The sequence below is a fragment of the Eptesicus fuscus genome, chromosome 12, assembly GCF_027574615.1.
Source record: "Eptesicus fuscus isolate TK198812 chromosome 12, DD_ASM_mEF_20220401, whole genome shotgun sequence".
NCBI lineage: Eukaryota > Metazoa > Chordata > Mammalia > Chiroptera > Vespertilionidae > Eptesicus > Eptesicus fuscus.
The window spans coordinates 43,448,409-43,993,163 of record NC_072484.1 but is presented as its reverse complement, the minus strand read 5'-3'; the positions used below and the strand labels follow the sequence as shown (position 1 = coordinate 43,993,163).

General features: G+C 41.8%; 4 protein-coding genes, 2 long non-coding RNA genes and 3 pseudogenes across 9 annotated transcripts; 2 read left to right on the top strand and 7 right to left on the bottom strand.

Annotated features, from left to right (window-relative positions):
* Positions 1-53,919: 53,919 nt before the first annotated feature.
* LOC114230042 (uncharacterized) lies at positions 53,920-66,477 on the bottom strand. Its single transcript, XR_008557727.1, has 3 exons — positions 66,213-66,477; positions 54,742-54,836; positions 53,920-53,971 (listed from the first exon to the last, which is right to left on the bottom strand). It is a non-coding gene; the product is annotated as an uncharacterized LOC114230042 (long non-coding RNA).
* Positions 66,478-73,907: 7,430 nt separating this feature from the next.
* On the bottom strand, positions 73,908-121,155 carry ZCCHC2 (zinc finger CCHC-type containing 2). The gene is made up of 14 exons (XM_054723641.1): positions 119,889-121,155; positions 108,460-108,571; positions 106,014-106,090; positions 103,102-103,173; positions 98,850-98,962; positions 96,751-96,845; positions 93,964-94,047; positions 91,825-91,882; positions 89,136-89,271; positions 87,866-87,930; positions 87,390-87,484; positions 82,577-82,705; positions 76,862-78,349; positions 73,908-75,958 (listed from the first exon to the last, which is right to left on the bottom strand). Exons 1-14 carry the CDS (start codon positions 120,819-120,821, stop codon positions 75,891-75,893), a joined length of 3,525 nt encoding a protein of 1,174 aa, XP_054579616.1. The 5' UTR covers positions 120,822-121,155; the 3' UTR covers positions 73,908-75,890.
* A 15,381-nt stretch (positions 121,156-136,536) lies between these two features.
* On the bottom strand, positions 136,537-137,614 carry LOC114228888 (60S ribosomal protein L21-like; annotated as a pseudogene).
* Positions 137,615-146,836: 9,222 nt separating this feature from the next.
* Positions 146,837-172,288, bottom strand: LOC114228790 (uncharacterized). Of its 2 annotated transcripts, none has more exons than XR_008557776.1 (3): positions 172,124-172,288; positions 171,570-171,673; positions 146,837-146,922 (listed from the first exon to the last, which is right to left on the bottom strand). It is a non-coding gene; the product is annotated as an uncharacterized LOC114228790 (long non-coding RNA). The 2 variants fall into 2 exon arrangements; XR_003614906.2 differs by lacking the exon at positions 146,837-146,922 and adding an exon at positions 150,454-150,785.
* Positions 172,289-175,699: 3,411 nt separating this feature from the next.
* On the top strand, positions 175,700-196,249 carry LOC103305049 (60S ribosomal protein L30-like; annotated as a pseudogene).
* Positions 196,250-201,893: 5,644 nt separating this feature from the next.
* On the bottom strand, positions 201,894-249,262 carry TNFRSF11A (TNF receptor superfamily member 11a). Its single transcript, XM_054724291.1, has 10 exons — positions 249,185-249,262; positions 228,228-228,309; positions 226,902-227,027; positions 223,079-223,222; positions 219,246-219,339; positions 217,816-217,910; positions 216,377-216,490; positions 214,991-215,043; positions 212,752-213,517; positions 201,894-202,198 (listed from the first exon to the last, which is right to left on the bottom strand). Exons 1-10 carry the CDS (start codon positions 249,260-249,262, stop codon positions 201,894-201,896), a joined length of 1,857 nt encoding a protein of 618 aa, XP_054580266.1.
* Positions 237,377-237,562, bottom strand: LOC129151045 (U4 spliceosomal RNA; annotated as a pseudogene).
* A 14,403-nt stretch (positions 249,263-263,665) lies between the features above and the next one.
* Positions 263,666-368,090, bottom strand: RELCH (RAB11 binding and LisH domain, coiled-coil and HEAT repeat containing). Of its 3 annotated transcripts, none has more exons than XM_008149583.3 (29): positions 367,413-368,090; positions 353,846-353,935; positions 344,853-344,924; positions 344,687-344,742; positions 344,474-344,587; positions 338,855-339,058; positions 338,662-338,753; positions 337,575-337,868; positions 335,578-335,653; positions 334,500-334,595; positions 323,720-323,832; positions 316,451-316,541; positions 306,619-306,690; positions 302,142-302,282; positions 301,560-301,724; positions 299,550-299,697; positions 296,961-297,117; positions 296,208-296,331; positions 294,385-294,433; positions 291,159-291,238; positions 286,787-286,893; positions 285,789-285,888; positions 280,485-280,567; positions 279,639-279,702; positions 277,889-278,027; positions 275,778-275,894; positions 270,265-270,353; positions 266,092-266,162; positions 263,666-265,094 (listed from the first exon to the last, which is right to left on the bottom strand). In XM_008149583.3, exons 1-29 carry the CDS (start codon positions 367,936-367,938, stop codon positions 264,974-264,976), a joined length of 3,651 nt encoding a protein of 1,216 aa, XP_008147805.2. In that variant the 5' UTR covers positions 367,939-368,090; the 3' UTR covers positions 263,666-264,973. The 3 variants fall into 3 exon arrangements, with proteins under 3 accessions (XP_008147805.2, XP_008147804.2, XP_054579689.1); XM_008149582.3 differs by lacking the exon at positions 280,485-280,567 and adding an exon at positions 279,904-279,986; XM_054723714.1 differs by lacking the exons at positions 263,666-265,094; positions 266,092-266,162; positions 270,265-270,353; ... (1 more) ...; positions 277,889-278,027; positions 279,639-279,702 and adding an exon at positions 279,934-279,986.
* A 361-nt stretch (positions 368,091-368,451) lies between these two features.
* On the top strand, positions 368,452-450,556 carry PIGN (phosphatidylinositol glycan anchor biosynthesis class N). Its single transcript, XM_028157610.2, has 30 exons — positions 368,452-368,568; positions 370,699-370,845; positions 376,521-376,773; positions 377,539-377,660; positions 378,127-378,225; positions 380,024-380,130; positions 382,459-382,583; positions 383,937-384,067; positions 385,751-385,867; positions 388,437-388,477; positions 390,974-391,033; positions 392,413-392,505; positions 393,191-393,246; positions 404,293-404,371; positions 408,966-409,148; positions 410,140-410,279; positions 413,787-413,886; positions 413,989-414,081; positions 415,650-415,741; positions 416,763-416,871; positions 418,957-419,065; positions 421,118-421,220; positions 425,975-426,077; positions 427,739-427,825; positions 430,674-430,729; positions 431,020-431,095; positions 433,642-433,715; positions 435,764-435,806; positions 438,385-438,437; positions 450,247-450,556. Exons 3-30 carry the CDS (start codon positions 376,553-376,555, stop codon positions 450,368-450,370), a joined length of 2,796 nt encoding a protein of 931 aa, XP_028013411.2. The 5' UTR covers positions 368,452-368,568; positions 370,699-370,845; positions 376,521-376,552; the 3' UTR covers positions 450,371-450,556.
* The last annotated feature ends 94,199 nt before the right edge of the window (positions 450,557-544,755 follow it).

Below are 544,755 nucleotides of genomic sequence, written 5' to 3'. Positions count from 1 at the left end.
AGATATCCCCCTTCTTGTAAGAATACCAGCCACTGGAACAGGGTCCTCTAATGCAGAATGATCTCATCTTCACTTGATTGGATCTACAAAGACCCTATTTCCAAATAAGCTCACATTCTGAGGTTCCAGGTAGATGAGAATTTTCAGAGGACACTCCAATACACTAGGTGCTTTGGACTGCTTCTCAGGGGTGAGAATCTGAAATTTACCAGACTTCTACGTTTCAGCCATTAGTAAAATTCTCTCCTTGCCTCCCCACCACCCCCAAATTGGTGACCAAACTAGGTTTATTAACTTTTTACTAGTTTGTTTAAATATTTATTCTCTGTTATATGTCAGTCACTATGCTAGGAACTGCATATATAATAGTGAAATAAAACAGTTGTAAGCATTGTCCTCAAAAATATTTTTAAACTATAAATATCATAAAAAAAATACTATTAGAGAAAGTGCTTTTTAACACATGAAAATGTAGAAAAGATAAGTCTTAGCATCAAAGGTAGTCCCTTAGCTTTATGAAAAACTCCTTGCTCGTGTCCTTTCTTTTTTTCCCCTCACATGTTACCACAGACTAAGAAAAACACCATCCCAAACTAGTACCAGATCTCAGACAGACATTTTGGAATCACAGGACTAGAGTTTGCAAAGAGTTGCTGTCTCCAATGCTCTTCCATTCAATGGTTATGGTAAATACAGAGCTGCGACTTTCAAGAATTTAACAATTTACAACCATCTGTTGCCATATGGATTGAAATATTACAAAAAAGTGACCACTGCACCAGTGCCATAGCATATGGATCATCTTATACATGTGTGATAAAAATGAGGTGTCAGGAAAATCAAGCAGAAGGGCTCATATTAACGTCAGATGTAATGGTGGTGACAGTGACAAAATAACATTCTTAGTCTTCTGCACGTGCAATAGTTTAAAAGGTGGCTCTGCCCCGGTTGGCATGGCTCAGTGGTTGAGCATTGACCTGTGATTCAGGAGGTCAAGGTTTGACTCCTAGTCAGGGCACATACCCAGGTTGCGGGCTCGATCCCCAGTAGGAGGCATGCAGGAGGCAGCCAATCAATGATTCTCTCTTATCACTGATGTTTCTATCTCTCTCTCCCTCTCCCTTCCTCTCTGAAATAAATAAAAATATATTTTAAAAAAATGTTTAAAGGTGGCTCTGTGTAATATTTTGGGGGAGTTTAATAATATGCAAAGTTGGACGTCAGAAGTTCTCCTTCTAGTCTTGGTATTACACTAGCTAAGTATGACCTTGGGAAGATATTTGACCTCAAGGAGGCTTCGGTTACTAATTTATGAAATGAAGGGATCGAACTAGGTAGTGTCTCTAAAATCTCTTCCAGCTCAAAACATTTTTTTTTTCTGATTCTGGCTAAAAACAAATTGTCTAATTTGAGATATTGGCAAATGTTTTTGTCAGTCACAAAAGAAAGACTTTCGCATTTATATGCTATTAATTTGAAATTTAAAAAAAGCTTTTAAGACTGCTTCTTGCCATTTAAAAGAATTTTGAATGCATTTAAAGTAACAGCAGGTTTATTCTGACATTTAAGAAAACTGCTGGGTTTCCAGTCCTTTGAAATATGAATTTGTCATGAATAGGAACCAATCCATGACAGCGAGACCCACAGCTTCAGGTTCTAAAGCTCCAGTCTTTATCCGTTTTCCCTTTTATGGTCACGGATGGGTAGAAATCTCATTAGCACAGCACAAGGTCACAGAGACTAGAATACCAGCCCCAGTGAGCCCATGTGCACCAGGAGACATGGACAGGTACGCTGACAGGCAGCCACAGTTCACATACCAAAACCTGCAATCAACCCAGATATCCATCAACAGCAGAATGGACACATAAGGGGTAGCATAGTCCTAGGTTGAAATATCAACATGGCAACAAAAAGGAATAAATGATTACAATGCTAGACAAGCATGTTTAGTAAAAGAAGCCAGACACATGATTCCATTTATATCAAGTTCGGGAACAAGCCAAACTAATCTGTATTTTTTCGGGATGCAATTTAGGTGGCAAAACTGAAATGAAAAGAAAAGAAAGCAAATTACACAAACCAACTTGGTAGAAGAGAGTGAGTTGTGACTGGGAAAGGGGATATGGGGGCCTCTGGGGCACTGACAGCGGTCTGTGTTTTGACTGAGGTGGTTACCTGGGTCTCTGTTGTTTTTTTGTTTTTTGTTTTTAAATATATTTTATTGATTTTAGAGAGGAAGAGAGGGATAGAAACATCAATGATGAGAGAGAATCATTGACTGGCTGCCTCTTGCATGCCCCCTCCTGGGGATCAAGCCCACAACCCAGGCGTGTGCCCTTGGCTGGAATTGAACCTGGGACCTTTCAGTCCGCAGACTGACACTCTATCCATTGAGCTAAACCAGCTAGGGCCTGGGTCTCTGTTTTAAAAATAATGTACATTTGTATTTTATACACTTTCCTGTTTGTGTTATGCACCATAACAAAGGGGATTTTTTTTTAAAGATCAACTGTATGATTTTGTACAATCTGAACACACTATGTTTTGTCAATAAACTTACGTTGTTTCCCACCACTTGTTTAATTCACTTAGGATTCTATTTATCAATTAAAACAACTGCTAAATTGTGAATCTAATGTAGTTTTAAGAGACAACTTTAAACATTACCTTCATGCTAAGAGTTCATTGTAGAAAGTTTTGACAATATTGAAAACTCTAAAGATGCAAGAATGAACAAAAAAATCTAATAACTCAGAGTTATTATCATATTTCCTCCCAGATATTTTCTATGCATTTTAATGTTGTAGAGAGCACGATGTACTTACAATTTTTCTATTCTGCCTTTCTCTCTCAAAACTATGCTAGAAACACTTTCCCCTGTTATTAAAAAAACTTACCATAAACATAATTTTAAATCTCTAGATGAAAATGCATCATTTGAGAGAACCATAATTTATTTAAACTCTCCATAAGGTGTGAATTAATGACTAGGTAGGATACTATGCTGGCCCTCAGTGTTTTGATGCTATTTTTTTGTACTATTCTATTTGTGGTAATAAGAATATGGTTATAGCCAATATTGCTACAGTCATCTTTCCTTATCTCCCCATCCTGCAACCACAATTTAGCAACACTTAAATCAGGCAGTGTCTGAAGTCCTTTTTAGATCAGCTTCTGAGGAAGTGAAAATGAGAAAACATTACCAAGTGCCTCTAACATGCTAGGTTAAGGTGGCCAGATTTAGCAAATAAAAATACAGGCACCTAGTAATTGAACTATTCAAACATGTTTATATGAAAAAAAAAAAAATCACGTGTGGTTTCTCTGAGATTTGAATTTAACCAGGCAGCCCCATCCCGGAGCACTGCCACACTTGTCATATATATTTTCCAACTTAATCCCTTTGACCCTTTGAGAGTTAAATTCCCATTGTAAAGAAGAGCTCAGAAAGGTTCAGCATCTTTTCTAAAGTCACACAGCTTGAAAGGGGCAAAGCAAGGGTAGAAACCCAAGCTGACACCAAAAGTAGGGCTCCAAATTTCGTAGCCTACCCTCTTGTGCTTGAGTTATAGGGACCCAATTCTCCCTCAGTGAGAGGGGGTGTTTTTGGTCTTCATTTGCTGCCATTATTTCTTTTTAAAAATTTGCTCATCGCTCCTAAGTATTGTTAGGTTAAAAACAAACACTAATTTAAACAACATGATTACTACACCCTGGTGACAGGACATGATTTGAAAACAAGGCCCAAGAAAAGAGGCCTTTTGTTCACCCAGGGCAGCAAGAGTGAGCTCTGACACTCCCTCCCCCACCCCTTCTCCCAACACACATTCTGATCACAGTCAAATGAGATCATTTACCTTAATCGCTCCTAGAAACCCCAAGAGTATCTGAGTATCTGTTTTCTGATGTGCTTTTTCATATTTCTGATTAAATAAATAACATAAAGGGCGAGCCTTCCAGAACTGGCTCCTCTGGAGTCTGGGAGAACGCAGGACCACAGTGTAAGTTATCTTCATCTTCCCCTCCTGAGGCATATCCCAGCTCACAGCGTGGCACCAGCCAGGGTCTCTCTTGCTTCTCCTCATTGATCCCTTTAGCCTACTGCTTCCTTTCCCCACACGCAGATTCTTTGCAGACAAGCCATTTGGCACAGAGATTGACTACCTCTCTTAAGCAGAAGGTGAAACTTCCCTAGGCCCTGAAATGAGGAGGTGTCAGAGGGGGTAGTGTCGGAGGGGAGTGGGTGTCGGAGGGGAGTGGGTGATGGAGGGGAGTGGGTGTCAGAGGGGAGTGGGTGTCAGAGGGGTGTAGGTGATAGAGGGGTGTAGGTGATAGAGGGGAGTGGGTGTCAGAGGGGAGTGGGTGTCAGAGGGGAGTGGGTGTCAGAGGGGAGTGGGTGTCAGAGGGGTGTAGGTGAGAGGGGAGAGGGTGTCAGAGGGGAGTGGGTGTCAGAAGGGAGTGGGTGTCAGAGGGGTGTGGGAGGTGGAGGGGTGTAGGTTTTGAAGGGGTATGGGAGGGTGGGTATAGGAGGGGTGCAAGTGTCAGAGGTGAGTGGGTATTGAAGGCAAGTGGGTGTTGGAGGCAAGTGCATGCAGAATATGGAGCTAAAACAGGAAAAGATGACCAAGTCCCAAGCCCTGGCTATGCTCCTGAGATGCCCATGGATGTGGCTCCATGAACGGCCCAGGTGAGGTACATAGTAGAGCTTTGAAGACTCCACAGTGCCACCCACGAGGCCCCCAGTCCTCACTCCAGGAAAACATATCTGGCCAATGGCATCTAGCTCTGAACCAAGAGGGTGAGAAGTTCTCTCTTCCGCAAAGAGGGAAGCAGGTGTCAGACTCACACCAGCATGTGGCAGCAACTAGCAGCCACACTTCCCCTTCGGAAGCCCTGAGAACCCCATCCGCCCCCAGAGCAACTCAGAGCCCTGGCATCCTGGCCAAGCGGGCACACTTGCCAAGTTCAACCAACTTGTAGACAAACAAGGTAGTTGGCCAGGAAGCAGATGGCAACTCCAACGTGAGCTTATTAATTGTCTTGGAGAGGAAGGTGACCAAGACAACCACAAGGATTCCCACAGCTAAACTTGAGACAGGCTTCCTCCTCACTGGAGGCCCTGAACTCCTTTTACTTAAAGCATTTTCTCTAGAAAACTCGTTACTGCCTATTCTCTACCTGCCCAGGCCTCCACTCAAGGGTACAAAGTTTCAATTATAGAAGATAAATAAACCCCAGATACCAGGGTCTCCACTTGGGTTGCCGGGGGGGGGGGGGGGGCGTGGCCGGCCTGCAAACCACCACAGGCCCCTCACCCAGGCCACCCCACGCCCCAAGGGAACCCCCCACCCTGATCTGGGACACCCTTCAGGGCAAACCAGCTGGCCCCCACCCATCCACCAGGCCTCTATTCTATCTAATAAAAGAGTAATATGCAAATTGACCATCACTCCAACACACAAGATAGCTGCCTCCATGTGGTCAAAGATCCTGCTCCCATGTGGACACAAGATGGCCACCACAAGATGGCCACCAGGAGAGGGCAGTTGGGAGGCACCCGGCCTGCAAAGGAGGGCAGTTGGGGGTGACCAGGCTGGCAGAGGAGGGAAGTTGGGGGTGACCGGGCCTGCAGGGGAGAGCAGTTGGAGGGACCTGGCCTGCAGGGGAGGGCAGTTAGGGGTGACCAGGCCTTCAGGGGAGGGCAGTTAGGGGTGACCAGGCCTTCAGGGGAGGGCAGTTAGGGGTGGCAGGGGAGCAGTTAGGCATCAATCAGGCTGGCAGGGGAGTGGTTAGGGTGTGATCAGGCTGGCAGGCAGAAGCGGTTAGGGGCAATCAGGAAGGCAGGCAGGTGAGCAGTTGGGAGCCAGCAGTCCTGGATTGTGAGAGGGATGTCCAACTGCCCGTTTAGGCCCAATCCCACCGGGGTCTCAGATTGGAGGAGAGGACCCCCTCCCCCCGTGCATGAATTTTGTGCACTGGGCCTCTAGTCCTCTATAATAAAAGGCTAATATGCAAATCAACCGAATAATGGAACCACCTGTCACTATGACATGCACTGACCACCAGGGAGTAGACGCTCAATGCAGGAACTGCCCCCTGGTGGTCAGTGCACTCCCACAGGGGGAACGCCGCTCAGCAGAAGCCAGGCTCATGGCTGGAGAGCGCAGTGTAGTGGCGGGATACTCTCCCACCTCTGCGGTAGCGCAGGACCCCTTGGGGGACATCTGACAGCCAGCTTAGGGAGCAGGCAGTCGGACATCCCCCAAGAGGTCCTGGACTGTGAGAAGGTGCAGGCCGAGCTGAGGGACCACCCCCCCCCCCCAGTACACAAATGTTGTGCACCAGGCCTCTAGTAATAATAATAATTTGAGATGGATCTTAGATCTAAATGTGAAAGATAAAATTATGAAACTTCTGAAAATGACCTGGAGACAGATCGGTCTTAAGACACAAAAGCTCTAACATAAAAAAAGAATGGTAAATGAAACTTCTTTCACAATGAGAACTCTGCTCATCCAAAGACATCATTAAGAGAGTGAAAATGCAAGCCACAGACCACAAAGAGACAAAGGGTCTATATTTAAAATCAGTAAGAAAAATGCAATTCATTAAAAAATAACAGGCAAAACCATCAAACACTTACGAAGGCACTTCACAAAAGAAGATATCAAAAATCCAGCTAGCATGTGAAAAGGTGCTCACCATCATCACTCATCAGAAAAATGCAAATTAAAACTATATTAGATACCACTACATATCTTAAAAAGACTCAAATTAAGAGTGACAACACCAAGTGATGTCAAGATTATAGAGTAACTAGAACTCTCCCACATTCCACTATGGAAAACTGTTTGACAATATCTATTATTCTAAACATATGCCATATTCCACTCCCAGGCATGGTCGCCAAGAGAAATAAATGAATATGTCTGCCAAAAGATAAGTACAAAAATACATTATGCATCTCATCTTCATTCATAAATAGCCCAAAATGGGAAACAACCCAAATATCCATCAATGGGAGAGAGGATAATTAGTGGCATATGATTATACAATGAAATACTATACAACAATAAAAAAGGACACCGTATTGAAACATGCAGTACCATGGGTGTAAATATTAAAGACATTTTGATCAGAAGACACAAATGGACACAGAGTATATGACTCTGTATATATGAATGAAGTTTAAGATAGCACAAACTAATATAAAATGATACAAGCCAGTCACAAAAAGACAAATACCGTATGATTTCACTTATATAAGGTACCTAGAATAATCAAATTTATAAAGACAAAGTAGAATTGTGGTTGCTGAGGACTGGAGGGAAGGGGAAATAGGAAGTTGTTTAATGAGTAGATAGTTTTGAGTTTTGCAAGATGAAAAGAGTTCTAGAAATTGGTTCACAAAAATGTGAATATATTTAAATTTAAAAAATGGTGAAGACAGTAAATTTTATGTTATGTATACTTTAGCACATTTAGTAGAAAAGAATAGACAAAACAAATCTGATGAAAGTCAGAATAGAAGTTAGCCTTGGCCTTGGCAATAAGTAGAGGGAGCTTCTGGGCTTCTGGTTAATATTCTATTTTTTTAATCTGGATTGTAGGTTATAGGTGTGAAAGTTTATAGATATGTGTGATATGAGTTCTTTATGCATAATCCTTTAATAAGAGGTTTTGTCTTGTCTTTGTTTGATTAAGATAAGGGAACATTGAATTTATTTAATACTAGAAGCCCAATGCACGAAGATTCATGCAAGAATGGGCCTTCCTTCCCCTGGCTGCTGGCACCGCCTTTGCTCTGGCTGGAGCCGCCTTTCTGCCTTCCCACGCTGCCCAGAGGCCCTGAGTGGCTGGGGTGGTGCGGAATGCTGTGTTGTTGCCATGGTGATGACGCAAGTGTTCCGCCCTGCCCCCTGCCACTCGGTGCCTGCATATGCAAATTAACCCACCATCTTTGTTGAGTTAATTTGCATACTCACTCCTGATTTGCTGGTGGGTGTTGCAAAGGTATGGTCAATTAGCATGTTACTCTTTTATTAGGTAGATATTCATTACATAAAACTCTGGGCTTGTGAGATAGAAGAGAGGTAGAGTGTTAGGTAGGTTAGGCAGGCTCAGGGCAAGGCAAAGCTGGGATGAATATATAAAGACAATACCAAAATAGGCAGCAAAATCTGGAAGAGGTGATAGAATGGCGTATACCTTGCAACTTTGTCCATGAGCCTTAATTCTACATTTTTCCTGTGAAATAAGTGTTCTGTGCAAAAGCATATGGACGAGGACCTATCTCCCCTTGTTTGAGCTCCATGTGAACCTACAGATCTGAACTTAAAATGAGTTGTATCGCCGAAACCGGTTTGGCTCAGTGGATGGAGCGACGGCCTGCAGACTGAAGGGTCCCGGGTTCGATTCCGGTCAAGGGCATGTACCTTGGTTGTGGGCACATACCCAGTGGGGGGTGTGTAGGAGGCAGCTGATCGATGTTTCTCTCTCACCGATGTTTCTAATTCTCTATCCTTCTCCCTTCCTCTCTGTAAAAAATCAATAAAATATATTTTAAAAAAATGAGTTGTATTGATTGACTTTAGGCAATACAATATCACAATCCAATTTTGATGCAGATTCAAAAATGTTTGATTGAGCATCTACTATGTGTCAGGCGCTTGGCTAAGAACAAAGAATACATCATCCATAGATCCATCCCTCTTGGGTCTAATAGCTTTGGAAGGGAAAATGCCCACCTACCAACCAGCATTACTCCTATAAACTAGATGCACTCAACTTTGCACCAGGAACCAACTTCTCAAACTGGACTTCAGCTCTGTCCTTTAGAATCACCTAATCTGGGAACACAGAGAAGGATGGAGGCAGCAAAGGCAGGAGGAAAGGAGAAAAGAAGGGAGGAAAGAGCTGACTATTCTATTGGTTTGGAATATTACATGTAATTTTTTTTAATTAAAAATAGGAAAAACTCAAAATCTAACAATAGAAGAGTTCTTTTGCCTCCATAATATTAAGAAGAATGAATGAGCATTTCCTAATTATACCTCTTCCATATTCTGAAGGCTGATGCTTACTAGGATTATTTCTACTTTGCAAATGGTGTTTAAAAATGCAAAAACCTAACTGTGAAATGAATGCATGTTAGACTTAAATTGGACAAAAGGCTCTCAAGGATAACAGTGTGGGAAAGCTTATATTTGTATTTTCCCAAATGTAAGTACATAAATACAATTACAGTCAAAGTTGATTGATAAGATTTATAATTAATGGTGATACCAAAACACAGGGAGATAAAAACAACCTTTAGGCAATATATTTAACATTTTTAAATGCTGGGTACTCATAATCCAAACTTAATAGACTCCAGGAATACACAGAATTTCTAGACTAAATATTAATTAATTTATAGCATGTTATAGTATCTGCAGTCTACATCAGTTCTATTTTAAATTAGTTATATTTGTAAAATAAACATAAATTTTATATAGGACTGAGCACAAACAAGCTTGATTTATTAATAATATTAGGGGAGAAAAACAGACACTTTCAAATTAAAAGTATTAAGCCCACTATAAAAAAAAAAAGAAGAAAAAGAAAACTAACAAAACTTGAGCTGTTGTTCTTTTATATACATAAGACAGCTTACATTACAGATATGTCTAAAGGTCTGTTAAATTATAGATTTTTTTCCAGTTTAAAGGTTATTTTCTAATCCATCAAACTTTTTTCAAGTTGGACTATAAACAGAGAATAGGATGTATTGCAAAAATAAGACCTTATATCTTTATAGCACATTCCTATTGACAAAGCATCCTCATGTCCGTACATCACCTCCCTGATTCTCCCAACAAGTCTGGGAGGTAGATAAATGACAAACATCAGGATGCCGGAAGTTCTGATTAGGTGCTCCCACCCACAGAATGTGAGGACAAAGTCTCCAAAAATAAACAATGATTGAAAGTAGACATTTGTAGAAATAGCCCATATTGAGATCTAAATATATTGCTATGGAGACCTGAAAACTACTCAAGTTCAATCAAAGTGATAACAGTTGTACTACAGCCTTTCCAACTGTGTAGTAATCTGTCTGAAAGAAAAAAGTTTTAGGAGAAGGACTGTAATGATCTGAAGGGGCCAAAGAGCAAGAATTGACCCACATTGTCTAGGAAAAAGATGTTCTCAAGAATGAATGAATGAGTGAATACCAGAACAAAAAAATAGTTAGGGAAGATAAAATACTCTCTCATGTATGCAAAGTTCTGCAAACTGTTATCACTTTCTCAAGAATCTACTGGAGAATATGCTCCAAAGAAATAAAAGAATTGCCAAGAAATGGGAATTTAGGGAAGCCGGGAAACAAATCCCAATTCGAGAGAGGGGAGGAGAATCCCCAGGTTGATGATGAAGGAAGACTCTAAGATGTGGAACAGGCCTGGAGGTAGCTGCCTGGGATGGGCAGGTCAGAAGGCTCCACGGGATAAAACTGACAAAATGCTTGGTGGTCCCAACACAATGGGGAGATATATGCTCTTCCAGTGAAGAGGTTGGGGCTTGATTAATGATAATTAAATAGACAACCAAGTGAATGAAAAAAACAAGGCCATTATTAACATCAGCGAAAACAAAGCTTTAGAAGAAAGGAAAGTAGTTTAAAAAATACTACATCATTCAGTATGGAGTTGCATAGTCAAAAGAATTGCAAAGTGATCTAGCCACAAATTGTGATTTAACCATTTGGGGAGGATGTGTGGAAAGAGAGTGCAACAGTGTGGTGTTGGTGAGAGATAATGCCTAAAATGGAGACATGCAGACAGGTTATTTTTGTGATAAGGAGGAAATACCGAAATAAATAGCTAAAAGGATGGAAAGTATTTGCCTTTTGGGAGAAGAAAATGGGGGAGCAGGGAACTGCCAGTTTGACTCATTATGTATAACACTGATGAAAAACAAAAATTTAATTTCAAAAATCAGAAGGACCATACTTTTTATTGGAAGGAGGGAGGGCGGGACATATAAGCCAAGTGTGTTTTTGCAGTGGAAGCAAGATATTCAGATGAACAGAAATAAGAGATCACAGCTCAGGATGCAAGACAAGTTTTGGAACAGAGATTTTGTAATTATTTAGATTGGAAGGGAATTAGCTCTATAGGAAAAATGGTGTTGAGAAATAAGAGAAGAGGGCTTGAAGACAAACATTTTGTAACTGCCATTTAGAGTGTCAGGGGACAAAGGGAGTCCATTCAGGGAGATGTCAAGAAAACCAAGGAAAATAGGAGTTTCAATAAGAAGGGGGCTGGGGCGGGGGGGGGGAGGGAGGGGTGACCAAGGTCAAGTGCACAGGGGGTTGAAGAAGCCCAGACCATTAGAATAAACAATGAAATTTTTCTAAAAAGTGTATTCTCATCTAAGGATTAAGTTCACATCCTTTAATGAGCCTTAAGTTTCAAAAAAGGTTTTGTTTGGGGGATGGTCTTGTGTTTTTCCAGGACACCAAACAATGACTATGACCCTGTTTTCAGTAAATACACAGTTGTCTTTCATGGTGTGGTCACACAAACCCTGCTTTAATAAGAAAGTGAATCTTAGGGCATATTGTCAGTACCATGCCCATAAAAGTTCTGTCCCTGTTTTGTTTTTTGTTGTGTTTTCTTTTTTTTTTTCCCTCCCACACAAGGGATGGCATTGTCTGTGTCAGAGATGAGCATTTGAACTAAAGTTCATGGCTTGGCTGGGATCTTTTGGCTGCGTTTCCCCAGTGATCAGCTGCCTGTCACAGGCCGCAGCGTCACTGACACCAAACAAGATGGGAACACAAGAAAACAAACAAAACGAGGCTGCTTTTCCTCCCTGGCGTGTCGAAGGCTGTGTTCAAAATACCAAATGTTGTTAAATCTCATCTTAAGATAAAAGCCAACTTGGTGAAAGATTTCACTATTTTATTCTGCCGAGTCGAATTCAGGACTTGACTGTGGGAGGGAGAGAATAATTGTCAGCAAACGTTACCTAATCTCGCCATAAAGGATTTTCTCTTTCGCGTATAGATTGCACTACACACGTCCACACCGCCAACAGATGCAAGACCAACAGAAAGTCTGGTTTTGTGTTTTTTTTCAGAAGCCACTGTGATACTGGATTGCTTCTTTTCCTGTTTGCTTGTGACGGTTATGACTGCCTTCCTGATGCTCCCATCTTAGACTATCAGAGGGACAAATGGTTAAAACAATGTTATTGATTTAGAATTCAAAAAGCTCACACAAAGCCATTAACATCCCCAAACAGCCTGGTTAGCAAATATTTTTTTATGCCTGTATATTTAGCAGTTTCCCCATGAAGTGTCAACCAATTGAATAGTCTTGGGGCAGAGCAGTAGTTCCCAGGTGCACAGGGTCAGAGTTTCTGGAGTCAGCATCAGAAGGCCCCACAAGACCACCATTACAGGCCTACCTTCCCAAACAAACCATGGGAACTTACTTCTGCAAAGCACTAACTAGCTGAAACATCATTCCAAAATGCATATTTTGAACACCAATGAAGGAGTGATGAAATGGACAGATATTAAGTAGAAATATGCAAATATTTATGATGCTTAATAGACAGTCTTGGAGATCACGTGAGGATTCATGTGTGAGCAATGTATTCATTCATAACATCAGTTTATACTTTTCACTCATTAAAATGTTTTTCAAACAAAAAAAAAAATACAATGATGAGATCAGTTTTAAATGAGACGTGACCATCTGAAAGTTCATTGACTTAGCTCAATCACAGGGCTGCTTTGGGAATAAAAGGCATGAGAGACTTTTCTAGAATCCAGCCATGTTCTTTTCCACTGTCAGTGGAGGGTCTTCAGGGTTGACTGGGGTATGGAGAAAATGTTGGACAAGAGATTAATTTCCAACCCAAGTAGCCAGCCTTTCTCTGCAGGTTCTGCAGGTATATCCTTGCTCAGCAGGTATCCTGGTTCATTTCAGCACGTACCATATTCTCCTTATTAAAGGTTACTTGCTGGAGTCTGAAATGAGCCCTGAAATGCAGTCTCTTCTGCAATGGAAAATGTCAGATCCTTTATTCAGTGACTATTGAAATAGAAAGGAACTTTTCAGTTGAAAAAGTCAGCCACACCAAACCCAGAGAGAGGCATTTTTATTTTATTTTATTTTATTTTATTTTATTTTTTATTTTATTTTACTGTAAATAATGTCTTAAGGCTGGGAGAGCAAGGTAAGCAAGAATGATGTTTTCAGAGGAACTTTTGATTTTCCCATAAACCCATAGGGATGAAAGCTGCTTAACCAGGAATTACGAGGGTCCACCTCAGATGTCCTTATCTACTGTCCTCCACTTTTTCACGTGCTCTGATATGAAGTAGAAACTGGAGTTGCAAACTAAAAGTTGCAAACTAAAAGTTGCAGCGTCTTTGCCTTTGAGAGGGCTGCCTATAAGATATGTGTGACCGCTCATCATTAAGCAAATTAAAAAGTCCTAGTAAATGTAGCGGGGGCATGCAGCCATGCAGCATGCTTGGAAAACAGATTTGCTGGGGACCAGCGGGAGGCCTTGTCATTAATGAACACTCTTTCCTTTCTTTCCTTTGGCTACAATGAATGTGAATAACAATATCATTTTTAAAGTCCTGGATTAAAGAAACACATTTGTGAGGAAATAATAATCCCCTTCCCCTATCCCACTCCCAAATCAATTTAAAAAAATCCAACAGCTTTGTACAAAGGCCCAAATGCCTTTAATTGTCTACTTGGCCCACTGACCAGATGTGACAAGGGGTTGGAGGTGGAGAGACAGTTACCAAATATGACGCTTCTGAGTTTTCTCAAGCCATGGAGGGCTGAGCGATTTGGAGCATCACTTTGGCAGAAGATCCCAGCCTGTACAAGAGCCTACAGCAACCAGGACCAAGCCCACTGGAAAGAAATGGGAAATAAATGACTGACAGGTTTTGTGTCTCTCAAGTATTCCAAGAACGGTTAGTTAGGTCTCCCTGGTTTCCTTTATAAACCAATAGCTTCATTAGAGGAATCTCTTCCAGGGTGCCACCTTATTAGACTTAGAAAAAAACTTACCTTACTCTCAATTTGCATAACATCACTAGTGTGGGATAAAGAGACATCAATAAATAGTAACATAAGCATCCTACACAACAGTCAATATTGTTAAAAGGAAAAGCAAATACTGTAGTGGAATACAGGGTGGGGCAAAAGTAGGGTTACAGTTGTTTGTATGGAAAAGAATACAATCCTACCTAATAATAGACAAATATGCAAATTGACCATACCTTCGCTATGCCCGCGATTGGCCAGGAGGCACGGGGGGCGGGACTTGGGGTGGCTGGGGTGGCCGATTGGGCCAGCAGGATGCTGAGCTTGCGTCGCCAGCGGCGGCTCGAGCTCAGTGTCTGCGCCATGGCTGTGCTGCGGCACAGAAGGGGCCTCTGGGGCAGCGAGCCCACATCCCGCCATGGACCATCAAAAGCGGGGGAGCTGGGTGCCTGTCTTCTCTGGCACCAGGCCTTTCAGAAGCCTCCGCCGCGCCGGAGGCTTCTGAAAGGCCTGGTGCACCAGCAGACAGGCATCCAGCTCCGCTGCGATCGAAAGCGAAAGCATGGGAGCTGGGTGCCTGTCCTCTCCGGCACCAGGATGGCAGGTTAGACCTAGGGGACCATACACATGCATGATTTAATCATGCACTGGGCCTCTAGTTAGTAAATAAGAATAGACTGTGTTTTACGCACTCACACCTGTAAACCTACTTTTGCTCCGCCCTGTAAATTATGTTCTCTTTTAACTATGACTTAGCAAGTACTCCAAAACCAGTGCAAATATATAAGCAGGGTCTCCCCACCCACTTCCAATTACATTTATTATCATAATGATAAGTCAGTATTTAAACTATTTTAGTTCTTAGAATACTTTTACTTACTAATTCTATCATGGAAACCCAAACCGGAACTCTCACTTGTTTTGCCTTTTGCTGTCTATTTACATAGGTAACAATAGGAAGGAAAACTATTCCCCCTGGTGCTGGACGTGTATTCATTCCATTTGCCCCTTGAAATTTGCTGTCCACCCTTCTCCACCCTGCTCTGTGCCCCAAGCAGCTGACCAATGACACCATATCAATTGGTCCCTTCCCTGCTGCCTTATGTCTGGGTTCACTAATGGAAGCAGAGGGGGGCCAGAGGACAGACAGAAAGATTGGGGCCCCCATTCTCCAGCTCCCTTGCTCCCTCTCAGGCCATTGTAGGTTGGCTATGCCTACCACAGTCCTTGGCTCTGTTCAGGCTGCCCTCTTTTTGGTTCAGGTAACTGCTCCTTCCTCTTGGCTCAGAGGTCTTAGGGGTATGTAATAGCTATTTACTACAGTGTCACAAATTACCACAATCTTAGTGGCTTGAACACACTATTATCACACTAGAGCCCGATGCATAAAATATGTGCAAGAGTATGCCTTCCTTCCCCCGGCTGCCAGCACCAGCTTCCCTCTGGCCACCGGCAGGCATCTAGGACCCGGCTTCCCTCGCAGCCCTGGCTTCATCCAGAAGGTCTTCTGGAAGGACGTCCAGTCTAATTAGCATATTAGCTTTTATTATTATAGATATTATGTTAGTCCGTTCAGGCTGCCCAAACAAAGTACCATGGACTGGGGGGCTTATAAACAACAGAAATTTATTTCTCACAGTTCTGGAGGCTGGAAGTCTGAGGCCAAGGTGCCAGCATGGGGGCGTTCTGATGAGGATTATCTTCTAGGTTCAGACAGCTGCCCTCTTATTGTGTCCTCACATGGCAGAAAGAGAGCAAAAGAGCTACCGGGGGTCTCTTTTATAAGGGCACTAATCTCATTCGTGAAGGTTCAACTCGAATGATCTAATCACCTCCCAAGGGCCCCATCACCTAATACCATGACTTTGGGGATTAGGTTTGAACACACAAATTTTGCAGGAGACACATTTAGTTGATAATACAGAGTTCCTGTGAGTCAGAAGTCTGTGCATGGCCTAGTCCAGTGGTCGGCAAACTCATTAGTCAACAGAGCCAAATATCAGCAGTACAACGATTGAAATTTCTTTTGAGAGCCAAATTTTTAAACTTAAACTTCTTCTAATGCCACTTCTTCAAAATAGACTCGCCCAGGCCGTGGTATTTTGTGGAAGAGCTACACTCAAGGGGCCAAAGAGCTACATGTGGCTCGCGAGCTGCAGTTTGCTGACCACGGACGCATCCTCTGCTCATGGTCTCTTAAAGCTACAGTTTAGGTGTGGACTGGACTGTGTTCCTTTCTGGTGCTTCTAAGCCCACGTGGTATTGACAGAATTCAGTTCCTGTGGTTGTAGGACTGAGGTCCAGGGTTTCTTGCTGTCTGTCAGCTGAGGGCTGCTCTCAGCTCTGAGAGGTTGCCCCCACTTCCCTGCTTGTGGCCCTTATACAACATGGCAGCTCACTTCTTCTTCAAGGTCAGCAGCAGAATCTCATCTGCAGTCTGCTACAACAGACTCTCACACAATGTTAACAATCGCAGAGCGGCCTCCATTACCTCTGCCACATTCCATTGGCTAGAAGCAAACACATGGTCCATGCACATTCACCAGCAAGAGGTTCTTCAAGGTTGTGACTCATTGAAGGTCATTTTAGAATCCTGCCTGCCACTTGGTAGTAAGTCAGACCGCTCTTTTAGCCTGAAGTTGTTTTCCCGAAATCCCGCCTACGCCTTTGTAAATGGGCCCTCAATTAAATTCTCCTCAAATTACCCCACTGGAGTGTTCCATCTGTTCCTGCCAGGACCCTTCTGATAAAATCCCGCTGCAAGTGGCCTACTTTGGTAATGTGCTCTTCTGTGAGCCAGGGCCAGCTGGTGGCTGGGCTTGAGGGAGCTGACACTGAGTTAAACTGTTTAGCGTTGCAAAGCAAAGGGCTGCGGCCATGGTCTCCACTTGGCTGCAGGTGTGGAGAGTCAATGGAGAGAGAGTAAGGCTCTGTAACGGGAAGCCAAGCAGAGAAACTAGGAAACAGATGACTAGTGGGGAATTTGAGGAGTGAAATGCTGAGTAGCATGCAATGTAAACCCTCTCCCACTCCATAAACTTTACGTGGCTCACTCCCGCCTCAGGTTGGCCTGTTCTCTCCAAGGATCAGAAGGATGAGCAGAGTCCAGAGCTGTAGTCTGGGTGTGCGTGGGCACCTAAATTCCTGTGCCATTGGAAGCCACACTGCCTCCCATCAGCACTTTGAAAACTCATCTTTTCATGGTCTTTTCTATCTTAAAACATTTTTTGAACTTTGCGTTCAATTATTTCACTTTACAACAGAAATTTTTGAAAATTTTCTTGTTAAAAAGTTCCTATGTTCTTAGACCCCTGATTACCATGCATAGAGAGGCCCTGGTGAAAGTGTGAAAACTTGCCCTATTACTTAGCACTCCATATTTGAGATTACTTCATTAACCATCACACACAATGATCCTATGATCTATCTTCAGAGGAGCCAAGGCCAGAGAAATAAAACCACTAAAATATAAGCAGCCCAAACAAGGTGATGGTTTACATCTTGCAAAGCGACATTTATGTGAGTATTTGAGAGAAGGGGAAGCATCACCTCGAGTTCCACTGAACTGCTTCCCAAAGACAAAGTCATATGAGTCATCAAGGCCATTCTCAAAGACAGCATGTACAGTGGTCCTCCTAACATGTCCCCAGAGCAGCAGCACCAAGGTCACCTGGGATACATGTGATAACAGCTAAGTCTTGGGCCCACAGACCTACTGAATCAGAGACTCGGACCCAGCAGTCTGTGATGATGCTGATACTTGCTACCATCTGAAAACCTCTGTCTGGAAGCAGAGGGTTAAGGACTTTGTCAAAGGGAAGTACCCTCTATAAACAGAGAGAGACAGAGGGAGAGAGGGGAAGGAGGAAGGAAAAGGAATGAAGACTAGAGAGAGAGGGAGAATTGCTCTCATTCCTCTGGTGTTGTGGTATATGTTCAAAACCAGTTTTCCAGGGTGTGGACTGTGGGAAGCACGAAGCCCTGCTGTGTCATATTTGCCAATTGCCATGGTATAAATACTGCTACCACAGTCTATTTCAAGGTACCAATGTGAGGGTCGTGAAATGTGGCAATAGGGACCTTGTAAGCTGGCACAGGCAGCCTCTACCACTTGGTCACATGAAGGAGAGGATCTGTGCTATGGCCCTTGGTAAGTCCAGTCAATCTCCCTGGGGTTGTTTATTAGGTTGAAAATTCCCTTCAATCAGGGTTTCTCAACCTTAGCATAGTTTTGGGTAATTCTTTGCCCTGTGCATTGTAGGATGAGCAGCATCCCTAGCTTCTGCTCACCAGATGCCAGTAGCACCCACACCCTCACCCAGGTGTGACAATCAAAAATGTCTCCAGACATCGTCAAATGTCCCTTGTGTGGCAATATCACTCCCAGTTAAGAATTGCTGCCCTAAATAGACTTTTCAATTCTTTGGAGACCTTTTTCTTACATCCCTCCTTTGGGCCATGTGAGGTTCAGCCCCACAATTCCAACTCAGACAGTTTTTTTCCTTTGCTAACTCGACTTTGACATGCAGATGACTTTCTGGCTAGTGTGCCAGACTTGGGTTTGTTATTCATTCCTATTATTATTATTATTATCATTATTCTGCTCAATGACCCAGATTCTTGTTTTGAGATTGGTTCCTTAAGGTGATGCTATCTGTGTATCCTAGTATTTTAGTCCCAGCACCATAAACTCATGTCTCTTTCGCTCTGTTGCTGTTTCCTTGTTCTTCTTTCTTAGTTACCCCTGGAAGATAAGACATTACTCTTCCTTTTCCTTTCACCTGACTAGGGAGTAAAATGATTTATCTGTCTCTAATCTCCCTCTCTTTTTCTGCCCTCTACTTTAAAATCTAACAAGGACTTTATTCCCAATAATGTAAAACCCCTTCCCATATTTTTAGACATGTGATAGTACTTACCAAGTACATCTGCCCTGTGGAAATGGTCTTAAATGAACAAAATCCGGAAGGTTATCCCAATCGCTAACGTTTTAAAATCGTTACTAACCAATCAGTTAAACAGCACCAGTGAGGAAAGCAAGTAAGCTTAATGTCCTCCTGGCAACAGAGACATCAGTACCTGGAAGTGTTAGGCTCCTTGCTCCTGGCTACCTGGAACACCAGGCAGAAGGGGTGAGCCTGGGGCAGGTGCTGCCTGTAAGTTACTAGGCAACAGCATGTCTCCACGTCAGACCTTCTCCATTTCTGTCCTTTGTGCTTATTTTAGTATCGGAGTTTACAGTTTTAGTTCAGCAGGCCCCAATGCTGGAAGGCTCATCGACCAAGGGTGGTTTAAGATAAGATATAGGAAACTAATTTTAAAGGCACTTTTAAAAATGACCGTTTGTATTTTTTTTTCTTTTTAATTATTGCACTTTAGAAACTGGAGGTTAGGACAGATGACCTCTGATAATCCCTCCCAATTTAGAATTCCATAAAGTTCAAATGCTATTCTTAAAAAATACTTTAAATACCATGACTTAAATAAATCCGATTAACCAGCAGTGTAATGTTTTCTTTTTGAAACATTTCTCATGATTGTTTCCAGTAATTGCCTCTAATTTTTATAATTTCTCTTTTGCCAATCTTCTCTTACAGAAAGGGGAGAAATCTGTACATCATTTATTCATTCCACTAACTTGAGGATCATCAATGTGGCAGGAATGGAGCCAGGTGATGGGCATTGAAGAAGCTTCCCACCCAGTAAAAGAGAAAGACATGGAGACAGGTCACTACAGAGTGGTGTGAGGGTGCAATCCCAGGAAAGGGCCCCCCTTGTACCAGGAGCTCAGAGTAGGGACATTGAACCTGGGGCCAAGGAAGACTTTCAGGAATGTGTGAGTAGCAGTTAAGGAGTGGAGGGGGTGGAAGGCTCAGAGGTGAGAAAAGGCATGGCGAATGCAGTGGGATGGCTGAAATCCAAGTCAGAGGCAGGATGTGCCACCAGATGAAGTGTGTAGGGACCTGGTCAGTGAAGAAGCTGTAGGAGGTAGGCAGCCACCAAAGAACTGAAAGCAGAAGGTTGTGATTACATTTGCTTTTAAGGATGATCTTTTTGGCAGCTGAGGGAAAGACTTGTGGGATGGTAGGACTGAGAAAGAAAGACTGGTGAAGATGCTGGCACAATAGTCCAAGAGGGATTGATGCCTGGATTGGGACATTGGTAATGAGGTTGAAGGAAACTGGGCCAACCTGAGGAATACTGAGTGATTATCTCGGTTAATGATGAAAGAAGAGGTTTATGCCCTGACTGGTTTGGCTCAGTGGATAGAGTGTCGGCCTGCGGACTGAAGGGTCCCAGGTTCTATTCCAGTCAAGGGCATGTACCTTGGTTGCAGGCACATCCCCAGTAGGGGGTATGCAGGAGGCAGCTGATTGATGTTTCTCTCTCATCGATGTTTCTAACTCTATCCCTCTCCCTTCCTCTCTGTAAAAAAATCAAGAAGATATATTTTTAAAAAAAGAAGATATATTAAAGAGAAAGAAAGAAAGAAAGAAGAAAGAAAGAAAGAAAGAGAAAGAAAGAAAGAAAGAAAAAGAAAGAAAGAAAGAAAAAAGAAAGAAAGAAAGAAAGAAAGGTTTATGTCACTCAGGATTCTAACCCAGTGACAGGTTACCTGTTACTGTGATCAAGGATGTAGGACAAAGAGATGGCTTGGGTTTTGTTTTGGTACCTATAGATGTTTATCTCTCTACCCATCTAGTAGGAAATAGGATATCTGAGTCCTCTTCTTGAGAAGAAAAACGGGAGTGCTAGAGAAATTGATTTGAGAGTTGTCAGTGCACAGATAATGTTGACACAATGAGTGTGGATGAGATCACCCAGAGAGAGTGTAATAGGGACTGTGGGTGGAAGATTAAGGCTTCAGGGACACAAGTTTAAAGAATGAGTGGAGGAAGTCAAGCCTACAAAAGAGGAAGAAAAAGAATAATCATAGATATCAAGAATCACAAACCAGGAAGTGTCATGGAAGGCAAGGGGGCAAGCATTTCAGGAAGGAGGGACATGTTAACAATGAACGATGCCTCAGAGAGATGCCAGAAGAGGACTGAAACACTCACTGCTCAGAGCAACTGGAAAGTCACATGTGGTCTTTAAGGAGCAGAGTTTTAATAGAAGCCAGAATTCAGGGGATTGTGGGTCAAAAGGAAGTTGAAGAGGGAAAATGAAGACAAGTCTTTAGAGAAGAGAGAAATCAGACAGCTGCTTTTCCTTTTAGATGGGTGAGACTAGAATCATCTGTCATATAAGGGAAGATACCAGAGGGGAATACTGAGGAAATTCGAGAAATGAAAGAGACAGAGCAAAATGTGGCGAGAGAGTGAGTGGCATCATAGAAATGGCAAAAGCATGTAAAGATATGTACACTACTCATAGATCCCTGGGAAAGGGAAGGAGGACCAGGCAAGGGGAAGACAAGCCCAACAGCCTGGAAGGAAGAGGCTGAGGAAGAAAATTCTTGGGAGAAGGGAGAGAAATAAAAACTTTAAAGGGCGACTTTGTATACAGAGGCATCTGGAATGCAACACACATGCCCAGGTCCAGATGCACACTCAGAAAAGACCTGAATGGAACCTACACTTGTACCTCTGGCTGATCTTTGGGCCCCCTGCTAGCAGGCAGTGAAGGCTAAGGCAGAGTTGAAGTACCCCAGACAATCTGCAAAGACAAAGGAGAGTATTTATTTAGTTATTTGGTCTCAGGTGCTTAGTTATCGAACACTTCACCAATAATAGCAGGATACACATTCCTCACAAGTGAACATGGAACATTCTCAAAATAGACCACCAAAAAATACCTCAGTGAATTTTAAAAGATTGAAATTCACGTCTGAAACCTATATGATCCTATTGACCAATGTCCCCCAATACATTTAATAAAAAATAAAAGTAAATAAATAAGTAAAAAAGTTTGAAATCATACACAGTAGCTGTTCAAACCACTACAGGATGTTGTTAGAATCAACAGAAAACTGAGAAATTCACAAATACATGGAAACTAAACAAGCAAGGGGTCAAAGAAGAAATCACAAGGGAAATTAGAAAATACTTTAAAGTGAATGAAAACAAAAACATAACATACCGATACTTACAGGATGCAAAGAAAGCAGTTCTCAGGGGAAACTTACAGCTGTAAATGCCTACATTAAAAAAAAAAAAAAAAAAAGATCTTAAAGCAGTAACCTAATTTTACACCTTAAGAAACTAAAAAATAGGAACAAATCAAAACCAAAGCCAGCAGAAGGAAAGAAATAAGATTAGAGCAGAGAAAATTAAAATAGACAAATAGAAAACCCATACAGAGAATCAATGAAACCAAAAGTTAGTTCTTGAAAAAGATCAACAAAACTCACAAAACTTTGGCTAGACTGCCAAAAAAGAAAAAAGATGCAAATAACTAAAATCGGAAATGAAACTGGGCACATCACTATCAACCAACAAGTGTTGAGGATGTGGAGAAAACAAAACGCTTGTACACAGCTGGTGGGGATGTAAAAACAATTCAGCCACTGTAGAAAACATTTTGGTGTTTCTTCAATAAATTAAACAGAATTATTATATGGCACAGCAATTCTACCCCTATGTATATATCCCAAAGAATTTAAAACAAACAAACAAACAAACAAAAAACAAACAAACAAACACTGTCTAAGAATGTTCATTAACAGCACTGTTCAAAGTAGCCAAAGGTGAAAACAACACAAATGCCCATCAATGAATAAATGGATAAAAAATTGTGATAAATACTTACAATGAAACTAGAGGCCCAGTGCAGCCCGGCCTGCATCCTCTCACAATCTGGGACTCCTTGGGGGATGTCCGACTGCCAGTTTAGGCCTGATCTCACATTGGGCCTAAACTGGCAGTTGGACATCCCTCTCACAATCTGGGACCGCTGGCTCCTAACCACTCATCTGCCTGCCTGCCTGCCTGCCTTCCTGATCACCCCTAACCCCTCACCTGCCTGCCTGCCTGATTGCCCCTAACCACCTCTGCCTTGGCCCCTGCCACCACGGCTTCATCCAGAAAGACATCCAGAATGACGTCTAGAAGGTCGTTCAGCTGTCTGGTCTAATTAGCATATTACGCTTTTATTATTATAGATATTACTCAGCCATAAAAAAGAATAAAGTACTAATACATGCTATAATATAGATGAATCTCAAAAACATTATGCCAAATGAAATAAGCCAGACACAAAAGGTCATTTATAGAATGGTTTCAGTTATATGAAATATCCAGAAAAGGTACATCCATAAAGTCAGAAAGCAGATCAGTGATTGCCAGGGGCGAGGGGAGCTAGAAACAGAGATTGACTTCTTAATGGGTATGGGGCTTTATTTTGGGGTGTTGAAAATATTTTAGAAATAGATAGAGGGGATAATTGCATAGCACTGTGAATGTACTAAATGCCATTAATTATTCACTTAAAAGTGGTTAACTTTGTGTTATTTGAATTTCAGGTAAATTAAAAATAATCTTGCAGGAGCTAAAAGAATAGAGGGTCAGAACATAGGTGGAAAAGTTGACCTTGAACTGAAAAAAGGAGACAGAATGGATTTTAGGGTACACAGTTAAAGAAAAAAATTTATAATGGCTTTAATTTTCTCACTGAAGTAATAAAAAGATAATTTGTCTCCCTTTGGTATTTGTGAGGATGGATGGATGGATGGATGGATGGATGGATGGATGGCTTGGACCACAACAATGACTCACCACTGAGCATGTTTGACTGTTTCCTGAGCAAGGAGCAGATGATTCAAACTGCAATTGTTTTTTGTGTTTGTTTTAACTTAAACAAAATAAATCTCAAGTGGAAATGCTTATTCTAAGGTCTTAGAAGGTACTACAGTCTCCCAGCAGTGCAGCTGCAGGGCCCAGAGGGCTTTGTTGATCCTCAGGACCTGGCCTAGCTTCTGGTCAAGTCATCACCAAGCTTCTAGAATTTAAAATGGCCACTCTCTTTACCAGATCCCCTCTGATAATAAAGAGGGATACTTGTGGCCAGGAGTTAGGTTGGGTCGTAAGACCTGTTTAATTTCTCTCAGGAAAAAATACAAAGTAAAATGAAACAATCTCTGAGCGCTTGCAACAGGAAAAACCAACCCTCCGCATAGAAATGTTTACTCTGATACAATTGCAGAAGCTCCTAGGACTCAAATTATCATCATCACCATCTCTACCATCATCGCCATCATCACTATCATCATCATCACCATTATCATTATCACCATCACCACCATTATCATCGCATTTGGTCACCTCACATACTTTTTAGAATGAGCAAAGGCAAAGGAGATAGATGAATAACTGAATGAATGGTTATTATGGTTGTAACTATTATAATTAATTAATCAAAGCATGATAATGTCCAGCTCTTTTCCTGGGTCAAGCGGCAAGTGCTTTATCCTCAAAGATGCCTAATTGAGGAGCCTACAAATCTCAGAAGGCTTTATTAATGATGACTGATTGTGTTAGCTCAGAATTTGAGATTCTTTTCATGTCACCCTGGAATGAAATGAGCCTCTAACTATACAAGATCTGTAGGTTAACAGTAAAACTAGGAGCCCAAGATTAGAGGGAAAGAAGCAGCATTCTTTCCAGAAATTGGCCTTATTTGGACATAATGTTCCTTCTACAAAGGGCTCTCAGGGCTGACCTTGGGCCTATCATTTGACCCTCTCCACCCTTGATTCTTTAAACATGGAAACTCAGATTCCTAAGACCCTAATGGGAAGTGTGTGTTGTTCCAGGAAAGCTCTTTGATTAAATGGCAAAATTTATTCCCTTGTACTTAAGTGGCATGGGTTTGTAGAGAGCTGCATGTATAAAACACGCCCCACTTTACAAATACTCAGCTTATAACGGGCCTTGGCATTAGCCCCTGGAAGATACCTCTCCCCCTCCATTCCTCTTCCCTCCAGTGGAAGGCCTGCCACTGCCCCCAGGTCTTCCTCTTCCTGCCTGGGCTGCTCTCCTCCCCAGGCCCTGCAGTGCTGCGGTTACTGTGGTAACAGTAAGTACATTTCTGGTATTTGTGGGTTCGCCTACGCACCTACTCACCATGACTCACGTTATTTCTATGGGAAAATACTTTCTGAGGTTTAAACCAACAATTTACAACTTGCACTGGAATATTTATATTGCCTTTATAATGCCTCTTCTTGGAGTTTTGTGTAAATGAATGGCCGTAATCATCAAAATGAACCAGTGAAAGTCAATTCCCTTAGTATCTGAAGTCAGTTTTCTCATCTGTAAAATGGGACTGCAAGGACCAAATGGGGGGGATCATGTGAAATTGCTTTAGAAGCTGTGGGGTAATATATAAACTCAAATATTTTTATCTATAGTGCATTTGTATAAGCAAGGACTCTAGAGTAGGACTTCTGTGGTTCACATCCTAGATTTGAACCATACTATTTCACAGGAAGTCCTCACTTAACATCGTCAATAGGTTTTTCGACTTTAAGTGAAATGGCATGGTATAATGACACTAATTCACCATCGGCTAATTGATGGAAATAAGAGTCAAGTTTCTACGGCATCTCATCGATTTTATAATGAGACAAAGTTGAGCCAAACAATTCAAGAACCTGCTATATCTGAAGTATTGACCATTCGTTCTATTTGAACTATGCTAGCTATGTGTACCAGTTACATAACTGCTCTGAGCCTTACTCTCTCATTGAGGATAACAATAGGAACTATAGGAAATGATGGTTGTGAGGATTAGAGTGTTAAAGGTGCTTGGCACATATTAAGTGTTATATAAGTGCCTGCTATCATCCTCATTGCCTTCAACTTCAGCAGCAGCTGCATCTGTGAGAGGCAATGTGTACTAATGGAAAGACAATGGTCTGGGAGTCTAATAGGGCTGAGTACAGTCAATGATTCTTATTACTGTAACTATATATAGCTGCTTTATTGGTCATTCAAGAGGAAAGTTGGTAATTGTTTTAGGTATTTGTTTATTTAGGCTTAGGCACCTCTAGATAAACTGTGAAGTAGATTAGTGTTTATCCTCATAACTTCCTATTTTTTTTTTTTCTTTTAGTCCACATGGCTGTGGGTGTGGACTAAAAGCCTGAGGCTTTTTAGCATGGATTCTGAGAAGCACTCACCTGGGTTTGTTTTCTCACCGGCAGCTGTCAACTTCTGGTCAACTCTGCAGATTGGATGCGTGCCTTTATTTCTATCCCTCTCCAAACCCACTAAGACAGCCATAAAGAAATAAAATAGAAGGAAGCAAATGGAAGAGGAAATGCAAAAATAGTCCAACAAAATTTTGGGAGATGCAAAGTGTTTGGATAAAATGTAATTTTGTTTCAGTTTTCTCCATTCTGCTATATGACTATCCCTGGAGAAGCCAACAAAATGTAAATTGAATCCACCATGAATCCCAAAAAAGGCTGAGGATCTGGAAGCACCAGACGTCTCTGAATGAGGGGTCAGGATGAGGCTGAAAACAAGAGGAGTCACCCATAAGTCTGTGTAAGAAGGAGCTACACCCCCAGCTCTTCTTCCTAGCCCCACACAGCCAAGGGCTATTGCTCCTCTACCATCCAGCAGATGACTGATTCACTATCTGAAGAGGCTGAGCCTGAGATATTCTGATCCAGGGGACATGAAGCATAGCAGCGAGCAAGAATACAAAGCCTTATTGAAAAGAGTAAGTCTCCCAGAAGTTGTATATGACAGGCTACCCGCTCTCGCCCCCCCTGGAGACAGTGAACCAGCACACTGCTTTCTCTGCAGAGTCTCTGCATTGCAGATCCAGGGAACCATCATTCCATAGACTGCAAGGTGAATGGTGCTCCCTGGAGCTGTGCAATGAGGTGGCCCTGCAGGAATTGGTTAGCTTCTGCCCACCCTCTTCCCATTTCTGGCCTTGCAGCTCTGTTTCTAGCAGGAAGAAAAATCATTCATGCCAACTGTGACTCCAATTTACATCTCATTGGACAGAACTGTGTCACATGACTGGAGCTAGGACAAAGGTGGCTGGGACAGTCTAGTTAGGCATGTTGCTATTCTGTACAGAGACCTTCTGTCAATAAGAATGAAGGAGAGATGTGTTAGGTAGGCAATTAGCAATCTCAACTGCAGAAATAAACATTTTCTCTAGAACTAAAAGACATGGCTTCCCACCTTTAAAGGGTCACCGAGCTCCTAGAATAAAAGAAACCCCACAATAAGCCATAAAATTATGAAATTTAAGACACCAGAGATTGTCTTTTTAATCCTAAAAGCTGTCAGAGAGAACAAGCAGATAACACGTAGGATATCAATAAGAAGCATTGGTCTCAATAGCAGCACTGGAAGTAGACCCTTTAAATGGCTTGGTCAAATGTTTGTTGACATTGACCATCTACCATGGGAGCTGTACTTGTGTCCTTGACCACAAAAACCAGAAGGTACAAACCTACTGAAGAAGTATCAGCATATCTTTCAAGTTAGTATTTATTTTAAGAAGTTATTTTAGGCAGCTATTCCCAAAGGCAACAATTTGCTATGTGTAGCTGTCATTTACATATCACTCTGGGAAACAGGACTTTTTGTTGATATCAAATTATTATTCTCCTAAGTTCATTTTGCTGCTTTCTATTTCAAATTTTCTTGCAGATATGAGAAATGAGGCAATCACTGTTAGTGTTGGCTCCATCATCAGCAGCAGAACTTTGCACATGGTTAGTGAGGGTGGTTTGCTATGGTGTCATCAAGTATTTCAAAAAGAAAAGCAGTTTCACCCAATGATAATGGCTCTTATTTGTTGTAGGAGTTTTAGACAGTTCATGGAATTAAGGTAAAGTTTTGGAGCTTTCTTCCTCTATTAAAGGTGAAATGTCTGACTTTATAGCTAATTCTATTATAAATTCAGTTCAAAAGGTCACCATTAAAATTAAAAGGCTTTTGTCCGAGAGATGCAAATCAAACCGACAATGAGATACCATCTCAGACCTGTCAGAATGGCTATCATCAACAAATCAACAAATGGCAAGTGCTGGCGAGGATGTGGTGAAAAAGGAACCCCCGTGCACTGCTGGTGGGAAATGCAGACTGGTGCAGCCACTGTGGAAAACAGTATGGCATTTCCTCAAAAAGATAAAAATGGAACACCCATTTGACCCAGTAATCCCACTTCTAGGACTATATCCCAAGAAACCAGAAACACCAATCAGAAAGGATATGTGCACCCCTATGTTCATAGCAGCACAATTTACCATAGCTAAGATTTGGAAACAGCCTAAGTGCCCATCAGCAGATGAGTGGATTAAAAAACTGTGGTACATCTACACAATGGAATACTATGCCACTATAAAAAAGAAGGAACTTTTACCATTTGCAACAGCATGGATAGAACTGAAGAGCATTATGCTAAGCGAAATAAGCCAGTCGGAGAAAGATAAATATCACACGATCTCACTCATATATGGGATATAATGTTCAACATAAACTGATGAACAAAAATAGATCCAGAGACAAATGGCAGGGGAGGGAGGGGGTTAGAGAGCAACCAAAGGACTTGTATGCATGCATATTAGCATAACCAATGGACATAGACACTGGGGCAGTGGGGGCTCGCCCAGGGTGGGAATGGCTGGGGGGGGGGGAAGGGGGAGAAGGAGACATATGTAAAACTTTAGACAATAAAAATAATAATAATAATAAAAGCATTTTATTTTGCAGGGAAAATGTAAATACACTTTTTGAAGGAATACTGCATCATGGAACAAATAATACACTTGCTCTCAATATTGTTAAGAAGCCAAATGGTCTTGGCAATGATTTCTTAGATATGACACCAAAAGCAGAGGCAACAAAAGCAAAAAATAGACAAGTTGGGCTATATCAAACTAAAAAGCTTTTTAGTTTGTAGCAAAGGAAACAACCCACAGAATGAAAAGGCAACCTACAGATTGGGAGAAAATATTTGCAAACCATAAGTCTGATAAGGGGTTAATATCTAAAATATAAGGAACTCTTATAACCCAATAACAAAAAAAATATTTTTATGGGCAAAGTGTTAGTCTGTTCTCTATGAGTCTGTTCCAACTTTATTTATTCTGTTCTTTAGATTCCACATATAAGTGAAATTATATAGAATTTGTCTTTACCTGCCTTATTTCACTTATGTAATACTATCTAAGTCCATCCATACTGGGTGAAAAAAAATGAAGAGATTAAGAAGTGCAAATTGAGCCTGGTCCGTGTGGCTCAATGGTTGAGCATTGCCCTATGAACCAGGAGGTCACGGTTTAATTCCAGGTCAGGGCACATGTCAGGGTTGCGGGCTTGATCCCCAGTGTGGGGCATACAGGAGGCAGCAAAACAATGATTCTTTCTCATCATTGATGTTTCTATCTCTCTCTCCCTCTCTGAAATCAATAAAAAAATATTTTTTAAAAAAGAGGTACAAATTGATAATTATAAAATAGTCAGGGGGATGTAAAGTCCAGCATTGGGAATATAGTCAATAATGTTGTAATAACTATGTATGGTGCCAGGTGGGTGGGTACTTGAAATAGCGACAGAACACTTTGTAAAGCATGTGATTGTCTAACCACTATGCTGTACACCTGAAACTAATACAAAATCACACTGAATGCAAATTGTAATTTAAATAAACATGAAGATTTAAAATAATCCATTTTTTAAAAATGGGCAAAGCACTTGAATAGACATTTCCTAAAAGATAGCATTCAAATGGCCAACAGGTACAAGAAAAGATGCTCAACATCACTAATCAGGGAAAGGCATCTCCTCTCTGGACCTCCACAAGTCCTTCCTGACCTGCCTCCCTACTTCCCACTCTTGCCCCTTTTGCAAACCATTCTCCTTGCAGAAACTAGGATATCACTTAAAAACAGAAAGCCAGACTTATGGGTCCCTCTGTGCTTAAAAATTCTCTAATGAGAGAATAAATTTCACTTTCTACTCTAGCCTGCTAAGGCCTACATGATTGAGCTCCTGTTTGCCTCTCTATTCCATCTTCTGCCTCTCTCCCTCTCACTCACTATACTCATCCAGGCTAACTTTTGGGCAATTCCTAGAACATATTAAGATCTTTGTTACCATAGGGACTTTGCACTAAAGTGTTTCATTTGTCTGGGTATCATTCCCTCAGATCCACATGTAGCTGGCTCCCAGCTCCTCAGAGAGGCTTTTTCTAACCAGCCTATCCAATGCCACTCTCTGACACTTTACTCCATTTTATTATTTTTTTAATATCACCACTGAAAAGCATCGCTTCTTTTTTAAAAATATTTTTATTGATTTTTAGAAAGAAAGAGGAAAGAAAAGGGAGAGAGAGGGAAAGAGGGAGAGAGAGAGAGAGACTGATGTGAGAGAGAAACATCCAGCACACCTCCTAGTGGGGAATTGATTCTACATTCAAACCGGCAACCTTTCAGTGCACAGGATGATGCCCAACCAACTGAGCCACACAAGCCAGAGAAGCATTGCTTCTTTAAATATGTTTACTTTTTTTTTGGGGGGAGGGGGGTGTCTGTATTTTTCACTAGAATGTAAGTGCCACAAGAATAAGATTGCCAGATTTAGCAAATAAAAATACAAGGTACCCAGTTACATTCAAATTTCAAAGAGTTTTTAGTATAAGTATGTCCCATGTAATATTTGAGATATACTTAATACTAAAAAAAATGTTTTCATTGCTGATCTGATATTCAAATTTAACTGGGCATCCTGTATTTTATGTGCAACCATATCGAAGAGCTGAAACCTTGACTGTTTCATCATCTCAGCACCTACAGTGATGTCTGATATGTGGCAAGCACCCAATTAAATATTGATGAAATAATATAGTGATTGAATGAATGAAAGAAGATAAAGGTCTCAATTTCTATAATGCTCAACCTGAAAACTAGTTTTAGTTATTGTGACAGTTAATTTTATATGTGATCATGAATGGGCTGAGGGAACCCGGATATCTGGTAAACCATTATTTGTGGGTGTACCTGCAAGGGTGTTCCTGGATGAGATTAGCATTTGGTTTAGTAAACTGAGTAAAGAAGAAGGCCTTCCCCACTATGGGGGGGCACCACCCAATCCACTGAGGGCCAGAACAGAACAAAAAGGTGGAGGAAAGGTGAATTTGTCCTCTGTCTGCTGGAGCTGAGATATCCATCTTCTCCTTCCCTTGGACATGCGTGCTCCTGGTTCTTCAGGTTTTGGACTCAGACATGGATTTACACCATCAGCCCCCTGACTCTCAGGCCTTCGGACTCTGAATTATACTGCCAGCTTTCTTGGTTCTCCAGCTTGCAGAAGGCAGATGGTGGGATTCTCAGCCTCCATAACTGCTGAGCCAATTCCTATAATAAATCTCCTCTTATGTATATCTATATATAGCCTTTTGGTTCTGTTTCTCTGGAAAACTCTGACTAATACAGTTATCTAGACTGTAATACAGTGCTTCTCCAACTTTAGCCTATATCAGAATCCCCTGGGTCTGTTACAACACAGATTGCTGAGCCCAGGCTGCCGAGAACCTGATTCGGTGGATCTGCCATGGGGCCTGAGAGTGTGCATTTATGTCACATTCCCAGAGGAGGCTGCTGATCCAGGGCCACACTTTGAGAACCACTGGTCTAGCTCCCAGTTGAGGTCTCTGCCTGCTTATCCAATAGCCAACCTTCATTTGAATTCAAATTTAAAGAAACAGGAAAGAACATTGGAGTATGTGGAAACAAAAAGTGGACTGGTTCTCACTCTGTAAAGCAGGATTCCCTTCTGCACCATGCCTGGCCTTTAGCTTTATTCAGCTGAATCAATGTTTTTTTTAAAAAGAACAACCCCTAGCCCTAGCTGGTTTGGCTCAGTGGAAAGAGTGTCAACCTGAGGACTGAAGTGTCCTGGGTTTGATTCCGGTCAAGGGCACATGCCCCAGTTGTGGGCTCAATCCCCAGTAGGAGGCATGCAGGAGGCAGCCGATCAATGATTCTCTCTCATCATTGATGTTTCTATCTCTCTCATTCCCTCTCCCTTCCTCTGTGAAATCAATAAAAAAAATTATTAAGAAAAAAAAAAAAAAGAACAACCCCTAGGCTAGGAAATATTGTGGCACACAAGGATGCATTTTAGGACAGGTACACACCTTGAGAGGAAACTCATAGGACAGAGTCTCAGCACAGAAAGCAGAAGAGTCACATGACAGACAGTGTCTTAAAAGATGGCCAAACAGAAAGAAGTCCCATGAGGCACCATTTATATTTTCCAAATTAATTAAATTTATTTAATCAGTTGTTTCAGAGCTAGTTTTCTCTCCGGGATTGGTTGCCCGTGACGACAAACGCGGAGGACAAAGGCATGGCTCTACCAGGTGGCAACATGAATGGTGTCTCAATACAATTTATGGATCTTTGGGGACTCCTGGGAACCTTCATTTCCATAAAATGATCCCTCCCTCCTATTCCTGAACAACATTAGCTGTTTACCTTGGAGATATTTTCTCCCATCTTCTCATTTTCTCTTGGTCTCATGTGGCCATAATAATACCTTGTAATAAATTTTTGTGTGCTTTCACTTCTTTAATTTTATTTTATGAGTCGAGAGACTGAATTGAGAGGCTACCTATGTGTCAGTGATGAAAATAATCATGCCTGCTTCCTAAGGGATTTTAGCCACAATGCCAGCTGCCCCCTCCCCTCCATTTCCCCAGTTTCCCAGGTTTTTAACCTTGAAGCCATTCCCCACCACACCCCTCCCATTTTACCAATTCTTCCCTTTTTCCTTCCCTTTCACTCCCACCCCCACTGCCCTGGATCAGGTCCTTGCAGCTCTTCCCTGGGATTCCTACTTTCACTCTTTGCCAGTTCATCCTGTGTGTGTGTGTTCTTGTTCATTAATTCACTCAATGTCAACTATCGAGTACTCTTGACACGTCAGATTGTGTTAAACACAATAGACAAACAGGGAACGAGATGATGCCTCTCCCTTCTTTTCAAAGCAGTTTTCTGGTCATCTCATCCCTGAGAACCACCCTAATAGGTACATGAATTCCCCTGGTGTTTGGGTCTTACCTGAGTTTTCTCCTCCTGGGAAGCTCTCTGCCTCTTGCTTGGTTGAAGTCCTTTCCCAACTTCAAGGTTCCCCAAATCGTCTCCTTCAGACTCTCTCCTTTCCTCTTCCCCACTGCATATCATTGTCCCCTTTAACATAAAACACATCATAGTAATTCATACTGATATTCATACTGATATACCATGGCTTCACATGGTATTTGTCATCTGGTAGTTCCCCAAGAAATAGTTCCTCTAAGATTCGTTTGTGGTTGTAGGGGAGGCAAAACTTTATCTCCATACTAGAGGTCTGGTGCATGAAATTCGTGCACAGGGGAGGGGGGCGGTCTTCTCAGCCCAGCCTGCACCCTCTCCAATTCGGGACCCCGTGGGGGATGTCCGACTGACAGTTTAGGCCTGATCCCGGGGATTGGGCCTAAACCGACAGTCCGACATCCCTCTCACAATCCTGGACCACTGGCTCCTAATCGCTCACCTGCCTGCCTGCCTGGTCGCTCCAACTCCCCTCCCCCACCCCCCCGCCAGCCTGGTCACCCCTAACTGCCCCTCCGCTGCTGGCCAGGTCACCCCCAACTGCCCCTTCCCTGCTGGCCTGGTCACCCCTTACTGCCCCTCCTGCTGGCCTGGTTGCCCCCAACTGCCCACCCCTGCCGGCCTGGTTGCCCCACGCAGCCTGCTTGTTCAGTTGTTTGGTCATTCCTCACTAACTCCCCTGCCAGCCTGGTCATAGGCAGCCATCTTGTGAGGGTGTGATGGTCAATTTGCATATTACATCTTTATTATATAAGATGTCTTAGTTTTTTAGATGGGACTCTTCATAAATGCGTGCAGCTCACACCACACAGGAGAAACCTCTAGGAAAAGGAACTCAAAATGGTGGCCTAGCATTCCAGCTTATATAGCATCATCAATAAAGAATGATACATTTATAGGTATATGACAGGACCAAGGGGTTAGAGCTAGGGGTAGTAAATTGTGGAGCAGAAACTAAGAAGATAGGGTTAGTTTAACAAGGTTTGTTTGTATAGATTCTCAGCCCAATTCCCCGTCTTTGGTGATAAGAATGTCTACCTTCTTCTTGGGACAGAGTTGGCACCTTTCACGTGGGAGTTTTATCTCTGGGTTTCAGGAAGAAAAAGAGGGTCAAAGCACCCTTCCTATGGCTGCTGTTTCTCAAGTGCCTTAAACTTAACCTAACCAACTTGCCAAAGCAGCATATTTGGGAGTGGCATGTTCTGAGCTCCTTCATAGTTAGAGAATTCAAAAGAGTATGATGACCCTGGCCAAGTGGCTCACTTGGTTGGATTGCCATCCCATACACCAAAGGGTTTTGGATTCAATTCCCGGGCAGGGCAAATACCCAGGTTGTGGGTTCAATCCCTAGCCAGGACGCATAAAGGAGGCAACCAATCAATGCTTCTTTCTCACATCGATGTTTTTTTTTTATCTCTCTCTTCATACCTCTCTCTCTAAAAATTAATAAAAAACATATCCTCGGGTGAGGATTTAAAAAAAAAAAAGGTATGATGGATGATGGTATTGTAAACCACTCCAGGGTAGCATAAAAGTCATTAGTGTACAGTATGAGTCTCGAAAGAAAAAAGCATGGTGGGCGCATCTTCATTAAAAATGGAATGCTGATAACACCCCCCTCCAATAAACAATTACATGTGTCCTCTACCCTCACTTGGGAGAACTCAGTATAACAAATGGCTCATAAACAGCATGATAGTCAATCATGTCACAAAATTGACTTAAGCCAGGAAATTCTGCAACTGACAATCTGTTGTCTTCTTATTTTGACTCTCCTTGGAGTAGTTCCAATGTTGCATTTTATCTTTTCATTTTTGCTTATTATAAAACCTCTATTAAAATAACATAAAAGGGGATTTTGAAAGAAAAGAAAAACCCTACTTCAATTTCAGCATCTGAATATATGTGTCTTGATGTTCTATATTCTCTTCCAAGCTCTGTTTCTCAGATGTTAGTATGTTTTTTAAAAATACAATCTTAACCACAGGGCATGGACAATTTGTATTCTATTGTTTTTAATGAATATTATATTATCAACATTCTCCTGTTGTGTTACATAATTATAACATTCACTTGCAGCATAAAATTCTACTGGATAATTTATACAGATGTTCTACAAATATTGAATAATTTATATGTCCCCCTTTTCACACCTATTCTTTTATAGAAATTCCACTGCAAAAAAAAAATCTTTAAGCAAAAATATTTCAAAATTAACAAAATATTTCTTGAGATTAATTTCCAGGAGTGAGTGGAATTATTGTGTGAAAAGAAATGAATGTTTTCATGGTTCTTGATACCACTGCTGAAGAGCTGTGTTAAGGGACGTTACGACTTTAAGTGGTAAATTTGTACAACACATTGTCAGGATGCCCCCTAACAACACAGGAAATGGTCCATTAAGCCAGAATTCTCTGATAGGACTTTCTGAGGGACACACCCCATATATGAACTGAGGAGTGTTACAATTATATCCACTTAGGATCTGCCAAACTACAGGTATGATTTATGCAAACCTATGACAAAGTGTTATCTGTTCCTAGGCAACTTCCAAAATACTGTATGGTTATTTTTTTCCTGGAAGATTGATGTTGCTGGATATATCTGTCTATATCTTCATTGTAACTGACCTGGGTCCAAAACACTGGAAAGGGAGGCACATGGGCCCTAGCCAGTTTAGTGGACAGAGTATCAGCCTGTGGACCAAAGGGTCCCGGGTTCGATTCTGGTCAAGGGCTCCTCCCCAATCGATGTTTCTCTCTGTCTTTCCCTCTCTATCCCACTCTCCCTAAAAATCAATGGAAAAATATCCTTGGGTGAGGATTAACACACACACACACACACACACACACACACACACACACACATACACAGAGAGAGAGAGAGAGAGAGAGAGAGAGAGAGAGAGAGAGAGAGAGAGAGAAAGGGAGGCACATGAACGTAAGGAGGGGGTGGATGTTGAGAGTGACAGAAACTCAAAGCCACTCAATTTTGTAAGATTGGCAAGAATTGGCAAGTATGTAGCAAAGCACTAATCTTTGCACTGTGATTGCTTCATTTCTTAAATATTTTCCTTTAAATCAGATTTGGCTCCAAAAGCATAAAAGCATAATGGCATTTGACTGACAGAACAATCTAATGTTTTTGAATCTCCCTAGTGGGGGAGAAGAAAAACATTGTGCCTCTCCCTATCTATACATTTTCACCCCACCCAGGCCACCCCACCCCAACAACCAGGTCTCTTGGGAAAGCAGCTTCTGCTCTGTGCCGAGTTCTTTGTGATAAACATTCAGTGCTTTATCCCTCTTGCTACTTCGTGGATATATGTGAAAGTGAAATCAATGATATATGTGAACACTTTTTTAAAAATTGGAAATAAAGCACTAGGGTTCAAGTATCAATATTTATTAGTATTAATTATCATTAACATTTCCAAAGCAGCAAAACAAAGGGAGGTAATATTGCTAAAAATAATTTACTGGAAAAATTGCTGATATAGAGGTCAATTTAAGAATACAGTTAAACATGATTTGGGATGGCTGGTCAAATATGGATCCAATTGGTATTAAAAGTGTTACATTTTAGATCAGTCTGAGTACACAGGCATTTTGGGCTTCCTGAGAAAATTCAAAATTTTAGTAAAGAATGATGAATATCGTTTTCTGGAAACCTTCTTTACTCATCTATAATAATGAAAGTGTAATATGCAAATCGACCGAACGACCGTCCGGATGTCCTTCTGGACAACCTTCTGGACGACCTTCCGGATGAAGCTGGGGCTGCAGCTGCGAGGGAGGGATCAAGGCAGCCACCACAGCTGCGAAGGCCTACTCTTGCACGAATTTCGTGCATCGGGCCTCTAGTTTCAGATAAATATGTATGACATTTCAGCGGGTGCATGCTAACACATGGTGAAGACAGATACTCAGTCAATTACTGAGAGCCCTCTAGTAGGTAATACTCTGATATTCATCCAATAAACAGCCCTTGAACCCTTGCAATGCTCAGCTTGCTATGGTTGGCACTTCGGAGGATTAAATAAGAATACAACTATCATTTCTATTTTTAAATATAACTTTTTCTCTAAAGGAAGGATTTGATGTTTAGATGATGTAGTGTATAAATTGCTTGTTGCTATATTGAGGGCTGAGGGAAACCTGATCTTGTCTAGAACTTGGAGTTGAATCAGCTGATGAATTAATGGTCATTATTGTTTTAAATCCCCATTTTCCAATTCTGAGATGCTAAAATAGGGGTGCAGGGAACATTATAAACTGTCATTTGATTATTTTTATGTGACTTTTGGAGCTTCTTTGAAGAACACACTCTCTCACTTGTTTGTTATCCCCTAAAATATGGAGTTGCTTGGTTTCTTTGCTTTCAGACACTGACCTCTTTCAAAATGATAGACGTCAACTAGTTGAGATGAAAGTTATTGGCTATAATTGGCATTTGGTGTGACTCAGTTTCAGATTTGGTCATAAGAGGCACTTTGTTTGGCAAAGAGCTTAAGACCCCAAATATGGGAGAGGGACTCCAGTCACAGGTTGGGGACCTCCAAATAAAACTCTGGCTCATAGCACCATTTGGTCTAGTGTCAGCACTGTAGAATCACTAACAACAAATCTTAAATAAACAGGTAAATCTGAAGTCTTTATGTAAAAATGTAAAACAACATGACATTCTACAAGATGACTACATAAAAGGGAAGAAGAGGACTGAATTTCCAGGAGAAACATCTGGATGGTTAAGATGGAACTTTAACCATCCAGAATCAATCAGGCCTGGGAGAGACACAGGCAGCAGAAGAGGGAGCCCCCTGAGAAGAGTACTTAAGTGCTCTCCTAGCTGCCCAGGGCACTGGTGATTAGGTGAGACTATTTAGTGGCAACCCAAGCCCTACATCACTTGAGTGTGTGGATTTTACCAGTCTGCCCTTCTTGTGCATGCAAGAGAAAGTATAGATTTGCCCCTCCACTTTTCGTTCTCCAAATTTGCGTTTCTATAGAATAGTTGGGAGTGAATATGCGGATTCTTAATCACCTCCCTCTCAGATGTGGTGACTCAGGTAGAATGTTCCTAGCCAGGTAAGCCGTGGTGGTTCTGCCCACCTCTGGTCAGGAGCAGTGCCCAGCTTTCTTCCTGGGAGGATCTGATCCAAAACCCTTAACTTGCAAAGCCTTCTGTTACAGCAACCTAAGGGATGATTATTAGGACTTACATCTTGTAAAACAGCCAAAACTCCCTAAAATTCTTTCTTGAGAAGGCCCCTATTATGTGAGGAAGTGCCAACTCCACCCTCGGGCCTGCTTCCTGCTTGGCAGTTTAGAAAGAAAGCAGCACAGTGAACTTTCCTTGCCCATTAGTCACCTCTGAAAGGTAGTCAAAGGGAATGCCTTTCCTCCTATTATTCTATTGTTCCATTTTATGGAGGCCAGCCTCTGAGTATAGCTGCTAATGTCAAAGAAGCCAAGAACCTAATGTAAACAAGAACTTCCAAATAGTACTTGCTCAAATGACCTTATTCCCATGGCTAGCACTGCCCAGATCCTAAAGGACAGTGAGCCATCACGTCTGAGGCCTCATGCTGAATTTAATTCTCTCTCAGAACCTCTATCTGCAGGACATCCAAGTAGACCATGGGACAGTAGCTTTAAACATCATCTATCTACCTATATAAAAGCCTAAGCAACCGTTACAACCGGATGACCAGATGACCAGATGACCGGCCGGTAGCTATGATGTGCACTGACCACCAGAGGGCAGACACTCAACACAGGAGCTGCCCCCTGGTGGTCATTATGCTCCCACAGCCAACCTCCCACGGTCCCTGCACCCAGCTGGCTGGCCCCCATGGCCCCGATCAGCCCTGATCACTGGCCAGGCCAAGGGACCCCATCTGTGCACAAATTTGTGCACCAGGCCTCTAGTATAATTGCAATCATACCATGTGTATTCTTCTGTGTCTGGCTTCTCTGATCAAGCTCACATTCATAAAAGCTTGTCATGTTGTTGTATGAAGCTATAATTGATCATTTTAATTTTTGTATAGCCTTGCATTATAGGAATATACTGCCGTTTATTTATCCATTCTGCTCATGGTGCACATTTGGTCTTTCTCCAGTTTGGAGCATGTATTACTTTTCTATTGCTATAGGAACAAATTACCACTAATTGAATGGCTTAAAATAACACAGAATTATTATCTTGTAGTTCTGGAGGTTAGAAGTCTAAAATGTGTCCAGAAGGTTGGGTTACTTTTGGAGCCTTTAGGTGAGAATCAATTTCCTTGTCTTATTTTATAGCTTCTAGTGGCCAGATATATTCTTTTGCTCCAGTAACATAGCATCTTTTCTCCTCTCTGCCCTCTGCTTCCATCCTTTTTTCTTCTCTCTGAGTTCATTCTTCTGTGTCCTTCTTAAAAGGATGCTTGTGATCACATTGGGCCCACCTGGGTAATCCAGAAAAATTTCACCATCCTTAACTTTATCACATCTGCAAAGTCCCTTTACCATGGAAGGTTGTTATTCACAGATTCCAGGGACGTGTTTGTGGAAGTCTTGGGGAGGGGAAAGTGAGGACAGGGCATGATTTAGCCTACCACAGCGCATTATGTATAAACCTGCCATGGACATTCATCTATTGTCTTTTGGTGAACACATTCTTCTTTTTTTTTTGGGGGGGGGGGAAGGTATATCAGGTATGAATATATTCAGCTTTAGATTCTGCAAAGTGGCTTTCTGAAGTGGTAATAAGTTACATTCCTATCAGCAGCTTATGAGAGTTCTAGTTGACCCACATTTTCTCCAACTTTTAGTATTGACATTTACCATTGTGAGTATAGAGGCATCTCATGGTTTTAATTTGCACATGTTTGATGACTGCTGATGTTGAGCAGTTTTTCATATATTTATTGGCCATTTGGATAGCCTTTCTTGTAGTCTGTTTTGTTGTTGTTGTTGTTGTTTTGTTGTTGTTGTTGTTGTTTAATCTTTTGCCCACTCTTCTATTGGGTTGTCTTTTTCTTATTGATTTGTAGGAGCTCTTTATATTCTGGATCCAAGACCTCTGTCACTTATATGTGTGGTAAATAATTTCTCCCCCTCTGTGGTTTACTCTTTTAATGGTATCTTTTGACACATGAAAATTCCTAATTTTAATGTAGTCTAATATCTATACAGAAATCTCAAGAAATATTTAAAAATACTTTGAAATGAATGCAAATTAAAATGCAACATCAAAATTTATGAAGTAAAGCTAACACAATGCTTAGAGAGAAATTTGCAGTACTAGCTTTTGGCATTGTTGATTTTATTGATTGCAGGTTTATTTTCTATCTTACTAACTTCTAGCTTTTTCTTTATTTCTTTGTTTTTACTTTTAGATTTGATTTTCTGATTGTTTTTTAAATTCTTTAGATGGATTCTTAGATCACTGGTTTTTCAGCTTTAACATTTTTTCTAATATATGCATATTAAAGCTATAAATATCTTTCTAAGCTTGGCTTTAGCTACACCTTCCAAGTTTTAAAACATAGAAATTTAATCATAGCTCAAAATATTTTCTAATTCCCATTGTAATTTCTTCAATGACCCATGAGTATTCTAAAAATATTGCTTAATTACCAAACATATGAGGATTTTCTTCTTAATTTTAAATTTATGTTTAGCTTCAATTCACTGTGGTCAGAGAAAATACCTTAAAGTACGGCAAGTTTTCAATAAGTTGGTAGCTCTCCAATGACTTAAAAACATTTTAATATTTAGTCCAGCTTTTCTAGTTTTCAGAAACACGTTTGATACAAAAAAATCCTATTTAGCCCTGGCTGGTTTTGCTCAGTGGTTAGAGTGTAGGCCCGCAGACTGAAGGGTCTTGGGTTCAATCCTGGTCAAGGGCACAGACCTCAGTTGCAGACTCAATCCCTGGCTCTAGTCGGGGCAAGAAGGGGAGGCAACCAATCGATGTGTTGCCTCTCTCACATTGATGTTTTTCTCTCTCTCTATCTCTCCTCCTCCCTTCCACTCTCTCTGAAAATCAATGGAAAAAGATATCCTCAGGTAAGGATTAACAACAACGTAAAAATCCTATTTAGCTATTGCCAGAAACATGACAACTACCAGTGGTAATTTCATTAATTGTGATGCCACTATGACCTCCAGATCACCAGTATCCCAGCAAAAAATAAATAAATAAAAATAAAAAATCCATCACTGAATTCAAGGTCAGGGAGTTAAGCAACTTGATCTCAGAGTTCCGTCTCATTTTCTCATGTTCTTGCTATTTCTAACATGCCTTTGATTACATTTATTGCTGCTTTCAAGGTTCCGCTGACAGACTCCGCATTTTCTATCTAATCTTATTCCTCCCATAGCTTAACTTGGTGCCCCCACCACACTTTTCAATACTCGTCTCCCTCCTGTTTGCAAATACCAAGTGAATGATAAATTGTGTTCCTTTGTTATGTTACCTTCAGCCTCTCTTCACTTAAAAAAAAAAAAGTCTGCCCTTCATTTATTTTTATCTAATGTATAAGAAAATACATACATAAATATTACAATAAAAAAAGCGGGGGGGGGGGTAATCTTCATGTCACTGAAATTGCTCGGAACACCAGCAGTGGTGTCACATTTTTTTAAACTCTGAGTTGGTGTGAGAGGCAGGGGCTTCACCTCCCTGGGTAGGGAGTGGGAGTGGGGGGATGGAAGAGTCACAGTGACTTGCCAGGGATGTTATCAAAAGCACTTCTATGTCTAATGGGTCTACACCAGATGACCTACACAATCCTGTACATTTTGAGATTCTCATTTCAGCTTCAAAATCTCAACAATGGCACATAATTCTAGAAACATTTGCTTTACTTTGGTATAATTTAAAAATTAAATAGATACTCTATAGTCCTCCCCAAAGCTGACAATTGCAGGCTTCCCTCTATGATGGGCAGCACACTGAGACCAGAGACATACATAATTGTAATATTCCCATCAATGGATTCAACAGTATGACTTATATTCGAGAGGATCCTGGGGAGAAGGCAGTAAGTGCTGGGTTCCCCCACAGACCAAAACCAACCAACCAAATAAACAATAAAACGCTCTTTGGGTGACAGTGGTGTTAGTGAAATGTGTTTAGTGTGATGGGTTTATTTCGTTATGAGACTTACTTAATACCAACCATTCCAGGCAAACCAAATCCATTCGAATTGTCAAACCCATCAAGAGAAGACATCCCAGGAAGACATTCCTGTGTGATCCATTCTAAGACTCAGTCCCTCTCCTGTGCCTCAGGCTCTGACCTCTCCTTTCCTTAGTGGAGGTAAACAATAGCTGGTCCCCAAGTCTGTAAAATAACCCCCAAGGTGCTGGACACCCCTGTTATTAACCTGCTCCTCAGCCTTCTCCCTTCAACAGTCTTTGTCCCTTTAACCTTTCTTCACTGGCCCTGAGTGAAAACTGAGTTCTAACCCTCATCTCAGACTCTTCTCTGAATTTGTCTCTCTCCTGAGAAGACAGAAGTGAAATCAGCACTGAATGTAAGCGTAGGGCTGAACAAGGGACCGTGTGACCCCAGAATTACGCATGTGGTGAAAAATAGGGCTGCTTCCCTGTATCTTCAGAAGTGTCTTATTACAATGGATGAGATGCCTGACAAGGCGACAAGGCGCAGCCAACACAGTGATGTCACCTCAGGGGAGGAAAATGAACATCCGCGGCTTGAGACCAACTCCCCAGGGAGATGGGCCAACAGAACGGAAGGGCCCTTGCCAGTAAAACCAGGTGTAAATAAATGGAGCTAAACATGAATGAGTCCTTTTGTTCAATGGGATTCTAAGCCCTGGGAAAGCTGAAAAGCATCATGTATGAATCATATATCATAGAAGTGTCATATATGAAGACACATGACAAATACTTGCAGGGGTGTCTTACTGGTATGCATCACAAACAGGAAGTAGACACACTAGTGGATAACAAGAGGTGATTTTCTCAGCCTCCTTTCCTTGTGGGAATTTGAAGACTCACGGTCAGAGCAGAGAGGTGGTGAATCATTCTGTTAGGGATCCCAAAAGATAAGATTCTTCTTTCCTGCCTGACTTGAGCCAATGCAGGAACAAAGCGATAAAGAAGGAGGCTACCTGACCTTTCTGAAGCTGATATTGAAGATGCAGCTTGCATCTGTGAGCAAATAAACTTTCCAAGACTGAACTCCTTTCACGGTGGCCTGGGCCATGGGAGCCTCCCACCTGGCCCTGCCCTTCGGTAGCTCCTCAACTCATGCCCTCTGGTAGCTCCCAAAGAGGAAATCCTGGAGGGACTGAGTGGATCATATCGGTTTGTTCTCTCTAAATTTCCTATCTGCCAAATCTCTCCATCTCTGAGCAGAGGAGACAGGCCAGATGTTACAGAAATAGAGCCCCTTCCTCCAGAAAGAACCATCAGACATGGGGATAAGTATACCCCCAAATCCAACTCTGATGCCTCAGCTTCTCTATGGACCTCACTCTCGGATCCCTCACCATTCCACATCCAAATGCTCTTGACAAAACTCCTCTTTCACAGGTATGATAAAGTGTGAGTGTGCTTATGTGTTCTCTCATGTGCGTGCATGTGTGAATTTGCATGTGTGAGCGAGTGTATGAACCTGTGTGTGGTTTGCCTGTGGTGCAAGTGTGTGCACATATGTATATGTGTACATTGTGATTGTGCATGTGTGTGTGAATGTGCAACCATGAATAAATGTTGTGCAAATGTAGGTGTGCAGTGTGAGCTTATGAATATATGTGTGCATGTGTGAGTATGCATGTGTGTGCCTGAACATGAATGTGCATAGGTGTGGTTATGCAAGTGTGCTGCGTGTATATATCAAACTCTGGAATGTGGTATTTGTGGTACATAGTTGGACAGATTCATTTCAACAAACATTCCTTGAGTACCTACAATGACCAATGACTGCCACAACCATGAAGAGGAGTATTAATTTCACTAGACCCAAAAAGATTACAAGCTGGTAGGAAAGATAAACATATAAGTAACCATGCACAGCATAAGATCAAAGATGCCACATGCCATGGTGGCATGAAGAAGAGAAGTATTGTTCTGATCTATGGGATGGCAGGAATATTTGAGATCAAATTGAGAGAAGATGGAGGTACAAGGGGCCACTCCAGGGAAAAGCATGGCATGAGCTCAGGCCAGAGATGGAAATATAGAGTTATTTGTTATGCTAGTGCAGAAATTAATATGAGGGTTACTGCATTATATCAGGTGAAGGGTAACATCTGGCCTTTCTTTACCGTATTTCATAGGGTATGTGGTGATGAATGATGGGAGATGGCCAATTTGTGGAAAAATTTGACTGCTGTATTAGGAAACATGAACTTCCTGTCTTAAGGCAAAGGTACACCCTTATGTTAGAGTGGTGAAAGGGAATGGCAAAAGTGGGTTGGAAATTTCAGGATGAAGAGGTTTTTGCATGGGTCTAGGTGAGAGATAATGAGGGCCCAAGCTAGGTGACAGAACAGAAGGGTCAAAGAGGTGACACTTTTACAGAAACACTCAGCAGAATTCTAACAGGATGAAGAAGAGGTTTTTAGATCTGGAGACTATCTGTATAATGATGTCACCCACATGAGGAAAAAGAGGATAATGGGGTAAAGAAGATATTAATTTTGAACTACTGTGTCTGCCCTGATAATCTACCAGAGCTACACTTTGTAACCCCCAAGTCTGCACAGATGGTGGATTTTGGGAATTGTGTCCTCTTGCTGGCTAGGCATCAAAGAATGGACGTTTCTTCCTGTCATCATGCCTCATCTTCCAGAGAAGCTGTTCACTTCCAGGGGAAGGCAATCCCTCTCCCATATGGAACCTTTTGTCTCTAAAGACTTTATTTCTGCAGCTCTAACTCAAGAAAAGTCTCGATTTGAGTCCCCAGTGGGAGCTCTGAAAAGCTTCCTACAGCAAGGAGATATTGCCCTGGTCAGTTCTGCTCAAAGTCTGGCAAGCCATACCTGTACACTGAGGTGGGCTTATCCAGTGGTGTATGACCTGACAGAGTGAGGAAGGGACCTAAACCACATCGGCTGTGAGCAGGCATGTTCATGGGTCCAAGGAAAAGTCAAGTTCCTGGAGTGGACAGGCTACATGGTGACTCCAGTCGACACATGCTACTCCTCTGCAGCGATTAGGATGCAGAGTGGAAGCCCAAGACCACACGAGCTCCACATCACCCTGGGAGGACAGGGAAAAGGTCTTGGGCTGCAGAGTTCAGCAGAACCGGGGGCTAAAGATAGCATGAAGTTGGAAAGGTCAACACAACAGCAACTGAGGTGGATTCCAAGAATAAAAATGGCTAGCCAGAAATATGTCAGGACCAGGCTGCTGAAAGCCAAGTGGGTGGACTCCAAGGTGGGGGCCTGAGGACTGAAAAGGATTGAAAACTCAAAAGATCCCATGATGCAAAGACATCCAGGCTAGGGGTGCCCCTGGTTCTAAGCAGCGTGGTGTAACCTGAGAAAGCTTAGTAAGGCACTGGGCTTCACTGGCCTGGAGAAGAGATGGTAGCTGTGAATGAAGTCATTAACTCCTGGAAGGCAGAGAATGAAGATGTGATGTCTTGATCAGGAGGTGATCAACAGACTTTAGTTGATAGATTGTTTAGAGAAGGCTTTCAAAAAGATAGCCTCTTAATTGCTACCTTAAACTGGAATGGTTTTTATTTCCATTTTCTCTCTTTCTGGTGGTTTTTTTTTTTTCCCTTCTTTTCTGGCAGCTGGTGTTGCCTCAGCAAACTAAAGCCGTTGCTATTTCAGCATCATTGCTAAGAAGGGCATCGGAGTATCTTAATGTCAGTCTGAGCTCACTCATCCAGATTAATTCCTGAGATGTTCAGCAAAATTTCTCATAAAGCCACCTTTCGGTCAGAGCAAAATAGATAACTCACTTTATCTGTGAGCCTTTCATCTTGTTACAAACCAAAATTCTCATCCATCCCAATTTTCATGGGGATTCAAGACGTTGCTGGGAGAAGAAATGTGGAAAAATATACAAAGTCGGCCCTTTGCTCCTCAGCGTCTCGTGGAGGCATCGCCATCCCTGCAGTTTCCGACTCTGTGCCTCGGGAATTACACACACACAGTGATGACTGTGTCCTCCAAGCTTCCCACTGGTTTTAAAGAAGTGGCTGATTTCCACTTTTATTTGCAGTAACATGAAAAGTGATCTCCAAAGGCCAAGAGCCTAATAAGATATCCAGAATATTGAAGTTTGAAAGGACGTGTGGAGTCACCCAACGCCCTCCTGTGTCAGATGGGCAAAATGAGGCTCAGAGAAGTGACTCTTGCCTACGGTCCAACTGAGTGGAATGCTGGCACTTGGAACTGAGCTTCCCATATTCTTCTATTTCAGCCTCCTTGTGGACCGAAGTACTTAAACGCTGGATTCAGATATTACAAAATGAACACCAAAAAAGGATTAAAGATCTAATAAAAAGCAATCAAAACAAAAATGCAAAAATAAGGGGGAAAGTCTTTTTAAAAATGCATATGGCATTTTCTCCTTTGACCAGGTAATCATTCTGCTAAACACATCTATGCATCCATAAGACAAAGTACTCCCAAGCTGTTGAAACATGTTTCTCTAAAGTTTCGTTATATTCTTTTTTTCCCTTCTTTCTATGCAGAAATGACAAGCAGTTATATATATATTTTTCCTGAGCAACTAATAACAATCCCTAGCACCCAGCATTATGAAAATTCAGGCATATAGGTTTTGTCCTTCATCTCTCTCAGTTCTTATCCCCCAGAAAAAGGAAAATTATAGACATTGTGCCGACGGTGGAAATGTTAGCTTTTTTCCCCCGCTGGTTTTTGTTGCTAGGGCATAAGACCACGTGTGCCATAAAACTCTCTCCCATCTGGCTGGCTTTGAAACATCTCTGAGACCCAGTTCTTACAGTTGAGCAATTAATTTTCCCCAGTACTTGGGAGCTGTTGAAATAAAGGAGATTTCAGAGAGAGCAGGTCATGACCTTATGCCTTTGTGAGCTGTGCTGAGAACTGACCTCCTGCGTTACTGGGAGAGAAAAGCCTATTAAAATCTCTTGGGTGAATACTTCAACAAGCTGATTTCATTTGGAAACTAATCATTTGGTGCATTTTTGAAGGCATGATGAATGCTGTCAGCTCAAATATTAATGTTGTTATAACCCTGGATACCATGCTTTTGCCTCAGATTCAGGGCTTCACCACAACTTTTCAACAATTCCATTAGGCCACACCTAAAACATCTGAGTCTGGTAAAATACAGGGGGAGAAGTCAACATTGTTCCATATTGCTGAAAAAGTATCAAAAGCTGTAAAGTATCTATGAATTAACTTAACCAAAAAAAATCCTATGAAGTTGTGGGCAAAAATTTAAACTCTAATAAAGGATGTAAGCGCCCACCTATATAAACAGAGATATATTTTCCATATTTATGAATAGGCCAACCTCGCACAGAATAGATGTTAATTTTCCCTAAATTAATCTCCGAATCAATGCAATTTTAATCAAAACCTTGAGACAATTTTCCAGGGGACTGTGCTGAACATGTAGGCAGACGGAATCCATTGTGATGGTTAATTTTATGTGTCAATGTGGCTGGGCCATGGCGCCCAGATATTTGGGCATTATTCCGGATGTTTCATGAAGACGTTTTTAGGTGAGATTAACATTTAAACCAGTGGGCTTTAAGTGCAGCAGATTGCCCTCCATAATATGGGTGGGCCTCATCCCATCAGTAAAAGGCCTGAATATAGAACAAGGACTGACCTCCCGGAGCATAAGAACTATTCATCCTGACAGCCTTCAATGTGAACCACAGCATTGGCCCTTCAGCCTGACAGCCCACCCTGCAGATTTTGGGTTTGCCAGCCAATTCCTTAAAATAAAGCCCTCTCTCCACATATACACATGCTATTGGTTCTGTTTCTCTGGAAAACCCTAATACACCAAGGAACTCCCCTAAGGGGCTGATAAAAAAAAAAAAATCAGCCAAAGGGTTTATGCCATCAGCGTCTGGCTTCAGGGTTGGCAGTTGGGATCAGTGATAAGTAACAATGATTTCAGAGCAGCATCCTGGCAAGAGATGCTCAGATTTCATGTAGGCGGCGCTCAATTTCCAATGAACAGAACTGTTTATACGAAGCGGAAAACATCCCTAAAACAACAAGAACCCACCATGAACCCCAAAGCCCTACTTTGAACCACAACAATTCACCAGATGGCGCAACTTGATTTCCCAGAACGTGAGGCAATTCCATGAAGGGAAATAAGCTGACTTTTAAAATTGGAAATTACTCAGATTGCATAGGGTTTTTTTTTTCTTTTTTAGTTTTGTTTTGCTTTCTTAATAAGGGCCCGTTGCCATGATGTGTGAGAATCCTAAGTGGGTAAGGTTGGAGGCCAGGTTAAACATTCGTGAAACCCTGGGGAAATCTCAGGACAGTGAGTGGGAAGAGAAGCTGGGTCACTCAGCCTGGTAGAATAATAGGATCACGAGGAACTGTTACCCCTGTTTTAAATTCCTAATATTGTCTCAAAGTTGTTTGACTAAATAAATAACCTTTTCTAAATTTAAGCATCCTTCTCGAAAGCAAACAAAACAAACATGCTCATCTTTCCTTCCTGTCCATCACGCTTTGGGGAAGCTTGACTGCCTCCTAGGAGGCTACAATCAAGCACGCTTTCTCAGTTGTCATAAGGTTTAACGCCAGGCGAAAGAGGACATGAAAAATAATCAGAGCCATAAAACACGGGTGGGTGGAAACAGAATCCTAGAGTTGGAAGGAGCCTTGGAAACGTGTTTCATCCATCTCCTCAGCTCTTGGCCACACCTAAACTCGGAAAGCCCTTAGGAACGCGCCGTGCTGAAGACCTCCAAGCACAATACCTCATCTGTCTTAGAAACTCATTCTAGTGTCTAAGAATACTCCCCGTCAGGAAATTCGGCGTGGTAAGTTCAAGCTCCACTCACACCCATTTCCTCAGGCTCTGAGCGTGGGTGGAGATGGACAGACAGCAGCAGAACACACACCCTAGCTCACCCAGTGAACACATGTGAAGGTTGTCACCAAATACCATTACTTCCCCCCCCCCCCCCCCACCCCCGGCACCAGGTTCCCCTTCCTGCTCTGGGTTAAATGACCCAATCTCTTGGATTGGTTTCATTCTCTGAACGAGGCCTACTGTGCCGAATGATGGACAAATAGTCCAGTAGAGGGTTGGTCACTCCTGGCTCTAAGGGAACCACCTGCCCCAGTGTGCCAGGGACTCCCCAGAACGTGGCACTTTCGGTGTGAAACCAGGGAAGTCCCAGGCAAACCAGGATTGGTTGGCCACACTGGCTCTTTAAGAGGAGAAATGTCTCCCCCCACATTTCCAGGGAACTGCACCATGGATTCGTATCTGTCCCTCGGCTGTGCAGAGCCCAGCCTCTCTCTCAAAGTCATTGCCCAAAGTGTGCCCCTGTGGTAGGAAGGGATCTGGGCAGCCATCCAAACTCTGGTGCTAAGAGGGAGCTTCTCAATTAATGACATGTCACTGTCTGGGGATGGGAAGATCAATCTGGGCTGCCTCGCTTGTTCTGTTCCCAGCACGATCTCCACCTGGAGGGGACATGGCAGAGTCTGCCCCACAGCGCACAGCACCTGTGTGTCCTCCACCCAGTCACCTGGCTGACGGGCACACATCGGGATGCAGCACCTGTGGCTAGAAAAAAAATCAGGAACAAAAACAGGAACAGACAGGAAGTGTGTGAGGGGGAGGGGAACGAAGCAAGGAGAAAGCCAAAAAGGGGGAGGGAGGATAGCTTAAATGTGTAGGAGAGAAAACTTAACGTTTTCTCCCTCTGCCCTTATGGGTTCATTGGCTGAGCCTGTAAATTAGACAAAAAAATATTAAATAAATACAATCAGGAGTTTTATTTTTTTAATTTTTTTTTTATTGATTTCAGAGAGGAAGGGAGAGGGAGAGATAGAAACATCAATGATGAGAGAGAATCATTGATCAGCTGCCTCCTGCATGCCCCATACTAGGGATCGAGCCCACAACCCAGGCATGTGCCCCGACCAGGAATCGAACCGTGACCTCCTGGTTCATAGTTGACACTCAACCATTGAGTGTCAGGCTCATATAGCATCTTAACAAAAGTAAAAGAAATGTTTATAGCAGTGACAAGACAAAGGAAAAGGTCTTTGAGTTTCCAGGGTGTAAGTAGATGAATGAATTAAAGAAGATAGGGGCTAGTTAGCAAAGTCTGTTATGTAGGTTCCTGTGATGGGTCTGGATGAGGGTCTAGCATTATCTCCAGCAATTATCTTCTGTCCTTTCTGGTAGAGAGGGCAGGGAGGACACCTCTACAAACTTATGTCCTGCTCTTAGGTGAATGGGGGCGAGGGGTTCTTGTATCTGCCTCTTCTCAGTTGCCATTAGCTCAAAATAATTCTTATGCCAAGGTGGCATGTGTTGGGGGCAAGGGCATAATTCTGCTGCACGTCAAGGGCTAAAGCAAAAGCAATAGAGAGAATAAGGTTAGAAACATACTCAAGGAGAGGGAGAAATTCGCCAAGGAACAGGAAAAAACAGAAGGAAGACCGTGAGAAGCAGGAGGAGAAGCCTGTGTTGGTATAAGTTCATGCCCTTGCAGCATGAGGCAGGTTCACTGAGTGAGAGCCCTGCCCACCCCTCTTGCTACTTCCTCATACCTTTTAGAAGAATGGTTCTCAAACTATTGGATTTCATGGATCAGGAAAAAAAAAAAGAAGAAGAAGAAAAAAGGAGGACAAACTTAAATTTAAACCTGCAAAAAACATGAAACTAAAAGGACCCTCTATTAAGCTCATTATTTCCAAAAGCAAAGGACAGTGTGCACTCGAGATGGAAGAAAATCATTGGAAGCCGATGCCAACATACATGCATGTGTCATTGGCCTTATTTCCCCCATTCTGCCAAGGCATGCTAAAAACCTGGTCACAGATCTGTGCCAGATGTCCCCATGGTGTTGGGAGGTCTTCATTTAGGGCCTTCATATTCCAAATAAGGAAACGGAGGCCTGGAAATGTAAAGAAACTTGACAGTGGTCAAGTGGGAGAGGGAGGTTTCAATCTAAGTCACCAGGTTCCAGGACCAGCTGTGCTGCACTTTGTAGTCTGCTCCTGGACAGAACGGGTCTTCCTACTTTCGGGACAATTTGGACAGGTTTTTATAAGCGCTACATCTGCCTCCAACTCAAAGAGAGGGAAAAGTACCAGGGTCTCCCTAGGACTGTTTCCTGAAGCAACAATACTTAAGACATTTACATGCAGTGATGTCTGTGTCTCCTCTGGCCTGACCCCCAGCCTGGGTCACCTCTGCGTCCCTCATCCCTGCCCTGGCTCCATGTCAGCACCTCACGTTGCATCCAGGGCGGGGCCTGTGCTCTCCAGCTGCTATTCCTATCTGTGTTTGTTCAGGCTTCCTTCCTGCCCTCCTTTTCACGTTCAGATCCCTTTTCAGCACTCGGCCTTGATCTAACTCCAACTGTATCTCAGCATCAGAGCCACAGAAAGATGTGGGCTGGTAGAAGTTTCTTCCTTAATTTCCATGCCAGACACTTGGTGCCCATGGATGAATGAAGGCTCAGACAAAAGCCGATGCCCCTGAAATCATCCACAGGGGAGTAAGTGCTGGCTTGGTCCATACAAAACTGGGCTGTGCTCCTATTAACCAGGTCTTATTAGTGTATGAATATTTTACCTGTTTACCACTTCTGATTTATTAGTAACCTAATGACGAGGGACGCTTTCATTATGGCTCTTCTGCGAGCGTGGGGGAAAGAGTACATATCCGTTTACTGTGATGTTGTGTAAATTGGAACGTCAGCATCAGGGTTTAAAACCATTCCCAGCGATGGCTCAGACAGATGAGAAGTCCTTCTGGTTTGAGCAATCTCTCAAAAAGAATCTTCCACAATCAACTCCTTTAGCTGATACTAATGTTTCATTGTCCTTATTGCAAAGACGTTTTTCTGCCTTTTCCAAATCCTTTCTGCTGTAGTTTAGACACGTTTCTTATGGGTGCCCTTGGCAGAGGTGAAAATACCACCTTCCGTATTGCTTGCTGATATAAACTTCTTATCTGAAAGAGAAAATTCTGTCATCTTTTCTCTTTGCCCAGCCTTTAGAAGCTAACCTTTCTATCCTCTTTCGCATGGTCATAGAATTGGAAAGGGACATCAAATATACCTGGCTTACTAATCCTCGGAGCTAGCATTTCGAAATCACTTGTGAGTTAATGCTGGAGTCCCACCCCAGCTGCAACAAATCAGAACCTTTGTGAGTGGGACTCTGGAATTTATTTTTAATAACCCCAGGTGGTTCTGATACCAACATTGTTCAGTCAAGCAGATGGGAACCTTGGCTGGTTGAGTTCATTCTTAGATTTCCTCATGGCGTCCAGATGGAACACCTCCAGTGAGAGTCAACCGCTTCCCATGAAAACCCGTCCCATGGCCAGAGCCCTCCAACCAGAAGGAAGATTTTCCTTTTCATGAAGCCAAAATTTGCCTCCTTGAAGTTTCTAGGAATGATGCTAGGTGTGGCCTCTGGGGCCACAGTATTTCTGATACTTTTCATTAATTTTTCCAACCCCAGTAATATACAAATCACATTTCCAGGCCTACATCAAAGAGGAGAATAAAGGTGCGTTTCTGCAGTAATTGGTTGCATGCACAGGGAAACGACATATCTGACTGTCCCAGAGCTTTGGGTTTAGTCATCGGCACATCAGCAAAATAGGAGTTGTCTAAAGATCTCGCTCAAGCCTGGCTGGCGTGGCTCAGTGGTTGTGCGTCGACTTAGGAACCAGGAGGCACGTGCCCAGGTTGGGGGCTCGATCCCCAGTAGGGGGTGTGCAGGAGGAGGCAGCCGATCAGTGATTCTCTCTCATCATTGATGTTTCTATCTCTCTCTCCCTTCCTCTCTCTGAAATCAATAAAAAACATTTGAGGGGGGAAAAAACGGATATCACTCATGGTTCTCAGACTTCAGTGTGAATTGGAACCACCTACAGGTCTGTCAAAGCCGATTGCCAGGCCCCACCCTGAAAGTATCTGCTGCAGCAGATCTGGGTTGGGGCCCAAGACTCTGGTTCTCTAATTAGGACCTGGGTGATGCTGCTGCCAGTCCACAGACCACACTTTTGGAACCACTGGGCTAAGTAAGCAGGGGTGGGGCAGCATTTAACACCCCGTGGAAAGAGAACCCATTGCACCAGAACCAGAGGGGGAAGCTAGCTCTAAGCTTATTTCAATGTTATCAATTAGCATAGCGTCCTCAGGATTCATCCTTGTTGTGGCATGTGTCAGAATCTCCTTCATGTCAAGGCTGAATAATATTCCACTCTATGCACAGACCACATTTTGTTTATCCATTCACCCACTGATGCCATTTGGGTGGTCTCCTACCTTTCTTTTTTAAAAAAAATATATTTTATTGATTTTTTACAGAGAGGAAAGGAGAGGGACAGAGAGCTAGAAACATCGATGATAGAGAAACATCGACCAGCTGCCTCTTGCACACCCCCTACCGGAGATGTGCCCGCAACCAATGTACATGCCCTTGACCGGAATCGAACCTGGGACCTTTCAGTCCGCAGACCGACGCTCTATCCACTGAGCCAAACCGGATTCAGCAGTCTCCTACCTTTCAATAATACTGTGAACAATGCCACTGAGAACACAAGTGTGCACATACCTGCTTGAGGCTTCTTCCCAGTTTTCTCAGCTGTGTCCAGAGATGCTCTTCTGCCCACAGGCACAGTCCCATCTTGTTCCGGAGTCGAATATGGTAAAGGCAAAACATGGATTAATAATCTGGCAGGGTTGAGAATGAAGTCACTAGCTCAGGGGTGGGTTCTGGGACTCCTTATAAATGCTAAATTTTGCAACCGATCCTAACTCTTCCTACGGAATACCCCCTTCATAGAACGTTTTCTTCCGGGAGAGTGGGGCCATACCTTACTGCTGTGTTCCGGGTGCCCAGGACACTGTCTTCTCCATCCCAGGGAGGAGCTCAGTGGAGATGCTGAATTGAGTGAGCCATACTCTCAGCCAGGGTCCCCAATAGAGATTTCTGAGCAATAGATTCTGACGTTGAGACCCTAATCCCTAATGTGATGTTTCTAGGAGGCGAGGCCTTTAGGTGGTGCTTGGGTCATGAGGGTGGGACCCCCATGACTGGGATTAGTGTCCTCATAAGAGGAGACCCAGAGAGTTCCCTTGCCCCTTCCCTCTACCATGTGAGTTCAGAGCAAAATGCCAGCTGTCTGCAACCCAGAAGAAGGCTCTCACCAGAACCTGACTGTGCTGGCACTCTGACCTGATCCTTCCAGCCTGCAGACAGTGAGAAATAACTGTTGTTTATGAGCCACCCAGTCTGTGGTATTTTCTTCTAACAGCCTGAACGGACTAAGACAGAGCTCAACTCCAGCCACCAGCCCATCCATGCACCAAGCACCCATTGCCACGTTGTTTCCCCCTTTTTCTTCCTGGGATTTCTCTCCCCCACATCAGGGCCTCCACTTCACTCTGACCCACCTTTGGAGAGCTCTCTGCTGGTCTTCTTTCTTTTCCTCTCCTCGTCTTTTTGCTCTCTCTCCTTCCCTCTTCCCCGGTTCTGGGAACTCGTAGTTCTAACAAAACAGAGCACGGTGCTTGCAGCCTAATGGTATCCAGCCCAGGGAATTGGGCAAAACACAAAAACAGACACAAACGCTCCAAATCCCACTCTAGACACCTACAGCTGCACTCAGGGGTGGCTGCCGCACAGAGCAGCTGCTGCTCATCTGCTGTCGTCCCCCCTCTTCCAAATGAAGGCTTCCAGTATCAAAGACACAGCCAGCTGTCAAAATGAGGGTCCTATTTTCATATATAGGACAATGAGTGCTGGAAACTGATGATGCAAACACGTAAACCAACGAAGGAGAGGCAGGGGAGGCTGCTGGGCTGCCTCCCTCCAACCTCATCCTTCTTACAGAAGCACAGATTGAAGTCACCTCCTCGTCCTTAGAACGAAACTGACAAGCACATCCCCTCAGACATAAAGGCGTGCATCAAAGGACACTAGGAAAAGGGATAAGAGTTTGATCTCCAGAGGAGAAAGGCAGGGAGGATGCAAAGTGCTGGGGACAAAGGGACAGCCTAGCCTGGGAATTAATTATTCATCCCCCGGCCCCAGCATAATGTTGTGTAATGAGCACAGAAGAAAGCAAGTCATTTCTAATGAAGATAACAAGGAAGGCAAGACAGGCGACCAGGGAGACTGGAGGCATAAGTGGGGTGACCTTCTTATTCATTTATTGATGTCATTCATCTTCCAGTCCTGGAGAAACACCCCACGTGGACACATCTCCCTGCTCACATCAAACTGAAGACAAGAATATGGTTAGAAGTTAGGAAATGAAGGTTCTTATTCTTGCCCTGTTACACTGAACAAATCACTTAAATGTTTCTGCCTAGTTTCCCCTAAAACCAGACTCCAGGGTTGTCTGTAGGATCAATGAGATCACGCTTGGGAAAACAGTGTGTGTTCCTCCAAGGGTCCTAAGTAGGGGTGACTGGTACCTTGTAGGGAAATGCCAACTCATTGGCAGCTTGCCGAAGCGACTGAGATTATTTTTAAATCTCATACAACATAATGATAGTGTGTAGCGTGCATCCGCAGTGCCTGCCCCCACCCACAACTTCTGTGACAAAGCTGTCCAGCCCATAATCATGCAACAAGGTCAAAATCAGCTGTGAGACTCTTGTGTTCCTGCTTCCCCCAGGAGAATGAGGCCAGCCCAAGTTATTGCTAAGCAACAAAGGTCTTGGGATGTTGGTCTCGGGACTGTAGCTATTGAGAGCTGGTCACTCCAAAGGGTGTGGTGATCCAAACGCATGGAGATCCAAAATCATTCATCGATAATTTGAAACACGGAGATCCAAAATCATTCATTGATAATTTGAAACACCATAGAATGGGACTTGATGAGCAGCCCCCAGAGGTCCTGTAGGAGCTGTAACATAAACATCCCTAGCCAGCCTGGCTGGTGTGGCTCAGTGGTTGAGTGTCGACCAATGAACCAGGAGGTCACAGTTTGACTCCCAGTCAGGGCACATGCTAGGGTTGTGGGCTCCATCCCCTGTGGGGGCATGTACAGGAGGCAGCCAGTCAATGATTCTCTCTCATCACTGATGTTTCTCTTCTCTCTCTCTCTCTCTCTCCCTCTCCCTTCCTCTCTGAAATCAATAAAAATATATTTTTAAAAATCCCCAGCAAAACAGAAGGGGGGAGTATCACTCAAAGGTTGCTGGGAATTTGGGTCCCTCTGTTCATCCTGAGACCTTAGAACAGAGCTGGAAAGCCAGGTAGCGCTCCCGTGATGTAGGCGCCAGCTGAAATGTGGCATGACCCTCCCAGCAGAAGTTCCGGAAGTCAGATTCGGCAACCAGAACTCAGTGTAGCGCAAAGAAGTGAGGGCACATGGGGACCCCCAAATTCTCCCACCACCCACATGGTGTTGGGTCTCCACTGTGAGATAACAAATTTCTGTTATTTTAAGCCACCCGGTCTGTGCAATGTTGCTACAGCAGCCTGAGCAAACTAATACAAGGGCCAGTGCGCATCTCTCTCTTGGGGACTGGAGCTAAGAGATGAAGAGAATGAGGCAGTCTGCAAGATGTGATGTGCAGAGGTCTGGAGCGGGCAGTGGGCTCTCGCTAAGCAAGCAGGACCTGTGAGCAGCAGGGAAGCTGGGCGGAGGAGAGAGGAGCACCCAGTGGAGGGTGTCCAGGGAGAAGGGTCCTGCCAACCAGCATGCAGAGGCCCCACAACCCTGAGAGTGTCCCTCATCAATTCTCACTCAGCATGGGTGACCCTAAAATAAACCCTCTTTTTGTCTTTTCAGTAACTCAAGACTCTTACTATGGAAAGAGCCCAACTAGAGCAGACAACATGGTCCCGGTTCATCTAGGAAGTGGTCCTGTTCTATGCAGGTGTGTTCATCTGAACACAAAGGATCCCGCTTTCTCGGCTATCCAGCCCAAGCAAACTTTGTTTTAAAGAATATTTGTTTTTATTGATTTCAGAGAGAGGAAGGGAGAGGAAGAGAGAACTAGAAACATCAATGATGAGAGAGAATCATTGATCTGTTGCCTCCTGTACACCCCCTCTCCCCTTCGGATAGAGCCCGAAACCCAGGCATGTGCCCTGACTGGGAATCAAACCATGACCTCCTGGTTCATAGGTCAATGCTCAACCACTGAGCCACACCAATAATGACGAAGAGCACTTCTTTACTTGGCTGGTCCTCACGCTTGTATCATTCAGGACTGCCTTTACTGTGGTTTGGATAGTTCCCATATTTCTAAAGTGAACAGCAGGGAGAGGGAGGAAGCAAATGGATTGTTTCCTTTCCAGGGAAGGAAGTGAGCTTAAAACAAGGTGTGGGTCTCTCCGGCATCAAATGGAGAAAGGACAGAGAAAGCCAGGTACTCCTGGGGGACTAGGGGCGCTGTTGGCCAGTGAATTCAAGGCTCTGCAAATTCCCCTGGGTGTCCTAGAACACAGGGTTCCCTTTGGCTACACCCAGTTGCCTTGTAGGGGTCACTCACTTCGGAGCCTGGGGCCACTGGATGGCTGCCCTTTCTGCTTTCTGCACAGGCATAAGAAACTGTGTCAAGCGAGAGATGGTGGTTAACTTGGAGATTCAAAAAGAGTGTAAAGCATCCATTGGAGGGACTCTCCCCAGGGACTAGGGAGTGCAGAGGTCCTAGCTGCACCCCAGCCAGGACTAGCTTTTTGGATTTTGTTTTGTGTTCACCAAAAGGGAGCCCCTGGAGGCTTCCCAGACAGCGCTGAGCAGCTGATTGATGACTCACTTGCAAAGGGCTCCTAAGCAGGCCAGGCGACCTACTTAGCGCCTCGTGGGTGAGTAGGAGGTACGTTTAGGAGCCCTGAGTGGGGACTGAGCTGCACATGGCAATGCCTCAGCAGAGGCTCGCTGCTTGGAGGCCAGCTCCTCACGTTTCCATTCGAATGCCTCCTCCTTTGTCCTGGTGTCCAGGTGTGTCCTGGTGTCCAGGTGTGTCCTGGTGTTCAGGTGTGTCCTGGTGTTCAGGTGTGTCCTGGTGTCCAGGCCACAGCCGAGGGAGACTGCTGACAAGGCAGTGAGGTGGGGAAATGGTGATTTGGTCACTTGACTCTTAATAACTGGATGCTGTTACGAGGGTCGCATCAGGGCCATTTACCATTTCCTATTTCAGGCCCAACTTCCATCTCCCCTCAGCTCAACCTCCAAGAGTGTTGGAGGCCTTCAGGCAGAGGTTATCCTGAGGGCTTTGGATAGGATTCAGAGTCCCTGACCCCTGGAAATGGCAGGTGAGGCCTTGTGGATATGTGCATTTTTCTGGAAAAAAATCCATAGATTTTGTTCACCATTTTGAAGAGATGGGTGAGCCCAGAAAGGCTAAAAACACTGATAAAGGGTTTTTAGATAGAACAGAAAAGGTGATGGGAGACCCAGAGTTTTCTGGAACCAAAGGTGGATAGCAATTCCTGTGTTTCCCTCTGAGCAGCTTGGATCATGGAGAGGAGCTGGGCCTTGGCATCAGGAGTCATCTTGAGGCTCTGAGTGAGTTTCTTATTATCTGATGAGGAACAAATGCATTCAAACCCGCCCCCCTCCCCCCCGCAAGCATTCTGGACCCATTTCCTGCCCCACCCAGATCCCCAGGTGTCTACATTTGCAGCCTCTTCTGTGACTGTTCTCTTCACTTTCATGCCCCAACCTACACCTGGCTGGCTCCTGAGGGCACTGCTGCTCCTGGGGCTCTCAGGGGCTGCTATACCCTTGCCTCTGGGCCAGCAGGAGCCAGCTTTCCTCCTGGCTTCTCCTTGCAATTCCAGAATTTCCCCCTCCCCACTCCCTAAGTCAGCCACAGTTGCACCCTTCCCCTCCCCACATGCCCTGTGTTAGTCAGCGTTCTCCAGAGAAACAGAACCAATCGGACAGATGTAGACTCATAGATTTATTATGAGAGATTGGCTCATGCAATTATGGAGTCTGAGGAGTCCCATGGACCTGCCACCTGGAGGCCCAGGAAAGTGGGCGGTGTTGTTCCGGTTCAACCCCGAAGACCTGAGAACCAGGAAAGACAAAGGTGGCAAAAACTCCAACCTTGGTCCCATCAGTTCTCTGCCTGCTCCATGCCAATGCACACCGGCTGTGCTTGGCTGAAGAAAGACACACAATGCATGACCACGCACATCAAGCGGTCCTTCCTGCTGCCCAGCGATCACACCTTTCCCTGGTCCCTACACCTGCCCATTTGCCCAGATCACGACGGCATTCATTTCCTCTCTCCCCAACCCTCCAAAATGCCTCCTTAGCCTCATCTCAGCTGCAGAGCCAGCTCTAGTTCACTTCCCTCATCTTGGCCCTCTCGGCCCCCTGCATCTTCAGCCACAGCTCTGAGAGAGCACGGACCTGTGCACTGGACCCGTGTCTGCTCCCCTTCCCAGTGAGACTCTTCTGTCCACAGTGATGTTCACTCGCCTCCCTCCTCTCCTGTCGCTGGAAAGCTCTCAATTGGACTTTTGCTCCACGACTCCATGGAAACTGCTCTTGCCAAAGTCAGAATGACCTCCCTCAGGTGTCAGTCCTCAGTTCTTGTCTTACTGACTTACCAGCACCATTGAGTTCATGGAACAACCCCCCCTCTCCAGACATGTTCTGTGTCTGTCTTCCTAGACATCCCAGTCCTCTGGGATGTTGACCTGCCTCCCAAGCCCTTCCTTCTTGTCTCCTGGCAGGTGCATCTCTGGCCTCCAGAGTGACCCAGGGCGCAGCCTTTGGACTTACTCTCTTCTCTGTCTACATGTGAGAGCCTCCTGACAAATGCCAGCTACATGGTGATGCCTCCCCAGTGACTCTCCCCAGCCTGGTGACTCCCTGAGTGCCAGGTTCCTATATCCCACTAGATTTCTGGCAGGCATCGCAAACCTCCCATCCCAGAGTTTTCTCTATTTCACTCAACCTCCATACTTTCTGAGATAATTACTGCCACAGAAATCATGAAGTCATCCTAAAACATCTTTGACTGTGGCAGACTTAAGCCAACCCTTTGGGTTCCATGAGTGAGAAGAAAGTTCCAAGAAATGGATAGTGCCAAGGAACATTCCAGGTGTGGTCAGGGAAAATAGTGAAAAAGAAGGTCAGAGCCTGGAGCCATGGAGGAAAATGGACAGGGGTCTCCTTCAGAGGCCAGGGCAGGGAACCCTCGCAAAGCCAGCCTCACAGGGAGGAGCTGTCACTTCCACAACCAGGCTCCTGCACCTGCCCTTATCTCAATGGGAATGTTGCTATTTCCACTTCACCGCTGTATGTTGGGTGTTGGGTGTTGGGTGGGGGGGCAGACAACTTAGTCATCAGAACACAGGATCGCTACCCACTCCTGAGGGAGATGAGTGCGTGATCTGGATGCCACTTTGGGTTGTCTCCCGAGGGAAGGGGATCAATGTGTCTGTGCGTGGGAAGAAGAATAAGATGGTTTGGTGACCAATGGGGTGTACTGTGACAGACACAGCGCAATTTCCCTTCTTCTGGGCACACAGGAAGAGGATGTTTCCCAGTCTCCTCTGTAGAGGGTGGGGCTGTGTTACAAGTTTAGCTTGATGTAAGATCGGCAAAGACTGGTCCATAAAAAGTCACCCTTGTGTAATCCTCCCTTTTATCTCTGCCCATGGGGACTTTGGAGGCCACACATTGAGGATGTCAGTGTCACAGGCGGGATGCAACCTAGTTTCCCCGAGTGACTACATGACACAGAGCCATATTGCCCTTCCTAACTCCTGCCTTTTCTCCACCTCCACCTCAGACCACATTGGCAATTCTCCAATTTTATTAGGTCACTGAGCTTCCAGGGCTGTGTGTTAGTTGGCCTATCCTGACATATACAGTAGGTGCTCCATAATTACGGTGATTGAATCTGCTAATTAATTTCAGAGCCCAAGCTTTTAACCATTACTCCTCTCTTGGTTGAATTTCTGTGTGCTCTGTCCCCTTTTCCTTATAAAATAAAATTCTTTTGTGATTTTAAAAGTAATATGCACTCAGAAATCAACAGCAGCAACAACAAAACCCAACAAGCTGATTAAAAATTGGGTACAGGACTTGAATAGACATTTCTCCAAAGATGTACAAATGGCCAACAGACATAAAAGAAAGCCCTCAACATCATTAGTCATTAGGGAAATACAAATCAAAGCTACATTGCAATGCCACTTCATATCCATTAGGATGGTCCTATCCAAAAACCAGCTGGTAGCAGCTGTTGCCAAGGATGTGGAGACATCAGAGCCCTTGTGCACTGCTGATGGGAATGCAAAATGGTGCAGCCGCTAGGGAAGACAGCATGGTAGTGTTTCAAAAAATTAAAAAATAGTTGGGCCGGCCTGGCTCAGTGGTTGAGTGTCGACCTATGAACCAAGAGGTCATGGTTCAATTCCGGGTCAGGGCACGTGCCCAGGTTGCAGGCTCAAACCTCAGTGTTGGGCATGCAGGAGACAGCCCATCAATGATTCTCTCTCATCATTGATGTTTCTATCTCTCTCTCCCTCTTTCTTCCTCTCTGAAATCAATACAAATATTTTTAATAAAAATATAAAAATATGATCCTTTGTTTGTAGATACCACAGTTTCACCTGTTGATGAAAATTTGGGTTGTTTCCACTTTCTGGCTATGAACAAATAAATAAAGCTTCAATGAACATTCTTGCACAAATCTTTGTATCAATACAAATTTTTCATTTCTCTTGGGTAAATTTCTAAAAGTAAAATGTTTAGATCGTGGTAGGCGTATGTTTAACTTGTTAAGAAACTGGCACACTTTTCCAGAATTGTTGCACAGTTTTCCATGCCTGCCTGTTCCTCCCACCCCTGTCAACACCTGGTGTGGTCAGTCTTTCATCGTAGCCACTCCAACGGGTGTGCATGCACCTCATACAGTTTTAATTTGCATTTCTCTGATGTCATATGAGGTTGAGCAACTTTTCATGGGCTTATTTGACATTAATATTTCTTCTCTGGTGAAGTGTTCAGATCTTTGGGCCATTTTTTATGATGTTGTTTTCTTATTTTGAGTTTTTTAAAGTATATTTTTATTTATTTCAGAGCGGGAGGGAGGGGGAGGGAGAGAGAGGGGTAGAAACATCAGTGATGAGAGAGAAAAATCGATTGGCTGTCTCCAGCACACCCCACCCTGCGGATAGAGCTCATAACCTGGGCATGTGTCCTGATCAGGAATCAAACCGTGACCTCCTGGTTCATAGGTGGACGTCAACCACTGAGCCACGCTGGCCAGGCTTATGTTGCGTTTTGGGGGTTCTTTATATATTCCAGATACAAGCCCCTTATCAAATACACAATGTGCAAATGTTTCCTCCAAGTTGATTGCTTGGTCTTTTATTTTATAACCATGTTTTTCAAAGAGCAGAGTTTTAACTCTGATGAAGTCTGATTTATTAATCTGTTCTCTTGTGAATCATGTTTTCAGCGTTGTAGCTAAGAAACCTTTGCCTAAGCCAGTCACAAAGACTTTTTTTCTCTGCGTTTGCTTCAATTTTTCTCTCTCAGGTTATTATCTGGTTTTTAAGGGCTGGGGACCCCAGGGGATGGGAGAACTCCAGGCTCTGAGGTCCCAACTTCAAATCCTGACTTGGCAAGTTTCTAGCTGTGACCATAAGTTGCTAAACCTTTCCTTGGCTATTTCATAGGCTTGTTTGAGCATTAGATACATGGAAGTGCTTAGGATAATGCCTGGTACATTAGGACTCCTTAAAAGCTCCTTGTTATGACTATTTTGAGTGACACAAACAAGCAGCAGAGAAGCAAGACTTCCTATACTTTCTGAAACCCCTCTTCCCATCTTCAGAGCAGCTCTCGCGTGTTTCAAACTCTCGCTTCAGTACGTTGGGTGGTTGTGTGGGCACAGGGCGGCATCTCTGCAACCCGTTATCATCAGTCCCATTTCACAGATCAGAATTAAGGCATTTAAGTATCTGTCCAAAGTTACATGGCTGCTGGGCAACAGTCAAGATCTAAATCCAAATGTTCAGGCTGCCAGTTTGTCCAAATCGACGTGCATCTGGGTGTCCTCGGTGTTGGTGGAATGCCCCTTCTCCGGCCCCAGGCATTCTGTGCAGCGGGGCCTGGAGCTTGCATTTCCCGGGCCCCCCGAGGGTCCTGCGACGGCGGCGGGAGGAGTGCTGAGACCCCCCTGGGCTCCTCCACGGTCACTGGACTTGCAGGGCCTTTTCCAACTGTTTCCACCAAGAATTACGACCACCTTTACCCGAGTAAACACACCTCCCCTTTCTTAGGTGTAGTCTGATGTAAGAGGAAACTGGGATTCAGAACCAGCTTGGCGCAATGGTTCCTTCTCTTTGGGGGTCATAGGCGCTCCATGTGTTTCAATATAGCCAGAAATGTGCACATTTTCATGCTAACTCCAGAGAAGATATGTAGTTATTCTGAAGCCTTAGCATCGATTCATCAGGAGAGGGCGGGGTGGGAGGGCCAGTCTGGGACCCGCAGGAAAAGCCCCGCCGTGGAGCTGAACTTGCCCTCCCCGGCCAGGTGATGCTTTTCCATCCTGTGGGAAGCAGACAGGATTAATCGTCTGGCTATTGTCTTTTGTTCCCTCACGCCCCGCCAAGGGCTGTGTGCGTTCCAGGAGGCACATCTGCCCCACAAGCCACAGGCAACACCTGCAACCCTGCTTGAGGCCTGAATTAGAAACCGCTGGCTTCTTTACTCCGCGTGTCTATAAATACCCGGGGGAGGGACTCAGTCCCTGCGTCCTAGTAAGACGGAAGAAGTTATGAGTTATGGCACTGTGAGCCCACAGTTTCTGACCTCTGGGCAAGCAATAGGAGGGGCCAGCAGTGGCCCAACCCCCTGAGAGTGCCTGTTGTTCCCACAGGGAGGGACTTGGACATCCCCAGGGTCCACCCCCACAGCCAGGCCGACGGCACTAGCTCTGGGTTGAGGATGTGGCAACCGCTAGGGAATTCCCTTTTGGCCCATTCTGAAAGCACAAGGAAGAACCACTGGAGCATGCTGGGAGTTGCATGAGAATAAAGACAAAAGGAAAAGGATAAAGACAGAGCTGAAACCATCTGACTGGTTTCAGTTCCATAGTGTGCCCACATTTCCATTTCGTTATATTATAAAGGACAAAGCATTAAAAGGATGGAAAGACAAGGAGAAAATATTTGCAAAGCACATATTTGGCAGAGGAATGGTATCCAAAATATACCAAGAACTGTTAAAACTCGACAATAAAAAAAAAAATTTTTTTTTTAAATCAGCAAAAGATATGAACAGACACCTCACCAAAAAGCTGCTCCACATCATGTCATTAGGAAATTGCAAATTCACATACGAATGAGATACCACCACACACTCACTAGAAAGACTAAAATCCCAAACGGCGACGACACCAAATGCTCGTGAGGATGGGGAGCAGCAGGGACTCTCTCGGGCACTGCTGCTGAGAATGCAGAAGGGTACAGCCACTGAGGAAGACAGTTCGGCAGTTTCTGCAAAACTAATCATACTAGCACTTTTACCCCATGATCCAGCAATTGTGCTTTTTGGTATCCACCCAAACGAGTTGAAAAGTTATATCCACGCATAAACCTGGATGCAGATACTTAGAGCAACTTTATTCATAACTGCCAGAACCTGGAAACAGCCCAGGCGTCTTTTAGTAGCTGATGAATAATTAAACAGTGGGGCATCCAGACAATGGAATATTCAGAAAAGAAGAAAGAAAAAAGAAATGAGCTATCAGGCCATGAAAAGACATGGAGGAACCTTAAGTGCATATTAATATGTGAAAGAAGCCAGTCTGAAAAGGCGACATACTGTCTGGTTCCAACTTGTATGACATTCTGGAAAAGGCAAAACTACGGAGTAAATGGTCAGTGGTCGCCAGGGGTTGGGAGGGAGGAGGAATGACTAGGCAGAGCACAGAGGGTATTCAGGGCAATGAAACTACCCTGTACGATACCGTAATGATGGACACATGCCATCATACATCTGTCAAAACCCACAGAATGTACCACACCGACAGTGAATGTTAACGTAAACTATGGACTTTAGCAATAAAGTACCAATATGAGCTCATCGATTATGAAAAGAAAGATATAAAGTTCATATAAAGGGTGATTATGTAAAATAAAAATAGCTAACACAAACAAAAGAACAAAGGACCGCTTCATACAAAGGAGGGAGGCGTTCCTCCTCGTTTAACAGGCTCTGAAATAGGAAGGCCGGCTTTGAATAAGAAGACATGTTTAAAGGAAAGAGAACAATGTGTTAGCTCCCTGAATGCGGGGCACCACCTGTGAGTGTATTAACCCTCACACAGCCGACCAGGCGGACACTCCTGTCCCCTTTACTTACAGGTGAGGGGCTGCTCTCAGAGGCCCCAGCTCAAGCGGCCACTGTGGGGATCAAATATGCCGATAACCACTATAGCATCCTGTTTTTAAAAAATTAGTAACTAGGCTGAGGTTAAAAGGTTATCCAAGGGCCTCGTACAGAGTTGAGCCATAGCCAGTTTGGCTCAGTGGATAGAGCATCAGCCCGCGGACTAAAGGAACCTTGGGTTGGATTCTAAAGGGCACGTACCTTGGTTGCAGGCACATGCAGGAGGCAACCAACCGATGTGTCTCTCTCACATCATGTTTCTTTCTCTCTCTCTCTGTCTCTCCCCCTCCCTTCCACTCTCTCTAAAAATCAATGGAAAAATGTCCTCGGGTGAGGGTTAACAAAACAAAACAAAAACCACAGAGCCAAACGATAACAACACTTCTTTGCTGGCAAACAGGTCCTTCTGAAATACTTGTCCGGGTGTTTTAAACGCTGCCCTCGAAGTGGAATCGGTGCTTGTGTGTGTAGCAAACCGCCCTCCCTCTGCTCGCCTCAACAACGTACTGCAGGGCAAAGTCAGCCACTCACCTTGTCACCTGTGTCCCTATAAATCCTAGTGGTGCTGTCCTGGGGGGCAGTTTCCATCAGCGGCTGCTCCTGCACCAAGTTCAGTGCTGTCCCGCCGTCGCTGCGTGAAGACAGCTCTTCTGGTGGCCGGGCTGCTCTGCTGTCCTCAGCTCCTTTGACTGCTGGGAGTGACTAGTGACTTGTGGGCAAGGTTTGGGTCTCCTGGGACTTAACCTGGAACCGTGCCCTGGAAGCCGGGGGCAGAACCGAGAGCCAGGAAAGTGAAGGCTGGGAGGGAGGGGGAGGCTGCAGCACCCCGGGCCCTGGCCAGAGCCGCTGTGGCCTGACTTCCCACAGTGGACACGGCAGGCAGGCCTGTGTAAGTGACATAACAGAGCGGTTGGGTCAGTGACGGGAGAGGAGGGAAGGACGCCCCCCAGAGGCCACTTGATGAGCCAGGGCGGGGAAACAGCACAAATCTTTGCGGGGGCCTCAGACCTCCACCCTGGAACCTAGGGTCCTGCTTCCTTAGAGGGATCCTTCCCCGGTGCTGTGCGATTGGCCACACCTCGGGATGCTGGGGCTCCGCCCAGGGCCTGGCATCCAGAAAGGAGAGGCATCGGTCACTCTCCTCTTCCCGTCCCTTTATACCCTCCCGGCGGCACCACTTCCATTTCCACGTCCTTCTGTCTGATCCCAGGCCCCGTCCCGGCTCTCCACGGCCCCCTCGTCAGGGCCATCTTAGCGTCACCAGTGACCGGATTGTCGTCCACGATTCCTTGTCTCTGCTGCACATAGCAATCGTGACCACTTTATTCTTGAAGCTATTTGGGGGTCTTCAGGGCATATTGTTTATCTTCTCCAGTATCTCAGAATTATCATGCTCAGCTCCTTAGAGGGCTCTGCTTTGCCCTTCCCACCAACAAAATTTGGGAACTTCCCTTCTGTAGTCTGCGTTGGTGGCGGGAGAGCCCTTCAGGCGGATCTGCTGCAGGTGGGGAGGCCACGCCTGGGAGACGAACACTAGACTGACTGACATCACTCGAGCTCCACAAGTTCAGCACAAGCAAAGGACCCCCAGCTTCTCTCTTTCAAACCTATTCCTCCCTCCCTCCCGGGTTAATAAGGAAGGGTTTGCACTGCCCTGTCCTCACCCCCGGCCATCCCCTCCCAACCTGGCCTTGCTCCCTACTCTGCACGTTCCCTAGCGGTGCTTTTTCTGAAATGCTTCTTTGATGATGCTGTTTCCTTCTCCCTCTCTCGCCTGTTCCCTAAGAACTATCACTTCTTCTTTGAGAACCCTCCCCCGTTCTCCGCAGGCAAAGCTCACCTCCGTCCCCACCACTGGTCACCACACTGTGACAGCTAGAGGTGCCCCACGCTACCCCCACCAGGTGCCATTTCACTGAGCTAAGGAGACACAGCACCAAGGAGAGTGCAAATTCCTGCACTCACAGCTTTAGGTCCTGAGGGACTCTGGTGGGGGCATCTCTGATTGGATCAGGGTGATGATATACATCAAGGGCTGGCCAGCTTTTCTCACAGCGAGACAGACAGACAGGGCATGTTTCAGGCTTGAGGGCTATAACCTCTGTTGTATCTGCTCAACTTCACTGCTGCAGGAAGTACCAGCCAGAACTATACAGACACTTGCAGGAGTGGCTGGGGCCCAATGAGCTTCATCGGTAGACGCTGAAATGTGAACTTCACCTAGTTTTCCCATGTCGTGAAAAATCAGTCCTTTGTTTCTTTTTCAGCCATTTGAAAATGTAAAAACCATTCTTAGCTGTGGTCATGGTTTGCTGACCTTATGTGGCCCCTCTGTGGGCTACACCTCACCCCGTCCTTCAGCACAAGACGGTGCAGGAGCTTCATGCTTTGACTGAAAGGTCCACCAATGACAACTTGACCAACACAAGTAGAGAAGAACCTAGAAACTTTAGGATAGGGGCTAAGGAGGGAGTTTGCTGGGAACGCTGCGTATGCTGCCATCTAGTGACGTTTAGACCAACCTGAGGCCTTCCCTCCTGGCTTGTCCCAGGGCCTGGAACATTCTCACCTCGCTTCAGCATCTGTGCTCCTGACCACACCCGGTAAGGACTGCAAATCAATTAAACCTAAAATAAGTGTAAAGGTCAAGCATTAGAAAACCTTGATAAATCATTTAAAGTGGAAAGCTTCTATCCATCACATTTTAAGATCATTGAGTTCAATTTCTACCACCTTTTCCTGACCCAACACTCAGCTTTCGGACAAGAAAGAGAAAGGTCGAGGAGGGCCAGTTGCTCTCGATGGCAGGGTAAGGCGGAGCCTGCCTGGGAGTGCTGCTTGCCTGATCCCTGAGCAGGGCCTGTGCCATCATACTCACATGCCCGGAAGATCCCGTGACATGAGCACTAACACGGACACAAAGCAGGAGCGGAGCCCCCCAGTGGTTAAGAGCAGTGGGTTCAGATCCCAGCCCTGTCCCTTAATTGCTCTGAGTCCTTGGACACTTACTTCCCCCACGGTAACATGGGGCAGCGTGTGGACGTCCTCGGGCTGCTGTGAGGCTGAAAGGAGCTAATAGTGTCTGGCCTCTCCAGGGCATGAAGGTGTTTGCTACCATTAAGAATTTATTGTGCGCTGCTATGCGTTCGACACCGAGTGTGTATTTTGCCAAATTTAAGCCACCGCTAACCTACCAAATGAATGGTGTCCCCGTTCTGTAGGAAGTCTGAGAAAGGTCGTGTGTACAGTGGGTAGGTGCTGAGAACAGAGCCCTGATCGATGCCACCTCCTGCACAAATTCATTTGCTGACAGCGTCCAATACACAATGGAGTTACCATGTTGCAAACATGACCCAACCCTGATACTCAAGCAAGAATTCGCACCAAGTACCTACTGGCAACCTGGCGGCTCTCTTGGCATTCATTTTAGTGTGGGTATGACTATCACTGTTCCTGCCTGAAGGCAAAGGCCATCATTCTTGGCTTTTGGAGTCTATGCATAGTGGTGGCTGGTAGAGGGACAATCTTTAGGCAGATGTCAGAGCTTTAAACATATCAGCAGTTACGTGTCTGTTCTGCTTGCCCCACTACTTTATTTCTTACTTTCTGAAGTCTTAAAACTAATGAAATATTCACTTAAGACTCAATTTATCAGGACACCCGGGGGTAATAAAAACCTGTGCACAGCAAAACTCGGTGTCCCAGCAGGGGGTGTGCATGCGTGTATGTCTATAACCTTGCATGTAGGTGAGAGTGGCTGCTCCTTGAATTTATCTGAGACAGGCGCATGCTTCAAGTCTGGTTCTAAGAGCCCGAGGGTCCCATCTCTGGAAAGGTTCCTTCCTCCCACGTGGCCAAACCCTTCAACAGAGACACAGAAAAGGGACGTTCTGACCGAGGACCTAGCCCAGTCCTGTCTCAGGAATCCAAGGGCTGCATGGTTGTTAAGATCATGAGTCGTTCCTGTTGCTTTGTATGGTTTTAAAAAGTCATTGTCTTCCATTCTGTTAAGAAGTGCTTGGGGGCAGGAAGCAGAGGGGAAGGTAAGCATCAGCTTGAGGTTGGGGCCTGGCCTTCATCACTGGCATGTCTGTGGCACTTTTCCCCTCTGCACCCTGAGTTCCTACTCTGTACAATAGGGCAAAGGAAGACCCAGTGCCCTTCACAGTTGTGCTAACCAATGACCACAGAGAAAAAGTGCAAAGTACCACTGATGCATTTAAGATGTTTATAACAAACTTAGATCGCAATGGCCCAAAGAGGAGATTGCTCAGATTGCCTTTATGGCCATCTGCCTGCACTCTTGAAAGTTCTGGGCACAGGATTACAATCTCAAATGTTTTCTGTCCTATGCTCAATTTTCTCTAAATTAGGTCAGTGGGAAATAGCATCTGCTTGAGTGCACTGTCCGTGTCCCCCACGAGGTGGCGCTGCTTCCCAATTAGCAATTTCTTTTGGCGAGAGGCTGGCTGAGACCTTTCACAGCGAATGAAGCGGAAGTTGGAGCTGTTAAGAGAAAAAAAGAAACACAATGAAGAACAGCCCGGGCGGGGCACCTCGCCCCACCCCTGCCCCCAGATTTCAGTAGCAAAACAGAATCTCCAGATTAAGAGTGCTGGTGACTGAGGCCTGCAGTTGCTGCATAAGAGTTGTGGCTGCAGGAAGGGTCTTTGATGCCCACTGTAATGTGCCTCTTCCTAGAGCAGGAGAGAGGAAGGAAGCCTAAAGCCGCTGTACTTCCAAGATGGACAGACGTTTGCACAGAGTTGGGGCACTGTGTCCAGAGGGCTCAGGTTTTTCTCAAGAGGGATGATGTGAGGTCGACCTTAAGAATCCAATGTGCTGGGAAAGGACGGTCATGTGAGGGTCGAGGGTGCTGCCTGGGCTCAGACCTGCTTATTCTCCTCGGAATCCAGGGCCCTTCGTTCTCTAACAGCTGACCCCCAACTCCCACCCCAGAGAAGGAAGGTCCGGAGTGCAGCGCCGGGGTTGGAAGTCAGAGCACCCCCTCTCTGGCTTCCTCCCTCACCTCAGCTCCTGTCTCTAAAAATAAATGGGTCCTTTTGGAGGTGGACAGCGTGGAGGAAGTCAGCATTTTTTTTTCTTGAGATAAAAGGATGGGAGGGTTATGGGGTTGAACTATCAAAATCTCAGCTTGCCTCCATCTGGTTTCACCGCCTGAACCTTGGGATGGTTTTGTGATCAGTATGGAGAATGGAAAAGAGGTGTCTTCCAAGCGCAAATGGATGATGCTCATGAGTGCTAGATGCTACCTGTTAAAAAAATAAAAAATTATTTTACTCAGCGCTTTAATGTTTTTGGAACTGTCTCCAAAAAGATTAATATTTAGCACTTACATAAAAAATTAATAAACGTGGGTTTGCCTTGTAATGAACTTATTCTATTTTAGTACTGAAAAATCAGGACTGCGGGACTGAGCCCATGTACATATAGCCCATCGCTGCCATTAATTGGGAAGCTCTCCAACTAGACTTAATTTCTAAGGACCAGGGATATGTCCTTTTTTTCAGTGGGAAGAGCTGAAATAATTAACCTTAATATAACGAAGAACCGATTGCTAGGTTCCTCTCCACCCAGAGAACCACTGCCTTCACGCTCAGGCCTAATCCTCTTCCACATGTGCCCTGTCTCTTGAACCAGAATCACAATCCTCAAAATGGGCAGGTTTAGGGGTGAAGAATCATCAAAATTTAATTCAACTAACATCTGAGGGCCTTCCTGGTGCTTTTCCTTTATTTTTAAAACAATAGATTTTTATTGCTTTCAGAGGGGGAGAGGGAGAGAAACATCAATGATTAGAATCACAGATCAGCTGCCTTCTGCACACCCCCTACTGAGGAGCAAGCCCGCAACCGGGGCATGTGCCCTGACCGGGCATCGAACCGTGACCTGGTTCATGGGTGGACACTTAACCACTGAGCCACACCGGCTGGCCTGTTGCTTTTTCACTCATTAAGTTGGACCTTTCCCATTTATTACTTCATTCTATCTTCATAGCCATAATGTAAATTAAACAATCGCATTTTATATCTATGAAAAAATGAAGTTCAGAGGCTCAAGTTTTTTTCTACTTGTCTCTTCCATCTCCCCTTTCTTCCCAGCTGCCTCACCCTAACCAGCCTCTGAACTTCCAGGCTTTCTTTAAGCTCAGCCATCCACCAGTTTCCTTAAAAACTATCATCAGCATATTTTTCCTCTATTTAAAACTTGGTAACTCCCAATTTTTCATTCAGTCAACTGCAAAATCTCCAGGCCAAGTTTGTTCTGTTGAACCATAAATCTCCTCTTTCAAAATGTTCCCTTGAGCCCAGCCAGTGAGGCTCAGTTGGCTGAGCATCGTCCCATCACCAGGAGGGCGATTCCAGGTCCATGCCTGGGTTTCCAGCTCCATCCCCAGTACAGGGCGTGCAGGAGGCAGCTCAACAATGTTTCTCTCATCAATGTCTCTCTCTCTCTCTTCTTCTCCTCTCTGAAATCAGTAAAAAAATATATATTATTTTTAAAATATATTTTATTGATTTTTTTACAGAGAGGAAGGAGAGGGATAGAGAGTTAGAAACATCGATGAGAGAGACACATCAATCAGCTGCCTCTTGCACACCCCCCACACTGGGGATGTGCCCACAACCAAGGTACATGCCCTTGACCGGAATCGAACCTGGGACCCTTGAGTCCGCAGGTCGATGCTCTATCCACTCAGCCAAACCGGTTTCGGCATGAAATCAGTAAAAAAATATTTTTAAAAACTATTCCCTTGACTACAATGGCCGTCTCCTCCTCCCAACTCCCAATGACACAACTCCGCCACTTCTAGTCTGTGCCCTTCTTTACATTCTCCCCAGAGTACAACACGCCCCCCACCCCATCCCCCGAAACCTGCCCGTACTGTTAGGCTCTGCACACTCACCTGCTCCTTGGAGCCCGACACAAATGCATGCAGGTCAGACTGTGTCCTCCCTTGCCAACCTTCCAGGCACTATCACTGTATCATCTTGGGAGAGTGTCCAGTGATGGACCGAGGGACCTGTCCACTACTGGTGTGAGTGCAAACCTTTTGGAAAGCGGTATGGCGCATCTTGCGATATACTATATATTTATACCATGCAACAGAATATTGTCAAGTTAGTAAAAATGGCTGAACTGCAGGAATGCAATGTCAGGACTGTAAAATCAGACAAGCTGAGGCAGTCACAGAACACCAGGGCACCCTATAAAACCCAACATATTTAAGGGAGGAGGATGTAACATGTGGGAAGTGTAAAATTTATAGTAGTGGTTATCTTCTGCAGTGGGGAAAGGAGGAGGAAGGGATGGGACACAGGTAACACTGTAGGACAGCCGTCGCCAACCGGTGGTCCGCGGACCACTGTTGGTCCGAGAGGTCCGAAAAGTTGGCGACCGCTGGTTTAAGAAAACCTTTGGAGCAGTGGTTGCCAACTGGTGGTCCGTAAGGTCCGAAAGGTTGGTGACCGCTGCTGTAGGAGACCTGCGTGCTAACTTAAGAGGTAGTTCCTAACGTCATAGGTTACTCCTAGGTACACACTTACTGGCTACAGGGCAAAGTTGGTGCACTGTAAGCCATCAAACCCCTGCCCACTGGGGACAGAGGGGACTTACGTGAGATGGCTCCAGACAAGCATATCCTGAGGAACAACCTGAGGAGCCTGGGCCGAGTGACATTAGTCATTGCAAGGGGACATGAATGATCTACAGATGCTTGGAGAGTGCCTCCCCATAATACCTTACAAATTACTGAGTGTATAAAAACAGACTTGAGACTGGATTAAAGAAGACATGACCAATGAAATAGATATTCAGTGCTGTACCATGAGAGCTGCCAGGAAAACAAAATCAAATTAGTAAATTTGAGAAATCAAATTAAGTCCTCTACACTCTCAGTGAGAAGGCCTGAGCCAGAGGCACAGCTCCAGGGTGACAAGGACCTGTCCTGGCCACCACATAGCACGCAGTGCATGCTCAGCACAGAAGCGCAGTCCCTTCCTTTAGTGGCCACACAGGCAAACTACAGAACCAGGCTGCTTGGGGGATGCTGAAGAAAGTCCGGGTGGTAAATAACTTTGGGATTCACTGCCCTCATTGCAGGGAAATAGTGGGTTGATTCTTTAAAAAGAAAAAAATTATGATGTATGACGTTCTCCTATCTTTCACTTTTACAAAATTTGTAATAAAGCACAATTCTTAAGCTGCTTTTCATTTTTTATTGCTGTTAATTCAAGGAAAAAAGGTTGCATAAAATCCAATCTGTTCTAGAAATATAAGTGGCCTTTCCAGTACATAACATTTCAAATATCAAAGTATATGGTAAACATACAAATAAGGAGAAGGCAACACACCTCCTATGTACAGTACAGTATTTTAAATCATAAAATAAGCTCCATAAAGTACACCTGGCAAGTGATTCACAACGCGGTCCATACGTGGCTTATCAAAACTCTCACTTGAACAACTCAACTGTAGCTTAACAATTAATTTAATAATGTGGTCCAAAAATACCCGGATCAAATAAAATATAATTAATCAAAATAATTTCCTTTACTCAAACTTTTTCTTCTTTTTAAATTAAAGCTTTCATCTACCCCTTCACACCCGTCCCTCCCCCTTTAACCCCACCCCTGAAAGAAAATTTCAAAATGTACATTGGTGCTATAAATAGGAACGCTATCTAGGAAGCATTGGATGAAGCTCCTTTTTCTTCAAGTTTTTCCTCTTGTCTAGCAATCTGTTAGGCTTCTGAACCAAGACCAGGTTCCTTGCTGTGCACCAACGTTGCCTCGCACAACAAAAACCTTTTGTGTCTGCTCTGTCCTGAGGGACAGGAACAGACCCAAACCCCTTACCCCATGACCATACAGCGGCAGGTGCACATTGCATTGAATGCAGCAGTCCACAAACACACCCAATCTCCCAGATAACCTCAGTGCACTTTAGGAAATCAAAAATTACCTGGAAGCAGTTTAGTACAGAGATTGGCTTTTAAAAAAACCTTTTTTTTTTTTTTTTTTTTTACAACAGCAGCATTAAACTTAGTGACATGACACTGACATGATTAATACCATCTTAACACACTCGGAATTCAGTCTTTCACATTATAATCAAGCACAGTGGTAAACTCGTATAAAAGTGACTTTGCTACGAGAGACAGATTAGGAACAAATACCTGACTTTTGCAGAAATGCAGAGCTTGTTCAGACTGCAATAAACCACACACATTTCAACACAACATAACACTGTAACAGTTGGTGTAGGAAAAGAAGAGATCTTCACTCAGGTAGTGTCTCAAGAGGACACAATGGTAGACTACAAGTAAAATAGGCTGTTGACTGCCATTGCCAACACAAACACAGAGAACAGCATTCACACCAGTTTGTTCACTTTATGTCTCTCTGAGCAACAGGCTACAAAAGTATGATGAAGTAAAAAGTTGTTTGTTTGTAAGAAAAAGCTCTTTGTCCACTTCATACATCATATTTTTTCAGTTTCATATGGTTTCATTTCTTCCACTTAATTTTTATTTGGAAAACAAGCGCTGCATATATGTATTTATGTGGTGCTGTTTATTACAAGTATATTCCCTATTTGGGGAATTTGATTTCTCCCTTATGATGAAGGTGAAACAATTTACCCTCAATTCATGTGTAGAGCAGTTTACAGAAGTGTGGGCCAATGCACCGGCCGCCCCATGCAGCGTGCCACTGGAACGCAGGGGTGGTGGGGAGAAAGATGTACTTTAGGATGAAAGTGAGAAAAGCTGGGGAAGAAGCAAAGTATCTTTTTTTCAAAACCATATGACTGTCACTAGTGTAAAAAAAAAAAAAAAGGTCAGATACACAGTTTTAGAAATTCAGTAAACATTACACACAGCAAGGATTCAGTGTAAAGAAAAAAACCACGCATCCATTTTCCTTTTGATAGTTTGTTTGGATGTTTAACATGAATCATACAGATAAGCCTGTTGTTGAACCAGGAGACCAGAGGCTCAAAAGCAATGCATTCTTTTTTTGTTTTGGACATCAGTACAGGAGAAATGAAAAACCCCAACTGCGTAGACATCTCGGAAATGTATAGACAAAAGAACACGAACAAAATACCTTTCCTTTCCTCCCCTCCGCACCCCACCATGACTCCCCACACTTCAGTGTGTTAGGTAGTAGGCAAGCTTTACTCGGTTCAGTCTGCAGAGTCCAACGTGTCATTAGAAGGGGGGAGGGGAGGTGCGTATCTCAGTCTGTAAGTGCCTAAAACGGGAAAGAGAACTGCTAAGTCACTGCTCACAACGCAACACATCACAACCACTACAAGCTATCAAACGGGCATGCTCGGCAGAAGGCATCTTCTGCACTACCACGATTCCAAAATGGTAAATAAAATGACTTTCTAAAAGTAATAAAAGTTCGTGCTCTAAGTTCTACCTAAAGCTATCAAACTTCAGCTTCCTTTAAAAATGCCAAGTATATACTCCCAATTCAAGACTCTATTACTGGGTGATGTCTGGCAAAATGACAAAAGCCAAATGCAAGTGATAGGTTTGAGGTGTATATGGAATTTGCATCTTACTCGTACTTATTTAAGAACATTTTCTTAGTTTTTTGGTGGTAATAATATTCAATTTAGTTCAAATTCCCTTATTCCCAAACCAGTGCTTAAAATATTTTGTTCCTTAAAATGCAATAGCATTTTATTTAAAACACCTACTGGGCAGGAAAAGAGCATGGGCAATACACTGAGCACGGGCCGGCTAGCTATGCAGCTATACTAAAATAACAACTAAAAATCTTACATGGCAGATGACTCTATTTTGTCCTAGTTTTTTAATATTTAAAAATTTGCTTACTTTATGAAAGAGGATTGTAGCTTTAAAAAAAGTGCTGCAAACCAGAGATTTGACATTCCATAGGCAAATTCCCGTTATATTCTTTAAAAAGTGCCTTTCTGGTTTCTTCCTTGTTTGGGAACTGAACTGCTCTGAAATTCCTGGTGCTGTATGACCTGGGTCTACACTAGGCTCTGCTGTCTGCACTTTACGACTCGTCACATCCGTAAACACACACACAATGACTTTCAACAGGATCCCCGTGACCAGTAAGGTGGGGAGACACGGGCACACTAAAAGCAAGTCCTCTGGGAGCTCTCATGATTACCTTGTTGACTGGCCTCCATGGACGACTGCTTACACTCCTGTGCAAAGTGTCCGCTTACACCACAGTTGTAACATGAAACACTCCCATTCTTCTTGGGCCCTGAACCACTCGTGTTGGCAACTACACTGGGTGCTGCATATACGGGATAGTATCTCCCAAATCCTGCCACCTGCTGCAGGCCATAGCTGGCTTGGTTCCCCATGACGGGGTCATGCACCAGTCCGTTTGCATATGGTGTCGGAGGCAGAAAGAAAGGAAGTTGGTTTCCATTGCTCTGATGTGCTTGGTTGAGGTAGCTGCCATTGCAGAGGGATGGCAGAGGGAAGAATGGGAGTCGGTACACAGGTCCTGGCATTGGGTTAGTAGGGTAATAGTAACTATTTATCTGAAGGTTTCCATTGGTCCCACAGCTGCACCTTCGCCCACAAGAACCACAAGGACCTGAGCCCACGGGCTGTGGCGGCAACACCGTCCCATTAGCGTTCGTGTTTCCCACAGCACTGATGTAAGAGGTGCTGTCGCTCTGTGCAGTACTGTGTGTCAGAGCAGGGCTCGGGCTGGGGGCGGGGCCTGGGGTGTGGGTAGGAACCGCAGGAGGGACTGCAGACGGGGCCTGACTCAGGCCGGCTCCCGCGGACTGGGTGGAGGTGGAGGCCGTGCTGAGCACACTGGAATGCTGGCTGGGTAGCACACTGGCAGCGAGGGGAGAGCCCGGGAGGGAGTAGGGAGCTGGTGGCTGTGCAGCGGAGAGACCAGCTGCTGAGAGAACTACCTTCACGTTGGCAGGCTGAGGGACTGTCCCTGTGTTTCCCTCAATTTGAGGCACCATTTGATTGAGTCCTACCACTTGGGATGCAGATTTGGTGATGGGGTCCGTGGCAGCACCAAGAGATCCTGGGAAACTGCCCGGGTTATGGACAGGAATGAAGGCCGTGTGTGGTGATCCGATGCTCAGGCTCCCAGCTGGCTGCTGAGGCACATTCAGCGGGCAGCTCTCGGAAGATCCCTGCGGCAGCTTCAGCCTCTGAATCGTTAGGTGCAAAGCAGGAGTGCTGCCATGAGGAAGGAACGCTGAGGGAAGAGGCAGAGGGGAAGCCAGCAGTTCCAGGTGCTTTTCTGATTCGCCAGCAGCAGCTGCCGGTCCTAATAGCCCAACAGGGGTCGCACTGGTGGACTCCCTAATTGCAGAAATAGCAACAGGACTCGGAACAAGCATGCCTATTGTTTTGCCGTCAGCAGATTTGGGGGGAGGAACGACAACTTCAGACTTCTGGGCAACGTGGTGCATGACACAGTGTAAAGTTGGCATAAAAGAAATATGCTGATACTTGGGCGAGTTTAAGGGATCGTCTAGAAGGCTTCCGTGGTCGTTTCCTAAGGAAGCCATTTCCACAGGTGGCTGGACAGGAGCAGCCTGGTTGACAGAGCTGTAAGTTGTAAACCTGGTTGCCAATGGATTCCCAGAATCGTCAGAATTGCTGTCTGTGTCTGAGGGAAACAAATAGAAATACATGTTAACACAATGTTAACGCCCATCTCTCTTGCTGGAAACAAATTTTCAGTCCACCTAAAATGAACTTTGAAGTTTGGAACTGGAGGAAACGTGTCCCCTAAGCTTCCTAACAGCCAAACTCACCCTCTTTTAATTTTTGGCTTTCTCCAGACTTTATTTTAAAAATATAGAGATTAAAAAAAAAATAGAGATTCTGGAAAATGTGGAGACAACAGAAAGATCAGTGGCTGCCAGGGGTGGAAGGTGGGGGAGAGATGACTAGGAGGAACACGGATTTTTAGGCAGTGAAACACTCTGTGATATTGTAATGACAGACCATGTCATTAATCATTTATCCAAAGCCATTGAAAGTATGCCATCAAGAGTGAACTCTCAGCCCTGGCCGGTGTGGCTCAGTGGATAGAGCATCAGCCCGAACACTGGAGAGTCATGGGCTCAATCCCCTGTCCTGGTGGGCGAGTGTGTGGGAGGCAAACAATCAATGTGTTCCTCTCACATCAATGTTTCTCCCCTCCCTTCCTCTCTCTCTTAAAAAAACAAAACAAAACAAAACAAAAAACAAAAACGGAAAAAATATCCTCTGTTGAGGATTAACAACAACAACAACAAAAAGTGAACTCGCAGGTAAACTATGGACTTTGGGTGATAACGTTGTTCAATGTAGGTTCATTCTTGGTAAAAATAAACAAACTATTCTAGTGAGTTATGTTGAAAATGGGGGAGGTTATTCATGTGTGGGAGGAACGGGGTAGATGGGAAATCTCTGTACTTTCCTCTCAATTTTATTGTAAATCTAAAACTGCTCTACAAAAATAATGTCTTTAATAATAAGAAAAAATCAACGGATAAAGTAACAAAAGGTTAATTGGAGGCTGAATGACGCACAGTGTAAAATACAGAGATTTATTTAATATCACCTTATTACTGAGAAAAGGATTAGATATTTTTAACTTTAATCAATTTTAGGCAATTCACCTGATTTATATTCTGTACCGCCAAACCCATAGTCTTCCTATCTGTCTCACATAAATAATACCACTTAAAGGGGCCGAATTAAGACTGCATTTAACTCAAATATCTAGAGATCGGGAATATAAGTTTTTTTCAGAATGCAATACATATTCTTACTTTTATATATTTCAGTGGGGTAAAGAAAATTTAAAGCTTTTATTAGAGTCATAAAACAAATGTGCTAGAACACAGGAAGCAGGGCAGGCACGAGAGCACTGCCTCTTCCTGGGAGCAAACGACATAGGGCAGAGGCAAAATTAAACTGCACTGGTTTTTATTACTGTATCATACTTATGCTTGCATACAGAAATAACTTCAATCCAGACTTCTCCTGGATTTCCTGACTTTTGGTATAAAGAGGGCAAAACATAAAATCTAATTCACAATGTTTAAATATCATAAAGCCAGATACTGCAATAATATGTACAGAGACCATGCAATTAACACCTCTCTGCTAATATACTTAAATGTTTATATTTATTAAGACCAAAACTAGTTATATTGAGCTAAGATGTTAAAGATGTTTTTAAACAATACACTAAAAACAAATCATTCAAGTCTTCCTGGAAAATGGTTAAACAGAACCTACTCAGTGACAGAACATCACGGTGTTGTTAATTCAACTATTATAATTTACATCAGAGGGAAGAGATTCAATTTATGAGTAAATGGTTCTAGCATAAACTCCCCTTAATAACTGAAGTGTTTATTGCTAAACTTTACAAAACAAAATGTGTCCAAAAATTAGTAACTTATTTAGGGCATTATATCTATATCTGTACCTCATTATGAGTACAGAGTTAAACATTTAAGTCCAAAAAAAAAAAAAAAAAAAAGGCTGTAACATTTTTCAGATGGTCAATTAAATTTCTATATAAACTGTTTGTTGTTTTTTTTCAAATTATAAGAGAAAGTTTATTTAGGAAATTACAGAGGTAGTAGAAGTGAGCCAGCTGGGCTGTGTAGGCTCAGGAAACAAGTTACAGAAGCAAAAGGAGGATGGTGCTTGGATGCTTGGAGCTTAGGAGAGGGCAAGGCAAAGGTGATGTGCCTGGGGAAGAAGTGGAGGACTGAAAGGCCTGGGCATGCTCCCAAGAGAAGAGCCCATCTAAATCTTAGGCCACAGCAAATGGACCCGTGATTTTAAGTGGTCCTAAAATGATTTCCTGGGCATTGTAAGGGCTAGCTATAGAGAGATAGGTCTCATCCTTTTTTGTGTGTTGACTTTAAAAAGTACAAAGTCTCAAAACAATACCCCATTAGAAACAATAAGAACAACAAAGCCACATGCTTTTCAAAGAAACCTTTTCATGCCCTTAAAATCAAAGCTTTTTAAAAAATAAATCATAGTGGATATTCACCCCCTTCGGGTTTAGAGAGTCCCATAAGTTTTCATTTAGAGAAGGCTCATTTAGTCACTGATAACTGAGCCTATCCAAAAAAGGGCAAGTTCCTCTATACAAGCCACCAACTCACCCTAAAAATGACAAAAAAGGGATGATGTAAAGTAACACAAGGATACAGATGTACTCGCAGATCAGAAATGCAGTATTGCTGTAGACTGTTGGAATTGGGGGTAGAGTCACTGCATGCGACACTTGGTATGACTTGAATTGCAAAATAAAGAGTAGCTAAATGTGTGCGAGACAGCAGCACAATTGCCACAGTTTCTTAGACAAGACCTGACACTGTAACACAGAAGCTCGGGCCTCAGCTGTGGCCTGCCCAGGAGAAGCCACATGTGGTTTAAATGCTGTGTTCCAAGGATCTCCAGAGATCTCGAAGTGACCAGGAGAAATAATTTACTACTGCCCACCAGCACAGGAAACCTGATAACCAAGATGTCACCAATCAGATATCATCACCATGTGTAAAAAATGACATCCTCATTCAAATTATACATTTTTGAGATCTCACTTCTAGAGCAGAGTAGGGACTTCTGATACTCCACTCCTTAAAAGCAACAAGAATGCTGGAAAAAACTGTCAAAATCAAATTTTTCAGAACTCTGGATATTAACGACTTGCAGCAGTCTGAGGAGTATTTATTCAAGAAAAACAGCTGAATCTCAAGAACTGTGGCATTTTACCTGGCCTAATTCCATCTCACTTTCTCCAGCTCTGAAGTAGCTTTGTAACTATCAGTCTTACAACTACAGTAGTTATGAAAACCAGCAGCCTAGCAGCCACAAGCAGCATGGGTTTGGACCTCTCTAAAAGCCAGGCCCAAAGGAATGTCACTATCTGACTGTTTCAGTTCACTCTATGTTAACATCCCTTTACTTACAGGGCATTGGTCACAATCAATCAGCAGCAACTATTTAACAACTTGGCTGCCTGAGGCAGCATTACCAGTTAGGGCTAACAAAAGGAAAAACTTAAGAAGAAACACTGGAGAATGAGATGTCCATAGGGAGCTTTGAAAAGCTTCTGATATATTCTTAGGAATCTAGAAGGTCACACTCATTGTCTAGGGCTGTATGCTTGCCCAGGAAATACCTAAGAAGGCTTTCACTTTTGGCTGTATTTGAGCCTCTGTTTAAGGAGGAATTAAAGATATAATACTTTCAAAAAACAAATACCAAAATGGCAGAGTGTAAATCATAACTTATCAATAATGACAGTAAATTTAAATAGATTAAGCACTTCAAATGACAAAGGTAGGCAGAATGGCTAAAAAATCATAACCCAATTATATGCTGTCTATTAGAGACACACTTTAGATTCAAAGACACAAATAGGTTTAAAGTAAAAGGATGGAAAAAGAGGTACCCTACAAACAATACCCAAAAGAGCTAAAGTGGCTATCTTACTATCAGATAAAAATGAAGAAAAAATTGTTATAGGGACAAAGGATATAATGATAAAAGCATCAATTCATCAGGAAGATATTAAAATTATAAATATATGTGCATCCAATAACATATAAGTTCTTAATCTTTCTACACTAACTGTACATTTTGTTATGACCATCTTCTTTCTTTTTTAATTTCATATGTAGTGAAATGTTAAAAAAAAAAAATCAACATTGCCAGGACCTGCTAAGTCAATGGTCCATACACTCTTTATACCAATTAAATTAAAAATCAATAACGATATTTATGAGAACATAAAATTACTTATGTATGACTGATTTTAAGAGACAACACGTATTACCCTCCACTACCCCCATGTTCACTCCAAAGAGCAAACCTCTGTCTTTTTCTTCTTCACTTTCAAAACTCTCTCTTCCATCATGTCGTGGGCTAGAGGGAGAACTGTAACTCTCTGAAGATGTTTCTCCACATGTGTCATGTCCAGATCCAATGTCCAAATTCGCATCTAAAAATAATAATTCTATTTTTAAAAATCATGTTAAGTAGTTAAATTAAATTCTGAATTGAACCAGTAGAAATAAGTTACATCTGTAATTTTTTGTTTTTGTTTCAGTTTTCCTACAATTACCTAAAAAGCTGGTATCTGACCTAGGTAAAAATTCACTATTAAATCACAATTTTAATTGAAAATAATTTATAAATACATTCTTAAAACAACAAAGGCAGAGGAAAATGTCAATATTATTGACTTTTAAAAAAATCAGAGTTAAGGTTCTTTGTAGGGTCTTGTCCAATAACAACAGCATACTGGGCCATTTTCGAAGTCTAGATATTTTAACTTCTCAGAACTTGTTGGACATTCATTCTTTAAAAGACCTCAAGAGTAGAACTGACTGCCAAAAATGCCCATTCACTTAAAATTACTATGCCTGAATATTCAAAAGGAGTAAAATCCTATCTAGTGGACTGAGTAGCTCTTTTGAGTTCTGCCTAGAAGCCAAGGTGACACAGAAGCAGTGTTGGGGGTGAAGTGCAAAACCTGTCATGATCAATTAGCTACATCTCTTTTGAGTACAGAGGCGAGATTATTGGTATACCTAGTATTGGACATCCCACTCTATCCCTAATTTAGGGTATTGTCCTATTCATTTCTGTAAATCCATAGTTTCTACCTTCCAACAGCATTCAACTTGCTTAGTGAATAGTTTAGTGCATAAATCCCCATAAGAGGGATTTCAGAGGGACCTTTTAGAACTATAGATGAGTGAATTATTTCCATGGCAACTTGGTAAAACAAATGAAAGGTAATAACTATTAGTCACTTGGACAAAATGTGTTAGAGAAAAGATATGGTTTGTGATGACCAAGTTAGTTGACTAAGCTGTGCCTTTTGAAGGGAGTAAATTTGCAGCAATTGTTAAAAGATGACCTAGCCTAGCCCAGCTACAATAGTGAATAAATACAGAATAACAAATAAAGTCATTAAATATTGCTAATTCCTTTTGAATAATAAAATGCCAAACTACCATGGGAAAACGGAACAAAATCTCATGAGGCTGTAAGTGGCTGAGGAGTTATTGGGCAAGTAATGATTTTACAGAAAAGTAACCTTGGAGTATACTTATCCTATAAAATAAAAGGCTAATATGCAAATCGACCTAACAGCAGAATGACCAGTCACTATGACGCACACTGACCACCAGGGGGCAGATGCTCAACACAGGAGCTGCCCCTGTTGGTCAGTATGCTCCCACCAGCGGAGCGCCACTCAGCCAGAAGCCGGGCTCACAGCTGTCGGGCGCAGCAGATGCAGGTGTACATCCCTCAAGGGGTCCCAGACTGCGAGAGGGCACAGGCCGGGCTGAAGGCCCCTCCCCCCGCTCAGTGCACAAATGTTGTGCACCAGGCCTCTAGTGTACAATAGGTTTTGAATTACCAGTCACGGTGTGACCAAGGGATGCACATCAACACCAATGGCCACCCAGAGACAAACTTATGTGCCATCATAATGGCCAAAACCTGGCATTAAATTGGACTAACAAAATTGAAACCTCTAAAACTGTGGCACATATGGAAATTCTGCATATAAATATTTCAACCAGCATATAACACAATTAACAATTTAAGGATTTAGAGAATCAAAAAGTCAACATGATAGTCTCAAACCAAAAATGACAGGCTAAAAAAGAAACCAGTGGGTCAGGTGAGCTGAGATTTGCTCACTAAAACTCAGACAGTGAAACTACAGAATGTGTGTGCGTGTGTGCTTTTAAAGCAGCTATTTCTCAAAATGACACAATTTTAAAAATTATTTTTAGATTATATAGCTAGTAAACATTCAAATCACCAAATTATCACATATTAATTTGTAGTTTTCAAATAACTAAATACATAAATCTAAATCTACACTAAACATAATTTTCTCTTTTTTATCATCTCAAAGGTACTTAGGAATTGTGTAGTCTTTGGAATTTTTATGAGAAATTATATGTGATATCCTAGAATCAGAAGGTGTGAAGGTGAGGATATGCCAAAGGATATTCCACAAATTGCCCTTATAAATAGAGATATAAATTTCTTTATTTGTTATGATGTCTCACATGGTAAAATATCATGCAAGAAGACAAAAAGCAAAAACTTACATTAGCCACTATTCTAACAATAAAAATCCTGGTTATTAGTATATATGAACAAACAGAAATTACACTTAACTGTTTACGTACATCAGACCACAATTAAAGAAAGTCGGAGACATTTAAATCATTAAAGCCTTTTAAAAGAAATTGAGAAGTCAACCATCTCATTCTCCCCAAGCTTTTTGGTGCCACAATCAGCAACAGAAGAGCGGGGTGGAAAAAACACGGGTGATACACTGGAACAGAGTTCTTAATAGTGTAGACAAGGTAAATCATACATCTCTTCAGCATGAAGTTTTAAAGCAAAAACACTGTAAAGAATACTGATGATGACCAGCACTGAGAGCTTTTGGAGAGGCAGCAACATGGAGGGGGACTGAGAGGGGTTATTTTGTTCCTTTTTGTACCTTTAGAATTTTAAACTACATGAATGTATTATTACTCAAAATAGAAGTTAAAATTTTAAATTAAAAACAAATAATACTTATCTTAAACTAGAGTGAATTATTTAAAGATCTGAACAACATACAAATCAGAAGTACCCAATATTTTCAGTTTCAATCTAGTATCCACATTTTATGATATGCATGATTGTTCCATAAAAAAAGAAATCAAAATATATCGTGAGTTTAATGAATGCTTTAGGTAATTCCTTGATACCTTAATATTTTAAGGAGAAATAACAGAGTTTTTCATAAGTTGGAGACAGCAAACATCTGAGCTACACATTTGACATCAATGAGACAAGTTGTACAAAGTATATTTTATTTATAATTATGCTTTATAACTGTAAGTATATATGAATCAGTGACATGTATATACAAGATAAAACAGACAGAATAAGGTTTATCTTAAACATCCTGAAGTTGTACTTTTATAATATTTGAAAACAGAGAAAGAAATTAGAACTTGAGATATTATTAAAAAGTTCTTAATAAACTTTATAGCATATGTGTTTTTTTAACTTAGACTAGTGAAAAGGAACTAAATTATTGAACACCTATGTACTCGGTGCTAGCTAAATTCTTTCACAATAAATTTTTTACAATCTGGTGAAGTAGGCATTATTCCTGTTTTACAAATGAGAAAACTAAGGCTTCAGAGAGGCCACACATTTAAGAAACCAGTGGACTACAAGATTCAAACGCATATCTGTCCGAGATTAAAATCCACACATTTCTCCTCTGAAAATATGAAGCTAAAAAGGAGAGAAGTGTCACAAACTTCTTTGGTGAGCACCAGTTCCCAAATTATGTGAGAGACAAGAGAGAGTGATCTTGTGAGGGTGGTATATATAAGGTGGGGCAAAAGTAGGTTTACAGTTGTGAGTAAAACACAGTTTTTGTTGTATTATTTACTTATTATTTTTCCATACAAACAACTGTAAACCTCCTTTTGCCCACCCCTGTATTTGACAAGAGTTTCAACTGAAGAATGACCTGATTTATTGTATATGCTTTAAAAGACAATATGGTGGCAGTGTAGGAAAAAAACGTGAAGGAGGCAAGGACAGACAGGGAGACCTGGCAAAAGCTATTTCCAATCATCCATTGGCAGAGAGACCTTTTGTCTTATTTCAGCTTTTTCCTCCTCCTTTTAGCTGCCATCACAACAGGAAACATCAAAATGTTAAAACATACTCCTAAACAACATGGGTTGTTTTTTTTTCCATGCTATTTTCCCCCCAAAGACAGCTAATTCATTCAATGAGTTGGTCCGATGATTTTATAGTCAAAATTAACCACATTTCCTTTATTCAATCTCTCTAAACAAATATCTAGTTAAAAAACACTCCATTAAAAATATTCTGGTTATTTATGTTGCATCACACCTTAATGTAGTAACATTTGAATAACACCTCAATTTTAAATCCTTATTTGTGCGATCAGTCCAGTATTAGGTACACAAATGAACAAAACATTCTCCTAGTAGTCTGTGGGCTTGTATTCTTTTTTATCTTTACTATTAATAGTAAAGGTCAACTGACACAGAAAAGTTATCAATGAACCATATCTCAATCAAATGAACACATAACCTTTCACCTAAAAATAAAGGGATCTTAAAATAACAGTGGGTAAACGAAAACCACACAAATCTAGTATAACAAGAGTATGAGGGTCTGAATTCCTCTAAAGTACCATAAAACTCTATAGGACAGTCATTAAACATGAAAAAGTGGTCAGATTCTAAAAATGACTTTCTATAAGAATGGGTCCCAGTTGCCAGGAGGGTGGGAAAGGCCTGCCAGGTCTCCTGGACCTCTCCTCTGGAGCAGGGACCAGCTTGAGACGGTAACAGGCGAGGAGGCTGCTGGCAGCAGAGGAGAGAAGAGCTGGGTCAGCAGAACTGTAGTAAACTCCATGGCCGAGTCATATTTCCTACATTAATGCCATTAATTAATACTTCAGAACTGTTTAATTCAGACACTGCTATTCACATCAACACAGGATAAAAGCATGTCAGGATTTAACATAACAGCTCAATTCCTACTACAGAAGATATACTAAAGACATTTCGGCGATGGGTATTTGAAATAAGTACAAACATTCTTACCTTTCACAGAACCACCCTGGGCATGCTGAGGTGTGGAGGGTCTAATACCATTTATTCTACTATTCAATCTGTTGTCAGTTTTCTTAATTTTCTCTCTAAACCAAAAGTATACAAGTTACCAACATTTTTATAAGGTTCTGCAGAGAACACATTAAGTACAGTAGTATTACTAAAATTCCCCTCATTTTTATAATTAAAACTGTTTTTAGTAAGGTATACTCTAAAAGCAAGATTTGATGTACAGTTCTGAGACTTTTGTCCCTCCAAACTGAATATAATATTTGACAAGAGCTTTATTTTTATCACTTGCATATGTTTATTCTGCACTAAAAAATAAAGCCCAGAGGTAAAAATATAAAGAAAACAAATGGAAAAATACTACTTATACTACATAAATTAAATGTGCCCATAATCAAATGCTATTTGTTGCCCTTTCTTACCAATTTCTATTACTGGAGACATTAAATTGAACCTACTTTTCTACTTGTGGCTTTCCTTTCTTCTTATTTATTGAAGATAAGCTTCGTTTTTCACTTGAATGCTAGTGGAGAGAATAGAAAGAAATCAGACTAAAGTTAACGCCTCAGTTTGGAAGGTATCCTCTTATTCTGCTATCAAGATTAAAATGATACATTCCCAGTTGTATATTCTAATAGATTTTTATTTTTCAACTTATTTTTGAAGTTACCTACCAGAACCACTAAGATTTTTATAATCCCTGACAAATACTTAACCTTTTGCACTCGGATGTCAAGTGTGACTTGACACGGTTGGCATTAGAATAAAGGAATCGAGAAAAAAGCAAGCGAGTGCAAAGGGTTAATATTGTTAATCATGAGAAGAAAAATATCTACTTAATATTTTGCTTTTAAAATGGACTTGAATTTTCTTCTGACTACATAAAACACAATCAAGTGACTTGCTATAGGTTTACTTAGTATTTTCTTAAAGTTCAGGCTGGTAAAACTGCGATACACGACTTTGTCAACTCTAACAAGAAAAGGTGTGCAGGTGCTGAAGGGGAGGCAGAACAAGTTTAAACGATATACTCTGAAAACAGGCCATTAAGTAAGTATGATTAAGATAACATACACTTTCTCATAAAGCTTTAATGCTTTAGTTCATAAACATTCCAGTAAAGGTTAACATTTGGATCTGAGTATTGTCCAGAAATGAAACTCTGGTTAACAAATCTATTCTTTAGAGAGAAAGTGGTTCTCTCCATGACGCACCAGCAAGCACTCTCCCTGCACCTGGGGTGCCATATTACCCGAACACATTTGAGAGCACTGTGCTTTCTGATCCCACCATACCCTAAGGGAGTGAGGATGTCCTCAGTACACTCAGGAGGGCCAGCAACTGGCCCAACTACTCATGAGGGAAGGTCAGCTTCAAAATGCACATCCCCAGTAGCAATATAGTGACAGAAATGTGAATTAATTCTTTCAAAAGCAAAAAAATGGCATAACAATTTAATGTATCCCTACTTAAAATTAATGTTTTAGGCATCATATTAAAATGTACTAATTTTTTGAGCAATAAAAGTAATCTAAATAAACTTTTTCAGGTCTCAGAAGAGCTTAGATCATATAAACCAATTAAATTTGAAGTCTAACACAAACATTCCTTCAGTCATTCTTACCAGATGTACTCTCTGACATAATAATGCTTACAGAACTCGATTCTTACTGAGTAGCAATGCTTTAACCATATGGCATGAAGACAATACAAAGCCCCCATAAATACCTGGTCAGCTAAGGCTGCACAGTGCTCCGGGTGCTGAATGGGGGTGCAGCTTTGGCTCCTCCAGTCCACAATGCCATTCTCTTCAGAATACTGCACAGACAGCCCATCCAATGGAGAACAACTTGTACCAACGGTGCTATCAAAAAGAAAGTTTATACAAGTATGAGTATCTGTTCTCAATAATCTAACCTACTGTATCATACAATGAGGAAGCTATAATAACCCTTTCTTTACTATATACAGAATACACTACAGGAAACAAGTATACTATGAGAATAAACCAGTATACAGCTATCTTACCTATTTAATAATAAACCCCCGTCTCTAAGGAGATTAATAACAGTTGTATATTGTCTTTAGACTCTGTGCAATGGCCATCCTGCACCACTTATAGTTGGGGTGTAACCCCAATCTTGAGAGAATCACTAAGTACTACATACATCTAAGGCATGAGAAGGGACAGGATGTGACTGAAAAGGAACAGACAACAGAAACAGACACAAATAGAATCCAGAATGAAGTTACTGTGGGTGGATTTTTAAACAATAGTGCTTAACAGGATCAATGATTACAAGAATACTGTGAAATATAAAAAAAGAACCAGCCCGGCCAGCATGGCTTGGTGGCTGAGCATTGACCTATGGGGCCAGGAGGTCAGTGTTCGATTCCAGGTCGGGGCATGCAGGAGGCAGCCAATCCATGGTCCTCTCTCATCATTGATGTTTCCATCTCTCTCTCCCTCTCCTTTACTCTCTGAAATCAATAAAAATGTATTAAAAAGAAAGAACCAAATTTAAATTCTAGAACTGTAAAATGAAATAAGTTTAAGAAATGAATGGATAGATAGATGAAAAAAAATCAGTTTAAAGGAAATATAGTCAGAAGAAAATAGACAGGAGCACTGAGAGAGAAAAAATATGGAAAATGCAAAAAAAGTTTAAGAGATGTGGGACATGATGAAAAGTCTAACATAGGTACTCCAAGTCTTAGAAGAGCGAGGAAGAGAATAGGGCAGAAGTAATATCTGAAGAGATAATGGCTCGGACTTCTCTAAAACCAAAAAGTATCAAGCTTCAGACTCAAGAAGCAGAATTCATTCAAAAAAAGCTACAAACATATTGTAGGAAAACTACTGAAAACCAGACAATGATAAAAATCTACAAAGAGCTTGAAAATGCACACTAACTTCCAAAGAGCAACTATAAGATTAAACAATGGATGCCAGCTGTCTTAAATTTGAGTTTCCCCTAAAAACAGAATCTGAAATGTCATAGTTAATCTGGGGGGTGATCCCAGGAAACAGGATCAAGGAATGGGTGAATGAAGTAGGAGAGGAAGAAAAACCAATGTGAGGGGTCCATTACTGAGGGTGCCACTCTAAGCAACAGCAACTTAAACCAGCTGCGACCTCTCAGAGTTATCTACCCAAAGGACAGGAAGCTGGAGCTCCCCCATCAGTTGAGAACTGATCCTGCCCCCCAGGCAAATTAACTTGTACCTCTTGAGGGCAAGCAAGGCCCAAAGAATCTGCAAAAGCCCTGAGGCAGAAGGTGGAAACTCTTGTGGTACGCTTGTGGTGGGACAATAGTAATGTGAGGGGAGTCAGAAATAATATAAATGACTGATTTTATGTAATTTGCAGAAGAAATCAGAGCTGGGCTGAGGAGATATAATGTAAGGGACCAAAGGCATTAGATTGGAAGACAGTAAAACTAAAGGTATACCTCGGAGATATTGTTGGTTCCAGACCACAGCCATAAAGCAAATATCACAATAAAACAGGTCACACAAATTTTTTGGTTCCCCAGTGCATATAAAAGTTATGTTTACACTATACTGTAGTCTATTAAGTGTGCAATAAATAGCATTATGTATAAAAACACAATGTACATCCTTAATTAAAAAATACTTTATTGTTAAAAAATGCTAACCACCACCTGAGCCTTCAGCAAGCTAAAATCTTTATGCTGGTGGAGGGTCTTACCTTCAATTTGTACATGACACAATTTCTGTGAAGTGCAATAAAATGAGGTATGCCTGTAGAGTTTCAAATGCTAACAGAAAATAATTGCCAACCTAGAATTTTATACCCAGGAAAAATGTACATCAAAAATAAAGGCAAAATAAATATTTTTATAGATAAAAACAAAGTGAGTTCATCACTGGCAGATATGATTATAGGAAATAACTCAAGGTTTCTTCAGTTAGATGGAAAATGAACATTGATGGGTAACCAGACACACAGGAAGGAATGAAGAACAATGGAATGGTCAATGCTAAATTAATAAAAAAAGGTTTCATGAGGTTTAAAATATAGACAGAATTAAAATACATGACTGCTATAGTTTGTAAGTTGGGAGAAGATAAGTGAAGTAACTGGAGATCTTCACATGGTATGTGGTACAAGTATAACGAATATCACATCTTTATAAGTTAAAGATGTACAATATAATCTCCAGGATAACCAACCACTAGAATAATCAAAAGACAATGTATAATGATCAAGGCTAATAAAGTAAAAAGAATTTAAAAAAAAAAGGAGGAAAAGAGAAAACAAGAGAAAATATACAACAAATAAGCAAATAATAACATGGTAGAATTATAGCCAACTACTTATCAGTAATTAAAGTAAATGAGATACTGATTTAAAATGCACAGACATCTCTCCTTTTAGGAATTAGATACTTACTTCATTGTGGGACTCTTCCCGGTGTGTTTCTTATGGATTATGGTGTGCTGTAATACATCTAGAGTGGAGGAAAGAAAATTTGTTATACTAAAGGCTTCTGCAAAACTCCAACAGGATCATGCAACTAATTTATGTGACTATTAATATTGCTGACAGACCTTGCAGAGTGCTTTTCAGAGAAAATTCCTTAAAGAATAAATTTTTCAAAAGATACAATAAGTGACTGAATTTCCTTAACTACCCTCCAAAACTATGAACATTTACTAGGAGCATGCCACTGCAAAACTATAACATTCAATTTTAAGCTCCTTTTTTTAAACAAAAAAGTGAAGTGCCTCAAGTATTAAAAATATACATCTATTAATATAACACACACCCATGTACCCACCTCCCAGATGTCTCTATGTCTCTTTTTATTAAGAAACAAAATATCACAGAAGCAACTGAAGGCCCTCTTCCATTCAACTCCCTCTCTCTACCGAGGTGAACTAGTGAAAATATTTCAGTGACGGTTTTTATTTCAACTACCCATATATGTATTCACAAACACCTTCAGTGGTGTTACATGTTTGAATATACTATAATTATGTTAAATGCCATCTAGCATGAATATGAATATGTCACAATTTACTTATAACTTTATTAACATTTAAAGCATTTGTGTTAATATCCATTTGCTAGTACACATAATGGTACCTTGAGAACCTTAATCCCTGTCCCCTGACACATGGACAATTTTCACAGAAATAAAATGGCCGGGCAGTAGCATAAAATTAATTACCTCTAAGTTCACTACACAATGTCAAATTTCTGTCCAAAATAGTTGTGACAATTTATATTCCCATCAGCAGATGAGAATTCCCATTACTTCATATCCTTGATGTCAGATAAAAAATGTTTGCCAATCCAAAGAATGTGAAAGGATATCTCATTGTTTTTATTTTTAAAACTAGAGGCCCGGTGCATGAATTCATGCACGGGTGGGGTCCCTCGGCCTAGCTGGCAATTGGGGCTGTCTCGCCCAGTCCCAATCGGGGCCTATGGAGGCCAGCCAGCCAGGGAGGGACTGTATGAGTTCTCCGGGACATGTCTGGCCCTCTCACCCAGACCCCAGCAGCAAGCTAACCTACCAGTTGGAGCATCTGCCCCTTGGTGGTCAGTGCACATCATAGCGACTGGTCAAGCAGTCTACCGATTTTATTTATTTTTATTGAATTTACTGGGGTAACATTGGTTAATAAAATTATATAGTTTTCAGGTGTACAATTTTATAATATATCATCTGTATATTGTATTATTTTTTTAATATATTTGTATTGATTAGAGGAAGGGAGAGGGAGAAAAAGACAGAAACATCAATGATGAGAGAGGATCATTGATTGGCTGCCTCCTGCATGCCCCCCTACTGGGGATTGAGCTGGCAACTCAGGCATGTGCCTTGACTGAAAATTGAACTGTGACCTCCTAGTTCATAGGTCAGTGCTCAACCACTAAACCACACCGGGCAGGCAGGTCATGCTTCATCTTGTCAAGAAAGCCTTCTTATCCCAGATATTAATGTTTAAATGTTTAAGTTTTATATTTTACATATTACATTAAGTTTATATGTTATATTTAATTTGTCATTCACATCTAATTATATATATACTAGAGACGTGGTGCACGAAATTCATGCACTCGGGGGCGGGTGGGGGGGGGTCTCGCAGTGTCAAGCCCCCGCCGGTGCCCGCGGGACCCCAGGCCTCGGTGCATAGAGCCGCAGGACCCAAGGCCTCAGCATGCAGAGCCGTGGGACCCGCCTCCGCGACACGCACATAGCATCAAGTCCCCGCCCACCCATGTGCCTGCTGTGCACATAGCCTTCTGGTGATGGGTTGTTATGGCGTGAGGGCATCATGGCATGAGGGTGTCACGACCACACAGGCTTTTATTATATAGGATAGGATTTTTTATTGGAAAGCTAGCCAACATCATTTACTGGATAGTGTATTCTTTCCCCACTTATTTGTAATTCTACCTGTCACATTCCAAGTTTCCCTATGTCTGTTTCTCAGCTCCTTAACCTGTTTTAATGGTCTGTTTGCCTATCCCTGTTCTAAAACCAGGCAGAAGGACTTATTCCAGTAAATCGACATTTACCTTCTTCCTGACTTGAAGCTTCTGAGCTGTCTTCTTTTAAGTGTTCTAATATCTTGGAAGTCTTCAGAGAAGGTTGTAAATTATCTGTAGGAAGTAATTAATACCATTAACTTTTTAGGAAAATTATGACAAAGAAAACAAATATAATGATTATTTTTCGCCCAGGGAAGGCTAGAGTGGAGTTAGTAACAGAGAACATTTCTACCACATAGGACCTTTAAGAAATAAAATGACACAGCACTGGGCAGGAGTGGGGACCCTGATTTGTGGAGACAGGTCTCCTCATAAAAACCACAGGACTGAAGCAGATGCTTGACATCTGTCAGTCCCCCATCCCACCCCCACCCCGAATGCTCAAGTGCTTCTCAAACATTTGTAGTGTTATGAAACTTTTTTCAATGTCTAATTTGTTGTGGGTCATTACTTTTATAAAATACAGTAATAATGTTGTGGCAATATCAAAAGAGTAGGTGTCTACTCTCAGTTTCATTCTTTTATCACAGACCAGTGACAACCATTTGTGGACCAGCACTGACCCACAGAAAACACTGTTAGAGCAATGGATTAGTTCTCCTTTTAAATACAGAAAATCCAGCAGGATTCCAGAGTTCAACATTTGAAGTCATTTAGGAATTTAATATTTGTTTTCTCAGTTGTCAGGATGTGGAATTGCTCTCTCTCCCACAGGGGAAAAAAAAGATAGAGCTGTTATTTTTCAAAAGAGCGAGGGTAAATGAACTTTGAGAGTAACATGTTCTTTGGTGAAACAGCTTCGACATCCTGACCAGATTGTCCATAATCTCAAAATGTGTACTTTAAGACATTATTTTCACAACTTGACATCTTAAAACAAGATCTAGCAGCTTCTTTAGCATTCATTTAAATGCTCATGTCCTTTAAATACTGCTAAGCTCTCAAGATGAGTTTTCTTTCATTTATGTATATACTACTCACTTGGGTAAGTTTTCCTGGGCAGCCTATTAAAACCTGAATTAAAAGTTTAATTTTGTGCACCAATGCCTTTTTAGAACTAATTAGGCATGATTTATAGGTAAGTAGTCAATAAGAAGTACTTAAACTTGGTGTAAGGAGAAAGCACTGATTGTTAAATCTAAACACTCTAGAATGACCAGGATTCTCTTTTTAAAAAGCTATTGTCACCCTAGCTTGTTTGGCTCAGTGGATAAGAGCATCAGCATGTGGACTGAAGGGTCCCAGGGTCAAGGACACATGCTGGATTTCCGGCTGGATCCCCAGTAGGGGGCGTGCAGGAGGCAGTCGATAAATGATTCTCTCATCATTGATGTTTCTGTCTCTCTCTCTCTCTCTCTCTCTCTGTCTCTCTCTCTCTCTCACTCTCTCTCTCTCTCTATCCCTTCCTCTCTGATATCAATAAAAGAAAAATATATATATATATATATTTTTTTATTTTTTTTTTAAAAGCTATTGTCACTATTCAGATGTAAATTTAACCATGGAGTTGTTCATCTTCTCTTAGTCTAGTAGTAAAGAAGAGTCATTAATTCTAATTGCTACTTATCTGTTTAAAATATTTAAGGCATACATATACACACACAGATGATTCAAAACTTTAAAAGTTAACCCATATGTTATAATATCCAATCATATTATTCTTTTACCTCTTTCCCACCTAAAATTGAGAAAACATGTATTTTCTTTCCCCTTTAAATATAGGAAAATATGACATTTTTGAAAACAGAAGATTAAGAAAACACAACTCAGCTACTTGCTATAGTGGATGAGCTTAAAATTAGCAGAAATTCTTCTAAAGCACACAAAAATGTTACTGGCAAAATATTATTTTTAAAAGGTAGCTGAGATAGATGTGTATAAAACTAAACACAAAGCAGACTGTGATAAATGCTGAAACATAAGGGCAAAATCAAACTACAGGAACATAAGAAAAAAACTAGAAACTTCATGAGGTAGTATTTCAGTTGGGTCTTAAAATAGGTGTGACTTTAACAGGCTATGACAAAAGAAGCATATTAAGTTTGAGTGCAGAATGAGCCAGAACACTTGGACAGGAAATGGCAGGTGTATTGAGTGACTGCCCAGCCTTCCAACTTTCAAGGTTTTGAATAGGGAATTAACAATTTGATCTCTGAGATAATCCTGAGATAGGTTAAAGTACAGTGAGAAATTAGAATATAAGAGAAGAGCTAGGAGGCGGGAGGGGGGGGGCGAGGGGCGGTGGGAAAAAAAAAAAAAAAAGAGAAGAGCTAGGCTTTGTATAGTCCCTTCATGAAAGAAAGAAAAAAAAAAAAAGCCTCACTGACAACAATGAGCTTGGTAAGGAGAGGGTGAAAAAGAAGGTGTCCTTTGTCTGGTGTGGCTTGGCCTTTAAATGACTGCATAGGAAGAGGAAAAATGAAAAGAGTAGGCTGAGGTTTGCAGCCTGGGAGGCTGGGAGTTCATCATGGGAGTAGGGGACCAAGGGGGAAATGTGGAGTATAAGAGTATGTTATACAGCAAGCAACCAGCACTGTGGCAAGGTCTGTAAGGAACCTGGTGATCCTGTATGTCCATGAATTCAAGAGACTTGTCCCTGGCCTTGGAATCAGTTTGTTTTGTGACCGTAGCTTTTACACATTATTTTCTTTAAAACTGCAGCATAAAATTCACTTATATCTACCAATGTTTCTTAATTGTAAGCTACTATTCCTTGACTTTAACTGAAATGACCACCCCATACAAGACGGCATGGTGAAGCAGGAAACCCAAGCAGGAAAACATCAGATTTCTGCAGAGGAGCAGGATGCTTACTGAGGCTGTGTCGAGGGTCTGAGGATCTGGATTGAAAAAAGCTGTGGACTTTCTGACTCTGGAGAAAAGCTTGTGATGAGGTTGAAAATAGCTGCCTGCATATAAAAAGAAAGAAGATTTGTTAATTTCATCTAATATAAAGAAACAAAAGTCACAGTTTAGACTGTAAAGCAAACATAAGTGTCAGTTTAATTCAGGTATAAAAAAATAAATTGTTTTCCTAAGAAAATGAATATTATTTTCTAATGTATTTCCCACAGGAGGAACTGAATAAAAGTTAACAAAACTTATTTGCAAGAATCTAATAAATAGGCTTATTTTTAATTTTGTATAATCTAATGGTAAGGTTTCAATTCTGGCAAAAGGTGTATACTACTTCAGCCTTTTGCCCAAGTGGGCCAGCCTTTCTGCTCAGAAAAAGTACAGTTCTCATAGGTGTGACTTTTCACCATTTGGTGTACCATGAAAAAAACCCTTCCTACACTCTGAACACAGGAGGTGGGAAGTCTGGGACGCTAAGAGTCAGGGAGACTATGGAGCATAGTGGTCAGGTCAGTTCCAAGCATTACTACTACCTCCCAAGGCATGACTAAGCAATGATTCACTCCAATGTGTATCACACCATGACTCTAGGCTGTTATCTTTGAAAACCAGAATTCCTCATATTTTATTAGTACAATTAAAATATTCCAACTGGAGGTCTTCCCTACAAAAGGAACCCTACAAAAAGGGGCAAAGTTACAGCACAGTCTAACGGAATGTTTACTTACTGATCTGAACACCAGCTCAACTACTGAAAAGCTGAATTACCCTAAACAAGCCTTTCAGCTTCAATTTCCTCATAGGCAATACTACCAATTCTTCAAGGTTATGACACTCAAAAATATATGTAAATTAAACTGTCACCCTGCTGCTTAATGTACAAATCCCCTTCCATTGTTTTTGAACACTTTAAATGTTCCCTTAAAATTTTAATTCTTAACTCTTTCCCAAGGTTTTTGACCTATCATTCAGTTTATAAAGTCATTAAGTTCCACACCAATCTATGACCCTTATGGGCCAAAGTTGCCTTATACATAAAGCAAACTTGCTTCTTGGCACTCAAAATGTGGAAGCAAATACTCAACAGGAAGACAAATAAAGGAAATAAACGGAAGAAAAATTGAGATATGAAGTAAGGAGCTAATCTAAATTTCCAGGTCTGAACACATTGCCTAAAATTGGGGATTAAAATTCAGAGTCAGTGGATTCTCCATTTACATTTACAAACCAGTTGGTCAAAACCATAAGCAGGCACACCTTTGATTCAAGGCTTGAGTTCCAAGAGACAGCCCAAATCCCACCTGCACACACTAATTGCAAATCCACTATGGGAACCACACCTGAGGTACGGACAGGCCCAGGCCTGAAATCAGTGTACAGACTGAATGCAGGGTGGGCTGTACCAACCTGTCTCTACTTCACTTATAAAACCATTTCCTATTTCTCATTTGCACTGTCCCCTATCCATTGTAACTTCTGTATTTCTTAAACGACAAATGATACTAATCTAAAATTCACAAACTGAGAATGAAGTGTCTAACACAGGGGTCCTCAAACTTTTTCAACAGGGGGCCAGTTCACTGTCCCTCAGACCGTTGGAGGGCCGGACTATAGTTTAAAAAAAAACTATGAACAAATTCCTATGCACACTGCACATATCTTATTTTGAAGTAAAAAAACAAAACGGCAAAAACACCCGCATGTGGCCCGCGGGCCGTAGTTTGAGGACGCCTGGTCTAAGATCTTAATGGTGTTGAGATCACAAGCTAGCCATACAAATAAATTAAAAAATGATTCCCCCTCTGGGGAACAAAGAGGTTTCACTGAATATTTGCATATTTTAGAAACAATCATTTCTGATTTCAGAGAGGTGAAGAGAACAAATGATAAAAGAATTAGTTTGGTGTCTTACTGTGAGTCAAGACCTAAACAACATAAGGATAAGATGACCATGTTAAAAAGTGCTCCAGAGAAAGACTCTGTGATCTGCCCCCAAGTCCTCCGGACAGCGGTGACGCCGTCTGTGACACTGAGTGCAGTGTCCAGCGAACTATTACCTTAAGATGGGCTCCAGATCAGGATGTCGCCGTTCGTCCCGCTTCAGTGACCCCTGATTCAGGGCTCTCAGGATGGTCTTGTCAAAAGTCTCTGAAGACAGTTCCTTGGGAAGCTGGAAAATAAAAAGAGCATGGTCAGGGTTAAGTTTCTCACCTGCTTGGTAAACCCAGGCACAGAGGCAAATAAATGCCACCTGCTCAAGAACCACCCCAAAGCAGTTCCTTTTCTAAATCTTCACACGGGGGTGGGGGGCCCATACTGAAGCAGCATAGGTTCTTCCACTAGGAGACCCACCATCTGCCCTCCAAACACACCTAGGGGCTTCCCAGGGAGCATGGTCACCCAGCAGCATTCAACAAGCTTCTGGAACACACGTGCAAATACCTCACACCACAGTGAAGTCTCACCCACACCGAACTTCTTCAGTTAAAGGGAATATTTTGCATAGTGAAGCTAGTATTATTTTTATCCTCAAATAGTATTCTGAAAAGTGTTATCTCTGCCTTTAGTTACCACTTTTGTGCCTCCTTTTACCCTGAATCGCAGACAATGTCAGATTACCTATGCTAGACACCAAATAAAGAACTGGGTATGAAAAATGGGGTAAAAACTCTTAATCTAACTAACATTAAAAAAAAAACAAAACCCCACTAATTAGAGGTTTAGTAATCTTTTCCTCAACGTGATGGAGGTACCCTCAGAGCACTGGAAATCACACACAAAATCATCACTTGGCCAAGAAAATTTTTAAGTTAAAAACAAAATTTTAAGACAATATATTTAGTAACTACTTTACTTTGAAAAGTTCTTAATAAAGTAATTCTATACAAAACTAACTTTCCAAGTCTTTCAAGAATTCAAGGTTTCAAATTTGACTTTTGATAACTAGTCTTTCCTAGGTACTCTTGAATTATTGGCACTTTCCCTAAAATTAAGGATAGAACCATTAACACTCTCCAAGGAGCCCCAGGAATAGAACAATCTATACAAATGGTCAGTTTACATATTGATTTTAATTGTAGAACCAGAACCCAAAGTAAGTATTCTCCTGACAAATCAGAATTCTGAGTCAACAATTCAGAAATGGAAAATTCAAAGGTAGCAAAAAGTATTATTCATTTTAGGCACAGTGAGACTGTGGAAGCAAGATGCTATGTAAGAATGAAGTTCTTTCTCGTTCATTTAATTAACCTGTTAAGGTTGAAGGCTCTGTTGGCATCCCACACACACCACTAACAGGAAGAAATAAGTTCTGAATCTACATATTTTCCAAAGAAATTACTATTCATTTCAATATTTAATTTTTATATTATTGTCTTAATAGATTTAGGACACTAGTCATATATTACCCCCATTTTAAATATGATTTCTCCTGGATGTGCATACGCAGCCAAAGAAATTAGCTTCATGGAGAAGTCTTTTTCCATGTGATCTGAAAGAACCAATGGCTGAATGCTCTTCTAGTACATCCATTTTCAACTACTCATATGATTGGGCAGTGTGGATGTGCAGTCAACAGTATTTATAAACTGATCTATTTTCAAGTGTTTTTTATCTTTAATTTTCAGAGACTATTTTCAGTCCTAGAAGAAGGCATATTTTCTAAAAATATAGCTTTCAATCATGTCTCTTCTATACTAGTCACTATTTTGGATTTTCTTACCTCTTGGTCTTGGTTCCTGCACACCTAGCCTCCCACCTCCGGCGTCCTGGATGGGCCTCAGCACAGCATACGCTCAGAGTGCCGGGAGGTTTACACCTCGTTTAAAGCTGTTCTTTAAAAACACTGAGGCCTAGTGGATAACCACCTATAAGACCTCATCACAATTTTTTGTGACTCCTTGTTCAGTCATTCAGTCAGCAAATATTCAAACTCCACCCCTGTCCTAGGTACTGTTTCGGCAGTGTGGGCACAACAGTGGTAGCAGAAACCACTTGGTCCAGAGAAATACTAGACAGGGTGTCAGGTGCTAAGGAGAGGCAGGTAAAGGTGGCTGGGAGGACACAATTTATGGGAAAAAGAATGTGAAAGCACTGGCCTCAAACCCACTCTTCCACATTACAGCAAACTAGACGTTTGGTTAAACAGCAACTATACAAGTTAGAATTACAGGCTGTCAAAAGAACAGCTTTTGCTCTTAACTTTTGTAGACTTTAAAAGGAATGTAAAAAATAAAAATGATATATAGAAAATTTAAAAGTGTATTTTAAATACACAATTAATTTCTACACATTCACAATATATTGCCGATTATTTCATATAACTTGATAAGGCATTTGCCCTATTTTAGAAAAATAGTATATTCAAATGTTACCTAAGCAGGGGGATCGTTAATTACCATGATTCTGAAGAATGAATTACTTATTTGGAGCTGTATTTTTTCAAGTAACTAAGGTTTTAGAAAAGTTGTGTGATGAAATGAAATGTGTCAAGACAAATAGCAGCTGAAGCGTAGGGCCACCCAGTAGGAGAGAGACTCTGCTCAGGTGCCAGGCCCCAGGCTGGGGTCCATCAGGTACTCTCTCAGCACTGGGGACAGGGAAGTAGCAGTCCCACTCTAACTCCATAAGTAGCCAGCCTTGACAGCTGGCAGTGCTGGGCTACAGGGTATTTCAGTCTTAGCTGTTTATCCCCTGCAACTCACCCTCAGCTCTAGAATTCGGTCATGGAAAGGGCAACAGAAAAAAGGAAATGAAGCACATTGCTCTCTAACCCAAATGAGGCCTGTTTTGGATAAATTTATTCTATGGAGAGAAAAGTCACAAATAAGTAGAAAAGAATTTAAAAGTGCATGTGTGGGCGGGGTGGGGTTGCCCTTCCTTATTCTTCAATAAGCTGCTAGCCAGGAGCTACCTTCTCCTCCGGGGTGCTGAGGAGAAAGTAGCTCACTGACCACAGCGCTCACACACCTCTCCTTCCACCACTCTCTCTTCCTCCCCATGCTGTCTGAGGCTCACATGTCACAGGCATGCGACCTGTGACAACTAGAAATTAATAACGCCCATCTTTACATGCAGTTAGGTCACCAGCTTGAAGTGGAGTTCTCAGCCCTTACCCTAGAGTTAGTTTAAAATAAGCCATAGGAAAATGGAAATATTCAAGTTGTTCCCAGGAGTTCTCACCAAGCGGGACTGACACTGCCAACACAGGGAACTATGTGCTCCTCAGAACCAGTGCCTCCCGTGCTGCCCAAAGCTGTGCAAGCTGGAGGCAAACAGCCTCCTAGCATTACAAGTAAACAGAGACCCATGTGATCTGAAAGAACAGATTTATGGTGACAAGTACTGTCCTGAAAATTTCATATGCTACTGGATCAATAACTATGTCACACGTTTACCTAAAAGTTAGTAATTCAATTGGCAATGTTTTCTGCTTCTGGACTTTCTGTTTTATCTTTGCACTAGGGCCTGATGCACGAAATTCATGCAAGAGTAGGCCTTCCTTCCCCCAGCTGCTGGCATCGGCTTCCCTCTGGCACCCGGGACCCCGGCTTCCCTTGCAGCCTCAGCTTCGTCCAGAAGGTCATCCAAAAGGACATCTGGTCTAATTAGCATATTACTCTTTTATTATTATAGATTAACTATAAATTTTAAAACATTTGCTTATTGAAAAACAGTAATTTATTTGGTTATCCATTTAAATGTCTTCCCTTATTTTAATATTTATCTCTACCCACACACTTTTCAATAAAATAAAATTAGTATAAAATAAATAGATGAGAGTTTGAACAAAATGATCTAAGATCTCTTTCACCTCTGCAAGTCTATAAGATGTTCCCATTATACCTTATTCTCAGTGCTTTGGAGAATCTATCATTGTGGGAGTGGAGGAGGACTTGGAACTCAAAGGAACAAATGGAGATATATTTAAGGAGTCCACAGAGGGAGCTGAAGAGCTGTTAGGTCTGAGATCCACTACCAAATGCAAACAAGCCTCATCTTATTTTGCAGACACACTCTTTCATAGGATGTACTCCAGCCACCAACATTACACATCTGGGCAAGAAAGTAGGAATAAGATTCCATTTAAAAAAAAAATGTTGAAAACCCTTCATTTCCTTATATTCGTAATATAAAGTAAGAAAACTTATGTTTAGAATAACATGACTTTTTCTACAGCTAATGTTCATAGAGAGTTCTCCAACCTGTATATATGTATTTTAAATTTCCAAGAATTAATTTTGATGTAAAGGTTTTTGGATTCCGTATATTATGTAAAAATAATTTTAACAACAAAATCTATACTTTTACCTTCAGTAGAAAATCCTGTAGTTCTTGGTGGGTTTTTGTTACTGTTGTGACTGAAAGATCAGACCAATTTACCTGATTAAAAAAACAACACAAACATATTATATGGTTATTTCTTAGGCAGGGAAACGGCTGGAAAAAAAGCCATGCGTAAAGCAGAGCCTTACTTACATTTTATTAAGATTAACAATTAGAAATATAAAGTTAATCTGGCATTGTCATCATTTCTTCAAAATTATTAAAATTAACTGCACATTGACATGTTCTACTCAAAAAAATTTTAGTAACTCATTTCAAATCACATGTTGTTGTGGTTTCTTTTTTTTAAAAAAAGCTGTCTTTAAAAATATGTGACCATATTTTGGTAACTTTTCACAAAGTGGACCATCTTACATTCCTTTAGTGAAGTTGCAGAACTCTAACACAATGCTTTGAGAGTACAGCTCTATGCCCCAAGAAAGAGAAAAATTTTACCTCCTGGAATTATGAAATATACATTCTTATGAGAAATAACCAGTGCTCACTAGCCCTTCTTTGATAATACCATATTGTATTTTTATGGTGATTTATGACGAGATTTCAACTTTATCTCAATTCTGTAAAATCCTATTAAGGTGGATGGGACAAGTATGACCCATTTAAAGATGGAGAAACTAAAACTCCAAAAGGCTGACTTACTTAGATTCGACCCTAAGTAACCAAAGAGTCAGAAGTGAAATCTATTATGCTGCCGTACCTCTTGAATACTTTTAATTCAGTGGATCTAATAGTGGCCCACTAATAATTTCTACTTTACAATTATTTGAGTTAAGTAAATACTTGAAAGATGCTAATATCTAAGGCTTATCAACTAATCCTATATAATAGCCTACTATGCTGTGTCCGTCCATTCAACCAATCAAAGTTGCTAATATGCTAATGATATGGTAAGGCCACTCAACCGCTCACTATGACGTGCACTGACCACCAGGGGGCAGACAGTTGACCAGTCACTATGATGTGCACTGACCACCAGAGGGCAGATGCTCTGACCGGTAGGTTAGCTTGCTGCTGGTGTCCGGCCGATCAGGACTGGACATGCCCTGCAGCCCTCCTGCGGCCCCTCCCTGGCTGGCCAACCTCCCGCATCCCTCCCCAGCCCTGATCGTGCACCGGTGGTGTCCCTTGGCCTGGCCTGCACCCTCTCACAATCCAGGACTCCTCAGGAGATGTCGGAGAGCCGGTGTCAGACCAATCCCGCAGCCCAGGCCAAGGGACCCCACTGGTGCACAAACTTGTGCACCAGGCCTCTAGTTGTATCATAATTAATCGGACACTTAAAAATAAAGTATGTCCTCACTTAATGTCAACAATAGGTTCTGCGACTTAAATTTTACCATAGGCTGATATAAACAAGAGTTAAGTTCCCAGAGCATCTTATTAACAAAATAATGTGGTTATTCAAAGACCTACTACACATACAAAGTTTTATCTAGCAACCCCCAAAGCAAATATCCTTATTAACTGACAGATCTTTTAGCTGATTTTTAGTTATTCAAATGTCTGTTGAGCAACTACTGTGTCAGACACTGTTTCAGTGAAAGGGATACAGGAATGGACAAGACAGCCGAAGTCGCTGCTGGTTGAGGTCCGAGTCTAGTGTAGGAGACAGATGAAACAAATGGCTATATAATGATTCCCATCAGTGGTCATTGCTCCAAAGAAAATTAGTATGGTGTGGTGCAGGAGCAGGGAGAAGCCCATCAGATGGTGCCAAGAAAGACCTCAGAGAAGGGGGCAACTGAGCCAGTCTGTGTGTTGAAGGGACATCAGCTGTGCCACGGTCTGAGGGTACATCATTCCAGAGCAAGGGGACACAGACCTTAAAGAAGGAGCATTCTTAGAGCTCCAGCAAGAGAGGAAAGCTGGTAAAATGGATCGAAGACAGCAAAGACTGGCTTATGCCAAATATTACAAAACTGTCAAGTGAAAAGTGGAGATAAGGAGTTGAAATTTTCAAATTGAGGATATTTCTCCCACAAAGCAGAATCCAGGACTCCGAAATTCTTTGAACAAATGTACTAAGCGAGTTAGATATGGTGGGATGGCAGCAGATGAAGATTCCTGCTCTCCATGAGATAATAACCAAATAGAAAGAAAAAACACAAACCCAGATGTAAGAACCTGTGATGGCAATGTACCTTGGATGAATGAAAAAACATTCTGTTGGAGGATCAGAAGTGGCTTCATGAGAAAGGTACAGCTAACGTTTAGCAAGCAATACCTTTGGGGAGGAACTGAAGTAGGAAGCACAGAAACGTGGCATCTTTCCATTTGGTTCAAGGCATGTACCGCCTTAGGAAAAAGGGCTAGACAGAGAAGCCCAAGCAGGGAGGAATAAGGAAGGTGTGGATAAGGAACCCACGTGACAGTGAACAGGCAAAGGAGACCTGGGGCCTAACAGAGTTGGGCTCTAAGGTTAATTAGAGCTGTTTGAAGGACAGAATGACAGAAGAGCAATTGGAAATAAGAAGGCAGAGCCACAAAGGCCAGAGAATAAAATCATCCTGGAGAAAGAAAAATATCAAGAAAAACAATGCCAGGAAAAGACAAGGCCTGTGATTCTGATTTTAAAAATACTGGTGAAAATGCTTACTTTTACTTTTAAAAGATATATCTTATACCTTTAATCTAAACTCTGATAATTATTGTCAGAGTAATTTTCATGTGGTGGTACAATTTCTAAAAACTTGGCAAACCATGCAGAACACACTGAAAGCAGTACATCCCCTTAATTTAGATAAAGGTATACATTTGTTTAACTTTTCTAAGTTAGCAAACCTGCCAGAAGTTTTTCCAAAGATCAATGTTCATTCTTTCCAGAAGATTATTTAACATAAAATATGAGGCATTTTTTGTGGGTGAGAGTAGCTTACTTCAAAGGTGTACTCCCAATATTTGTCAGCCCTTTTTCTCTGGACTCCTTTCAAGATTATCTTCTCAATGTGTACAGCTGAAAGAAAGAAAACATGCTGACTTGTTCTACAGAGACTAGACACACATTTCAATTACCAAATGTGATAAATGCTATACAATTAAGCTATTTATCTTCATCTTAATTACTGCTCTTAAATCATGATTAAGCAAAAAACAAAACAAAACAAAAAAATACCCAGAAGCATAGCAATGTGCCATCCATCCATGGAGTAATTTTTTCCTATATCCATTCAGCATGCTGAATGTCTAAGTAGATTTAAGCACTCTGCTAAGCACCAAAGATAAAAAATAAAAGGTGCCTGCAGTGAAGATTATTTTTAAGATGATAATCATCAAAACTGTTATTCAGATTACTACTAAAACAGCACTTCAGATTCATCCAAAAGAAAACGTACTTAAACAATAATGAGGCTGATAGTAATGAAGATGATAAAGGTCTTAGCGAAGAAATTAGGAAAGTGACTCAACAGACTAGCGTGCTCACTGTTGGATCCAGGGGACAGGAGATGGAGAAGAGGAGGGAAAGATTCGCTTTGCCTTAGAGGAAGAAGTTAAATCAGATGAAGCAGAATATACAAAGAAACTAAAGTATACAGGAAGAATTAAGGTTGTTATAGATCACGGAAGGTGGGCAATGAGAAAGCAGAAAACATACACAGAAATTTGCTGGTAAGCAGACATTCATAATAAACTAAGGAGATCTCATTGCCAGAATTTTGTGACAAGTTTCCAAATATATAGTGTTTGGTGGCCTGCTTCTGGGCCAATTTCCCCTTAGTGGGTGAAAAATGTTGAGGATGGAGACAAAAGAAAATCTCAAAAGCCAGGTGAGAAGCCTGTAACTCCTCAGAACTCCCTCAGCATCATACAGGCCAAAGTGGAAAGGGAGGGTCTGCTGCTTTCAAAAGCTTTTCTATTAAATTATGTAAAGAATGATGCTACTAAATAAAAGCCATCTGAACTAATCTGTGTTCAGATATATAAAGCAGCTCTACTTCTGCAAACTGGTGGGCTATGGATAGGGGACAACTAGGGCATTATGGAACAAGGCTATGTCTTCAGCCTTGATCTCAAGTTAAACCTGCCGTGATCTATCAGAATCAGGACGAGAGAACAAAAGAGTATGTGGTGAGGAATGGCTGATAATGTGAGATCCTCCTCCAAGCTTTATACATTAAAACTAAAAAGCATGGATTACAAACATTTGCTTAAAAATTAACTACTCAGCCCTGGCAGGTGTGGCTCAGGTCCACACACCTAAAGGTCTCGGGTTCGATTCCCGGTCAAGAGCACACACCTGGGTTGCAAGTTGGATCCCCAGCCCTAGTTGGGGAGTGTGTGGGAGGCAACCCATTGATGTGTCTCTCTCACATAGATATTTTTTTCTCTCTCTCTTTCCCCCCCTTTCTCTCCCTTCCCCTCTTTTTGAAAATCAATGGAAAAAATATCCTCAGGTGAGGATTAATAAATATTAAGAATACAAGAAATTATCTCTAGTACCATCTTAACTATTAGCATTTTGATGTAGTCTTTTCAATTTTTTTTTTTAAAGGACCTTCATTGTAAAACCAAACTCCCTTTAGGTGACTCCCATGATCAGTGTGCTTGGTGAAAGAGTTTATGATTCAAGTAGTTCGATATTCTTGATTAGAAATGTAAACTTTTTTTAAACATTAAACATTTCTACCTATTTTTCCTCTGTAAGGAAAAATGTATTACACCAAAAGGATTATTATTTGGATTAAAAAGAGATAAAATAATGTCAATTCAAAGCTGTGATAACTAGCATGATGCTTCTCGCCCATCCTTCACTCTTCCAAGGCTGCCAGGTAGCTGTCTACATTTTCCATTTCACTGTTTCCCTCAACACAGGTAATGGACTCCCCAAATGTTAAGAGCATGTCTAAACTCATTTCTTTTCACATAGCAAAGTCTTTTCATTCCCCCATCTCCAGCCCTCTTGAAAACTGCATTATTGCAGGAAGAATGGACTTGTAAGAAATTTCTTCTCTCTCTTACAGTGATCTTCTATAAAATTAATTTTTTCAGTAGACACTGAGCACATCCTACAGATATAGCCCTATAATAAAAACTTTGGGAATATGTTAAGGTCTTTGCCCTCCAAAGACATGCAACCAGAATGAAGACAACTGACTACAAGGCAGGGCCAAGTAAGCACATGCCAGGGTGGGCCGAGTGCTGTGGAGCTATAGCCCAGATGCAGATTCAAACAAGTAGGAGGACTGGCTTTTGAACTAAACCAAGGACCAGCAGGCTTTCTCTACTCCAAAAAGGAGACAGAAGAGTTAGAGTGAACCAATGTAAATAGCACTCTGCTATCTTTCCACTTATAGATGCTTTAAGTTAGCAAAAAATACAGCATACCTTCTCGCTGGGTTCTATGAGGTGCCACAGTAAGTCCGTCATGAGGTATTGGGGCGTGTTCTATTAAACTGGCCTCATTAGTTTGCACGTAATCACCATGAGCAGAGTCATTCTAGATCAGAAAAGGGGCACATGTTAATTGACTAAGAAGAGTACATTCTATAAAATAAAACAGATTTAAGTCTTGTACTTTTAGTAGCAACCCTTTTAATAGCAATTTTTAGAGATCAAATAGGTGATTACAAAGTAAAGGCAGAAAGGTGCAAAGTGTCATAGAAGTAAGGAAAAAATTATCAATATTTATCTTAATTCAACAGCAATATTCTATCAATTACTCACTGTCCCACTTTTCTTGCATATTACTATTCAGAATTGCCAATGATGTCAATTCTATACCAAAGTGAACCAGAATCGAAGCAACACAAATAAAAGATGGTAATCCCCCACTTATACTAATCCCCCACTATGTAGGACATTGGTATTTTTTACATTAATTATTGTGCAATTTTTATTCATTACTTGGGTTTATGGCAGTCTAACAAGATGCTTTGTTGGGAAAATGTTTTACAAAAGGTATCATTAAGAAAAACAAATCTTTCTAAACAAGAATGTTTATTACTAATGTTAAATCACCTCACGGTAACTAGGTGCTCTAAATCTAATTGAATTTGCTCAGCCAATCATCAGTGAACTGGAGTGAGTTTTACTCCTAGGAGAACTGCTGCTTGAAGGAATACAGAGCATGCTGGTGTACACACAGCTCTCCAGCATTATCATGTGTGGACTGTTACTATAACACACTGGTTAAGCCAAATTAAGAAAATGGTTATCAAAATTCATACCACATCCCCCCCCTCTTCATGTTCAGAATCTTAAAACACTACTCAAATCAAAATGACCTCAGTTTCAAGAACCAACTACAATTTTACAAATTTGCAATAAATAATATACATTCATGTTTTAAAACTGTATAAAGAAATGAAGCAAACAGAACAGCTGAAACTTCCTAAAAATCCTATTGTAAAATATTTGGTTCTGCTGTCTCATTATGCATCCTGGCCTGCCAGTTGACAGCTCTCTCTCTGGGAATAAAGTATCACATTCGATACTCTGGGGAGCTAAGCTTCAGCCTTATACAGTAGTTGTCTTCCTCTAGAAGCCCAAGGAAATAAAGATTGTCTATAAAGAACCACTTAATGAGAAGAACACAGACCTCTTAAGTCAACATCCAATCTCTAAAACATTTAGCACGATGGCATTCATCACTTTCCATCATTATGATGTTTAAAAGTTAGATACAGGAATTCTTCTAATGATAACACAATCAATGTATATCCAACCCAAACCATATAATCATTTACTACAAAGTAATAAAACCACATTGGCCTAACACTACTGAAAGTACTTTAAAAATCAATACAAATAAAGCACTGTAATCCTCTCAAATACCTGTGTTAGCTGGAAGAAGTTTAGTTGGCAAGGTCAACCATTTCCTATAGACTATTTTTCTACCATGCTTATATGTGGTTCATAAATTAAAAATTACACACACCTTCCAATGTAAATAAAAACATACAAAACCCAATAGTTTTCAATAGGAAAATGAAAAATATCAAAACCACAAGGTACACTTCACGCCCATCGGGATGGCTATTATCCAAAAACCAGAAAATAAGTATAGGCAGGAATTTGGAAAAATTGGAACCTTGTCCATTGCTGGTAAGGAATGTAAAATAGTGTGGCCGTTATGGAAGACAGTCCAGCAGTTCCTCAAAAAAAAAAAAAAAAATTAAACATCGAATTACCATATGACCCAGCAATTCCACTTCTAGATGTATACCCAGAAGAACTGAGACTAGAACATATAACTGGTACTCCAATGTTCATAGCAGCATTATTCACAATAGCCAAAAGGCGGGAATAACTCAAACATCCAACGAGGGATGAACAGATAAAATGTGTGTGTGTGTGGGGGGGGGGGGGGGGGAGGAGGGGTATACAAATGAAATATTAGCCTTAAAAAGGAATAAAATTCTGACAGATGCTACAACAGGGATTAACCTTGAGGACATTATGCTAAGTGAAACAAAGAGAATAAATATTGTATGATTCCACTTATATAAGGCACCTAGTTCATAGAGAAAGTAGAATAGGGCTAGAGAAAGGGAAATGGGGAGTAAATACAGGTTCTGTTGGGATGAAAGAAAAGTTCTGGAGATGAACAGTGGTGATGGTTGCACAACAATATGAATGTGAATGTACTTAATGCCACTAAATTATACAATCAAAAAGGGTCAAATGGAAAACTTTGTTATATATATTTTACCACAATGTTGCCTCCACAAATATTATATTGAAGTAACCATGAGAAAGTGGTTTGCTTCATAATCAAAATCACATTTTTAAAGTCTTAAGTTACTTTAAGAACACAATTTAGCAACCAAGAAAAAGCCTCCTGGTTTAATAAACTCTGAGAGCTCCTGGCTAACTCAAATCCACATGTCAAGTAACACAAGTGAGCTACACATCTTGTTCATTCCAGAAATTACTAAGATTTAATTTTTACACATTAAGATCCATCACAATTACACACGTGCGATTTCTTAAATGTGGGAAAGTTTATGGAATAGTCAAATGGCTGGACTGCCTAAAAAGACTCTTTGAAAACATACCCTGAGAACAAAGGTCAGGCCTCATTCTACTCTAACAAAGGTCTAACTATAGATGGAACACACAGAGAGTGGGGAGGGAGAAAGCACCTCCAGTCCCCAGATGTGTTGTGTCTCCAGACATTCTGGCGCAGAGACAAACAGACCTCACCTTTAGTTACCTGTCCAAATTCCTGGCCCATAGAGCTTCGAGAAATAATAAAATGGTTGTTGGTGTAAGCCACTAAATTGGGGGTAACTGGTTATACAGTTATAGCTTTCAAATTCTCTTATTTAAAGGGCTACAACCAAAGCATGTTATTATTTAATAAGCAAGATTCCTAGAATGTCTTGTGTTGAATGTTAGAAAATGACTCATTATCAGAAACATTACTGAAATGTCAAATTTTATCCATTTTTGGTGGAAGAAGAGGGAATTCTCTAGGGAGAATTTAAGAATTACTTACTGCCTGTCTCTTTAATTGAGAGGATGTGGTAGAGAAGGCAGATGTTTTTCTCATCTCTACTCAATGAAATAGCACAACCCAATCCAACCCAAAGTAATGCCTTGAATCACCTATAGCTTCTGATGAAAGGCAAGTTCTGGTGTGAGGAGAAACATGACTGGTAAATATATTAAAGTTATGCTCAAACAACTAAACTAACACAAAGGTTGAGGGAAGGGGGACCAATGAATCAACAGCTCAGAAAGAGCATGATATGGATTCTATGATTGTGGATGCTCTTGCTACGTAGCTTATTGTTTAGTTGAACCAGAAATGCGGGGATAAGGTGATTCAACAAGGCCAATATGGCAGAATTCTCTTAAAAGCCTGGCTAAATGAATGTGGGGTGAAGGGCCAGATGATTTATTGAATCTGTGTATACTCTTCTCTATCACAGCCCACTCCAATAGCAGCTATGCAAGCTGTTCTTAACGTGACATTTGTGAACAGTGGTTATCTGTGTATATGTGTGTGGGGTGGACTGGAACCAGATGGGTGGAACAATATGGGGGAGGGAAACTCATCACTATAACTTTCTATGTATTTTGGGAACTCCAAATTTATTACAAATAAAAATATTAACATTGTCAATGTCATTGCCTTTTCTAAAGAACTGAACTTGTAGGATGCACAATTAGAAAAGATCCGGCAAAAGAATGTTGATAAAGAAGCCTAGCGGGAAGAGGGGAGTAGAGTATAAAAGAGAAGTAAGGGTGGCAGCTTTTACCTACGAGCTGGCCTTGCTGTTTCTATTTCAACCTGAACAGTACCACCTGTAGTTGACAGGTAGAATGGTGAAAAATATACATCACTGGACCACAAAACTACAAAGGTCTAAAACGCAGAGGGAGAGTAGTAATGGTTTCCTACCTAGACCAAAGCTGGGGTCCCCCCTCTTTAGCACCAGCACCTGTGTTTCTTTACCAACCTCCTGTTCTACCATTATGCAAGAAAGGTGATGGCATGAGATGAGCCAGCCTTGAATGGAAGGTAAGATGTATGAAGAAATGGTGGAAGAAAGAGATTTTGAGTTCAAAGACTTATCAGTGGCCAAGCTCCAGCCATCACTGCAAGAAAATATGATAATATTGCTTTAGTAAGATGTGTCTGGCAGCAGTATGCAATAGATAACAGATGGGAACCAGTTAAGATAACTATAAAAGTCTAGGCATAAAGTCCCAAAAGGGAATGGTGTCAGCAAGGATGAGGAAAGAGTGGATTCAGGACATGAGGGGAGCCAGGATTTAGGTTATCAAGCAAATCAGAGTGTCTAGAAGTATAATGGTAGTATTGAGAAAACTGGATGACTTTGGAAGGTTTTTTTTTAAATCAATGATGCATTCTTTTCATACACATTAAGTTTAAAGTGACAGTGGCCATTTCAGGCAGACATACCACAGGCAAGCAGAAACACATATAAATTTGTACTGACTCCCACTGCAACCTGTTGGAAACTTATTCCTTTCATCTGACCTTCAAGGCCCTCTGAACCCAACCTCTATTATTCTCTTCAAACTTCTATATTTCTGTTCTTCCACAGCAACCAAATTGTGCTGTAGTCATTCGTTGACAATTGATATATAGATTGATACATGTGTGAGTATATATCTTGTTTAACAAGCATTTTCATATACATGATAATCTTCACAGCAGTCATCCTATATCTAATAAAGAGGGAATATGCTAATTGACCCTCACGCCATCACAAAGGTGGCGGCGCCCACAGCCAATAAGGAGGGAATATGCTAATTGACTGCCATGCCCTCAAAGACGGCGGTGCCCACAGCCAATAAGGAGGGACTATGCTAATGACTGTCACACCCTCAAAGATGGCGGCGCCCACAGCCAATAAGGAGGGAATATGCTAATTGACTGTCACACCCACAAGATGGCAGCGCCCAGTCCCCTCAGCCCAGCTGGAGCGGCAGGCACAGCACAGCCGGGCCTGCCCCCAGGAGGGTCCAGCCGCTCCACACTCCTGCCTCCAGAGTGCCCCAGTCTCCTCAGTCCCCCAGCCGCCTAGGGCCGGCCTGAGGTACAGGCAAGTCTCAGATGTCAGCTGCCCAGCCGCCCAGGGCCGGCCCAAGGCACAGGCAAGCAGCCGATGGTGGCTGCCCAGCCACCAGGGCCGCCCGAAGCTCAGGTAACCAGGGCCAGCCGAGGCTTGTGCTGCCGGCAGTGGCAGCAGCAGAGGTGTGATGGGGCATTGCCTTCCCCTGATCCCCGGGTCACCTTCCGCTCCTGAGGGCTCCCAGACTGAGAGAGGGGGCAAGCTCAGCTGAGGGACCTCCCCCCTCCAGTGCATGAATTTTCATGCACCGGGCCTCTAGTATATACATGATATCCCTATTTTATACTGAAACTTGGGAAGACTAAACTTGCCAAAGTGACCTTTTTAAAATCTAATCTGACCTCAAATAAATTATTTCTTGAATGAACATAAAACCCTTCTAATGCTCTAAGACATTTAGAAAGGAATTAAAGATCAAATGTTCCCTGGAGCATAGGAAGAACAGAAGGAAATGGACTACTGTGTGCCCAGCAGCTCTGCCACCTGTAACATAAACACCCGATTAGGCACTTCCCTTTTAAAGTGACTGTTTACATAGACTGGATGAAAGAGGCTTTTGTGACAAGGCATTCTCTATGAGTAAAAGGAGTGCTATCACACACAGTCCTCCGTAATGAAAAATAGTCTGTAAAAGTGAAGCTCATATGCTTTGAAGGGAGTGCAGGCCTTTTGCTTCTCTTTGAAAAAATATACTGGCTCAATATTTCTCTAGAAAGGACAAAAATATTAAATAAGCTTAAATATCAGCCATCTATGTAGCATTTATAAAACAAGATACAAAAATGTTCCTTAATTATCGATGGGTTACAGTCTGTGCTATAAACTAACAAAAATTATGTAACTTAACAAAACTGCAAAATAGCTTTATAGAATCATTTTCTAGCTAAATGTGAAAACTGAATACAAATCTAAGTAGATTAGTTGCACAGTAGTTAATGATAATTCAAATTAAAACCATGTATTTTCTCCATTCCCATTCATAAATCTAGTATGGGGAGAATATGTATTTTAATGAATTGTGACTCAGAGAAATGCTGGGAGGTTTTGTTTTTTCTTTTCCTTTGGGCTTCTTTTATCTGTAGCATACCAGATCTTTGCAGTGTATTAACAAAAATAACTGTCCCAAATAAATGTCTCTCAAATACTACCTTTTCAATTACCCACCCTTCCTGAACACCAATCAATTTAGAGTTATGGTAACAGAGAACAATATAGAAAATACTACACCGTATGGACTTTTATTGAGTGGAAAAAAACAACCATTCCTGAAAACAATTGATATAACAATCTGGATGACTACATCTTAGTGGAAAAGAAAAATGCATTGAGCATAATTCTCAACAGAGAACTTGTACTCCAGATAGTATCTGAATTATTTTGCACCTTATCTCATTAATTCAATCATGCCAACCTCAAAAGGCAGTTATTATCCCCATTTTACAGCTAAGACAACGTCACAGGGATCTAAGTGCCCTGGTTAATATCAAAGAGCTAGTGGCAGAATTTAAGCCTCTGAATCTAGTGATCTACTAAACATGGCTATCACTCAAGGCCTTTGATAGCCTCTACAACATACTTCCTGTCCCTGCCCCCCACAAAATATAACAAAGGTAGTTTTAAAAATATCTATATATTTCAGAAAAAGAACTAGCTTCCTGTCCATCTCCACAACCCTCTTCTCCTACTGAGGTATAAATGTGAATTCCCCTAGTTCTCCTTACCTGAGAAAACCATTGCACAGAAAACACAATACCCAATAGCTCCCATTTGTTACTAAAATAATCACTACTTAGCTCTGTTATTCTAAAAGCCTTTTCCAAAAGGCAGTTATAAGTTAAGTGCTTTTATTCTTTGCTGCAGCAAAATCAACCTAAAATTTCTCATAAAAGACATGGCTACCTAGCTCTGATCCCACTCTCAATCTGTGAGATGCTGTACCCACTCTTCTACAACCTTATAAACAAGGCTTAACTTTGACCTATGATTTCGTTAGCAATCTTCTTTATTGAAGATCCTGAGCCAGGCATTATTCTATAGGTACTTGTTCATTTAATCCCAACAATCCTAATGTAAGCACTATTATCCCTTTTGTAGGAGGAAAGCCTTCTCAATGCCCCAGTGAGACTCTTCACTGTAAAATCTCCCAGCAGTGGCCAACAAATTAACAGTATTTATTACCTGTGAGCTTTAGAATTATTCTTTTTAAAAATCATTTTTAGGAAGCATCTTTTCAGTGCCTAATACAGTAAAACTGAAAACCTAACCACTAACCTCTCCCCTCTCATTTTAAGTCAGTGACCTGTCTCACCTGGTCCTGGTTGCCACATATACACTCAAGTTATCTTAGAGTAGGGCATTTATGATAAAAGTCTTTTAAATTTTTCTTTTTTGGGCCCCAACATTACCAATACATAATCTGTATTATTAAAATGAGTTGATATACTTGCTCTGTCAAATACAAATAGCTAATTAACTTAATCTATGCTATGTGTAGTTTTCTTTTTTAGTAACGCCATTGATTTCTTTAAGTGAAGGACCCATGGCCACTTAATTTTTGTGAGTTCAAATATGTTGTGCTAATTCAAATAACACTAAGACACAGGATGATCTATCAGTTTCTACCTTTAATTCAAACATTAGTATTACTTGCCAAGCAACTAAGTTTTGAGGATACTGAAAACACAATCTCCAGAGAAACATGGCCATACCAATGATATTAACCACTAACCACTATCCTTTTTTCAACTTTGTGTTGCTAAATAGGAGTTAAGTCTCCACAATTGTAATAGTCATTTTTGTGAACAATTAAGAGTGTCTTTAGGCATTCAGAGAGAGAAAACTTGGTTGTCTTTTCTCTTTTCAATGAAAAAACAAAACGATTACCTTTTAAAATATTTATGCAGGTTTTATTATTTGTTTTTTTACTACTATTAAAATGATCATTTATAGTTTGGGACCCATTTTTAAAACCAAGTCTTTTCAGTTATGCTATGTACGCAATCAGTAACTAGATCACCCAAATTTCCTAGTATACAGTTAATGAATACTTTCACTACTACCCACTGACCTTTTATGCAAGTGACTGGCAGTCCACTACAGTTTTGAAGAACGTGAGCTTTATACACAAGTCTCCAAAAAGCAATGCCAACACTTAATTACAATCCAATATAACATTTACTCTAAAATCACCCAAATCACACAAGAAAACTCTAGAAATGTTACTGTTAGACATATACTTGTGTAATATTCCTCCATTTTTCTAAAATGACCTGGTAAGTATATTCTAGTGGTTAAGTTTGTGGACTTATCACCTCAGCCATTAACATCCTAACCATGGTATGTCATTAAACAGTTGCTGAGCCTGGTCAACTTGAAAGCATATAATTAATAGAGCATTCGAAATAAAACACCTGTTCTACCTGTAAACATGTTTAAAAAGATTTTTTTTTTTTTTTTAAAGAGAGACTACTGCATACTAGGCACTGAATACAAGTCTAGAAAGAGCCAGGAACGGTATTCTGGGCTAGTCCACTCTTACTCTAATACAAAAAACCCCACACAAAACCTTAAAGATGAGTCCTACTGTATCCATTTATATGGAGGATACCGAGACAGTAAGAAATAGAAGGATTCCTAAGCAATTACAAAGTTAGAAACGTGTGCCTAAAAGGTTGCTTCCGGGGCAATAAAAGGCTGCCTCTGGAATTTCCCGAGTTCCCAGACACCATCCGCGTGGTTCTCCCAGGGCTCGGCACTCCGGCCCGGCCCGGCCCGGCCCGGCCCGGCCCAGCAGAGAACACCCCGGAGCCAGCCGCACCCTCAGCCTGCCCCCAAGGAGGCGGGGCCGGCACGACAGTCACGTGGGCGGCGCGCGGCAGCCATCTTGCTGGGCAGGGGCGGGGGAGCCCCGCGGGACAGGCCCCCATCGCCCGGGGCGGGTCCGCGGCCGCGCCTGACCGCGGGGATCTACGCCGAGCCGCTACGCTGACGCACGAAGGACACGCGAGGCTAGGGAGCCTCTCTACACACCCCAAGGTGAGCACTCCTCCCGGGAGCCTCGGCAGAAGGTCGCGGAGTAGCTGGGTTGGACTACAGGAAAAGGGGGTTGAAAGCAATCCACCCCCATCGGCAGCTTTGGAGTGACAGCTTGCAAGCAACAAAAGCGGAAATGTCAAGGCCAGAGCGTGCCACAGCTGGGGGACTCGGGAGTCCACGCTAGCAGCAGAAAATGCGAGGTCCTAACAATTTAATGAGACGCAAATGACTGTACACAACTACTGGAGAGAAAAGTAGCACACACTACTAGTGTCTAGAAAGCCTTCAGCGTCACCTGTAGTGCGTGTATCCCCTAGGATTTGTTCCCCCACTTCAGCTCATGGCCACAGCACTGGGCACTGCCTGACAAGGAACCAAGTGCTGAAATTAATGGCAGCATGCCCAGCCTCACTTTCTCCAATCCTCCCGGCACTCACTGCAGTCAAGATAAAAATCTCATTATTCTGGTGTGCACGCATCTCTTCTTGTCCAGCCGCCTTCCAACACTTGCAATGACAAGCAAAATTTAAAGGAAAAAAGACTCCCAGCAGTTAAATTTCAAATAGGTTACTCTAGTTGTAATGATATGAATGGAATATTATAAACGGTTTCCATCCTAGCATTTTTATTAAACTTACTTACAATCTAAAGTTATCTTTACAATATAAGCTATACCAAGAAATTTTTTAAAAATAAAAGTATTACTCCTGAGTGCAGGCTTTCTTTTCTAAATTTAATGACAGTGCATATGGAACTTTTCTGAATTATTTTAGTGAGTAGGCTTCAGAATTGAGTTTTTACCACCAGTATACACAGCTGCATGCTACTAGTAAATATTTGAAGATAAAATTTCAAACAAAAAAATTAGACATTATTACATCTGAGTTTGATATATCCTAAAATTGAGTAAGTTACCTCACAGTAGCCTCCTTTTAAAAAGAAGGGGCTCAGCTTAGATTAGCACTAAATATCTTCAGCCCCCCAATTCAGATATATAAATTAAATTAACTTTCAAGAAAGGGGCGGGGGAAGGCAAAAGCAAAACCCCCTTCCAGTATACCAGCCTGGAAACCGCCTAGGATGAAAAGTAAGGCGTCCAATTTAATACCTTTTTAAATAATTGTGAACCACAAAAACAAACTCTTATTGTACATAGTTTTTACTCTAACTGAAACCTCCTCTCCTCCCCTCCACTAAATTGTCATGCTCAAGAACTTTATATGGGGTCTATATTATTATTAAATTACTTTCATAGCTCTATAAAAATTTCATCTTCCTTAATGTTTGCCACAAGTGACTCATCCGGACACTCGTCTACTACACTTTGGTGTTTAATAACTTTTTAGAAAACAACACTTATGCCTACAGTAAAGGCCCAACAAATATTCCCAAACCCAAATCTGGAGACACGACTCAAGCCCTTTGGAAAGCAGGTTATGCCAGAGATAAAAGTATAACCAGCTCACCTTAGGAGAGCTCCTTCCCAACCCAGACAAGGAGCGCTACTCCTTAACTAACGCTACTCCTTAACTAGTTTGAGTCAATTTGCAGATCTCCACTTCCGATTTCTTCTGGAAATCAAGTTACTTGAACAGGAGCCATAAGCCCCTTACGACCCCCTTGTAAGCCAGGCACACACTGAGCAAAAAGAGCCCCTGTGTGGCAAGGCACGCCGGGAGCGCATCTAAGGACGCTGGGCCAAGGGGTACGGCAGAGCTTTAAAACGTGCAAGCAGAGCGCCCGACGAGAAAGGAAAGGCACTGCCCACGGCCAGGCTGCGGCTCACACACCGGCTCCTATAGCGCTTCGTTTTTCCTGGCACCTAGGGCCCGAGAGATGCTCAAAGCCAAAAATGTCCAAAGACCCTTCATCCGAGAGGGGACTCGGGCTGAGTGCACCACGTTTTCCGTGGCGATTCCGTTACGGAAGAGACTTCTAGAGTATTCTGCTATGGCGGGTGCCTGTGAATGCGGGGGGGAAGGGGGTTGGCGCCGTGAGTGGAGCTGAGGCGGCCCAGCAAAACGAAGATTAGTGCTACAGGGCTGGGAGGGGAATCCGAGACACCTGCGCCCGCCGGGGTCAGGCTCGGCCTAGTGGTGCCCCAAACCCAAGCCGGGGACCTGCCTGGCGTGACTGCCCCGCGGTGTCTGGGAGGCTCGCGCGCCCTACCTGGGCCCTGGGGCCAACAAAGTTGCACGGCTCCACCTCCACCTCCGCGTCCTCGGGGCCCCGGCGGAGCGCGCTGCGGAGCCTCTCCAGGTGCTCCCTCAGGGTGACCCGCTGGTGGAAGGAGAAGGCCGGGTGCAGCGAAGCCATGGTGAAGAGCAGCAGCAGTTCCTCCTGGGCCCTGAAGCCCAGCCCATCGCCGGCCCGGGACTCGGCGCCGCTGCCTTCCGGGCCGGAGCCGTCCTTCTCGGCGTCCTCCTCGCCAACCCCGTCCGATCCGTGCTCGCCGGGCTCGTCCTCCGCGTCGCCCCGCGAGCCTTCGCCCCGGGCCGCGCGTAGGCTCTTGAGCACCGAGTCCACCTGGGGCAGGAGGCGGTGCAGACGGCCGGCGGCCTCGCGGTTCTCCGAGCCCAGCAGCGCCAGGTAGACGATGAGCCGCGAGCGCACGGCGGGCTCTCGGAAGTCGGCCAAGGGCCCCGGATCCGAGAGGCCGTTGGCCTTGGCCTCCGAGTCGCGCAGGTAGTGGTAGTCTTTGCGCGCCAGGTCCTCCAGGCACGAGCCCAGGAAGCGCAGCTCCAGCGGATTGCACAGGTCCAGCAGCCCGCACATGAACTCCAGGCGCTGCGCCGAGCCCAGCACCAGCCCAAACCACTCGTACACCCGCTCCTGCTCGCGCAGTGCCGCCGCGGGGCCGCCGCCGCCGCCGCCCGGCATGCCCGCCCCCGCCGCCGCTCCTCCAGCAACAGGCGGCCCGAGACACCGGGGCGGCGGCGGCGGGTGGCCCCGCAGCGGGCCCGCGGGAGGCGGGGGGCGGCAGTCGCGGCGGCGGCGCGGCGGCGCCTTAGCTCCCGGCCGCGCATCCGCCTCGGGCTCCTCCGCCTCGGGCGGCGGCTCCGCGGGGTGCGTCGGCTTCAGCGGCAGCTTCATCCTCAGCATCCTCGGCTAAGGCGGCGCGGACATGCGAGCGGGGGCGGGCGGAGGGGCGGGGGCCCAGGCGCGGCGTAGCGGTCAGGAGCGGGGCTCCCCCATGCCGCCGGGGGAGGGTCAGGGGCGGGTCTCCGCCGGCGAAGGGGGCGGCGGCCGGCCGGCGAGGTCGCTGGCGTCGTCTTCCCGGGCCAGAGGCGGGGCGTGCCGGCGGCGGCTCCTCCTCCCGAGCTCCGCGCCGGCTCAGGGGGCCCTAGTGCGGGTGGGAGCGAGCGAGCGTGTCTTCCTTCCACCTCCCTCGGTCCCGTCGTCCTCACTGTGCTGGGTGCGGTGACGCCGGAGCGGTTCCCTCACGAGCCAGTGCGGACCCAGCAGCTGGGAGAAGAGGCGGGGCGGCCGGTCCGGGCGGAGACGCTAGCGGGCTTCGCACAGGCACCTTCAGCCAATCAGTGGTCCGAGCCGACGGTTGCGTGTGTCTCCCCGCCCCCAGGGCCCGCCTCTCTCCACGAAGCCACGCCCAACTGCTGCCCGGCCGCCTCCCTCCGGGCCGTTTCCGCGTGGTCTTAATGTCTAGTTGGTGGCAGCCGGTGGGGGGACGCGGGTGTGGTGGCGGTGGGGCGCCTGGGTGAGGCGAAGGGCGGCGAAGGGCGTGCGAGGCGCACGTGAGAGGAGGGAAGTGGGGGAGTTCGTCTTTTCTTCAGGCCCTAACCCCACTTTTCACTCCGGATTCCCCTGCCCTGCCTGCTCGCTGGGGCCGCCGCCCCTCCTCCGCCAGCGCCGCGTGTGCCCTCGCGGTGGCGTAGAGCGCGTCGTGGAAACCGGGTGCGTCTGAAGTGCGCTCGCTGCCCCAGCTGGAGCTCGTTGTGCCCGCCGCCGCCGGGCCGGCCTCCTGGAAGTCAGCAGTGGGACGCTTCCCACCACAACTTCCCAGGGACCGGTTGTTCTGACTCTTGTGTTGAGGATCGCGGGCCTGGGACTGGAGGCAGGGGTGTGGGCGTGTCCGGGGCCGGCAGGGGGGGGGGGACCCCTCGATCCCGAGCGAGCGCCCACGCCTACTGCGGGCTGCACCGACGGAGGTGGGGCGCGGCCCAGGGGGCGCCGAGGTGACCCGACCGACCCGAAGGCGAGCCGCGGCTTCTGCGCGGAGAGGGACGCACTGGTGTGGCCGTCCTGGGCCTAACGGTTGCCTCTGGTCTGTAACGCTCTTTGGGAATTATTCCCACGACAGTTCGTAGCAAAAGGCCCCTCTTAGACCCTCCATCTTTGGGGAATCATTTTATTTGCCAAGTAATATTTCTTTTAAATTTTGTATTTATTAATGAAAGGGGATCAGCGAGTAAGGCTATTACAGGAGGGGTCAAACAGGGTAGGTTGTTTGTTTGTTTTTTAAGATTTTTTAAAAAATTGGTTTTTAGAGAGGAAGAGAGACGAAACATCGCTGAACATCCATTGGCTGCCTCCTGCAAGCCCCCCACGGGGGGAATGGAGCCCGCAACCCAGGCACGTGCCCTGACCTAACCGGCAACAGTTTGGTGCAGGGAGGACCCAATCAACTGAGCCACGTTGGGTGGGGCCCGAGTAATGATTCTGTGGGTAACACTGACATTTTGAATACTCTGCCGGTGTGAGTTCCCTGTGACTCACTCTAGGAAGGTAAGAACCTTGACTGGCTTTTAAAGTTTAAAGAACTCCAAAATATATCGCTGGCACCGCCTTCTTTAAAAAGCTATATATTTTTTAAGACCCAGTTGGATCTGTTGAAGATTAATTTTAAGTGGTGGGTTTTCTAAAAATCCTTAATGTTTTTAAATTAAGAAGTCCTACTATGGCTACATAGTAGGAGTATGTAAAAAAGTAAGAATGACATTGATACTCTTTTCTAAAATGTGGGACATCTATTGTGGGAGAGCCTGTGTTGAGTCCTTCTTATCGCACAACTTCATGCCCTGAGAAGCTAATTTATAATTCAGTAAAAGGCTGAACTGAAGCCTACATCAGTTTCATTGGTAAATGGGGAGATAAAGAATTATTTTCCAAACATTTGAGATTGGCAAAATACTATGTGAAAGGCATTCTTTCATGTAATTTGCCATTCCCTTGCATTCTTTGGGTGTAATGTAGAAATCCTTACAATCAGGACAAAATTTTGTAAAGACTTTTAAAATATATATTTTTTATTGGTTTCAGAGAGGGAGGGAGAGGTAGAGAGAGATAGAAACATCAATGATGAGAGAATCATTGATCGGCTGCCTCCAATTTTGCATATCCCACACTGGGGAATCTGTCCATAGCCTGGGAATGTGCAATTGAACATGACCTCCTGGTTCATTGGTCTATGCTCAACCACTGAGCCACGCCAGGATTTTTAACAATTCTTGCCCTTTTTTGCTATCAACATAAACTGCCTGTAATTTTCTACCCTATCTCATCTCCTGTTCCCACATTTATAAAGTGTAGGGTAAAGTACTTTGGGCAACCAATAATATTATTCTTGCTAGATATTCACAGGTCCACAGTCAGTCGCCTGTCTAGATCCAGATATTTTGTGTAGTAAGCTAACATTTTACCTCTGCGGTGATTTTTATATGTGATTCAGGCAAAAAGTCTTTATATTTATTTCCCTTGGTAACAAGAAGCCATTGGTATGAATGAACTCTCGACACTTGATCAATAAGTTTTATGTTAGAATTCAGATTTGTAATAAAAAATGATGACTTCTGTACTTCTGTCTTTGGCCAATGTTAGAAAATGCAGTGATCAAAGTTCCTACACATATCACATATACATGATTTTATGATTCTGGTTATCACCCATCAGCTGGACAATTTGCTCTTTATCCTCCAGTGGATTGTTTTCAGAACCCTCTCTCCATACTTCAGTTCACTAGACTGGGCCTCAATGCTTTTCCCACCCTAACATAAGAGAGAGAGAGAGCACCTTCAATTAAGAGTGATGTATACTGCAGTCCTTTTCAGGGAAATCCCAGAGTGAGATATAGTTGTGTTTAGTTGGGGAAAACTACCTGGAAGATTCTAATAAGATGCCCCTAAGAAGATATTCCCCCCACCGAGCCCACTTATATAATATCTGTCTAATCATTCATATGGGCCAGATAGTGTTACTGTGGAAATGGTGGGTATATGTTTGTATCCAAGTCTTGCATGAGATGGATATATCCCATAAAAGGCATCTTTAAGGACACAAAGTACTACTGTTTCTTGTCCCTAGATGATATTTAATGCATATTCAATATACTTTATTTTATCTGCCTCTTTAACAGTGAGGATGCTATTATTGACATTACTGTCCAAATAGTTATATGCAGCCAGAAGACTACATATAACTCTTTTCACATTATACCTTAGGTTAAAGACAAGAGCCAGTGATTGAGAATTGAGGATACCTTCCCTTTTGCAATTGGGTAACTGTAAGAAATTTCACTGAAACCACAATTAATTGGATGGTTCAGAACAGACGAATAATGATATCAACTACAGAAAAACGATACAGCCACTTCTACCTCTCGAAGCAGCCAATCTGATCCATACCAAGAATTTCTCTTGGAATGTTGACGTATTTGCTCCTTTTCCCATTATACCTCCCTGTCTGTTTCCTCCATTAGAATACAAATATCTTCACATCAGTGATCATGTCTTACTCAATTTTATATTTTGATATCTGGAACACAGTAGATGCTTGTTGAATAAACAAATGATTGAATAATGCTCCAGGAACCAAAAGTAACTGCCAACAGCCCCTGGGGTCACATGAATCCTTGTTTATATCTAGCATAGAAGAGAAAACTTTATCTCTGTCCCAACCCAGACTAGTCCTGAGATTCATGCTAACAGAATTGGCTTAGGTTACATGCCCATTCCTGGTAATTTCATTGGAACCAGAGAAGAGGAGTCAAGATTCTTCAAAATCATGTGGGTCCCTAGCCAAGAATCAAGAGCTGTTGTAGCCCTAACCGGTTTGGCTCAGTGGACAGAGCGTCGGCCTGGGGACTCAAGGGTCTCAGGTTCAATTCCGGTCAAGGGCATGTACCTTGGTTGCAGGCACATCCCCAGTGGAGGGTGTGCAGGAGGCAGCTGATCGATGTTTCTCTCTCGTAGATGTTTCTAACTCTCTATCCCTCTCCCTTCCTCTCTGTAAAAAATCAATAAAATATATATTAAAAAAAAAAAAAGAGCTGTTGTAAAGGAGGAAGGAAAACATGATGATGGGAAAGCAATCAACATATGTCCGATGTCATTGTACTTAGCATCTGTACTTTTGATCACTTAAATTGTCATGGGTTTAAGGTACCTCAAAAATAAATTGTTTAGTGGGGTTACATGTTTTTGCTTAGTCAGATCATACATTTAAGAGAAATTAAATATTAAATTGTTTTATTTATTTTTTAGAGAATTTTTATGAGTTTATTTGAGCCAAAACTGACAATTGCCAGGAAGCAAGATCTCAAATGCTCCCTTAAGTTGTTTTTAAAGATTACAATTAAAAATCTGGCCTAAAGGTGTTACCTACAATACAGGTAAATTATTCATTGCTATACATCTTTAGGAAAAAAATAATTGCATATTTTATAAAAGTTTTTGTAAGGTTACAAAAATACCCTACAAGACAAATTTGAGGTAGATACCATTAGCATTGATTCTGTGACCGTATTCTCATTGGGAATCCATGCCCAATTGTGGTGTATACCACCTTTTCTGGAACACTAGCATTGGGTTCAATTCAGTCTCTCTAGCGTTGTACCTTCCCTTTGTCAGAAGGATTCTTAGGAACTTAGATTGACCAGGCTGCCCAAGTTCTCACACTTGTACATTAAACTTTTGGAGAAACCCTGAAATCCATCCAATCTTTGAAGCCTGTCCAGAAGAAAAAGTTGATTCTAAAATGAGATGGTTTGGAAAATCCTCAAGCTACTGGCTTGTGTTAGAAATTGAGGAACTAACTGGATGGCATTAGGCATTTGCCTGGTTCTATGCAATGTCCGCAAATAGACCTTTTGCCCAACTGTTGTCTCCCCCCAAAAGTCAACATGGTCTTCTAGGGACCCGTGGGGAGGTGGGATTGAAGTCCTGGAAGGTTGGCTTGCTAAATAGAAAAGTAGTCACAGCAACGTTCTCTGGAATGGAATTTGCTGGATTAATATACTTCTTTAAGTACATAGTAATCAGATTATTGGTGAGCTGTTGATTGTCAACCCAGCTTAAACCCATTATATCTTACCCCGTTGCCTTCATAAAAGAAACCTAATTTTTTCAAGTGTCCAGCCTTCTCTCAAAGACCCTCTGTGGCTTGGGGGATACCTTCACTAACTCTGTGGATAGATCTTGATTAGTAACCCAATCAGGAGAGCCCATATTTCTTACCAATTGCTTCAGAAATCCGGAAAGATTGGGATATGCTCAAAGGACACACAAGTCAATAAACTCCACATGAAGGGGCTCCCACTGGCCTAATCTGGCAGAATTTGAGTACCAAAAAGAATAAGATGGTACCAGTGAATTTAAAAAAAGAATCCAAATCCATAGGAATTCTCGAAAAAAGTGGGGGGTGGAGGAGAATGCAGGGAAAGTTAGCTGTTCTTTACAGAAAAAATGCCAACTAAAAATTTAGAAGCAAGGCATAATTTTGTAACCACCAAATGTAATAATTGAGTGAGACATTTTCACCACTAGGTGCAAAGTTGTTGGGAAGGGAAATATTCACATGTTTTAAAAATTACATCTTAATTAAAAGGAGGGAAAGGTACTTTTACATGGATAAATCTGACGGGTACCACCTTAATCGGGTGGTCACAAATAACATTACCAGTAACAGGACAATCTAATATTCCTCCTCATATCATGGATGTCATTGAAGTATGTGCACTATTTTTTCCCAGATGTTTACACTGAATCTAATTATGAGGAAATAAGACAAATCTGGATTGTGGGACATTCTATGAAACAATCTTCAAAAATATCAATGTCATGGAAAGCAAACACAGGCAGGGGATTGTCAAGACCAGTGGTTGGCAAACTCATTAGTCAACAGAGCCAAATATCAACAGTACAACAATTGAAATGTCTTTTGAGAGCCAAATTTTTTAAACTTAACTTCTTCTAACGCCACTTCTTCAAAATAGACTCGCCCAGGCCGTGGTATTTTGTGGAAGAGCCACACTCAAGGGGCCAAAGAGCCGCATGTGGCTTGCGAGCTGCAGTTTGCCGACCACGGGTCTAGATTAAAGAAAACTAAAGAGACGTGTCAACCAAATGTAATTCCTAATCTATGATTGGATCCTGATTAAACATAAAAAAAAAATCTCTAAAAGACATTTGGGGGATAATTAGGTATATTTGAATATGGACTTCTTATTAGACATGGTTACTGTATATCAGTGCCAACTTTCTTGGATGAGAAAATGACATTGTGGTTATAAGGAAAAATTCCCTTGTTTTCCACTGGTACATGCTGAAGCTCCGAAGATTGCAATGTCATGATATTTATAACATTTTAATTTAAAAATTAAATTGAATTATTTAATTCAAAATAAAGTGGGAAGCCCTGGCCAGTGTGGCTCAGTTGATTGTCATCCCATGCACTGAGAGGTCACTGGTTCATTTCCCAGTCAGGGCACAAGCCCGGGTTGTAGGCTCCATCCCTGTGGGGAGTGTACAGGAGACAGTCAATGTTTCTCTCCCTCTCTCTCTTCTCCCTCTCCAAAAATCAATAAAAATATTTTAAAAAAAATAAAGTAGGAAAATGGAGATCACAAATGTACATCCATAGTGTGAATGAAACAAAATATTAAATGTATGAATGCAGTTTAACACATTTAAAGTTGTTTTTGTAAATGGGTCAAAACATTAATCAAGGTCCCCTTAAAAGTATAGATGAAAGGAGCATTGAAACTTCATGAAGAACTGATTTTCTGAATTTGTTACCACAATATTTTGGCCTTTCAAAAAAATTAGAGTGAAGCTGGTTAGAATCAATGTAATGGCTTGCAGTGTCAGAAGGTGTCCCAGGAGTCAGTTTGTCAGTGTGTTCTGAAGGAACCCTGGCACACAGCCAAATGCAAGCAAGGTCATCCTCAGAAAGAAACCTTCCTAAGGAATGGAACAAGATAATCACTCTGGAACCCAACTACACGGAATCACGGGAAAGTACTTGGAGGATGGTGAACCTTATAATTAAATTATCATACTTAATTTTTTAAATCTCCCTTCTTTCAAAAATTATTTAAGGAGATTGCTTGGAATCTAACATAGGGAAAATGAACAGTCCATGCATTCAAGGCTGGTGCAGACTTTTCAACGTATATAGCTGTCACATCTGGTGGACATGCATTTCCACCTGGAAGGACATACGCTGTCCTGGGGAAGACTTGGTTCTTTGAGCTCTTCCCTTTCCCGCATGAAAAATCTCTGAGACTGTGCAGTTTTCACACTGTGATTCTAATTCAGAATCCAATGATTTTTTGATGAGCAATTCAGCTTCCCGTGACTTAATGCTGGGAGACCAGATACCCTGGAGAATGGAGATATATAATCCACTCCCAAGAAAGGGATATCCCATGTTATAAATAAATACACTGACATTCTGGTTTGCCAGTCCCTTGTAAGTTTAGTTGGAAGGGTCACTTGTTCTGAATCTTATCATTTCTGGGAAAACAAATATCACTTTCTTGGATCCTGACCTATATATAGTGACTTGAGCAGCCTGCTGTCTTGTTCTTTGATGTCATTTTAATTTATACACCGTGTAAATAGAAATCATTTAGATCTAAGCAATACCATTTCAAGAATACTAATCTTTCTTGGGGCGGGGGGAGAGAAAACCTGTTTGGAAGAATTACAAAAAATAAACTATAAAATGTTGTGTTATTTATCGACTTTATGGGGCTGGTTACAAATCTTTAAAGAGAGAAGTACATACTAAAAATTCTTACTTAAACCCCATAAACAACTGATAATATATAAGATTTAATTAATTTTTAAAAATTGACTTTTAAATTATGTTAAATAAATGAATTTTTTAAATTCATTTAAAACTAATTAAAACCCACCCAATTTGTTTATACTGTAGAAAAATATTTGTTTTATTTTTCACATTTTCAACCAATTATGATGGGACTATGTGGATATAAGTTAAATAAATATAACCTAAATTAAACAATGCTCTTGCGATGTTTATCTCAGAGCATATCTATACATTAGAACACTGGTTTTATAGTCTGACTATACTTGAAATATTCAAAGATATTTATTTTGCCATTAAACCTCAGGTCAAAGTTTATTTTGCTTGCATGTAATTTTTGTATTTAAAATGTTCCATCAAACCGGACCAGTGTAGTTCAGTAGTTGAGCATTGACCTATGAATCAGGAGGTCACAGTTAGATTCCCTGTCAGGGCACATGCCCAGGTTTTGAGCTCAATCCCCAGTAGGGGGCGAGCAGAAGGCAGCCAATAAATGATTCTTTACTATTGATGTTCCTATCTCTTTCTCCCTCTCCCTTCATCTCTCTTAAATCAATGAAATCAATATTTTTAAAATAAAATGTTCCATTTATAACCTCAATGTTTTTTTTAATCATAAATCTCAATTGGTGACCCAGGCAATCAGCCATACAGAAGAAATGATGACATGGTGCTAAATTAAGACTCACATACACGTTATCAGTTCTCAAAATCCTTCCCCCAGCACCCTTTCAACTTCCACATCTAGCCCTCTGGATGCAAAGCCTCACAAGCATTAAATGTCCGATGGCGAGGAGGGAAACCCAAGTGTGGGCTTATCCAACTTCTGATCCCCATTTGGGACAGTTCTGGCAATGGCTGCACCACAACGCACCTCTCTAGCACATTCTGTCCATGAAGTTGAGCAGAGACCTTAAGAGTTGGATTGTGCAAGGATTGAATGGCTCAAAAGTAGCTCTGCTCTAATAATGCAAAGACATTTATTTCCATCTCTACTAAATCCTTACTGGCCTACTCTGATGACTTGGAGAAGTCAGACTGAGCAAAGAAATAGCAGCCAGGAGAAAAGGATAATTTCTCCATGGCAAAGCCTAAGTCTCTCTGAACAGAGCCACAGTACACTGTAAGACCATTCATTTACTGAGTACCAGACTGTGTCCTGTTGTACTAACCACTTATTATACAGTTTCTAATCTTCTTCACATTCTTTAGATATATGGCATTTTATAAATGAGGAGACTGAGACTGAGAAGTTAAACTGTTTTCCCAAGGTCTTGATCAATAAAGTGATTAAATTATGATTCAAACCCTAGTTGGCTGCCCCACACTATGTTTTCAACCATTATACCATCTAGATCATGTGAAATGCTTTCAATTCAAGGACCCAAGAGTTTAAAATAAAATTTACCATTTCTGACTCTAAAAACCACACATGTTCACTATTAAATTTTTTATTAATAAAGAAAAAATTTCAAATAAACCATAATTCTACTACCTACAAGTAAATGCTATACAATTCATTCCCAATATTTTCCTGAGATTGCATGTGTGTGAGTGTGCACACACGTGTGTGTGTGTGTGTGTGTGTGTGTGTGTGTAGGTGTGCAGAGTACATATACACTGTAGTTTGAAGGTCCTTCTACCTCAGTCATTCCAGTAATACTGATTTTTATGGGGATACAGTATACATTCTTAACTTTTCACAGTTTACTTTAATTGATGTTATTTCCACTTCAGGCAAAATGTAGAAACCTTATCACTAGCAATTCATTTACCAGTGCTTAGTTTCATGTACAGGTTCATTTACCTTGTAATTAAAGGAGTTCATTGACCATTTATAGGGTAGGTAAACATGCCTCCACCTCCTGTCCTTTACACCATGTTATCATGTATTTACTACATACATCTACAAACAACTTTTAGGGTTTAGATTCAATAACTATTAAGCCTCTTTTCATTCAAGAAACAAATGCCTTTAATAGAGAAAAATATTACAACAAAAACTCTTTACATGTGTTCTGTATCTGTCAGTAGTACTGAAGCATCCATCTTATATAAAAACTGCTGTTTGAAATTTTAACCTGCTATTTGGCTTCTGTAAATGCTTGCTTGCTTAAATAATAAGGAAAATAAGACTACTCCCACTTCAGAGAGACCATTAAACCTTCCCCGGATGAAATTATCAGTACTGGCACCAGGCCAAGCCTTTGGTTGAGGTCTCAAGGCCCCAGCATATAGGGGCTCTTTAAGAACTTGCAAAGGGGGCCGGAAACACCCCATATTTGGGAGACAAAGAAGGTAAAAAACATATAAATAGGGAAAATTCCTCCATGTTGGGGCCCAGAATTTGAGAGACATTTTCCTCTGGACCTGCGTGTAATAAATGTAACTCCATCTCTCTAAGTATTGCTTGGTTCTTTTCCGGTTTTCTGTAACAGTACATGTCTTGTGGTTTAATATTCTTGAAAGAGGATATTATATTTTAGGGACTAGTGCCTAGAATAATAACTCTAATTTTTTAAATATATATTTTTATTGATTTCAGAGAGGAAGGGGGAGAGAGAGAGAGAGAGAGAGAGAGAGAGAGAGAGAGAGAGAGAGAGAGAGAGAGAAACATCAATGATGAGAAAGAATCATTGATTGGCTGCCTCCTGCACGCCCCCTACTGGGAGTCGAGCCCACAATATGGCATGTTCCCTTAACTGGAATTGAACCCATGACCCTTCGGTCTGCAGGCTGACGCTCTATCCACTGAGCCAAACCAGCTAGGGCAATAACTCTAATTCTTAAGCTGTATAAAAAGTGCAGAGGATTATTTGGGGCAAATATACTTTGTGCAGAGTGAGTGATCAGTATGTACTTGCATCACCTTCGCCCCTTGCAGAACTGAACTTACAGGCCTTTTACACCAGGAGAGAATTAGCATCCATCAGAATTATTATTTTTTACTATGTGATCACTAATCATTAATATCTCTTAGACATTTCAGAAAATGGCACATTTTCCATTCCTGACAGTTATAGCTTATAGCAATATCATTGGGTTGAGGAAGCAAGGTTAGGGTTTGGTTTTTGATGGACAAAGAGTTTATTTGCTTTACAAAGCTAACTTTTAGAATACATTTTTTCTCTTGCCCTGAAGCTACCTCTTGGAGAGGTGTACTGTTAAGTTTAGGCTGTGTGTATGTTCACATGCCTGATTATACCACATTTATCTTTTTTGGAAAGTTAATTTTTAGCAATCAGGTAACATGTTTATCTAACTTGCCAAGAATAGGAACATTGGGCTTCTGTTTTGCTCCTTGTTTGGAATGTTTCTTATCTCCTCCTCATTCTTCTAAATCTTAACCATTCTTAAATCTCCTTTCTCCCATGGCTCTCCCACCCGGAAATGGTATTTTTTCTCCTTCATTCATTCATTTAGCAAATATATACTTAGTGCTCACTTTTTGTAAGACACTGATTAGGTAACAAGTTATGTAACGGTTGTCTGTATCAAATAATTTTCCACTAACAGATATCTTTCTGCATTTTATTCCCTCAGCTAAATTGTGACTTGCCTGGGGCTACATCCTTCACATTATTTCTTGCATTCCTTATAAAATTTAACAGGTGACTTCTGTTAGTAAGAGTTCAAGAAAAAGTTTAATTAATCTGATGATTATATTTGTAGACTTTCTTTAAATACACTTATGTATGCAAAACACAAATAGTTATCATTAATCACTGCACACAGAATACCCTAATACAGGTATGGGACTAAATTTTGAAGCTGTTCAAAACTCAGTCACCTCCTTATATCTACATAATCATTCCTACCTGGCATTTCCCTCCCCTTATTTTCTCTGACTCTGTTAGAATGCAGTGTGTGTGTGTGTGTGTGTGTGTGTGTGTGTGTGTGTGTGTAAACATCCTATATAATAAAAGCCTAATATGCAAATCAACCAAACGTCAGAATGACCGGTGGAACGACCAGTCGCTATGACGCGCACTGACCACCAGGGGCAGACGCTCAACGCAGGAGCTGCCCCCAGCCCGCAGGCCCCAGGCCAGCCAAGGCAGGTGCCAGTGGGGGCCCCCCAATCGACCCACTGGTCACCCTGCAGAGGGAGACGACTGGCGGCGGCAGCAGGGGCCGGGGCCGGTGAGCGGGTGGCGCCAGGCCGGCTAAGGTGGATGCCAACGGGGGGCCCCCAGATCGCCCTGCCGGTTGCCCCACAGATGGGCCCTGATCTCCAGCCAGGCCTAGGGACCCTACCCATGCATGAATTTCCTGCACCAGGCCTCTGGTATACATATAAAGCATTAAGTAATCCCAGTCTCTGTCAGATTCCCATGTGGTATACTTGAGCATAGGACCCAGTAGAAAGAGCACCATCCTGGGAATTAGAATAGAAAGCTTCTAATCCCTCACTAATGTCCATTTCCTCCTTCACAAAATGTAGAATATGAAAGGTATTAGGCTGAGCTATGTCTCCTCTAGCTCTAAAATTATACGAGCCAATGTAGACTAACTTCTTTGAATGCAAATCAGAAAATGGGACATCAGAATTTAGTGTACAAATAGAGTCTGCAGCAGTTGCAAATGTTAGCTTGCCATCTCCTCATTTTCTTTTTTTTTTTTTTTTTTTTTTTTTTTTTTTTTTAAATATATTTTATTGATTTTTTACAGAGAGGAAGAGAGAGGGATAGAGAGTTAGAAACATCGATGAGAGAGAAACATCGATCAGCTGCCTCTTGCACACCCCCTACTGGGGATGTGCCCGCAACCAAGGTACATGCCCTTGACCGGAATCGAACCTGGGACCCTTGAGTCCGCAGGCCAACGCTCTACCCACTGAGCCAAACCGGTTTCGGCCATCTCCTCATTTTCTAATATTTACGATGAACTGTCTTTGTCAATCCTGTTTTCCCAGTCTGGAAAGCCCTTCTCACCTCATCTGTATTTACCTAAGTCTTACTGTGTAACTGCCTTGCCTTTCCCAACCATGCAGTCCCCTGGGTCTCATCTCCCTGAGCTGCCTTGGCACTTAACCACCCCGTTCAGCAACCCTGTTTTGTCTCAGTTATTTCCGTGTGTAATTCTTGTCTATCCTATTTGGCACAGACCACATTTTATACTCCTCTTTATGCCTCTGTGTCAAATAAGCTGATTAAATCTTGATTTTTTCCCCCCATCAAAATATGGTCACTTTAGTGAACTGCTAAATATCAGAGGCATAGGTAAAATAAAGGACATTTTTGTTTAAATTAGATGGGTGTCAAGCTGCTTTTAATGGAATATTTGCTTCAGACAACTTTAGGCAGCTGATTTTAACAGGAACATTTACATTAAATAGGCTACTTTAGAGTATGACCATTTTGTAGAGCAACTCATAAGTATGTATTAAGAATCCTAAATTTTTTTATACCTGTTCATCTACCTATTTTTGAGAATATATCCTAAGGAAATAATCTTAAATCAGAAAAAGAAAAAAAAAAGCTTTATATGCAAATATGTTCACAATAGGATAATTTGTATTATCATTGTCCAAAAATAAGTGAATGGGCAAATACATTATATACATATGAAAGAATTTATATAACCATTAAAAATGTAGTTGGCAAATTTTGTGTCAACATAGAGAAATGTTATAATATAATGTTAAATGAAAAAAATCAGGGTATAAAATTTCACATATAGCATGGTCAAAACAATATGCAAAAATATGATTAGAAAAAAAAATTGAGAATATATTCAAATGTTCCTCTTTTTCCCCCATCGACCCCCTCCTGCCCACTCCCGGAGGAGTTATTTTTAATGGCAGAATTGCAATTTGAATTTTTTTTCTTTCTCTTTCTACATTTTTTCCCCTGTTTTCCTAATTGTCAAAATAGAGTCCGTATTAGCAATGTCATTTCAAATTTGAGGCCATCAAGGATTTAAGTTTCAAGTAGAATATTTTTAGAGTTTAAATATCTTAGTGATTTAGTGTCTGAAGCATGTGTAATTGCCTAAATAGAAGTTCAATCTTTTTTCTCTCTTTCCCTCTTTAAGTGTTGTCAAGTCCAAAGAATGATCTAACCACTTGGTTGGTCACTGTTTTGAGCCCTTTCCTCAAACTTTCCAGTTCCTGGTGTCCCGTGGAATCCTTGGGCTGTTTGGATTTCAACAGAGTTGAGAATAAGCAGCGAATGAAGAGACTCCCAGGCTCCTTTCCTCCACCTTATGGCCAGAATACCAGCTAGTTCAGAACGTCTCCATCAGTCCTGTCTCCAGCAAAGGCAGAAACACTGGATATGGTGCACTCATGTTAGGCTGGTTAGGGTGTCAGAGATTTTTGGTGGCCTTTTCACATCAAGGAATGTAGAGACAGGGTAAGTGAAGCCATGGATACATAGATGGTGAGGCAGCTACTGGGGCTAGTAATAAAGTAGGTGCATTTTGCTTAATGCTGGACTAAATGTGCATGGCACTGAGCTTTAAATCTGCTTAGACTTCCTACTTAGCAATATCTGCCTTAGAATACCTGGTGTATTTTAATCAGGTTATATGGGCACAAAGGAACAAGTATTGCAAACAGGATCAGATAATACCACTAAAAAGGGAAAGAGAATATCCTGAGAAACAGAACTGAAACTTAAGTGATAGAAAATGAAACGAAACTGAAACTTAGCCAGCAAAGCTATTAAAAAAAAAAAAGTCCTGATTTTAACCGAGTCCTTGCAGGTAACTATTTATGAGCCAGGATTGCCAAAAGTAAAATAAGTAAATGTCTTAAATTTTCCTAAGTTACAGTTGTACTCAAAATAAAAAATGTAACCAGCTGAGTGACCTCGCTGAAGTCATTTAACCTCACTGAGTCTCAGTTCACTCATCTGTGAAAATAGGGGTGACTATACACATCAGCCTGTATTAAATACAGAATCTCAGTGCTCAAAGGGAAAGCTCATCGGGCCAACCCCCTCCACTGGTACAAGGCCTTATTTTTGTCCTGCTTCTTCCCAGTCTCCTCGCATTCAGGGCTACATCTCTTCTGTCCATAGAGTGAGCTCTCATGGCAGCCAGAATTTCTGCAAGTCCCACTGTGAGGGAGGGGACGAGAGGAGAAAGGCTGGGAAGACATTAAACTGATCTGGCTTCAGAAGATGGCTCTGCGGGGATAGCTGAGCGGTCCAAGGCATCCCAGACAGGGCACAAGTATTCATCATTGTCACAGAGGGAACCTGTGGTGATAGAAAGTGACAGCGAAGCAGAGACAGGGGTGAGCACCATCAGGTGTATGACCTGTGGAGACAGGATACCATTCTCAGAAGAGTGCTGTGCTTGTTTAAACATTGCTATCTTAAAATTCTTTTAAAAAAATTGTTTAAAGTATTGCATATGTCTCCTTTTTCCCCCTATTGACACCCCCCCGCCACTCCCACCCCTGAGGGCAGGCCCCCACTGCCCCAGTGTCTGTGTCCATTGGTTATGCTAATATGCATGCATACAAGTTATTTGGTTGATCTCTACCCCCCTACCCACCGCCCCTTGTCTCTGGATCTATTTTTGTTCACCAGTTTATGTTGATCATTACATCCCACATATGAGTGAGATCATGTGATATTTATCTTTCTCTGACTGGCTTATTTCCTTTAGCATAATGCTCTCCAGTTCCATCCATGCTGTTCCAAATGGTAAAAGTTCCTTCTTTTTTATAGCAGCATAGTATTCCATTGTGTAGATGTACCACAGTGGTTTTTGTTGTTGTTGTTGTTGTTTCTATCAGCTCAGAAATCTTTTTTATTTTTTCCCACTTATCATGCCATGAATTCATAGGGAATGGGCTCCAGCAGCTCAGGCTCCTTTCCATTGGTTCTCACACAGAGTGCTTCTCTGGGTGGAGCAGGCTGACGCTTCAGGTGAACCCAGGTACCTTTCTCTTTGGCTTCCTTCTTTTTCTGATCATTTTCCTTCACACGTTTCAGGAAGCCATCAGGAAGCTATCTCGGCTCTTAGAGTTCTTAATACACTCAATACGTACATTAATTCTCTTGGCAAGAATCTTGCCCTTAACTTGCTTGTTCACAATAATGCCCACTGCATGCTGGGTGACACTGTAGACTCTTCCAGTTTTGCCATGGCAACAGTTGTGGGGCCTTCCTTTTTGAACAGTGCCCATTTCCTTGATGTCCACAATATCACCTTTCTGGTAGATTCGCATGTCTGTGGCCAAAGGAACAACTCCGTTTTCTAAAAGGCCTAGAGAGCATATAGGGGGTTCCTCTCATCTTTCCCTTTGTTAGTCATTTTGGCAAATTACTGGAATATGGAGGTTCCGGCTGAAAGCCTATACCACAGTTTTTTAATCCACTCATCTGCTGATGGGCACTTAGCTTGAAATTCTTAATAATCTTTTAACAGAGGACCCCAAATTTCACTTTGCACCAAGCTCTACGAGTTATGTAGCCAGTCCTGGATTGACACCCGAGACTTGTTTAGCATCCAGCTGTGGGAAAATGAGGAGGGACACACAGGGAGATCAGGCATGGCCCTCCATGTGTGACTACTCCCAAGCCCCAATGCATGGTAGGACAGCGCTGCACTGTGCTTCCTGCCCCTGCGAATTTGTGGGGACTGGAGCTCAGTCTACAGAGCCCGCTCCACAGAGGTGTCTGGGAGAGGGGCGAGGGCCTGGCTGTTCTCATTTTTCCTTTTATTTTGTTGAGTTGAAGTTCATGTAACATAATAGTAACCATTTTAAAGGATAGAGGTCAACGGCATTTAGTACACTCACAAGGTTGTGCAACCATCACCTCTATCTGGTTCCAAAACAGTTTCATCCACTCAAAAGGCAACCCTGTACCCATGATGCGGTCACTCCCTATTCCCTCCTCCCTCAACCTCTGGCAACCACTAATTTGCTTTCTGTCTCTATGGATTTACCTAGTCTGGATATTTCATATAAATGGAAGCATACAATAAGTGACCTATTTGTCTGGCTTCTTTTTCTTAGCATAATATATTTGAGGTTCATCCACATTGTAGAATGTAGCATTTAGCATTGTGGCATTAGGGCTGAATTATATCCCATTTTATGTATACCACATTTTGTTTATCCCTGCATCCACTGATGGATGTGTAGGTTTATTTCCACTTTTTGGCTATTGTGAATGGTGCTGTAATGAACATTCATGTACATGTATTTGTTTGAGTCCTGTTTTCATAGGATGCTGGATCATATAGTTAATTCTGTGTTTAACTTTTTGAGGAACCACCAAACTGTTCCTCACAGTGGCTGTACCATTTTACATTCCCACCAGCAATGTATAAGGGTTCCAATTTCTCCACAACTTAATCAACACTTGCTAATTTCCATTTTTCCTAATTGTAGCCATCCTCATGGGTGTGAAGTATACTCATTGTGGTTTTGATTTGCATTTCCTTAATGACTAATGATCTTGAGCATCTTTTCATGTGCTGGTTGGTCATTTATATATCTTCTTTGGAAAAATGTCTATTCAAGTCTTTTGCCCATTTTAAAATTCTGTGGTTTGTCTTTCTGTTGTTGAGTTCTTTATATGTTCTGGATACAAGACCCTTATCTGATAAATGTTTTGTAAATATACTTCTTCTGTTATGTAGATTGTCTTTTCACTTTCTTGATAGTCCTTAGATGCATAAAAGATTTTAATTTTTATGAAATCTCATTTGTTTTTCTTTGGTTGCTTATACTTTTACATCATTTCTACTAATCCATTGCCAAATCTGCAGTCAATAATATTTACCCCTATATTTTCTTCTAAGAGTTTTAGAGCTTCTAGATTTAGGTCTTTGATCCATTTTGAGTTAATTCTTGTATATGTTGTAAAATAGAGGTCCAAGTTCATTCTTTTGCTTGTAGATACCCAGTTGTCCCAATTCCATTTGTTGAAAAGCTATTCCCCATTTTACTGTTTTGGCACCCTTATCAATTAACCATAAATCTATGGGTTCAGATCTAGGCTCTCAATTAGAATTGATTTACGTGTCTTATTATTTTTAATTGGTGTGGATGGAATATATGTCAGAATGGACTGCAACATACCTTGCACAGTCATGACAACATATCAATACACTAGTGACCCGGTGCATGAAATTCATGCACATTAAAAGGTGATGAATTAGAGGAAATAATTCAATATTACTATTTGCCCTTTCTCTATAATAGAAGTGTCAGAGATGAAAGAAAATTAGTAAAATGTATATGAACCTTCCTCCTGTCAGAGTCTGGGGCACACCACGGGACCCAGAATCAAGTCCCCGCCCACCCACATGCACCTCAAAATCGCATGAGATCCAGACCCGGCCGCCCCCCCGCCCCATTGGGCTAGATCCAGACCCGGCCGGTCCCACCCTTGTTAAGCGCTGCTGGGCAGGGGACATAGCCTCAGATCCCCTGGCCTGGTGCCAGGACGGGGGTAGTGGCCTGAGGTCCCCCAGCCCAGACCAGGGTGGGGGGCATGCCTTGAGGTCCTCCATCAAGCCCCGCCAGGTGGGGGACACGGCCTGAGATCCCCTATCAAGCCCCGCTGAGTGGGGGGCATGGCCTGAGGTCCCCCATCAAGCCCCGCCAGGCAGGGGGCTGCAGCCTCAGGTTCCCCAGCCCAGCACCGGGAGGGGGGTGCAGCCTCAGGTCCCCCATCAAGCCCCGCTGGGCGGGGGGCGCAGCCTGAGTTCCCCCAACCCAGCACTGGGGGTGCACCTTGAGGTCCCCTGTCAAGCCCCGCTGGGTGGGGGCACTGCCTGAGGTCCCCTGTCAAGCCCAGCCAGGCAGGAGTCACAGCCTCAGGTCCCCTGTCAAGCCCAGCCGGGTGGGGGGTGCAGTCTGAGGTCCCCCAGCCTGGTGCCAGGGTGGGGGGCATGGCCTGAAGTTCCCTGTCAAGCCCCACCTGGTGGGGGGCGCGGCCTGAGGTCCCCTGGCCTGGCACTGTGGTGGGGGGTGCGGCTGAGGTCCCCCAGCCTGACGCCAGGGCGGGGTTGCAGCCTGAGGTCCCCTGTCAAGCCCGGCTGGGTGGGGGGCATGACCTGAGGTCCCCTGTCAAGCCCCACGGGGGTGGGGGAGGGCGTAGCCTCAGGTCCCTGCTGACTGCTCGTTAAGGCTCCTTATGGGAACTTGGCCTCAGCTGTGGGTGCAGCCATCTTTGTGATGGAGTGATGGTCAATTAGCATATTCTCTCTTTATTAGATAGGATTATGGCCAAAGATCAGATACACAGCACTTGTTATATTTGATAAAAGAGTAGAACTGTTAACATTAAGCATAAGTATTAGAACCACATGTGCTGAGACAATAATCTAGGGACCTTTCCAAAAACTTGAAATAAATATATATATATTTGTATATTTATGGTTCTTATCTTAGTGGATTAACTGCTCTACAAGTACAAGTGAACATAGAAGGCAGGTCCCTGGAGGAAAATGCCAACAGTTCAGAATGTGGCACACCCTATGTAAAACCAGGAAGGAATTATGATGCATTTGCCTGAAGCTATTTTAAATCATCCCCCTATCTTCAGTTTGGTAACATAACAATTTACTTTTCTCTCTCTGACAAAGTGGTCAAGCTTTCTAGGAATAAATTTAGTTCAAGTAAATTCAATCAAATGGCCTATGTAAATATATTTTATTATTTACTATTTAAATTTTAACTAAATTATTAATTTACTATGAATTATCATGTATGCTTATATTACTTAATTACAATCTATTGTTATATGTTACTATATATGTTTATTGTTCATTGTAATTATTAGTAATTCTTAATTCATTAAAATGCTTAAAAATAATGTTTTACCTCAACAATTTACTGAGTGTTTATTTTGTGTCCCATGCTAGATAAGGACATTTGCTCATTCATTCAACAAACATTGTCTGAGCACACACACGCCCAGGCACGAGGTTGGACAGGAACAGCCTCTGCCTTTCTGCAGCTGCTGGGTCCTTGGTCAATCCTGTGAAGCGCGAGGTAGCAGAGATTGCAAAATGTTTACAGGCTCCACCTGCCTTGGCTCAACTGGCTCTGTCCTAGTTCCAGCTAGTCAAGCCCACAGCCTTTCAGCTTAGCCCAGACATATAGAAGTTGTTCATGTGGAATTTTACTAGGAGGCTAAGGGAAACCCCAAAAGACAAGAACAGAAAAGAAACACCAAAGCAGAGAAATAGACGTACTTACTGGACATGGGTGAGCCATTTATCTAGACGGAACAAGAGTTCTTCATTTCAGTCTTACCAAGAGAATCTTTCCCCAGACCCCAGTGTTCCATACCATCCCCAATACTGCTGGCACTTTCCTTCCTTTGGCTGCCAGCCTCTCAGAAGGCTCTGCAAGGGAAGGATCAGACCTGGAAGCTAATAGGCTGTCCTAGTTAGAAGTCAGAATATTCAGACTCTCTTTAGGGGTAACTAATTTAGGAATAACACCTCCTAGAGCCCTAGGCCAACCCCTGACCTGCAGGGGTGTGGGCAATGGCACAAAGGGAGGCCTGAATGCCATATGTGTATAAATCGAATTATAAATCAAGCTAGCAGACTGTTAAATGACATTTATATTCTTCTTCTTTGACAAATATAACTGCATAATGACATGGAAAATAGGTTCCAATTTAGAATTCCCTACTCCTGCCTGTGGCCTGCCCATTACTCTTCTTGCTTTACTTCAGGAAAAACCTATCACATATGTGTGGACACTCCAGCCAACCTGTCCAAGTTCTGTATCATTTTTACAGCTGCATTGGAATCAGCAATTATCTTAATAAAAAGTCAAATTAAAAAAAATAAGAGAGAGGAATGAAGAGAGAGAGTCTGTGTGCGTGTCTGGGTGTGTGCAGTTTGGCCCATAGACCCACACTCAAGTTGCCCTGTGCTGGCTACCTGCTTCAGAGGATGCCCTGTGGCCACCTTCAGCCTGGCCCCTCCTCACAGGACACAGAGCCCACAGACTGAGGGGTCTTGTCTAGAACTTGCTCAGGGCTCCTCCGTCCAAACCAGGGCCTTGGAATGCTCTGCTGAAACAGACTCCAGCCCACCTCCAGGGCCTGTCTGGGCCTTTCCCTTCACCATCCTCCTGAGTCAGTCTCACTGCACCGCCGCTCTGTGCACCTCTAGGCCCAGGGGTGGGCCAAGCCATGGCTGTCTGCAGAGAGTATGAATAGAACTCGATTTGGAAAATGAAGACTTAGACTATTGGCAACTCCCCATGGCCATGACCAGGTGGGAGAGGGGAACAGACATATTTGTTTCTCTCCCTTTTAGCCATACAACTCTGGAAAGGAGAGTGAGAGGAAGGCAGAGCCAGCCCTTAATATTAGTACACTCCCTGAACTCCAGTGAGTGGGCCCTGGTTCATAAAACACGTGGGAAACAAAGATCAACTGTTTCTGCTCCAATCAAGCGCAAACTATTGTGACATCCAACAAAATGTCAGGCACCAATCCAATAATCCTATATAATAAAGATGTAATATGCAAATGGTCATTACACCATGAAGCGTAACGACCCACCACGTAATGACCAGATCACAGATCAGCAGGATGCTGGGGCAGCGAGCTACAAGTGGGCAGTGGAGAGCTACAGGAGGGGGCAGGACAGCAAGCTATGGGGTGGGAGGGACAGGGGGGAGGGGGGCAGGGGGAGCTACACGAGGGCGGGGCATTGGGTGGAAAGCTACTGGAGGGCGGCAGCAAGCTACTGGCGAGCTACTGGCGCACGGATTCGTGCTCAGGGCTACTAGTTAAAACATAGAACCAGGCATGTCTCATTTCACACTTCAAATCGTGAGCTGATTGTACTTCTCTGCAAAGAAGGGCCATCAGTTTTGGCATTTAACACCCAACAGTTCAAAGTACTGTAACCTTTCCTAGGTCCTTCTGGCTCTGCCAGGACATCTGACCAGGAGGCCCACAGACGAGAGGCTGTTTCTTGTGTCAAGTCCTTCAGATACGAGGATTTCCTGATGCATGTAACAACCCCGTTCTCTGAGGATGAAGTGAACCTAAGACCTGGATGTTATGGCTCAGGAGGAGATAGAACATAGGGATGAGCTGATCTCAGAGTACAGTTCAGAAGAAATTTCTGGATGTTTGATATTAGTAACAAAATCATCTGTCAACCACCAACTGCTGCATGTTTTAGAGTTGGGAGCATTTCTTTCTCTGTTCCAGCCTAATTTATATGTCATAGTGGACTTCTAGAATCAAATCTTAGGTATTTCAGCACTGCCTACTGTCCCCCCCAAAAGGATTTTTAAGCAGCTTATCTCCCGCTAAAGTTAATTCTTCAAAATGCATTTGGTTTTGTATTAGCCAGCCCAAATTTCTCTTGGGAAATTGTCAGAGAAAATAAATCATTGAGGAGGGAGAGGCATAGTTAAGCTTGAGGACACTTGGGTCCGAGTGTAGTGGAGACGTCTTTTTGCTTATGGCCATGCTGAAGGGAAGGGTGTAACGCTTCAAAAAATAATTTCTAGAGGATTGTTCTGGAGAACAGGGTCTGACACACAGAAGGGGCTCCACAAATATTTGCTGAAGAGAAAGGGACTGGAGCCTGAGAAAGGGACTGGGTGGCTGCTGCCCTCTCTCACAAATATTATTGTTTCCTACATGAGCTGTGTTGGAAATCACCGGATCTAGCCCCATCATACTCCTCTCAGTCTGGAGAGAATCGCGAGCTCCTCCAGGGCAAGGAAGAGGCCTGCCTGCTTTGTTTGTTTTTGTTCTGTTTTTTAAATTATTGATTTGAGAGGGGGGAGGAAGAGAGACAGAGAGAGAAACATAAATTTGTTGTTCCACTTACTTATGCATTCATTGGTTGATTTTTGTATGTATCCAGACCAGGGAATTGAACCTACAACCTTAGCCTATCAGGACAATGCTCTAACCAACTGAGCTACCTGGCCAGGGCCTGGGCTCATTGGTATTTATGTCCTAAGAACAAGGCACCATGCCTGGCATCTGGTAGGCACTAAACAAATGTTGAAAAGAATCTGCAAGCATGTTTTTCCCAGCTTCCTCCAAGTCATCTATTAGAATGTTGAGCGGTGAAAGATCAAGGACAGAACTATTGATCCTCCAGGTGCCAGGCTGACAATAATTTATTAATCCATAGTGGACGGATGTTCTGTCTAAAAAGGAGGAGACTTTGCGGGGACATGACAGTTTTGTTCAAATACTAGAAAGGTTGTCTAGGGCTAAACTGGAAACCAATTTCCCCCCAAAACAGTATTGGTGAGGGTGTGGTGAAAGGGCATTCTCATTACTGCTGGAATAAGGGTAAAGCTACAATCTTTATAGGGCAAACTTGGTAATGTGTATGAAGAGTCCTAAATATGTGCAGTTGACCCAGGAATTTCACTTCTAGATTTTGGTCACTGAAATTTAATCAGCTTCACAGAGATACATGTACAAGAATGTTCAACACAATATTGGCTATAACAGTGAAATATATAGAGCAATGTAAACTTTCGGCTATAAAGGCTTAAAGAAATCATGATATAGTCATTAAATGCAATATTATACAGCTATTACAATGGTGATATAGAGTTATATTTATTTGAATAAAAATATGTTTGTATTACATGGTTAAGTAGAAAAAAGCAGGATATAAATGGTACCACTTTAATTTAATAGAAATATAGATGTATGTAGATGGAGAAAGAGACACAGAGAGAGATACAGAGAGACAGAGAAATTCTTAAAGAATATATATCAAAATACTAATAGTGGTTAGCAAGAATACAACTAATTTAACATTTTTATCTTTATGTGTTATATCTAAACTTTTAACTGTGGATATGTGATTCTATAGTCACAGTAATAATAATAATAATAGCAATAATGAAAAATTAGGACTGAGGAAAATGTGCTCCTGCTGTTTATTAAGTTGGCATGCTTTCTCCTACCCAGAGTGCTCAGCTAGAGATGAAATGGTTGCTGGGCTGGATGTTGTGGGAGGTAAGCCGGAATGAAAGAGGCCAAAGCCACTTCCAACGGAAGATCCTCTGATTCCATTAAGAAAGAGGGTGACTAGAGAATGTGTATCAGTTCTTGGCACACTTTGTCAGCCAAATATACTTTTTGAGAAATGATATTTTAGCCCCACTGGGGTTGAGCACCAGCCTATAAAACAGGAGGTTACGGTTTGATTCCCCATCAGGGCACATGTGTGAATTTTGGGTTCAATCCCCAGTAGGGGGTATGCAGGAGGCAACCAATCGATGTTTCTTTCTCATCATTGATGTTTCTCTCTCTCCCTTCCTCTCTGAAATCAATGAAAATATATATTTTTAAATGATATTTTAAAGTCTTTGGAAAGCTATTTTGTTTTTGATGATGATGATGCCTCTTAAAACCCAAAGTTCTAGTCTTTTTGTTGTTGTTGTTAATCCTCACCCGAGGACATTTTTCCATTGATTTTTAGAGAGAGTGAAAGGGAGGGGGAGAGACAGAGAGACAGAAACATCGATGTGAGAGAGACATATCAGGTGCCAGGGATCAAGCCTACAACAGAGGTACATGCCCTTGACCAGAATTGAACCCAAGATCCTTCAGTCTGAGGGCCAATGCTCTATCCATTGAGTTAAACTGGCCAGGAACAAAGTTATAGTCTTAATATTTGCCTCTTCTATAACTTCTTAATGAGCAACAACATAATAATTGGAATATTCTCATTTTGCTCTCTGCTTTGGCACATAATAGCTTTATATCTGGCCCTGAAAACAGAAATGTTTGCTTCTCATCCCACTGCCTACAACGTACGCTCCATGAGGCTAGGGATTTGATTTGGTTGGTTCCAGAGCCCAAAGGAGTGTCTGGCACACAGAAGTCACTCAGTAAGTTCTTTTTTAATAAAAAATGAATGTTGGCAGAATAAAACATGCAACTTGGAAGAAAGCTGTTTGGCAAACACATGCTTTTGCTGTATTCATTTTAATTACTTTTAAAACATGGGTTTGTGACCAGAGTTCCAAAACAAAAACTCAGTCTTTTCAAAAATGTAATAAAAAATTTCAAATTACTAACATTCGTTAAGAGTCAGGCATGGCCTTCACACAGCCATATATTAAAAAATGAAGACTACTGATGATGCTCTGGATAAGCACTGTTCCGTAGAGCTTTCTGTGATAAGGGAAATATTCTCTGGCTGCATTCTCCAGTATAGCAACCACTAGCCATCTGAGGTACTCAAAATGGGACTGGTTGAGAACAAGGAGCTGAATTAAATTTTGTTTAATTCTAATTAATTTAAATTTAAACAGCCACGTATGGTTGGTGGATACTATAATGGATAGTGCACCTCATGATCAAACTTCTTATCTTAGTAACAAGGTAAATACCGTGTGTTTACAAAGATACTGTAAATAAGCATGAAACCATTACTGCAGTCTAAATGGAATTTTGTACTGAGAGGAGATGGAACTAAACTCAGAAAGCCAGTATGCATGACAGTAGAGTATCTTTCATGGGCTTAAAAAATGTCTTTACCACACAGCCTTGCTAATCTCCGGTAGTCCTGCTACACTCTGGACATTCCACACATTTATTTGTATACAAAATAAGGTTCATAGAAGTTACAAAATCCAAAGCAATGATCTGTGCAGTGCATACTGTCAGCATTAGACCAAAAAGAGTGATTTGCATGAAAAGTATTATATTTGTCCTTGAATGCCCTTTTTATTAGTTGATTATTTTACAATTAGAGGCCTGATGCACAAAATTCGTGCAAGAGTAGGCCTTCCCCCTGCTGCCAGCACCAACTTCCCTCTGGCACCCGGGACCGGGCTTCCCTCACAGCCCCGGCTTTGTCTGGAAAGTCGCCTGGAAGGGCGTCGGTCTAATTAGCATATTACGCTTTTATTATTATAGATACTTGGGCAAGTCACATACCCCCTGACCCTGCTTTGGTAATATTGGTTATAAATAAAGGGTTTTGCTTGTTTGATTTTGCTTAACGGATCCCATGATGTTACCTGGAAAGCAGAGAACAGCACTGATGAACTAACTGAATGCAGAACCGAGGCAACCCATTCAGGAGAGCCACATTTATGCAGTGTTCTCCTTTAAATCAACTGTGCACTTACTATAATTCTTCATCGTATTGATGTATCACTGTCCCATGGCTGTTCTTCGTGATATAGATGTTACTACAGGTCAAAGAACAGAAAGCAATTTAGGAGAAAAGCAAAAATGGAGGAGAACAGAAAATATACATTGAGTCTCTGTTGTTTTAAAACTGCAAACACATCTGAACAGGCCCATGCATCAAGGTACGTGGTTATGGGGGCCCATATCAGCGGCAGCTCTGCCCTGTGGCAGCCTTTTGCTCTCTCTCTCTCTCTCTCTCTCTCTCTCTCTCTCTCTCTCTCTCTCCTTTCTGTTAATTCTCACCTGAGGATATCCATTGGTTTTCAGAGACAGTGGAAGGGAAAGGGGAAGTGGGGGAGAGAGAGGGAGAGAAACATCTATGTAAGAGAAACACATTCATTGATTGCTTCCTGCACAAACCTTGACCAGGGTGGGGATGAAACCTGCAACCAGGTACATGCCCTTGACCTGAAATCAAACCCAACCATTCCGTGCTAGGGCCAATGCTCTAACCACTGAGCAATGCTGGCCAGAGCAGCCTTTGCTCTCTTTATACTCTCAAAAATTATTGGAACTCCAATGGGTTTTGGTTTATGTGAGTTATAGCACTATAGTTATTTATTCTATTATAAATATTTTGAAAGGTTTTTGAATCATTTAAAAGCAACAATAAATATATTATTTGTTAACATAAATTACATGTTTTTATGAATAATAGCTATATTTTCCCAAACCAAAAATACTTAGTGAGAAATGTGGCATTGTTTTACATTTTTGCACATCTCTTTAATATTAGGCACTTAATATCTCTTTAATATTAAACAGCTGGATTCTCCCATCTACGTCTGCATTCACTCTGTTGTAATATGTTGTTTCAGTTTAAGCATGTGAAAAAATGTCTGACCTTGTACAGATACATATGAGTTTGGAAAAGAGAAAAATTTTCATAGCCTTTTTATATAATTGTGGATATTCTTCTTTGAAACCTCACCAAAAGTAGCCAAGCAGCAGTTCCTTATGTTGAGTTGCAATGTGGAATCTGAAACTGCATCAGTGAAATTTGCCTACTCAGTTGCATTAACCTATTGCTCTAGCTGGCACTTTGGGCGGATCTTGCATCTGTGCCCACGCATGATCTTAGAACATCATGCCTTGACTATTTGGAAAATATCGGTTTACTGAGTAGTGGAGATCTTCCAAATGTTGACCCATTTCATTACACAATATCAAAAGAACACTCATTCATATCAGCACCAATCTCATCAGAAAAGCCTTTAAGTCTTGGGAAGCTGCCAAGCTGATTTTTTTAAATCGAATTTTTGCTTAAAATAAGGTGACCAGATTTTAACATTGGTAAAGCAGGACACCATTGACTGGGGGGGGGGTGTTTCTTTTTTTAAAAAATATATTTTATTGATTTTTTACAGAGAGGAAGAAAGAGGGATAGAGAGTTAGAAACATCGATCAGCTGCCTCTTGCACACCCCCTACTGGGGATGTGCCCGCAACCAAGGTACATGCCCTTGACCTGAATCGAACCTGGGACCCTTGAGTCCGCAGGCCGACGCTCTATCCACTGAGCCAAACCGGTTTCGGCCCGGGGGGGGGGGGGGGGAGGGGGTTCTTGATTATATTGTAATAGCTTTTGTTTTTTTTTTTAATAAAAGGAAATTCACTTCTTAGATCATCGTTGAATTTGCATCCTCTTTTCTTACTCATTATGTTAAAAATCTAAAAAAATAATTTAAAATTATATTATAAATTATTATATACATATTGCTTAAAAACACAGTAAGTAGGTACATAATTATATGAACATATTTTATTGTTAGTTTATAAATTAAATTAATTTGATTGTTATAAAGTAACTATATTTTAAAAATTATTTTAATCCTATATTTCTTTCTAAATAATAACAATACTAACTTGTATTATTTTTCCTCTGAATTTGCCATAACGTAAGTCGTGTCACTTTCAAGGCCGGTGCTAGACTTTTTGCCACCACTATAAAATATAAATAATACGAGTACTGTCTGCTAAATTCAAGAAAATTTATGTATTTATGAAATAAATAAATAAATAATTTACCTAAATTATCTGAATAGCTGATTGGTAATGACATCACTTGTTTAACTAGCTTACTAGCACGCAGTACGATGTGTAGCGTCTGAGAGACAGTTACAAAATGTTTTCGTCGTTGCCAATCCCAAAAAATGCCATTGTTCATTAAGTCCAAACAATGGTGGTCGAATTCTAACAACTGATCAACAATGCGAACTTTGATAAGCAGTTCTCAATAATCAGTTCTCAACAATTATTTGTTATTATTAAAGTTTAACATTATAAAATTAACAAAAATAATATAAAACTCATATCCTGGCTAAATAGCCACATGGCCGCCAAAAACCGTATATTCCCTTCCCCTTCTCCCACAGGATGCGGGACAAATTGTTAAAAATCGGGACTGTCCTGCCAAAAGCGGGACGTCTGGTCACCTTAGCTTAAAAGCCCGAAAGAAACAAATATCCTCCGTTGGTTTTCCTTGGTGTGACAAGCTCGCTTCGTTCATTTTCAAGAACATGGCTGACGAGCTGTCAGGTCTGAACAACCAGAGTTGCCAGTTGTTCTTTCAAGTAAAAAGAGTTCCATGAGAAAAGCAGTTAGTTTAGTTCACAACTCAAACAACTGTGCGAGCGCTTTTCCTGGAGATGACCATGGTGGCAGCAGAGGTGTGGCTCAGTGGGTTGGGCATCGTCCCATGCACTGAAAGGTAGTGGGTTCCTCCTAGTCAGGGCTCATGCCTGGGTTGTGGGTTTGATCCCCAGTAGGGGGCGTGCAGGAGGCAGCTAATGGATGTTTCTCTCTCACATTGATGTTTCTCTCTTTCTCTCCCTCTCCTTCCTCTCTTTCTAAAAACACATACAACAACAACAACATGTGTTTACTTTTAATTCTAAGAAGCTTATTTTAGCCTCTTCATGGGTTTAGGGTCCTGACAGGAAGGAACAATATACTAAATAGATCTCACTTGTTTTTTAGTTTTAGTTCTTAAAAATGCTTCACCTCAACAGTGATGCCATTGGTCAATTGTTGAATTATGTGGGTGTGTGTTATGATTTCTAGATCCCAAATAAAAATCCAAGTGATGCGGTAAAAGGTTATATTTGTCTGTGAGACCCACAAAAGGTAGAGTGTTTTAATAAAAGAAGATGAAAAACGTAAGTCTTGAGAACATAGACTTCAAAGATATATGAAATATTAAAATAAAAATAAACTCACCCTCAGATACTAGAAAGTCAGACATGATAGAAGGAAAAAATAAGATTTTATAGTTTATGAATCATTCCTCCTCCACACTACTCAACACTTTTCTCATAAAGCTCTTGTTTCATTGTGGTGTGGGTATTTATTTACATGACTTGTTCTACATTAAATTTTCATTACTCAGGGATAAATACCAGGTTTTGTTTATCTCAGTATCTGCAGTACCCAGCACGGGGCTTAGAAAACAGTGGATGCTCAATAAAGGTTTATTAATGGCAAGAAGACAAGAAAATTTTTCTGAGAGAAAAATAGAGAAAGCCTGTTGAGAGAGAAAATTGGAGTCTAGTACATGAAATAAAATGGTGGAATTCAGGATTTTTATATCTTCTGAAGCAGGTGGTTATAATTTAAACTTCATGAAATGCAGGAAAGAAGAGATGCAAGCAAATACTCTGAAGTCCTAGTTTCTTATTTTCCAGGCCCAAGCCTGCAGTGTAATTGTATAAATAGTTCTGAGACTTTCTCCTACTTTTCTTCCTTCCTGGAGATAATCCGCAATGTGTCTGTCTGGACACATCTCATGGTTATCCAGATGGCATTCCAAGAATCGCTTTTCTCGAAGTCTGAGATCTCGTAAGACACATTGGAATGATCTTGAGCTGGAGGAGGGGAGCAGAATTAAGTATAGACGATGTGGAATGGAGGGAAGGGAAAGTCTGAAAGAATGCCAGGGAGGAATGGTTACTTTAAAAGGCAGAAGGGACACCAAGGGTGAGATGAGGAAAACCTTATGCATATTAATCTGTCATGATCCTGATGACTCAGTGTTGGCCTGAGCTGTTTCAACATTATCCACATATCTTAGCAGAAGTGCAAACGCTATATTAGGGATGACAAATATTTCACAGTCAGGCCTGTTTACTGCAAGACTTTCCTAACCGAAGTCAAATAGATCTGAAAGCAAATTATAATGGTGTTCAACAAAGCTGATGAGCCTTCCCTTCAGGGATGACCAGATGCTATTTTAGGAGACTCCAACCTTCACTTCAGACTCATGGTTTGATGCTGGAAGTGTACTCAGAGCTTTGGGACTTTAATTTAAGGCTCTACTCCCTGTTAAAACATACCCTTCATATACACCACTTTTTCATTCACACTCTCCCAGAGGTCAGTGAATGAACTTCAATTTTGGTCCTCAGTTTAAGTTTTTTAAGTGTATAATTCAACATTTTTAGTACTTTCACAGACTTGTGAAACCATGACTCTTTTTATGGATGAATACATTCCCACGTATAGATATACCACATTTTGTTTATCCACTCACTGATTGGCAGGCATTCAAGTTGTTTCTGCCTATTGTGAACACTGCTATGAACATTCACATACAAACATTCATTTGAATAATTTTTTTTCAATTCTTTTGAGTATCTACCTAGGAGTGGAATCAAATGGCAATTCTATGTTTACCTTTTTGAGGATCTGCAATGGCTGTACATTTCAGCAATGTGTGAGGATGTCAATTTCTCCAAATACTCACCAACACTTGTTATTTTTGTTGTGTGTTTTTTTTATATTTTGTTTGTTTGTAATCCCCACCCAAGGATATTTTTCCATTGGTCTTTAGAGAGAGGATGGATGGGAGGAGGAGGGAGAGAGCGAGAGTGAGAGCAAGAGAGAGAGAGAGAGAAAGAGAGGGAGGGAGGGAGGGAGACATCGATGTGAGAAAGATACATGGACCAGTTGCCTCCCACACGTGCCTCTACTGGGGCCAGGGATCAAACCTGCAACTGAGGCACATGCCCTTGACCTGGGATCAAAGCCACAACACTTTGGTCTGTGGGCCAGTGCTCTAACTACTGAGCAACCTGCCAGGGCTGGTTTTTAGTTTTGTTTTGATTTTTTTATTATAGTCATCTTGGTTGGTATGAAGTGGCATCTCATTGTGGCTTTGATTTACATTTTTATATTGATTAATGATGTTGAGCATCCTTTCATATGCCTCTTGGCCAGTTATGGATCTTCTTTGGAGAAATGTCTATGCAAGTAAGAGGGATAAATGAATTATTGAATACTCACGCAAAGGAAAATTGTGATAACAATGAAAATGACATACTGCCACTCACAGCAACATTGACATATCTCACAAGCATACTATTGAGCAAAAGAAGCATTCTAGATGGAGAAAACAGCTTGAACCAAAGCATAGGGGATGTGTACAGGGAAAAGCAAACGACTTAGTTTGAACAGAAGAAAAAGTAAAGGGAGTTTTGGGACATCGAGCGGCTGTAAATCCAGACGTGGACTTTATTTCACCTCCTTGAGGGAGCCAGCGAGAGTGCTTTAGCAGAGCCACGGCAACGTGAGGATACCCAAAAGCTTACTCGGCAGCCCTGCACAGAAAGCACACAGGGAGATCTCCCAGTGGCTGGGGGTGTGGACGCTGAGGTCAGGATCCATTGAAATAATGCTGAGTCCAAGAGCCCCCTGTCTGAAACTCTTAAAGTGGCTCCCTACTGCCCACACGATCAATTCCAAAATGCTCCCGGTGATGCAAAAGCCCTGCCTGCTCCCCTCACTGGCCCCTGCGGTATCTCCGTGCTCTGACCATATGGGCCTTCCTCCAGCTCAACCGTCAGGGCTGCCCCTCACTGGGGCCTTCATGTCTGCGGCTCTCTCTCCCTGGCACTGTCCTCCCCGCACATGGCCCAGGCAATCCCTGCTCCTCATTCAGATTGCAGCCTCATTGACCCTCATCGAAGCTGCCCCTGAATCTCCAATCAGGTTACATCCTCCAGTTACAGGCTCCCGGAGCAGCCTTCCGTTCTCCTGGGCACCCTTGTCGTTATGTACATATTTGTGATGGTTTTCTTACTGCCTGCAACCCAAAGGGCGGGGATGCCAGGGGCTCACCCACCAGGTTCAAATGCATAGCAGTCGGCTTTCCATAAATACTTGTTGACCGATGTACCTGGTGAAGTATGATGAGATCCTTTCAGGAGGATGATGACAATGAGAATGACAAGGAGGAGAGGGGGAAATACCAATGTGGAAGCCCATGCTTGCCCCTCTCCAGATTGAAGGCTTGAGAACAGGGGGACAGCAAACTGTGGGCAGGGCCAAATCAGGCCTGCTGCCTGTTTCCGGGGATGCAGTTTCACAGGAGCAGAGCCAAGGTCACTCGTTTAGGTGCTGTGCATGGCTGCTCTCTCACTGTGCCAGAGGTGGGGAGTTGCAATAGCAAAGGCGTGCAGAGGCTTAAAACATTTACTGTCTGGCCCTGTGCCAAAAAGGTTTGCCAAGCCCCACTGCTCTAGAAGGAGACTGCATAGAGGGTCACCATAATAATCACAGTGGTTCTCTTATTGTGTCAGGATTACAGATGAGCTTTATCGTCTTCTTAATTTTCTGTATTATTCATATTTTTTTGCACAGAACATATTTTTATAATCAGTAAAACAATAAACATTATTCAAAACTAGATGGAGTGTCCCACTAATTCCTTTTAGTTTCATTATTATTGATTTCAGAGAGGAAGGGAGAGGGAGAGAGAGATAGAAACATCAATGATGAGAATCATTGATCGGCTGCCTCCTGCATGCCCCTAAATGGGTATTGAGCCCACAACCCAGGCATGTGCCCTTGACCGGAATCAAACCTGGAACCCTTCAGTTCACAGGCCGATGCTCTATTCACTGAGCAAAACTGGCCAGGGCCCTTTTAGTTTTTAATTTTTAAGTGCTCTATGCCTTTTTAAGGAAAAACCTCATTAATCAGAGCAATCTTCTTTGCTGGCGTTGGAGAACACAGTAAAATGGGCCCAAGTGCTATAGGGAAAATCCCTGTTCCCTCATTTCCTGCACCAGTGGGACTAGGCTTTTCTGCTATTTTATGAGTCTGGCTTTTGATTCTGAGTTCAGAGAATCAAGCTGAGTATTTCTATACATTAATTAATTAGCACAGGGAGTATAAGTTATGCTGCAGTGATAAACAAGCCTCAACTCTCTGTGCTTACAACAGTGGTCTATATTTTGCACATGCTGTATGTACACTGTAAAAAATGGAATGAAGTATTAAACAAGATTTTGTTCTCTTCCATTTAATTCCACAAATATTTGTTGAGTGCCTGTTATTACAAGGCCCACAGCTGGCCCAGGATATAGTTGAAAATATTTTCTGATGAGTCACAAATAAATGAAAACTGGGAAGTCCATTTACATAACATGCTGTACAACAGCAGGAAAAAAAATCAATGAAGGCAAAAGATCATTTTCTAGTCTAGTCATTTGCATGCCACGTCTGTGTTGTTTCAGATGTAAGTCCCCTTTTCTCCTCTGTGCATAAAGGTCGCCCGTGGGTGTGTTTCTGTGCCAGCGATGTAGCTTGAGCAGACTCAGTGCCAGGCGCTGGCATCACCAGCCTTGGTTTTGTAACACGTTCGTGCTCCCATGACCTCAAAAGCTGTTGTGAAATTTTTAGGCAAACACATTTCAATTTACCTAAAACAATAAAAAAAAATAATGAAAATGCTCGTTAGGCAAATAGTCCCAATCCTAGGGCTTTTCCTAAGGAAATACTCCGTCAAAGGAATAAAACGATACATGAAGATCTTTGTTACAGCTCTTTGTAACAGCAAATAATGGTAGGTAAATTGTAGCACATTTATGAGACTTTTTAAAAAGTTCATGATATTGGTGAATATCTTGAATCAGTAAACATTAATAAGTATGACAGTTTTATAGATGCTTATGATTTAAGATTGAAATGGGGAATTTGGTTATGATTTATGGTTATGATTTAAATTAAAAATGGGGGAAGTAGGACAAATTTCCATCTATGTTGTGCAATTATGTGTTAAATATGAATACATTAAAAAAAAAGACTAGTAGGAAATAAGGCAAATGAAATGGTTGGTTGGTTAGGGGATTAGAGTTTTGCATTATTTTTAAAGATTTAGTATTTCTGGTTTGGCTTTTTAGTTTTGTTTTAACACTTCAAACAATAAAACATTTTAAAAAAACACACAATAAAATTTATTCCTGGGAGGGACTCTGTGTCAAATTAGCATTTTTTTTTTTTTTTGAAACATCGATCACCTGCCTCCTGCACACTCCCTACTGGGTATGTGCTCACAACCAAGGTACATGCCCTTTCCTGGAATCGAACCTGGGACCCTTCAGTCCCCAGGCCGATGCTCTAGCCACTGAGCCAAACCAGTTAGAGCAAATTAGCATTTTTAAAAGTTGGAAATAAATGTTGTGTTGAGATGCCAATTAGCTATACTGGAAGCACCTTATCAATTGCTCCTTCGCCTGATATGCCCTTATTCCTCATTACTCAAAAGCTAAAGCATTTAGCTAAAATTTGGAAATGGAGCTCTTTGGACAAAGAGCACCCCTTGTTTTCTGATCTGTTGCTACCGCTTTCCAAAACTCAGGAAGTGAATCGATTTGAATGCTGAGGCATGCTTCTATACAAAATACAGGCCTAGGTAATGTAAGACATTTTTCAGAACTGACCATATCAAAGTCTTCCATTGTGCTTTGGACTGAGCTCACGGTACATACCCAACCAACTGCAGACGGAATGCAGAGAAGAAATGATATTGCACACCTGGCACCTGTGGAAGGATGGAGCGTGTCCTCCAGAGCAGCAGGCATCCCAAGGTGGGAGGCAGGAAGGACAACGGCTGAGGCACAGGAGCCTGTGGAGGACACAGCTCATCATAAGCCATCTCCACCGAGACGTGAGTGGCCCCAGAGTTGATGGAGGCGAAGCACGCTGCTCTGGGGCCTTCTCCCCAATTTCCATAGCCTTGTCAACACAAGGTGGCAGGAGGTGGCTCATGAAAACCACCGGAGAGCCTCTGGTTTTGTGTAACCACATCAGTTTATTACATTCCTTATTGGAAGCTCCCTCGGTCGGGATGCTGAAGGGCCTGATTCTTGGAACCACTGTTTATCCTTGAATCAAAAACTCTTTGGAAACATTCCTGTGCTTTGCCATTTGAATCCATAACACACTAACAAGTCCAGAGACTTTTTTTTTTTTTAGTAGCTTTAACAGCTCCCCTCGGTGGTGGCAGTTTGTTAGTTTTTGGCATTTTAGATCTGCCTGGAACAGATCCAATTTCCTCACTGGTGAGCTTGGCGACTCGCACATCACAGCAGCAGGAGCCTTCTAAATAATACCGATGGCGCCAGTCTCGGCAGCCAGTGGCTTCATGGCACCCTGTCACCTTGGCTGTACTCCTGCAGACAGTGTGGTCGCTGCTGACATCGGCATCTGTTTGGCCGCCTCTCTGGGCTGAGCCTGAGCAATGAAGGGACCCGTGTGGGTTTGCCAGGGCCAGGGATGCACCGTAAAGAGACAATTAGCATATTCGCAGGGTAGGAATGCTTGATGTACTTGCACTGAGCGCCTGCTGTGTGGTTGCTGGGGCCAAGCTGGTGTGGGAAGACGCTGGGTCAGGTGCCTGCCCATCTGGGTGGTCCAGCTGGCTCCACTGACCCAGTCTCCATATGGATGTTTTTTATCCTACTTGGTTGCAAATTTAGCTGGAATATGTCCATCCCTTGGGGCACTGTGAAGTTTCAGTTCCCATTGCAAAACCTTTTGAGGTCCTCAGCAGAGATGAGAGTAACTGTTGAGTATGAGTAGTGAATGAGACCTGGGCCTTCTCTTGTGAGTAGCTAGCTGGTCATTTATTCTCTTTCCATGCGGCAAAGGAATCCGAGTGCTGGCATCTGCAGAATGACAACCTCACCTGCATCCTCAGGGTTCAGTTTGCTTCTTAGGAGCTTCTTTAAGGAAGAAGCTTAAAAAAGAAAACAGATGCAAAGATTTCAAAAAACTGGGGGGAAGCGAACCTTCCGCTGCCAAGTTTCAGGAAGGAGAGAACACTCTTTCTGAGTGGCTTTCAACCCTCTGCTGTAATAAATGATGAATTTTCCGAGTACATTACATTAAAGGGATTAAAAATGGTACTGCCCTCCTTTTATATCCAATTTTATGAGTCACATCTACGATGGTGTGTCATCAATAATAACAGTGGACCAGACAGCTAAATGAACTGCCCTAGCAGAAGGCTCCTGTGTGTCGGGAGTTTCTGTTAATCCTTCTGTCCACTGGGGGGTGGGTTCCCTTCTAAAAAGGGGCTCCCAGAGCTCTGATGGACTCAGAGGCCAGGATCTGTGGGGCTGCAGGCAGGGGGAGCCCATCTGCACCCCTCTAGGATATGATGGGCCAGCCTCTCACCAGGCCAGATTTCTTGTAGGCTCCCCGAATTGGTTTCCTTGGGGATGGTGTAAAAAATTACCATGAACTAGGTGGCTGAGAACACAGAAATGGATCCAATCATGGCTCTGAAGGCCAGAAGTCTGTAATTAAGAAGGCAGCAGGATCATGCTCCCCTTAAGATGTGAGGGAGGATTCTGCTCCAGCTCTCTCTTCTAGCTTCTGGTCCTTCCTGCTTGTGGTGGCATAATTCCAGTCTTCCCATGGGTTTGCTCTTTGTACACATCTGTCTCCCAATACCCCCTTTTCATAGGGACACTAATCAGATTAGGGCCCCACCCTATTCCCAGTAGGACCCCATCTTAACTAATTATATCCTTAATGAGCCTATTTCCAAATAAGGTCATACTCTGATATTCTAGGAGTTAGGACTTCAATGTCTGAATTTTCAGGAGACAAAATTCAACCCATAACACTCATCCAGGTGGGCCTTTCCTTGACACCTGTCTTGGAACTTCAGGGTCTCCAGGTTTTTCAATTCAAATCATGAGATTGAAGAGGAGAAAAGCCAGCTTGTATGGAAGCCAGCATAGGCGAGGAATCCCAAATAGGTGAGGAAACCCCATAGATGAGGAACTCCGCAGAGGTGAGGAACTCCAAATGTGCTTTGGATCCTCCCTGCTTTTATTCTTCCTTCCTCAGATTACAAGGGCCTAACTTCACCCTTTATCCAAAGAAATGATCTGGAATTAATTGACGCTAAAGGGATGAAGCAGAGGATTATGGAGTCTTCATGTCAGATCTCACAGTTCATCTAGTCTAACTCCCTTCCACTCAGGATCTTGATACTTCAGATACCACAGCCTTAAGCTCAATGAATGGATGTCCATAGTGGAATTCTGGGGCCCTGGTGATCAAGGGGGACAGTGTTTGTGAGGGGAGGGTTGATTATGAGAATTCTGAAGTCACACCCAAGAGGCCAATTTTTCCTCCCCTGGATTTTCATACCTTGGATTCAAATAGCATCTTCCTTGAAGCCCAAGATTCTGAAGAAGGAGATTGAGTAGATGGTGAACACACACTCCCACCTTGAGTGGATCAGAATCCCAGAATCTCCTGGAAGTCTGACATGGTGAACTTCCACCCCCGCCCTCAGTTACCACCACACACACTGATTCTGATACACTGTGCCCTGGAGGTGAGTGTCTGAGCCCTCAGATGTCTTGGAGGCAGACATACATTGAGATCTTGCTTCAGAGCTCAGAATGCTTGGTACATTTAACTCCTCCTCCACCTCCATCAGGAAGGGATATTTAAAGTAATTATTGATATCATTGGATTAATATATACCATATTTGTTACTATTTTCTTTTTTCTCCATTTTTTTATTAAGGTATTACATGTGCATATTTGTTACTTTTTCTATTTGTTGTCCTTGATCTTTGTTCTTATTTTTGTTTTCCACTCTTTTTCTTCCTTTTGTGGTTTTAATTAAACATTTTATATGATTCCATTTTCTCTTTCTTAGCATATCAGCTATACTTCTTTTTTAAAATTTTTAATGGTTGCCCTAGAATTTGCAATATAATTTACAACTAATCCACATTCACTTTCAAATAACACTGTACCATTTCATGGGTAGTGTGAGTACCTTATCCTGTATAATAAAAGGGTAATATGCAAATTATCCCCTCGACTGGGAGTTTGACTAGAGTTTGACCAGGGGGCGGGGCCGGCCCACCAACTGCCCAGGGCCCCTACCCTCCGCCAGCTGGCCCACCCGATCGGCCCAATTGGGGTGGGCCGGCCAGACCCCACCCATGCACGAATTCATGCACTGGGCCTCTAGTAATAACATAATAATCCTAATCTCTTCCCATCCCTTGAGTCATTGATGTTATTCCCTAATATATATGTAAATACATACATAAATTTACATAATTGAATGCATTGTTATTATTTTGAACAAAATGTTAGATCAATTAAAAGTTAAAAAAATAAAAAATTATTTTATCTTCACTTATTCCTTCTTTATTGTTCTTCCTTTATTTATGTTGATATTACAGGTGCATATTTGTAATAACATATTTGATACAAGTTTCTATCCTAGATAATTTCCCTTCTCTCTAAAGAACTTCCTTCAATATTTCTTACATGGTAGGTCTCCTGGAAACAAAGTTCCTCAATTTTTGTTTGTCTAAGAAAGTCTATTTCTCCTTCTCTTTAGAAGGATAATTTTTCAGATTACAGAATTCTATGTTGGTGGTTTTTTCTCACCACTTAAAATATTTCACTTCACTTTCTTCTCACTTGCATGGCTTTGAGGAGTAGACGGAAAAAAATTCCTATTTCTGTTCTTCTATAGGTAAGGTGTTTTTTTCCTCTGCTTTCTGTTGGATTTTTTCTTAATTTTTGACTATCTATAATTTGAAATGATATGTCTAGATGTAGGTATGTTTGTTTTTTTCCTTCATTATTTTGCATTTATGTTGCTTGGTGTTTTCTGAGCTTACTGGGTCTGTGATTTGGTGTCTGACTATTTTGGGGGAATTCTCAGTTATTAATTGTTTCAAATATTTATTTTATTCCTTTCTTGCTTTCTTCTCTCTGAAAATCCCATTACGCATATGTCATACCTTTTGTAGTTGTCCCATAGTCCTTGAATATTCTGTTCTCTGTGTGTTTTTTTTCAGTCTTCGTTTTCTTTACCTTTAAGTTTCAGAAGATTCTACTGATATACCCCGTAGCTCAGAGATACCCCCCCCAGCCCCAGCCATGTCTAGTCTACTGATAAGACCACCAAAGGCATTGTTCATGTCTGTTACAGGGTTTTATATCTCTTGCATATTTTTTTGTTTTGTTCCTAAGGATTTCCATCTCTCTGCTTACCTTGCCCATCTGTTCTTGCATGCTGTTTCCTTTAACCACTAGAGTCCTTAATTTATTTATCATAGTTGTTTAAAATTCCTTGTCTGATGTTCCTGCCATGTCTGGGTCTATATTTGTTCTGTCTCTTCAAATTATGTTTTTTGCCCTTTTTGTATGCCTTGTAATTTTTTTCTTGATAGTCAGACATGATGTGCTGGGTTAAAATAACTGGTGTAAACATGCCTTTAAAAGATTCAGGTGTCACTTAACACCAGGGATATGTTCTGAGAAATGCATCATTAGGCGATTTCATCATTGTGCAAACATCATTAACAAAAGTTTAACAACTTGTACACCTCCTGATTACATGGGAGAGACCCAGGAAAACTGAGTAACTCGACGAAATGGCTGAAGCCACCACCTTAAATACCATCTGCAGCTGAAAACAAATGAAGATGGGGGTAGGGGGAGTGTGTTATGGGAGGTAACCAGGAAAAGCATGGTAAACAAGGATAAGGTTGTTATGCAGATTGAATTCTCTGCCTTCTGCATCAATAAAAATTTCTAGAAATAAGGGCATCCCCCTTTCCTAGTACAGGGAGGTAGACACTGTCTTTTACAAAGGTTAATTTCTGCTTGGTATTCAGGGCTTCTCCCATGTCTGCTGTTTCTTAAAATTCACCAGCCTAAAATAAGCCTTATGCCAAAGAGACATATTTTGGGATGACACAATATGTTCCCCTATAGCTGCTAGGCTACAAACCTGTACAACATGTTACAGCACTGAACACTGAAGACAATTGTTACACTATGGTAAATATTTGTATAATGCATTGCACTATGTTAAGACAGCTACTAGGCGATGGGAATTTTTCAGCTCCATCATAATCTTATGGGACCATTGTATATTTGGTCTGTCATTGACTGACTGTTATTCCGCGCATGGCTGTAATGTGGTGAGGTGGGTGGGGGGAGGGGAAGGGAAGCATTCTATAATCCTGCCAGAGGTCTTGGTCTTTTAGTGAGCCTATCTGTGCCACTGGACTGTAAACTTCACAAGTGTTTCTCCGTTTCAATCCCCCTCCTTAGGCGGGGCAGGGTGGCTAGAGTAGGCTGGAGTTGAGTACTTACCTTCTCCCAGGTTAGGTCAGGCTCTGTAAACACTCTGAAGTTAGGCCTTGTTAAAAAGAACAAGAGTATCTAGCTTATTCCAAAATGGTTCCTTTCCCCCTCCCACTGCCAGAAGTATGGGGGGAGCTTCCCCCTGTATTTACTAGTACAAAGGTAACCTGGTTGAGCTCCTAGAGGTAATCTCACGGGGTCCCCCTGGAGTTTTTAACTCTCAGACTTGTCCACACTGAGCCACCAGCAATAGGTCAATTACTATTCGGGTTTTCCTATCTGGGCAAGGAAGAGATATTGCTTCTGCTGACGGCCAGGGACAAGGAGACCCAGAGGAGAAGAGTGAAAGAACATTCCCTAACCCACGTAGTACACCTGTTTCTCAATCCAAATGTGCTTTTCTTTTAATAACTTTTATCCTAATTTTTAAAAGTAATACATAGTCATATGCAACTTTGGAAAAATCAGAAAAATATATTTTAAAAATTCTGTAATCCCTTTCTTTACCCAGAGATCACTACTGCTAATGTTCCTTTAGATTTTGTTTCTGATGTTCTCCTATGTATCATATTTTCTCCATGTCACTTAAAACCCTTATGCATATCATACTCAATGGCAGCAGCATCATACATTGTTTAGATTTTCTATACTTTTATTAACCCCTTGTTTGAGAACTTTAGGTTTGTTTTGTAATTTGGGGGCAAACATGTTTGATAACATTTGATTTATTTCCTTTGGTTGGTGTCCTAAATGTAGAGTTGCTGGGTTAAAGGGCATAGGCATTTGAAAGGATCTTGATAAATACTACTAATTTATTTCCAGAAAGTTTATGCCTATGTCCCTTCCACATCTTAGTGTTGATTTACCTTTGTATTACAGCTGCCCAACCTATGGGTAGACAATTCGTTGTGGAGTAAGAGGCCAACGATCAGTATCCTGCTATACAGGGGATATGAAACTCATGTTCCCATCATTTTTGTTATGATACAAAGGTGTCACTAAGCCCACAATAACAGCCTCCTCTTTTATTCAAATGCTCTAATTATTTGGTTAGTAAACACAAGACCAAGAAAATCTCAGAGAGAAGAAAGCATTGCCAGCCAGTTACCCACTTTTTTCCCTAAATAAACCCAATCCACAACAGGAAGGAAATGGGAAAGGAGGAGAGGAAATGAGCCAAACTGGTTGCTAACTGCTCACATTTCCTCCCAACAAATCATGTAATATGAACTGCCAAGGCAGAAATTTAATATCAACAGAGTCATCATTTTATGAACCAGGAAACTGGGTGATGTTAGTGGAAATGTTGGCCAGCTCAGTGCCTAGGTTGATTCTCAAGGCCACTTCTAGAAAAGTCATTGTTTGCAGGGCCCACAGATGCCACTGAGTGACCTGGGAAAACCTCTCTGGTTGACACCTCATTCCTAATCCCTTTGTTTCATTAAGATTTTACTATAATATTTTACTGTAATACATTTTAGATTTGTGAAGAGGTGTACTCACAAACCAGCTTATTAAATAAAACATTATAAATAGAATTTTGCTTATTCATTATTACATTCTCTCCTTCCACTTTCACACCCCATACTCAGAAATAATAATCCTACCTAATAATAGACAAATATGCAAATTGACCATACCTCTGACACACCCACAAGCCACACCCACAAGCCACGCCCACTATCCAATCAGAGCGAGCATGCAAATTAACCCAAACCAAGATGGCTACAGCCACAGAGAGCAAGGTTTCCTAGGTAACAGAGGAAGCCAAGCTTTCTGCCTGCCCTTGCCAGGCCTAAGCCTCCACTCAAGCTACAAGGTTTCAATTATAGAAGGTAAACAAATTCAAACAAATGGCAGCAGAATGGAGCTTGAGAGAGCAGGCCAGGGTTGCCGCAGGCAACATGGGAAGCAAAGCTTTCCGCACACCCTGGCTGGGCCCACCCGCTTAAGGCAACAAAGTTTCAATTATAACCCCAACAGAAATGGCTGCCGGCTCGGAGGGAGCCCCTGCCTTGGCTCTGCTCCAGGCTACAAAGTTTCAATTGTAGAAGGTAAATAAATTCCAGATACCAGTGCCTCCGCTTGGGTTGCCAGGGGGCGTGGCCGGCCTGCAAACCACCACAGGCCCCTCGCTCAGGCTGCCCCATGCCCCAAGGGAACCCCCACCTGATCCGGGACACCCTTCAGGGCAAACCAGCTGGCCCCCACCCCTGTACCAGGCCTCTATCCTATCTAATAAAAGAGTACTGTGCAGATTTATCATCACTGCAACACACAATATAGCTGCCACCATGTGGTCAAAGATCCTGCCCCCATGTGGACACAAGATGGCCACCACAAGATGGCCAGCAGGAGAGGGCAATTGGGAGGCACCCGGCCTGCAAGGGAGGGCAGTTGAGAAGGACCAGGCCTGCAAGGGAGGGCAGTTGGAGGTGATCAACCCTGCAGGAGAGGGCAGTTAGGGGTGACCAGGCCGGCAGAGGAGGGAAGTTGGGGGCAAACAGGCTGGCAACAGAGTGGTTAGGGGGTGATTAGGCTGGCAGGCAGAAGCGGTTAGGGGCAATCAGGAAGGCAGGTAGGCAAGCAATTGGGAGCCAGCAGTCCTGGATTGTGAGGGATGTCTGACTGCCCTTGAGGGGTCCCATATTGGCGAGGGTACAGGCTGGGCTGAGGGACAACCCCCCTCTGTGCACGAATTTTGTGCACCAGGCCTCTAGTTATTCATAATTTAGTGTTCATCATTCCCAAGTATTTCTTTATACTTTGCTACATATTTCTGCATTCCTAAGCAAAACATAGCATTGCTTTTCATACATATACTAGAGGCCCGATGCACAAAATCGTGCAAAGGGCTCGGCCCTCGCAGCTGTGGTGGCTTGCCTTGGACCTGGCTTCGTCTGGACAGACATCTGGAAGGACGTCTGGAAGGTCGTTCGGCTGTCCAGTCTAATTAGCATATTACGCTTTTGTTATTATAGATCTATACTTTAAAACTTTTATAAGGATACTGCATGATTCTTTCCGAAACTTGCTTTTTTGTTTCCCAACATGCCCATGAAACTTATTCATGCTGAACAAGTAGCTCAAGTTTTTGCTGCTATTTAATACTCCTTTGTCTGTATACCATTTATTTACCCAAATTTTTAATGATAACTATTTAGGCAGTTTCTTATTTTTCATTATTGAAAACAATGATGCTACATAGATTCTTGTACATAACCTTTGGGTTTCTGTACAGCCATGGTCAAAAGGTCTGCACAGCACTAACTTTTCTAGGTATCGCCCATTTGCTCTCCAAGAGAGCTGTGTCTTTGCGCTCCCATTGCCCCACAGCCCCATCAACTCAACAGCGCCAGACTTAGAGTTCTATTCATCTGCTGGGTTTTAGCTTGCAAGCCCCTAATTACTAGTGAGTTCTAGTGTTTTGCTTTTTTTTTTTAAAAATATATTTTTATTGATTTCTTACAGAGAGGAAAGGAGAGGGACAGAGAGGTAGAAACATCGATGAGAGAGAAACATCGACCAGCTGCCTCTTGCACACCCCCTACGGGGGATGTGCCCGCAACCTAGGTACATGCCCTTGACCGGAATCGAACCTGGGACCTTTCAGTCCGCAGGCCGACGCTCTATCCACTGAGCCAAACCGGTTTCGGGGAGTTCTAGTGGTTTTGCATGTGTTTATTGGCCTTTGTGGCTGCTTCTGTGAACTCGTTCATGTTCACTTTGTTTGCCCCACTTTTGAATGAACAAATCTGGCAGAATGAGCATCAAAGCTGTCACCAAGGGGCAGCAGTGGGAGAAAATTGTCTGGATGGTGATAATTGGCTATTGTTTAACTATCAGCAGATGGAACCACAATGCTCCCCACTCCTCCTCGCAGGTGCGGGCCCAGGGAAATCTCCCAAATCATTGAATTTTAGGAATGACTCTTCAGAACCATGTCCGTCTCGCTCCACCAATGAATCAGTTCAGGGCTCTTTACTACAAGCATCAGAAACTAGCTCTAGCTAATTTAAACCAAAATGGAATTTATTGAAAGGGCGCCAACAATATTGAGAGGGTTGCAGAACCAGGACTTCTGAAACAGGAAGGATGCCCCCAAAGCATTTCACAGAACTGACCTGATGAAGACGCCATCCTCAACCAGACACTGGACATCGTCATTGACTTTGGCATTGGGGACCACATGGGTGACTTTGACAAAAGTGGGTTCCCTTTTAATGGGAACAAAAGGCTGATCTGAGTGAGTTCCGGAGAGAATGGGAGAAAAAGAAGTGGAAGCTGCTCTGATGAAAGAAGTCCCTATATAAGGGGAAGCAGAGAAATGAGACTGTGGCTCTGGCAGGGGTGGTGTGGGGGGAAATGGGTCAGGAAGGTTTCTTAAGATGGGAAATATGACAGCATGTTTGTATGCTCATGGGAAGGATCCAGAGCCAGAAAGAGAACGGTTAGTCATAGGAGCAGTTTTAGAGTGTGTGTGTGGCCGGGGAGGGGGGGGGTGGGGGGCAGGAGGGGGGAAGGATGGGAGGACAGGCCACTAGAGTAATGGAGTGAAGCTGAAGCTGATGGGAACAGTCTCAGGGAGGCTGGTAGATTGGGGAGGTGGGGCACAGAAGTTCTTTTCTGATTCCTTCCATTTTCTGGGTGAAATAAGATCAATTGCCAATAATAAAAAGGGGGGATAGGATGCTAAAGGAGTGAGAACAAGAGAGAAACAGATATAACTTAAATCAAAATCCAAAGGTCCCCCCCGTCCCCCGCCTCAATATTCCTGATTATTTGTATCCTACGATAAAAATCAAATGGAAAAAATATTTAAAAGGTTCACTGTGAACAACAGTGGGAGAGTTTATTGTACACTGTCTTATCTTTGGAATGAATTACTACAAGACCACTGCAAGAACAGTCTCTCTGTCAGAGAACACCACAATCTATTTACCTTTCTCCAGAAACAAAAGTGGCCAAGTAGTTAACATCTGCTTTCCAAGACCCGAAGTCCAAATTGTAATATTTACTCTGACTAACCTTCAGAGAATGAGAAAGGGATCTTTTAGGGCCAAGGGAACATTTTAACCAATGGCAACACACACCGTGACAAGCACTGCTTTTGAGAGAAAAAGAGACAAAGCCAGAAGCAGCCGGTTTTGCTTTTCTAGAACTGGAAACGGTCTGCTTATAATGCGAGAATCAGAATAACCTTCTGTGGATGTGTAAACAGCAAAGATGATTCTGCCTGATGCAGAACCCCTGATGCCAGGCACAGTGGGTGTTTCAAAACGAGTGTTTTGAAACTTACCGCCTACACTTGCCACCTCCCTGCACCGGCTGGATTTCAACACTGATCTAGTGGTGCAATGTTGATATTCCCCTGGCAGCAACGCCTTCCCAGAGGCCATGGGATGGGGCAGGCCTCCGGGTAGCAGCTTCCCTGCATAATGATTTGATAGTGTGCAACTTATACATAAATTTGATTTGAATATTTATTTTCAGCACAAAATTCTGCCACGCGATAAATTTTCCTCTTTGGCCCTTTCCCCAGCATCATGCTGCTTCTGCAAGCACCAAGGAGAGTGTGGCTTTGACTATCAATGATCTGTTCAATTTCATTTAAAATGATTATTGACCCTCCCCACCCACGCCTTCCAGGGTGATCTAATTTCTTTGGAGATCTGTGCCGTAGACGCAGGTTAATTTGTTGATTGAGTTAGAGCGCTGTCAGAACATCAGAAGGCCTTGGTTTGGCTCTAACCCGTATCTCCCGGTGAAATGCTGGCTGTAATGAAGTTACATGGGTTGAAAAAATAAGAGCTGGTGAATTACAGCCAGAATGTGACCCTGATGACAGTCGGTCATTGAAGGGGGGCGCACATTGGTCTCAGCACTGCAGAGCCCATGGAGCAGGCCTGGGAGTGGGGGGACTGGTGACTTCTAAACAGAGGCCGCTTCTTCTGGGAGCTTTGACGCAACAAGTAACGGGCTGAGAGGCGCTCTCCAGTCCCCAGGACTGGAGTCTTCATGTGACTCTCCGTGACTCAGCTGTCTTGACCTCCTTGGGCATGCTCCAGGCAGTGCATGTTTTGCCGGCCCGGGCTCCCAATCCAAATGCAGACGGCTTATCAAGCAAGCAGATGGACAGAGCAGCTGCCCCTGTCCCCGGAAACGGAGTTTCCCCGCCCCAGCGGGGAAGGATTTCCTGCGAGGACACCGCGTGTAAAGTGCTTGTGGCTGCAAGGCATTGAGGATGTGAGTGATCACAGCAAAGCTCACCCGAGCTGCTGGGACGTGATATAAATAACTCCGCACTGGCAGCAGGTGGGAAGACAGCCAAGAAGCAATGGATATGAGAACAAACAAGCAGGCCTCGGGGAGGCCGGCCCAGCCAGGCCAACCACAGTGGCAACAGGCTTGGCGGTGGTGGTGGGCGACTGCCTGGCTTCAATGCTTGTGAGTGACATTAGAAAAGACTATATCACATGCAAGCAGAGCATCAGCTTAAAGGGGCACAATTAGCTAGCATGTGAATTTGCCTGATTTGATGTTTAAATATTAAGCAGCCAGTCAGGAGTTGTATATTGCATACTTCCTATTTATAAAGCACTATGCTCGAGGAATAACAAAGAACCAGAGACAGTTACAGCACCCGCTCCCCACCTCCCACAAACAGAGCTTACAACTACAGGGAGATGCGTGGGAGCTGAAGGAAAAACTGGATTTATTCTAGCAGTATTGTATACTATCCCCAACTAACCCTGTATGAAATAGACCTTTTAATTGCATTGTTGAGGTCATCTACACTAATAAAAGAGAAAGATGCAAATTGACTGTACCTTTGCGATGACCACCAGCCAATCAGGAGTATGCAAATTAACCCAACAAAGATGGCAGGTTAATTTGCATACACAGGTGCTGAGCGGCAGCAGGCGGGAGGGGGGAGGCGGGACACCTGGGTCGATGACGCAGGTGTTCTACACCACCCCAGCCACTCCGGGCCTCTGGGCAGCGTGGGAAGGCGGAAAGGCGACTCCGAGCCAGAGCGAAGGCAGTGCTGGCAGCCAGGGGCAGGAAGGCCCATTCTTGCACGAATCTTCGTGCATTGGGCGAATTGACCGTACCTCTAGTGTTAAATAAGGAGAAAAAAATAGTGAGATGATCCCAGAGTGGGAAAATTGGGGAACAAGCAAATATGGAAAGCAGCATGGCCTTTGAGTTTGACCACCAAGGTCAGCACTGTAATGATTAGTCTAAGCCACCGACCATAGCCCAGTGGATGGGGAGCAGAAGTGGGGACTCTTGCATTAGGACCCCAGCCCTCAGTAAAAGCAAACTCAAGTCCTCTCTAAATAAAAGCATTCCCTACCTTATGCTCTCAGGATTCCCAGAAGTTAAGATCAACCAATACATTCTGAATCAAAGGCATGAAAGAAAACAAACAAACAAACATGCAAATAGGCCACCATGAGTGAGAATCAGTAGAAACTATGAATCACTGAATTCAACCCCCATCCTCCAGGTAGTAAAATGATCAGACTCAAAAATATATAAGATAAAATATTTTAGAATTATAAAAGTAAAAAAAAAACCCACATACTTTTATGAGTGGGTAAAATAGCGAATTAGGTATAGTTGAAAAGGATATTTTATTTAGTCCTTGAACAAATATTCATTGAATATTTACCACAAGTCAACTACAGTTCTAAGCTGGCAGAATACAGCAGTGAACAAAACAGACAAAAGTCCCTGCCAGCACATAGGTTACAAAGCAGATATAAGAAGTAATAAAATGCATAGCATAATATTTTGAAAACCATAAATCAGGAAGAGGTATGAGTAGAGCTGTATTTTAAATATGAAAAACAGAAAAGGTCTCATTGGGAAGTTAGCATTTGGGCACAGATCTGAAGGAGATGGAGAAGCAACCCATGAAATATTGGGAGGAAAGCATTTTGGGCAAAGGGAACAATAAGTACAGTAGCCACAAGGAGGGAATAGAATTGATAAATTTGATTGCCTAGCAAAGCCATGTGGGTGGAAAGGTGGGAGTCTAAAGGTAATGGGGGCATGTCCTGGAGTCTTGCAGGATAATAAGGGATTATGCCAGGCAGCAATCACACTCTAAAGGCCCATCTGAAGTTAGTGGCTATAAATTTAAAATTTAATCCTACCTAATAATAGAGCAATATGCAAATTAACCACACCTTCACTACACCTAAGCCACGCCCACCAGCCAAGCCACGCCCACCAGCCAATCAGGAGCAAATATGCAAATAAACCCAACCAAGATGGCTACAGCCACCGAGAGCGGGAGGGAGGCTTGGGTTTCCGCAGTAACAAAAGAAGCCAAGCTTTCCACGCCTCCTGTTGCCAGCCTAAGCCTCCACTCAAGGCTACAAAGTTTCAATTATAGAAGGTGAATTAACTCCAACAGAAATCGCTGCTGGCTGCAGAGCAGCAGGCTTGGCTTTGCTCCAGGCTACAAAGTTTCAACTGTAGAAGGTAAATAAATTCCAGATACCAGGGCCTCCTCTTGGGTCGCCAGGGGGCGTGGCCAGCCTGCAAACCACCACAGGCCCCTCGCTCAGGCTGCCCCACACCCCAAGGGAACTCCCATCCTGATCAGGGACACCCTTCAGGGCAAACCAGCTGGCCCCCACCTGTGCACCAGGCCTCTATCCTATCTAATAAAAGAGTAATATGCAGATTGACCATCACTGCAACACACAATATAGCTGCCCCCATGTGGACACAAGATGGCCACCACAAGATGGCCAGCAGGAGAGGGCAGTTGGGAGGCACCAGGCCTGCAAGGGAGGGCAGTTGGAGGCGATCAACCCTGCAGAGGAGGGCAGTTAGGGGTGACCAGGCCAGCAGAGGAGGGAAGTTGGGGGCAAACAGGCTGGCTGGGGAGCAGTTAGGCATCAATCAGGCTGGCAGCAGAGTGGTTAGGGGGTGATCAGGATGGCAGGCAGAAGCGGTTAGGGGCAATCAGGAAGGTAGGCAGGTGATCAGTTGGGAGCCAGCAGTCCTGGATTGTGAGAGTGATGTCCAACTGCCCATTTAGGCCCGATCCAGGATTGGGCCTAAATGGGCAGTCGGACATCCCTCGAGGGGTCCCAGATTGGAGAGGGTGCAGGCTGGGCTGAGGGACACGCCCCCCCTGTGTGCACGAATACCGGGCCTCTAGTTTATTATAAAATGTGCCTTCCCAGCTCCTTCCATCCCGGCTTGTCTGGCCTTTCTTCTCTTGTGCCTGGAGTCCTCTCCTCCCTCAGTCCTTCATCTTTGATATTTTCCCTGCCCCTTCTGTCAGATTTATTTCCACCTCATCCCTGTTTCTATCTCACTCTGCACTTATAGAACTAACATTGTATCCTGGTTTCTGTTTTATGCCTTCATCCAGGAGCTCCTTAAGGACAGCGATGAGCCATAATCATTGAACATAATGCTCCATCCATTGAACTAAGCTCTGTAAATCCCACCAGATTATTGCAGGAAAAAGCTAAATGGTGACTGTTTGCAATAAGATTCTTTTGGCACTGTGACCAGATTTGGTTTGCCTTTAATTCAAGCACACTGCTGAATGTGCAATCAATATTTTAGTAATTAGTACTAATAGTTCTTGGTATAAATCAAAATTGTTATTACTGCCTTAAGCTTTGGCTTCGGTAGCACATCCTTTCTCGGAGACCATGCTACTTTTCTGTGTCAGCTGCCTCAGTGGGCTCCCAGCACCATTCTCCTATAAAGCTGCACATTGGAGTGAGATAGTTAAGGAGGGCAGACACCGCCTTCAGTTTGAGTACATCTTCAGCATCTCTCTCACCAATGGGAGAATCGGGCCTCCATGCCTAAATGCAGGATTCTAGCCAGAAGGCTGTGATGTTTTATCCAGGCCACCATGACCTCTTACACAAAACTCTCAGAGGGATTATCAGGACCGAAGGTCACTCAATTTGAAGAAAGCCCTTGAACGCTAACTGCATGGCAGAGGTGTCCCATCTAGATGTAAGGGGACCAGCCTTTTGCACCCCTGTCATTGTACCCTAGTGGCCAGCCAGTCACAGGGAAGGCAGATGCCGTGTCCCAGGCCAGCCCTCCAGGGAATCAGCTCTAAGCAGTTGGGGAACAGGAGTACTGGGCAGGTAAAGAGCACCTGGATGGGCCCCCACAGCCACCAATGAGTGCTCCCAGGAGATTCAAGCTAGAACAAGATGGCTTACCTGACAAAGATGAAGCAAACACAAAATCTAGGTCTTTCTTCTTTTCCCATGAGGAACTAGGCTCAGTAGCAAACCAAGACAGAGGGTTCTTCAGGAAGTAGTGCCTGATGGTGAAGAAATTCGTATGTAGCCCAAAATTTCCATGCAAGTTCTACCAAATGGCCCAGCCTTATCTGAACTTGTCCACAGCATGGCAATACATATATTTTTCCACATTCACCAAGGGGTCCCACCTCTGAGTTCTTTGGCATCTCTGTGCCAGTCTCACAGCCTCCCTCTGTGTTAGGAGAGAGTCCTACTATTCAGCCCAAGTCCCCATAATCACTGTCATTTCTACCCCTGGCAATTCCAACTCCCTAAACGGTCCAAGTGAACAAGAAAATCTAGATGTAGTCATGGCCAAGAGAGACTCCAGAGGAGGACACCTGGCCTCAGAGGCCAGCATCCCAGAGGTGACCCTTTCTTCATTTTTTAATTACAGTGAACTGTCATGTGATTCAACACAGAAGGCTTTGATTTGACTTTTTATAATCAGAAGGGAATATCCTGCTCACCTCTCAATTTTATCTCAACACTGCATCTGCTATTACTGTCCCTTGTTTTCAGCCCAGCACAGACGTTATAAAAGATGGCTTACTAACTACTCTTTTAAAGGCAAATTGGACTTAAAGACAAGTCCAAAGCTCCGCTGTCTACCTCCCTTCCTATTCTAAACAATATTCATGTGCTCTTGGTTCCTTGTGAACTGGACCAGTGGACACCCCACTGGACTAGAATCCTCATGAAGGTCACAATGAGAAACCTGTATATTCCACTCCATTATTGCCTGTGGTTCCAAACAAATTAAAAACCGAAAACAAAGATTCTAATAAGAGGTGAAAACAAAAACCTAATTTACCAAAAGAACTAGTCATTTACCCCCTGGAGGGATGAATAGCTCAGGCCTTGCTCTGAATCAGGGCACTGAATTAAAAGCACACGTGTTCAATGTATATTTAAGCCTTACCTCAGACAGATGACTAATGGGTGTTATGTTGTGTTTTGTATTTTGTTAAACCCACAGAGATAATTATTTATTCAATAAAATGTAAACAGTTATCATAGCATAATTGGACACTGAGGGTAGCATTTTTCTCTCCCCGCCCCTTCCCAGCTGCACTTCACACAGCCAAGTAGCAGACAACATGATTATTGGTTTGCTTCTACAGCTTGGTGACAATTTATGGAGAGGGGATCCGCGGGCCTCTTCTTTAACAGATCTCCTGCAGGTGCCCCTTGTAAATTCTATCCTGACCTAAACTGTCACCCCCTTATTTCTAACTGATTCATTTTCTCCAGAAAAGGGGGCTGTTTGCCAAGCTTATTTGGGAAGGGGAGACCAGCCAGCTATAAGTCCTCCTCTTTTTCATTTATGAGCTTTTCAGGGCTGGGAAAAGTTTGGAACCATCCAAGAGATCCACTGAGCATCTGCCCAGCGGTCTGAGGATAACCTGGATGCTCAGTGCATTTCAAGACCCAGAAATATTGGGAATAGATGGGATCTGGTTAACCACAGAGGACAACCTGCCCATCCTGCAGGTGAGCTACTGAGAGACCAAGAGAGGGGTATTTCCACACCTGAGAGTGAGTTAGTAGCTAAAGCTAGTTAGTAGAAGAGCTATGTCTAAATCCAGACCAGGGGTCACTGCCCCCTAGGGCTCTTGACCCCTGTCCCCACCCTGCATTGTGGCAGTTTCCCAGGCAGCTCCGTGGGTCTCTCCTGACTTTCAGAAGGACCCACTCTTCTGTAGTGACTGAATTTCTGCACAGCATCCTGGGATATGTGATTCCAAATAACCTCTATTTGGAATATATCTCATAAATCACTCCAGTTTATCAAAATATTGTTCAGGAAGCATGAAAATATTCTCAAGATGTGTTTGGTGCACATCTTGAGAATACAGTAGTCCTCTCTTATCTACAGAGATACATTCCAAGACCCCCAGTGGATGCCTGAAACCGTGGATAGCACCAAAACCTACCTATAGATTCACTATTCCCCCTACACATACATACCTATGATAAAGTTTAAGTTATAAATTACGCACAGCAAGATATTAACAACAATAACCAATAATGAAATTGAACTAAAACAATGTACTGTAATAAGTTATGTAAATGTGATCTCTTTCTCAAAATAACTTATTGTTCTGTACCCACCTTTCTTCTTCTTGTGACGATGTGAGATGATAAAATGACAAGCCTCGTCCCGAATCTGTGTAACCACCCCTCACTTGCAGTAAATGGCTTGGTGTCACTCGTTTTAGGGCAGGGGTCCTCAAACTTTTTAAACAGGGGGCCAGTTCACTGTCCCTCAGACCGTTGGAGGACCGGACTATAGTTTTAAAAAAACAATGAACAAATTCCTATGCACACTGCACATATCTTATTTTGAAGTAAAAAAGAAAATGCCAAAAACACCCGCATGTGGCCCGCGGGCCGTAGTTTGAGGATGCCTGTTAGGGGATAGATCCCTTGCTGAAGTCTTCGTACAGTCTCAGTGCTTCCTGGTGCCACCACTGCCATAAATCAGATGTGTTTCCTTCAGTCTTCCACCCTAAACATTTAATGCATTTTCCATCTTAACTAACTAAGCACTTACCATGCACTGTGGCCATAATTTTTGCAGGTTGAGGTACAACAGCAAAACTAGCAGAAATTTCTTGTAGCTTCTTCACAATTTCAGGAATAGAAGATTTGTTCTTACCGGTAGATCCTAGCAAACTCAGCATACAATTCTTTTATTTCCTTGTTAAGTCTAGAGCTTTCACCTTTCTACATAAAGGAAGCACCTTATGGCTTCTCGGCGAAGTATCTGAACTGCCAGAATCACTACTCTTGGGCTTTGCGGGCCACTGTTAAGTAAATAAGGGTGACTTGAACCCAAGCACTGAGATCCCACAACAGTCCATCTGATCGCTGAGAGGGTTACTAAGTGGAGACCAGGACAAACGGAGGAACCACATCCGGGTGGGACAGAGCAGACCACGTGAGATTTCATTCCCCTATTCAGAAGGGCCTGCCATTTAAAACTTACAAATTGCTGATTTTTGGAATTTTCCATTTAATATTTTCAGACTGCGGCTGACCCTGGGTCACTGAAACCGTGGAAAGTGAACCCGCGGATAAAGCCCTTCTGAGAACCCGTTAGCAGGTAGCAGGAGTTCAGCCATATTCGGGCTTCTGTGTAGCCCCTCGGTTTCCTGGACGGGCAGTGGAGCTGTGATGGAGGGAGATGTGAGCAGTCCCAAGGTTTCAACCCCCCTGGGCCGTGGCTCTTTGGGAGGCATGGCAGAATCTGCTGCCGTTCTTGGAAGCCTGTGGCCAGAGGCCTCAGTGCCTTCTGTTCTCACACACACACACACACACACACACACACACACACACACACACACACACACACGGGCCTTCCTCGGCTGCATCTATTGCTCCAGCCATCCAAGGGCTGCCATGAGCTGCAGAAATTCCTTGGCTCTGCAGCGCCTCTGACTCATCCTTAGGGAGATACCAGGAGCAAAGAGGCGGGTGCGCAGGACATAAGGGGCTTTGTCCCCGGGAGGAAGGTGGGGGAAATGCCGGACAGTGGGAAAATGCAATATTTTTCTTTAATAAAACAAGACGCTGTGGCCGGATGTTCTGTCCGTAATCCTCCCCGTTTGCTTCTGCTGCTCCCTCCATTCCTGATGTTTTCAGAGTAGGGCTTGTTCTGGTTAGAAACGACCAGGACTCTGAAAATGGCCCCTCTCCCATCCACCAAAGGGGGATTAAACGATGCGCTGGAGATTTAAATCATCATTAATGAGGACACTTCTTTACTGGATATGCTATTTTTCTTTTGTAAAAAGGACAAAGGACTATTGGCTGGCTGGCTATTTAAGTTTATGAAAACATACAGCGTAGGTTCCTAATGCTTTTCTATTATTTTCAGTAACAATTATAATTTAAAGAAAAGGTAAAGCTTGAGGCTTTTTCTCCCTGAAGATGAAATATGGGTTTGCATCCAGGAGCTCTCAAAAATTGGTAAGAAATAGTGTATCTCGCTCCCCCACCTTCTAGGGTTCAGAGGGCTGTCTCACACCTGAGGCAGGAAGATGGTGGCTGCGAAGAAGACAAAAAAGATGCTGGAACCTATCCACTCTAGGCTTCGGTTTGTATGAAAAGTGGAAAACACGTGCTGAGGTACAAGCAGACTGAAGATGATCGGGCAAAGCGAACCTGGTCATCACCTGGCCATCCTCGCCAACACCTGTCCGGCTTGAGGAACTCTGAAACCGAGTACTAGGCCAGTGGTCGGCAAACTCATTAGTCAACAGAGCCAAATATCAACAGTACAACGATTGAAATTTCTTTTGAGAGCCAAATTTTTTTTAACTTAAACTTCTTCTAACGTCACTTCTTCAAAATAGACTTGCCCAGGCCGTGGTATTTTGTGGAAGAGCCACACCCAAGGGGCCAAAGAGCCGCATGTTGGCTCGCGAGCCGCAGTTTGCCGACCACGGTACTAGGCCAATACGATTGAGCTGGGCACCGGGTCTGGAAAATCCTACAGAGTATGCTCACTGGCTGCCATTGACCCAGGTGACTCTGATATCATCAGGAGCATGCCGGAACAGACTGGTGAGAAGAAAGTCATGCAATATTTTTCTTTAATAAAACTGGCCAGAGCTTGTTTTAAAAACTGATTTTAAAAAGAAAGAAATATTACCTGGAACATTATCAAATAAGAGAAAGGGTAGTACCTTGGTGTTGTCTTCTGTGCTACTCATTGTTAAGGCAGTTTTCTCAGGCAAAATACCCCGATCAACTGTATCCTCACAACCAAGGACCATGCAAGTGAAATAAAGCACCTGCAGGTTACACCTGTTAAAGATCTGTTAGGCCAGGATGTCAAGGAAGAGCCTATTCCTCCACCCCTCACGCCCCCATGGTCCTTCTTGCTGTAACCGTTGCTTACAAAAAGGGTGCCAGGTTTTTACGTTTTCGTGACCCTCTTTCTGAAATTGAGGCCCAGTTTTGTCACCTGCAGGAGTAAATATGAGGACACAGATACCTACTGTCTTGGTTTGGATTTGCTCTCCCCCAAGAGCGGAGCCTGAGTAAAGAGCAAGGGGCAGATACTCTCATTAGAAAGTGTATTTATTTCCTAGGATTGCTGCAACGATTACCACAAACTGGGTGACTTAAAAGAACGGAAATGCATTTTCTCACAGTTTTAGAGGCCAGAAGTCCAAAATCAGGATTGTAGGGGAAAACCCTTCCTTGACTCTCCCTGGCTTCTGGCAGTTGCCCAAATTCTGGGCGTCCCCTGGCTTACAACTACATCCCTCTGATCTCTGCTTCCAGCGTCACTCGCCTTCTTCTGTGTGTGTTTCTGTGTGTCCTCCTCGGTCTCTTAGAAGGACGCTCGGCTCTCATTGGATTCAGGGCACAGCTGGACCCAGTATGATCTCATCTCAATCCTTATCCATTTTGAGGTTTGGGTGGACATAAAATTTGGGGGGAATATCATTCAACCCAGCACAGGCCTTGAGGCTCCTTTTATGTCCCCACTTCTGGAGTTTCCTATGTTGACAGTGGGACTAACCTGAAAGGACAGGGAGAGTGGATGTCATGCCAGGGAATGAAGACCATAGCTGGTGCTCAAGGTACCTCCTTTACACTAACTCCTATGGCTGAAATTTCCCCATGAGCAATGCCTAAGCAATTTGGCTCCATCTTCAAGTTCTCTGAGACTCTCCAAGGGTTCATTTCTTCAGCTGTGATTCTCAAGGGGGCAGGACCCTTAGAATCACCTGGGTATGGGCATCTTTACAAAGACCACTAGCTCCGGGAATTCTGCAGGGTGGGGGTGGCTAGGGAAGTGCCTGATTATTTTTTCATATTCTAAAGACATCTTGATACTCAATGTTCAAATCTTGTGATCGTTGTTGGATCATAAATGATTAGAGGCAAGTAGGGGTAGTTGAGTAAGAAATTGGGGTGGGAGGGTTTTAGTCCCAGTTCTGCCTCTAAGGGCAGCTGCAGGCACCACCATGAGTGATGTAATTTAACTCTCAGCACCTCAGTCTTCCCATCTCGAAAATGGAAATGATCCCACCCTTACCTTCTGTCACAGGTTTGTGTGAGGCATATTTGGAGCAGAAGTGTGGGCCAGGACAGAGTAGGGGCTGTCTTTTAGAAAGAATTCCTGCACATTCTGAGGGCAGTGCCATGACAAATAAGAATGTTGGCATGAGGAGGGCACTGTTCAGGAAATCCGGCTCCGATTCAAATGAGACATCTGAAGTCTCCAGGGCCCAACCATTCTGAAGATGCCAAACAAACACGACAGTCTGAATAGTCAGCGGTGCCCATGGGTACAAGGCAGGGCCTGAGAGACTCCGTGCCAGGAGCTGACTTTTCACTGCATAGACTTCGTTTGCAGGAGCCCAGGCTGGCAGCTAAGGCCATTTGACCTCACAGCCAGGCCCTGAGGATGTTAGAAGGGGTCTTAGGAATTACGCAGGAAGCAGGAGAGAAAGTCATTTTTGCCCAGATCGCAAAGCTAAATAGTGGCTGAAAGGGGATAAGAACCTACTTTCTAGTGGCAGAGAGGAGAGCGTGTAGAGGAAGGAAAGGCCAGAAGGAAGCCTGCATTGCTGCCCTTGAGAGCTGGCCTTGAGACTATAGGGATGGAGCTGGACTCTGATATCCGTGTACCTTTCCAGGTAAAGAGGTTGTAGCTTGAGTGGGAGAAAATCGCCTTGGGATGTCAGTTTTTCAATTTTTTTAAGTCCTGTATTATGATGATGAGGTCATGGTAGAAGAAGGGGATGTTCCTGAGATCTAACCCCCAGCCTTGAGGCCAATGAGTTGTCTAGTTAAAGGTTGTGGGTTAAAAGTAGGTAGTAATGCAGTCTGACTTGTGCAGGAATAAGGGAAGGGGGGCATTGTCTGTAGAGAATTTTAAAACCCTAGTAAAACCATCCAGGAGTTGGCCTGCCTTTGATTTTCACCATGCATTGGCAATTCTAAAGAAGTTTGTGATACAATATTGCTCCCTGAATAATCTTGTTGGTCCAAGTTCGGACCAACTGTGGTTACCGTTGAGTTTAATCTTATATACTTAAGCCTAACCTAGCACATTCTTCTTGCTTATCCATTAATAAAGATTCTATTCCATGCAGAGGTTATTTGGCTCTCAGCCCACAAGGACTCAGCTACGCACTTTTGTTTCCAGATAATGCATGAGAGGAAAAAGTGGGAGCAAGCGGAGACAGAGGCACAAACTTCAGTAACCTTAAATCTGTTGCTCAATGGAACCATATGAAAGTATTTGCAAACTGTCAGAATCCACCTTGAACAAGGTACTGATCTTTTCCTTGAAGATCAGTGCAAAGAAATTGTGGAGAGGGCTGTTAACTTCCTAAAAATAACAGTGAGGAAATGGACAGTTACATAGAAAAGAGAATCAGATTCAAAGAGGAAATGCTGACCTAAGGTGCTGGTCTCAGGTTGCCAGGTGAGATTAAAAGGGCTGTGCTGGAAGCCTGAGTCACTTCCACCCGGAGTTGCACAAGAAACGATGGTTCGAGTAAGGCCCTGTTTGTTGTCATTCAGCCAATTCTCTAATTTTGAGATCCAAATACAGTAGGAATTTGTGATAAGTTTCCTGGTGATGTGTGTGTGTGTGTGTGTGTGTGTGTGTGTGTGAGTGAGTGTGTGAGAGAGAGAGAGAGAGAGAGAGAGAGAGAGAGAGAGAGAGAATTTCAACTGTGGGGACATTTGAAAGCTGCTAGAATTGATCGTGAAGAAACAAAGACGTGGACTGTGTCACTGTTTCTGGAATTTGCTGACCAGGAGTTGATCTGGGCCTCTTGCCCAACGTAACTGTATGCTTAAGAGTCCCCTAACTACTCATATGTCTCATGTTGCAGGTGAAAGAAAACTTCAGACACTAAAGTGGATGAAAAATATTTCTCAACCAACTCAGATGAATTGGCAAATCTGGCTACGCTGCCAACTGCATGTGAATATTCAAGGAAGATCAATTTTGGTGAAATCAACAAATTTGCAGAAGTCTCAACAAAACTGTCATGTTGTTACCATCATGTAGACAAAAGGTTTTCCCCTTTTCTTAAAAAAAAAAAAGACACTTGAAAGTACTTATTTTTCCTGTTTTTGGCAATGAACTGCTTATTTACTTATTTATTCATTTATTTATTTAACTGCCATGATTATATAGTTGAAGTGTAATAAAAAAAAAGTCATTGCTTGTATTTCTTGCCCTGCTGTCATTTCTCTAATTTCATGATTATGACTAAAACTAACTTGGTTGTATGGTAGGGGGGTTGTTGAAAATAATCCACTCCAGGCGTGAAATACTTGAGCCACCTTGAGCCGGCATAGCATTCTAGGAGCTTCTGCCCTCACTTGTATGGGGAGAATAATAATGATGCATAATTTTACAATAACAACAGCACCACAGCACCAATACTGATACATTTCTGTGGCTCCTTTATCACACAGCAGACACTTGCTCTCTGCTTCTCTTCTTGGCTGATCAAAGGGAGAATTTGCTGAATCCTCTTGAATGCACCTTGATTCTGGAGAAATGTCAGCTTCCACTCTTATGTTTTCTTATTTCAATCCATGACCAGCAGAGGCAGGACTGTGAATTGTGGGTGATTCATCTTTGGGCCTCCAGCCTTCCTTCCGCTCTCCTCTCCTTCAGGAATTTAACTCCACTGCCTCCCACGCTCTGTTCCCCAGGCTCCTTCTCAAATCCTCACCCACTGCAAGTCTGCATGATACACTGGAGGAAGCAAGAATCTTGGGGGTAAAGTTGACTTAGTTTTGATAATCCTGGCTCTGCCACCTATTAGATGTATGACCTTGGGCAATTTATTCTCTGAACATTGATGTTTTTTAATCTGTAAAATGGGAACATTAGCAGATTATGAAAATTGCATGAGTAAACACATGTAGAGGACTTAGTATCGTGTCTGTCCTATGGGCACCAAGACTCTGGACTCGAGGGATAGATGTTGGAATGACAGAATTTTAGGCATTAGCTAACAGTGAAGTTGGGAGGAATTTTAGGAGTGATCAGTTGTCTCTTTTGAAAGATCTACTCTGTACTGTCTTAAAGAACTTAACCATCAGTACATGGCTTTGGCCCTCCCAAGAGGGACCCATATTAAGGTCTGATCAGTTTTATCTCAGTGCCCACTCTCAAACTGTTGCATTGAGAAGGACTGTGGGGCTTTGTCCCTGCTGCATGAGAAGGAAAGCTGAGACCGATTAGTAATCCTGCATAAATATACATTTGGCTTGTTTGAATTCAGATCCTGCTTCCCTTGAGCCAGGTCATCATTTGAGAGGTGGGGCCAGGCCAAATCTTAAAGAGCCGCTTGGCAATCCTAACAGTTGGCAAAGAGGGAGGAAATTGGTAAACAATGTTTTAAAAACATGTTAAATGCCAAGCATCCTGTATTTCATTTCTAATGTTTATTCATGGATATTTGCTGCTATTTTTCAGGAATTCCAGCAGAAAGTACTCAACTATTCCAAATCTCCACCTGCGACTGAGAAGGTGTTTCTGAAATATATTTATGCTTCCAACAGGGTGAAGGGAGAGGTGTCCTTTGGGGCAATTTCAGGGACATCAGAAGACCCCTGCCTTCCAAAACACTCTCACCACCTTCTTGGTGGCAAGTAAATGAGGGTAAATCCTGTCTAAAGGTAGAACAGCTTACAAATGTCTGTTCACTTAGAGCTACCGATAATCAATTTTTTTCCTGAGATCAAGTCTTGCTAGAGGAGGAAAGGGAAGAAATTGGGAGCCTGCAACTTTGATGAGAGAGGGAAGAAAGCTAATAAAAGGAGAAATTGAAGGCACCCAATAGCAACTTCACCTATTTCCCAGTGCCCGTGAGATGGCTCAGAATGTGCAGCCCGCCACTGAGGCTTCAGTGCCCAGGTTATTTGAGGGACATCAGTACACTTGGCTTTGTCTTTTTGGGTCCTTCCTCAGAGCCATTCAGCTGGCAAGTTGGAGGGCAGCGGGGAGCCTCATGCTCCCTCCCCGCCATGCATACACCAAGAGCCAACATTAGACCTGGGGAAGGCGGAGACGGCGGGGTTTGTGCCAGCTGTCCCTATGGCAAAAACCTGCACCCAGGTGTTCAACAGCTTCGCTTTGGGGATTCGTGTGGAATAACTGTGTCACTCTCTAGTGTTTATAAGCCCCTTCCCTCCGAAGTTCTCAGAAGAGCAGCAGGAAGAGAAGGAGTTATTTGTGGAGGACCTGCTAGGTGCCAAGCCCCTTGCTAGGAAGTTTCGTGTTTCCCTTCCAAGCCTCATCACAGCACCACAAGGAAAAACTATTTTTTCCAACTCACGGTTGAGGAAACTGAGGATCAGGAGGGTGTCATGAAGCCAGTGTTGAGTAGGACCTTTGTCACTTAGAAAAGGCAAACTCTTCTATCGCCAACACAAAGGGGAAGCCTCTTTCAAGGTGCATAGTGTGGTGCCTGCAGAGCCCTTCTTAGACTCATTGGTCTTCAGTCCTTTTTGTTTTTGTCCTGAGGTCCATCTATCCTCCCAAGTTCAAATACGGACAGCGATCCTGATGGGAGAAGTGGGCTCAGGTCCTTTCTTCTGTCCAACTGGGAAGGCACTTAATCCTGTCAAACCATCTCATCCTTCTCAGCTGGTCACGCTCTGAGTGTTGTAGTGTAGAGGGTGCTAATGGGCACAAAGTGGTCATGTTTTTTGTGGTCATTTGCTCAGGTTAGCCAGCACCAGATGGCATCCACTGACGAGATACTGACAGCGTCTTCTCTGCCCACCCCAGCCACCTCCACGCTGGGCGCCGGGCTGTCTTAATACGGGTGCCTCCTGTATCCAGCCTGATAGTCCTGAGCGCCTCCTTTCATTTGTCTCCATCTGACTCTATGGTTTGGTTGTGTGTTGATCCTGAGCCCTTCAAGGGAAGGAGGGGGGAACTTGATCATGAACGAGGCTGTTAATGAGGCAAGCAGTCGGAGGTTCTGTCTAATCTGAAAATTAAGTCAAACGTTAAGGATAAGTAAGGCCAGAGCAATTTAGGTCTGCCTTGTTGAGATCCTCATTCATTCCCAGATTGCTCCCTTTAACTGCCAGAGCTCAGAGGGAAGAGCCAGGCCCCTGGGCCCAACCTTCAGTGGGGCTCCACCTAGCGGATCTGTCTTCACATGCAAGCATTATGCTGCCAACGGAGTCCCTTTGCGTAAGGGGCCTGGCATTTGCTTCTTATTTTAGGCGCCGTGTCAACAAGATGGTCCGGCATTTCCTAAATCCAAATAAGCTGAGTTAAGATGTCATGGATTTAAACAGGGCGTACGTTAATTGAGCGGGGCTGTCTCCAAGCCTCATAGCTGGAATTCCATTTACCCTTGAGTGGAGAGAGCAAAGTGGATGTTACACTCACTGGGCGGAGTCCTGGCAGCTGGGAGAGAAGCAGGGAAGGAGAGGGAAGAACAAGGCAAACGTCCTGGAAATTTCCGTCAGAGTTCAGGCATGGGCAGATGAAACGAATGTCAACCTCCAGAAAACAGAGGCAGACAGATGACCTGTAACCCCAGGAAGCTGGCTCTCAGCCACGGAGAGAGGAAAATCCCCGTTTCTTTTCTACCCAGACGGGCCAGGGTGGTATAAAATCCAAAAGGTTTCAGTCCTTCCCACATCACCTGCTGCTCAGTGTGGCCTGAACACAAATTATTTCAATCCTTTCATCCTTTTTGTTTAGAGATAGCATGCCATAATTTTATAAGATTAGAGTTTCAGGGAACTAAAAAATGCTCAGATAAACACCCACCACCCAGCAAGTTCTTCTTTTTTAAAAAAAAAATATTTTTATTGATTTCAGAGAGGAAAGGAGAGAGGGAGGGAGAGGAGAGAGAGAGAGACAGAGAGAGAGAGAGACAGAGAGAGAGAGAGAGAGAGAGAGAAACATCAATGATGAGAGAGAATCATTGATTGGCTGCCCCCTGCACGCCCCACACTGGGGATCAAGCTGTAACTCAGGCATGTGCCCTGACTGGGAATTGAACCACAACCTCCTGGTTCATGGGTAGATGCTCAACCACTGAGCCATGCTGGCTGGGCTGGAAGTTCTTTGGTAGGAATAGTGAATTTAATAAACTACTACAGACTGGTGGCTTTAAACAATAGAAATGTATTCTCTCCCAGTTCTGGAGGCTAGCGGTCCAAGATCACGGTGTCAGCAGGGCCAGGGCCTTGCTCCCACTGAAACCTGTAGGGGACAGTCCTTCCTGTCTCTTCCAGCTTCTGGTGTTGCCGGCCATGCCTGGCATTCCTTAGCTGTGGACACATCCCTCCAGTGTCTCCCTCCAGCACTCCATGGTGCTCTCCCTGTGTCTCTATATCGTCTGCCCTCCGTGCGTGCCTGTGTCTTCACGTGGCACTCCACTCTGTGTGCCTCTTCTGCTCTTCTCTCGTCCTAGTCAGAGAGGACGAGAGCCCACCCGCCTCCAGGATGACTTCATCTTACTGACATCTTGATTGCACCTGCAAAGATCCTATTTCCAGATAAGGTCACCTTCACAGGTACTAGGGGTGAGGAGTTCAACATATCTTTTGGGAGACACATTCAAGCCACAAGGAATAAGAAGGGACTCAGGCAGAAAAGCACAAGACCAACTAGTTTCAAGGTGCAGGAGAGGATTCAGAAGCAGGGAGTCTCCAAGGCCGCTGGTTTTCCTGAGCCCCCAAATTCTCATCCATCCACATCCCTGTTATATGAACCTATGGGGGCAACATCACACAAGACCATGATACCATCCACTGACCATTGCTTTGATAGGATTTGAAATGTATTTTAAAGACATGTTATTTCCTTAGAAAGGCAATAAGGGCTCTTTAATTATTTGGGACATCTTTAATTTATATTTGTCACTAACTTACTGCCCTTTATTTTCAGCTGGCATAGAAGAAATAAATATGACCCATTTAACACTATCTGTGCATTTCCATTGAAATGGAGAGTCAACCTGAAATACGTAGAAACTTTCCTCTCAGTCACATTATCTAGGATTCCTTCTTATTTATTCAGTGTGTAATTTAATAGGTCCTATTGCACTAAAGCATATCACACTCTCATCTACACTAATAAAAGAGAAACATGCAAATTAACCATCACTCCGCTACACCCACAGCCAATCAGGAGCGAGTATGCAAATTAGCCCAATCAAGATGGCAGCAGCCACGGAGCTGGAGTGAGCAGGAGGCTTGGATTGCCCCCGGCAATGGAGGAAGCCAAGCTTCCTGCCCACCCTGGCTGGCCCTGGCCTCTGCTCAAGGCTACAAAGTTTTAATTGTAGAAGATAAATAAATCCCAGATACCTGCTTCCAGCCGGCCCTGGTCTCTGCTCAAGGAGGCGCTGAAAGAAAAGAAAGAAAAGAAAAAAGGAGGGGCTGGGAGCCTGGATCGCCAGGGGGTGTGGCCAGCCTGAAAACAGCCCTCAGCTCCTCACCCAAGCTGGCCACACTCCCATGGGGTGAGGGTCCCTGCTGGGGGATTGGCCAGCCTGCAAACAGCCATCAGCCCCTCACCCAGGCTGGCCAGGCACCTCACCCTGAAGGGGGTGTGGCCAGCCAGAAAACAGCCCTCAGTCCCTCACCCCATCAGTGGGGGTCAGTTGGAGGTGAACAGGACAGTGGGAGGGGGGCAGTTTGGAGTGAGCAGGCCAGCAGGGGGCAGTTGGGGGCGAGCAGGCCAGTGGGGCGGGGAGGTGGGAGCAAGCAGGCCAGTAGGGGGGGCAGTTGAGGGTGAGCAAACTGGTGAGCAGGCTGGTGGTGGGGGGCAGTTGGGGGTGAGTAGGCTGGCAGGCAGAGTGGTTAGGGGCAATCAGGCAGGCAGGCAGGTGAGCAGTTAGGAGCCAGCAGTTCCGGATTGCTAGAGGGATGTCCGACTGATGGTTTAGGCCTGATCCCTGTAAACCGGCAGTAGGACATCCTTCGAGGGGTCCCAGATTGGAGAAGGTGCAGACCGGTCTGAGGGACACCCCCCCATGCACGAATTTCGTGCACCAGGCCTCTATTTTCTTACTTTTTTTTTTTTTTCAGAATCTCTGTTGCCTTCTCACTGGTAACATATGCATGTAGGCAACTCAGGTACTGCCCTTATAGGAACTACTTTATCCCTCCTTTCAAACAGATGTAATAATACCTGTCACTGACTGTCTTTTATGTAGCAGACTCTGTGCTAATTGGTTCATATGCATTATTTTCTTTCTTTTAAAAAAATATATTTTATTGATTTCAGAGAGGAAGGAAGAGGGAAAAAGAGACAGAATCATCAATGATGAGAGAGAATCATTGATCAGTTGCCTCCTGCATGCCCCCTACTGGGGATTGGGCCTGCAACCTGGGCATGTGCCCTTGACTGGAATCAAACCCGGGACTCTTTAGTCTGCAGACCAACACTCTCTTCACTGAGCAAAACCAGCTAGGGCCATTATTTTCTTAATTATTAAATAAGCACGCTGTAATTACTATTATTTCCATTTAAAGTTGAAGGAGCTGAGACATGGATACTCAATATCTTGTCCCAAATCACATAGCTCTTTATTGGTGGAACTGGAATTTAGATTCAAGTTTATGATTCTAAAGCTCATACTGGACTATCTTTATAACACTTTCCATAGTAATCTTGGCAGATTTTCCTTGACCAATCTAGTTCTTTTTCGTCTTCCCAACCTTTGATTCACAAGAAAAGGATCTGGTTTTGGTGCACAGACCAATACCTAATGGTCCAAATCCATTTCAATGTTCCCAAATGTTGCTTTTGGCCACTAGGTGGAGACATGCCTATTTTATCTCCTCAAAAGATCTTGAACTCTTACCAAATGCAGTCTTCACTCTTCAAACCCCCAAAATCCAAATGGTTATAGAAAGAGAACCAGATTACTAGCAAGTCAAAACACACAGAATTGAGCCTATGGACTACCCTGTTCATCACAGTACTCTTCTAGGCTTTATTAAAAGTGAAACAAATAACAATAACAAAAAACTCCCATAGATTCTAGAATCGGTTGTAGCAACAATGCATGTATATACATTGCATTGTTTAGAGACAGCATGCCATAATTTTATAAGATTAGACACTATAGGCTTAGCAACTACATAAATGTACTTTTGAACCATAAAGAATTACATCTAATGAACAACATAAACTGATGAACAAAAACAGATCCAGAAACAGAGAAGCATCGATCAGACCGTCAAACCTCAGAGGGAAGGCAGGGGAGGGTGGAGGTAAGGGGGAAAGATCAACCAAATGACTTGTATGCATGCATATAAGCATAACCAATGAACACAGACACCAGGGGGGTGAGGGCATGAGTAGGGGGTATAGGGGGGCAATGGGAGGATAAGGACACATATATAATATCTTAATCAATAAAGAAAAAAAATTACATCAATAAAAATTATGTGTCTAATGAAGATGAAGATATGATGAACAACTTTAAAATGGCCTTGGTAGCTTTTATAAAATTGCACCTAGTCTTCAAGAACTATATACCTGGAGTAGGTGGTAGATGGAGTGTAGTTTCTCTGTGAGTGTGTGATTGACCTTATTGGACAATGTGGCAGGCCATGTGCAAAGCATGGTGAATATAACATAGACAGATGAGCCCTAGCTGGTTTGGCTTAGTGGATAGAGCATCGGCCTGTGGACTGAAGGGTCCCAGGTTCGATTCCGGCCAAGGGCACATGCCTGGGTTGCGGGCTTGGTCCCCAGTAGGGGGCGTGCAGGAGGCAGCCAATCAATGATTCTTTCTCATCATTGATGTTTCTATCTCTCTCTCCCTCTCCTTTCCTCTCTAAAATCAGTAAAATATATTTTTAAAAAATTAAAAAATAACATAGACAGATGAGATCTACCCTGGGGGCTATCTGTGTGTGTGTGTGTGTGTGTATGAGTGTGCACATATGGGTGTCTATATATGTGTGAGTACATGTGTGCACATGTGTATAGAGCTGATCCTCATAATTCGTGGATTTCATTTTTGCAAATTTGCAGACTCACTAACATTTACTTGTAACCCAAAACCAATACTTGTGGTACTTCTGTAGTCATTTGCTGAGATGCATAGTCAAAAATTTGAATCCCTTGATGTGATGTTCCCAGCTGTGGGTGAAGAAGGCAGTGCTCTGCCTTCTAGCTTCAGCTCTCCTACTGTAAGCAAGTGTCCTTTTCATCATCTATTTAGTGTCACAATTTTTGCAGATTTGTGTTTTGTGTTGTATCATTGTTTAAAATGATATTGTTCAGCATAGTGCTGAAGTGCTGTCTAGAGTTCCTAAGCTCAAGGAGGCTGCAATATGCCTCCCAGGAATACAGTGTTAGATCAGCTCCCTTCAGGCATGAGTTACAGCGCTGCTGTTGTGAGTTCAATGTAATCAATTAATAATATACCTTACATAAGGTGTCATGCAGCAAGGTTATGTCTTGCTGATGAAAGAATATGTGACCAAATGCTTGAAGGATACAGGGATGACCCTGTATTTTCCCAAGGAGCAAACATTTCAGAATTTAATCAGTGTTCATGGTGACTGTATACACCAAACTGTTGTGAAAAACAAAAGTGACTACACACACACACACACACACACAGAGAGAGAGAGAGAGAGAGAGAGAGAGAGAGAGAGAGAGAGAGAGAGAGAGAGAGAGAGAGTTACGTGGGGTATTAATAGAATTCCATGTAAAGCTGATAAAGAGTGGCATCTACAAAATCAGTACAGTTGCTCGGTGAGCTCTCATACGAGCGGTGTGTTCACTGGGAGGAGGAACATAGGGATTAATGGAACTACACTCGGTGAAAACAAGTTGTTGGAATTGGAGAGGACTTCTGATTTGTAGACCAAATGGCCTGATTGCTTCTTTCATCTAAGGCAGGGAGTTATGGAGAAGAAAGAGAGGGAAGACAGGAAAATTCAAGGGCCCCTAGAATTGAAATGGGGATGGAGGAGTTGGGGAGAGCTGACTTGCTGATCCCATGAGGTTACAGAGAAAGAGCAGGTCTTGACTAATCATGTCCCACTAGGCTCCAGGGATGACTAGTTGGATGTGAAAGTTTTCCTCTTATTCTTTCATACTCTCTTCTGTGATCCTGCCCTTCCCAGCATTACTAGTAAATTGCTGTTAGTGGCTTTAGAAGTTTTTCTAACCTTGTTTAGAGTGGAAGGGGAGGAAGAAAGCTGTACAGCTGGGTTCCTTCCTGCAGTGCCCAAGTGGGAGAAAGAAGGTTGTGGAAAAGCAGATGGTAGCAGCCAGCCAATCCCTGGGACCCGCTGAAAAGGGAACCAGGGCATCCCCACCATGCACACATTATCCTAAGATGGTGCCCACACACACATGCTCCTTGAGTGACTTCTCTATGGCCAACCACCCAAGAGGAGCCTGGACCTTTAAGAAGGGTGTCAGGAAGTTCTATAAAACAGCAGCAGTCAGGGCTGTGAGAACTGCTGTGGCCACCCAGAAGGCCTTGCTGATCTATGGGAACCAAGGAACAAGGAAGACACCTCACGGGCCTGAGGGAGAGTGCAGTGTAAATACCAGCCGGAAGGACTCCAGAATGACGCAGAAAGGCTCAGAAATACTCAGAACTGCTCAATCATGCTTTTGTTTCTGTATCACTGAAAACGATCAGAAGTGTAAAATAAAAATAAGCTTAGAGATGTGAAACCCAGAGGGGGAGGAGCCTACGGCTTTAACACCCCAGTGCGTGAGATGGGAGAGCAGACATGCTCCGGGCTGGGGTCTGAAGAACCAGGGCAATGAGAGAGAAATGACAGATCTGGTGTCCTTAAGGAGAAGGGGAGAGGTAGGATCTGGGACGTATAGACAAGTAAGTGTTAATTCCTGGCTAAAGGTTAGAGTCTGCCTAAGCAGTCATTTTTCAACCCTAGGCATAAGCCTTAAGATCAAAAGTGGTGCCAAACTAACCACATTTTCCCATTTTAGAGGACCTCTACTTGATTAGCAAATCAGAGGGAGTCCAGACAGCTCATGGATGTGGATGATATTTCTGGGAGTCTTTCCTTTAAGATGGAACTCTTTAAAAGTTTTGCTCAGACACCTCGAATTTGCTAAAAGATCACAGCTGAAGATTCCTGATGGGGGTTTGACATTACACCAGGTGCTCGCCTGGCTCACTGAGTTATTACCCTTCATCTTATGCAGGAAGGTGCCAGCATGCTTTATGAATTTAAATTAGTATTCAGAAATATGAGCAGTGTGGCGATGAAGAGATTTGGGCAGAAGTGATTGTGGAGCCCTAACAATTACAGCTGAGAAAATATACTGAGATGGCCTGAACATCAATTCTGAAATAACCTTCCAACTTGACATTTTTAGAATTTCATATTATCCAGCATTGAAAAGGGAAGACAGATGGCTCTAATGGTCAAGTGTATCTCTCAGTATATTGACAGGCCAACATCACGGGGGGGGGAAAGGTGGTGTGTACTGGACACAGGAGAGAGAAGCCAGGTGTCGGTGCTGGTTGACCTCGGCAGTAAAGGCAAATTCTGGGCCAAAGTTTCCTTGTCCATGTCCTAATCCCTGGAACATATAAATATAGCACCTCCCACGGCAGAGGAGGCTTTGCAGATGTGATTAAGGATCTGGAGATGGGGAGATCATCCTGACTGTCCAGTTGGTCTCAAGGTCATCACGAAGGTCCTTACAAGGAAAAGAGGGAAAGCAGGACGGTCAGAGAAGGAGATGGGGCAACGGAAGCTGAGGTGGGGATGATGCGGTTGCTGGTTTTGAAGATGAAGGAGGGCCGAGAGTCACGGGATGGGGCAGCCTCTGGAAGCTGGAAAAGGCAGAGACATTCTCCCTGGGGAACTGCCAACACCTTGATGTTAGCCCAGAGAGACCTGTTTCAGATGTCTCACTTCCTGAACTGTGAGAGAATCCATTTGTGCTTTAAGCGGCTAAGTTTGTGGTCATTTGTTACATCAGCAATGGGAAACGGATACACTTTTCTTTAACCTGACGACTGCCTGAAGTTTTTATGAGAAAATAGAGGATATTTTCATATCCCTTAGAAATAGAAAAGATTACTCTGGGAAGGCAAAACAAAGCCTGATTAACGAAAACTATAGAGGACGTAGGTTTCTCCCAACTAAATGGAATCCTTGTCCTATTTTTGCAGCCTGGGAGTATGAAGGGGTAGCCCTGCCCTGTCCACGTACCAGCCAGAGCAGCACCCCACGTGGACGGATGGATCACCCCTCCTTTCACCCATTATGTCAAGCTTGAGCAATTCGTAAAATTAGTTCGCAGTAATTATATCATGTCTCTACTCATCCCCTTAACATGGTGCAAACATTTATGCAGATGGAGAATATTGTCAATAATCAAGTATTTATATAACATCTGCTAACCAACATTAGTTGGTTAGAGTGTTGTTCCAATACGCCAAGGTTGCGGGTTCGATCCCTGGTCGGGGGGCATACAAGGAATAACCAACAAATGCATAAATAAGTGAAACAACAAATTGATGATCCATCTCTCTCTTCCCCATTCCTCTCTCTAAAATCAATAAATAAAAATGTAAAAAAAAAAAAAAGAATTTCCCAGGTCAACTACTAGTTCACATTTGCATAGGTTACACATAAATCGAGGATCAGTTAGGATGAGGACAGAACACTCTGAGGATGGTTATGGAGAGGGATCTCTTATTCCTGGAAAGGCTTCTACGTTATTCTGAGTGGTACAAGACACAACAGGAAGACATGACCTCAAAATAAGGCGACATTTATAGGTACAAAGGGTTAGGACTTCAACATGTTTTTGGGGAAATAACCCACAACACCTCCCACAGGCCACATGTCTGGGGAAAAACCTTCCTTCAATAGCGATTGAGGAACAGAGGGCCTCAATGAGAGACTTGGAGCTCCAGCTAAGATTTGGCCCTGAAGTCCTTGAAATTCTGGGGGAAAAAGTGATTCCCCAAATTCCAAAGCTTCAGTGGTCCTCCACTGTGCTGACTTCCAGCTAGAGGCTATAAATCACCTTCAGGAGCAGCTGATTCTTTTGCTTTAGGGAAAATATACTGATTGTCCTTTTGTTTATGCAAAGTAAAGCAAATGTCCTGTTCTGAAATAAGGTGGCTCAAGATAAAGGGACTTCTATAATAATAAACAAATCTGTCTTTATTAATCTGCAGAGTGTTCCCGGGGGAAGCAGTTGGGCCTGGATTCTGGGTAGGACAAGAATGGTGTCAAGTGCATTCCCTTGCTTCGGTGGGGATGGGAGAAGTGGGTGGGGCTTGGGTTACAGGTGGTGCAATTTGGATCCAGGCTGAAGGCAGAGGAGAAGGTACCCTGAAGCTGGAGCTAGCTGCGTGGACTTGCAATCGATGATTATAAAAATTCTCAGGAATTTTGCAAGCTGGTTGCTAAACACGGCCACCATTAAAAATTAAATAACTTAAAAATGCAATGCATTATATTACACACAAAGTTAATAAATACTAAAACCCATCACTTCGTAATTATATTGCTACCATTATTATTTACATTTTTGGATCAAATGTGTCGGGTGGTGGAAATATTATAGAGGGTGTGCTACTGTGCCTCTCTGCCCAATTCCCATTTGATGACATTGCGGTTGGCAGCTTGAAATAAGCACGGTGGGAGTATTTACACCATGGGAAGTGCCAACACTCAGAATCAGCCTCCTCAGTTATTCAACATCTACCAGCATGCCTGGGTGGGACGGGGGGTGGGGTGACATGGGGGAGATAGCAGTCTCTTTTGTCCTGGAAAAGGGGAATTAAGGAGCAGGCTAGTGTCTATGCATGGGCAAATCAAATGGGAGAGCCCAGCAGGTGACAAAGTGGCAAGAGGGGACGTGTAGATGGACTGCAGTCCAGCCCAGAGAGCTGACACCTCTAAGAATTTATAAACCATGTAAGCTCTGTGCTAGCAACTGAATACTGTGGACTCAACTCCATCCGAAGCCCCCACAAGAAAAATGCATATGTAAACGGGGCTTGAGGGTTCTATAAAGAGTCTCAGAAGGGAACCTGAGGAAGGACTGGGTTTCTGATCATTCCACAGGCAGGGGCGCCAACTCATGTCTTCAGAGAGACTGACTGCCTCTTTGTTCCAGAAAGTCAACAACAGTCTTCCCTATGGTCTTTCTTAAGACCCCCAGACTCTCCAAGGTGGTGCTGTTTTTTGTGTGTCTTTTTTAAATATATTTTATTGATTTTTTACAGAGAGGAAGAGAGAGGGATAGAGAGTTAGAAACATCGATGAGAGAGAAACATCGATCAGCTGCCTCTTGCACACACCCTACTGGGGATGTGCCCGCAACCAAGGTACATGCCCTTGACCGGAATCGACCGCAGGCCGACGCTCTATCCACTGAGCCAAACCGGTTTCGGCTAAGGTGGTGCTGTTTGTAGCATTTCCTAAAGTTGTTTGTCCACGAAATAGCTCAGGGTCAGGGGTCAAGGCTCCATAATAACAAACTTTGGAAAGCTCTAAACTAGACACATGGGCCGCATGGAAAGTGACGTGGCCAGCCAGGCATTTTCCAGCCCCGATCACAGTGATCCTTAAAGAGGAAATGCTCATCATTTTCCCACACGTATTGTACTCACATGGAGCTTTCCCTAGAGCCCTTCATCCAAAATACTCAATGAGAAGAAATCTTTTTGCAATGATCTAATAAGGGAGAATAAACACCGGGATACTGTCATCTCCATTGTGTGTACAGAAAGCATCAATGAGGGCCAACATTGTTATGTTTAGCAAATAAACATACAGGGTGTCCGTATTATGGTTGGGGGTCACCACAACATGTGGAACTGTATTAAAGGGTCACGGCATTAGAAAGGTTGAGAACCACTGCATAGAGCAGGGGTCCTCAAACTACGGCCCGCGGGCCACATGCGGCCCGCCGAGGACATTTATCCGGCCCGCCGGGTGTTTTTGCCGCCGCTGCCTGTCCTGCTTAGCAGCCGACTTAGCAGTGTGCATAGGAATTTGTTCATAGTTGTTTTTTTAAACTATAGTCCGGCCCTCCAACGGTCTGAGGGACAGTGAACTGGCCCCCTGTTTAAAAAGTTTGAGGACCCCTGGCATAGAGGATAAGGAATGGTTCATGCTCTGGGTCAGACTGCCTGCAAATAAATTCTAACTGCTTCATGCAAAAAAAATAGGATGTCCGGTTAAATTTGCATTGCAGGTAAACAAGAAATAGCTTTTAGTATCTGCATGCCCCATACAATATTTGAGACGTACAAATACTACATATATATTTGTTGTTTGTAGTTTAAAGTCAGGACCTGACTGACAATTGGCCCAAAGACCTCAAGAGACACCCCTAGAAGCCATTCTAGCAAAACTAAACCAGTACCCATGTCTACCTAGCAATTCAAACAGTCAACGATTCTTTCAGGGACTATTAGCTCAAACCTTCACAGAAGCCTCTATGTTTTATTGCAAAGGGCTGATTTTACAAACACTGCTCACTTGGCTTGTGAACAACCGGCTGCTGGGAAACAGGCTAGGGAGGGAGGAAGACTCCTGCCCAGGTGTCTCTCTTCTGCGTCTTTCCCTGTTACCTTAGCTGCCATGTCTTCATTTTATTCTCAATTTCCCAGGCTAATGAAGACCTATGATTCCATGCTCCAAAAATGGCGAATACTTCAAGCTGTATTTGTCTTGATACTGGTTTATACAGGTATTTTGCTGACAGAGTTCTCTATTTATGCTCCATTTGGACCAATGCTGATCATTTACCATTAGTTTGTAGCATTCTTGAATTGACTGGGGGAAAATCAGTTTGTTTGGGCCATGAAGGGAATTAGAGGCAATTGGAGCAACTCAGTATTCTAAACTGGCTGCACATAATTCTGGAAGTGGATAATCTGTGTGTATCTATAGATGGCTAACTTTTTTTTTTTTTTTAAAGAAAGCCATTTCCTGCAAGAGAAATGAGAACAGTTGGCATTGTTCTAATTACAGTTTCAGTTTTTCCCAGAATGCAGGAATCTTCATGTTCTTTTCAAAACAGCATGAAGGAAGTTGAAAGCTTCCTTTTAAAGAAAATACAACCTCATTTCAATGTTTAAAAATAACCCCTGTGCATAGGACCAATTGCTGCCCTACTTACAGCTTGGGTTTTAAGGATGTTGGCTGTAAACGTTTTCATTAAGTAATAGGAGGGGGAAAAACCGTAATTTAAGAGTGCAATTACCCAGAAGAAAATTTTATCTCACTAGTGACTTCTTTGGCTAGATCTAAAGCCTACAGAAGCCTTGCTTTTGGAAAACAAAACAAACTCTGCAACCTTAGCAACTACTTGTAACTGTTTTTAGAGTCAGTTTGTGGACAATGCCAAGTGCTGGTGAGGAGGGGGTGCTGGTTCCCTCACATGTTGCCATCATAATCATGCACTGACCATGCAGTCCAGCAGCCCCACTTGTAGGTATTTACCCAAGGAAATAGAAAGACATCCTATATAATAAGAGAGGAATATGCTAATTATCCATTACGCCATTAGGTGTAACGACCGACTGCGTAACGACTGGATCACAGATCTGCAAGAGGGTGGGGCAGCGAACCAAATATGAGCTAAAGATGGCCAAATCTATAATAATAAAAGCATAATATGCTAATTAGACCAGACAGCCGAACGACCTTCCGGACGAAGCCATGGCAGCGGGGGTCGAGGCAGAGGAAGTTAGGGGCAATCAGGCAGGCAGGCAGAGTGGTTAGGGGCGATCAGGCAGGCAAGCGAGTGGTTAGGGGCGATCAGGTAGGCAGGCTAGTGGTTAGGAGTGATCAGATAGGCAGAGGGGTTGGGGCAGTCAGGCAAGTGGTTAGGGGCGATCAGGTAGGCAGGCAGAGGCAGTTGGGGGTGATCAGGCAGGGAGGCAGAGTGGTTAGGGTTGATCAGGCAGGCAGGCGAGCAGTTAGGGGCTATCAGGCAGGCAGAAGAGTGGTTAGGGACAATCAGGCAGGCAGGCGAGTAGTTAGGGGCAATGAGGCAGGAAGGCAGAATGGTTAGGAGCCAGCAGTCCAGGATTGTGAGAGGGATGTCTAACTGCCGGTTTAGGCCTGATCCCGCAGGGATCCCTGTGGGATCAAGCCTAAACTGGCAGTCGGACATCCCCCAATGGGTCCCGGATTGCAAGAGGGTACAGTCCGGGCTGAGGGACCCCTGCCCCCCAGTGCATGAATTTCGTGCACCAGGCCTCTAGTAAACATTTAAAAAGATACCCAGGGCTTTGCAGATGCTGCTTCCCCAGAGCCACCCAGAAGCCACCCATGCCCAGCCATGTTGAACCCCACCGTGCTCTTCAACATTGCCATCAATGGTGAGCCCTTGAGCCATGTCTCCTTCTAGCTGTTTGCAGACAAAGTTTGAAACACGGCAGAAAACTTTCATGTCTGAGCACTGGGGGAAAAGGATTTGGTTAAAAGGTTCCTGCTTTCGCAGAATTATTGTGGGATTTATGTGCCAGGGTGGTGACTTCAGCAAGGCCATCCATGGGGAGAAATTTGAGGATGAGAACTTCATCCTGAAGCACAAACGGCTCCCAGTTTCTCATCTGCACCACTAAGACTGAGTGGTTGGCTGGCAAGCATGTGGTCTTCGGGCAGGTGAAACAAGGCATGGATATTGTGACAGCCATAGAGCACTGGGGTCCAGGAATGGCAAGACCAGCAAGAAGATCACCTTTGCTGACTGTGGACAACTCTAATAAATTTGACCTGTGTTTTATCTTAACTACCAAACCATTTCTCTGTAGCTCAGGAGAGCACCCCATCTGTTGGAATGTTCTATAATCTTTGTGTTCTTGCCTCAGTTCATTGGGTTCCGTATTTTCCTTACCCCGTCTCCAAGTCTAGCTGGATTGAAGAGTTAAGTTTATGATTATGAAATAAAAACTAAACAACAAGAAAGGATGCTCAGTCATGCACTGAAACGAAAGTGAGATACTATACATCTGTTAGAATGGCTAAAATTAAACAATTTACAATACCAAGTGCTGACAAGGAAGTGGAATGACTGGAATTTTTATTCACTGCTGACAGGAATGCAAAATGGTACAGTCACTTTGGAAAGCAATTTTGAAGTGTCTCTTAGAATTAAATATTTACCATATGACCCCACAACCTCACTCTTAAGAGAAATGAAAACACATGCCACACCAGTTTTTATAGCAGCTTTATTTGTAATTACCCAAACTGGAAAGAACTCCAATGTTGGTGAACATATAAACTGTGGTACATCCTTACAATGGAATACTGTGCAGCACTAAAAAGGAACTAACCATTGATGTACCCAACAACTTGGATGGATCTCAAGGGTATTACGCTGGAATAAGCCAAACTCAAATGGCTACCAACTGAATGATTCCATTCACATGACATTCTGGAAAAGCCACAACTATAGGGGCAGAGAATAAGTAGTTGTTGCCAGGGGTTGGGGATAGTAGAGAAGGGATTGACTACAAAACAAAACAGGGGAACTTTTGTGGTGATGGTGGTTACACAGCGACTTATTTTTATTAAAACTTATAATAAAACTGTACACCTAACAAGGGTGAATCTTACTGGATATAAATCATACAGTTAATAAACCTGATGAAAGAAATTATGTTTATTTTTCCACTGATATAGTATTTAGAAAAAAACTCTTTTAAGAGTGTTAAATATGTATTTTCTATTCATGGTTTCTTTGTCATTGAAATAAAAGGGCCATAAAAGCCAATAAATATGAATTTGCTTTTCCATTTTAGGGTCAGACGTTTTCCTGCCTCTGCCTAAATTAAGGCAACTCATAAGAGCTTGTTTCCTGGGCTACACCTGCCCATGAGAAATCAAGAGCCTGGGTCACAGGGCTTTTACTGGCTCTAACCCCCTCCCCAAAGGGCCTGGGCCTACAATGCCACTTTTTCTAAGCTGGTGGCCAATATATATTATCCTTCCGAACGGAGAGGAGGGGAGGGGAGGGGAGGGGAGGAGAGGGGGAGGGAAGGGGAGGGGAGGGGAGGAGAGGGGAGGAGAGGAGAGGGGAGAGAGAGGAGAGAGGGGAGAGAGGGGAGAGAGGGGAGAGAGGGGAGAGAGGGGAGAGAGGGGAGAGAGGGGAGAGAGGGGAGAGAGGGGAGAGAAGGAGAGAGGGGAGAGAAGGAGACATCAAGGATACTGATGTGGAAAAGTCGGTCCAGGATTTTGTGCTTCTGTGCTCCCCTGCACCTGTGGACTTGGCTTCAGTGATATCACCTGACACGCTTGTGCCTGCTGCTTGTTCTTGCTGCTGGTCCCACCACAGCCCAATTTCAGCCCCTCCCCCCCCCCCACACACACACACACTCTTTAATAGTTGCAAGGTAGTCTGTTCAAACACAGCCTTGGGAAGGGAGGGAGTTGTCAGGAATTCCACAGACAGCCCTTTCCAAGCAGCCCTGTTTGGTGCCCTAGAGCAGAGCAACGTCCACGGTCTTTCCTAGTTCTCTGGGACGTCCCTAGACTCCCAAGGCCTCTCTAGCTATCTGGTCTCCTTTCTCAGGGATGCTCAGGGCCCAAATATCAAAAGCACTCTCAATAAAAATAAAGACTCACCAATCGAATGCTAGGGCTTTAAATGCTTTATGCCCCCTCCACAGCTCCCCAAAGAAGATGGCCACGGATAGTCATGTGCCCTCAGAGACTGTCAAGGAGCAAATATTCCAAAATGTTGCCTCTTCCACCAAAGACAGAACTTTTGCTGAAGCCCCTTTTGCTCAGCACCTAACAATATGGTTTGTCTGTTGCATCAGCATAAAGGGTAAAAGGACATCCTTTATTTATGTAACAGGTTTCTCCACCCAAAATATCTCATTGATTTCCTCAATTTTGCAAATACAGTTGCTTTTATGCAGCAGTACTGTAGACCCAGTTCCCCAACCATGTACTTGGCTTTGGAAGGAATTTCAATACTTAACATGAATGTGGTATCTCTCGGTTGTAGGAATGCACCGTACCCTGCACCGCCAAGGAAGGAACCACTTACTAAGGCTCCTCTCCTGCTCCCAGGTGCACACTCTTCCCTGTACCAATTTATTCTGAGCAATGCACCTGCGGTAGACAGATGGCAAAAAGGGCCCCATTCTTCCCCTCCTGTATGCATCCCTCTCCCAATGTCACTGGGCAACTCTTCCCATCAAGAGGTGGGGCTATTTCCCACCCCTTGAATCGGGGCTGCCCTTGTGTCTTACTTTGGTCACCAGAATGTGGCAGAGTGAGGCCGAGGCCTCAAAAGCCCTGACACGCTTTTGCTTGCTCTCTTGGAACCCTGCCACCACCATCAGCACAAGGCCAGGCTAGCCGGCTGGGAAGAGGAGGGTCCATGTGCAGAGGGCTCAGCTTGGCCCAGCCCACACCCAGGCAGCCTGCAGACTGCACATGGGAGCCAGCCCAGCTGGGCTGAGCCAGGCCTGAAGAACCACCCATGCTGAGCCAAGGCAGACTTGTGAACTCAGTAAACGGTAGTGTTTTAAGCCACTAAGTTTTGGGTGGTTTCATAGCAAGAGCCCTCTCTGCCCCACCATAGGAAGGTTCCAGGACAGCACATTCAAATTGCTCTCTGTGCGTATAGGTAGAGAGAAAATTTGATTTTTTTTTTCCTTTTTCTGGTATTTGTGTTAAATATGGGTAGGAACTATTAGACTCCATTTCCCTTTCAACTCCATGTTTTACAAACATTTCTTATGAGATCAACAGCAGAGAGGTCATCAAAGCAAGCAGGTCATGTTCTGTCCCAACTCAGTTGTCACAGGCCCCACCAATAAGACACAACACAACCAACATCGAACACCAGAGCATACCAAGAGGTCAGGAATAAGACAGATCGTTGTTTAACAAAGAGCCCAATTTAAGCAAACCACGGAAGAACTCTCCTATGGTCAAATATTGCATTTAATAATCTCTTTATCACATTCCTCCAAACAAGTTTTCATTATTGTCTTCATTTCATTCTTTTTACATTGGTCACATACATCTCTATAATACACAGATGCAGACTTACAATTGCTATACATTTCCTATCATGAATTGTCTTTGGGTCAATACAGAATTAGTAGGGGTCAGTGTGGAAAAGAATGTGAATACTACCTTTCTCTGAAAGTAGATTCTTAATTGTTTAGCACCTTTTTTTTTCTTTCTTTCTTTTTGGAAGGAGCTCATCCTTTTGTTATCTCTGGGTAGGGAAAGTGTCAAAAATTGTCATTAGTGCCTTTTCCTAGGAAGAAAAATGAAAGCACAGAAAGGTAAAGTAGTATCAGTGGGACGATGACAGTCACAGCGGAAACTTGGGTTTTTAGCTCAGCATTCTACTTGGTGAACTATACTTTGTTTAATATATTCCATCTCAAAAGGTATAATGGTTTCTCCCATTTTTATAACATCTCTTTGGATGAATGTTAACTAAAAGGGCAGAACAGACAGTAAATTCCCACCAACTGATCAGCCTGGCAGTTTCTTCTTGCAATTTTTTCCATCCGCTAAGGAATCCCATAAATTATACAGCCCCCCTCTGCTTCTCCATTAAAAATCATAATTGACTGCTACCATTGTGGCATTTCCAAGAGAACTACAATCAGTAGGGAGAAACCCATGACCAGTGGCCATTCCCTTTAGCTAGGTCATTAGAGTGTGGACAGTGACCACGGTTAGCCCTCTGAAAACCTACCAGACCTGCAAAATTAATTTTAGGTATTTTAACTTTTCTCTAGTATTTGAGGAGAACAAATACTCATCGACCACAGCAGATGGAACAACCCAGGTAACTCCCTTCAGCCTGACTCACACTGTATGTTTCCTAACAAGAGGACTGATGCTAAGAGGATACTACCTGTATGATACAGTTTCTTCAGTCCACCATAGGAGCATTTGGTTCTTAATTTAAATGCACCGGAAAATAGCAGGGGTGTTTTCCACTTCTGCGTGGCTAAATTCTGCTTAGGAAGAAAATAAGGCCTGTTGCCGAAACGCATTTTTGCCACTCTGGTCCAGAGAAAGAAAATGCATATTAACTTTTCAACTTTATGCTTTCTTTCTTGAACTTCCCTAGCACCTTCTTTTCACTCTGTGCAGGCTATCCCCGAGCCCCATTCACTTCCGCATCGTTTCCCCGAGAGACATCAGGAATAAGAATGTAAAGCTGCAGCAGCCGGCATTTTTAGGCGTTTATTTACAGCAGTACCTGGCTGCCTCTGTTGGAAGGGGTAAATAAATTCCCCCCAGGAATGATCATTGGGGAAGGAGGATGCACACTACAACTCAGTTCTGCCTAACCATGGACAAAACATGAAAACATTCAGAGGGAGAAAAGGGGTTTCCCCTTTCCCCTCTTTTAGAAAAATGGGAATTCAGAAATGTTTTCAAAAACGAAAAGTCCCTCCACTTGTTCCCTGAGCCTCCCTCCAGGCTTCACATTTCTAACCTTTTCCCAAAAGTGCTTAGTACAGACCCCAACACTCCCCCCACCCGACCCCCACCCCTCGCACCAGGCATTACCGAAACACAGGTACCTGCTTGTGAGAAGGGGCACAACAGAGAATACACAAAGACCATCACCCTTGGGAGAATTCAAGAAAAATCCTTAAATAGTAAAAAAAAAAAAAAAAGTGGGGGTGGAGGTGGGGACTATCAAGAAAAATGTTATGAGATTAAGTGGAATGCAAATACAGGAGAGGAAAAGCACAGACCCAAATACAACAGGACCGCCATAAAAACATGTCATAAAGAGACGGACTACTGACGAAATAACATAACGGGTATTGGGAGGGAGGAAAACCATAAAAGGAAGTCAAAAGTGGAGCAACCGAATTAGAGCAACGTGTACCTGAGTCATCAGCTGGTATGTGACTGCACGCCAGTGAGTGGTGAAAACACATTTGCGTTTTTTAAAAGCCCCGGATTCAACGAATAGCACGGTGGGGTGGGTGGAGAATGGCAGGTAACTGGGCGCAGATGTACCGCATGGAGCCACGTGCAGGCAGATCCCGGGCCGGGCCCCGCCCTGCGCCCCCGCCCCGCCCCGCCCAGGTGCAGGTGCTCGTGGCCCACGCGGCCCGCACCCCCAGGTAGGTACGAGGTCCCTGTGGTGCTGATGGCCAGCGGGTGGGCTGCGGAGGGTGGGCTGGTGGCCGGGAAGTCGCGGCTGATCCGGCGGCATCCCCGATCCGAGGAGCGCCGAGAGCTACAGCGGGTCCCGGGCGCTCAGCGCTGCGCCCCGGGCGCGCGGGCCTCGGCCTCTCCCTGCTCCTGCACCGGCCGCGAAGCCTTGTCCGGCTCCGGGGCGCTGCACGTGTCCGGGAAGCGCGGCCCGAGGCCCGCGAACGAGTCGCAGCACGGCGGGCTCTCCTCCTGCACCGGGTGACCCACCGGCTCCCCAGCGCCACCGCCTGGCCCCGCCGGGCCCTCCTGGGAGTTCTGACTGACGTAGACCACGATGATGTCGCCCTTGAAATTCATCACCTGCCCGCTGGAAATAAACGTGGAGTTACTGTTTCCAGTCACATTTCCTACAGGGGAGAGGAAGAGAGAACACGCAGAGGGTGAGTCATCCAGTCGCGGTGAGAACTGGGTCTTGTGAGAGGGAAGTTTCCCAATGAATGGAGGGGCGAGGGTGGCCTCTCCTCACCGACAGGTCCCCTACACGCAACGGGCACACCCAGGAGTTCCTTCATCCGGCCTCTCACCAGGCCTGACAGGCCCAGGAAGAAGGGAGAGAGGCAGAAGACAAGGGAACAAGAGAGAAGAGACGGGTGAAGACAAGGGGAGAGAAGCCGGGCAGCGGGCCCCACTCGCATTTTGTCATTTGCCACATGGAACTCTGGGAGTACTAGCAGGAGTACACCGGGACTGCAGAATCATAGACAAGATTCGGAAGCCACAAAAGGGTTCCTGTGCCCACTTGTGATCCCTGTGCAGCAAACAGCCGATGGATCAGCTATGGTCCCGTGTATCAGGAAGGGCAGTGAAGGCTGGAGGGAAGGTTGTCACCTGGGAGGCAACTGGAGCCCACCTCCGCCCGGCCTGCTCTCTGACCCCGCTCACTCTGAGGCCTGTTACCCGGGATGCCTTTACACCTCCCACCTTCCCTGGAGGTCCCTAATGGCTCAGCCCTAGAGGGCCATGGGGCCCCTCGGGTTCATATTTAGCAGAGGTTAATCAATTTTCTTGACTTTTTTTTTTTAATCCCCCCTGTGGGGGGGGGGGGAGGATTCAGAAGACTAAAATGGGGGGAAAATGAATCCTATAAATCACTCTTTCCTTCTGAATGTTGAGGAGTGTTCTGTCCCTAGGGGGTTCTGTTATCACTTCTCCGTGGGTGAGCAGATTTAGCCAGTTTTTAATTAATGGGCCTTTTGAAAAACAAATAGGAGGTTCAACAAATGCTAGGAAACCTGCTGCCTCTTCTTCATCTTCTATTTTAAAGACTGATGCTCTGAACTGAAAGTAAATGCCACAAACCAAGCAGACACAGAACTGGCCCCAACACTCAGCATCACAAGCAGGACCGATGTCTGCCCAGGGGAGGTGAGCTGCCTCACCTTCTTTCTTCTCTATTGTGACAAAGCCTAATAATAATTCACAGAAATAAAATTGGTTCTGTCACCACTCCATGTGAAGAGATCCTCTCCAAAGGGGGAAGGCATGTTTTGGGTGGCCTAATGCAGTGATCGGCAAAACGCGGCTCTCGAGCCACATGCGGCTCTTTGGCCCCTTGAGTGTTCTAACGCCACTTCTTCAAAATAGACACGCCCAGGCCGAAAACCGACTTCTGCGCATGGGCCTCGAAGTTTCAGTCGCACTGTACGTGCGTGCCTGCACGTGGTATTTTGTGGAAGAGCCACACTCAAGGGGCCAAAGAGCCGCATGTGGCTCGCGAGCCGCGGTTTTCCGACCACTGGTCTAATGAATACCAACGGCACACAGGCTATTCCTGTGGGGAGCCTTCCCTTCACCCACAGGGTACCTGCAGAGAAGCCAGGACTGAGGCACAGTGGCCCCTGAAAATGCAGGGATTTCAAATGTGAGCAACAAACCGAAAGTCACATGGGAAGATTTGTGACTCATGCTATTTCTCCCTTAGTGTATGGGGTATATTCCAAGATGGGTAGTGGGGGTGGGGTGGTACTTGCTTAATGACCCCCCAGGCAATATGGGGGAGGTCAGTTAGTATTTCCATTCACCAGCTAGCTAGACTGACCCACATTCTCCGTTCCCTCTGAAACATACTGACAGGTGCTCCTAACATACAGTGAACTCTAAGCTGGGGGCTTGCCTTCTAGCATGCCTATGTCTTTCTGCTCCCACCAAGTTACCAAGTTAGTTCTCAAGTATGTCCTTTTTTTAATTGTCCTGAAGCATTTAACAGTTTTCACAGAAATAATTTTCATACTTATCCACCTCATTTTTGACCAGTTAATGTAGCAGGTAATTCTCTAATTACAACGGGATCCGCGCACACTCTCGGGACTGCAGTGCAGGAAGCAGCCTCTCACCAGGCGGGAGCAGAAGGGCCCGGGCATTCCAGAGTGACCCCTTACTTGTGAGTAATCAGTGTGCTGTGGGCTTCAGTCAGCTTACTTTCCAGAGGGAAAGGAGAGTGTGGGCCAACCTATGGGATCAATGGAGCTATGGAGAGCACCCGTTACAGTAACCATAGTGACAGAACCACCACCCATCCAGGACTCACTGAGTGCTCCCTTCATACCAGGCTGGCTGCATTGCAGACACCAGCTCCCAGGTACTCGGCCTGTGAGCACTCAGGTTTGCTGTCTTTTTCCCTCTTGTGTTTGACATTCTTTTCATGGCTTGTCATAATGCAGACTCATGTGCAAATTATCTAATAACATCATTGTCATCCTGGCGTCTCAGTCTCTGCAGAGGAGAAGGTGCATAGCTGGTGATTAAAGGCTGGTGGTTTTTCAGTGGCTGGCTGAGTGCAGGAGGGTGAGGAAGGGGGAGGGGACAGAAGAGAGTGCAGGGGTCTGAAAGCTCTCTGGTCTTGTCCTGGCTCTGCCCCCACTCGCCTTGGAATGTGGGACCAACCACCGAACAACTGCCCAGACCTCAGCTGCTCATTTAGGAAATGAGCGTCAGTCTGCAAGCCCTGCTGGCCTGGCAGGCGCAGCCGCCCGAGAAGGCATCCAATAACTATTCAATGAATGAGCAAATGAATGGGTGAACACCCAGCGGGACAGCATGAGGGTCAAATGAGACAACGGATTTGATAATACTTAGAAAACAGCAAAGAATTGGTCGCAGGTGCAAAGATGACATTACTAGTCTCAGAAGGTCGTATTAGTGCTCTTGAACTCTCAAGGAAACAGATTTGGGGAATGCACAGAGCAGTAATGCTCTTTCCATCTCCGTCTTGTTGGGGGAATCTCAATCTACCTTGAAGGTTGAAAGGGCACTTTTTCCTAGAAATCTAACCAACATTTTGTTTTCATTGCGGGAATAATCCATCATTTTGACTGCCCCTGGTTTGAACACTCATCTATGTAATTCTACACGAAACCCCATAGTCTCGTTTCTTGTCATGCAAGTCAGCTGTGAGATGAATGTAGGACTACAACAGATCACAGTTTAGAATGAGTTGGTAATATCTTAATCCTGTAATATCCGTCAGTCTTGAATTGCCCTTGCTTAAAAGTAGTAATTCCTGCCCTAACCGGTTTGGCTTAGTGGATAGAGCGTTGGCCTGCGGACTGAAGGGTCCCAGGTTCCAGTCAAGGGCATGTACCTTGGTTGCGGGCACATACCCAGTAGGGGGTGTGCAAGGAAGCAGCTGATTGATGTTTCTCTCTCATCGATGTTTCTAACTCTCTATCTCTCTTCCTTCCTCTCTGTAAAACATCAATAAAAATATATATATTTTAAAAAGTATTAATTCCCTAAAATGTGCTCTTTATCTTTCAGAACAGAAATGTTTTGCAGGGTTATGAAAACTGACCCGAGAGGGCAAGACCTTGGATAGCTGGGTGCTGCAGAGCCTCTGGGTCAGCATGGTTGCCATGGTTTCTGCCATTGATACCTGGCCCCAAAGGGGGTAACTCTTTCCACTGAGCACCAAGAAAGCCCAGGATGTTCTGCTGACAGAGGGGACTCTTCCCTCTAACACAGCTATAAGGGGGGTATATGAAAAGGGGATGGTGTGGATGAGGCTCATTAAGATGCCTTAAAGAGGCCTGAGGCATTTAGCCCATAGCGCCTCTGGGAATCCAAGCAGAGTAAGGGCCCCGGGTCCCTCTTCCTTGCTCTTCTCAGCTGGCTTTCTGGCAGCTTTCCCCTACCAGGAATTTATTTTAATTTTTTTCACTTGCAGAAAAAGATGGGGTTGGAGGCATGTGAAACAAAGAGCTTTCCTCACAAAAGAATGGGTGAGAGCAAAGACTAACTTCCTGAGACAACTGGCAGAGGAGAGGGGACTCCCAGGTCATGGTAGCCATCACCTCCTGCACAGACCCGGTGTCCTTCCCACGCAACCTTCTGGGCCTGGCCTGGGCACTGCCCCTCGCTCAGCAGAGCAGCCAGGTCTGTGTTTGCCCTTACTCTGGGGCACATTGAAGATTCTCCAACACACAGTAAACAAATGAAGTCATATCCCTGGTAGTGATTTAAGGGGAGAGGAGCCGTGGCTTTAGGTCCAGGCTCTGCAGGGAGATAAGTAGGATGTCAAAACAGTCTTACGTCGACTGACCAAATTGTATCTGAAGGCTACCGAAGAGTATGATGTGGGAGCCAGAGGACATGAGGGCATTGAGTAAACTGGACATGTTGAAGGGTTTCTAACATTCAAAATGGGTTACTTGGCTTAACATGAATATTTAATGTGACTTAACCAGAAGAATTTTCAGGTAACTGGAGAAAGGTAAAAATAGCATTTAGTTCAACAGAAACAATGAACAAATAAAGTGGCCCTTCACGATCAGAAAGTGGGGTCCTTGCTTTTATAGGGGCTCGATGGACTCTCTATTTCTCAGGCAGAGAGAAGCAGCTTCATTTTTAGAACTGAATCCCTAACAGAATTTACATTTATAAGCAAGGGGATGCATTCTTCTCTTCTCAAAAGCTTATTATGTCGTTTAAAATGCATAATGTATGAATATTAAATCACAAGAACTATAGCAAATAGACCATCCAACTGTCAGTCAGATATTCTTCGGAGGAAGAGAACTAAAAATATACACGAATATGCTCCAGCTATCCAGCTACACTGGGTGCCTTCCGAATTTCTTAAAAACTGGTTTTATATTTAATCCATATGCTTCTCATGTGATTTTCCTTTTGATGGAAATGCAAGCTCTGCTTTAGGCATTTGGAAGAAACTGGTGTCTGATGAAAAGGGAAGGGAAGCAATATTTAATAGTTCCATTCTGAATCATGCTTGAAAATTACTTACAGTGGCTTATGAATGAAACCCTTCCAAAATGAGCTGCATTAGAACAGAGAGAAGGCAAGCAGGACTGAATTAAAAATATATAGTGAATTAATTTTTCATATATTTTAAAATAGTGCATTGACTTTTAGCATCAATGAATGCTCATTATTATTACCAAATAACAAAATTATAAAATATTTTGAACTTACACAATCAATGAGCCCTTAGCTAAAAGTGAAACACAAGTTAGTGGGCGGCATTCCAGCAGGAGAGAGAAGAAAGAAATAGAGGACTGTCCGTTGCAGGAACACCTCTCCCTGTCTCTACATGGTCCTTTTCCAGAGCACACAGTTCCAGTCCCAGCTCAAATGCTGCTTCCTAAACCAGGGATGGCAGGCATGCTGCTGTGTGGCTACTGTTCCCTTCTGTGCCCTGGGCAGCCCTTCACATGGGGGGAAGGGAAGAAAATTGGGGTAGGAAAATCTTTCATCTGCCCTTTGAGAATGGAAATGGCTGGTCAAGAATAGTCACTTCAAGAGAGGGTGGGGCCCAAGGAGGGGAGACTGCAGACGGGGAGCTAGGGAGCCAGGCATCCGCCCCCATCCTCCAGTGCCCTTGGCTGCTAGACATCAGCCTTGGCGACCTCTGCCACTTGTGTCTGTGTGTCCTCTACCCAGGACATCTAGGTCTGCCCAGGGCAGTCAGTCCTTCCACCCCCTACTCCCCCCATCCCCACCCCGGCTCCCCAGAACAGACTGAGGAAGTGGAAAGCTGAGAGTGAGTTGGGGAACAAACGGGGAGCTCTGGTTTATGTTTCTCCAGTTATTCATGACTGGATGAATGAATGAATGTGCTTATAAACACTTAACATACGGTGACCAAGCCACCTTGGGAGATTGGAAAGATCCGGTGTGGCGAAGGTCATGGTAATTCCTATCATTGCTTGTGGCTACCAAGAGATGGGTTGCTGGTAAAGGTGTGAGTGCACCAGGCTCAGTCAGAAAGACTCCAGGACCAATTGTGAAGGGCTGCCCAGGGGACAGAAGGGGACAGTAGCCACACAGCAGCATGCCTGCCACCCCTGGTTTAGGAAGTCGCATTTGAGCTGGGACTAGAACTGCGTGCTCTGGAAAGGGGGACAATGTAGAGGCAGTGAGAGGTGTCCCTGTAAAAGGGGCTGACATTGGCCAAAACTTAGGTGGGTGAAAGGGAACAACAGACCAGAGGCTAGAGGGAGGTGGGCCGTGGAGGGCTTTGTCTTCTCAAATTATGGATTCCTTTTGTGTTATCCATTCCCTGACCTCAATCCCTACTTGGTTCCCAAGCTTTTTGCAGGTCTCCATGGCTCAGTGGACCCTCAATAAAGATTTGGTAGAAAAAGAAATACGCAGCTGGGGTTCAGTAGGAACCATTGTGGGCCTGTAAATAAACAACTCTCTCCAGCTCAGGAGTGGCTGGACTAACTAAGTGGTTTCAGGAGCCAAAAGCAAGCCACTGGCCAGCTCTGGACACATTAATTATAAGCAGTTGCTACAAAGAACAAGTGCTGGTGAGGATGTGAAGAAAAGGGAGTCCTTGTGCACTGCTGGTGTGAATGCAGACTGGTGGAGCCACTGTGGAAAGCAGTATGGAGTTCCCTCAAAAAACTAAAAATGGAACTGCCTTATAACCCAGCAATTCCACTTCTGGGAATATATATGAAGAAACCTGAAGCACTAATTCAAAAGGATATGGGCACCCTATGTTCATTGCCGTATTATTTACAATAGTCAAGGTGTGGAAGCAGCCCAAGGGTCCATACAAAAAGCTGAGGTACAGTTACACAATGGAATACTATGCAGCTATAAACAAACAAAAAAGGAAATCTTACCTTTTGAGACAGCATGGATGGACCTGGAGAGTATTATGCTAAGTGAAATAAGCTAGTCAGAGAAAGACAAGTAACATATGGTTTCGCTCATATATGGAATCTAAGAAACAAAATAACAAAATAGAAACAGGCACATAGATAGAGAACAGACTGACAGTTGTCAGAGGGAAGGAGGGATTGTGGGGCTGGGTGAAAAAGGTGAAGGAATTTAGGGAAAAAACACACACCAAAAAAGCCACAACAATTAATAAATTATAATAATAAAAATTATAAGCAGTTGTTTTTTCTTTGACATGAAATACTTTTCTAGATATAGAGAGAATTATCCAAACTCCAGGCAAAAGGGCTTGTAACCAAGGTAACCAACATCATGTCAAAAGTATAATAATGTAAAATGTAAATTTAAGGCATGATTATATAAGACACTAGAGGCCCAGTGCAAGAAATTTATACATTGGGGGGTCCCTCAGCCCAGCCTGTACCCTCTCGTAATCCGGGACCCCTCGGGGGATGTCCGACTGCCGTTTTAGGCCCGATCCGCAGTCGGACATCCCTTTCGCAATCTGGGACTGCTGGCTCCTAACCACTTGCCTGCCTGCCTGCCTGCCTGATCACCCCAACCACTCTGCCTGCCTCCCTCATTGTCCCTAACCACTTGCCTGCCTGATCACCCCTAACAGCTCACCTGCCTGCCTGATCACCCCTAACCACCTCTGCCTGCCTGCCTGATCGCCCCTGCCTGCCTGATCACCCCTATCCACTCGCCTGCCTGCCTGATCACCCCTAGCCCCTCTGCCTGCCTGCCTGATTGCCCCTAACCACTCTGCCTGCCTGCCTCATTGCCCCTAACTGCTCACCTGCCTGTCTGATCACCCCTAACTGCCTCTGCCTCGGCCCCCACCACTGTGGCTTCAAGGTTGTTTGGCTGCCCAATCTAATTAGCATATTACGTTTTTATTATTATAGATAACCCAAACTATGTTTTCCCCCTTCATTGATCTTGGCTAATAATTCTCACTGGTCTTTAATAAGAGTTATAACATTGCTAAAATAGCCTTGACATTGAGTATTACTTTTTTAAAAATATATTTTTTTATTGATTTCAGAGAGAAAAGGAGAGGGAGAGAGAGATAGAAACATCAATGATGAGAGAGAATAATTGATTGGCGGCCTCCTGCATGCCCCCTACTGGGGATCAAGCCCACAGCCTGGGCATGTGCCCTTAACCAGAATCGAACCCAAGACCCTTCAGTCTGCAGGCTAACGATCTATCCACTGAGCCAAATCAGCTAGGGCATGAGTATTACTTTTAAAAAATAGAGCAGTAGAGCTCTTTGAAGAACCATCATTCCCCTCAAAAGGATGCTGGGTGCAAAAGAGATATTCTTTCCTACTGAGGAAGTGACTAGTCGTTGTCATTTCTCTAGAAACCACTTCAACTGGCTGTATGTTTTTAAAACACCCACACATAAAAATCCAACATCCAATAAAAACACCACTTTAAGTCCTGAGAGCACAGTGGCTTTTAGAAGCTCAAATAGGATTAGCCACCGCCTCTTATCTTTCACCCAAGCTCATCCTCTTTCACACATTTTATAGAACACAAATCATGACAATTAAACAAAGGCAATAATGAGAACGTGCTATTTTGACCAGAAACCAGAAGGCCTGTTCATGTAGAAGTAATTATGGAAGGAACAGCCTCAAAAATCAATCTGGCTGCTGCTGCTCCTCAGGCAAAAATGAACTTGGCCCGCTTGCTGGCATCCGCAGGCAGCATCTCTACGGATGTGTTGCACGACTAAGCACCAGACAGGACAGAAAAAGCAACATAAGCTCTTTGGAAATTAACACAACTTAGTTGATGACACACTTTTTCTTTCCCTTTCCTCCATGCCTATATGTTTAAAGCTGGAGAAATAAAAGATAACGAAAACGAAATGAGGGCACCGTTTTAACTCTTTATGTCAAGGAAGAACACAGATCTGGCTTTGGGTTTCATGACACTGAGGAAAAAAAAAAATCTCCTTAAACATGGCCAGCACTGTTCTTCCAGGACCTGTCGATGATTTTGACACAGTGGCCAACATCACCTTCCTGGTGTCACCAATTGAAAAACCGGTCTGCCCCTGGCAGTGTTACTAAGCCATGGCCTCTGCTATGCTGAGCTTCTGCCTCCCCAGTCTCCTCAGCCCCCCACACTAGTGTTCAATGGGAAGAAAAGTCACTACTAAAAAGAAACAGAATAGCCCTAGCCTGTTTGGCTCAGTGGACTGAAGGGTCCTAGGTTCAACTCTGGTCAAGGACACATTCGATTGCATGCTCAATCCCCAGCCCCAGTCGGGGCGTGTAGAGGAGACAACCAATTAATGTGTCTCTCTCACATTGTGGTTTCCCTCTCTCTGTCTCTCCCCCTTCCTTCCACTCTCTCTAAACATCAATGGAAAAATATCCTCAGGTGAGGATTAACAAAAAACAACCACCACAAAAACAGAACAATAGAACTGAGCTTTTAGTAATGGAAAGTCCTGAAAATCTTTAAAAACTGTGGAGGTGTTCTGAAGGAGAAACACATCAGTTCTTTGAAAAATAGCCCTCCTCTGGGTCTGACTGAGAATTGATATTATAGAGTTTACACATCAGTGAATTTATGTAGTTGTAGCAAAACCACAAAACTTAGAAAGCAGATTCAAGTACACTCTTCTCCCAAATAAGCCAGGGGCATCATCAGCGTGGTCTCTGTGTCTAGGGCAGGGATTGAACTATCCAGGGTTATGAAATAATTCAAAGACCGGCTGCTAGCACCACTTGTAGTAAATAAAGGGGTCGGAAAGAAAAAGAAAAAACAGCCCAGGGTCAAGGTAGTCCATGGATGGGCTTTTTTGGGGGGCTTTAGGGGGACAGGGTCAGAGGATTCTGTGCAGCCCCTTAAATAGTATATATCCATATATTCATTTTTCTGGAGAGTGTCTATAGCTTCCAGAAGATTCTCAAAGAGATCCCTGACACTCCCTACTCTCACCCCCACACACATGTTGAGTGAGAGGGAGCCCTCACCACGCAGCATGATTCCTTGTAACTACATAATAAGACAGAGGGTGTTTTCCCCTCCAGGAAAAAAAACCAAAAATATTTTCATATAATTGGTGGGTTTATTCACGCTCAAACAGTGGTGCAGTAAATGTACATAATAAATCTCTATAATGATTTTTAATTGTAAAATTATTCTCCAGGTGCCATCAATATATTATATGTGGTGGTTACAGAATTCCTCACAGAAAGCATTAAAGAACACTTTACTGCTTCGTTAACCTGGTATAGAACCAACAAGCTACTCTCAATAAATATTAATTAATGAAGGATTAACTACACAATTTTGTTTGTTCTCCTGAAATTTATAAGAGCTTCTGTGGGAGGTGATTTGAGACCTAGGTTGCTTTAAAACAACAACAAAACTAGAAATCTGAGGGAATGCCTAGCTGTCAGCCAGGCCTGAGGTCAATGTTGACTTCGGGGGTCAAGGCTGGACTTTGAGGTCTAATGCCATCATGAGAGGCCCGAGCACAAAAGGGACATATAGAAATGCAGAGACAGCATAAAGTCACAGGACAGTGGCACAGTTCACAAACCCAACCCCAGGCCTGAAACACAACCCATCCTGTGAAGACTAATAGTCTTCACAAAGAAAATGGAAGAGCTGACTTTTCCCCATGTCGGCTTTGCTTCTCCCTGAATGATCGGTGACACTCACCCCCAATCCCATGAACAGGCCTTTTTGCTCAGAAGGGAGAGACCAAGAGAGCCTTACTTACCAGACGCAGGCGGCTGCTCACTGGAGGGGCTCCCAGCCCCAGGGCCTCCCCTGCTGGAGCCGGGAGGCCTCGCATCAGCCTCATCCCAGGGCTGGCCTCCGCCCTCCGCCTCTTCAGCTGCTTCTTCAGGCGGAAGGCCCATGCCGTAGGCGCACTGGGGCAAGGGTCCACTTTTTGGGGAATCCAGAAAGGGCTCCCGGTCCTCCCCAGAAGGGTTCCCGCAGCCTGCGCAGCCATCTGCCGAGGTGGAGGCCGCCCAGTGGGGACAGTTGCCGCCCTCCACTTCTTTTTGCAAGTACTTTTCGGAGGACATGGGAACCCAATCGGTCCTGCACGGGGGCTCGGCCAAAGTGCAGCTTTCAGAATCGGGCAGGCTCTCTGTTCCGGTGAAGGCCTGGCTTAAACTGTCATCCTCCCCCACCTCCAGGGGCTCCGGGAAAGGGGGTGTGGATCTGCTTCCCGGCCCCACAGTGAGGCACAGTAAGGAGTCTGGGGTCTGGGGCGGCCGGTCCACGTACTCGTCTTCCGTGGGAATCTGCTTGAAGGAGTCGCCCTCCACCTCGCTGACCAAGGTGAGCATCCTGGTGTCTTCTGCCTGGGCGCAGCCTGCACACGCGCCCCCGCAGACCCCCGCTCCGACCCGACAGCACAGGTCTTCTGAAAACATCTTCTCTTCCAGGGTCAGCAGCAAGACCCCGTCGCAAAGTTCCCGCTGGCTCGAGGCTTCCAGAGGAGTGCGGCTAAAACTGCTCCCTGAGGGTTCCTGCTGAGGGACATTGGGGAGGCAGAAGGATTGATACTCAGCTATCCGAACTGGGTTCTGCTAAACACTGCCGAAATGGGGTTTATTTCCACCGTAACAAGAACAGGTGGAACACTCACTATGTAGCAATTCGTGTTATTTAAAATGACAGAGTGGGGAAGAGCCCTAACATAGAATGCAACCAGCCACGAGTGAAATCTTACGGCATTTCACATGAATAGCATGTTCATGTTGAAACAAGGGCAGGAGTCAACCCAAATAACTCCACAACACGGAATTTTGACTATAGACTCTCAATCTAAATTAAAAAACAAAACAAAACAAAACACAAAACCCTCTAAGGAAATACTGAGCTCAGTCGCTCTGTTTTTTGTTGTGGTAGGGTTTAGTAATTGGAAGTACTTTCTATGTATTCTGGAGTTGAGAATAATAGGAGGCAGGTTTCCTGCTGTTGGAGAACACATGATTCAACGGAACAAGGAAAGATCAGAAAGTGCTGCTGGGACTGGAGAAATCAGTATGAGCTCGTCGTGGTTTAAAATTTATACATTTTTATACCTAAGAAAATAGATCTAAAGGGCATAGTGAGATAACTAGTGAAATTTCAATATCAAATGTGGGTTTGATAATAGTACTGTACCACTATTGAATTTCTTGATTTTGATAAATGAACTCTGGTATATAAAAGAATGTCCTTATTAAGAAATTCACAATGATGTATTTAAGGATACTGGAGCACAATTCACTCTAAAATGATTCAAGAAAAAAACATATACATACACAGATACACACATAGAGAGCACAGCCTGGCCAGAATGGCTCAGTGGTTGAGTGTTGACCTATGAATCAGGAGGTCACAGTTTAATTCCCCATCAGGGCATATGCCCCAGTTGCAGGCTCAGTCCCCAATGTGGAGTGTGCAGGAGGCAGCCGATCAATAATTCTCTCTCATCATTTATGTTTCTATCTCTCTCTCCTTCTCCCTTCCTCTCTGAAATCAATAAAAAATATTTTTTAAAAAGAGAGCACAAATAATATAGCAATATGTTTAAACAACTGGTAGACCTGAGAATAGGGTATGTGGAAGTTCTTTGTACTATTCTCACTGCTTCTCTGTAATTTTGAAATGATATCAAAATTAATAGTTATCAAAATAACTAACTACAAAGAAAAAGAAAATGGAAGCTCTTTTCTTCTGGAATCTGTAATAGGCAATTATGATTGGCACTAAAGAGAATATAATTAATATCTGTACACAGAGGTGACAGAAATGGAATGCAATACAAAGAAAGCAGCATTTAGGAAGAGTACTGACCTGGGCTTTGGGTTATTCTGTGGGGATCAGCCCTGGGATTCGGGGTCCCAACCCCTCAAGAATGTTCCTCTTAACACAATGGGGCTCAATATTTGACTAAGAACTATCTCAGCCTAATTGTTAAAAGTACTACAAGGAGGACTTAAGACTTTTAAATTTACCTTATTTCCACTTAGGCGGCCGCATGTCTCGTTGACCCAGCGCCACAAATTAGCTAGAAAAACAAAGCAAAGGTAAGATCTTCATATTGCTTCCTATTTCTAATTCAATATCACTGACTACTATGTCAGTTCCGTATTATCATTATGCATAACCCTCTGTAAGTTTTTCAGAGAGACTTCTTGAGAGTGAAAACATTCAAAAGAAAATCAACCTTTTAAACACTATAAAGACATCTTACCCATCCTACTCCATCAAAAACAAAACTTTCTGATCCATGCAAAGCCAAATATGATATACTAATGTTCCATTGAATACCTTCGGGCACATTTGAGGGTATCAGAGCTGCTGCTAGGACGACAGACACTCTCAGACCCTTAGCAATTAATCTTTGACTATAGGGCCTAGGCTGGGCATTGTAGGGGAAAGGAGACAACCTGGGTCTAGGAGACTGACTTTCCAGTGAACCAGCTCAAATATACATACACTAAAAGTCAGGTGCATGTTGGAAGGCTGCGGCAGACCCCACTGAGTTCCAGCAGGCCCGAAATCTTTTCCCACTATACTCTGTTGCTTCTCAGAGAGAAGAATATGTTCTGTGGTATATACAAATTATATCCCCGTCAACTTTTTAAAATAGACATGATAAAATTTAAAAAGTCAAATCCATGAATTAAAAAAAATACTATGAAATTATATCATGCAAAGATAAAATTTTATTCCACCTCCACTGAATTCTAATGTTGAATTCATGGGTTGTAAATTCTCCATAAGAAGATAATCAAGTCATAATCATAGCTAATGGCACCTATGATGTGGCCTTGTCAAGTTTATTTAACTTCTCTGTTTCCTTATCATGAAACCAGGGAAATAACAGTGCCTACTTCATAGTGCTGTTGGGGAGATTTAGTTAGTACATGTAAAATGCATACAGCAGTGTATGCATTTACTGAATAAATATTCAATATATGTCAGTTAGTGCTATCATCATCATCATCATTATTCCATTATTATAAAATTACATAAAAATAAAGGTACTCCAAATAAAAGGAAAATTGCAACTCTTTCTTTGTAGACAATTACAAATGGCGCCAAAATATTTGTGCACAGAGATAATAATCATAACTACTATGACAATCTTTCTCCTAGAGTATTTGTGTTTACTTATACATAAATAAGCACAATGGATTTTATTTGTTTTGCCAGAGAACAATGAATTAGGCATAAAGGGTATTTGATCTTAGTTTAAGCACAACCACCTCAAGGCACTTACTTTAAGCAGATCGCTGGATGGAGTCAATAGGCAACATACACATCTTCCAAAGCATATACCTTGAAATGTTTCTATTTTTAAGATTCATTTTCAAAATCCCCCATAGACACCATACCTGTTAGTGCTTTCCCTTTTTTCCTGTAGTAAACACCAGAGATGACAGCAGCGACTAATGCCACAGATACGAAGAGAAGCAGGATGATCAAACTGGGCAAGAAAATCTGGGGCTCTGTATCAGAAAAAGATTGAAAAATGGTATTAAAGGTGATTTCATTTTCGTCTCTAAGCTCAAAAACAAAACCCTTTACATCAAGGCCCAGAATCAAGGCTGCTGGTATGGAATAAGAGAAGTATGAAGGCCCCGGCCCTGACTGCAGGTTTGTCATGGAGCACTCTTGTTCCAAAGGGTGGAGTCGCCAACGTGGCCCGGTCCCACGGTCCGACATCACTCCAGTGAGGCCAGTCCACGACACATCATCTGTACAAATGTTTCTACTTCAGAACAACTCAGATCCTGTTTACCAGGCCATCCAGCTCCATCTTTGCTCACCCATGGACACTTCAGTCTCTCCAGGGGACCAGCCTCCTAGGCAAAAGGAAGCCCCTTATCGTACCTCTTTCCAAATAACCACACGGCCCCAGGGTTGTCGTTTTTATTCCTTCGGCTATTTTTAGTATTATCTTCAAAAAATGGTCTTTTAAAAATGCTGCTCTGACTGGGTAGCTCCATATCCAGAACCTTAACGCTGGCATCTTCAGTCACCATCTTCTATCTCCTCAAATGTCAAATCTAAACCCCCGATTTTCTTAATCAAAGTTCATTAACCCTGTTCTTCTGTGGCCCAGGTCCTCTTGCCTCATTAGAAAGGCCTTCTTTACACGTATGCCATCCCATGTGCTGTGATATCTGGACCCACCTCCAACTGTCTCACTCACCTGCAAAACCAGCAGCCACCATTAACTGTCACTTTCTATCACTCTTTGACACTATACTCAGGATTAATTTGATCTACAAATGATAGCTATAATCTAACAAGTTGCTAACTCTGGTTGGTGACCAAAACTGTGACCACCACCAGCCTACTATATTTGGGCATTTTAATTTATGGTTGCAGCTCAGTTTTCTTTTCTTTTCTTGTTTTTATACATATAAATACATTATTAGTTCTCCATTCCAGAGTAAAATATTATCGCATAAACAACATATCTAGAATCAAAATACTGACAAAAATGAAATACTAACCTAACCGTGGATGGGATGAGATGGAAAGGGAGAGATGAGCCCTCCGGATATGGCAGGTAATCTGGGGGAAATCTATAAGAGCTGACTAGATCGGGGCACATCTGTTTTTAAGCATAGCATTTGGGGGAGGGGGATAGAAGAGGGTATAGGGGGATAAATGGTGGCAGAAGGATACTTGACTTGGGATAGTGAACACACAATAATACATTGTACAGCTGATGTGTTTTGGAATTGTGCACCTGAAACCTGTGTAATTTTGTTAACCAGTGTCACCCCAATAAATTCAATAAAAAGTAAAAAAATAAACATACCATTTGGTAGTTCTGTAGACGGCAGAGAATAACTACAGACCACGTCTGATTTATCGGTCCCATGATGTGCTTCCATCTGTCCAAGACTGGTACAGCTGTGGGAGCAAAGGGAGTTAAATGCTTCCATTTTATATTCTTGTTTTTCAAGAAAATATACAAAAGGCTCTAATCCACTAGACTGCTAGCTCCTTCAGGAGAGGAACCCAGGTCTTTCTGGACATTTGGATCCCCAGTGCCTGTCCACATATCATCCAGGAAGACAAATGAATGAACAAAAGTAAATGCTGCCAGTGTTTTCTAAGAACTACCCTGAGAGTATGGCCCAAAAGACAGTAGATTGGTGTCTGTAGTATAGAAGATTCTAAATGCTTCAATTGCCAGGGGATAAACTTTAAAAAAATGTCCTTATTGGTTTTAGAGAGAGAGGGAGGGAGAGGAAGAGAGAGAGAGAAAGGTCAATGAGAGAGAGACATCAATTGGCTGCCTCCTGCACACTCCCTTCTGAGGATTGAGCCTAAAAACTGGGCATATGCCTGACTGGGAATCAAACCAGTAACCTCTTGGTCCATGGACTGATGCTCAACCACTGAGCCACACTGGCTGGGCACTAAGTGATAAACTTTTGATGAATGCTCTTTAGAAGTTCAAAACACAGAAAACCTTCTCAACATAAAAACTTGGATAAGTGGATTAGAAAATAAATATTTAATGAGAATTCATATATTGGGAACTGAAAGAATGATTATGTAATGAAAGGACCCAGGTTCCGCTATAGATATACTAACGTAAGTGTGAAATAGTATATATGAGGTGATTCATTCAAAACAATTAATTACTGCACAAGACTGAAAACAACCTAAATGACTATCACTAGGGAACTTATTAACTCAGTTATGGCACATCTCTACAATGAAATATTATGTATCTATAAAAAGCCATGAAGATCTAAGTGGACTAACATAGAATGAGCTTCCTCAAGATATAATATGTGAAAAAAACCCATGGTGTTTACAGTATGTGACCATGTATGTAAACAGGAGGCTTCTTTATGCACATACACACATCTCTGGACAATAAAGCAGTAGTGTTGGGAGAAGTGTGTGTGTGTATGGGGGGGTCATGAGTGAATGATAACAAGTGTCATCAATCATTTTCAACTACATAAGGTTAGAAAAGGAGGCTGAAACTCTAAGTCGAAGATTGAGCCAAACTGAATCTACAAAGTAAGGCATGTCTGTCACACCAGGTTGAAGGCTGGTTGGACGGGTTTGTTTTGCCCACACTGAACTGACAGGCTTTTCCCATTTTGAATGTGGCTTCGAGGGGAAGCCTCACCAAACTCAAACAGTCTGTGTCCAACCCAGATGAGACCGTGGAGGTTGAGTTGCTTAAAATCAACACACTGCCTGGGCTCCTTCGTTGTCACTTACTTGGTCCAGGGTTTGCATTTTTCTGTGGAAGAAAAGGCGTCGGAGAAATAGCCTACAAGGCAGGGCTCGCACACCGTGTCTTTGTTGAGCTGCACTGTCAAAAAAACAAAAGGACAAACAGAAAAAACAAAGCCAAACAAGGACACTTAGATATCGGCCAGGATGGTGGTCCCTGTGCCTCTCACCTCCCCACCGCTCCCAGCCCTCGCTGCCTGTGGCTCATTGCTTCAGCCCCCAGAGGCTTTAGAGGGCCCTCCATCCCAGCAGTAGGTTCAGGGTTATTACATTCAGGATAACCCTGTGTCAGGCCACTAATGCCAGTATCTGAGTTAGGTCCTGACCCTTTGCTGTTGAGAACCACTGTCCTGGTCACTAATACTCTGTTAGCCAGGGAGCCTGCTGTCTACTTGCTTTAACCAAGCACCTGCCTGATCTCCCCTTTCAGCCTTTTTGACTTATATTAACCTTGATCCACAGAGAATGGCAGTCCTCTTACTGCTTGTAAGGACAACTTCTTTACCTGACCTCTCTGACCAGCTTAATCTCACCAGTTCAAGCTTGGGGATGACAACAGTTTTCTTAAAAAAACAAACAAACCAAAACAAACAAAAAAACTCCTACAGTTCTCTTTCTATGAAACCAAGGGCGGGTAGCAAACTTTTTCTATAAAAGACCTTATGGTAAATATCTTTTGCAGGCCTTCTGGTCTCTGCTGCAAATACTTGTAGCATGAAAGCAGTCATAGGCAATATGTTAAAAAAAAAAAAAAAAAGGATGTGGGATGTGGCTGTGTTCCAGTAAGACTATTTACACAAACACAAGTGGTGGGATGGATTTTGGACCCCTGCCTTAAGCCACAGCACTGAAAGCAGGAATTGATCCTGCTTAGTAAGCTTTCTTCAGCACTCTCATATTCCACGCAAACTATATTATTAAAATAGGAAATGTCTCAGATGTCCTATGCCTATAAGCTGCTGACATGTGTAGACCTTTGGGAATTCCAATAAAGAACATTGACTACCGTGTGGTATCATGATCACGCAATTGACTTGCACCAAAACCACAAATTACTCTTGAAATTAGTAGCACTTCTGTGATTACTTTCATGAATAAAACACTAAAATAAGAAATTACATGTTCTTTTTCCAGGGTCAAGTGGGAAGTATCTTCTTGATTTCTGCAACTGCCTCAGTAAGTAGGATACCTACCCCACTTAACCTATTTGATTTGCCTTAAAATTATATTAACAAAAGCCCAGTTAACATCTAGTCAACTCACATAAATTCAAACAGCTTTTAAAAAGATAAACATACTCTAGAAGAGCAACCCTTAAAAAACAAAGAGACTTCTTAAGGGGATATAAGGCAGCAGAGCTTAAAGTTCATTGATTTCCCTACACTGGGCTTCCACATCTGTTCCTTGTAACTGACCTGCCCGGGGGCATCCTGCAGGTTCCCTGTCCCTGTAAGAAGGCACACTCTTACCCAGTCCAAGTCCTAGGACGGTGCCAAACCTCTGAGTTGCCAAACGGAGCAACAAGTGGAAATAATGGTGAAGGCAGAGCCCCTGCATTCAGAGTCTCTCAGTACTGTCTCTCCCTATCTAAGGACAAAAGTGTGACAATAGAAACAGGGTAACTGGGACCAGGTGGACTTGTTCTCAATTCAAATATCATGGACGCTTGAACAATGTGGAATTTAGTAGCAAACTTTTTTTTGCAGTCAAAAATCTACATATAACTTTTGACTCCCCCAAAACTTAACTACTAACAGCCTACTGTTGACTAGAAGCTTTACTGATAACATTAACAATTTACATGTATTTTGTAGGTTATATGTATTATATACTGTATTCTTTTAATAAGCTAGAGAAAATAAAATGTTCTGAAGAAAATAAAAATCATAAACACTGTACTGTATTTATCAATACTGTAAGTTTTTAAAATCTGCATATAAGCAGACCTGTGCAGTTCAAACCTGTGTTGTTCAAGGGTCAGCTGTACAGTGCAAGGTAGGGCAGGAGGGAAATTTTCATTCACCCATGTCATCCCCTCTGTCCTCCATTTATTGCCAAAGAATGACCCACTCCCACAGGAGCAAGGCGGAGAGAACATCGGTCAGGAATAAAGAGGAAAAGGGGACAGCACCTTTTTTCACGCAGGTGACAAACTTGCAGAAAGGCTCCGGGCCTTGTCTGAGAATCAGAATTCAGAAGGGAGCCGGCTGTCACAGGGAGATTCATTTCAAAAACTGAAAAATCAAGTCAACTTGGGGATGATCACTTTGTAAGTTATATAAATGTCTGGTCACTGTTGTACACCTGAAACTAATGTAATGTTGTATGTCGACTGTAATTGAAAAATAAAAAACTTATTTTTAAAAGAGCAAGTCAGACTTTTTTAAGAGAAAGCTTGTCTGGTTCACTTGATATATTTGATACTCGGGATTGACTGTACCGGTTAGATTCTCTGACGGACATTTTCCTCATTATAAACTGAAATGAATAATATTTTAATTCTCTTAACCCTGTCCAAGTATTCTGGGTTTAAAAAAAAAATGCCTCCAAGGGAAAGATTAACGGGTATAAGTACTAGTAAGTTGTTACGTCTTAAAGAAACTGCTTTGGTATACTTCCTAGAAGTCAGGATGTAGTGACGATAAGAAACACTTTTCTGAGTCACAAAGATTATTTCTACTTATTTACTTTCAACAAAACTGAAGGACAGAGTTGAGTTCTTAACTGAGCAATCGTGAAACACAACTTTGATGTCACATCACTGTGTGATCCGGGACGCGTCACTCAGAAAGTGCTGATAGGGTTGAGGACACGCCTGTCACGGGAGTCCTTCCTTAGCTGTTTAGCTATTTATGTGAACAAGTTTCTCAGCACTTAGTGGAAACAGGATTGACCTTGAATTCTGTTGCATTTTAGCAATAAATTTTATTCAACCCAGAAAATATGAACTAATTGGGAAAAAAATAAAAACTCCAATCATTCTGAAGTTTGTAAAGACTTTACTTTTCAAGTAATATAGCAAAATATAATATATCCATTCTTGACCTATTGTGTAATAACTGCAGTAACAATTTGGTCCAGAAGAAGTGTTTTTAACCCCTAGCACCCCGAGTCACAAGAAGTTTTTTAAAATTAAGATTTCAAATAGGTGCATAATTTTGGATATGAAAGAGTATGAAAGGTGATTAGCAAAAACCCTCCAAGCACAAAAATACATTAGGATAAAATTCTGCAGGGAAGGTGAAATGAATACAAATCAAAGGAGGGGAAGAAACTATATCTTTCCCACAGGTGAGGCGATGAGTGCATTTTAAAATAGATTACGGTGTTGATACTCCATTGAAAATTTTAGAATATGTTACTATTGCTATCTTTCCCTGGAAACGAAATCCTTAGCAACTCTTTAAATTCGTAATAAAAATTTTGAGCTGTCAAGTTAAAAATATGCTAGGGAGTGCATGATTTTTTCAAAATTCTGCTAAGCGGATGCACAAATTTGTGTGTGTGTGTGTGTTGTGTTGTGTGTGTGTATTTTAAACAGTTGGAGGACCCCTGCATTATCGGGTTCTGCCCTAAGCGGGGAGCATAAAGTTCCACAGACGGAGGAGCCTGGAGACCAGCACGTGGGCCAGGCGCTCACAGGTCCTTGTTAGAACCAAACCTGGGGCTCCGTTCTCAGGGGACCCTCAAGCTCCTCCCGCGCCACCTGGCTCCCCGGAGCGTGAACGACGCAGGGAAGCCGTCTCAGAACCGGCTTTGGCCTCCAAGTGATTGCAAGGCTTGGTGAGAGCGGATGACGCGGGAAGCAACCCCCGTACCCGGGTGCCGTGCGCCTAAGCCGGGCGCGCACTCGGCGTTGCGGCGGCAGCAGTCACAGTCCTCGCTCCAGTGGTAGCCGGCCGTGCAGGCGCAGCGCCGCGGGGCTGTCCGGTTGCCAGGCTCCACCGCCACCAGGGCCTTGCCTGCAGGCGAGAGAGAAAGGGCGGTGAGGCAGTTCGAGGATGCATGGGTGGGGGTGCACCCCATGCCAGCCCCCCACCCCTCCCAATTCCCCCAATGCAGTGCCCGGCCTCCTCCCAGACATTGACGCATTCAGGTCACTGGCTTTCAGGAGCACCAGAGTCCCTCAGCTTCCTGTGCTGGCACTGAAACATCCCAGGGGGCGTTTCACTCTCAATAATTAAGAGTCGAGGGGCTTTTTAAAAGTCAATTTTCATGTTAGTAGGAAGATTAAGGGCTGGAAGTTTATGATCACTGATTACTAATGCGAAATGGACTTCATAATCTCTCGATTTTTAGTAAATTCAAATGTGATAAATAGCCTTAACACCAATGCCAGATAGGACCTAAAAGAATGGGGTTCCTGGAGATCAGGGGTTCCTCCTGAGATCCTGCAGGGCCACAATTATTCAGAGTCCGAAGACTGGGGTCACTGTGTGATTAGCTAAGTGGATGAGTAGAGAGGTGGGATGTGAAGACATACTTGGAAATTCGTCTCTCCCACAATAATACGTTTGTCTTTTCTCACATCTCACAGCAGAGTGCCCTCCTGTTACCCCAATCTCCTGGGCCTGTCCAGTCTTTGTGAGAGAGAGGTGATCCTCATTAGCCACTGATTCAGGTCTGCAGTTTCACCTTCTGGCTAAAATGTCATCGTAGCCCCCAAATCAGTACTCCTGGCACTTTTGCAGAGTGGGGGGGAATTTCAGCCCCTGGGGACCTGCCAGGTGAGGGTGAATAAGGTAACACGTTCTGCCTTAATGTTTCAGCTCTCATACTGGAAACATGTGTTCTTTTAGGGGTCTTTTTAGAGTCCTATTTTTTGGCATTTTTGTGTTTTTCGTTGGTGATTTCACTGTTTAAAATGGCCTCCAAGTGCTTAGGTGCTGACTAGTGCTTCTAAGCCCGAGGAGGCTGCGATGTGTCTTACAGATGAAACACTTGTTAGAAAAACTTGGTTCAGGCATGAGTTACAGCGCTCTTGGTTGTGAGTCTAATGTTAATGAGTCAAAGTATTTATTACATAAAGTGTCCTTAAACAGAAACACACATAAAACAAGGTTATATGTTGATCAGTTGACAAAAATGCTGTGACCAGAGGCTCACAGGAACCTGTATTTCTCCTGGGAACGGCAGTTCAGTATTTGCTAGTTCAGTGTTTGTGGTGCTTGTATAGAACATAAATGCGCCAAATGGTGAGAATCAACTGCACAAAAACACGACACAGCACAATAACATTACTTAAAGCAGCCCTTCCACCCTGTAGGACACACCTCACCGGATTGTCCAAACAGCCCTTGTACTGTATAGTCCTGAACACTTCTCGGAGTTTGTTATGGACTGATGTTTGTGTCCCCTCAAAATTCCTATATTGAACTCTTAGCCCTCAATGTGATGGCATTAGGAGGTGGGGCCTTCGGAAGGTGATTAAGTCATGAGGGTGGAGCCCTCAAGAATGGGATTGGTGCCCTCAATAAGCAAGACAGCAGAGAGCTTGCTTCCTCTCTCTGCTCTCAGCCATGTGAGGGCCCAACAAGAACGCTGCTGTCTTGAAACCAGGAAGAGGACCCTCACCAAGAACCCAGCCATACTGGCACCCTGATCTCAGACTTCCAGCGTCCAGAACTGGAAGATGTAAATTTTAGTTGTTTAAGCCACTCAGTCTGTGGATTTCTGCTATAACAGCCTGAACGAACTACAACAGAATTCCATGGGGAAAAGAAACAAACAGGAAACAGGGAAACCTGGTCCCTCCTTAACTGTCTAAGTGGCAGCCAGCAAGGGGGGGAGGGAAGGGGCACATTTCTTATCCCCATTCCTGGGCCCAAGCATGGTGAACCTGGGGAAATCTCCATTCCCTTCCAGGCCCACTCTCTGAGGCCCAGGCCAGCTCAGCGGCACCAAGGCCAGTGTGTACAAACATGTGCATGATGCCTGGAACACACACGGACACTGTCGCGTCCTTGAAAAATTCTAATTCCAGTATCCCACTCAAATGCAAGTGAATGTAAGCCTGGCATATCCTTGAATATCTTAACAAACCAGGCTTTGCACTTTAATCAGTTTTGGCAGTAGACAGATGATTCTTTATTTCCAAGAGACAGCAGTGAGTCAAGGTCATTACTAAGTCGTGGGAAAGAAAAGAGACTTGATCAGATGCTTCTGCTCAGTGGAGTTTCCATGTTACCTTCTCCAAACAAAACCTGCCAGCTGTCTCTAACACATTAGGAAAATTACGGTTTTAAAAAATATTTATTTCCTAGTTCTTTCCACTGGGAAAGAGAAAAACCTACACATAAGAATCAATCCAGAACCAATGAGCCTCCATAGCACCCAGGTCAAGGTCTCTAAATAAGATGTTCTGCAGAAAGTGATCAGGAATTCCTGGAGAAATGACTGGTTCCAAGGACAGGGCAGGAAGTGTCCCAACGTGAGCCAGGAAGCAAGGGAGCTCTTCATGGTACCTGGGGTTGTAGCAAAGGTGGGGCCACCGGGAGGTGGGATGAGCTGAGCACCAGGAAAACGAACAACTGAGACACCTCAGATATGTCTAAACCCATGAGTTCATAATATTCATGCAAATCCTTTGGAGAAAGCTGGATGATCAAGTCACTGTTTTGAAGAGTGGTAAACAAAGTTGCAGCATTCATTCCGCCTTTCCTATACATAGTGTACTTCGGGGTAATGAATCATTGATGGGGGGAATTTCCCTTTACAAAGCATCCCAGCTAAGAAATGAAGGAATGATAGAACTGGATCACTGCCTAATGAAAATGGACCTAGGCCGTGATTGTCAATAGCTGCTAATATCACATACAGAGAGAAAAGCAGCTGTTACATGGTTCCTGACATAACTACATCTTACCAACTACAAAGGAGTTTTGCCCAAAACAAAACAAAACAAATCAGAATCTGAGCAGCCTTCTAGATCTCACAACCACTTTACAAGAAATGTAGGAGACGGAAGAATAGGCTAAACAGCACCAAGGGGGTGCAACCAGCAGCAGCCAGGCTGTGGGAACCACAGGACGGACAACAGGGTTTCTCCCAGATAAACTGAATTGGGAAAGGGAAAAAGAGGAAGGAAAGGAACCTGTAGGTTGAGACTTAAGAGGCATATTTTGATCCCGATTCCTGAAAATAAACTATAATTTTAAAAAATATGAGGCAAAAAAAAAAAAAAATCACCACAGCAGACTGATAAAGAGATCAAACTGTCAAGTTAATAGGACATTTATCATTTAGGAAGAAGACTCGAGAGTCCGAAGACCTGACTTGGAGTCCTGCTTCGCACTGGATAACCTTGAAGTCATTTAACCTCTATTAGTCTCAATTTTCTTCATCTTCAAAATGGGATCATTGTGGTTACCTCACAGGGGTTTTTGTGAGGATTAAATAACACAACACACATGGAAACACTGGGGAAATATTTTGTCAACTCTAAGATGTGTTCCACGATTAAACTGCAACACAAACATAGTCCAGAACAGAAGTTCTCAGAGAAGAATTTTAACACGGCGCTGCTGGGAGCTGAAGCCCATCCTGCTGTGGTCAGACTCCTTCCTCTGTCCCCCAAAGACGCAGCACCGCTGAATCTGAAAATATCATGATCCCCACTTCCTGCTGACATGACTGGCTCACCTGTATCGCAGACTTTATGCAGCAAGCATTTGTCTTCTTCATTCCAGGTGTCCAGGTATTCATCCCTGCCGCAGGGCAGACAGACACTTTCCGAGGTAGTAGTGCATTTGGCAGACATGTACGTTCCTTAAATTAGAAGGGAGAAATACACTCATCAGAAAGATCCCAAAAAGAAAACAGCAAAAATGCACCAATTTACTGGACCATTGACATGACCACGGTCCCAGGAAGTCCCCCAGAGACAGTGTGATACAGGAGACAGAGCCACATCTCCCAGTGACGCTCCTCGGGCTCCCAGCTGGCTGAAATAGCCTCTCTGGGCTGCTGGGCCTGTGGGCACAGGGGTCTTTTAGTTCTTCCATGGGAAAGATCATCCTTTCCACCCCGAACCTCTGCTGAGTAAGGTAAAGAACAAGGGTTTTCAAACTGGGGGCTGTAGAACTGGAGGGGTTCCCTGGGGGCTAATAAGCATGAGGGGTTTCATTTCATCCCTCCCCTCCTGTCTTCAGAATGTCCCCTACTGTCAATCTGGACACACATACCACACACACACATACACACAACACACACACACACACACACACACACATGCTGGATCTTGGTTCTGCACATCCAAGAAATATTTGTAGCTGAGATATCTACGCAAGCATGTCAAACTCGTGGCTGGCAGGCCACATGCCCTGGCTGCGAGTTTGACATGCTTGAGGGTCTTGTTAACTACCTTTTCCTCAGAGAGGTGTCTCCTCCCCAGAGCAATGAGTGAATGGGACCCCGTGGACTTGGGAGTTCATTGGGGCTATAGAGATGTGTGGCCACATTCTGGCAGAACAAGTTTGGGGCAGTCGTTGTCACCAGCCCACCTTCTGCTCCTCGGCAGGTATATATGTGGGGAGAAGGTGTAACAGGGTGTAGGCAATTTCAGCAGCAACAATTCCAGTACGGGTCCCCCACCCCCAATTTTTTAATGTGATAGTACTTTTCAATAAGAGGTGAATTTCTTATTTTGAGAGTTTGAATCACAAAGTGCTAAAACATGCTTTTAGATGCCTTCTTTTTTCCTCAAGAAATAGTGTTTTGGAAAATAGCATTCCAGCATGAATGAAGTACCAGCTTATGAAATTGCTTTTCATTTTTAAGTGATTTTATCTTCTGAAAGAAAGGATTTTGTCTTCAGAGTGACAGACATTACCACCTGCCATTACCATAAAAAGTCCATCCAATTTCTTTTTTCATCTGGCAGATAGAAATCATTCCTTAGATTTAAAAAAAAAAAAAAAGTCCCTTTTACTCCTGAGGGGCGATGAAAGGTGGCTCAGAAGTACAGACCTGGCTCACATTTGTTACAGCACCGTCCAAAACGCTCATAGTGCCTCTCGCTGGCACACGGAGGGGTGATCTGAAAAGTCACCTGAAAGAAAATGACACCAGGCAGAGGTTATGCACAAGTTCTTCCTGAATAAAGCAAACAAACAAACAAAAAAAATGAATCATCAAACTACGTTTTGGAAAAGCATAAGAAAACACCATAAGCCGTCCCGAGACTGCTCAATGTAATATTATTAACCCTTCCCAAAAGTCACTTTCCTATTCTAGCCCGTTTCCCCAAAAAATATATACAACAGACGGATCCTGGCATGAAAATCCACTTAAGCATGTAAAAGTATTTTGGTTATGCTCATGGCAATATGAGAAATGAAAGGAAAACTGACAAACTGGATGCAGAAGTCTGACAACTGCTGTAGACAAGCCACATAGGAAACTGGCCCCATGTCTGTGGGTCACATGATGGATGACATGCTCAGTCAGCTTTGATCATAAACTGTAGGAGGACACAAGGAGGTCCCTTAGCAGGTACAGGTGGGCAGAAGCAGACTTAGAGTTGTTCGCATGGGAAATAGCAAAACAATTAATTAATAATACAAGATAAACTGTTTCATGTGCTCACAGTATAAACCAACTCTTGCCCACCCTTGTATATTACACAAGGGGATCTCAAATTTGGTCTTATAAGCTACCTCTGATTTCTAAAAGATGTTTAACCCTGCGTACCTTTTAAAATGTTAAACATGCAGAGAATATTAAAAAGTGGGACACCAAGCTGTGACAGGAGCTCTGTGGGCTGGGAGCGAGGAGGCCTGACCGCCTGCTGGCTGAGGGACCCCGACGAACTGCTTTTTGGGTCTCTGCTTCCTTTCTGTTTGATTCTAGTACAAAGGCTAATTTCCAAATCTGCCCTGTAAGTAAAACAAACCAAAAAGCCAAGTCCCGTACATTCACTCAGAGATTCTTATCAATGTGCCGCAGAAAACCTCTTTTCAGCTTCCTTGGTGTCAGAAAAAAAGCACGCGCTGACAGGCAATCATGTAGAAATTAACAGTGAAACTGAACAGCTGGAGAGACACCAAAGGATGCCATACCAGGGTCAAGTTCCCCTCCGGGGCCCAGGGGTCCAAAGTCACACACTTGCCCTCCAGGAGCTGACTCCCTGGGTGTGCTCTGATGGAAGCCCATGGCCCCTACGTCCCTGAAGCCTGGGGCTGGTTTCCTAAGGCACGTGACAAGTGAGCTCAGCCTTGCAGGATAAATAATAGTCGGCCAGATGGGGGAAAGGGAACTGGCAGGTGGCAGTAGGGACAGAGGGAAGGAAGACTTAAGAGATTATGAATAGTCAAACAGAGGCACTGAGGTCTGAAACGGCATATGGGGTGGGGTGGGAGTGGGGTGGGGTGGGGCGGAGAATGCCAGCAGAGTTGGGGGGAGATGAGCACCATGACACAGGGAACTTCCTCTGCACGTGGATGGCAGGTGTAGAAATCACATAGTTTAGAAGCCACACATCCTCAAAATACCTCCGTTATGGAAGGAACTTCCATAGAGAGAGCACCAGCAAACCCCAGGCCGGCTGAGTGAGCGGGTGGGGGACCTCTCTGACCTCACGCTGGCCCTGCAAAGGGCTTACAGGAGGGACGGGCCCAGGATGGTTACTTTGAGGTCGATGAGGAAGTCAAACGTGTTCCTGGAGCCTTGGATGAGCCACGTGTGCCGAAAAGCTTGTATCCAGACTTGCTGCCTTAGGCCTGGCTAACACGCCTGTGGACACTGGGTAACATGAACTGGATGCTCCCCAGGCATCACCACATGACAGGGGCTCAAGGACCGCACCATGAGCCCAGTGGGAAGGAGGGAGAATAACGAACCAGAAATCACAGCATCACTCCTTTCTGGTTTATTTTTCTCTTTGCTTTTATAGGAACCTGTTTCTCTGTGGGCTGCTGTGCCCCTTCTGTGTCTAGCACAGTCACGCACGCGCATGGGAGGGCGAGGAGCAGGGGTGCGGCGGGAGAGGGGAAGGAGGTCGGCGCACATTTGTCGGGTAGGATGCATGTGAACCCTGCTGCAATGCTGATGACAGAGGCAAACGAGATAACGATGTGGTTGGGCTGTGTTTCAGATGAGAAAGGTTATCAATGGCGTCTGACCCACAAGAGAGCTGCAACAGTCTCTGTAAGATAAGCGCACACGCTGTGTAACATACGCAGAAAGGTTCTTTTTAGGGGAATTTGGTACAGGGCTACCCCGAAGCAGCTGCGCAGGAACACAGGTGCTAGCCGTGTCCTGGGCTCCAGATCCTGGTTCCTGCTGAGCACGCGGACAATCTCGTTACATGCCTAGGAGTGTGGCTGTGATTCACTCAAACCCCCCCACCGTCTAACCCAGGCTTTCACCTCCCGGCAAAAATGGGGAAGTCACTGATTCCAGAGGTGACCAGAGGTCCTAGTTCCTAACCAGACTGTCACAGACTACTCGTTAGGATTCATTTCTGTCTCCTAAGCTTACTGAGGCTTTCCCTAGACACGTCTTCTTTTTCTAAATTGGAGATACAATTCATACACCATGAAATTCAGTCTTTAAAAGGGTACAGCTTGCCCTCGCCAGTTTGGCTCAGTGGACAGAACATCAACCCACGGACTGAAGGGTCTCCGGTTCGATTCCCGTCAAGGGCACATGCTCTATTCCCCACTCTGACTGAGGCCTGTGCAGGAGATAACCAATCGACGTGTCCCTCTCACATCGATGTGTGTGTCTCTGTGACTTCCTCCCTTCCACTCTCTCTAAAAATCAATGCAAAAAAATATCCTTGGGTGAGAATTAATAACAACAAAAAAGGGGGCACAGCTCAGCAGTGGTCGTGCAATGGCTGCTGCTATTGAATTCCAGAGCATTTTCCTTACCCCCAAAACTGACAGGTCTGCTGGACAGACCTATAGGATTACAGGTCTTCTAAGGAGCAGCAGCGATTTTGCTCCTGGGAAAATCGGCTGTGGGAGGCAGAAAATCACGGTGTTAACCTAACCTAAGGTACAGCTGAAACAGAGCCTGACTTTGTTCTCCAGGGACGTTCTATACTTTGCAGTACACCTTCAGCTTTCAAAATGGCAATAAATATGCCACTTAGAAAACAGCAGTCATACATGGATCTATTTAAGGGCGTATGGCTTGGGGACAGAGAGAATGTGGGAAATTCTCTGAAGGTGCCTGCACATCCAGGAGGCTGTGCCCTCGTGGTCCTCTCTCCTACTGGGTCCTGACTGTCTGCTTCCAGTGCTCTGTCCCCCCACAGCAGAGCCCCGCTCTGGAGGAACCCTCTGTTAGAGGAGGAGCAGCTCCCCAGGCCTCGCCCAGCATGCAAAGCCCACCCGCTACTGGGCTCACCCAGATCCTGTGCAGAACCTCCTGGGACAGGCTCCCCACTTTGCTGTCTACACCACAGTCCTTGTGTTTGTGACTACCAGGAAATCCAGGTCAGACTCCCTGGCCTGTCTTGCTTTTGCTGGTCCCCTGGGGACTTGTCTCTCGATACTGTAGCCCAGACTGGCTCTGTTGCCTGACTCCCAGATTCCAAGTCCCTTAGTCCCACCTGCTTGGCTCAGCTTCCTGTTATCCTGTGCTGGATCTCATTCATGCCAGTCTCCCCGGCAGGCCTGCCGCCTGTATCCCCGAAAAGGCATTTTTGTTTGTGAATGAATGAACGTTCTTCAGCCCCTCCCAGGCTGGCCCCTCGTTTTCCCTAAGGAATTGTAGTTCAATATCTACCATCTCACCAGCAGCTGGGGAGAGCCCCCAGGCTGCCCACGTCCCTCCTGGGCCTCGGGCCCTTCCCTTCCAATGGCTCAGAATTTGGACCCGGCTCCATCCTCCAAGACCAAGCTCCCAATGGTTGTGAGGTGGTGGCCCTCGTAATTGACAGCAATTCCAGCAAGGCGGTCATTGATAAAAGCATGCTCCTGCTTGAGTGGTACGGAAGTAACCTCCGGGGGAGCAGCGGGGTTCAGCACACGCCTGCAGTCCCCGGGAAACGGCGTGATCCTGTCGGCCACCTACCCTCCCGTGCCGCAGCAGTAGGCATTTGGTAACTGAGCTGAGATGTCCAGCTTTTAGTTATCTAGGTTTGTTGCTAGTTCGCCTTTAAGCGTGAATTGTTTCCTTCTAAAACAACAGAGCTTTTGAACCATCGTTGTTTTCATTAAGCAAACAAAGCAGAACCACTTTAAAATTGTTTATTCGCTGAAGAAAGGATACAGTCACATAATACACAATGTAAAAGCTACCACAGCTCCGGGGCAGTCTCCCTCCCCGGCAGCCCTCCCCACAGGTAACCAGTGTCACCATTTCTGGGGCATCTTCCCGCAGGTAGAAAGAAGACGTGATCTGGGACCCATTGGGGGAACTATTGTGGATAGCAGCTGCCTTGGAGGCCGGCTGGGGTCAGGTCTGTTTGCAGTGCTTGTGTCTGGAAATATCATGTGATTTATGATACTTAGAAGTCTTCTAAAAAAAAAAAAAAAAAAAAAAAAGCCATGGGTTGACAGGGTCCGAATACAGTTCTGAATCAATAAACTACAAAAATGTTTGGGGGCACACAGGCTGGTGTTTATTTTAACCAAGAGCTGACAAACTCTTCTGGGACAAGCATGTCCACAGTCTGTGCAAGACTTTGGGAAGCAGGAGGAAGCTCACAGATCATCAATCAAAATTCTGTTCATAGCCCGGCTGGTGTGGCTCAGTGGTTGAGCGTCGACCTAGGAACCAGAAGGTCAAGGTTTGATTCCCGATCAGGGCACATGCCTGGGTTGCGGGCTCGATCCCCAGTAGGGGGCGTGCAGGAGGCAGCTGATCAATGATTCTCTCTCATCACTGATGTTTCTATCAATCTCTCCCTCTCCCTTCCTCTCTGAAATCAATAAAAATATATTTTTAAAAAATCTCTTCATAAAGAGACATGGATTTATTTCCTGATGCGGAGCTGAGGGCTTTTCTCATTTTGAAAAGTCCTGTGCAGAAGAAACCTAGCACAGAGCTACAGAGAATCGGGGACTGTTTTTAGGATCCTGCAGGGCAGGTGGACTGAAATATTTCTTTTTCCTGCTGTTCGTCCATCCGATTGCGGTGAAAGTCATCATGGAGATCAAGTTGCTTTCCTGCTCTACTGAAAACCTCGCTGACGTGTAACAAAGCAGAAAGAAGCGTGGCCCCTTCGGGCAAATTGAGGGGAAATGAAGCCAAGCCGGGAGAGCAAATGCGGGATTTTCCATAGATTGGATTTTGTAAAATATCATCCGTGACTGTAGTTGAGAATTGGGCTATAATGTAAGTAAAGATGGTATCGAATTTCTGAATGCTACAGTAGAACTGAAAGATGTGGTTTTCGTTAAGCGAGAAACTATTAAATTTGAAATAACACCTTAATAATCCTGCTGCCCTTGAAACAAAATGTCCTAATGAAAGTCACCATTGAAACTGCTCCTGCCCTAAAGAGAATATGAGTAAATTTCTAGTGACTGTGTCCCCAGAGCCCCAAGGTAGCTTCGTTCCTTGGCTGGTCTCACACCAGACCCCTTTCTCTCTGAAGCTGTTCGTTCTCAGCAAATAAAACTGAAATAGGTAACGTTACAGTAACTACAAAGAAAGCTGTCACTTCTTATCTGTTGCTTGAATGTCTCTATTCTGAGCTGGCTGAGCAGGCAGGCCAGAGAGAGATCTGAGTCTCTCCCTCACAAACATTTAAGTTATGAGTCAAAACGCTGACCCTTTAGCTTGAGATGTTGAGGGGGGCCTTTTCGGGTTTGCCCCTTTCTTAGCGCCTTTTCCCCGGGGGCTTCCAGATGTCCTTCTCTATCTGCTCTAGCTTTCTGGGTGTTTTTTTTAATTTCTTTATTGATTAAGGTGTCACATATTTGTCTTCATCCCCCCATTCCCATCCCACACCCCTCCCCACGGATGCCCCAACCCCCTGTTGAACTAGTTTTTGATCATGGCACAGCCACGTGTCTGCTCATGGAAGAGAAGCATCCCACCATCGTGCTTCTCGGTTGAAAGTTCGCACCTGGAAGCGGAAACCATCGAGGAGTCATTGATTGTTCAGAAATCAGACAAGACAGGTTTCTACAGAAAAGTGAAATGCTAACTACAATAAAGGCTGGCGTGCCAGAATGTGGGAATTGCGTGGAGCAGAGGTAGGGGCCGGGAGAATAGGGATTGAGGGGCGGAGGGTGGTACCCGGAGTGCTGATGAAGAGAGAGGAAGGAGGCTGGCCAGGTGGCCCCACCGGTGAGGGCAGGTGGGCTGTGGGGCAGGAAGATTTTTCTACCAAGGACAACTCTCAGAACTGAGCTTCCACTGTGGCCCCGACAGACATTTCTTTTCTTTTTCTTTCTTTTGTAGGTTGTTTTTTGACATTTTCCTTAATAAACTGTCTACATCAGGGGTCCTCAAACTTTTTGAACAGGGGGCCAGTTCACTGTCCCTCAGACCGTTGGAGGGCTGGACTATAGTTTAAAAAAAACTATGAACAAATTCCTATGCACACTGTACATATCTTATTTTGAAGTAAAAAATCAAAACGGCAAAAACACCCGCATGTGACCCATGGGCCGTAGTTTGAGGACGCCTGGTCTACATTTTTACAATGGGAGGGTAAGAAAAAAAAAAAAAAAGCCAATTCTAAGCCTTAGTCTGCTCACCTGTAAAATGGGGCTAATAATTGTGCCCACCCCGCTGCACTAAGGGTCAGACCTACGGTAATTCACGTAAATGACGCAGCGTTGGCAAGCGGCAGCACTCAACGAAAACGGGCTGGCTTCCTCCCTTTGAAGACCTTGCTAGGAGGCTGCGGGGAGAATGAAGTAATCCATTCATCACTCAGCAGAGGCGCACACCTGGCCTGCAGTCAGGAGAGGGGGTGCTCATGTGCACACCTGAGCAGAGCAGGACGCATCAGGACTCAGATCGCTCCCCGAGGGCGTAAACGAAAAGGAGTGTCACTGGGAAGAAGAAAGAGCGAGGAAGACCGGAAGGGGACCAACACAGGAATCCTGCCGACACGTTCCTGACACCCCAGCCCCCTGACTCTTCACCTGTGCGACCAACGAAAGCTGTCAGCGGGGGGTCTGGAAGAATAGGTTTTTCATCAATGAGGCTTATTTCTGGGAAGGCCTGATTGATTTCACATAAAGAAATGCTTTCTCATGGGACTGCAGTCCTGACAAGCGGTCCAAGTCATTTCAGTGACTTTCCGTCTGGGGGCTCAGTCAGTGACATAAGCCACCCTTGGTTTGGGGCAGAGACAGTTAGTTACTCAGGGTGTCTGCTGATAAAGCGGCCTAGATCCTATCTGCCAGGGATTCTGCTAACTAGGACATCACTGAGTTATGACTGAATGCCCTTCTAGACATTTTCACTTTAAATAAACGTAAGAGAGAGAATGTTAAGCTTACAGGTTTACAGAGAAAGCAGCAGACTCAATTTTCTTTTGGACAAACCCAAGCTTCACGCTTCATGCTTCACAATATTACACAGGCATTTATAGAGATGGCATCTTTATAAAGACATAAAGAGAACAAGGGGTGGCTTTGGGGATCTCCCGGGCACCCCACTGGATCACCTGGTTCACTCCACCTGGGGATGCAGTGAACTATGGAACACGTTAAAAACTCCAAAGCCCCACTTCTACCAGCCAGGTCCTTGGTTTAAGTCATAACGGAAATGGATACAGAGAATCAGAGAGTTTAAACAGAAAACTCTCTTGAGTGTTTAAAATATACCCGTATTTTCCGGCATATAAGACGACTGGGCGTATAAGATTTTCCTGGGTTAAAAAGTCGTCTTATACGCCAGAAAATACGGTAGTCCAATATATCTAATCCATTACATCTAATCCCATCAATATAGTCCAATATACCGTATTTTCCGGCGTATAAAACGACTTTTTAACCCAGGAAAATCTTATATGCCCAGTCGTCTTACACGCCGGAAAGTAGGGTAAGTCATTTCACAGAAATGTATTTCACACACAGCTCTTGAAAAAAACAAACAAACCAGCTGCCCATAGAGAGGTCCAAGTATTCTGTGAGTGGTACACTGTTAAAAAACGTGGCCAGTTTAAGAAGATTGTGAAGACAATTATGACTGTCACATACCAGTATTACAATTGACCTGCTACTAAAGGATGTGGGGCATTCTGCGATGCATTTTATGAATGTGTTTCGACTGAAAAAGAGTATTCAAAACGCCAGCTCGAAAGTCTTCATCTCAGTGGGTCAAGTCCTACTGGACTCATTGAAAATCACAAATATGGACCAACTCCTTCCTCCATATAGAGACTGTGAGTTGATAAAATAATAGAGGAAGCCCAGTCATTCCTTCGCCTGCATCATTCGCCTTTCCCTTGTAAACGCTTTGTCACATAATGATGAACAGATGTTAAGATTTTTGTCTGGTCCAGGGTTGAACAGTAGAAAGCATCCATCTCTTTAGAGCTCTGCTACTTCACCTTGGGAGACATCGTTCCTGGGCTCTCACATATAGATGTGCAAGGGACTGCCGAGTGCAGGGCTAACAGAATGAGCCCGCCCCAGTCCTCTCAAAGCACTTCGCACAGGAGGACACAGACAGAGGAGAGCAGAGGTAGAGGTCAGATTAGTTCAACAAAGTGCCACTCTGGATCCTGGGCTCTATTTGCAGGAGGGAAAGAAAGCTCATCTCAGGGAGGTGGGGGTGGGCTGTCTCGCATCATGAAAAATCAGATTTCGCTCTTTCTATGTATGCCCCTTGAGTGCCTTTGTAGAAAAACTTTGGGGTACCGTATTTTCCGGTGTATAAGATGACTGGGCGTATAGAAGATTTTCCTGGGTTAAAAAGTCGTCTTATACGCCGGGAAATACGGTACTTTAAAAACTTTTTTATTGTGATAATATATATAAATAAAAATTTGCCATTTTAACCATTTTTTAGTGTATAATCCAGTGGCATTAATTACATTCACAATGTTGTGTAACCATCACCAACCTCTTTATCCAGAATATTTTCATCACTCCAAACAGAACCGTTTACCCATGGAACTCCTCTTTCCCCCTTCTATCTCGCCCCTGGTAACCTCGATTCTACTTTCTGTCTCTATGAATTTGACTACTCTAGGGACCCCTTAGAGTCATACAATATTTGTCCTTTTATGACTGGCTTATTTCACTTGGCATAATGTCTTCGAAGTTCATCTGTATTGTAGCATATGTCAGAACTCCATTCTTTTCTTTTTTTTTTCCAATTAGCAATAATCACTCCTCGGATAAACCTCATTGGCTATGATACTGCCACTGCGCAAAGGTGCAAACTCCATTCATTTTTGTTGGCAGAATAATATTCTAGTTTGTGTTCCACATTATATTTACCCATTCATCGACTGCTGGACACTTGGATTGTTTCTGCCATTTGGATACTGTGACTAGTGCTACAATAAATATTGGCACACAAGTATCTGTTTGAGGCTCTGTTTTCAATTCTTTGGAGACTATACCTGAGTCATAATTCTATGGTTAGCTTTTTGAGGAACCACCGAATTGTTTTCTGTAGTGGCTACACCTGTTTAATACAATCCCACCTGCAATACAAGGGAGTTCCAGTTTCTCCATGTCCTCACCAACATGTTATTTTCTTGGTTTGTGGTAACAGCCATCCCAGTGGGTGTGATGTGGTCTCTCTCTGTGGGTTCAATTGCATTTCCCTAATGATTTAATGATGTTGAACATCCTTTTACATGTCTATTGGCCATGTTATATATTCTTTGGAGAAGTGTCTACTCAAGTCCTTTGCAATTTTTTATGGGGTAATTTATTTTGCCTGGATCTGTTCTCATGACTCAGTTTAGTTGTTAATGGGACAGGGATGGAATCGGAGGGCTGTAGGACTCTTAGATTCATGTTTACCACTTTGAAAGACATCCTTGATTTTCCTATGGGAGAAAAATGCTCTCACTCTACACAGCGGTTCTCTAGAAAGTAATCTAGGAGGTTCAGCATTTAGGTAAGACATGTTCAATGAATTTACAGCCTAAAAGTGAGACAAGTTCAACCTATAGTCATTGCTTCCTCAACTATTAATGGAACACATACTATGTGCCAGAGACGATGTTAGGTTCTGAGGATACAGGAGATGGACACTAGACAGAGGGAGTCCTTCTCACAGGAGAAGAGTGACAAGGAACAAACACATAATGAAATCTGGGTGTGATAACTTTTGTGAAAAAAATAAAAGAGGGAAAACAATGGGATGAGGACGGGAGCCTCTGAAAAGCTGACATTCAGTGGAGACCTGAGTAAAGTGGGGGAACATGAAATTCACAGCCAGGTCAGGAGGAGGGGTATTCCCGATGGATGTCAAAGCACTTGCAACGGGCCTGGGAGGGAGTGTGGGCGACATGGTCAGACTACTGCAGTGAGGGGAGGGTGGTCCATAGAGCCACACCACTGATGACAGAATTTATCCACATCATGAGTTAATATTCACCTGCAGCACCAGGCTTCCGTGATATTGACTTTGGGTTCAGATCGGAGGACACTGCTGTCACTCCGCCAAGGTTTGAATAACAAGCACTTCATGCTGTTTTCATTACCAGGCAGGAACTACATTTCCCATAAGAGTATTTTTTCATTTTATTTTTAATTGTGATAAAACACACATACTATAAAACTGACTATCTTAACCATTTTGCCACAGGTATTTTTCAAATAGATATTTTGCACAGAAAAAAAAAATCTGACTTAGATCAGAGTAAAACACACACACACACACAAATAAACAAAAACAACCCTTAAAAATGTAGAGTAACGGTGGCCTATTAGATGTCTTGGCATAGTCACCATTTGATTTAGCAAACAGTAAACAACGGACTCTCCTGAAAGTTGCTTATTTTCCGGATACAACAGCGCCGTTGCCCTCACCACCTTGACTCCAGATTTGCTCCTTAAAGGAGAAAAGGTGGCTGCCCTCATTCAGACAGGCGCATCTCAAAGCTCCATTGATCTTCACCCAACCCTTTCTCTCTCTCCTCACAATGCATTTATTATCTCCGCCTCGGAAACAGAACATATGCCCCAAAGGAAAATGAAGAAATAACCTTGCATTTCAACACTGTAATTGCAAGTTTCTTTGTCTTCCAGAGAGATAAAGAGTTTAAAAAGTTTGCAGCTGTGAGCAGCTACCTGAAATGAAAGTGCAAGGTAGGTTTGTTTCCTAAACACGGCAATTAGGGTGGCTTTGACTTGTCCCTGTATTACACCCAACATCTCCAAAGGCACCAGTGAATGCTCCTTTATTCTCCCGGTGGCTAAGGTCCGCCTCCCCGCCTTCTTAAATTAAAAACAAAACAAAAAAACTTGCATTCATTCCAGATGAGAGCTACTTTCTCTTCTTTCCTGTAGTGAACATCAATGACCCCTGTGCTCCCAGCACCCTGATCTGCTGGAGGCCAAGGACCCTTCTAGGCTCTGCCTTCATTCTGGGGGTGCACCAAGCTAACAAGGTCATGAGCCCCCAGAGGGGCCAGGGAAGGGACTAGACTGCCCCTGGCCCTCAGAGTCAAGTCCAGTGCTTCTCATATGTGCATGGGATCACCTGGAAATCTTATTAAAATACACATTCTGATTCAGTAGTTCTGGAGAGGGAGAGGGAGAGAGAAACATCTATGTGAGAGCGAAACCTCAAACGGCTGCTTCCTGCGTTCCCCCTACTGGGGATTGAGCCCGAAACCCAGGGCATGTGCCCTGACCGGGAATAGCACCAGCAACCTTTTGGTGCAGAGGACGATGCCCAACCAACGGAGCCACACCGGCCAGGGCAGAGGGTCTGTACTTCTAACCACGCTGCCATGTGATGCTGATGGTCTCTGAGCAGCACGGTCAGAGATTCCAGTAAAGACGAAGGGCCAGAACTTCCTCATGTTTTCACACACCGTACAGAGAGAACCAGCTCTCCCCACGCTGGACACCACCGATCCTGAGCGGGAGTGAAGGACAGAGTTGGCCCTTAGGAAACATCTACTGCGGTCCTGCCAGGCACTAGGCTAGAGACCCTGACTTTCCTGGCCTTGCAGCACCCTCACAGGTGCTCAGTGGGTTAGTGATTAGAAAACTGAACAGTGCTAAGCATGTAGCAAAGGCTCAGACTCCTGTTCGATCAGTGAGTAATTTTTCCTGAAGGACAAGTTTGAGCTCATAACTTCCCTGTACAGAAGACCATCATAGTTTCCTACTAGATCTGAATCAGATTCACGCTCCCAAGCACGGACTTGGAGAGACTCCACCGATGTGCGTGCAAAACTAGAGCTACCCACAGGGGAGGGGGCTGCAAAATCAAGATGAAGTATCTCTTCCTGGGCTCAAATTCTGTTTTCTAAACCGGAGCGGAATATGGGTCTGCCTAACTAACACACAACACAATTGCTCTGCCTCTCATGCCTGTCACTCACCCTGGGAATGGGGCGCCTCTCCCACTGGATGAGGCCCCTGCATGAGGCCACCCTAGACCCGCTTCCAGGCACGGAGGAGCCGGCACCCATCACTCTTCAATCCCTCACCCGTGGGGACTGCTCTGCACAGTGGTTATGGACAGCCAGTTGGTTGTGCATGATGGTGCCTTAGCCATTTATAATTTACCCATAAATAGGCCCTCAGTGGCCTGGTTACAGGGATCATGTTTTTATGGTTCCATTGTTACATTTTGAAACCTTGCGACCATTAGATGTTGATGCATTAAAGTTTAGGACCAAGATTCCAGTTGTGTTCCTGCTGAGTTTAATCGTCCCTGTATGTCATGGGGTCAGAGGTCTGTTCCAAGATTTCTTGCTGCTGTGCACTAGTAACACATTATTACCCTCCGCCCAAACCCCGCTGGCAGCTTCCTATCTCGATCCAACAGAGAGCTGGACGCCTGGCATTGACCCCAAGGCTATCGATGCTTCGACCCTCTATCTCATTCCAACTTTCCTCCTGCTGCGGACTGAGAAAAATGTCGGGAATAGAAATGACTTAGAGTTGTGCCATGGTAGACACTCATAATCGGAGCTCAGGTCACCTGGGCCAGGAGAGGAGTTCCCAGACTCACTGTGATTATAATAAGACAGACAGAACCTTTAAAAATATAATCGAACTATATTTACCTGCTCATTGGGTTCATCCCTGGGGCTCAGAAGCCTCATCTCTCCTCCTACCCCCCCATGCCCTGACCCCACCATCCAGTACAGAGCCTGGCAGGTGGCCAGAGGGAGGATAACACAGGCCCACCCCCATGGGGAGTGGGGCAGAGGACGGCTGCAGTGCAGATGCATAGTACAGACGGGTGAGTGTGGCCTCTGAGATGCCTTCACTTCAGGAAGTGGCAGAGATGACTCGATGTGTCACATTCCTTTTCCTCCTGAGTCAGGGATCAACTCACTGGCACACAGGCCCTGTCCTGAGAGCCCTCGGGGAGCCGCTGCAAACTCCATGAGCCTTAAAGCCACAGCATTTGTCTCTCTGATGCATCAAGCCCTCAATGAGTGTGCGCACTCAGACAGACCACCAGTGCAGACCCAGGAGCTTGCTTCTGCCCCACCACCCCTGGAGGGCTTTCTTCTGCTCCCCACACGGGCAGTTCACTGTATAAGAAGATTCCTTGAGGGGTTAAGGCCAGGCCACTGCAGCAGACACCTAGGAGAAATTCCAGCTCTGCTGCTTATGAGCTGTGCAAACCTGGGCAGGTTACTTAGCCTCTCGGGGCCTGTTTTCCCATCTTTCTGGCAAGGTGGGCTGAGGATTAGAGACCATCACTGAAAGCCCCCGGCATATGACTAGTGTACAGGAGGGATTCAACAAATTGCAGGAACTTTTTTTTTTTTTTTAATATATTTTATTCATTTTAGAGAAGGAAGAGAGAGAGAGAGGTAGAAACATTGACGATGAGAGAGAATCATGGACCGGCTGCCTCCTGCACGCCCCCTACTGGGGACCGAGCCCACAACCCAGGCATGTGCCCTTGGCTGGAATCGAACCCGGGACCCTTCAGTCCGCAGGCCGACGCTCTATCCACTGAACCACACCAGCCAGGGCAAATTGCAGGAACTTTTAATATATGTCAACCATCTATTAGTAACTTACAGCAGAGCACAGAACCTTTTGATGGAATCCCACAGCCGACAGCAGTGGTTCTCAAACTCAGACATATGTCAGAATTCCCTGGCTGTTAGACCAGACTGCTGGGCCTCAGCCCCAGAGTGTCTGATTCAGTGGGCTTCAGGGGCAGGGTGCAGGGACCACACTCTCCCCAGGACCGAGTCCCAGCTCCTGAGGTCTGTTTGTAGAGCCATTCATGACTCAGACCCAGCGCTTCCCCAATTGGCCTAATCCTTCCCCGGTCCCTCTCGCAGGCCCTGGGCTCCAGACGTCACGACGGGACACGGTTCTGTCCTGTGTGCTCTGCATGTCCTATCTCAGCCCCTTCCCCTGTCCGTCCAGGACCAGAGCACGCACGACCTGCCCAGTTCTCCACATCCATCCTGTCCTCTGTGTTCCCCGGGCATCTCGCTTGTTCCTCTTGGCAGTGGGTTAGGCCCACGGACCTGCAAGGAATAAAGACTGTGATGTCTGATCTTCCCTCCTGGATGGCAGCGTCCCGGGTCAGAGGCTGTGTGGCAAAAGGCTGAGGTTTTCCACCAGGTCTTATGGCCTTTTGTTTGTTTTTGGTTTTTACTAGTAAATGCAAATAAGTATCCATTAGACTTGAAAGGAAGGAAAGCTGACAGAGAGGTTAAGGAACTAGAATGAATAACCCTGGGCAAGGGGAAGTTGTGGGCGAACACTCTTCAATAATAGAACCATTAAAATAAAGATGACATTGACCAACTGATCTTTACCCCTGTGACAGAACAAATTTGAGGAAATGGGATCAAGTTGTGACACGTTAGGTTTAGGTCTGGTCTGGGGAAGTTCCTGTCATTGAGAATTATTAAGTGATCAGCCAGGGTTAGCAAGGGCAGATGAGAATAATCTCGGCTAAACTTTAATAATGGAACTGATGATCTCAATCACCATGCAAGTTTCAGAGGTCTTATACCTTGCTCTTTTTTATACCCTGCTTTTATACCTTGGGTACAAAGTTGAGAGGAGGGAGGTGCCCTTCCCAGGTTTGTTTGTTTTTTAAAACTGGATATGAGTAAGGATACACTTTTAAGTTACAAGTTGCTAACAATATTGCAAAAGTAACAAGTGGTGTTTTTTGTTGTTGTTGTGTGTGTGTGTGTGTGTGTGTGTGTGTGTGTGTGTTTTAATGGATACCGTAGGGAAGTGGTTCTTTTCCCATTTGGGGGAGGTAATGAGAACCCAAACGAGCCAAAACTGTGGTGCTAATAGGATTTATGCAATACCACACATCCTCTCTTCCCATTTGCCGGGTTTAACCATCATATTTGCAAAAAGTTAAGATTTTTCTTCCTCATTTTTAATGGAAAGTCTTCAAATTTCTGCTAGCTGGAGGAAGTGGCTCTTGTCCTCTCAACACTGAACAGGAAATGTAATAAGTTATTATTATTCTGATGAACTGAAAGGGTAGCTCTTGCAGTCAGTTCTTCCTGCCGCTTGAACCCTGGCAGCTGCGACTGTGTTTGTGCCAGACGGGCCTCTGGTCACCTGCTGGGCTAGGACTTTTTTGGATGGGGCGGGGGGGGGGGGGGCGGGCATTAGAGAGGAAGGAAAGCACCCATCTTGGGCGCTACCAACCCACCAGGAAAAATGTGTTCTCTGCAAGGGAAGCTTTCTGCCAGCCTATGGGCTCAAGGTAAACACTGCCTCTGCTGGGGGCGGGTGACCTATCTGAGGCCAGTGAGGGAGGACCACAGGTCAGGTCACACCTGCTCTGACGCTGGACTATCTGGGGATCACTGCCTGCTTATCTCTCTTTAGTCCTGCGTTTTAGAGCCCTGCCTACATCCTGAACTTTTGAATCAAGACACCTTTAGGTCAGGAAATGGCTCTAAATTCCAGGGCACACCAATTTCCTGCAGATCCCAATACCTTGGCTTTTAGCTTATTTGCCTCTATAATTCTATAGGAACTTGTCTGTCCCCCAATAAAATAATCCAAAGCAGCTGGGGTTCAATAGCCTAAACTTCGTCCTTCATTATTACTAGTTTGGGGGGGGGGGGGGAAATCCCTCTTTACTTGAACCTGAACAACAGTCTGACTGGGACTAAGACAAAAATGTCCCCAATAAACTGTGAAAAAGACAATCCAAACAGTCTGCTATTTCTTCTGCCATCAACCACATCTTTTTTTTTTTTTTTTTTAACTGATAGGTCCGACCAGCCCACATCCTTTGGCCCTGTAGGGTCAGCGTGAGCACAGCCCCGCTGGCTCTGAAGCACTCCTGCTCTCGCTTCTCCTTTCACCACTGCGATGACCTGATTCAAGCAGTGGCCTCCTTACGGCCTCCTGGACCCACCCCGACACTTTCCCATAACACAGACATGTGATCGCGTCCCTCCCCAGCCTACATACAACACATCCAGATAAAATCGCAACTGCATTGCTTGCACAGAGGCCCTTGGAGTACAGGATGCTGTCCTTGTGAGAGATCGCTGAACACCCCTCCCCCACGCCGGTCCCCACCCAACAAGGCCACCCTGGACACACAGGACCACACGGTAAGCAAGAAGGGGGTATTTTTCTGGACACTCTCAGGCTGGCTGAAGCACGTCTTGTCCTGGGCGCCCACCACACTTGGCAACTGCTTCCCAGTCACACAAGCACCCTCCCCAGCAGTCCAAGAATCCAGACCCTGCCTCCCCCGCCCCCTTCCCCCCACCGGCCTGGTGCAGGCTTCACCCTGCGATGGGGCTGGACGACCAAGGAGACAGGGGAGCCTGCTGGGCGGGGAGCGCTGGCAGGAAGCAGACGGGCAGCCTCTCAGAATGGGGACAGAGATGTGGGACGTGGGTAATCTCGCTCACCGCCCACTCAGCATTCAACCTCAAAAGCTCACTAAGAACTTCAGACGGGCCGAGTCTTCTGTTTCGTGGAAGCCCCCTGTCTCAGGCTCAGTGCTTTGGGGCAGAAGGGAAGAGTTGAGCTTTAACGGTCTTCCTAGCAGTGGACCCCACAGGAAGCCCACACATGGCAACCACAGGGAACACAGACAAGGCAAACGACTTCCTATAGACCCGGTGGAGAACCTAAAGGTGTGTGGAGGGAGAGCCCCCTGTGGGCAGAGTCCCACCCATGCCAGCTCTGGAGGCATGGAAGTGGGTCCACCGTGTGCTGCAGGGCGGGGGGTGGGGGGGTGGGGTGGGGGGGGGGGGGGGGGGCGTGCTTCCCTTGCAGGCGGGGGTCAGGAAATGGCAGGGAGACAGGCCAGAGGGTAGATGCCCTAGGGCGAGGATAACCTGTAGAGCTGATGAGCATCAGGGTGGCTACAGACCCATCTGGCAAAAAGAACAGCCCCGACAGCATTCCTGGTCCACTGGAAACACCATGTGGGAAAAACACCAATATTCTTTCCCATGCGTTTCAAAGACAGGAAAACACAGAGCGGGGCGGGCGGGGGGAGCCGAACACGGACAGGGCAGCACCTCCTCAAAACAACACTGTGCAGAGGAGGCCCAGGCTTGGAACTCCCCTTGTCATGGTCTCGTAAAACACGGATTGAGTGACCTTTAAAGATTCACCTTTATTGTTTCAGTTTTCCTGGTGTGAGAATTCCTGGCTGATAACTGAAAAAAGCAAGCTCGTATTTCCTTATCAACGCAGAGAATGCGTTCATGTTACAGATTTGCCATGGGGGCGCGGGGGGAGAGCTGGTGGGAAGGATATGAGGGAGAGGCATTTGAAATATTTGTTACTGACAAAATGAACTAGAAGGCCACTGATTTATGTGTCTGTGGTCCTTCAAACGGAGTAGTAACACGCACCCAGCTTTCCCTCCAGGGTGGGATGGGAGGCTGGGAGACAGCCGCGGAGAGGCAGGGCATCCACCAATCCTGGAGCCCAGGCAGAGCTCCGCCCTCGGGGATTTCCTCTGCGGGGTCTCCCTTCCAGGGCCCTGCAGCCAATCTGTTTCTGATAAGTCTCCTTACCACCTCAATAAGGGCTATGTAGGCGTTATCTCAAAAGCTGTAAATGTTAATGCCCTGTCTGTTGGTCAGGGTTCCTGAATTAAGTGCTTTGTGCTATCTGCAAAGTCATAAAAATATGTGAAGGTGTGTTTTATTTTTTGGCAAGATTCCTTTACGTCTAAACCACTCGCGCCATCTTCTCGACTAGAAAGCTTTCTTCCTCAACTGCCTCTTGGAATTACTCCTTCTCTTGATCTCCTGCCCATCCTCCAAAGCCCACCTCAAGACACCCCTCCTCCCAAAGCCCTCCTGCTTCCTGCAGCCACACTCCCACCAGCTCCCGCCGCTCTCCCACTGTCTCTGATCACAGCTGCTCGGTTACTGTTAGCTTCACCCCCGCCCTCCCTACCCCCTCCCTACCCCAGCCTCTCCCCTCTCCGATGGACTGTGACCTGTGAAGTCACAGCTATGTCTCCATCTTGTTTCACACCAGCACCGTGTTTTACGTCCCATAAATGTTGGTTGGCCTGGGTATGGATGACTCTCCCCCTAGGTCTTGGATAACTGAGGATAAACAGTTACCTTAATGAAAACAGCCTGCGTCTACATTTTCTTACTTGGAATAAACAGAACTATCGACATAAGAACTTACAATGTTTTTTATCTGTAAGTATATACTCTTCTTATGTCTGAAAACAAATTCCCTCCCAAAGACAGGCAGACAGAGGTATAACCACAGAAATGTCTTAAAAGGCAAAACTTACAGCCTTCCAGGTAAGTTTGTTTCTATTTAATTAATATAAATGAAACCAAGTCCAATACTTGCAGATAAAGCACTTTCTAGAAGCTGTTTTTGCCAACTATTTTACAAAACCACTACCCTACCCCCAACAATGCAAAGCAGTTTGCCAAACCTTGCCAGTGTGTGATAACTAACATCAATGGATAGCCAAAGCAATTCCTTTTTTTAAACTAATAGGTTAGCCAAAGAAGCAGTAATTGGACACAGGGGGTGCTTTTACTCACAGTATCTTCGGGGGATAATATTGCATTTCCACTTTCGCAGCTAGTGGGGAGACTGAGCATAAATGATATCATTTGATTAGAATGCCAATATCACCTTATTGTTTTCTGTGTAGGTATGATTTTAAAATGCACATAATTCAAGTGGCCGAAAGGAAAAGGGAGGGGAAGTGGCACTTGTTGAAAGGTCTCTCTGAAAAACAATTTTGTTTTGATAGCACTTGCTGTTTTATGCATATGTGGGTAGTTTTTGTAATAAAACGTGAGATGCTTTTTCAAAACTGCAGCTGGCGGGTTTTTCTCCAGTGGCTAGCAGTTCATGGGACCCCCGGTCCTTTAGTTCAAATAAGGTGGCACCCTGCCCCACCGGTTGAACACTTAATTAAGCAACACCTGAAGTGCTCAAAGTGAACAATCCCATTCGGTTTCTCGGCGTTCTCTTCCCTCCAGGGTCCTCAGGCACCCGTACCAGGATTCTGGACATAGAAGGCATCTCCATGAGCAGTTTCTGCCCCAGCCTCTAGCATATGCCTGTTATTTTTCTCAAGGCCCGACTCCCCAGTGGGCTTTCCCCCTCTTCTCACCCAAACACAGTTAGTTCTGCAAATGCCTCTCTGAGTCTGCAGGGGCTTCTGAGCCATCCTGCACATGGGAGTCACCACAGCCTCAACCAGTTCTACCAGAGAAGGGAAATCTGAAACTGCTGAAGCCAAGGAAACCACCGCCACTTACCCTTCCTTCTGAGGAACTCCCAAGCGGACAAGGTTTCCGAGGCATTTGCGGTGCTGGGCTTGGCTCACAAGAACTCCCCTCGCGAGGACAGAAAATCAGTAACTGGCTTCATTCATTCATTCATTCATTCATTCATTTATCAGTAACTGTACTGAGTGATGGATAGAGACAATTCCTCCCAAAGGACTGGGCAGCGACAGGGATCTGGGAAGATGCTCATTTGGGGGCACCTCTAGCACTCTTTACGCTGAAGCCATAGCCAAGGGATGGGGGGTTGGGGGGGGGAGAATTTGGCATCAGTGACACTAACCACTACCCCGCGGTGCCTGCCGCCCCAGCTCCATCCGGCTGAGCTCCAGGACAGCAGGGCTGTTTCTGGCTCCCCCACTGCCTTGAAACCCCGCGTGTACCTTGGTTTCTCCCATTGCAAACAGTATTGTGTCCTAACACCATCCAAGGGGCTCTGAGAACAAATGATTCTGCGGTTATTCAGGGCCAGAACCTGAACTGGTGGACCTTAAGCTGCGTGTGGGGGAAGTCGGAGGGGGGCATGAAAAAGTGGGGGGCGGGGGTTTCAGCTTTTCTGCAGAAACTGCCCAATTCGGTTTTGCCGCCCGCTCCAGGCATCCCCGCGAGGGGAGCGCAGCCCTAGCCTTCCGACGGCCCAGGAAACAGGCTGGGAGACCGTGCGACGCCCAGGGAGAGGGACCGACCCAGAGCTCCCGGGGACTCCAGATTCCCGAATGGGGCGTTGTCTGCGCCCCGGACCTCTCCCGGGCGTATGCTGCTGGCAGGGGAAGGGGCTGCGTCTACCCAGCAGCGACTGTGCGTGGGGAGCTCGCGCTCCAGAAACGCTGGGGAATAAATGACATCAAAGCCTGCCATCAAGCGGGCTTTTGGAGCGCCCGTGTCCGGCGCCGGGGTCCCGCACCTCCCCATACTCCATCTACTCGCCCTTTCCCTCCCGCCACGGTCCAAGCCGCGTAACCACCTCCCCAACTTTCTGCCTTCTCCGCCCCCAAAGCCTCCGCTCCTGTTTCTCCGTCCAGCCGTCGAGTCCTCTCGCAGCCCCCGCGCCCCGGGCCTCCCCAGCTCCCGCAGGGCGCCGCCGCCTTACCTGCAGGGAGCCGAGCAGCGCGCAGAGCGCCAGCAGCGCGGACAGCGGGCGGCGCCGCCGCCGGGCGCGCGGGACCATGGCGCGGAGGGGCGGGCTGGGCGCCGCGCTCAGCGGCCTCTGCGGCGGGTTCCGCGCGGCCGGCGGCTCAGGGCCTCGGCGTCGGCCCGCCCCGCCCCCCGCCGCGCCCCGCCCCGCCCGGGCACCTGTCCCCGCCCGCGCGACGTCCCCCTCCAGCCGGGCGGGGCCGCGGCGGCCAGGTGGTGCCCGAGGCTGGGCGCGGACGGGGACCGGCGCGGCGTCTGCGCCCGCGGGCAGACTGGTTGCCTGCGACCTGACCCGGGTGTCTGTCCAGTTCGCAGGCGTCCCGGGGAGGGGAGGCAAGGCGGCCTGGCCCCCGCCCGCGCCCGTGCCCGCGCGCCCAGCCCATCCAGGCGGGGCCTCCCGAGGGTGGACGGCCCACCAGCGGGAATTAAGGGGAAGGGGATCTTCGCGGATTACAGGGAGAGGATCGCCACGGTAACCGTCCAACGCGCTTCCTAAAACCCTCCTTCACAGTTTGCTGCCCACTTAGTCTCCTCCAGGGTCCTTCTCCAGGCTGCCAGCCACCACTGTCTCCGCCCCTCGCCCCGGTCAAGGCACGGGTCCTGGCTCGGCCTCTATCCTGATGAAGAACCGGCCAGCGGTCCGGGGCACGGCACCTGCTGTTCGGGTCGCTGTGATTCCTTCCTCAGGACTGAGTCTCCCCTCACACGCTAGGTCGGTGCTGGACGCACATGTATAGCCACTCCTTTGTACAGATGACTTTTTGAGTGAAAATACTTGACCCATGTCGATAGAATACATTGTTTTGAATTCCTCGAGGACGTGCCTCACTCTTTTGACCCAGCACACCCTGTATCTTAGTATGGATGCCCTGTGCATGTGAGAAAACTGTGCATTCCACTGTTGGGTGAAGTGGTTTATAAACGTCATTTAAGTTAAATTGGTGGAAATACCCATATTGATTTTCTGTCTTCTTCTCCTGAGAAAACTGGAAATTTCCAGCAATAATTGTGGATTGGTCTGTTTTCCCTTTCAGTTCTGTTTTTTCCCTCGTTTTGAAGCTCTGATTAGAGGCATAAACATTCAGGATTGTGTCTTCTTGATAAACTGACCCTTTTTATCGTGATGGTGAAATGGGGTTCTGAAGTCTACTCTGACCTCAGTTGTATGTACAGGCACTTCACTTTCCTTATGAATAGCACATACAGGGCACATCTCATTCTATCATTTTATGCTATCTGTGTCTGTTTTAAAGTGACAGCATATAATTGGGTCATGCTTTTTCATTTTACCCAGTTTGACAATTTCTATCTTTTGACTGGAGTGTTTAGACGGTTCATATGTCATGTGATTATAGATATGGTGAAGTTTAAGTCTATCTTGCTATTTGTTTCTATTTGTTCCATCTTTGTTCCTTTTTTTAATCTTTTGGATCATTTGAGAATATTTTAGGATTCCATTTTCTCTCCACTGTTATCTTATACTAGAGGCCCAGGGCACGGATTCCTGCACCAGTGGGGTCCCTTGGCCTGGCCTGCGCCCTCTCCCAATCTGAAACACCTTGGGTGGTGTCGGACTGCCGGTTTCCGCCTGATCCCAGCAGGCCAGGCCAAGGAACCCGGAAGTCTAGTATACATATAAGATCTTTGGTTAATTTCTTCCTGCCCTTCCTCTCCCCCCTTCCCTCTGAGATTCATCAGTCTGTTCCATGTTTCTATGCCTGTGCATTGAGCATCTGCCCCCTGGTGGTCAGTGGGTATCATAGCTACTGGTCAAACGGTTGAATGGTTCAACGGTTGCTTAGACTTTTATATATATAGACTAGATGCCTGGTGCATGAAATTCATGCACGGGGGTGGGGGAGGGGGTATCCCTCAGCCGGGCCTGCACCATCTCCAATCTGGGACCCCTCGGGGGATGTCCAACTGCTGGTTTAGGCCCGATCCTGCACTGCTGGCACAGGGATCTGGCCTAAACCAGCAGTCGGACATCCCTCTCACAATCTGGGACTGCTGGCTTCTAACCACTCACCTGCCTGCCTGATTGCCCCTAACCACTTCTGCCTGCCAGCCTGATCGCCCCCTAACTGCTCCTCTGCTGGCCTGATTGGCACCTAACTGCTCCCCTGCCGGCCTGATCGCCCCCTAACTGCCCTTCCCTACCAGCCTGATCGCCCCCAACTGCCCTCCCCTGCCAGACTAATCGTCCACAACTGCCATCCCCTGCCATGACCCGCCTCTTCTGCCAGGACCCACCTCCTCCACACGAGGCAGCAGAGATGCTGGGACCGGCCTCCTCACCGCCAGGCCTCACTGCACAGAGCAGCCCGGGCCCCGCCTCCACTGTGCATGTGGCCATCTTGTGGTGGCCATCTTTGTGGCAGCCAACTTGTTATGACATCACGCACGAGGGTGCAAGGACCACCTAGGCTTGTATTAGTATAGATACCTCCTTGTTTTACTTTTTTAGCTCTGGGATTATAATATGCACCTATAAATTATCACAGTCTACCTTCAGATAAAATTCTGCCACTTCAAGTGTCCTGTAAGAACCAGGAGTACCCTCTCTCTCCTGCCGCTGTGCCACTGTAGTCAGACGACTTGCTGTGCTTGGTGACTCCTTACTGTGCAGCCTGATTCGTGCACCGCCCGTTTGCTTTGCTGCCTTTTGGAAAGCATTCTGGTGGTGTTGACTAAACAATTTTAAAGTGCAAATATCCTCTGACAAAGCAATTCCATACCTTGGAATCTTACATATCAATGCATGAAGAGAGAGGTTTAAGGATATTTGCCTTAGCATTTTTGGAAAACCACTAAGAGAAAACTGGGAAAATTTGTTAATATAGAAATGGTAGAAAAAATTGTGGCCCATCATAATATAGAATATAATGCAGCTATTTAAAAACATAAAGTAGTTTGGGAAAGATGTCCACAGTTCAGGGGTAGGCAAAAGTAGATTAAATTACCAGCCATCATTACCTAAAAGATAAATCATAAGTAAGGATATGAAATAACAACACAAATAATACAATAATTAATACATAATAAAACAAAAGTAAAATGTGTTTTGCCCACCCCTGTATATTAAGTAAAAGAAGCAAGTAGGTGAACGTGAGCGTGGTATCACCATTGATATCTCCCTGTGGAAATTCGAGACCAGCAAGTATTATGTGACCATCATTGATACTCCAGGACTCAGAGACTTCATTCATTAAAAACATGATTACAGCCGAAACCGGTTTGGCTCAGTGGATAGAGCATCGGCCTGCGGACTGAAAGGTCCCAGGTTCGATTCCGGTCAAGGGCATGTACATTGGTTGCGGGCACATCCCCGGTAGGGGGTGTGCAGGAGGCAGCTGGTCGATGTTTCTCTCTCATCGATGTTTCTAGCTCTCTATCCCTCTCCCTTCCTCTCTGTAAAAAATCAATAAAATATATTTAAAAAAACCCAAAAACATGATTACAGGCACATCTCAGGCTGACGGTGCTGTCCTGATTGTTGCTGCTGGTGTTGGTGAATTTGAAGCAGACATCTCCAGGAATGGACAGACCCGTGAGCATGCCCTTCTGGCTTACACACTGGGTGTGAAACAGCTGATTGTTGATGTTAACAAAATGGATTCTACTGAGCCACCCAACAGCTAGACAATGTGGGCGTCAACGTCAAGAATGTGTCTGTCAAAGATGTTCGCGTGGCAATGTGGCTGGTGACAGCAAAACTGACCCACCAATGGAAGTAGCTGGCTTCACAGCTCAGGTGATTATCCTGAACCACCCAGGCCAAATCAGTGCTGGATATGCACCTGTGCTGGATTGTCACACAGCTCACATTGCTTGCAAATTTGCTGAGCTGAAGGAGATTGATCGTCGTTCAGGGAAATAGCTGGAAGATGTCCCTAAGTTTTTGACATCTGGCAATGCTGCCATTGTTGGTATGACTCCTGGCAAGCCCAAGTGTGCTGAGAGCTTCTCTGACTACCCTCCTCTGGGCCGTTCCGCTGCTCGTGACACGAGACAGACAGTTGCTGTGGGTGTCATCAAAGCTGTGAATGAGAAGGCAGCGGGAGCAGGCAAACTCACCAAGTCTGCCCAGAAAGCTCAGAAGGCTAAATGAATATTGTTCCCAACTCCTGTCACCCCGTCTTACTCAGTGGTGGAAGAAAGGACTCAGAACTATTTGTCTCAATTGGCCATTTAAGTTTAATAGTAAGACTGGTTAATGATTACAATGCATCAGAAAACATTCAGAAGGAAAAGAGAATGTTTTGTGGACCATTTGGTTTTTTTGTGTGCGTGGCAGTTTTTAAGTTATTAGTTTTTAAAGTCAGTACTTCTTAATGGAAACAACTTGACCAAAAATCTGTCACAGAATTTTGAGACCCGTTAAAATAACAAAGTTTAATGAGGAAAAAAAATAAGCAAGTAATAGAATGATCACCCCATGCTTTTTAACAACAATCATTAAGTAGAAATATATGGAAAGACAATAAATAGCAAACACTAGTATACTTACACTTACTTACAAGTTCATTTAATCCTTACAATGGCCTTGTAAGGAATACTATTATCATTCCCATTTTACAGATGAGATAACTGAGACACATAGGTCAGTAACTTGCCGAGGGTCATTGGCCATTAAGTAGCAGACTTGGGATTCAGACCCTAGCTGCCTGGCTCTGCAGTGTTAGTCCTGCCTCACTAAGCACCACATTTTAAAATATATATATTATTGATTTCAGAGAGAAAGGATGAGGGAGAGAGAGATAGAAACATTAGTGATGAGAATCATTGACTGGCTGCTTCCTGCACGTCCCACACTGGGGATTGAGCCCACAACTCGGGCATATTCCCTGACCTGGAACTGAACAATGACCTCGTGATTCACAGGTCCATGCTCAACCACTGAGCTATGCTGGCTATGCAGCACCAAATTTTTAATATCAGGTGAGTTGCAGAAGGAGAAACTACTAATTTTATTTTGAATGTTACTAAATTATTTACATTGAGGAAAAAGTACTTCTGCATTTGAACTGACAGCTGTGTAAACTTGGTAAATAGATGTTAAAACTCTAAATGAAGTGAGTGAAGGAATGGTTATTAGTACAGATGAAAGAAAGAATAGTCATCTGGCCTATTGTTATCTTGAATGGGGAGACAGGCTTTCCGGGAAAAGCAGTGGAGTAAAAGCTGGATGAGATGATGCTTTTGCCAAAAGGAACTATACTTTCACTGTGGCACTTCATGAGAAACAAACACCACAGCTCATTCCTGGCATATTTCCAGCATCACCCCTTCTTTGTTAAAAAAAGATTAGGGGATTTAAGACTTCTGCTTGGAAAGCCCCAGAGGTGAGTGTGCTGGTTTTAGAAGCACTTTGAAAAATAAAATGCCCATGTTAACATATTAAATCTAGTTTTTAAAAAAGCTTAATTAAAAAAATTAAATTACTTATTAAATACTATTTCTGCATTTACAGAACTATCACTTAAATATTTTATAAATATTAATGGAGAATACCATATTACCAACGTAAACTATTAAAATGGGTTTGAGGATGCCCTCTTTTTTATATAAATATTATTATGAGAAACATGGAAAGATGCACACACTGTAGCTAAAGGGGTTGTCCATCATTTACAGAAACTAGTTAAATGTTACTTATAATTTAAAAACCACCCACATTTGTAAGCACATGTATAATTAAATTTGGTTATATATACTAATTGTAAAATGCGTTTTAAACAACAGTATTTATTAAAGTTAAATGTTTCCAATTTCTTAAAAGTACTCAACTGATAATGAATTGTATTTGGATGCAGAAAAACAAAGCACATGATACAAACACAGGAATCATAGGTTTATTTTAAAATTTTTATATGAATAGTGTGCACTTCATCTTGGAAATCCCCACTAGACCCCTCTTCTGCACAAACTCAAGTTATCAGAATTAAAAAGGTAAAGTAAAAATGTGGCCATCATTTTTTATTCAAGTGAATGGCTTATATTACATTTGAACAGTCTTCGTTTAAGCACCCAAGACAGAGGCATAATCTCATTAAGGAAATGCTTATAAATGTCAATAAGAATGAGAATGAATCAGTTTATGTAATTTTCTTCACATGATGATAGAAGAACAGTTCTGTCACTGGGCACAGAGCTAAAGAGAATACATAGACTGGTTGGCATGGCTCAGTGGTTGAGTGTGGACCCATGAACCAGGAGGTCATGGTTGGATTCCAGGTCAGGGCACATGCCTGTGTTTTGGGCTTGGTCCCCAGTAGGGGGCATGCAGGAGGCAGCCTATCAATGATTCTCTCTTATCATTGATGTTTCTCTCTTTCTCCCTCTACCTTCCTCTATCTGAAATCAATTAAAAACACACACGCACATTAAGAAAAAAGAATACATTAAAAAGCAAATGTTTTAAGTGAACATAAGACTTTACAAACCTTTCAGTGAAAAAAACTAATAAATACAATTTTTATTACCTAATCCTTTTATGTTTTGCTCTTTCCCTCATCTTGCCTCTAAAATACTTTTTAAACCAAAGTAAAGCATTAATAAATCAGTGTCCATCCAGAGATAAATTGAGGTTTCAATACTACGGTATTCCACAATGACACCCAAAAATGATATGAAAATTTATGAAAAATTTGTGAGATGTAGACAGGGAAACTCATCTTGGTTGCTTTTACAGACAAGAATTTTTCTAGTTCTACAAATTTGGTATTCAAAATAAATGCATTTCTGAACTGTAAAACAAGTATTGTTCTATGGCCAGGTTCAGATTGGCCTCAATAGACAACTGATGCTGTTGTCCAGAGTAAAATAGAGTGATTTCCTTTTTAAATAATATTTTATTGAAGTATAACTTACATAAAGTGTTCAGCTTGATGAATGAACATAAAATGAAAACATACATGTAGCCAGCACCTGAATCATGAAGTAGAACATCACCAGCACCCCTTATACTCTCTTCTTTTCATTACCTCTCATCCTTCTTGATAGATTTAATTATAATACCATTGATCAGCTTTGTCTGCTTTTTCACATCTGTTCATGGGAGAGATGGGCCTGTCCTTTTCCTTTCTGAATTGGGTTCTGTCAAGATTTCATGTTAGGGTGTTAGGGCGAGATTGTGAAATACACTGAGTGGCCAGATTATTATGATCTCTGAATGCATAATAATCTGGCCACTCAGTACACACACACACACACACACACACACACACACACACACACACACACACACATTAGAGGCCCGGTGCATGAATTCGTGCATGGGTGGGGTCCGGCCAGCCTGGCCAGTGGGAGGGGACATGGGCGGTTGGCCGGCCTCCCTGCTGGTAGAACTCCTGGTCAAGGGGACAAGTTGCATATTAGCCTTTTATTATATGGGATATACACTGAGTGGCCAGATTATTATGACACATAATAATCTGATAATCTGGCCACTCAGTGTATATGGAGGGACTTTTTTTTGGTAGAATTCACTGACAAAGCCATCAGGGCATTGGGGTTTCTTTGTGGCATGGCTTTAAATTACAAGTTCACCTACTTATTGAATTGTGTGTTCACCACCCCAAATCAAGTTTCCTTCCATCACCATTTATCCTCCCTTTACCTTCTTCTACCCTGTCCCTCTGGCAATCACCATACTATTGTCAGTGTCCACGAGTCTTTTTTTTTTTTCTTTGCTTAATTCCTTCACTCTTCTCACCCAGCTCCCAACCTCCTCCTCTCTGACAGCTGTCAGTCTGTTCTCTGATCCATGAGTTTGTCTCCACATTGTTTGCTAGTTTATTTTGTTCATTCCATTTGCTTGATACAGAACTACTGAGATTTTCTGTCTTTTCTCTTGTTGGTTTTGGTAAGTAGTTTGTTTTTGTTTTTTAAATAGGAATATGTCCATTCTACCTAAACGTTTAACTTTATTGACATAAAGTCATTTATTATATCTTACACATTTGATGTCATAGGGTTTGTAGAGGTTTCTTATTTTTCATTTCTAATATTGGTAATTTATGCCTTCTCTTTTTCTTGATAAGTCTTACTGGGGTTTAATCACATTTATTACTTCAATTATTTAGAATCAAATTTTCAGCTTTCTTGATCTTCTCTATTGAATATTGAGTTTCCCATTAATTTCTGATATTTACTGCCTCTGCTTACTTTGAGGTTCTTCTCAAACTTCTTGAAATGAACATTAGATAACTGACCTAAGCCTTTCCTTCTAATCTATGCATTTGAGCTTGTATGTATGGTATAGCTTCCACTAAGTATGGCTTTAGTTCATCTGACAAGTTTTGAAATTTTATTATTCCATAAAGTGTTTTCTAATTTTTGTTGTCATTTCTTCCTTAACCTATGGTTTCTTTTAGAAGCACATTGCTTATATTTCCAACATATTTTATTTTCTAGTTACCATTTTGTTATTTTTGTAATTTCACTGTGGTCAGAGAACGTATTCTGTAGATTACCCTAATACCAAAACCAGACAAAGACATTACAAGAAAACTACAGACCAATACCTATGATGAACATAGATGCAAAAATCCTCAACTAAATAGCAGGTGGAATCCAACAATGTATAAAAAGAATCATATACCAAGTGGGATTCATCCTGGGTCTATGAGACTCCTTCAACATTCACAAATCAATTAATGTAGTACACCAATGGGCTAAAGAAGACCAACTACTAGTATATGTCCATATCAATCCTATATAATAAAAGCCTAAAATGCTAAGTGTCCAGTTGTCCGTTCAACCAATCAAAGTATAATATGCTAATGATATGCTAAGGCCACTCAACCGCTTGCTATGACGTGCACTGACCACCAGGGGGCAGATGCTCCGACTGGTAGGCTAGCTTGCTGCTGGCTGATTGGGACTGAGCGAGACGGGCTGGACATGCCCTGGAGCCTTCCCGTGGTCCCTCCCCAGCTGGCCAACCTCCCGTGTCCCTCCCTGGCCCTGATCGTGCACCAGTGGGCTCCCTCGGCCTGGCCCTCTCACAATCCAGGACTCCTTGGGGGATGTTGGAGAGTCAGTTTCAGCCAGATCCCGCAGGCCTGGCCGAGGGACCCCACTGGTGCATGAATTTGTGCACCGGGCCTCTAGTAGATATAGAAAAAGCATTTGACAAAATCTGACAGCCATTTGTGATAAAAAAACTCTTGGTTAACTAGAAATGGAGGGGAATATCCTCAACTTGATAAATACCTACAAAAACCCTACACCTTGTGAGAAACTTCAAACTTTCCCACTAAGATCAGCAAGATTTTGATTTGCAGAGAACAGATGCCCAATAGGCCCCATACCTCTGAGTATCAGTCTAATGCCACCCTCGCAATGCTGCTTTCCTCACTCAGCCCAACCTTTGTTGATCTGAGCTCTTACCCTTGAGTTACTCTGAACATTTCTTTCAGATATCTCATCTATTTCCTCAACCTCTTCTCTGAAGGGCTTGTTCTTCATCTCACTTTAATTGAATCCCACTACCCCTCACACACCCCTTTCCCTGCTAACCTTTTAAGTGGAGGCTTTTTATTTTTGTTCTCACAAACCTCTGTACCTTAGAGCCTGGAGGTAGAACAGGGGTTTTATTTGCTTTTCATTTCGACTCCCAAAGGAAACGTTTTTCCAGCTCACTTACTTGAATATTCTCACCAAACATATTTTTGACTTGTCCCTCAGACTATCCCCCTGCCTTCAATATCTTTTTCCTCTTGTCCAGTTTGGATTCTATGGTCCATCATGATAATCATTCCTTTGCTAGTAGTTTTAATATCCTATCCTTGTCCTTTCTCCTATTTTTAAGCATCTGGAAAAACCCAGCCTTGGTTATACTTTATTCTCTGAATACTTCACATCTGCTCCTGATTAGCTGATCCTAGCTGGAGAAAAAGAACAAACAGCCCAACCAATGTGGCTCAGTGGTTGAGTGTCGACCCATGAACCAGGAAGCCACCGGTTAATTCCTGGTCGGGGCACATGCCCAGGTTGTAGGCTCTCTCCCCAGTGTGGTGGGGAGGGGTGTGTGTGCAGGAGACAGCCGATCAATGATTCTCTCTCATCACTGATGTTTCTATCTCTTTCTCCCTCTCTCTCTCTGAAAAATCAATAAAAAACGTATTATAAACAATTGTTTGAACTAGCTCACTCTAAATTCATAATTAGTATTCGAAATTGGGCTTTCAAAGTTGCTTGGCAATCCTACAATTTCCTCAATAATTCACTCTGCCATTCTCAAAGGCAACCAGATTTTCCTTCTTTCTCTTTGAACCTCCAATAATTTCCATATGCTTACCAAGTTAATGTCTTTGCTTCATACTCCTTTGGGAGTCGAAATGAAAAGCAAATAAAACCCCTGTTCCACCTCCAGGCTCTAAGGCACAAAGGTTTGTGAGAACAACAATAAAAAGCCTCCACTTAAAGGGTTAGCAGGGAAAGGGGTGTGTGAGGGGTAGTGGGATTAAATTAACATGAGATGAAGAACAAACCCTTTAGAGAAGAGGTTGAGGATACAGATGAGAAAATAGAAGGAATTAAATGGAAACCCCCTAATCTTCCCACCAGTAAATCTACCAACTTACCTCCAAATGTATCTGTTCTCTGCTTTCTCCCGTTACAAAGGAGACCACTGCTTCCCTTTGCCTTCCCTCTTGAATCTGCCCCCTCTTGCCTTCCCAAGGATTTCACTGTTATGGCCTGTAGCTGCTGCTGCATCGCCTACTTTCACTTTCCTGCAATCCTAGGTAAATCATGCCTGGCACGTTACCTACTCACTTACTAGAAGACAAAAATATGGGGTGGGGTTACCCAGTTACCCATGCGTTAGTTATTCAGTGATTAAAAAATTTTAATTCAACTTTAAACTTTCCTAATACTTTCTAAATGCCAGAACACTTTCAGGTTTGCTATTATGTAGTTTTCATAAAGTTCTGTGAGGAAGAGAATATGTTATTATTTCCATATTCTCTGATGATTAAGACAAAATAATTTGTTAGAAAGGTGATTACTTATAAAATCCATATAAAAATAAATTAGAAAATGATTTACATTAAAAATTGTCAAGTAATTATCAGAAATGAAAAAGCATCTAGCCCTGGCCGGTGTGCTCAGTGGTTAGAGCACCAGCCCTTGCACTGTAGGGTCTCAGGTTCGATTCCCAGACAAGGGCTCATACCTGGGTGGTAGGTCCGATCCCTAGCCCTTGTTGGGGCATATGTGGGAGGCAAACAATTGATGTGTCTCTCTCACATAGATGTTTCTTTCTTTCTCTCCATTTTCCTCCCACTCTCTCTAAAAATCAATGGAAAAAATATCCTCGGGTGAGGATTAAAAAAAAAAAAAAGGAGCATCTATAAAATAAAAAAGTCAATTAGATTTATATTACTTAGGAATGTATATTTTATATAGAGAAATATATATTTTCAGCTTCACTGAAAATGCATATCCTAAAAATATCTAAGGTTGTAAAAATGTCAATAGTTTAAGAAAGGGTTATGTTTTCAATAAGATTGTAGTTTGCCAAAATTTTAGAAAGCAGCCTGCTATCAACAAATGACAACCCTAAAGAACATCAATGACAAAGAATTTAGTTCCTGAAACACACAACATGAAATGCCAGCTTATACACATCAAGAAATCTATTTATGTAATTATCTAATGGAAATCAATATAATGGATTAGTGTTTATGAAATAAAAGAAACTAAAATAGTAATAGAGTGTTTCATGTAGATATGCTTTAGACAGAATTCTCCAGATATTATTAAAGACTCTATGGAAAAAAGCAAATCATTTACATTCCTCACTGCACTGAACAGGAATTATTTATATACTATCAATAAAAACATAATAAAGTTATTTTATATTATGCTACATTTACATTAACTGTTGTGTACTTAAAATTGATTGGTCTTATAGTGAAAAGGAATTTTTATTTAAAGATTTTTCTTAAACATGCAAATAAACAACCAAGAAGGCAATCAAAGCCTTCGCTGGTTTGGCTCAGTGGATAGAGTGTCAGCCTGAGGACTGAAGGGTCCCAGGTTCGATTCCAGTCAAGAGCATATGCACGGGTTGCGAGCTCGATTCCCAGTGGGGGGTGTGCAGGAGGCTGCCCATCAATGATTCTCTCTCATTATTAATATTTCTCTCTCTCTCCCCCTCTCCCTTCCTCTCTGAAATCAAAGAAGGTAATCAAAGCAGTTTCCAGCAGTTAGTCCTGAAGGGAAAATATGAATGAGCAGACACACCACTGAGATTATGATGAAAGCGCTGACTCCACAGGTGAAAGGCACACAGGACATTCTTAGGTAGAATGGAAATAGTCTAAAACCCAATTATTTTGCCAGTGTGCACAAATCTTCCAGATACATTTATCAGTTTTGATTAGTAGCATATATCTTTAATCTGCTATTTTTTAAATGCACTGAAATAAAAGAGTAACAAAAACAAATGCACTGTAAATTTACCTTAGAACTTTCAAACACATCTAGTCACATGAAAGGCTGAATTTAGTTTGCTTATAAGAGAATTAACATCCAACATAAAGATGGAATTGTGTTGCCTAATTTGAAAAATTTTAGTAATTAAAATTGCTAAATACAAAGCTCTTTAAATACAAAGGGTGTCTCCCCAAAATGTATACACACATTTTTAATAATTATAAAGGCAGTGTTTATTAAAATATATTTCATTTTCAAAATTGAGCCATCAGCTGTTAAAGTGTGCATACATTTTTTGGGGACACCCTTACATCCTTTACACAAAAAATAGTTAAGAAGCCAGTAATCAACACAAAATGTTAGCTGTAGTTTGCTATCGCAGATGAACAAGGTAGTTAGGTCCTTAAAGTTCAAATCATGGTGAAACACAGATTATCATAAAAACTGGAGTCATGAAAAGACAATTCGATACATACTGATTTCACCTCTCCAAACTTTATCAGAGACCATTTATTTGAACCAATTTTTAATTTATGTAAGAAAAAGGAATTTCATAGTACCTTGAATTGAAATCCCATTAAAATTACTCACAATTTCAGCCTGGCCGGCGTGTCTCGAGTGGTTGAGCATCAACCTGTGAACCAGGAGGTTGCGGGTTCGATTCCCGGTCAGGGCACATGCTCGGGTTGCAGGTTTGATCCCCAGTGGGGTGCATGCAGGAGGCAGCCGATGCATGATTCTCTCTCATCATTGATGTTTCTCTCTCTCTCCCCCTCTCCTTTCCTCTCTGAAATCAATAAAAATGTATTTAAAAAAAATTACTTACTCACAATTTCATTCAGATTGTAAATTAATCTGATATTTAGAAAAGTAATCTTTCCAAAGCAGAAACTGATGCAAATAAAGGTCAAAGACATCTATGTATAGAGTTAGCTATTGCTACTATTCCTTTGAGCATCGTTCTTGGAATAAGTCAGTAAAATTGCTAATTATGGCACTTCTGGCTGTTTGAAAAATTTAAAGCTCTGGCTTGCTTTTGAAATAGGCATAATTTCAAATTGGCCTTCTATTATTTGGCAAACGGCTTTCTGTTACGTTGCATACTTAAACTTGTGCCATTTTAATTTGTTTTAAAAAAGTAAGTATGGGAGCTTTATGGCCTATTTGGAAGAACACAGTCTCAGTGATTAGTGTCCGTCTTGTCTTTAAAGAATCCATATTTTAGTATAAAAATCAATATGAAAATAAATGTGAAGTCCTACTGACATTTAGATATTTATAATATAAGGGAGACTCAAAATATATTGTATAAAATATATCTTGCTAGCTAATGGCTTTTAAAAAAAACCATTAGCAATTAGATAAATGGATTCACAAATTAATAAAAATTATCACAATAAAAATACATTATATTTATTTACCTGGTAACAAACATACTTATTCTGCTATAGTCCAAAGCAAATGAGAGTTTAAACATTTTTAAGTCATCACTGAAAATGTATTAATTTTAGAGCAAAAATCTTTTTTTAGTAAAAGTAAATTAAAATAGGTAATTCCTATAGATTATATTCCTAAAATAACATATTAGTACATTTTAATGAGTATATGCTTTCTCATTTCCTTTTGCTTAAAGACATAGTGTTTCAAAAATGGAAGTAAATACACATAGCCAAAAACAAAACAAGTATGCAAAACATTTTATTTATAATAGATCAACATTTTTGACATGAAAGGTAGCCACTTTCAATTTCTCAGGAATGCCTAGAATCCAACAGTTTTCAGAAAGACTAGTTTGTTAACAATTATTTCACCGTAGGTAAAAGAAATGATTTCAGAATGAACTTTTGAAATGGCTTTGCTTATGTCAACTGATTTTATAAGTTTGAGTGTGTGATAAGGTAGCTTCTCAGAAAATGAATGTAATCCAACTGTGTTCCAAGTATATGAAACCAGTTTATACAACAAACATGAGAATCACCTATGTGCATTGACTGTGCTCAAACGAGAATTCTTTATTAAAATACCATTTTTTCAAAAAGGCCTCACATTAATCCCTCAAACCAATCACCCCCCTTCTAAGTCCAGTACCACTCTTTTCTACTTCAAGTTGCATTACTTTATAGACAACTATCAAATTCCCGGGGACCTGTACACTGACTTAGACTCTATGTAATATACATCAAACACAAGAACAATCACTGACTTTAAGGAACAAGGTGTTAACTAACCAATAATAATTTAGCCAATGTCATTTTTAGCTTAGAGGGAAAAGAACAGCCCCCAAATGTCCTTAACTTAAAGGTACTTCTCTGTAACACGCAGAATGAAAAGATAATCTGTAAAATTAAAATCATTAGAAAATATCTTAAATAAAATGTTTTACATAAATAAGTATTCAATTTCAGATTTGAACCATTTTTTTTCTTCTGTATTTCAATTTGGGAAAATTATCACAATTACTAGCTCTTCTTACTTACATTTGTTTTTGAATATTTAAATCTACTACACAGCAGTTTGTAAATTCACCTTGGTTACCACTCCCCATGTTGGTTACCACTCCCCGTGTTGATGTGTTGTCTTTCCTCAGGTAAGTCCATAATATGCATATGAGTGCTGGGGAGGTTTAAATAGCACTTAAAGAATATTCAGGAGAGCTCTGAAATGTTGAAAGTTTCATTATTATCCATGTACTGCAGGATCTGTAATTCAACTTCATCACAGCGCTATAAATTCTGTGTGAATGGAATGCACACAATTCCCACAGACACACAAACTGAAGTCCAAAAGGCACAGAGTAATGCTGGTGGCTCTTTCTAGTCAGTTAAGAAACAATAAAAAGTCTGCATTATTCTTTCATAATTTAAATACTTAAGTAATCTCCACTTTTATTACTTTATAACAATGACTTCAAATTTACATTATTTTAAGTACCATTGTAATAGCTTAGTGTATAATACAGATATTTGCCAATATCCCATCCAAAAATTAAAAAACGAAACAAAAAACCCTCTTCACTATATATATAAAAAAATATTCTGAAGGACAAGAACATAGAAGAGGGACTTACTTGGTACAGAGTATCAACTCAATTTCCTATCACCACAGTTATAACTCCAAAATTAACAGGTATACAGCAATAATCAAAAGCAGTGCAAATATCTTTGGAGGTTAGGATAAAATTATAATTCAAGATAAAACATAAAACAAAGCAGTAAAAAAGGCAAGTACTTCAAGTACAAGGAACCAGTCTGCTTGAGGTCCATCATAGTGTCTACTGGGGACTTCCCTCTGGCTTTTACTTCTTCCTCTGAAACACATTGGCCAACATGGCCCCTGATGTCGTCAATTGGCCCATTTTGTTCAAAAACTTGGTCTTTGTATCTTCACTCACTAAGCTTGCAGCAATTGACATTGAGCTGGAGAAGAAAGTTTAAAATTCCTGTAAATCAATTAAAAAACTAAAATAGCAATTTTTCACTTCTTTAGTAATACATTCTGAACTGGTATCACAAAAGGGAAACTAATATGTATGGGGAGGCGTTTCTATGTACCATACGAGGTCAGGAGCTTTCAGGATCATCCTTTATATTAAAGGAAGCAATATTGTGTAGTAGTTAGGAGCAAGTCAGGAATGAGACTAAATCTTGGCTCTGTCACTTACCAGCTGTGTGACCCTGGGTAAGTTATTTAATCTCATCTGTAATATAATCCTCATCTGAAAAATGAAAATAATTCTATTACCTAACTCATTATACTGTGTGTGTGTGTGTGTGTGTGTGTGTGTGTGTGTGTGTGTACCTAGCCTGGCAGGATGAAACACTTTTCCTGGCAGTCAGCTTTAAAACACCTTTGAGATTTTTTATGTAACTGTGTCCATTTAGATGAACTGCTCAAGGTTACTTCAGCCAGAGCTAAGAGGACACTCAGTCTATTTGCAAATTACTTTCTCTCCTCAATGCCCAACTTCACTCCTGCATATTTATGTTTGTATTTTCATTCCACTGGATCTCTGAATTCTAATTAGCTTGATTAGAAGCACAAGTTTATAATCCTTTATACGATTAGTCAAGTTACAGCTTACAAACTCCTGTCACAAATTTCTAAAAAGCTATTTTGACCAGTGATTCCCAAATCTAGCACGTATAAACTCTCGAAGCTTTTAAACATACAGATCTCTAGGCTGAATGAGAATGTTGAGAGAATGGGGCAGAGATCTGAATTTTAAATTCTCCAGATAATTCTGATGCAGGTAGGTTAACTACTAGCATTTGAGAACTGCTAATTTAAAGAATGTTCATATCTGCCAAATAATTGACTACAAAGTAACACAAAATAAAACACCATTACCACATATAGAACATTTACAGAATTTAAGGTTAATGTGAAGTCTTTAAAAAGGAATTAATGTCTTACCCTTGAGGCTCTTGGACAGTCTTATTCTCTACTTTTTGTTCACATTCTTTTATCATGGAACTTAAAATAACCTGATTAAAAAAATAACTTTAGTGAAATACAGTTGACATAGTGAAATGCTATGGTTAATCTAAAGTTTTTAATATTCCCATAAGCTAATATGTTACTTAAAAATGTAAAGTTTTCACAGTTACTTTGTTAAAGAAATTCACATTAGGTTTCTAAATCAGGTGCAGAAATAGCATTAAATGATCTCAATCATATAACAATAATTTGAGTTTCACTAACCTTCCTTCTAAATCTGATTCCCATTCTTCCTTAGTTTTCCCCACCATCTAATGTTAAGAGTAAAATGTGTATACATCTATACATTTAACATATATGCATACCATGGCCACACACATTTTCTCAGTAAAAACTGTTCTATCTTATATATCTTTGCTTTTTCCAGGTTGCAAAAAGCAAGGTGCTCTATTTTAATGTTTACAGCAGAGCCCTAGTAGGTCTGTGGCTACTACAGTGTGGGAGACTATACATTGGGGGTCCAAGAGTTCACATCATTTTTGCAGGGAGACTGAGTAGTGATGGAAAGGGTGGAGGGGCCTAAGAAATTGCTGCTCCTATTGCTAGCAACCATGCCAGAAACAAATGGCATTCCTGAATATTCTTGGCCTATGTTTGGGAACCGAGGTCACTAAACAACAAATATTTGTCACCTACTATGTCCCTGGCACTTTTTTAAACATAGAGAATGCAGCAAATAAAACGAACCACATTCCCTCCTTGCGAAGAGCTTATATTCCTATATTCTAGACAATAAACACAAAAGCACAGATCAATTAGATTGTATATTAGAAGGTGATAAGGGCTTTAGAAAGAACACTGAGTAAGAAGGCCAAGGTGAAGAATGTTACAATTTACATGAAGGTTTTCTGAACAGCCTCAAATTCATGTGTTAGAAATAAAGGTTAAAAAGTAACATAAATAAAAATAGTTAAAAGTAAATCCAAGCTTCCTCCTTAAGAAATCAGAAAAATATAAAAAAATTAAACCTAAAGAAAGCAAAAATAAAGATGAAAATAAAAATCAATAAAATAGAAAATGAATAGAGAAAAAAACAACACAGCCAAAAGTTCAATATTAAGAAAATTAATAAAATCAATAAATCCTTATCAAAACTATTTAAAAGAGGAAGCAAAAAACAAATTAATATCAGAAGTGAAAAAGGGATAGCAATACAGATCCTATAATAAGATAAAAATAAAAAAATAAAGTATTAAAAAAGAATATATTATTTGCAGATGACAGTTCTATATATAAAATATACACACAAAAATCCAGAGACATTTTATTAGGATACTAAAGTTTCTCAAGCTGGCCAGACATACATTCAACATACAAAAGTTATATGTATTCCTATATAAAAACAAAGGGTTAAAAAATATATAATCCTAAAAAAGATAGCATTATAACATAAATATAAGGTGTCACATTTTCTCAGATGAAATTATAAAACTTCACTGAAAGACATCTAAGTAAATGTAGGCTATAACATTTTCTGGATAAAAAGGCTTAAAATCATGAAGATGATATCTCCCCAAATTAATTTAGAATGAATTCAATTTCAATAAAAATCTGAATGAGATTTTTTTTTTTAGAAACTGTTAATATAATGCTCAAATTTACATGAAAAAGCTAAGGATCATGAACAGTCCTAGAAAAAGGCCACAATGCAATGTTGCACTTGCCCTTGTAGATTTCAGGACTTTTTAACAAGGCCACTGTATGAAGACTGTATATCATTGTTTTAGTAACTGATCATGAGACCAATGGAAAAGAATGCTCTCTAATAACAGACACACACACACATGGGGACTATGCATGAGGGAGGTGGCACTGCCAATCAGTCTAGACAGGATTATCTATTCAATAGAAAATAATGGGACCACTGCTTGTCCACAGAGGGAAAAAAATGTAATGGGAGCACTACCTCACATCAATTCTAGATGGATTAAGAATTTTTTTTTAAAAAAAATACAACTTTTAAACATTTTAGAAGTATAGGAGATATAGTTTTTGTTTTTATTTTATACCTATCAAATTAAAAAGTCTTGAGTGTCGCTCAGTGATTGAGCATTATTAACTCATGAACCAGGAGATCATGGTTCAATTCCTGGTAAGGGCACATGCCCGGGTTGCAGGCTCAATCCCCAATAGAGGGTGTGTAGGAGACAGCAATCGATGATTCTCTCATCATTAATGTTTCTATCCATCTCTCCCTCTCCCTTCCCCTTTCTGAAAATGAATAAAAACATATCTTTAAAAAACAACAAAACAAAACAAACCTAAAAAGTCTTAAGAATACCAAGTGTTGACAAGATATGGATGAAAAGGGTATGGACTCCTATATAAGTCCTATCAGATCTGAAAAGTGTCCTTTCACTTTGATCACCAGAAATTTTAGGAAGAACAGTTCACTGGATTAGTGTGATGGTAACGAATATGGTATACCAACAGGCAGTGTGCAAGTTGACACAGTGAGCAGACTAAGGAGAAGGAAAGAGATTTGGGGAGGTATGAAGGGAAGTTTTTGTTTTTATTTTGTTTTGCTTCCTTTAAGAGGGAGAGTCAACCATAACAGATTAAAGAAAAGCTATAGAAAGATAGGTTGCAGATATAGAATCTCTATATATAAAAGGCTAAGTGTCCATCCTTCCCTCCTACTGGTAACTATGATGCGCACTGATCACCAGGGGGCAGACGCTCAATGCAGGAGCTGCCATGATGCACACTGACCGTTAAAAATAAACGGCACCATGGACCTGGCGCCGATCAACCAACACTCAGCTTCCCCCAAGTGGGACACAGGCCCTGCCACCACCCTGGAGTGACACCCCACCAAATTGCAGCCAACGCTGTCAAGACCCCATGGCACAAAATGTGGCCCACAGCTCAGTCCACCCAGGCAACAGTCGCTGTGGGTGCCAGGTAATGACATCACATAGCAACGCCCGGCTTCCTCTCCCTAGCGACTAGCCTCTTTGGAGTTTCTTCAGCCCAGGAACACGACTTACTTTATAGCCAGGTGCTAACATTTTACAGTTTAACCAAATGTTTGTGAAGCGTTTTTACGTGCCTCATCTCATTTGATCCTCACAGAAGTCCTGGGGTAGGTAGATAGGAGACTCGGTAGAATCCTATTTTCTTTTCATTAGCCAGAAAATGGAGATTTTGAAAGTTTAGGAACTTGACCCGACTGAAAAGGAGTAAGCCGTCTGACACTGGCCTCCCATTTAAATTAATTCGAAGACAGTTTCCCGTGATGCCAGCATTTGAGATAACTATTAATAAATCACAAGGACAAACTCTAGACAGAGTAGGAATATTCCTACCTGAACCCGTTTTCAGACATGGTCAATTATATGTTGCTTTCTCTTGAGTTCGAAGAGCGTGTGACATTAAAGTTGTAAATACTTCATTACAAGAGAAATTAGTCAAGCACTCTGAAAGTGTTTTTACTCTTAATGTAGTATACAAGGAGATATTAGAATAAGTTTAATCAATTTATCAGTCATTGTTTTTATCAATGTTGTTTTTATATCATGTCTTTGTTGTTATATCATGTTGTTATTGTTTATTAATCAATTTATATATTATTTTCATGTACATTTTACTAATTTTCTTTCATCTCTGACACTTCTATTATAGAGAAATGGTAAATAGCAATATTAAAATATTTCTTCTAATTAATTTCCTTTCAATGTACACGAATCTGTGCACTGGGCCACTAGCAAGAAATGAATGACAAGGTTTTGAAGGAAATAGGGAGACAAATTGAATGAAAGTTGATCAGAGATGACACTGTATAGCATTTTATAGATTAAAAGCATTTCATGTACATTATTTTATTAAATTCTGATATTTAGTGAAGGAAAGTATGTAATCCCTACTTTAGAGAATGAAACAGGCTCAAAGATGTTAAAGGAGTTGCTCCAGATCTTATAATTAGTAAATAAATCCATAAAAGGACATTGAACTAGTTTTTAAAAAACTAAGTGCAGCATATTATAATCATGCCTCGCATAGAGAGGAATAAAAATCTGTACAGGAGCTATTAAAACATATGAATACACCACTGATGATCGCAGTGGCTTAATCATCATAGTAGCTTACCTCATGCTCTGGAGAAAGATGTTCCATGTCAGTGCGCAAACATCTGAGACCAGGTAAAAAGTGATTAACCATTAAGTCCTCTGATATGACTTGAGACAACATAGTTAAGGGAATTAAAAAAAAGACTCACACAACTAATATGTCCAACAGAACAGTAAAATAACAAAAAAGAAGCAGCTCTCTTAAACAATGCCTATGGCATGCAGATCACCTAGGCTTCTGCAAGCATGATTCTCATTTGTTGAGTTATTTGCTTATCAAGTGTCAACTGAGTTTATTCCCACAAATCTCTTTCTCAGTGGTATTCATTATTGTAACATTACATAATTATGTTATATAAATATGAAATAATGAATGTGAAAATTAAATCATGTAATTTAATTGGATGTTTAAATGAGTAAAATGAGTATAAAAAGTAATAACATTGGCCCTGGATGGTGTTTCTCATCATCCCGTACACTGAAGGGTCTCAAGTTCATCCTACCTAATAATAGACAAATATGCAAATTGACCATACCTCCGACACACCCACAAGCCATGCCCACAAGCCACGCCCACCATCCAATCAGAGTGAGCATGCAAATTAACCCAAACCAAGATGGCTACAGCCACAGAGAGCAAGGTTCCCTAGGTAACAGAGGAAGCCAAGCTTTCCGCTTGCCCTTTCCAGGCCTAAGCCTCCACTCAAGCTACAAAGTTTCAATTATAGAAGGTAAACAAATTCAAACAAATGGCGGCAGAATGGAGCTTGAGAGAGCAGGCCAGGGTTGCTGCCAGCAACAGGGGAAGCAAAGCTTTCCGAACACCCTGGCTGGGCCCACCCGCTTAAGGCAACAAAGTTTCAATTATAACCCCAACAGAATGCTTAAGGCAATAAAGTTTCAACTATAACCCCAACAGAAATGGCTGCCGGCCTTGGAGGGAGTCCCAAGCTTGGCTCTGCTCAAGGCTACAAAGTTTCAATTGTAAAAGGAAAATAAATTCCAGATACCAGGGCCTCCGCTTGGGTTGCCAGGGGGCGTGGCTGGCCTGCAAACCACCACAGGCCCCTCGCTCAGGCCACCCCACGCCCCAAGGGAACCCCCACCTGATCCGGGACACCCTTCAGGGCAAACCAGCTGGCCCCCACCCCTGTACCAGGCCTCTATCCTATCTAATAAAAGAGTAATGTGCAGATTGATCATCATTGCAACACACAATATAGCTGCCACCATGTGGTCAAAGATCCTGCCCCCATGTGGACACAAGATGGCCACCACAAGATGGCCAGCAGGAGAGGGCAGTTGGGAGGCACCCGGCCTGCAAGGGAGGGCAGTTGAGAAGGACCAGGCTTGCAAGGGAGGGCAGTTGGAGGTGATCAACCCTGCAGGAGAGTGCAGTTAGGGGTGACCAGGCCGGCAGAGGAGGGAAGTTGGGGGCAAACAGGCTGGCAGCAGAGTGGTTAGGGGGTGATCAGGCTGGCAGGCAGAAGTGGTTAGGGGCAATCAGGAAGGCAGGTAGGCAAGCAGTTGGGAGCCAGCAGCCCTGGATTGTGAGAGGGATGTCCAACTGCCCGTTTAGACCCGATCCCGGATCGGGCCTAAACGGGCAGTCGGACATCCCTCAAGGGGTCCCATATTGGCGAGGGTACAGGCTGGGCTGAGGGACAACCCCCCTCCGTGCACAAATTTCGTGCACCAGGCCTCTAGTTATATATAAGTAAGGTTCCTATATATAATGAATGACTTGTAAACCAAACCCCTATAGACATAGAGAGGGCTGCAAACTAATGGACATGTAGTCTTACTTTCTAGATAGGGGGAAAGTACCACCATGGTGGAACTCTGAGTGACCTTTGGATTAGTAGTTGAGTCTTAGATCTAGAAATATGTACATGGATTAAGAAATTGAAGATGGCCTTATCTGGATGTAAGAAGGAATTCACTCTCCTCTTTTTCTACTCACTGTTTGGTTTTACCTTTTCCCCATGGAATCAAACAATCTTTCTTAAGGGTTGAAGACTTAGAGGGCATTTAGTACTATTTCATATTAGGAATCACCTTTATTTCATCTGTAAATGATGGTCATAGGGCCCCTGACTGCTAACAATGACAGGACATTCACAATTTCATAAGAGAGATCATTGTGTCCTGGCCGGTTGCTCAGTGGTTAGATCGTGGGTCCCTATACCGAAGGCTCGAGGGTTTGATTCCCGGTCAAAGGCACATACCTGAGTTGCAGGTTCAATCCCTATCCCATGCCCAGTGTTTCGGCTCGTGTGGGAGGCAACCAATCAATGGGTCTCTCTCACATGGATGTTTTATGTGCTCGCTCTCTCTCTGCCTCTCTCCCTCTCTCTTCCCCCCTCCCTCCCTCCCTCCCTCTTTCCTTCCTACTATTCCTTCCTTCCATTCTCTCTGAAAATCAATGGAAAAAATTCTCGGGTGAGGATTAACAAAAAAAAAATAAATAAAAAAAATTGCATTTTAAACAGCTCCATTAGAAAGTCTAATACACAAAATCAGCCTCTCTGAGACCTCTGTTTGTTAGTGTTAGTCCTGCACCTAGTTACAGTGTGCCTAAACTTTTTCATATCTAATATCAACCTTTAACATTATTTTTGAATTATCTTTTCATACCCAGCCTATTTCTTCTCTGGTTAAACATTCTTAAATTTTTTTTTATATATATATTTTATTGATTTTTTACAGAGAGAAAGGGAGAGGGATAGAGAGTTAGAAACATCGATGAGAGAGAAACATCAATCAGCTGCCTCCTGCACACCTCCTACTGGGGATGTGGCCGCAACCAAGGTACATGCCCTTGACCAGAATCAAACCTGGGACCTTTCAGTTCGCAGGCCAACGCTCTATCCACTGAGCCAAACCGGTTAGGGCTTAAGTTTCTTAAAAAAATTTATAAATATAATTTCTTGATTTATTACTAAGCTGAATGTTAAACACTATAGTTATTGTGTCCTTATTAAAATATCATGCCAGTACTGATAGGAATACTCTTGTGGTCTTTCAGCTCAGAATGCAATGGAACAGATTTGGACAATGTGATTTTATTAGTGGCCACACCATCCTGTTGACATAAGTATAATCTCTGACTCATGCAGAACTAACATTTTTAATACTTGAACAGGGTCTATTGTTAAGTTGGTTCCTCCCATTACTATATTGGTGTAAACACTTTTTACTGTATTTACTTTAGTAATATTCTGTGCATGCTTAAACCCACAATAATATTCCTTCTATGCAGACCTTTGTGCTCTTTGGAAACCATTACCTTGCCACTATAGAGCTAAAGTTTTTGATCTTTTGACTTTCCCATTTTCCTTGAGATGTATTCCTTTTGAAATCCCCTGCTATTTAAGAATATACATGACTTATTGCTTCAGTAAACATCTACTTTTATAAAGTCTAGGAAGCAGGTATAAAAATTCCAATATTTTCTTTCTTTGAAATGCAAACTCTGACATGCTATTACTACTTTCCTATAAGGGGCCTGTCACTTCTCCATTACTAAAGAGCTCTTGCTAATTCAGAATATCGCTTCCTCTTTTTGCTTCCTCTATCTTTAATAAGTTGAAATGCCAACAAGATAAACCAAGAATAATAGTAAGTTCTCCTTTTAGTGGAATTAAACTTATAGAAGATGAACAAATGGGGAGTTGAGGCACAAAATTATTAAAATATGGTGTCTCTGCCCACTTTAAAATCTGTATTATAAAAAAATCGCTTACACTGGCTTGATGAATAATTTCTAGTCGATTTCCCAAATAAAATGTTCTCAACCATGCATCCAACTTCGTCTTAAAATTTCCAAAAACACAAATAGCTCCCCAACAAATAGCTTTTAAGTTTCTACTTTCTCCATTTGATTTATTCTGAACAAAATAGGAACATTCCGCTCAAGAATCCAGTGCCACTGAGTTTCAGTGGCATTTTGGAACATATTTGTCTTATTTAAAATTATCTGTTCACTTTGTTTATTACTTCAAACTGTCATGTAACAATATGAAACTCAATATACAGTTAATGTATTATAAAATTGTATAACTGATACCCATATAATTTTATTAATCAATGTCACCCCAATAAATTCAATGAAAAAACACACAATATGAAACGACAAATTTTAATCCTGAAACTCTTCCTTTGCCTTCTACTTTCTCCCATGAATTACTAGAAACCTCTCTCTACTGTCATTTCTTTTCTGTCATAATCAAATTCTCTGATTATCATGTCCAGCATGTACTTTTATATTTCTGTTTGAGTATCCAGACTTTCACTCCTTTTTTGATCTCTTATTTCCCCTTTCTTGAACTCACCTGCCTTTCAATAGGAGAACCCAGAAGCTAGAGTTCATTTTGCTCATTTTACCTTTACTTCATTCTCAGATTTATTTTTCGAGGCCTAAATAGTAAAGAGAACATTTAAGAGGATAGCTAAAATTCTTTGTTCTAGTCAGTTTCAATTTTTAAAAAATATGTATTTTATTGATTTTTGTTACAGAGAGGAAGGGAGAGGGGTAGAGAGTTAGAAACATTGATGAGTGAGAAACATTGATCAGCTGCCTCCTGCACACGCCCTACTGGGGATGTGTCTGCAACCAAGATACATGCCCTTGACTGGGCTCGAACCTGGGACCCTTCAATCCGCAGGCCGATGCTCTATCCACTGAGCCAAACTGTTAGGGCACAGTTTTGCTTTTTAATGATAAAAAAACAGAAGTCACTAATGTAAGCTTTACTTTAATCATTTATATAATGCAGTGGTTGATATGTTAGGTGATCTCTGAGCTTTCCTCCACTAGAGATGATCAGCCAGCATTGGACTTTTTCAAATTATTATTTTATTGATTTTAGAGAGAGGAAGGTGGGGAGGGAGTGAAGGAGGGGAGGGAGGGAGAGAGGAGGGAGAGAAAGAGAGAGAGAGAGAGAGAGAGAGAGAGAGAGAGAGAGAGAGAGAGAGAGAGAGAGAGATCGACTGGTTGCCTCCCTTATGTGCCCTGATTAGGGAATTGAACCCACAATCTGTATATGTGCCCTAACCGGGAATCAAACACGCCACCTTTTTGGAGTACGGGACTACGCTCCAATCAACTGAGCCACATCAGCCTGGGTGCACTGTACTATTTCAATGAGTGATATCTCTCAAGAGGAATTCATTGTATTCCACTGGATACAGATGTTTAAACATTCACTGAAAAACCCCTACCAGAACTCATACAAGGCTTTCTTTTGATTAACAAAAGCCTCAGCTATAATTCATTTCTTGCTCAGTTATATAGCTGATTAACATAAATAAAACTTTAGTCAGTTTTTTAAAAAGTATATAAGCACAGAGGACTTATGTAAAGTTATGAGTCAGCTAGAATAAGGAGTGGGGCAAGTCAAATCAAATTTTTAATTTTCTGCAATCCTTATGTAAGTTGGAGAAAAAAATTCTACTTCTTAACCTTTAACAACAGAGATAGTTCACTGTAAAATTGGTTATATAAATCAGATATGTATTATTCAAGGATACAACAACAGGAAAGTGCACTGTAGGCTTCAAAAAGATGGGTAGCAATATCCAGTCTTTTAGAATCCACAATTTGTAAGTTGTTCACCAAGGCTAGCTTATGCAAATGTGGTATAACAACTGAAAAAAAGAAAAGTATTACATTTTTATCCAAATAGACACGTACAACACTCATACATCTTAAATAATTCCTCATTTTAATTTATAAAATTTCATTTTAATTCGAGGTTAGTTTCAAAAGATAAGTCACGTTCTAAGCTTTCTCTCCCTTAACAGGAAAGAAAGTATATATTTCAGAATATAGAGTGATCTGGGATTTGGGAGAAATAGACTGTAGCACTTGTCATTATGACCTAATTATCAAGATTATATAGGTCATTTGGCCTCACTGCAATTCAATTTCCCAATTTGAAAAATAAAAACTAAACAAATGTAAATAACCTTCTTTTTATGTTATTATCTTTACAAATAAGTTTATAAGAATCAGGTATTAGCATTGCTATTAAACAAAAGATAAACACAATATATGTTTTCTTTTTCAACATCAAATTATTTCACACCTTTCTAAAGCTAGTTTCTTAAATTCTTGGCAAAGACCAATGTCAAACAGCACTGGTTGTTGTGCTTTTAAGTCACTCAGTGGGCTCAGTACATTATATCTCAATATTCATTTCACATAAAATTTCAAAAGTATAGGCAACCTACTGCTGAAATAAAAGTGATGGCTCAAGAAACAGTAACCAATTCAGTAGCATTGAGTTCCCTACTGACTAAGATTGAGACTTCTAAATACATACCATTTCCCCCTAACACCAGGGCTTCTTAGAGAAATGGCTCCAGGGTCTGTGATTATCAAATTGTTGATCACATGCCCCCTTGTTGATCTCAAGTCTCTGCTTGGTTGGGGAACCCTAAACACTATTCATAAACACACACTTCTGACCAACTACATTGATTTCTTTCATGTTCACACTGAGTTTGTGCATATTAAAGCCACATTCTCCTCCTAGAAAAACCTCCTGCTTCCTCAATAAACAGATACTATAAACACAACTTTTATGCTTGCCTTAGTAAATGTCAAAAAAAAAAAAAACACCCCACAAAAACTTAGGATAATAATGGCCATTTTTAGGGGACTTTTTGAATTGTGAAAATTAATAACAATATAATTCACAGGAGCTCTAGACAAATTTAGGATATAAAAACTCCAAACATTCATGATTTCCCAATGAAAATGTTTAAATTCTAATTCATTCATTGGCATGCTGAGGCCAATTAATGAACAGAGCCACCAAAATGGTGGCTCTAAAATAGTCTCTCTCTAAGATTCTCTAGTTCATTTCTGCTCAAACCTTTTAAAACTTACCTTCATTGAACTTCTTTATCTATTGACACACAGCCTCTTTATTCCTTCTGCTCCTTCTCTGACCAATTACTGAGGCAATCCTTTCCTAAATGTTTTTCTTAGAAACTCAACAATCATACTGTTCAATATCCTCTTGAAATTGCTTAACTAGAAATCAAATCTATAGAAGTTATTTTAAACCCTAGTCTAGAGGCAGTTAAAAGCTATAATTAAGAATCGTCCTAAATCTCAGAAGAGAGACAAAAATATACTCCAGAATTCAACATTTCATTATACAGTATATGTGCTGTCCTCGGCTATGACATCTGTATCAATGAATTCACTTCTATTTTTTGCGGGTGCCGAGTGGAGGGGGTCAATGGGGGCATAAAGGGGACATCTGTAATACCTTCAACAATAAAAATAAAATTTTTTAAAAGGCAAAAAAATTCACTTCTTAACCTCTCAGATGGAGATAAATGGTTAAAAATGTGATAACCCAGATGTGCATAATTCTACAACTGATCTTTAGTGGCCAAGGAAAATAGGAAAAACACTATATAAGGCCATTACAGAAGCCTTTCTCTTAAGAGCAGATTGAATAAAGATTCAAAATTGCAAATAAAATAATGATAAATAGGAGGCTTTCTAAAAATAGAAGTAAACTTTCAAAAAATATTCTAGGGTAGATTCAATAGCCAAAATAAAGGTAATCTTCTCTGATATGACATTACAATTCAAGAAAAAAAGGTAGAAAAATGCAACTTACACTCATCTCGGAACCTTGGTTCTGCGTTAGGCCCAACTCTCCCAAATGTTTTTATGATCTCTATATGCAAAGAATATTGGTCTTGATACTGAGGATCTTCCAGGAAAGAAGCCAACTGCATTTTCACTCTTTCCAGCAACTTAAAAAGTGGATATGTACAGTCATTTTATGGAATATTAATAATTGAGTAGAAAGATATACATTAAACATGGCTTGCAGCATCAGAGTCAAATATTTTATATCAACATGGTAGTAGAAATTTGAAATTAAGTACTTATTTAGTCTTTTACATTTTATGTCTGATTCCTCATTTTTTGTTTTAAAAAATAAAAAATATTACCTGAAAAATGGTTAAAACAAATAAAAAGATCCCACAATATTTAGGAAAAAGAGATAAGTAATATTTTGTATCTAAATTATAATTCTTAAAACAAATCACAGTGTAAGTTACCCAATTATTCACCTTCCGAAAGCAATGAGTCACTAATGACTTATATCTTACTCACATTTCCCTAAAAGACGTTTTTATTTTAGGATTTAAGGACATGTTGAAATTCGGCCAAAACTGCAAGCTTGGCAGAATGATGTACTTTTTAAATGTGCTTCACCAGTGAAATATATAAATGAAGAATGGAAAACATTTTTTACATAAATAACAAAGATGTTTAATTTTTGTTATAACAAAATCTACATGACAGAAATCTTACAGAATAGTTTTTCTTTTTTGGTAAATGTCTATTAGATGGAAAATTTCTTTTGCATTTAAGTGGCAAAGTAACATGCCCACAAATCATTTATCTTCTAATCCTATAGGGTTTTTATTTATATAAAGACATGTCCAATTTCATAATAAAGAATGAAATTGTGATCCTAATTTTGAGAAGTGTCTCACAGTTAATGTGGCAGATAAAACCTAACAAAGTTGAAATTAAAACATAAGTTTCTAAATCAAAATAAAATGTGAGGGAGGAGCCTGTGGTAGTGTGGAGCAGGCAAGACAGAGTGTTGTCATAGTGAAGTGTGCTACAACGAGGTACCAGTCTACTATGACTTGCAGCATGACATCAATGACATAGTCAGGAGCATACACGTGCCCTCCAGCTTTCATTTGTGACACCAAGATAGGTTTGTGTTCCTAAAATTATCTGACAAAGTAGTCTTTACATCTGTACAAACTGGCAAGCAGGAATTTATGCAGGCTGTCCAGAATCTAGTGGATAACAGAAAGCTTTGGAACTAGATATGGTTTGAAGGATTATCCAAAACTGCAATACCCAACATCTGAGAGTTGGTTTATACTTAATTTTCTAATTGAGAAGAAAGACTAGAGATTTCCTTAGGATATGATAATACTAGAAGCCCTGTGCATGAATCCGTGCGCCAGTAGCTCGCCAGTAGCTCGCTGCCGCCCTCCTGTAGCTCCCTCCGCCCCCCGGCTTGCTGCCCTGCCCACTCCTGTAGCTCTTTGCTGCCCACTTGTAGCTCGCTGCCCCACCCTCCTGCTGATCCGTGATCTGGTCGTTATGCTTCATGGTGTAGCGACCATTTGCATATTACATCTCTATTATATAGGATACTTTGGGCAGACTATTATATTTTCAAATACTGAGATCCTCCTCTGGCCACACTAAGAAATAAAATGAAAGGTATGATGCTCCCTGTCCCCAACCCCAACCAGGTATATGTATGATAATGTGTTATCATCACCTCAACCCTATATAGACAGAAATAAATTTCAACCATTTCCTACCTCTCTTTGAATAACTGTTTCCATAATAGTGCCAAAGGCTGGAATTGTGGCAATCCTAACGGAGCTGTTAGAATGGAAAGAGAAAGAAACTGAAGCTTTCTTTGAGATGAATAACTATTATTAAAGTGTATATCAAAGTAAGTACAATGTAAATATACTGTATTACATCTCTAGCAATGAAAAATTAAAATTTAAAAAGGCAGACCAAGAAGAATGCTCAAAAAGGCAGACAGGATAACTTAAGGTCGCAGTCTGTGAAACTCACAATTCAGGATCACTGGATAAGGTAACAAGGGCCGGAGCAACCCGCTTGTCAACTAACGCTTCACTCATGCCTCGTAGAGTCAGCTGTAAACCAGTCAACATGCAATAAAAAATGGTTTGGTAAACTGGAATGAGAACTGGGTTAGCTGTGACTGAGGATGGGCAGGCAGACTGATTGGCCTTTCTTGGTTTAGTCACCCACTCGAGCATTAAATGTTAAGCCTTTGGTTCATGCCACTATACTTACTGGTAACAATATATTAGTGAGATTAGCAGAGCATCCCTTCTTGGCTTGGAAGAAATAGTCCATCAGCATGTTTTTAAGTTTTGGAAATATTTATTGAGAACTAATACTACTATTATATATATTTTTAATAAATGGCCTCCAAATTAAGATTACTATGCAAGTTGACCTACAGATACATAAATATCTTAAATATGATAAAGTTTAATCAATAAGTGTACTCCAATATTGTTAAAGAGATAAGTATATTCTTCAATGACTTTAAAAGCTGATGGTTACTTCTTGACAGGCGCATTTTGAAAAGGATGCTGAATGTAAAAGGCAGGGACCACACTTACATTTCAGGGTCACTGGAGAGAGTAATGAGAGCAGGAACAACCCTCTGAGCTACCAGAGTTTCATTCACCCCCTTCACCAACAGCTGATTGGTCAGCGCAGGGGGTATTCACAGGTGATGCATGTTAAGAGCAAACACAATGCCACGGGAGGAGGAAAGGAATAACCAAGAGAAAAAGAGAAAACACAAAAGCAAAAACAAAATTAGAAGCTAAGCAAATATTGCTACTAGAGTGCTTTATAAAGGCAGAGAATGCTTAGGAGGAAAATAAAGCTTAAATAGCCTGGCAGTCCACAAGAACAGAGTTTGTCACCAACTTAATAGCAGTTTGTACTTTTGGTCAAATAGTCTATGCAATTTATATGTTCAATTAAAATGCAATTTTTTTTAAAAAAAAAGCTTTACTTTAAAACAAAGCTAAAAAGAAGATACATACTGGGTTCTATGGTTAAAATTATTTAAGTAAATCTGGTGTGACTTTATCATGACCAATAAAGTACAAACTGCACTGTTTTCAAACACAACTCAAATAGCTAGCACCACCACTAAATTGCTTCTGATTATTGTAGAGCAAGTTTTAAATCGCATAGGGAAATCCCCAACTTTTTACATCACATAGCTTATAGATAGATATAATATAGCCTAGTGGAAAGTATGACATGTGGGAATAAGATCTGGGTTCAGACTCTAGCTCTCCACTTATCAGCCATGTGGCCTTGGATATATTATAATGTAATCTCTTGAAACTCAAATTTTCTCATCTGAAAATGGTGATACTGTCATCTACCTTAAAGGACAGTTATGCTACTAATTACACATAATATACCTAAATATTGTGCAAGACTAAGACTAAGCATTTAAGAAACATGAGGTTAATTTTTAAAAAATATATTTTATTGATTTTTTACAGAGAGGAAGGGAGAGGGATAGAGAGTTGGAAACATCAATGAGAGAAACATCGATCAGCTGCCTCCTGCACACTCCCTACTGGGTATGTGCCCACAACCAAGGTACATGCCCTTGACCGGAATCGAACCTGGGACCCTTGAGTCCGGAGGCCGACGCTCTATCCACTGAGCCAAACTGGTTAGGGCAACATCAGGTTAATTTTTATGAGTACTCCAAGGATATAAGCTTTTGTAATATATTAGGAAAAAATTATTAAATTTAAAAAATTTTATTGTATGGTGATGGATGGAAACTAGACTTTTGGTGGTGAGCATGATGTAGTACCTAAGATGTCAATTTATAATTTTGCACACCTGAAACTTATATAATGTTGTAAACCAATGTAACCACAAAAAACATATATTAAAAAAATATATTTGACTGGCTCAAGTAGTTTTCTGTTTTGTATTTCTCTAAAGGCTCAAGTAAATAAATTACTAAATTTTATTAGTTTAGTAGAGAAGGGCAATATTCTAATTCTCAATTTCAGAATGTAAACACAAATTAATGCTAAATGCTAACCAATCTGTTCTCTGGTAGTGGAACTAGTCCTCTTGAAGATAAAAGATGTCATGGAATTTTTAGTAACAAAAGCCAAACACTGTGTGCATATCTTAACACATTCCTCCTACACAACACATCAGAGGGAGCAGAGCTCACTTTATGTGAAGATTCTTAATTTTACAATAATCTGTTACCATTTAACAACTGATTCACTTTAGAATCTACTTCAACATTCTGAAATAATTTTTATTAAAAAAAATCCATGGATAATTAGACAGGAATAAAATGACATAAGAACTTTTTTTTTCTACTTTAAACATTAATGATATCAAGTACAAAGAAATACAAAAAAGAAGTTCAAATACTGTTAAATAAAGCTCTTATCTCTATCATTTTATAAATAAGTAGCTTAGATTTGAATCAGTAGAATGTATGTTAAAATGTCTGCTACCTTGTGCCAGCCAAAAAATATTAATAAAAAAGGATAATCTAGGGACAAGTTAATTTTTCATTGCTCTGGAGTTTTTAAGTCTAATTCCTGGTTCAGCTAGAATACCAGAAAGCAAAATTTAAGAGCTATGAATTATTACACACTTTACATACAATATCTCATTTGATCTTTGAACCTGATGAGGTAAGTACAGCTATTATCAATGTTTTAACAGATGAAGAAATGAGCCTTGGAGAAATTAAGTAACCTGTCCAGGGTTTTAGATGTGAACTAGAAAATGGACTCAATCACATCTGTCTTAAAGCCCATGCCTTCTGTGAGTTGTAGTCCAATGTTACATGCTAATTTCCTTATGATTGATATAAGAAATAGTTATATGCAGTTCTTTCTGCATCTTTTGGGAAATCCATTATGTCACACTGGGAGTCACATGATAAAGTCACCTTATAAATCCATTTCAATAATAATTTGCTACTTAAAAGAGTAATATACTGCCTTTAATTTAACAACTAGAGGGCCGGTGCATGAATTCGTGCACCAGTGGGGTCCCTCAGCCTGGACTGTGGGATCGGGCTGAAACCGGCTCTCCGACATCCCCCGAGGGGTCCTGGATTGCGAGAGGGTGCAGGTCAGGTCGAGGGACCTCACCAGTGCACAATCGGGGCTGGAAAGGGACATGGGAGGTTGGCCAGCTGCGAGGGACCACGGGAGGGCTCCAGGGTGTGTCCAGCCCATCTCGCTCAGTCCCAAACAGCCAGATCCCAGCAGCAAGCTAACCGACCAGTCAGAGCATCTGCCCCCTGGTGGTCAGTGCATGTCATAGCAACGGGTTGACCGGTCAACTGTCTGCCCCATGGTGGTCAGTGTATGTCATAGCGAGCGACTGAGCAGCCTTAGCATATCATTAGCATATTACACTTTGATTGGTTGAATGGATGACCAGGCACTTAGCATATTAGGCTTTTATTATATAGGATATTATATAGGATGAGAATACATGACTGAGCCCTAGTTGGTTTGACTCAGTGGATAGAGCGTCGGACTAAAGGGTCCCATGTTAGATTCTGGTCAAGGACACATGCCCAGACTGTGGGCTTGATCCCCAGTAGGGGGCGTGAAGGAGGCAGACAATCAATGATTCTCTCTTGTCATTGATGTTTCTATCTCTCCTCCCTCTCCCTTCCTTTCTGAAATCAATAAATACATATTAAAAAAGAAAAAGAAAAAGAATACATGACTGACTGGATTTTCCCTTTCTGTTCTGCGTCTGAAAACTCCAGCTAAATTTAGTGTTCAATTTCACTAAAGTATCTCATATTACGTTCCTGCTATATCATTTCTTGACTTCTCTTCTATGGTTTCTGATCTCACATTAAAAAAAAATTTTTTTTAATTTCAGGTGTCCTGTTTTTATGTTTTTAATTTAAATTAACTTATTATTTTTTTGTGGGTGGAGCAGGCATAATTATAAATTATAAACTATTAGTATCAAAACAAATCTTATAAATATACTTATTCCTTTACTACAATTTAGTTTAAAATATGAATTATTGACAAAAAAGTAACCATGACTTTTACTAGCATGCTCAGTGAAAATTTTTTTTATCATAAATGAACTTGAAAAAGTATTATAATAAATCTCTCAAATTAGACTCAGAAACTCATATTCAACCTGAGAGAACACTGAAAACTGCTTAAGCATAGGTATAGTTTACAACCAGCACTGATAGCAAACACGGAAAGTGAAAACCTGACAAAAGCCACATATAAGAAATAAGGTAGAAAAAAAGTCCAAACACAAATAAAATGGGAGGATGCTTCATTTTATTTAAATTATCTCCACTCAAATGGTTTGCTTCACCAGTGTATACATACATTTTAGAAACAAATGGTTTAAAAGCAATAGTTTTCATAGTCTTAGAATAAAATCCTATGAAGAGCTTATATTAAAGAAAAAGTTCTTCATTTAAAGGGGGGCATTTTTTTCCTTTTGGGGGAAAGAAGGGATTGAAGAAACACTTTTCTTTCATGGTAATTACTCTTTCTCAGCATACTGAAGAGTAAAAAATTATTTACACCCAGAAGGAACTTATACTAGACATCAAACAGAATTTTTAATTTGACATTAACCATGACAAAGAACACTTGATTATAGTTTTTTTAAAATTAAATGAGTAATAACTGAGGGAGTAACATGGACAGAGAATTTTCAACCTCCAGATAACAATAAACTTTTCTTTGAATTCCACAAATCTATTTTACATATTTAAGTTTCAGAAATTATACATTTTAAATATATCAGAGCTCTATACTTCAATTGCAATGTATCTTAAATTGTGGAAAAATTCTGAAATTCAGAATTATCCCATTTTTCTTATGGAAATAAATGCTTTCAGACATTTTAAAATCACATGCATATTTGGGAAACTTTAGTTGGGATAAATATGCTCCCTAAACTACTATATTATTGTGTGACTAGCATAAAGTAAAAAACAAACAATAATGATTAACACATTTATTAAGCTCTCATTATGTGCCAGGCACTGTTTTAAAGGCTTTACAAGTATTAATTCTTAATATTAACAAAAATCCTTTGGGGTAGATACTTATTATCATCTTCATTTTGTAGATGAGGAAACTGAGGCACAGAGAAGTTTGAACTTGCAACTAAGTGGCAGAGACAGACACTGAACCCAGGCCGTCTGGCTCTATGGCAAGACTCAACAGCAATAAGAAATACTCGAAACCAATTTTAGTGCTAAAATACCCGTTCTAGGTATATGTATATTTTTAGGCAATGACATATTTCCTCTATGATGGATACAAAAGATAGGTATTTCAATTTTCATAGTTAACTTGGGTAGGTGGAAATTTAAGAAAATGTAGTTAAATTACATGAACAGTCTTTTCTCTCTTATAAATCTGTGGACTGATAATCTATAGGGATGCTATTCTGGATATGATATGTGAGGGAATAGTGAAGTAAGAATAATCAATAGAATAAATATTTCCATAACTACATTAATAAATTTTTTAATGCTACTCATGAATACAACTATACTTTACAACTTTAAAAATATATTGCTTCAGTTTATTTTAGTAGCCACATAACTCAGTAAACAGAGTGGTTAGAAAGATTTACATAGAATGGAAATTAAAATACGATTTAAAAGAAAATTTTAAAAAACGGAACTGACATTTAAGAATAACATCACATTCTTAAATATGTCAAAGCTAAATTTCTGCCCCATCACACAGTTCACAACTAGACACTATTCAATACCATAAAACACACAGCAACATAACATAGTATGCAAAACCATTTTTGTTTAAACACTCCCTTCTCCCTCTTCTAGAGAAAATCATTATAATCTGAACCAAGAGAAGCATTTGTTTACATACCTCAAACATCCTAGCAGCAGTACACCTCACAAGTGCTGAAGTATGGACAACACCATACCATAAAACCGTTAACAATAACTCATGGTAGGCTGGATTTGCACTGAAAGAAAATAAATCAAGGTTAAAGTGAGAGCCACAGTGCCTTATGGGGTGTACTGAAAAATATTACATTTACAGATTATTAATAATAAAATATTGGTAAAATATGAAATATAGTTTAATGTGTTACATCTAAGATTCTTTAAAAAAGGAAGTCAGCCTATAAAACTACAAACTTCCAGCATACTCAAAAATTATACTTTTAACTCTTTAATAGCATAAAAGTTAAAATTTTAAAAAGATAAAGAAAAATAAAATTTACCTATGAGGTAAAAAAGAAAGGATGCCAGACTAAGAGTCAGATGGGCACTTTACAGCCTCTGTAGATCTAACTATCTATATCAAAACTGGAGAAGCAATACATGTCCTACTATGTCATATGGTTTTTGTAAGATCAAATAACATCAACTCAAATCATCTATACGGAAGGGCAAGCTGTCTGTGAAACCCATCACAATGCAAGATAGTATTAATAAATGTATAAGCCTGTTTTCAGAGAAGACTGGATTAACACGGCTTTAGCAATAGATGATGTGAGTATGAGCGGGACTAGGCAATAAAATGGAACAGAAATAGGAGCCTAATGACCTGGCTTTCACTTGGGGCTCCTTTTTCAGTTTTGGAAAAACAAAATTTTCTTCAAATCTGTATTTGATTTTGTTTCTCCAAATGCTTTAAAGAAAACATAAGTCTGTGCCCTTTCCCCACACTTTTATTATAATGTATTGATTACAAAATATTAATATATAAATATGCAAAAACAAAATACAAAAAATCTTGTCTCAAAACCAAGAGAGCTGATGTATATACCAATCTTTTTAGACTGAAAATATATATTCCACAAATCCAATGTAAAAATTGTATATGGCTTTTAAAAAACGGTAAGCTATTATTTTTACCCCAGTTCCACAAAAGAAGCCTTCAGGCTATCAAGAGGAGCATGAGACAATGAAAGCAGGGTCATTACATCTTCTAAGAATCCAACTAACAGTTTCCTGTCTTCTTCCTACAGAGGAAAAAGACTGATAATGAATTTCCAAGCAATCAAGTACAATTAAAACCATAATTTACTATCTCTCATTAGAAAAATTTACCAAATAAGGGGAAAATATCCTAATTTGGAAGCATTTTAATTAAAATTATTTATTAAGCATATCTATAATCACAGTGCTAGGGAAGACAAAGACTATCTTACTTCAAAGTTTTAGATCTGTGCTGTCCAATGTGGTAGCCACCCACCACATGTGATTATTCATATTTAAATTTAAATTAAAAATTAAGTGAAAGAAGGAATTCAGTGACTTAGTTGTACTGGCTACAATTCAAGTGCTTAATAGCCACATGTGGGTATAGCAGCTACCTTACTGGGCAGCTGAGATACAAACTAGTTCCATCATTGCAGAAAGTTTTATTACACAATCTGGGTTTAGAACATAAAAAGGTATATTCTCTCATTAAAATTTATTTTTCCAATTTTAGTTCCCATTAATTTTAGCTCTAAATACTTAAATACAAACTACTAAAACAGCTACCCCCTAATAGTAGAAAATCGATTTGCAAGAAATTATATTTGCAACATCTTAGTGGTGAGAAACTGCATGCTTGATGAAATATAGACAATTGTGTTCTGAAAAGAAATAGTTGTGCCCTTGATTGAAAAATAATCTATATTTTTTAAAACTTTAATGAACTATTATTTTAATAATCAGAAAATATTTGTCTTTTTTCTTACACAGCACTGTATTAATAAATATATTTTTAAAAAAGCAAGTCTGCTAAATAAGGAATGTTAAAAACACACACAACTGTATGTTAAATTATCCTGAATCTGAAAGGAAAGGGAAATTTGACATTCTATCAGAAAATATATAATAAATTAAAGTCAAGTTTTTTGTCATTAGGGATACCATTTTTTTTGTCATTAGGGATATAATAAATCAACAATAAACAGTTTCCAGAGGAAGACTAGATTATCACCTACTGGTTTTTTTCTACACAGTAAGACAAATTTAGAATGAGGTAGTGATAAAGAATCAACAAAAAGTAATGATCAGCATGAATAAAGGATGGATGTAACAGTTTTAGATCACGACAGTCTACTTAGTGAAAAGTTTAGACTGACAAATCAGCATTAGAGCTACATTGAAATAGTGATTTCACCCATTTTTAGTTTCCTATGTCAAGCAAAAAGTATACATAAATTTGTTAAATGAATTGAAAAAGTTAAGTGTGAAATAAGAGCTATGAACTACAACTCTAAGTGAGCATGGATTTTTTAATTTGAAATTTACTACAATCCTATTTCTCATTTTTAAAAGCTCAAAACAAGATACACTGCTTATGTATTTGATTCAAAATAGTTTTTGTTAACCAAAGCAAAAGGGCAGTGATTTACCCTAACAGAAAATTTTGTTTAGTAACAAAAATATTAACTACTGGTATGTGCTTCTTAAAACAAGTAACACTGGCAATCTATGATAGCTACCTCAATTACTTTTTTTTTTTTTTAAACAAACTAAGAAGTTATCTCTTCAGATATTTGGACTTCATATAGTGACTCAAAAGATATATCCTTATTCATTTATTCAACAAATCTACTAAGGGCCTACTTACTCTGAGGCAAACCTTATACTTGGTACTTTATTATGCTTTAAAACACTATTTATGGTCAAAATCAACATACAAACTTGCAGTGGTTAAACAAGAGAGAGAAAAATATTGACATCACACTTGTTATTATGCTGAAACAGCTTCCAAAATTAAACAGAGAGGAGAATGGTATTCGTACTATTGTGCCTGGCATGTGCTAAGACTAAATCTCTATGAATTTAAGGACAGGAAGAGAGACCACATTATGAGGTAGTCTAAGAACTAGTGTAGAAAAGGAAAGTTCAAAACAATACTGGCCAGCTGGCGTGGCTCAGTGGTTGAGCGTCAACCTATGAACCAGGAGGTCACGGTCAGGGTTTGATTCCAGTCAGGGCACATGCCTAGGTTGTGTGGGCTTGATGCAAGAGGCAGCTGATCCATGATTCTCTCACATCATTGATGTTTCTATCTCTCTCTCCCTCTCCATTCTCTCTCTCTCTCTCTCTCTAAAAGAAAAAAAAAAGAAAAAAAAAAGAAAAAAGAATACTGTGCTACTTTAACAGAACTGGAGCTTCTATTGCAAGGTATTATGCGGATAATGTAGAACTATATTTTAATATTATAAGATGGTTCATATCTATTTTGGAAGAAGAGTGTAATAAATATAAATTGCTGTACTTTGAATTCAAAAGGCAAAATAAATGTTATTAAAAAAATGAAAGAAAATTCAGGACAAAAGATTTTCCTTTCTGATTCTCACATTATAATTTCTCAAAATGCTTTTATCCTGAGTCAATATTTTCACCTTACTAGTGGAACTTGCTTCACATTTAAAAATGACTGATATGCCTTAGTACACATCATGTGTGTGTTATTAACTTAAAACAATGTTAAGTAGTCTGTTATATTGGTGACAACCAATGAACCACACCTTCGGGTTCATGTCCTTGTTTAGGTCTCTCCTCTTAAATCTGGACTGGGCTGATACTTGCTTTAACAAATCCTATATAATAAAAGGCCAGTGACCATAACGGCGTCATGACCAGAACAACCGATTGACCAGTCGCTATGAGGTGCATTGACCACCTCTCGGTCCCTCCTCCCAGCCCGCAGGCTCTGATCGCTGGATGGCCAACAGGGAACCAGGGTGGGTGGCGGCGGGGCGGGACTGGGGACTGGCGAGCGGGTGGAACGGCTGACCTATTGGTCCCTCCCTCCAGCCCACGGGCTCTGATTGCTGGAGGGCGAATGGAGAACTATGGAGAACCAGGGTGGGCAGCAGCAGGGTGGGACTGAGGACTGGCAAGCGGGCGGAAGATGACCCTGATCGCAGGCTAGGCCTAGGGACCCTCCCAGCGCATGATTTCATATGCTGGGCCTCTAATAGAATATAATAGTAGTGATGTGCTAATTCTAGGCCTAAGACTTAGCCTAGCAAATTCTTTTGTACTCTTGGGAGTCCTGAGCCACCATGCAATAAGTCTGGCCCTACTGTTCCAGAGGCCCCATGGAGAGAAATAGGCCCTAAGATTACAAGGAGACTGATCAGCCGTCCTAGCTGAGCCCCCTACCAACCAACCAGTTGAAGGCAGAAACATGAGTAACCACCAGTAGGACCAGCAGAAGAGAAACCTAGCTGAGCAAAGCCCATGAGCAAATAAATGGGCCAGAATAACCCATTAATGTTTTGGGATAACTTATTATGCAGTAATAATTAAGAAAAATAAAGTATGATTAAAAAGTACTTTGCAGCATGGCTGGTGGTGCTTAGTGGTTAGAGTTGCCTGTGCACTGAAGGGTCTCAGGTTTGATTCCCCGTTAAGAGCACATACTTCAGATGCGGGTTCACTCCCCACCCCCTGGTTGGGGCGTGTGTGGGAGGCAACCAGTCCATGTGTTTCTCACATATCCCCAGGTGAGGATTAACAAAAAAAGTACTTTGCTAGAACAATATAAATGAACAAACAAAACAGATACAGACTCATAGATATAGAGAAAAGATTAATGGTTGCCAGAGGGGAGGGCAGGGTTATGAGCCTGGGTGAAAAGGGTGAAGGGATTGAGTACAGATTGATAGTTACAAAATAGTCATGGAGATGTAAAGCACAGCATAGGGAATATAGTCAATAATGTAATAACTATGTATGGTGTCAGGTGGGTACTGTAAATATCAGCGGAACACTTTGTAAAGTATATGGTTATCTAACCAATATGTTGTTCACCTGAAACTAATACAAAATAATAATGAATGTAAACTGTAATTGAAAAAAAATTTTAAGAATAAACAATAAAATGTATAAAAAAGTACTTTGCTAAAATTGATGAGAGTACAGTATTCTATAGCATTTTGTAGTTTGCTTTTGCTTTACCTAATATGTGCTTTCTTTGTTAAGAAAAATTCATCATAAAACAGAAGGAAACTGCTAAATAAGTGCAATCTAACATTTCTAACAAAGTATCAAGAAGAACACAATCTCTAAATTTTTATTCAATAGAGATTTTACTCAGAGACTTATTCAAATACACTCTCCCACTATAAATAATAAACCAAATAAAATGAATAAATGCTTTGTTTTCCTTTATGGATCACATTTCACCTATACACATTTAAAAAGACATAATATTAGGTAACTAATAGAAAGTACTTCTACATTTTCCAGTAAAAGGATTTTTTGCCCTTACCTGAATATAACACGTAAGAACTCCTGTTGCATAAATGGGGACAGTGGCTTTAGTGAGGACCCCATTTCCAGCTGAGGAATCTAAAATTATGAAAATAATTTTTAAAATTCTAGTATATTTTAAAAGCAAAGCAAAAAGTCACAATGTTAATTATATTTAAAGTTACAACTGGTTACAAGGCTTACAATATCATTACTTTGAAAAATAATTTTGATTAAAATATATTTACTGAGAGTTATAAAAATACTAGAGGCCCGGTGCATGAAATTCGTGCACGGGGGGTGGGGGTAGGTTGTCCCTCAGCCCAGCCTGCACCCTCTCCAATCTGGGACCCCTCGGAGGATGTCCAACTGCCCGATCCTACGGGCAGTCGGACATCCCTCTCACAATCTAGGACTGCTGGCTCCCAACTGCTCGCCTGCCTGCCTTCCTGATTGCCCCTAAACGCTTCTGCCTGCCAGCCTGGTCACCCCCTAACCACTCCCCTGCCAGCCTGATTGATGCCTAACTGCTCCCCTGCCAGCCTGTTTGCCCCCAACTTCCCTCCTCTGCCGGCCTGGTCACCCCTAACTGCCCTCCCCTGTAGGCTTGATTGCCCTCAACTGCCCTCCCTTGCAGGCCTGGTCCCTCCCAACTGCCCTCCCCTGCAGGCTTGATTGCCCTCAACTGCCCTCCCTTGCAGGCCTGGTCCCTCCCAACTGCCCTCCCCTGCTGGCCTGATTGCTCACAACTGCCCTCCCTTGCAGGCCTAGTCCCTCCCAACTGCCCTCCCCTGCTGGCATCTTGTGTCCACATGGGGGCAGCCATCTTGTGTGTTGGAGTGATGGTCAATCTGCATATTACTCTTTTATTAGATAGGATAGAGGCCTGGTGCATGGGTGCGGGCCAGCTGGTTTAATCTGAAGGGTGTCCCGGATCAGGGTGGGGGTTCCCTTGGAGCGTGGGGCGGCCTAGGCAAGGGGCCTGTGGTGGTTTGCAGGCTGGCCACGACCCCCCTCAACCCAAGCTGAGGCCCTGGTATCTGTGATTTATTTATCTTCCACAATTGAAACTTTGTAGCCTTCAGCGGAGCCAAGCCTTCTGCTCGCTCAGTGGTGGCAGCCATTTCTGTTGGAATTTATTTATCTTCTATAATTGAAACTTTGTAGCCTTAAGCGGAGGCCTGGGCCGGCCAGGGTGTGCGGAAAGCTTGGCTTCCTCCATCACCGGGGAAACCCAAGCCTCCCGCCTGCTCTCTCCGTGGCCGAAGCCATCTTGGTTGGGTTACTTTGCATACTCGCTCCTGATTGGCTTGTGGGTATAGCTGAGTGATGGATAATTTGCATATTACTCTTTTATTAGATAGGATAACTTACTACTTTTTACAGATTCATTAGCATAAACATTTTTGATAGATGGGGAAAAACTTTAATAACCAAAATGAGATGCTATACTCATTTCCATAATCAGAAATCAGAGTTTTTTTTAAGAACCTTCCAAGTGCTCATATAAGCAGTTCTTCATAAATTTGTAGGCTTTCAATCTGTAGTATTCAATGAAATGTAAAGGCACTCAGCTTAAAGGAGGCGCCTAAATGTGTATTATTTAATCTGCTTCTAGATATGAGATACTACCTGGTATCCAGTACTAGCCTAGTTCCAGAGCCCCTCCTGCATCCTCTATAGGGATTTTCAGCCAGGAGTCAGGCTAATTAAAGCAGGGGAAATAGAGAATCATCCAACCACAGGAGAATGCCTTGTGACTACTGGAAAGTGAGATTTTTTTTTAAATGTAGCACCTGAAGATGATTTCAAAGAAAGGTTCTAGCGGTGATATGACAGTTACTATTTATAACACCAATAGCTTGCTCTTGCTTATTGACCTTTAGGCAGGGTTTTGAGTGCTTTATATTTGCTTTTATGTACTAAAATATTTTATTACGTTTTTTTTCCTATTTTTATATAGTTTTAAATTCTCTTCAGAAACAAACTGAGTTGAAAAGGTGTCTTACCTGACTTCCCTAAAGAAATTTTAGCAAAAAAGAAAGTTCAAAATTCGTATCAACTAGTATTTGAGATTTATTTATTATCTTGGTTTTTTTCTTTAAGGGAATATTGTCATTGCTTGAGTAATATTATGGTAGTTTAGAGGTAAATCTGAGGCTAGGAACATAAGTTAAATTCATAAGAATGCATTGTATATACAGGAGTTAATAACCCACTTCTTATGTGAACAGCTAAACACTTACAGATAACTAATAATTATAAAAGCTGTGAGTTTCTAAAACATGTAAATATTCTTCATTAATTTATCATCAGAATTAATAATTAACTAAAAGATAATACCAACTATTAGTGATTTTCAACCAGTGTGCCACAAAAAAATTTAAGACAGCAATACCTGACTATTTGGTCAGAGGCACTGACTTCTTTTACTTAGGTTGTCAAATAAAAAAAATGACAACAGCCAACACAACAATAGCTGAGATCTCGTATGAATCAAAATTACACCTATTTTTTTTTTTTTTTGTCAGACTGGCAAAAAAATATATTTTTAGGTGTGCTGCAGAATTTTAGTAATTAGTTTATGTGTGCCATAAGATGAAACAGTTTGAAATCCTCGATGATGTGGTTCAGTTGGTTGAACATTGTTTGTTCCACTGAGAGGTCGCTGGTTTGATTCCCTGTCAGGGTACATTTTTCGGTTGTGGACTTGATCCCCAGAAGAGGGTGTGCAAGAGGCAGCTGATTGATGTTTCTCTCATTCCCAGAGCCTTTCCTCTCTAAAATCAATAATTGTTTTTTTAAAAGGTTGAAAATTGCTGATGTGTACATTCGAAAAAAGGGGAGGAGCACTATACTATACATATTTTTTCCCTAACATTTTCCATAATTTATTCCTAAAAACTAGAAAAATACACAGGGATGTAAGATTCACACATGAACAAGTTATTAGGCCAACAGTGCTACAACCAGACTTCTTAAGACAGGTGAGCTGAAAACTATCAACAGAAGGGATGGAGCTACCCATTTAAGTCTGTGGTTTCTTTAAAATCTCAGATTAATTTCACTAGCACCTCAGAGGAGGATATTAAATGTCACACAGTTGTAAAAGGAAGAGCTCCATACTATAAATTTTCCTTTTCAATTGTACTAGATAGTTCATTTATACAATTTGCATATAATAAATATAGTACTTTTTCTGAATAAAGAGATCCAATTATTTCTAAAAGTAATAACAAACTTACCAATGTTTTCTTCAGATAGTCTTAGAATCTCCTGGAACTGAGGTTTTACCTAAGCAATCCAAAGAAAAGATCCAAAAAAGTCTCAGGTTCATGGACCAGTCAATGAGTAAATAAATGATATGTTTAATACTACTATATATTTATTTATTTTGCTTTATAGACCATTCATTCAAGTGTTCAGAAAGGTAATCATTTTTAACAGGTTTAGGATAAAAGAAGAGTCAAGTTACTAAAAATAATACTTTAAGAGACAAAATATTTATAAAATCAATTCAGGTCAGCAAGTGTTTTCTGAAGAACCTTTAGTTTACTTCACTAAATTAATTTCCAAGATGATTTTAAATGCTTGAAATTACCACCTCCTAAAACTGAAACTGATGATAGAAGGGCTATTTAGGTAGATATTATATGATCAAAATTACTGAACAAAACATTTGCTCTATTTAGAAGGAATGAAAAGGAAATTGCATTCATTCAGGATATGCAACAAGTAACATATTCATTATGTGATATCCATCTGTTTAAATTAGTCTTTTATTTTAAATTCCTTAAAATTAAAAGGTAAACATCAAATACTGAATTTCACTCAAATATTTTAAGTTAGAACTAATGATTGTTTCAATATTTTATTATTAACATCATCACAGATTTCAGTTTTCAGGTCACTAAAGTCAACTCTTACTGGTAAATGCTAAAGTAGACTCTTACTTGTTTTTGTTAAAAAAATAAAAAAAATAGTAGCTACTTCTTTTGGAGATGCCAAACAATTTTTGTCACTATTGACAACAATAAAATCAAATTATATTTGATAATTAGATTCTAGTGAAAAATATAAAATAATCTTGTTTATTCTACAGTAACATCAAGGTCTGGTTTCCCCTCTTATTGTCAGGTCAAGCATTAATTTACATATTCAGGTTAAACTGAGATGAAGACCCCTGTTTAAAGATTAATCTACAGTTCTATAAATGAAAAGATACTGAAGCAATTTCTTCATTTCACACATGAAAGACTAAGGCCAGATAAATTATTATAGGTCACAAACATTAACAGGGACATAACTCATTTTCTGAATTTTGTCCAGTCAACTATACCAAACCGTTTTTGCTTTAAATGTTTCAGAAACGACAGATTTAATAGGAAAGAGCTGCACAAAATTCTTACCTTTTAAATGTCTTGATTAACATTTGATTATAGCTACTACATATTTTTGTTTTTATTAGGTCTCTAAAGAATTTGCTTAACAATATTCCATGAAGACAAGTGGATTAACAGGATTAAAGAAGAAATTGATATCTAAGGACATGGACATTTTAATACCTAAAACTACAAAATAACCTGGGTAAGCAAATGTGACAAAAGTTACTTTTGCTAGTGACTGAAAACTGCGGCATTTATCTCAAGTTTCCATGCTAGTCTAAGAGCTGGTATCCACGATGTTTTCTATATAAGGTGCTTTGGTTCTATAATCACCTGAGGTTTTGACTAAAGTGTACTGAGCAAATAATTGTTTTCAATATCTGTGGTAGATCAGAAGCATATTCAAAGGATTGATACTTTCTATGCTGAAACAGTGAGTAGATATTATATCCAAATCTGGATACAAACTAAGTTTAGGCTAAATCATCTTGTGAAAATCAGATATAAAGATAAGAATATTACCAACTAGAATTTTTTTTTACTATCATAATTTTCTAAGATATTAAAAGATAATTAGAATAAAGGAAGGGCTCATGCTCTTATTTACTCTGTTATAGCATTAATTAACACATTACATCTTTATGGATCTTGCATATAAGAAAATATGGAATACAAGTTTTTACCTTAGTGTTTGTAAAAATTTTGCCAAATGTCCGGCAAAGGCGCCAGAAAAATCTGGAGAATTCATGGACACAGGCAGTTGAAGTAACATTAATTTTGCCAACTATTTCTATAAGTTGTGGCAACCTGAATATGAAAGGAAAGAAAAATAGGCAGGGGATACATATAAATTACTGTTTCCTTGCCAATTTCTGAAACAATGCAATCTTACAACCTCTTCTGTTTTGGTTTTCATAGACAGTAAAGTTGGAAAACAAAGGAGTTGTTTGAGACCCTATGAAAAGGTCTTAAGTTTTCATTCTACTCTATAAACTTCTTAAAATAAATTTTAACTGCTTATCATAAAATATATGGAACTCTGGTAGAATTCTGAATATGGAGTAAATGAGACTCGAATCAATGAATTTTGATGCTTCACACAAGAAGTTCGCTACTGTGGTATCCATTTTAACCTCAAAAATGAGAAGTCTGGCTGTAGTTTAAAATCCATCATCATCATTAATCAACAAGGCAGAAGACAGATTCTTTTGACATAACATAGCAGCACTATCTTTGTAGATAAATCACTACACATCCAGTGGTGTAAATCTTCTCTCCTGAACAAGTTTATCAGAGATGCTGCCAAGTTAGATTTTGTTCTATTTTTTATATTTTGTTATATCTTCTATAACAAAAGGGCCAAACTAAATATAGTGGGCTATCTTCCAATCAACTGAATGAGTTTGAACCAAATGATTTTGAAGGTGGGAACTTACAATTGATTGACAACCCACAGTAAACTCTCCCAGCCTGTTGTACCCTCGTGTTCCAGCTGGTAATCATAAAGTTGTAGTAGCACTGCCAATTGTTCACGACTTCCAATAATAGTAGACACATCTTGAAGGGGTGACATAGGCCGGGGGAACCGTGTCACTATAAATAATAAAAGCAAAATACGTCATGCGGAAAATGGCAGTTTGGGAAGTTAGCTATTCTGTCAAAAGGAAAATAAAGTTCTATCTCCTAATTTTATCTGGCTTATTATAAACTTTACTGAGATAAATTACTCAAATCATTTTTAGAAAAAAATTTTAGTCACATTTTTTAATCTCAAAGTTAAGACTTTATGAAACTAAATAATTATAAATGAATATTGTAATGAATTAGTTTGCTAATGAGTAAAATTTCACTTTAGGTTAAATTAAAATTGGACCAGTGATAAGATTTTAGCTAAATAGGGATTTAAATTTGGTATAAAAAATAGAAATACTTGTAATTCCACCAGATTGTTTATGTCAATGGAATAGTAAATATGTTAAAATGTTTCCTTTGGGGAGTAATAAATTAATAGGTTAATAGCAGGGAAAAATTGTTTAATACCAGAGAATAATAATATAAAATACATTAAAGCTTCAGCTGAACAGATTTCGTAAGTATTTAATCTCTATTACTAAATGCTTTGTTTAAAAAAATTTCAATATTTGATAAACATTAAGTTAATATAAAGTACTAAAACCAGTAACCAGTAAAATAAGGCATAATGTACTATAAATATTATAACTAGGGTCTTACGTATATACTTTTAAAATTATGTAAATAAAACATGAATATACACTAATCTATTTTAAAGTTTGGACTTATGGGTTGACCCTATAGATCATAAATAGATCCCAGGTTATTAAGAAAACACTTCTTGAATGGTTGTTCAGTGAATAATGCATGCCAACAGCTCATTAACTGTTGGTCAGAAAGTCCTAATGGCCCAACAACTCCTGCACAGAGGCTGACACCCAATAAAGATACAAATAAGAGTGCAGCATTTTCTCAAAACATACCAATGGTTCATGATAATTATTAAAATTAAGAAAACATGAAATACACTTAATTTTTAAGATGCTCAAAGGCAATAGTAAGATATTATTATCTGTCTATGGTGTGCAAGGTTTCAAACAATACATTAAGTACAGATAAAGTTTATCCCTTGCTAGCTGAACTCTCCCATTTGCTATCGTAATACACAAACAAATAGTTTGAGTAACATGGTATCCCTCACTATCTGAGGTCTCTGCTTTAATTTTTAGGATCTCAACCCAGAAATCAATTAGATTTGGATGGTGAGTAATATTTGTACTTCATATTTCTACATCATGTTAAAGGACATCTGATATAATTTCAAACCATTGGTTACAATATGCTATAATACAATGGAATGTTATTCCTTAAAAAAGTGACAAATTATTGGAAAATAATGGAACAATGAAAAGTAAAACAGATATGTCAAGACTTACTGTAGGGAGAAAAAGAGGAAATTAAAAAGAAAGGAAAGTCCCTAAGCAGATGAACTGCCTTACTGAGTGAGGAGCAGAACCTGAAAAGGCCAGCTGTGAGTGCCTTATGAAGCCTAGACTTAAAAGTGTGAATTTTCATTCTCCTCAATAATATCACTTAAAAATATTTAAATCTACTCTATTCATTCTCAATTTTCCAAGTAAAATTGACATTCAAACAGCATACACTATGGTGTGTTTTCTGTATCCTTGGACACACTTCTTTATATCTGTAAGATTATAGGTAACCCACACTTTGTTTTTAATCTGAAAAGTTCAATTCTAAAAAAGTTTAAGTGTCTGTTGCTGTTCTCAATGTTACATTCTTTTGTCTATTAGAGGGCAGTAAGAGACACTGATAATTTCACAAACCTGAAAAAGCTGAGAAGGATCTCATAAATAGTAATAGCTTGTCTATATCCATTTATCCTGGGGGATAGGTGCAATGGGGTCACCTAGAGTGCCACTGATCAAAGGTCACTTACTCATTAGTTGGACACAGATAAGAAAATACTGGCTTTTGCTATCAATTTCACATATTTCTGAAAACAGATCATATTCCTTCTTTGGGGGAAAAAAAGAATTCTGCTGCATATGCTTACATTCTTTGCAAGGACATAGTAGGAAAGAGTAACACATTTACCTTTCCCTAAATAAGATGAAACAGCTGGGGAAGAAAAAAGATAAAGAAAGTAGAAATCAAAAGCTTCATAAACTGGCACTCAAACATAAACTGGCAGTATTAAGTAGATATTTTTATTGATTCAGCTCTATTAATAAAAGAAAATACTTATTTCAGTCACCAAAAAAAGGTTATAAAATGATTATAGATTACGAATAGAAAGTATAACATAATACCATGAAGCTTATCCATGAAAGATGAAGACATATGACCGCAAATTCCACACAGACTTATAATACATTTTAGTAAGTATTCCGCCATATAAAGTGATTTTAAAAATTTGAATCAAAAGCAATTCTTTGGGGAGTGAAGCTACTAATACCCTGCATCTCCCTTCCACAATTTCGGTTCAGTACCTTCTATCTGTGGCACTTCACCATGAAGCTTGGCTTTGCTGGAGAAAGGGGCATTCTGCAGCACGAATGCAAAGAGAGATGGGATCAAGGACTGCAAGGCAGAAAGATACATGTGGAGCTTATGTTCATCCAGCCCATGTTCTCCTTCCTGAAACATAAGGAGGTGAAAACTCATTTTAGTCTTTTGAAATTATGTATTTATGATGCTTTTCCTTTCTGTGGCAAATAATAAAACATTTAAGGACCTGTATACTAGACTCATAGCATAACACCTAATGGAGAGGTCCACTAATCATAATTTCTCTAAGTATGTGAAAGTATGAAAAAGCATAGAAGTAACAGAATCTTTTACATGGAAAACTTTAGGGTGAACATTAATCATTTCTATTAGTATGGATCTTCTTTTTTTTTTAAAGAGGGTCTTATTTTTTAAAATTTTATTAAGTCTGTATAAAGAAATTAAAGTGAGCCATAGGAATCATTTTCAATGCTCAATGGCTAAACCTACAGCAGTGCTTGCTACTTTCCCCCTCCTACTTCCTATACAGATTTGGTGACATCTGTATTTGACAGCATTGAAAGCATTTTAAAACAAGTGAACACACAGAAGAAATTTCAAAAAGAAAAAAAGAGATAACAGAAAGAAAAAAAGAGTAAGGAGGTTCCGTATATAACATTTAACCAAATATTTCACTCCAGTTGTTTACTTACAGTTTTGCTTTAATACTCATTCAGAATTTATAGAAAAAAGTTTGATTTTAAATTATATGTACATTTATATATTCACCTACAGAGCAGTTATAATGCTTTATGTAAGAGCCTTTATAGATCCTTTACAATTTGGGGATAGAAAGGGCAAGAGTTGGAAGTCAAAGATGGCTATCAGATCCTTGTTCTGTCATTTTACAGCTGTGTAACACAAGTTACTTAAACACCTAGTCTCCTCACAAAAACCAAAATACAATTCAAAGGGTTATAAGAATGAAATAATATCCTATGTAATAAAGAGTTAATATGCAAATGGTCGTTGTGCCTTCGCGCTGTGGCTGGGGGACCTGAGGCCGGACCAGGGGACCTGAGACTGCGCCCCCCACCCAGCAGGGCTTGATGGGGGACCTGAGGCTGCGCCCCCCCACCCGGTGCCAGGCAGGGGGACCTGAGGCTTCGCCCCCAGCCCTTTGGGGCTTGACGGGGGTGGGGCCGGCCGGGTCTGGGTCTCACGTGATTTCAAGGTGTGCGCGGGTGGGCGGGGACTTGACTCTGGCTCGAGGGCACGCCCCAGACTCTGACAGGAGGGAAATTTTCATATACATTTTACTAATTTTCTTTCATTTCTGACACTTCTATTATAGAGAAAGGGCAAATAGCAATATTAAAATATTTCCTCTAATTAATTCCCTTTTAATGTGCACGAATTTTGTGCACTGGGCCACTAGTATTGTATATATAAAGTATATAACTTAATGGCATATGATAGGCATTAAAGAAATGCTCATTTTTTTTCTAGACTCCAAAATAAACTTTTAGTACAAAAAATAGAGCAAAGAGTTTCTATTGTTTCAACTTTTCAATTCTTTTACTTGGAAAGAATGAAAAGTTCATTTTAAAAGGTGAGGAAATGAACAACTGCAGTGAAATAAACACAGTTAAAGCATTTTGCCATTGTGTGAAGAAGAAAGCTCCAGAGACTAATATTTTAGTTATCTCTGCATTTTGGGACTGGACTTGATCCTTTAAAATATTTTAAGTCTTCAGAAAAGAATAGGAAGAGCCAGCTTTCTGAATAATGTATTAGCAAACTCAGATCATGTCCTTTCTCCTCTAGCTTTAGCAGAGCAGAACTTCCTCAAATCTCCCCTGGCTCCAGTCCAACAGAATCTTTAACTGGTATTTTATTAGAATGTTCAGCTAAGTGGTACTTTCTGTCTTTGCTTCCCAATATTGTGTTAAGATGCTTTAGAACACACCTTTTAAATTTCTATAAACTACATAAACAAAGAGAATGTTTACCCTGAGAAGTTTTTCAATCTTGCTCAGCAATGTAGGTATAAGATGAGACTGTAAATTTCCAAGTTCTGTAGTCCAGGCAGCATAAGCTGGTAAAAATACTTGATGTGTTGCACTAACTACTCTTTCTGAGGGATCACCCAAGGCTGACAGCAACAATTCAAAACCCTGCCAAAACAACAACAAAAAGCAAAAAGCAGGCAAAATGTAGATTTTTTAAAAAGAATAAACTTAAAAAAATAACTCAATAAAGGATAGTAAGTACATATTGCAGTACATTTAGAGAACATTTGAAGAAAGAAAGCCATCCATAATCCCACCCTTCCCATTTTCTTTAAAGAAAATGCCATGTATAAATTGAGGAGAGCAGTGGTAAACATGCATGCTTGTTGCCAGTTTCCTGTATAAACGAATCACAGCATTCTTTCTTCTGAATTGCAGAACTGAAACCAGGCAGCCAACCCGACTGGTTAAAGTGGACATAATTGCCCTCCCTACTATAGATTATAGAGTATCTGAATCAGATTTGAAATATTATCTGGAATTTTAAAATAAAGTAAATGGGGTTCAATCTGAAAAACACACCTGTTGATATTTGTCTGGATCATCAATGTATCCCATAATGATACCGAGGCTTTTGATCACAGCTTCCCTTACCAAATCTGCCTTATCTTCCATTAACATTTGTTGCAACATTGAAAGAACCAAGGAGCTACGAATTTCTTTCTGAAAATAAAAAGAGGTTTTTGCTATTTACTTACACCAGCAGCAGAAAAATATGGAAAATGACAGATATTCACATATTCAAAGTGCGAATTAAATATATATTAACATGTTCCTATGTTTGTTTCAAGTCTTCATTTTTCAAAGAGATAGAACACTACGAGTAGAGCTAAAGTATCACTCTCCTCTCCCCTCTCCCACCTTCTTCTAGCCTCCCGCTCTAAAGGTAGCAGCATCTATCCTGAATTCAGTATTAATCATCTCCCAGCATATTTTATAACTTTGCTAAATAGTGCAAACCCTTAGAGCACATTTTAGCAGGCATTTCTGGCAAATCACCAAAGTCAACACTCTGCTATAAATGGACAATGAGTCTTCTATCACTACCTATTCAACTCAGAGAAAAGTGTTGAAAGTTATAACAGGAGGGTTGCAAAAATCACTCTGGCAATCAAAGCATTTGCCTGGCGTAGGGAGTGTGGAAACATTATAAAATCCTAGTGTTCTTATTTTTTAAAGAACTGAGAAAAAATTTCAAACAGGATAGTAAAATATGAGAGTAAACTGGAAAAGTACTTTAACAAGAATTGCATTGCTATTCTCAGATGCTACTATTTAATATAATGCCAACCACTGCTGTTTCTTAATTTCACATAATTTTTTCCTCACAGTTAAAGAATGTTAATTGTTTAGCCTAATTAATGGCTGAAGCTAGAATGAAGTTATCACTATACAAAGTCTTGCCTTTCCTTCCCTTCTTTGTACCATTATTGTAACTTGATTTATAACAATTCTTTAAACCTAAACTTGTTTAGGTTATTTTTACATATAATGTTTAGAATAAAATAAAAGATGTGGCCATTTTCATAAATTTACAGTGTGATTTGGTAGGCAGAGCAAAGTCTGACATTTTTAAATGACTTAGTTTTTGTTTTGACTTTTTAGAAACAAAAATGTATGTAATTTTAGCAAATTTTAGTCACATTTAGGTTGGTGAATATGCCTTCGGGTATAGCCTTGTTTATTTATCCTTTAGGCTAAAAATTGTCCCCACCTCCAATATTAGTCTAAATATTGGTTTAAAAATTAGCTTTTTATTTAGTATCAGCATGGGCAATGGGACAGAGGGTATGTGCTTCACACTGATCTAGGCTGAGGTCAACTGTGGCAGTTAGTTTCAGGATGCCCCAGGAAACTCACAGGACAAGTCAGTAGTTACTGACCACACTGAGATTTTACATGACCAGTTACAGTGTGATATGAGGCCAGTGCAGATCCATGGAGGAAACTTAAGTCTATTATTAATACTGCTTAGCATTCTAATATTAGGAGCAGTGTGGAACAGCTTCCTTATCCTTTGCAAGCATGTGATGTTCACCTTTATCTTGAAACTATAAATAATAGGATGCTCAAACTCACTCAAATATATCTATCTATATGACTTATCACAATAATATAACAGTTTTTTTCCTATAAAATAAACATTAAAAAATTTTCATATGCCTAGTTCCTGGTGAATATATGGGAAAATAACTCCAAGGTACTGTTGATAGGAGTATAAATCTATGCTGTCTTGCTTGGGGTCAATTTAACACTGTCAAAATAAAAAATGCAAATGCTGAAAGAAGCAAGATGCCGAGGTATTAACAGTATGAGAAATTTTTAAAATGCACAGATACCCAAGCAAAAACCTGTAAATAGAGTTTACTATTGGGATACAGAACACTGTATATTATATAATTAATTTTGGATAAGAAAACTTTAAAGAATATAAAAATTATAAAGCTGGTATAAGCATAAATTTTTATTTTTTGTAAGTAATAATTATAAAGTATTAACACTAGATAGATATCTCTGGAGAAGATGACTAGGGGCAGAGGGGGGAATCTTTTATTTTCATTTTATTTTTTTCTGTACTGCATAACAATTTATTTTTAACAACAACAAAGATATATTGTTACTGAGTGACACTACGGACTACTCTTTTTTCTTTCCATTTTTTCTGAACAAAAAAACATTAAATTTTACTTTTTAGAAAACAAATGTTTGACTATTGGTTTCTCACTCTTCACTAAAGGGTATGTTAACAGTAAATGCAGAGTTATCACTATACAAATTCTTTCCTTTCCTTCCATAAAAAGCTCATCACTGTATAATTCCACTTTTGTACCCTTTTTAACAAGTTTCAAAAATGACCCTTTAAGACAGGAGTCTTGGCTTTGGGGACCATAAGGCCTCTATTGCAACTACTCAACTCTGCTGTTGTAGGGTGAAAGCAGAAACAGACAATCCATAAACATATGGGTGTGGCTGTGTTCCAATAAAACTATTTATAAAAACAGGCTGTGGACTAGATTTGTGTCCTGGCTGTAGTTTGTCAATCTTTGCTTTAAATTATGACTGTGTAATTTAAAATAATTGAGATGTCAACTTATTCTTCTTCTATTCCTAAGCTCTAGACCCGTGGTCGGCAAACTGCAGCTTGTGAGCCACATGCAGCTCTTTGGCCCTTTGAGTGTGGCTCTTCCACAAAATACCACGGCATGGGCTAGTCTATTTTGAAGAAGTGGCATTAGAAGAAGTTTAAGTTTAAAAAATTTGGCTCTCAAAAGAAATTTCAATTGTTGTACTGTTGATATTTGGCTCTGTTGAATAATGAGTTTGCCGACCACTGATCTAGACCCATGGGAAGATACCTAAAAGTGGTTCTCATTCTTTGTGGTGGCAGACTCCTTCAATCATTTAAAAATAAATGAGCATATCAAACAGAATTGTTTGGGTAAGTAATACCTATTGATATTTATCATCCTAGAAATTAAAACTAAGAAATTTAAAAATATGTATCAATTTATTTAAAAATTAACTCATTAGGTTAAGACGAATAATATTTTAATGAAAATAACTTCATAAAACAAAGAAATGAACAATAAGAATGGTGTTGTTTTACATTTTATTGCAAAATCCTTTTAATGTCTGACTTAAAAGAATATATGTAGATTTTTTTATCTGCTCAGAATTCAATTGTTGTGATATGTTGTTTTGGTCGAAGTATTTAAAAAAATATGGCCTCACACAGACATGCAATTAAAAAAGGGAGGGGTATTTTAATAGCTTTTCTGATAAGAATATATATTTTACTTTGATTGTATACTCAAACTGGGCAAGGGGTAGTTTCTTAAAAGTTAGTTGCAATGTGGAATCTGAAACCATGATATGGTTCATTGCTAATAAGCTCTTTAAAGTATGATAGATTAGATTCCATTGAACTATCTTGAACTTTGCTTCTAATTATTACCCATGCACAAATTTGAGTATTTTACATTGGTCATTTGAGAAATATTGGATTGCAGAGTTATGCAGATGTTCTTCAATATTGACACATTTTATTATAATATTTTAAAAAAATCACATTTGTTAGTATCACCAATGATCTCAGAAAAGTGTTTACATACTTAGAAACTATCATAGTGGCAGATAGAAGTTTTCCGAAATTCTTGTTCTCACTTAAAAGTTACAATTTTATCACTGGCAATAAATGCCGTCTACTTGTTTTCCTTGAAGTGACAGGCTCATTTTCATGAAAATGCCTGACAAGTACCAAAATCTGAATAACCATAAATTGTTTGTCAATCAGTGTTCTGTCAAGTAAAATCAGTAGCCCATGAAAAAAAGTAGCTAGTTCAGCTCAGAATTCAAACTACTTTGAGTGCTTTTCATAAAATAACCATTAAATTTTATGCAGCAAAAAGGCTCAATATCAGTATTTCCTATTTCATCAAAATGAATATTAAAAACAGACATACACAAGAGAAAAGATTTAGGAGAATTAATAATTTAACTGATTCATCAAACTTATTTTTAAGTGAAATTGACTTTTTCTGTAAGTGCATGTGGTGAGGAATACAATCATTACCAGTATATTTGGGTGTCACTGCCTTAATTAGTGTTAATGCACTGGCATTGTTTCCCATTATAACTTTTGCACCAACCGTGTAAATGTCAACATAGAGAACAAGACAAAACATGTTTTAATATTATTACGAAAATAATTATCTCTTGATGGACCTCTTTGAAAGAATGTCAAGTGACCCCTCAGCGTCCTCAGACCTGCTGATACAGTTGAACTTATTTACACTCATGTAAAATCAGTGGCTAATGTGCCTGTCTGCAATGCCATATTATATCAATGTAACCCTTTTCTTTTTGACTCATCTTTTTCTTTTATTAGGACAGCATGCCCAAGGAGAATTTGGATTAAAATGTATAAGACATTTGCAAAAAGGTTTCTCTATTATTTAAAAGGAAAAAAAGTTAGTAAGAAGAAAATGACAATTCTTACAGGAAGGTAAGGTGCCAAAGCTCCACAGGATTCTGCCACAAGCAGTCGTCTTTCTGGGTATTTGTGATTAATCTAGAGTAAAAAGCACATCAAGCATAAACAACATACTCTCCCTTCCTCCAACAGAGCATTATTTGTCACCACAAATCCTGTTAAAAATACAATAAAACTTTTCTTTTCTACTCTGGGAATCCCTGTGTATACCTGGATCAGGAATAAGGGAATCAGGGAAAGACTAAAAAATGAGGTCACAGGGGTTATCTGCTAAAGAAAAAATGATAAAGCAAAGGTGAAAATTTGGCAAGGTGTCTATTGTGGACTTGCCAAAGACTAGGCTTTCCTTAGGATGTTGGGGACAACTTTCTCTTTCCCTACAAACATTAGTATATTTGGAAAACCCAGCTTCTAAATATTATAGATACTAGAGGCCCAGTGGGGTCCCTTGGCCTGGCCTGTGCCCTCTCGCAATCCGGGACCCCTTGGGGGATGTTGGACTGCCCATTTTGGCCTGATCCCTGCAGGCCAGGCCGAGGGACCCCACTGGTACATGAATCTGTGCACTGAGCCTCTAGTATGCACATAAGATCATTGGTTAATCTCTTCCCGCCCTCCCCTCTCCTCCTATCCTTCTGAGATTCATCAGTCTGTTCCATGTTTCCATGCCTGTGCATTGAGCGTCTATCCCCTGGTGGTCAGTGTGTGTCATAGTTACCAGTCGAACAGTTACTTAGGCTTTTATATATAAACTAGAGGCCCGGTGCAGAAATTCGTGCACTGGGGGTGGGGGTGGGGGGGTGTGCCCCTCAGCCCAATCTGCACCCTCTTCAATCTGGGACCCCTCAGGGGATGTCCAGCAGTCGGACATCCCTCTCACAATCCGGAACCGCTGGCTCCTAACCACTTACCTGCCTGCCTGCGTGATTGTCCCTAACCCCACTGCCTGCCTGCCTGCTCGCCCCTACCTTGATCTCCTGCCAGCCTGATTGCCCCTACCTTGTCCTCCCCTATCAGCCTGATCACCCCAAACTGCCTGTGCCTTGGCCCCCAGTCTGGCCTCCCTCTGGAGGCACCACCCCCATAACCCCAATGCTGCTGCCACTGCAGCTGGTTATGGCTGCCTGAGCCTTGGCCTTTGTAGCCACTGCGGCTTTGTCTGGAAAGATGTCCGGAAGACAACCACTCTAATTAGCATATTATCCTTTTATTAGTATAGATTTGGGGACCATTAAAACCACGCAGAACTTGAAGAAAACACATGGCCCTGGTCAGTTTGGCTTAATGGAGAGAGCATCGGCCTGTGGACTGAAGAGTCCAGGTTTGATTCTGATCAGGGGCACACATGCCTGGGTTTTGGGCTCAATCCCCAGTAGGGGGCCTGTGGGCGGCAGCTGATCAGTGATTCTTTTTTTTTTTTTTTTAATATATTTTATTGATTTTTCACAGGGAGGAAGGGAGAGGGATAGAGAGCTAGAAACATTGATGAGAGAGAAACATCGACCAGCTGCTTCCTGCACACCCCCCACCAGGATATGTGCCAGCAACCAATGTACATGCCCTTAACCGGAATCGAACCTGGGACCTTCCAGTCCGCAGACCGACGCTCTATCCACTGAGCCAAACCGGTTTCGGCTGATCAGTGATTCTTATCATTGATGTTTCTATCTCTCTCTCCCTCTCCCTTTCTGACATTTTAAAAATATATATTTTTTAAAGAAAACACATGAGCTTCACTTTGGGCTTTGTCATCTTACAATATCCTTTGTGCAGTGTTTTAACTTCCCTCAACTTTCCTTTACCCACCTTTAAAGTGCAATCTATTTTGGGGAAGATGATCAGGAAAGTGATTCCAATGGGTAGAAGTTTTTTTTGGAGGGGATGGGTCATGAAGATATTTAAAAATTGAGCATGGTGATGGTTGTACCACTCTGAATTTACTTTAAAAAACCAGTTCATTGTACACTTTAGGTGACATGTACAGTATATGGATATTTCTCAACAAAGCTGTTCTTTTATTTCTTTTTAAATAAAGACCAGTCTTATAATCAATTGCAGATGTTTACAGAGGCCCCTCAAGATTTGCTCACCATGTCCCAAATCACGGCTGTGATTCCCAGTTGCCTCCAGTCCTGGTGGATCTGGATGGTGTGGTTTGCAAAGGAGAAGGTGGCAAGAGGCTTATGGAATTTCGGCAACCCCATTCCCCCGGTCTCCTCATAGGGCACCAGGGCCATTCCCACTGTGCCAGCTCTGCTCCCTTTAACCTGTTGGGCAAAAGAATCCTGCGTGCTCTGGCCAGAAAGTGCATTCTTTCTTAGGTGGCCCGGATGCTTTTTTTAAGGTCGTTTTATGGATTCAAAAGAATAAACAGAGATGTGGAAAGCTTTTGTCAAAATCCTTTTACATGGTTCTTCCAGTGTCATGGGAAATGAGATGTGGCTCTGAATTCATCCCAAAGTGTGTCTTTGGGCAAAAGCACCCAGAACGGCACAACTCCTGCAGAATGCCCCACACACTTTGCTGTCAGGACTCAGGGGGGCTTGAGGGTGAGCGAGGCGGCGGTGCCAGCACAGGACCTGGGAGAAGGTAGCGCTTTCTACACTGCCCAGGCCACGTGGACTACAGCAGTACCCGCCCAGGTGGGCAGGGTGTTTCTGCTGTTTTGTTTTGGTCTGGCCTCCACCCCGTCAGCCACAGACCTGTGCCTGCACTGAGACTGAATGCTTTGATGGCCCTACTTTTTGGTGGACAGTGGATGCACTCCCAGAGACTGGCAGTTAGACTCTGGTGGCTTCTGAGTCCCTTGTGGGGAGAGTCCGGCCCTAGGTCAAGAACAGACTCAGGCGTCCTCGGCCAGGAGGCCTCCTTGGGCTAGGGGCCGCCACAGTTTGAAGGCTGGCCATGACCCCAATCCTGGCAGGGGTCTCCTCTGGGGTGCTGGCAGGCCTGGGCTAGGGCTGCAGGAGGTTTAGAGGCTGGTCACGCCCCCGATCCTGGTGGGGATCTCCTCTGGGGGGCTGGCAGGCCTGGGTTAGGGTCACTGGCGGTTTGGAGGCCGGTCCTGGTGGGGGTCTTCTCTGGGGTGCTGGCAGGCCTAGGCTAATGGCCACCCTGGTTTAGAGACTGGTCACGCCCCCGATCCTGGTGGGGGTCTCCTCTGGGGTGCTGGCAGGCCTGGGCTCTGACGCCGCAAAGGGAGAGGTTCCTGAATCTGCTTCCCACACACCTAGGCTAGGATACATCTTGTAGGAGGCGGCTTCAATGCCGGGGGTCGGTGACCAGGTCCTCCGGAGCCTCGCTTTCTGGGCTGCAGTCCCACGTCTCCCAGTGCCCCAGCCTCGGATGCGCCCATGCAGTTGCCCCCACCACCAGCCACCTCAGCGCAGGCCACAGCAGCTGAAGCCAGCCTCTTGGAAGCCAGGCCACCACACCCACCACCTCTAGTAGCTCTCTGCTGCTTGCTCTCTGTGCCCTGTCCACTGGGGTGGGGGAGTGCTCCCAGCCCAGAGGCCCTCCCTCCCTCCGCAGCCTGGCTTGGGAAGCTGGCCTCATGCTGGGGCTACTATGCCAGCATGCCCACTCGGCTACTATGGGTGCAACACGGGCCCCACGGAGGCCAACCTGGAGAACGTGGACCCCAGCTCTGCATCCGGCTGCTGCAGATGGCCTCGGTGGTCAACTACCACCTGCTCCTTCCACTGGCCCCATTGATCCCTCTCAGCACCAGCCATTTAGGCGAGGGTGGCGATCGCCCAGGGACCTCACCCCGGGAGCGGCTGGCTGGGCCCGGCCACGCCCCCGGGTCGCAATGGGTCCCGGGACCACCAGGAGGCTGCTGGCCGTGCTGGGCCACGCCCCCCGGGTCGCGATGGGTCCCGGGACCCCCGGGAGGCTGCTGGCCGTGCCCGGCCACGCCCTCCCGGGTCGCGATTGAACCTGGGACCCCCGGGAGGCTGCTGGCCGTGCCCGGCCACGCCCCCCCGGTTCGCGATGGGTCCCAGGACCCCACCGAGGCTGCTGGCCGTGCCCGGCCACGCCCCCCGGGTCGCGATGGGTCCCGGGATCACCGGGAGGCTGCTGGCCGTGCCCGGCCACGCCCTCCTGGGTCGCGATTGAACCTGGGGCCCCCGGGAGGCTGCTGGCTGTGCCCGGCCACGCCCCCCCGGTCGTGATTGAACCTGGGACCCCCGGGTTGCTGCTGGCTGTGCCCGGCGACACCCCCCCGGGTCGCGATGGGTCCCGGGACCCCGCAGAGGCTGCTGGCCGTGCCCGGCCACGCCCTCCCGGGTCGCGATTGAACCTGGGACCCCCGGGAGGCTGCTGGCCGTGCCCGGCCACGCCCCCCCGGGTCGCGATTGAACCTGGGACCCCCGAGAGGCTGCTGGCCGTGCCTGGCCAAGCCCCCCTGGGTCGCGATGGGTCCCGGGACCCCGCGGAGGCTGCTGGCCGTGCTCGGCCACGCCCCCCCGGTTCGCGATGGGTCCCAGGACCCCACCGAGGCTGCTGGCCGTGCCCGGCCACGCCCCCCGGGTCGCGATGGGTCCCGGGATCACCGGGAGGCTGCTGGCCGTGCCCGGCCACGCCCTCCTGGGTCACGATTGAACCTGGGACCCCCGGGAGGCTGCTGGCCGTGCCCGGACACGCCCCCCCGGGTCGTGATGGGTCCCGGGACCCCCGGTAGGCTGCTGGCCGAGCCCGGCCACGCCCCCCGGGTCGCGATGGGTCCCGGGATCACCGGGAGGCTGCTGGCCGTGCCCGGCCACGCCCTCCCGGGTCGCGATTGAACCTGGGACCCCCAGGAGGCTGCTGGCCGTGCCCGGCCACGCCCCCTGGGGTCGCGATGGGTCCCGGGACCCCCGGGAGGCTGCTGGCCATGCCCGGCCTCGCCCTCCCGGGTCGCGATTGAACCTGGGACCCCCGGGTTGCTGCTGGCTGTGCCCGGCGACACCCCCCCCGGGTCGCGATGGGTCCCGGGACCCCGCAGAGGCTGCTGGCCGTGCCCGGCCACGCCCTCCCGGGTCGCGATTGAACCTGGGACCCCCGGGAGGCTGCTGGCCGTGCCCGGCCACGCCCCCCCGGGTCGCGATTGAACCTGGGACCCCCGAGAGGCTGCTGGCCGTGCCTGGCCAAGCCCCCCTGGGTCGCGATGGGTCCCGGGACCCCGCGGAGGCTGCTGGCCGTGCTCGGCCACGCCCCCCGGGTCGCGATGGGTCCCGGGATCACCGGGAGGCTGCTGGCCGTGCCCGGCCACGCCCTCCTGGGTCACGATTGAACCTGGGACCCCCGGGAGGCTGCTGGCCGTGCTCGGCCACGCCCCCCCGGTTCGCGATGGGTCCCAGGACCCCACCGAGGCTGCTGGCCGTGCCCGGCCACGCCCCCCGGGTCGCGATGGGTCCCGGGATCACCGGGAGGCTGCTGGCCGTGCCCGGCCACGCCCTCCCGGGTCGCGATTGAACCTGGGACCCCCAGGAGGCTGCTGGCCGTGCCCGGCCACGCCCCCTGGGGTCGCGATGGGTCCCTGGACCCCCGGGAGGCCTCTGGCTGTGCATACCACGCCCCTCTAGGGTTGCCATCACTCACCAGGACCCCCGGAACTAAGAGGATTTGGCGCGGCCATCTTGGTTTTCTCAACGGCCAGATAGGCCACTCGGAGTCCCGCCCCCTGCCTCTGGCAGGCCCAATCATGGGCATAGCGGAGGTGCGGTCAATTTGCATGTTTCTCTATTATAATGTAGGATGGTTTATGACAGAAATGACTCATCAGTCCTCTTTTGTAGCTAAGGGATTAGAAAATAAGTTAATCAATTATTTAACCAGAGCCCTAGACTAGTGATGATATTTTGTTTTCAAAGTAAGCAGACTTCAATCCATTTATGTTTGCATAAGCACGATGAAGGGGTTTTGTTTGTTATTGTGATGACTACACTGAACCAAAACAAAAAATAACCAAAAAAGGACACATACTGGGTTTTGTTCCCATATGTCTTCTTCATTGAATATAAGTTTTTCTTTGACTGGAAAAGAAGTATATCTGCTCTCATAGTCCCATACGAAAAGGTGAAATAATTCATTAAAGTTTTAGATGCCTAAAATTAAGAAAAAAATTATATAGCAATCTACTGGGCAACAAACTGGAGGTAGGCAGCTAGATAGATCCCCGATATCCATGTTTATTCAGGTTACAGAAGAGGTGGTGGTAGAGAAGTTTATAACTGACATTTTTGAATTAAATTCAGAAATAGTAACCTCAAAGTAGAATGGTTTGAATGTCCAAGTGTGTTCTACATAAATTTTCATTTGCTTTTCTTTAGTCTAGCTCAGTGAGTCTCAAAATTAAATGTACATACAAAAATCAAATGTATTAACAATGAACAAACAGAAAATACAATTTTAAAAATTCTATTTATAGTAATATCAAAAAGAAAATACTTAGGAATAAATTAAACAAAAAAGTACATACTGTACTTTCCAGTGTATAAGACGACTGGGCGTATAAGATTTTCCTGGGTTAAAAAGTTATTTTATACCCCGGAAAATATGACATATTGGACTATATTGATGGGATTAGATATAATGGATTAGATATATTGGACTACCGTATTTTCCGGCGCATAAAACGACTTTTTAACCCAGGAAAATCTTATACGCCCAGTCGTCTTATACGCCGGAAAATACGGTAAATGATATTCTGAAAACTACAAAACATTGTTGAAAAAAATTTAAAGACCTAAATAAATGGAAATACATCTTAAATTCATGGATTGGAAAGCTTACTATTGTTAGGGTGGCAATAATCTCCAAATTGATCTACAGATTTAATGCAATCCTTATGAAAATTCCAGCTGGCTTCTTTGCAGAAATTGACAAGCTGATCCTAAAATTCATATGACAATGCAAGGGACCCAGATTAGCCAAAATAATCTTGAACTATTAGAACTAAGTTTGAGGGGTTGGGGATTATATTTGAGGCGATAAAATTGTTCTAAGATTTATTGTGGTGGTAGTTGTATAATTCTGTGAATATACTTAAAAACCACTGTATTGTACACGTAGAATGGGTAAATTATACAGTATATGAATTATACTTCGATAAAACTTAAAAAGTGAAAAAATTGTAAATGAATAATTGTCCAGAATTATGTGTGTTTCCAAGTTAATTTGATTCTCAGTAATTATTCAAGTCTCACTCTAAATTACTATGTACTATAATCTATAGATGACATAAAAAATGACTATGCATAATGTTCACTTCCAGATATAACTCCATGACATTTTAAAAAGAAAAAGAAATACTAAGAGAAATTGGAACAGAATTCTAAAAGACTATATGCTTTAGTGATACTCCAGAGACCAATATTTTTTAAGAATAAGTGACCATACTATTATGAATAAGTAAGTAAGAAATCCATCATTTTAAGTTGGAAAAATAAGCTACTTAATTACCTAAACTTCAAGTCTAGAAAGTCAAGATACTGAGTTCTACAGAGAACTGGAATATTAAAATTCAATATAAAACCGTAAGTATTGTTCATAAATAGTGAGTTGAATTATAAACACTAAAATCTCCTACATCAAAGGTTTACACTTTATATTCTCTATATAACATATAACTATAAATATACACAAGATATTATTTGTTACCTACCTACCTACTTACCTACCTACCTACCATCCACCCACAAACATACACACATACCTTCTTGCTCTCCCTTGAGCTTATCAGGTACACACCCATCTCAAGGCTTTTGTATTTGTAGTATCACTTAATTCAGATCCTTGCCTAAACATCACTTCCTCAGAGATTTCTTCTCTGACTACCCTTTCTAAAATAGCATTCCCCATCGCTCCCTAGACCTTATCCTGCTTTATTTTCTTTACTAGAGGCCCAGTGCATGATTAAATCATGCACGTGTAGGATCCCCTAGGCCTAACCTGCCATCCAAGTCATATCCACTGCCCCGCAAAGCCTAGCACGCTCCACGGACACTGCTAGCAGCCTGCTCCCCGCTTTTGATGAGGAGGTCTGCTGGTGCTGGAGCGGACACACAGCTCCCCGCTTTCGATCACGGGGGAGCTGTCTGTCTGTCTGCTGGTGCCGGAGAGGACAGACAGCCAGCTCCCCCACTTTCGCTCCCCGCTTTTGATGGTCCGCAGCAGAACGTGGGCTCGCTGCCCCAGAGGCCCCTTCTGTGCCACAGCACAGCCATGGCGCAGACGCTGAACTCGAGCCACCGCTGGCGATGCGAGCTCAGCGTCCCGCCGGTCCAATAGGCCACCTCGGCCACCCCGAGTCCCGCCCCCTGCGCCTCCCGCTGGCCTAATCGTGGGCATAGCAGAGTAATGGTAATTTACATATTACCCTTCTATTATGTAGGATTAGAGACCCAGTATACAACATTCATGAACGGAGGGAAGAGGGGAGTAGGAGGTCCCTCGGCCCGGCCTGCGCCCTCTCACAGTCTGGGAGCCCTCGTGGGGAGTGGGCCTAAGCCGTCAGTTGGACATCCTTAGTGCTTCCGCAGAGGCAGAAAAGGCTCCTGCCACCGCCACTGCGCTCACTAACCGTGAGCCCAGCTTCTGGCTGAGCAGCACTCTCCCTATGGGAGCACACTGGCCACCAGGGGGCAGTTCCTGTGTTGAGCGTCTGCCTCCTGGTGGTCAGTGCGCATCATAGTGACTGGTCATCCCGCTGTTCGGTTGATTTGCATATTAGCCTTTAATTATATAGGATAGCTTATCCTATCTAATAAAGAGGGAATATGCTATTTGACCGTCACACCCTAACAAAGATGGCAGTGCCCACAGCCAATAAGGAGGGAATATGCTAATTGGCTGCCAAGCCCTCAAAGATGGCAGCGCCCACAGCCACAGGATGGCAGCACCCAGTCCCCTCAGCCCCGCCAGGGCGGCAGGCGCACGCCTACCTCTGGAGTCCCCCAGTCCCCTCAGCCCCCAGCCACTCAGGGCTGGCCCGAGGCGCAGGCAAGCCTTAGATGGTGGCTGCCCAGCTACCCAGGGCCAGCCCGAGGCACAGGCAAGCCTCAGATGGCGGCTGCCCAGCCACCCAGGGCCGTCCAAGGCTCAGGTAACCAGGGCCGGCTGAGGCTTGCACTGCCGGCAGTGGCAGCAGAAGAGGTGTGATGGGGGCATCGCCTTCCCCTGATCGCCGGGTAGCCTCCTGCTCCTGAGGGCTCCTGGACAGTGAGAGGGGGCTGGCTGGGCTGAGGGACCCCCTCCCTCCAGTGCATGAATTTTCATGCACCGGGCCTCTAGTAACACTATAAAACATTATATCATTGATTTGTTTACTCTTATCTTTACCACAACAATGTCTTTGTGTTTATTTCCCCATTGTATCCCTAAGCACCACAACAGTACCTGGCCCTGAAACTATTGTTCCTTAAATATTTGGTGGGAGAATGAATATTGCGAAGCACCCCAGAGCATTCTTAAGCACTATTAAATCACAGCGTTGGGTTATACAAATAGCAGCACAATTCATGTCCCACATATTTCCTAATGGCATTTAAAAAAGAAGATATGAACATTTATGATAAACTAGAATACAATAGCTAGAGAAAAACCCAATAGGTACTATTATTATTTTAAAATATATTTTCATTGATTTTGGAGAGGAAGGGTGAGGGAGAGAGAGATAGAAACATCAATGATGAGAGAGAACCGATTGGCTGCCTCCTGCATGCCCCCTACTGGGGATTGAGCCCACAACCCGGGCATGTGCCCTTGACCGGAATCAAACCTGGGACCTTTTAGGCGGCAGGCTGATGCCCTAGCCACTAAGCCAAACCTCTTAGGGAAAACCCAATAGATTTACCTGTTCCCAACACTGTGGTAAAAGTTCAGCTTCTACACGCGTTGGTCCAACATGACGTGCAAATGCCACACAACCCGTCAGTATCATTTGCCTGAAAATAATACAAATAAATAGAAACGTTTTTCTTTAGAAAGTACAACTAGGACTAAGGGTAAAAACAAGTCAGCTCTATAATTCACATGAAGTACAATATTTTGTATAATCAAAATAGACATTTCCAACAATGGACTAGACTCCACCAAGAGTGAGTTCCTTAAGATGTGTGCCCCTTCCAATGGCCACACCATCTGTGAGACATGTTGTGAAGGGTTCTCTATTGGTGTGAAGCTGAAACTCATAACCTCCTAAATTAACTTCCTACATATGCATTCTGCGAGTATTCTAGTATGTCCAATGCTTCAGCTCCTACTGAACTTCAGTTTTTAGCCACTAAAACTATCAGTGATTGTTCCCCCAGTATTTCTATAATAAAAACTATGTATTCATATTAATAAAATGGTATTTATCTAACCAGAATTTTTGGTACTGCACCAAAGATAACTGGAAGACAGCTTCTGACATGGCTCCCGATGATGTCCATCTCCCGACATCCACGTCCTTGTATAATCCCAATCTCCTTGAGTTGCAGACTGTACTTAAGGATTTGCTTTTAATGGAAAGAACAATGGCCAAAGTGATAGATATGATTCCTGAGATTAGGTTACAAAAGTCTATGGTGTCCATCTGGTGTGTGTCTTAGCTACCTTCTTGCATGGCATGCTTTGATGAAGTATGCTGCCATTTGGAGGCCTTTGTGGCAAGGAATTGAAGGCAGCCTTTCACCAAAAACCAGTGAGGAACTGAGACTCTCAGTCTAAAAATCCATGAGAAACTGAATCCTGCCAACAGCCAATCATGTGAGTGAGCTTAGAAGCAAATCCTTCCCCAGTTAAGACTTGAGATGACTATAACTCCAGCCAATACCTTGATTACAGCTTTATAAGAGACCCTGAAGCAGAGAACCCAAATTAACTGACTTGCAAAGTTATATTATAAAAATGAGTTTATTTGAAACTACTTTCTTTTGGGGTAATTTTTTTACAGAATCCTACCTAATAATAGACAAATATGCAAATTGACCATACCTTCGCTATGCCCATGATTGGCCAGGAGGCGCGGGGGGGGGGGGCGGGACTCGGGGTGGCCGGGGTAGCTGATTGGGCTGGCGGGACACTGAGCTGCGTCGCCAGCAGTGGCACGAGCTCAGCGTCTGCGCCATGGCTGTGCTGCGGCACAGAAGGGGCCTCTGGGGCAGCGAGCTGACGTCCCGCGGTGCGGACCATCAAAAGCAGGGGAGCTGAGTGCCTGTCCGCTCAGGCAGCAGGCACTCAGCTCCCCCGCAATCGAAAGCAAAAGTGTGGGATGTGGGTGCCTGTCCGCTCAGGCAGCAGGCCTTTCAGAAGCCTCCGCCATGCCAGAGGCTTCTGAAAGGCCTGGTGCACCAGCGATCGAAAGGAAAGCGTGGGAGCTGGGTGCCTGTCCACTCAGGCACCAGGCCTTTCAGAAGCCTCCAGCGTGGCGGAGGCTTTTGAAAGGCCTGGTGCACCAGCGATCAAAAGGAAAGCGTGGGAGCTGGGTGCCTGTCCACTCAGGCACCAGGCCTTTCAGAAGCCTCCGCGGCGCTGGAGGCTTTTGAAAGGCCTGGTGCATCAGCGGACAGGCACCCAGCTCCCCACAATCAAAAGCAAAAGCGTGGGAGTTGGGTGCCTGTCCACTCAGGCACCAGGCCTTTCAGAAGCCTCCGCGGCGCCGGAGGCTTCTGAAAGGCGTGGTGCACCAGCGATCGAAAGCGAAAGTGTGGGAGCTGGGTGCCTGTCCGCTCAGGCTTGGTGCACCAGCGATTGAAAGGGAAAGCATGGGAGCTGGGTGCCTGTCCGCTCAGGCACCAGGCCTTTCAAAAGCCTCTGGCACCTGGTGCACCAGCGGACAGGCACCCAGCTCCCCGTGATCAAAAGCGAAAGCGTGTAGGGGACCCTACACGTGCATGATTCAATCATGCACTGGGCCTCTAGTAGTATATAAATAACTTGAACTTAAAGAGTATAAAACTTTAAATAAGATTTTTCTCTTTTAGAATGAAGTTCCATTTTAAAATGACTTTAAGTGAAGAATTGGCAGTTTTTTCACTTTTGATTGTCTAAGACTCCAAAAATGTAAAACCTGATAGGGGAAAAAAGTAGGATTTAAATAGATGCTTAAAGTATCCAACTTTGCGGAAAACCAAAATAGAATGTTTAATTCACATTAACTTTAAAATCAGCACATTAAGCCCAAACATTGCTCACTGCTGTTTCTCAAAAACATCAATTTAACACAAACAGGAGAATGACTTTAAATTTCTATTTAGTTTAACAAAAATAGCTATAACTCCCATGTTGAGGAAATTAATGACAAAGAACATCTGGACAAAATGAGAGAACTGTTGACCCAGTATATCTTCATTATATATTGCAGCTTCTTCTCACCACAACTTTGTAATAACCTGATTTGCACTTATATTTATACTAGTGGCCCGGTGCATGGATTCAAGCACATTGAAAGGAAATTAATTAGAAGAAATATTTTAATATCGATATTCACCCTTTCTCTATAATAGAAGTGTCAACCAAATTCACGATCAACAATGACAGATGAAATACACGCGTGTGATTGGCGCCAGTGAGAGCTTTATATGTATTGCACATGTGCGACTCAACTTAGCCTTTTATAGCTATAGAATAAACTTGCTTAATTAGACCTGCTTTCTGATTTAGCTAAACTTTTTCCAGCCCAGTGAAGCACCCCAACTTGTCTTTCAGGTAATTGTCAGCAACACAGCAGTAAATATCAACACAAAGCAGATTATTATTGTAGATCACGCAGGGAGAACAAAGGGCAAAATATTTAACTGCAGCAGTGTTTGACTATATTCTGTGCAGTGAGAAAACCTGAAGTCCTTTTCAAGGTCCATCATTTCTTACTTCTTTTCAGTTGGGTCAAGTTTCTAAACTTTGTAAATCTCCATTTTCTGGCTAATGAAAAGAAAATAGGATTCTACTGAGTCTCATATCTACCTACTCCAGGACTTCTGTGAGGATCAAATGAGATGAGGGACGGGAAAACACTTTACAAAATTTGGTTCAAGTGTAAAATATTTGCACCTGGCTATAAAGCAAGTCGTGTTCCTGGGTTGAAGAAACTCCAAGAAGGCTAGTCACTGGGGTGAGGAAGTCGGGCATTGTTATGTGACGTCATTACCCAGCGCCCACAATGACTGCTTCTGGGCTGGGCTGCGGGCCACATTTTGCACTAGGGGGTTTTGGCAGTATTGGTTGCAATTTGGTGGGGTGTCGCTCTGGGGTGGTGGCGGGGCCTGTGTTCCACTTGGGGGAAGCTGAGTGTTGGTTTGTGGGCACCAGGTCTGTAGTGCCATTTATTATTAAATGGCCTGTTGCTAGGGAGAGGAAGCTGGGTGTTGCTACGTGACGTCATTACCCAGTGCCCACAGCCACAGTTTCCGGGCTGGGCTGGGCTGTGGGCCACATTTTGCGCCATGGGGTCTCTGTCAGCTGTGATTTCGTGGGCTGTTGCTCCAGGATGGGATGGTGGCAGGGCCTGTGTCCCACTTGGGGAAGCTGAGTGTTGCTTTGTGGGTGCCAGGTCATGGTGCCATTTCTTTTTAAATGGCCTGTGTGCATCATGGTAGCTCCTGCATTGAGTGTCTGCCCCCTGGTGGCCAGTGCGTGTCATAGTGACTGGTTGGATGGTCGGAGGGATACTTAGCATATTGTTATATATATACTTCATTGTCTTCTATGCCTATTTCTCAACTTTGCTTTTTATTTCCTTCTACTTTAGGAGGGCAAATAAAATGAACAAAAGGAAAATGAAAAAAGAAATTACCAAGCTTTACACACAGTACTTGAGCTGCCTGCACCCCAATGAAAATTTCCTAATACCTGATAATTGTTTTTTCTCCCCACTAGTGTCTTAAAATAATGAGGAGGAATACACATATGTTCCATAATTGTTTGGTAATTATAATAAACTAGAGGCCCGGTGCATGAAATTCGTGCACAGGGTGTGGGGTGTGTGTGTGTGGGGGTGTTGTCCCTCAGCCCAGCCTGAAGTCTCTTCAATCTGGGACCCCTCAAGGGAACTTCGTTTTTTCCTCCAGGAGTGTGGTGGAAAAACCCTAGATCACCTTCTTGGATTCTTATAATCCAAATTACCAAGAACACTGCAAATGGCGGCCTACAGGGAGCTTAGCCAATGAGTTGTCAGAAAAGGTATTTACTCTCAAACTGGTTTGGCTCAGTAGATAGACCGTGGGCCTGCAGACTGAAGGGTCCCAGGTTTGATTCCTGTTAAGGGCATGTACCTGGGTTGGAGGCACATCCCCAGTGGGGAGTGTGCAGGAGGCAGCTAATGGATGTTTCTCTCTCACTGATATTTCCAACTGTCTATCCCTCTCCCCTCTTCTCTGTAAAAAAAAAATCAATAAAATATTTCTTTAAAAAGGTGTATCCTCTGCAGCTCATGCAGCCCCTGGATTGTGACCACTGGGCTAGAGGCGTGTCCCTGCCACCCAGTGGTGGCTGCCGGGGGTCTCTGCATACCCCAGAGGCCAGCAGCCCTCCCCCTGTGGAGGGTGCTGGGCTGGGGGTGTAGACACGAACCGACACTTGGTGCTGGAGCTTGGAAAGCCTCTGGGGCAGGGCGGGAACATCCCCGTCTCCAAACGCCCCGAGGCCAGCAGCCAGCCCCACCATGGGCCCCAGGCTGGGGGCATGCAGGGACCCTGGGCAGCATGCAGTGGTGGCCGCCAGGGTCTCGGCACACCCCAGAGGCCAGCAGCCAGCCCTACCATGGGCCCCAGGCTTGGGGCATGCAGGGACCCTGGGCAGCACGCAGTGGTGGCCACCAGGTCTCAGCACACTCCAGAGGCCAGCAGCCAGCCCCCGGTCCTGGGCGCCTGGATGGGGGTGTGGCCCCAAACCGCCGCTTGGTGCACGAGCCTTTGCAAGCCGCTGGGGATGTTCTCACCTGCCAGGCGGCTTGGGGCCTGCACCCATAGGCTTCGAGTGACCAGGGGGCGTTCTGGGACCCCTGCCGCTCAGGACCTAAGTGCGGGCCTACAGGCTAGCAGAGGCCTGGGTCCGGAGGATGTTTCCCGGACCCGGAGGATGTTTCCCGGACCCAGGCCGCTCAGCGCCTGCATATGCAAATTAACCGCCATCTTGTTCGCTCTGGTTGGCTGTGGGCATAGCGAAGGTACGGTCAATTTGCATGTTTCTCTTTTATTAGGTAGGATAATCTTTGGTGAAATGTAAGCATTTTGAACACTTGTAAGAAGTATACATTGACTTTAAATCCTGAGTCACCATCGCTATACTAGATGGACAAACTTGTTGAAAAAATGTTAAGGCCCTAAAAATAAACTTCTTAGCACAGTGAAAATTCAAAATTCTAAAAGTCAATACAGCTCTGAAATATAGCTGAGAATAGAAAAGGTCAGATGGCTTACAGATTATTAACAGCATTAGAAACAGGCTCCTGTGATGGCAAAAATGCTGTTCCTACTTGTGGAAATCATAGGACAGAGACTGTTTGCCTAGTTTTTGACAAAGCTAAAAATGTGGTGTCAATTATGGTTGCTATGAAGAATTGGCTCAAAGAACCATTACTGAGCATAAAATTAAGTTTTTCTTAGGATCTGATCAAAGATGCCTGAGATTTGTTAAGTAAGGAAGAGATAACTGATTATATGTCAAATATATTATGCTAACCTAAAAATGTTGCTTTTTAAATTTCTTATTTGCATTATATGTAGTTAATCAATTAATTAGACTATTTTCATAAATAATTATTTTTCTGTAAGGTGAAAGATTAAAGTGTGGACAATGGTGCTTAATTCCTAACATATCTCAACCAAGGTACTTTTGGCCACCAGGTGGCAGCAATTAGCTTTACATGTAGAGTATGAAAATGGGCTATAGATGTAGAGGCTTTGCCCTTACAAATCTAAAAATGACAATGTAATAAATTATGTTTAATTATTAAGTTACCAAGATAGGGAGTAATATTTTTCAAGGAGAAAATATAATATTAATTTGCCCATACAGTACCATCAAATTGTCCTTAGAAAATTTTCAGTTTGCAATGAATGATACAGACACAGTGATTTAATTTCCTTTATTTCTATTTGACTAGCATGTGAGGAATGCTGGATAGATTAATCCTGGCTGGATCCTACAAAGGACATGTTTTTCTACTTGTTCATACATATTTTGGAAAGAATGGGAAAGAGATATATACTTATAGAGCCCTGGCCAGTGTGGCTCAGTTGGTTGGAACATCATCCTGTACACCGAAAGGTCACATTTGATTCTGGTCAGGTTACTACGTAGGTTGTGGGTTCAGTCCCTGATTAGGGTACAAACCAGAGGCAACTGAGCAATGTTTCCCTCTCACATCGATGTCTGTCTGTCTCTGTCCCTTCCTCTCTTGAAAATCAATAAACATATCCTCTGGTGAGGATTAAAGTATGAGCAAAATGCTTTCAAAATTAAAGTAGGAAATTATAAAATAGAAAAACTCTTCAACTGCCAAATTTTATCCAACTGGTGCTTAGCTTACTTACCCACCCACAAGGATGTTCTGTTCACATTCACACTTAGCACTTAAAGGTTTTACTCTCTGAGGTAGACATCTATCCTGGTTACTTGATCAAATCCCATTCCCCTTTCTTCTGAAAAGTCACCTTGATGTGTGTCTCTGTCCCTCACCATATTCAAGTATAACTTATTTCTCTGCTACATTCCTGTTTGAGGGCATCTGACTCATGACTAACAAAACCAAAACAAAACACTGTATCCCTTTAACCACACAGTTATTTGTTTACAGAGAGCCAAATGATTCACATAGTAGATATTTTATTTCTTGTAAAGCACAACTATTAAGAGGCATGGAGTGAATATTTAGGCATTCTTAGAATTCAAATGTGAAAGATAAAGGCAAATAAACATTTGAAGTAGAAGTCCAAAGGTAAGTAACACAAAAGTGTACAAATTCAACATGAGTAACTGGAATAACAAGAGTGAAAACTCTGAAAAGCATTGTGAATAGAGTCAGTGTTTCCTCCATTTTTTAAAATAGAAAAAAGGCATTTAGATTAAAAGGCTAATTTTGATGCCAAATTAAGAAATTAATAAGTCAACATTTATTTCCAAAACAAGTCGTCATACCGACCTTTGCTCATCATCTGGCCTCTTGATCAAATTGAAAAGTATGTGGAGAAGCTGATCTCTCTCTTTAGGCTCAGGATGCAGGCATGCTGTACACAGTATGAGGGGGATCAACTCCTAAAGAACATGAAGGTGCAAAAGTCAAAGTGAAAATGCAGTGCAGAATATTCTTTCTTTTCTCCAGAGTATTCTTAAATGGAAATTTAAAGTGGACTAAACATCAATATACAAAAGAGAAAATTTCAATTTTGTAAGGTTAATATTCAACAGAAAACAATAGAACATATTTATGTTTTGGTTGTGCAGAAGGTGCTGATCACAACGTAATTAAGTTTCTCAAGATTCAACTAACCTTGTTTTCTTATCCTGTACTCTTCCCAAAGGTCTACTACTAGATAACATTCCATCTTACTACAGTCTGATAAAGTAATTTTAAATTTGAAAGTATTTTTAAACAAAACTTGCAAAAGTTAACTATATTTTAAAACTTAAAAAGATAACAGAAAGTAAAGACAACTCTTCCCACTTACACAAGTATAATTTAATGTCTTAATATTAGATATAATTCATCATTTTGTATCCTTAGCACCAAACTGGTAGCTAATTGAAAAGAAAAAGAGACATTTCCACAGCTATTAAATGCTCTCAGTACTACTACAGAGTATCAGTAGAAATGTTTTATGTTGAAATAAAAATTTTAAATAATTTTTTTTGTAGCACATGCAATATGCAGAGGTAAATTCAATATTTTGTAGGTAAGTAATATACAAAGGTTTCTCTTCTCCAAGTAAATATTAGAAAATTAAAGTTGTTTCATATTTTAATTAAAATAAACTTCTAAAGTGTGTATTTTTAATAACACATGATCTCACTCATCTAGGGGAAATAATGAACAACATAGACTGATGAACAAGAACAGACCCAGAAACAAGGAGGCATGGATCATACTGTCGGGCCTCAGAGAGAGGGTAGGGGAGGGTGGGGGTAAAGGGCAGAGATCAACCAAAGGACTTGTGTGCATACATATGAGCCTAACCAGTGGTTAAGGACAACAGGGGGGAGGGGGCATGCGTGGGGAGGGGTGTGGGATGGGAATGGGGGGATGAGGACAAATATGTGATACCTTAATCAATAAAGAAATTAATAAAAAAAAATAAACTGTATTCAAAAGATATTAATGTTTCTCATTTTGGAAGGAATTTTCAAATATAATGAGAATAAAAGTCAAAAAGTGATAAAATATTTTGGAGAGAAAACCTCTAAGTTATAAAAACAATATTTTACAAATATTTTTTAAAAATCAATATGATATAATAATTATTACTACTCCCATTTCTCTTTCCCATAGACCTCCCTACCCACCAGAGTATTAGCAGATTTAAAATAGGAATTGATCACTATGTAATAATGCATGATACCCTGGAGAAAAGTTTACACTTTAGGAGAAGGATCTTCCCATTTTGGAGATGCTCCTTTAGAAACAGATGATATGGCCCAACCAGTGTTGCCCAGTGGTTGAGCATTGAACTATGAACCAGGAGGTCATGGTTTGATCCCTGATCAGGGCACATGCCCAAGTTGTGTGCTCGATTCCCAGTGCGGGGCATGCAGGAAGCAGACAAATCCATGATTCTCTCTCATCACTGATATTTCTATATTTCCCTCTCCCTTCCTCTCTGAAATCAATGGGGGAAAAAAAAGTGATTTTTTTAGTGTAGACTGAAACTTAAAGTTATGACTAGAAGTCCCTTTCCATTATTTCTAAAGTCTTTTTATATATTACTAGAGGCCCGGTATACGACATTCGTGCACTGGGGGTGATGGTAGGAGGGAGGGTCCCTCAGCCCAGCCTGCGTCCTCTCATAGTCTGGTAGCCCCATGATCAATTGCCCCAAAGAGGTAGGCCCTGACCACCTGCCACAGCACCGCCGTGGGGTAGCCTGGGCCTCCCTCTTTGGGGCGATCTATCGCACCCTGCAGAGGGAGGCCCCACCCACCTGCCACAGCCCACTGTTTGGTGGCCTGGGCCTCCCTCTTTGGGGTGATCGTGGAGCCCCCCAATTGATTGCCCTGCTGGCCGGTGGCCTGGGCTTCCCTCAGCAGGGCGATCATGGGGCGATGGCCAGGCCCCCGACCAATCACATCACACCCGTCTTGCTGGCCTGGCGCCAGTGGGTGTCATAGCATGGTCATCTAGAAGGTTGTCTGGACGGTCATTCTGCTGTTCGGTTGTTCAGTCGATTTGCATATTGCGCTTATATTATTATAGACTAGTGGCCTGGTACATGACATTTGTGCAATGGCGGGGAAGAGGTCCCTCAGCCTGGCCTGTGCCCTCTCGCAGTCCAGGACCCCTGAGGGGTCCTTAGTGCTGCCATGGAGGCAGGAGAGGTTCCCGCCACCACTGCTGCACTCGCCAGCTATGAGCCCGGCTTCTGGCTGAGCAGTGCTTCCCCTGTGGGAGAGCACTGACAACCACAGGGCTGCTCCTGCGTTGAGCGTCTGCCCCCTGGTGGTCAGTGCACATCATAGCGACCAGTCGTTCTGCCATTCAGTTGATTTGCATATTAGGGTTTTATTATATAGGATTTAAAAATTATAATTACCTGGTATAAATCTTAAATTGAAGGTACAAAGATATAGATAAGAAAAGCTAAGAATCAATCTGAGAAGTTAAAACATTTATTCTGTCATTTTCTATTTAGCATGCCTGTATGTTTTAGATTAGTGAATACCGTATTTTCCGGTGTATAAGACGACTGGGCGTATAGAAGATTTTCCTGGGTTAAAAAGTCGTCTTATACGCTGGAAAATATGATAATTGAAAAGCCAAAGAAATAAATAATTGGAAAAAATAATTTTACACTGGGAATGGAAGAGTATGTATATGGATCCTACATTGTTAAGTAATGTTTTCATCAGAGGCTTAATATGATGCTTGATGGAGTAGTCATGATTTTGAAGGAGAAAATAAGCAACCTTTATAAAATATTAGGGTAGGAGACCACTAATTCCAAAAACTATGCTAATCTTTAGAGTATTCCATTTAGGCTGCTAATAGCCAATGATACTAATGACAGGACTAAGACATTGTATCATCAGCTTATCCCACTGAGAGTAGACCCTTAAGGATGAAAAACTAGTTATTCTAGAAGGTACTAACAAAAGGATAAAATATCAAGCAAGCAAGGCCCTAAATAATTTTTGTTTTGGTTTTGGTTTTTTAAAAAAATATATTTTATTGATTTTTTACAGAGAGGAAGAGAGAGGAAGAGAGTTAGAAACATTGATGAGAGAGAAACATCGATCAGCTGCCTCCTGCACAACCCCCACTGGGGATGTGCCCGCAACCAAGGTACATGCCCTTAACCGGAATCGAACCTGGGACCCTTGAGTCAGCAGGCCGACGCTCTATCCACTGAGCCAAACTGGTTTCGGCAAGCCCTAAATAATTTTATTTGTCCTTTCCCTCATCTGATCTGTCTCTCCTGAGGGTTTCCTTGCTTCTTCTTAACTCTTCTTCCTACTTTCCTATTATTTATACATATAGAGTAGGGAAAAGTAGGTTTACAGTGTGAGTATGTAAAACAGAGTTCATTCCTTTTTCAAAAAATATATTTTTATTTATTTCACAGAGGAAGGGAGAAGGAGAGAGAGAGAAACATCAATGATGAGAATCATTGATTGGCTTCCTCCTGCACGCCCCCTAGTGGGGATCGAGCCCACAACCCAGCATGTACCCTTGACCAGAATTGAACCCGGGAACCTTCAGTCTGCAGGCCGATGCTCCCCTTTTATTTCTTGCAGGCAAAATTAACAACATATTGGGAAGTCACTGTCAATAATTTTTGGTTATTATTCTATGCCAGGAAGAATTGGCTACATAGTGGCACATTAATGGGTAGGGCAGTTTTACATCAGTGTATAAATAATGTCAGATTGTCTCCTTCTCTTAAAGGAACACAGAGCTGACAAGAGGTCCAGTACATGAAGGTAGAAAAAAAGTGAAAAGAGAGGTCTGTCTCTGATACAGCCATCTGAGAGTTTAATTGCTAAGTTATGACTGGTTTCAGCTATCCTAATTTCTCTATCATTCATTTATTTATTTACAACTTCTATTTGTACCACTCCTGAAATAATTCTGTAAGTACATATCTGCTGTGCAGTATACTCATATTTACTGATTGTGAATTAATCTTTTTCAAGCCTCTGAAGTGTGAATATATCCACGTCAGAATTTATTAAATCAGTATTTTCCATTTTCACACTATTCATAAATTTATACATTTGAATCAATATTCTCCCTTTGGTATCACCTCTCCAATTGAAGAAGTGTAGTGGTTTTAAAAAACTTTCCTTATAATTATGAATAAAAGATTTAAAAAGTGGTAGATGAATTTCCTTCACGAAAAAAGGTGATAGTGGTTTAAAAAACATCTAAATGATTAACTATAAAAGAAATGTATTGAGAATACAGCAATGTTAGATATCCTACCTGATAAAAAGGTAATATGCAAATTGACCATAACATAGACACACTCACAAGCCACACCCACAAGCCAATCAGAGCAAGTATGCAAATTAACCCAATCAAGATGGCTACAGCCACAGAGAGCAAGGTTTCCCAGGTAACAGAGGAAGCCAAGCTTTCCTCGAGCTGTTGCAGGCCTAAGCCTCCACTCAAGCTACAAAGTTTCAATTATAGAAGGTAAACAAATTCAAACAGAAATGGCGGCAGAACGGAGCTTGAGAGAGCAAGCCAGGGTTGCCGGCGGCAACAGGGGAAGCAAAGCTTTCCGCACACCCTGGCAGGGCCCAGCCTCCGCTTAAGGCTACAAAGTTTCAATTATAGAAGGTGAATTAACTGCCACAGAAATGGCTGCCGGCCTCAGAGGGAGCCCCAGGCTTGGCTCCGCTCCAGGCTACAAAGTTTCAATTGTAGAAGGAAAATAAATTCCAGATACCAGGGCCTCCGCTTGGGTTGCCAGGGGGCGTGGCTGGCCTGCAAACCACCACAGGCTCCTCGCTCAGGCCGCCCTACGCCCCAAGGGAACCCCACCCTGATCCGGGACACCCTTCAGGGCAAACCAGCTGCCCCCCCGCCCCGGTACCAGGCCTCTATCCTATCTAATAAAAGAGTAATATGCAGATTGATCATCACTGCAACACACAAGATGGCTGCCCCCATGTGGTCAAAGATCCTGCCCCCATGTGGACACAAGATGGCCACTACAGATGGCCAGCAGGAGAGGACAGTTGGTAGGCACCCGGCCTGCAAGGGAGGGCAGTTGAGGAGAGGGACCAGGCCTGCGAGGGAGGGCAAGTTGGAGGTGATCAACCCTGCAGGAGAGTGCAGTTAGGGGTGACCAGGCCGGCAGAGGAGGGAAGTTGGGGGCAAACAGGCTGGCAGGGGAGCAGTTAAGCATCAACCAGGCTGGCAGTGGAGTCGTTAGGAGCAGCGGAGTGTTTAGGGGGTGATCAGGGTGGCAGGCAGAATCGGTTAGCGGCAATCAGGAAGGCAGGCAGGCAAGCAGTTGGGAGCCAGCAGTACCTGGATTGTGAGAGGGATGTCCAATCCCAGTGGGATCGGGCCTAAACGGGGAGTCGGACATCCCTCCAGGGGTCCCAGATTGGAGAGGGTATAGGCTGGGCTGAGGGACAACACCCCTCCGTGCACGAATTTCGTGCACCGGGCTTCTAGTTATATATAAAGGGTAAGAATTTTTCACATGAAAAGATCCTTAAGCATATTTGATTTAATGGTGCATGTTAATAAAAGCCATGGTAAAAAAAAAAAAAAATACCCATGGCTTTGGTATTTTTCCTTGACACAAAAAGTTGCTGTGTCCATTATTTCCAGGCAACAGGAATCTTAAATATTTTAAAATATGCTTTAGCACTTGATATTACTCAATAAAAGTGTACTAAAGTGAAAAATAAAATTAATCCCCTACTGATCATTAGAGAGGAAATCAGTGTAGTAATCATACTGTAGAAGGTATTTCAATACTTTATTACCATTTAGAAAAGATAATTCTAAGACTTTTAAAATTCATAAATCTAAAAGGTTAAGTAATTTGTACTTTACTCAAGGAAATTACTTTTGCTTTAACTATTTTGAGTTTTGCAATTTTAATGACAAAGCTAGTTCTCTTTATGAATAACCTTGCATTCCTTAAAACTTAGATTACCCATGGAATTTTATACAGATTAAATAGAAAAGGCTTCAAGCATTTTAAGTCTCCTTTCGGTTTCACAAGTAAAATGAATTAACTTCTAATGATAATAAAGAAATCATTTTAGAGATACTATATGTCATTGGATTTGATTTTATGCATATTTTTACTCAACTTTCTTAGTCTGATAAAGATTAATGTATGTTCAGACTATAGAATCAGAAGAAAACAAAGAATCTTCAAGGAACTACAACAATGTAATTAGATGTTGAGGGAGAAAGTAGGAAATGAGATCAAGCAAAATGTAACATTAAAAAAAAGCAAGGAAATGTTAATAAGATAAAGGCTCCAAGGTCTGAAAGGAATAAAATATAAAAGGAAATATTATATTTAGATAGGATGCCAAGGAGAAACATTTTGAGTATTACAGTCAAGAAGCAACATTCCACAGTTCTAGAAGAGGAATACATTAATCCAATGAATTATGGTCACGGTTCTACTAAAATTATTTCCTACAACTCAAGCTTCAGTTAAAAATTTTAGATAGCTGTTATTTTAAAAATTTCCATATATTCTTTGGCTAAGAATTAAGGAATAATAAATTATAATTTAAAATCAAATACTGACTTAGATTTTCAGATGAAACTTGTCAGATTGTTGGTGTACAGAAAAAATAAAGAACACAGAAAAGACTCACCTCTGGAAAAGTTCTACACTTTAATGGCTGCTAAAATATCTATACTTAGAATAATTAATTTCTAGAATTCCTAGGGCTCAACCATTAGGAGGCCTAAGTGAAATACTTAGATGACTTTAAAGCTGATACTGCTAAAAAGCATGTGATTTACTTCTAAAATTCACACACACATACACACAAGACAGGTAAGAAGATGGACCAACCTTATCTATTTTATAACTACCGGCTTTCTCAAAACACTGCTATTTAACATTGAATTGGAAGTCCACACCAATTAAGCAAGAGTTTTTGGAAAGGAGAAAGCACAACTATCTCTATTTGCAGATAACATGATTCTATATATAGAAAATCTCAGACTCCACCAAAAAAAAACCTACTACAGTTAATAAAGAAATTCAATTAAGTTGCAAGTCAACATAAGATTATCAATTTTGTTTCTATATACCAGCAATAAGCAAGGTGAAAAGGAAATTAAGGAAACAATTCCATTTATAATAGCATGGAAAAGAATAAAATACCTAGAATTGAATTTAACTAAGTGAAAATCTTGTGTGCTGACGCTCGGCCAGTGTGGCTCAGTGGCTGAGCATCGACCTCTGAATCAGAAGGTCACAGTTCAATTCCCAAACAGGGCACATGCCAATGTTGTGGGCTCCATCCCCAGCAGGAGTTGTGCAGGAGGCAGCTGACCCATGATTCTCTCTTATCATTGATGTTTCTATTTCTCTCTCCCTCTCCCTTTCTCTCTGAAATCAATAATATATATATAAAAAACCTGTGCACTGAAAACTACAAAATGTTGCAAAAAAGTAATTAAAGACATAAAAAAGTGAAAAAAATACCATGTTCACTTAATGTTGTTAGAATGGCCATACTCCCAAAGTGGTCTACAGATTTAGTACAATCCGTATAGAAATTCCAGTGACCATTACTGCAGAAATAAAAGCCGAGTACCAAATTCAGGTGGAACTGCAAGGGGCCTTAAATTACTTAACAATATTGAAAAAGAAAACAAAGTTGGAGGACTCATACCTCCCAATTTCACAACTTACCACAAAACTATCTATCTATCTATCTATCTATCTATCTATCTATCTATCTATCTATCGAAAAGCCTAATATGTAAAGTGTTCCCTTGGGAGTTCGACCCACTGGGAGTTCGATCACTCGCTATGACGTGCACTGACCAACAGGGTGCAGCGCAGAATGAAGGGAGGCCCTGGCAGGTGGTCAGCAGCCACTAGGGACCTTGCCCATGCATGAATTTCATGCACTGAGCCTCTAATAGTAAATAAAAATGTAGTACAGGCATAAGAATAAACTTAAAGACCAATGGAACAGGACAGTCCAAAAATAAATCCAAAGATGTACAACCAACTGATTTTTATCAAAGGTGTCATGACCATTAAGTAGGGAAACAATTTTCTCTTCAACAAATGGTGTTGGGACAACTGGATAATCATTGGAAAATAATAAAGTTGAACCATCTGCCTTATTCATATACAAAAAATAACTCAAAATGGATCAATGATCTAAATATGAGAGCTAAAGCTATAAAACTATCAGAAGAAAACATAAAATCAGGTAAATATTCTTAACCTCAGATATGGCAACAAATTCTTAGACTTGATACCAAAAACATACGCAACAAAATAATGTGAAAGACATCCTATAGGATGGCAGAAAATATTTGCAAGTCATATATGTGATATGGGCTTAATATCAAAAATTGTAAAAAATTTTACAACTCCTAAACAAAGACAATCCAATTTAAAAAATGGGCAAAAAACTGGTAAGAATATATCAGAAACTCATAAAATTGATTGCATGTGGGATGGTCACAGGGATAGAAGAATAGTTTTTGTTGTATATCTTTATTATATTTAAATAATGTTAAACCATGTGAACATATAACTTAGTCAAAACTTAAAAACAAAACAGGTTTTTAAGTTTTATTTTATTTATTTAATTAGCTAGGATATTACTATGACCAATCGGTTTACTGAAGAATATTTTAATTGTATTTACATACCAATAAAAAGGCTTATACTAATAAGAAAATATATAAACCTTGAGAAAATTTTAGAAATCAAAATTTTAATCTATCAATCACAAGACCTTTTTGAAAATATAGATTTAAAGAACTAAGGTAAAATATTAAATAAAAATAATCCAATATCAAAGGATAAAGTGAAATAAAAGTTTTGTCCTTTGATGTCCAGGCATTGACTTCAAAGCAAATCAAGTTATACTTCATTATTTACCAATTTAATTTTGAGGGAATAAAACTTTGGTATACTATAAATGGTAAATTTTCTGATACAATAGGATGAGGTACAAATAATTCAATAAACAAAGATAAATGATCAATTCGTCATGAAATTATAAGTACATAAATGTTTTTTAAATACAGAAAACTCAAAATCAGCCATAAAAGTAAACATTATACCACAAATAAAATATGTTTGTACATGTGTATGTGCACATATATTTTATATATATTTATATATATCTGATTACTGATGATGCAAGTTTATAAATACTTCATGCAGTACAATCAGGTTTTAGTGATAAAGTATTTTTATGATAAAAAAAGGAAAATATTAAAATAAAAAAGCTTATACTGCATCTCATAACAATTAGGTTTCTGTGATATTTTAAAGATTACATTAAAAAAACACGGAAAAGGGATGCAAACATTAATGCATTGCATGGATTATGTTACAAGCTGAAAAAGGATAAGCTCAAACAGCATTTTGACAGGCAGAACTGCAAATCAATCTGAAATTGGACACTGATCCTTCAAGACATAGAAAATCTTCCATGCTTATTAATATCTCATGACTATAGGTAAAATAAAACCATCAGCAAGAAAAGCCATTTATCTTTTTTAAATGAAAAATACCTATAGGAATAAAAAATTTTTAAGCTCTACAGATAACTTTTCTTGAGGATCAGTACAAATTTCTTGTGCTGAACTGATAAGGATAAGCTCTATATGGGTTTTGCCAATGCATTGTGTACCTATCATACTGTAGGTCCCATGAATTATGATTGAAATCAGTGGTAAACATTAAGAAGACAACAGAAGAAACTTATATTGTACATTCTAAAATATTCCTAACCCCTTTTTATAAAGTATTTTACAAACTGGACATTGATTTAATAAACTTAATAATTCAAATAAATAAATTTGTTCGCAAATAAATAATTTACTGTCATTTAAATGAGGTTACAAATAGCTTTTCATGGCTAAATACAACTGTAAAGACAACTTTCTACAGTACTTATGGCTCATAACATAGCCTATGCATACTAAAATATACTTCCTACTGTATTTTGGATATTTAAAGCATTTGTGAATAACAGGTTAGCTATAAGAAAAACAAAAAACGATACTTTCCAAAGTTATTGTAGTCAATATTATAACTATCCTATCATCATCATAAGACAAGTGTGGTTATTGCCAAACAAAGACAATAAATGGGTAACTATAAGTACATTTAAGAAAAGAGATACATTTTCAGTCTCTGTTAATTTTCAGTACAGAGTGTCTATTTCTGTAGACATACCAAGCAATCATATCAATAGCACAGATATATTAGTTAACTGGTAATATAAAAAATGGACAGCTTTCACAGCATATAAATGGACCTACAGTAATAGTTAGTGTTGCAGAAGCTAATGATGCTTTAAGCAAAATTGAAACATGAATACCATGCAGTTTTACTGAACTCACCTGACAGAGGTGTAAAACCATTTTCTAGGAGCAGAGATGCATGCACAAAAGTAAGAATATGATTGCAAGTAATAGACTTTAACAAAATAAAAACATAACACTAAACATCAAAATGACAAAGAATGGAAAATATGATGAGAATTCTAGGATGAAATATTTTTATGTGTCTCACCTCTCTCTTGGCTAATAGCACGTTAGGAACAATGTGTGGTAGGCAGCGTCCCAGCATTAACATGACACTTTGCTCACTGTCTGCAATCCGAGATACCTAGAAAACCAAAAGAATTGATAAATGATGACAGTGGAGAACTTTGCATAATGGTACTTAAAGTTCATGCTTTAAACCTTGTCACCTCTGCTCCAAACACACATCCAAAATTATAACTTTTGATGATGGTAAATAATAACAACTGTATTCCTAAACAAGATAAACATGAACAGATCAAAAAGTAGTAAGAAGCAAGGATGAAGACAAAGATGCTTCAGTTCTAGGAACAAACAGGGATAATAAAGGACTGGGCAGCTTCTTTTGTTTTTCTTTTGTTCTTGAAAAGATGCTGACAAAGCTATAATCTTTGCCTAAGGAGACAGTTTGTATAATGAAGCTGCATGCAAGGGGAGGCCCAAGGAGGCTAACCCAGTCTTACATTAAGGATTGCTAGAATCGAATCCAACCCACCCTCTAGCTCTTTTGTATTCTCAATGACATTGTGGGACAGAAGCCTAGACGAGGTCAAGTGGAATCAACCATAAAACAGCTAGAAAAGGAGAGGTAAGTATAAAGATAGGAAAAATCACTTTAACACAAACAAAGCTTTAATCCAAAAAATAGAAATAATCAACTACCTTCTTTAAAAGTTAAATATTTTAGGAACTATTTCTTATAGCATTATTTTAAATAATAGATTTGCATTTGAAATAGTCTTATCACAGCTGTTTTTGAATGAGATGCTAAGAAAATCCAAATGTTTTTAAGACAGTTGCAAGAATATATGGTGCAGCCTTAGCTGGTTTGGCTCAGTGGATAGAGCGTCGGTCTGCGGACTGAAGGGTCCCAGGTTCAATTCTGGTCAAGGGGGTATGCACGGGTTGCGGGCTTGGTCCCCAGTGGGGCGCGTGCAAGAGGCAGCCAATCAATGATTACCTCTCATCATTGATGTTTCTATCTCTCTATTCCTCTCCCTTCTTCTCTGAAATCAATAAAAATATATATTTAAAGAAAGAAAGAAAGAATATATGGTGCAAATTACCTCTGATCCTAAACGACTATCTGCTGACATTCGACAAAAAGAGAGTAGTGCTTGGTGGAAAGCAGGAGATAACTTCCTAGAAGAAAATATTGGATGAAAAGGGGACATTGTTACCACTGGTATTTAAGGATAAAGTAACATGTTATAACTCCCATTACTGTGTTAATCCTACCCTACACATGTTATATGGACTTCTCAACCACCAATGACTTGAAAGATACCTCACTGCAGAATTATCTAGAGGGGCAGAGGGAATCAGCAATAACTGCTAATCTTAAAATAGCTTGATGGTATGTGAATGAACAGTACATAAATGCTAGTGGATCAAACCTGAGGTAATATAGCAGGTGAATGACTATAGAAAATACCGTAAAATGAGAACTTTTTTCTCCCCAGTTCTCGATGGTCCCAGAAGGGTAAACAGTGGATACAAAGGTTGATCTGGTGTGTGGCCAAGAGGAATTTAAGTTTTGCAGATTTATATGGTGATAACAATAAACCTTAATGTTAGAGAATAAAATAAGTAAAATTTAAGGTAAGGGAAGAAGAACCTCATTCAACATTCATGGTATATTTTAAAGTTTTTTTTTTTGTAATTGAAAATATTTGCCTATTTATGTTTCTAAAAAAAAAGACTGGTCTTCATACGTAGTAGTATTTGTAAAATTATAACTATGATTTGTACTTTACATGCTCAATCACCTTTCTCCAGAGAGTAACTTTTGAACATCAAAGAAGATATATGAGAATATTACTAACACTGAAGAACTACTACAAATGCCATTATTGTTGAGTATCAGAACATATTTTTTATGATTATATATTACCCATATTAAAATAAATGCACACTATTTTAACTCTGTAAGCTTGATAACATCTAAAGAAATAATATACCTAGTTGGTACACAAAAAGTTGTGGTTCATAAGTGGAAAGCTTTGCTTAAAAACAAACCAAGCAGCCTGGCTGGCATGGCTCAGTGGTTGAGCATGGACCTATGAACCAGGAGGTTAGGATTTGATTCCTAGTCAGGGTACATACTCCGATTGTGGGCTCGATCCCCAGCAGGGGGCGTGTAGGAGGCAGCCAATCCATGATTCTCATCATTGATGTTTCTATCCCTCTCCCTCTCTCTCTGAAATCAATAAAAATATATTTAAAAGAAAAAAAAAATAACAACCAAACACTTCTCACTAATAAAGAGTATCTACCTATAAGTTGTGCTTTTCTATTATATCCCAATACTGGGTATAATATCCTTCTGTTCAATAGGAGGAAGCACGACTTTGTGGCTCACAATGTAGCATAGGCTATGTGTGAGGATTAAATAAGTTACCATACACAAAACATTTAGAACTGTGCCTGACATTTTAAAAAGAGTTCAATAAATAGGCCTTTTTAAAATTTTTTTTTCACATTATAATCTAAACAATTTTTAAATTATATTTTGTCTTCTTCACTAGAAAACATGATCATAAAGGGTAAGGACCATGCTTTTGCCATCTGAATTCAATCACTGCAACCTAATAAAAATTAAATAAATGAAGTAAGAGACTATTAATAATACACTATTAGTAATGGAAGCAGACACAGGAAAAAGGACTAGAAGCAAAAACTATTCCCTCTTTATCACAGGCAACTATGCAGTACCAAAACTTCTTCTGAGTCTAACAATGATTGAGGAATAGGGAAAAGGTAAAACACATGGGATAAAGTGTTTGCAGTACCATAGTAACATACATACTATTTATGGGTTTAAGTACTTAGCTAGAATAGAACCTATCCTATTTATGCTTTTATGCCTCTTTAATATACTTTACCTTAGTAATTAGTTTGTGATATCCCTTTTAGTGACATGTACTCTGCTGTGTTAATGCCAATGTAAAAATTAATGCATCTGATCTGCAAAAGCAGTTCAAATAAGAACTGAAGCTTTTCTAGTATGTCAATGTACTAACTAGCTAAAAGATACATCTCAAGATACAGGATGCATACTAACCTATTGGGTTTATCAAAATGGACTGTGTTTTTACTTGATGAAGAAGAAGATGGCATTCCTTCTCTTTCTCTCCTCGGTAAGGAGTTTGGGAAATTCTCTTTAGGAATAGTGGAATCAACTTCATCTAATGTAGAAGGATAGATATCCTTGTTTTTCCCCTCGTCTGAACTATTTGTAACTGGTTTCTGTTCACTGTCCTCAGAGTCTTTGTGAAGAGACTGATCCAAAGAAGGTTGAACAGAGTCACAAATTACTGGGATAGCAAAGTGTTCATTTTTGAGAAAGTGCATTTCACTGTAGAAAGAAAGAGAAATAATGAGACAACAATTGTGCTTTCAAAAACATTGGCAGTAGCATAAACCTCATAATGAGTTTAATGTGTTAAAATGTAACATAACATAAAATCATTTGGTAATTGATTAACCTTTTCTGCAGCATATATACTGATGCTTCATATACCTGAAAGCTATAAACTTTTACCAAAGAAGCATAAAATGTCCTATAAACTGCTCTGGATTAACATTTAACTTCTTCATTTGCAAAATAGGGATTATTCCATCTAAGCCATAGGATTAATATAAGAATTAAATGATATAATGAATGAGAGATGTGTATAACACTAATGTGAAGGAGTTATTTTATTGATATTGACAGAATTCAGGTGAAGTAAAAAGTATCTTATTCTTTGCTTCTAAGACATAATTGATTATAAGATCACTACATTGGTTTAATAACTATTTTTGGGGAAAGGGCATATTAAATGTACAAAGCAATTACAAGACTTTCAAAAGCATCCTATATAATAAAAGGCTAATACGCAAATTGTCCCCTCAACTGGGAGTTCAACCGGGAATTTGACCAGGAGTTCGATCAGGGGGTGGGGCTGGCCGGCCAACTGACTGTGGCCCCTCCCCCAGGCAGGCCCGGTGGGCTGGCTGGACCCCACCCGTGCATGAATTTGTGCACCGGGCCCCTAGTTATAATGTGAAAAATTATATCTGACAACTGAAATGTTATTTTGTATATTTATATAATCTTATATTATAACAAAGTTAGGATTTTTTAGAAATGATGATTAAGTACTAACCTTTCAAGTCTTCTGATTTGTTCCATCAAAGACCATTTCTCACTATTTAATAAACTAATTTTATCTTCTAATTTCTGTACTAGTAAGGAGTTCTAAAATCAAAACAGGAGAAAAAAAGAACCTCAAGATCTCATAGTAAGCTTTTACACATTTTAAATACTTTTTGTGGACTTGACTAGTTAGTATCTCTCACCTCTACAGTCTGAGGAGTTTCAAGGGGTGGAGGAAGGTTGCCTAAAACTGGTGTAAGTGCCTCTAATTCATCTTCTTCTACTCCACTGGCAACATCCACAAGGTCTTTTCCAGACACTTGATGATTTCCAAAATCTCGGTAGAGTTGCAATAAGTCTGGAGGCTTTGGAATGTTTAATCCTACATCATCCCACAATTCAAAATCCTAAAAGATAAAATAGAAAAAAAATATCTGAGGCAATTTTATTCTGCACTTTTGAGATTTATTTTACTCTCTATTGCTAATGTCTTGAAAAACCAACATAATCTTATTTTTGTTATAATGTTAGAGTTTTATAAAGTTCCAGAGCAATCAATCACATGCAAATACATTGTCCTATCATTTTCTTGTCCACTAATACATCAGAATTTAGTATTAACTTGTTATCTTATAACTTATTTATAATTTACATTCATTTGAATGTTCTAAATATGATACTGCTACTCTCAATCATTTGAGGGCTTAATAAATAATGGAAATAGCTATTATTGAGGTTAAATCAGAGGCAGAAATAAGATAGGTATTAAAAATAGAAGCTTTGGAGAAAATCAGACTCATGCATAAAATTCATATGTCTCCACTTATTATTATTGTTACAAATGAATAAGAAACTTGAACAGGTTATCTGTAAGATGAGTATAATACCTCTCAGGGTTTTATTAAGGATAAGATAAAAAGATATATTAAAGCATTAACACAATGCTTGGCTTCCAACAAGAACTAAACAGGGAAAAAGGAGACATATGTAATACTTTAAACAATAAAAAGTAAATAAATAAAAAAGAAAAAAAGAACTAAACAAATTTAATCTTTTAAAAAATTATGAGATGAATATTATACATATTATTCAAATGTCCATTTGTCCATCTATATTCATCCAATATTTATTAATATCCACCCTTTGCTTAAAATCAGAGATAAAGTATTGTCACCATTCAGAGAATTTGATGGTTAAAGAAAAGGGACATAAAGATACAAGTAGAATCTAAAGTATCACACAAAATATGATTGAAGCACTACGAAGAATTCAGAGAAAGGAGTCAATTTCTGTCCTGGGGCGGGGTTAAGAAAGGTTTTCGGAAGTTGATGATCTGTCCACTTTCTTGGAAAAGGTTTAGGTATTGATGAGGCAGATGGCAATGAAAACATAGGGGAACTAATTATTTCAGAGATAAGAGGAAGAATAAGCAAAAACACAAAGCTCTGAAGGAAGCAGATATGTCCAGTAAGATGCAAGCCCTTCTGTTTATATATGATTTTAATGAATAGGCAAAAGATAATGTGAGGAGGAAGGCAGCAAATAAACTAAAAAAAAAAAAAAAGCTGAGAGTGCTTATAAATTTAGAGTTAGCAAGAAAGGAAAAGCAGAAGGCAAGAGAGAGGTCTGATATGAAAAACAGGGAGAGATTAGGGAAGTGATAATAAGGTGTAAAAACAGATATAGTGGAAGTAAGACCTTGACAAGGTCTGGAATGTGGCAGTGGAGCGTGGCAATTTACTACAGTGGAGGATAGAGCCATGTTACCAGGAGCCAGGGAGCATCAGGTATTAGATTGTGAAATGTGCCATTATCTGAAAATAGAGGAAACAGGGTCCTCAGTAAACAGACAAGTTTTATTGAAGGCAAAAATGACATTCTGAGAAGCTGAAAATATACAAAGTTTATTTATGATTAAATAAAAGTTTCAAAGAGCACAATAGAAAGGGAAGTAAACCAGTCATAAATGAAAGAACTGGCAGGAGGGAAGCAAAGAGCAGTACGACAATGATTGTATGCAGATAAAAATATGAGAAACCTATCAATAAATATTTGTTGAGTGTGTTATATATGCAAATACAGAGATGAACAAGAGATTATTTTAACATCAAGGAGCTTATAGCCTAGTCAGGGAGAGAAGAGATAATTCCAGATGCCATTAACAGGATAATGATAGAAAAATAAAATAGGATGAAAAGTCATATATTTTGGCCAGAGTATGGGAATGAGGGCTTTAGACAGCACTAGTTTCAGATGAACTGAAATTAGTACTAAATATTGCCTACTGGTCAAAGGACAGGTTATTATTGATAAACACTACCATTGCCTTTCTTAAAAAAACTTTACTGAGGTATAATTAACATACAATGAACTGCAGAAGTTAAATAAATCCACAAGCTAATTTAAAATGTACCATTTGCTAAATTTTGACATGTACACACCCCTGAATAGATCACCACAATCAAGAAAATGAACTTGTTCACTCCCAAAGTTTTCTTGGACACCTTTTCAATCCTTACCTCTTATTCCTCACGCCCCCTCTGTTCCTAGACAAATACTATTCTGTTTTCCTTACATTTCTTAAAATTTTATATAAATAGAATCATACAGTAAACACCCTGTCTGGTTTCTTTCACAGATTAATAATTTACAGATTGATTAATATTGTATCAAGCAGTAGTTCATTCCATTTTATTGCTGAGTAGTATTCCAAGTAAGGATATAAGAATTTTTTATCCAATCACCTGTTCTTGGATATTTTGGTTGTTTCCCAGATTTTAGCTACTATAAATAAAGCTATCCTAATATATAAAAACCCAGGGTCTGCAATGACCGAAGGCTCGACCAATTGATCAGAAGTCAGTCCTGCAGTTGGCAACCCAGCACTGACTGCCGCTGCTGTGGGCTCAGCAACCCAGCACTGACTGCAGAGGAGGCTGTGGATCAGGCCCGGAGAGAGGCCTGGAGAGAGAAGCAGGGTCTGATCCATAGCCTCCGTGGCAGCTGTTGATCAGCCCTTGCCTCTCTCTTTCTCTCTGGGCCTGGCCAGGAGCCACACTTCTCCTTCTCTCTGGGCCTCCGCGGGGGCTGCTTATCAGCCCCGCCTCTCTCAGGCCCGGAGATAGACCCGGAGATGGTGACTGGCATAGAAACCGACCAATCAGAACCAAATCTGGGTAAACTGTGAGGAGCCAATGGCTGCCTAGGAGGCAGAGCTTTTGACGCTGACTGGCATAGAAACTGACCAATCAGAACCTAATCTGGGTGAACTGCGAAGGCAGAACCTAAGGTGGGGGCTGAGGAGGGGTTTTAAGGGCAACAGCTATTTGGTGTAAGATGTAAGAAAGCAGTTCAATGTTTTAATGATGGGTTTGGCAGCATAGTGCATATGGCTGGCTATCAGTCCAGATATAGGGATTATGTATTTTTGTCTGCCAAGAGCATCTTCTCCTGCTAAAAAAGCCCCCCCCCCTTTTAAGCAATCCTATCTTATACAATCTATTTATACTAATTAAAAGCTAATATGCTAATTAGACCGGGTCAACCGGCCATCGTCCAGATGTCCGACTTCCTTCTGGACAAAGTCCTGGTGGTCGGGGCCGAGGCAGAGAGGGCAGTTGGGGGCGAGATCAGGCCAGCAGGGGAGGGCAGTTAGGGGCGATCAGGCAGGCAGAGGCAGTTAGGGGTGATCAGGCCAGCAGGGGAGAGCAGTTGGGGGCAAGATCATGCTGGCAGGGGAGGGCTGTTAGGGGTGATCAGGCAGGCAGGGGCAGTTGGGGTTGAGATCAGGCCGGCAGGGGACAGGAGTTGGGGGTGATATCAGACTGGCAGGAGAGGGCAGTTAGGGGTGATCAGGCCAGCAGGGGAGGGCAGATAGGGGTGAGATTAGGCCGGCAGGGGAGGGATGTTAAGGGTGATCAGGCAGGCAGGGGCAGTTGGGGCTGAGATCAGGCCGGCAGGAGACAGCAGCTGGGGGTGAGATCAGGCCAGCAGGGGAGGGCAGTTAGGCATGGGCAGGCAGGCAGGCAGAGACAGTTAGGGGTGATCAGGCAGGCAGGCAGAGGCAGAGGCAGTTAGGGGCGATCAGTTAGGCAGTCAAGTGAGCAGTTAGGAGCCAGTGGTCCTAGATTGTGAGAGAAATGTCCAACTGCCAGCAGTCAGACATCCCCCAAGGGGTCCCCAATTGGAGAGGGTGCAGGCTGGGCTGAGGGACCCCCCGCCTTTGTGCACGAATTTTGTGCACCGGGACACTAGTTAATATTATAAAGGAGTCTTGGTATGGACATGTGCTTTAGTTATTCTCAGCATGTATAATAGTTTTCAGTGTACAAGCCTTTATCAGATTTATCCCTAAGTATTTCCTATTTCTTGATACTTTGTAAATAACATTTTAAAAATTCATTTGATCTTGTATCCTACAACCTTGCTATAATCAATTATTAGTTTTAGTATCTTTGTGGGATAGTCCATAGGATTTTCTTGTATATATAATGCTGTCAAAAGTGAATAAAGACAATTTCTTCCTTTCCAAAATGCGTGCCTTTAATTTGTCTTGCCTTCTATTGGCTAGAATCTTCAGTATGATGCTCAACAGAAGTAGTGAAAGCAGATATCCTTGCTTTTTCCCTTATGTTTCACCATTTAAGTATGATTAGTAATAGCTTTTCCATAAATGTGTTTTATGAGGTTGAGGAAATTCCTTTCTATTCCTAATTTCTTTAAAGTTTTTAGGGGGACCAGATGTTTGTGTCAAATGCTTTTTCTGCATGTTCTGAGATGATTATATAATTATCTTCTCTTTTCCGTTCTTCATATAGTGAATCACTGTGACTGATTTTTGGATATTAAATCAACCTTACATTTTTTGGATAACCCATTTGGTCATTATGTATTAACCTTTTTTAACATATTGTTGGATTTGATGTGGTAAAATGTTATGTAGAATTGTTGTATAATATTACATGGAAATGTTATGTAGAATAACTGAGGGAAATCTGCTATCTCCCTTTGAGAATGTCTATTTTTGTTAAATGATCCACAGGATATTTTACGGACTAATGGAATACATCTAATTTAAAATGATGGCCTCCTGATTTCTATAAAGTAAATTCTTTGGTATTTACTTTCCTAAGGTGCAAGATGCAAACTAATTTATTAGCACTAAGAAGTCAAAATATTACAGTTGAGAGATAACATTAAAAAAACTTTGCTTACAAGATTTTATAAAGAAAATAATGAGGTTCTAAAATTGGTTCCTATTCTAGGGGGAAAAAGGGGACATATGTAATACTTTCAACAATAAAGATTGAAAGAAAGAAAGAAAGAAAGAAAGAAAGAAAGAAAGAAAGAAAGAAAGAAAAGAAAGAAAGAAAGAGGTTCCTATTCAAACAGATACTATTTATATTCACACTCTCATTCAAAATATTCTTGCAACTGCTGTTATCTATTTATCATCTTAATTATTATAGAGCTATTAGAGAGGATTTTATAAGAAGTATACATTAACCTGTACTACTAAATAAATGTTTAAAGGGAAAAATAATCTAGCACACTCTATAAATACATGAACATATGAGTAGATTATATTTTCTACTTATAAGTTGTTAAAAGTTACCTGGAAAGAATGAGAAGTCTTTTATATGAAAAGAAGAAATTTATAGGTCAAATAGAATACTAGATTGGGTAGGCAAGGAAATGTTGTTTGGTAACTAACCTTATAGAAGTTTACTATATGTATAACTTAAACAAATTAAAGAAATAAAAGAGAAAAGTACATTTTAAGTTAAAAAGAAAATATTTCACTGTTAAAAAAATAACTGTACCTGATCATCATTTTCATCTGAAAAGGTTATTGATGTAAGCTTGTAGTTATTCTTCAATAAAAATTCATTGACTAAGAAGTTTAGAGCTCTCTTTTCAAGAGGTTTGATTGGCTCCTGGAGGCAAAATAAGATAAAATACCATAAGTTTTCCTCCTTCAATATTTGTGCTACCATTTTATGTGGACGATACTTTTAGAGCTGTTATTCACCCACCTGAATTTCAGGACTTGATTTGTAATTTTTTCGTTCCTGTAAAGGAACTTCATGTTCTGGTGGAAGAAAATATAAATAACATTTTACTATTTTACATTTTAAAATATCTCAGCTACTTCTACATTGTCAAAAAAGGAAAAGTCGCAAAAAATTTTATGTACACCACCTGCAGCCTTTGTCAGGTTGGCTCGGAGGGCCTGAATGGTCTCCTTGGCTTTCCGTAGTTCAAACTCCAGGACTGGACAGGGATTTGGAATAAACACACACAGGCATCCAACCAAGAAAAGGGAAACAAAAATAAAAAAAATAAAAAGCAAAGATGGGTATGAAAAAAAAATACAATTTGTATTGAAAACAGAAAGCATGCAATCTTTATGAAACTTGTGAACGCATGCAGCAGAGTTGATTAGCAAGCAAACTGGTGAATGTTTTCCATAGTTTTAGAATTCAGGGGACTACTGATAAAATATTCTAGCTGTCTGACAAGGAATGGCTCTATTTAAAAATAAAACCTATGGTATAATCTTACCTAGTAAATAAAAAATATTAGTAATGTGGGTGCTTCTGCTTCTGTCAGTCTAGGTAAGAAAATGCAATGAAATGTTCTCAGGTTACACAATTTTAGGGGAAAAGATAAAAATTAGATGAAGTCCAAGCAAATATACTTAAGGAAAACCTCAGGATTAAAAAGAAAAAGGGCCCGGCTGGTATGGCTCAGTGACTGAGCATTGACCCATGAACCAAAGGTCACCAGTTCGATTCCAGGTCAGGGAACATGACCAGGTTGCAGGCTTGATCTCCAGTTGGGGACGTGCAGGAGGCAACTGATAAATGATCGATGTTTCTCTTTCATTGATGTTTCTATCTCTCTATCTCTCTCCTACTCTCTCTAAAATCAATTTTAAAAAAGGTATCTTTTTTTTTTTTTTTAATCCTAACCCGAGGATATTTTTCCATTGATTTTCAGAGAGAGTGGAAGAGAGAGGGAAAGACAAAGAAAAATATCAATGTGAGAGAAACACATCGATTGTGTTCCTGTACGCTTCTGGACCAGGACTGGGGCCAGGGAGGAGCCTGCAACCGAGGTACATGTCCTTGACTGGACTTGAACCCAGGACCCTATGGTCTGCAGGCTGATGCTCTAGCCACTGAGCCAAACCAGGTAGGACTAAAAAAGGTATCTTTAATGCATTATCTAGAATAATGTTATAAGTCAATATAAAAAATGTTAGTGAATATATCACTTCTTTAAGATGTTGAAGGAATAAATATTTTGTTGGGAAGCCTATAAAATTTTCTACACACAAGTGTATGTCTTTTACAAACATGTTTAAATATGTTAAATATATATATTAAAAAAATTCCTAAGGATTTATTTTAGGTTTCATTTTCAGCCAAAGGGTGGAAATAGTTTGTCTTTTAATTTTAATTAAGGTCATTCTAAAGCAAAAGATTGTGTACAATTCCAAAAATGTAGTTATCTAAGGATACTAACTAAAATTAGAGTTTTCAAAGTTTCTGATAACTCCTCAAATAGGTATTTGTTTATGTTAAGAGGTACTAGTGAAACTCAAAAATTTCTCCTTTTATCAGAGCTTGATTATAAGATAAACATTAATACTGAGGAAACATTTTAATAAGCTCTTTAAAATGTTTCATCATGAACAAGATTTAACTGTGTCTTAACTGGGAATTTTCTTTAAAATATATGAACACTGCTCAAAATATAAACAAAGCCATTTCTGTAAAGTAAACCTCTAGAAAAATTAAGTCATCTTTGTCACAACTAAATATTAAAAAACTATAGTATGTAAATAGTTCTGCATAAAAACTAGCAAATTTAAATATGCAATTTTTTCCAAATTGACTAATAAACAGAAAAAATAATATGGCAAATGAGATGCTACCAGAGACAACAAAGCTATAAAAATATATGGAAAAATCAGGATTCACTCAGTTTGCATATTTTCATTAAAAACTTAAGATGTAACTGAATCACATCTAGTACATGAGGCCAATTATTTTGATTCACAGAATTTCACTGCAACAACATGGAAACACAACTAAAAATCAGATGACATGTATGTACTATTTCTCAGTTGGGAGTCGGCAATGCTGATCTGCAAACATTTCTGTGCAATGAAGTTAAAATATTTTCCCTAAAACTTACAATTCTGGAAACTCTTAAGAGTCTGTGTTTAAAGTTAGACTGCACACATTTAGGGTGCAAGGTTAAGTACAGAATAGGTTTACTATTTTTTTTAAATTTCAAAACTCTTAAGTAATTGATTTTGATTTAAAAATACTTACGTAAAAGTAAAATGAATGTACACATTATTATGCTTTTAGTAACACAATTTACTAAGATATATTACAGAACAATTGCAGATCAGAAATGCCTTGCACCAGAGACAGAATATGAAAAAATAAATGGGAAAAAATGGTTAAAACACAAACTGTGAAAAACTCAAATTCAATTGGTGAAAGTTTAGGTGACCAAAAGCAAAAACACTAAATGATCAAGGCACAGAAAGCCATAAAAACCCATGTCAGACGGCAAGAATTTAGATTTTATGCACATCTACATATACACGGCCAAATGCCATTAAAAATTAGCAATGCTTTGAAAAGATAGTGCCTATCAAAATGAATTCACTCTGCTGCATGTTTCTTAGTATACACTATAAATTTTAAAAGACAGAGGCATATCTTTGAAGTTATACCACATCTCTATAAAGGCACAATATAAGTTAACTTTAGCTACAAGAGAAAGTTTAACAAGAAAGATCTGAACAGCTATATACACATATGAATTTGTTTATTTAAAAAACATTAGCCTAAAGCTCAAAATTATCATGTAAACAGACACTGAACCAAACACTCTTCAAGAATTTTTCAAATATACTTCTTTATAAAAACGTTTGAGGATGTGTATGTTTTTAAAGAACACTCTAGGAACCAACGAACAATCTGCTCACTCCACCATCACAACCCTGAAATAGCCCAACACTGCTGAATGCAATTTTATTGGAACTAAAGTAATAACTGAAAAGATGTAGGTATATTCTAATAATGCATATTACAATCTTACCAAAATATTAATGATTAAATCAGTATAAGCAACTCAAGATTAGTTAAAAGTTATTTCCCAACCAGGGTTGGACAATCCTGATAATCGGAGGTATTTAAATGCTAAAAGATCATGCTCTCATAACTTGGGAGATGTACAAATGACTATGGAAACACCAAATGCAAAGTATTAAATTTCAAAGCAGAAAAAAAAAAAAATCAATCCTTTGATGCCCCAACTTAATATACCACTAAAATGATCTTGAAATATTTGCCAGTCTTAGTTCATTTTGCCACAAAACTCAAAATATTATTTTGGAAGACCTTTTTCACAACATTGGTTAGTCAAGTATTTTTTTACTCCCATTCCTATTCAGTATTGAAGAGTTCAAATCAATAGGATTGAGTCAAGCAACCTGCCACTTTCTTCTTAATATAAAGTGATTTGACTTCATAATGAAATACCACTTCCCCAACTTTCTTATATTGTTATCATACGAGCATTTCTAGAAAAAAAATTCTTAAGACTATGAATTAGAATAAAAATATATTCCCTAAAACAATATTAAAATCCTGACAGTACCAGCAGCACCTTCCTGGGTCTAGAGAATTAAGAAAGGCATAGTACTATTTAGGCATGACTTGGTAGATGTGAGAAATAAATGAAATGAAGCAAGATGCAATCTCCAGTTTGTAGATATTTAGTTTTCTACATTCATCAAAATTGGGGGGTGGCAGGGAGAGAATCGCCCTCCCCAAGCCTTAAAAAAAAAATTATTTCCATTACTGTTCCTCCTGCCCAATTTCTCTTATACAGATTCCTCTATTACTCATCTCAAAGTTGGTGTTTCTCAGGGTGTCATCCTTGGCCATTTCCTTACTCTACATACTCCACTGAGATGATATTCATACTTCTGGTTTAACTATCACAATCCCAGAAGATTCAAAACCTTTAAACCTTTTCCCCAAGATAAAGATCTACCTAATTATCACCTGGATGTGCCCATTTGAATGTTTCATAAGTTTTTAATTCAATCCTATCTAAATGAATTTCACCATCTCCTTTTCAAATCTGTTCTCCCTTCTCCTCCTTCAGTCTCTCTCCATTAACAGTACCACTACCAACGCAGCTGTTCAAAGAGGATACCTGGAGTTTACTCTTCACTTAGCCCTTGTGCTTACTCCCACATTAATTAAATGTCCAAGTCATATTGATTCCAACCCTTGAATAACCCCCTAAATAACCATTCATCTAAAGTTGTCTCTGCAACTATCCTAGTTCAGACCTTTATGACTTACCATATAAATTACGACACCCTACAACCATATTAAAGGCTTGTTGCCTCTAAAGTCTTGTTGGAGAATCTATCCTATTTTAAATCATACAAAATCATAAGTAAGATTTAAGTAAGATCCAAAATAAGAAAAACAAAAAAATACTTCTAAAAGGAAGTACAAATATCTGTAGTAGGGGAGAAATCTCTATAATAAAGAGCCAGGGTGTAACGAACAATCACAACCAAAGCCTGACCATCCGGAAGTCAGCGCTGGGTCGGCTAACTACTACGGCTGCAGGCCCAGTGACCCAGCAGTGACTGCTGAGGGGGCTTTGAATCAGGCCCGGAAAGAGACCTGAAGAGAGAAGCAGGGGTTGATCTGTAGCGTCTGTGGCAGCTTTTGACCAGCACTTGCGTCTCTCTTTCCCTCCGAGCCTGGCCAGCAGCCCTGCCTCCATTTCTCTTCAAGCCTCCACCAGGGCTGCTGATCAGCCCTGCCTTTATGATCAGGCTCTGTTGATAGGCCCAGAGATGCTGACTGGCATAGAAAGTGGCCAATCAAAACCAAATCTGGGTCAACTGTGAGGAGGCAGTGGCTGCCTAGGAGGCGGAGCTTTTGACGCTGACTGGAATAGAAACTGACCAATTAGAACCAAATCTGGGTCAACTGTGAGGAGCCAATAGCTGCCTAGGAGGTGGAACTTTTAACACTGACTGGCATAGGAAATGACCAATTAAAACCAAATTGGCCAGCAGTGGAGGGCAGTTGGGGGCAAGATCAGGCCGGCAGGGGAGGGCAGTTGGGGACAACCAGGCCGGCAAGGGGAGGGAAGTTAGGGACGAGATCAGGCCGGCAGGGGAGGGCAGTTGGGGGCGAGATCAGGCCAGCAGGAGAGGGCAGTTGGGGGCGATATCAGGCCAGTAAGGGAGGGCAGTTAGGGGTGATCAGGCAGGCAGAGGCAGTTAGGGGCGATCAGGCAAGCAGGCAGGTGAGCGGTTAGGAGCCAGTGGTCCCAGATTGCGAGAGGGATCGGGCCTAAACTGGCAGTCGGACATCCCCCAAGGAGTCCCCGATTGGAGAGGGTGCAGGCTGGGATAAGGGAACCGCCCCCTCCATGCACGAATTTTGTGCACTGGGCCACTAGCATATAATAAAGACAAACAGGCTTATTTAATCCTGATAAAGATGGATATGTATATTGCAGGCCAATGGCTAAGAAATGAGAGTGCTACTGATGCTGCTTCTTACCCAGGGAACAGGGTCAGGATATTCCACAAGCAAAAATCTGAATGTTATTGTAGAACTAGAGGCCTGGTGCACGAAATTCATGCATGGGGGGCGGGTGTCCCTCAGCCCAGCCTGCACCCTCTCCAATCTGGGACCTCTCAAGGGATGTCTGACTGCCCATTTAGGCCCGATCCCTCTCACAATCCAGGACTGCTGGCTCCCAACTGCTCGCCTGCCTGCCTTCCCGATTGCCCCTAACCGTTTCTGTCTGCCAGCCTGATCACCCCCTAACCACTCCCCTGCCAGCCTGATTGATGCCTAACTGGTCCCTGCCAGCCTGATTGCCCCTAACTGCCCTCCCCTGGCAGCCTAGTCCCCCCCAACTGCCCTTCCCTGCAGGCCTGGTCCCCCCAACTGCTCTCCCCTGCAGGCCTGGGTCCCCCCCAACTGTCCTTCCCTTCAGGCCCGGTCGCCCCCAACTTCCCTCCTCTGCCAGCCTGGTCACCCCTAACTGCCCTCCCCTGCAGGCTTGATCACCCCTAACTGTCCTCCCTTGCAGGCCTGGTCCCTCCCAACTGCCCTCCCCTGCTGGCCATCTTGTGGCAGCCATCTTGTGTCCACATGGGGGCAGCCATCTTTGACCACATGGGGGCAGCCATCTTGTGTATTGGAGTGACAGTCAATTTGCATATTACTCTTTTATTAGATAGGATGTCTAATAGGTTATTTAAGCTTTATAAAGGCTTCATATGATTGTTGTCCCAAGAACAGCATAATACCTTGAATACAGAGTAAGCACTCAAATATTTTTTGAATAAATGAGTATGCTAATACTTATTGCCATAAGAAACATTACTGATCTTACCAGCATTAGGAGTGTCTTTCGTACAAATTAGAAAGCACAGTTTTTGTAGTTCTCTAGGTCCCAACATGAAAGTTAAGGTGTGAACTAGAGAAGTAATATAGTAACAGGTAGAGATATGAGAACAAATAAATTCAGAGACTCTGATGCTAAAAGATAGATCCTGTGAACCTGAGACAAGAATATTATTGGTTTCACAATTCACAGGTCCTTTTCACTGTTGCCAAAGCATTTAACATTTATCTGCTTTAGAGATATAGACATGTTTCAGTACACATTCCTTGAGGGCAGGTATTACGTATTTCATATTTCTATTTCCAGTGCATAACAGTCTGAACACAGAGCAGATGCTCAAAATGCTTAAAATAAATTAAAGACTGGCAATCCCAATATTTAAACTATAAATTTCCCTTGCTGCATTTTTAAGAAAACTTGAAAATTTAAGAGGTAAACAGAGCAGGTGCTCAATAAACAGTTGTTCACCGCTTCCTTTTTGAAGGAACACCTATACAGATTTGGGGGAAAAAATCAGATTTTTAAATTTAGGAAAATGATAGTGAGAATGATGCTAGGAGCCTGCAACCAAGGTACGTGCCCTTGACTGGAATCACACCTGGGACTCTGGTCCACACTGAGCCACACCGGCTAGGGCTAGATTTACTGTTTTGATACATTTGTCAATTAATAATACTAACCAGTTTGGCTCAGTGGATAGAGCATCCACCCGCAGACTGAAGGGTCCTAGGTTTGATTCTGGTCAAGGGCCTGTACCTTGGTTGCAGGCTCGATCCCTGGCACTGGTCAGGGCACTTGCAGGAGGCAACCAATCGATATGTCTTTCTCACATTGATGTTTCTTTTTCTTGGTCTCTCCCCCTTCCTTCCACTCTTTCTAAAAAAAATCAATGGAAAAATATCCTTGGGTGAGGGTTAACAAACAAAAATTCATAATGCTTATTACAAATCATGATTTGATAAAGAGAGCCACATTTAACTCTTCCACTGACATCCCCATTCAAATGGCATTGCTATTGCTTATACTACTGAATCTTCTCTTCGCTTCTGAACCAAAAACAGTTACATCATTTTTAACTCATATAATACTATGAGATTTTTAAATATTCAATATCTTAATTTTCAAGCAATGAATAAAAATCATATATTTGAATGTCACTTTTAATCAGGTCAAACCTCATCCTTCATGCTAAGAGGTAGCATAAGATACAGTCAATTGTGGGCTCTGTTGCTGGGCTATCTGCATTTGAATCCTAGCTCTGCCACTGAAGTTTCCTGGGGAGGAGGAGGACAATTCTATAATTCAATGGTTTAATATACATTTAGCACAGTGTTTAGAATGGAGTGCTATGTAAAAATTAGCATTCACATTTATTATTATAACTAGAGGCCCAATGCATGAAATTCATGCAAGAGTTGGCCTTCCTTCCCCTGGCTGCCAGCACCAGCTTCCCTCTGGCACCCGGGACTTGGGCTTCCCTCCAGCCACCAGCAGGCACCTGGGACCCTGGCTTCCCTCACAGCTGTGGCTTCATCCAGAAGGTCGTCCGGAAGGATGTCTGGTCTAATTAGCATATTATGCTTTTATTATTATAGAAGACCATGATGGGTAAACATTTGGTAGGTTTTAACAAAATTGTCCCAGTAAATGGAAGAAAAATTCAAGTTGGTCAAGAGAAGAATCCACATTATGGGTGTTCCGGACTTTTATTGCCTCCACAGGCTCCATTTGTCCCATGTGGCATCCCTCTTGCTCCAAGAGTGCCCACCATTATGATGAAGATCAAAATATTTAACTGATATCGATCTGCTATCCCCACCAATGTCCTATGAAAACTACAATTCCTACAAGGCACTCAAGAATGATTTCAATGACAGATAGCCACAGCCTTGAGGCACCAAAAAGGTAGCAGCCATTTGACACTTAAAGAGCCAGTGCTGCTACACTGGTAATTCCAGGGTGGATCCCCAGCAGAATACAACTGGCCTCACTTGAGGTGGGCAGAACACAGATACAAATTGATCTTCTGAAGTCTCTACAGATCCAGTGGTGATGCTTAGAAGGCAGAACTTGTTGGAGGGTGGGGAGGGGAAGAAGACTAGAATGAGTAACCAAGCAACCAGAAAGAATGTTATTGGTCTTCTTCTTGGAATGGGCAAGGTCCTGAAGCCCCCTGCTGTACCAAGCATTAACCCTTTCTTTTCTGAATCATAGGAAAGTCAGAAGTTTCTGGAGAGATGCTGTGATGGGGAATACCTGGGGAACTCAAGACAAAATTTATTAAACAATCTACATGAAAGTATTTAAACCAATTTGAACAATCCTTAGAGTTGTACTGGCATACAACACCTGAATATCAGCCCTGGTTTGGAGGATCAAAGGAATGAGAAGGCCAAGGTCCAACTTACTTTGTACTAAACTATGGTTAACTTAAAGCTGTTTATATCAGTTTCATAACTACATGATTGTAAACTGTTGGTTATAAGAACTCAGAAAATTGCATAACCAGACACTCACAGCAACACTGGAAGAGGAAGTTACAGGTTGAGATGCTCCCTGGCACCAATAAGTTAATAAAAAATAATTTTGCATAATAACTATATAATTATATTAACATACCAAATTGTAGAAGAAAAAGAATTCCTCAAGTCATTTTATTATTTCTGGAATGCCTAAGAATCCAAATCTGTCTTTACAATCTTACTCACCTGCCACTCTCTCATCTGTTTCCCTGTTACCATCATCTGAATATCTTGCAAAGTCTAAAGAATCAAGAGTACTGATGCTCCCAGCTCTATCTGTAATGAAGAGAAAAATAGAAGAATTAAACAGATTTTTATTTAATTATCAAAATAAGGTAATGGCAATCAATTATTTACAATAATTTCTAGTTAATAAAACTATGATTCTAAGATCTAGAAATTCTATTAAAGCAATAAACTAAGGTAAAAATGCCCACACCAATTAAACAAACTCAAGTTTCCCTGCCCAAATCTCTGGCTAACTCCTGAACAATGCACACGCAAGGCATAATGCAACCAACCAATCTAAAGGCAAAAAAAGAAGAAATAAAATTTTTGAACTGCTGCCCAGGAGTTGCAGATTGAGTCTGACTGGATAATTTCTTACTAAAAAATATGAAGGTTGAAAAAATAGGGCAGAATCCTGTCTCCACAACAATAACACACATTGTCCACCACACAGTCCAAATTTTCTTAATACATAAGAACTAGTAAATTGTGACCCAGTCTCAAGAGAAAACACTATTAACAGGGACCAATCCCAAAATAATCCAGATATTAGAATTAGTAGACTAACATTTTTAAATAGCTATTATAATTACGCTCAGTGAAGTAAATGCAAGTGTACAATGAACAAAAGGAGAGGAAATCTTAGCAGAAAGACAGACTATAAAAAATTTCCAGTGAAAATTCTAGATCTGAAAAAATGTATCATTAGGCAATTTCATCCTTGTACAAACATCAGAGCATACTTATACAAATCTAGATGATAATTGCTCCCAGGCTATAAGCCTGTACAGCATGTTACCATACAAAATAAAATGACATTAAATACAGTAAAAAAAAAATGATCAAGAGACATAGTAAACATGGGATGTATAAGACTGTTGCTGGTATAACATGGCATACTGTTTTACAACAAATTTGTATTCATAAGTAGAAAGAATATACTTTAAAATAATGATTAAAAATATAGTACATAAACCAGTAATAGCCATTTATTATCATTATTAAGTATCATGTACTGTACATAATTGTATATACTACACTTTTATATAACTGGCAGCATAGTAGGTTGGTTTATACCAGCATCACCAGAAACACATGAGTAATGAGCTTTTAAATTATGACCGTATGGTGTCACCAGGTGATAAGAATTTTCAACTCCATTATAATCTTATTGGACCACTATGTATATGTGATCTGTCCTTGACTGATCATTATGTAGCGCATGACTGTATTCACAATAACAAATGAACTAGATGTCTATCAATGCACGCATGAATAGAATATAGTATATCCATACAATAGAATATTATTTGGCCATCAAAAAGAAATGAAGTACTCATACATGCTACAACATAAACCTTGAAAACATGCTAAGTGAAAGAAACCAGATACATAAGGCCATATATTGTACCATTCCATTCATATGAAATGTCTAGAATAGGCAAACCTATAGAAACACAAATAGATGAGTGGTTGCCAGAGGCTAGTGATAGAGGCGATCAGGCAGGCAGAGGCAGTTAGGGGCGATCAGGCTGGCAGGGGAGAGTAGTTAGGGGTGAGATCAGGCCGGCAGGGGAGGGCAGTTAGGGGCAATCAGGCAGGCAGAGGGGTTAGGGGCAATCAGGCAGGCAGGTAGAGGCAGTTAGGGGTGATCAGGCAGGTGAGTGGTTAGGAGCCAGCGGTCTCAGATTGCGAGAGGGATGTCCAACTGCCGGTTTAGGCCCGACCCCCACCCGTGCACGAAGGTTTGTGGCTGCTGCCGCAGGACTGAGGCCTACTCCGCTGCCTCTCAGTGCTACTGTTCCTGGGCCCAGCCCCAACTGAGTCCCCTGGAGAGGCGAGTGCTCTGGCTCCACGGAAGATGCCAGACCAGGGGGCAGCCGTTCAGAGGGCAGGTCCACAGTCGCTCGGCAGACTGGGATGAGCAGGGCTCCCATAGTGGCCAGATCCGTGCAGGCAACGCCCCTCACCAGTGCACGAATCCTTGATACATATTGCTTAAACTGATCTCCAGAATAAGTATACATAGCAATCTGAGTTCTATCAGCACCATATAATAGCTGTTGTCAATCAGTATTTTTAAATGCACCAGTTTAACATACTATACAATTATATTTTAATTACCTAGGCATCTCTTTGATTCCTGGTGAACTTGCACATTCTTTAAAAAACATATTGGCCATCTACCTTTTGGGGGTATGTGTGTGAATTTTCTATTCACATTCTTTGACCACATATCTAACATCTTGATTTTCCTGATATATTAGTTTATCTGGCCATTACTGACCTAACCAGAAACTCTACTTGCGTACCATACTCTATGCTCTTAGTCACATGTCTTAGCTACTCATTAGTTTATTCTGATGTCTCTAACCTGTATATTTAAACATGTACATCAAATAGGATGAACTTACATCAATCAATATTCTGGTTTTGTAATACCAGACCTCACTGTTTTAGTTAGTCCTGTTGTTCATGGAATGTTAAGTACTGACGTTGGCTGATTTCAGATAAATATTTTTTATGATGTGAAGTATCCATCTAATGTTAGTTTTCTAAGTATTTCTTTCTCTTCCTCTTTTTAATATTTTTAATCAGACATAAAGGTATAGGTTAGAGCCTAGTTGATTACCATACATTATCCCTCCATTATACTCTGAAAGAAATCACCTATGCAATAGGAAAATTCCTTGAGAAAAGCACAGTTTAATTTTATTAAAACACAGCATTAATATGGCCATTGAAAAATATATTTTTTTTTAGTTCCAAGCCCCAATACTTCCTATTTTCCAAGAAAAAAAAGCCACAATACTTTTTAAATAACAAAAACTATGATGTCATAAAATTCATGTCGTAATTCATTAAAATGTATTCCCCCATGTCAGAAAAAATAATTATTTATGAAGAAAGTAATTTAAACTTTTATTGTACTAGCCCATAACAGATTTTGTAAATAAAATGTACTCTGGATTTAAGAATTATATAAGGCAATATTATAGCTCTAAAATAAGTATGCTTCTTTAGATGCAGCCACATTTTTTTTCAGGGCAAGCAAATGCCCTTCCAAATACTCTAATATAAAAAAAGAGTTTGGAAAAATTAACCTCTTTTATTAAGAAAGAAGCTACAGCCCAGCCAGTGTGGCTTAGTGCTTGAGCGTGGACCTAGGGGGTTGGGGGCTTGATGACCACCCCCCCACCCGCCCCTGTGTGAGGCATGTAAGAGGCAGCCAATTAATGATTCTCTCTCATCATTGAAGTTTCTCTCTATCCCTCTCCCTTCCTCTCTGAAATCAATAAAATATATTTGTGAAAAAAAGAAGCTACATATTCTAATATGAACTGTATCAGCATTTCTTCAAATTCCAGGATTGTGTAACTTCTTAATATTTACTTTATAACTCAGAAACTGAATGATCAGGGACTTTCATCATAATCCACAAACCGGTAAAACCTGTATGTAAGTTTTACTAAGTCTAAAAACTAAATGCATTATACAGTGTGACTCTAAGACATGCGGAATGACTTTATAAATCATGCATGTAAGTAGTCTAATTTATATTTACTTACATTTAATACTTTAAAACTGATGACAGAATGAGATTTCACATCAGTTAAAAAAATTAGTCTCAGATGCTTGAAAAGGTATCTTTTAGGGAAATTAAATAGCACTTTAAAAATTAAATGTATCAAGAAGACTGACCGGCTGCTGACTAATAAAGAGCATTGGTTAATTCAATTAAAACATCTGTTGAACTACTGTGTACCAGGTTACTGACAGAAAGGTACAGAAAAATATTAAAGAAAATAATTTTTAAAGACGTGTATATAAAAGTCCATCTAGGTATGTTGTGTATGCTTATATGTGCTTTATATGTTTTTGTAAATATATAAATAAGTTATTAATACTAATTGAGTAGAATTAAAATTTTTCATTACATATTCCATACTGTTTGAATATTTTTTAAATTCAGCCCTCACCAAGGATATGTTTTCACTGTTGTTTGTTTTTTTTTTAGAGAGATAGGAAGGGAGGGAGGAAGGGAGGGAGAGGAAAAAAAAACATTCATCAGTTGTCTCCAGTAGGGATTGAACCGCAACCTAGGAATCACACCTGCCATCCTTTGGTATATGAAACAACACTCCAACCAACTAAGCCACTGGCTAGGGCTGTTTGAATTTCTTTGTATGTGTTTTGATATCTTTTCTCCAAAAACTTCAATATTTTATAACTAGTGGCCTGGTGCACAAAATTCGTATGGGGGGGGAGGGGAGAGCAGTGCCCCTCAGCCCGGCCTGCACCCTCTCCAATCGGGGACCCCTCGAAGGATGTCCTACTGCTGGTTTACAGGGATCGGGCCTAAACCGGCAGTAGGACATCCCTCTCGGAATCTGGGACTGCTGGCTCCTAACTGCTCACCTGCTTGCCTGCCTGATTGCCCCTAACCACTCTGCCTGCCAGCCTGCTCGCCCCCAACTGCCCCCCACCGCCAGCCTGCTCACCCCCAAATGCACCCCCGCAAGCCTGACCACCCCCAACTGTCTCCCGTGCCAGCGTGCTCACCCCCAATTGCACCCCCTGCTGGCCTGCTTTCCCCCAACTGGCCCCCCTGCTGGCCTGCTCACCCCCACCTGCCCTCCCCACTGGCCTGCTTGCCCCCAACTGCCCCCCGGCTGGCCTGCTCACCCCAAACTGCCCCCCCCCACTGTCATGATCACCCCCAACTGACAGCCTGCTTCCCCCAACTGGCCCCCCTGCTGGTCTGCTCACCCCCAACTTCCCCCCCACCAGCCTGATCACCCCCAATGGCTCCCTCCACCGGCCTGATCACCCACAACTGCTGACCCATCCTGGCCTGATCACCCACAATTGCCCTCCCCTCTTGGCCTCTAACCGCCTCTACCTGGGCCCCGCCACCATGGCTTTGTCCAGAACGTCCAGAAGGTCTCCCAGTATTATTAGCATATTACCTTTTTATTAGAATAGATAGAGGCCTGGTGCATGGGTTTGGGCTGGCTGGTTTGCCCTGAAGGGTGTCCCGGATCAGGGTGGGGGTTCCCTTGGGGCGTGGGGCGGCCTGGGCAAGGGGCCTGTGGTGGTTTGCAGGCCGGCCACGCCCCCATGGGGTGAGGGTCCCCGCTGGGGATGTGTGGCCACCCTGAGTGAGGGGCTGTTTTCAAGCTGGCCACACCCCCCTCAGGGTGAGGGTTCCCACTGGGGTGCCTGGCCAGCCTGGGTGAGGAACTGATGGCTGTTTGCAGGCTGGCCACGCCCCCCAGTGGGGACTCTTACTTCATGGGGGCGTGGCCAGCCTGGATAAGGGGCTGAGGGCCGTTTTCAGGCTGGCCACACCCCCTTCAGGGTGGAGGGTTCTGCTGGGGTGTCTGGTCAGCCTGGGTGAGGGACTGATGGCTGTTTGCAGGCTGGCTAAGCCCCCCAGTGGGGACCCTCACCCCATGGGGGTGTGGCCAGCCTGGGTAAGGGGCTGAGGGCCATTTTCAGGCTGGCCACATCCCCTGGTGACCCAGGCTCCCAGCCCCTCCTTGAGCAGAGGCCACGGCGGGCTGGAAGCTTGGCTTCCTCTGTTGCCGAGGGCAACCCAAGCCTCCTGCTCACTCCAGCTCCATGGCCGCCGCCATCTTTGTTGGGTTAATTTGCATACTCACTCCTGATTGGTTGGTGGGCGTAGCAGAGTGATGGTCAATTTGCATGTTTCTCTTTTATTAGTGTAGATAGTGTATTTTATAATTAAAAAGTCTTGAAAATACTCAATTCACAACTAAAGAATAGAAAGAAATATAGTATCAAGGAATTAACTTTTATATTCTAATTCTTTCAGTAAAGGTCATTTATTGAATCATGCCTAAAAAAAACCTATGTCATGGTAAATAATAAAGAAATGTATAGTATATAAACTTAATAAATAAAAAAGATAATAAATCTCACTCATATATGGGATATAATGATCAACATAATTTGATGAACAAGAATAGATCCAGAGACAAATGGTAGGGGAGGGGAGAGAGCAACCAAAGGACTTCTATGCATGCATATTAGCATAACCAATGGACACAGACACTGGGGTAGTGGGGGCTTGCCCGGGCTGGGAATGGCTGGTGGGGGGGGTGTCAATTGGGGAAAAAGGAGACATATGTAAAACTTTAGACAATAAAAAAAATAAATAAATAAATAAAGATAATAAATTTACCTGACTGAGGTTGTGTATAAGCATTTTAAATGCTACCCGCTTAAACTAAAATGGAATCTTAGAGATCTGTCAATGGCAAAAATCACATTTATATTTTCTGATCCTCAATTCTTTTCTGATGCTTGGGCTCATTTCACTGATCCTATATTTAAAATACTTGCAAGTGAGAAGTAATCTTAGAGTTATTCCAACACTCTCATCTTTATAGATGAGCAAAACTGAGCTATGTATTCATGAATTCTATGAATAACTACTAACCCACGGTGGGGAGTAAAAAGATAAAGGTCCTTGCCTCAAATAAACTTATGCACACAGATAACGATTCAATCAGATCACATTAACCTTTATGTTAAAGGTTAATTTGTGAGCAAGCTAGGAGTAGAATTCTAGTCTCCCAGTTTGCAGTCCATCTTTTCTTTGTCACAAGATTCCACAATGAGTTCAACTTTAAAGCCAAAAGATTTAAACTTAAGAAGAGATTTAAACACAAATTTATTGATAAACCATTCACTTAAATTTCTATAATGCTGGATGATTTTACCATATGAATAGTTGTCAGATAAAGAGGATTATTAATAACAATAGTTATGATACTTAACATTTTTGACCACTTTTTTGTGCCACTTTTTACAGATAACAACCCCTGTAAGAGGGGTCGCTACCATCTGCATTTCACAGTAATGAAAGAAAGCAGACTATTCACAGTTGTGCAAGTAGGAAGCAACTGAACAGGAGGAAGCAATTTTAAAAGGTTTTAGTTGGAGTGACAAGAACAAATAGCTTCTAAAATCAAGTAAAAATAAGAATGGAGATTAAATGCACTGTTATAAGTCTAAAACTGATGGTCCAGACGGGAGCTAAAGGCTTGAACTAAGGCAGCACTCAGGCATAGAACTTGATAGATGGTTAGAAATAACAGAAAAGATGATGTCACTACTTTGAGCAACCTATCCACCTACAACAGGACCAGCTGGTTTCAAAAACATATGAACATTGTTTCTGACTGCTGGGGATTTCTGAAATAATAGGTAGGAAAATCTGGAAGAAGGCTACACCCCTGATTGCACTGTGTGGTCTCCTCCTCAAGACTTAGTCATGCTCCACGAGTAGACTAGAAACTTAGATGTAACCATGCAGCAAAGCTTCAAGATAAAAAGAGAGCAATGCCTTAAACTTATAAGAAAAATAATGATTTGGTAGATGCCTGAATCCTCACTGCTATTGTGAGATGAATTTTGGGGCAGGTTTGCCCCTAAGGTGATCCCCCTACTTTGCAGAATGGCAAACTAATTCAGGCTTGTAAAACGATTTCAATCAGAAGAACTGGTGACTATATTTGGCTCTAATTTGAAGCTAGTTGATCCTACAATCACATGTAGTATGTGCATTTCCTGATTTGGATTATGTTGAGTGCTGTGTAGTATAGACACCTTCTTGACATTAAATGATGCTTTAGGCAGATTATTCACCTCGCCTTAGTGTGTTGCTACAGTTTATTTATTATTATTATTATTATTATTTAATCCTCGCCCAAAGACATGGTTAGTGAGAGGCAATATCCTAGAGAGAGAGAAACAGAGAGATAGAAACATTGATATGAGAAACATCAATCAGTTGGCTTCCTTACGCTCCCTGACTGGCATCACTTTATTTTTTAAATAATCAATTTTGTACTACCTGACTAGCCTTCTGTATTAAGATGATTGACTATTCTGACTGAGTTAATAAGATATACGTACTTTGAATGAATTACTAAAATACTTTGCCTGATTATATACTAAAATGATCTGAGGCTTTTATATATAGAGATACCTAAAACTAATACAATATTATTCTTTAATTATACCTCAAAAAATTGCAATACTAAAACAAATACTCATATGATAAGGGAGTTAAATGAAGCAGATCAATCCAAAATTTATACAAACCCATAAAAAGTCTATCAAAGAGGCACTGCATCCAAAATATGGCCAAATAGCAAGACACTATTTATATATTAACAAGTATGTTTTTAGTATCAATAATTTAGAAACCATAATTCATCATTAACTCTCACAGTACTTATTGGGGAAAGCCAGTAAAAACAACTACCTATAAGAAAAATATAGGCTGTTAATGTAAGGGTGGGGCAAAAGTAGATTTACAGCTGTTCGTATGAATAACACAATAATTAATAAATAATAATACAAGAATAAACTCTTGTTTCCTTTACTCACAATTGTAAACCTACTTTTGCTCCCCATCATCCCTTTCTCAATTGCTATTTGTAATTTAGATTTCAGTGTGTTTTTAGACCATGCTAAATATTCTTTTGCAGTTGATTATCATATAACCATGGGAGGAGACACTGTTAAAAGCCATAAAAAAAAATTAACCAAATTTAGCTTTGGACCTAAAAATACTAGTAAACAAAATGAAAATTACACCAATTTCTGAAAGGTTCTCGTTAAACCAAGTTTTTTAAAAAACAAACAAGTATACATTCTGAACATCACCCCTAACTTTCTTGTTTGAAAACCAGAAAGTGTAATTTTAATTTTTGACAGAAGTAAGGTCTGCTTTCCCTGATTAATACCCCTATCTTGCTTCCTTTTAGCCAAAGTACCACAGTGGCTTAAAACATCAATCAGCATTTTTAGAGCTACCCAAATGGAAACACTTTATTAAGTGGAGAGCCAGATAATGGTTAACATGTTCCCAGAAGATGCTTTAAACAAGGAAAAATATAAAATAAATATTATCTTTTCTTTAACTCACTTCCTTTTCCTTTCCTCACTCAGGATAAAAAGTCTAAATTTGGCCAAATAATAAAGTCACTATTTGGTCAAAATTTCTCCCATCCTTGAGGGTCAAATTTAAACTTTACTTTCTCCACAAGGGCCATTTCATTACCATAATCGATAGTGATTTTTCTATATCTGATTGTTTACACTATTATCTGTAGCACAGAAGACTATTCTATAGTTCTTCCATGTGTTAGTTTTGCCTCTCCATCGCGAACATGCATCATACATCTTCTGGATCCCTACAATTCTTAACTGATCACACAATTAAGAAATATATTAATCAATGTAAAATATTGAACACCAACTATATTCAAACTACTGTACTAGGCAGTGAACATATCTGAATAAATTTCTACAAGAATTAATAATAATTTAAAAAGTACTGGAAAAGCATAGGCAAGAAAAATGACAGTTATACAACAGGTAAATATTCTGTTGATATTTTCTCTCCCAGAAACCAGAGGAAGCACTAAATCCAATTCCAATCTAACAGGTAGGAACTACTTTGTAAAGTGAAAGAGATGGGAACTTTGGAAGATTGTAATTATGACATTTTAGCACTGGTGATACTAGAAAAGGAACACTGAGCACAATGAGATATGTACTCTTTGAGAGCTCTGAGAAAGGATAGGTAGTATCATGAAACAGAAAATTTTTAAAAAGGAGGAAGATGACAAAAAGATTGTAGGCTCACAAGTGAAATTATCACATTTAATCATAAGTGACTGCCTCCTGGTAAATTAGTTGCCTTATAAAAATTTGAAGGCATGGTAAATGCCTTGCCTAAAAGAAATCCATCACTGAAAAGCAGAAAGTTACCTGTCTTCCCCATTTGACCACCTAATATCTCTACTGTACAAAAAACTAGGCCCATCCTAAGAAAATAAGTCCAATTTTTATTAAAGCTCATTCCTTCAAGTGAAACCAGCATTCCTCTAGCTAAGATACTACAAGGGAAACAAAAGAAAAAATAAATGAGACTACATCAAACTAAAAAGTTTAAGAAATTTTATTGATTTTTTTTTTTAGAGAGAAGAAGTGAGAGAGAGAGGGAGAGGGAGAAACATCAATGTGAGAGAGAAACATTGACCAGTTGCTTCCTGTATGAACTCCCATTGTATCCTGACCAAAAATGGAACTAGCCATCTTTTGGTACATGGGCCTATGCTCCAACTAACTGAGCCATACCAGCCAGGGCCAAACTGAAAGGTTTTAGCACAGCAAAGGAAACCATCATCAAAATGAAAAGACAACCCACCAAATGGGAGAACATATTCGTCAATGATATATCTGATAAGAGGTTAATATCTAAAATTTATAAATAACTTATAAACTTTGACACCAAAAACAAACAATCCAATTAAAAATGGGCAAAGGACATGAACAGAAACTTTTCTAAAAAAGACATAGAGATGGCCAATAGACATATAAAAAGATGTTCAGTGTCACTAATCGTCAGAGAAATGTAAATTAAAATCACAATAAGATATCACCTCACACCTGCCAGAATGGCTATCATCAACAAATCAACAAACAAGTGTTGGGGAAGATGTGATTTAAGGGAACTCTCATGCACTGTTGGTGGGAATGTAGATTGGTGCAACCACTGTGGAAAGCAGTATGGAGTTAGCCCAAAAAATTAAAAATGGAACTGTCTTCTGACCCAGTGATTCCACTTCTGGGAATATATCCCAAGGAACCCAAAACAATAATTTGAAAGAATATTTGCACCCCTATGTTCATTGCAGTGTTATTTACAATAGCTAAGATCTGAAAGTAGCCTAAGTGTGTCCATCAGCAGTAAGTGGATAAAAAAGCTGTGGGACATTTACGCAATGGAATAACACTCAGCCATAAAAAAACAAGGAAATCTTATCCTTTGAGACAGCATGGATGAACCTGGAGAGTACTATGCTAAGTGAAATAAGCCATTCAGCCCTGGCCTGTGTGGCTCTATTGGTTGAGTGCTGCTGTGCACTGAAAGGTTACCAGTTCCTTTCCAGGTCAGGGCACATGCCCAGGTTTTGGGTTCAATGCCTGTTTGGGGTGTGTTCAGGAGTGAAGTTTCTCTCTCACACTAATGTTTCTCTGTCTCTCTCCCTCTCCCTTTTTCTCTCTCTGAAATCAATTTTTAAAAATAAAAGAAAGAAATAAGCCATTCAAAGAAAGACAAGTACCATATGATTTCTCTTATATGTGGAATCTAATGAACAAAATAAACTAATAAAATAGAAACAGACTCATAGGGAGCAGACTGACAGGGGGTGGGGAGGGGAGCTGGGTGAAAAAGATGAAAAGATTAAGTAAAAAACAACAACAAAAAAAACTAAAGAAAAAAAACTCCAACCCTAATAGAATGACAACAGTATGGTGATTATCAGAGGGAAAGGGGGCATGGGGGCTGGTAAGAGAGGGTAAAGAGAGGAATACTAGGTGTACCAGTTAATAATGCGGATTTTTTTCAATAGATGGAGTTACTCATATGTTGATATATATGCGATTTAATATGTATGCTATTTTGTTGTATTGACAACAAGCTTCAAAACTTCATGTCAAATTTGCTGAAGGTGTTAACATCATAGATATTTTTACACTTAAATTTTGTGCCAAAAAAAAAAAAAAAACATTTGCAGGAAGTTTTAATTCATTACTTTATTTTGAAGAAAAAGTTATCATATACATCGGGAAGCTTATGATGAACATGCTCCATCTCAGGATACCTGTGAATGCTGGTTTAAATGCTTTAAAAGTGATGATTTCGATGTGAAAGACAAAGAACGTCCAGGTCAACCGAAAAAGTTTGAAGAACAACAATTACAAGCATTATTGGATGAAGATGCGTTTCAAACTCAAAAACAACTTGCAGAAAGATTAAACGTTGCTCAGCAAACAATTTCCGATTGTTTACAAGCAATGGGAAAGATTTTAAAGGAAGGAAAATGGATGCCGCATCAACTGAACAAAAGACAAAAGGAAAACCGAAAAGTCATCAGTAAAATGTTGCTTCAACAGCACGAAAGAACGTCTTTTTTTGCATCGAATTGTGACTGGCGATGAAAAGTGGATTTATTTTGAGAATCTCAAACGCACAAAATCCTGGGTTGATCCAGGTCAACCATCAACATTGACTGCAAGGCCAAATTGCTTCGGAAAGAAGACAATGCTCTGCGTTTGGTGGGATCAGGAAGGTGTGTATTATGAGCTTCTAAAACCAGGTGAAACCGTTAATATTGATCGATACCGACAACAATCAATTTGAATCACGCTTTGATCGTGAAATGACCAGAATGTGCCAGAAGACACGGCAAAGTAATTTTGCCTCATGATGACACACCATCACACACTTCAAAACCAGTTAAAGACACGTTAAAAGATCTTGCCTGGAAAGTATTAACCCACCCGCTGTATTCACCAGACCTTGCTCCTTCATTACCACTTGTTCCGATCGATGACACACGCACTTTCTGAGCAGCACTTCAAAAACAAGTGGAAAATTGGGTCTCTGAATCATTTGCCTCAAAACAAGAGAAGTTCTATTGGGATGCTATCCACAAATTACCTGAAAGATGGGGAAATGTGTAGCTAGCGATGGACATTACTTTGAATAAAGCACTTTTGATGTTTCTCTTGAAATTATCTTGTTTTCTTTGGTTACAAAATCTGCATTATTAACTGGTACACCTAGTAAGTGGTACTGGAAAGAGATATGACTTGGAGTGGTGTACACACAATATTATAGAATTGTATCCCTGAAACCTATATACTTTTATTAACTAATGTAACCCCAATAAATTCAATTAAAAATATAGTATATAATGAATGGGGTAAATGATTACTCTGTGCTACTAAAAATGATTTTAACAAGTAAAAAAGTAAATTTCTAACTTAATGCAGGTTAAAAAAGCTTCGGTGTGATGAGACTACGAGATAGACTGCAGATTGAATTTGCCTAACCTTGCTCATTAGATTTCCTGTCATTTTGGAAACTACTGAAATCAAGGCATAGAAATTGAATTAAATTGTGTATATTGAAAGAGAACATATTTCATGCAGTTGAAAACCCCATCTTTTTTTTTTTTTGGAATGAGAAAGTCATCCCAAAGACAAAGGGTCTTTAGTGGAGACAGAGCAACAATAATTCCTATTCTTTTCTCGGTCTTGACTTTCGGTCAAATTACAGTGAACAGTTTAAGAAACACTATTTCCTGGTAATGGCGATTCAGGAAATTGGAGAAAAGGGAAAAATGATTAAAGCGATAAGCCAGTTTGCAAGGGAGACGTCTGGAGTGCTGTAATAGCCAGTGAACTAGAAACGCTGGATATTTTTATAGATACAGACACCAACTAGGGAGCCAGGAGCCAGTGCAAGTTCAGCCAAGGGATGAAGGCAGACGTGGGGGGAGAAGTCACCGCAAAAACCCCCTACCCCCTGCAACTGTCTAAAATGTCCATAATATTCAGAATCCGCCCAGAAACACCCTCCCCCACAACCCTAACAACCCTGCGGGGCAGACAGGCTGCTTTCACTTACTGAGCTGTCCCCCGCCCGACGTCATGCTTGGCTCCCGACCTCCTGCGCCTCCAAAGCCGACTGCTCCAGGGATCCCTGGCGCCCCCATCCCCGGCGGGGTCCCACTCTGTCTCTCGAAGTTGCCCGGATTGGAGAAGTAGTCGCGCAGCCGAGGCAGCTCTCGGCCGCTCTCTAACAGCTCGGTGTGCAGCTCCAGGGCGGTCAGCAAGTATTGATCGCGCAACAGCTGAGCTGCGATCGCATCAATTGACAATCGGGCCGGGTTCTCCCCACTGCCCCCCAGTGCCACCGCAGCCGCCGCCTCCCCAGGGAGCACTGGCCGTGCACTGCTCCCTAAGGCCACGGGATCCTGGGGCGATAGCGAGTCCGCAGAGCCAGGATCTAGGTCGCCCCCGGAACCTAGCCGAAGTCCTGCCCGCCGCTCCTCGGTCGTCGCTACCTCGTCGTCATCCTCGTCTGAATCACTGAGAAATGGATTCACGCCGCCGCTACCACTGCCACCACCTCCAGGCACCATCGCCGCCATCTTATCCTGTCAGGCGTGTGGGCACCTCCCTGACTGGTTGACAGGCCGCAGCCTGAATTCCCCCTCCCCCTCAGCGGGCACTGCACACCTCCACAGCCCGGGCCTGGCCACGTCCCGCCTCTCCACCTGGAGACCAGGCGTACGCTCAGAGGCAGAAGGTCCGGAGGCAGCAACACCCACCACCTCTGCCGCGGCTGCAACAGCAGCCCGGCTTTGCAGGCGTCTTCCTGGTCTCCAGTCTCGCGAGAAATAGAGCGTGTTCTGCCCTCCCCTTCTCCCCGCCCCGTCCTGCGCCCGCCCCACCCCAGCCCCGTAGGTTCACAGAACCCACCAGCAAAGCCGCTCTGGACTCAAATGCAAAACCCCGCCCCCACTCCTGTTCGATTGGCTACGAATAGGGAGGAGGCGGGGTTACGGAGGACTGGTCTTAGAATTATCGCGAGAACTGTTGCTGGCCAGGTAGGTGTCAGGGGGCGTTCCGTGGTTGAGACGCGGTTGTGACGGCGACTTAGGAACGTTCTTTTGGCTGTCCTTTCAGTGGGCAGAGAGAACTCTGCCAAAGAGGGGAGTCCTGCCTTCGCGCTGAGGTGGCCTCATTCCCCGACCAGGCTTGACCGGGATAAGCCCCAGGTAAAATCCGGGGACCGGTGCACAAAGGTGCGGTGGCACCGAAACTGGTCCCATGCCCGCAGGTCGCTGCTTCTTTAGCACGCTTCACTTTTTCTGTCTGGTTGCCGCTAATGGGTGGCATTTTCCCTGCGTGTGTAGCGGGTCCCCAGGGCAGTAGTTAGAATTTGGCTTCTTTTCTCATCCTTCCCTTCCCAGCCATGTGCCTGCTTACCCTGAAGGCCTGGCAACAGCACCGGCTTCGTGCATTTCTAGGGAGCGCCCTCTGGTCCTGGAGTTAGCGCTATAAAACGTCAGTGGAGTGGGGCGGAGTGGGGCGGAGTGGGGCGGGGGAAGTGCGGAGAGTAAATAGAAAAAGGATTTGCTAGGATCTGTGAATATCCTAATAGCCTCGACTTGTAGAACAAGCGGTTAGGGGCTCAATAAACACTTAGAACTTAATACATAATTTGCTCAACAGGGGACCCTTTAGAATATCACATTCAGTTCCATCAAGTAGAAAAATAAGTAAATTTAAGCCTAGAAACGTTAATTGACCTGGTCTAGTCAACTCCACTCATAAATATTCAAAGGAACTAAAATCAGTTATCTTAACGTCCAAAGCCATTCTTCTTTCACTATGCCTTGCACCTTGTCCATTTAGGCTGGAATTCAGGTATTGACCGTGAAACTTAATTATTTTAAAACTTAGATGCTTTAGACAGCTTTGATTTTATCAAATGTTAGCACATAAAGGAAGTATACTAAATTTGGAAGTCCAACGTTTGTCTCTTATATCATTCCTTGATTACAGTTCGAGGTGGTAAAGGGGATATTTCTAGTCAACAGTATTAGAGTGCTATTCCTAAGAGCTTCTGTTTTCTTCACACATAAATTGCTCCTTTTGCAGGTTTAAGATTTCCTTTCTTTCTGTATAGTTTCCTTTAAGGACCAAAGTAAATAGGTAGCAGTAATTATGTTATCAGATAAGTTACATATTATATCCAAGCAGTAAAGTATCTCCTTTAGTTCTGTGGAAAAATTAAAATAGAGCATTCTTATGTAACCTTAGGCCAAGTTATTGGTTTACATGTAAAGGGATGCCAACAGTTAAATGTAGGCTTTAATTTCAGTTTACCCAGGCTCAGTAAACTAAAATTTTAATTTGAATGAAGCTTTTTTTTTTTGCTAGAAGTTTTTTTGAATTTAAAAAAAATAAAACATTAGGTCCTAATGTTCAAATTCTAAATATTTTTCTGAGACATATATTGAAGAAAAACACAGAAAAAAATCTCATTTTAGGAAAATAGTATTAAAAATAACTAATGCTCTATCCTGTTACAAATATATTTTTTGTAGGGATATTTTCCATTGATTTTTAGAGAGAATGGAAGGAAAGGGGAGAGACAGAGAGAAAGAAACATCGATGTGAGAGAGATACATCTATTGGTTGCTTTCCACATGCGCCCCAACCATGTCCAGGATGTGATGGAGCCTGCAACCAAGGTATGTGCCCTTGATCTGAATCGAACCCGCAACCCTTCTGTCAGCAGGCTGATGCTCTATCCACTGAGCAAAACCGACTAGGGCTTGTTACATATTTCTTGACAAAAAGTATTACTGATCCTTATTGTAACTGAGTTTGCCAGAAAGATTGAAACTGGAACCAATTTCTGGAATGGAGTAATGGGTGGATTAGGAATGGCATGATTAGAAATGAATAGTTTATTTACAAATTCCATCTCTATAATGGGGAATTTTAGAAATTTCCTGCACTTAAGGTCCTTGAAGAGGATTGTTCTTACCAGGTGAAGAGCCCAAAGTTTGTATTCCAGTTGTAATTTGCTGTGAGACCTTAAAAAAGTTACTTTACTTGTCTCATCTCACATTCATCTATTTGTCAAGGGGATAATGAAAGTATACAGGATTAGGAATGTGCTTGTCACAATGTCTGGTACTTGGTATACCATAAATGTTGTTATAGTCAGTTATCAATTAATGTAATATTAGTATATGTTGAAAATATTTGACAGGTTTTTAAAAATAAAACAAATATTAACTGGAAAAAACAAGTCAGTAGGGCCCAAAGGACATAGCTTTAATTTAGGGTCTGACTTCTAAAATATAGGTTGAACATAGATTTTGTTTCCTCAGAGAGTTGTAAGAAGTTGGATGTAGAATTTCTTCATGATTGGCTTCCTGTACAAATGTAGTTTCCTGATTCTACTTTATAACCTATAATCATGGACTTAATTATGTGATCTTCCACATTCATAACAAATCAACTGGCCAGTCTTCTCTGTAAGTACCTTGCTTTTCTACAATATAGAAGTTTATTTATCAATTTAAAATATTAATAATTGCTGATCTCTACTTAACAATAGTTTATTAGTAGTATGTTGGGAATTTTTTTTACTTAGCAAGATTTACATTAATGTAGGTCTTTACAGCTAGTGTTTCATTGAGTAATCAGAATAATCATTGAAGTTTGTATTTTAGTGATGAAAATGTGACAGATTGCTTTTTTTTCCCCCCAAGCACTTCAATCTTTTTAGTGTGTAAAAAAAATTATTTTGGATTTAATAGTCTTAAGATAATAAGTAAAATTTTAAATGCAAATTGCAGTAGACTTAAAGTTTTAGAGATATCTAACTTTTTATTGTTTTATAATGTATAGTAAGTATTCCACCAGCATAAATTTTTATTGGTATATGGATATGTGTCCTTTAAAATGTAGTAGTTATTCACTTATTTTGACAGGTGTCTAAATGATTGAGCCTTTTTCAGTAAAACTGAATAAAATATGATTGTTTGAAGATAATATTAATAATATCGCTTAATATTGCTTAATATACATGTGTTGGGCCATAATAACATAAGTAGTATGTGAAAGATGATATTCTGGAATCACTGCAATTTTATGTATAGTAAATGACTTAAGCATAAACTTGTGTTTTTTTTTTCTTTTTTATGTATCCTGAATTTTTACAGTTTTTGTGTTATGTTCTGGAGGAATAAAAAGAGAAGCAAGGCAGCCTCTAGTGGCAATAGTGCATATTACATGTTCCTTTGAAGTGATAATTCTAAATAATTTATTAGGTAAACATTTGAGTCCTTGCTAAGTGCCTCGGACTGTGATGAGTGCTGGAGCAGCCCTGTTTGCTATGACAAAATTATGGATAAGTGATAGAAAGACAGTAACCCAAATAGTCAAAGACTTAGCTATGTAATTATAAACTAAAGTAAATGTTTTAGTTTCTGATTTGGACTGCATAGTCCTGGAAGAAGTGATGCTTGAAAGTACAAGCAGATGTTATGAGACAGTAGGGTGAGAGGATGGAGGGTAGAGTGGAAGTGCATTCTGTGGGGAGGAATTGTACCCATGACGGTCTTACAGCAGTAGGAAACATGAGGGTATGTAAAGAAATAAAAAAAGGCCAGTGTGGTGAAGTACCATAAAGCAAGAGAAGGTGCTATGGGACAAGGCTAGAAAGAAAGGCAGAGGCCAGTCCAGGTAAGACCTTGTTAGTCATATTGAGGATTTCAGTCTTGATCTGGGTAGGAGAGAGGCACTGAAGGTTTTTATATTAGGGGTGAGGTGTTCAGATTTGCATTTTGAAAAAAGCAAAACAAAAAAATAATACATGGCTACACAGCAGAAGAATAGAGTATAAAGAATAACTCTTAGTTCTCTGATTTACATATCTGGGTGAATGGTGGTGCCATCCCCTGAGACTAACACTAGGGAGTTTGGAGGCTTCCTACCTAAACAAGGCTCATGGCCTTGTGGGGAGTCGGGTGGGTGGTGGAGGGGGGTGTTTGGGAAGGGTGGTAGTTACATCATGGATGTGGTTTTAAACATACTCAGTTTACATTTCTTTGAAATATCCAAGTGGATGTGTCAAGGTTGGAGTTACATATATGGATTAGGAGTTATAATTTGTTGAGACTTTTGTATATAGGTGATAACTGAAGCCAAGGTATGATGAAAAATGACTAAACAGAAAGTATAGAGTGAGGAGAGAAAAGGGCCTGTTATGGGGCGACCTGCAAGAGACGACCACCAGAGACAGATCAAAATTTATGAGCCTTTAATAAACTGGCCAGTGACGGCAGTTGCAGCACTCTACCGCGGTAAAGGCCGAACTGCAGTGTAGACCACAGGTGTTATAGCAAATTTATACTCGGAAACCACAAGAGGGAGTTAGGACAGTTACAATGACAACCCAAAGGTTACAAAAGCTATTTCAGCCGTTTCCAAGGAACTCAGGGCACAGGTGTAACGCCTGGGCACGCTTGGCCAGAGCGTGACCCACTACCTCCCTCCAAACTCTAGCCGACCCATTGTTCGGTGACCTACTCTACCTCCCTCTGTCCTAAGGCATCCTGCCTCCAGGCACCAGAGGAGCTGTGCAATGTTTGCAGCCCAGAACAGGCCTACAACCAAGTTTTGAGTAACTCCAAAATTCACTGACCAGATAGAGCCCATTCTACACTGGTCAGAGATATAGCAGGAAAACCAAAGAAGTAATGTTCAAAGAAGCCAAGAAATGAGAGCTATTTTTAAAAGAAGGCATAGCTAATAAAGACAAATGGAATGGGTAAGCCATGGAAGACAACTGAAAAAAATAGTCATTGGATTTTGCAGTATTCACTACCTTAGAGAAATCTTTCTCAATTGAAGTTGTTTGAGAATTAGGTGATGGGATAAAAAGAGATTGTATTCAGTATTTTCAAGAAGTTTGGTGGTCTTAGGGAGAAAGGAGCAGTCAGTGCCTTTAAAAAAATTTTTTTTGTCAAGTCTATATTTGTGAGCTGTATCCTTATCATAAATGTGGCTTAATTCATTTCAATTCTGCATAGTATTTCATTATGAACTGTCAATGTAAGAGCGTACAAACCTATAGAGAATTTTTATAAAAATTGATTTGAGCCAAACAGAGGATACACCTAGAAGCAAAGTCTCCATCGACTAGGGAAAATGCTGCCTTGAAACGGACATTATGGATAGTTTGCTCGTGGCAGTTAATGGCATACTGTCTTATCAGTATTATTTAAATGTTTCATGCACATTGTTTAGTATCAGATCTGTGACTGTGTCTTCTTGGTGTTCTCTGTAATACCCCTGTACACAGTTATGCACAAAATATGTGCACAGAACATTTTTATTGATTGAACTAGTGGCCTGGTGCACAAAATTCATGCATCGAGGGGGGGGGTTTCCTCAGCCCAGCCTGCACCCTCTCCAATGGGGAACCTCTTGGGAGATGTCCTTCTGCCAGTTTAGGCCCAATCCCTGTGGGACATCCCTCTCGCAATGTGGGACTGCTGGCTCCCAACCGCTCACCCTCCTGCCTGCCTGATCGCTCCTAACTGCCTCTGCCTGCCTACCTGATTGCATCTAACCCCTCTGCCTGCCTACCTGATCGCCCCTAACTGCCCTCCCCTGCTGGCCTAATCTCGCCCCCAACTGCCCTCCCCTGCTGGCATGGTTGCCCCCAATTGCCCTCCCCTGCTGGCCTGATCTCCGCCCCCCCCCCCCCCCCGCAATAGCCTTCCCTTGCTGGCCTGATCTCGCCCTCCCCTGCCCTCCCCTGCCCTCCCCTGCCGGCCTGATCTCGCTCCCAACTTCTCTCTCCTGCTGGCCTGATCTCACCCCCAGCTGCCTCTGCCTGTCTGATCACCCCTAACTGCTCTCCCCTGCCGGCCTGATCTCACCCCCAACTGCCCTCCCCTGCCAGCCAATTTGGTTCTGATTGGTTGGTTTCTATGCTAGTCAGCATCAAAAGCTCCGCCTCATAGGCAGCCATTGGCTCCTCGCAGTTCACCCAGATTTGGTTCTGATTGGTCGGTTTCTATGCCAGTCAGTATCTCTGGGCCTATCTCCAGGCCTGATCAGAGAGGCAGGGCTGATCAGCAGCCCCCGCAGAGGCCCGGAGAGAAACAGAGGCGTGCCTGCTGGAGAAGCCCAGAGAGAGAGAGAGGCAACGGCTGGTCAACAGCTGCCATGGAGGCTGTGGATCAGACCCTGCCTCTTTCTTCAGGTCTCTCTCTGGGCCTGATCCAGAGCCCCCTCAGCAGTCAGTGCTGGGTCGCCGCTCCCACAGCACTGACTGCAGGACTGACTTTCGGTGTTTGATAGAGCCTTCATTACGGACTCTGGGTTTTTATATATTAGGATGAGTGTATCCTTCTGCTTTCTTGTTTTGGTGTTCAGGTAACTAAAATAAAGTGTTCCCTTAGTGAGTGCAAATTTTATGAAGCACAGATGAAATTTAACTACTTTCCTCCCTATAATTTAGCTAACTGGACAAAAATGTATGTTATCTGCTTAACTTGGTGATAATCAAGAGAAGTTAGAAGTCTGCTGAGCTGATAAGCAAAAGTCAAAAAAGTCTACACACATTTAGATGGCATTAAAATTCTAAGAATATCAATGGCTGTTATATGAGCACCATGAGTTACATTTTCTATTTTATACAGGATTTGGTTTGACTAAATGATACATAACTCATTTTAGGACTCATTTAGTTCTTTCTTCATTTTTTGATTCTATATTAGTTTTTATGAGCTTAATATACATTTAATTTTATTATAAACTAGCTTTCCCGTTGCAGGAAAATTCCTGCAATGGGATTTCCTGCTGCACTCTACCCCGCCTCCGTTCCTCCCTTGCCGCCCGCCTCGCCTTCTCCTCCGGCCCTCCCGCATTTCCCTTCGCCCCCGGCCCCGCCTCCGCTCCGCCTTTATCACCCGCCTCACCTTCTCCTCCAGCCCGCCCGCATTTCCCTTTGCTCCGCCATTGTCGCCCGCCTCCGCCCCGCCCCGCCCTTGCCGCCCGCCTCACCTTCTCCTCCGGCCCGCCTGCTTTTCCCTTCGCCCCCGGCCCCGCCTCCGCCCCCGGCCCCGCCTCCGCCCCGCCCTTGCCGCCCGCCTCGCCTTCTCCTCCGGCCCTCCCGCATTTCCCTTCGCTCCCGGCCCCGCCTCCGCTCCACCTTTATCACCCGCCTCACCTTCTCCTCCGGCCCGCCCGCGTTTCCCTTTGCTCCGCCTCCGCCTCCGCCCCGCCCTTGTCACCCGCCTCGCCTTCTCCTCCAGCCCGCCCGTGTTTCCCTTCGCTCCCGGCCCCGCCTCCGCCCCGCCTTTATCACCCGCCTCACCTTCTCCTCCGCCCGCGTTTCCCTTTGGCCCCGGCCCCGCCTCCGCCCCGCCCTTGCCGCCCACCTCGCCTTCTCCTCCAGACCGCCCGCGTTTCCCTTCGCCCCCGGCCCCGCCTCCGCCCCGCCCTTGTCACCGGCCCCGCCTTCTCCTCCAGCCCACCCGCGTTTCCCTTCGCCCCCGGCCCCGCCTCCGCCCCGCCCTTGTCACCGGCCCCGCCTTCTCCTCCAGCCCACCCGCGTTTCCCTTCGCCCACGGCCCTGACTTCGCTCCTCCCTTCTCCTCCCCCCGCCCCCCTGGCTTGCTTGCTTCTTCGAAGCTTTACTCCCCTTTGCAGCTCTTGGCTTCTTTCGACACTGTCTTGATATGCAAATCAGCCGCCATCTTTGTTGGGGGCAATTTGCATACTCGTCCTGATTGGTTGGTGGGCGTGGCTTGGCTGGTGGGCGTGGCTTAGGTGTAGCGAAGGTGCGGTCAATTTGCATATTTGTCTATTATTAGATTAGATAGTTTATTGGAGCTAATTGCTTATTCTACTTGAATCTTTTCTTTTTGCTTGAGTGTACTTTATCATGTATTTTATTTCAGTATCATCTCAGTTATTGAAATAATGTTTATTATATACATCTCATGTATTTTATTTCAGTATCATCTCAGTATTTCAGTTATTAAATAATGTTTATTGTTACCACCAAAAATGAAGTTGAGTTATGTAATATTTTAAAATATATGTTTCATCTATATGTTGTCATCAAGATATGTGAAAATATGTAATTCCATTAAGGTTTACCCAGATTTAATTTCGTTCCTTCTTTCAGCTTTTCTTGAAGATTAATTAGTTACACTGGATATGCTGCTCTTCTTTATTGTGGGATTGCTCGTACATTTTGTATTCTTCGCCTCCATCTTTGACATTTACTTTACATCTCCTTTGGTTCATGGGATGGCTCCTCAGTTTACGCCATTGCCTCCTCCAGCAAGGAGACTAGTGCTCATTGTTGCTGATGGGCTGCGGGCAGATGCACTTTATGAATTGGATGAAAAGGGAAATCCTAGAGCACCATTTATTAGGTAAGCTTGTCAACTGGAACAAAGACATCTCTGGAAAAAGTATGATCTGAACTGATCAAAATGTTTTTAAACAGAGGTATCCAAATTTCTTTATGCCTTCCTCTTTCTGTTTAAGTCAGTTTTTGTTATATAATTAAAGAAGTTAAAAATATAGTCAATAGTGTTGTAATAACTATGTATGGTGCCAGGTGGGTACTAGACTTATCAGGTGGGTCATTTAGTAGATTATATAAATTTCTAACCACTACATTTGAAACTAGCATAAAATAATATCATATGTCAGCTGTAATTGAATAATTTTATAAAGAATAAAAATTTGTGAAAAGATACTATGACACTTCATCCCTAAATACTTCAATATGTATGTTTTAAGAACAAGGACTTTCTCCTACATAACCACAATACCATCATCACACCTAATAAAATTTAACATTGAGAGAATATTATTGTGTATATAAGTTATTTATTATGTAAAAAAAATTTCAGTAGTTTGTGGCTTAAAACAACAACACTGGTGTATTTTGTTTTATGATTCTATACAGTGGTTGAGTGGGTCTTTGTTCATGTACTTGGGCTCACTTATGCTACTGAATCCACTGGTGGGAGGGCTAGGACTGGGCTCGCTGGGATTAGGTTTTTTTTCCTTCATAAATTTTGACTCACTCTTTTGGGTTTGACTCCTTCTGTAATAATATTATTTTTCCAAAGCCTTAACAGAGCATTTAATTATGTCTATGTTAACTATTCATCTGTAATATCTTTTAGGAATATCATAATGCACGAAGGCAGCTGGGGGATATCTCATACACGCGTGCCAACTGAATCTCGGCCGGGTCATGTAGCCCTGATAGCTGGGTTTTATGAAGATGTTAGTGCAGTTGCCAAAGGTATTGTTTATTTAGACAATTTCATCCTGTGAAAAATGTATTATGTAAATATTGCTATTTTAGCACTGCATCATGATACAAGGTGAAGGATGTTTTGAGATACTTTTGACATATTTTAGTAGGCCTTAGCTAAGCACATACTGGTATTGAATCAAGAATTAAGTTTTAGTATTATATCATCATGTGCTATTAAAATAATGTGATTGGATAGATATATGGTTTTCCTAGAAGTTAACTCTCAAAAGTTCAAAATAATTCTTTATTTTAGTAAGAAGTAAATTATCTATTATAAGCTTTAAGAAATTTGTGGCATGATACATGTAACAAAATCTATTATTACTTTTGCATTTGTTGTGTGATTAATTTTCATTGTTATTTAAAAAATAATTCTTTAGGGGCTATACTAATACCTCACCGTGTGTATATTGTTTTGTTATTATTTGCTTTTTTTCTTAATTACCTGAAGGATGGAAGGAAAACCCTGTTGAATTTGATTCTCTTCTCAATCAAAGCAAGTACACATGGAGCTGGGGAAGCCCAGATATCGTGAGTATGTTTGCCAAAGGTAAGAGACATTTATATTTTCTCAGGTAGTAAATAGGTTAATAAATTAACATAGTAATTTTTATATACTAACAATATTTTATTGATTTTGAGATACATGTTTTAACATATTTAACAATTCTAAATAGGGATGTGTGTTGCAATGGACAAACATATCAATTTGATTTTTTTCTTCTTAGTTGAAATACTGGCACATCATATAGTTGGGCAGGCCAAAAAACCTCAAACTGCTAGCCATTTATATACTCTTGAATTCAGTGGAATGACATATAACTCTAACATTCAATAACTTTATAATCTTGGACAAGTTAGATAACTTCTCTGAACTTCAGTATGCATTTTTGTAAATATGATGATTTTATGTCATAAGTTTGTTTTTAGGATTAAATTAGATAATTCTTGTGAAACATTTAGCAAAGTGCTTATCATATAACTCCTCATGATGCTGATGCTGATGTCTGGTTCATTTTACATTGATGAGTTATTAAGAAGTTGGTAAAAAATATTTTTAAAGAAATTGGTAGTCACAAAGATTTAAACATTAAAATTAATGTTTATGATTCCTATTTTCATATATTCAAGATCTTGCCATTTGGATTAGTTTTTGTTTTCTGTGTATGAATCTGCAAGTATTAGAACATCTTTGATTACAAAATTTATTTTACTTTCTAAAATCACTGGATTTTTTTCAATTTTATGTCATTTAATGCCTCTTAGTGGGGAGCAGAATTGTCATTTCACTTAATGAAAAAGTTTTGTAACGTTATACTTAGTCATGGGTGTAATTATATTAGTTGAAATAATTTGAAGATTATTATGTCTTGAAAGCAAAATACATATTCAGAATTTTATGTATGACATTCATAGAACGTTATTATGTAAGGCAGGCCAGAAAACCTCAAACTGCTTGCCATTTTTATAGTCACTTCTTTAAACAGCAGTTTAGCTTTGGGGAGGACAGGTGGCTTATTTAACTTACCTTCCTACTTCTGGCTACAGTTGATAGGATAGGGTCAATGCCTGAATTGGAGACAGTCCAATAGGAATGTTCCTTTTCTTATAGTAACCAACAAACCAACTCAGATCTTTACTTAGAATGTGGGAATTAGAATGGCTGAGCAGTGGAATAACTACTGTCAATAGGACTAAACTGACATCGTAAGAGATTGTCATTACTTGGTTTTATCTCTTCCTTCTAATCTATAAGAGCCTATCTAACTCAAAAACTCACTAAGTTGATTGGATTCTTTATAAAATATTGCAAATGTATAAGATTAATATATTTGTTTATCCTGTCAAACTATTTGGCAAAAAGCAATATCTATTCCCCAATATTGATAAATATACACATAATCTTTAAATAAAAGAAGTGACTATTTGCATTTTCTTCTTGCTTTGGGTAGTTTTGTAAACTAAGTGAATTCATCTATTTTACATTATAACATTCTAACCAAAAAATTTTTTTAATAATTTAATCCTTATAGGGAGACAAACTTTGGTGTTTATTTTTGTGTATTAGCATTGTCACTTTGGCAAGTAAGTTAACTTACATGTAGTGTATCTGCAAAATTGGAATTATCTTGTGAGAACAAAGTAATAGCATGTATTAAAGGACAAAGCATGGTCAATGGTACATAAAATAAACATTAACTATTCCTCCCATCTTTCACTTTCCCATCATAATCTAAAATGCTTTGTGAAAAATTCTGGTTACTCACAAAAATCTTTAAATGACTACTTCATATTTCTAACAGTTTAAAAGATTGTTTTAAAAAAATTTCCCCCAATTTCCTTTTCAGGTGCTACAGGAAACCATGTTTTTACACATAGTTATGATGCTGACAATGAGGATTTTGGTGCCAAGGATGTAACAAAACTGGATACGTGGGTCTTTGATAATATTAAGGTGCGTACTATTGAGTGGTGTACAGGACACCTATTTCTACCTAAACTACTAGAAACAGATTTGTCAGTAAATACATCTTGTATTTGTGTGAACGTAAAAGTTTTATATTATAGCACACTATTTTTAAAAGACTGGATTCTAAGAAATTAAACATTCTACAATAACCAGTTAATAGAAGTTTAAAAAAATAATTTAAAAAAGGTAACCTTTTTAAACTACATGCTTCAGATAGTAAAATGAGCCCTACATTGGAATTCAGTTAAACTGTATTTTATTCCTAGTCTGCTAAATCATCTGAGGTGTAAACCTTAACCAGTTTCTTACAGTGTGGCAGCCTATGAGATGTGTGGAAGTCTCTTGAAAAATGCTGTTTAAATGTAATCTATATATATAAAAAGCCAACGTCCGTAATGACCAGAACGACCGATGACCGGTCGCTATGATGCCCACTGTGGCCAGCGAACTGGCCTGATCAGGGGGCAGGGCTGGACAGCCAACCTCCTGCAGCTCCTTCCCCTGGGCACCCCTGTCCCCTATGTACCCCCACTACCCTGATTGGCCTGCAGCCCCTCTCCCTGGCCAGTCCTGCCCCTTGATCACGCCCCAACCCTAATAGGGAGTGGAGCCAGCTGGCCAACCTCCTTCAGTCCCTCCCCGCTGCCAGCCCCACACCTGATGGGCCCCCACCACTCTAATCGGCCCGCAGCCCCTCCCCCTGGCTGGCCCCACCCCTGATCGCACCCCCCACCCCAATAGGGGGTGGGAATGGCTGGCCAACCTCCTGTAGCCCCTCCCCCCAGCCAGCCCAGCCCTGATCAGGCCCCAACTGGGGCGGGCTGGCTGGCCAACCTCCTGATATCTCCTCCTCCCGACAGGCCCAGCCCTGATCTGCTCCGATTGAGGCCAGGCTGGCCAGACCCCACCTGTGCACAAATTCATGCACTGGACCTCTAATGCAATTATAATAACACTAGAGGCCTGATGCATGAAAATTCATGCAAGAGTAGGCCTTCCTTCCCCTGGCTGCCACTACCGGCTTCCCTCTGGCACCCAGGACCTGGGCTTCCCTCTGGCTGCTGGCAGGCACCTGGGACCCAAGCTTCCCTCCTCTGGCTGCCGGCAGGCACCCAAGACCCAGGCAGCTTCCCTCCAGACACCAGCAGGCACGTGGGACCCGGGCAGCTTCCCTCCGGCCCCAGCTTCGTCTGGAATGGTCTAATTAGCATATTACCCTTTTATTATTATAGATGAAGTAGGTGTTTTTAAAAAATTTTTTACTTGAAAAAATTTTTACTTTAAAGAAAAATTAGATAAGTAAAACCAAATTAGCAAATTAATCATAATAAAATATTTATGTGTTTTTGTAAGAAATAAGAGTTTTTTGACTCTTTGATAGGGACAATTATCACAGTTTCACCAGGAGTCCAATTAAAATTTATCAAAAATTGTGGGAAATGTGACTATTGGCTCTCTCCTTTCGATCAATCCATTGTTTCTCATCTTCAAATTATAATTTATCTGTTGTATGAAGCTTTCATTGATTGATCCCTAATGCTTCTTCTTTTTACCAGTGATGTCTTTTGAACTGACATGGTGGACTTCTCCATAATGTACTTATTTTTGTTCATTTGTTTATAAATATACTTCTAAATATATATTTGCATTTGTTTTTATATTTACTTCACAGGAATTAAGTTCATCCACATTGAATCTTTTTGCGTTTTAAAACTCAGTTTAATACATCATCTCTTCTATTAGATTTTCCCTGACTTCTCTTTGCTTCACCTTACTTCCCATTCCATTTACATGATAACCCTCTTCTGTGTTTCCTTAAGGCCACTAGTACAGTTTTATTTTTGGCGCTTGTCAAAATATTTCTTCAATCTTCTATATATTTTTTATTTATTGATTTTAGAGAGAGAGAGAGAGACAACAATTGGTTGTTCCACTTATTTATGCATTCATTGGTTGCTTCTTGTATGTGTTCTGACTGGGATCAAACCCGCAACCTTGGCATATTGGGATGACACTCCAACCAACTGAGCTACCCAGCTAGGTTCTATATTTTATTCAATATTATGAGATTTTTATGAAATCAGATCTCCTTTCTATAACCTTTTCTTGGCCACAAAAAAATAGCTTGTTTCCTATTTAAACATAGATGTCTCAAATGACAGCAAGGATCTTGTAGTGGTAGTCCTGAGGACAAATTTAAACAAAATAAGATAATTTTATAATTATGTATAAATTTAATTAAATGTTCTTATCAGAATTATTTTATAAATAAAATAAATGAACTAAAATTTTTAACTGATTTGTTACATATAGGAATTCTTTCATGCTGCCAGAAACAACCAATCTTTGTTTTCTAAACTAAATGAAGATAAAGTAGTTTTTTTCTTACATCTATTAGGAATAGATACAAACGGACATGCTCACCGACCCACATCAAGGTAATTTTAATGCTGTGTTTAATTTCTTATTTTTTGGGTAACAACCATTTTGTTTGAACTTTTAAAGTAGTATATATATTTTTTGTGATTATCACAACAGATATATTTTAAATAACTCTAACGTAGAGTAAGTCCTCACTTATATGAGCTATAGATTGATATACTATAGAAGCTAAAATCACATGTGCTGCGGCCAGACTGCACATTAATATAAGTAAAATATATCCTGCATTCTTCATGTATCAAGGCAGAGAAAAAAATTATGTATTTTAGAAATTGAGTAAATCTTGACATCAAAGCATTTTTATGGTGTTAATATATCACAAAAAGATGTAATTAGCTATTCCTTACATACTCCATTTAATCAGTATTATAGCTAGCAAATAATTGTATAAAGTTTAGTATACTATATTTCAGTAGCACTCTTTATCTAGAACAGCATTTTTTTTTCACTTTTGTAGACCATAAGAAAGAGGAAGAATCCATGTTGTTATTTTTTTAATATATTCTCATTTATTTCAGAGAGGAAGGGAGAGGGAGAGAGAGAGAAACATCAGTGATGACAGAGAATCATTGATTGGCTGCCTCCTGCACGCCCCCTCCTGGGGATTGAGCCTGCAACCTGGGCATGCGCCCCTGACTGGAATCGAACCCAGAACCCCTTAGTCCACAGGCCAACGTTTTATCCACTGAGCCAAACCAGCCAGGCCCCATGTTATATTTTTATGCTTTATTTCAAATTTGGTTTAGATTAGTCTAACTGTAAAGCCTATTGGTTAGCTGTCCATAATGAATACCTCATGATCCCCTTTTTTCACCTCTGCACTGTTTTAACTGATAGTTCATACCAAACCAGCCTTGCCAGCCTAGCTATTTTTAAGTGTACATGTATGGAAGCTTATGTATAATTTGTTCAAAACATATTTGATGTGGTATGATATAATTTTACAATATATTATAACATTTTATATCACAGACTAAGAGAGGAAAAATTCTACATTTGAAGCAGTTATGCTTACCTATTGTCACAAGGACAATATAGTTTGCATTATGAGAGACATGAACTTGAAAAGCATCATTATTGCATTTGAAACTTAAAAAGCATTCATTGCAATGTATTTGCTAATCAGTACTCCCCTCTTAAATAATTTCTGACAATATTTCATATTCTTTTGCTTCTTTAAACAGAGAAAACATTATTTTTAACAATCTGAAGAGTTCTGATTTTAAACTGTTAAAGATGAAATCTAAAGTATTTCAGGAGTTACTAACTTTGAATGTCATGAGTTCATGTTAAATAAATTTGATTTTTCCAAATTCATTTAATTTCTTCTTTTGTGTCTTTTTAAACAGGGAATATAAGGACAATATTAAACTAGTTGACGAGGGAATTAAAGAAATTGTGTCTCTGCTTAAAGAGTTTTATGGAAATGATGAGAAAACGGCATTTCTCTTTACCTCTGACCATGGAATGACAGACTGGGGTTAGTCTGTCTTTAATTGACTTATATTCTACTAGAGGCCCAGTGCACAAAATTCATACACGGAGGGGGATTCCTCAGCCCAGCCTGCACCCTCTCGCAATCTGGGATGACTGGCTCCTAACAACTCGCCTGCCTGCCTGATCACCCCTAACCCCTCTGCCTGCCAGCCTGATCGCCCCTACCTTGCCCCCCTGCCAGCCTGATTGCCCCTAACCTCTCTGCCTGCCTGCCTAATCGCCCCTACCTGCCTCTGCCTGATCGCCCCTAACTACTCTTCCCTGCTGGCCTGATCTTGCCCCTAACTGCTCTCCCCTGCTGACCTGATCACCCCTAACTGCCCTCCCCTGCCGGCCTTATCTCGCCCCCAACTGCCCTCCTCTGCCTGCCTGATCTCGCCCCCAACTTCCCTCACTGCTGGCCTGATCTCGCCCCTAACTGCTCTCCCCTGCCGGCCTGATCGCCCCTAACTGCCCTCCCCTGCCGGCCTTATCTCACCCCCAACTGCCCTCCTCTGCCTGCCTGATCTTGCCCCCAACTACCCTCCTCTGCAGGCCTGATCTCGCCCCCAACTTCCCTCCCCTGCCGGCCTGGTTGCCCTCAACTGCCCTCCCCTGCCGGCCTGATCTTGCCCCCAACTTCCCTCATTGCTGGCCTGATCTCGCCCCCAACTGCCCTCCCCTGCCGGCCTGATCTCCCCTAACTGTCTCTGCCTCAGCTCCCACCACCATGGCTTTGTCTGGAAGGAATTCAGACATCTGGAAGATGGCCGGTCTACCCAGTCTAATTAGCATATTACCCTTTTATTAGTATAGATGATTGAGGTAGTGGTAAATGGAGCTTGCAGATATAATGTTGAGGATTATATGTCTTAATGTGTGCTAAGTGTCTAGCATATAAATGTATTCTTAAAGTGTAAGTATAAAAAGTTCTGATCTTATATAATGAATCTTCTAACTATAGAAGTAATATATTCTCAAAATGAGAAATTAGAGAAAAGTAGGGAGGAGAAAACAAAAAGTATCATAGGATTAACTGTACATAATAGCATAGGTGGCAAGGTTAAGGTGGTACTACCGAGGGACTTTGTACTACTGAAAATCCACTCTACATGATCCTGTCCTCCCTGTAAGATTCCCAAGGCAAACACAGTGTGTGCACAGAGAACAAAACGAGGCAATGGACGTTCAGGTCCCCAAATCACAATATGGACTTCTAGCGAGCTGGTTCCACTTTATGAAGGGCTTTTGGCTGCACCAGCCAGACTAGCCTGGAAGAAAAATATCTAGAGACTTTGTCATGCTCTTGAGAACAGCTCTGGACTCAGCCTGCCCCAAACCTGGCTCGTTACTCCCCAAAGGCAGAGCTTTCCCTGTTCTTTCTGCCTTCGGAGCCACTCGAGTGGCATCTCCTCCAGGCTTTACTGTTATATTCTTCTTTCAACCAGAATCACTCAACAGACATTCTGCCCTTTTTTGTTTGTTCATTTGTTTATGCCTTTTTGTTATTGATGCTCTGACTTGCTTTGGGAATATTTTAAAACTAATTGTTATACAGAGTTAGTTGCAAGCATTTGGGAGTGTGGTGACTAAAATTAACTATAGATGGATTAACTTTAAGTAGTTAAAAAATAAATATTTAGGTATAAGTTAGTTCTTATATACCGGTCTTATGTCCTCTTTGTAGGTTCCCATGGGGCTGGTCATCCTTCAGAGACCTTTACTCCTTTCGTTGCTTGGGGAGCTGGAATCAAGTATCCCCAAAAAGCATCAGATCAACAGTTTAATGATGTGCTTTTGAAAGGTATAAAAATGTATCTTTATTGTTTTTATAAATAGGACATTTAAAAATAAAACCAAAGTGTAATTTTTAAAATCACTTTCAAGTTATAGTTTTCTTTTTGATCTTGTGCTATTTCTATGTATTACTTATGTATGTTCATATTATTTGGTTTACAATATTCAGCTTGAAATACACAATCTTAGTCATTTGCCTTATGAAAGTTTAAGTACAAATTATACTATTGCCATTTTTTCCCACATGCCTTATTATACTGGCATATAGATTAAACCTTGAGTCAAATCTAATCTGCAAAGACTATCAGTCAGATAAGTCACATGTCATAATTGATCTTTCACAACTGGTACTGTTGTGAAACAGTACCCTGTCTCTAGTACTTTTGAAGTCCCTCTGTGTTGCCCAAGCCTCCCTTGCTTCTCAATCCATGAAGAAAAGGAATGCCTTTTTCCTGGATCTCTGCTTATTTTGTCAGGTAAGGTTTTATTCAGAGTTCCAAAGTTTTTACTAATTGGACAGAACAAATTCTTCTCAAGTGTCTTACTCTGGATTAGTTGTATCAACTCATCCAAAGCTGTATTTTGTTGGAAATATAGATTTTTTTAAAATACAGATTTCCAGACCTTGTAACTAGATATTTTGCTTCCATGAAACTGGGTGAGACCTAGAAGTTTTGTTTTTAAAACCTTCTCCAGGGATTTAGACTCAAGCTATGTTCAGGTATTTTTACCATGGAAAACTTGTTTTTATTTGTATATTAAATTTCCTTAGATGCTTTCTTTATTTTTTAAAATTTATTTTTTTATTGAGATATCATTCTCATACCATAAAATTCACATTTTAAAATGGTACAATTTACTCTTTTGAGTATATTAACAAGATCATGCAATCACCTCTACTATCTAATTACAGAATATTTCATAAACTTTCCCCCAAGAAAACCCCGTTAGCTGTCACTCCTTTCTCCCTCTTCTCCATCATCTGGCAACCATTAATCTACTTTGTGTCTATGGATTTGCCTATTCTGGACATTTCATATAAATGGAATCATTCACTATATAGTTTTTTGCACCTGGCTTCTTCCACATGGCATAATGTTTTCAAGGTTCATCTATGTTATAGCATGTATCAGCAGTATATTTTGTATAGCTGAATAATATTCTATTGCTGTATATATCATATTTTATTTACATAGTCATCTTCCGGACATTTGGGTTGTTTTCACATTTTTTACTTTTATGATAATGCTGCCATAAAGATTTGTGTGAAAGTTTTTGTGTGGACATGTGTCTTAATTTCTCTTGGCTGGATACATAGAAATGGAATAAATGGGTCATATGAAACTCTATGTTTTTCAGTGCAGTTGCGTTATTTTATATCCTGTGCTCTGTGGTAACTGGATTAGATTGAGTCTAAATAGAAGCTAGGTTAAATAGTATGCTTGTATTTAGGAGATAGAACTGTACTTTGGCATTTGATTTCTCAGTGAATTAATGTTTTAGAATCACATGGCTTCAAGAATCATTACAGAAAAAATGTAGTTTTTCTTATATGACTATTAAGTATTATAAGTTACAGAGACAGGGAATATTCTTTTTTCTTCATCAGGTGATTAGTGTGAAGTTTTAGTAGCTGACTAGTAGAAGAAGGAACATATTTTAAACTTTATTAGCTTATTAAAGGAAATTTCATCATAAAAATATCTTAAATATATTTTATTGATTTTTCACAGAGAGGAAGAGAGAGGGATAGAGAGTTAGAAACATCGATGATAGAGAAACATCAATCAGCTGCCTCTTGCACAACCCCTACTGGGGATGTGCCCGCAACCAAGGTACATGCCCTTGACTGGAATCGAACCTGGGACCTTTCAGTCCGCAGGCCGACGCTCTATCCCTGAGCCAAACCGGTTTTGGCAACATCATAAAAATATCTTAGAACCCTTTTGGTAATATGTATATCATAATGCCATTAAGATATAGTCTCATAATCATTTTGGTTACTGCATATTGAAATTTCTTAATTTACACATAGAAAGATAGAGGAATGAGGTTATCTTTGAAGGCAGTTTTAATAGTAACTTATTATACTATTTTAAAATTTGGGATTAATGGTACATCATAGCTACAATTTTAAGTATTTTGCAAAGCAACTGCCATTACGGAAAAAAAGGAAAACTTACATTGGCTAACGGATTACCAATGCCTTAATAAACTCCTGGAACAGGATTGTAATTTGTTGTAGGCATGCTAACAGTTGTTATAATTGTGCCTTTTAGTTCCATCATTCCTTCCTTAGCCTTTGGAAATTTTGAAACAGTTATCTCCATATGAAGTTTAATAAATTATCATAGGAAACACCAAATGTTTACTTTTCAGTTTTTCTTTTAAAATTCTCATTTTAAAAACATACATCTCTGCCTTTTTAAGCATCCTTTTGGTTCATGCTGCCTTAAAATAGACTTTTGCAATACTTTTGTTATTCATCAAGCATTGATTACTCATAATAATGAAATGATCCATTCTTTTTTTCATCTTAACATCAGCTTTTGTGTCTAATGGTGTCTGTCTTTCAGGATGGAAATTGGAGTACTGGAAGAGGCAAGATATCAATCAGGTATTCATCTCAACTTAATCATGTTCTAATTTACTTTATCTTCTGTAAGAAGGTTAGACCAAAAAAAGCCCCTGAAAAACCATGTATTAATAATAATGATAATAAATGATCTTTCAAAACATTTTAATTACCAAGGGAAGTCCTTTCAGTGCAAATATTTTAACCCAACTAATCTTTCTTTTGACAAAATATAAAAAGCCTCAAGTAAAACTAAAAGGAGAAGACTCCCTCCAAGTTACATTGGCTAATTAAAGAATTATATGTAAATTGTAAATTGAAATTTGCATGCCTGTTAAATTTCTATGATTTCTTTTCATGGTTGCCTCATTTAGTTGCTTTGAGCATAGATCTAATAAAGCCTCATCATAGGTTTCTTTCCTGTAGTATGCCAGTTACCATTTCTTTTTTATTAACACATATTTTAGATTAGTAACATAATCTGTAAATGGGAAGTACAGAATTTTCATTGTTGAATATATGCTATGTAAATAGCCTTCTTTGCTGTTTGTAGAAAGCATGGCATCACTGATACATGGCCTCCAAAGTGGCAGGCAGATCTGACCTTCTCCAGGTCAGCTCTCAAGCTGACATTCCTTACTGTGGTGGATAAACCAAGGTCTAGGATCTCCTTTTCAGGCCTGTGGTTGCTGAAGCCTGTTCTTCTTCAGCATGTTAAGAATGCTCTCTTCTCTCCGGATGGACGTGTATTACCCAAATAAATGAAAATGTTTACAATCAGAATAGCAGTTTATTCATTTGCAGTAAAAATAACTGTCAAAGGGATAGGATAACTTGAAGACCATAGAACAAGAACATGTTTTTCTTATAGCCAGGCTGGGTTATAATAAAAAAACTGAATATGGATTCAATTATTGCTCTTAGTAATCCTACTTCAGGTCTACATTAGATGAGAATTTCTCTATTTATTTCTTCCATCAACATTGTTATGTGTCTGGAGTATTGTTTAAACATTGTGCAAACATTATCATTAAACAATATGTCAGGGATATAATGGTGAGTAAAAGCAGATACTAATCAAAGTATTATACGAATAAGTGTAAAATTATAGCTGTGGTAAATACTACAAAAGAGGCCTGTGAAGCCATAATATCATAGAACTGATGTACAGTAGTCCACCCTTATCCACGCTTTTGCTTTCTGTGGTTTGGGAAAGCCCATGCATGAAGTGTTTGAATCCTGGAGTGACATGATCTGCTTCTTTGTGTGCGGATTTCTCGGGCTGCAGCATGGAGGACAGATGAGAGGAGGCCTTCGGTGGATTCCCGGGGAAGGGGAGAAGGCGATTGGGAGGCCATTGGAGTTTTCCTGTTTTACATGAGGTGGTACTTAGTAAAGAGAGTCCAGGTGATGAAAGTGAGAAGGATTGAGAACCTGGGACCAAACTCTTACTTTAAATGGGGGACTAGAGAAATGAGCTACGGTTAGATGGAAGACACTCAGCTAGTGTGATACAGAGATCAAGAACGCAGTGATCTACGCAGTGCTGCTGAGAGGTCTGTTAATTATAATAATCACCACAGCGTTTGTAGCCACCAGTTACTGCAGGATTATTTTGTGCCAGGTACCTCATAAATTTAATTTCATTAAATCATGCTGCAACTCTGTAAGGGAGAAACTTTCATTTATTTTTTAACTGATAAGAAAACAGGCATCAGAGAGGTTAAATGACCTGCCCACAGTCTCAGAGATTACAAGCAAGGATTTGAAATTGGGCATTCTGACACCTAAGCACCTTACTGCCTAAAAAATTATAAGGACTAATATAAAAGCAGGCAATAAGATTTGGAAAAAATGGAGGTTACTAGCTCTTTTAGGGAGAATTGTCTATGCCATAGACAATTTCTACAAACAGCAAATAGACTCTATGGGATGATAAAAGGTCAAGTCAGGAGTGATGGGGAGGTGAGATGGAGACAGAAAGCATGAACAACTTCTGGGACACTACTTGAAAGGGAGCTATCCAAAAAGGAGTTTTGTTTTGTTTTGTTTTTGTTTTTGCTGGGGGAGGAGGGGAAGGGGGGGGGGCGTGTCTAAAGAACCTCTTATCTGGTTGTTTTTTTTATGTTTTTTTTGTTTTGTTTTGTTTTACTTTTGGTTGGCCAAAACTTCTGTTACATTCTTTCTTTAATTCATACTGCTATTTATTTTTTGTCTAGTTAAGGCAGCCTTTCATAATACTGAAAATCTATTATATAAAGTGGTCAAATTTCTAGTTACTAGGATAAGTAACTTTTTGCTTAATATGTTTAACATTTGGAGCTTTTAATGGTTTCTTGTCTAATTTATTTTTTCATGAAGTCATGTACTTCTAACAAATGACATTTTTAGAGATAAGTATCTACTACGTAGTAAATAAATGCTTGAAGATAATAGATTATAACAAACATGCAGATTATATTACAGAATAGTTGCCTTAAATTATTTTTCTTGTTGATATCTGTAGACTTCTTAAAATTGAACTTTTTCTGTTTGTAGGCTGATGTTGCACCATTGATGGCTTCTCTTATTGGAGTCCCTTTTCCCCTCAATTCAGTGGTAAGGGACAAAATTTTCTTAACAACTCTCAGAATAAAAAAATACATTGTACAGTAAAATTTACTTTCTATATGTTTCTGAATAATCTTTTTGATTACATTTAAACTGTATTTTTCTATTTCTTCCTAAATATGTAATTCCTTTTACGTGTGTATGTATTATAATCTACAACATGGAGTATAAGCCTAATAACTTACCTTTATAATTTTTATTTTCTTAAAATGTATATAAACTTTTTTTTGTAATTTAGGGTTTTAGAAAAATATTTTATTGATTGATTTGCAAGAGAAAGAGAGAGACACATTGGTTTGTTGTTCCACTTATTTATGCATTCATTGGTTGATTTCTGTATGTGCCCTGACTGGGGATCGAACCCACAACCTTGGCATATTGGGATGATGCTCTAACCAACTGAGATACCCGGCCAGGGCCTATATTTGTAATTTAGTTTTAAATGATGAAAACAGATAAATACTTTTTGTTTGTAAGCAATGGAGACTGAATCCATTTAAAGGAAATGTATTTAAAAGATATTAGTGGTTTGTTGATTCAAAGGGGTATTCAAAGACCAGACTTGGAAATGAATAGGAACCAAGAGAGCTCTGGAGAATTGGAAGAAAGAACCAAACCAGAGTCTACACTGGGGTAGAGGAGCATTACCCCTGTCATACTTTTTGTTCTTTGACCCTTGAGTCAAATTCCTGTGCTTGCTATTTGAGTCATCTAGCCTGGGATCTACCCTTCAGTGAGGGAGGCAGAGCCCCATTGGAGACCCATTACACTGTATCCAATGGGGGAGATCTCTCCACATAGAATGGTAATGCTGCTAAGAGTGGGAAGTGGATCCTGAAAAGCCAAAAAACAACAAATCTAATTTAGAATGCCGAGTAATGTGAGTTCTATGTCGTGTGTGTGTGTGTGTGTGTGTGTGTGTGTGTGTGTGTATTTTATGTAAGTGAAACAAAAGTTTCACAAAATAATCCTTACTCTTATATGCACAATATACTCTCATACTTCTTACTATGTCTTTATTTTCTTTTTAAGTATATTGATGGTGGCCCACTATAGGGATATTTTGCATGTGCAAAGCACTTAGTTCACTGCTTACTACATGGTAATTTTTCCATTAAAGGGGTAATGTTAGGTTTTATTGAACTTAGTTAATTCATCTCTTTTGCTTTACTTATTATATTTACTTTGCAAGGAAAATAATAGAACACTTTTCAGTTATGGTTTAAAGTAAGATTTTTTTGTTTTATTATTCCAGTAATTTATTTGTCCATATGTCTTCATTGCTTCCTTTGTAAGTCTATTTTGTTTTATAAGAATTGCCTGAGCTTTGTTAATACTAATATTAAACCAGTATTTATTATTTATAGGGAATCCTTCCTGTGAATTATCTTAACAACACTGATGTCTTCAAAGCAGAGAGCATGTATACAAATGCAAAACAGATTCTTGAACAGTTCAAGGTAAAATTAGACACACACAAAAAATGGACACTGCTACAATTCCTAAATTGAATATATTAACTGAAGATATTTGAATTGTGTTTTAAGAAATGATTGTCTATAAGTTATTATCTTTAAATTTTGTGTATTTTTCTAGCATCAGAGTTGCATATTTCTGAGATGCAGCATCAATGAATGAGTGTGAGAGTGTAGAACTACCTTTAAGAGTTCTCTAATTGTAAGACTATCACATATGCTTATAAAAACTACAAACCAAGTCTTTATTAATTGGAATTTGTCTCCATAGAAGTAGCATTAGTGATTGTAACATTTCTAGTCATTCGTGTACATTATTATATGCATTAAGAACTTAGAGGTCACCATTTAATTGAAACTTTCTGTTATTATTAAAACAGTTAGTGCAGCTTGGCTTATTGTTTTCTAAGAGTTCAAGTAGAATACATTACTGAATGTTCTTTTGCACACTTGATATTCTTAATTCTCAGTTTATTGTGATAGAATGATAATGTTAAATTTTTCTTTAAATATTTATGAAATAATATAGTAACACAAAATTCCATTTATCTTCAAAGTAGTTAACCATCCCTGAAGACCCATTTTAATAGATGTTTATATTTCAAAATGAAATTAGTTGATTTTTTTCTCATTTATAATAAAATAAAATATTTTCATACTTGGTTCCCAGGTGAAAATGACTCAGAAAAAAGAAGTTACTTTACCATTTTTGTTTACACCATTTAAGTAAGTATTTTATATTTATTAGCTTATAGGAAAATTTTTTCAATGAGTTTAAATGCTGACAGAATAAATTACTTAGAAACCTTGTGGTTTTTGTGCGCATTAGTGCAAACTCCAAAATGAAAGTCTCATCTATTGTTTTTGTAAGTAATGAGCCAGATGCTAAGTAAATATCTTTGTATGACTGGTAGAGGGTGCAGAGAGATATGGGAAATAAGGAGATAAATTCAACTGTGCTTGACTGGGAAGGTAGGGGGACTCTTGGCTTGGCTGACTGGGAAGGTACTGGTAGCATTAAGGCATATAGGAAGAAAGAAGAGCTGGTTTGAGAGGCAGGGATGAATGTTCAACTTACAATTGAAGTCATCAATGAATTGGTTAGAAATAGGTACGTGGATCTCAAGATAGAGATGAGAGATGATTGTGAAGATTTTGGCGCCATCAGCGTAAAGATGGTGGAGGTAACTGTTATACATGTAGGAGCTCTAGGCAGAAGGTAGAAAGTGACAAGAAAAGGCCAATGATGTAATTCTGGGAAACACTGACAACTATTGGTGGCAAAGAGGAGAGCAGACTTTAGTGGGCAGCAGATTTTGCTATCTTAGATCCCAGGAAGACATATTTTCCTTGAACCAGGAATGGGGAGAGTTGAGTCACAAATCTGGCTTTGTAGTACTGACTTGGGCAGGTTTGTTCAACCTCCATGAAATTCGTTTTCAATTAACAGGGATTTGCATATAATTAGGAAGAATTTTGATCTTGACCAAAATAAACAAATTGTTTGAAACATGGATGTTAGGGATATGATTGAATGACTTATTGGAATTATATTTAACAACTTATGTAGCATGAGTATGGTATTCATAAACTAGAAATGCTTAAATATTGCATTGCCCTGTGAATAATGTGACTGTATGCCTGTGTGTGCGGGGGGCGGCGGGGGGGAGAGGGGGAGGCGCGAGGGGGAGTGGGTGACAAAAACAAACCATAATCATGACTTGCAAGTTATGATCATATGCAATTAATTACCCTAAATATTTTAAATATATATCAAGTAGATTTACCTTTAAGGAGTGTCCCTGATTATGAGTATTACATATGCTTATAAGCCAAGTCTTTATCTCTTGGAATTTGCCCCATATTATATCACATATATGTATCATATGCATCTGTTTATTTATAATGCAGTGGTATAGACAGATCATAACAAAATAAACAAATAAATGAACAAGAACAGTATTATCAATTTCTTGAGAAAATAGATTAAGGAACAGAAAAGAACTTATGAAGAAAATACATAAGACATTGAACTGAGAATAACTGAAAGTTACTTTAGCCCAGCCACTTTAGAAAGACTGGTCAGGGAAGCACTCTTCTCTAAGAGGTTCAAGTACACACTACCCGCCTTCTTTTACTCAGCTTGCTCACTCACCATGGACTTGCTCTGCTTTTTTTTTTTTTTAAATATATTTTATTGATTTTTTACAGAGAGAGGAAGAGAGAGGGATAGAGAGCTAGAAACATCGACGAGAGAGAAACATCGATCAGCTGCCTCCTGCACAACCCCTACTGGGTATGTGCCCGCAACCAAGGTACATGCCCTTGACCGGAATCGAACCTGGGACCTTTCAGTCCACAGGCCGATGCTCTATCCACTGAGCCAAACCGGTTTCGGCTGCTTTTATGCTAAACATCTGCCTACAGAGCCACTGCTCGCTTTGTGACATCTCTGGGCTCAGCAGGAGCTGATTCCCACTCACTGGCTCACCCACCCTGGAGCAAAGCTACTGGCTCTTCCTGCAGACTTGAAAATCACCATTTGTTGAAAGCCTGCAATATAACCAGAAAAACCTAAGATAATATGAATAATAGACTTTCTTGTTGTTGTTAATCTTCACCCAAGGATATTTTTCCATTGCTTTTTAGAGAGAGTGGAAGGAAGGGAGAGAAACAGAGGGAGGGAAACATCGATGTGAGAGGGAAACATTGATTGGTTGCCTCCCACATATGCTCTGACCTGGGGGACCTGGGGCCAGGGAATGAGCCTGCAACCGAGGTATTAGGTACGTGCCCTTGACCGGAATTGAACCTGGGACCCTTCAGTCCGAGGGCTGATGCTCTAATCCAGTGGTCGGCAAACTCATTAGTCAACAGAGCCAAATATCAACAGTACAACTAGTGAAATTTCTTTTGAGAGCCGAAAACTGACTTCTGCGCATGGGCCACGAAGTTTCAACCGCACTGTACGCGCGCGCCCACACGTGATATTTTGTGGAAGAGCCACACTCAAGGGGCCAAAGAGCCACATGTGGCTCTCGAGCCGCAGTTTGCCGACCACTGCTCTAATCCTTTGAGCCAAACCAGCTAGGTCAAGAGTAGACTCTTGAGAAAATATATTATTTAAGGAACAGAAGAGAACTTAAAAATATTAAAATCCTCAGCAATATCTGAGAAACTATTGTATCCACAAAATAAAAATCAGCATAAACTTTGCAAAATGAGAAAGATTACAGAATGTTTTTTTTAAAAGGGGTAATGCAACTAAAAATTTAGGGAATGCTAAACTGTACAAGAACAGTCCAAATGGGAGGCAAGTCCTCCAGATTAGAATAGGAAGTGAAAGGGGTTTTAAATAATATATGGGTTGAGTAAGGAGCTGGGGGAAACACGGTGACTTACACAGAAGGCATTCATTTCTTCATCCTCCAAAACAGTGACAACTGGAAACTTCAGGGTGTACATTTCAAAGTGTACAAGAAAGCATGCTTTAATTATGGAGCAGCCTAAGATGTGACATGACTTTGAACAGTTGCAGAGAGTATCAGAAAGGGAAGTCATTTGAACATTGACACATGGATCAAGGAAATTTAATTATAGTATAAAACTTTGCTACTCGGTGAACAGTATTTAAATAATTGTGATGTAAATATTGGTTTTTAGTTTTTAAAGTCAAACCTTAGACAAAGTAAGGAAGACTTAAGATTAGAATGCAAATGTTACCAACCTTGACAATGTATGGAGTTACAGGTTGGCAGGCTGAAGGGGAAAGAAATATAAATAGAATGGTAGTGATTCTGTTGTCTTCATAAAATAGAATGTGGATTCAGGCAATAGGTTAAAGAATAAGACAGATTAATAAAGTGACCAGCATAGTCCTAGCTGGTTTTGCTCAGTGGATAGAGTATTGGCCTGTGGACTGAAGGGTCCCGGGTTTGATTCCAGTCAAGAGCATGTGCCCAGGTTGTGGGCTCAATCTCCAGTAGGGTGTGTGCTAGAGGCAGCTGATCAGTGATTCTCTCTCATCATTGATATTTCTATCTCTCTCTCTCCCTCTTCCTTCCTCTTTGAAGTCAATAAAAATAAATAAAGTGATCAGCGTAGCCAATAGAGGAGGCAAAAAATAGTAATATGACCATGTTGAAGGGGGAGGAGACAGTAGGCACAGCTAGTCAATGGAGAGTCAACAGAAAGTATCTCAGGTCATCAAATCAAGAAATAGTAATAAAAGCATATTATTAAGGCCTTGGGCTGGTGGCTCAGTTGGTTGGAGCATCATCCCCTGCATCAGTGGTCGGCAAACTCATTAGTCAACAGAGCCAAATATCAACAGTACAACGATTGAAATTTCTTTTGAGAGCCAAATTTTTTAAACTTAAACTTCTTCTCATGCTACTTCTTCAAAATAGACTCGCCCAGGCCGTGGTATTTTGTGGAAGAGCCACACTCAAGGGGCCAAAGAGCCGCATGTGGCTCGCGAGCCATAGTTTGCCGACCACGGCCCTGCATCAAAATGGTTGTTCGATCCCCGGTCAAGATGCATACAGGAGACAAACAATTGATGTTTCCCTCTCCTCTCTTAAATCAATTTTTAAAAAACAACAACACAAATATAGCCTCAAGTGAGGATTAAAAAAAATAAAAGCATATTACTGAGAAAAATAGAGATAGCTACCAGAATAACTAAAAACAGACCTTTGAAGAGTGTGTGTCTGATTTGGGGACTTGAGAGATGAGGAGGTTGGACAGGGATTTATTGGTTGTCATTATGCCCTCCTGTACTACTATTTATTTTTTAAAATAATGTGCATATATTGCTGTGATAAAACATTTTAAAAAGAAACAATAAATATTTGAATCATTGGCATGAATCATAAAATCATTTATTTTTTCATATAAATTTTAGAATCATCATCTTAAGTTATATAAAGAATTCTTTGGTTATTATACAATATTTCAGAAGTAATTTGGAGGGAATTACAACTTTTATAATATTGAACATTACCATCCAACATGTATTTATTTATATCTTCAGTTATGTCCTTAAGTAAAATTTTAGTTTCTCCCACAATATGCATTTCTTATTATTTTATTCCTGGATATTTTATTTCCATTCTTGTATAGTATCCTTCCCCCCCCCCCTATTACTTAAGCTCTATATACCAGGAAAAACAGTTACACTATTTACCATCTGAGTACTATGGACTCTTTATTTTTCTCTAGTCTAGTGATTTTTTTTTTTATTTCTACGCCATCTGTTTTCTTCTAGTCACTATTATATACTAGAGGCCCGATGCACGAAGATTCGTGCAAGAATGGGCCTTCCGTCCCCTGGCTGCCGGCACCACCTTTGCTCTGGCCAGAGTCGCCTTTCCGCCTTCCCATGCTGCCCGGAGGCCCAGAGCAGCTGGGGTGGTGAGGAATGCCTGCATCATGGTGATGACGCAAGTGTCTTGCCCCACCCCTGGCTGCTCACACCTATGTATGCAAATTAACCCACCATCTTTGTTGGGTTAATTTGCATGCTCACTCCTGATTGGCTGGTGGGTGTCGTGAAGGTATGGTCAATTAGCATGTTACTTTTTTATTGTCAGCGTTGTCCACTTAGAAACTATATCAGGTAAATATCGGCACATAAATATCATAAAAGATGAAAGAATACTGTGTCACGCATCCTATTTTTGTTGTTAATCCTTACCTGAGGATATTTCTTTCTTTTTTTTTTTTTTTTTTTTTAGAGAGAGTGGAAGGGAGGGAGAGAGGGGGAGTTGGAGAGAAAAGAGAGACACATCAATTGGTCGCCTCCCTGGACCACATACCAACCAGGGCTGGGTGCTTGGGCAGACACTCTAACCACTGAACACACTAGCTGCCGGGAACCAATTCCAGCATGTCATAATTACAAGAGTTTCACCAAAAGGTTGGTGAAGCTTGGGGAGCTCAACAAGGGTTGAGTCAAATATAGTTTACCTGTTGGAACTGCTAAAGGGCACTTTCCCCAAACCTGAATAGGATTGTCTGCTGCCAGACAGCTCAGGGCATTTTATTGCCTCTTATTGGTCAAACACCTGAACAGCTGTAGGCTATTCCCCAAACTGACAATACTTCTATAAACCCTTTTAAACCTTACCCTTTGAAGTGTATATCTCCACCTTGCCTTAGGACAAATTGTGTTAAATAAATAGCAGGGGGTCCTTAGACAAGGGACTTTAGTTCCTTTAGCTGAAGATCCTCTGACCCCCAATGCCTTTCAAAATTATCTTTTGTCTTTGGACTCCTTCTTGAATCTACGCATCAGCCCCTTTCTCCAGAATGCTGAACCCTTTGTAACGCTGGGACAAGATCCCCGGCAACTAGCCAGGGCATCATACATTCTTTTTGCAAAACAGATAGCTTACTTAGGTAGGTTCCTATTACAAACAATAGTGTGATGAGGTACTTTCCTTTTGAACAAGAACCATCTTTTATTTTTATTCTTATAAATATGTTGTTTAGTCACTGATTCATAAGTTTGAGAAAATTTAGGATATTGATATCTGAAAATTCATAATCTTGAGATCTTACTTACATGATCCATTTCACCAGCATCATTGTATTTTAGTTCAATGGTATCTGTCTACCATTCCTCCATTGTCTTATTTAGTCTTTTTCAGCATTAATACTTGATGAATAATATAATAATTTATAGGTGATAAAATAGCAAATGTTTCAACAAAAAGGAAAATTAAGACTGCTAAAATCCTATAATGTATCTTAGACTTGTAAAAGGGTCCAGTGGATCCATATAGTAATTGTATATCCTATTTTACCCTATTCCTTAAAAAGTAAGTACATTTTATTTTTTATATTTTAAAGACCTGTGAGAAAGAATAAAATAATGAAATAGCCATTCGCACATATAGAACTGTTGAAAAAAGAAACTCAAAACTAAAATTGAGTCCAGTGGATCCCAGTGGTATTCCAAGGGTTGACCAGAAGGTGGGGCTATATGACTGGAAGAAGCATGAAAGGTTTGCCTCCATGTGAAAGCATTTTAAAAATGAGGAAAAACACTTTATATTTAAGTGTGTACTATACTGTAGAGGTCAAAGGAAGACAAGAAAAACTTTAAAAGAAAAAATTCTTGAAATTAAGAAAGTACAATTATGGTCTCTTAAGAAATATATTAGAAAAAAATGAAAATGGGAAGGAGATTATTGTACCTTGCCAATAGAAGCAAAAACATGTTATCTTTTATTTAAAACTCATTATGTAAATTCAGAGAACTTAAATTTTAACACAGTATTTAAATGTATTTTCTACTAAAATGGCAAAAAATACTTTGATTCTTTTTAATGTATTTGTTTCTTTTAGGCTATCATGATTAAAAGTTCCTCCCATAGGCCAAATTTAAATACTGGTTTTAATGTCCATCTTTCTACCACTTCATCCATCCGATGTACTAATTATTAGCTAGAAATATAGTTTTCTATCTTAAAAATGCCCTAAAACTTTAAAAGGTAACTTTTACACATCACATACATACATGTATAGAAAAAGATCCATTTACTCAGTAATGACATGAAAAATGACATGATTCTACATTATTAGTCATTCTAAAGAATGCAAATTATTCTAGAAATAATTTTTTTATCCTGCTTTCTCTGTCTTTATCTTCTTGAAATATTTTTCTTTAATATATTATAAAAAAATATATACTGGATCTTACTAAGTGTCTTTAAAATATTATGTGTACATGCAACAATTATTTTTGCAATAAAAATCTTAGTAAGAAGATATAATACTTTAAAGGGCAGCATTTAAGGAGATTTTGTCCTCCAAACAATAGTTCATCTTAAATAATTGATAAGATTTTTGAATAATCCTATTTTTATTTTTGTTGATCCTCACCTGAGATTATTTTTTCCATTGCTTTTCAGAGAGAGTGGAAGGGAGAGAGGGAGGAAGGAAGGGGGGTGGGGGAGAGAGAGAGAGAGAGAGAGAGAGATATTGATGTGACAGAGACATTGATATGAGAGAGACACATCGACTGGTTGCCTCATGCATACACCCTGACCTGGGGCAGGGAGTAAACGTGCAACCCAGGTATGTGCCCTTGACCGGGATCAAACCCGAAACCCTTCGGTGCATGGCCCGACACTCTAACCACTTAGCAACACTGCCAGGGTGCTAGCATTTTAAATTTTAATTTTGAAGTACTTCAAACATGTTGAAGAAAATGGAGAATATAACAAAAATCTTTGTACCCACAATCCATGTTTAACAAATGGTAACATTTGACTGTTTCTTTAGATCCTCTTTTTTTCTTAAGATATAAAATGATGTAATATAATTGAATCCCTATTTTAAAAATCTACCGGTTTTTAATTGGTACTTCATATATAATACAATTCTTTTTCCCATTCTGTATGATTTTCAAGATTTATCCATGTTGACACATGCAGATTCCTTTATTCATTTTAATTTATAGATTATATTCCTCTGATTACTTCCCTGCCAACCCCCCTTATGCTGCTGCTGTTACTTGTTTTGTCTTTTTTACATAAATGTTAATATATTGTACCTTATGTTCTGGACTTTACATTTTTCACAAAACTTCTTTATGTTTAAAATATACAATACCAAGATTTATTTTATATCCCTTATCAACTTATGGAAAACTAAAAGAAAATTATATTGGGGGACAAGATTTTCCTAAGAATCTTTAATCGTCATAATGCAGCAGTGAAGTTGGTAGAGAACATTTTGATGAATTCCAGACATATTCCTAACCTTTGATATGTCCCAAGGTTTATAAATAGTCCATTTAGGAGAAATATAAATTAGCTGGACCCTGGTTGCTTTACCTAAGTACTTTATATTTAATACAATGTAATGGAATTCATTAATGCAACATAAATATTTCTCTTTTAAAATGTTTTTTTCTCTCATTCTTTTTAGGACTCTGAAGTAATTTAGTTCTAGACCAACTTTCTTTTTATCCTTTAATTTAGCATATCATTAGGTGTTTTAAGAAGGGCACTGTATATTACTCACTTATTTCTCTTCCCTTTTTAGGCCTGCAATCTTTTGTTAGCATTTTAATCAATTAATATTTATTGATTCATTTTATGTGCTTAGCACTTTGCTAAGTATTATTGTGGATATTAATGTAAATAATTAATGGCCCACACGGAGGTTAAAATTTAATTGAAGAGAAATAAATTGCTCATTAGACCACACTAAAGTGCTAATGGTGTGAGGTGAGGTTTGGAGTGGATCATAAAGGATGCTGAAGATTGGATTTTGGAAAGCAGAAAAGAGAGGATCGTTATGAACAAGAACTCAGATAACTCAGATGTTAATACAAGATTGGTGACAAATGAAAAGTTTAACCACTTTATTCCTGAGGGTGTACATTTGGGAAATTAAGAATAGAAGATGGTCATGAAGAGTCCAGAGAGTTTAGAACTGATGAAGTAGGCAGTGAGATGCCCACATCAATTTCATGTAAGTTAGAAGATACGCTCAGTATGTCAGGAGGCCGAGTGGATCAGAGCAAGGGAAGGGAGAGCAATTAGAAGGGTTTTATCAGAATTTGGAAAATTCTACTTAGATGGGGCCTTCAAAGAGTGCATGTGCCCTCTGACCCAGTAATTCCATTTCTAAGACTTTTAGGAAAATATCCCAAAATGTGTTGTGTCTGAATGTCAGGGAGCTAGGTCATGGCAATATTTTGAAGTAACTTTTCTTTCATGTGTTCCTGCTCCCTGGTACCTTTTTCCTCCAAATTCCAGTGAGTCCAGGGGTGGTGAATTTTCCTGCAGTCTGAAAGAGCTGTGGGGTTCCCTTGAGTGGAAAGCTCTGGGAGCCTGGGTGTAGGTATAGGTTCCTAGAGGTTTCTAGAGGGTTTGTAAATGAGCTTCTGGGGTTTATGAATTTTCAGAAGTTATATGTAAGATTTCAGATTATGTGCATTTTCTAGGCAGAGTTTCAGATTCTGAAAGAAGTCTGTGACCCCCACCCAAATCAATAGCATTGCTTCAAAGATTTAATTCCTACAAGTCTCAATCTTATCTCTTCAGAGACTACCAGAACCAAGTAGAAGGAAGATATGTGATCATATTATGGCACACCGTATGAAAGTGCCAATATTTAATTTAGCAGCTATTGAAATCTATATACATAAAAGGCTAATATGCTAAGTGTTCGACCATCTGACCAGACACTATGATGCACACTAACCACCGGGGGCAGACGCTCAATGCAGGAGCTGACGTGACGCGCACTGGCCATTTACAGAGAAATGCCATAGCTGACCTGGTGCCACAAAGCAACACTCAGCTTCCCCCAAGTGGGACACAGTCTCTACCACCACCCCAGAGTAACAGCCACCAAATTGCAGCTGACACTGCCAAGACCTCATGCTGCAAAATGCGGCCCCCAGCCCAGCCCAGCCTGGAAATGGTGGCTATGGTTGCTGGGTAAATGACGTCACATAGCAACTCCTGGCTTCCTCTCCCTAGTGACTAGCCTCCTTGGAGTTTCTTCAGCCCAGGAACATGACTTGCTTTATAGCCAGGTGCAAACATTTTACACTTTAACCAAATGTCTGTGAGGCATTTTCCTGTGCCTCATCTCATTTGATCCTCACAGAAGTCCTGGAATAGGTAGATGGGAGACTTGGTAGAATCCTATTTTCCAGAAAACGGAGATTTAGAAAGCTTAGAAACTTGACCTGACTGAAAAGAAGTAAGAAATGGTGGAACTTGAAAATGACTTCAGGTTTTCTCAATGCACAGAATATAGTCAAACACTGCTGCACTTAAATATTTTACCCTTTGTTCTCCCTGCATAATCTACAATAATAATCTGTTTTGTGTTGATATTTACTGCTGTGTTGCTGACAATTACCTGAAAGAGAAGTTTGGGGTGCTTCACTGGGCTGGAAAAAGTTTAGCTAAATCAGAAAGCAGGTCTAATTAAGCAAGTTTATTCTTTAGCTATAAAAGGCTAAGTTGAGTCTCACATGTGCAATACATATAAAGCTCTTGCTGGCACCAATTGCACACATGTGTTTCAATCTATCATTGTTGGTCGTGAATGTGATTGACACTTCTATTATAGAGAAAGGGCAAATAGTGATATTAAAATATTTCTTCTAATTAATTTCCTTTCAATGTGCACGAATTCGTGCACCAGGCCACTAGTAGAAAAATATCAAAAAGATATATGGTATAGGAAAAGAATGGCAAATAGGTTCAAAGTGTTTACTAAATTTGATCGTTGGTTAGTCTGTGCCTGGGGCTCTTTGATAGACAGTTCTTGGGCAGTCTGACTCCGGCACAAAGCACCAGGATGGCTCTGCCTAGTCTGTTGTTTCTGCCATGAGCACTGCGGAGGCTGAGCAGTGGGGGGCTGAGCACTTGGGGCGCTGAGTGATGGGATTCACATTGCTGTGCCATTAATTATGCTCATTTAGTCATAATTTCTTTGTTAGCTGGAGTATTACACTTCTTCAAAATGATGTGTTATCTGTCATAAGTGTAGTTTGGCAATTGAAAACCAAAAAAATTTTTTAAACCAAATTTAACTATAAGCTATTTCTTGGAGGAGTTCAGATAACCTGTAATAATACAATTTAGCTCAAGGTTAATTTCTTCTTTTCTTTTTTTATTTTCTCAATTTTCACCATCCTTTAATTTTCATTTAAGCAAAAAAGAAAAAGAAAAAGAAAAAATATAATTGAAATGAAGAAACATTTTAAACCTAACCTTTTTTTTTCTCTTGCAGTTTGCTTTCTGATTCTAAACAGCTTGACATTTTAAGAAAAGCAAGATCTTATATAAAACAGGAAAATTATGATGAAGCAGTAAGTATGGAGGCCTTCTATATATATAAATGCCTAAAGGACCAAACAATTGGCCAACCGGTTGCTATCATGTGCACTGACCACCAGGGGGCAGATGCTCAATGCAGGAACTGCCCCCTGGTGGTCAGTGTGCTCCCACAGCGTGAGTGCCACTCAGCTGACCAATGGGCGCCAGACGCCGGGCTCACAGCTGGCAAGTGCAGCTGCGGTAGCGCAAGCCTCTCCTGCCTGCGTGGCAGCACTACTGAGCAGGAGCCACTCAGCTGACCAATGGGCGCCCAGCCTGGGCTCAGGCTCTCCCTGGCTGCCTGCCGCTTTGCGCACTACTATTTCCCTCGGGGGATTGCGCACTACTATTTCCCTCGGGGGATGTCGAAACCAGCAGTCCAACATCCCCTGAGGGGTCCTAGATTGTAAGAGGGCACAGGCCAAGATGAAGGACCCCACTGATGCACGAATCTGTGCACCGGGCCTCTAGTACATATATAAGTAGCTAATCACCATTTTGGGTGTGGAGAAGGGCACAGTGTGGCAATGGAAAGCAAGGTGGGCAGGCCAGGGAGCTTTACTGAACCCTCAAGTAAGGGCTGACTTTCTTTTTCTTTTCTTTTTTCTTTTTATTTTTTATTTATTTATTTATTTATTTATTTATTTAAATTTCTTTATTGATTAAGGTGTCACATATTTGTCCTCATCCCCCCATTCCCATCCCCACCCCTCCCCACGGATGCCCCCACCCCCCTGTTGTCCTTAACCATTGGTTAGGCTCGTATGCATGTACACAAGTCCTTTGGTTGATCTCTCCCCACTACCCGCACCCTTCCCTACCCTCCCTCTGAGGCCTGACAGTCCGATCGATGCCTCCTTGTTTCTGGGTCTGTTCTTGTTCATCAGTCTATGTTGTTCATCATTTCCCCTAGATGAGTGAGATCATGTGTTACTAGAAATATACTTATAAGAACCGAATGTGAGACGAGCAATAATAGTTATGCTGACAGGCAAATGAATCAGTCTATAGGGAGTTTCTTTCTGGACCAACAGTTCTTTTGAGACCCAATTTCAATGTCCACCAGTTCCTTATGTGTACATGTCGGCACTGACTTTTCAGCTCTGGATGGTGGATAAATGGTGGTAATGCAGGTCCGACTCCCTCTGGTTTGGTCTCGCCTGGACGCAGGGGCGCGGCTTCTCCCGGACTCAGGGGCGCGCGGCCTCATCCGGACCTGGGACCCAGCATCACCCAGGCCCCGGGGCGCGTGGCCTCACCTGGACCCAGGTGTGCGCAGCCTCACCTGGTCCCGGGATCCAGCCTCACCCAGACCCAGGGGCGCGTGGCCTCACCCGGACCCAGGGGCGCGGCCTCACCCAGACCCGGGACCCAGCCTCACCCGGATCCAGGGGCACATGGCCTCACCCGGACCCGGGATCCAGCCTCACCCGGACCCAGGGTCACGTGGCCTCACGCGGACCCCGAGGTGCGTGGCCTCGCCCGGACCCGGGACCCAGCCTCACCCAGATCCAGGGGTGCACGGCCTCACCCGGACCCTGGATCCAGCTATACCCGGACACAGGGGCGCGTGGCCTCACCTGGACACAGGGGCACGTGGCCTCTCCCGGACCCAGGGGTGCGGCCTCACCCGGACCCGGGATCCAGCTTCACCCGGACCCAGGGGCGCGTGGCCTCACCCAGACCCCGGGGCGCATGGCCTCTCCCAGACCCAGGGGCGCACGGCCTCATCCGGACCCGGGATCCAGCTTCACCCAGACCTAGGGGGGCACGGCCTCGCCCGGACCTGGGACCCAGCGGGGCTTCGTCTTCTTGATCCCAATTCCTGCCGGTCAATTCCCTCTCAGCAATTCCTTCGTCCATTTTCTCAAAGCTCCGGGGCGGCTGCCGCGGAACTCGCTGGGCGGTGGGCTCGGCGAAGCTCCGGTGCACCCGGTGCGCGGTGGCGGGCTGGTCCGAGGTCGCTGCGGCGGCACTCAGGTCTGCAGCGGTGACCAGTCGCCGGGCGAGCGCACCTGGATCCGGGACCCAGCGGGGCCTCGTCTTCCTGATCCCAACTCCCATCAGTCAATTCCTTCTCAGCAATTCCTCCAGCCATTGTTCTGGATGGTGTCTGCTCTGTTTTCCAGTTGTAGTTTCAAAATTGTTGTGGTAGGCAACAATCAGGCGTCTGCCCTATGCCGCCATCTTGGTCCTCCAGAAGATTATTGAGTAACCTTATAAATGTGGTTCTGAACACTGTGTCGTCCATTAGTTTACTTTCCTTCATCCCTTCTATTCATGACCTGCTTTGGTGTGTTCACCTTTTGGCTGCCTCCCTATAGCTCAGCTTCCCCAATCTCCCTAGGTGGTCGCTCTTGATAACCCCCTTTGTGGGCTGAGTGCAAAGTCTTGGTGTTGTTAAGCCTTGATTGCTGTTGGTATACTGGGAGGATTTGACCTCCAGTCCAATTGGCTGTGAGGATCAGCTGTGTCTAGGCCGGGAGACAGCCTTATTCAACTAGACTTGCAAAATTGTAAAAGCCTCTGTGCTCAGCTTGGATGGGGCGAAGTTTCAGGGTGGAGCCTACAGCCTTGGCTTCCCGTCAGCCCCGCCCTATGAGGTTCCTGTATCTCAGTGTCCTTCTGTACTCCCTGCAAACACCTCTGAGAGAAAAGCGCCCTGGTGTTTCGCCCGCTGCCAAACAGTCTAGTCTCTCCCCCAATGAATCTGGATTCCCAGGGTCTTGCCCGGAACTGGGGTTCAGTGCAGTCGGAACTGGGGTTCAGCAAGATCCGGAGCTTTTGTCTCCTTCCCGCTAGGACAATTCAGCGGCACAGTCAACAGTCCGTTCATGTGCGCACCTCTGGAGCTCTGCCTTTCGCCGCTCCTCTGTGTTTCCACCCCACAGCCCAGATTCCCCCAGCATGAGCCTGGCTTCCCAGGGTTTCGCCTGGAACTGGGGTTCAGTGCAGTCAGAGCTGGGGTTCAGCACAATCTGGAGCTTTTGTCTCCTTCCTGCTAGAGAACGCCGGCCAGGCCGTCAGCTGCCCCTTCCTCTTCGGCTCCGTCCTCCCCGCACGCGTGCGTGCTCGTGTCTCCACCCGTGTCTCCATACCTCAGGCTTTTACGGCTCCTCTGATTTTCCTTGTGGTTTTCTCTTTCCTTCTAGTTGTGGGCATTTCAGTCAGCCAGCTTTCCTGTGGTTCTGGATGATGTCCGTTTTGACTTTTAGTTGTATTTTTGAAATTGTTGTGCCAGGCTGTAGGTTAGATGTTTAACCTATGTCGCCATCTTGGTTTCTCCCCTGACTTTCTTTTTCTTATCTTTTTTTAAAAAATATATTTCATTGATTTTTTTTTATTTTTTTTTTTTTTTTACAGAGAGGAATGGGGAGGGGAAGGGAGTGAGGTAGAGAGTTAGAAACATCGATGAGAGAGAAACATCGATCAGCTGCCTCCTGAACACCCTCCACTGGGGATGTGCCCTCAACCAAGGTACATGCCCTTGGCTGGAATTGAACCTGGGACCCTTCAGTCCACAGGCTGATGCTCTATCCACTGAGCCAAACTAGTCAAGGCAGGGCTGACTTTCTTAAGTAGCTGCTTTAGCCCTGGACATACTTCTCTTATTTCAGAGGAATTATGGGTAGATGTTTTGGAAATGAACAGTTGCTATTTTCTATAATGAAAAGGTATAATCCAAGTTTCTATCATCTTACTTATGCATAGCATTTTAGAATGTGATATAGTTGTACATTTGGAATTATCAACACATTATCAGAAATCTACTGATTCATATAGAGGCTCTGACTTTTCCCAGCTCCTACCACACTATGCTTTTCATTAATTTTCTCTTTGTTAAATGGTCATATAGTTTTAAAGTAGGAAAGAATTCTATTTTCAGTTTCTAAAATTGCCTATGTAATTCCATGCATATCTAATGCTTATTTTTGTTATGGTTTTAAAATAAGCTATTCTCCTCTGAAATATTCAGCATATTTTAATGATGTTTTATGACTGATTTTGGTAATCTAATATGAAAAAGTCAAAAATGATATACAGGTGGGCATGTTCATTATTTGGGACCTATATTAGAGAGCCTTTATTTCTTTCTTTAACCTGTTACCTGAAAATAATTTCCACAAAATGAAACATTTTAAATCTCTACACATGTCATAGTTTACATTTAAGGTGCCCTTTCTTATCAATATTTAAAAATTCATTTTATTCAAGAACTAGTGGCCCGGTGCATGAAATTCGTGTACAGGGATGGGGGGGCTCCCTCAGCCCAGCCTGCACCCTCTCCAATCGGAGGAGACTGGGGGACTCCGATGGCAGGCACCCCCCGGCGGGGCTGAGGCGACTGGGTGCTGCCATCTTGTGGCTGTGCGTGCCGCCATTGTGTGAGGGCGTGACAGTCAATTAGCATATTCCCTCTTTATTATATAGGATTTTTCTTGTACTTTGCAAGAAGATCCTTAAACAATTAAAATCTTTTTTTGATTGTCTATAGTTACTCTGATTTTAATAATTTTCCTTCCTTTGAAACTTAGGTTTTTTTTTTATTCATCCCATGTGGCAAGTTACATTTTTCTTTCTTCCTAGGTCGTCCTTTGCATGGAGCTGATTCATCTCTCATTGGAAGGATTGTCCTATTATCACACTTATGACAGATTCTTTTTGGGCATCAATGTTCTGCTTGGTTTTGTGGGATGGGCATCTTATGCTTCTTTGTTGATTATCAAGTCTCATTCAAGCCTTACCAGAAGTGTTAGTAAAGAAGTTAAGGTATGTTTAGAAAATATCATGATAATTTAGACGTTGGTGTAAAATCACAAAGATTGAGCAAAGAAACTGAATAAACTCAATTGTAATGAGTTCATACATTGTGCAAGTTGTACTAAACTCTTCTATTTATTTTTTAAATATATTTTTATTGACTTCAGAGAGGAAAGGAGAGGGAGAGAGAGAGAGAAAAATAAATAGTGAGAGAGAATCATTGACTGGCTGCCTTTTGCACGTGCCCACACTGGGAATTGAGTTGACAAACTGGGTATTTTCTTAAGCTCTTTACACAATCTTATTTAAGCATTACCAACCTTGATAAGTAGATATGGAATTATTGTTCTCATTTTATAGATGGGGTGAAATTAAGTCTTGGAAAAGTTTTGTACTTTGCTCATACTCATAGTCATACAGTGAGCAAGTGATAACATCCATGGGCCATCAATATTTTGATTTATCACATTACAGGGCCATCCCTGGTGACTTACATTGAAGAACTTCTTGTTTGGCCGGTGGTTGGAAGGGAGAAATGACTGAATGAACACACTGTGCATTGGCAATGGAGAGAGAAGTGTGGACAGCATGTCAAGTTGGAATTTGGATAGGAGCATTATTCCAAATAAAGATTAGGTCCCACAGTTTATTGTGGATTAAATGGGCTTTTGTGAGCTAGTCAGAGAACTCAGACAGCATTTATTAAATTACTAGTAAGGAGAAATATGTTCCAAGTTCTAAGTGACTTATTTGCAAACAAACATTAGGAACATAGTCACTTTTAAACTGAGAATTGCCTTATTCACCCATTCCATGCTATCCAGCTTTTTCTTCTCTACTGTCCTTCTCCAATGACAGAAAAATGCATTTCTTAGATTAACCATCTAGTTGTAGAACTATTGAAAGAAATACATTTTTTTCACTTTATAAAATCTCTTAAAAACCTATCAATCAGTTAGCATGAGTTTGGAAGTGTTTCAATATTTTGTTTGATTTTCAGAAACCAAGCCATCTCCTGCTGTGTAGTTTTGTGGCTATTGGCATTTTAATGGCATTTTTCCTGCTGATTCAAGCCTGTCCCTGGACTTATTACGTGTATTGCTTGTTGCCAGTGCCCATATGGTATGCGGTTCTAAGGGAGTAAGTAACATATCTTGCTGTCTTGTTTTTCACTTCACTGTCAGATAAATCTGTATTTAAAATGCGTTAGATTTCTGAAGCATAGTCATCAACCATATTTATAATACTCTCAAATCTCCAAACCCTCTCACTTCATTTATGACAGCATAAATGTTGCATATAAGTATCCTTTTTGTTTTACCTTTTTTAAAGAATTAATTTTAGAGAGGAAGGGAGAGAGAGAGAAACATCGTGTTGTTGTTCCACTTATTTATACATTCATTGGTTAATTCTTTCATGTGCTCTGACCAGGGATCAAACCTACAACCTTGGCGTATTGGGACAATGCTCCAACCAACTGAGCTACCTGGCTAGGGCCTTATTTATTTATTTATGTTTACTTCATCTTTATTGCTTTAGGGAAGCATTGTCCTTGTTGCTTCTTTATGTATCTTTTATGAAAAATGGAGTAAAAATAAAATGACTGTACTATATTGAGTGAACTATAAGCAGAGTAACCCATATTTTGAACTTGTCTTGTATATCTCAGTTTCTAGTGTCTCTTCATGTTTCATAAAAAAATTTGCACTTTTTCCTATGCATTTTGCCCCTCCTTTCTTAGCTATCAAGTCAACCTGCATCAATGAAACTTTGTAATTAAATCAAATCTGTTAAAGTGTGCATACAAGATTAGTGGATATTATTCACTTGTGCTGTGGTTCTAAAATGCCTTCTCACAAGTTGTACTTAAATGGGTTCTTACATTGTAGAAAACATCAGAGCTCAGGCAAGTTTCAAGTCCTTTAAAATAAAACCACTATTACGTTAGTCTGGTTTATGTTCACAGACTCAGATCTTGTTGGCATCTGTACAGTATATGCACAGTAACCTAGAATTTAAACTTAGTATCAGGCATCTAAGCATCTTCAGAGCAAACCAGACCCCACAAGCCGAGCAGGGAATGAGAGCCCAGAATAAGAGTATTTTCAGGATTAGCCAGCATGTCTGTCCTGACACAATGTGTATTTCGTTTTAATTTTTGTTAACTCCAGCTTTGACCACCTCTTCCATCCTTTGAAAACATTTAGTATTAAATACATTAAAATGTTAAAAATATAAAAATTAGCCCTGACCAGTGTGGCTCAGTTGGTTGGAGTGTCATCCTGTGCACTGAAGGGTCTCGGTTTCGTTTCTCATATGGGCATTTTATCCCCAGTCAGAGGCACATACAGGAGGCAATTGATGGATGTTTCTCTCTCTCTCTGTCTCCTTTTCTCTCTATCTTAAGTCAATAGTCAATAAAAATTAAGTTTAAAATGTCAACATCCTATATAATAAAAGAGGAATATGCTAATTATCCATTATGCCATAATGTCACAACCAATCTACAAGTGGTGGAGAGTTGCAGGAGGGTGGGGCAGTGAGCTATGAGCAGCGGAGAGCTACCAGCGGCGGTGGGCAGGTGGCCACCTTGGGCAAGCGGCAGCGAGCTACTCGAGCACAGATTCATGCGCAGGGCAACTAGTTTTAAAATATAAGGCAAAATGACACTGACAAAAGAATATACTGTTACTACTTAATTTGAAAGAAATGGGGTTGCTGGATATACATATGTAACTTAGATTTTTTTTTTTCTGGTGTCATTTACTCTGTTTTAAAATTTTTAGAATGAAAGGTTTAACCTTCCAGAAAATTCTTCTCTACTCCCAAACCCCAAGGGATTTTGCAAGGGTAAAACTTTTTGTTCTAAAATTTTTTAAGGGTAAATGACACTAGAAAAAATCTTCCAAATGATTTTACAAAATCATCTCTTATCTCTCTGTGCTTATTCACTGTTATGAACAAAAAAAAAATTCATCTTTTGCCTGGTGTTAGCTTTTTTTTCCTACTTGGCATCTTAATAGTTTTGATAACATTATGTAGCCCTTGTTTTAAATCAGCAAAAAGGTCATAAATCAAGTGATACTGACATTTTGTAATTACTTACTTAATAATGCACTACAAATGCTAAAAATTTTTTTCCAGTAATTAAATATCAAAAAGTACTCAAGTATATAATACATTTTAAATGGCTATGAATTAATATTTAATTATAATTACTATATAATTAGTGACATCTTAAAATGGGTTTGGAAAAGGTTATTTAGCTCAGTAAAAAGTACAATTAAGATTTACTCTAACTAGATAAGAAAAACCTACCTTTATTTCATTAAGACAGTTGAGATTTCAAAATAAGATTAACCTTAGTGAATTAAAAATTATTTTCCAGTTTTTATTCACTTGGGTTCACTGTATTTTATTTCTGATATTGTATCTGTAATTATATAAACACTAGAGGCCCGGTGCACGAAATTCATGCACTGGGGCAGGGGTCCCTCAGCCTGGCCTGCACCCGCTCACAGTTTGGGACCCCTCAGGGGATGTCTGCCTGCAGGGGGATCGGGCCTAAGGCGGCAGGTGGACATCCCTCTCTCAATATGGGATCCCTCACTCTTTACCACCCACCTGCTCACTGCTCCTTACCGCAGCCGCAGAGGCGGGAGAAGCTCCCGCCACTGCCACTGTGCTCACCAGCCATGAGCCCAGCTTCTGACTGAGCAGCGTGCCCCCTGTGGGGAGCACATTGACCACCAGGGGGCAGCTCCTGCATTGAGCGTCTGCCCCCTGGTGGTCAGTGCACATCATAGCAACCAGTCATTCTGGGTGTTCCACCGCAATGGTCACTTAGGCTTTTATTATATAGACTAGAGGCCCGAAGCATGAAATTTAAACAAGGGGATCAGCCTTCACAGCCATGGTGGCTTGCCTTGGCACTTGCAGCCGCAGCAGCTTGCCTTGGCCCTAGCAGCCCTGGCTTTGTCTGGAAGGTCATTCAGAACATTCGGAAAGTCGATCGGCTGTCCAATCTAATTAGCATATTACACTTTTATTATTATAGACTAATAGCCCTGCGCACGAATCCATATGCTAGTAGCTCACTGCTGCCCTCCAGTAGCTCTCCACCCACTGCCCACCCTCCTGTAGCTACCTACACTCCCCTCATAGCTTGCTGCCCTGCCCCCTCCTGTAGCTCTCCACCACCTGCTTGTAGCTCGCTGCCCCACCCTCCTGCTGATCCGTGATCTGGTCGTTACGTGGTCGGTCGTTACGTGGTCGGTCATTACACTTCACAGCATAATGACCATTTGCACATTACATCTTTATTATATAGGATGGGTATGATTAAACTATGATCAAATAAGGCTCACTTATTGTCATTAATATTTTTAAAAACAAGCAATTTTTTGTGATCATTATAAAATTAATCCAGAAATTATAATTTTTACTAAAATACTTCTAGGTTTCAAAAAAAGATTTAGGTCAGTAAAGCCATTGAAACAAATCTATTAAAGATTCTCTTCATTTTAAAATAATTTGTGAATTACATATTTCCTGATTCATAGCTTTGCACAAAGTTTTGATTTTTTACTAAATATGGCCTAATTTTCGATTCAACATAATCTTTTTATTAAAAATCTTGCTAAACAGATACCAAGTTATTCAAGACCTTGTCACATCACTGTTGACCTTCCCTCCTCGTCATTTCGTTGGATACCTGTTAGCCTGTGCCCTGGGAATTGAAGTATTAGTAAGTAATTTACCACATTACAGCATAGTTATCTCTTTCACATTTATGTAACTCCTTTAAAATGACCTCATTTTTTATTTCTTCTTTGGAACATGTTACTAGGTTCTCAGTTTTTTCTACCGCTATATGCTTACTGCTGGACTTATTGTATTTGCGGGTTGGCCATTTACCACTCAGCTGTGGACGCGAGCAAAGGTATACGTACTCTTTTTGACACTGGACAGTTAGTAGTTACTGGTTCAACATGTGTTTAACTTGGGGAACTGTTCATTTTTAAAGAAAAGAGTGAAACATGTCCCTACATGGAGAGTCTGGTCCTTTTGACTAGAGGATGGAGGTTGCTTTAAGATTTCAGTGATTGCATAGATTTTCATATCAAAATGAGCCTGTCATATGGTGACTGAAAGACTCAAGGAGCAGAGGAGCTCATATGGTGACTGAAAGACTCAAGGAGCAGAGGAGCTGTGTCCTTCTCTGAAGTGCTTGCTAGATTGCTTTAGCCCTAAGTATCTGAATGATGGAGCAGCCGAGGAACTGCCCAGAGCAGCGGCTAGAGGATTGCTCGCTCTCTGAACTCAGATCACAGCTGTCACCTCCTTCCCAGCCCTGTGCCACCTTCATTCTTTTCTGGAGAAGCATATGTTCATGATGGATTATTTTAAAAAATAATTATTCCTAAGTTTCTTCCTTCAACTAGATAGAGAATTATAATGTACTTCTACAAGAAATACACTTATTTCCATTTTGATACTTTTTTTTGTAATCCTCACCTGAGGGTATTTTTCCATTGATTTTTTTTTTTAGAGAGAGAGTGGAAGAGAGAGGAAAAGACATAAATATCAACCTGAGAGAAACACAGAGCCCAGGCCAGGGAGGAACCTGCAATAAGTACATGCTCTTGACCAGAATGGAACCCAGTACCCTTTGGTCCACAGGCTGACGTTCTATCCACTGAGCCAAACCAAATGCTAAAATGATGCTTTTTTAAATATATATTTTTATTGATTTCAGAGAGGAAGGGAGAGGGAGAGAGAGATAGAAACATCAATGATAAGAGAGAATCATTGATTGGCTGCCTCCTGCACACCCCCTACTGGGGACCAAGCCCACAACCCAGGCATGTGCCCTTGACTGGAATGGAACCTGAGACCCTTCGTCTGCTCTATCCACTTAGCCAAACCGGCGAGGGTCATTTTGCTACTTGTTGATGGAGGTAAAAAGAAGATAAGAATATCTTCTTTTTACCCTCTGAGAACTAGTAAAATTCCTCAGTGGGATTCTTGGTCATTTTTGTCATAATCTAAATACAAAGGTGTTTTTTCTCATTTCATTCCTGGGCTCAATCATTTGATTATGATTGCTGGCCAAATTGCTTACAGATATAATCAATATACACTATAATGTAAATTGAAAGAAGCACTTGCCTTTTAATTTCAGGCCCAGGTTAAAATCCTGTCTGTTTCATTTACTAATCATAGGCTGATACTACTTATACTTCAACATTTCTGAGTTCAGTTTCCTCATTTGAAACTCTGTGAATAATATAACCTATCTCCCAGCTTATTGTGAGAATTATGAGATAATACCTATATACTACCTATTACATAAATGATCCTTCACAGACAGTAACTCCATTACTTTGTAAACAGATATAAGGTTTTGAATTTTCTCTTTGATTCATAGCCATATAGTCTGTGAAACATTGAAGACTGTTTTCTCTACCATATTTGCCTAAAAATAACTTTTTTTTAAATTTGTTTTAGAGCATCTCAATGAGTTGGATTTTCTTCTGTTTGCTCCTGGCAGCGTTCCCACTGATGCCTGTTGTAGGACGAAAGCCAGATATCTTTCTAGTGTATGAACAATATTTTTTAACTTATTTTCTTTCCAATACAATTATTTTTCTTTACACTATGAAATATGAATCTAATCTTGATCATAAGTTTAAAATTATACAAACTAGAAGTTAAAATATTAATACCAAACCATTTGTCATAATTTTTGCCTAGACTCTAGGAGCCATTAAAGCTCCCTGGCCTGCCTCTGGGCCTTCACAAGAATGACATTGTACCAAACAGTGATAACTTAAAATACCACTCCCCCCGATTCCCACTCCACTCCCCCAAAATCCAGAAGCTTTCTGTATCTTTGTATACTGGAAAAGCTTTCAATGAAAAAGTCTTCTGTTGCCAAAACAAAGAGGTTTAAAAGCCATTGATGTCATCTCTGTCTTTGCCTGTGAGCATGTCCACACTTTAAGTCTTAAAAAAATTAAATTCCTATTCTAATCTGAATGTAAAGATCTCCATGGAAAGAAACTATACTTTGACAACTTTCTCATTTTAATCACTTTGACTGTTAGAAAATTCTATATACCTTTCTTGAATTCTCCATGCTACTATTATATTTATTTCTTTTCAATATATCCTAAATAAATCCATAAAATAATTGGTTACCTTTGCTTTTAACTTTTAAATTATTATCAAGTAATCTATTGGCTGTGTGTGTATATTTATGCATGTGATTGACAAACTAAATAATCATTATTTCATGTAACATTTCCTTTCTTATTCTCTAATTATGTAATCATCTTTGTTACTTTCTTTAGAACTCTGTATAAATAATATTTTTAGCATTTTAACCTAATCTTTAATAGATGAAAGTATGTCTTTTTTAATTGAGGGAAAGTTAACTAAACAATATTGTTAAGTATGTGTTAATTTTAAAGTATGTGTATCTATTTTGCTACTTCATTTTGATTAAACCAAAAGACTCAGACATTTTCCATTAGTGTAGAATGTCTAATGTTTTCATATGCTCTGTGTTCAATCAGCATCTTAAGAAAATTTGAAATTGTGAATTGTGTTTTCAAACAGAATGGGTGCAGGCCTGCTGGTCCTTCTGCTGTCCCTGTTTGTTGTAACTTCTCTCATAAAAACAAAAGATAGTTTTGTAAATGACAAGCTATTGTTACACCTGTTACAGGTTAGTTACAGATTGTCACACTGTCTTATTACTAATGATATACCAAAATGTATCTACGGTTGTGTTTAATTACATTGCTCTTAAGATGTCATCATAATCTATCTAATACCTACCAGCTAAGAAGAGAGTTTTCTGTTTAAGATATCACATGGAAATATATTTTTTAAAAGTTGTGAAATAGCAAAGAGGTCAACAGAAGGCAGCTCAGAGATGCCAGAGAGCAGGTTAAGGAGGCATAAGAGGCATCTCTACTGACCAAAAACTTGACCTGCAAGGGCCTCCTCTAGACTGAGATTCTGTGTTGTCCTCATTGGAAGTGAAGGCAGCCCCTGAGTATGCTTATATGAAGAATAGCCAATTTAAGGCTTCAGAGGATGTCCTAGGAGAAAATAAACTTCACCTTGGTTGGTGGCATTGTTGTGGTATAAAGAACTATGAACTTGATATTTCAAAATTGAGTTAATTGCCAGTTATGTTGCCTACTACATGTGTGATTTTCAATAATAGAACTTGAGTCTGTTTTCAATCTGTAGAGATAATATCTAATAGTGTTGTGAAAATTAGAGATTATAATATCATTCTATAAAATGAAGCATTTCTGTAGATAGTGAAAACCACATTTTTTTCTTTTAAACAATAAAAAAAATTAAAATCTACATTTAGAACTCTGACCAAAAAAACTTATATGAGTCTACTCAAAAAATGTACTCAGAACAAAGCTGAGATAATGGAAAGTATTTCCAAGAACACTCTGAAATAAAAATATATGCAGCACTTCAAAGATGTCATTCTTGAAGAACAACAGAGAACACATAACAAGAGAAGAAACATTTTGTCAAGGTTCCTACCAACCATTGGAGTGTATCTTTCATTTTAAATGGTGTACTGACTGGCTTTTCTGTAAAGCCAGTAGCAGCTTTGATGGAATTCACTAGTAATACTAAGTACTTTGGCAGTAGTGAATGTTTCTGAATCTCACTCTAGAGGAGCGAAGACTATCAAGTGAAAATTCTAACAGACTTTGTTAGAAATCCTTTCTTATCAAAAATTCTCCCTAGATTTAGCATCCATTCATAAGTCTTTCCTAAGTATAAGGTAAAACTTTTACAAAATTCCTCTTTACATTAACTTTATTAATTTGCATCAATTCCTGAACTGTGTGCCATATTTTTCATTGATTCCAAGGTACGTATCTGAAATGAAAAAATGTCTTATAATTGAAAGGATCCTAGGATTGTGTCATAGCTTCATTGATAACACTTTTGTTGTTCTTCCTTCACTAAAAATATAAGAGTAACTTAAATATAGATCTAGGATTTGGTGGTGAGGTTGCTAATCTGATCTCTAAGAGAGTTTACTTTGTCCACAGCCATAACTTAGCTGATAACTTCTTAAAGTGGCAATTGGTCCACTAGTTCAGGGATCAGCAAACATTTCTCTAAAGAGCCAGATTGTAAAGATTTTGGGCTTTAGGGCCATGTAGAGTCTGTTGTAAATTTTCATCTCTACCTCTGCAGTGCAAAGGGAGCTAGCTATAGGAAACACGTGATTGTGATCCAATAATATAGTATTTCTAAACACAGGCCCCAGGCCTCTAAGCTGTAATTTATCAACTAGTTTATGTGTGTTCCCTGAAGAATATTGTACTCCTTGTAGTCCCAGTACCAACTGAATACTCAGGCCACAAGTACATGTTGAATGAATAAATGGATATGAGATAAATGGTGAGAGCCAGAGGTGGGAGACACAACCACCTACACTAAACTCTATGCACCTCACCCTCTGCATTTCCATGATTTAGAAAAACTTCAAGGTTAATAATGAATACTTCTAGGTAGAAAGAGTGTGATAATGTTTGCCCAAATACTCTTGCAGGTGTAAAATGCCTCATTTCATGCTTGTCAAAGATGACCTTTGCTTAGTGCAAGAGTTCTAACTCAGCCCTGGCCACGAGAAGGTGACCTGGTCCAATTTCAGTAGCAGTTTTGCCAGATTACACTTGTTCAAGCACTTTGTGAAGTGTTCTTATATAAATTAGTCTCTCACCACCTTCTCTTTATTTCCGTGTGTTGTATTTGTTTTCAGATGCTGAGCACAGTGCTTTCCATGTGGGCTGTGTATAGCACCCATAATAGCCTACTTAAGAAACAAGGACTTCCTCTTACTAATCAGGTGGTTAGCTGGATAATATTAGGTAAGAGGTCAGTCAAACCAAATGAGGTAACTTTACATCATCATATTTTAAAATTATCAATTTGCATCTATATTATTATTATTATTAAAAGACGATTTTGTTGCCGGACAATAATAATAACAGCTATTATTTTTATCACTTGCTGGCATTTGACAAAGAAAATTGGAACTTTTATGAACATTCATGTATTAATAAGAATTACTTGATAGACTATTTATGACATGATAATAAGGCTGTATATTTATTCACATCTGATAAAAACCTAAGTGCAGCCAGAAGAGAAAACAGTATCTTTTCTGTTTTCCCCCTCCCTTATTAATAATAAGGCATCTGTGACACTCTGAGACCATCAAATATCCTTGTAATCAAAATTTCTTCCTAGATTTAGCATCCATTCATAAGTCTTTTCTGATATAGTCTTTGTCATGATGGCTACAAAATTATTTTCTAGCTCTAACCCTCCTGCATTTACCAAAAGGCTCTTAGCACTCTTAAGAATCCTCCCTTCTTAAAATATGTATCTGGTGATGATAACCTTATTAGAACCACACAAATGAAAAAAATTAGAAGCTATTTGTCCAAAAGTATCCTATATAATAAAGAGGTAATATGCAAATTGACCATCACTCCAACACATAAGATGGCCACCCCCATGTGAACACAAGATGGCTGTCACGGTGGCCTGCAGGGGAGGGCAGTTGGGGGTGATCAGGCCTGCAGGGGAGGGCAGTTCAGCGTGACCATGCCAGCAGAAGAGGGCAGTTGGGGACAACCAGGCCTGCAGGGGAGGGCAGTTAGGGGCAACCAGGCTGGCAAGGGAGGAAAGTTAGGGGTGACCGGGCCAGCAGGGGAGGGCAGTTAGGGGCGACCATCCGGCAGGGGAGGGCAGTTAGGGGCAACCAGGTCAGCAGAGGAGGGCAGTTAGGGGCAATTGGGCTGGCAGGGGAGCAGTTAGATGTTGATCAGGCTGGTAGGGGAGTGGTTAGGAGGTGATCTGGCTGTAAGGCAGAAGTGGTTAGGGGCAATCAGGCAGGCGAGCAGTTGGGAGCCAGCAGTCCTGGATTGTGAGAGGGATGTCCCAGATTGGAGAGGGTGCAGGCTGGGCTGAGGGACATACCCCTCCCCCCCCCCCAGTGCACGAATTTTGTGCACCAGACCTCTAGTTATAAATACAACTTGCATGGTCTTAAATTTTGCAGTGACTTGACTTTGAATGTGATTATCTTTACATTTAACTCAGTACATATTGACTAGTGATAACAGTAGTAGCTAACAGTTATTAAGCACCTACTGTACCTGAGGCACTATGCTCAGGGAGCATTTTACAGGTGAATTGTATTCAAACCTCACCACTTTTTATGTTATCTCTACTTGACAGATAGAAATACTGCTCACATGCCCCATGGTTAACACTTAATAAGTGTTTCTGCTAGGGTTCTATCGCAGGTCATCTGTCTTCATACTCTGGAGTATTGAACTCCAGGCATATCGCCATCCTAACTAGAGGGATTACAAAGTTATGTACATTTCCATTCCCCCTCTCTTTTTATCTCTCCTCCCATTGGAGTAATTGCTTTCTTATGCTGTGGGGAAAGATTACTTCTCTCATGCATGATGAAGTCCTTTCTCCTCTCTAATTTCCAAAGGAGCACACTACAACTCTCAATGAATATTTTGCAGTGAGAAAACTTGGAGGAGGAGTAAGAGGTCTTTTGCACTAAATGCCTAATTAGGAGAAGAGTTGCTGAATCTTGAATAATATATTTTATTATTTATAGAACATAAGTTATTCATTTAGGGGTTAATATTACAGTGAGTGAAGCTGACTATAAATTGAGAAAATCTGAACCAAAAGTTGGTTAAAACAATAAGATATAATTTTAATTAAAATATTAAGTTTCAAATTTCTCACAGAAATGATTAGGGCAAATATAGCCTCATTGTAAAGGTCACACAAGCAATAGAGTTATATGTGATTATAGATTACTTAGTGCTTCTAAACTCACATGTTATGTGCCTCTTGCTGACACGCCCCTGTGTGTTTCATTGCAGCCTCCTCCTTCGTGGTGCCCCTGCTGAGTCCCAGGAGCCTCTTGGAGCGATTGTTTAGCATACTTGTCTCCTCGATGTCAGCCTACCTCCTCCTAAGCACAGGGTACAGACATTTTAAAATTTTAATTTAGAGTAGCAAGTTTTAAATGTTGGCATTTCTCTTTGAGCATTTAATCTCTAAAAATGAACAATGTTGTGTAAATCTTGAGGAATAAATTATAAGTATTTTCTGTAATAAGAACTGTATATGACTTGAACCATAACCTTTAATTTTCTTTTTCTTATAATCTTTCTGTTTATTTGCAGAAGTGGCTAAAATGTTTTATTTTAGTATTAGAAAATTCCAATTGATTATGGAGGCATTTTAAGTCTCAAACAATGATTGAGAAGAGTTTTACTTTTGGTTGCATTTCTTTCATGTACTTTAACTTAGGCTTTGATCATTCATTCTTCTTTGAATTTAATATTTTATTTTTACTGTTACATATATCACAGTCCAAATAGTCCTTTTGATTCAGAAGACTTTTAGAATATTTTCCCAAAAGTTAAAGAATGCATTTTTATTTAAGATTGAATTTTTTTTTTACAGAAGAAAGAAATACTAGCAGTCTAATTTGTGGTAGGTCCTGAAGTGTTCTCTTGAACTCAGTGAAAACAGTGACATGTATCTTCCCATCTACTTAGAAGAAAAAAATTATTCACTTGCTTTTGAATTTCATTTCATCTGTACTTAAATCCTTATGAGGATGAGAAATGTGCACATTATAACAAACACCAAATAGAATAGGCAAACCAAATAACCACCACTCATAGTTTGGCCCAAATATAGGATCTGCTTTCAATTAGACTAAACCTAGGGATTTACCATTGTGCTGTCAATGGATTCTTCCCATATTAGTTGATTTTGTAAAAGCATTCTGGGTCCAAGACTTGAGTTCATTTTGGGGGAAATTTAGGTGTCCTAGTTCAGTTTTAGAGAGATGTTCTCATAGTAGACCTTAACATCCTAAGTGACCTAGATCCCAGGAGTTCTTCTGTTCCCCAGATAGCAGATGATCCACTAGGTGCTAGACTTCCTCTGACCAAGGCCCCCACACTCCTATCTTTTCATTTCTCTCCGCACAAACAGGTCTGGGCACAGTAATGAAGATGTAATATGTATAATCAACATAGACATTTTCACCAGTTACCTAATAAGATCCTCAGATGGGCTTGCCTTCAGACTTAGTACTTTGAACTCTGAAGTAAAGCTTGAAGTCTATCAGCATATTCTTACTCAAGAGTGACAAACATAATGAAATCTTAAAACTCTTCATCTTTTTTCCCTTTATTGGTGAAATTATCTCTCTATATAAAAGCCTAATATGCTAAGTGTCCAACCATTCATTCAACCAGTCGCTATGATGCGCACTGACCACCAGGGGGCAGACACTTCGACCGGTAGGTTAGCTTGCTGCTGGGGTCCAGCTGATTGGACTGGGCGAGATGGGCCGGACATGCCCTGGAGCCCTCCTGCAGTTCCTCCCCGGCCTCTAAAATATTTCTTCTAATTAATTTTCTTTCAATGTGCACAAATCTGTGCACTGGGCTTCTAGTAGAATAAATAATTTAGTTATAATCAGAATCTATCAATGTGTAAATGTATATGTGAATTGGAATATGCATTTTTTTGTCTAGATAAAAATCAGAATATAAAATAATTTCTGTTTTATCCCACCATTTTAGGGTGACACAACTTTCATTAAGAGATTACACCCAGAGGTTGCCTTAGGAAGTAATGTTTGACAGGATCCAGGAACTTGTGTATATTCTACACAGTCACTTAATAATCAATAAGCCCTTTTCTTTTTTGGACCTCCAAGTTCTAAAGCACTACACAGATTTAAAGGAATGTATAGTAGATTAAAAATTGCAAATAAATCTAAACATAGATCTGATTTGCTGGATTAGAAGTTAAAAAAGGATAATTAAAGTTGAATTTTGAGTGAAAAGGTATTTCATAATGTAGAGTTGAGTTAGCTATGTAACTAACATTAGGGATAAGCATTATAGTGTTTTAAATCATCAATTTAATACTCATGAAAGATACCAAAACAGATTATCCTAAGTACATTTATTTTAAGAAAATCTAAAAAGTAAAAATTTACACCTAGTGAGTGTGACTTTACTAATGAATGTGTTAAGAAATATATTTTTTAACATTGGAAAGTACATTTACCTTTGCAAAAACATTCAACAGATGTAGCCTGAAGCAGCACAGTCTAATAATTTCACTTAGAACATTTTCAGTGTCAACTCAGATTTGCAAAACTTAGCCCACATTGTCATCTTTTCACATCACTGTTTTAGGCAACCTGGAGGGTTCTCTATGGATATTAGTGAATAGTCAGAATTATAGGATATTTTTAAAAATTCAGTTTTATTACTTTAAAGAAAGACAGCAATAGTAATCCTAAATTCTAACTTATAATGCATCCTTGATTTTATGAATAAAGATTTATTTTGTAATCAATATTTAATTATTTTTATGCAAATAGAAGCTATTGTAATACTTGAAAATAATTTCCTTAAGTTGGTTAAAATTTCCCTCTGAAATTTTTTATATGATCCCTTAGCACACTATAAAAGAAAGCTAAATGCCTTTCAGCCCTGTTTGATTTGCAGAGACCAAACTAGCAGATCCCGAGTTAGTATGGTTTTATTATGTACACTATGATGACATTTTACTGGTGTTTCAGTATATTAATTCAGATATGCAGATTTCATACAAGATATTGATTATCTAAAGAAATGAAGCCCTAGCCAGTTTGGCTTAGTGGATAGAGCATCGGCCCACGGATTGAAGAGTTCTGGGTTCAATTTTGGTCAAGGGCATGTACCTCAGTTGCAGGCTCAAACTCCGGCCAGGGGCACGTTTGGGAGGCAACCAATTGATGTGTCTCTCTCACTATGTCTCTCTCTATGTCTCTCCCCAACCCTTCCACACTCTATTAAAAAAAAAAAAAATTCAATGGAAAAGTATCCTCAGGTAAGGATTAACCAAAAAAGAAGAAAGTCCCATAGGAATATTTATTCATCTACATTTTACAGAAGAAAGTAATCATAGTTTATAGTTTTTGTAAGGAAATAAATCTGTAGCATAGGTGGGCCAGAGAGTATGAACTGTTGTTTGCTTTTTACTTAAGAACAATGCCAATTTATAATAGCACCAACAGCCTATGGGGGGGTCCTATTTCATCATATTCTTCCCAAGATTTGGTATTTTTATTTTAAAATAAGAATATCAAATGCTTTTGTAACAGGTCAGAAATGGTGTAGCTTTTTATAACTTTCTGTGCTTGTTAAACTAGTGATATTTTCTTATATGTATATTATCTCTTCATCCTCAGGCAGTCTTCTATACCAAATGATTGTGTGTGCTTCCTCAAACCCAAGTGTTCCTTCTGCCCAGTCTTCAGTGCTTTAGTTTTATGATCTGTGGTAGAGTTTAAAGCATATTGTTTATTTTGCTTTCTCATGTTTAGAAAATAGTACCACGTGGAAGGAATAGAGTTCAAGAGCTGAAAAAGTTGAAAGAGAAATAAAGGGTTTTTATGTTTGGGTTGGTTTATTTGATTTTGTTTTGTAATTTCCAGTTAGGTAAGTAACTCACTCAACAAAAGCTGTGACCTGGGCCTGCAGGGGTGACGAGACTGACACAAAGGTTGTACAAACTATCAGGGAGGACACATAAAGAAACATGATTAAAACAGTGTGATAAGTACTGTTGTAGAGGTTTAGGGGATTGCAAATGTTATCCCAAACTAAGGCCCAAAAGGATTGGAAAAGGCTTCTTCTGTCACTGGGTTATCTCATAAACATTTCTCCTTTATCCACCTTGTGTTCCAGCCTAGAGATGTACCATGCTCACTCGTGAAGAGTAGGTTGTTTTCTGTTTTTCCCTTCAGTAAACAATATCACAACAAACATCTTCATACGTTTATTGTAGTGCATGTGTCTGATCATGTTCTCAGGGAATTTCTTGAAGTGATGGATGGTATTTATGGCAGAGAATCTAAGGAAAAAGAGGCCAGAGCCTCTGAGTAAATAGTCAGGTATTGCATGTTTTAAAAATTCTTATAGCACACCAGTGTGCTGCGACATACTGGATGAAAATTACTGGGTTAGAGCATATGAATATTTTTGGGACTCTTGATGCATAATGTTAGATTGCCTTCCAAAAAGTGTTTTATTCCTATATAGAGAGGATGCTGTTTCTTTTTTCATTACACTCTTCTCAACATTACTTTTTAAATTTTAGGTAAATATAAGTGAATATGGTATCTCCCTATTGTTTTGATTTCCATATCAGTTATCAATAAGATCAAACATACTTTTGTGTATTTATTGGCTCTTTTTGTTGTTTTTGCGAGTTTTATGTTCTTATATGGCAGCCTTTTTTTTTTTTTAATTTGGAACATTTCTCTTGCTCTTTTCCTCTGTATACCAGGTATTAATAATTTCAACTTGGAAATTATCTTTTTACCTTTGTATATATTTTTTGTGTGTGTGTGTGTGTGTGTGTGTGTGTGTGTGTGTCATTTACTTTATAATTTATTTTTAAATATCTCTACTATTTTAAACATGTCAAGATTTAATATATTTCAAAAACAGATGGTGTTGGAGTTGAAATATAAATGTTACTTTCTACTTCTTCTGGAAAATTAAAATTTTTGTGATATTGTGCCTTAGAAATATTAAGATTGTTTTAATTTTGAAAAATACTTCTCAATATAAATTTGCATTTCAATTTATTTAATGTTTTTGTCTTTTCATTTCTACCCTCCCACTTTCACCCCACCCCCACCCACCTCTTAGGTATGAGGCTCTCTTCCCATTAGTATTGTCATGTTTGATGTTTGTCTGGATACATATGGAACAAGAAACCCTACAACAATCTGGTGTTTCCTGCAAACAGAAGGTAGATTGTCAAAATCATTGTTGCATTTATCTGAGAATATTAAAATACTCTATAAGGAAGTTGCAATGTTATTTCATTAAACATTCTTTCTACTTAAAATTTTATGCTCTTTAAGTCATTAGTAATTAAGTTAAAATAACTTAAACAATTAGTTTGTAAGGAAATTTTTTACTTATAACAGAAAAGCATACCATTGTTTTATAGACATTATAGAGGATGGGCTTTTTAAAAGAGATTATTTGAGAATCCCTGATGTGAAAATCATTAATATAGGGGAAGGAATGGAGGAGGAGGGATGTTATCCCATTTTCCTCTATCTTTACATCTAATTTTTCTTTCTTTCAATTTATTTTACCTGGAAGAATATTTATGTTGTCACAAATCGATTAATGAATTTGATCGGAAAGGTCATTTATGTTCCCTGCCTTGTTTTTCTCCTTCTAGTCATCCTAATCCAAAATGCTTATTCTGTCACATTAGTGATTATGGTCTCAGACCAAATCTTGGACTGTTTATTCCTCACAGTATACATTGAATTTCCTAAAAGCCAATCAGATTTTAAGGACACCTTTATTATCCTGAGGTAGAGCGTTAAATTGATGTCTCTTGCCTTCATTTTAGAACTGAGGTAATTATGAGAAATTATTGATAGAATATTTACAGTTTTACTGAGGTCAGGTAAAATGAATATTGCAGAACAACTCTTTCATAATTCATCTGTTCTTAACTGGTTCCACTTGAGTTTATAGAGAGGAATTGGTAATTTAGAATAATTAATTTCAATAAAGAAACTTTATTGAAGTATATTAAATAGTTACTGTTTAACTTTCAGTCCTGGAATATTAAAATAATACATTTTGTTCAAATTTAAGTAAATGGTCAGGTTGTCCTTAATATTAAATATTAAGAACTCTAATAAGTAAATATTAAATATTAATATTTGTAATATTAAATTTTAAAATGAGGTTTATTGTGTCATTTTTTATGTTCTATTTTTTTACCTGAAAGCAGATGTTCCTTATTCTAGGAAAGAGTATTAAAGCATCCTAAGAACTTACTGGCAATTACATAGAGACTGAGGGATAGGGAAAGTCTCCCTTTAAACTTACTCATGATTTTTTGGAAAGTATGAGGGATTAAGCAAGAATGCACCGATCTTCTTGGAATTGAGTGACTTTCTATTTTACCAAAGACAGAAAAAAATTTGTTTTTCTTATAAAGAAAAATGATATCTCTACAAATAGAATTAAGAGAAGAACAAAGAAACAGATATTTAATTTTATCATGCTTTTAAATATCATACCATACCTGGGTTTGAGAAGATCAGGACACTGAGAAATCAGGTCTTAGAAAAATGAAGAATTATATAGGGATTTAAAAGTGAAGCATAAATAGAATAAGAAAAAGCTCAATTCTCACTTTTATTACACATATAGCAATACTACAATTCTGTTCAGTACATTATTATCAACATATTTTATTTTTCTGGCAGACTTTATTAAGGTGTAATTAAGCTATAGGAAAAGATTTATTGTTGATTTTTTGTTGTCGTTGGTACAAGGAATCTTTCTAGCAGTTGTAACTTAGACTGTCAGTTTGCCTGTGGGGATAGAAGTAAGAGAACTGTTACTGTGCATTCATGTGTTTCTTATTTCTCCAAGGTCACCAGTATCTATTTCTCCTACAACACTGATATAACCCAGTTTCGACAGCTCTGTCTGGATGACATCCGTAGGGCCTTTTTCCTTGTATCCTTCACTTGGGCTTTTGTTTTCAGTTGCTGCAACCCCCCATTTAATGGAGTAAGAGAACGTGGAAGACGTCCCTGCCTGTCACTGTTGGTGGTATTGCCGTGGAGAGCATTTAACTCTCCTCTCAACCATAATTTTCTCATAGTTCACATTGTTAAAAAAATGTTTGAAACTATAAAAAAGCATAAAGGCTGACATAAATAAATATGTGTGTATTTCTACCATCCATATATCAACAGTTAATGTTTTGCCACATATGTCACATTTTTTAAAAAATTAAAACTTTACAGCTAAAGTTAAAGTCTCAACTCCCAACTCCAATCTAATTTCTTCACCTAGAAGAAACTGTATTATGAGTTTGGTTTGCATCTTTTATGTGTATCCTATACTAGACTCATGTAAAATGTACCTCACATATTTTTGGATCACATCAGAGGAAATGTTGTGTGAAAGTTACTAGAATTCAAAGTTTGAAAGACAGTATGGCAGAATAAAGTCTCACTTTGGGAAGGCAGGCTGACCAGCTTCAAGAAATTCACAGGGAGGTGTTTCCTTTGAACTTACCATGGCGCAGAGCTGGACCTGAAGCCCATGTGCCCATGCTCTCCTCTACCTCTTGCTTTCACTCTCAATCTTGCCTTCTCTTTTTTTACAGGTTCCTTACACTTAGCACAGACAAGTAAAACACTTCTTTCCTTGAATCCTGCATCCCCCTAAATTATAACTTCATTTTGTTTTTTTGTTTGTTTGTTGTTAAATATATTTTTATTCATTCAGAGAGAAAGGGAAAGTGAGAGATAGAAACATAAATGATGAGAGGGAATCATTGATCGGCTGCCTCCTGCACTCCCCCTGCTGGGGAATCGAGCCACAACCAGGCATATGCCCTTGACCAGAATCAAATACGGGACCCTTCAGTCCGCAGGCCGACGCTTTATTCACTGAACCAAACAAGCTAGGGCTTCATTTTGTTTTTTTCTGTTTACTTCCAAGCTCCTTGAAAGAAAAATCTATAGTTGCTGCTACCATTTCCTCCCCTTTATGTACTATACCCTCAAGCCTGGCACGCAGTGTGTGGCACATGGTAGCTCTATGAGTATGTGTCAGGTGTCTGCTGAAGTTGTCCTCTCAGTGTTGGCAGGGCTTCCTGATGGCACAGTCTAATCTGTTTAGCTTTACATCATCACTCTGCACCATTCAACTCCATGGGCTTCTCTCTTCTTTTCCCTTGACTTCCAGGACAGGATCTCTTCTTAGCTTTCTATATAATCTCTGCTCTCCTTCACTTAAACTTATTCTTCCTTTGTCTGATCTTGAACCATGATTTTCTCCAGGCTTTGTTGTTAGCCTTCTCCTCTTACTGTACCTGGAAAATGTCATCCTCTCCCATAGCTTTGAGCGACACTTCTGTGAACATAACTCTGAGATCTACTTTTTCAGTCTTGACCTTTCTCCTGACCTCAAAAGCCATATTTCCAACATTCTGCTAGGCATCACCAGATCTGTGTCCCAAACTGGCTACAACTGCCCACCCCTTTCCAAAGTTGATCTCCTGCAGGTCTCATTGCATTTAATGGCATTGCCATACTCTCAACCACTCAAGCCATCAAACTTGTCAGATTTAACTGCTTCTTGTCCAGTTCTGAGGTCCCACTGTCTCTTCTCATTCTCCATTTCCACTCCCACTGTGCCAGTTCAGACTTTCCTGTCCCTAACATGGACTTCTGCCTCTAATTATTTCTCTCTCTGATCCAGATAGCACACTGTTACTGGTATTTCTATCATTCATCTAAAATGTTTGCTAGTTCTTCATTGTCTCCACAATGAAGTCCAAGGATTTTTATTAATATGCCACCAGTCTATATTTCCTGCTTCATCTTCCACTGAATAGTCTTTATTTTAATAAACCTTAAGCTTTTTATCACATCTGTTGACTGATTTGTGACTGTCATTTATTTTTCCACTATTTATCTTAAAATTTCCCTCATACTTCTATATATCAGCTTAGTCTTAGTCACCATCTGGTCACTTGGAGACTCTTTCATTCATGTTTATAGTCTTTGTGCCTAGCTCTGCCTCTGATAAACACCAGACAGTGCTGGTCGGTTAGTTGATTGGTTGAATGGATGGATCCATGGGTACATTTAAGGCTCAAGTCACCAGAGAGAAACATCAATGTGCAAGAGATACATTGATCAGCTGCCTTCATATGTACCGCAACCAGGGATCGAACCCGCAACCTAGGCATGCACCCTGACTGGGAATCGAACAATGTGACCTTCCTGTGCTTCCAATGAGATGACGCTCCAACCAACTGAGCCACACTGTCCAGGGCAATATCTACTTTTTACTTCAGCACTAATACAAATGTAGATTTAAGAAATTTTCCCATGTCTCATTCTCTATTGAATTATCTTAAAACATGATATTTACTTGTGTAGTGGGCAAACAGCAAGCATCTATGAATTGAGACAGTATTTTAGCTGAAAATGTCTATCACATGTACTAGGTCTACATTCTCCTTTTGAAAAAAATCATTAGTGGCCAACTGTAGGCACAAAAATCGTATTTGCATATGCTAGAGAAGAGGAAAACAGTAACCTTCCCAAGATTACTAGTGACAACTGAGGATGACCTCCCAGGCCTCATTGTACTTAGTACACTGCTTCTTCAATCTGGTTCTTTCCTAAGAAGACAGATGGCACATTCATTTACAACAATATATGATCAAGTGTACAAATGAGAAAGCAAATTGCCCTCATAGTAAAGAGGCATATCTTTTCTAAATGAAAAAGAAATTTATATAAATTCTGTCTTGTTTTGGCATTTCCTTAACTATTTTTAGGTTTTCTTCTTAGTGACAGCATTTTTTGGAACTGGGAATATAGCTTCTATTAACAGGTAATTTTAAATTAAAACAGCATATATATACATATATATACACACACATATATATAACCAAAAAGTAATACAATTGTGATTTTTGTAATTGCTTTATATACTGAAGGATATATTGTGGAGATTGATATATACCTCATTCATTTTAGTGGTTTTATAATGTTCCTTGTATGTTTGTGTTTTTAGTAAGTAGAAATTTTGAGAAAATTCATTTAAACATCCTTTTCAGCAGACATTCTTTTAAAGTTACAGTGTAAATTCTAAAATCGTTTTTATTTATGTTGGTTCTTTAGCTTTGATCTTGCCTCTGTCTACTGCTTTCTGACTGTGTTTAGTCCGTTTATGATGGGAGCCCTGATGTTGTGGAAGGTTGGTTTTCTTATTTTCTTAAGATACTAATTAATTAATATGGTGAACTCATTGTAACATTAAGATTATATAACAATTATGTGAAACTAAGGTTATATATAGTCATTGTGACAAATTTAAACAGCATGGAAAGAAGATACTGTCTCAGACACTGCAGAACGGGAGGTGGGACCCTCTAGCCTTTACTCCAAAATATAACTGATCTTTTTGCTTCACTCTTTAGCTCACTAAACTTCAAAAGAGTAGAAATTCTATGTTAGTCCAGGAAGTGCTATCAAAGGTGATTAAAGCCTGTGGGGAAGTGCAGTACAGATCAAAACTGCTTTGCTCCTCAAGATTTAAGGGTCCCAGATCCATGTTCCTCAGCCTCGAGACTGTTTACTATATTAATCTTTTCCCAAATCCATGACCTAGAATTGATTCATTCATCCAACAAATATGTCATTGACTGCTTACATTCAGTAACGTGCCAGGCACCAGCTGGGTGCTAAGGATACCAATATAATGACTAATTCTCAGCTCATCAGGGGTTCATTCTCTTCAGTGAAATTTAATTAGTGTACTTTCCCTTCGTCTCTAGGGTCATTTTGCTTGTCTTATTCTCTCTACCATAGTGCCTGGCACATTTTACAGAGTTAGTACAGTCCTCCCTTGGAATCTGAGAGGGTTTGGTTCTAGGACCCCTCACCCACCCTGCAGATTCCAAAATCTATGGATGCTTCAATCTCTTATGTAATATGGTGTGGCATTTGCATATATGTAACCTACACACATCCTCTTGATTACTTTAATCATCTCTAGATTATTTATAATAGCTAATATAATGTAAGTGCTATGTAATTTGTTATTATAATGTTTTGTTTAGGGAATAATGACAGAAAGAAGTCTATACATTTTCAGTACAGATGCAACCATTATTAGGCCTAACTACATCTATATATATAAAAGCCTAAGCAACTAAACAACCGGTCGACCGGACGCTAGACGTGCACTACCACCAGGGGACAGATGCTCAACACACAGGATCAGGCTCCCTCCTGTCTGGATCGGGCCTACGGGGATTGGGCTCCCTCCTGTCTGGATCAGGCCTGCAGGGATCGGGCTCCCTCCTGTCTGGATCAGGCCTGCAGGGATCGGGCTCCCTCCTGTCTGGATCGGGCCTGCACGGATTGGGCTGAAACTGGCTATCCAACATCCCCTGAGGGATCCTGGATTTTGAGAGGATGCTGGCCAGGCTGAGGGACCCCACTAGTGCACGAATCGATGCACTGGGCCTCTAATAGTACATATTAGCAATAATGTAATTTTTCTCCCCAAATATTTTCAATCCATAGTTGGTTGACTCTGTAGATACAGAGGGCCAATTATATACATATATTTGTTTAGATAAAGTGACTAATATCTACCAAAAATCTGATTGCCTTCTATTCAGATCACAAAAGTAATAATTGTTAATAGTATGTATCTCTTAATAGGATTAATATCCTATTTTTGTTGTTATTGCACTAATACAAATGTAACTTTAAGAAATGTTAAAAAGATGTTCATTATCTCATGTCTCGTTCTCTAGTGAATTATTTTAGAACATGTGCTTCCTTAATCTTAATTTACATTTTTTATAATGGTGGTTGCTCTTTTCTCAATCTTTTAAAGACGATAGGCCTTTAATTTAAAACAAAAAAATAAAGCAAAAGTTTTCATTAGAATGCTAGACCTTTAACCTCTGTCCTCATTCAGTGAGCTTTACTGACAAAATGCACTTCAAAAGTCTCTCTGTGGATGTGGCTGGGAGCGAGGTCCTCCTGAACTCTGTTGTAGTCACATACCCTTCACTTGAAAAGGAATCTTAGGCAGTCTTGAACATTTCTTTTCCATGTCTCCTCACTCTCCTCTTTTTAAAAATATCAAATAATATGTATTTTTTATAAATTGGTCATAGGAAAACAGCATCTCAAAATATTATCAGTGTTAGCTCTGGATTATGGATTTTCAACCTCTATAAATTTTATTATGCCTTTCTCATTGTTTTACAGTTTTTTACAGTATGTATGAATTTCATAAACATAAATAAATTAGTATTAACGTAAAACAACCAAAGCAATGGTAAAGCAGCTGAATTATGTTTATGGAGTTATAATATCAAATAACCAGATGGGTTCAGGGATCAGTGAATCCAATTATCAGGTTTCAAAATTTATTTGATTTGGCCATTCTGTGCCTTTCACACCCTCTTGGAAGCATTTGAACATGGTCCTTAATATAAGTAGTTATGAGGAACAAAAATTTGTAATAGATTTTATTTGGAATGTGGTGATATTATTTTTTTATACTACATATTCTATTGATGTAGATTTTAAAGTCAGCTTCATCACTGTTCTGTGTGTCATTGGTGTCATGGTTTTATTTCAACATTCGCTCTTCACTAATATAGATAAAAGTCATTTGAGAAACTGAAATATTTCTATAAACAGGAATAACATTTATTTCAAAAAAGCTTTTCAAATGTTTCGGCTGTTCATGGCATCATTTGTTGTTCTTTTAAACAGATTTTTATCCCTTTTGTTCTGGTGATGTGTGCTTTTGAAGCCGTTCAATTAACTACCCAGTTATCATCAAAAAGGTAAGGCGAATATTTAAGAACTATTGGATTTGCCCACTTTTTGGAAATGAGGGTAAACATTTGAGGATATTTGGTATGATTACTGTTAAGACACTGTAACATAGATTGTTTATTATAAAAATGAAAAAAAGATACTTCACCCTTTTAGTCAGAGTTCAATTTCATTAGAGGAAATCAGTTGATCAGTCTCTGGTAGACAAATATGCTTTCTTAACAATGAAATGTTATTAGAATATTATTAAAGCTAATGAAGAGCCTCCTTACAAAACAGTAAAACATAAATGTTAAATTTTTATGGTGAATAACTTGTATGTTATAGATATAACTGTGCCTACAAAACAAGGGATATCATTCTATTTTGGGGATTATTTCTTAAGTATGTATTAAACAAATGTATTAACATTATTTCATTTTGCATGGCTTGAAATTAACTTCTAAATGTCAATAATATACATAGTTTCTTAGTCTTGATTTTTACATATTTGACAAACAGAATGGAAAGTACTCTTTCTGAGTTTGGGGGAATTTCTGGAGCAGTCAGTCTTTAGCAATCAAGCCTCTGGAAGAGAAGCTATCAACTCTATTATTTGCTTTTTTAACCAATAAAATTGCCTTATCAGCACTGGACTGAAAGACACTTGAGATAAATATGAAGCTTTTTAGCAGTTCTGTTATTCTTGGATCAAACTAGCATATTCAGTGCTGAAAGAAGTAACTAATATTAGAATAAATTTGCATGTTCTTCTTGATGAGTTTAAGCTAGAACTGGGCTTAGCATATTATTATGCATGTGCCATAATAAAAAAAGAAACATATTTTTTCCTACTGTTTAAAAATAGTAGAAATCTGGTTTCTAGTTTTATTTTGTATATTTTTGCAGGATATTTACATAAACTTAACATTGAAAGCATTTAAGCCTTGTCAATATCACATAAAAGATAGTTACTTAACTGGTAACTAATAGGTACTTTCTTGCAGTTATTAATGGATAAATTTTTTAGAAGAGATTTTAATTAATGTTTAAATATAAAGAGCTGGGGGCATATGGAGTGAGAAATAGAAGGCTCATCAAAATGAATGTATGTATGCATGCGTATATTTTTGTGTTTGTTTGTGTGTACACATGTACCCCTGTATGCACATGTGTGTATTAACTCTATCCTGAGACTAATGCAGTGAAAAACTCAACACAAAGGGAAAAACTGAGGCAAAGATGACAAAGTTGAGGCTTTATAAATGTCTTCTCTTTTGCCCTGGCCGGTGTGGCTCAGTTGGTTGGAGCGCCGTCCTAGGCACTTGAAAGGTTGTCGGTTCAATTCCCAGTCAGGGCACATGCCCAAGTTGGGGGTTCATCCCTGGTTGGGGTGCGTGTGGGAGGCAGCCAATCGATGTTCTGCTCTCACATCATTGTTTCTCTCCTTCCCCCTTCCACTCCTTCTAGAAGTCAATAAAAAAAAAGTTTTAAATAAAATAAATGATTCCACTTATACAGCATCTTGAAATGGCAAAGTTATAGAAACAGGGAACACATTATTGGTTCCCAGAGGTTAGGGGTTGGGCAGGGCTCTGTGAGAGGAGGATAGGTGTGGCTGTAAAAGAGGATCATGAGGGAAGTGTAGTGATGGAAGCATTCTGTATCTTGACAGTATCAATGTCAGTCTCCTGGTTGTGATACTGTACTATGTTTTTGTAAAATGTTACCATTGGAGGAAACTGGGCAAAGGGTACATAAGATTCTTCTGTATTATTTCTTGCAATTGCATGTGAATCTACAATTATCTAAAATAAAAAAGTCATAATTCATGTCCCTTTCATACTATCGAAATAGATATTCAAAGTGTTAAATAACATTTTTGAAGTTTAGTTCATTACCATGGGACAGTTGTCCATGATAATATGAAAAGAGCTTTTGTCGAAAGTAATATTTTCAGAAGCAAAAATACTAACAGAATATTGGGTTATTTGACTATTCTCATTTTTATTTTAATGTGGTTTAAAAATGTGCCAGTTGTATTATGTGTAATTTTTCTTTCTTTTTCCTTCTTCAGTCTTTTTCTCATGGTTCTCGTCATATCAGACATTATGGCTTTGGTAAGACATTCTTGGATATTCAGTATAAATAAGATTGAGAAGCTAGTTTAATCAAGATAAGTATGAGTTCATTTCTGTACATGGAATCTTTAGATACTGAGTTATAAGTGCTGGAATAATTTACACATATAAATTTATTTCTATATGACTTATACAGTAAGAGTGCTTTTGTTAAAGTGTGAAAAGTCTTCTTTATTTTTTCTTTTCTTTTTTTCAATTTCTCATATTATACCTAGTCTTCTATGGTGCATTGTGTCTGAAAGAACTTCCGTAGGAAGTTAACAGAAAACCTAACTTCAGGTTTAGGCAATACATTATTTTTCTACTTGAAATGTTGATTATTTAACCATTTCCTCCGATTGAAAAAGAAAGGGAAAAGGAGGGAGAGAGAAGTGGAAGGAAAGAGGAAGTGGAGCTTTTCAAGTGGGAAAATGTTGTCAAAATGATAGCGCTAATAAGTGAATTCAGAGTGAGGAGCATGTAGGTGGGCCTTTTGTACGCAGTGTGTTAACAAAAAGAACCTATTTTACCTGCAAGTTTAGGGGTTCCCAACCCAGGGGGTCCCCTCAGGTTGGATGATTCACTAAATGGACTCAGACTCACTGAAGATGGCTATATTCACAGCTATGGTTTATTGCGGGGAAAGGATGCAGATTACAATCTGCCCAGAGAGGAGACACAGAGGGCAGAGGCCAGGAGGGTGCAGGCGTCCAGGCACAGAGCTCTGTCATCCTCTCCCTTCAGAGTCAGGACAGCATCCCTCTTCCAGCATCAGCGTGTGGCAGTACACAGAGCACTGCCAGCCATTGTCACCAGAGCCTTGTGTTCAGGTTGTTCCCATGGCTGACCTTTCATCTCCATGACCGTTCAGTGACCAAGGGCCCATGCGTGACAGTCCGAGGGCCCAGAAATACCTCTCAGGAGCTAGGCAAGCCCAGAGGGAGGCTCACTACAGACTGATTCATTTGCCTCTCAGCATAACCATTATTGCTTGTCTCGTTTTCAGTCCCTATAAGTGTATTCCTAGTATCACATGAGCTCGCTCATCTAGGGGAAATGATGAACAGCATAGACTGAGGAACAAGAACAGCAATGATCGGACTGTCGGACCTCAGAGGGAAAGTAGGGGAGGGTGGGGACAAGGGAGATAGATCAACCAAGGGACTTGTGTGCTTGCATATGAGCCTAACCAATGATCACGGACAACAGGGGGAGGGGGGCTTGCGTGTGGGGGGGATTGGGAGGGGAACGGGGGGAGGGGGTTGATGACATATGTGATACCTTAATCAATAAAGTAATTAAAAAAAAAAAAAAGAGCTAGGCAAGAGACAGGCCTCTCTTTGGATATGGTTAAGTCTTTACTATGCTAATCCTATGCTAGAAGTGATTAGAGACAGCAATTACAGTAACTTCTCACATTAGATTCCTAGTCATTTGATTTAGATGAGAGCATCTTTGTGTTGTATTGAACTGGATTTTCAGTACAGGCATACCTCACAGATATTTCAGCCTCAGTTCCAGACCACCTCAATAAAGCAACATCACGATAAAGTAAGACATAATCTTTGCTGGTGAGACTTTCTTGTCTTTAATTTATTTTTAAAAAGCACACACACAATATCTGTGAAGCACAATAAAGCAAAGTGCAATAAAATGAGGTGTGCCTCTATCTGTCTGAAATTGACCACACATAACATTAGAATAAATCAGCTTTCAGTTTTACTCACAACGTGGCAATAGGCAAGACATATTAACAGAAGGGAATTTAAATTCTGATTTCAAATTTTATATAGAGTCAAATTGTTTAACTTAGAAAATGATTTGTGTCTAGCTTCTGCTTACTCCGAAGGCATCATCTCTCACCTGTCTCTCCTGTTTTCTCTACCCCAGCCACACCTTGGACCTGCCAAGCTCTACCTGAACTGTTGACATTTATATAGTTTACTCCCTCTGTCAGAAACATACTTCTCACATCTCCCCAATCTCCTCTTTCACTGACTCTTACTTTCACTTAGATTTTTAGACTTTTTACTGAGCTGCCCCCCCTTATATTCCAGGCAGGGTGTGTTCCCCTTCTTCTGTGCCCCTTAATGGCCTGAGTTTTCTAGTAGTCACACTCATCACACACACACACACTGGTAACTTGACAGCATCATTCACCAGATTATACACCCTCTGAAAGAGCATTTACTTCCAGAACCTAACACCGTGACTAGCACATAGTAGGTGGTCAGTGAATATTGGTTGATGGATGGATGATATGGCTTCTTTTCACTGAGGTCTTTGGTATTATTTAATGCCTTCCATAAAAGTTGATTTTCTTTATTTCTAGTTATTAACAAAATTCACTTTTGCATGCATTTGATTGAATGGTAATGCTATTTCTGGCTTTTAGATGATTGCATGTTTTAGTCAAAGCAAACATTTCAATAAGAGACAAATTCTTATTGATTCCAGTCATATAGTGGTTCTGAGGAATCAGAAATCTGAAACACATAATCCTAAAACAACATTGTTTTTCTGACTAAATCTAAACAGCCTTTGTTTTTCATGGAACCATCTTTGTTTTATTTTATAGCATTTTTTCTTCTTGGTCAAGGATTATGGCAGCTGGCTTGATATTGGAACAAGGTATAGTATATATTCACACAGAAATTCTTAACAGTCCAGTGGAAAAAGTAAATTGATATCTTAGTATGTATGGAAGATGCCAAATTGATTTTTGAGGTAAGCATAGCAAGCAACAGTTATTTTAAGCCTCTGGAAGTGAAACCTATCTCTCAAATTCTTGGCACTAACATATTAGCAAATGTTTTCTTGGGATGACATGTGTATATCTGTTAAGTGTGGAAAGAAGGACAGGACGGCAGGAAGGTGTAGGGACACAGCCTGAATCCGGGTGTTGAGATCACACCACAATCTGTGTTCTTATCATCATTCCATCTCTCTTTAGAAAAATGAAACTGTTCAGGTTACAGTGTGAATTTTATGTGGCAGTTTTAATTGGAGGATGGGTTATTTTGCTATAGAAACACTTCTTACACCTGAAGAGAAGCCAGGTTAAGCAGGGACTGAGAAAAGTTAAGAATTATTGAGGAAGGTATCAAATTGGTATAATAATTAGTATTAAAATGTCATTTATTGCCCACAGTGTATTTTGAGTTGTAGGTATATTATTTCATTAGTTCTCATGACAGTAATTCAAAGAAAATATAATTATTTCCATTTTACAGAGGATGAAACTGGCTCCAAAAGATTAGAATTACACAATAATGTGACATAGCTGTTTTATTCTTTTGCATTGTATATATAGATCATCCTATATAATAAAGAGGTAATATGCAAATTAACCCTCACTCCCTCACAAGATGGCTGCCTATGACCAGGCCAGCAGGGGGGTTAGTGAGGGACGACCAAACGACTGAACAGGCAGGCTGGGTGGGGCCACCAGGCCCATGGGGGGAGCTGTGAGGGGCAACCAGGCCAGCAGAGGGGGCAGTTGGGGGCAACCAGGCAAGCAGAGGAGGGCATTTGGGAGTGACCAGGCTGGCAGGGGGGGCAGTTAGGGGTGACCATGCCGGCATGCAGAGGCAGTGAGGGGCAATCAGGCCAGGTGGGGGGAGGGGCAGTTAGGGGCTACCAGGCAGGCAGGTGAGCAATTAGGAGCCAGCAGTCCAGGATTGTGTGAGGGATGTCCCCAAATGGGTCCCGGATTGGAGAGGGTGCAGGCTGGGCTGAGGGCCTCCCCCCACATGCACAAATTTCATGCACCGGGCCTGTAGTCTATAATAATAACAGCGTAATATGCTAATTACACGGATGTCCTTCCAGACGACCTTCCGGACAAAGCCGGGGCTACGAGAGAAGCCCGGGTCCCAGGTGCCAGAGGGAAGCCAGTGCTGGCAGCCAGGGGAAAGAAAGCCTACTCTTGCATTAGGCCTCTAGTTTCTTCAGAAAAAACATCACATAGTGGATACTCACAATGTGTAAAGTATTCTCGGTCATCGGCAAGGACCCAAAAGTGAATGAAATTGCCGGCCTCGAGGCTTAGTGATGCCCTGTGGCTGGAGAGAGACTCACTCATCAGGATGTGGGGAATTCAGGCACTGAGTGGAGGGTCCTAATGCATAACTTGTGAAGGTGGGGGTTGTTCCAGCCGGGAAGCATCTGACTGACACCTGGCCGTGCATTCAGGGAGATTGTGGTCTAGCACAGGCTCCGGAGCATGATAATTACAATGCAGGCAGCACCGGGTAAGGGCTGTGTGAATACCGAAGGGAGGCCAAGGCCACTTCAGGCTTCAGTGACTGAAAAAGCTGTGCAAGGTCTGCATTTAAGCTGGGCCTTCAGTGGAGGATATAATTTCAGTTAGTGGACTCAGAGGTTTGCAAAGAGTATTTTAGACAGACAGAGTGGATAAAGGCAAAGCTATCGAGGTGAAAAAGCTTAATGCTTGTGTTTGTGAAGTGGGATAAATTACTTGGATTTCAGAAACCATACATTTTCTAGAAATTTCTAGAAAACAGCCTTTGAGAGCCTTAAATTGAACTCCCTTGCATACAAAGTGACAGTGTACATTCTACTGGCCTATAAGTGAGGAGCCATATATATTTTTTAAAATATATTTTATTGATTTTTTACAGAGAGGAAGAGAGAGGGATAGAGAGTTAGAAACATCGATGAGAGAGAAATATCGATCAGCTGCCTCTTGCACATCCCCTACTGGGGATGTGCCCGCAACCAAAGTACATGCCCTTGACCGGAATCGAACCTGGGACCCTTGAGTCCGCAGGCCGACGCTCTATCCACTGAGCCAAACCGGTTTCAGCAAGGAGCCATATTTTTTGGTTCTACTTGAACTTTGGTATTTTGGATGTTACTTTCACGAGTGAATCATTGCCTGGGAGTTAGGAATCTTGACTGCCTTTGTTAAACAAGTTTACTCTAGGGTGAGGTAGGGGAGGGAGGGAAGGAACTGTGTCTAGAAGTGGAGGCACTGGCTGAGTTAGCACTGCCAGGGTCATTACAGCGTTGCCCTGTGGGTGCCTGGTGTCACAGCCTTAGCAGCCAGTCTTCAGTTCTCTTCCCATTCCCTAGAAGTCACTCTGTACCACCAGGCATGGCTTTTTCCTGCTTCCTGCAGGGTTACTTCCTATGCTGGGAGGCCTTTCACTAACTTTCACTTTCGTTTTCCTAGATAGATTTTTTTTTTTTAATTATAGTAATGTTTGGGTCAGATAAACTCACAAAAATTCTTTTTAAAAAACACCAAAAAATTATCCTATATAATAAAAATGTAGTATGCAAATTGGTGGAATGACTAGTTGGCAGGGAGCGGGACCGGCGAGCAGGCAGCACCAGGCCAGCCAAGGCACATGCCAGCAGGCAGAGGGAGGGAACGGCAATGGGGGGGGTGACCAGCGGTAATGGAGGGGCAATGGGGGGTGGGGCCAGCCACTCACCATCCCCAGATTGGCCCGCCCAGTTGCCTCCTGCAGAGGGAGGCCACCAGTGGCAGCAGTGGCAGGGCGATGGGGGGTGGGGCCAGCCGCTCACAGGTGCTGTCCCCTGATCAGCCCACCTGGTCGCCTCCTTCAGAGGGAGGCCAGACTGCGGCTTAGGCCCGCTCCCCCATGGGGAGCGGGCCTAAGCCATCAGTCGGACATCCCCTGAGGGCTCTCGGACTGTGAGAGGGCAGAGGCTGGGCTGAGGTACCCCCCCCCCCGAGTGCATGAGTTTTCGTGCACCGGGCCTCTAGTGGTAATATATATATATACTAGATGCCCAGTGCATGAAATTCGTGCACGGGGGGGGGGGGGGTGTCCCCAAGCCCAACCTGCACCCTCTCCAATCTGGGACCCCTTAAGGTATGTCCAACTGCCCGTTTAGGCCTGATCCCGGTTCGGGCCTAAACGGGCAGTCGGACATCCCTCTCACAATCCAGGACTGCTGGCTCCCAACTGCTCACCTGCCTGCCTTCCTGATTGCCCCTAACCACTTCTGCCTGCCAGCCTGATCACCCCCTAACCACTCCCCTGCCAGCCTGATTGATGCCTAACTGCTCCCCTGCCAGTCTGTTTGCCCCTAACTGCCATCCCCTGCAGGCCAGGTCACCCCTAACTGCCCTCCCCTGCAGGCCTGGTCCCCCCCAACTGCTCTCCACTGCAGGCCTGGGTCCCCCCAACTGCCCTTCCCTGCAGGCCCGGTCACCCCCAACTTCCCTCCTCTGCCAGCCTGGTCACCCCTAACTGCCCTCTCCTGCAGGCTTTATCACCCCCAACTGCCCTCCCTTGCAGGCCTGGTCCCTCCCAACTGCCCTCCCCTGCTGGCAATCTTATAGTGGCCATCTTGTGTCCACATAGGGGCAGGATCTTTGACCACATGGAGGCAGCCATCTTGTGTGTTGGAGTGATGGTCAATCTGCAAATTACTCTTTTATTAGATAGGATAGAGGCCTAATGCATGGGTGGGGGCCAGCTGGTTTGCCCTAAGGCGTGTCCCGGATCAGGGTGGAGGTTCCCTTGGGGCGTGGGGCGGTCTGGGCGAAGGGCCTGTGGTGGTTTGCAGGCCGGCCACGCCCCCCAGTGACCCTAGCGGAGGCCCTGGTATCTGGGGTTTATTTATCTTCTACAATTGAAACTTTGTAGCCTGGAGTGGAGCCAAGCCTCCTGTTTGCTCCGTGGTGCAGTCATTTCTGTTGCTATTTATTTACCTTCTATAATTGAAACTTTGTAGCCTTAAGTGGAGGCCTGGGCTGGCCAGGGTGTGCGGAAAGCTTGGCTTCCTCCATCGCCAGGGGCAACCCTAACCTCCTGCTCTCTCTAGCTCCATGGCTGCCGCCATTTCTGTTGGGATTTATCTTCTATAATTGAAACTTTGTAGCCTTGAGTGGAGGCCTCCACCCACCAGGGTATTTGGAAAGCTTGGCTTCCTCCATCACCAGGGAAACCCAAGCCTCCCTCCTGCTCGCTCAGTGGCTGCAGCCATCTTGGTTGGGGTTAATTTGCATACTCGCTTCTTGATTGGTTGGTGGGCGTGGCTTGTGGGTGTAGCTGAGTGATGGTTAATTTGCATATTACTCTTTTATTAGATAGGATATATCATAAGATTTACCATCTTAACCATTTTTAAGTGTATATTTCAGTATTAAGTATATTCACATTGTGCAACCAACCTCTAGAACTTTTTTATCTTGCAAAACTGAAACTCTTTATTTGCCCTTGCCCCAGCCCCAGCCCCGTTCTCTTTTCTGTCTCTATGAATTATGCTATTCTAGGTACCTTATCTAAGTGGAATCACACAATATCTGTCCTTGTGTCACTGGCTACTTTCACTTAGCATAATGTTCTCAAGGTTCAGCCATGTTGTAGCATGTGTCAGGATTTCTTTCTTTTTGAATCCTGGATAACATTCCATTGTGTGTATATACTAGGAGCCCAGTGCACGAATTTGTGCACCTTGAAAGGAACTGTGGGTTGCGAGGCTGTTGTGGGCACAGGGGCAGGTCAGGGCCCATCCTCTGTGCCCCTGCCTGGCCTTTCCCACTGTGGCCCCCAGTCCCCTGTCTGCCGACAGCTCCGCTCCTGCCGCCGCCGCTCCCACGTGCTGATGGTCCGGCCCCTCTCGCACCCACTGACGGCGCAAAGTGATTGGGACCAGTGCCAGCAGATGGTGCAAGCGCTAGGTGGGACTGCGGCGCGTGGGAGCAAAGAATTTTCAGTAACCGCCAATGGCTCGCCCCGATGACAGTGGCCAGTGCTCCGCCTTGGTCTGGCACCCCGCTCACCTGCTCCACCATCCTGCTGTGGCCGACTCCCGCCATGTTCCTCACGCACCCCCTGGTGGTCAGCGCACGTCATAGTGACCGGTTCTGTTCCACTGTTCAATCTATTTGCATATTAGGGTTTAATGTATATAGATCATTTTAATATATATAGATCATTTTAATAATGAAATTATCAGTGGATACTTAGGTTGCTTCTACCCTTTGGCTATTGTAAATAATGCTGCTGTGAACATGGGTGTGCATTACCTGTTTGAGTCCCTTCTTTTGGTTCTATCAGATACATGTACCCAGAAGTGGGATTGCTGGATCATATGGTAGTTCTATTCTTAATTTTTTGAGAAACTGCCATAATGTTTTCCATAGGAGTCATACCATTTTACATTCCTACCAACAGTACACAAGAGTTCCAATTTCTCCACATCCTTGCCAAACCTTTTCTGCTTCTGTTTTTGTTTTGTTTTGATATAGTCATTCTGATGGGTGAGAGGTATTAGCTCATTGTAGTTTTGATTTGCATTTCCCTAATAATTAAACATGTTGAACATTTTTCATATACTTGTTGGCCATTTGTATGTCTTCTTTGGGAAAATATCTATTCAACTACTTTTCCCATTTTTAAATGGGTTTTGGCTTTTTATTGTTGAGTTGTAATAGTTCTTTATATACTAGTATTCTGCATATTAACCCCTTATCAGATATATGATTTACATATATTTTCTCCTATTCTGTAGGTTGCCTTTTTCCTCTGTTAATTGTGTCCTTTGATGCACAGGAGTTTTTAATTTTGAGGTAGTTCAGTTTAGTTATTTTTATATTTGTTACCTGTGTTTGCTTAACCGAGGCTTTGAACAATTGCAAAACTTGCACATAACATCTACTATGATGTTCTTCTTGGTACTATACAAGTACTTGTATAGTACCTCTGGCCCATTCCTTGCGCTCCTTTATACAACTGTTGTGGGAATAGAGTGTTCATCAGAGAGGAAATAATAGCGAAAAGCAAGGCTGCGGAGGCATAAAACAAACCGTGAGCATCATTCAAACCGAGGGGAATAGCATGAGCATTAGCACCCGAAGGCTGAGAAAGCTGCGACGGCCCTCTCTGCAGTACGAGCCGCGAGAAAAGATGTGAACTTGCGTGTCAGTACTTTACTGAGTTATGACACGTATTAAAATCCTATTAATTAATGCTAGACAGGGTAAGAACTGCTGTAGAAACATTTGTGGCTTTTTACTATGGGAGCTGACCTATACTTACTATGACCATATGTCTGGGTTCACTTGGAACAGCCCTGGTTTATGCTATTGTCCTGGAGTATTCATGACACAACATTAAAAATCCAAAGTGGATGGGAAGTTGATAAAGGCACAGCTGGTTAATGAGTTATGTGAAGCCTCAGTTTATCTCAGTCTCAATGCTTCATCCTCACAGGTCTAATGCCCGTAAGTTATATGGGATGCTTGCCCTGGGAGACTTCTCGAAGGCAGATTTAATAGAGGATTCCAGAGCTCAGTTCTGCTCACCAGGCTGAGGCATTGAACCAGCCAGCACAACTTCCCCATGCACTTTTCTGGCATTCCCGCTGAAATTTCTCCCTGCCCTGCTCTGCTTTTGTCTTCCCTATTTCTTACTGTTCTGTCCCAAAGATGCCCACTTAATAAAGGAAGGTGATTACAGAAGGCAGGGTAGAGAGTGAAAGGGGTAGGGATGGGGAAACGAAATGAAATCTGTGTTAGTGAAATGGACTTTCCAAAGGGGATTGTCCCAGTTGATGCTGCAAGGTGAGGTTTTTGCTGCTGCTGCTGCTCTTGTTGGTAAGTTAGAATTCTAGAACTTTCCCTTTGTTTCCCATTCAGAAGACATGGCGTATACTGCTGCAATGAGCCATGAGATACATACAGGTCTATGGTTAAGAGTGATTCATGCATCTTCGTAAGCATCTGAGTGCTAGGGAACAGCTTCGCTAATGGGGGGAAGTATGTTTTAAGACTCAAGAATCACAGCATTATATAATAGGGTTCACATATCAACATTTCATTATTCTGCCCAGCCAGTGTGGTTCAGTGGTTGAGCATCGACCTGTGAACCATAAGGTCATGGTTTGATTCCCAGTCAGAGCACATGCCCTGGTTATGGGCTCAATCCCAGTGTGGGGCGTGCAGGAAGCAGCCGATCAGTGTTCTCTCTCATCACTGATGTTTCTATCTCTCCCTCTCCCTGCCTCTCTGAAATCAATAAAAACATTTTTTTTAAAAACTTCATTATTCTACTTTTCCTATTCTTTATTTGTGAAAGTGTTGCTTTTAAAAAGTTCTGGTTTTCTAATTATTCCTATGTGAATGTCTATTTGAAAAGCTGAGATGCTTCTTGTCACGTTGCAGATATTATTAAATTTATTGGAGTTCCCTTAGTGGGAACCAAGTAATCTGAACTGCGTTCCTACATTGGCCTCCCTTTGCGACAAATTTTATTTCCCAGCTCCTTTGTATCAGTGATACTATTCATAACATCAGCCATTTCATGCCTGTTATTCATAGCAGTGGAATGTTGTCCTACTATCCTTACTAATGTATTGCTTTATAAATATAGAAATGGTGAGAGTGTGTCCCAGCATTTTGGAGAGGAATGGGAGCTAGCCACCCCCATTAACGTAGTCTCACTTGTATCTGGAATGTTCACAGTGTCAGCGTGGTGACCACAGCTGGTTTTCAAATAAGTTTGAAAGATTCCTCAGCTATTAGTTTTGGGTTCATAAATAGTTTCTTTAAAAATAAAGGCCAGAGTACAGGGGCATGAGACAGTATATCTGTTTATAGGGGTAGTCCAATAGGTTTCAAATGCATCTTCAGAGCAGATTTTACCAGAATGAAATTGAGGCTCTTGAAAGGGTGACTGCAGTCAATATGATCAGCAGAATCGGGCTGTGAGTTCAGTGTCTGGGGAGAAGCCATGGTACCAGGGCGCTATTGACGGCCGTGTGAAAAATGTCCTGCCCGGCCGTAAAACTGTGCTGGGCTGTGACAGCTATAATTTTTTTCTTCTGATCTTTTACACTGTCTCTTCATTCATAGCAGGTCATAAACTTTACAGAGAATAACCTTTTATATGGTGCACTAAGAGAGGAAAAAATGCCTTTGAGGTTATTTTCATAAAACATATTTAAATTTATGTTCTAAGTGTATTTGATAGGGAGTGAATTATAGTTTCAGTTGATAGTGGTGTCGATTGGACTTTGTTTTCTACACTCACTATTGTTACACCTTATTAACATACAAATGACAGCTAAAATATCTTTCCTCTTTAGATATAATGAAAATTTCTGACTGTACTCAATAATATGTTAAAAGCATCCTAAATATAATTACTAAGTACCATAAAATATCTCTACTCTTACAATGAATACCAAGCTTTATTAAAACCAATAATTCTCAATCTTTTACTTACCCAGTACATCTGGCAGATATGACCTGCCCAGTACACTGACTGGGGAGAATACAGCCAACCTTTTATCCCTTCTGTACAGGTTGAAAAGGCCTGCCTGGTGATTCCATATGCCCCTCCGACTCCCTCTCTCTACCATCACACATGCACGCCTTGAAAATCACTGATTTAAATGATGTCAAAATAGTCATGGGGGGAGAGTGGGAACAGCCGAACTCATTTCAAGTTGAAATTTGGTACTCCTTTAACTCTCTGTGCTGAGATGACACAGACTTGATTGATGGGAAATATCAGGAGCGGAATGCCTTATGGCTCGATTGCATGAAGATAATGAGTTTTACAACTGTTCCCTGCCAATAACATTAGCTTAAATGAGGCAGGAGTTAGTCATTTCAGGCCATTGTAAGGAGATGAGTGATCTGATGAGAAAGTGGAACTTGGTTTATGGTCAAGGAATGGGTTTGGATTCTGCTAATGTAAGAAACATTCAAACCTGTGAAAAAAATTTTGTGAGTTTATTTGAGCTAAACTGTTGACAAATGCCAGGAAGCAGAATCTCAATGGATTGAGATAATGCTCCGGAAAATGGCAGTTTTGCACCTTGTTTTATGCATTACAATCAAAAGAGGAGATGTAAGTGGGCTATATGAAATCCCTTGGCAATAGATTAGGGAGAAAGCAAAGTAGGGGAAACCACTGGGATTGGATAAAAAGTAAAATGATAGACACATACTTCTTTTACTTAGGTGAGTGCAGGATAGTTAATAGTCAACAATTAGCTCAGTAGCAGTGAGGGGATTTGTGGGCTCCACAGAGGGGTGCCTGTGCTTTGAGGGTTCCGAAATAAAGAAAATTACTTTGACATTCCAACAATATGTTATCATAGATGCAAAAAGACAATAGACAGGCTCAGTTAAGACCTTCGTCAGGGAAGATACCATCCTAGGACATACATGGCTTTTTAGTTTTAAAAAATTTTTAATTTTAGGCCATCCTTTGTGGTTACTTTAGGTCTCTGAGTTTGCAAGGCTGCCATGCAGGCTTTCCCTGAGCTAGTCAAGTTAGCATATATCCCCTTTTGTTCACATGTTTATGATTTCTATTTTAGGGGAGTCTGATTTCAGTCCATATTTAACCTGCTTGAGTAATATAAAACAAAAGAAGGTTTTTTTTATTACAAATTACTTGTTTTTTTTAAATACACTTTTTATTGATTTCAGAGAGGAAGGGAGAGGGGGAGAGAGATAGAAATATCAGTGATGATAGAGAATCATTGTTTGGCTGCCTCCGGCACACCCCCTACTGGGGATCAAGCCTGCAACCCGGGCATGTGCCCTTGACTGGAATCAAACCTGGAACCTTTCATTCCACAGGCCAACGCTCTACCCATTGAGCCAAACTGGCTAGGGCACAAATTACTTGCTTTAATAGCTTATTTAATAAATAGTAATCAAAGGCCCACGAGACCTTGTATTGGACCTCAGAGATGCATTGGGGGAAGAAAGAAAGACCATCATCCCTGTCCCCTTGGCAGTCTAGGGCAAAGGTCACAAATCCAATATCCTATCACGTGTGTTTTTTACAGTGAAAACAAAAGTTTCAGAAATTCTACTAAATGTTAATATTTGTTTAGCAATTAAGGATCTGACTTTATTGTTTACTTTTTAGGTCAGGAGCCTACCCTAGACCATACCTCAATTTCTAACAGAACTAGTTCTAAATTTCTGTTTTTTAGTTAGTCAACCTTTCCTTTCTACTGCAAGTTTACTTTATAAGATGAACCTAGAGAAACATTCCAAATGAGAATGTCTTAACCAATGTCCTTCCAAAGGCAATCTCACCAAACTGTCAAACTTTCCAATCGGAGGCTCTTGCTTAAAAGCTGTAACATCACCAAAAAATAAGAATAAAATCTGCTCAGAGTAGGGAGCCCTTCTTTTCTGGCCTTGGGGGGCGGGGGGGGCCTAGCCTGTGGGCGACCACCTGACAGCATGCAAAGCTGTGCCTGGTTTGGCCAAGGCCAGCGATTGACATTTGGGAGCTGTCCACCTAGTGAAGTGGAGTTATCAAAAAGGTGGGAGGGAGACCTGTCAGCCTCCTTTCCCTTTTCCCCTTAATCTTCTTGTCCCTGAAAGTAATCGTCCTGTTTTACTCAACTGGACCAAGACAAGTTCTCTGAGGCTAAACCTGGGAGCCATTCCTGGAAGGGGCTCCTGTCACCAGCACCCGGAGGACCTGTTTGCTGGCGGTAGAGGCCAGGATAGGGGAGAAAGCATGTCCTCCCTCCATCAAGCCAGCCTCTTACAGGCCTGCCCAAACATCTCCCTCCTGTTGAAGATGTGAAACGTGAATCTGTTATAAAGGTAGATAGTTAAATGCAAGTCTGGTAGGCTCTGTAAATAAATACCGTGCCAATCTGCACGTGTATCAGTGCGCGGGGCCTCTGCTGTATTGTATGTTTGTCAGATCTATATCCTAAATTTCTTCCCATACTTCTAAATTTATCATCAAACCATGTTCTGTGTAGGCAGTACAATTTCTGTGTTTAAAAGACAAACTGAGAATTGACTGTTGCTGATAGACAAGAAATGGGACTGAGTAATTTTAAGAGTATTCATTATTCTTTTTCTGAAAGTCAGGGAGACACTAGCTTTGACGCTGAGATTAATAAAGAGATGTGGGTTTTTGTTTTCTCCTTTGTTTAGATTCCTTGACTAAAACTTTCACTTCACTGACTTTGAGTTTGGGTAACATTTTTCTTTCTTTGTGGCTGGTAGTTTTGTCAGAGTACCTGTAACTTAAGTCAAAGCATAGACTGGAGTGTCGGGATACCTAACCTGATACCTGATACCTAACCTGTTGGGGAGTTTGTGGATATTATTCAGAGGGTCCAAGAATCAGGGAACATTATCTTTATTTTTCTAAAAGCTAGATTTTGAAATTCAGTTTCTACTGGTAACAAAGACACAGACAGTCAATGCTAATACCAGTCAGACATTTTTATAACATGCTCCAGTTGTTGGAGACATCTCAAAATATTACTTATGTTCATCACTATTTCTATTTCAGATTTGTTTCTTAACATTTTGATATCTGTTTCAAAGTCATTGGCATCCTTTGTAATTCTGTGTATACAAACATTACTTAGAAGAATCTTATGCTTTTCCTCGTGTGTGTTCTCTCTGCCTGTGACACCTTTGTCTCTTCTGCAGCATCAGCCACTACGTGATTGTCATGTGCATGACCATCGTTCTGGTGTTTCTCAACGGCCTGGCCCAGCTGCTCACCACAAAGAAACTCAGACTGTGTGGCCAACCTAAAAGCCATCTCATATGACGTCACCGAAGCATCCTTCCATATCTGGGTCCTGTTTCTCATTCTTCTTTGAAACTAAAAGCTTATCAAGGATTCAGAAGGAAGATGGGTTTTGATGTGTGGTACATTCTGCTCCTATAAAGAAAATTACACGTGGAATTCAGAACTTACAGGTTGTCTGGAATAAAGGAGCTTCCGTTATCTTTAGTTTCTGCATGTGTTAAATTTAAATATTGATTATGTCTGTGGAAGGCCCAGTAAAGCATTCTCCAGGTTCCTGTTTTCCCTTGAGCTGGCAGCTCTTCTTTCTGACAGTTCAGAGCACCTGTAACCATCTGGTCCCCAACCTTACGGCTCCCTGTATCATCAGAGGAGAAGCACTCCTGGGGGGCCTCCCCATCACTTCCTGAATCACTGCAAGAGCTGAACCTGATCGAAATCTCCAGGTGGCACCATCAATATTTATCAAGTCTCAGAACTGGTTTTGCAAATAATTCAAACTACTAAACGGTAACACCAGGAAAACTATCAGGATGTGTTATTTAAATTTACTAAAGCTTCCCTAGAAAACAATGTTTGCAGGTGTTTGTAATTTTTCTTCAGAATGCAACAATATTATCTTAAGCATCTTAGTGCTGTTTCTGGGGTTTTCAAAGTCAGCCATCTAGATGCAGGTTTGACCTTCACCTTTTTCTTTTTCTTTCTTTCTTTTTTTTTTTTTTTTTTTTAATTTCTGGATTCTCATGGAATTCCTGGAGATAGAAAAGTAGAAAATACTTGGTGTTCATGTCTTATCCATGGGGGGGGAAACAGAGGAGTTGTTTTTAATTATAGATTCATATTTGTTAACCCCATAGCTTTTACCATGCATTGTTTCGACAGAATTCTTTAAATCCATGGCTAAACTTTCTGACAATATCATACGAATCAGAGTTAAAATTGTTTCTCTTTCTGTTTGTGAGATTCTAGCCCAAAGGCCTAAAGTCCTCTAATTAAATTTAAGTTTCTATTTGTAAACTAATTCTTATGGACCAAATATTTTGAGAGTAATTTTTATTTGGCTTTTTCATCAAGGGACCTTTGCATGTCACTGTAGAGTTGGCCTTTTGTCCATGGTATGTCAGTAGATTTTTGCTAGTACTAAGTTTCACTGGTCTGAGTCCCATTTTTAAAAAATAATTGCTTTTGAATTAAGTTATAGCATTCCTAACTCACATTAATGGTGAGGAAGCCCTCTGCAAATAAAGTTTTCAGATTGGCAGGTTAGTGAACAAATACAATTTAGAAGATTCAAAAATCAGTTTGGCAGTATGTACTTGTTTAATTTCTGTTTATGATGAAGTATAATTATAATTTATTTATGATAGTACTTCATGGTATACCAGCAAAAGCATTACAGTATAAAAGAAAAGAAAGGTGTATTTTTGTCATTGTAAGACCTCATGCCTCAGTTTGCACTGTAAAATCTAGGTGGACCACTGAGGCCCGTCGGTGGCAGACAATGACATTGGCAGAGAACCACGAACTTCCTCATTGTCTCAAAGGATTTTTAATCAGTTTTTCCACAGCTCAGAGAAAACTGACTTTATAAACACTTAACTCTTTTTATATCATTTTTGCCTTTTCCTTTTCCCAGATTTTCAGAGGAATTAATGAATATTTTATTACAACATTATAAAAGGTACTTGGTGCTTTATTTTGCTCTTCACAATATATCTTTGTCTTCATATTGTTTTGACACAGAGTGAGTTTACAAAGCAGGAGCCCATGCCTGCAGCCGGGGGCTTGCCTTGCTCCACTGTCTGGACTGGACCCCTCAGAATCCCCTGAGTTTGTCAGAAGGGCCTTTTCTGTTGCTCAGTTTATCAATATCTTAAAGTGTCTTTGAAATGCTTATTTTTATATTAAATAAAAGAAAAATAAAGAGATAAGTAAAATGTACTTCTGTTTAAGGCATTTACATTTTCATTTTGACTATGAGTACCAGATTTCCAAATCAAGACTTACACATTCGCTGAATAACACTCTTTAAATTAGGAATTGCTGTAAGAATTAAGTGGGGGTATCCAGTTAGGAAAATATTGAACCATAAAAAAGCCATTCTGTGTCCCATGCACCGAGACTAAATCTTGGAGGACACGCTAAGGACTTAGGAAGGTAACTGCAGCCTGTCCACAACTTACCAAATAGATAACATAATAAAAAGCGTTCTCTGATCAAATGTATTTGAGAAACACTGAGTCAAAGTTAAACAGGTGTATTTATGGTAGTACTTAGGGATTTAAGTTGGTATATGCATTGAGATAGCAGGATGCCAAAAATGCCCACTTGCTTGACCACAGACCCTACCTCAGAGTCTCCCTTCCAACTGGTAAACACTTCAGAAATGTCCCCATATACTTATTTTGCACTTAAATCCCCAGTTTGTCATACTGTTTTGAAAAAAGGCTGTTGTGTGCTTAATTGAATCTTGTTTTCCTGAGAGCTGGAAAACTTTTCATTTGTACCCTTAATGTGGGAAAACTTTAAAATGTACTAGCAAGTTTCCCTGCCTCTCTCTAAATTATGCCTGTTCTCATCTGGTCATTCCTGCGGGAACCTTCAGTACATCCTCAGCAGCCCTGTTAGAATTTGTGCCAGGCGTTGTTCTAACTGCTTTATAAGTACTAACCTATTTAATCCCTGTAACCTGTGAAGGAGATTATACCATTTTACAGATGGGAAAACTAAAACACAGGATGATTATAAATAACTTGCCCAAGATTCCCACCACTAGTAGGAGGCTTAAAAAAAAAAATGATTGTTTACCCCTAACATTCTATTCTGGAATCAGCACAAGAGCATTTGGGGATTTTTGCTTCTGAAAATGTAGTCACTGTGCCTAAGCAGCTGATGTGAAAACTAGACTTTTTCAGTTGTGTGCGGGTAACCAAGTGTAAATGGTATAACTAGGAAAATATACTTTCGAAGTTGCCTACGTGTATACAGATGGCATGGGGCACTCTGACACCAGATCCTTAACCTTCATTTTGAGGCATAATGTCAGCTGTCTTCCAAATGGCACATAAAGCAAAAGGAAAATGTTTCCTTCCTTTTAAAAGGAAGTGAATATTGGCTGTCTGTTTTTAAGCACTTGGACGTTTTTTAAAGACCTAGATACCCAGTACACTTAGTATAGTGGCTTGAATGGTACACCCCCAAAAAGATATGTCCACATTCTAACCCCAGAACCTGTGAATGTGACCTTATTTGGAAAAAAAGTCATTGCATATATAATTAAGGGCCTTGAGATGAGATTGTCCTGGATTATCCAGGTGGGTCATAAATCCAATGACAAGTGACCTTATGAGAGATGGAAGAGGAGAATATGCAGACGCAGAAACGGCCATGTGATGATGAAGGCAGAGATGGGAGTGCTGCTGCCACAAGCCACGGAACATGGAGCCGCCAGAAGCTGGAAGGGAGGAAGCATCCTCCCTCAGAGCCTTCGGAGGGAACACAGCCCAGCCAATTCCTTGACCTAGGACTTCTGGCCTGGGACTGTGAGAGGATACATTTCCATGTTTTAAGCCGCCCAATTTGTGATAATTTCTTGAGCAGTCCTTTTTTTTTTTAATTGATTTTTTGAGAGAGAAACATCAAGCATTGATTTGTTGTTCCACTTATCTATGCTTTTATCAGTTGCTTCTTATGTGTGCCCTGACCGGGATCAAACCCAAAACTTTGGTGTATCAGGACACGCTCTAACCAACTGAGCTACCTGACCAGGACCAATAATGTCTTAGGAAGCACGCATTTGGGGGGATGGATGTTCAGAATCATCAGCTATGTTCTGATGGCATGACTAGCTCATCATTACTAGGTCACGAATTTGAGTACCCTAGTTCAATTCACCCTGTTCTGTGAATATAAAAATATTTGCACATAAAACTGAAGGTAGTTAATTACTCTTTCATGTCTCCATTGCTGACGATTTGGCTTTTCTGGAACATTCTTGCCATATTTTCCTGGAAGTAGTAAAGAGGTCCTTACTATTTTCCCTTCAGTATTTTTGGTATCTACGTGTCAGGACTTGAAATGAGAAAGTTGAAAGCTTGTGTTAAGTCTGATTGTCCTTTAATGTTTCCCTGAGGGGCTTGATTGAGAAGAGCCACCCTCCCCACCGCTGCAACATCCCTGGCCTCTTTCAGAGAAACTTTCCCACAGCAGCCCTGCACACGGGTCCTCCCAGTGCTGATCCAGACTTGGCATAGATTAGACAGACGTGCCACCGCAGGCCCGTGACAGGGCCTGGCACTCTCACAGGAACATTCCCTGGGCCTGGAGTGAAGCCTTCCTTTGTTAAGCTGTGAGTCTTGTATAATGTTAACTGACATTCTGCTTTATGAGATCTTATCTCGTGTCAGTCTGCTGGCGGCAGCTGCTATCCTAATGCTTCCAGGACCTCGGAGGCTGACCAAACTCACCGGGCCTGAGATGGAAGAATAATGAGGTGAGGGCCTGTTAGCCATCCCCTGGGTCTCTGCATTTGAGAGCTTGTGTGATGGGCTCCCTGGTCCCCTTCATTTATCCGGTGGACCTGCTCCTCCAGGAGGCTGCTGACTCAGAGCCAGAGCTGGCTTCAGGCGTTCGGCCCAGTGCAGTGAACAGTTGGACTCCTGTCACTGCATTGGCTGTTTAAGTAAAGGCCGGTCAGTGCCTTTTCCTGCAAAGGACTGGGCCCTCTCTGACCATTTCTGGTTGTTCTTCCCCTACCCCAGCCCCCAGCTTTTGTGACTGGCAATTTGAAGCTCTGGCCTTGCTCTTGAAAATATCTTGAGGTGCAGCAGTCACCAGTACCATCACCCCATTCCCCACCTCATCAAATTCAACTTTTGCAAATTGAGCCAGTTCAACTGGCTGTCAACAGAGCAATGCATTTTCCTTCAAGAAAAGTCACTTCCTTTCATGCATTTTCCATCCTTCCCTCCCTTCCTCCTTCTGTAGCTCCCTTCATTGAGCCCTTGTGTGTCCCCTCTGAGGTTGGATTAAGGGACCTACAATGGTTAGAGATCCCACCCTGGCTTTACAATCACCCTCTCCTCGGGCTCTGCAGGTGGACAGAGGAGTTAGTGAGAGCATGAGAAGAGAGGGGGATCCAATGGGTTCCCTGGACCAGTTTACCCAAAAGGGTCAGAAAAAAATGAAAAATGGTCAAAAGCCATCAGAAGAATGGACGTTCCTCTCCTTTCTCCAGTGCTGATTCCTGCCCCTTCCTGTCCCAATCAAAAGTGTATGACTGCAAGGGAGGGAGACGTGTAGAAAGCTCATGGAAGTGATCTTAGCAAGGCCACCAGCAGCCCCACGTGGCCCCACCAGTGGCTGTCCCTGTCGGTGTGGTGCTTGACCTCCCCCTGGCCTTTACCTCTGGCGACCATCTAGAGTTGTATGTTGGTGCTGTTTGCACATGGAGAGACCATGGCGCTCATCTCCTGATCCCAAAGGCAGGCACATTGACTTGCTTTTGGGGGGATGGGGTATGTTGCTATCCATGAAGATGATTCTCCTTTCTCCTTCTGAGGGTAACTTCCTTACTTGGGAAGCAAACCCCAAACCTTGGCCTTGTTCACTCCATATTCTAAGGAGCTAAGAAAACAGAATCAAACAGTCTAAAAGGAACAGTGCCATCACTTATTTTGGAAACTCCAGTGACTTTGTAGGTTTTCATATAGGCCATTGTCAAAATGACTCTGAGTTCTTATCCTTTATTGCATAATGCTTTTCCGTTTGAATAATTAGAATCATGATATAGCCAAGGAAGAGTATAAACTTGTTCTGAAACTTTTAAGCAGAAAATTCCTGAAGCTTTGTCAAGGCTATTTTTTGCCTGCTACTACCACCTAAATAATTGCATTTCCTTTAAGTAAAGTATTTGTAAAGTCCTTTCATTTCTTCTGTTTCTTTTTAGAGCAGATGGTCTAGATGGTCTAAGCCTGCCCAAGGATGGTTTGATTTATGCTTTCAGGCTTGCGACACCTTAGAAGGAGAATCAAGTCCATGGAATCCCTTTGTTGTATTGATGCTACTTTGAATCTCTGCTGTCACCATTGGCAGAGACGACCAGGTCCATAAAGGCAGGCGGCACCTTGTCAGGTATTGTCACCGCCATCATTGTCATTAATAGAAACCAGGCAAATATTGGAAGAGACTCTCCCAGCCATTCAGCAGGATCCCTGTAGATTGTAGACTCGTGGGAACAACAGCCTGGGAGCACAGACTAAGTGATGCTATTGGAAATGTAATATGTGCTGTTGGGGGGAAAGTGCATTTAAATAGAAATAACTATGACCTTACTGTCTTTTTAAAAGCTCGTCCCTCACCCCTCGGGGAAAATCCTTCTCAGGCCACACTGTCTGCACATTTGCAGTAGTTATGGCTCCACACTGGTCTGTGATGACAAGGGTGTCGCCTCCTTCTTACTTCTCTGGCAACTTCTGATGGGCCTGTCAAGTCTCCAAAGCAAATTCCTTCTGGAATGTCTTTGGACAGTGGCAGTAACAGACCCAGAGCGATGGAGGCTATTGGGATTCTCTGTGTGAGGAGAGTACATTGGGTACGTTTTGAAGTAATAATAGACATTTTAAAAGTAGATTCCTCTCCAACTGGAAAGGTTTGGTTGTTTCTCTCTGCTCTTGTGCCGGTACCATATAAAGTCATTGGTTAGTTCTTGGGGCCATACAGTCTGTAGTAATGAGACATAAAAATTTTCACCTGCTTCTGAAATTCAAGGAAGGCTCAGATTGCTTAAATGTGTACCTTCTGTAGAATTGATCATCCTGGGTCTTGCTCACATTGGCTGCTCAGACCTTTTGTTTTACTGGGGGAAGGGTTCCAACAAAGGGGAAGGAGGGCACATCGCAGAGATGTAGGGAAGGTGCTTGCCTATCAGTCTAGCCTGGGGAACAAAGATCATAGGCTGGGGGCGAGGAGGGAGACAAGGCCACTGCAAGCCCGAAAAATCCTGAAGGCTTAATTGGTTATGCTCCTAGTTAAAATCCCCAGAGACAAAGAATTCTCTCTCTCTCTCTCTCTCTCTCTCTCTCTCTCTCTCTCTCTCTCTCTCTCTCTCTCGTGCTCACTTACCTGCACTCACTGTGCACCTCCACAGCCACCTGGCCTTAAACAGGCACATCGTCATGCAGTCCCCCACACTCAGTGGACTACAGCTGGGAACACAAACTGAGCTAGCCAGATTAGCCAGATGCTGGACTGAATGTGCAAACATGGAGCGGAAACTCTGGGCAGTGGCTGTAATCCTAGCCCTGCTAAAGACAAAAGGGACTTTTTCAGTGGTGGATGGAGGGAGATGGAACCTTGGAAGGGAAACCCCTTAATGTTGCCTCATCAATAAGCTTTCCATGATTCCTCTTCCTCCCCTGGGGGCCTATTTCTGTGGCACCTCAAGAGGCCCTCCTCTACCAGCAACAGGTAGGGACTCAGAGGACTCCCCACCGGTAACACTTTCAGCACCAAGTTTGTGGTAATTTGTTAATAGCAGCCCCTGGAAACCAATACAGCGTTTACCATTTCCTCTACAGCAACCCTGCTTCAGAGCCCCGTTGTCTCTTGCTTGGATTGTAGCAATAGCTTCCTGTCTAACTGGTCTGTCTGCGTCTGGCCTTGCCCCACTCCCTGAGGTCTTGTCTCAACACTGCAGCCAGAGGGACCCTTTAAAAATATAAGTCAAATCACATTACTTGTTTTTCAAAAACCCTTCAGGTGGTTCCCATCTCATATAGAGTAACACCCACCATTCTCAGACTACAGAGCCTACTTCATTTGGCACCTTTTTACTTGTCTGACTTTACCTCCGACATGCCACTGTAGTAACAGTAGCTTCCTTGATGTTCCTTAAGCATACTAGCTATGTCCTGTCTCAGGACCTTGCACTTGCTATTCCATCTGCTTGCGTTGCTCTCCCCTCCCTCCCATAGCCACATGGCTTATTCCTTCACCTGACAGATGAGACCTTCTTTGACCACTTCTCAAAATACCAACCCTCCAACCTCACTCACTTGTATGTCCTAGTCCTCTGTTGCCCAGGCCAGGCCTTTAGCTGTAATCTTACTTCCCCATTCTAACTAACGTAGGTAGGGCTGCAAAAGCCCGGAAGTAAGGAAACAAAGAATTTAGAAATATATATAAGGAGTAATCTCATTGTATAAGTTGTTCAGGCTTTGGATCTTCAAATCCCCTGAGCCAGCAGCGCTGCTTTAAATAAAGGGTTTTTCCTGAATCTCCGGGTACTTGTTGTGTATTTTCCGGTCGCCTGGTAAATTCTGCAACACTTCCTACTTCCTCCATGGTGCACATTAACTTCTGACATATATTTTCTTGCTTAGCTGTTCAATTGTCTATCCTCCCTGAGGACAAGAATAGCTGAGGTTTTTTTCACTGTTGTGTCTCCAGTGGCTAGAAAAGGCTATGGCACATAATGGATGCTGAAGAATATTTGCTGAAGAATAAATGAACCCAGCATCCCAAGTTAGTTTTATATGTACAAACATTTACTCCATTAAAAAGTCATGCACTGAATTGTAATAAGCAATCACTGAACTCATTCCTTGGATTTCATTCATATTCTCTGGAGACAGGATGCTTCCCCTTTTCCAAATGTCACTCTGGTGAGCCACTGAACCAAATGTTGGCTTCAGTTGTGATGGGACTCTCACGCATTCCAGAAAGGGAGGCCTTCTCTCCATATCCGGGTTTCCCCGTCCCCCTACTTTAGAACGAAAGGAAGGAAGGGATCCAGTGGGAACTTGGTATTCCTTTAAAGGGCGTTTCCAATCTAACAGTCTTTGACCCCAGCTGTGGGTTTAATAAAGTACATCCGTCTCATTCATCCCCCAACTCTGTGGTCCCTCTCTTCTAATTCTTCCTCTCCCCAGTCACTTCCTGTCACAGCAACCACTTCAGAATTAAACTCCAATTCTAAAACAAATGAAGCAAGGCAGGAAGGCGGAAATGAATCACAGGCATATGGGAACAGTTTTGTTTGAAAGCATGATCAGCAGTCTTTGCAAACAAGCTGTGGCCATATGTAGGAGGAAGGTGTGGGGGAGTGTTTAAAATACAAGTGATAAACTGTGATAAATGTCGGAGTTATAAAGAGAAGGCTCACTAATGATTGGCTTGGATATAAGAAGTGATACCTTAAAGGTATCACTAAGGAGAAAAGATATTGCTGTATCTTCTTTTTTTTAAATCAAAAGATCCCTCAGGGGTACCCTTTGGTGAATTAAAATTCTTTTTGTTTTTTAAAGAAACCTGGTTTGATTTAAGAGAGGAAGGGAGACGGGGAGAGAGAAACATCAATGATGAGAGAGAATCATTGATCTCCTGCTTCCTGCACACACCCTATTGGGGATTGTGCAGGCAACTTGGGCAAGTGCCCTGACTGGGAATTGAACCATGACCTCCTGGTTCACAGGTTGATGCTCAACCATTGAGCTACACTGGCTGGGCTGAATTAAAATTCTTGCCATGTATTAGCAAAGAAACTATGGACAGTTGGTTGGGACTTGTTTCTTGGCTAAAACCTAGGTCACTTGAATTCAAATGTATTGGTATAACCAATAGAAAGTTATTCTTAGAACCAGATCTATTGCCTCTAAGTTCTCATCCCTAAGGAAGGCAGACACGTGTGTGTGTGTGTGTGTGTGTGTGTGTGTGTGTGTGTGTGTGTCTTTTATTGACTAACCCACTTAATACTAATTAATTATTTAGTTCTGACCAAGTGCCAAGCACAGTGCTAAGTACTGGGTGTTCGATGGTGAGCAAAAATTCTGCATATTAGGTGGTAAGCAAAAGTCATTTCAGTTCCTCCCTCATGGACCGTACAGTCCAAGGGGAACATAGTAATTAAATAGTCATGCAAACAAATGAAAATAACAGCTGTGGTTTGTGCTACCAAGGAGAGCAGCGGTCTGTGATTCTGTGATGGGTGGATGCCTGACCTAGTCTGGGGAATCAGGAAAGGCTTCCCTGAGGTGATGATTGACTTGCAGCTGGGAGATGAGCCATTTAAGAGGAGACATGGGGGTGCACAGACAGTTCATGGCTGAAGGGGTGATGTGTGGAAGGGCCCCAGAGTAGACAGGGTTGCAATATATTCAATACAAAAGAAGAGAATGAAGGGCAGTGCCTCTGGAGCTTGGTGGTGAGAAGTCAAGAGACAGGAAAGAGAGATAGTAAGGGGCATGACCACCCAGTCCCTTATCGATTATGCTAAGGGTTTTAGTTTTACTGTCAAGAAGAAGTGTTGGAAGGGGGATGGGCAGTTAATCAAGAGCATGCTCCCCCTAGGCTTTCTCCTCTGCCCCTCCAGTCAGGCTCACAGAAAATGTGCTGGAGGGAGGTACACGTGGTAAAAATTGGTTCAGGGGAATCAATCCCTCATTTGACCAATGAGTGATTATTACGTGGCAAGCACTGTTCTCGGTCCAAGGGAGTGGAAGATGAACCAGAACGTTACTGATCTCCCCTTGTAAGGTTTACAGTCTAGGTAAGATGCAACATGCATTGTAGTCACATGATAAATAATTAATTGCAATTGACATAAACCAACAAAAGAACAGTGTAGCAATAACCGTGGGTGGGAGTGGGTGGGGAAGCCTCAGGGAAGGTTTCCACCGAAGGCAAAGCTGACTAAATATTATTGGGAGGGTTATTGGAAAGTCACTGGAAGCTTCCATTAGGTTCCTGTTTTCTACCCCCACCTTTTACTTCATCAGGTGACCTTGACTCATGCTTTCTTCCTCTGTATATAAACAGCAGTGAGTGGGTAGCAAGGCCCAGTGTTCTCTGGCAGAAGCACAAAAGCCCCCTGTTCGGAGTGGCATGGCTGTGAGACATCTGTGGTGATAAATGAAACAATGAACTGTCACGTCCTGGGCAGCTCTGATGTTGTTCTGTGTCTTTCTAATCCCCCAAGAGGGTAGCAGTATTGATATTTCTAAATTAACACCCTTTTCCTTACTAAACCAATTACTTCCAACATGTTACAGTTCATCACCCCAAACCAGTTTGTTTGTTTTTTCAATCAGTTGGAGACAGAAAACCCATAAGCCGTTCATCAGTGTGTGATGCTGTTGGCTTCTCAGTGCCGCCACCAATTTGGGTTCTCATCCTTCTTCGTACTCTTAGCCCAATCTCTTCATAAACTAATGTGTTTACGTAAAAACAAGCAGCAATTCTCATTTATGTATGTCGTGTAGAAACCAGCCAGATCATACCTCCCAGAAATCTTGGGTGTGGTTGGTCGTTCCTGAAGATAAAGCCTAATGTTGTTGTTTCTCTGAATTGACCTAGCCCTTTTCCGAAAACACTCCAACCAGGTGCCTACTGTATTTCCACAAAAGATTATTGTGTGGCTTTGAGTTCTAGCTGCCTCACTCAATAGTACATTTAATATACTTGATCATTCTGATTGAATTCTACCTCAATCACTTAACATTATATATCTTGAACAAGTCACTTAAGTTCTCCAAGTTTCCCTCTTTTTCGTCAGTAAAGTAAGGATTAATTATATCTGCTCTGCCCTTTTGGTCTGGTGTGAAATCAAATGAGAAAATATTTGTGAGCATACTTTGTAAACTCTAGATCAGTATTTATGTGTAGACGCCATTATTACTACCAGGTATACAGGGTAGAATCGCATTATTGACTCTTTCCTCACCCCTTCCTGTAACTAGCCATTTGCCATGTGACTTTGCAAGTCTTCTTTGGAAGAGGGAGGGTATATTCCCCTGTCTCTTGACTCTAGTTTGCATATATTATTGGCTCTGGCCAGTAGACTGCAGCAAAGCGGCAGTGTGTGGTTCTGAGCCTTGGTCCTGAGGAGCCAGGTGTTTCTGGTCCCAGGAAGAGGATGAGGGCACCTGGAGCAGAGCCACTGTAGTCTAGCTGCCCCAGCTGAGCCCAGCCTAGACCTGCCGACTCCCAGCTGCCTTCCAGATACATGGGTAAGTCCACCCAGGCGAGCAGAACACCCAGCCAAACCATGTGAACCAAATAAGCACGTATTGTTATATGGCACTGAGGTGTTGCTATAATTTGTTATGAGCATTGGTATAACAATAGTTGACTGCTACATCATCCACCTATCCAGCCATTGGTTCATTAAGAATATGGCATCTTCTAGGGACAAAGACAATAGATACCAGTTTTGAACAGACTTTTCTTTCTCTCCCTAACTCCTCTATGCTCTTCCTTCCTTGGCCTAATTTTCAAAAGTAAATGGCCTTGGGGGGACGAGGACAAATATGTGATACCTTAATCAATAAAGAAATTAAAAAAAAAAAAAAAAAAGTAAATGGCTTGCCGAAACCGGTTTGGCTCAGTGGATAGAGCGTCGGCCTTCGGACTCAAGGGTCCCAGGTTCGGTTCCGGTCAGGGGCATGTACCTTGGTTGCGGGCACATCCCCAGTAGGGGGTGTGCAGGTGGCAGCTGATTGGTGTTTCTCTCTCATCGATGTTTCTAACTCTCTATCTCTCTCTCTTCCTCTCTGTAAAAAATCAATAACATATATTTTAAAAAAAGTAAATGGCTCAAGGCTTGCAAATATGAAATTCTCTGCATAGCACCCCAAGTTATCTGAATAAAAGGCTTGCTGGAGTCTAACAAATAATATTTTAATGAAGATGTTTACTTTTTTTTTTTAAATATATATTTTATTGATTTTTTACAGAGAGGAAGAGAGAGGGATAGAGAGTTAGAAACATCAATGAGAGAGAATCATCGATCAGCTGCCTCTTGCATACCCCCTACTGGGGATGTGCCCGCAACCAAGGTACATGCCCTTGACCGGAATCGAACCTGGGACCTTTCAGTCCGCAGGCCGACGCTCTATCCACTGAGCCAAACCGGTTTCGGCAAGATGTTTACTTTTAACTGATATGTAGGCGAGGAGGCTGTTAGGATCACATGCTTTCTTCATTGTTCAATTTATAGACTAGACTGATCTATAAATGCATGCAAAAGGCAGAAACAGACTAAGTATTTTCACTAAGAGCCTTAGTGTCACCCAGCTTTGGGAGTCTTTTAGGACAATTCTAAGCTAATGATTTCATGTAACAAACACAGATTAAATATATACCACATGTAAGGCATAGGATAAGGTCCTGGGGAAATAGAAATGAACAAGGCGTAGTAGCTCCCTCTTAATAGTCTAACCAGGGAAATGAAATGCAAACTACTCATAATACTATGTCCATCAAATTGTAACACACGTTTTCTTCTTACTTTTCCACATGTTGAAATCAAGATGGTATGCCATAATTTAGTTGGTAATGTTTTTTCTTCCTTTGTGGTATATAAAATAATGAGGCAGATTATAATTAATAGCATTTTTAGAGCCAAGAAAATACACTAGTAAGTAAGAACAGTATACTATATACTCCATGCCAGAGGATCAAAAAGCAAGGAGAGATTACTTCTCTCTGATAATATAGGGGAAGAATTCATGGAGAAAGAAGCTTTTATATGAGTTGTCAAAAACATGAAGGGCCGAAACCGGTTTGGCTCAGTGGATAGAGCGTCGGCCTTCGGACTCAAGGGTCCCGGGTTCAATTCCGGTCAAGGCATGTACCTTGGTTGCGGGCACATCCCTGGTGGGGGGTGTGCAGGAGGCAGCTGATCGATGTTTATCTCTCATCGATGTTTCTGGCTCTCTATCCCTCTCTCTTCCTCTCTGTAAAAAATCAATAAAATATAAAAAAAAAAACAAAACAAAACAAAAACATGAAGGATTTCAATATGAAAGAGTGAGCTAGAATAAAGACAACAGTGGGTCAATTGGTTCCTAAGCTTTCTATCACCAAGGGGCACTTTTATTATTGATCCCCTCCCCCATCCCATGTTGTTTTCAAAAAGATTTGTATCATTATAAATAAATTTGCATTTACCAAGACTTACTTTCCTTCTCAATTTGATGGGAAAAGCTGTCCATTACTGGTAATCAGAACTGATAATCAAGCAAGATGATCGGTATTCTTATACTGAGTTAGCATTTTGGACCCAAAGCCAAGCAGCTTAAAGTTTTAGTTGGCCTAGGAAGTTTTTATTCCAGGTAACTGTTTAATTTCTATGAACAATTTTTTGAAATAGTGACAAGAATTAATCCTAGATGGGGACATTATTCTGCAGAGAAATCATTGTAAGGAAAGACATGGGACCCACAGGTTGTGATCTGAATATTGTTTGCCTAGTGCTTCAAGCAAATGAGGAGAGATGAGGGGAGATGAGACAGGAATTAGGAGAGGATCACTCACAGAGAGTCTTAAATGTCATACTTAGGAATTTAGACTTTCCTTGTAACCATCACTGAAGAAATCATTAGATTGAATAGAGAAGGACTAATAGTATGAATTTTGTTACCCAAAAAGGGGGAGGGGGGAGAAAGTAACTCATATATATCACAGGCAAAAGAAGGAAAACCTGGATGACTAAATTTCCACCAAAAGAACAGACAAGCCACAGCTTGTGTGCTCACCCAGGTGGTAGAATAGCCGCCAACAAGCCAAGTTTGGAAGGAACACGTAAGCTTCACCATCAATTCTACACTTCTTATATAAAGGTTCCAGGAAAGGAGCTGTGTAATAGTGAGAACTTTACTTCTGGAGTCAAACCACCCAGGTACATGTTCTGGCTCTACTGCAGATTACTGAAGACTTGACCTTCAACTATTATATTTATAAATGGGGAAATAGTATTATCAATATTAGAAAGTATGACATAACTTTTGCAAGTTGTCTCGCTCATAGTTAGCAGTACTTCATTAGTTTCTTTTAGATTTGCTTGGAAATCCAAACATCAAGAGACTTTATGGTCGTGTACAACAATAGATTCAGTTTTTTCTCTTATCATCTTGTAAGACGCCAAACTGGCTGGTAATCAGACCTTAAAGAGAAAACACATGCTCTGACACCAGCCTCATCTTGGCAATGGTCTGTGTTTGGCTTGACAGTAAGTAGGAGGTGACAGGTGAACCTGGTGGGGAGATTCCAGGAGGATGATTTTCCTGGAGGACTTACACTGGAAGCTCACGTATGGCAAGTAATTATCATTGTTGTAAATCCATGAGGGTAGGAATAGAGGAAGTGCCTTGTAAAGAAAGTCCTAGGATTCCTGGACAGGCTGAAAGTGGGAAGTGGACACATGAGTTGTGGCTGCCATCACCACCACTGTTCCACATGTTTCTTTGGCAATTCCTTTTCATCAGCCATATCTGTCTGACATTGGCACTCCAGAAAATATTTTCCCCATGAATGTGCTTAAATATATGTTGAAGAGTAATGACAAAACCTCATCTTTGTTATGTATTTTTTCTTAATCTTTATTGTTGTCCCCTGTTTTCCTCCATTGACCCCTTCTAGCCCATTCCTGCCCCAGGCCTTCACCACCCTATTGTCTGTGTCCATGGGTTATGCATATAAGTTCTTTGGTTGATCTCTTCCCACCCACCCTCCCCTGCCTTCCCTCTGAGATGTATTTTTGAAGTGTTCAAAGTGCTTTCACATTTAAACTTTCATGTTTTCCACAATGACCTTCTGAAAAAAGTAGGCTATTGTTATCCCCCTTTTCTGAATGAGAAACTTGAAATGCCAAATGGCTCAGGGAGCTTTCCTAATGCTCAGAGTTGCTGAGTGGAAAGGACCCCTATCTTTTTATTTGATAACTAGAGGCCCGGTGCACGAAATTCGTGCCCTGGGGGTGGGGGGTCCCTCTGCCCCGCCTGTGCCCTCTCGCAGTCCAGGACCGCTCGCTCCTTACCATCCGCCTGCTTGCTGCTCCCTACCACTTGGCTCGCTGCTCCTTAGTGCTGCCACCGAGGCTCCTGCCACCGAGGCTCCTGCCACTGCTGCTGCACTCACCAGCCATGAGCCCAGCTACTGGCTGAGCGGCACTCCCCCTGTAGGAGCGCACTGACCACCAGGGGGCAGCTCCTGCATTGAGCGTCTGCCCCCTGGTGGTCAGTTCATAGCGACCAGTCATTCCACCGTTCGGTCGATTTGCATATTAGGGTTTTATTATATAGGATTTTATTTTATTGTTGACAGTATTATAGATGTCTCCCATTTTCTCCCTTTTTGTCCCCCCTCCACCTACCCCTGCCTCACCCTGTGTCCATGGGTTATGCATATATGCATATATGTTCTTTGGTTAATCTCTTCCTATACCTCCCCTCACTCCCCAACCCTCCTCCCCGACTAAGGTCTGTTATTCTGTTCCATGTATCCATAGCTCTGGACCTATTTTCTTCATCAGTTTATTTTGTTCTTTAGATTCTACTTATAAGTGAGATCATGTGATATTTGTCTTTGTCTAACTGGCTTATTTCTCTTAGCATAATAGTCTCCAGGAAGGACCCCTATCTTTTTACTTAAATTTAAGTCTACTCTGTCCTTGTCTGTGAATGAAGATTTGTAATTATTTTCCCAGTGAACATAGTCACCATCCATTTTGGAGAATTTTTTCCCCTCGAGTTATTATAGCCTCTTACTCCACAGTTTTATAACAGGCCTTGATGCTTCGGGGGCACAAAGGACTAACACTTGGCGTTTCTCATCCTGCATAGATTTTGGTGGTTGTTATGGAAAATTGGCAGCTTACCTTTCTTCATCTGGAATGATTCAAAGCTTCCAGAAGATGGAGACTTGAACTTGTTAAGATGAGAGCTGAATTATTGAGCACCTGGTCAGGGTCAGATCTCATTTTTTTTTCACACCTTTGTCTGTTCACCTTCTAATCTTTATGACTAGAATGCCAGCTATAGCAATCAATTCCCTTCAAATATAATAAAACCCACTGTCCTTCACAAGAAACAAAACTCTCTTCTCTGGTTCAGAGCATTTCACATTCTTTCCATGTTATTCAGCAATTCATGGTCATTTTGAGGCATAGAACACCTCCCCCTTTTTCCTTCTCATTTTAAACAGGAAGTCACCTCTCAGAAACCCTTGGGTGAAGCAAAACAATGTAATGAAATCATGTGTAGAACATCTCATGAAAGTTACAATAGCTTTTTCCAAAAACCTCAATGTTTTCGTCTCTTTACCAGTCATTTTATTTATATGTTAACAGCATTTTATTAGTAATTCACGTCGATTAGTTGAATTGCCTCTAATGTTTCAAAAGGACTGTTCTGGTTACCTCTACCATTAACAAACCATCTCAAAATTTAGTGGCTTAAAAAACAACATTTCATTTGGTTTTGATTTTGCAATTTGGGCAGGCAGCAGAAAAGGTCATTTGGGTTGTCCCACTCATCTCTCCTGGAGGCTCCCAGCAGCTGCCATGGTCTGGAGGCTTGACTCAGGTAAGAGCGTGCAGATGGTTTCTGCACGGGGTTAAATATTATCTACCCAAATTCACATTTACCCAGAACCTCAGAATGTCGTGTTATTTGGAAAAGGGTCTTTGCAGATATAATTAGTTAAGATGAGGTCATGCTGGAGTAGAGGGGGCCCTAATCCAAAATTACTGGTGTCCTTGTGAGAAAAGAAGGGACAAGTAGACACACACAGGGGGATGCCGTGTGACAACAGAGACAGATGGGAGTGATGTAGCTGTGAGCCAGGGGAACACCGAGGTTTTCTGGAAACCACGAGAAGCTGGAAGAAGCAAGGAATAGATGTTCCCTCAGAAGACTCCAGCCCTACTGACACACTTGACTTTGGACTTGTAGCTTCCAGAGCTGGAACCTGACCAAGATTCATTCTCTCTCTCTCTCTCTCTCTCTCTCTCTCTCTCTCTCTCTCTCCCCTCCCTCCCTTCTTCCCTTCCTCCCTCTTCCCATGTAGTCTCTCCACTTGAGTATCTGGGCCTCTTTTTCTGGAGGCTCAAGGTTTCGAGACAGTAAAAGCGGAAGCCACCAGACATCTATGGGTTAGGCTCAGAGCTATCGCTAGTTGAATCCCACTGTATTCTGTAGGTTAAGGCACATTACAGGGGCCAGCTCACATTCAGGGGGAGAAATGGACTCAGGTTGGGAGCAATTGTTGATGTCTAACTTTGGAGTCAGCCTACAACAAGGACTGTGGCTACCTGAGTTTCAATGCATATTTTATTGTATTTTAGACTTATTCGTCCAAGTCACCATCTAGACTTAGCAAAACTTCTTTCACTGATGATCCTCTGAACATTCAAGTCATGTCTTTGAATATCAGCCAGCCTAAGCATCCACATTGACCTCTCCTAGCTGGGTGAACTGAGGTCCAGGGGCCACCCATGCTGAGGTCCTGGATCTAGGGTTCCACAGGGCAGCAGGTACCATTGTCATGGAAAAGGAGTTATGGCATTCTTTGTGTCTGAAATGATTGTTTCTGTGAGATCAGTTCTGACCACAGTACATACCATTCTCCAAACTAGAGTTATAGGATGATGGTGCCTCTCTGTGGAACATTATAACTGTTGACACAATCAAGGCAATGCATGTGATCAAGTGAAATGAGGAAAGAAGTAGCTATAACAATGAAAATCAACAGCTGAAACTTGAGAGTTTTAGAGGTCACAAATATTGAACTTGAGTTGCTTTGATTCTAATCCCCATTCTTCCACTATAACCTATATAGGATTTCTTATTTGTTTAGGGTTTCTCTATTTATGGGAACATTAGAATTGATGGAGCACTAAAATGTGATAGAATTTGAAAAATGGGTAAAAAAGGAATATATAACTTGGTGTTATTAAGAAATGAAATGATGTTTGTTGTAAGGTAATGCAGTAGATATCTCTCAAACAACTTACACTTTTTTCTTTAAAAAATGTATTAGTGCCCTAACGGGTGTAGATCAGTTGGTTGAGTGTTGTCCTGTGCACCAAAAGGTTGCCAGTTCAACTCCTTGTCAGGGCACATGCCTGGGTTGTGGGCTTAATCCCTGGTAAGGGGCATGCAGGACGCAGCCAATCGATGTTTTGCTCTCACATTTATGTTTCTCTCTCTCTCCCTCTCCCTTCCTCTCTTTCTAAAAATCAATAAAATGTTTTTTTAAGTACTAGTAATATCTGACACATACAAAAATATTGTATATGTAAATAATGAAGCATAATAATAGAAACTCCTGTGAACACACCACTTAAAAACTGGAACATTGACAACATCATTGCATCAACCTACTTCTCCTGCTCTAACCAGATCTCTATCTGATCTTTGTTAACTAATGCAACTCTGAATATTGTGTTTATCTTTCCCGTGCTTGTTGGGCAAATAATTCTTAAGATTTGAATCAAAAAAAGGGAAATCTAGCTTAGGTCCTAGTTAACTTGAAAGCAAGCTTGTGATTAATTGTTAGCATATCAACTCACCTGCTTTTTGTGTATTCTATCAAAGAATGACATGACACATGTGACAAGCAGCCTCTAGAAGCATTCATGATTTCCTGAGTGTCCCAGGTTTGTGTGAAGGTGACTCCTAGCTAACCAGAGATACTGCTTTCCTTCTTCTGGTCTCACAGGTATTGTGGGTCCAAAGACCTGTCTTCTCAGTCTTTCGCTCTTAAGTTGTTCCTCTTTATCCCCTTCTTTGTGGGTGTCTTGTCATCGACACTGTCTCCAATCTGTGGCTTCTGGGAGACTGGAGAATCCAAGTATTTCAGGACAGAAACATTGGCAATCATGGAGTTAGAAGTGTTAATTAATTTGCATAACCCATTTCCCAAGCAAAGAGCAGGAGCATGGAAAGGCTTTTTCAAGGAAATGCAAAAACTCAAAGTAAGAAGAGCCCACTTGGGACATATTTACTGTTGAATTACTTCAGGGGTGTGAAATCATGCAAATTTCATTATGATCACTCTTGTGGCAGACAAATACATTTTTTTTCACTTGGAGAGTTTTTAATTTCATTTCCCTTTTATCAAAGTACAATTAAATGCACGTGTTCTCTTTTCCTTCTTGCACATGGGCTTTTTGCTGTTGTGCGGAAGATTTAATAATAGAGTGTGCCATTACCTCCAGACCAGTTTCTTAGAGTCAGCCACTTCGAACAGTTCTTTCCTTCTGGTAGCTACTTGAACACCTTTAAATACTATGCTACTGCATGACTTATCAAAATCATCGTTTATTCATTCATCCCTGTTGAATTTTGATATTATTATTATTTCATGGTCACAACTGCATGCTCTCTGACCTCATATCCCATTGCTCTCCTCTATTGAGGAACAAACCTGTTCCCCAAATGCACCTGGCTTATCCTGCCTCAGTTTCCTTGCTGTTCCCACTGCCTGGAATGCATTTCTCTGGGTCTGCACACATCGCACTCCCTCTAGTCTTGGCTTAACAGTCATCTTGATAAGATCCAGCTGCTGGGATTTAAATCCAGGCAGTCTAGCTACAAAACACCCACTCTTAATGTATATACAACCTCAAGTCAAGGTTGATAACATACCATTTTTTTTCTGTAATTATATTGAAATCTTCCAGGAGTGGATTCTTAAAGTTGAAAAACCAATCATCTATTCTTACTCCATGTACTAGGATTATTGTCCCTTTGGGCTTGTCCAAGGTCATGACTTCTTTGAGGAGGCTCTTTCCGTAAAGTCCAAATTTGCTTGTTTCCCTTTCTTTTTTTTTTAATTTTTAAATTTATTTTATTATTTTTTTAATAAGTCTTTATTATTCAGATAATTACAGTTGTTCCTCTTTTTCTCCCCATAGCTCCCCTACACCAGGTTCCCACCTCACCCCATGCCTTTACCCCTCCCCCCCCCGACTGTCCTCATCCATAGGTGTATGATTTTTGTCCAGTCTCTTCCCACACCCCCCACACCCCTTTCCCCCCAAGGATTGTTAGTCCACTCCCTTTCTATGCCCCTGATTCTATTATATTCACCAGTTTATTCTGTTCATCAGATTATTTATTCACTTGATTTTTAGATTCACTTGTTGATAGATATGTATTTGTTGTTCATAATTTTTATCTTTACCTTTTTTCTTCTTCCTCTTCTTAAAGAATACCTTTCAGCATTTCATATAATACTGGTTTGGTGGTGATGAACTCCTTTAGCTTTTTCTTATCTGTGAAGCTCTTTATCTGCCCTTCAATTCTGAATGATAGCTTTGCTGGGTAGAGTAATCTTGGTTGTAGGTTCTTGCTATTCATCACTTTGAATATTTCTTGCCACTCCCGTCTGGCCTGCATAGTTTCTGTTGAGAAATCAGCTGAGAGTCGTATGGGTGCTCCCTTGTAGGTAACTAACTGTTTTTCTCTTGCTGCTTTTAATATTCTCTCTTTGTCTTTTGCTCTTGGCATTTTAATTATGATATGTCTTGGTGTGGTCCTCTTTGGATTCCTTTTGTTTGGGGTTCTCTGTGCTTCCTGGACTTGTAAGTCTATTTCTTTCACCAGCTAGGGGAAGTTTTCAGTCATTATTTCTTCAAATAGGTTTTTAGTATCTTGCTCTCTCTCTTCTTCTGGCACCCCCATAATTTGGATGTTGGTACATTTGAAGTTGTCCCAGAGGCTCCTTACACTATCTTCATATTTTTGGATTCTTTTTTTCTTTTTGCTTTTCCAGTTGGGTGTTTTTTGCTTCTTTGTATTTCAAATCTTTGACTTGATTCTTGTGATCCTCTAGTCTGCTGTTGGATCTCTGTATATTATTCTTTATTTCAGTCATTGTATGCTTAATTTCTAGTTGGTCCTTTTTCATATCCTCGAGTGTCCCACTAAATTTATCGGTGGTTTCTAGAAAATTCTTGAAAAACTTTATAACTGTGGTTTTGAACTCTATATCCAGTAGTTTGTTTTCCTCCATTTCTGTCATTTGTGACCTGTTTCTTTGTCCCCGCATTTTGGCTGCTTCCCTGAGTTGATAGAGTGGCTTTATGTGCTAGGTGTCCTATAAGGCCCAGTGGCTCAGCCTTCCCAGTTACCTGAGGTGGACACTCTTGGTGCACCACTTTGTGGGCTGTGTGCACAGTTTTGTTGTAGTTAAGTCTTGATTGTTGTTGGTATCACTGGAAAGAATTGACCTCCAGGCTAATTGGCTGTGAGTATCAGCTATGTCTATGATGGGAGAACTTCTGTGCTGGAGACACCATTATGAGGCAAGACTTGCTTCAGTGGGGCTTTGGTGCTCACTGAGTCTGCCCGCTGAGTGTGTCCCTTATGGATCTGAGGAGTTTTAATCTGGATGGTCCCACTCTGACCACTGGGTACACTGGTTCTTGGATCTCCAAGGAGGTGCTAATTTAGCCTCTGCCTGAGGCCACCCAGCAGGAGCTACAGAGAGATCTGCAGATTCCTCTTCTTTGTTTGGGTTTTGGAGGTGCCCAGATGAGGCCCAGCTGTGAAGCAGTACAAGCTGCTCTGGGGCCTTGGGCCTTCTTTTGGAAGTTCTGGGTCTCTCTGACTCAGCTGCAGTTTGTTAGGTAATTTTAGATTTCAAAGGACCAGGGCATTCATATGCAAAAGCCTCTGCGTAGAGCTTGGGTGGGGCGGGGTCTCAGGGCAGAGCAAACAGCAATGGCTTCCCATTAGCCCTGCCCTAAGAGGCCCCCAGGTCTCAGTGTCCCTTGGTAATCGCTGTAAGCACCTCTGAGAGAAAGCCACCCTCGAGTTCTGCCTGATGCCAGACAGTCCAGTTTCTCCCCGTATGATTCTGGGTCCCCAGAGTCTCACCCAGATCTGGAGTTCAGAGCAGTCTGGAGCTTGTGTCTCCCTCCCGATTGAGAAAGCCAGCCATGTACTCAGTTGCCAGCCCTCTCCACGCGCGTGCCTCTGTACCTCTGCCTTCCGCAGCTCCTGTGAGTCTCAGTGTGCTTTTCTCTTTCCTTTTAGTTGTAGAATTTCCACGCATCCAGCCTTCCTGTGGTTCTGGATGATGTCCGTTTTGTCTTTTAGTTGTAGTTTTGAAGTGATTGTGCAAGGCAGCAAGTTCAGGTGTTTACCTATGCCGCCATCTTGGTTTTCCTCCCTGCTTGTTTCCCTTTCTGGTCCTGGAGCCTGGTGAGGCTGTAGTCAGTCAGAGCTGGTCTTTCCTCCACTGTGCCCACTGGTTGTCCTGCTCCTGCTCTCTTCGCTGCCATGGCATTATTCCTTCACTGCCATTACTTGGGATCTCAGGGGTAGTGGGTGAAAAGGGCAGAGCAAGGGAGGGAGAGCAAATACCAGTGCCCAGTGCTCCATCTTGAACTGGAAGCCCTAACAGTATATTTTTTGAATTTTTCTTTTAAAATGAGACTCTAGAAAAATAAAGAAAAAGGAAAAGAAGTAGTACTTTTTGATAAGCTTACCACATGCCCAACACTGTAATAAGTATTTCTCACATATCAGCTAAATGATCCCTCTTGGTCCCTACATGGGTGGGTACATTGATTTCCACTTTGTAGATGAGGAAACTGAAGGTTACCTAGGACCGTGGTCGGCAAACTGCTGCTCTCGAGCCACATGCGGTTCTTTGGCCCCTTGAGTGTGGCTCTTCCACAGAGTACCACAGCCTGGGCGAGTCTATTTTGAAGACGTGGCGTTAGAAGAAGTTTAAGTTTAAAAAATTTGGCTCTCAGAAGAAATTTCAATCGTTGTACTGTTGATATTTGGCTCTGTTGACAAATGAGTTTGCCGGCCACTGACCTAGGAGATTAAGAAACTTGCTAAAGATCACAGCCTGAAAGGCTAACGGGCTGATGATGGAATAAGGGGGATTTCAGATGCCTGAAATCTTTTCTTTCTACCACCCATGTCACGTATAGGACATTTACTGCCCTCTCACAAGAGGGTTCCGGACAGAAGACACAGGATAAACATAGTTTGGGGACATTTGGACATATGACTCCTTGAGGGGAGGCCTTGGGCTTTGCTTGGAGCCTCCTTGAGTATCCATCAGCTGGTCCAGAAGCAGGAGTCTGCACCATTTATCTGTGTACTATCTTGAAAGGCTATCTAGCTTTTATTTTTGAGGGGTAGAAAACAGTAAATGATAATAGAATATACTTTAAAAGTGATGAAAATCGGTGAGATACACTCATGTACTTTCAAACCCCAATGATTTCTGAAATAATTTCATAAAACAATTGATTTCTAGGCCTCTACAAGAAGCCCGAGTTCAACTACTGATACACATATGATTTAGAGTTCATTGGATTAGATTATTGTTCAAATTTACATAAAATAGAGTAAAAAGGCTTTTAACAGAGCACCTAAAAATAAGGCCAGCCTCTGTTATTTTTAATGATATTCTGAAAGTTCCTAAATGCAGCTTTGAAGAAGCTTGGGTGATGGGGGAATATTTCCCAAACTGCCTGACTCGTTCTCTCCAGCAGGACCAGTCAGGATGGAAAAGGTCTTGCCTCAGATAGAACTGGAACTATAGGAGCAAACCTGGCAGATCTCATAAAACCCTGCAGGCCACTACAGGATTATATTTTTTAGCAAATACATTAACTTCCAATCCATGTGTTATGGGGAAAAGGAATTGCCTCTGTGCTGTCTTAGGAAATTCAAATGAAGTCCTTTTTCAAAGGAAGAAGTTGCATAAATGCTAAGGTTGACTACTTCCTGATAAGCTGTTTCCAAGCAGATGAGTTCGTTGGAATTACTGCAGGAAGACTTCTGGAGGGCTGTCAGCTTTTCCTTGTTTTCGTCTAAATGAACTCCTAATATAGAAATGTTCCTGGGTTAGACTTTAGCAGTCCCCAGCTTACCGAGAGATGGAGTTCCCCAAATTGGATTCTAATCCAGTTGTTTGAAAATAAGAATACATGTTTGCAGTGGGACAAGGTTGTTAATGATGGTTAGAGTCCCAGGCCAGCACACAAAACTCTACTTAACTCCCAGTGTTTTAAAAAGAATATTATAGCCTGGCCAGCATGGCTCAGTGGATGGGAGTCGACTTATAAACCAGGAGGTCATGGTTCAATTCCCGGTCAGGGCACAGGCCTGGGTTGCAGGATCCATCCCCAGTGTAGGGTGTGCAGAAGGCAACCAATCAATGATTCTCTCTCATCACCGATGTTTCTTTCTCTCCCTCTCCCTTCCTCTCTGAAATCAATAAAAATATGTTTAAAGAAAAAAAATAATAGTATAGACCTGTTTTTTTTCAAGTTGAAAATCACAACCAATTAGTGGGCAATAGAAGCAACTTAGTAAGTGACCAGATTTTTATTTTTATTTGTATTTTTAAATTTTTTTTGTATTGCTTTCAGAGAGGAAGGCAGAGGGAGAGAGAGAGAAACATCAATGATGAGAATCATTGATTAGCTGCCTCCTGCACACCCCACACTGGGGATGGAGCCTGCAACCCGTGCATGCACCCCTGACTTGGAATCCAACCGTGACCTCCGGGTTCATAGGTTGATGTTCAACCACTGAGCCACGCCGGCTGAGCGGTGACCAGCTTTTTAAAATAATGAAATGGAATTGAATGGAAGAGAAATATATCAAAATGCATTGCATGAGGGGAAGGGAGGTACTGTTTAATGGAACTTCTGTTTCAGATATGCGTGTATGTGTGTACTGGGTACTGATGCGAATGTACTTCTTTTGTTTTTTTGTACTTCATTTTTTTAAAAGTTAAATTTATTGGGGTGACATTGGTTAATAAAATCATATAGGTTTCAAATGTACAATTCTATGATACATCATCTGTATATTGCATTGTGTGTTTTTCACCCAAAGTCAAATTTCCTTCCATCACCATATATTTGAGGCCCTTTACCCTTTTTTGATATTTTTTTCCTAAATTTCTCCAAGATGTTACTTATAAAAATATCTTTTAAAATCAATACATTGCCTTGGCCCGTGTGGCTCAATTGATTGGGCATCTTCCTGTGCACCAAAGGGTTGCCGATTCCATTCCCGGTCAGGGCACATGCCTGGGTTGCAGCTGAGTCCCTAATAGGGGGCATGCAGGAGGCAGCCAATCAATGGTATGCTCTCATATACATGTTTCTCTCTTTCCCTCTCTCTTCCACTCTCTCTAAATATCAATAAAAAATAAAACCAATACATTAAACAAAAACAAACAAAAGCCAAAACAAAGTCCTGCTATAATTTATTTTTATTTTTATTTTTTACGTGGAACAATAACAAGTCCCTTTCTCTGGCCCAGCTATGCACCTCTGAACTTCTTTTTCTTCCCACAAATGCTGGACCAGAGACATAATGGCCATAATTAATATGTAAATACTGCCGGTCAGCCCTCCCATGGCAGCTGTCCCAGCTGAAAAGCCCTTTCTAGCCCCATTAAATTATTTGGCTCCTTTCCTTCTCACAATGTGTAGATTATAGTTGCTTTTCCAAAAATCCTCATGAAAACACTCTTAGTCCTAGATATTAAGAAGTCAACACAATTAATCATTTTGGCAAGTTCTATAGGCCCACTTTTCAAATACTCCTGATGAAAAGAATGTCCTTCAGTTGAATAAATATCACACATCATTACTTTAAGAACTCAGGTATCAAATCAAGAGCAATCCACTCATTTTAAATCAGTGTTCGCAAATGTTAGCATGCATCAAATCACCTGGAGAAATTGCTACAACAGTTTTGACTGGGCTCCACCCTCTAGTGTTTCTGATTCAGTCAGTTTGGGATGGGGGCTGAGAATATACATTTTTAACAGGTTCCAGGTGACCCTGCTGCTGGTGTGGCAGGCATTGGAACTCACTTTGAAAATCGCTGTTTCAAACCTTGCTGGCCTTCAGCCAGTTTAGTGTGGTCTAGATATCTTTCTTAATGATCTCTTTTATTTCATCCTCATAGAATATAAATGCTGATTTTAGGCTTAAGAACTAATGGATTCTGCTGTTTGCTACTTATGCTCTGTCCCATGAAAACATGTAACACTGTGCATATGGGATCCTTCTATCACTTGCCTCCTTCCCCCTCGATGTTGAGAGAAGAGCTCAGAGGATTTTAATGTCAGGTTGTTGAGATACAGAGTTACCAATAAAACTGTCAGATTGCTATTGTATCTTTTTAGTAACAAAGATTGCTATTGTATCATGTTTTCATTGTCAAAGATTGCTACGGTATCTTTTCAGCAAAGATTGCTACTGTATCTTTTTTCAGTGTCAAAATTGCTACTGTATCTGTTTTCTGATCTGCAATAGAGAATTTGAGCTTCTTATTTGGACATGTGCTAGAGATAACTTTTAAATTATGTAGAAATCACACACACACACACAAAACGAAAAAGAACAACACTGCTCAGGGTTGGAATAGGGGTTCTAGGATGTTATATTGTAATTAACACCTGGAGTGTATATGAGGAAGGGTGGGGGGCATAGAATTTTTCAAAGGGGAGCACAAAGAGAGAAACAGCCCAAATTTCCATCAACAGATGAATGGGTAAATAGTGTGGTATGTACAGACAATGGAATATTTCTCAGCCATAAAAAGAAGTAAAATGGTGATACATGCTACTACATGGACAAAACTCAAAAAACATTATGATAAGAGAAAGAAGCCAGACAGAGAATGGAATCACTATTTTATGATTCCACTTACACAAAATATCCAGAATTGATAAAGCCGTAGATGCAGAATGAAGATTGGTGGTTGCCAGGGACTAGAGAGTGACTGCTTACTGGGTATGGGATTTACTAAAGAGGATTGGAAATATTTTGGAACCAGGTAGGGGGGGTGGTTGTGCAGCATCGTGAATGTACTAAACATCACTGAATTGTTCACTTTAAAATTTATTGAAGTGAAAGTCATATGATATAAAATTAATTTTCACCTCAATAAATTTTAAAAATTGAAGAGGGAAATTCATAAAAATTTCCACTTGTTTCTCTTAGGTTTTTATATACTTCCTGTCTGCCTTTTTCATTACTTGTATCCTAAGAAAGTTTACATTTAATTTAGATACTAAGCAAGGAGAGGTGCTGGATTGACCTCCCAATCTCAAGTGTTGTATTACCTTCATAAACTCACCCTAATAACCATCCTATCTAATAAAAGAGTAATATGCAAATTGACTGTACCTCCGCTATACCCACCAGCCAATCAGGAGTGAGTATGCAAATTAACCCAACCAAGATGGTTGCGGCCACGGAGCGAGCAGGAGGCTTGGGTTTCCCCAGCGATGGAGGAAGCCAAGTTTTCCGCACACCCTGGCTGGCCTAGGCCTCCACTCAAGGCTACAAAGTTTCAATTATAGAAGATAAATAAATTCCAGATACCAGGGCCTTCGCTTGGGTCGCTGGGGGGCGTGGCCGGCCTGCAAACCACCACAGGCCCCTTGCCCAGGCCACCCCACGCCCCAAGGGAACCCCCATCCTTATCTGGGACACCCTTCAGGGCAAACCAGCTGGCCCCCTACCCGTGCACCAGGCCTCTATCCTACCTAATAAAAGAGTAATATGCAAATTGACCATCACTCCAACACACAAGATGGCTGCCCCCATGTGGTCAAAGATGGCTGCCCCCATGCAGACACAAGATGGCCACCACAAGATGGCCAGCAGGGGAGGGCAGTTGGGATGGACCAGGCCTGCAAGGGAGGGCAGTTGTGAGCAATCAGGCCAGCAGGGGAGGGCAGTTGGGAGGGACCAGGTCTGCAAGGGCGGGCAGTTGGGGGCAATCAAGACTGCAGGGGAGGGCAGTTAGAGGTGACCAGGCCAGCAGAGGAGGGAAGTTGGGGGTGACCAGGCTTGCAGGGAAAGGCAGTTAGGGGTGACCAGGCCTGCAGGGGAGGGCAGTTAGGGGCAAACAGGCTGGCAGGGGAACAGTTCTGCATCAATCAGGCTGGCAGGGGAGTGGTCAGGGGGTGATCAGGCTGGCAGGCAGAAGCAGTTAGGGGCAATCAGGAAGGCAGGCAGGCAAGCAGTTGGGAGCCAGCAGTCCTGGATTGTGAGAGGGATGTCCGACTGCCCTCAGGCCTAACAGGCAGTCGGACATCCCTCGAGGGGTCCCAGATTGGAGAGGGTGCAGGCTGGGCTGAGGGACACACCTCCCCATGCACAAATTTCGTGCATTGGCCTCTAGTGGGAGTAATAAAGTTACTCTATGAGTCAGTGATAAAACTGGGAGTGGATCCCAGGAGGCTACCTTTTAGTCTCTTCTAAATTCCATTGCTATCTCTACATGTCCCTGAAACTCCTGACATAATTGAAGATGACTTGTCAATGATGTCATCCACTCAACCAGGAGAGAGAGCAGAGTGGAGTCTTGAACATAGCTTACAGAGCGCTATGTCCTCTGGAGGTTGTGGCATTCAGAGTCAATTTTGCCCTTGGCAAAGTAGTGAGGAAACATAAAATTTGTCTGGCTGCCCTTAACTTACTCCTTTCTATATCCTATAACCTCTCTGGGATTCTTCCCTTTAACCTGGAGACACCTCGAGAGAGCTTCTGCATCTTTGTCCCCTTATTCTTCCATCTACACCCGTATTTAGAAGAGGGATTGATGTCCTTTCTTCCCTGAGAGTGAATTTTACCTAAGTATCTCCAACTAATACTGTAGGATATATCTCCATTCTAATACTGGACATTTCCCAGGGTTGCTGGCTGGTCTCAGGCTCTGCATGGATTGTAGATCACTGTCAAGTTTGTTTGACATCCAGGAGGCACAGAGAAGTAGTGAAATACTACTTTCAGGGCAGCCTAGCAAGTAAACTGACTCTCAACAGAATGAATTGTAGAAAATTATAAGTAAATAACAGTGATTAGGAGGCTAGCTTTAGCTTTGCCCAGAGGCCAATTGCTGGGTTCCTGTACCTAAAAAAATTTAAAAAGAACAGTAGACTCAATGGTCCCATTTGGGCTAGATCCTTTTTAACTAAAAATAGTTTCCCCTCGGGGAGTTTGTGAGTCATTTCTATATTCTCCTCCTCACACCACAAGGCATCTACCTATAATAACATACTCCCACCTTATCCCTGCTCATTGAGGTCACAAAGATGGGGCACCAGCTAAGGGGCATTAAACTAGAATCAGAAAGACAGTATCTCTGTGTTTACAAATATTCCAGTTTTAGTCCCTCACTTTATTGGCTCAACCTTTTTTTTGCAACCTCAAAAGCGTTCATTATTATCCATTTTCAAGGAAGCATACCCATTTCTAAGTTGTTTGTTATTACCGTGTACCTCTTTCTAGGAACACAAGGTGTGTCCGTGTCAGATGAATGTTGTGGACTGCTGATCAACCAAGATGTCCCTGGAGCTTTGCCACCTGTTGGTGCCTCTTGGGGGCTCCAGCTGGCTTTGAGCATCGCCCATTCCTATCTGTTAGGTCACCACCATCCACCGAAGAACAAGAAGTTGGAGAAAAGAATATTTAGGTCTGCATCTCGTTCCCAATTTTCATGTGTGTTAAAGGCAGACTAATAAAATCTACAAGAAATATTGGCAAAGTAGTTGTACAAAGAGGCCTTTTCAGGGTTCTCATTCTTTCAACAGAACTTATGAACACTCTTCTGTATCTTTTCCTAACATTCTTGTTTGCTGGGTTTTTACTGAATATTTGGCACTAATTTTTAGAAATCCTCTTTGTAGGTGGGGACTACATATTTTTTTCCCTTTCTTATTTTCAATATTTATTTTTTCCATCTGGAGTTCAATCATTTGGGGGAAGTTCCTTGGTCTTTGTTTGGGAAAATCACTTTTGGGGTGGATGCCAAAGCTCTGGGTAACTTTGAAGTCCAGACAGCACCAAGTAGGTCATAGGCCCTTGGCTGCTATTTGTGCAAGTGTCAGTTACATTCAGCGCATGGGGCAGGCCCAGGAAGTCTTGGAAATTAGGTTGTTCCCAGTGAGTAAATTAACTCAACAATACTGCTTTCGATTATACTGGATGAGCATTTGTAAAGATGCTTTTCAAATTTCAAAATAGCATAGGCTAAGGAGGTATCATTATGTTAAAAGCTTATTTTATTTTACTTATTTATTTATTTTAATAAGTATTACATGAGTTTCCTTTTCCCCTCTTTGAACTCTCCCCAGCAGCTCCCACCCCTCAGCACATGCCCTCACCTCTCTACTGTCTGTGTCCATTGGTTATGCTCATATGCATGCATACCAGTCCTTTGGTTGATCCCTTACACCCTCACTCCCCACCTTCCCTCATAGGTTGGACAGTCTGTTCGATGCTTCTATGTCCTGGTTCTATTTTTGTTCATCAGTTTATATTGTTCATTATGTTCCACAAATGAGTGAGACCATGTGATATTTATCGTTCTCTGACTGGCTTATTTCGCTTAGCATAATGCTCTCTAGTTTCATCCATGCTGTTGCAAATGGTAAGAATTCCTTCTTTTTTACAGCAGTGTAGTATTCCATTGTGTAGATGTACCATAGTTTTCTAATCCACTCATCTGGTGATGGGCACTTAGGCTGTTTCCAAATCTTAGCTATTGTGCTAAGTGGTGAATTGTGCTGCTATGAACATAGGGGTGCATATATCCTTTCTGATTGATGTTTCTGTTTTCTTGGGATATATTCCTAGAAGTGGGATTACTGGGTCAAATGGAAGTTCCATTTTTAATTTTTTTGAGGAAACTCCATACTGTTCTCCACAGTGGCTGCACCAGTCTGCATTCCCACCAGCCGTGCAAGAGGGTTCCTTTTTCTCTGCATCCTCGCCAATACTTGTTGTTTGTTGATTTGTTGACGATAGCCATTCTGACAGGTGTGAGATGGTATCTCATTGAAATTCTGATTTGCATCTCTTGGATGATTAGTGACTTTGAGCATGTTTTCATATGTCTCTTGGGCTCTGTATGTCCTCTTTTAAAAAGTGTCTATTTAGGTCCTTTGCCCATTTTTTTTGATTGGATTGTTTATCTTCCTTTTGTTAAGTTGTATGAGTTCCCTATAAATTTTGGAGATTAAAATCTTATGGGAGATAACATTGGCAAATGTTCTCCCATGCAGTGGGCTTTCTTGTTGTTTTGTTGATGGTTTCTTTTGCTGTGCAGAAGCTTTTTATTTTGATGTAGTCCCATTTGTTTATTTTCTCTTTACTTTCTATTGCCCTTGGAGCTATATCGGTGAAGATATTGCTTCAGCATATGTCTGAGATTTTGCTGCCTGTGTATTCCTCTAATATTTTTATGGTTTCCCATCTTACATTTAAGTCCTGTATCCATTTTGAGTTTATTTTTGTGTATGGTGTAAGTTGGTGGTCTAGTTTCATTTTTTTTGCATGTATCTGTCCCATTCTCCCAACACCATTTATTGAAGAGACTGTCTTTATGCTCTTCCCTCCTTTGTCAAATGTTAATTGAGCATAATGGCTTGGGTTGATGTCTGGGTTCTCTGTTCTGTTCCATTGGTCTATATGTCTGTTCTTGTGTCAGTACCAGGCAGTTTTGAGAACAGTGGCTTTGTAATTTATTTTTCAATTTCAATTGACATACAATATTATATTAGTTTCAGGTATACAACAGAGTTATTACATTTATACCTTACAAGGAGATCACCCTGATTGAGTCTAGTCCCCACTTGACACCAACTGATGACGCTTCACGTGTCCTGTTGAGGCCAACCATGGAGAAGTTTACGGCAGTGCTGTTCTGGGGAAGAGCTGTAGAATCGTCAGTGTGGATGATTGATACATGGAATTCATTAACCTGGTCTTGCCTTCACTATCTAAGCAATACAGATGCTTTTCACTGTGTTGTGCTGGCACATCAGAATCCTACATTTCCCGTTCATTTGGACATGGGCCGAGGTAACCCCTCCCATAAAGAACTTGAAAGGACACAGACTTGCATCATTTTTAGATGTTTGGCAAAGTGGCTCGAAAAATCTGAGCCCTTGAAGATTTCAGACTGTTGGCAATAATAGGATCTTCTGTTTCCAGGAACACTGTCAGGCTTCAGATCGCTTTGTTCTGCTGAAATTATACCAGACACCAGCAATATTTCTAAGAGGGTTTCCTAAAGGGGGTCTGAGATGGTGAGTGTGTGTGTGTGTGTGTGTGTGTGTGTGTGTGTGTGTGTGAGAGAGAGAGAGAGAGAGAGAGAGAGAGAGAGAGAGAGAGTTGATTGCCCGGGAGGAAGATCTTAAAGGCAATGGGCATGACTTTCAGAGCATCGAAGACTGCAGTGAGAGACTTAGGTGGGCATTGGCTGAGAAGTCAGAAAAGCTTGTAGGCACAAAGAACAGCATGAACAAGGAGAAGTTAAGGAATATTGTCTAAGATACAGAGAAGGAAACAGTATTACTAAAACCAATAGGGGCTTCAGACAACCTGTGGGGTGGTGAAGAGTTTCCTACAAAGAGAGGTTGAAGAATGTCACTTCCCAGAAGTAAGGCCATTGGCTCAGCGTGGAAAGGTGCTTCGAAGCCAGGGGCCCTGTACCATGGCACCCTGCAACCCCTGTCGCACCCCCAACCCCCGCCACTGTCAAGAGCATGTCCAAGAAGTCTGTGCAGCAAAAGATGCAGCCTGCACTCAGCAAACACCGTGTAGCTTTCCTTTAGTCCAGCTGAACCTGAAGGAAGCCCTGAGAAACCTAGATAAGCTGATTACGTTGGGCCACATGCATGATAGGCTTAAGGAATGAAAAAATAAAGGCTAAACGACGTGGTAAGATCCAGGGATGTGTTAGGGAAGCAAGAGAGCGAGGGGATCCAGGCGAGATGCATCTTGCCACCAAAATACTAGCAACAGGTGATGATGACAATAGTGGTCCCTGATAAAAAAAAAAAAGACTTTGGACAAGATGATATTGCCTTTGGTGTTATATTGTGTAATGACTACATGAATATCATTTTGATCTTTCTGTAGGGATTTAAGGACTTCCATAGAATTAACATCACAAAAAGGTGTGTTTACGAATGCCTGATTCAAAAGCCATCTTGCAACAGGCCTTGTTTCCTGTGGCCATCCTCACCACGGACAATGACCGTGAAGAATATGGATGGTTATTTGGTACAGATTGGCATGGCTGCGGTAGTGGGTGACTAAATAATGGATAAACTTGGGAATTGTATGGATCCTATGATTTCAAAAGTACATGAAGTAAAGATTTTTGAGAGGAGAAATCATTTAGAGATTATGTACCAGACCTGGTCTGCTCTAAATGGTGGCTCTTTTGGCCTAAAATCTCTTTCCCTGATGTGTCCTAAATGTATTGGTTCATTGATGATGGACTGTTTGGGATTAGATGTGTCTTGGGGGTGGGGGGAAGGAGGAGGAGAAAGATGACACAAGCTATTAGTCATTCACATGTTAGTGTGAATTAGTCTATGCACATTTCTTTTTTCTCCTATTATATAGCTGGTATTTGTTGTACTGAGCAATAGACTGATGATCTGAAAGCCAGTGAAGAGCAACTGGGTGGCTGTGGAGCCTGGAGCACTTTGAGGGAATGAGACAAGCCTGGGTAGGATTCTGAAGTAGGAATCAGAGTGCAGCTTGAGACCCTGGAGACTAAGAACCCAGGGAGAATGCCAAAAAAGGAGGACAGGCCCACGAAACTCCTCCAGGCCACAATGTAGTTGGACTATAGAAATGATAGTATAGGTCTGAGGATGGGTTTCCTAAGGTCTGTACCTTAGAACATGCTAGGATAAGAAAGTTCACTTCTGGTAAACTAGATTTAGTAGTTTCCTCGCTGCAGGACTTCTCTAAACCTCCAATGTGCTAATAAGCATCATGAATATCCAAAACTATATGGTGTCTGACAAGTTTATGTCAGCCAACATTTGACGAGTGTCTCATGGGACTAGTGTTCAATAGAAAACACTTGAGGGGAATACGTTTATTGTTTATTCAAAACAACATCAACAATCTTGGGTTGTGTTTTCCCCCCTGAACCTCAACTGAAAATAAAGGTGTTAGGTTGGGCCATGTGTTTTTTTCTAATTATAGACTCCACAGCCCATGAGAAATGAGAGCAGATACCATCTGAATGAAGAGTGACCGGGCAGTAGAAGGTTGTGGACATAGCAACAAAGGCAAAATTCAGTCATTACGAAATCTTTTCAAAGCCAATCTTACTCTAAAACAGGAAACATCCATTCTTCCTATGCTCTTCGCATGCTACTCGGGTCCCTCTCCTGACCCAGAGCTCAGAGTGTTCCATCCTCCTGTTACTGATTTCCACCCTCCACCCAAAATGCTCAGACCTGCCCAGCATGCTTCAGTCACATCCTGCCAATCTTACCTCCTAACCAGCCCTCAGATAGGCCCCTTCCCTCCCACTCCACCAAATTTCCCAAGTCTTGAACCTGTCTTCTGTCAGCCCTCTCCTTGGCCTTCCTGTGCCTTCTCCATCCCCATTCTAGTCCATTCTCCACACTGCAGTCTGTTTGAAACCCAAATCTAATCACATCACCCACCACCCAAGCCCCCAATTTTATGTCCTCTCACTTTTCTTACAGCATGTTCAAAACTCTTTATTGAGGGTTGAAAGGCCCTGTGTAGTCCGCTCCTCACCCACTTCTCCTGCCTCATCTCACCGGTGCTGTCCTTACTCTGCACTCCGACCACACTGGCTTTCTTCAGTCCCTCAGGCTCCCTGCCACCACCTGCCCCAGGGCCTTGGCACATGCTGCCCTCTTTGACTTTGCCATCTTCAGCTCTCAGCTCAAGTCTCATTTTCTCAGGGGATGCTTCTCTGATCTCCCTGACTGGGTCACATCCTCATGACACCATGTACCTTTTTGCTTACTACAGTTGCATTTTGTATTTATGTCTTGACTGTGTGGTTAATGCCTGTCTTCCACATTTGACTAACTAGTCATCTGGTCCATTAAGGCATGCAATCTTTGCCCATCCTTACATCCCAAGTGCTTACCCTTGTGTCTGCATATGGATGCCCTGGAGCTGAGGAGCCAATGTGAGAAGGCAGCTAAGCAGACTGATAGTCTGCAGCTTGATTCTGAAGGGGTGAGCAAGGACACCTCACACCTCTTCAGAATCTGTGAGGTGAAGAGAGACTGCCTCATGACAGCCTCCCAGGTGGGAAGGGAGGCGAGAGGACCTCAGAGTGGCTCTCACAGGCCTCCCAGGGGCACCAAAAAGCATTGGGCCAACCCAGGGCACCAAAAGCATTGGGCCAACACAGCAGGGTCTCACCTTGGGGCCCTCAGACATATGTGCCAGGTCATTGTTTCGTACAATATGTTGACAGTGGAGGGTAAATATTTCTAGGTGGTGTGAGTGAAGATCATTTTGGCCAGTTAAGCCATTTGATCTGTAGGCAGGTTATTTCTAACCAAGACCTCTCTCCTGGTATCAATTGTCCAAAACCCTGCCTGCATTTAATTCCTCTAAGCACTTAGAGTCTCTAAAAGATTGAATATTTATTTGTCTTTCTGCCCCATAATGGTTCTCATGACGTGGCAGTGGGCCAGCACTGTCTAATTGTAAGAATAACAATTGGGGAATCCAGGGCTGGTGCTGTTTTGGAGGTGGACAGTGGGGATGCAGTCTGCATTCCAACAACTGCTTTAAAATGAACTTTTCAAAGGTGGAGAATTGTTTAAGAGGCAGCCTCAGGGAAGTTGGATGGGGCCCAGCTTCTGCCTAGACTGGGGAGAATGTGCAGCCTCGAAGACTCATGGGTCCAAGAATGACAATCCTGCCTGGCCCCTGCCTCTGGCTGAGGAGTGGAGACTCGCTGAATCTCCTTGGAAGAGATGAGGAAAATCCCTGGGGGCTGGGAGAGAGTGCAAATTGAGTTCTCTTACAGGGAACTGACTTCTCCCAGGTGATAAGCATCCCACGCTCTGATTTTAACGAGCTTGAGGGCTGGTGCTTCTTAGTAATGAGCAGACTTGAAAGGAAATGAAACCGACTCATGAGTTTTAGTTCATTTGTTGTAAAGCAGAAAGCACCCCGATTCGCCACCGGAATAGCGGCAGGTAATGTCTTGGAACCAACTGACAAGTTAAAAAAAGGATCTGGGAATCAGACGAGCTCTCCAGCCTGCTTTTGAGATGAGAGAATTTCTGTCTCTCTCCCCACACAGCAGTGTGTGGGCCCTTCTCTGATGGAGAAAGAGGTGGCTAGCTGTTGGAGGCATTGCCATCTCCAGGTGGAGTGGAGTAAGCGCCTCCTTCCCCAGAGGGGCCCGTTCCTGTTTAAAGCCACTGAGGATGCTATCGTTTTCCCACGTGGCAGCCTTTGTGGAACTTTGCCACGAGAGGATGTTTTGGGGGAAACTCAGCAGGCATCCTCTAGTTGAGATACATATTCATGTGTGTCCAAGCAAATGCCCCATGTCCAGCATAATTAACCACAGACAGCAGGGACAGTCACTGTCACGAGTCCTCGTGTTTTCTTGGGTTAATGTAAGGAGAACTGGCTTGTGGCATTGAAGGAGAACTAATACACAGGGCCTTCGAGGGCTTGGCTGAATTTAATGGAACCTCTGTCTCCGGAATGCCAGAGATAGAACTGATCACCATGGAACTAGTCAAGTTGAATCATTGCCGGCTGCTTATCTCGAGGGAACTTTAAAACCGACATGCAGGAGCCCTGGGCCTCTGGTAAGACCACCATCCTTCTGGCATCCAGGGATCCCTGGTGAGTGACATTCCAATGATGCTTCGGGGTGGCTGACGGGGAAATAATGGAGATGGAATTATATTTGATAAAACTTAAGACATGATGACATGAATTGGAAATTCAAGCCCAAGGCTCTAAAATGCTTCTTCGGCCACGCATTTGCTAAGTGACCTTGCCTTTCGTTTTTGTCACCTATGAAATGGGAATATCATTCCGCTCTGGCTTTCAAAGGTGCGATAAGGACTAACAAACGAAAATAATCTAAATCATGTTTGCAAATATAAAACTCTGATAGAAATACAGTTTAGTTTGCTTGGCCCTGCATAGCCTGTGACCAGAATTAACGTGGACAGAAACCCATTATACTTACTAGGAAGTGGATAAAAATGAGTAGCATTTTCTTCCCGTTCGGATTTTAACCTGGGACTTTATGAGAGAAAACCCCAGACTGAGCACAGGCAAGGACAGTTATTTGGAGGGGAAAGATCATCCTGAGACTCACGCCCAGTGCCGGCACTCTGAAGGCACACCCCAGGTTTTGGAGACGATGGCCTGGTCTCAGGGAGTGCAGAGGCCGCTTTCCTTTGCTGCTGGGCTGTAGTCCGGGGACAAAAACAAAACACACGATTATTTCCCTCAGGTCTCAGAGACGTTGCAGGGGATCTTGCCAATAGAAGGGAACTTATGGAAAAAAATCTTTCTGTTCCCTTTTATTTTATTTTTTTAAAATATATTTTTGAATTGATTTCAGAGAGGAAGGGGTAGGAGAGATTGAAACATCAATGATGACAGAGATCATTGATCAGTTACCTCCTGCACTCCCCCTACTGGGGATCGAGCCCCCAACCCAGGCAGGTGCCCTGTCTGGGAATCGAACTGCGACCTCCTGGTTCATAGATCAACACTCAACCTCTGAGCCACCCCGGTCGGGCACTCTGCTCGCGTTTAAAAATGTCACTGCACCAGAGTGAAAATCATAATGGGGCTTCTCCTGCAATATAGCTTTGCTTCTAAGTTTGGCAAAGGACATCTTCTAATTTATCTCTTTTCTGCTTAAGCATCCCAATCCCAATGCCTAATGGGCTGATAGCATCCTCGTATGTTATTTATGCATAAATGGAAACTCAATCACTGAGAACGCAAATCTAATCGGAGCCCATGAGTCACTGCCCTGGGGTGGCGGGATTGATGGGAGAAGCACCAGGGATGTGAGCTGAGGTCTGATTCCTCCTAAGGATCAGACTCAGCCCTAGGGTTTTTGCATTCCTCTTCTGCTTCAGGTCCCATCACGCTCAGTGACTCATGACTGGGGCACCAATTAGCACATGGATATTATGATTAATGAAGGAAAATGCTTTGAATAAAACAGACAGCAATGTGGGTGGGCTACTCTCCAGGAGCCGCTGCAGAGTCAGAAACAGTGAGTGGCCTGCAGGTCAGACTGCACCAGGCTGGGCATTTATTTCTAAATGGAAATGGTGAGAGGGACAGGGGTGCAGGGAGATGCCAAACAACACCCGTCAACTTGATGGCAACCACCCTGCAATGTATTTGTCACAAGGAGAAAAAATACTGTTGGACTGGGTGAGCATATGGAGAAGGTGCACCTTGGCTGTCTCCCAGCATTTCTATACAGTAGAGGGCAAATATGGGCCACGTGAACAGTAGGACAGCCACCCTACTGTGAGGGGCAACAAGTGACAGTGGGCCATAGTGGGCTATTCAGTGAGGGGAGGGGCAGGAAATGAGGTCCCACATTTGTCCTTAGCAGTAGAGAGTGGTCTTCTTAGTCCCACCTTTAGAACTCATGTGTGTAGCTAGTGGGTTTTAAAAATATTAAAAAGTTGAATCCTAAGTTATATAGAGTCTCAATCCATTAAGGCTGCTATAACAAAATACTACAGACTGGGTAGCTTGTAAACAACAGAAATTTATGGCTGACAGTTCTGGAGGCTGGGAAGTTTAAGATCAAGGCTCTCTGAGTTCATAGCCATCCCCTTCTCGATGTGTCCTCACAGGGTAAAAGGTCAAGGGATCGCCATGGAGTCTTTTTTTTTTTTAAAGTGCACTAATCCCCTTCATGAGAGCCCCACCCATAGGACCTAATCACCTCTCAAATGCCCCACCTCTTAATACCATCATTTTCTGGAGTTAGGATTTTAACATATGAATTTGGAGGGAGCACAACATTCAGACCATAGCATGCAGTAAAGTTACATACAGTAACACTTGAATTTTTGCATATTCACATGCCCGTGTAAACAACCATGTCTTTTTAAAAAAACATATATTTATTGATTTCAGAGAGGGAGAGGGAGAGAGAGAAAAACATTAATGAAGAGAGAGAATCATTGATCAGCGCCTCCTGCATGCTCCCCACTGGGGATTGAGCCTGCGACCAGGGCATGTGCCCTGACTAGGAATTGAACTGTAACCTCCTGGTTCATAGGTTGACGCTCAACCACTGAGCCACGTCAGCTGAGCTAAACAACTATTTCTTTTACCCCAGGACTCCTGGTCAATGGCACCACTCAGAGGCAACCACTCCCTGATTTCTGTCACCATACATTAATTTTGCCTGTTCTTGAACTTCCTATGAATGGAATCTTAACCATGTACCTTGGGTGTCTGCCTTTTTCACTCAGCATTACGTCTTTGAGAGTCGTCCTTGTTGGAGGCATTGGCTGGTACCCATTTGAAAGACATGCTTTTCCCTACCTTTGGTACTTATTTCACTTCTATTGAGGTTGCTGTTAAGTGTCAAGAGGACGGTTGTCATTATAAGTAAATTCTGTAAACTAGAAAAGAAGTTCTGTATACAAATTTCTTTTTTTTTTAAAATATATTTTATTGATTTTTTTACAGAGAGGAAGGGGGAGGGATAGAGAGTTAGAAACATCGATGAGAGAGAAACATCGATCCGCTGCCTCCTGTACACCCCCCACTGGGGATATGCCCACAACCAAGGTACATGTCCTTGACCGGAATCGAACCTGGGACCCTCCAGTCCACAGGCTGGCGCTCTATCCACTGAGCCAAACCAGCTAGGGCTCTGTATAGAAATTTCTGACAGTGGGGCGCGAGGGACACAGCAATCCTGAGACACGCCAGCAACGAAGCAAACGCTGCACGTTGCCTGACTTTTACTGCGTGTGCTGCTCTGCTTCCTGCTGTGCCATAAACATTTCCCCCGCCCCGGCCCTGCGGAGGTGGCCTTTTGTTCCCAAAGAGCCACGGAGCTGCTATTGGCTAAATCACAGGGTGGTTCAAGCTGTGATTGAAACTTAGGAGGCAGCGTTCAATGTCACCTTTGATGGTCTAAAACTGCACCCAGGTAGGCTGGAGCCCCTCTGTAATAGACATTGTTTTGGGATTGTGTGCTCACAGGGTCTGGCCACAGCTGACTGATGCTATTAAAGTTTAAGGACCCCTCTGAGGAGGATGTTTGGCTCCCCAGAGCAGTGTTCTCTGGGAGACAGTGACCTGGTGACCTCACACCATTGAATCTCTCATTTCATAGAGAATCTGAAGCTTCTCGCCATGGAGCTGACCAAGAATAGCAGCGCGGTTTTTTCCTTTTCTGCTTTAGCACATTCCAGGGGGTTAGGGGCTGGGCTTCCTGAGCAGAACTGGGACAAGACCTTAGGGAATGCCACGGGATGAAGGATGCACAGGGCGGAGTTTACAGATGCCGCTCAATGAGACACGTGGCGACCCGAAGCAAAGTGCACCAAGAGTCCCCTTGCATTTGGTAAGACACACACACACACACAGATCTTCTTTTGGATAGACCTTCCCTGCAAACCACCTACCTAATAGCGGATTAGCCCTCAGCTGAGGTGACTCTTGTGCTGATTTACAGCGACCCTCCAGCCTGTGGCTCTGGTGCCTCTGGGAGGGGGGGAGGCAGCAGCCGGGCAGCGCCTCCTCCTGATCACATGGCCATGCACCCTCATGAGCAAATGCTCTGAACCACAGAGGAGGCCTCAGCCATGGGAGTGCCTAGTTAGTAGAGCGTGGTGATTTTCTTTGAGTTTTTGATAAACCTACAGACAAAAGCATTTAGAAAAAAGAAATGAGCCTGGCCAGTGTGACTCAGTGGTTGAGCATTAACCTATGAACCTGGAGATGATGGTTTGATTGCTAGTCAGGGCGTATGCCCAGGTTGTGGACTCAATCCTCAGTAGGGGGCATGCAGGAGGCAGCCGATCAATGATTCTCTCTAATCATTGATGTTTCTATCTCCTCTTCCTTTCTCTCTGAAATCAATACAAATATATATATATACACACACACACACACACACACAACATAATGAGAAAAAGACAGCACACGAGTCACCTCAGTTGAGGGCGAATTAGCTATTAGGTAGGTGGTTTGAGGGAAGGTCTATGCAAAGAGGTGAAGGGACTCAGACTTCAAAAGGACTGACCCTCCAAGCAAAGAACCAAATAAAGGAAGAAAACCACAGGATTACAAGTCAGTCAAATTCACTTTCTTTTGGTCATGGTGGAGACTCATCTTTTTCACATGATCATCATAGCCACATTGTGATCATCATATCCGTACTGGCATTTTGAAGGTCAGGCAGAAGATTATACAGGGGTGGGCAAAGGTAGGTTTACAGATGTAAGTACCCCAAACACCGAATTTATTCTTATTATTTATTCTTGTATTACACATTTTTCCATATGAATAACTCTAAACCTACTTTTGCCCACCCCTGTATTTGTTTAGGGAGTTCAGGTTTGTGGGAATTGCTCAAGCTTTTATTATCTTGTGGACCAGACATAGACAGAGTGACCTGTTATTTTTGGTTTATCTCAGGGTGCAAATTCTTTTTCTTTTCCTGACTGTGGTCTTTCATAGCCTTAATCATGATGGAGGGAGAGCAAAGTAGCAGTTTTGCTTCCGGAGTCTCTCCTTTGTCCAAGTTCCTGCCCCTCAGGTGTGGATGCAGACACTCAAGGTGCTCAGTGATTTTTTGACTCAGTATCATTAAAATGATGTTTTATTTTATTTGATGAGTTTTATTTTCATAGCAGTAAGAGATGATTAATATGCAACGACCCTTTTGTAGATTCAAAGAAAACAACAACACAGAACAACATGATATTAAGGCTTAAGAGTTACTTCTATCTGGAGACCTTGTAAAGCCCCTAGGTGTATAAATTCTATGTCTTCTTAGTATTTTATTTTCCTTGTCAGTTTGTCCATTGAGGTCATAAACTAAGAATGATCACATTCACTTCTACCAGGCTTTTCCCTCAGTACCTTTAACTTTTGGGTCTAAGTATTGTTCTGGGTTCTCCAGAGAAACAGAACCAATAGGAGCATCAACCAATAGGATGGATAAAAAAAAAAATAATAGATAGATAGATAGATAGATAGATAGATATTCGATAGATAGAAAGACAGAAAATAAGTAAGTGATAGATTAGCTAGCTAGTTAGATGATAGATTAGATAGTTAGGTAATAGATGAAATTGATAATGGATAGATGATAGGTTAAATAGATAGGTAATATAAATAGGTGATAGAAGATGACGAGAGAGAGAGAGAGAGAGTGAGAGACAGAGAGAGAGAGACAGAGAGAGAAATAGATGTAAGTGATAGATAGATGATAGTTAATAAGGAGAAAAAACCAAGATGGCGGCATAGGTTAAACACCTAACCTGCAGCCGGGCACAACAATTTCAAAAATACAACTAGAGGTCAGAACGGACATCGTCCAGAACCACAGGAAAGCTGGCGGACTGAAATGCCCACAGCTGGGGGGAAGGAGAAGGCCACGGGGATAGTCGGGGGATAGTTAATAAGGAATTCGGCCACATGATTATGGAGGCTGGTAAGTTCCATGATCTTCAAGATGGAGATCAGAGAAAACTAATGGTGTTGGAGTCTGAAGTTCTGAGAACCAGGAGCACTAATGCCTGAGGGCAGAAGACTGCTGTCCCAGCTCAGTCAGACAGGGAAAGGGAAAATCCAGGCCCTTGGCAGACTGGATGAGGTCCATCCACGTGGGGGAGAGCCAGCGGCTTTACTCAGTCCAGTCTCATCTGGAAACGCCCTCACAGACACCAAGAAATAGTGTTTACCAAAGATCTGGGCACCCTGGGACCCAGACGTGACATGGACCATCACAGTATATCAGGGTCTCATCTTTCCCGGGCGAGCCCTTGTCAATGTCCAAGGCCTGCCTGTGAAGCCGGGGTTCCATAGCCACAGAGCAGGCTGAGAGCTGATGGTGAGAAGACACTGAAGACCTTGTTCCCCATGTGAAAGCGTAGTCCTTGGACTGTCTTACCCAATTAGACGAGATCTCTGGTGTGATCCTGGTATAGGTTTGATTAGACTTATCTAATTGTATTCTGGTTGGAGAAAGAACACATTCTTTTTCTTTTTTAAGAACACATTCAATGAACCTATGCAAATAATACCATGGTTACAGGGAGTGCAGGAGCTTAGTAAAGGCACTTTGAATCGTATTTTACCATTATTGACATTGTTTTATTTTATACTTTTTATAGAATCATTATTCTTAAGTTTTCCCTCATGGTTTATTAATTTACAATCTACATAAGTTCTTTCATAGGATTTCCCCCACCCCGAACCTGAGGGTTCAGTTGAAACAATGGATCGTTGAAAGAGTGTTTCCTACCAGTGTAACAAGTGTGACCTATTAAATTGAAGTTCAGAGCTGAATTAAGAAGAAAAGTTTTCCTCACCTGTGCCCGTAAAATAGAACACTGGCCACAGTTAAATCAGTTCATTCCATTCATTTAGTTCTAGGGAATTCAGTTATGTTTTGTTGACCTAAGACTAAACAGTTCATTTCCATGATGTTGTTTACTTTTGGAGGGGAAAGTTCTGGGAATCCTGATTGAGGGTCTCACAGAATGTGGTGAAGGTGTCATCTTACATTGGGAAGCATGTGCCCCTGAGTCTAGTCCTCACGGTTTTACTGCTCACTGCCTCAGTTCTTTGCTGAACTCTTTGGATGTTTTTTTTTTTTTTCTAGAGGACTCAATTTCTCATCTATTCTGTCGCAGGGACCTTTAGGTTGGTGTACAGAAAATGCTTGTGGACAAGATTCAAGGGCTTGTTTTTTGTAATAACCAACACTATCAGAATGCAGAAAACTAGAACCCTCTATTGAGGGACAACAAGCAATCAATTTGTAAGGATTTCATCATTGCTTATCTTGAAGGTAAGAATACCTTATCAACAGTGAGGGCTTTGTCAGATCTCTGGGGTCTTTAATTTACCCCATAAAGTGTTTTCTGATCATCATCAATTGGCAAAGGTATTTATATGGAGCCTGTCTGGTGTGGCTCAGTGGATTGAGCATCATCCTGTGCACCAGGAGGTTATCAGTTTGATTCCTGATCAGGGCACCTGCCCATGTTGTGGGCTTGATCCCCAGTAGGGGGCATGCAGTGGACATCTGGAATACCCAGTGGACATCTGGGAAATTCCACAGATAATGTAGGTATTGTAGATATCTCTGCAGTTTTGGAATTCAGATTTTAGGCTCTGAATTTGAGAAAGGAAATATCAAAAAGAGTTATCAGAGGGGACATGATATGAGCAGTAGCCATAGATGCCTGAAGATAAGAAGTGGTTTCAGGTAATATTTAAAGGAAACACAGCAATACCTAAGAATGATTCTTTGAGCCCTGACTGGTTTGGCTCAGTTGATAGAGCGTCGGCCTGCGGACTCAAGGGTCCCAGGTTCGATTCTGGTCAAGGGACATGTACCTTGGTTGTGGGCACATCCCCAGTGGGGGTTGTGCAGGAGACAGCTGATTGATGTTTCTCTCCCATCGATGTTTCTAACTTTCTATCCCTCTCCCTTCCTCTCTGTAAAAATCAATAAAATACTTTAAAAAAAGAATGATTCTTTGAAACTCTATTTTATTTTTTTGTTTAATATGAATATTTTATTTTTCAGTTGAAAAGAGAAAGGAAACACTGAATTAGGATAAATAAGCAAATATGGCCACCTGTTTTTTAAAAATATATGTTTTTTATTGATTTTTAGAGAGGAAGGGAAAGGGAGAGAGAGAGAAATATTGATGAGAGAGAAAAACATCAATCGGTTACCTCCTGCACCTGCTACTGGGGATCAAGTCTGCAACCTGGAAATTGAACCAGTGACCTCTCAGTGCATGGGACAATGCTCAACCAACGGAGCCACAACCAGCAGGCAGGGCACACCTCCTTTTTTTTATTCATACTTTTTTGGTGCATAACCGCCATACTTTAAAACTAAAAGCATTTGTTAAAATTGATTAAAGGTGAAGAGAATAGCCAAAAAGCATATATGCATAGTGCATGGACACAGACAACAATGTGGGGAGGGGAGAGCAGGGTCTGGTTGGAGGGGGGCAAATGAGAGCAAAATGGGGGACATCTGTAGTAATGTCAGCAATAAAAATTATATACATACTAGAGGCTCGGTGCATGAAATTCGTGCATGGGGGCGGGGGGGTGTCCCTTAGCCCAGCCTGCACCCTCTCCAATCTGGGACCCCCTAGAGGGATGTCCAACTGCTCGTTTAACGGCAGTCAGACATCCCTCTCACAATCCAGGACTGCTGGCTCCCAACTGCTCGCCTGCCTGCCTTCCTGATTGCCCCTAACTGCTTCTGCCTGCCAGCCTGATCACCCCCTAACCACTCCCATGCCAGCCTGATTGATGTCCAACTGCTCCCCTGCCAGCCTGTTTTCCCCAAACTTCCCTCCTCCGCCGGCCTGGTGCCTCCCAACTGCCCTCCCCTGCTGGCCATCTTGTGGTGGCTATCTTGTGTCCACATGGGGGCAGGATCTTTGACCACATGGGGGCAGCCATCTTGTGTGTTGGAGTGATGGTCAATCTGAATATTACTCTTTTACTACATAGGATAGAGGCCTGGTACATGGGTGGGGGCTAGCTGGTTTGCCCTGAAGGGTGTCCCGGATCAGGGTGGGGGTTCCCTTGGGGCATGGGGTGGCCTGAGCGAGGGGCCTATGGTGGTTTGCAGGCCAGCCATGCCCCCTGGTGACCCAAATGGAGGCCCTGGTATCTGGAATTTATTTACCTTCTACAATTGAAACTTTGTAGCCTGGAGCAGAGCCAAGCCTCCTGCTTGCTCCGTGGCTGGCAGCCATTTCTGTTGGGGTTTGTGTACCTTCTATAATTGAAACTTTGTAGTCTTAAGTGGAGGCCTGGGCCTGCCACGGTGTGCAGAAAGCTTTGCTTCCTCCATTGCTGGGGGCAACCCTAGCCTCCCGCTCTTTCCAGGTCCGTGGCTGCTGCCATTTCTGTTGGGATTTGTTTACCTTCTATAATTGAAACTTTGTAGCCTTGAGTGGAGGCTTAGGGTGGCAAGGGCAGGCGGAAAGCTTGGCTTCCTCCATTGCCTGGGAAACCCAAGCCTCCCTCCTGCTCTCTGTGGCTGTAGCCATCTTGGTTGGGTTTATTTGCATACTTGCTCTGATTGGCTAGTGGGTGTAGCGGAGTGATGGTTAATTTTCATATTGCTCTTTTATTATGTAGGATATACCATATATATATATATATATATATATATATATATATATATATATATTTTAAGTGTGACTAAAACAATGAGTTATAGAGCATGTTAGTAAGAAAGAGAACCAATAATATCTGGGCAAGCAATACCTTTTGCCCAGCCAGTGTGACTCAGTTGGTTGAGCATCATCCCATGCACTAGGAGGTCACCCATTGGATTCCTGGTTAGGGCACAGGCCTGGATTGTGGGCTCAATCCCCAATAGGGTGTGTGCAGGAAGTTGATCAATGTTTCTCTCTCTTATCAGTGTTTCTATTTCTCCCTCTTCCTCTCTCTCTGAAATCAATAAAAACATATTTTAAAAAATAATGCCTTTTAACTCTTCCCTTTTTTCTTTGTTTTTGTTAAGAACTATCTATATATTCAAGGATCCATTTATTACTTTAACAGAAAGAGACCCAATTTCTTACTTTACTCTTTTTTATTACAATCTATGTAGCAATTTGTAGTAAAGGGAGCACACACTTCTTTTCACCTTATGAATAAATCAAAAATCAATTATCACTGAGCCAATCTTGCAGAAATGGTTAACATATTTCTTTGCTCATTTCAAGTTCACTATAAGCTCAGGCTCTTTACTTTTTCTTTCTATATTTGTATACCCTCAAATTTTCTTCTATCACCTTCTTTCATTTTCTGGCACAACCAGACACTTTTTATTTAAAACAAAACAAATATAGTACATCTGTCATCTTGCATACATATCTCTCTACAATCAAATACACCTTTTAAATAATTCTTAAAGTAGTACATTTGTTCATCTAGTCTAACTACTAAATTATGGCAAGAATATATAGCAAAACTAGTGTTTTCAGGTGTATAAGATACATACTAATCACTTAATTTACTATTAGTTTTAAGTCTTAAAGTTAATTGATGGGGATGCAAATTGGTGCAACCACTATGGAAAACAATTTGATTATTCCTGAGAAAGTTAAATATAGAATTACTGTATGACCCAGAAATTCCATTGATCAAAACATTGATAAAAAATTCCATTGATCAAAAATTCCATTTCTGGGTATATACAAAAGAAACTGAAAACAAGTACTCCAACAACTACTTGTACAAGAATGTTTATAGCAGCACCATTCACAGTAGCCAGGTGGGAACACCCAAATGTTCATCACAGATGAATGAACAAGTGAAATGTGATCTATCTGTATAATGGAATATTATTCAGCTGTAGAAATGAGTGAAAGACTCATATACTATAATGTGTTAACCTCAGTAACCTCACGTAGTATATGATTCCATTGATATGAAATGGCCAGAACAGGTAAGTCCATAGATACAGAAAGCAGACTTGTGGTTGCCTGGGCCTAGGGAAAGGGATGACTAGGGAGTGACTGCTTGCTTAATGGGTAGGTATAAGGCCTTTTGGGGGGATGAAAACCCATCTAGTTCTGGAACTAGGTAGAATTGATGGTTGCCAACATTGCAAATGTCCTAAATGCCACTGACTTATGCACTTCAGACTGACTAATTTTATGTTACATGAATTTCACTTTAATTTCTTAAAATGGGACTTCCTATAGATATAGGATTTCACATGTGTATATGATATGTAGAATTATAAATAGTTAACAAGAGGGAACGCTTTTATTTATTTATTTATTTGTTTGTTTGTTTGTTTATTTATTTGTTAATCCTCATCTGAGGATATTTTTTCCACTGATTTTTTTTTTTCTTTTTTAAGAGAGAGTGGAAGGGAGGTTAGTGGAAGGTTAGAGTAGAGAAACATTGATGTGAGAGAGACACATCGATTGATTGTCTCACACACATGCCCCAACCAGGACTGGGGATCGATCCTGCAATGGAGGTATGTGCCCTTGACTTGACAGAATCAAACCCAGGAGCCTTCAATCCACAGGCTGACACTCTATCTACTGAGCAAAACTAGCTAGGGCAAGATTGAAACCTTTTAAAGGACATTAGTTATATATTTTTCACTTGAACAAATAGTTTTACATTCTTATAACAAAATATTTTTTTAAATTTATTGAAAAAGTTTCTTGATTCAAAAAGCTTTAACTTTGTAATGTAATTTGTTCATTTTTTTCCTGATCTAACTAAACTAGTTATCCAAAGAGTGCAAACAAAATAAAAGGTCTTTATAAGCAATTAATTTGTGAAAGGTTTTTAGAGGGGAGGAAAAAATAAAAGGTGAGAGGAGAGGGAATAGCCACAAATACAGAATGTGACCAATAAACTACTTAATGATCTTCCTTTTGTAAGGATAGAAAAAGAAAAAAAAAATTCTCCCACACAAAAGAACTAGTAGCTTTAGTTTTATAACCTCAGCTAGAGAGAAAAAATAAACAGAACACAGAAGGGCACAGGCCCAGCCACTGTCAATCTCAGAAGACCGCTTGCCTTTCCTCTAGGCACAGGAAATTTTCCGGAATGATGGGATCTCATGGAAGGAGAGGGATTCTTGGCTGGTGACTCACCCTGAGCCTGGTACCCACTCTGAGGGGCTCTTTGGGCCCCCCGTTAATCTTCACTTGGGGACCAAGAGCATTGATTCATGTAAGTCAGGTGCGTCCTTGCCCACGGCCCGATGGCACTGCTTTCTACACCAAATTTTGTGGCCAGCTCAAATATTTCTAAAACACGTCTCACTTTATAGGACGTTTGTACTAACATTTCAACAACAGAAGAGCTCAGAATCCCCAGGTCAAACAAACCAGCCAGGCAGGGACACCAGCTTCTCTATTACTTGGCACCTCACCGAGATCAGAAACCTGGATCCCCTTCTTTTCCATCACTCACGGGGAGTAAATTACTGCCCATGCTCAAAACAGACGAGATCCAGAAACGCACATAGAAACAGCCAGGAAACTCTAGTCAGGAAGAGCAAAAAAGGGCAGGGGTAGTAAAGCCCTATTGCTGCATGAGATTCATCTGGAAACCAAAACCCGGCATGTTTGGTTCACACAGCACCTGAGGTAGGTGTGTTCTCAGGTACAGTCGTTCCATCAGCCTGGCAGCTGAGGCACCTTCCTCAGATCAATCTCACTGCAGCCCCCAGAGCTGCAAAAAAGGGTCAGCAACTGCCCTAACTGGTTTGGCTCAGTGGATAGAGTGTCGGCCTGCTGACTGAAGGGTCCCGGGTTCGATTCCAGTCAAGGCCACATGCCTGGGTTGCGGGCTCAGTCCCCAGTGCGGGGTGTGCAGGAGGCAGCCAATCAATGATTCTCCTATCATTGATGTTCCTATCTCTCTCTTCCTCTTTGAAATCAATAAAAATATATATTTTAAAAAAAAAGACTCAGGCAAAAACACTGGGGAAAAACTACACACATTTTTTTTCTTCACTTTTAAAGTGCAAGGTTATCAGACTTCTAAAGGATTGGCATGCCAAATAAAAACACAACAGGTATAGAGTGGAAAAATACTTAACAAGATTATTACATTTACTAGAGGCCTGGTGCATGAAACTCATGCACTGGGGGGTGGGGGGGCAGTGTCCCTCAGCCCAGCCTGTACCCTCTCCAATCTGGGACCCCTCCTCAGGTGATGTCCGACTGCCGATTTAGGCTCTCCACAGGGATCGGGCCTAAACCTGCAGTTGGACATCCCTCTCACAATCTGGGACTGCTGGCTCCCAACTGCTCGCCTGCCTGCCAGCCTGATCACCCCCTAACCATTCCCCTGCCAGCATGATCAATACCTAACTGCTCCCCTGCTGGCCTGATTGCCCCCAACTGCCCTCCCCTGCCAGCCCGATCGCCCCCAACTGCCCTCCCCTGCCGGCCCGGTAACCCCCAACTGCCCTCCCCTGCCAGCCTGATTGCCCCAACTGCCCTCCCCTACTGGCCTGGTTGCCCTTAACTGCCCTCCCCTGCCAGCCTGGTCACCCCTAACTGCCCTCCTTTGCAGTCCTGGTCGCCCCCAACTGCCCTCCCCTTCTGGCCTGATGGCCCACAACTACCCTCCCCTGCTTGCCATCCTGTGGTGGCCATCTTTGACCACATGGGGTGGCCATCTTGTGCAACGGCATGAGGGTCAATTTGCATATTACCTCTTTATTATATAGGATAATATTGGTTTATGTTCATAGTATACTTATAATTATTATGTGATTTATATTAGTTTTTATTAGTCTATTCGTGATAAGAAAAATAATTTTCACATGATCATCATATTCTCAAAGTTTATATTATACCTATAGATACCACTATTATAAAAACCAAAGATAAAGCACCCCTCCTTTTTTTTTTTTTTTAAGAGAATTAAGGTTTATAGGACATGTTCAAGTTTTTGTTATCTTGGGGGCCATAACTAGGCAGAGTACCTTTGTAATTTTTGGTTTATCTCAAGGGGCTTTATCTCACTATGTTATGTCATGTGCAGGAAAAAGTGTCCGTTTTGTGGATATGATGAGACACAACGTTTCCTGGAGACTTGGGTTTCCTGTCACACCTGTTATTGACCAAATACTCATGCTGCACCTCTAACCCCCAGTACCTCAGATATGGCCATCTCTGAAGGCAGGGCTTTTAAAAGGGCAATTACCTTCAGATGAGGCCATTAGGTTGGGCCCTAGTCCCATGTGACTAGTGGAAAATTGGACACACAGAGAGACACCAGGGATGCTCACATGGAAGAATGATGTGAGGACACAGAGAGAAGGCAGCCATCTGCAAGCCTAGGAGAGCAGTCTCAGCAGAAACCAATCCCGCCAGCACCTTGACCTTGGACTCCCAGCCTCCACAACTGTGAGAAAATACATTTGTCTGTGGTACTTGGTTCTGACAGACCCATCTGACTATTGCTAACTCCCTGCGAGTCCAAAATGAGGCAGGGTGGCAGCGGCTGTGGTGACATCCAGCTGGACCTTTTAGGACGGTGCTTCTCAATCCTGGCTGTAGATTAGGATTCCCAGAAAGTTTTTTTTTTTTTTTTAAAGTACAGTCATCAGGCTTCACTTCTGGAGAATCTGACTTAACTCGCCTGGGCGGGCTTGGACTTTGGGGGGGTGGCTATTTAATTTCCCCACGTGATGCCCAGATGCAGCCAGGGTGAGAACCCACATCCACAACCCCAAGTTTTGCAGAGGCTGCTTTAACCTATCTGAAGGTAGTCCACCCAAGCCTCTGAGTTGTGGTGTGTGCTTTTTAAGCCGCATCAACATATTTCTGAGCCCTGCTGGAAAAACAGGAAACCCAGCTTGTGTTCCAATTTGTAAACCTAAAGTAGGGCACCCTAAGGGCAGTAGAGAGAGTCTGATCTTGGGAGCTGGGAAAAGTCGTTTGGCTACCATATCTGAACTAGGAAGAAGTCGTTTAAAAAAAAATCTACCAATCCTCATTTCTCAGTCTTTGAAATGAATGTATACCCTTCTGTAGGACCTTAATATTTGGTCACTGAGATCAACGAACATATTTTGATTATGTGTGTGAGTGTTCCGTGCCATTGAGTGAGCTCTGACTCCTGGTTACCCTGTGAATGAGTGATGGCCACGATGTCCGGTCCCCAGCAGCCTGCTCAGCTCCTATACCGTAGGGAGGCTGATGATGCTATGGCCTCTTTTGTGGAGTCAGTCCATCTCATATTTTCTTCCTCTTTTCCTGCTGCCTTCTACTTTCCGAGCAGTGCTATCTTTTCCAAAGAACCCGGCCTTCTCATGATGTTCTCCTCCATATCATGCTTCTATGAAGCCCGATGTCTTATTTCTGGAAGGGGGCATGGAGAGGAATGGGCCTTGGGAAAGCCTTAGAGCAGTATTTCTGAGTATGTCCAATGAGAAAAGTGTCCATTGACAACAAGAAATCTGTATTTAGCTAACTCTGGGAACTACTGCATACTGCATCTTCTCCTCGTGATTCATAACTCACATTAACATTTTAAGGGATCCATGAAATTCTACATTAATTAAATGAGCAGTTTCCAGACTTCAGTGACCAGAAATTTCCCTCTCCTTTTTCTTTTTCCTCCAGATAACTGCCATCCTCCTCCTTCAGAACTAGTGGTCCATGAGTACACTTTGGGCAACGCTAAATCATAGAATTTTATCTCCAGGTTGGGGGTGGGGCTGAGGTGGGGATAAGCTTCTGGGGAAATAAATACTTCATGTTAAGGCATTTTTTGAAGTTTCCAAGCTGGATTTAGGGGGTATGGCCTGGGCTGAGGCAAAGGTGCCTCCCCTGGAACTTAGTGCAATGCCTGCATTGTGGTGTATGCTCCATGGCCCTGTGATGTGTTTATACCCATCCCTGCCCCTAGACTGTGAGGTATTGAAGGTTGTGACTGGCATGTGCTGGGTAATAAATGTTTGTTGAATGAATGAATAAATGAATCATGTTTCTGCTGTGATGAGGTTTTTGTAGCTGTGGCACACCCCTCTCCACCATCCTTGTTTTGGCTATTTTTTTTTGTACTGAAAATTAATATATCTCACTTGCCCTAATGGATTATTATATAGCATGAAGTCTGGTTGAGGAGGAGTTATTCTTGACTGGTGACTGGCCTTAAGCCCTGTCTCGCAGTGCATCTGAGGGGGAAGGGTAGGGAGGCCTTGCTCTTTCTTGGGTCCCAATCTTCAGTTGGATCCTGAGAAAACTGGCTCATTGTAAATTAGTTAAATGCTTGCACAGGGCCCTGTGGTATTTCCTTCTATGTCCAATCTTGTTGCCAGCTTAAAATATTTCCAAAACATGTCTCTCCTCATTTTATAGGATGTTTGTACTAACATATCAACAAGCAGGACATTTTCAATGTATTACTGAAATTACTTTTATCTTCCACATTGTTTCAGAGACAAATGGTTTGCAAGATTATAAATCTCATGAAACAGTAATGTCAAGACAACAGCAATCTTATGCAAAATTCATAAGTATTGTCTGGAAGAAGATAGCCAGGGACTCCGATGAGATTAGTAGTGCTGTCACTGCAGGTGATTATTATTAAACCACCATCTCAAACCATTTGACATTTACCCAAATAATTAATTGCTGTGAGTTACTGTGCATTTATTGAGAGCTAAGCTCTGCATAGAGGATAAAATAATAGACACAATTAGTCCTGCCTTGGAGAGTTTCCAATCTAGTTAACAAGACTAAGTGAGATATAAGCAATGAACATATGCAAAAGCAACTTGCTACTAAGTGATTGAGGCTTAAAGATACATTTGTGCTTAAGGCGTGTGAACCAAAGAATGGGTCAGGAGTGGGGTTTAGTCTGGAAAGACGGAGCAGATGCATTTCAAAGGATAAATGCAGGAACAGGAGGAGCACTTACAGGTAAGAGAGATAAACCTCTAAAAGGTATAGGGACTGAACTCACACAGAAATAACAGATTTATTAAGTGAATTATTTGGAATAGCACTTGTACATCAAATAAAGAAAAATATGTCACTTTTCAAAGGCTCACTCATGCCTTTAATTTTGAAATGGGAATGTGATAGGGGCTGAGGGTCTTATGAATGTTGACACCTGGTGCTGTCATATTTGACGCCAGGTGAGGAACGAAGACAGCCTAGCTGGGAGGATTAAAATCACTTAAGATCATAGCTCTGTCCAGTGGCTAAAGGGGAAGGAGAACACTGGCTCTTAAATAGTGATTCGAAGCCCAAACCTGCTTTTCTTTCTGAAACCCACACAGCACATGTTTTTCTCCGGGCCCAGGAATTCATGCACCAGAACTAGGAAACAGCTGAAAGCCTAAAATGAGGAAATTGAATCTGAGAACTCCCTAACGGGTAGGGCCTAACCCTTTCAAGCCATTGATAACTTCCTAAATTTAGTCTGTGCCAGGTGAAATTCTTACAGGAGAGAGCTGCACTCCCTCTGCCCCGTGGAGGCTTGAGGCATTTACAGTCCATGTGCGCAGGTGGAAATGTGATGTCTGAGTAAAGAAAAATGGTAGCAAACACCTACTATTTGGAGGAGAGGGCAAGAAGAATTAGGAGGGGTGGGGGGAGTTGTTTTCCTTGTTGTATATTCTGTTCCATATAGGGACAATTCAGGGAGGGTTTGTGCATTCTGAATATTGGCTTTCCCAGTTTAACATATCCTGTAATGCTAAAACAAATTCCATGCATCCTCGGTAAAGAATGTTGGATTCAGAAAAAGAGTTATCGGTGCTGTTTGATGGTGGTTGTTGGGAGGACATTGGAGAGAGCAGATTACTGATATTTGTAGTGTTTTGTTTTTTTCCCCCTTTGAGGATGATCTCCGGAGTCACAGATGACAGGACAAAGTGATGTTTAAAGACTCATATTAGTGTCCAGACTAGTAAACCCTTTGTCCAAGGCTCAGGTTAATTGGGCCCACCATAATCTCTCTTTGAACTTCCTCGGTGCTGGCAAATCTTCCTCCTTTGATGACTATTGTAAGGATTAATGGGGATAATATTCTAAAGCACTTTGTGCCATTCCAAGCCCTGAATATAAGTGGGAGACATTGTGGGTTTTTGTTTTGACAATTATTAATATTAGATGTGATTTTTGCAAGCAGTCAAAAGTAATTTAGAGAGAAGTCTAATGTATAAGGAAGGGGGTCAAACCAAGACCTGGCATTTGGAGTCCAAAATGCAGGCAAAAGTGGTGTGATTGTTTCATGTGGTGCATACGCTGAGAGTGCAAGGTCGTATTTCACTGGAAGCTACTGGAAAAGAGAAAGCTTCAAAAATATCTCAAAAGTAACTTCCTGCAGGGTGTATAAAGGGGAATTTTTTTTAAAAGTCAAGGAAGCTGTCCTGCTGGGGAGAGTTGGAGGCCAGGGGTGGGGTATAAACCCAGAGAAACCAAGTAACAGGATGCCAGCAGGAGGCCTCAGGGCCGAGGCTGCTGTTGCCACAGGTACAAGGGTCCCACTTGCTCCTGGCTTGTGCTCTGGGGTCAGAGGAAGAACTGATCTTCTGCTTGTGGATGAGCAGGGGGGGAACAGCCTCCAGGGGTAGCGTCTCTTGTCTTTGAAGGACAGGGAGTTTGGGTGGTCAGACACACCTGCGGGTGGATTTTGGCTCCGCCATGTATTAGCAATTGGACACGTTGTTTAGTCATTCTGAATTGACTTACCTTTTCTAAAAAAGGGAGGTGAGCATTTAACACGCTCTTCAAAGGCGTTTCTGATTTTTATTATAAAATTTTTCAAGTACTTCACAATTAAACAAAACAGTCCACATAAAACCCCCTGTGTATTCAGAACCATGCTTCAACACCTGTTACTTTAAGCCAATCTTAGCTTTTTTTCTACTTTTATACATCATTCTCCACTCCAGATTATTGCAAATTAAATGACAGGCAGCCTGTCATTTAAACCATAAACAATTCAGTATGAATCACTAAAAGATAGTCTCTTTTTAAAACTATACTTACAATTCCATAATCACACCTAAAAAATATGATCAGTAACTTCATAATACCAGCTTCCCAGTCAGTGTTCAAATTTCTCCATTAGTCTCATAATATTTTTAAGAATTGGTTCAAATTCGGAGTTAAACACAGTTCACATATTGCAACCGGTGATGTGTTTCTTACGGCGCTTTTTACTAAAGGTTCTCCCTCCTTCTCATTTTATTTCCTTGCTATTTTTTTTTTTTTTTTGTATTGAGTTCAATTCCCTTGCAATTTACTTGTCATTTGTCTTGTAGAGATTTCCCACAGTCAAGGTGTTTTAAAATCCGAATGTTTCAAGGACATCAATGAAAGTGAAAATGAGGAAATTGGGTCATTAGATGTAAAAAACAAAACCTGTCAAGCAGTTCCCAAGCCAAAGAGTGGCTTCTTCGATAGACGCCCAGTTAACCAGGAGCCCAGGAGAAGGAAGAGCTGCCCGCGGGACTGTGCGCTGTGATGCTCACTGCGCAGAGCCTGACCCCAGTGCCCAGGAGCTCGTGGCTCAGTGTTCATCCTTGAGACCAGGGGTTGGAAAATTATTATTTTTAAAAAATATATCTTTTTATTGATTGCAGAGAGGAAGGGAGAGAGAGATAGAAACATCAATGATGAGAAAGAATAATTGATTGGCTGCCTCCTGCACACCCTACATTGAGGATTGAGCCCACAACCTGGGCATGTGTCCTGACCAGGAATCGAACTGTGACTTCCTGATTCCATAGGTTGATGCTCAACCACCGAGACACGCTGGCCAGGTGGAAAATTATTATTAAGCGAATGCACATGGCTGTATGCCAGTAAGACTTTATTTATGGACACTAAAATATGAATTTCATATAATTTTCATGTGTCACAAAATAGCATTCTTCTTTTGATTTTAAAAAACAACCTGCCTGCAATGTAAAGATTATTCTTGGCTCCCAGGCCATACAGAAACAGGTGGAGGGCTGGATTTGGCTGGTGGGCAATAATTTTCCAAACCCTGGTCTAAATATGGTCTAAAACCTGTAGGTATTTTTATTGCTCAGGTATGATGAGGTCAACAGATCAGAAGACAACTGCCAGTGCAAAGGTAGTTTGTTACAATTCCTGACAGGAGGGAGCAGGGGGTGCCATGGGTGCTGGGGAGACACAGGGTGAGTATGAGGGTAAATCAGGAGGCAGAAGGAGCTGGAGGAAAACATGAACCTTTATTTTGGTTTCTGTGGAAGGACAAGACAAGGCAGGTCAGCAAATTTAGGATTGGCTAGTTTGAATAATTCAGCAGGCTCTGGGGCATAAGGACTGTCTCTAGTTATCTTGTACCTGGCCCTGGGGTGGGTAAAGCAGGCGAATGCTGGCTTGGCCTGTGAGAGCCCCAAGGAGAAGGAACAGGAGGTATTGACTTGTGATTGGTTATTTTGCATATGAAAGGATGCTCCAAGGTGAATTCTTCACTCTTTCTAGGAATTGGTTAGCCCTGGGAGGGGCTATCTCTCATGATCAGTAAGGCTCCAGATGTCAAAACATCAGAATAAAAAGACAAGCTCAAGCCATAGCCGGTTTGGCTCAGTGAGTAGACCATCAGCCCAAGGACAGAAGAGTCCCAGTTTCTATCCTGGCCACTTGGTTGCAGGTTTGATCCTAGTCAGCATGTGCTGGAGGCAACCAATCGATGTGTCTCTCTCACACTGATATTTCTCTGTCTCTCCCCCTTCCTTCTACTTTCTCTAAAAATCAATGGAAAAATATTCTTGAGTGAGGATTAACACACCTACACAAAAGACATGCTCAATACACAAGACTTTCAAAGGACTATTACATCCCCAGGATGTCATTCTTTGCCTTCTGTATTTGCTGTAAATTGATAATGAAATTTGGAGCTTTGATTGCATTCAAATTCTATTTTGTGACTTCTATCACAACATAATATCCAATTATCTCTCCTTTTGTTATGCTAGCAGCCACTGATGATCAATGGCTAGACGCATTATTTAATTAGGGATTCTAATTCTACCATTCCTTCTTTATTTATTAGCTTGATAGTTTTTTTCTATACAGAGAAATATCTCCTCATCAACTATTTGGAAACCCAGATTTAGATTGTTTAGGAAAGGTAGAGTAAATCTTGATTCTTTCCCTTTATTTACCAGTTTTCAAAAATAATAGGGGGTAATGGTAAGATATGTACACATATAATACCTCAATAAAAAAAAAAATATAAAAAAAAATAATAATAAATTGGTGATAGTGTAGATGAAAGGGGCCACACCCTAATCTGACAAGCTCAGGGAAGGCCTGCATGGCAGTCTTGCAAACTCAAAGACCTAAAGTAACCACAAAGGATGGTCTGAAATTAAAACGTTAACTAAAAGCAGTTATGGTGGGTAGTCATGCCCTAGACCAGTATCTTCCCTGACAAGGTCAATCTTTACCTTAACTAAGCCAGTTGCCCTTTTGCATCTATGATAACATATCCTTGAAATGTCAGGGTAACTTGTAACTTCCCTTTTTTCTGGACCCCTCAGGGCACAACCTAATTGCGGGGGGGGGGGGGGGGTGGGGGGGAGGGGGGGGGGGGGGGCGCCCAGGACAGATTTCACAAATTACTTCACTGTTATTGTTATCATGTTAATTGTTGACTGTTAACTATTTTGTATCCATCTAAGTAAAAGAAGTATGTGTCTATCATTTTACTCTTTATCCAATCCCAGAGGTTCTCCCTTCCCCCCTCCCAACCCCCCCCTCGCCTTGCTTTCTCCCACCTCTCTAATCTATCACCATTGGATTTCATGTAACCCACCTATGTCTTCTCCTTTGATTGTAATGTATAAAAATAGGTGAAAAACCGCCATTCTCTAGTAGAGCATTATCCCAATCCATTAAGATTCTGCTTCCCGGCAATTGTTGACAGTTTGGCTCAAATAAACTCATAAAAATTCTTGATAGGTTTGAATGTTTCCATGCTAACAATAGCATCCTCTGAAAGTGACCATAGATTTAAACACATTTCATTGCTTCCAATCCATTGTTGTTACTTTTAAAATTTATTTTCATTGTTGACACTATTACAATGTCCCCCTTTTCCCCTCTTTTTTGCCCCCCTCCTCCCAGTCTGTGCCCCCTCCTTCCTCCCTCCCCTGGCTTTCACCACACTGTTGTCTGGGTCCATGGGCTATGCATATATGTTCTTTGGCTAATCTCTTCAACTTATTTTATTCAGTCCCTCCCACCCCCACTTCACTGACATCCCTCAGTCTGTTTCAATGCTCCATGCCTCTGGTTCTATGTTGTTTGTCAGTTTATTTTGCTCATTGGATTCTACATATAAGTGAGATCATATGACATTTGTCTTTCTCTGTCTGGCTTATTTCACTCAGTATAATAATCTCCAGGTCCATCCATGCTGTCACAAAGGGTAAGAGTAGTATTTTATTGTGTAAATGTCTCACAGCTTTTTCTTGCTGAAATTGTCCCATTTTGGCCACTGGGAACTTTTTCAAGTTGGCCCTTGACTTATTTTGATAGAACACCAGTGGTTGACTTGTCTTTTTGGATGAGAAGAGTTCCAGGCTTATATTATATTACATTTCCTGCCCCAGACCTGGAATCAACCATATCTCCAAGAATCCCTGTTCCTTTTAGAAACTATAATGTCATCACCTTTCACTGCTCATTGCTTCTGAGTCTTACCAATGGAGAGAAGAAGGAAATTGGTTCTAGGTCTTATCAATGGAGAGAAGAAGGAAATTGGTTCTAGGTCTTATCAATGGAGAGAAGAAGGAAATACATATATTAATAATTGGTTGACATGTTAATTTTTTTTTAAGTATTGGTTTCCCTTCTCATTTTTTCTTTACTTAGGTATACTCCCTTTCCATTGGATTATTGAGTTCATACTGATACTTCCAACTCAAATTCAGGTACTAAGGTTTTTTTCTCTAACTTTTTCAATAATACATCTGTATCACGTTTTTTGATGCTGAAAATCTGGTTCCCAATTCAAACCATCATATTTACTCATTTGCTTTACCTCAAAATACACAGATGACAGTCTCAGAATAACAATTGCCACACTACCACCAACAATGTAACTGAAAACAGTGTCTTTTTTTAAAGAAAATATGTTTTTATTGCTTTTTAGTGAGGATAGAAAGATAGAAACATGGATGAGAGAGAAACATTATCAATTGACTGATGCCTGCACGCCCCCTATTGGGGATTGAGCCTGAAACCTGGGTATGTGCCCTGCCCGGAATCGAGCTGTGACCTCTTGGTTCATGGGTTGACACTCAACCAATGAGCCACACCAGGTGGGCAAACAGTTTCATTTTTTTAATAGTTCTTTTTGTCCTTAGTTATATTTCACTAAAGGATATTCATTTAAATTCTATGCTTTAGAGTCATTGAAATAATCTATCTCAGTGTGGTTATGCTATATAGTTCAGTTCTCCACTAGCCCATTCACATGCGTCATTTTGGTTTAGCTCCTTAAGGATTTATAAAATTTAAATTTGCTTTATAATCAAGGTATACTCCTAGAAAGCTGGCTTTTATCAGTCTTCTCCATCCTGTTCCCCTTGCTTTCATTGTTTTAGTTTTTGGCTAATCTTTTCTTCTTCTCTTTTTCCCTTTAAGTATAAGCAAATTTTAAAACTATAAGCAAATACTGTTCCACCTCCCAAATATAAAGGTACATACTATAATATACATATTTTTATTCACCTTGCTTTTGTCACTTAATATGTATGCTGCAGATCACTAAATAGGAATATTTTAAATATTAAATAAAATACAAGTCCACAGACTCTTATCCACAATTCCCAAATTCTCAGAGTTCTGAAAAGCCATAATTTTATTATAAGCTTACAGCAAACTTGTTTGGGGGGAAAAATCAGATCTGAACACATATAAACTTATTTATTATCTTTATTTTTATATTTATGTGCATTTATATTTGATACATTTTTTATGCTGGAATATTTAATATATTTGAGTCTGGGTCCAGCCTGATAGAGGGGTTAAATAATAGATCTCCTATACACTGAATTACCTTTCCTTAACCTGAAAATTATGAACTCTGAAATATATCTGGCTCCAAGGATTTCAAATAAAGCATTCTGAACCTATCCTATCTAATAAAAGAGAAACATGCAAATTGACCGTACCTCTGCTACACCCACCAGCCAATCAGGAGCAAGTATGCAAATTAACCCAACAAATATGGCAGCGGCCACGGAGCTGGAACAAGCAGGAGGCTTGGGTTGCCCCCAGCGATGAAGGAAGCCAATCTTCCCTCCCGCCCTGGCCTGCCCTGGCCTCTGCTCAAGGCTACAAAGTTTCAATTATAGAAGATAAATAAATCCCAACAAATATGGCAGGGGCACAGAGCTGGAGCAAGCAGGAGGCTTGGGTTGCCCCTGGCGATGGAGGAAGCCAAGTTTGCCACCCACCCTGGCCTGCCCTGGCCTCCGCTCAAGGCTACAAAGTTTCAATTATAGAAGATAAATAAATCCCAGATACCTGCTTCCAGCCTATGCTTGGGTCGCCGGGGGGCATTGCCAGCCTACAAACCACCACAGGCTCCTCACCCAGGCCACCTCCTGCCCCAAGGGAACCCCCACCCTGATCCGGGACACCCTTCAGGGCAAACCAGCCGGCCCCCACTTGTGCACCAGGCCACTTACCTATCTAATAAAAGAGTAATATGCAAATTGACCATCACTCCAACACACAAGATGGCTGCCCCCATGTGGACACAAGATGGCTGCCACAAGATGGCCAGCAGGGGAGGACAGTTGGGAGGGACCAGGCCTGCAAGGGAGGGCATTTGGGGGCAATCAAGCCTGCAGGGGAAGGCAGTTGAAGGGGACCAGGCCTGCAGGGGAGGGCAGTTAAGGGTGACCAGGCCTGCAGGGGAGGGCAGTTAGGGGCAATCAGGTTGGCAGGGGAGCAGTTAGGAATCCATCAGGCTGGCAGGGGAGTGATTAGGGGGTGATCAGGCTGGCAGGCAGAAGCAGTTAGGGGCATTCAGGATGGCAGGCAGGTGAGTAGTTGGGAGCCAGCAGTCCTGGATTGTGAGAGGGATCCAGATTGGAGAGGGGCAGGCTGGGCTGAGGGACACACACACCCGTGCATGAATTTCATGCACCGGGCCTCTAGTAATATAATACCGTATTTTCCGGCGTATAAGACAACTGGGCATATAGAAGATTTTCCTGGGTTAAAAAGTCGTCTTATACACCAGAAAATATGGTAAATCACTTGTTAGTAACTGTTAGTCCTTTTCTTTCTCCCAACACCTGTTTTTGGATTTTTAAAAAATGATTCTGACTGTAATGCTGAACCTCCCATTTTAGTACAACCAGGTAAATCATGCGGTTCTCTCAGTGTGAACTGTATGGGACCCAGGAACCCATGGGTTTTGTTTCCACAAGTCAAGACTGGGTGGGATTCTACGACCTCATAAATAAATCAGGAGCAAAGATTTCTGGTGAGAGGCTTACAAGACTTAGGTTAGTATTTTGAAATTTTGAGTATAACTATAAAGCAGACGTGTTTTTTAACCCTTTGCACTCGCTTGCTTTTTTCTCGATTCCTTTATTCTAATGCTAACCGTGTCGAGTCACACTCGACATCTGAGTGAAAAAGGTTAAATATATATTTTTATTGATTTCAGAGAGGAAGGGAGAGGGAGAGAGAGATAGAAACATCAGTGATGAGAGAGAATCATTGATGGACTGCCTCCTGCACTCCTCATACTGGGGATCGAGCCCACAACCCTGGCATATGCCCTGACCGGGAGTCGAACAGTAACCTCCTGGTTCATAGGTTGATGCTCAGCTACACCACTGGCTAGGCTGAAGCAGACATGTTTTAAACAAATTCCTGGCTAGAGTGTTTTCAAAAAATTCCCAGATTTTGTGGCCCTCTCCTGTCTAGAGTATCATAGAATTTTGAGGTGGAAAGAGTATTGCTCATTGCTGGTAAGCATCCTCCAGAAGAACAGGGGTGACTTAGACTTGAACAAGAAGCCTTTCCTAACTTTGCCCGTTGCTTTTATGAGGAACCATTGCATTTATGATGCTTACAGCAGGCAGGTATGAAAGATAATGATACTACTGCCCTACTTTATTGCTAAGTGGTTTACAGAATTATATGTAACTAGAGGCCCTGGTGCACGGATTTGTGCAATGGTGGAGTCCCTCTGCCTGGCCTGCGGGAATTGGGCTGAAACAGGCTCTCCGACATCCCCTTAGGGGTCCTGGATTGCGAGAGACCAGGTTGAGAGACTTCACCGGTGCACGATCAGGGCTGGGGAGGGACCGCGGGAGGGTCCCAGGGTATATCTGGTGTCAGGAGCCAAGAGTTGGTCAAAGGATTAACTCTGACCTTACTTCAGTAAGTTACTGAAACTAGGCCCACTTCCTCTTGCCTGAGGACAAAGCATTCTTTCCATAGTTGCCCTTCAACCGCCATATTCTCTATCTATAGTCAGCACCCTTTACGACCTTAGTCAATTATCTAAGTCCACATGACCCGTTCAGCCCCTACCCCTCCTAGACATCTCCCCTTCTAGAAACCACATATAAGGAATGCTGTAAAAAATAAAATTTCGAGGCTTGATCAGAAACCCTTTGTCTTGCCTCCATTCTTCTGCGTCCCTTGTCTGTCTCTCATTCTCTTAGGTGCGCCGCCTCGGTACCCCCGTTAGAAGACCCCGCTGGCCGGGGCAGTCTGGCCCATCACAGCAGGTCCTGATCGGCCGGACCCTAACAGCAAGCTAACCTACTGGTCGGAGTGTCTGCCCCCTGGTGGTCAGTGCACATCATAACGACTGGTCGAATGGTTGGACACTTAGCATATTAGGCTTTTATTATATAGGACTAGAGGCCCAGTGCACAAAATTTGTGCATGGGTAGGGTCCCTAGACCTGGCTGGCAATCAGGGCCGATCTGTGGGGCGACTGGTGGGGTGAACAGGGGGGCCCCCTGCTGGCACCCGCCTTGGCTGGCCTGGGGCCTGAGGGCTGGGGGCAGCTCCTGCGTTAAACGTCTGCCCCCTGGTGGTCAGTGCACGTCATAGTGACTAGTCGTTCCGCCGTTTGGTCGATTTGCATATTAGGCTTTTATTATATAGGATAAGCTTTATCTGGGAGATAACTTAGGCCACATTTTTTCACAAGTAAGAAAACAGAGGTCTCTCACTGTGATGACTGTATATCGTTCACAGTCCTGGCTGTTTATGCATCCATGTCCCATGGACAGATCCCTTGAATTTGCTCTGGCCAGCAGACTGTGAGTGGAAATGACAGGGCCACTCCTGAAAAAGTGTTAAGGGCCAGCATGTTATTTCCCACATGATCTTTCCTTCTGTCACAAGACTGATCAGGTCCAAATTAGAAACTGCTCCATCAGCCAGGACCTGAGAGTGAGGATGACGTGTCACAAAGCCAGGACCACCCAGTGATGGACATGTGGTGTGAATAGGAAACAAACCTTAGTTGTTATAAACCATTGTTGTTACCAAAGCAAAGTCCATATTCCGGGCATTTCCAAAGGTGAAAACTCAAAACGTCAGGGTTTGGAGTAAGGAGAGGTTTACTGATGGAAAAGGTGCCAATGGAGAAGATGAGAGACCTAGTGGTGCCTCAGATACATCTTGCTGATTTTAAGTGGCTGGGGGAACAGGTATGTGGAAATGCTGGTGGGGCGAGTTTTAGTTGGAGGACCTCGGAATTTGACCATTTATGTAACTGGGTGTCAACATTGGATCTTCCTGAACAAAGAACGCTTGGTTTCTGAAAGGGTTCCAGTGTTTCAGTTCCCGTTATGTCCTGGTCTTTTAGTTCAGTGGGTGGTTGGGGAGGCAAGACTTTGGTTCTGGGTACAGCTGGAGGTCAAGGTCTCTCCTTTGCACATGCCCCAGGTGCATGACTTCTAGTATTGGGCTATTGTCTCTGAAAGGCAACTCAGCTCCTCATCAAACAGGATAGGACCATTTCGAGTTGGTGCTGTGGTTACACTGTCATTTTGGGATTTTTGTTATCACAGCATAACCTAACTTGTAGCTCTGGTCATGCAGCCAATGGTTAAATGTGATAGGAACCCCCAGTGTCTAGATAAAATCTAGAAGTTTTTACTAGAGACAACAGTTATCGTTTTGATTTTTATAAAGCTTGTTTTCCTTACCTATTCTAATTTCTGAAATAGCTTGAGATACCTAATTAATCTTCATAAAGTTCTTTGAAATCCTGTGCATATGGCAAATATTTAGTACTAAAGCACCAGTATCTTTAGATATAGCAAGTATTAAGTATTATAAATATGTTCACCATCTGACAGGGAGTGAAAACAAGGTGACTGAGAGATTAGCAATTTAGGAAGTAGAAGAAAGATGGAAAGGAGACAAGAGGCATATCATGATGGATGAGTTTGTTTGATAGTTTCATTTTGCTGGTTCTAAACTGACAGAGAGGACTTCTGAAAGAAAGTTGCTTTCGTCAACCTTTCTCATTTCTTTCACCAGAATAAGGAGATGGAAAACTTTCATTTTATGGAAAAAAAAGAAAAAAGCCCTTCCTAGGATGGAATTTTAAGAGCTCAATTTTGCCCTAGCAAGTCTGACTCAGTGGATAAAGCATTGGCCCATGGACTGAAGGGTCTCAGGTTCGATTCCAGTGAAGGGCATATACCTGGGTTGCAGGCTTGATCCCAGTCCCGGTTGGGGTGCATGGAGACAACCAATCGATGTGTTTCTCTCACATCTTTATTTTTCTCTCTGTGCCTCTCCCCCTCCCTTCCACTATCTCTAAAAAAATCAATGGAAAAAATATCCTCAGGTAAGGATTAACAACAACAAAAAAAGAGCTCAATTTTGACATTGCATCTTTTTGCTCTTATATAATCATATGAATATGATGAATTTGGGGTTGAAACTCTCTCTCTTCCTCTCTTATTTTTCTCTTCCTCCCTCCCTCTCTTTTTCTTTCTTTTTATTAAAAGAAACACCCCCAGAGCCAAACTATCATGCTAGTACCTTAGCTCATACAAGAGGGTATATGACAGGGCCTTGTAGCTCGGACCGCAACATGTCTTGGATAGACTATTGAATTGTACATCCTCATGGAACTGTCAGGCTCCAGTTTACTCTATCTGTGTGTCTTTGAGGAAATCAGTTAAGAGTGGGATATGACACGATCATAAAGAATCTGGGAGAGCTCATCCCTTCCAGGAATCCTGTTTAGTGCTCCCTATTATCAAGAGACCTTGAGTCAGTGTGTCACATGCCAGGAACATCTTGCTTCTGTCTATTGAAAATATAAATTATCTCAGTAAAAAAAAAAATACCATATATAAATACCAGGATTCCATGCACATATATTGAATGCCTACAGTGTACAAGACTTTCTAGTACTCATCTCCCAAAAAAGCATTTTGGAATAACTTCAGGATTGGCACAAGATTCTGAATCATCTTGAATCTAACTCATAATCACAGAACAGTGGAAGAGATTGGAATAAACCCTTGAAATGCACTAATACTTTTGCCATTATTATTTTTTTAATTATTTACTGTTTAAAGTATTAAATATATCTCCTTTCCCCCCCATTGACCTCTCCCCAGCCGTTCCCACCTCCCCCCGTCCCCCCGCCCGCCCAGCACATGCCTTCATCCCCTGCTGTCTGTGTCCATGGACTATGCTTATATTGAAATGTACCAATTTGATTTGGCCTACAGAATCTCCATTTCAAGTGTAAATTGGGATGGCAAGAAAGACCCTCAGATGAGCATCCCAATGGAAGAGGCTCCAACTGGGCACTGATATAGTGGCACCTGGACTCTTGGGCAGCTGAGTGTCCAGGATCCGAGATGCTCATGAACTCCCTGACTCACCCTGAGAATTTTTATTACCAGGAAAAACATGTTTTCTTTTTTTTTTGAAGGATGATTTCAACATAATAACTGTGATGAGCCACACTCTAATTGACTTGGAAGTTCCAAATCATGCCAACAGTATTTTTTAAGAACATGAGCATATATATTTATACCCACAACCAGCATTCTGTTTCACTCTCTAGTTCTGACAGAACTGTAAGAAAAAATATCCTTGATTCTATCCTGGTGTCAGTATGAATTGCGTTCTTTAGTCACTCATAATTTGACGACAGCAAGGTACCCTTTCCCTTCCATCAGCCATTCCTCACTCATAGATGTTTGAACGGATATAAGAAAAATAAGTTCTGGCAAGCAATAACTTGCAACTGCAGCTGTTTGGTGAAAAAGAAAACAAGGTAAATTCAATCCACCGCAAGGAGAAGCCTAGTGGCTGCTGTCAGAGAAGTGGTATCAAGGACCAAAGGCCAGCTCTTTCCCCCACTAATTCACTGTTTTATTACTTCTCACAGCAGTCTGGAAGGTACAGGCCATTCTTGCCTTATGTGGGAGTGCTTCTCAGCTGAAACACTAATTGGCCAGAGTCAATGGAGTTGGCTGGACTGTTCCTTATTATTTTGTTTACAAGGCACCAAAGACAGGGAGGCATTTTTTTTTTTTTTTTATGGCCAGAACCAAATATTGCTATTATAAGATCACTAGAGGCCTGGTGCACGAAATTTGTGCATGGGTAGGGTCCCTAGGCCTGGCTGGTGATCAGGACCAATCTGTGGGGCGACTGGTGGGGTGATTGGGGCCCCTGCTTGTACCTGCCTTGGTCTGGTGCCGCCCGCTTGCTGGCCTTGCACTCCTATCACCGCTCACACCCGCCTTGGCCTGGTGCTGCCCACTCACCTGCTCCACCATCCCACCGCAGTCCCGCTCTTGTCGGGCCCATCAGGGCCAACAGCACCTCCACTGCACCTGCTGCTAGAGCCACATCGTCGACACCTGCCATGTTTTGAGCCACTCCAGGTGGTCAGTGCACGTCTAACTCCCGGTCAATCAAACTTCTGCCCATGGGGACAATTTGCATATTAGCCTGTTACATAGGATTTAGGAAAGGGGCTAGGAAGAGAAATATAAAAAAGTTAATGAAACTAACCAAAATAAGGCCTCACCCTGCTACCCCTGGCTCTTCCCCATTCTAGTTAAGAAATATGCTCTATAGCTCTTAGGGTGAGATGGTCGGACATCTATTGATGGGATTTAAGTCCTGGTAGTGCAACTATTGGCAGTTTTAGCATTTACATGGCTGAGACTGGGGAGGGGCAGGGGTGAGATAGGTAAAAACTTGCAATTCAAGAAATTGTATTGGAAAACTTATTGATAAATGATTAATAATTTCATTAAGAACTAGAGGAAAATGGCGATTTCATGACAATGAACCACAAAAAAGAATTCTGCCAATTTCAGGCAAAAAGCTGATAATTTTTGATTATTTAACAAGACTAATTGGCCATGCATGCATTCTCTATGTATTAGTTATCTATTACTGTACTGTGAGACAAATTACCTCCAAACGTAGAAACCACAGATATGTGTGACCTCACCTGGTTTCTGAGGGTCAGGAATTCAGCAGTGGCTTTGCTGGTGGTCTGGCTCAGGGTCTGTCATGAGGTTGCCATCAAGAAGTTCACCAGTGTCCTGGCTGGTGTGGCTCAGTCGGCTGGGCATTGTATCTCTCTCTCTCTCTCCTCTCCCCCCTTCCTCTTTCTCTAAAATCAATTAAAAAACATATTTTAAAATATTTACTATTTGTCCTTTATTGAAAACATCTGCCACCCGCTAGTCCAGAGGTAATCTTCGGGCCGGACAAAATTAGTCTCTGTAACATGGATATGTATAGGAGGGCAAACCTTTTCCTACATAAAACAAAGTTGATTTTATAATAGAAGAATATTTAAAATAAAATAAAAAACACAACTTTTTTTTTTTTTTTCTCTGAGAATTGTGAAGCTTCTCTATATTTAGGTCAGGCTTCTCTATATTTAGTGATGGCTGCAGAAGAGGGGAGTGATCAGGCTTAAAATTAAGGCTGTAATGTTTTTTTTTAATATTTTTATTGAGGTATTATATGTGTACATATCTTACTATTACCCCCCCACCCCACACCCACACATGCCCTCCCCCCCCAGAGTTTTGCGTCCATTGTTTATGCTTATATGCATGCATACAAGTCCTTCGTTTGATTTCATAACTCCCCCACCTTTCCCAAACTTTCCCCCTGTAATTTGAAAGTCTGTTTGATGCTTTACTGTCTCTGTATCTATCTTTTTGTTCACCACTTTATAATGTTCTTTACTATCCCTAAATGAGTGAGATCATGTGGTATTGTTCTTTCATTGACTGGCTTATTTCACTTAGCATAATGTTCTCCAATTCCATCCAGGTTGCTGCAAATGATGAGAATTCCTTCTTTTTTATGGCAGCATAGTATTCCATTGTGTAGATGTACCACAGTTTTCCGATCCAGTCATCTGCTGATGGGCACCTAGGCTGTTTCCAAATCTTAGCTATTGTAAATTGTGCTGCTATGAACATAGTGGTGCATATATCCTTTCTGATTGGTGTTTCTAGTTTCTTCGGATATATTCCCAGGAGTGGGATTACTGGGTCAAATGGGAGTTCCATTTTCAGTTTTTTGAGGAAACTCCATACTGTTCTCCACAGTGGCTGCACCAGTCTGCATTCCCACCAGCAGTGCACGAGGGTTCCTTTTTCTCCGCATCCTCGCCAACACTTGTTGTTTGTTGATTTGTTGATGATAGCCATTCTGACAGGTGTGAGATGGTACCTCATTGTTGTTTTGATTTGCATCTCTTGGATAATAAGTGACTTTGAACATGTTTTCATGTGTCTCTTGGCCTTTCTTCTGTCTTCTTTTGAAAATATTCTGTTTAGGTCTGTTGCCCATTTTTTTATTGGATCATTTATCTTCCTCTTATTAAGTTGCATAAGCTGCCTGTAGATGTTGGAGATTAAACCTTTATCAGTGATAGCATTTGCAAATATGTTTTCCCATGCAGTGGGCTTTCTTGTTGTTTTGTTGATGGTTTCTTTTGCTGTAAAAAAGCTTTTTATTTTGATGTAGTCCCATTTGTTAATTTTTTCTTTAGCTTCCATTGCCATAGGGGCAGTGTCAGTGAAGAAGTTCTTGTGGCATATGTCTGAGATTTTGTTGCCTGTGTATTCCTCTAGTATTTTTATGGTTTCCCGTCTTATGTTTAAGTCCTGTATCCATTTTGAGTTTATTTTTGTGTATGGTGTAAGTTGATGATCTAGTTTCATTTTTTTGCATGTATCTGTCCAGTTTTCCCAACACCATTTATTGAAGAGACTGTCTTGACTCCATTGTATGTTCTTGCCTCCTTTGTCAAATATTAATTGAGCATAGTGGTTTGGGTCGATATCTGGGTTCTCTATTCTGTTCCATTGATCAATATGTCTGTTCTTGTGCCAGTACCAGGCTGTTTTGAGAACAGTGGCTTTGTAATACAGCTTGAAATCTGGTATTGAGATCCCACCTACTTTATTCTTCTTTCTGAGGATTGCTGAGGCTAGTCGGGGTCTTTTTTTATTCCAGATGAATTTTTGGAGAGTTCTTTCTAGGTCTGTGAAATATGCTGTTGGTATTTTGATGGGGAGAAGGCTGTAATGTTAATTGGCAGCAAGTATTAGCTTCAATGGGAAAGGCTCTAGCCTCTTTATTCAAACTGCAGTTAAGAGAGAAAATGTTCACTCTTATCCCCCAGGGCTGGCTCTGTCAAATGCAGGACTAGTTCAAGGAGGAGGGCTTCTTCCTCCCAGACCACACACCCAAGCTGCTCCTGTCCTAACTACATGTTCTGTGTGCCTTTGTGGTAAACATTAGACCTCCGCTGCACCCATTTACCTCTCCAGCCTCACCAGCCAGCCCTGCCCCCGTGACTGTGTGTGCGCACGTCTGTGCACGTGTACCTGGGCGCGATGAACACACACACACACACACGCACACACACACACACACTCACACACACACACCTGTGCTTTGGCCGCATGAACTCTCTGCATACTTGAACTTTCATTCCTCCTGTCTCTGCTTTTGGCGATTCCTCACCTTGTGTGTCTGTTGAAACCACTCATTGGCCCCTAACATCTGGCTGTGAAGAACATGAAACCAAATTCAGTTTCTCTTCGTTGGCGCACGTTTGGGAAATGTGCTGGTCTGTTTCAGGTTTATGTTTATAGTTCGTTCCCTTGCCTTTGGGTGAGTGAGAAGAAATTCACAGGGTCCGATGAGTGGTCTGCTGCCTGGAGTCTCCTGAACTACATTTTAAATACAAAGAGGAAAGTCCTAAATTCACTAAACAGCTGGAGTCTGCAAACCACAGGGAAGTTTTCTGACTTTTTCAGGCAAGGACTGAAGCTTTTCAACTTCTACCACAACTTCCCAGTAAGCCCTGTCTGGGCAAAGCTAGTGTTTTTGTCCTCTGAGTGGCCACGGAAGGCCTCAAGGCAGTGGCTGTGTATGAAGTCATGTAGTATACGTTTATTCTAAGAAAGAATGAGTGAACCTGGACACATGGACATAAAGGGATGCTTGGTAGGAGGGTGAACTATTATAGTCGGACTAGGGGCCCAGTGCACAGATTTGGGCACCTTGAAAGGGACTGTGGACCGTGAGGCTGCGGTGGGCACAGGGGCGGATCTCGGCCCATCCTTCGCACCCCCACCCAGCCCCTCCCGCTGCTGCCCCCAGTCTCCTGTCTGCCAGCAGCCCCACACCTGCTGCCGCCGGAGCGATTGGGGCCAGTGCCTTCAGCTGGTGCAAGCAGCTGCTGCTGCCCTGATGGCTCCTCAAGAGCAGAGGGAGGTGGAGAAGCCCTCAGGGGCAATCAGTGAGGGCAGCCACCACTCACACCCACTAATGGCACTGAGTGATCAGGACCGGTGCCAGGCGCTGGCAGCAGGTGCGAGCCATGGCTCCAGCACTGGCTGCGGATGTGAGCGGGGCTGCCACCGGCAGTGAGTGCAAGTGGGGCCATCGCCGGCAGCAGGTGTGAGTGGCGGCTCCAGCGCCAGCAGCAGGTGCCAGTGGGGCCAGCTCTGGCAGCAGATGTGAGCGCCCGGTGGGACCGTGGTGGCACGTGGGAGCAAAGAATTTTCAGTAACCGCTAGAGGCTCGCTCCGATAACAGCCGCTGGTGCCCCACCTTGGTCTGGCGCCCCGGCTCACCTGCTCCACTATCCCACTGTGGCCGATGCCCACCATGTTCTGTGCTCTGCCGCCTGCTGCTGATGCCTGCCATGTTCCACATGCACCCCCTGGTGGTCAGCACATGTCATAGCGACTGGTTGTTCGGTTTTCTGCTGTTCAGTCTCTTTGCATATTAGGGTTTTATATATATAGATTGCTATCAGGCATTTTAGTGGCATATTAAACAATGCTGATGTGTCTGGCAATTTCTCTTAGCTTCTTTGCAGTGGTTGCGTCCCCATGATCCAGTGTGGGGCTGCTGTGTTCACCACCACGGTGGTGAAAAAGCATGGGTCTCAAGGTACGCATTCCCAGATTTGATTCCCAGCTTCAGCATTGACTAGTTTATTGACTGTAAGGAAGTTCCTTAAAGTTCTCCAAACATCTTTCCTCATCTTTCAAATGGGGAGGATAATACATCATTGTGTTGTTAGGAGGATTCAATGAGGTCATGTATGCCACTGAAAAAAGTGGCAACCTAGGTACGTGTCTGTGACCAGGCTAAAAATGGGCCCGGAGACTCACGTCTCATGAAAACCTAAAATAAGGGACAAAATTCTTGAGTCTAGCAAATACTCCATAAAGGAGACTATTTGTTTCATACTTATGAAGCAATTGAACATATCTCATAGCCTAGAAGAACCCTTGGGGTCTCCCTAAAGCTTTCTTGTTAAATAACTTTTAAATCCCAATGCTACTGGAGTCTTAGAAGTTGTGTTTTTTGTTATGAATGATGTCATTACTTAGGAAATAAATATCCAAACCACATCCTTTTTCAGGATTATATTGAATACACTACAAAAGTGTAGATTTTTTCTGTGTATGCAGAAACTGTATGCCTTAATGTATACTTGCTAAAGTGATTATGTAAATTTTGGAAAATAAGCAAATATTTGCTGCATAAATATTTCTAATATCTTTACTCTATATTACATATACTAGGAACTATATTTTACCTTTCTATTAGGTTTTGCAAGTATAGCTTCAGAATAATAATGATGATAATAGTCAAAATAACACTGCATAATTTTAATTGAGAATAATAAAATGCTCTGGAACTTGATAGTGAATATAAAACTCACACAACTGTGCAGTTAATTTCTTAATTTATTAGGAAAGAGTTGGCAAAGGTAAAATTCAGCCTGGGTCCTATTCATATAACACTGGTTATGAATTAGTGGCATCTGAATTAACAAAGTTTTCTTTTTTTTTAAATAAATCTTTATTGTTCAGATTATTACAATTGTTTCTCCTTTTTTCCCCCCACATCTCCCCACCACCCGGTTCCCACCCCCCCTTCTGCCCTTACCTCCCCCCCGTTGTCCTTATCCATAGGTGTGTGATTTTTGTCCAGTCTCTTCCCGTACCCCCCACACAGACACCCCTTTCCCCCTGAGAATTATCAATCCACTCCCATTCTATGCCCCTGATTCTATTATGTTCACCAGTTTATTCTGTTCCTCAGATTTTTAATTCACTTGATTTTTAGGATCACTTGTTGATAGATATGTATTTGTTGTTCATAATTTTTATCTTTACTTTTTTCTTCTTTTTCCTCTTTTTAAAGAATACCTTTTAGCATTTCATATAATACTGGTTTGGTGGTGATGAACTCCTTTAGCTTTTTCTTATCTGTGAAGCTCTTTATCTGCCCTTCAATTCTGAATGATAACTTTGCTGGGTAGAGTAGTCTTGGTTGTAGGTTCTTGCTATTCATCACTTTGAATATTTCTTGCCATTCCCGTCTGGCCTGCATAGTTTCTGTTGAGAAATCAGCTGACAGTCGTATGGGTGCTCCCTTGTAGGTAACTAACTGTTTTTCTCTTGCTGCTTTTAAGATTCTCTCTTTGTCTTTTGCCCTTGGCATTTTAATTATGATGTGTCTTGGTGTGGTCCTCTTTGGATTCCTCTTGTTTGGGGTTCTGTGCGCTTCCTGAACTTGTAAGTCTATTTCTTTCACCAGGTGGGGGAAGTTTTCTGTCATTATTTCTTCAAATAGGTTTTCAGTATCTTGCTCTCTCTCTTCTTCTGGCACCCCAAAAGTTCGGATATTGGTACGCTTAAAGCCATTCCAGAGGCTTCTTACGCTATCCTCACACTTTTGGATTCTTCTTTCTTTCCGCCTCTCTGGTTGGGTGTTTTTTTCTTCCTCATATTCCAGATCTTTGGTTTGACTCTTCAGGTACGGTGGTCTACAGTTGAGTGTCTGTATATTCTTTATTTCAGACAGTGTATACATAATTTCTGACTGGTCCTTTTTCATTTTTTTGGTATTCTCATTTAGGTCCTTGAAGGTCTCTTCAAGTTTCTCAGCAGTTTTTAGAAGATTCTTGAGTAACCTTATAAATGTGGTTCTGAACACTGTGTCATCCATTAGTTTGCTTTCCTCCATCTCTCCTACTCATGACATACTTCGGTGTCTTGCATTTTGGCTGCCTCCCTGTGTTGATGGAGTGGCTTTGTGTGGTCAGTGACCTATAGGGGCCTGTAGCTCAGCTTCCCCAATCACCCTAGGTGGTCGCTCTTGGTACACCCCTTTGTGGGCTGAGTGGAAAGTCTTGGTGTAGTTAAAAGCCTTGATTGCTGTTGGTACACTGGGAGGAATTGACCTCCAGGCCAATTGGCTGTGAGGACCTGCTGTGTCTATAACAGAAGAATTGCTGTGCTGGAGACACAGTAGGGCTTTGGTGCTCACTGAGTCTGCCTCTTGGATGTGTCCCTTATGAGAGTGGTTGAAATCTGGTGTCGCCCACACCGACCACTAGATACCCTAGTGTCTGGATCTCCAATGGGGTGCAGGTCTGAGGCCTCCCAGCAGGAGCTACAGCAAGAGCTACAGTTTTCTCCTCTTTGCTTGGGTGGTTTTGGAGCAGTCTGACTGGAGCTGCAGTTAATTTGGTTGAGCTGCCACAGAACAGGCCATTTATATGTAAAAGCTGCTGTGTGGAGCCTGGGCAGGTTTGTAGAATGTGCGGGGCGGGGTCTCAGGGCGGGGCAGGGTCTCAGGGCGTCACTAGGTTGGGGCATGGTAAATGGCGATGGCTGCCGTCAGCCATCTCTGCCTTTCCGCGTTTCCAAGTCCCCGTGTTCCTCACTCCAGCGCAGCAAACCCTGATAGCTGGGCGCACCTCTGCAGAAAAGTCACTCTCACTCTCCGACCGATGGCCGAGAGTCCAGCTTCTCCCCGTAGGCGTCTGGGTCCCCCGCGTGTCCCCAGAAACGAGTTCACAGTGATCGGGAGTTTGTCTCCCTTCGGTTTGAAGAAAAGCCGCGCGCCCAGTCGCCCGCCGCCAGCCCGCTTCGCGTGCGCCTCCGTACCTCAGCTCTCCAGTGTTTGCGCTCCCTTCTCTTCTTAGTTGTAAATCTACCACTCAGCCAGCTTTCCCGTGGTTCTGGGTGGTAGACGTTTTGTTTTTTAGTTGTATTTTTGAAATTGTTGTGCAAGGTGGCAGTTTAGTTGTTTACCTTTGCCGCCATCTTGGTTCCTCTCCCAAAGTTTTCTTTTTAATGAAACTACTTTTAAAAAAGATTTTTTTTCAATTAAATAGCATTTTTTTGTGTGTGGTTGCATCCATGATGTCTCAAATACCTGAATGTGCCCATTCATGAGAGCTAAAGATGTCACCCTGAAGGCTGTTGTCTCAGAGGCAGCTTTTTAAAAAAATCCTCACCTAAGGATATGCTATTATTGATTTTAGAGAGGAAGAGGGAGAGAGAGAGATAGAGAGAGAGAGAGAGAAGAGAGAAACATCAATGTGAAAGAGAAACATAGATCCATTACTTCCTGCATGTCCCGGACAAAACTTGGGTATGTGTCCTGACCAGGAATTGAGCCCTCAATCTTTTGGTGTACAGGATGACACTCCAACCAATTGGGCCACACCAGCCAGGGCTTAGAGGCATCAGTTTTGAAGACATGCCTGATTCATTATTTGTGATCAAGACTGGTTATTTTAATCCTGAGCTGTGGTTTGTTCCACAGCAGTCTGCTCTCTCATGATGGCTGGGAGGCAGCATGGTACAGTGGAAAGAACTCCAGAGTCAGACAGACCTGAATTCAAATAATATTTCCACTCCTTACTAACACGTGACCTTAACTTATCTAAGCCTCAGGTTCCACATCTGTAAAATGGGTCCTTCTTCATAGGATAGTTAGCAGGATTGTACTGGATAAAGCAGGGACCGTGCTCGTCAATGCACCATGTAAATGTCAGCCAGTGGTATGAACTCACTCCAGGTCTTCCTCTCCTAAGCCCGGTAGTGTCCAACATCCATAAGTGGCTTAGAGGAAATGTTTATGGAACAAAATTGAAATCACCGCTATCTGTACTGGGGGACTCACGTGAAAAAGAATTGGGCCTCATTTGATTTTAATGTGGGACAGTTAGTTTGCAGTGGTTCTCAACCTTTCTAATGCCGCGACCCTTTAATACAGTTCCTCATGTTGTGGTGACCCCCAACCATAAAATTATTTTCGTTGCTACTTCATAACTGTAATTTTGCTACTGTTAATGAATCGTAATGTAAATATCTGTGTTTTCCGATGGTCTTAGGCTCTACAGCATTGGTTCTCAACCTATATTCACGACCCACAGATTGAGAACCGCTAGCAGGGTCGCCTAAGACCATCGGAAAACACAGATATTTACATTACGATTCATAACAGTAGCAAAATTACAGTTATGAAGTAGCAACGAAAATAATTTTATGAAAAAAAAAAAGAAAATAATTTTATGGTTGGGGGTCACCACAATATGAGGAACTGTATTAAAGGGTCGCGGCATTAGAAAGGTTGAGAACCACTGGGAGGATCTCACAGAGCCCTTTTAGGTTGGATGCTAGATGAGCCTACGTAGTATAATCAGAAATAGATCTTTGGTCTTTGTCCCGGGTTCCTAGCACAGAGCTCCGAAATCCCTTTGAATTTCTTGAGTTATGGGGTGATTGGGCCTTTGTTTGTTTGTTTGTTTGTTTTGTTATTTATAATGAGCTCCTTTTAACCACTGAGATTTTGTTAATGAGGTGACTCTTGATGGGGGCAGTGGATAGCTTCAGGATTCGGGCTGGTGGCCAGAAAGACCAAGCCCAATCAGAAGTTTGGAACTCCCTGGCCTCTGAGGAGGAGAGAGTGGCTGGAGTTTGAGTTTCATCACTAATGGCCAATGATTTAATCAATGATGCCTACTTAATAAAAACTTCATAAAAAAAAACAAATTAGGGAGTTCAGGGATCTTCCAAGTTGGTGAACATATCCATGTGCCAGGAGGATGGTGCGCCCAACTCCACAAGGACAAAGGCTCCTGCATTGGGGGCCCTTCTGCACTTGCCCTGTGTAGCTCTTCATCTGGCTGTTCACTCGTACCCTTTATAATAAACTAATAGTAAGTAAACAGTTTCCCGAGTCCTGTGAGTTGTTCTAGCAAATTATGGAACCTGAAAGGGGGTGGGGTGTGGGAACCCTGAAATCTCTAGTCAAGTGGCAGAGAAGTGCGAGCAACCCGGGCATCCCGTTTGCGACTGGCGTTTGAAGTGAGGAGTCTTGCCGGACTGAACCCTTACAACCACTCAGTCTGATGCTAGCTCCCGGCAGTTATTGTCAGAATCAAACTGAATGGCTGGACACCCAGTTGGTGCCAGAGAATCTGAGAGCTTACAATGACCATTTCCGCTGAGTTTTGTAACCACCCCACCCATGTCTCTTGTTTCTAAACCATTAACTGGAAGGGTGGCTGGAACAAAGTTTCTCAGAGGTGTGTGCATTTCTTCCCAGCATCTCCACAGTGTGTGTGCAGTGACACTGAGAGGGCGGGTCGCCTCTCTCTTCGCCATGCTGTTAGTGGATGGGCATTTTAGAGTGAGAAATTGATGGCCTGAATGAGCAGCAGTAGGGCCAAGAGTCAAGAAAATAGGGAAGTTAATTACCAGGGCCAAGGTCATCCTTGAACTGCAAATGGGGAAGCTGTGTGTATGACCTGCCACAGGTACCATTCTTAGTATGACAGCTTTATAGATATGTTCAAAACACTGCCTGATCCAGACTAAAAATATCCCTCCTGCTCCCTAGGATTTTCTCATTCACGGCAAATCCTTTCTGGAAGTGGGTAGAGTATAATAAACATAAATAACTATGTCTCATCTTCTTTATCTTGCTATATCTCTAGGATGAATCTCATTAAGAAGCTTCCATGCTCTCAGAAATCATGTCTATGACTGTGGTTCATATTTTCAATTTTGAAAAGCTTTCTCACAAACCATTTTCTTTCACTTCTGAGTCCATGAAGCAAAATTAATTTCCTTGCCTCCTTTCTGTGGTGTGTCAGCTCAGCCCTGTTGAATTGGAAGCTAGAGGACATGTGTTATAACGCTCCATGAGAACTAAAAATGTTTTCCAGGTTGTAAATTGTTTTTTGTTTATTTAATTTTGTCTTTCACAAATTATATATTCAGCATTTGCCTCAGGGGTCTTTTATACATTAACAATTCAAAAACCATTGACCTATAATCATATTAAAACTTTCATTTTATCTCTAGTTTAACTACAATAGAATCCTCTTACATGGGTTGGGCAGAAGCCTTGTGAATAGATAATCTCGCCTCTAAAATGCAAGGGCTTAATGGAGTAAGTAGGGATTGTAAATTTAAATTGTGGGCCATTTTATTACTGTAGATTCTGTCATTACCATACAGTTATAAAGCATTGGAAATTTTATTAATCTCTCTAGCCATCTCCTGGTCAGTTTTATTGTATTTTTTATTTTGTCAGGATTACTGACCTGTCCAACAGGTGAAAAGGAAAGCAGTTCTCAGTGAAAGAAGTTGTCTCCCGTTTCCTCCAGGTGGTCAGTGAGACCTGGGCATCTCAGTGATTCAAAATCAAAGCCCTTTCCACAATAGCCTGGGGGTGGGGGATTAGGTTATACCACAAAGCATCTTGTCCATACAAAAAGTAGTTTCAGGCTGGACATTCTGATGGCTTAGCTGAAATTAATTTCTCCAGCTAAATTTTGTCCTTAATTATTGAGGTTAGTCCCTTGTCCTATTCCTGAGTGGAAAACCAACAGTGTTTAAAATAACAATGATGCTAAATGTCTGCCAGGTTTTGATGATCCAGACAAGTCATAATGTCCTGTTAATGATATCTTGATCTAAATTTCACTATTCTGTTTTATTGGGGATTATATAGCAAAGGGAGACAAGTCTAAAGCTGTAGCTAGCTATATTTGGCTATTTTAGTTAAACTTCTGTGTGGCTGTTTATTTGATTTGATTTTTGCACAATTATTTGGAATACCCTATAGTTAAGCCAACTGGGTCATTACAACAGTGAACAGAATTGGCTATGTAGCATTTACTTTGGACATGTTAGGACAAATGAGGTGATGTTTTAAGACTGTGTAGCCAGTTTAGTGAATGGGATGATCTCAATGGATATAAACAGGACATGGCGTGACTTATTTTTCCCTTTGCACCTCGGTGAGATCTCTGTCCCCCCGGCCCGTGATGGCACCACGAGTGTGTCTCATTGTTTTTGAGTGGCTTTCAGTTATGAGCACCATCTCACTTAGGAAGCTGTGACTCCCTTTCAAAAGTTAAAATGTCTCCTCTAGTCTAAATCAAAAGTTTTCCCATTCAAGCCAGAGCTTCTTTCTTCCCTACCTCTGCCTCACCGTAGGCAGGTGACAGCCCAAAAGGGCTAGTTCCTTCACTCTTCTTCCTGCTTTCCTTGCCCTTCCCCTCCCCTTCCCCATGATCCAGTCTTGGTGGCTTCCCACTTCTGCCCAGGAGTGGAAGGAAGCTGTCATTCTGACACCTTATAGTTATACATTTATCTAATTACTCTTTCCTACTTCTAATCTTCCTTAAATAAGCTAGAGGTGGACTATAGGGTTTTTCCCCCTATTATTCTCAGCATTAGGGCTGTACTCACAACATGTGACAACAAGAAATGTCCCATTGCCCAGCAAGCGTGGTTCAGTGGTTGAGTGTCAACTCATGAACCAGGAGGTCATGGTCCAATTCCTGGTCAGGGCATATGCCTGGGTTGTGGGCTTGATCCTGAGTAGGGGGCATGCAGGAGACAGCCGATCAATGATCCTCTCTCATTATTGATGTTTCTGTCTCTCTCTCCTTCTCCCTTCCTCTCTCTGAAATCAATAAAAGCACTAAACACTTTTTTACATATATTACAGCACAGGTAGATTCCTTGGTAGCAATTTCACTTCACATAATCAGAGTTCATCAGAGATCGATACAATTCTTAGAGATTCTTTCATTTATTAGGAAAGAAGTGACTATAGAAAGTGAATGGTGAGCCCTGGCCGGTTTGGCTCAGTGGATAGAGCATTAGCCTGCGTACTGAAGGGTCCCAGGTTTGACCGGTCAAGGGCATGTACCTTGGTTGTGGCCACATCGCCAGTGGGGGGTATGCAGGAGGCAGCTAATTGATGTTTCTAACTCTCTATCCCTCTCCCTTTCTAAAATCAATGAAGATATCTTTTTTAAAAAAGTGAATGGTGAAAGAATAGCCAACGTTGACTTTTGGATGCTATTGTTGTGGTCGGGGGAGAAGTCCTCATCCCCGTCAGTGGCTGGTGGGAGTGGGCTTCTTGCAATATCCTGAGAAAAGGAATCTTCTAAGACTTGCATGAGAGGACAAGGTATTATAGAAAGTTTTATTTCTGTGGAGTTATACCCCTGAATTTCCAAGGTCCTGTTTCCCTTTGTTCCATCAAGGAAGAAGTCCTATTTTGCCTTTAACAGGACTAAGATCAGAGCCAGTGTCCAGAGTTTTCGTTCCCTATTGAAGCAGTGTCCAGGCCAGCATCAGGCTAGCTTAGCTTGTGTCCCCCGCTGCAGTTCATCAATCCATTGTGTGTGGGGTCCACATGGCTACATGGCCATGGAAGGAACATAGGCAGGAGCAAAGCCAAAGGAACCAAAAAGCTAAGAGAGTCACGAGCTAAAGAGTGAAATCTTTTGTTCGGGGGATTATGTATCCCCAAATTTTCACAGGCTTGTAGTGGCCTTGCCCATTCTTGCCAAGATCTCTGTTCCCAGGTTTGCCTGTCAGGCACCTTCCCTAGTCACCTCAACTTCACTGCACATGTGTCTACCTTCCCTTCCCCCAGTGACCTGCAGGGAATGGGCCAGTGGTTCCCTGGGGAGTGTGAAATTGTAGCTTCCCCGGTGAAGCTGCCTGAATGGCCATGCTTATGTCTGGCCTCCCTTTTGCTCCTTTCCTATTATTAATAACTAGCTAATTATAATGGTATCACTATTATTTTACACGTTAGGGCCTAGAAGATCTGAGTGTCTTCTTAGGTTATCTCCCTGTGCACATGATAAGGTGACATTGGTGTCCACATTGACAATGGTTTTCCCATTGGTCAGAGACAGAATCAGGGCCATCTGTCTCGTCTTGGTACCACATTGGTACCCCCTCGTGGGTGGTCTGAAGATGGAGAGGCATTCTGAGCTTGGTGCTGTCTCTACTTTAATTTGTTTATGTTTTCATTTAACTACATTGTTAGCATTAAATCAATGTGGATGATTTTTGAAGAATATATTCTAGAAAATTCAATTATTTAGCGCCTGGGGCATTTTTCAAAGATTAAAATGCTGCGTAAAAACGTGTAAGCCTTTATTATTAAAATTAAATAAATGTTTGCTCCATGCAATTAAATTGCATTGTCAACATGGCTTGTGTAACTCCTCAAAACACATTTTGTGTTATTTTTATTTCCACTTTTCCTAATTCCCCCAGGCAGAGTTAGAAACTGCTTTCCTCTGTTGCTCCCATAGCTTTTTCTTTACACTTCTATTTTAGGTAGATTCAATTCGATTTGATTTGATTTAGTTTGAAATAACATTTATTAAGGGTAAACTATGTGCTAGTTACTGTGGTAGGCTCCAAGGAACAAAAAGTTGAGTTACACCTTCCTTCCAACATCTAGAGTGCATGCAAATGTGTGTGTGTGAACTTTAATGTGCTGAGAAAGGAACATCAGCCTAAGAAAAAGTCTTATAAAAGTTTATTAGAGCCAAAATGATGACAATGGTCAGGAAACAAAATCTCAATGGATTGAATAAAACGCTCGAGGGAATGGCAATTTTGCAGCTTATTTTATACATTAGAATCAAAGCAAGGGATGTAAGGAGGGTGACATGAAATTTAAAGTTAAAGACTGTTCTTTGCCTGCAGACTCAGGACATGACTACCCACCAGGACCCACTTAAAGTTAGGAATTTTGATGTTCAAACCACCCTGTATGGTTACTTTGGTTTCTGAAAAGGAGAGAAACACCTTCCTGTTTACTTCTTATCTATAAACATGTTTCACAGCCTATTCAAACTCAGAAGCAAAAATACTTTTTAAACCATTTTTGTGAGGCAGCAAGTTTGATAGAATATGAGATTAACTGAGTGTAAAGGACCAATAAAATAAATAAATGGTGAAGATAGGGGCAAAAGAAGGTGGAAGAGAAGGACTACAAAATTAATGGAGTAATTTCCATTTTTACATGCTCTGGAACAAATTAGGGAGGTTGTGACATTTTATTCCTTGGGAATTTGAAAGACTATTAGTAAAATTATTACATTCTGGAGACTTTTCTGGGAAAGTATTTTTTAAATTGTTTTTTCAGCTTATTTTATTATTTTTATATTTCTGGTTTCAATTTTGGAAATTTACATTTTTCAGAAAATCACCAGTTTGAAATTTATTAGCATAGAGTTGAACATGGTATGATAATTGCATATTCAAGTCTATGCTAATCTATTTAAATTCCCCTCCATATTATTGTTGCACACTTTACCATTCCTAAATTTGTGTTATTTCTATTTTTTTGCTTTCTTGAATTTTTCAGGCATGGCCTATTTTGCTTATTCTCTCTCAGATTTGTTGACCGTAGTTTGGTCCTTGGACCTCATTCTTTCCTTTTTTTTTAAAAAAATGTTTTATCGATTTTTTTTTTCTTAGAGAGATAAGGAGAGAGAGAGAGAGAGAGAGAGAGAGAGAGAGAGAGAGAGAGAAATATCAATGCCTCTTGCACTCCCCCTACTGCAATATAGGCATGTGCCTTGACAGGGAATTGAACCAACAACCTCTGGGTGCATGGGACCATGCTCAACCAACTGAGCCAGAGCCTCTTTCTTTCTTTATGGAGTTTCTTGGTGATCTCATTCACATCTAGGATTTTAACCAATGTCTACCTGGATTGCTTTAAAATCTAACCTAGACATAATGTCAGTGATCCAGGCTCACATCTGCAATTGCTTGTTGGTCTTTTCCACCTGGATATGTTACCAGCATCTCAAATACTTCTGGCTCCTATATTCACCTTCCCCTCCAGCCATTCTCCTGACTGCCTGGAATCTTGAGGATGGCACTGCTACCATTGTCACCATTGTAAACAAATTCCGAAGGACTCTCCAGAGGAATTAAAGAGAGTTTTATTCTGATATGATTTGCAAATCAGAGAATGTAGCCTTCAGCATGAACTGAAGATATGCTCAGAGATAGGAAGAATAAGGCAAGGGTTTTAAAAGTGAGAGTTAAAGGAAAGGGTTGCTAGGGAAACAGACTGTGAATTTACATCTTTCATTTTCTGACTGGACTTTCAAGGATCAGCTGACTCAGTGGTCGAGGTCAGCAAGGGAGGTTGTGAGATAAGAATGATGTGTAGTTTGGTTGACTCGTGGTCAGCAGGGATATGGCCAACAGTTGGAGTCAATCTATTGTAGGTGGCAGGAACGGCCCCAGGTGTCTGACCAGTGGGGTCAGACCAAACCGAGCTTCAGCAACCTGGGTACTTGGGTTCTGGCTAGGAAAGAATTCAAAATCCAGACCCAAACTGTAAGAGAACATTTATTAGGTCAACTACAGAGGTAGAAAAAGTAATTCCTAGAAGAAATGGGTGTAGGAAACAAGTTATAGAGGTAAAGGAAGGCCATTGGAGCTTGGGAGTGAGGAAGCTAATGGTAATGTGGTGGGGGTGAGGAGGGCGTTTGCGGGGGAGAGGGAAGCACTGGCATGCTCCCTGAAGGGAGAGTGCACTGGGTCATCTGTCCTAAGGGTTTTAAGGGTGGAGATTTAGGGAAGGTCCCAGGGGAAGATCTCAATAGACTATTCAGCAGTTTTCCAGGTGTGTCCTTTCAGGGTTGTGGTCTCCACAGATTGATTGACCTGCACTAGGGCAGCTGGTCCTGATGTCAGCTGTGGCTGGTTTTGTTGCTCTGGGCCTGGAGTCATAGATGTTATCTCTAGGGAGGACAATTCAGGAGGCCAAACTGCATGACCAATGATGTGCTAGGGGAGGAAAAGTCACCCTGGGGGTGAGGTCCCACCCTACAATTGGGGCTTTCCACCTTGATGACCTTCTGTACCTGGCTCATGGTCCTTGCTCGTCTGTCTTACTGCCTACAACAAATCGATATGATTGGCAGGGGAGCGGAATGGTCACAGGTAGGGTCTAATGCCTCCGTTTCCCTTGGAGCCTGCAAAATCCATTAGGAAAACAGTTTTGTGGCGAAGCTGAAGCAGACATTGCAGAGAATGCAATTCGTCAAGTAGACGGAGTCAGAGTTTAAACAGCAAAATGGCCTTCCTTGTCACCCGAGCAGGGTCAGAGACGGAATTGCAGAAGGCAGAAGGATCTAGATATTCGGTCACAAAATGATGATATTAGAATCCTCACCAGCCGGGTTGTTTTCCTATGGACCACTTCTCTGGGGATAGTTATGGGAATCCAAAGGAAAACTCTTGTGGAATGTTTCCAAGGACAAATTTCATGGCACTGAAAGGAAGTCCAGGGGACAATCCAGAGGAAGCAGTGGCCATGTCTCCTCTTTATAGTTAGCCCCTCCCCCCATATTTGTCATATACTCACTTGCTACCAATCTATGGGTGACTGTTGTAGACCGCAAGGAGCCATTTTTCTTTTGCTTGTAACCCTGAGTGCAGCTGTTGCAGGTGGGAAGCATCCATTGGAGCCTGGTGAGATGAGGTTGTTGAAGTTAATTCCTCAGGCTAAAAACTTTGTCATCACATTGGTATTTTTCTGCAATTACTTGTCAAGTCTCATCACTGACGTTTCCCCATTATCTCCAGTTTTTAGCCAAATTCCCTCCAACCCCCAATTGGCCTGGCTGGTGCTGTTTTCCAGAGGTTCTTCAAACTGGCTGCCAATTAGAATCTCTGCAGAGCTTTTAAAAACTCCCTTGCAAAAGAAAAGAAAAGAAAAGAAAAGAAAAGAAAAGAAAAGAAAAGACTAGTTTTTGCTTAGTGGATAGAGAGCATTGGCCTGTGGACTAAAGGATCTCAGGTTTGATTCTAGTTAAGGGCACATGTTCGGGTTGTGGGCTAGATTCCTAGTAGGGGCCACGCAGGAGGCAGCCAATCAATGATTCTCTCTCATCATTGATGTTTCTATCTCTGTCTCCCTCTCCCTTCCTTTCTGAAATCAATAAACAAACAAAAAAACTCCCTCTCTCAGGCCTCACTCAAGACCAATTAAATCAGAATCTCTGTGGTGGAGCCTAGACATCTTATTGTTTAAAAGTTCATCCTGCAATTCTAATGTGTAACCATGGTATCCATTGGGATCTGCTGCTGACCTGGTTTTTAATTGCTCTGACCTGGAAAATCATTCACATTTTGTGAGAATCAATTTCCAGTTCTATAGAATGTGATAATGCTTGCCAGCAGGATTATTGAAGGAGCAAAGGAAACAGCAGTGTGAAAAGGCTTGATATCGGTAAGGAACCAGACACTATTATTATGATGATCACACTCTCACCTGTCAGGAACCAAGAGTCGGTCAAAGGATTAACCCTGACCTTCAGTAAGTTACTGAAACTAGGCCCACTTCCTCTTGCCTGAGGACAAAGCATTTCTTCTGTAGCCACCCTTCAACCGCCACACCCTTTATCTATAGTTACGACTTTAGCCGATTATCTAGGTCAGCCCCCACCCCTCCTAGGTATCCACCCTTCTAGAAATCACATATAAGGAACGCTGTAAAAATAAAGTTTTGAGGCTTGATCAGAATCCCTTTTGTCTTGCCTCCATTCTTTGCGTCCCTTGTCTGTCTCTCATTCTCTTAGGTGCGCCGCCTCGGTACCCCCGTTAGAAGACCCCGCAGGTCGGGGAAATAATGGCGCCCAACGTGGGGCACGAGAGTCGGCTCTCCGGGGAACATCTGCACATCGGTCCGGCCGGACACCCTTGAGTCGCCGCGGAATTCCCGTGAGTGAAGACTCACCTCTTGAGTCGCCGCGGAATGCCCGTGAGTGAAGACTCGCCTCTTGAGTCGCCACGGAACTCTCGTGAGTGAAGACTCGCCTCTTGAGTCGCCGCGGAACGCCGCGAGTGAAGACTCGCCTCTTGAGTCGCCGCAGAATGCCGCGAGTGAAGACTCTGTCCCTTGATCACCGCGGAGCTGCCCGTCCGTGAGTATGATCTGATTGCAGTTGAGTTTTGCAGATGATTTTTTCAGACAAGATTTAAGAGTGAATTCCTTGTGAGAATGAGTTTTTGTGCCCTTTGATGGATTTCCTACACTTTGAGCTTCTTGATTCAACCTCCAGTCCGCTAATAAGCACTCGTCTCGCCGATCCGGGAAGTGTTAAGGGTACCGCGATCTGGCTGAGCGAGAACTCTGAATCACCCTGAGGAGTAACTTGTCTCTGGTTGGTTCCTCGTCACGTCTCTCGCAAACCCTGAGCTCACTCTGACTTAGTGGTCGCTAACCTGGCATGGGGCTTATACATCCCAACCTATGATACGTGAGCAGGGGCCTTTGGGCAAACAGAGATTGTTGATGAGACAACTGTCCTAGGCAACGGAAACTCAGGGCTGACCTGGCACGGGGTTTATACGTCCCAGAGGCTTACGCGGAGGAGGCAAAAAATTGAGAAGCTCCCACATCAACATGGGCACCTCTCTGTTCTCACAAGGAATTCCTCGGTGGGCTCAAGGAGTCCCTCAGGATGCAAGGAGTAAGGGTAAAAAGAAAGGCATGAAACATGTCCCTGGTTTCCACTAGTGGGCACCATCAATTCAAAGCGATGGAAAAGAGTAGACTTTTGACCCAGAGAAAATCCCTAAAGGTTTAAAAAGACCCCCTTAGATGATAAACTCTCCCCGGAAGATCAGCAACTGCCAATCTTTTTCTTTCCTTAATAATAAATAAAGAAATAAAAATTGAAAAATAAATAAAATAAAAAAAGATGCCAGACCATTACTGAATCTTCCCCCTAAGAAGGAGGTGGGGGAAGGGAGACACGTGGCGATCCAATATGGACGCCACTTCCCAAGAAAGCCACTTTGAAAGGCCTCATCTTCGCCATCTTTATTTATTTTCCAGCTAATGACTTAAAGCTTTTACGAATTCATAAATGCATCCGGGATTTCTGTGCACATGTAAGGGGAAAAGGCCAGTTAAAAAACGAGTGCGCATAGTTTTGAGCTGAACTTGACCTTTTGCGGTGTACAGAATAAAAACCCGAGACTGTTTTGGCCTTAAAAATGGCGGAGATGAACCGGGGAAAGAGATATAGGCAGGCTTCCCAAGGCTCTCTTGAAATTTCCCACCCAGAGGCAGGTAACCACCAGGAAGTAGAAAGCAAGTTTACATGTGAATAGCTATGGGTTTGTTTCTTGACTTCCTCAGCAGGAAAAATTCTTTAAAAAATTTAGTGGCTGTGCCAAGCCTATTGGCTGGAAATTTAAAACTTCTAAGTTCAAATGATCTAAATGTATTGAAATTTAAAATGAAATGTTGATCTGAGTATGCCTAGTATGAAGTCTAGATGATATAAGTTAATTAATTGAATATGCCTTATATTTTATTTGAAATGTATCCTTAAAAATGTAAAAGTTTCATTGATTTGAGAAATACTAAGTATTTGATTTGCTACCTGAAAAATTGAAGCTCTGAAAGTTTAAGTCTTTTTTCTAACCATGAAAAGGCTACAAAAATGAAAAACCCAGAACCTTTTTTCCTAAGAAAAATGGCGGATTTGACCAAAAGGAAAAAACAAGCTAGTTCCAGCAGCAGATTGGCATTTCCATAAAGTAATTTTTAAAATGCTAATGGAAAGTATTAAAAATTTAACCTTAAGGTCTTCAAGACAAAATTTATCCAAAGTAAATGCCTTAAAACAATTGTAATTGGATTTGAAACTCAAAATTGTTGAAAAATATAAAAATAAAGTAGCCCAGATAAAGACTGGCTATGTCCTTGTTAATGCAGGAAGGTGTAGTCGCCCTTCCCCCAGCATTCTGGGAGGCAAGTTCCCGCCAATAGCCATTTTTAAGAATGTAAAGTAATTGCCGCCTGCATTCTTAATTAAGCTAGAGGAGGAGCAACATTTGCAGCTTGTGAGATAGCCGCCATCTTGCCTGCCCCTCTGGCCATGTGGTTACTGCCCGCCATCTTGAAATAACAAAGGCCAACCCCTTTCTTTAAATAAGCCAATGTCTTTGTAAGCAATTTAAATAAATCTAAGAAAGTTACTGAAGCTTTCCCATGATCCCTCTGTCTTAAGAGGATACCTTAAAAATATAATTCTAAATTTATGAAAAGGAGAAATTTTAAAATTTTAAATTCTCTTTCACTAGTATTTACAGTGTAAACTAAGATTATTGTTAAAATGTTAAATCTGAAAGTAAATTAGTAGTCAGCCTTACTGTAGAGTACTTGTAATGTAGCTAGCTAGTCGCTTGAGGCTTGCCTTTCAAGCTGTAACCATACTGCTTGCTTGTTATAAAAAGAAAGACAAAGAATTTTAAATGAAACTCTGTAACCTGAAAATTATTTTGGAAGGAAATAAAGAGGCTTCCTTCAAATATCTTACAGATTGTAATTGATAACCAATGCATTAGGCCTCAGAAGGTGTAGATAAGAAAAGATTAAATGACTTTTAGGAATTATTAGGAGACTTTAACTGGTTAAAACCTTTTCTATACAAAAAGAAATTGATAGCCAGTTTGAGATTGAATTGCCATGGCCTAGAACAAAGAATATTCTTACATGGTATTTTACAATTTCATTATAATTTTTGATATTTTACAACAGCATATTGTACAGTTATCCCAAACTTACAAATTAATTCTTTGAATGTTTGGCAGCAATTTATAAGTACATGAAAGGATTTAATCCCTTCCACTGTGTGGAAGGCCCCCAAGGAAAGCATTTGAGGGTTAGATTTGCTCACGGCAGAACAGGGAGGGATATGTTTGGCTCTACAGGAACGAGCTGCTTCTACGCCAACAAGTCTGGCATCATCCGAGACAAGATCAAGAAGCTACAAGAAGACCTCGTCAAGAATGGACTCCTCCCCTACCTCCTCCCCATCCTTGGTCCCCTTGTTGGTTTTCTCCTTATTCTTACATTTGGCCCTTGGGCATTTAGAAAAATAACCGACCTCGTCAGCCTTAGCAAAACCCATTCAGATTCATTATCAACGCCTGGAAGTGGCCGATAGGTGGGACTCGGTTTACCAAGAGCGAGAGCACCTCCAGACCCAGACTCGCTCCTTCCCTACGGGGACAGCATCTTAACCAGAGGGATGCTTACCTACGCTCTAGCCAGAGCCAGAGGTATGGGTATCGAACCGGGTGCAGAGCAAAGCATTGCAAGGGAAGGTTGGGATATTTTTCCAACCTCCTCTGGATTTCCCTGAGAGTATACCTGGTTTGCATAGAGGTTGACATCGATAAAAATAATGGCTCTGCCTCTCCTCCCCAAAAGATGTCAAGAGCCACACACGGTGGGTATGCAAAGCCCACGGGAGGAACCAGGTCAATGTCTCCTCGGTCGATTAATGCCCACTCCCGTTTCTTAAACAGAGAGGGAGGAGATGTCAGGAACCAAGAGTCGGTCAAAGGATTAACCCTGACCTTCAGTAAGTTACTGAAACTAGGCCCACTTCCTCTTGCCTGAGGACAAAGCATTTCTTCTGTAGCCACCCTTCAACCGCCACACCCTTTATCTATAGTTACGACTTTAGCCGATTATCTAGGTCAGCCCCCACCCCTCCTAGGTATCCACCCTTCTAGAAATCACATATAAGGAACGCTGTAAAAATAAAGTTTTGAGGCTTGATCAGAATCCCTTTTGTCTTGCCTCCATTCTTTTCGTCCCTTGTCTGTCTCTCATTCTCTTAGGTGCGCCGCCTCGGTACCCCCGTTAGAAGACCCCGCAGGTCGGGGAAACTCACCAGTTCTAGTCACCTTCTGGGCACATGGGTAATGGCTTTCCAGCTGCTCTCCTCACTTCCACCATCTCTGCCCTTCAACTCACCCTCCAAGCCAGGACCAGAATAGCTTTTTAAAATCACACTTTTGCTCAAAAACTATCCTGCTTTTCATTTCCAAACAAAGTTCACCACTCTAGACATCCTCAGAGAGAAACTCAAACTACTTTTCTAACTTACTTTCTATTTCCCAAGTAGAGCCAGCCAACCAGTGAATGTTTGAGTTCCTGTCATATCCTAGCATAGGCCTAGTGCTGTGGGGTGATGCATGGACATGTGACCTGTAGAGTCACACAGGGCCCAACCCTCTAAAGGGCCCAATGCTTCCTTTAACGCTCTCGTCACCATCTTAACATTTTTTATGACTTTTGAGCCACAGTGTCAGGCTTGGAAGCCACTTGCTGACCTTGAGCTCTCATAGAAGAGACTTTGGAGCAATTGAGATGGTTTTAAGCCAAATCAAGCAGAACCACCTTGATTTCGTGGTGCATGGGAAGAATCTTGGTCTAGGATTTAGGGAAAGTGCTTTGGGTTCAGCAGACCTGGATCAAGTTCCTGTTCTCTGTTTACTGGTTATGTCACGTTGTGCAAGGTGCTTAAATTTTCTAGGCATCAGTTTCCTCATCTATGAAGAGGGGATGATCATACTACTTACAATTCTTGCCAGGATGAATGGAAATACAGTAGGTAATGGTCAGCTACACTATCTGGTACATGGGCTCAATAACCATTCACTAACAAAAATTATTGTTATTTACTGATTTTAGACTTGATTTCTCTCCTGAAGTCCCTTGCTTTGTGGCAGAACAATTTGTATTCTTTAAAGTAATCTAATATGTGAACATGCCAAACTGCTGTGGACACTCTGAAAGGGGAGATATGTACTTTACTCCACCCCCACTCCCAGCACACTCCACCCACTGGGAAGGAAGGGAAGTAATAGCAGAGGAAAGACACTGAAGCAAGAAGAGGAAGAAAGGATCTGGAGAACAATTTATTTGGCTCTGCCCTGTGCTGACCTCTTCAAAGGTCTGACCTCTGGGTGATGCCAGAGGATGCCATTTCTCCTCCTGACCACTAGAGGATGCCCTAACTTGATCCTCTGGATCCAGAAGGGACAGCAAAGGAGGTTTGTTCCAATGATTGTGGCTGGTCCTGGCTGAGAGCAGAGTCATTTAGGGAGAGAGGGCTGGGTGAAGCCAGGTCCAGGGGTGCCAGGACAACTTGGGTAAGTTGCAGCTAGGGATGGAGTACTGAGATCCTGGAGGAACTGGAGCCAGGTTCTGGGAACCAGTGGGGCAAAACATTGGATTTAGACTTGGGTCTTGAAAAATAGTGGTGGAGCTTCCTCCTGCTTTTATTCCTCAAATCTGCACCATTTCATTAACTGGCAGTTGGTTTAGTGGCCAGGTAAGGGGAGGAGCTAAGTGGATGCCAGGCCCTTGACAGCTGATGGAAAGGAAAAATAGGGAGAACAGGAGGAAAGGCATGGATGAACAGAAGGCGAAGTGTACCTGGTGGGAAGGAGAATAGGACAGATGATAGAAGTGAGGGACAGAGGGGTAAGAGGAGCTATACCTTCCAATCCTTCCCTGGCTGATCAAATGGAGTCATCCAGCCCTTTAGGCAGTGAGAACAGCATCTCACATTAATTGTGCAGGAATGGAGTTCAGTGTATTAGACTTCCCTCTGCCATACTTAAAGCAAAGACACTAGCAACTTACTGGTGGGTGTACCCAAATGGTACAAATGTGATGAGAAAACACCAGATACCTGCTGTTAAGGAGGGTGTTCAGAGGCTGGTGGCATCATAGTCTAAGTTGACCTTCAGCCAGGACACATTTTGTTCATGGTCATCATCCAAACTGATTTGTGGGTGCCTAGCCTACAGCCTGTTAAACATGTTGACTGTCACTCCTGAGTATGGTCACATAATTCCAACCAGCTGTTTTGGATGCCTGTTATAGAAATCAAAGGTGAGGTTAAAGTAAAAGAGAGATGTCTTTGTTCAGCCCATCACTACTGTAGAAAAGCAATCTGAATATAGCTCCTGCGAAATCCTTTGGGGTGTCCAGAACACTTCAGTATTTCGTTCTGACGAGGCTTTGTTGTCCTTAGATAGTACCTGGTTCTAGACAAGTTGTCCTGTTTGGTACCCCTTTCACTCATCAGAGTAATTAATCCACTGGAATTGGCTTAAGTAGGGCCCCAAAATAAAAACCAGTTTTGAAATGTGTACGACGCTATACTTAGCCATCATTATTAGTAAACTATCATAGACTATATGTGCTTGAAGACTTTCTTTTAGATTTTTAAAAAGACTATATATACTTTCAGGTGACAAATATCCCATAAGGGAAAAATGCATTTTCAAATTGAGTAAAAAAAAATTCACTCTTCTTCCCATGTTTTTCTTCTTTAACTTTCACACAAAACACTTCCCTTCTGAGACTTCTGGTCACCAAATGTGTGGATTTTTTTCTCCCACAAGTGATTCTCTGCAACACCAGTTGGGTGTCGATAATTTAACTCATTTACTTGGACATAGTGGCAGATCCCACAGGTTCAGGGCTCAGTCCTACAAGACTGCTCCCCACCAGGAGTTGCCAAGCACAAGTCCAGGTTGTCACCTGTGCTTCTGACAGACGGTTTGTAAATCGGAGGTTCCCAGGGCATCCTCCTCAGGTTTGATTAATTTGCTCACAAAACTCAAGGACAGCACTTACTTACTGCTTTCTGCATGGAGCTGCCATGTGCTCTCCAAATGCACCACTCTCCCCCACCTCCATGTGTTCACCAACCCAGAAGCTCTCTGAACCCCATAGTTTTGGGATTTTTATGGAGGCTTCATCCTGTAGGCATGCTCAATCATTATTTACTCCACTCTAGCCCTTCTCCCCTCTCTGGAGAATGGGGGTGGAGCTGAAAATCCCAAGCTGCTAATCATGGTTTGGCCTTTCTGATGACCAGCCCCTATCCTGGCGCCCACCAAAAGTCATCCCATTAGAACCACAAAAAGACACTCCTATCACTCAGGAAATTCCAAGGGATTATAAGTGGCAGAGACCAAAATATACTTTTCTAAAACAAAAACTTTTCCATTTCATGCAAATCAATTGGGTTAAACATCTATTAGGAAGGATGATAATGTATTTGATTAAATATGCTCCTTTGTCTGATCATTGATGGCACATGAAAGTGGTCCAAAAATTAAACAGCAACAACAAAAGTGGTCTCAACATGGGTGCCTGCTTCAATGTTTTTAAACAACTTTGTTGAGGTATAATTTATGTATCTTAAAAATCCACTTGCTTTAAATGAGCAACTATCACTATAATTCAGTTTCAAGATTCAATTTTAATGTGTAAATCTCAACCATGTTAAACGGAAAACTCACTGTTATTATTGGGTTGGATTAAGATCTTTAGGGTAGAAAACACGGAGTAGGATTTGTTTCCCTGTCCTGATCCTTCTCCCTCTCTCCCTTCCTCCTTCACTCCTTTTCTTGGTTCTCTCCCTCCCACTTAGTGTGGTAGGTATAATTGGGAAGATAATTCCCGCCCCAATCAGAAGGACAGTCAGGAAAAGCAATGAAAGAGATCAACACATTTTTTTTGTGGAAGGGTCA

What these genes read in the sequence shown, in the direction of transcription:
- ZCCHC2 (XM_054723641.1), bottom strand. Translation starts at nt 120,821, where the DNA reads ATGCTGAGGATGAAGCTGCCGCTGAAGCCGACGCACCCCGCGGAGCCG. An exon ending in ATTGGGAGTACACCTTTGAA is followed by an intron (nt 103,174 to 106,013) that starts GTAAGCTACTCT and finishes TTTTTTAATCAG; the next exon opens with GTAAATTGGTCTGATCTTTC. An exon ending in AGACCCTCGACACAGCCTCA is followed by an intron (nt 94,048 to 96,750) that starts GTAAGCATCCTG and finishes TACTTCCTACAG; the next exon opens with ATAATTTACAACCTTCTCTG.
- TNFRSF11A (XM_054724291.1), bottom strand. Translation starts at nt 249,262, where the DNA reads ATGGTCCCGCGCGCCCGGCGGCGGCGCCGCCCGCTGTCCGCGCTGCTG. An exon ending in CGCTGCTCGGCTCCCTGCAG is followed by an intron (nt 228,310 to 249,184) that starts GTAAGGCGGCGG and finishes ATTTTCTTTCAG; the next exon opens with GTGACTTTTCAGATCACCCC. An exon ending in AAATGCAAACCCTGGACCAA is followed by an intron (nt 217,911 to 219,245) that starts GTAAGTGACAAC and finishes TTGCTCCCACAG; the next exon opens with CTGTACCAGTCTTGGACAGA.
- RELCH (XM_008149583.3), bottom strand. Translation starts at nt 367,938, where the DNA reads ATGGCGGCGATGGTGCCTGGAGGTGGTGGCAGTGGTAGCGGCGGCGTG. An exon ending in CTGCTGCTAGGATGTTTGAG is followed by an intron (nt 280,568 to 285,788) that starts GTATGTAAACAA and finishes CTGACCAATCAG; the next exon opens with CTGTTGGTGAAGGGGGTGAA. An exon ending in ATCTTTCTCCAGAGCATGAG is followed by an intron (nt 266,163 to 270,264) that starts GTAAGCTACTAT and finishes TTTTTTAATCAG; the next exon opens with GTTATTTTAAGTTCCATGAT.
- PIGN (XM_028157610.2), top strand. Translation starts at nt 376,553, where the DNA reads ATGCTGCTCTTCTTTATTGTGGGATTGCTCGTACATTTTGTATTCTTC. An exon ending in GAGCCCTGATGTTGTGGAAG is followed by an intron (nt 431,096 to 433,641) that starts GTTGGTTTTCTT and finishes TCTTTTAAACAG; the next exon opens with ATTTTTATCCCTTTTGTTCT. An exon ending in ACCCAGTTATCATCAAAAAG is followed by an intron (nt 433,716 to 435,763) that starts GTAAGGCGAATA and finishes TTCCTTCTTCAG; the next exon opens with TCTTTTTCTCATGGTTCTCG.